This window comes from Papilio machaon, chromosome 22 (assembly GCF_912999745.1).
Source record: "Papilio machaon chromosome 22, ilPapMach1.1, whole genome shotgun sequence".
Lineage (NCBI taxonomy): Eukaryota > Metazoa > Arthropoda > Insecta > Lepidoptera > Papilionidae > Papilio > Papilio machaon.
Genome location: NC_060007.1, coordinates 935135 through 1511850, shown reverse-complemented (window position 1 = coordinate 1511850; position 576716 = coordinate 935135). Strand labels below are relative to the sequence as shown.

Genomic DNA, 576716 nt, shown 5'->3' with positions numbered 1-576716 from the left:
GTAAAATACAAGATTGGAAAATGGCCTCTAAGTGTAAATCGACAGACAAATATTTAAAAAAAATCAGCATATATTGCAGCGGCCAAACATGGACAAGCTGCAAACTGACATATCGACGCTGTAACCCCGAAAGTATGAACTTTATAGGAGAGCCAAAATACTTTCGGAATTTTAGAAAAAAAATCATAACTCGTGAGCTGATACGCCTACAAGCATGCGGTATTTAGCAATGTTGTGTAGTTTGTGCTAACCTATAATAAAATCATTATCGTTCGTTCGTAAAACATATTTTCGAGTTTTCAAGGGTTACAGCGTTTATGCTTTCCAGCGTCGATATGTATGACAATCCAATTTTGTATGGACATTACAAATCGCCCAACGACGTCCGCTTGAAGCAGTCGATCTTGATTGCGACTCTAGTGCATTCTGTGTATGCCAGGCTAATAATAATAAGCACTTATAAACATAATTTATTTGGGTCTTCGATATAAACAACTTTAAAATACTAGAATATTCCGTTATATTTTCCAATCCGTACCAAATATGCCGTAGCTGGTATAAACTGAATTATATTTAGTACCGTAATAAAAACTCAAGTTCTAAATAGTTTTTTTTATTGCCGAAGCATATTCATAAAACATGTCGTCACTACGGTGGTCTGGTTTATTAGGGACTGTAATATTTATATACTATATTACCGATAAAATACTATTTCTATTTGGGAAACAATATCGTTTAACACAAAATCAAAAGTTAAACATTTGTTAATCGTATCCCTTAGTTTCGTTTTTGTACACGAAAACCTAACAAAGGAATAGTGGTAAACGCCAGCAACAACAACATTCGTTGCACGAATTGGCCGGCTCGCATAGTGAAATACCACGACCACACAGAAGACAGGCGTGAAGTGGAAGTAATTCCGCGTACAGTCTGATGAGTGTGGTGCCGGAGGCCTAATTTTAGTCCTCTTTCCCTTCCCACCCTTTTCTTATAAGGAAAGGATGGGAAGTGGAGGTGGATTTGATGGAGAAGGTGATGCATAGGAAGGTCAAATATTCTCTTTTTGTGCGTCACCTCCTTCGTCGATTGAAGGTAGGCAACGCATCTGCAATTGCGAATGTCTGTGGGCAGCGGTCGCTTCGATATTTCGGCGAATTCATGTGGCCGCTTGCTCGTTTGCCACAATATATATTATATAAATTGTTAGTAACACAGCTAATTTATACGACAGTTTGGCGATGCTCAAATAAATACGCAAAACGTAGTATAAAAGGTACGTTTCGCGGACATGTTTCCGATACGAAACAAATGATATCGACACAGTGGCCGTCGACGGACTTACATTAATGGCATTAGCGATAGCTTGCTAACTAGTGATGGGAACCTCAACCGAAAATATATCGATAGTATTATAATTAGACTTGTTCTATGATTTATTTAAACTGGCTGTCACCCGCAACTTCGTCCGCGCGGAATTAAAAAAACTTAACAAGTAGGGTATGTATTCTTCCAGGCTATGTTCTACATCTGAGCCAAATTTCATCAAGATCTGTTCAGCTGTTCTGGAGATACCTTAAAAGAAACATCCATCTATCCATCTAAACATTCGCATTTATAATATTAGTAAGATAATAAATGTGTCTATAAAAATATCAATAAATTAATAAGAGTACTATTAAAAATTCTAAATCCAATTTTATACATTTCTTACTTACAAAAAACTTACTTATAGTGCTTTACGACAACTCGAAATTAAAAAAAAAAAACAACGTGTGTCATGAATGAAAAACGTTATACCGTCAGTGCTTACTTAAAGCATGAAAGTAAAAAGTTCACAGAAACCCTCAAAATAAAATATGAATTAGTCGTAAAATTCCCTTGTTTATTATCAAGAAATTTAATAAACTATTATTTAATCAAATTACTATTTACTTAAAATGTTGTGAAAACTATCGACAACTGTTTCCCATTGTCACAACCCTACGTGAACTTGCGACGAGCCCTCTTTGAAAATTCGATTAATGTGGTATTCACTTAGCATATCGTCTGACCAGTGTCCCGTAGGACACGACAAAACGCACCGGTGTAATTCTACACGGAATTCGGTACTACTGGAACACGAAGTAATATACGTAAACATGAATTAGTGGCTGATCGTATTATTTAAGGTAAGTTACTGATAATTTCAGATATCATCATCAGATTTCAGTTTTCCCAGTATGTTACCAGCCGAAATCTAATAATCCATCCTTCTGATTCATTACTAGAAGTATTGATCTATCATCCTCAAAATGATTGATCAAATTTTACTGTTGTTTTACGATCCTTAGATACAAATAGATTAAAAATCATCATCATAAACCTGCCCTTATTCCTATGGAGGGTCGGCACAGTATGTACTGTTCCATACATCTCTATCAGCCGTCATATCTGAATTTACCCCCTTCTTACGCATATCCTCTTTCACACACATGGATTAAAAATATTAATTAAAGATACTTTACATAATCAAAAATTAAACAATATAAATGTCAGATTTTTATTATTTTTAATCAATTAAAGATAACATTTCGCAATAAAAATTAGAATAAATAATATGTTTGGTTTAAAAAACTTTAATCGAATTAAATAGAGTATTTTTTTAATTTATTGAAGCAGCATACATGACTTATGGCTGTATAAAATAAAAGCCTTTGCCCATTTTTAAATAAAACTGTCAAAGTTACGTCAAAAGTAGTGGAAATCTAACCTAAAATACGATTTTATTTATTCAACAACTAAAAAACTACCAGTCTCCGCAACTTTTAATTTTGGCTAGTAAGTCCTTAGATATAATTGTGTTCGCCATAAAAGCTACAATCGCCAACTCGACCGTCATTAATGTATATTTCAACCAATATCGCTCTAAACATTAAAGAGTAAGAGATGTTTCTAGCATTTTTGTTGACAAAAGAGGGTATAAGCAAAGAGGAGAAAGGAGGAAGAGGTTAGAATGTGTATAGTGACTGGCACATTACACATCAGACGAAGCTCAGAATTAACACAATCTCATATGATATTATCATAAAATCTCGATAATTAATCCATGATATCTTCATTACATTCACTTTATAAAGATTTCTCCATCAAATTATCAATTGAAGAAACTACCAACGGTTTCCAAGGTCAAAGAACCTGTTTGAAAACATATTCTCTGTTCATATGTGATTTTGTAATGTATACACGTGGATCTGATGGAGATTTCGCTTCTCATCGGGATGTACTGAAATAGTATCAAAGTCGTTACATCATTCACTCGTATAATTTTATGATTTGTGAAATATATTGCAACGCAATGGCATATGGATGGTCGGAGTATTGATATAAACATTTCAACTGACCGCTTTTAAGATCATTGGGCTTTAATTAGATCATTCTAGAGATATTTTAACAGCGGTAAAGAAGCCAGCAACATCTGTTGCACGAATCCAGCTCGCCTGGTGAAATACCATGACCATACAGAATACAGGCGTGAAGTGGAAGTAATTCCGCGTGTCATCTGATGTGTGTGGTGACTGAAGCCTACTTTTAGTCCCCTTTCCCTTCCCATCTTTTTTTTATAACGAAAGAATGGGAAGGGAAAATGGACATGAAGAATATATATCCTTTTACAATGCGTCACCTCATCCGTTGATTAAAGGTAGACATCACAAGTGCTTTTTCGTCGTATTCAAGTGAACCCTAGCTCTTTTGCCACCTTATGATAAAGTTAATGTTTTTTGCAGGTATCATAGAACATAACTTGCTCAAAGAATAGCAAACTAACCGTTGGTTTCTGAGACCAAAATCTCGGTATGAAACACATCGTCAACCTTGTCAAACTTGCTTAAAACGGAGATTTATATCTCAGAAACCTACAGTAAGACACTGTTATTAAAGACTTTTGTAACTAATTGTTTTCTTAGTCCTTCGAGTCGGATATTTTAAAAATTATACATCGATAGGCCAATTACCCGTCTAAGTAAAGAGACTAATATTCTTGCGTGTATGTTTTGTTGTTTGTGGGTTCTATTGTGACGTCATAGAGACTAAATGACTGAAGCTGAATTATGACGTTTTCTACGTCTGAATATCGTAGGATCATTCAAGTCTCTAGCATTTTGGCTTTAATTAACAAATAGTATAATTTTTAATCCAAATATATAGTTCTAAACGTTCGACCATTATGCCTATAATGTAAATTCGTTCCTGACTCGTAGTCGTTTACTGTCATTTGGGGCTTGACGTTTTTACTGCGTAAACAAACTCGAGCAACGTACACGATCAAAGACAAAACGGCCATGTGTCGGAGATAAGAAAGCATTGAGCTCTATACAAAAATGTCTGTTGCAACAATAAAATTGTCTACACAACCTGCCTCAATAACAACAGAAAACAATCGAAAAAATCTTATTGAATAAATTGAGAACATCTACAGACACGTAAAGATAATCTACGAGTAGTTTCAGTATTTTTATAAAAGGTTTTATTAATAATAATTAATTAAAATTGGCAACATTTGTCTTCTATATAAGTTTGTATTCAAGTAAATTCTTTGTTCTTTAATGTGCAAATTTACATAGCAATTATGAGCTTATAAAAGCTGTTATATATTGGAAACTAGCTTTTACCCGCGACTCCGTCCGCGCGGAATTAAAAATAGAAAACGGGGTAAAAATTATCATATGTCCTTTTCCTGGTTCTAAGCTACCTGCCCACCAATTTTCAGTCAAATCGATTCAGCCGTTCTTGAGTTATAAATAGTGTAACTAACACGACTTTCTTTTATATATATAGATTATGTACATTGAACTACAAACGAACTGCAATAATAAAGAATTAAAATTTAATTCCATAATTCAATGTTCCTGTTTCAATTCCCTTATGTACAATACAGTTGTTTTATGACATGAGTCACACAAAATACTCATTCGTAAAACTAATATATATCACTTTAAAAATAGCACGTCAAACTTCAGTTCTAACACGGTTTGTTCGAGAGCAGTACTAAAATTCGTACAGCTTTTACAATACGTCGCAGATTAAACAAAATCAGCACAAACATGTTTGTGTACTTTGTGAAAAGAGCATCTTTTTTAGGAGTTTCAACTGATCTGTGATCTATTAGTGACGTGCATTGTGAAATGAGTCGATAATAGTTAGTTGAAACGTAATTTTTAAATTCACGATTCAAAATGTTTTAAGTTTTGAAACGGAAATATGAATTTGATATCAAAAATGTGTTCTGTAATAATTTTAAGAAGAAATTGTTAGTGATTGGTTGTTTTTTTAACATAAAAAGATAAAAGATAAAAATGAAGAAACGTAAAAAAGATAAGAAAGTTCGCGTTCGCTTTGATATGAACACAACAGTAAGTTTTTAAATACAATATACTAGTAGATAGGTGATTAAAAATAAATTAAACGATAATTATAGTAACACAGAATCAAAAGATAAAAAAATTGTATTTATCTTTCTTCTTTCGACAATTCTTTTCGATTTCTCTAAGAGTTAATTATTGTGATCATTAACAAGCTTTTTGTTAAACAGTTCTTGAGTTATAAATAACCATTAGAGAAAAATTTACAATCAAATATTTTTATGATAAAAAGTTTTTTTTATTTGCGTCAAAGTTACAATCAGTTCAATAAATTAAAATGCGTATTCGAATATAAAATAAAATATAATCAATTATTTATAGAAATAATTTTCATAGCTGAATTACTTTTTGGAAATATAATTCAAAATCGCTAGAACATTAAATGTCTTAATCTGAAACAATCAAATTTTTTTTTTTAAATATTAAAATACCTACTAGCTTTAGCACTCGAATTCGTCTGTGCTGAATTTAAAAATCTCAGTCAGCAGCCTATGCTATTCCAAACAGTAATTTGTATACATTTTACATTATATTTTTATTTATTTTTTTACCTATGTACATTTTTTGTTATAGTACATATTGTGATAAAACTGTTTGCCTATTTTTTAACGTAGCAGAAATCCCCCCCCCCTCATAAAACTGCGACGTTTCTAGCCGGTACTGCCCACTGAGACGGGTTCAGATTCATCTACTCTAAGTATACAGTTTTATCATCTAGATCTGTTTCATCGTTTTGGAGTTATCTATTTAAAAAAATCTAACTATTAGATAGAATTTATAGTTTGATGTCTGAAACTCGTCTGATACAATCCGTTCAAAAATAACTACATATATCAGTTATGGAAGCCGTCCGTGGCTCATAAATCAGCTGGGTTTACACCGCGTCATGATATGCTTAAGATTTCTTTCCCGTCAGCCTTCCCTATTGTCAAGAATGCTTTGTCCCGTTACGAGTGATGTGTAACACGTACTCAGATTTCTTACAATTTTTCAGCGTCACACAATACAAAGATGTTAGAATTGTGTTGCAATAAATATGTAAAGGTCTTTATTTATTTTTTTTGTTTCTGTTTATTTACAGCCTGTTTCACAATGTCCAAATAAGTTCTGAATCACCTCCTTGGAACTTATTTGTCCAAATATTTTGATTAACTTATTTGTTAGTTAACCAGTACTTAACTTGAACATTGTGAAGTAAGATCCTAGATTACTAATATGTTACGATTACTATGTATTGAGAGAAATAAGCATAGATCGAGACATCTGAAAAACATATCGCTATTAAAAATAATGGACATAGGTATGTTTTCATACAATTTTTTTATCATTGAAAATGTTATAGCTCATTTTTTGTAAGATTAGTCGTAGATTTCTAAGACCAAAATACCAATTTAAAACATATCTATTTTCTGTGCAAAAAAAAGGGATGACGATATGTTTTATACGAATACTAGCTGTCGCCCGCGACTCCGTCCGCGCGAAGTTAAAAAAAAATGGGGGGGGTTATGAAAAATAGACGTTGGCCGATTCTCAGACCTACTGAATATGCTCACAAAATTTCATGAGAATCGGTCAAGCCGTTTCGGAGGAGTACGGTGACGAAAACTGTGACACGAGAATTTTATATATTAGATTGTGATCTCAGAAATTAACGGTTATTGAGTTTCCGGTCAACAGTACGTGACAATATAAGGGTGTAGTATAACAGTTTTATCAACAATAATGAAAAGGTTGTATATATATTTTGGTACTGATTTTTCCGCAGTGGAAACTCACGGTAATATTTTGTAACTGTCAAACTCACGATAAGTAATGATATTCAAACGTAGAACCTTTTGTTTATCTACCACTACCTTCTATTTATTTGATAAGACGTTCCCTCAGTTATATCCAACCCTTTGATCTGTTCGTACATTCTTTTATTGTTAGAATTATACAGTAAAGAAAACAACAAAAGTAAGAAAGAAAATTTATTTAAATTATCCTTTATTAATTTATTGTGGTACTAGTACTCGTAGTTAAAAATTGTACATTAAAGTCAGATTTTAAAGAAAGGTATGTATAAATATTTACCCAAAAAAATTAAGTATCGTTTTGTTTTATATAAATAATACTTAATTTGGATGTAAAAATTTACAAAACACGTTGTTTAAGTTACTCATTAGTCGAGTTTTTTTTAATCAATGCAGTATTTTTTAAATTCATTCGGAACAAAGAAATACAAATCGATTTTCTTAATTATATTTTAAAATTAGTGTAATCTAACAAAACTATACAATAAAATTGGAGTATTTGTATGTAATACTAGTCGTCGCCCCCGACTCCGTCCGTGCGGAATTGAAAAAAAACACAATAAGTAGCCTATATGTTCTTCCAGACTATGATCTACATCTGTGCTAAATTTCAGCGAGATTCTTTGAGCCGTTCTGGAGATACCTTCAAACAAACATCCATCCATCCAAACATTCGCATTTATAACATTAGTAAGATTAATAAAATTTCATATATTTAATGAACATTATGTATTTACTAAGCTTATAAGGAATATTAAATTTTTAAAATGTTTGTCTGTCTGTCGGTAAATTCGTGTTTCTTCTGGGCAATCAGTATCGGCAATCCAAACACCTGAACATTTTAATAGAGCCTTAACTGGAAGGTAACTGATAATTGCAGGAGTGACTTAGGCTATTTTCTTTTTCATTCTCAAGTCGCGGGCAACCGCTAGTATAGTTACAACAGGAATCTACATTTTCGTGTTTTTTTTATAAATTTACGATAATCTAATAATCACCATACTCTAGAGTTTTAATTAATTATCTAGAAGTCTAACTGGTAATTAGTACGTAATCAGTATAATTTGTATAATTTATTATTAATTTTATGGGGACTACATAGGCTGGTTTTGAAAATGTTACGCTGTTTCTTGATGTCTCACAATAAAATTAAACAATAACACTTTTCTTTCTGTCTGTACCGACCTTGTCTAAAGATTATAAACTCAAGGTACATTAAAGTGGAAGCCGTACATCTGCATAACTATAAGTGCAACAAGATCTTTTATTGATTAATTTAAAGCCATTCCTTTGTTTACTTCCTAGGCCTTGTTTTCATTACCTTATAAATATTACGATAGGTATAACACTATCTATGCCCTTGAAAATGTGTGTGCAGATTGTTAAGAACTATTATAGGTTGCTTTAAGACATTAATACTTACGCGAACTATATAAAACCTGTAATACTGACTCTGTATCCCTACAATCTGGAGAAGGATACGAATCCAAATTCATCCATTTTATTAAAATTATTCCAGCTGTTTCATTATTCAATAGGTCATAATAGAACAGACTTACGTAAAATCTTCATTGTCGTAGTCGTCATCATCTCTCTGGCCTTTTCCCACTCACGTGAGGTCGATACACAAGGTTTTATAAACCTAAAAGTATTGGCTTAATTTATTACGGTTGGCCGTCAGCCTGTCGTCAACCATACTTCATTATCATCGTCATCATCATGAATATCATCATAATCACCATCATCTAAAGTATTATTACCTTAACTTGTTATAATAAATACCTCCACCTCGATCTACAATCATACATACACAAAATATTATCCTCCCGTCAGTCATAATGAACAAAAACACCATAAATATGCCTTCATGTTTTAGATGTCCAACGCACTAAAGATTCCTCCGAAATCTTTTAGTTCCAGGCAAGAATGAATCGGGGGTCCAGGGAGGAGCTCCTGGGGAGTTCCCAGGAAGCCCTCAGGAACAGCCAGACCGATTTACGACAAGTCTACGAGAAGCCGCTCACAAGAGAGGAGAAATCGTTTCTACTGAATGCAGATCGGGGAGACTACGCTACTGTTAAAAAGTATGTAAACCGTCATACACGGACTGTTTTAAATAGACTGTAGCGACAGTTTCAGTGGTTGCTGAGCTATGAGCAGTTAATATTTGCCATACACAGACCATAAATTATTATTATGGATGTTTCTTAAAGAAGGTATCTACACAACAGCTACATATATCTGTATGAAATTTGGCTAATATGTAAATCATAGACTAATAAGTTTGTTTTTCTTACTTCACGGCGACGGAGTCGCTTGCTACAACTAGTATACAATAAACAGTTGACACACGTGACATTACGACTGGCATTAAATCGGCACGCTGTTCCGCTACTGAAGCCCCGCGTAATCCTCTCAGATACCAGGTCAAAGTCACTGAGTTAACAATAATACTTAAGTACCGATAAAGTGTACTTAAATGAGATGGAATTATGCTTCATTCAAAAATAACAGATTAAGTTTCAGTTCGAGCTTTTCATGTCCAAGGACAACAGTATAAATGTTGTACTTTCCTTCTGTTTAAAAAAAAACAATGGTAATTATTTCATACATGTGTTTTGACACTAAAATCTCATAGTCAATAAATAATACCGCAACATACATTATCATCATCAACCTACCATTAATCCTATGGAGGGTCGGCACAGTGTGTACCCTTCATACATCTCTATCAGCCGTCATATCTGAATTTACCCCCTTCTTACGCATATCCTCTTTCACACAATCCATCCATACTTTCTTTGGTCTTCTTCTACCTTTATAGCCATCCACATTCAATCTTATCTTATAAAAACATACCTTATATTTTCCTTAAAAAAAAAAAAAAATTCAACCTTTTATGTACAATACAATTTCTTCGTATACGTTAGAAGACGGGTCAAAACATATAGAGATTTAAAAACTTTCACATTTGTCACTGGTCTCAAAAGCCGGATTAGAATCGTATTGTAGTAGCTATTTCGGCGTATAGGTATAAGTCACTTTAAGTCACCGGGAATCACTACAAGGTCCGCTTTAATCTTGTTTATTTCTACACATCACTGCGTTATCACTGACCGTGCCCTATATACTGTACTTTATATATTGTACAACATTTTACGTTGCCTTTGTAGTCAAAGGATTGACAATTTCAATAGTTTACGAAACTAAAGATTAAAATAGACTATGTCGTCATTGGATTATTTAAAAATACTTCACCCTTGTACTTTTTTTTCTTTAGATTGATAGACCAGTACGCTTCGAGTCCGGAGATACTCGACATAAATTGCGTGGACCCGCTCAACAGATCTGCTCTTATCGCCGCCATCGAAAATGAAAATATTGAACTGATAAAACTTCTTCTGGCATCCGGTATCAAAGTTAAGGTAATGCTTATGTCATATAACATTTAGTTAAGTGTGTAACATCGAAAAAAAAATTAAAAAAATCATGTCCGATTTCAACAGGACTTTTACTGAAAGTTAGGTTATGTTTCCAGGAGTAACTTAGTCTATTTTTTATTTCACACGTATGAAGTCGCGGGCTGCCACTAGTTACATATACATAAACATAAATTCCTAATTGTATTGGGTGCCCACTGAAAAACCTTTAAATTGATAACCCTTTCTTTCTCTTCAGAGATATAGAGATAAGTATGTGGCAGGAAGATATAGATTGGTCAATTATAGGAAATACAGCAGAAGTACAGCCCCCAAGACAAAAATAACATTAAAACGTTAAAAATATATGGAATCTACAATAATATTATTTTCATTGCACTGTGTACTCTTAAAAAAAGTTACTCAATAACAAGCAATTGCTTAAAATAAGTAATTATTAATTTATTCTTTATTTTGTTGCAACACAATACCAAAGCCTTCTAGAACAAAAAGATATATCAAATAGATCAGGATATCCTAAAAAAGATATAATTCTACATTTACCTTTGTATTCCTACGGGAAATCTTTCTATCAATACTTTGCATATTTGGTCGTATATTTTCATAAGTTTTGTGTTTTCTATCCACAAATCTCTATCTTAAATATGATTTATTGAGACTTGTATAAAATAAAGTTACTTTTTCAGATACAACTTTGACTTAAATGTTGCAATGAATTTTCAAAAATAGTATTCTACTACTATTTCTCATTTTATTTATATTACTTATAGTATCAAGTTAACGTTTTATCAAATACTAGCTTTTACCCGCGACTTCGTCCGCGCGGAATTAAAAAAATGCACACAAGATAAAAAAGTTCCTATGTCCGTCTCCTAGTTCTAAACTACCTCCCCATCGATTTTCAGCTAAATCAGTTCGACCGATCTTGAGTTATAAATAGTGTAACTAAGACGACATTCTTTTACAAATACAGATTTATTTTTATTATATCCACACAAAAACTCACGCCTGTAACTCAAAGGGGTAGGCAGAGATCACGGACATCCATTTGACGTGGCCAAACGAACCTCCGCAATTCACTTTTCGCCATTTCGGGAGCAGGAACGTGACAGATTGCAAGCCGCGTCGCCTTCATTTTCTGCCGGGAATTCACACATACCTTTGAAATTTCTTTTTTTTGTTATGTACAGGTTGCATCACGATGTTTTCTTGTACCGTAAGAATGACGGATAAATTTACATATGTAAATCGAAAATCGAAAAACACTGGTACATGGCAAGATTCGAACCCATGACTTGCAGATTACAAGTCAAGTGGTTAACCCCCTGAGCCACCGACGCTCTATTATATCCATTTCCTAATTATAAATTTAGATGCTTCAACATATTATGACGTTATCTAGACATATTAATATTGTTAATTAATATTAATAATAATTAATATTGGAGTGTCTGTATGTCTGTCCGCAAGGCCGCGTTTGTTCAAGATAATCTCCGGAATGACTGGTCCGGTTTTGATGGGTCTTGTCGGGAAAGTAGCTGAAGCACGCGAGCATTAATATGCCCGCTTCAGCTAGGCAATTTATTTTCTGCACAGACGAAGTCGCGGTTGACCGCTAGTTTGTGATATAATATAAATAGCTATATGATAGAGCTATTAGTTTGGCAATCAAATTTTAATTTTCCATTAAATCGTTCATTTTAAAACCGATTACGCTCAACAATGGCGCAAGTCATTTCCAAATTAAGTAGATTGGTTCGGCCCACAACAATTTTATGTGCACGCCGCCAGGTATGTTATTTAAGCGAATTGGATCTAATTTTAATTCAGGTCAAGGTTCTTAGAAAGTCTGTTAAAAGAATAGGCTCTTACGTTTTATAGCTAGACTGAGGTAATCTTTTTTTTTGTTTATAATCTCTATTTTTTAAACGGGCAACACATTTGCAAGTTATTAACTGTCAATTGATATCAGTAGTACTTATAATATTGTATTAAAAATAGAAACGACTGAAAATTCCCTCAGAGAACATTTCAAATAGTCTTGAAAGGTACAGTCTTGATTCCGGCTTAGTGCATTTGAAGCTTTGTGTTCTATAAAAATCCCTACCGCTTTCTACAAATGAGGGCAATCCGCCTAATCCTGACTGAGATAAGTTCGCATATAACCTGTTTCTTTAAAATAAGTCAAAACACATACATATTACATAGACGTATAGACATAAATGTAAAAAGCCTTATTCATTTGCGCAAAAGATTATGTTAAGATAATTAAATAGAGTACATATTAATGAGAATCAAATTCTAATAAATGTAGTAGTTGTTTAAAAATTATATTGTAAACAAAATGGAAGTTTATTACAAACATAACGAGGGTATTAAAGTTTGTGTTTTTAAAATTATAATTTTATAATAATCGTTAATATTTATGACCACTTTGATCCATATCCTTAAAATATATGAAAAAAATATGATTAAAGAATCACGCTTTTAGCGTAGAATTTATTTACTTTATACAACTGTGCATCAGCTACCTTCCCGTCAAAGTCACGTCAAAATCGATCCAACCGTTCCTGAGATTGCCTAGCCTAGATTGTTCACGGCCTTTCGAACAGACATAAAAGAAAAAATCTTATGTTTATCGTTATCATAAACATATGATATGATTTTTCGATATTACATAGAGACATTCCAATTTTATTAATATATATAACACGGAATATATTACGTTTCAACTAAAAGTTTTTTGCGGACTCATAATCCACTTTAGAGAGATATTTATTGATTTTTATACATTGTAGTCTGTGTTTTGTCAAAGATAATGTAAGATATGACAACTTGTTTATAATACAAATGTATCCGCAGTATAATTCTGAGGTAACACGGAAATATAAATGTTGAGTATTATTTTACTTATACACGTGGTTGTGTGTACATTTTAATTAACATAAGCCGCTTGTTTTCAAATCCAAAGACATTATTATGAGAGATTCATCCTTCAGTAGGCCGTGCAAAGGTTGAATCTAATTGCATTAAACTGATGCCTTTGAACAAAGTCCTTATGCAACTAAATAAGTATTACCTCATATTAATCAATGCGGTTCAGTTTTTATTTATTCTTTTATATACTACTAGATGTCGCCCGCGACTCCGTCCGCGCGCAGTTAAAAAAAAAATGAAAAATAGATGTTGGCCGATTCTTAGACCTACTGAATATGCTCACAAAATTTCATGAGAATCGGTCAAGCCGTTTCGGAGGAGTACGGTGACGAAAACTGTGACACGAGAATTTTATATATTAGATTTATGTAATTAATTTAAAAGCACGGACTCAGGTCAATTCTAAAATTTATGCATTTACCAGATGATCATCGTTCATTTCAGGCAAACGCCCGAAACTCGTTCACTTGTTTAGTTTCAATATTTAGGTAATTCTAATACATAGTGAATGTCGACAAAAAGCGAATAAATATTATTTTATATTTTTAAGATTTATTTATGTTACCATCTTTGTTGAACGTTTGTCGCGTTGTTGCCGCAATAGGCGCCATTTTTCTTTTTTACATAGAGTTATGTTTATAGGACGCACTATTGCATGCGATCAAAGAGGAATACGTGGAAGCGGTGGAACTGCTGCTGCAGTGGGAGGAGGAACACCACGTCCCTGGTGAACCATATGTGAGTCAACACTAAACCAAATGAATCATAATGAATTTAAAATAAAGTAGCAAATCGGTTAACAGGAATACTGTTGTCTTAATTAAAAAGTTGAAGTACGGCGTCTAAATAACTTGTAATATTACAGAGTTATAAATCAATAGACATGGCGAATAATTAAATAGTCTGTATTGTTATAGAGTTGGGAATCAGTAGACAGTTCAGCGGCAACGTTCACGGTTGACATCACGCCGCTGATCCTGGCCGCGCACCGCAACCACTACGAGATCCTCAAAATTCTGCTCGATAGGGGCGCCACCTTGCCCGTGCCACACGACGTCAAGTAGGTACAGACCTTTCCTCAAAAAGACCCTCACATAAGTACCCTACCACTTTATTGACAAACTATTTTTAAAAGGAACTAGGGATTTTTAGAAGTTCGGTCACTTCATAGTTGGTGAATAGCTCGTTTGCCATACTTTCATGAAATAAATTCACTTTGACATTGAGCATTAATTGGAATATTGTCCAACATATTGTAAGTAGAAATTTACAATACGACAAGACATTTACAAACAGTTGAACGTGATAGATATCATCACTTTCAACATTGTGTAAGCTGTTGTTATGCAGGTGCGGCTGCGACGAATGCGTAAAGTCGCAAGAGGAGGACTCGTTGCGGCACTCACAGGCGCGCATCAACGCGTACCGCGCGCTCACAGCGCCCTCACTAATCGCGCTCTCCTCCGCGGACCCCCTGCTCACCGCCTTCCAGCTGTCCTGGGAGCTCGGTCACCTCAGCAGGATGGAAACTGAATTCAGAGTCGAATATAAGGTTAATTTAAAGACCTTCTAATACATTTTGACATACTAGGAAAACCTTTTTTATATGATGTTCAAGAAAATGGAAACTAAAAATTTTTGATTAGGTTTTTGTTGATTAGGTTATAACTGTTTGAGACGAAACATAATCATTTAAAAAAATGCTATCTTAAACACTATAAGTGGGTTTAAGTTTTGTTTTTTTACAACGTGGAAACTCGATTACGAAGAAATAAACGCAGAAAGTCAAACTTCAAAGCGTTATTTCTCAAAAATTAGAATTGTATCTCCACAGTACCAATATTAGTAGTAACTTGACCATCATTTTGGCACCAGGCATTAAGACAGCAGTGTCAGGAATTCGCGACGTCCCTCCTGGATCACACGCGCACGTCCCAGGAGCTGGAGATCATGCTCAACTACAACCCCTGGGACCTGGACTGCTGGGAACCTGGCGAGCGGCAGACGCTCGGACGTCTCAAACTAGCTATTAAATATAAACAAAAAATGGTGAGAGAAACAATTTAATTTTTTTATCACTTAAATCGTGCATATAAATCGAAAACTTATCCACTCTTTCAATGTCAAAAAAGTAACTCAAAATCCTGGTGGAACTATAACGGTTTTTCCATACAAAATGGGTTTTAGATACTTTAAAATAGAACTGACTACGACACTAGCGCCGCTCACAGCGGACCAAATAAGTTTGTTGTACTATACGGTCTTTGGACAATATAAAAATTAATTGAAAAAAACTGAAGCATACAGCAGTGTGAAAACTATATTTGAATGGAGCTTGAGCCCCGTTCGCACGGGCGCTTTCCTGACCCGCTCTAAAAAAAACAAACGCATTTCCATATATCTGTTCATACGGCATTGCTTTTAAAAGGTGACGCTTTTTACTTCCTAATCACTGGAAGCTTTCGCCCGAGTAATTAAGATTGAAAAAAGAGTGATTTTTAAGCGTTCATCGCTCGAGAACCGCTATCGCCCATAGATATCGGTGTTAAAAAAGCGCCCGTGCGAATGCGCTCTTAGGATATCTTAAAAAAACACAGTCGTTTGTTTTAATTTAGTAAAGAGAATAGAATGGATAGTAAGACTCTTTATAAAAAGTGTTTGCGTGAAATGAAGTTAGAACGTTGAGTTTACAAACTTAGTAGGAATAGAGTGTAAACTAACGTTATATATGTTTTACTGCTTTAAACACTACTAATAAAGTTTTATTATTTTCAGTTTGTTGCTCATCCAAACGTACAACAATTATTAGGAGCCATATGGTACGAAGGTTTACCTGGATTTAAACGGAAAAATATTGTCGGACAATGTGTACAGGTAATATCATATATTTATGCGTCAGAAAACTTAAGAAAATAGACATAGAGAAAATAAGGATAGACACACAGATGGAACAAACATACAATGAGACAGTCTGTCGAGTCAGAGTGATAATGTTACCAATCTAACTGTTGAAACAAGTTCACATCACTCTCATTTACACTTTAAAAAACTAGACAACACTACACATGCTTCGGCAATGAAAACGCGCAGTAAATATACAATTGTAGAAAAAATCTAGATGTATGACATTAAAACAATTAACAATTCCTATGAACATGAAATGTCTGGTCCAAACATCTGTGAATGTTTATATCAAATGTAGACGCTTATGTTTATGCACGCCAATCTTTAGCTCGTTTAATCAACACAAAAAGCAATGTATACTATTTTCATCGTTTTACCGTCTCGTACAATAGTTTGTTTATCAACTTGACAGATTTAATTACATCTACCAAACATAGTAATGGCACAAAGACAGAAAAAGACACTGCCGTAGATGGACTGTCGTGATATTTTTATTGGAACATTTTGTCATTGCTCACTTTTTCAAATATTCAACCGAAACCCAGAGAGAGTACCGAATATTGGGCCTAGCAAAAATATTTATGGCATATTCCTGCTAGGCCCACAATAAGGTCCAAATTTTGTTGTTAACAATTGAAAAACCTTGTACTAAATTTTACATAATTCACGATGATGATACAAAGGCGATTGTCACATATCGTGCTAGACACACTGGTACTGGTTTAACAGGCGTGCATTCAAATAGCTGTACTGCATTATCTACTGCTCTGCCTCTATACTGTAAAAGTAACATACCCTGACCTTAAACTACTGATATTATCTTTAACTACAATTTCCAAAGGCGGAAAGTATGATAATAAATAAATCTAGTTTATTTCTATTTTATGGTACTTTTACTATCTTATTTGCGCGTACATTTAAAGCTACTGTGTCGTAAACTGCTTCTAATTTTCTGGGTATGTATAGTATGGACTGTTTACTATGGAGGATGGAGAATAAAATTGTTAATATGTCAATATCTTTTATGTTACAAGATAGTAAATGAGACAGCGGCCACCTAATAATGCTAAAATTATGACACAAGAGTTAGAAGGTTGTATATATTTCTTGCCTGCTTTTAATAAACCGAAGAAAAGTTTAAGTCGCAGAAAAACATTTGAGGCGTATTTTAGAGCCGTAAGAATTAGTTTTATATGTTCAAATCGTATCATATCTATTTAAATATAGGTTCATTATCATCAGCTCACTATACGTCCCCACTGAGGGGCTCGGAACCTACCACAAGTTAGGGGTGATTAGGTCATAGTCAAACACTGACCCAGTACGGATTGACTTCACACATATCTTTGATTTTCTTCTCACGATGTTTTCATTCACCGTAAGAACGTCAGATAAATATAAATTATATAAATCGAAAATCTAAAAACACATCAGTGAATGGCGGGATTCGAACTCAGGACCTGCAGACCTAATTCAAATGCTTAACCCCTGAGCTACCGACGATCCTTATTTAGGTTGGAAACTTTTAAATAAGTATTTATTCTAACTATGTTATTACAGGTTGCAAAACTCGGTTTCATGTTCCCTGTGTATTGCACCATATATATGTTGAACCCAGACTCGGAATACGGCAAATTCATGAAGAAACCATTTGTCAAGTTCATCTGTCACAGCTCTTCATATATGTTATTTCTTTGTAAGTATATATTGACTAACATGTGTAGGTATTCTATGGAAGGAAATGTGGAAGGTCTAGTCAAACGGTGAATTGACACAGGCTGGTTATAACGATGATGATGAACTTGATCTTCATGGTTAGGTTAATAACTGTCTTGCTGATTGACATTCGATAGTATTAAGTTTTATATCTTCAATCGTGTCTGCCCTTTAATAGTCTGTGTGTCCGCCAATGGTTATTTAAAAAAAAATTATGGTCTTTCAAGGTCTTTACTTCACAAAGGGCTCTATTACTACGCGTTCATATACAATCACAGTATCCTTTCTATGTTGTGCTTTCTTCGCAGCTCTTCTTTCCCTGGCCTCTCAAAGGGCAGAGTTTCTGGTACTGGAATGGTCTGGAATCCGCTGGCTTCAGGAATTGGTGGCTCATTGGAAGGCGCACGAGAGAGGCGCACTGCCAGGCCTCATCGAGTTCACTGTCATCATCTTCATAGCAAGTAAATTTACAATTGTCAACATGCTCTTTGAGATGTACAAAATGAAGAGTCTGAAGACAAAAACTAAAGATTAAATAAGTATTCCCCGTCTTTTAGAAATTATTGGGTTATTTTCGAGATTTTTGATGCATAGTGATATGTCTTCATAAATCAATGTATATTCCCAATATCCCATTGCTGTATAATGTTTTCCATCAAAAAACTAACAGGACTGATTCAAATTTCTTTAAAAACTCAATCAATTTTTAAAACCATGCTGGCTACGCATGTGTCTGAATTTAATATTTTTTAAACACACTTATTTGTATAAAATCTCATAATTTTACCTTCGTCGTATATTTTAGGTTTAATATGGGCTGAGATAAGATCACTTTGGGAAGGCGGTCTCATGGAATACGTTAGCGATCTGTGGAACATCGTTGACTTTATCACGAACATGTTTTACATCGCTTGGATCAGTTTACGTTTCTCGTCTTGGTATATAGTACAGGTAAATCAAATAATCATATGCTATTTTAATATACAAGTGTTTCGTCAGTACGAATTATTAACGTATTTTTTAAAGCGAGACTATCGCGCCGGCCTCGATCCTTGGTACCCGCGCGAGCGTTGGGACTCATTCGATCCGATGCTGCTATCAGAGGGCGCCTTTGCTGCTGGGATGATCTTCTCCTTTCTCAAGCTCGTCCATATCTTCTCCATCAATCCATATTTGGGACCGCTTCAAGTATCTCTCGGGCGTATGATCATTGATATTATAAAGTTCTTCTTCGTTTATATGTTGGTGTTATTCGCTTTTGGATGCGGTAAGTATTAACTTCAAAAGTTATTTTTGAATTTACCATGGTAACTGAATCTGGAACATTTATATGTGTGGAATTATTATCAAATTGTTTTTTTTATATAATTATAGGTTTGAATCAACTTCTGTGGTACTACGCTGAACTGGAAAAGAACAAATGTTACCATACTCCTAGTGGAATACCTGACTTTGACAATCAAGAGCGTGCTTGTACTATTTGGAGGCGATACGCAAAGTATGTCATTTCCTATTTCACTGATCTAATAACCCTTTCTGTCACTTTTTTTTTAAACTTAAAACTACTACGATGTTCATTGTGTACTGTTAAAGTAAGTAAGTTTTTTTAATTGTGTAATTTACTTTCTTTCTTCTTATCTCATTCCTTTGTTTTGATAGATCCTGTATTTGGAAAAGTTTCTATAGGATAAATAACTGCGCTCTCTCGATTTAAATTATTATCACATATTTGTCATGTTCCTTTTTGTAATTCCAGCTTATTCGAAACATCTCAATCTCTGTTCTGGGCGTCTTTCGGTCTGGTGGACCTGACAACCTTCGAGCTGACAGGCATCAAGAGTTTCACCAGGTTCTGGGCGCTGCTCACCTTCGGCTCGTACTCCGTTATCAACATCATTGTGCTGCTGAATATGCTTATTGCTATGATGTCAAACTCTTACCAAATTATCTCGGTACGTCGCAGAAAATATCTAATTAATGCATGAATCTCGCTATTTCTTTATCGTTTCTATTATATTTTATGTTGCAATAATTTTTCTCTCTTCCAAACTTTTGTGGTGATGTGTTTACTAATAGTCAATTCATGGTTCTGATTAAAAACTTTTGTTGTAAAATGTAACTCATTAACACTGACGCCGATGACACAAGCCTTTCTACTTTTGTTGTACTATCGTTGTCATTCTATTTCAACTGCTTTTTCATACTATTTGATCAGGAACGAGCTGATATGGAATGGAAGTTTGCGCGAAGCAACCTCTGGATGTCTTACTTCGAGGATGGCGATACTGTACCTCCACCGTTTAATATTGTTCCAACTCCGAAACACGTCAAAGGCTGGATTGAACGCATCTGCTCCAATCGGGATCGGGGTTCTATTATTGTAAGTGCTCAACATAAACCTCATAAATTATGCCTTCCACATTTTGATGTCCTCCTTATCAAAACTTACCTTTTGAATCTGAAAAACGAAAATGATTTGAAAATTAAAATTAAAAAAAATGAAAAAATAAAAAAAATCTGTTGTCAAGAGACAGTTATAACCGGCCTGTTGCATTGCAGTTTATACATCAAGAATTATGAGTATGACATAGACTCTAAAAGACACGAAAATTATTTTTAAAACGCTGATTCTCATAATAAAAAAATAAAAAAAATTCCAGAACAAATCTCGTGAGAAAGCCCGCGAAAGTCACGAGGCGGTGATGCGCGTGTTAGTGCGCCGCTACGTGACGGCTGAGCAGCGGGCGCGTGACGATGTTGGCGTGACGGAGGACGACGTGATGGAAATACGGCAGGACATATCTACGCTACGCTTCGAGCTCATCGACATACTGCACAACAACGGCATGAAGACGCCGAGGGTCAATTTACAAGATACCACAAGTAACATAATTAATACATTTTTTGTAACAGGAGACAAATAATTGATTGGCGGTAGTTTTCGGTTTGGTATTTGACTAGAAAAAGAGATGACAGGACAAGGGATTAGATGAATCCAAAAGCACTTCGTATCTTTTGTTGCATTAATAAATATTTATTGTAGTAAGATTCAGAGACACAATTTACTTTTGTGAATCCAAAATAGTAATAAGTTTAAAATTTTGTAGTTATAAAAAACCTACTTTATTTTACTGTTAGCCCATTTTTTTGTTTGTCGTATTTAAATGGCATGTATCCTTGCAGTATCTGGTAAGAAAGGCAAGGTGATGGAGAGGAGGATTCTCAAGGACTTCCAGATCGGTATAGTCGAAGGCATTATAAAGGACGTCATCTCCAAAGAGAGCAAGCCCAAAGATGTGTTCAGTCAAATCGCTAAAGCCATCGTACGGAAGGGTAGCACTGAAAGGTAAAAACTTTTAAATGTTTTAATTTATAGAAACCAACGAATCCCTGGAACGTAAGACAAAATTGGCATATTTGTAATTTTTTTTGGTTTATACTTAATAATCCAGTTGTCATGCACATTTGATCTTAAATTATTTTCCACATCATAAATGTAAAGTTCAGTAAGCATGGTAATCTCGACAAAATTACCAAACCTAATAAATTGTAATTTTTTCCTAACTGATTGTATCAAATTTCCATCTTAGTAACACGTACAAGCATATTTTACTCAAATTCTTTACGAAAACCCAAACTTACACATTTTAATAAAATCAATATAAAAAAATCTCTAACAGTAAGAAACGCGATTGGAACGCTCTGGTTCGCACGAACACGACCCGACGAGATCCAATTGGAAGGACTTCAGAGGCGGACACTAAACGCAGCCGACAATCCCTCAGGCTGCATATTTTGGACAACGTGCAGGCCAGGACTATCGATCCACAGAAACTACTGGGTAAAAAAAAATCGCATAAAGACAAAAAATATTCTAGGCTCAGTTTGAAGTCAAGTAAAACTCGAAAATTACTAAGCAGATCACATAGTATCAATAGATATTTGACTTAACGAGTATTAAATTAAATATTGCAAAAAATAAATAATGTCCGAATCCACTATTTGTCAACCTATAACATAATTAAAGTAATTTACTCATTACAGAGTATAATCCGAATCTATCATCGGTGAATCCAACTGCAAGAGTTGCGTACGCCAAGTTCATGAGAAGCAAGATTAAATCGGACTTCACAGAGAAACAGAAGAGAGGCTCGCAAAGTGACGTCAGTCTAGAAGATGAAGTGTTTGAAGCGGCTAACACGACTGCCTCTAATAGAAAAAGTGGTAAATAACGTACATATTTAACCCTTACCTAGAAACCCAACCATAGCAGTTCAACAGGCAGATATTACGTCTTTCCATTCTGAACAGCCCTATCCAATCGCTAAATAACATTAAAAAGACCGACCTATAAATATCATATAATAACCATTATTAGTAAAGTAGTCATTGGTAACTTGTTTTGCCATAGCAAGAGAAATGAATCACCGTTAGTTTCCGAGACCAACATCTCTGTATACAACATACCGTCATCTCTGTCACTATTTTTGACAAACCAGAGATAACATGTTATAAATAGAGATTTTGATCTTATAAACCCACGGTAAGTAAGATAACCTCAATTTGAAGAGTAGTTATTCTGTTTACTAAAATTTTAGGAAACATATCCTTGGATAAACAACCATTCAAAACATTCATGAATATATTTATAGTTTCAATATACATTCGAAATAGTTTTACGTTTAAAAGCATTATTTACATAATCGATAGGAGAAACTCAGTTTGCATTCTACAAAGATATTCGTCTTAAAAGATACAAAGTATTTCGAAATATGAAAACCGGATAAACTTTAAAATAAATAAGGGTTTTACGAAAAGAGTGCATTCAAATTCCCTTGCAAATTTTAGGTACACTAAAATGTAAGTCACAACAGAAATATTCTGAAATTCATGGGATTCAATTGGATTACCACTAGACATTTCAATAGCGTTTCTTAAAGTGTGATGTGTGTTGGCTCAACTTGAGACTTTCAGGGGTGTCCACGAAAATAAATAATGATCTTAATTAAAAAATTCTAAAGGTTCCAGTGGAAAAATCCGTTTAAAGATTAATTATAACGTATCTAAAATAAAGTTAGGATACTAACTGAACGAGGGACGCAAGAAAAGAATTGCAAATTCTAGGTGCCAGAATAGAATAGAATAATTAAATCTAGAGTGTAGGGTTCCGTCAAATACTTCGCTTCCCTAACGGCTTCCGTAGTCAAAAAAACTTTCTTTTAATATTCTACTACTTCCATGTTATCTGAAAGTCACAATAAGTTAGTTACAATACCAAAATTATCACCAGGTAAAACATTCCGAGCGAGAACACCAATTCCAGAAACTTCAGATGATGAAAATATAAAGCATACTGAAATTAAAGTAGAGGCTGACATCGAAAGGAAAGGTAATGTCGTAGTTGAAATTATTTAATTTTAATATTACGAAAGATCCGTTCCTATGTAAACGACGTAACCTAAATTAAACTACGTTTGATTTATGTCGCTTATTTTCAAAAGCTAATAAAGTAAACACTGAAATTTCATTCGATCTTAGTAATACATACCTTTAGAAAGCATTATCCTGACGACATACCCAAATTGCTCACCAGCCCCTTAGCTATCAAATTTAGATAACTTCAACATTTACAACAAATGAAACAAATATGTTTTGTAAACGAAAATACCGTTTCAGACACAGAAACTGCAACAGAGCAGCCGAAAGAAACAAAACAAGAGAAACCAACAACCAGTACAACAAAAGAGGATACTACTGATAAAGCTTCAAAATCATCGAAGGACCATATCATTCAAATAGAAGAACCTGAAGGTGAAAGTCCTACAAAGAGCTTATACATTACGAAAGAAGAAGATTCTAATCTTCAAAAACCAATACAACCAACGCCAAGTAAAAGTGAACCAGCAGAACAAATTCTATCAGCAACCGCTTTAGCGTCGCAAGCTAAGGATACGAAACCCGAACCGAAGCCATCTACTACAGAAACTAAACCAGAAACATCAACGGCATCTAAACCAGCAGAATCAACTGAACCAAAACCGAAGGCAAAACCAGATCCTAAACCTTCAGGTTCTACAGAGGAACCAAAGAGTAGTCCTAAACCATCGACGAGTGCTCCAAAACCAGCCAGTAAGCCACCACCAATGGGGGACAAAGGAAGATCTAAAGTAACAGGGAAAATCGTATCTGGATGGCTCTAGATCAAAATATGAGGATTACCATTGACGTATTAGTGAGACAAAATATAGCAATAACTAGAATATTATTACTAAATACTAGATAATTCTATGAATCGAAATACCACTAAAAATAGATTTGAATTATATTAATAGATTGGTAATTCGCAAAAAATTAAAGTGATTGTGATAGAATAATGCAAAATATTTGAAATAAAATGGCTTTGAATATTTCACCATTTGAAAGCATGGGTCGTATTTATTAACCTTCAGGTGGGTATAGACTAGAGCATTTACTTGTAACAAAACAACAAGCCGCTCTATGATATGTTCTAGTGTATCACACGAACCAGACGTGCTTTGGAAACTATGCTTTTATACATAGAAATGCTTGAGTAAATGTATATCTCTAGTGTATATTCACCTTTCGCGCACATATGTGTGGTTGAAACACATTTGTGTGTTATTTTGGTCTCGTAATTTAATAACCGATCTATTAATATATTCACGCTCGGTTTCTGAAAGGCCAATAGATTACAGTTTCAACTAAACCCCAGCTAATCGTCGTTTAACATAATTTGGGTTGATAGAACACCTTTTTACGGTTAACGAAAAACGTTGATTTACCTTTCTATATGTCTTTCAGAAACCGTATTTTAACTTTTGCCACTGACTATCTCATCACTAACGTAGAGCTTTCCACTTTATCAATTATTTATTAAATTTCCATAGTTTATAAAATAGTTATTTATATGAAGCAATGAAGAATGTAGGAAATTTTCAGTATTAACTTTCAGCTTGTTTTCACGTCTTTGTTCTGCATCTTGCCGTATTTTTTTCTTTTCAACTTGTGTACTACTATTCTCTTTTCATACTTCTAAGGTAAATTTATTTTTTGCTTTGGTATTTTGTGCTTTTGTCGCCAAAAACTCACATTCTAGTCTTTTCATTAACATGTGCTTATGTAAACAATTGCATTAGGTTTATTATTACTAAATACAATTTACTTGTCACTTATATTCATCCATTCCTCAGTCACTATTAAATCAACTTCCACTATATTCCAGTCTTGTTATTTTATTACCAAATCGGCTTTTTTAGTCTTCTGGGTTACAACTAAATTTCATATGCAAACCATTCTTCATACGTATGGCTTAAAAATTTAAGATATGCATAAATTAAATGAGTACTTTAGAAAAAACTTAGTGTTAAGTAGAAATTAAGTTGAAAAAGTTGGTATTTGCATTGCAATTTACTCGCTGCTTCAAAAATTAAGTTGCTAGATTTAAATATATAATTCTTAACTGCCATTAATTTGCAATTATAATAATTTATTGTATTATTACTAGATTTTATGGATATTGACAGTTTAACATCATTTACTTGATATTTGTAACTCTGAAGTTATCTTGGAAAATACATGTTATGCGGAGTGAGTGAAATAAAAGGATACATGCAAACGGGTGTGAAAGAATTATGTTTGCATGTTATTATGTATTGCCAACTTCAGGGTCACAAATAAAGGAGAATATTAGATGAAAAGCTATATTTGAAATCGCACGATCAAATTTGTCAATTTACGTTCACCTTACTAAAACATGATATTGAAAATTAGCTGCTAAAAGTATAATTAATTTTTTATATAATGTATGTTTTAATTTAATTAATAATCTGCTGTCATAGTTTGTAAATGTTTGATTGTAATAAAACGAGTTCCTTTTACGTTTAATGTTTTTTTTATTTTATACTAGCTTTTACCCGCGACTTGGTCCGCGCGGAATAAAAAAATGGACACAAGATAAAAAAGTTCCTATGTCCGTCTCCTAGTTCTAAGCTACCTCCCCATCAATTTTCAGCTAAATCAGTTCTACCGATCTTGAGTTATAAATAGTGTAACTAACACGACTTTCTTTTATATATATACTAGCTTTTACCCGCGACTCCGTCCGCGCGGAATAAAAAATAGAAAACGGGGTAAAAATTATCCTATGTCCGTTTCCTGGTTCTAAGCTACCTGCCCACCAATTTTCAGTCAAATCGATTCAACCGTTCTTGAGTTATAAATAGTGTAACTAACACGACTTTCTTTTATATATATAAGACCAGCTGTCGCCCGCGACTCCGTCCGCGCGCATTTAAAAATGGGGGGGGGGTATGAAAAATAGATGTTGGCCGATTCTCAGACCTACTCAATATGCTCACAAAATTTCATGAGAATCGGTCAAGCTGTTTCGGAGGAGTATGGCAACGAAAACTGTGACACGAGAATTTTATATATTAGATAGATAGATGTGCTAATTTTGAATGTTGAAAAATAAAGATATGAACGGAGTATTTGCTATTGTCATCTTTTGCTTTATAAAAAAAAATATTTATATGGATTCAATCTAAATTTATTTAACTGGAAATATCTCAACATTTAAATGACGACCCGCTTTGTTCATACAAAAATGGTAAAAATACGAAAATATTAAATGTGACAAAAACCTCTTTAGATACTCGACAAGAGATGAATGTGAAGCTACAAAAGTGTAATAGCAATTTACCAAATAATACAAAAATCCAAACAAATAGACATTTTATTGCAAAGTTCTGACTTCAAGTAAGGTCGGCACAACAAGCTTTTCAACAATTTTTTTCCATAATGTTTTTTTTAATATCATAAGGTGGCAAACGAGCAGACGGCCACCTGGATTCGCCGCAATAGCGAAGCGACCGTTGCGTATAGGCATCCGCAAATGCAGATGCGCTGCCTACCTTTAATTAACGGAGAAGAGGACGCACAGAAAGAGGATATTTCTCTTTCCTATGCGTCCCCTAATCCGCCAAATCCACTTACCCTTCCCATCCTTTCCTAATAAGAAAAGGGTAGGAAGGGAAAGAGGACTAAAATTAGGCCTCCGGTACCACACTCATGAGACGAAACGCGGAATTGCTTCCACTTCACGCCTGTCTTCTGTATGGTCGTGGTATTGCACTGGGCGACCCGACCAATTCGTGCACCCAACAAATATTGTTGTTGCGGGATGTAACACTGTTAAAAAGTTACTAATCAAAGCTGATTTTTTTATGTGTTACTAAACAATTGAATTCCACCTGTCCCTATCTCTTCCCTGTTTGATCCAATCTCTTCCCACCTCTTGTACTATATCATCTTGGTGGACAGGTGGAAAAGGTTGGAGGAGGCCTATACTCAGAAAGGGGTCCAAATATTGGAATAAAAAGGCTAAATAAATAAAAAATAAATAAATAAACAATTGAATTAGAATTCTAATCAAACTGTGGTATCTTTTTTATTTAATTATTTGAACTTTTTGTTAACGTTATGACATTTTTAAATTTATTTAGACCTTTGGCTAACATTACAAAGCATATCGGGTTCATCTAGTTTAAAAATAAATACAAAATAAATCACGTATTCCATTTATTAATAACTGTTTTTAGAAAATTAAAATAATTCAAATTTATATACTTAAAAAATAGGAATATGTAATATTTTAATTGTACAGAAATTAACTCAATTAATGTATATTTATTTATTTATTTTATTTTTTATGTAAAAGTTTTATTTCGAAGTCTATTTTTTCTGACGGTACTAAACAAAGAAAACGAAGCTTTACTTTTTTCATGAAAGTCGTAACTTTAATATGAATAATAATTAATCATCTTAATTAAGGCATTTTATTAAAAAATATTTATTAACTTTTATAAATTACATATTAAATAGTAATAACTCAATTTGGTTTATCAATTTATTTGAACACAAAAAATTAAACACATCTATCTATTTAATTGTAACATATTTTTAAATTATTATTATTTGCAAATAAAGGTTGTTTAACATAAATTATAAATATATAGAAAAACAAAGCAAACAAAACTAAAACATTTTTATAACGGACAATTATATAAGATATTGTAAAACTCCACACTAACTTTAGCATATATAGTAAAGTTACCAGGATATGATAAAGTGGAAGATATTCGCAGTCTATCAGACATTCAAATTAGATATGAATTTAACGCTCTGAAACTACCACTAAATATCTTTCATTTCCTGATTTCCTAGTAACAATGTTTATAACAAATATATATGTATATCTGTAGATGCAAACTGTATCACTGGGGGCCTAGCACGAAAATATTCGAAAAAATGTTCGTATCGTCAAAGATAAAAATTTTATTAGACCTGTACAGAGCTTATCGTGCAATAAAGGTATACAAATTTTGAAAATTTCTTTCGATAACGTTTCAAATACTTATAATATTCGTGCTAGACCCCAATACTGTACCAAACAAGAACGTCTAAACTTCGTCAATCTTTAATACAATTTTATATGAACTTTTACCGTCGGATTCTACTGCTGTAAGTTAAGCTTAGATAAAAACAGAGATAGCAATTTTTTACACGTCTTTCAGTAGTTAAAACTCACGTTAAACATCGTCTACTGATTAATTATTATATTTATAGCCATCCAGTTTTTGTTTGACGCTTGATTGTCTTGACTTCGTCAATTTTGTTAATGGGTCGCAGAGTCTTGTATCCCGGTGACGGTATCAGTTGCTCCGTGCTCGATGTTGAGGAGTGACGCTTTGGTGATGGTGGTGAAGCAGGGCACTGGAACAAAATGAATATTAGCTACTGCACTTGCCCGACGCAATACCACGACTACACAGATAACAGTCGTCAAGTGGAGCATCGGAGCGTTCCAACGGAGAACCTAGAGCCCTGCTAATGGCACTAGACAATGGTCACCTAGAGGATTTTCGCGGGTAAAACCCTACATAACCATCCCCCCCCCCCTTGGGTAAGGGCATCAGTGTGAAGATTCCGATACCAAAAAAAGGCGTCATATGGAAGTATCCCCGTTTCGTCTGACGAGTCTGAGGCCAAATTTTAAACCCCGTACTAATTTTTTCTTGTAAGTTATGAATGAGATGAGCGCACTATCCACAAATTCACTGACTTGACAGAGAAGGAGACGTATAAGAAATGGAAATATGCTGTTTAGGTAGTAATTTAGTTTGCCGCTTGCTCGTTTGCTATTTTATGGTAGAAAAACTTTAGTTAAACCTTTATTACTCACAGTTTTATTACAATCAGGTGTAGGTGACGAAGTTCTTGGAGATATCGGACGAGGTGGTGCAGTTTTTTCCGTACACGGTTTCTTCTTGGGCGTTGGAAGCGCCACTGATCTCAATGATGGTGAACTTGGTATTATTTCCAAAGATGGTGGTATTGGTGCCTTAAATAAAATAAAATAAAAATTGACATGACTTACTTTAAGTTTGTTTTTACTTCATTTTTTTTAATTAGGAAATTATTAGGTTCTTTTCTTCCTTAAAAGAGTTACGACAAAAAAAACAGTCAACATGTTTCTTTATCTATCGGACGAACACAACATTAGATACTTTACTATGGCTTTCATGAATGAAAATTAAAAGTAAAGAATTGCTTCGTACAAATAAACTTACAGTTAACTATTTGTTTAATTTGAATTTAAATCAATGCTTACTTTAGGTTTTGCCGGTGGCGGTGGCAAAGCACCTTCTGCCGGTTTAATCTCAGGTGCTACTGGTCTTGCAATCGCCAAGGTAGACATGACTTCCAAATCAGCCTGTCAAGAAGCAAAATTAACTATTTCTATATGTAATGTTCCAAATGCATGTTCTATTCGTTACTTGCTAAGATCGGCATTAAGAAAGAATCATCATCATCAGCTCACTGTAAGTCCCCACCGAGGAGTTCGGAGCCTACCCTAAGCTAGGGGTAACTAGACCATAGTCAACTACACTGACCAAGTGCGGGTTGGTTGACTTCACACATATCATTGAATTTCTTCTCATATATGTTGCAGATAGCATCACGATGTTTTCCTTCACCGTAAGAACGTCGGATAAATGTATATATGTAAATCGAAACTCGAAAAATACATTAGTACATGGCGGGATTCGAACCCAGGACCTGCAGATTACCATTCAAGTGCTTAACCCCTGAGCCACCGACGCTAAAGAAAGAATCGTTATCTTTTAACTTACAAAAAGGTAATAAAATTAGTACAATCATGTTTTTTAACACTGTCTAATTTAACTAACAAGATAAAACAAACGAACCTGGTGATAAGGTGATTTAGGTGCGTCTGCAGCTTTTTTCTTAGCAGCCTTCAGAATATCTTCTGTAGTTTGAGACGTCGCGGTTATTGAACTCAATTCTACAATTAACAATTACTACACATCATTATACTGCAAAATCTATATATATAAAAGAAAGTCGTGTTAGTTGCACTATTTATAACTCAAGAACGATTGAATCTGTTGACTGACTGAACTGAATCGATTTGACTGAAAATTGGCGGGCAGGTAGCTTAGAACCAGGAATAGGACATAGGATAATTTTTACCCCGTTTTCTATTTTTTATTCCGCACGGAGTCGCGGGTAAAAGCTAGTTAATAATAAAAAAACACAAGAATGTAAGAATATTAACACAAAGACTTATATGTACATCTGAACTTAATAATCTGTCACACTCTGAGTCTACTTAAATATCGAATAATGGTAGATTTATACTAAATCTAATGACTGACTGTTACAGTATCAATAATATAACAGTAACCGATGACATCATCCGCATAAAATTTAAAAAATCTAGTAATAAATATAGCCCAGGTCAAAACAAGGATATTGTAAGAGTTTTTCAAGTCAGTTCAGAAGTTTCGGAGCCTAAGCAATCAAAAATTGTTATAGATAACGCATTAACACCTTACCCTGTGTAGGTTTTATGAATTCTGGATCGCACTGAAGAGATGCAGGTTGCGGCAACTTGTTTAAAGTTAGAGGATTAGGTGATGTGGCTCTGGATACCTGTTAATTAAATCATTAATTCGTGAAGCAACAACTTTGATGCATTTTTAAGGAAATTTCTCGAACGGATGATTATGAAAAAAAAAAAATACTCTTTGGTTGTAAATTATGATCAAATTTTAAACCAATAGTAGACCACCAGTTTTAGTAAAAATTATAAAATAATTTAACAAAATTATCACGTTTCGATTTCCTTTCATCATCAACTCACTATACTTCCCCACTGAGGGGTTCGGAGCTTACCCCAAGTTAGTGGTGACTAGGACATAGTACCGGTAACTGATAACCACGCTGGCTTCACACATATCATTGAATTTCTTCTCAGATATGTGCAGGTTGCATTACGATGTTTTTCTTCATCGTAAGAAGGTCGAATACATGTACATATGTGAATCGAAAATCGAAAAACATTTTGGTACATGGCGGGATTCGAACCCAGGACCTGCAGATTACAAGTCAAGTGCTTTACACCTGAGCTTCCGATGCTCTTTACATTTTCTTTACAACTATTAAAAACTACGTTTATAATATGACGAATCTTCTGTGAATAATAATAGTATAATTACCCTAATGTTAGGGCTTAAATTTCGCATAGTAGGGGATACAGCTCGACTCGGTGCAATGCTTGGGCTCAAAAATTCTGCAGCTGTACCATCACCTGGATAATCAAATTTAAATATTAACACTGTCATGTCTAAATATATTGAATGTTAGCTCCAACAGGTCTATAATTTTATGACTGGTAAAAGAAATAATCGAAAAAAATGGATTAAAAACAATTTGTAAAATTTTACAAAGAAGTAAAGTATAGAGCAAAAGATAGCGTAGTTACTTCGTTGATGGACTGACTATTTCTCTAGTTCGTAGTTACGGTGGGTTTAGGATAATGTCAGGGATGACATGTTTTTTTACAGAGATTTTCGTCTCAGAAACCAACAGTTACCAAGACTTATTCCGTAAGTTCATAAATATCTCAACGTTAATTCTTGGTGATTTTTACATTCGACTTTAATAATAATAAACACTCTATCTTTTATTTCCTAAATTGAAACTTGTAGCTTTACTATAATATTTTTATTGTTGCCTTTCAATAAGTTTAACAAAACACTCACCATTGCTTTTCCAGGGTGATTTAGTACTATCTGGTTGTCCTATTTCTGTTGATATATCTTTAATCAGCTCTAATAATGTATGCCCTGGTGGTAAAGGCATCTCTATAGGAGATGGTACACGGGAACCTTCCATAGAATAATAAAGAAAACTTGTATCAGTACGTAACAAACTTTATAAACTAACTAGCTGTCGCCCGCGACTCCGTCCGCGCGCAGTTAATAAGCTTATATGACACGTTCGTAGATTTACCATAGCAGCGCCATCTATTGATTACTTACTCAACCCAGTCGAAAGGTATCGACATCTGTTAGAATCATTTAGAGTTAACAGATAATTGTGACTGTCAAATAATAACAGACAAATAATTAGCAATAAATTAAAATTGCGACTATAATTTGAGATTTAAACGATCCTATCTCTCAAGTTGGATTGAACTGCACATGGTGTGCGAATTTTATTATAATCGGTTAAGTGGTTTAGGAGTCCATTGAGGACAAACATTGTGACACGAGATTTATATATATTAAGATTAGTTAATTTGTATAAATTGCCATGTAAATTGTACTACTGGTAAATCGTTTTAATCATTAACTTACTAGTTTATATTTGAACATGAAATCATTTTCACATACCTGGTAAAGGTGATCTCATAACAAGCTTTCTTGCTTCGTCCATGGCTTTCTGAAGGTTCTGTTGATTCTTGAACGACTGTCTAGTTCGACAGCGACCGATTTGTGTCCTGGTGAGAATTATAACAACAATTTAGTATAAAGTCAATCAGTTTTTTTATTTAATTAACGTAAGCTTTTACTTGAATTGAAAAATACGATATTACGATATAAAAATTATCATCATGGCCGCTTTATATAATAGGTGAAGTTGGTTTGAATTTTATTAATTAATTAAGTCTACATTTGAAATAAGCGATATATTTCTCATGGATTTTAAAGTATTCTCAACGTAGAATAACTCACGAAATCCCAGCCCCAGCTAATGTTCTATCCCACATGGCGGTACTAGTCGATGCTACCGCCATCTTGGCAATTCTTCTGAATCTGGACAGCGCTGTCTCATGCTCCGGCTTCTCTTCATCATCAACAGGAGGCACTGGTGCCACTTTGAAGTCCTTCATTAACCGGCGTTCCCAGATCTTCATACGTTTTGCAAGGACCGCTAAAAGTTGCCATTATATAAGTATAGAGTCAAACCTCTTTCCTACTAAGCGACTACTAAATTGTTTAATGTAGGACCGTTTTTTCACTTGTACAACTACTAGTAAACAATCCCTCCCCATAACACCTCTGAATTTAAAAAAAAAAACTAGACAATTCACTACAAATATTTCTAGCTATAGAAGTAGACTTACTCTTCTCTTTCCTATCAGTAAATGAGACATCCATTCCATTTTTCTCGAAAACTTCTAGCAGTTCATATCTCAATGACGAGACGTCTCCTTTCAGTTCATTAATATCATCTTCTGTAACTGGATCATCGTCCATTTTACGATGCATTGCGGATACGTAACGCCAGACCAGAGCTCGCATTACTGCTGCGTATCTGACATCTAGTTCTTTCTCTTTCTGTTCCTATTAAGATGTTTAGAATCGAGGGTAAAAAAAATTAAAGAATTTTAAATATTTGTAAACGTCTCATTATTTCTATCCCATTTTGCTCCTATTAAAAGGAACAAAATAGATGATACTAAGAATTCATTTATGGGATAGAATAGGTGCTATTTTTGAATTAAAATTACAGAACCAAACTTATTAGTAACAGAAGATATTAGTTACCAATTAGACATTGATATAACTTACCTTCATCTTCATGCTTCTCATCTTATCCTTCTTCCTGAGTCCTAACAACTTACAGATGAGCTTTGGGGTGGGGAATATGTTGAATGGGGGAGGCAGAGTTGCTCCTTCATCGAAGTAACTCATCCACAAACGAGTTCGTGCAAACTTCCATTCAACGTCAGAATGTTCCTGACAGAAAATAAAAAAGAAATTTCACTCAAAGTTTATCAATAAAAGTAAAAACACAAGTTAGATCTTCAACACATAGTAATAAAATGACTTGTAAAAATAACGTTCTGTACTATGGATTGATATATATGGCTTCCACAACGGTGATCCAATTAACTTGATGGTAACCACGAAAACTAAAATTCCTTTATGTTATAGAACGAATTTACAACCTTCTCTAAAAACAATACCAAAGTACATCTCGCTCACTCATAGCCATTTCTTGTACGATTCTTAATTTTATTCAATAGGCGGGAAAATTCACACATTTAGTTATACAGTAAGTACAGTCAAGTACAACTCACGTCAATCATAGCATAAGAGTTGGACATCATAGCAATGAGGAGGTTCAACAGTACGATGACATTTATGACAGAGTATGATCCAAACATCAGCAGGCCCCAGAATCTGGTGTAACTCTTGATGCCCGCCAGCTCAAAGTTCTCTAAACCAACCATACCGAAAGACGCCCAGAAAAGGGACTGAGATGCTTCGAATACACTGCAAAGAAACGATATTCTTAAATTATAATTACAATAAATAAAAAGATGCAAACGTGTAAAAAGATGGTCACCTTAGGACGATAATTTATTTTATGACAAATCAAAGACTAAGAACTTAGGTTTTAATAAAGACAAACAATAGTATATTTTAATAATGAATTTATTTTGTTTACCCACAGTATTAAAGTTCACAAATTTCTGGTAAATAGTGCCAACTACAAAAATTATGTCGTGTCAGGTTCTTTCTACGTAATATAAGCTAATGAATATCTACGAATTCAACAGTAACTTAATATGCATGATAATCCATAGTGGCTCGTAAGGTCATACAGTCGACTTCATCGATCTTCAGCGTATTCATTTTTACATTTATGTCCTCTTCTAATTGAATTTGCGTCTGCAAAAGGTAACGAAGTGAAGCGGTCGCTTCTTGCAGCATTTGTTGGAGTTGTTCAACACTGTACCTCAACATTTCGCATTCGTAGTACAACGATTGTCCCGGAGGATCTCTGACTAATTCAGCGCTGATTCTTTGCGCACGTCTGCCGAGTCTCGTATGAGCCAATCCAACATTCCCCTCTTTATCAGATAAAGCTTTTTGCAATTGCAATATGTTATTTTGCATCTTCGATATCTTTTCAGTTGTCTCTCTATGCATATCTTCTAGTTTTTCTTTAGCGATTTTTGTTTGCTTTATACGCTCATTGAATTCGTGGTTACATTTATTGAAAGCCGTCCAGAGATCGTCGATTACTTGATTTAATAAAGTGTCAATGAAAACTCTTATCGGTCGCGCACTGGTTACTTCTCGTGCTGCCTGTTGAATATTTTTATTTGACACCGCATTGTATTCTTCTGCCGATATACTAGCAGGATCTAAATTTGCATATCCTTCATAAACAGAAAGACATAGGTCAGTAGGCTTCAAAGACAGCGAACCTCTATCCGAATCTATTGCTCCTTGTTTGTATTGAAGGTCACGGTCTAGAAGATATCGAGTGGATCTTAGTCGTCGCATTTGTTCGTTGAGTTGTTCTAGAGTTCGTTTTAATAAACTCTGCCCTCCGAGAATAGCTGTTATTTCCTGTTGCAAGGCATGTTCTACGTCATCTACAACCAAATCAATGCCGATCCTTCCATCTCTTAATATAAGACATTTTCGGCATATCGTTAAGGCATTCGTTTGCAAGGAAGCTAAACAGTCTTGTAGCCTTGTCTTGTACATACTTAGAGCTTCCAGTTCAAGGCATATCTCTTTTCTTTGTATTTCAAGTTCCTTCTTTATGAATTCGACGTCACCGATTCGTTCTTCGATTCGTCTGTCGGTGGTCGCTTTCATGATGGCAGCACGTTCGGCGGTTTCTTCTCGGATCCTCTCCGATTCGCCCAAAATCCTATCTGCGAGCTGTTGTTGATCTTCTGTGTTCCTGCACCGTTGCTCGTTGCTCATCTTCCATTCTTCCAGAGTGAATTTAGCACCGCGCGGTGGAACACACACTATATTTTGTTCAGCCAGCCTCGTGGTTGCGACCGGGGCGCCAATAACATGGCGAACTCCGAATTGAGTATCAGTCATTGTGTTAAATCAACACGCTAAAATTTCTACAAAATTATGCAAGTGTTCCTATGAAATGAGACTTTGTTGTCAAAAATCGACAAAATTACATTTGTTACCATAGAAACAAACTGTACTTGCGCAATGACGTGACTGTTCGATGAATAAATTTTTTTAGCCTTTTTACTGTAAATAGTTTTATTATTACTGATAAAAAACTATTACAGCTGTTTTATTTCTTCGATTATGAATTATAGTCAAATTTTGACGATTGGACGACGCGACGCAAAGTTACAAACATTAGGTTACTTAGACTTTAAAAACCTGGAACATATGAACTACTTAACATCATTACTTGTGATCTGTCATCTGTGGTAATCCACATTATATTCCATGTTTTTTTTTGTCTAATCTAACAATCGCTCTAGCATAATAATTACTAATTAAGCTATTTCGAAGTTTCCCATTTAATACCCTAAACCATTTACTATACTAGAAAAAAAAATGAAACAAACCTTTTAGCTAAAACAACTAGCATCTACAGCACCACGACTCACTTCCCGAAACTCCTCCATTTCATGCAGGAGTCCCCCGCGTTGTCCCAGTCCGGGAGACCCCCGGGCAGTACGTAACATTTCTGTTTTTCCAGCTCAGCGAAGTACCATAGCAATTGATTCAGACCTGATTCATGTTATGTCAAACTTATCATCCATATGAACATTTAGTTTAAGCAACTAAAGTGAGATTTATTATAAATACAGACTCATAAAAATGTAGTTGGTATTGAGTAGTCCAAATATCAAAAATTGATTTATACGATATTATTCCTTATTCGCACTTATGGAAAAGGCTATGAATAGAGGTAAGGGCTAATATGAACGGACTGTTTCAATCACTATCGACAATTCAAGCGGTTGGCGTTGACTTATTTATACTCGTAAATGCTGCATAGAGAATAAAGTTTGCAGACGCTGATAGAATGTAATGGCAGTATGTCGATCGCTTGAAACAGTTAATAGCGACTGTTTGAAGCAGCCCGTGTATCTGCTCTAAGAAACCAAACTTACCGCAAGCAAAGGCAAAGAGTACAAGAGTGTAGATGAAGAAGAACTTAACAATATCGATGACCATGCGCCCGAGCGAGATCTGCAGCGGGCCCAAGTGCGGGTTGATGGAGAACAGGTGGATCAGTTTTAACGCACTAGGAAAGAATTAACAGTTTCAATCGTGAATAGGTCACAAAAGGAATGTAGATTTTGAAATCAAGCTGCCGTTTACTCGTTTGCCACCTTATGATATAAAAAACAGCACATCACTTAACTACATAACGAAACTTAACTGTAATACCAACACAACTAAATATTGAACTAATAATTGGTTACAGTTCCTAAGAACTTCGTTTTTAGTATTCCTGTTTGAAATATTTAGGTCAAGGTCACCCTTAAATAAAACTAAGATGAACTTAAATGCAAATGCTTTCACACTAACCTAAAGATATTCGCTGCAGCAAACAATCCTTCAGCTATTAGTTGTGGATCATACGCATCCCAATGCTCTCTTGGTATAAACTTAGTCTGTGGATCTCTTTCTATTTCTGCGGTCTGCTGGAAATAAGCAACTATTCGGAGCAGCGCTACAGCGACGTAGAGTGAGTTTCTAGTGAAATCAATGAAATTCCACATATTTCTAAGATATGAGCGGATACCTTCCACATAGATCTCCTGTGTTTCTTCCCAGATGAAACCTGTGGACACAATTGTGATTTTGTAAATCAAAAAAATAAAGAAACAACTTTAAAACATACATATTAATTATCGATATTATTGTACCGAAGGCTTGCAATTTTTTTTCTCAGACCAATTAGATCGTCAATTTTGCACAGTCATTCTTAGTTTAATGATATTAAAGTTTTATAATCTTACCTAATACGTATATAAACACAAAGATCTCTAGAAATGATGGCGCATTTCCTCTTTGCTTTAACATTTCTTTCTCTAGATCCTTTACCATCTCTTCTGATCCAAAGACTTGTACCAACTGCACTTCTGCTCGTTGCGACACCAGTATTAAGATCACTATAAGAAAGTCAAAACAATTCATATATGAGGTAATATAACTTACAGAAGTCATAAACTGTAAATTCATTGAGTTTCAAGTTTATAATTCAAACTAATCAGTCAATTCAACTTGCAAGATTAGCCCGGTTGAAAATAATATTCAGTAAGGAAAATAACTATAATTGTACGGTTCGCTACTTCTGGAAAATTATACTTTGTAACAATCTAACAATACTCATTTGTTTTATAATACTCACAGAGAAAGAATAAATAACTAGAAGCGTGTATCAAGAACTTCATAAAAGGTTTCCTCATGAGCTTGCCAGTCTCGCAGTTGGGAGCTATCATGTAGAGACAGCAGTAGAAGGGGAAGAGTAAAGCGACGCGGAATATTATCATGATTTTTTCCAGCGCCGACTTACGACGGAAACCTGGTACACCGTCGTACCAGATGGAAGCCAGCAATTGTTGGATATTTGGATGTGCTACGAACTGTAAAAGGTTATTTTTACTAAATGTTCAATAACATAAATGAAAAGAAAATTGTAGACTCTACATAGAAGATTGATTATTTTTGACGAATATAATTGTCATTATCAGAATTCTGTTGTTACTGTGATAAAAAGCTTTCTTAATGTACAATTAGGTTATATTCATTCGTAGAAACCATCTTTCATCCAATTTCCATACAAAGTATCTTTAGAGATAAGCAAACATAATTACTCTAGAATTACCGAAAAGACGGTTTTTATGTAGATCTTCTGTTTCTTAAATTAAAAAGAATAAATCTATATACTATACCTTTTTTTGCTTGAAAACAATCGCCAGTTCCAGTCTAGCTAGCTTCATATGCTCTCCTTCATTGAAGGGCGTTTCGTCCGAATCGTGGTTGAGGATGATGGCCAGCTCCTGAGAGCTGCGCGACTGGTCCAGCAGGTCCACTGCGAACTTCTGTACCTGACGACGCAGCTCTAGGTACTCCGCTTTACTTTCCTAATATAATATACGTACTCCTTGTACAACTATGTAACTTGTTACCATCATCTCATAAAAATATAAGTTCATTTAATCAACTTAAATCCCAGCTAGCTCAATAAATTTTAGATTTTTGTAAAAAAGTCAAATCAATTACTGAAACAGCGACTACATTCAGTATATCTTTCTTTAATATATATAAATCTCGTGTCACAATGTTTGTCCTCAATGGACTCCTAAACCACTTAACCGATTATAATAAAATTCGCACACCATGTGCAGTTCGATCCAACTTGAGAGATAGGATAGTTTAAATCTCAAATTATAGTCGCAATTTTAATTTATTGCTAATTATTTGTCCGTTATTATTTGACAGTCACAATTATCTGTTAACTCCAAATGATTCTAACAGATGTCGATACCTTTCGACTGGGTTGAGTAAGTAATCAATAGATGGCGCTGCTATGGTAAATCTACGAACGTGTCATATAAGCTTATTAACTGCGCGCGGACGGAGTCGCGGGCGACAGCTAGTTGTACTATATAGTTCTCATATAAGTAACTTTTTCTTTGTCTTTATGAAACTAATTTCGTATTAAATAACAAAGAGATATACAAACGTAATGTTTCCAGAGTCTTGGTTGTATTTAATATAGGTCACCTTACATAATTTCAAATGGCAGCTATGTTGTAGAATATGGGATAGTAGGAAAAAACAAAAAAGGGGATAAATTCTGGGGATAGGGCCGATTAGTTAGGCTGCTAGAAGGATGTAGAAGAGAAGTCGACTCTACGCTCATACTACGAATTGCAAATCTACATCATACCTGTTCAGCAAAAGCCAAATTCCTCAGTTCCCAGGACAGCTCAAAAGCGGTGAGAATTGGATCAGTTGAAGACAGCGCGATTAGAGAGGGCGATGCAAGTGCTCGGTACTCGTTAAGTCGTGCCAACGAGTGTCGTAGGGAGTCCTCAGTTGAATCACGAATGCAGTCATCACAACCGCACCTTGTGAGAAAATAATTACAATAACAAGTGATACACAGCTCCTATAATAAATTTAAGAGAGGCATTAGTAGATATCTGCAGTTGACTGATCCTATAACCTCACAGATGTATTTTGTTTGCTTACCAAAAATCTTAACTTTTGTTTTGGTTTGTTTTTTGATATATTTCTCTTCGTTTTCTATCATAAAAACTACGAAATTAATAATAACAATTATGATTTTAAGTAGTAGTCCACTAACTGCAGCCACTTCTTGGCTGGTTTTAGTATTTGCTAGCTTACCTGATGTCATGAGGGTCAGGCAACGTGGCGCCACGATCGAGCAGCAGTTTGATGATCTCGTAGTTGTTTTTGTGAGCGGCCAGTACTAATGGGGTTATGTCGCGTGTGAACACCGCCGTATTAGGATCTACTTTCTGCCAACTCTGAACATAAAGACGAAAAAGCATAATAAATAAATACCTGAGTAGTTTCCTTTAATCGAATTATCTTTCAATTAACAGTGGTAGAAGGTTACTCACATAAGGCTCTCCAACTTTATGTATCAGCTCCTCATGTTCCAAGAGCAATTCAACAGCTTCAACGAATTCCCCATTGATAGCTTGAAGCAGTGCATCCTTGGTATCTACTCCCATCACTATCAAGAGTTCCACCATCTCCAGATTTTCACCATCTATAGCCAGAGTAAGTGCTCCACGACCTAATGCGTCCACGCAGTTTATATCTACGTTGTTACTACGATGTGCTTTTTGTAGTATCCTAGAAACAGAGAAATTCCGTTTTCCAACAAATACTTTAAGTAAATTTGCAACATCGCTATTTTTATCACAAAATAAACATCAATTGTAATGTGGGTGAATCAAGCTAGACTTGCAACCTATAGATAGTCGGGGATTACAGTTTAATTCGTGCTATCCTTGGTTTCTGAGACCAAAATGCCTTGTATAAAACATATCGTTGTCAATACATTTTATACAGGTAGCGTTGCTAGGCGTCCGGATTAAGCCGGACATAGGAAGGCTTTTTAATCAAAAACCTAAAATTATTTAAATATAACCTACCTACCTAAATTATTTTGGCAAAATAAACGGTTTTCCGGCTTTTGTTAGGCTTTATTTCCCAAACGAGAGTGTACCTATTAATACTGAAACAAAATCCTAAATAATATAGGGTGTCCGACCTTTCTACTCAAATGTCCGGTCAAACTGGCTGGTCGGTCCGGCTAGTAGGTTTGGCGACCTGGCAACCCTATATACAGGGATTTTGACCTCAGAAAACAATTATTAGTCGTTAATTTCAATAACTAACCTTCTAACATTAGCCATATCTCCACGTTGAACCGCTAAGAGATATTTCTTCTCTTCGAATGTAAGTGATTTTGGTAGCACAGGAAGGTCCATTGGTTGCTTCGTACATTCTGAATCCGGGTCACCCTGGAATAGTAACTTTTTACTCATTGGTTTGCAATTTTAATATTACATTTGTAAAAACGGTCGAACTTAAAGTTTGTAGGGAGATGGAGAGCAGTTTTACCGAACTAGAATATACTTTTAACGACGGTGACTGTTCGTATTCTCGTGTAGTAGATGTCTTATGAAATATTGGTACTCGTCGATATTGAAACAGAAGCGTATAAACTTAATCATGCGTACTTTTTTTTATTCATTTGAAATAAATGAAATGAAAAACGGAATAAACCATACTTACGCTTTCCAAGTCCCCTTTCTCCGTCATGGTTGTGGTAAAACTAGTCTAAGTATAGATAAGATTGTCGACTAGTAGAATTATGCACTGTCGTTTGTAGTGTGATTGTGATGTTCGCTGACTGCAAAGAAAAAAAATACTCTTACAACAAGTTTCTTTACGTATTTTTATTCAAAATTTTTCTGAAAAACTATGCTCTTTGTACGAATCTCTTTATTCTACTAAACATGGTTGTAAAATAGAACATTATTGTTAAGTTATTTTTAATTATTAATTAATATCAAAACGTTCACCATAACATGTGCCTCGAATCTGATGACGTCACAGCATTATTGGCACACAAAAAAATACTTAAGAAAATACAAAGACAGAACAAAAATTAGTAGTAACGAAAGGTACATCAGAAAGGATCTTACACTGGATTTCTAGAGCATTATGTATTGTATGGAATATCCATATTTAGAAATCAATACCAAGTTATAGAGATTTCTAAAATGTATACAATATCAAAACAGATTATATAACTTTGTAGCGTAGCTATAAGTTTTCTATCTAACTGCATTGTTAGCGTCAATTGATAACTCCTAAATGTGTAGGTAATAAAATCCTTGACTGTATCAACACAAGTGATAATAATCACACGTGAGTTCGGAAGCCATAGTTAATCACGATAATCTGTAAACGTCGACCCTAACCCAGATATAGTGAAATGAGTTCAATAACCAAGTGAGTAATTCAATTGAAATTAAATTGGCTCAATCATAAGTATTCTTGGAACGAAGACTTTGATCCAAAAAGTTATCAATCGAAGTTTAAATTAACAAAATAGTTTATTGGTGCGGTATAAAATAATAACTGACTCTCTAACTGTCCGCACGGAATTAAAAAAATGTAATAAGTAGCCTATGTGTTCTTCCAGACTATGTTTTAAATCTGTGCCAAATGTCATCAAGATCCAAAAAAGACAAGGCTGTATGGCTCAGTTCCTTTGCCTGCTCTCGTGAGCGAATAGTAAAAACAACAACAACAATCATCAAGATCCATTGAATCGTTCCGGAGATACAGTCAAATTATTTTTTAGTTTCTTTGAACGTAGTTGTATTTCCAAGGTTAACACTGTATTATAAATAAATAATACCCTCAAACAAATATCCATCTATCCATCTAAACATTCGCATTTATAATATTAGCATGATTCATGAGGGTTCAGACTACGTTTTGAATTACGTACAATTTCAAACTTAGATGCACGTTAGAATTGATGTTGAAAAGAAGTGCATAAAGCTGTTTTTATTTAAAAACTAGTGATTGCCCGCGACTTCATCAGCGCAGAATTTCAAATAGTAGTCTATAATATGCCCGTGTGCATCGGCTACTTTCCTGAGATTACGACGATCCGTAACAAACACGGCCTTGCGTACAGACAACAAAATTTTTTTAAATTGTTATTTCGTTACCAGCAAAAATATATATATATTTTATATTACAATCAGACACTCGAATTTTAATAATCTGTATAATGAACTATGGTCGAATTTCGAACATTGAATGACCACAAACAAATAACGTCGTATCAGTTTAGTAGTAAAATTGACCTTAAATATTATGTCCTTCCGCCGTTATTCGAGGCCTTGTAAACAATATTGAGATGACATAGTCTGTCTTCCGGCCGCCATTTTAGTCGTTGTAGTCCTCTTTACCGCTGAAATATGTTTTACCGCCTTCCGCCAAGTTCACCAGGTGCCGAACGTTGGAGTTCGTTTCATTGGCGTCTTGACTTTCGTGCCGCGAAGACTACTAACGCTGCTAGCGTTCGTGTATATTTTCTAATTAAAGTTTTAAATAAGTCTTAGAAGTTGTAGTCCCGTTTTGATAGTCGTTCTTTTCAAGAAAGGAATTATGTCTGAAAGTGAAGAAAATGTGGGCCAGGCGTCTTCGTCCTCAACTACAAGCACCGACGAAGATCTGCGAAGGAGCCGTAAGAGGAAAGCGCCGCGCAGAGAGGGAAGAAAACACAAAAAGAGTAAGGTATTAGAACACCTTGCCGAACAAGTAAGTCAAATACAAAATTATTTATCATGCGGGGCGTTCCCTCCACGTAACTGGTACTCGTACGACCTACAGCAACAACCGCCAGTAGTTACGAACATCGATGACCCGTCTCTCGGTCAAGACATGTTTCAAAGTCAATCCATTACCGAGGCTCCTGCCGAGTCGCCCCTCGAATTCGAATTTAATTTAACGACTAACGTAAAAGAGTCTTCGATTCCTAAAACATCTATAGACCATTTAGAACTTTTAAATTCATTACAACATTTTAAATCGGAAAATTGGAATAATGTGCGGTACTCCGAAATACAGAAATCTTACATCTCTCGTCCAGGGTTCATTGAACTGGAAGTAAATGACGAGATTAAACAATTTGACAAAGTAAACTCATTAGCGGGAACAGATAGGTCATTCGGTGCGATTACTCATGCGATAATTATGCAAAGTGATGCTCTAAAAACAGGTGTTTCTCAATTGTTACAATGGGTAAACAATAGCGAGAGTATCGATAAAGAGACTTTACTTATGAAAATTAAAGACATTTTTTCGGGTGATTTCCAAAAGATTTCTCTCGACTGTTTACAATTACTTTGTGGTCGAAGAGCTGACGTAATCGAACAAAGGCGTGAATCAATTTTAAATTTAGTAAGAGATAAATTTTTAAAATCGTGTCTTAAAAAGATACCTCCGTCTAGCGACTTTTTGTTTAGTAAAGATGAATTCACAGAGTTTTTAAAGAACAATGGAGGTATTAATAAAATATTTTCACGTCCCTCTTTCTCTGCGCAAGAGAAGAGAGTTATATCTGGTCCCCGGGCTGCGCAACCTGGACCCAGCAACTATAAACAGACCGGTCGCCCCACGGCACCGTTTGCTCCACGCTCTCAACCTCCTCAGGGAGTTGAGCCATATATTCAAATGCACTCGTACGCTCCATCACAACCTTTTCCTTATAATTATCAGTTCCCAGGCTATGCTGGAACCCAAAGATTTTTTCGACCCCAATTTAAACAACAGCGTTTTACCTCAGTTCAAGCCACCCCTAATACGAGAAAGCCAGCTACTCAAACCAGTGCTCCCCGAAGCGGGGCAAAATTCAATAGGAGATTTTGACATAACCCAACCGTTTCAAGGGGGCAGATTGCAGACGTTTGTGGAAACTTGGGCGAAATTAGGCGCTCCAAGCCCCCTACTCAAAATAATAAAGGGATACAAAATTCCTTTCCAAGCACGTCCGCCTCTTGTGTTGCCGTGCCTCAACAAAGTTTCCTATCAAACTACCCCCTCTCGGGAAATGGATCGAACTATAAGAAACTTATTGATGGAAGGAATTTTAGAGTTTTGCCCCGAAACGCCCAGTTTTCTGTCTACCCTATTTTTAACCCCGAAAAACGACGGCACTATGCGCCCTATTTTCAACCTGAAAAGACTGAATCAGTTTCTAAAACTATCCAAATTCAGACTGATTTCAGTTCATCGAATCCCAGAGTTTTTACAACCGAACGACTGGTTAATAAAAATAGACTTGACACAAGCTTATTATCATGTACCTGTAGCACTCTCACATCGCCGTTTCCTAAGACTAGCTTACAGAGGACAATTGTTACAAATGACCTCTTTACCTTTCGGTCTGTCGACAGCACCCAAAGCGTTTGCGACTCTAACAAACTGGACTGCGGAAGTCTTACGACATCACGGAATCCGGATAGTTGTATTCCTAGACGATTTCTTAGTCGCGAGTCAGGACAAGTTGAAACTCGAGAAACAAACTCTAGTTGTACTCGAGACCCTACGGGAGCTGGGCTGGGTAGTGAATACCGAAAAATCAATCCTAAGTCCTCAGAAGTCCATAGAATATTTAGGTCTAGAATGGGATACGTGGAAAAACACAAAACGCTTGCCACCAAAGAAAGTAGAAGGCATAAGAACTATGATTACAAAGTTGTTGAGGAAACAACACGCATCAATAAAGGACCTCCAGAAATTATTGGGGACCCTGAACTTTGCCAGACTAGCGGTACCCCTCGGAAGACTAAACTATCGTTGTCTTCTCACACATTGCAACGGCATGCTGCGAAGAATGTTAGAGGGAAGTGCTCCTCTCCCCAATCACGCAATAGAGGAGTTAAAGTGGTGGAATCAAAACTGCGACAAGTCTGCCCGCCTTCATCCACCGCTGTTGACCCATTTCCTGACAACCGACGCAGCGGACGTAGGCTGGGGAGCCGAACTGGATGGTGTACAAGTGCGAGGCGATTGGACAAACGAAGAAGAACCAGTTCATTCGAATTTGAAAGAGATGCTAACCATTCTAAGGTGTCTAGAGCGATTTGCCCTTTATCTGAGTCATTCATCAGTACTGCTGCAATGCGACAACAAATCCGTCGTAGCATATCTGAGGAACGAAGGGGGGTGTCGTTCAATAAAGCTGATGAGCTTAACCTACAAAATTTTCAAAATAGTTGCCAGATTCGACATTTACCTGATTCCGCATCACATCCCTGGAATGTACAACAATGTCGCCGATCGCCTCTCTCGAAAAGCTGTTCTACCCGAGTGGCATCTCCTTCCTCAACTAACGGAGATTGTGTTTCGGAAATGGGGCACTCCAGAAGTCGACCTGTTTGCATCACATCGAGCCCACGTCGTACCAAAATATGTGAGTTTGGACCAGAGGGATCACGAAGCTTGGGGGCACAACGCCTTTGCCTGGGAATGGAAATTCAAGCTGGCATGGGTCTTTCCCCCGCCGAATCTTATCCCGAAAGTGCTAATGCATCTCAATCGTGCGATAGGAACTTACATAATAGTAGCACCGAGATGGCCGCAAACGTTTTGGAGAGCCGACCTGAAGTCGCGTGCAATAGCTCCCCCATTCACAGTGGACCGGCTAGAAACCAAGCTGATAGACATGTCAACAGGCCATCCCCCTCCAAAAGTGCAGAAGATGACGCTAGAGATATGGAAATGTGGGGGTGGTCTAAGGCAGTAGAGCTTTGGTCAGCGCAACAAAAGTCGTTATTGCGAGCAGGTTGGCGAAAATCAACGATAAATACTTACAAACCTGCGTGGACTCAGTGGCTCAGTTGGTGTCAAAACTCTAGTATTAATCCTACGAGTCCGACGGGTTCAGATTTAGCTCAATATCTGGCAGATCTCTACATTAAGAAGAAGTTAGCATATAGAACTATTTTGGTGCATAAGTCTGTTGTTTCGACGCTATGTAACACAGAAGACAGTAACCGTCTCAGTTCGAATGTTTTGGTTAGGCAGATATTGAAATCCATAGCCATAAATGATGCAAAGAATCGTTCCAGGCCAAACATTTGGGATGCAAATATCTTAACCACTTGGCTGTCGAATAATAATCCTAGCATCCAAAGTTTGTGGGAAGTATCACGAAGATGTGCTATGTTATTGTTATTATGCTCAGGACGCAGAGTACACGACCTAACTCTCCTTAGTGTAGCAGATGGTAACTTTATAGATGACAAGGAGGCAGATTGTATAACATTCTGGCCTTTATACGGGTCTAAGACTGATTCTGTATCATTTTCCCAATCAGGTTGGAAACTGCACTCCAACAGAGATAACACAAATATAGATCCAGTGTTTTGGGTTAGAAAGTTAGTCCAAATTAGTACAGAACGACGTAAGGAGGCAAAAGTAAATAATTTATTTATAACAATTAGAGGTCCGCCCAGAGCGGCTTCCAGAACTATGATTTCAGGATGGGCAAAATCTATTTTATCCGAAGCCGGTATTGATGCAACCCCGGGGAGTGTAAGATCGGCTGTGGCTTCCAGAGGTTGGACAGATAGGGAACCAATAGACACAATATTAGCCAGAGCAAATTGGCGATCAGCAAACACCTTCTTAAAGTTTTACAATAAAGAGATAAATTCAATTACTTCTAATTGTAATGTTACATTAGGATCGCTATTTGAGCCTATTGTATAACACTTTTATCTGAAAAAAAAAAAAAAAAAAAAAAAAAAAATGTTTATATATATAGATTAAAAAAAAAAAAAAAAGGATAATAATAAAAAAATAAAAATAAAAATAAAAAATAAAAATAAAAAAAAAAGAGAAAAAAAAAAAAAAAAAAATTAAAAAAAAAAAAAAAAAAAAAGGAGATAAAAAAAAAATAAATAAATAAATAAATAAATCACATTGGCGTCTTGTTCACCAGGCGAAAACAAACAATGTCTCAATATTGTTTACAAGGCCTCGAATAACGGCGGAAGGACATAATAGCAGAGTTTTACCTACCATTAAAACTCATATTATGTCCGGAGCCTTATTCGAGGCCTTGAGTAAATTCTGCCTGGTAGTTACTCTTTTACAGATTATTGAGACACCAATGAAACGAACTCCAACGTTCGGCACCTGGTGAACTTGGCGGAAGGCGGTAAAACATATTTCAGCGGTAAAGAGGACTACAACGACTAAAATGGCGGCCGGAAGACAGACTATGTCATCTCAATATTGTTTACAAGGCCTCGAATAAGGCTCCGGACATAATATGAGTTTTAATGGTAGGTAAAACTCTGCTATTTAAACACGTTTTTTCGAGAAAAATATTAAAGCAATCCGAATAAAAATAATTTAACTTAAAATTAGTCTAAAAAAAGTAACACGTTTACTTACAGGTAATGAACACTCAGGCTGGCTGGACGCCACTCCTGCGCCAAATCCACCCTACGCTGCTTTTTATACTCACCCCCCGCACTCCTTACAAATCCAATTACCAAGGGTGGTTAGCCTCGGACCGAACAAAACTGAACAAAGTTGTAATTCGACGATTTTTTTTCGTCTGTTTGCTTATACACAAATCAACTTAAGTCTGTTCAGACATTCAAAGGGCAAACAGAAAACATACATGTTAAAAAAAAACAAACACGGTTATTTTTGCACCCCTAATTGAGTTATTGTGTTATTTTTAAAACTACCCACAATGTGCAAATCACGACCGATGTTTGTTGAAAATAAATTCGAGGTTACATAACTGCCGTGTTTAGGTTTGTTTAATGTTTACTTAAACAACACTTTATGTATATTTCTTATACAAAATCTACACTAAGGGAGTCCCTTAGTGAGATGATTGAGTTTGACAGTCATAAAACCACTAATTACTATTATGACATTCAATAAATACTGTTTCGAATACTTAAAAAGCGATTTCGTGGACAATATAAAATTCAGTCGGAACTAATAAAACAAACGGAACTTTTAACTTATTTTATTGCACATTTTATAACTTGTGAACTGAAAACTTTTTCAATGTTTAACGACCAGTTTAATTATTACTCGTACTGTATAGTTTTCGATTTGTGCATGTTATTTGGTATTTACGAAATTGTTTCGGGAAAAATCTCGTATTTTCCTTATCCCGTATTTACCTGTACATTCGTATTTTTAGTTTTTTTTTTCTATTAAAAGGCAAACGAGCAAGAACCTGATTCGCCGAAATAGCAAAGCGACCGCTGCCCATAGACATCCACAATAGCAGATGTGTTTCCTACCTTTATCCGACTAGGATGGCACGCATAGAAAGATAATAATTCCCTTTCCTATGTATCCCGTCCTCCGTCAAATCGATTGCCCACAATTTCTTATTAGAAAAGTATGGAAAGGGAAACAGGACTAAAATTAGGCCTCCAGCACCACACTCATCAGACTGTACTTGGAATTACTTCCACTTGACGTCTGTCTTCTGTGTGGTCGTGGTATTTCACTGAGCGAGCCCCATTCGTGTAACAGATGTTATTATTGTTAGCGTCTACCATTGTTAGAAGTTATTTAGAGAGTTTATTGGTGGCTTTATTTATTTTCTTTTTAACCTTTCAACGATGAACTTTTACTGTTATCCTTACGTACTGCAGAGTTGATAGAAACAAAGTAAAAAACTATATATGTTTTTTTATTCCAACACAATATATTATAACTGTACACATACAATTAACACGACTCATGGTAGGTTTCTGAGACTAAAATACCCGTTTAAAACATATTGTTATCTCTGTTTTTTAGCCGACTTCAAAAAGAAGGAGGTTATCAATTCTACTGTATTTTTTTATGTGTGTTACCGCGATGCTCCGCCCCTGGTGGTCCGATTTTGATAAAAAAATATTTTAATTGAAAGACATTGCTTGTAGATGGGTCCCATTTTTTCAAATTGATTTTTTTTAAATAACTAGAAGATTACTAGATTATGAATTTAGCTTCAAATTTTTTTTTATATAATGATAGGGATGACAATATGTTTTATACAGATTTCGGTCACAGAAACCAACGGTAACTTGACTAGTGAATTTACAGATATGTCACAACATAGTATTTATATGCTAAATGAAGAACCACATACTAACATATACATACAAGTATGATTTCTGTACGGTCTGTAAATTTTAATCTAACAAATTTTCCTATATTTTTGGAACGAAGTTCCTTATCGCGCGTTGTGAAAGGGGGCTAGACGGAAAAAATTCTTACGAAAAGTTGTCACGACACTTTTTGCTATAGTAAGTATGTTAGCGACGAATGAGCGCTACTTCACCATGGCAACGACGTGACAATATATAACGAAAATTCATAGAAATAAAATGTACTTCTTGTGAAGACTTAAGTTTTTTAATCATAGAATAAACATTGGTTGGTTCCTTCACTAATTAATCGAAAGGAACTTCGTTCCATCCGGGTGTCCCTTGACACTTCTCAAGTTTTTTTTTTATACAAAACATATTTTCCAGATATTTACACAGTTGTACTTAGACCTCCCTTAAATATCATCTAATATGACTCATTTTTCGACAAATCTTAACACTTTCAGTAGCATTTAATGTGTTAAAGGAAGTCTTACGTTGATTGTTTAGTATTTTATAGGTAATAGACACAATAGCATTTTTACTTTTTTCCTTGCTTATTTCTACCGCTACTATAGCACACATAAAAGCTTCAAACGGCAGTTTAAGTTATGGAATTTAAAAAAAAAACTTAAGTATGAAAAACCTTGATTAAAAAACGCCTTCACATTTCAAGTTTAAAAAATGTCACTTGTAACTTATTATTTTATTTAGTTTCTTATTTAATTAGAAACATTAATATACAAAAGAAAGAATAATTTCTGAATATTCTCATTCTAATACATTTTAAAGGCACGAAATTGACTATTTTGTCTCTTTTTTTTCTACTAAAATTTACAAAGCAGCATAAAAGATAAATATCTCATATAAGATAAATATAATAAGATAAATATCAAATAGCATAAAAGATAATATCAACACACATTTATTCACGATCTATTAAATTAATTCGTTGTAATTCTTCTAACTTTAACGTCAATTATTTTAATAAATCTATATTTAGCTCTATGCTATCTTTTGTTCCATTAAAATAATTCTATCAGACAGAAGAATTACTTCAAATAGAAGAATAAAATCTAGAAGTTCAAGAAACAGAATAACAGAATTGAAACCAATTTAGTTCCAGATTAGTTAAATCTCTTTAAATTCATTATACGTTTGAATTTCTTCTGTTACCTTTTTACTTGGTTTTCTTTTCTCTGCTCGAACTGTCTCTAAAATCTCCTGTATTATCTTTTTCTCTTTCACATTCTTTTCTGTTCTCTCCTCGATTATTATCTCTTCTTCTCTCTACTTTATTTTTATTGGAATGCAATTCCAAATAATTATCGTACATATACGGAGGTGTGCAAAAATTATTTTAAAACTTGATAAATGTAAAGTACAGACTGAAATAAATAATAATTTACATTGAATGGGTAAAAAATAACATAGACTACTTTGTGCTTTTAAGGAATTCAGGGGTATAAAATCATTTTTTTTTATTTAGTTCTTTAATTTTATTTATCAATTAAATAAATTTATACATAACATATTCCTTGTTTTAACTTTACATGTTAAAAAACGCCTTTAAATACCAAAAAAAAATTTTTTTCGAAAAAAAACCAGGCACAAATAATTATGATTCTGTACCCCAGAAATGATTAGTTGCACAGATCCATTGATTACTCTCTCTCTATTTGCTTTGTAATAGAAATATCTAATATCTTCATTAATTTTTTGTAGCTACAAAAATGTTAAAACTTCAACATACATTCAAATACAGAAATCAATGACATGGCAAAAAAAACAATTGTATAAATGCGATTATTGAAAAAAAAACAAGACTTAATGAAAAACAATAACAATGCATAAAAATATATCTATAAAATATACAAAATAAATGTTCCACAAAAAAAAAGAATAATAATAAAGTAGATAAAAATATTTTTGATTGTACATTAATAATAAGAAAAATAAAAAAATATTAATATTTAATAATTTTATGAAATGTATATTTTTTGTTTATATATTTTTTTTATTAAAATCATTTAATTTTTATATTTTAGCTTTCTCAATTGATATAAAATTTTATTGCCTTATTATAACTAGAAACACTCGTGAATTGCCACTGCTGTTATGTTTATGAAAAAATATCGTTATCTCTTATTTTTTACAGAGATAGAGAAAGATAACAATATCTTTTTATACGAGTATTACAGCAAGAAAACTTATAGTAAAAAAATCACACAATTTGAATGAACGAATATCTTTAATAGTCTATTTTCACTCAGAAGTTAATCACATGTAATCAAAAAAGGATATCCGGTGCTACTACCGCATTTAGTTCTGTGAGAAAATATGTAAAACCTACAAGAGTATAAAAAAACGCATAAAAGAAAAAAACATGACAACAGCTACAGTAAAAAACGATCTTATCACACCTTTTTCACATTTCTAGGAGGGAACTAGTGAGCTGTTATAATTTAGTTTGACTTATACCAGATAACTTTGTCGGTTTATAACTGCGGTCGAGTGAAGATGTCATTTTATTTAGCAAACGAAGTCGCACCAGTGGAAATAAAGCTTTCGACTTTATACAAAAAAACACCGACTTTCATGTCGCCCTTACTGGAAGTTGAGACTAAAAAAAATCACATAATATACACAATTTTTTTTTCACTGTCTTCAGGAACTTTTTTCATCTACCCCTCCTTTGACTTTCAAAGTCATAATCCTAAGATGATATTAATTAATTATATTTACATACATTTACAATTAAAACAACTGATTTTTCATTTAAGGTCTTCTTCATCTTCCATATAAAGTAAATCCTCGTTTGTTACAAACTTATTATTAAGCAGTTGTTCAGCGGCCGCAGTGTCCTGTAAAAAATTCAAATCCGAAAACTACCAATCAAAATTATATTACCATTTTAGTAGAATTTATATTACTATTAGCAAAAAATCCTATTATTAAAAAATCTTTGGGAAAAATTACAATATACTTCAATCTAATTAATCTGAATAAAATAATATGTAATAATAAAATGAAGGGGGAAAAACACATTTTTCTTTTCAAAGGTTTATCTTAAAAGCAATTCTTAAAAAATCAGATTTATATTAGTTTAACATTAGATTATAATAATTATTTTTATAACTTTATAAATTAGACTAAAATCTTAACAAGTTATTTTTGCAAATAACTTAGTTATTACTAATTTGAAAAATAATTCCATAATTTTATTATAAATCTTACTAATATTATAAATGCCAAAGTTTAGATGGATCTTTGATTTTAATGTATCTCCGGAACGGCTCAACGGATCTTGATGAAATTTGGCACAGATGTAAAACACTTAGTCTACTTATTACGTTTTTTTTTTTAATTCCACGCGGACAGAGTCACGGGTGACAGCTAGTGGCAAATTAAATAAAAAGCAATTTAAGTCTGGAAATAATTTATTTGCATGCGAACACATAGTGAGTACAAAAACAAACCAAAGCCATGTTATAATGCAACAAACAAAACATTACAAAAACATGCAAAAACATGCGATTGGACATTCAGAATACACATATAGAAAAATATATATAAATTATGTTATATGGCATATATAATATATAATTCAAAGCTATAGAGATATATAAGGCAACAATATTTTGTTTCCGCAGCAAGTTTAACTAATTTTTTGAAAAAAATAAATTTTGTCAAATTACACTTTAACAATTTTTACTCTTTTTTAACAATAAAATGGTTTCATTTTAATAATTTAATAATTAGAAGAGTAATTGTAAAATAAAAATCAATTTTAAAATAAACCTAGTTAGTATATTTTTTTAATATGAAGTCTTATTCCTTTAAAAAACTACAATCTCAATATGGCACTTTCAATATTACCAAAGTAATTTATTCAATTTATATATATTATTATATATTTAAAATATTTATATAATATTTTTTAAATTAATGTTCAGAATATCGCTAAAAAAATATTAATTTCTTCAATAAATACTCAAAAATGTACTAAAAAAATAATTTAACATTTCAAACGATAATAAAGCCGATTGCACTAAAGATTTAAATGTATTTTGTAATTTAACTTTTTAATTCTATACGTCATTTAAATTATAGAAAAAGATATCAGACCAGGTGAGTATAAGTTAAACTTAATGATAGCACACTAGCCCCCTCCTGTTAAGTAAAAGTCATGGTTTTTTTCCGTACTGTAGCTGTCAAGTCGTATTTTTTTCTTTTATTTTCTTTGTCCATGTAGGTTTTATATATTTTCTGACCTCTTTCATTGGGCCAGATATTATTTTTTGAGTATAGCTAACATTTAGATATTCAACTTTCAGTTATGACTACATTAACATATATTGTCGGCCCTCTCACTCTACTTGACTAAACAAAGGACAACAAAATTGTCACGGAAACTCACAGCAATATTTAAAAGATATATTAAAAAAATATAGTATAAGAGGTCATAGAAATCCATTTTAAATTATATGGTCCGACAAACTTATCTGGGCAAAAGCGCACAAGGAGCGCTTGTTAATGTCAAAAAAGTGTCAAAAAGTCTTTGTCTGAGGGTGTCTTGTCATGTCTTGACTTATGTGTTATTTTTTATGACTAAGTATATTTTATATATTTTTCTGGCAGAACTAACAGCGATTAAAACGCCATTCTCGAGTCAAATAAGTTTGTGTGACTATAGATAAGGATCAAATGTCAAAGTCGTAAGAAAACAATAAATTGTAATTTAAAAGCCACTCATTAAAATAATCTGAAAATTTATAGCACATGCAAACTTTCTCACATTGCAATTTGCAATCGGCTTCAATAAGTCTTTGGACACACTATCACAGTTCACAAGGGGATTGTATGAGTCAATTAGGCCATAATCACACTATCTATGATAATAAAAAACCACAACGTAAAATTTACTGGGTTACAATAATTAAAAGAGCGCACAGCGCCTGTCATTTTTATGCCGCAATCTTTCTTAAAAGAACTTTTGCTAAATATTTTTTCTCATCTTTATTTTTCATATTTAGTAAAAAAACTTATATAACCTAAATATTGTACACAATTTTTCAGATAATCGTTTAAAATTTTCTATTGAAGGTATTAGGTATTTTTCTAACTACCCTCAAAAATAGTCATAAAATAGTGTGACTACAGCTTAATAATATAAATATATATTATTTAATTAACAGAACCGTCGCGGCGACATCATCCAGACTTGACTAGGCCGAGACGACTCGAAACAGTTATAAGGGGACTGCAAAATTATAATTATATTTTTACACATTCCGCAAAGAGGGTAGAAGTTTTAATGCATTTGTCTTATGCAAATATTTTTTTTCACTATCTGTTACAACTACCTACATATTATTTACTTTTTTATAATTCTATAATTTATAATTCTATAATTTTATAATTTATATAATTATATAATTTATCATTTTATTTATTATAAAGTAAGAATATACAGTACCATGCACACAAAAGCAACATGCAACAAAATCCATAGCATATGCATTCATTGAACACATGCTTTAGTACGAAAAACATTAAGCTTTATAAAATACCTGACTCCTTTGAATAATTGTACTAAAACTGACCGAGACGAAGCTATTTATTTAAATTTTATCACATAAGTTCTTGTGTCCCAAATATATTTAAAAAATTTAACAGGTGGGGTATAATTTCCCATTTTCATTGAGGTCCTTTCCGTTTTTTTCCCCTTTTTTACACTCAATTCATAAGCAAAGCAAAGTAAAAAAACAACAAATCTTTAATTACTTATAAAATTTTGTTTTCTACTCATTTCAGCATTTCAACAAAGACCAATAAATAAAAAGAAGCCAGGCACTTATATTCAAGCAGTGGACAAAATAAGATATCAACTTACAATAGCATCTATCCTGGGGAAGGGTAGGAGACAGATGATGAGCACAGTCATGTTGTCACAGCCGAGGCCACCTGTGGCGCAGTTGGGGGCGAGGCAGCGCTGCATCAGAGCCTCGCACACCGCCGCCGGCTGCCAACCGCTCAGCAGGCGAGCTCGGCAGAATGATATCACCTCCTGATAATTACGACAAATTCATTTAAAAAAAATATGTAATTGAAAATAAAAATACATTTGTAAAAAATAAAGAAATTAAAATTGAAAAATAATTAAATTATAATGGAAAAAATAATATTATTGGATATTAAAAAAACATAATTAAAAATTATAATTGAAAAAATAAGAAAATTATTATTGAAAAAATAAGAAAATTATTATTGAAAAGTAAAGAAATAATGAAAAAAAAATAATATAATTGATTATTTAAATAAATGTAATTCAAAAATTAGAATGGAAAAAATAAGAAAAACAATTATTGAAAAATAAAGAAATATTATAATTGAAAAAAAAACAATAAAATAAAAATAGAGAAACTCACATCATTTGACAGGACCTCCCAAATACCGTCGCACGCGATGACAATAAACTCCCAGTCTTCATTCAAAGGTCGCACAATTACATCTGGATATGCTGAAATATTAAATAAAAATAGCAAACTTAACGGAGGGAGCCTCAATCGCCTTTTATATTGCAATTTTGACAACTTGAGGACAATAATAAATCTAATTTATTCCACACTAGCTGTCGCCCTCGACTCCGTCCGCGTAGAATAAAAAAAAAACTGAATTAGTAGCTAGTGATGCAACGGAAGTGTCTTACCGGAACCAGAAACGGAAACAGATGTCAAAAATAAATTTTAGCAGAAACGGAAACAGAAATGGAAGCGGAAACAGAAGTGTAAATATAAAAAAAAAAACATATTTACAAAAAAATTTTTTTTGGTAAGAACAGTTTGTATTCGTTTTTAATTTATTAAGGCATTGGATATCGGTGTCCTTTAGCCCTCAATATATGTATTTTTACTGTGCTGCAATAAGTTAAAATACGTTTTTTTTTTTATTTTCAGGAAACAAAATTACACTATTTACAAATTAATGTTCGCCAAACCACTCGTGTTGATAAACGACAAATATATTTCTTTATTATTACATTCACTGCTGACCACTCGGATCCGAGTGGGCAGAGCTATTAGTAGCGGCGCCTCCCCCTCGGATTCGAGCGAGGGGCCCGTTCACTTTGTAGTAGCCAGTAAGCCGCCGGCGTTTGAAACAAGTCCATATTGCTTTGTGTGGCCACTCTGGCAATATAGTCAACTAACGAAAAAGAGTATTAGTTTCATTCTTACAATGTTGTAGTGATTAGTACCACGTTCGTACGGATGCAAACATACAAATATCACTCCCAGATATACTAAATAAAAATTCACCATAAAAAGTTTTGGCTCCCAGCTGTTACCTTTGTTTATTTTGTAAACAGTGAATGTGTTAAGTATCAAAAACACCAAATCTAGATTAAAAAAATATATAATTATTAGGCACTTGACTTGCAATCTGCAGGGCCTGGGTTCGAATCCCGCTATGTACCAATGTGTTTTTCGATTTAGATATGTACATTTATCCGACGTTCCTACGGTGAAGGAAAACATAGTGATGCTGCCTGCACATATCTGAGAAAAAATGTAATGATATGTGTGAAGTCAACCCGCTCTGGGCCAGCGTGGTTGACTATGGCCTAGTCACCTATAATTTGGGGTAGGCTCCGAGCCCCTCAGTGGGGATGTATAGTGAGCTGATGATAATAACGATGATGATATATTACATGGTTATCACTTATTTAAAAGTACATTTAATAACTCGTAAGTATGAAATAGTCACATTTTGCCAGTTGTCAAATTTTATATGGACAACAACTAGTCAGTTTACTCCAGCAAGAGAAACTGATTGTTTCAAACAGCAGCAGAAAATATTACGGGCTTAAATTCACGAAAAAGTACGTAAACAAACAAATGCGACAAGTGCCGAAAGGCCGCGCACGGACTGCGCGTCTCGCGCCGCGCATTTGGATCTCTCAGCCGTCGTCAAGTTCCGTTTTATCTCCGTTATAAAAGTTGCGGAAACAGAAGCAGAAACGGATGTTGAAAAGCACGCGGAACTTCCGCACTTGCGGAAACGGAAACAGACATCCGTTGCATCACTATTAGCAGCCTATAGTTCTTCAAGACTATGATCTACATCTGTACCAAATTTCATCAAGATACATTAAGCCGTTCTGGAATACCTTCAAACAAACATCCATCCATCCATCCGCATCTATATATATAAAAGAAAGTCGTGTTAGTTACACTATTTATAACTCAAGAACGGCTGAATCGATTTGACTGAAAATTGGTGGGCAGGTAGCTTAGAACCAGGAAACGGACATAGGATAATTTTTACCCCATTTTCTATTTTTTTTTCCGCGCGGACGGAGTCGCGGGTAAAAGCTAGTTTATAATATTAGTAAGACACATTGGCTAAAAAATGCTAGAATCTTCATAAATCACTTACCAGTGACAACCTGTTCTTGAGCAGTCAGCCTGTAGTTCCTCTTGAAGACATAGTCACCAAGTGCTCTGGACAGTGCGAGGTTACCATTGACCCTGTTCAGTTGCACCCAGCCACCACCAGCTGTGATCCTGCGGAGCTCCTCTTCATTGTTGGGCTTGTGATCGTATGATAATACTTCCACCTGGAAACATTACAAGGGTGTGTTAAGATAACTATTGTTGTAGTAGTTTTGTAGTTTTTGAGTCATAATTTAAATTTTTATAATTTAAACCATCATCATCAGCTAGGCTCCGAGCTAAATTAGGAGTGACTAGGACATAGTCAACGACAGCCCAGTGCGGGTTAACTTCACACATATCATTGAATTTCTTCTCAGATATGTGCAGCATCATGATGTTTTCCTTCATCGTAAGAACGTCGGATAAATGTACCTTTGTACATGGTGGGATTTGAACCCAGGATCTGCAGATTACAAGTCAAAGAACCAAATTATAACAACCCTCAAATTTAAAACGACTTAAGCTTTTAAGTCTACAAGGCTTACAGATATAAATCCTGTTATTAAAGGTACTTACCGTTCCTTTAACACTGGCTATAGCACGTGAATCACCGACATTGGCACAGTAGACAACATTGTCTTTGATGAGCACCACCACAGCCGTGCTACCAGCTACCTTCTCCTGCAACAGGTCTTCTTCCAGCATCGCCTGGTCCAGGTCTAGAAAACCCTGGAAAATCGTTTTTATATCACTTAAATAATAAGATGATCAATATACAGAAAAGTATTAAGTTAGAAGATCGCAGATGAGTTGACTTTCTTTACAAAGGACGACCAGAAGAAAGATATTTCCCCTTCCTATGTATGTTTCCCTTTTTCTATGTATCCCCCGTCATAACATCACTTCAACTGTTTGTAACTAACATAAAATCCTTTGACATTGTGAATATTTAAAAAAATTAGTGTTAAATATAAAGTTAATAGGAAACATTGTGCCTTTATTTAGATCAAAAAAGTAAATTTTTCAAGTACAAAAATATAATCAATACATAAAAACGATCAACTCTATAATAAACAATGAATTGTCGGAAGCCTGCAAAGTTTATGCATCTCCGTAGATATTTACAAACCAAACTAACTATGTTAGATACTAAATAATAATAAAAAATGTCACATCTACTTTTTTTTAATATTACAAGATTGCAAATGAGCAAGCAAGGTCACATGAATTCGCCGAAATGGCGAAGCGGCCGCTGCCCATAGACATTCGCAATTGCAGATGTGTTGCCTACCTTCAATCGACAAAGGAGGAGACGCACAAAGAGATTATTTAACCTTCCTACGCATCTCCTCTATCAAATCCACCTCCCCTTCCCATATTTTCCTTATAAGAAAAGGTTGGGAAGGGAAAGAGGACTAAGATTAGGCATGTATGATTACACAAGTTAAAGGATGTAAATTTTTTTATGAAACACTATGTTTAATATAATACAGTAAAACCTATATAAGCAGAAGTGCAAGGGACCGCAATATTTTTTCTCTTAATGTTTTTCTCTCTCAGGAGTTTGTTGTCTATAGTTGTTGTCTGTGAGACCGGACAACTTTAGCTAATAAAGATTTTTTGCTTATCCAGGTTTGACTGTACATTATTACCTGTTTCAATGCCTCTTCAACATTACCAAGGTGATATTCAGGACGATTTGTTATATATTTGTGTAGATGCTTGCCTGCATACTCGGCTATATTTGCTCCTATAAAGAAAAATTACACAAAATCAAAAATTACAATCCCACAAATGCTAATTGCGTCATGTTATTCAATACTTTTATTTGCAAATTAGCCTTTTAACTAGTTTAATCTATTTTTTCCTTAATTTATATAAAGGACTAGCTTTTACCCGCGACTCCGTCCGTGCGGAATAAAAAATAGAAAACGGGGTAAAAATTATCCTATGTCCGTTTCCTGGTTCTAAGCTACCTGCCCACCAATTTTCAGTCAAATCGATTCAGCCGTTCTCGAATTATAAATAGTGTAACTAACACGACTTTCTTTTATATATATAGATTATGAATTCTTATTAATTTACCTATTGTGATAGGATTAGCACTAAAGTGTTTTGATAAAGTACAGAAGTCAAATGGTTAAAACCACATACCACCATGTCCATCATAAACACCAAAGAAAGCAGTCCCAGGGTCATCAGGCAGCGACAGTATGTGAGTGTGAGAGTCATCCATTGAGACCCGCCACCCCTGCATACATGAGGAGCCAACAAGGTACCTCGAGTCCTGGCATGTTGATGACTGCTTCTCTGTGATTGGCTCTGATAAAGTCTGCCCCATTACTCTGTTGAATAAACCTGATACATATTATTACAAAATATTTGTATAAGTCATTTCAAATGCCTTGGCGGCATTTGAAATTGTTATTAACATTATGTTCTATATTGTGATTAATTTTCCGAGCCATCGAGACATTTGAAAAATATTATATAGACAAAGGACAAAAATATGCATACTAGCGAAATGATTTGTATATTAAAACTTAGATAAAGAAAGGATTGTGCCTAAATTCTTACTAGATATCTCAAAATGTATAAAAACATTTGGTTTTTTATAAATACAATACACTTCTTCTCTTGGGTTAATGGCGTTTCCTTATAGATTTCGCCAATGTCAAGTGTATTTTATACTCTGCTTTATAAAACGGGTTTCGTGAACGAACAAGGTCACAGATTGTAACTAAAAATTAAGTGACTAGCTACAATACACTTAAATTTATTCAAAGGAAGATTGACAGAGTTCAAATTATATGATACTTGTTTAAGTTCATTTTATGTCCATTTTATATACTTTTTCAATCAACCTCTAAATGACTCTAAATATATAATTAGCAATTGCTCAATTTTCACATTGAATTACACAATCATTTAACATTATGATAATGCAACTTTCTCAACAGATGATTACTTCACAAAAATACTTAAAAACTATTTTTTCTAATTCAGACAAATGAATTGCCAAGTAAGATAACAAACATAGGATAAAGGCAGCAAAGATAAGATATGCTCATTAATAGTGTACAAAAAATTATGTACGTATTTTATATGAAATGCTCTTTTATTATTTACATAGATTATTTGTAGTAAAGACTGGCAAATACTGTACAAATTTATAACAGAATAATGTTGAATTTCCTTGTCTACTTATCCGTTATTTATATTCGTAAATTCGTCTGTTTTTCATGACTAAGAACTGATGTCACTAATTCTTTTGAAGCATCATATAGTTTATTAAAAATCAAAATAATTACGTACCGCACCTTAACGATAAACACATTGTACTATTGGATTAATTATTAGTTTTATATCTTATTTGTTTAGGTATACTCGAAGATATTCTTAGTGAACAACAACAAAAACAAAAAACTCGATAACACCCACTTACTACATTTAAAAATCAAAGATGCAGAAATTTCACAATAAGCTGTACTCACTTTTTTATTTCCGGTATTTGAGTTAATATGATAATAATATTTAGATATTCGCTAAATGTTTCGCGTAAATATTTTCGAATGACTTCTCAAAGTGCGTTCCAAAATATCCCAGTAAGTATCATAACAAATGTCAAAAAGACAAGAGCTATAACTTACCATAGACAACTTAATGTTCAATTTTATATTAGTTTAAAACTTAAAAATTGTATTTTAATTAAAATAACTACATTTTAATTACATAGTTATCATAGAAGGACAACAAAACATACATAGATAGAAATATATAGTGCTAAATCCATGCTCAGTTTAATATTGCATTAATTTATACCAACCTTAAAATTTTTGATGAAGAAAACATACTTTTACAGTTATTAAATCTTGCAATTTTATTGTTTAGTTTATTTTAAATCTATTGCAATTTATTATGGTGTATTTAACAAGAAAACAAAAATGTTTGACATTAAAAAATGACAATAAGGCTATCATGACATTTAACATCAAAATGACACTTGAAGTATTTTACGAAATGGTCTATGGCGGGACTTTCAATAAGGCCAGTTACATCTATTCAAACATTTTTCATTTAAAGTTAATTCAACTATAAAAAAATTAGGGCGATTGTTGTAGATTAACCTAGCCACCCGCCACTTCGTCAGCGCGAAATCAAAAGAAAGTCAAACTTTTTCTAAAGAATCAGGAACCATCATGTTCCTTTCCTCACCCCATTCATGTGGGATCCAGATCAATCTATCTTTCGTTTTTTTGGATTCATTTAGTTTTTACATGCTCCTTCGTAGTCACTCCCTTCAGTATGTTATACAGTTACCTTGTGATTCACAAGTCACGTTTTTTCTAAAGAATTAGGGAAACGCTTTAATTTCGATGTTAATATATGATTGTCCCAAATAGTATATAGAAATAAATTTTAATGAAATTATGTCCCGTAAAATATAAATATTTATAATATCTCAAACTATATGAAGTTTACTGGCATCTATCTTAATTAATCTCTTATTAATAACAGGATAAATATATTCCATCATCACCGGCTAGTTGGAAGAATATAATTATTTTCATTCACATTTTCCGTCATATCATAGCCTACATAAATATTTATGTGAGTGATTTCGTACACTGTTTTTATGGCGTCAGAACTCGATAGCTTAGGCAATCTGTAATATATGTTGCATATGATTGTTTCAACAAAATATGCTGATTAATTGACGGAGGAGGGGACGCACAGAAAAAGGATATTTACCCTTCCTATCCTCCGTTAAATCCACTTCCCCTTCGCATCCTTTTCATATAAGAAAAGGGTAAAAAGGGATTCAGACATAACGAGGAATTTCCTCCACACAACGCCTGTCTTCTGGTTGAGTGGGCGTATTCGTGAAAAAGACTGTTTTTGCTGGTTTCTACCACTGTTACTGTCAGATAGGAAGACGTTTTGACGCAAAAGTTTTTTCCATCCATGTCTCAAAAAGGTCGTTACTTTTATAGACGTTTGCAAAGATAAATTACATAAAATGGCTACATAACAAGGATCTTGGCTCGATTGGAGCTAGTAAACGAAGATCTGTGGTCTCCGTTTAAGTTATGGGTCTTATTTATTCTTTTAATACCGAATGTTTTTAAATACTTTGAAATTTTAATTCAGCAAAAACTAATAGATAAATGGCAGGCAGAAATTAAATGTTTTGCTTATCTTGCTCATATAATGTAATGCCAGTAATGTTACGGTAGATCGATTTAAGTTACAAGCAATTCGAACAAGGAGGGAATGATGAAATCGGAACCGCGTCGCGCGTCGTTCTCGCCAGTATCAATTAACCGCGCTCCGAGAGAGCGCGAACGCAAATTCCGTGCCGCGTGTTTATTTCAAATTTGGAATTCGTTTTTTTTTCTAATTTGACACATTTCCATTTTGGAAAATGGCTTGCCCTATGAGGTATGTTTTTAACCTATTTTAAATTTGTTATAAGTAATAATTATTTTTTAATAGTTGTCTTTATCTAAGGTTACTATGGAATTACAAATTAAAACATCGATGAAAAGTTATAGGCTCTTAAACACGAAAAATACTAAAGTAATTTTTTTATTTTATTCCTAAACATGGTATAATTCTTTCTAAACCTTTAAACTGGTAATTTAATCATATTTTGTATGTATATATTTGCACGCATGCTATTGCGCGGTAAAAAAAAATAATCTTACGTCAACCTCGGATAATGTATGTGTAATTGAGTTTTCATTGCCAAAACATTAATTAAAAAAAGAGACTTGATAGAAAGACAGACAGACGGACAACAAAGTGATCCTATAAAGATTCTGTTTTTTCCTTTCGATGCACGAAACCCTAAAAAATAGAAATAACCAAATATGTACATGTCAAAACCCACGATCCTGAAATACTACCAATCGGATCTATTTAGTATAGATATAGAACAGTGTCTGAAAGAACTACTATGGCAACTTAACAAGTTTTTTTTTAATGACGCGAAGACGAAGTCGCGGGAAAAAGCTTGGGAAGCGTTAAATTAAAAAAGTCATAAAGGTGACATGTCAAAAATATTATCATATTTACATAACTATGAGCTGCTTAGTTAAATACATTAGCGTTGAAATGATAAAAAAAAGCTTCAACACCATTAAAATTATAAATTCAACATAATAATTTGGCACGCGGTTAAAAAGCTGTCGTGTGACAAAACCAGTTCGTCTGATATATAATTATCTAATAATTGAAACTTTTGAGTATGTGACCAGAGTTATAACTACCCAAATCAACGTCAAAAATTGTTTTGTTATTGATAATTTCAACACCAAAATCAAAAGCCAAATCGTTGTTGTAAAAATTTACATTAATAACCAAAAATACTTTTAAAAATAAGACTGGTAGCCTTTGCATCTAAAAACAACGAATTTATGGACATCTTACTGCAACTCTATCGTTTAATTTTAAGCAATTCGTTTAGGAATATTTATTAGACAGAAACTATAAGTAACGTGTTGTGATCCGGCGTCAGATAATTTGAGGTTATATTTTTGAAACATGAATTGATAAAAAGTGAAAGTATTCAACATTGTTTAGAATGTACATATTAATTTCAATGTAGACATTTGCAAACCTGTTTTACGAATATGTTATACAACACTATTGGAATTATATTTCTCTGCTCGCGCGGACGATAACAATCATAGTTATGCATTTGAAATGCAAACAAACGAACAATGCAAGCAAAACCTTTTCGGTGAAAAGTGTAAATTAGACAATGTAAAAATAGAAAGATACTGAATTTAGTATAATTTATTAAGTCCATCCTCTGTACCTTTCCTCCTTTTATCTCTGGTAGTGGTAACTCTAATTACAAGGAGGTTAGTATTAGTAATGTCAGCGTAGTTGTCTATGGACTAGTCACGCATAACTTGGGTAGACTTTTGAGTTCATTGGGGACGTATAAAATGATGACTGAGATATGATTAATTTATGTGAAAAAAAATGATATAAAACTGTAGAAAAACTATAGGTGTGTAACAAATTTGTGATTAAGTAAAAATACCAAAGAGTTCAATATTAGACGTCCAATTAAAAAAAAATAAGATCAATTTGCAAAGATTTTTTTGATGCATGCTTTAAAAAAAAAGTACCGTTTTATGTTGAAAATTTTTAATTAAAACAATAACTGTCAAATGCACCAGTAATTGTCACAAACATGTTCCAAAATAAAAATAAATAACCTTGGTTTTAAATTAAATACAAAATCAACAACTATATTAATAACACTAATTATGTACAAAAATAGTATTTGTACTTGATTCTTATAATGAAATTAATTAAACTTTCGTGAGACGTTATAATAAACTAAATACAAAAACAGTAAACTTTCGTATTAATCCATTGTCGGCACCGATTAGTCCCAGTCACATTGAAGAGGGGCACCGATGGGCTCAGCGTCAATTTTGTATTGAGTTTTGAATCGTATAAGTTTAACCAAAGCTCGTATTACCGTACTGAACCAAATTACAAGTTTCAAGCAGGTTTCACTGTCATTGAATAAAAATATTTATTGATGTTAGCGTATCTTGTTTTAAAAACCTGCTATCTGATAAGTTTTTACAAATGAAATTCACTTCAAATACCTTTTCCCTTCACGTGTTATACGCATTATAGAGTACTAGTTGTAGCCCGCGATTCCGTCCGCGCGGAATTAAATAAACTTAATGAGTAGCCTATGTGATCTTTCACACTATGTTTTACATCTATGCCAAATTTAAGCGAGATCCGGAGATACCAACAAACATCCATCCATCCATCCAAACATTCGTATACCATGAGTAAGATTAACTAATCCAATATTGTTGTAACGAAAGGGTAAGATCATATTTGTCGTCTTTATAACCATTATAAAAAGTACATTATTTTGAAGAGGTTATTAGGTTCGTATTCTTTACACTGGTTATTGGTTTTTAAAATAAAAACACATTGAATGCCCCTATTATTTTCACGTATTAAATGAACTCGCTGGTACTGAATGTGTCTATTAGAAAGACAACAAAAAACTGTACGTAATAGTTATATTGATGTTGATTAACTTTAAGAATAGTTTTTAGTTTATGTTGACATTTTGTTAATGATGCTTTGAAAACATTAACCTTTTGACTGCGAGACAACATGTAAATGTCCAACTAACTATCAAAGCAGTAATTGAAAATGAAGAACTTGACTTTATATTTTGCGAGACTTGACAATCTTAAGAGTAAGGAACAATTAACAAACTTTGGTAAAGTTATTGAGAGATTTAGGACTTAAAATCCTTACTTCCACAAGGCTTTTAAATAACGATCTCTCGCTCAGGTCAGTAATGGACGACTCAGGTGCTCAGGACGGAAGCCACCTCGGCAACGAAGCGGGCATGCTGTACGGGGAATACCTGATGCTGGACAAACTGCTAACTTCACAACGAATGCTCAGCGCTGAGTCCTCGAAGCCAGTGCACGATGAACATCTTTTCATTGTTACTCATCAAGGTATGTTTTACACAGACCAACAAATGATCGAACGTTATGTAAGAACCTCTTATAAAATAGTCAGGTCATTTGATATTGTGTATTCTATACATAACGGCAAACTTGTCTTGGCTCAATGAGAGTGACGCTTCCGTGTTTAGGTTATAGGTTAGAAAATATGATACCTACTTAGCACAGGTGGGCACAGTTAATCGAAAAGTTAACTTCGTTAATTCGTTAATTAAAAAATTAACTTCGTTAATCGTTAAAGCGTTAAATTCTCGAAAATTTAACGCAAGTTAAAGTTAATCGTTAACAGTTAACCATACCAAAATTTTACATACTAATTTCACACTTTTGTGGCGACACTTGTTTAAAATAGTAATTTGACTATATATTCTATAACACATTAGTATTAGAGACAAGAGACATAGTATTTTTTTTTTTTCATGGGCGGCGCTATGCCGCCCTCTCGTTCCCCTAACATGTTTTTGGGTCAGGGACCTTATCTACAGTGTCTTTATTACTTTATTAAAATATTAAGAAACCTAGAGACATAGTATTAGAGCATTATAGTATATTTCATTACGAGTGCGGAAAGCCTGTCATTGCAAAGAGTTCCGACAAATGTCTACCCGAGTCGAGGCGCAGCCGAAGGTGAGGGTTGACAGTTGGAACAAGTTGTAATGACAGTGTCGCACGTGTACTAAACAACTATTTTTGATACAGTTGCGAAAAAATGAAGCAATTTAATAGAATAATAAAAACACAATAAACTCAACTAACTAAAATGTTTGAAAAATGGCGCCAACCGTGAAAGAATACAAACAGAGATTTTTTTGTTTCATTCACCCATTCTGGGTAGGCAAAGGGAACTATGCCCAAACGGCCAAGTTTTCAGTAGATTATTTTTATTGATATGAAATGAAAATGAAATTTAATGAGATGAAATAAAATGAAACCTAACCTAATTCATTGAATAAAATCATTAAATCTGACATTGTAACAAATTAGGAGCTTCATTTTAGAAATATTTGCATGAATCATAAAAACTTCAACGATTTATTTTTGTTAAATACTTCGTGGTTGGTTTTTTCTTTTTAATGGACATTATTTTGACAGTTGGGAAAGAGAACGCACGAGTTTGAAAAAGCTAAAGAAAAAGCACGAGTAAAAAAATGTTTTAATACAGTTGCTCAAAAAGGGATTGGAGGGTATTGTAGGGACAAAGAGCGTTCGGAATGTGAGCTATTACATACTCTTGCTTTTATATACTCGTAATGAAATATACTATTTCGAACCTTCTTTTGATTTGTCCTGTTGGTCACATCTTTCCCGGATGCTCTGATGCATCACACTTGTACGCGAACTTCACATATATCAATTATCAACTCGTTCGTTCACCATTCGAGTCGCCGACAGTCGCTCAACATATTTGAACTTACGAGCGAGGCGTGGCACGTAATTTAAACAAAATGCCAGCACGTCTCCAAGTTTCTAATTTAACGATTAACGGACTTTTATTAACGGAAGTTGAGTTTAACGGAAGTTAACAAAAGCGTTAACACTTTTTGAAGTTAACTTAAAAGTTAATCCGTTAAGCAAAATGTTAACTTCGTTAATTAACGATTAACGGATTAACGAGTTAATGCCCAGCTCTGCTACTTAGGGAATACCAAAAGAAACTAGATATGAATTCCAGAACAGAACTACAGTCCGAGAAGTATGTTGTGGTCATTCTGATTACAAATTCAATTTTATTGATAATATATAAATTACAGGATATTAAAGCAATTTTTGTTATCAAAATTGTAAGGAAAAAAATTAAAAGAAAGATTAATGTACGGAAAGGATAAAGAGGAAAAACAAAAATGGGCACTTAAATAACAAAACACAAGTTACAAGTTTTTTATATTTCTGGTAATTTTCGTTTTTTTTTGCACGTTATGTTTTCAGCTTACGAACTATGGTTCAAGCAAATTATCTTCGAAGTGGATTCTGTTCGTGCTTTATTAGACGTGGAGGGATTGGATGAAGGGCACACCATGGAAATTCTGAAAAGGCTTAACAGGGTTGTGCTTATATTAAAGGTAAACTAATTTTTTGTAACTTATATTTTTATGGTGAAAAACAAACATCCATCCATCTAAACATTCTCATTTATAATATTAGTATGATTAGGTAGATTATTTCTATGGAAGTCTAGTGGCAAAAAATATATCTAGATTTGCACAAATAGGTATTCGCGGGCGATGCCCTCAAATAACGCTAATAGTTGCACTATTACATTGTTGCCTTCTGTCAATGTTAACCAGGTCATTGATGACGGTTAAAACTCGTATAATTACGCTGAGCACGATACAATATTGTTTTGTTTTAATATCACTGCGTCAAAAACCATTAACTAATTTGAAGATCTATGATTGGTGACGACAATTTGTTGCGTCATCCGCAGCCAATCAGAGACCGCGACGGCTAAATCGCGCCATTAAAGTTTTTGTTATTACGAAATTTGTTTATAAACTTGAGGACAAATACGAGTATAAAGGTACAATGCTTACACTGAAATTTTCATCTCTAAGGCGATAATTAATTTAATTGTACGCCTTAAATCGACTAAAAATTATGCATTCCACAGTAATCAATAAACCAGGTATACCGCAAACGAAGTCGACTGTGTTTTTGATAATTCAGTTTTGTATAAAATTCATACTATTTTAAACTAAACCCTCACCAAATTCAGTGTTGTTTATTACTGAAAAACTAATACACTAAAATAGTGTTATATATTTTTGCACAGTTCGCGAAGTCCGAATGAATCAAACTGTGTTGTTATTCTTTAACTCTTCAGTTCCCTTGACTCATATCCAGTTGTTTCTCGTTTGATAAAATAAGACCCGAGTGTTGTTTAGATATTAATTATCTAGTAGGCTGATAATTACGCGTTGACATGTGACCTCTAACACGATGATCTCTGAAGCCCGTCACCGGTTACATGTTGTCGTAAAATTATAAACAAAATTGGCGAATTTATAAACTTAACCAAAAGAAAGTGTAGAAAGATGTTTTCATCTCTTTTATCCTCTTTGAAAAAATAGAGATTACAACATTTTTTCAGTACATTTGTTTCAGCAATTGGAAGGTCTCGGAAACAGTCATCGTTTCCTTTAATATTCCTAAAATCTTACTACAGTACTAATATTATAAATGCGAATGTTTGGATGGATGTATGTTTGTCCCAATGTATCTCCAGAGCTACTTACAAGAACACATAGGCTATTATTTTTTTTTTTTTCATTTCTGAGCAAACGAAGTCTTGGGCAAAAGCTAATTAGATGATAAACCAACAATGCTTACAATCTTACAGTAACATATGGATCATATCAATATATCAAATGTATTCCGTAGCACGACCTAAATTAAAGCTTATTTTTTTATTAATGTCAAGTATTTGGAGGATTTTAAGGTTAAAAGATAGTTAACTGTTGTATTAGGATAGTATAAATTTCAATAAATAAGTACCTATAACGACATAATGTCAACAACCAATTTATTATGTAATATATATTCAAGAGGATCCCTAAATAATACTATTTATTTTTCATGCCTTAGAACGCATTCGCACGGGCTCTTTTCTAACGCATCGCAACTCGGAGTTGGCGGCTTTCGAGCGAGGAACACTTTAAAATCACTCTTGTTTCCTTCACCCAGTGCTGACGAGATAAAAAAGCGTCGTGCTTTAAATGCATTTGTTCTACTTGAACGCTTTTTTAACGCGCGTTAGAAAAGCGCCCGTACGGATGGAGGCTTAAAATATCTATCCTTATGTCGCGTATTGTTCCTGTACTAAAGATACGTTTTTTTATGTTTAGAATTTTAATAAATAAAATTTATTTTATTTCTCAAGAACGACGGAAGTCGTAAATGTGTTAAAAAATGAACCCTCTGGAATTTATTATTTTTTACGATGCGTTTATCCTTTAAAAGCGTCGGTGGCTCAGGGGTAAGCACTTGACTTGCAATCTGCAGGTCCTGGGTTCGTATCCTGCCATGTACCAATATGATTTTCGATTAACATATGTATATTTATCCGAAGTTCTTACGGTGAAGGAAAACATCGTGATGCTTCACATATCTGAGAAGAAATTCAATGATATGTGTGAAGTCAACCCGCACTGGGTCAGTGTGGTTAACTGTGGCCTAGTCACCCCTAACTTGGGGTAGGCTCCGAGCCCCTCAGTGGGGACGTATAGTGAGCTGATGATGCGTTCAATTAATAGTAGTACTATCTCTATTATACAATATTCTAGGACACTTGAACATGTTTGCCTGACTGACGTAAAGTTGTACTGTAAGGATGTTCCATTGTGTCCAGAAGACTAAATAATTCATATTCTTCCAGTAAGACAAAGCACAGTCACAATGGCATCGAGTAAGCAAAGCAAATGGGGGAATGCCCTCTCTGGAAAATCAAAAAATGTGAAATCGATAGCATCCCCCAAAAGTCCTAAAATTCCCTAGTACATATCTCTGTTTTTCTCAAAGAAAATGTGGAGGACAACATTATGTCGATACAATGGAAACCCACACTAATAATCTAAGTAACATTTTCAGTTGCTAGTCGATCAAGTGATGATATTGGAGACGATGACGCCACTGGACTTTATGGATTTCAGACATTACCTTCGCCCAGCTTCTGGCTTCCAGAGTTTACAGTTCCGACTCTTGGAGAACAAGGTAATTCGCCAACTTTCGACAGCGAAGTGAAACTTTGCTATTCATTGCGAAAATATTGTTTTGGTTTAGCTGAAAAGAGTTCCACTATAATCTGTAGACGAAATTTAAAGATTTATATTGTTTATAATAATAACTAACCTAACCTAATGAATAAAGCGTGATGTTTTTTTTTAATTCCAGCTGGGTCTAAAGCAAGCTCTTCGTGTTAAATACAATCAGAATTATCAAACGGTGTTCGGTGACGACCCTGAAGCTATGGAATCTCTACGCAAGTGAGTATAATTGCAACTGACTATCAATAAGCGTGCTCACTGTCATATAAACGAACTCGGTCAGCCGTTACCATGGCATTGGCCGATTAATAAATGTAACTAGCACTTACCGTGGGTTTCTGAGACCAAAATCTTCGTTTAAAAAATATATTTATGTCAAATATAATAACAGGGATGACGATATGTTTTTTTACACAGATTTCAGAAACCCACAGTAAATGTGTTAATTAAAGTGCCACCGACTTGTCTGGTAAATTTAATTTCATACGAAACGTACATGAACGTGTTCACCCATTTATTACTATTTTCTAGGGACTTACAATGTCTTTACTATGTTTTGTGTTAGAATCATATAATACGCGAACAAGATTTCTAAATTTTCACGTTTAATAATAAGTGTTAAAGGAAATTATAAATGCGAAAGATTGGATGTATAGATGAAGTTATCGTCAAAACGGCTGCATGGATCTTGGTGTAATTAATCGATGTAGAACATAACCTGGAAAAACACATTGGCTATAAATTTTAGTTTTTTTTTAAATCCCGTGCGGACGGAGCAAGGGAAAGTTAGGAAGGTGACCGAAACGGTGAAATACTTTGTCAATAAGCAGACCGAAATAAGTAATAGTGACTCATCTCTCTACAAAGAGCTCTTTTCACAATACCAGATCAGAGGACGAACCAGCTCTACTTGCATTGATAGAGCGCTGGCTTGAACGTACTCCGGGACTCAACACGCACGGCTTTAACTTCTGGGGCAAGTTCCAGAACGCTGTTGACACTATGATCAAAAATGACATCAACGAGGCCATGGTAACTTTTACTAAAATGAATTATTATTACCAAAAACGCTTGTATCTAAAGAACAAATCGTGATATTTGACCACATTCTTTTCTTTTGACATATTACTTATGTTCTCTTTATTCCATCATATTCTTTCAGCTTGAATCAAACGAGGTGGTTCGCAAACATCGTCTCCAGGATGCGGAAAACCGTCGCGAGATATACCGCTCTATCTTCGACCCGTCAGTACATGATGCACTACGTTCTCGCGGTGAAAGGAGGTGAGAGAATAATTGTTTTATCATAAGGTGACAAACGAGCAAGCGGCCATCTGAGTTCGCTGAAATAGCGAAACGACCAATAGACATCCGCAATTGCAGATACTGTACCCACCTACAATTAAAGGAGAAGGGGACGTATAGAAAGAGGACATTTCTCCCTCTTCTGCGTCTCCTCCACCGCCAAATTCACTTCCACTGCCCATCATTTCCTGGGTGGGAAGGGAATGTGGTTGTTACGTAGAATTCCATTTGACGCCTGTCTTCTGTGTGGTCATGGTATCCACCAGCGAAACGGCCCATTCGTGCACCCAACAAATATTATTGTTGCGGGATCTACCACTGTTAAAAATATGTAGTAAGAAATGTTCTGTATAACTCAGTGTGTCAGTCAGTGACAATGTTCTTGTGTGCAGATTGTCACACAGGGCGCTGCAGGGCGCTATCATGATCACATTCTACCGCGACGAGCCGCGCTTCTCTCAGCCGCACCAACTGCTCACACTGCTCATGGACATCGACAGCCTCATCACCAAGTGGCGTTGTACGTACTCCCATCATCTAATATCATCACCTCGACAGCTGTAATATTTGATATTGACGGAATACTTTGTCATGTATCAAAATTGTCGATTTATGGGAAAATGTATAGTGACATTAGCTTTTACCCGCGACTCCGTCCGCGCGGAATTAAAAATAGAAAACGGGGTAAAAAATATCCTATGTCCGTTTCCTGATTCTAAGCTACCTGCCCACCAATTTTCAGTCAAATCGATTCAGCCGTTCTTGAGTTATAAATAGTGTAACTAACACAACTTTCTTTTATATATATATAGATAGATATCAAAGTGCCTATTTCCACTTCTCGGATATCGTCGCAATTCTGACAGTGCATTATTTTGGCTAACAGTCGTAGCTGCACCAGTGGAATTATATAACACAGCTAACTGTTTACGACTGTTAATTGTAAAGGAGTTTATTGATATGCTTGTTTACAGATAACCACGTGATAATGGTGCAGAGGATGATAGGTTCTCAGCAACTGGGAACTGGCGGTTCATCTGGATATCAATACCTCAGGTCTACGCTTAGGTGAGCATACTTCTTTATCAACACCACATCTCTCTTTTCATTACCCTTACTCTTTCTTAAATTAAACTTAGCAAGAATCTTCTAATGGTTGTTAAGGAACTATGTAGTAATTTGATATGATTTTGTGTTAAAGCTTTTATAGTACTTCGTTTTCCTCTTTACCTTTCTAGAATTATCCGTAAAGTTAGTTATCAACACGTTTGTTATCTTGCCATTCCCCTACTGAGGATGGGCACAGTATGCACTACTCTTTCATACATCTTTATCAGCTGTCACAACTGATCACTTCCTTACGCATATCCTCTTTCACACAATCCATCCATATTTTACGTTCTTTTATATCATCAACACTATACAACCCCATTGAGGGTTTTGGAACCATCTCTAAGGCAAGGATAACTAGGCCATAGTCAACCACTCTGACCTAAAGCGTCTTAGACTTTCTTCTCAGATATGTGCAGGTTGCAACAGGATGTTTTCCTTCATCGTAAGAACGCCTGATCACATTGATACATTGCAGGATTTGAAGCCAGGTCCTAAATATTAAAGTGCTTAACCCTTGAGCCATCGACGCTCTTCTTTTATGTATAATTTTATTAATAATTTAATTTCAAATCTAATAATTTAATTTCTATAATTTCAGTGACCGTTACAAAGTATTTCTGGATCTATTCAACTTGTCTACATTCCTGTTACCTCGTTCCTTGATTCCGCCGCTAGATGATGGAATGAAACGTAGCCTGAATCTCACGTGGGGTGATAACATCAAAGAGAATGGTCAAAATGGTCAGAATGGCTTGGAAGCATCTCTATAAGTTATAAGTTTAGTTAATTGAAATTAAATTTTATAACTAAATGTATTACTATAATTAATTTTTTAAACAGGGAAACCTGACAAAAACACAACGCGATATTAATTCTATATTGATAAGGTGTTTTTTTCACTGGCAATAAATCGCGATCACTATTTCTGAAACCGTTATTACTGTTTTCAAATATCGTAACGGCTCAAGGTCAAAGGTGCACTGCGCAGTTCCCCTCCCCCTCATACTACTACATTGTGTTCTCTCTCAACTACTCTAGAGATAGAGCGGCTCAGATATTTGGAATCTACTATACTTATTGTATAGTGTCAAATCGCGTTACGTTTTTCGCTCGTCTAAAACACGGGTAAAATTAAAAATAATAAAAATAAAATCCAGTTTATTAACCAAAAACAAAACAAATTACACTTATAAAGATATCGATTAAAGAGAAAAAAAATAGTTCTTGGCTAATGGGAAGAGGCTCAGCTGATGCTGCCTCCAGCTTGTCGCTGAAGGCCGCGCTGGTTTTCAGCCAGCAATTAAAATGTCGAATTGGATATTGAATTTAAACGAGGATTATTCAGAATTGAAAAATATATTAAAAAGTATATCAAATTAAATGATATTTGGGTTTTATGTTCAGTATTTTTTATGTGTATTTGTTGGTGCTTTCATGTTTGTATTAAATTATAAATAAATCCTTGGAACGTTAATTTATTTCGTTTTTCTTTTTAAATTTTATTATAATAAGTGTAGTATATGTCACAATAAGAATTATATAACTCAAAAACATATAGATAATATCTTTTTTTTAATATAATTCATAATACATTATACATAATTTAATAATGAAAGAATTAGTTGACAAAACCAATTTTTTGGATTCTAAGCACTAACCACTTGAGGGTAATTATATTTTTCCGTACCGAATCTATACGTAACTTTATGTTTATAAATATCTCCTGGCTTCAGTATAGGAGATGGGAAATTAGGGTGATGTACAGCATCAGGATAGTTCTGAGTCTCCAAGCAGAAAGCTCCGTGACGTCTATACCCAACTCCTGACTTCCCCACCAGAGCCTCCTGGTCAGGGAAGGGCAGGAAGTTGGCTGTGTACAGCTGAACTCCTGGCTGGTCACTATACACTTCTAAGTAACGACCTGACCTCGGATGACTTACCCGAGATACGAAGTTCAAATCCTTTGGATGAAAAAATAATGTTACCGGAAAATTTAGAACACTACCAAAAATTACACATCAATTTAAGAAGAATTACGCCTAGAAAAATTATAAAATGTCGGATTATTAGATTTGCCGATAACGGTATTTACTACTTATAAATACCGTAACACAGAAACAAACAGAAAAAAACAAAAAAAAAACAGAAAGAAACTTTGGTACAGAAGTTTCGGCTGTAATTTAAAAACCAAATAAGTTAAATCAATACGTGAATCATCTACTCACCTTATTTCCATATGTATTAATACAGAAATTGTCATCAAACAAGTTCTGTCCTTGCTTCATAACGTCACCCAAACGTATTGGGATGCGAAGATCAAAGGGAGTACCTCCCACATTCACGAAACCACCCGTTGGTATCGACTGTGGAGTGGTTTCTGTAATCCTAAAGAAATAAAAAAAATGTGAGCCGTCATGGGACGCCTGGCAGATATGAAACATCGTGTGTGTACAAGTAATATGCATAAAATATTAAATATTATAATTAAATAAATAAATAATGATAATGATATTATAATTATAATAATAATGTATACCTCAGCGTACACTCTACTACACATAAAATATATATATGTACACCTCTTAGTATAGCGTGGCGACGCGTCGCCACGGCACGCGTCGCCACGCCAACAATTCGGTTTACAAGTGATCCTATAGATGTTTCACATCAAAACTTACCTATCAGCATTAATAGATATCACATGGTTATATAGTTCTTCAGCTCCAGTATCATGTCCTGCTAAATTGAAGTACGAATGGTTTGTTAAATTGATGACGGTTTTCTTTGTAGATGTCGCTATGAACTGGACATTAATGACGTCATCGTCCGTTACGTCATAAGTGACGTTAGTTAACAAATCTCCAGGGTAACCCTCCTCGCCGTCTTTTGATAAATAACTAAATGTAACTTTATATCCGTCTACGACTGAATTCCAGTTAACCTAAAATTGTCTATGCTTTATTACTCCACGTCAAAAGTTAGTATTTTAAATTCTAACTTCGCTTAATCGAAGCTTTAGTTACCAAATAAAAAGGTTTTATAATTAATTTTATCAGTCTTTTTTAATAACATATAGTATGTTTAATTTTTTAATTAAAAAAATCGTACTGCTTTTATTTGATGTCGAGTATATTTAAACACTCAATAACTTCTGAACTTTTAGAAAATTAAAATACCTGGAAATTAAACTTAACACTTTTTCAAACAAATTTGTAACAAAACTAAAAAAAAAAGTAAAGAGTCACAAACCTTATCAAAACCAACCAATCCGCCGTGCAAATGATCGTGTTCCGAAACGTTCTTTGCTAATTGAAAATCAGCGCCATCTATCTGAAAATTAGCGCCCCTAATTCTATTTGCACATCTACCCACAGTCGCTCCAAGATACGGTTCGTTTCTCTCCACGTAACCATTAATATCATCAAATCCAAGTACCACATCATTTAATTCACCTACTTTATCAGGTACCTGTAATATGCCAGAAAAATCTAGACTCTACCAAATTAGGAGATATTTGTTGCCTGGACCTCCAATTTTATTAAGTAGTAATAAACTTTTTACTAATAAAACTGAAATGAAATGTGGGAAAAAAGAAGTACAGGTCCTTCGACATTACAATATGACGCGCCCGTATTTAATTTATGTGAAATTACGAAATTCTTATCTATATGTATTAATTAAATTGGAATGTCTGTACGTAATATTGAAAAAAAAAACATATTTCGTACACGTGATGTATTTGCGTAGCTGAAAAAAAAATATTGTCCGTCCGTATGTCTGTAAGCAAGCAAGCGTTTTGTTCCGGGTAAATTTTGACGGGATTTAATCGGGAAGGTAGTTGATGCACGAGGATATTGTAAGCTTTTTTTTTATTCTGAGCCGTAAAAGTCACCGAACTTTAGTTATTAATATTAAATTGTTGTCAAAAAAATTAAAAAGTTGATTTGCACTCACCAAAATAGATTGAATAGTTGCGCCATATGAAATGATGGACACTTTGAATCCGCTCTTAGTTTGCCAAGTGTACTTCTTCACTATCTCGTTCTTAAACGTACCAAAATCTTGCTCCAATAAGTGAACCATAATTATATTCTTCAAAGACTAAAAATAAACGTTAATAAGTGTGTTTACATACATCTTAACGATATGTTTTTGAAAATCTTTTCTAAATACTGTACACTCGAATTTTGAATAACGTAGTCTAAATTACGTAACCTATAAAAAAACTAGTATATTTAAAACAGCAAACAAGTTATTAAAACCAACAATATGTAGAAAATCGAAACTTTGTAAACTCTGAACACAACACTGACCTGTAAAGTTATAAAAGCATTTGTACGTACTTTATCTTCAATTAAATTCACAACAATTGAAATGTTATCGTATATTTGAATTGAATATATCAACATTTACAACTATAATGGCCTCTTTATATTATCTTTACATAATAAAGAGCACATGAGATAAATATCATTTTAAAGTATTAAAGCAATAAACGATGTAAAACTTACGATTGCGCGCGCAGCCCCGTACACTACAAATTTACAACTGACGTTTTATAATCTGTCAAAACAATTTATAGGTTGTTAAGATAGTCACATATCATTGGCGTTCGTTAGTGACTATACTCTATATAGTTATGGTTAAATGAAAACCACATATCGCCAATTTGATATAGTTACTATATTATTGAACTCATTTTGAGGTTATGTTTATGTGGACCTGACATACTATGAAATTCAAATGACTACACGTTTATATATTGACACTTTTGTTAACTCTGTTAGACAATAAGAAATGACAATATCGTAATACAGGTTATAACTAACATTTATTTATATCCGGACAAAGATGGGGCGAATTGCTAGTATGCAAATATCTCTTATCAAATGTTATATATATTGATTTGATATCTGTTATAAATAATGATGGGAAACTATTAAACCACAAATTATCAATTGATATTTTTATAAATGTAACCAAGGATTGATAAACTTTTGACATTTAAAAGCGCGCGCAAATCTATGAATGTGTCTATGATGAATTGATGAACTTTTAGGATAAAAAAAACACAAAATAATATTAAAAATTTATTTAAAAGCACTAAAAACACGACTAACCATATTATGTAACTACAAAAAATGGCACTTAAATATTATGAAAAACAACATGATATTTGAGGATTTTACAGATTATGTATTAAAGGTAAATTAAAGTATAACAGAGTATAAATTTAAAATAATTCTGACACGTTAACTTAAAACGAGGGTGGTTTTCATTAGTTTTTTTTTTTTTTTTTTCAATAATGATTGTACTAATTTAACAAAGATATATGGAATGTTTTCTCAGTTAAGATTTTAAATTTAAAGATACGTAAATGGAGTAGACAATTTTAGAAAGCTGCACTCCAAAAAAAAAATCGAAAAATTCAACATTTGAAATATCAAAAAAATTTTCTTCCAAATAAAATGATAATCACATAAAACTATTTTTTTATCATCTTAATAATTTATATTTATATTATATATTTTTTATTATTATTTGTAATAAAATACCTGCCATTTTTCAGCCTTAAATTTTTTTTTCGTTTTAATAGTGTTTAAATATTTTCCAATTATTATTTTTTTAACAAAGTAAATAAAAGGTTGGCCACATGGACATCATTGTCTATGAAGAAAAATTTATTCTACAAAAAAAAATGGCAAGAATAATTAATTCGACTTTGAGAGGATTCACTATCACTAAAAAAAATTTACAAGACATAAATAAGTTCAACCATTTAACATATTTTTTCTTAACAACAAATTCATTTTATAAAGCACAATAAATTTTGTAACATTTCTAAAAAAAATGGACGGTTTATTTTTTGATATTTTTTAATGTTTTTTTTTCAAAAACTATTTTAAACAGAGAGCTATTAATAAATCGATCTAATCAATCATTAAAATTAGTACTAATTATTCTTAATTAATAAATTGTCTGAGCATTTATTATTTAAGGCACATTGAACACGTTATTATTATTTTAATTATAATAAAAAGAGAGAATAGAGTATTTGAAAAACATCAGATATTATCTATATTTTACTTCACAACTCTGGAATTCGAAGAAATTAATTTAAAAACACAAAAATACTTTAAAATATCACATTTAAAAAAAACTCTTGCAAATAAACATCTAGAACCAGTGTAAAATAATTTTTTTACTAACAAATGTAACATTATAGTCCATCCAAGATTTTTGCAATGGAATACAACAAACTACCAACAACCACTTTACAAACAAACATTATTTGTTAATATGATTTTTAGAGGTCATATTTAGTTAATTTTTTGACCCCAACAACCCACAGGTGACAGTGAGGTTTTAGACTACCCATCCTCCATCCATTTCTGATGACTTAAATTTAAGTAACACGTAATGAATGTTTCATGATTTTTCTACAAACCTATCCACACCGTTCGAGTGTTCGTATCGATACGACAAGGAAGCAACGCATAACAAAGTAAATATTTGAAATATTTATTACGACATAATTGTCAATATAGTTTACCAGACGACTTAAGCCGCATTCACATTTATCTGACGTGTTGTGTCGTGATGCTTTCTGTCGTGATGGCTACTGTTCACATCTATGTGACGCGTTATGACGCATTTTTAATCAGTTCCGTTATAGCTCTCAGAGAGTTTACACATTCGCAATGTTTTTTCATGAATCATACGATTCAGATTCAGATTATGAAGAAGATATGCAGTTATTGGCACTGGCAACACTTCTAATAAAACAAAGAAAGAGAAGAAGATATTGGATACATCCAGTAAATACAAAAAGAGAGACTAAAGGCGAGTTTCATTGTCTCGTTAAAGAGCTTGAGAGTGATGCTGAAAAATTTCATCAGTATTTTAGAATTTCTAACTTCTGACGCGTCACAACACAACACGTGCGCGTGTACACTAGTCCGACCCGCTGTGTTGTGTCGCTGCGCCGTCCCCCGCACCTCACCCAACTGACGCGGACCGGGATCGCTAACGACGCGACACGACACAAGCCATCACAACACACTGCGTCAGAGAAGTGTGCACGCAACCATATTAATTGTATGAGACCGATACCTTTCTGACGCATCACGACACAACACGTCAGACAAATGTGAATGCGGCTTTAGACATGCTTTTAAATGAGGATTCCATATTTCAACTTTATACTTATTATAACCTATACAGAATTATCGTGGATGGATCACAAAACCTCTTATCCTATACATAATTAGAATATGTTTTATTTTATGTCAATTGATGCCACTTCATTAGCCAATCCGCAAACATTGGTGCCAATAGCTAAATTCAAATAGCCAGCATTGCCAAACTCTTTGCCCCAAGAGTTCTTCACAATATAATGAGGGACGTCAGCGGACAGATCGTAACCAATCAGTTGGACAGCGTGATTTAAATCACGTGGTTCTCCGCTGGAAAGACGTCAAATGTTCATTCAAAGAAAACACATTGCACACTAAAAGTTATCATTAAATGGGGTAAATAGATACAAAACTAGAAATAGTTAATAAGTTTTTTCCTAAGTCGCGAGGCTACAGTATTTCCCCCTCCCCATACACGCCCATTATTACGTTATTTAATTAATTCATTTTATTTTATTTAGATACGCCAAAAACTAAAAATAATTTATTCAAATTTATATTTTATATAAACAAGATTAGTAAATATTTATTTAATAAAATTATGCAACCAAAAAAGATAGATTAAAATAAATTATAAAGGCTTTTACTTTTTTACCGAAGCAAATATTTTTCAAAACTTTTTTTAGCGATTATTAACATGTCTAGATCAATGATACTTTCTTATCTGAAAAGTTATAGGTAGATATTTACCTGCAGTGATATTGTATGACACCGCCTAAATAATTCTGCCATGTGAGAGCGTTGACAGCGACTGTCACAGGGCCATGAGTTGCGATCATTTCTAGTATCTTATCCTCAGTATCCACAAAGCTGAGAAATAAACAAGTATCCTTTAACCCTTCATATTTTGACTAACGAAGCACTTTTATAATATAGCTATAGCACGCGAATTCGTCCGTGCGGAGTTAAAAAAAAAACCTTAATTAGTAGCCTGTTTCTAAGCCTAATTTCATCGTGACCAGTTCGAGAAATAAGTGGTAACACTATATTAAAAATACCAACTTACTCATTACAAGTAAAGCTGTCAACTCGTACACCAGTCGCTGTGGTATTAGCTCTACATACGCCATCGCGGAGCTTCAGCGGGTACTCCTTGTCGGCCAGCACTGGAGTATCCGTCATCATCAGCCAATCCAGCAGCAGACAGATATCGCCACCTTCGCATCCGCTGTTGCCAAGACCCGCACAGTCTATTGCTTCCTGAAAATATTGTCAGGTTTTATCTTGTCTTTATAGGAAACTAGCTGTCGTCCGTGACTCCGGCCGCGCGGGATTAAAAAAAATAATCGATGTGTTCCTCCAGTTATATTATCAAAATCCGTTGAGCTGTTCCGGAGATACCTTCAAACAAACATCCATCCATCTAAACTTTGACATCTATATATCTATATATATAAAAGAAAGTCGTGTTAGTTACACCATTTATAACTCAAGAACGACTGAATCGATTTGACTGAAAATTGGTGGGCAGGTAGCTTAGAACCAGGAAACGGACATAGGATAATTTTTACCCCGTTTTCTATTTTTATTTTCCGCGCGGACGGAGTCGCGGGTAAAAGCTAGTTTATAATATTAAGTAAATGTAAAATGTAAATGATAAACGAGCAGCGGATCGCCTTTTAGTTAACGCCCATAGATATCCACAACACCAGAGTAAATGCGGCGTTGCTGGTTTTTTAGGCAAATGCGTCATGTGAACTATGATTTTTCAATATTACATACAAACTCTCCAATTTTACCTATAGATCAAAATTATGTACCTATAGATCAAAAAATTGACAAATCTACTTTATACATTTGAATAATCAACACACAAAAAAGATAATTTTGCGTATTGCACATGACTTTATTCAAAATCAACAACTGACCTACATTAAGTAGACTTCTTTTTTGAGCGAGAAATCAGATTCCACTTTCAAAATTCAAACTTCAACAATTAGTGAAGCAATATATTCAGTACTAGCTTTTGCCCGCGACTCCGTCCGCGCGGAATCAAAAAAACGTAGCCGATGTGTTCTTTCAGACTCTGTTCTACATCTGTTCCAAATTTCATCAAGTTTCGTTCAGCCGTTCTGGAGATAATTTCAAGCAAACATCCATCAATAAACTTTCGCATTTATAATATTAGTAAGAATTAAGATTTAAAGACGACAAAACACAGTTAGTCTTATGCAAAATTAATTTATGTCAACTTCGGTTCAATGGCCCCCAAAAAGAGTCCTTAAAAAGGTAAACAACCACAGAAAAACATATATCTCGAAAGTCCCAGTTTCGAAAAAAAAAACAAGCAAAAATCTTATAACCGGTCGACGAATGCACTTGCCACTCAAAACTTGTTACTGTTAGTGCATATTTCCACTAAGCAGATAATAACGCGACTCTGTGATAAAAGAGAGGACGCGCGCGGTAAAGTCGGGCGACTACCACCTAAGTCGAAATAGACACTTTTACAAAAGAGACAGACAAAGTAGTGGAATTATACAGTTACAGTAAAATTGTGCTAACAGTGGTGGACGCCAGCAACAACATTCGTTACACGAATGGAGCTTGCCCGGTGTAATACCACGACCACACAGAAGACGGGAATGAAGTGGAATTAATTCCGCGTACAATTTGATGAGTGTGCGTGCTGAAGACTTACTTTTAGTCCCCTTTCTCTTCACATCCTTTTCATTAAAGGAAGGGAAGTGGGGAGTTGGAAGTGGTTGAGAAGGGAGGAGGGTTCTCAATGCGTCATTTGTTATTGTAGAAATAGATTTCTGTCCCCGAGAAAGCAAAGGTTGCGGTTGCGTTGCTAATCTGTCATCTCTCACCTGTACACTGAGGGGCTGCAGCTTCCCCGTGGACATGGCCGCCATTGACTCCATGACACCCACCGTGCTGAACGCCCAGCACGCTCCGCACAGACCTTGATCTCTGACAGGGCCTACAACGCCTTTGTCCCTCCTGAAACAAAATATTTAACAAACAGAGCTCACGAAATAAGGACGACGAGACGGGCGCAGACATTTGACGAACGCGATATCGCGACTGTTTAGATGGATGGATGGATGTTTGTTGGAAGGTATTTCCATAACGACTTAAGGGATCTCGATGAAATTTTGCATAGATGTAGATAGATTGCGGAGTCGCGGGCGACAGCTAGTTTTCTGATATATTTGTTCAAATGACACGTTTGGTAGCCTAAACAGATTCACTGATTTTAAATTATCAAAGGTCTATCACGAATATTTGTGACAAATGCGAAAACGTATTCGTCATCGACGACAAAACTTTATGAGATTTGTTGGTACACTTTACGCTCGTTTAGGGCGCTTCAAAAATTCAAATACGAATTTTGTCGATGAAGTTACAAAAACGTTCTCGCGTATTTTCGCGATAAGCCCTCAGTCGTCATCTGATTCGATTAGTGTTCTTGAATAATGTTAAAAGGGTACAGTCACGTTTGTTAGTAGTATTTTTGAAAGTAATTATTATTAGCTTATTCTTTTTTATATAACATAGTTGTCGCCCGCGACTCCATCCGCTCGGAACACACACACTATGTTCTACGTCTACGCCAAATTTCGTCAAGATCCGTTGAGCCCCTCTAGAGAAACCGTCAAACAAACATCCATCCATCCATCTAAACATTCACGTTTATAATACTAGTAAGGTTAATTATTCATAAAGTTAAAGAATATTACAAGTTATTCAGGTCACACGGTCAATTGGACACTATAACTTCAAGTTATTGGATTGCAACTTAGCTGCGTATAATTCGTGGTATGCAAGCTTGGCCTAGGTGTAAGTTATAAGTTATTAGAGCAAAGAAATTCCATTCTTAAAGTCAATCCTTGCTTAAACTTAATTTGCCTTTGGTATGTCTTTGCCCAGTAACACGTTTTTAATTATGGAAAATTTTGAACTATTAATTAGCATAAAATATGTTAGTTACTATGCCTTTTTCGTTTTGGTTTTATATTTTTTTATATTTTATAGAATATTTAGATCTACAAACATGTTACAAGTAACATAATTTGCCAGTAACAAAAGGTCAATCCACGAACACCTCGACGGAGGCACCCCAGAAATAAAATAGGTTACGTTAAGTTTACATCTCATTTTTGGAATTAACGTCTTGTATTTCGTTTAATTCTTACAACGTTACTTATATTTGGAATATGCAAAAACGAGTAATGTTTAAAAATTTCAATCGTAAAAAAGATTTGGATTAAATATTTTGTGTTTTTCTACTAACTATTATAAATATTTACGAAATTAAGAAAACTCTAGTAAAAAAAATAGCTTATGTCAAACGGGGATAGTGTAGTGTAGCTTCGCAAAAGTGAAAGAATTGTTCAAATTGCTTTCTTAACTTACTCAATACAAACAATCAAATATTTCCTCTTTATAATATGTATGTATGTGTATGAGAGCGTCGGTGGCTCAGGGGTTAAACACTTGACTTGCATTTTGCAGGTCCTGGGTTCGGATCCCGCCTCGTACCAATGTGTTTTTCGATTTACATATGAACATTTATCCGACGTTCTTATGGTGAAGGAAAACATCGTGATGCAACCTGCACATATCTGAGGAAAAATTCAATGATATGTGTGTAGTCAACCCGCACTTGGCCAGCGTGGTTTTGACTATGTCCTAGTCACACCTAACTTAGGGGAGGCTCCGAGGCCCTCGGTGGGTACGTACAGTGAGCTGATGATGATGAAAATTAAGTATAGATAAGATGCATCTTCTTAATATCAGGGACATGGGACGTTAAATTAATAACGAATTTAATTATTTAAAAAATGTGTAAGGTTTGTTTTGTATACTAAATGCATAACCATGAATGCAAAAATTTTATTTAAGAACCTACATCCAAAACTGGTTTATATACCTTAATTGCTTTTTATAATATGTTAAACTAGTCATTTACTTGAAACCCTCAAGTACATTATTGCATAAAATTGCATTATTGTAAACAACTGGGCAATATTACTAATGTACTTATCTATACAATTGATAAAAATGGACAGCCTGTATATAACATAAAATAATCAAGTTTCGCGAACATTATGTACCTACTTGAGTTGCTTTTAGTTAATTTTAACGAAAAAATCAATTTTCTAAATTTTTGTCCGTGTGTCGCAAGTCCGTATTTACGCTCCGAAACGAAAAGTCTTATTTTTACGAGATATTTAATGGAAGGCATCTTATGAAAAATGGAGTAACTTAAGTTTTTTTTTTATTTCACTCACGAAAACACAAGCAAGAGCTAGTGTATTTCAATTGGGATACTGTAACACAGTACAATTGCCCTGCGTTTACACAGCCGAAATATTGAAACAATGGCAGTTGCTAGCGACTTCGTCCATGCGTAATTTAAAAGAAAAACTAGTATATCCCACTAGATGTCGCCCGCGACTCCGTCCGCGCAGAATTAAACAAATCGTACTATGTAGCCAAAGTGTTCTTTTAGATTATGTTCTACATCTGTGCCAAATTTCATCAAGATCCATTGAGCTGTTTCGAAGATAACTTCAAACAAACATCCACTCATCCATCCATCTAAACATTAGCATCTTATCTATATATCGCACCTTTAAAGTAAAACCGTTACTAAACGAAATTATAAAATTTTACAGGAGAGCCAATATTAGAAAAAAGTCACCATTTTTTGTCAATAAAATCTGAGTGTAGGGTTCTTTAAGACATTTAATGAGGTCTTATTATAGATCTCTGTTTACATTATGACACGTGATTTACGAAAGTAATTTTTTTTTCATTTACAGTATTATTTATTTTGATTTATATTATTATAGTAACACTTTACCATTAATAATTTGTTCATTATGGTATATTACTATGAAATTACAGTGCAACTGATGTTACTAAATAGAAAACTATTAAAATTTCATAAATACAATAATATTATTTAACATTTAAATTAAAAATCATAAAGTTGGCATTTGCTGTGGTGTTATAATATTACCAAATAAAAAAACATTCCAAAATTAATAGTGTTTTATTATAATTTAAAGAGAGATCCATACAATCATTTGGCATAGTTATTTATCAATCAGTCTTGAGAAATTTGTACCTTTAAATCACAGCATGTACGTATCTTACTATATTAACTACTTGTTATGTATCTTATTACATTTTTACAATCAGTTTGACGAGGAACAAACCAATTGGAAATAGCATTTTACTTAATTTAACAAAGTTACAATCACAGCATTATTTCCCTATCCACAAAAGCTACTCAGGGCTAATCAAAGTTATGTTGACTTGTAGGTATCACTTAATTAGAATAATGAGGCAAACCTATTGCCATATAAAATGTTATATAAAAAATTAATCTCGTAAAAAACTTAAAAATAATGTTATACTTATTGTTTTTCTAAATCAATAATCATCAATAATAAGTTGTCTTATTACAATAACATCTCGTTTTAGTATTGCTAAAACAAGATGCTGTTGTAATATGACAATGCGTAACTCTGTGGTATTATATTACTGTTAATTAAACTCTTTAGGTCGCTGTTTTTTCTATCACTTAATTTTAATCTAGACTGATATAAAGGCTTCAACTGGAAATCTTGAAGATCAGTGCTAGTACGTGTTCGAGACGAACGATTGTTACGGAATTGTATTTCTTTGAAATCTGTATCCGAGTAGGAAGTTTTATAATAAATGCCAACGTGGTTGAAATCTTGATGTTTTTCAAATTTCATTATTTTAATGTCACTCATTTTAACTGTTCCGCCTTCAGTATTTTTTGAAAATTGAGCACCGCATATCTCTGTAAGATTTTTTATATCAACAAAGTCTGAATAGCACATTTCGGTAACATTGTAAGGATTGCCTTTCTTTCGTGCAGTTCTGATAATGGCCACGTATTGATCTGGTGTGTACACAGGACCAGAACGTAAGCACTTTTTAACGGCTTTTTCTATCACAGAGTGAACAGAATCGTTTTCGTTTTGTGTGTGCCCACTAATTAAATATTTGTGCGTAATAGACTTAATTTTAAGAACAGATAAGGCATATAAATACATAGAAAACATAAACTTATTCTTTTGCTGACCACAGCAATTATCAGAATAAAATGTGATTCGTAAATTATTGTCATTTATTTCTGATGCCCTCTTTGTCAAATACTTCCAAACACACGTTGCTATTTCGTTAGCTCCTCTTAATGCCTCGACCTCGCTCCAGACAAAACAATCACAATAGTCTTTCGCTAATTCACTTATAGTAAAATTACAAACATTGAGCTTACACTTGTAATATAAAGTAGAAACATCTCCTTTCGGAAGAGGCAACACTGCCTGGAGGTCATAACAGGCAACAATGTAGTTTTCCTTAACCATTGTTTTGTCATTTGACTTTTCCTGGCGACATAATTCTTTTTCAAGCTGGTGTTGGTCGTATCTGTTTTGTAATTCTATTGTTTTATCAACAGCGTTTTTAAAGCTAATGCATAGTTCGCACTGGTCTTTTTTAGGTGTGTGAAAGCCAATGTTGTAATCTTCATTAAACACTTTTCTATATGTATGAATTTTAGCAGCTTCAACACCATCACTCAAGCATTGTGTTTGGTAGTCGGTATAAAGATCTGTAAGGTTTTTACCCCCATCAATAAATTCACGAGTCGTTTGTTGTCTTACATAATGAGATTCAATTCTTGGGATTGAGTCTATGTGGTTTTTTATTCCTTTAATTATATCTGAGCTTATTTTGTACTGTTTTCCATGTTTACCCCTTTTTTCTTCTTCAATCGTTCCCGCTTGGTTCTTTTTTGCTATTACAGTTGCAATAGGTCGATTATTAATGGCCAATGTGTTCTTGAAGAATGTTTTACAGATACGATGCTTAATATTGTTAATCTCGAATGAAAATGAATGTTTGGGTCCTCTATTGCTATTATGTACTTTATATTGATACTTAGGTGTAATAACATTAATACACTTTGCAATATAATCTCTTTGTCTAGATAAATCTCCCATTTTCCAATAATTGTCAAAAATAATTTCTCTGTCTTCCTGTTTGATCAATTCGCTGCACTTTAGTCTACATTTTTCCCCACATGGGGGTCCTATCTGCTTCTTTGGCATGACTTTTTTTAACTGGGACACAGAAGTATATTGTTGCCCACTATTACGAAGTCTTTTAGCATCTTGCCTCACGGATGCTTTTGGAAATCCTTTACGCCTTCGTTTGTTCGGAGTTCTGTTTTGTTCTGGAGGACCCAAATTATTTTCTTCAACTAGTTGTACAGAGATACTATTTTGAGGAGTGGGGCTAAATAATACACGCCTAGGTGGGGTTGCTGGTACATAATCAGGATCACAATCTGCCTCATCAGGGGAAAAGTCCTTACCCGATTCAGACGCACTAGATGAAGATGATGAAGATGAACTTGTTGATGATGAACTTGAAGATGATGAACTTGAAGATGATTTCGAGCTAGTTGAATTGGATCTTGGTCTACTGCTAGGACCTGGTCTGGTAAGGTCTTCTTCTGGAGTTAATTCTTGAAAACCAGTACCGCTCAAATATGGATTTGGTATTCCGTCATCAACTGGTTGAACATCAGCTTCCATAGTATGACTAACGGACTGAGGTAGTGCTTGTTCTTGTAATAAAGAAGGAGATCTACAAGTATCGACAGTAATCGGATTTGCATCGCGTGAAAAATTATAATCCAGGTCGTCCATGGATATTAGTTTGGGGTTTTCAGTACTTACGGAATCTTTCTTAGATTCCATAGCCTCCAAAATGCGTGACAAACGTGGGTTCCGTAAATACGCCATGACCTGAAGCAAGTGGTTTTATTATTATTATCGTATAATTATTATGATTGACATTTTAACTTAAATAAATTTAGTTACTTTAAGTACAACTTTTATTTATATTAGTAGTAAAGTGATACTAAAAGAAATGTGTAACGTTATTATTAACTGTTTCATAAACTATGAAGTAAATTTTAATACTAGATGGAATTTAAACAAAATGTAATATTTTACTTCTAAAATTTTTATGCAAACTTACGTTACGTAGAGAAATAAACTGTGACTAACATAAATGTCCCACTATTGTAATTAAGGATATGATTTAATTTACTCTTTACTTATTGTAAAACTGTAACTAAACAAATGGTTACTCTTTATAGATAAACGTTATTGGAATAATACCTAAAAAAATAAAAAGCAAACTGTGAATATACAAACAGTAACATTTTATCAATGAAATTTTATTATGAATTGCGTAATTTCATAACACAAAAACTGTGTTTAAACAAATTGAAACACTTTTCCTATTAAAACAAATTAACAACTTACCTTTTCTGTGACTTACAGCCGTGTTTATCCAAATAATAACACTGTTACTTTAAACTTCCGTTATCACTCTTCTACGAACATGTTCTTACTGATATAGACACAATATTGTATTTCGCGAGCCGATCATAACTCGGTTTAGTAACGCTTTAATTTACCGCTAGGTGGCGTAAAATACAATATTTTACAAAAATGACAAGTTTATGTTGTAGTTTACGTATATTTTACATAGATGGCATTGATAACTCAATTCATGAAAATTTTCGTTTAGTAACGGTTTTACTTTAAAGGTGCGATATATAAAAGAAAGTCGTGTTAGTTACACCATTTATAACTCAAGACGGTCGAACTGATTTAGCTGAAAATTGATGGGGAGGTAGCTTAGAACTAGGAGACGGACATAGGAACTTTATCTTGTGTGCATTTTTTTTATTCCGCGCGGACGGAGTCTCGGGTAAAAGCTAGTTTATAATATTAATAAGATGTCACTATTATTTATTTGTAAGAAGTAAGATTAAAACCGACAGTTCAAAAAAATAATTATTTCAACATATAAAATGCCTTTCTGTATTACTAGTGATAATCACCGTAAATGGATATATTGATGAAGTCAAAACAAAGTGATATTGAAGAAGCTTACAGTGGCTTATTATTACAAAAGCATTATCCTTGTTTAATATCTACACTTATAAGAAGTAAAAGAAGTTGTTGTTGCCACTAACATTGGTAAATAACAATTTAACTTGAAATAATTTTTTTGCGGGTGTTTCCCGTTGGGCCTATAAGCCTACTGATGACACGGCCCAATATCAAAACCTATTTATGCTATTAATAGCTTTATTATCAAGTAAGGTAAGAATTTTTAATATATTATGTCATAGGGGTCACCTTAAAGCGGACAAAGATGTATTGAACATGAAATCTAGTGTAACTTAAATTAGAAAAAGCGGTAAGTACAGTTAAATAATGGAATCGCAAATTTCGATGGCTCCTATGAATAAGGGCCAATCAATAACTTTACAGGAGAGGCTCTCAAAGTTTCAAGCATATAAGAAATTAGGCCGCTTAGGCCCTTATATTATAACAAAAAATAACATTAACACTTGTAAATGTGTATTTGTGTTTAGTGTATGTTGTTAACTAAACTAAGAGGTAGCTTTTGACACAAAAAAGTAAAAATCATTAATTTTTACTTTAGGCCTTTTATATAGGACCAATTGATTTAGTAAATTAAAAAATAAAACAGTAAAAATCATAGACAAAAGCTGCATAATAATATGATAAGTGTGGTTCAATGTCATATTATCTGTTTATGTAATTAGACAAATAAGACATTAATAATGTAACTTTTATCTAACTTACAAAAAAAAAATTTTTTTATGTCTAAATACCTATATAAATAAACAGATAACTTTAATTTGTTAAATATAACCAAGCCCAATTAAATTATTTAAACTTACATTTTATGAGAAATAATTATTATAAATCTCATAGTTTTAGACCAATTATGAATTCTTGAAGGTGGGCAAAAAATAGACACTATTAAGATGTGAATTCATTCACATTCTATGTAAGTTAAGCCATTTTTAATTATTCAGATTCTTTAGACTAAAAAATAAATCATTTGTGTTTTATACAACATCCATTGGTTTATACTTTATATTCTAGCCATCGCCCATGACTCTGTCTATGTACAATAAAATGGTCTACTTGATGTCAATAAATAATGGTCTATTTACTATTATTAATATGTGTCATCTGTTCTGAAGTTACAAGATAACAAACAAACCGTTCAAACTTTCAAATTTGTAATATTAAGAAGTATGGTGTTATAAAAACTTACCAATCAACTTTTAAAGGCAAAGTAGCTCTTTTCTTTCTGATAATAATATAAATATTGTTATGAGGTGAATTGCCCGAGGAGTTATCACTCTCTGCGTCGTCGATATCAAACACGTTGCTCGTATTATTTTTTTTCTTATTGTAGTTCTTATTTTGTCGATGTTTCCTTTTATGTGGTTTTTCATCAGACAAATGGACATCTCTGTACTCGGCTTTCGACATATCTGATAGCTTAGTCAGACCATATCGAGCTCTATGCTGTTCGGGACCTCTAGATTCTGAATTGAAAAGTTCTATTTCTCGTACGGACGCCTTAAAAAAAGTTTTCAAAACTTTAGTAACTTTATATTGTGCAATAACGAACATTAAAAAGTTAATGTATAATTAATAACATTTTAATATCTTACCACGAAATATTTAAACCTCGCTTCATATTCCTCTGGATTGTCTTTATAAGTTTTATTAAACTTTTGAATGTAATTATCGAACATGGGTTTTAATTTTTCTTTTTCATCACCACTAAATGTTAAAGGTATTGCAATAAACAGTAAACAAAATAATGCTATTCCCAAGATCCAGTTCCACCATTTTTTCATTATGGTAATAAGTTAAATAATTATATAAAATACTAAAATGAAAACACGTCCGCTCAAGGCACACGAAACAAACAACAAGTTTTGACTGCCGACAAATAAAAATGACAATGAACGTCAATCAAAAAACAAACGTCAAAGTTACATCTTGATCAAAGACTAAACGAAGGGTTGGGTTATAGAGTATGCATAGACCATAGAGTAAACCTTGGGATACATAGGTAATTATAAATGTGACCTCGTAAATTGGCCCACCTACAATTTTCTCTTTCCAAAAATATGTAGGTAATTTTACATTTAAGATTAATAAGAACTTATAATTTTTTCATGCAAGTTTGTAAGGATATGCAGGACTTTAAAACATTTTAATTATATATTTTATTTTACATGGTCAATACATAACACAATATAAAAACATCATATGAAACATTCACTCAGGTTATTTAACGGTCCTTTTTCATAATATCAAATGTAATAAAACTCCATCTGTGCTCTATGGTTGCACCGATTCCGGACCTCTTGCATTCGAATACATCAGTATATTTTTGTAGAATTTGTAGTACAGTCCCTTGAGTAACATTAGGTGCCATAGACCTAACGTATGAGACGAGATAATCTATGGTAGCGCCGAGTGGATGCACCATAAGGAACGCTGTAAGAATGCTGATGAGCTTCGCGTCTGTTGGTGGTACCGAAGGTGGTGAGGTGATCACTTTATTGTCATCTGTTGTGGGTGGAGGTGATAAAGTCTTGGATACTTCCTGCATAGTATCAGGTCTATAATTCGGTAGTGGAGGGTACAACTGCAATAAGGAAAAAGTTAATTATAAGTTCGTTTTTTTTATGACCAGGTAACATAGACCCGGACCACAGATTATACCTTATGTTTATTTTTATAAATAGAATAGGATATCGAATTCCCTGATTTCTATGTCAGGTTAATTTTTATTATTTGATTTACAAATATAATAATAAAAAGTTTATCGTTTATTATGAAAATCATACCTTTTGATTCTGCATCGCTTGTTGGGCTATAAAGTGCGCTTTAAACTTTTCAAATTTCCTTTCTGCTTCGTCTTTGGCCAAGAATGCTTCATTTTTGTAACCCTCCAATTCGTATGACAGATTTTCATTCTCAACCTAGGGAAATAATGATGTTAATCTAATTTAAAGCAAAATAAAATTTTTGATAATTTAAAAATTAAACTTTTTCTCACCTTCAATTCATCGTATTTTTCTTGGGTAACCATAGGTTTGCCTGAGTTAGCTCTTTCCCCTTCATCATCCTCAAAAACAGTTTTAAACTCTTCTTTTATATTTTCTACTTCCTAAAGAATAACAACTTATTTTTTTTAAAACATAACCGACAACACATTTTACAGATTTTTTTCACATTTGGTATAAGTTTTTACAGATCTATTCTTACTTTGGTCTATACGACCCATAGCTAATCGCTTAACCTTTTTCTAAATTATAGAAAAGAGAAAACAGTTTTTAATACTAGTACTTAATTATCTGCACCTTGTTAGAGTAACTACTTTGAGGCTGAAAACCAGCTCGGCCTTCAGTGACAAGATGGAAGCATCAGCTGATCCTCTTCCCATTAACCAAGAACTATTTTTTTTCTCTTTAATTGATATCTTTTGTAAGTTTTTTTTTTTGTTTTCGGTAAATAAACTGTATTTTATTTTATTAATTTATTTTATAATATACATTTAATATATTATACATTTATCAGATTAAAAAGCATGGCTATATCAAAAGAAATTCAAAATTTACTTACCTTAAAATTGAAAATTGTCATATTTAACTGCCAACCCTATTTTTATAAGTTACTTACCTCAGTCATTTTCAGCCACATTTCGACATTGCGTCGCTGCTGCTTAGTGAAGTGGTCGGAGACTCGCTGATGTTTCGCCGCTGTTAGAATTTTTGCAACCAGCTCGACTATGAGTAAAAGGACATTTTAAATGACATTTGGCCTTACCAACGCACTCATCATCAGCTCACTATATGTCCCCACTGAGGGGCTCGGAGCCTAATTCAAGTTAGGGATGACTAGGCCATAGTTAACCACCCTGGCCAAGTTGGTTGACCAACGCACTACCGACTATTATTCTTTTTCTAAGTCTTAAGTTACAATTAGGCATTTAACATATTTTTATAACGTTACTATTCTGTTATTTAAATTATACCACTAAGAAGAAAGAGTCCTGGCTCCTATAATACGGGTCTAGAACCTAGTTTAGAAACTAGACGTACTATTACTATGTAATTTAACCGTACTTTTATTGCCTAAATTAACGATTTTATTATTATCTTCCAAGTTATTTCCGAAGGACTTATCTTAAGACAGATTGAATAGATACAAAACCTGAATAGTTTCAAGTCATGATAATGCACCTTATTCATTAGTAAATCAACTATTTACATATATTTATTTATTACATACTAGCTTTTACCCGCGACTCCGTCCCCGCGGAATAAAAAATAGAAAACGGAGTAAAAATTATCCTATGTCCGTTTCCTGGTTGTAAGCTACCTGCCCACCAATTTTCAGTCAAATCGATTCAGCCGTTCTTGAGTTATAAATAGTGTAACTAACACGACTTTCTTTTATATATATATAGATGAAAATAGTATGAATACAGAAATATTACTGTGTAAAATTAAAAATGGTTTCATTTCTATTTACCCCGTTTGAACATTAGTTGAATGGAAATTGAAGACACGACGAGTACTTGTACGTTTTATGCCTTTAATTTATAGCATTTTCTTCATACCAAAAGGTGAAAAACAAACAAACGGCAGTTGAAATTGGTCAAAATAGGATAGTGGTTGTTACCCACAAACATCTGTATTAGCTGATCTGCCTATCTTTAGACTGAAGAAGGGACGGACAAATTAACTTATAAACGCGTTCCTTCTTCTGCCAAACAACCTCTTTCTTCCATCCCTTCCTCATAAAAAAGAGAGGAAAATGGAAGAGGACTAACATATGGCCACGAGATCACTGTTAAATCATGCCTTCTTTTAATCCCGTTTTAAGGAATATACTGTACTGAAGGCACAATGTTCCTTGTAACAAACAAAATAAATCAAAAAGCTTTAACATTCAAAAAGAGTTACTTACATTGCATAACAATACGTGCGAACCTTTCTTTGAAGGAAGACTTTAAATTCTGAAATTCCTCATCAAGTTGCATTTTTTCATTGAACAATCTTCTAAGTTGATTATTGCTCACTTGTATCAGAGAATAGAATATATGTGCATTCCTTTTATTGCATTCTCCACGTTGTAACCACGCAGCCAGAGTCTAAAAAGAAATAAATAGTAATGCCAACTTAACAGGGTACAAAAAGTTGGGGGAATACAGTTATCAGCCATATTTGAAAAAAAAAACAGACCACTTTTTAATGGAGTATTCGCCTATAATTTAAAAATTACATTAACAATGGTAGACGCCAGCAACAACATTGATTGCACAAATGTGTTGGCTCGGCCAGTGCAATACCACAACCATAGAAGACGAGTGTGTCAAGTGCTGGCAAGCACTTCCGCGTTTCGTCTGATGAATGCGGTGCTGGAGGTCTAATTTTAGTCCACTTCCCTTTCCCATCCCTTTTCTTATAAAAGAGAGGATGAGAATGGGATGGGAATTTGTCGAAAGAGAGACATAGGAAAGGGAAATATTTCAGTGCGTCCGTTCCTCGGTTAATGAAAGGTAGGCACAAGGCATCTAAAATTGCGGATGTCTATGGGCAGCGGGTGCTTCGCTATTTCAGCGAATCAGGTTGTCGCTTGCTCATATAAAAAATATATATGCTTAAGAATTAATGTAACACTTGACTGCCAAACAAACAAGCGGGACAATCAACGATGGCGCTCCCTTTTCTTGTTCACTAGCTTTTACCCGCGACTCCGTCCGCGCGGAATAAAAAATAGAAAACGGGGTAAAAATTATCCTATGTTCGTTTCCTGGTTCTAAGCTACCTGCCCACCAATTTTCAGTCAAATCCATTCAGCCATTCTTGAGTTATAAATAGTGTAACTAACATGACTTTCTTTTATATATATATAGATGACTTACTTTGGTTCACTGTGTTTATGGAATAAGTTTTAAAGTTATACATACCGGGGCAGAAGTGGCAAATTCCTCTTCACTTTTAATCTTGTCTGTGATAGCTGTCAGTGCTGTTGATGTGAATTGCTCCACACGGAGAGGTGTTTGTTCACAATCTTTCTCATATTCAGCTTCATCTTCTCTATTCTAATTTTAAAAAAATAACAATTGATAAATGCATTTATTTGATAATAATAAATACTACCTTCCACTTCAGTAAAAATGAGTCTATTCCATTATTCCAGAGTGTAATCTATTCCAAATTAAATCCAGATCTGCTCACCCATTTGAAGATAAATGAAATCCATACATCCATCCAAACTTTCACACTCAAAATATGTATCAATAAGTAGTAAGCTTGTAAAAACTTACCATGGCATAATCAATAAAAATTGCAGTAGCCTCATTGTCTGATTGATCGTGAAATTTGAAACGATATCCAGTTAAATAGAACGCTTGTTCCATTACATCAGATGACACGAAACGAACATGAAAGATACCATGCCGTGGCGAATTGACGTATATCTCTCCGAATCGTTTGAAAATCTCCATCACTACATCTGTAGTGACACCAATTGGTAGACCGCCAACAACTACAGTACGACAACCTTTCGGACGTTCACGCCTAGATGGCACTGATGTACCGGGAATAGGTGGGAGTAATATTCCAGATGAAAATATTATCTGGTTAGGCATTGCCATTGATTGGTTCATCATCATATTTTGGTCTATCATATTTGGCATTACATTCATGCCAGGCATCATATGCATTTGAACATCCATTTGCTGTTGTGGCATAATGTTAGGGAGCATATTATTATATGACATCATTGCACCTACAGGATTGAAAGAGATAGTAATATAAGATATTTGATGCAAAAGTATTTTAAAAGAATTAACTAACAGAGAAATAATGAATACTACTTCATAATAATCCTCGCTGTAGAATAAACTCAAACCGAATGTAAATAAACAAAAATGTCAGACGTTCCGCAATGACGGATGGAAAGAGACTGCCTCGAGCAGCAGCGCATACTTCCTTATAAAACCTTTTGTGAGACTACCCTCAACAGTCCTAATAGTAAAACAACCTTATCATTTATTTGTCTCTCTCTTACTGTAAAATCCAATAAAACTTATAAAAGATTGTTGTCTCTGCTTTTTTTTAACAACAATCTGTATAACAAGTGTGATAACAGTGGAATTCTAAAGTAACTGACTCACCTGGCATCATCATGTTTCCCATTGGCATGCAAGGCATGACCGGTATTTCTGGCCTCAAAGTGGATCTTTCTCTGTCACTATCCCAATTAGTATGTCTTCTCTTATCATATCTATCGCCCCTACCATGTCTCTCATTACGATCATGAGATCTTGATCTATGTCTGCGGTCTGTATTTATCATAGCATAAATATAAATAAAATTTTTATAGGAATATACCTAAACATTTCATTTGAACATGTCTTTTTTAAAATATTACAAGGTGGCAAACGAGTAAGCAGACACATGAATTCGCCGAAATGGCGAAGCGACCACTGCCCATTGACATTCGCAATTTCAGATGCGTTGCCTACCATCAACTGACGAAATAGGAGACGCACAAAAAGAAAATATTTAGTCCTCCTATGCATCTCCTCCTCCATCAAATCCATCTCCCCTTCCCATCCTTTCCTTATAAGAAAAGGGTAGGAAGAGGAACAGGACCAAAATTAAGCACCACACTCATCAGATGAAACATGGAATTACTTCCACTTGACGCCTGTCTTCTGTGTGGTCGTGGTATTTCACCGGGCAAGCTGACCAATTTGTGCAACTGATGTTGTTGTTGCTGGCCTCAACCACTGTTAAAATTCTTTCATTATTTTATTTTTTTAATGTTATCTATCAATTATTTATACTGTTGTAATAGAGTTTGTGAAAATTTTACGAGACATAGAGTAGGAATAAAATTTATCATGAGATTTAAAAAGAAAAAACCACAATTTTTAAAACTGAATCTTAGCATAGGGGATCAATTTAAAATAAATGTATGTGTTATACCTCTGTTACGATCTCTCCTGTCCCTTTTGTCTCTACTTCCTTGATCATGTTCTTTGGACTTTAGATTTGTATTTTGTGTGCTGCTTTCAGCTTCCACACACTGAACTTCTGCTTGTGTAATGGGTACACTAGCTGTTTCTACTTGGTTAACAGGAAGTACTGGACCAATCATTGGTAAAGGTGGCTTCATATTAGAATTCATTGTATTGTTTTCTTGTACCATAAAATTGTGTGGAACCAAAACAGATGGCATTACAGAATTCATTGTCATTGCGTTATGCATCGCATATTGCCCATCCCAAATACTCATTGTGCACTTCTGAAACTGTTTAGTTCAATCAGTCTCTTAAGAAAATTTACTTATTGTAAACTACTTGGATGTAAACTGTTCGTGTACGAATTAATGGCCTTGGCAAATAATAAATTTATACTGCTTTAGTCACCTAAGTCGCATAGTTCCTAAATGTTATAATTATAAATTGGTATTGAGTAATTGTGTATTTATAGATAAAGTTATTTGTGTTATTTATAAAAAAAAAAATTTAGTTTTATACAACTACAACAAAAGTGACAAAACCGTCAACTTTTGATTGACTTTGACAATTGAATTGAAAAGACAACAGACCGCAAATAGTTACAAAGAGTATAAAACATTATCGAAAACATTCGTATTGTCACACGAAACCAGAGTATAAAAACTATCGTTTGCAGCTTGGCATATTTGACAACGATTGTTTTGATTTTTATAAGGCAAATTATTAATAATTTAAGCGACTTCGGATTAAAAGATTGGATAATATTAATGCTTCTACAATTGTTAAAAAACTCAAGGGGAAAATGTGTTGTGCGTCATGAACAACACTATTTATCTCATTATCTGATAATAAAATCAAGGTTGAAGTTGGTGTAAAAGCTTTTTATTATAAGCATATAAGCTTTGAGAATGAGGAAATAAACGAAAAGCAACGGAATAAAATGATATTATTTATTTAATATCATATCATTAAGTATATGTATGTGATTTATTGTGATCCGAGTGTTTAAAATGTGGTGCGTATTCTAATATATTCAAGATTCTAGTTGGAATTGTAAATGTCATACCAATCAATCTCATTACTGTTTTACATGTTTTAGTTCTGAATTACCAAAGGAATTTGAGAAAAACACTGAAGTTTTGCCATTCACGAAGTATGGATTGTCGACGTTAAAAGATTTTTCAAAAGCAGAAAAAGATATTCAACATTTAGAGTGGCTAAAAAAAGTTGGATTGTCGAATGAAGAAGTGAAACTATATCAAGAAAACGAAGCGGGTCTTTTAGATCAGCGTAAAAAAATTGAATCCACTGTTTTAAAGTCTAAATTGGATGAGATTTATAATAAGATAAATAATTATCAAAACTTTGGCAGGTGAGTTTCATAAAAAGTTTATTTTCTTGCTAATTAACGTCAATTATCTAACAAAATAAATCTTTATATATAAATTCAACCGAAAAATTAGGCATTGCTACTAAAACAACAAACAAAACAATAAAATAAAAGACAGACTAACAGATTTCCAAAAAAATTTCAGTTCAAAACAAAATAGTGAAGCACCAAGTACTTCTACAAGTAAAAATGAACAAATACAGGAAACAAAGACAAAGAGGCCACTTCAATTCTATCCCGAGGGTCATCCTATGCATGAACTTAAAGAAATTGAAGAGGATCTCTTTGGTCATTTAAGGAATGACAACATAATGCCAATTACAAAGAGAAGGAAGTTATTAAGACGCCTTGAAAGAAAGAAAGAAAAGGTAATGGCACAACAGAAGCAATTGCAACTTGTTCCAACACAAAATGAATCACAGCCTTCAACAAGTAAGCCAGGCAGTCTTTGGGATATAAAAGATATGCCAGAAAGACTTCCTGAATGTAGTACATCTACGGAAGTTTCTAAAAATGCAATAAAAGATAAAATCATTGGCCCGAAAAAACAGACAATGTACACAGTAAAAGATAATAAAATATTAAGATTGGAACCATTGCAGAAAGATAAAGATGATGAAACAAGGAATGAATTTCGAGCGGTAGATATTGTGATGCCTGTGAACCCAGCGGAAGAACAATTGCTGGAAGGTACCAAAATGAACCTGGATGATATCAAGGCGATAGAAAGATTCAAAGACTACGAACCTGGGATACCATCAAAAGTAAGTTTTGCACTAATCAATGTCCAAACGTTTAAAATAATCATTATTCACAGCCTACTAACAATGTACCATTCCTATTTAGTTTTGTATGAATGGACTGGCTCAACCAGTGTAATACCACCTCCACACAGAAGACAGGCTTAAAGTACATAATTCCACATACAGTGTGATGAGTGTACATGTCGCTTGCTAAATATAAGTCCTCTTAGCCTTTCCACTTTGTAAGGAAAGACAAGGGAAGCTGGATTTGGTATGGGAAGAGGAAAGATACTCTTTCTGTATGTCTTCTCTTTTTTCAAAGCTTGTCAACACATCAGCAAACGCAACTATGGACAACTTTGGTATTTTGGGGAATTCAAGTGGTAGCTTATTTATTTGCCACCTGTTCCTATTAAAAAAAAAACCTATGACAATATTACCATCTCTCTCAGTCTCATATATAAAAAAATAGAGATAGCAAAATTTTTCTAAACTAAACTAAACACTAACAGTTGCCACTCAACAATTTGCATTCTTCTTTGAATCCATCTTAACCATGTATTTTTAGTTTTGAAATGCTTGTAGAAAAACATTTTTTCATCCCCCTCATTGTCATAAGCAATATGTTGTAAAACATGTGTTGCGACTAGCGTTGCCAGGCGTCCAGATAAATCCGGACATAGGTAGGCTTTTTGATTGCGTGTCCGGCTATACTAAACGGTGTCCGAGTTGTCCGGCTTTTGTTAGGCTTTTTACATTTCCCAAACGAGAGTATACCTATTAATACTGAGACAAAATCCTATAGAATATAGGGTGTCTGATCTACCCAAATGTCTAGCAAAACTGGCTGGTCTGTCCAGCTAATAGGTTTGGCGACCTGGCAACCCTAGTTGCAACAGTGAAATTAGATGTATAACAAAATCATTAATAATACACTTCCAGGTATTATATTTGAAGAACATCTCCCCCGCGGTGTCACAAGAGCGTCTCTCATTACTCTTCAATCAGTTCTTATTGGACAATGGAGGGCCCATTGATCTACGATTACTTACTGGTCGTATGCGAGGACAGGCCTTTGTTACCTTTCAGAGTGAGTTAACATACATTTAGTTTATTACACATACAAGTTTAAATTAATAAACTTGTAAATAAACATAAAACATATAAAAAAAAATTAACTAACCTTACTATGACACTCGGAAGGAGTACTAATTGACAATTTACTCTTCAAAATTGTTTCCCTTGTTTTAAGCTCTTGGTGGTCACAATGAACCTCATATACAAACCAACAAAACACATTGTCATCCCCTAACCTTACTAATATTATAAATAGGAATGTATAGATGGATGGATGAATGTTTGTTAGAAGTTATCTTTGAAATAGCTCAACAGATCATGATCAAATTTGGCACAGATGTAGAACATAGTCTGTAAGAACACATAAGCTTAAGATTTTTTTATTACCACACAGACGGAGTCGCGGACGACAGCTAGATTAAAAATAAATTCAGGACAATAATCTATACAATATTGTTTTAATACAAATATCGTAGCAATAGAATTTCAAGGTTATAAAACCAATACAATCCATACAAATAAAATCATTTATTATCTAATTCCAGATGAAAATCTAGCCATAAAAGCGTTGGACGAAGTCAACGGTACAATATTGAGCGGTCAACCAATCATCGCACAGTTTGGTAGAAACAGTAACCGCATTCAAGATAACAGATAAACATATTCTAGTTCACATTACTTTAGTATTATTTATATTATCAATATAATATAATGAAATCAATGTATTATCTATATTTAATGTAATTTCTATGTAAATATGCTTACACTTTAAATGATTTTTATTTCTAACTTAACCCAACTTAGTTACTTTAATAAAGTTAATTAAGATATTAACCTTGTTCCAATCTTAACTCTATTTTTATTATAAACAAAATGCATACATTATTCTAAAAGAAGTAAATACTTCAAAATATTTTAAGTCAAATGTTATCGGTTCAATTTATCTCAAAATTTTCACAAATTAAGTGGAAAAATTAAATAGCTTATTACTCCATTATATATGGAAATAGAATGTTACAAGAATTCTCTAGAAATAACAAGGAAATAAACTAAATGGTTTGCTTTATTATCTAAGTTCTTATAATTTAATTAAGAACGGCTTAACTCACGTGTGATCGTCCGGTGACGGCACCGACCAGTTTCGTTACTTCAAGATATACCCTAACGGATCCGAAACTAGTCGGTGCCGACACAGACGATCGCACGTGAGTTAAGCAGTACTTAATTAATTAATTATTATGTGTAACGAAAATTTAAACAATTTAAGTTCTTATAAAGTGATTGTGTTGGACTTATTCAAACAAATACCACTTTTATTTTATGTCTCATACAATTTGATCAGATATATAAAAATACTTACACATATAAAATCTTATAGTAAAGTTTAATGTTTACACTTCACTGAGTTTACACTACCGAAACATCTGTACAAAAACATATTTTCTGTTTATTTTTTTAAAGAGTGTTTGGCAGTATGTTTTTATACATGTTTCAGTTGACACAAAGTAATGGGTTCACTGAACTAGTGTCTCAAATCACTGTTGCTCCTTCGGCGAGGATTTGCGCCGTCGTTTGACGACACGTTTCGGTGACAATCATTCGCCCTCTTTCTTTGTTTGTGACTCCTCCGCTGTAACAAAAATTATTTTTAAGCCAATTTACATGCAAGTTTTTAATCTAAATTTTTTAATTTCAATTTTACATTTTGCTTTATTCTGTGGGTATAGCAAAAATGCGTTATCAACCATTTTGTGAAGACTGCCATCTTAGATTTATTTAGTTTGGTGTATTCTACTATAAAACTCTTTCATATAGGCTATTGCCGCTTCATAGTGTTACGGGGACTTATCAAATGGGGCGTTAAGATTTCCTATTGTTATTTTTAAGAAGATGTACGGCATCCGGTTTAGTATTTAAAAAAATATTAATTCATTTAAAATCTACTAACTAATCAGTAATTTTAGTGAGTTTGTCAAATGATAAGATAGGACAACGGCGACCATGTTGTTTTGAAATAATACCGTATTAGGAACGGAAGTAGTGTTGGGGGTAGTTTCACAAAAGGTTTTATAAGGAAGCATGCGCTGCTGCTCATGGCAGTTTTTTAATTTATTTACGAGCTGTCTGAGTTTATATTATTGCAAGGACTACTTAGAAGTAGAGTTGAAGTTATTCTATACTCACGTTTGACGAGATGATGAGGCGCAGGGTGCGGTGCTGGATGCTGAGGATGTGCGGGATGCTGTGGGTGCGGGGCATGGTGCGGCATGTGAGGATGAGTATGGTGAGCGTAGTGCTCCCCCGTGTAGTAGTATCCAGGCGGGAAACCGCTTCCGTAGCCGCCGTAGTACCGCCCACCGTAGCCAGGACCGTAGCCACCACCTACGAATGTATACATATATATTACTAGCTGTCGCCCGCGACTCCGTCCGCGCGCAGTTAAAAAAAAAAAAATTAAAAATAGATGTTGTCCGATTCTCAGACCTACTGAATATGCTCACAAAATTTCATGAGAATCGGTCAAGCCGTTTCGGAGGAGTACGGTGACGAAAACTGTGACACGAGAATTTTATATATTAGATAAATGCGAACGTATGGATGGATATTTGTTAGAAGATATCTCCAAAATAGCTGTATGGATCTGGATGAAATCTATATATATAAAAGAAAGTAGTGTTAGTTACACTATTTATAACTCAAGATCGGTCGAACTGATTTAGCTGAAAATTGATGGGGAGGTAGCTTAGAACTAGGAGACGGACATAGGAACTTTTTTATCTTGTGTGCATTTTTTTTATTCTGCGCGGACGGAGTCGCGGGTAAAAGCTAGTTTATTGTATAGAACAGTGTCTGGAACAACACACAGGCTACTAATTAGGTTATTATTAAATTCCATGCGGACGGAATCGCGATTTAAAGCTAGTTAATATATTCCAACATACCAGGAGGCGGCGGTGGACCAGCGTGCGGAGGGCCCTGATGAGGCGGAGCATTCGCGTTCGGTGGTATCATCATTGCTGTCATAAAGTTATCAAAAATGTATAAATAATCAAGTTATATAAGTTTTTAATGGGTAAAAATGTACAAGTTATGCCTAGTTTTTTTCCCTCATAATATATCTTATTGGCAATTAAAAAAATAATAAACAGTAAATAATGGTACATTGGACCCTGATTTTACCCCAAGTGTTACATATTCAAAAGATGGTACGAGATTTATAAAGCACTAGTTAAGTTATTAAGTGAATAATTTACAATGATGCGGCGGCGAGGTGATGTGTTGCTGTGGCGGGGCGGGGGCGGGGGCGGGGGCGGGGGCAGGAGCTGGGGCGGGGACTGCCGGGGGCGTGGCTGCTGGCTCCTTAGCTTCTACTTTCAGCTCCACTGGCTTCTCTTCTTTATCTATAAGAGAAAAATAGTTCATCATATTATACCATTACAAAACTACTTTGAATAAGACCATATTAATAGTAGCTAGCCTGAAGAACTAGCCTAGATCATTGGCTGGCGACGCGCATGTATATCAAACTAGCTTTTACCCGCGACTCCGTCCGCGCGGAATAAAAAATAGAAAACGGGATAAAAATTATCCTATGTCCGTTTCCTGGTCCTAAGCTATCTGCCCACCAATTTTCAGTCAAATCGATTCAGCCGTTCTTGAATTATAAATAGTGTAACTAACACGACTTTCTTTTATATATATAATTTTTTTTCAGTTTGTTATCTAAAGACATGTGGACACTAGTTTTTTATACTCTTTACATAAATTATTTATTAAACATATAAAATGATTATCAGATTTTAGTAAGGATGTACAAAGTTATTCAAAGGTATAGTCCATTTCAATCATTTTGGCAGCTCAAGGTCAATTGCATGCTGCGCAGTGCTACACAACCTTCGCACTAAAATGTTTGACTGATGACTTACTTTCAACTTCAGGTGTAGAAGCAGTAGCTTCAGGTGGTGGTGACTCCTTAGGTGCTTCAGCTTCAGGCTTATTCAGTTCCGTGGTGCTGCTGCTATCCGGCTTGACCTCTGTAGTGGATACTTTGTCCACTTGAGTGGGTGGATTTGGTCCGTTTGTTTCTGGTTTTATCTGATTTGTGTCTTGTTCCATTGGCTGTGGAGACAATAATTTTTTTTAGTACAAGTTGGCTAAAATTGACCGCTGTCTGCTGGTAAGCAGTCAGAAATACCTCGTCTTTCCTCTCGGCGGTGCTGAGCGGCAGTGGTGCTAGAGGCTGTGGATTGCCACCGCGCCTCATCTGCTCCACCGCACGCTCCACCATACGTCCAAATGTCTCCTCATCCACCGCAGGCTTGCAGTGCTGCAAAGGTACAAGTGTATAAATCAGCTGTGAACCGATTCATAATTCAAATCACATAGACTTGAAGAGCCACAGCTCAACAACTAAATTTGCAGCTTGTAGTTCATCGCGATGTGCTGTAATACTACCTAGTGACTCGCAGCTCGAAAAACAAATCATAACTCTATACAGGTACAAATTAATCTGATCTGTGGTCTGTCAATTATTTAATTAGTCTTAACAGTGGTAGACGCCAGCAACAACAACGTCAGTTGCACGAATTGTCCTCGCTCAGTGAAATACCACGACCTCACAGAAGACTCGCGTCAAGTGGAAGTAATTCCAAGTACAGTCTGATGAGTGTGGTGACGGAGGACTCATTTTAGTCCTGTTTCCCTTCCCACCCTTTTCTTATAAGGAATGGATGGGAAGGGGAGGTGGATTTAATGGAGGAGGAGATGAAAAGGAAGGTAAAATATTCTCTTTTTGTGCGTCTCCTCCTTCATCGATTGAGAGTAGGCAAAACATCTGCAATTGCAAATGTCTATAGGTAGCAGTCGCTTCGCCATTTCGGCGAATTCATGTGGCCGCTTGCTCGTTGCCACCTTGTAATATAAAAAAAAATAAGCAATCACTTGTCATTTATGTTTGGTTTACATTATACTAGTACAGTAGAACAATAACACTGGACTAATATGTTTTGGATTACTGGCGCCAGTTAGTGTTTATTATTCCAGCGCTGATTTTCACTACTACTGTCCTATTGTATTTACTACTTCCTACCTTCTTTAATTCCTCTTGGAATGTTTCACTGCTCTCAATGAATTTCCTCTTCTTTGCTTCAAACTTCTCCTCAATCTGTTGCAATTCGTCTTCCAATTTTTTCTGATGCATTGTCAATGATTGGACTTGTTTCTTTAAGATCTACAAACAAAAAGATTTCTTAAAAAAAAATTACATGGAAAAGACGGTAATTCCGTCTTCTTCTTACTGTATTAGATCACAAAACATAGTTTTAGTATAAAAAGATTAAGTTTTCAAAATGGTCCTTCGAGTCGGACTACTTTGAATGAATAATCTTCTTAAAATATGTAATTTCAGTAACACTTAAAATACATTTATATTTCACTATCTTTAAGACAGAATAACAGCCCGAATATAATTTTTAAAATCTGGTCCTTCGAGTCGGATTTTTTATAAAAACGAGAATATAAAGTTTAATGTATTTAAATGATATACATATATATCCATATAATGATATATATTAATTCGTACCTGCATCCTAGTGGTAGTGACCACAGATCTAACATCAGGGACAACCGTGTCAGAGAATATTTCGTTTATAAGTCTATGGTTGCGGAGATACCGCGCGTACGCCACGTGCTTCACTGATAGACCCTCGTCTTGATCTGAAAGTTAGAAGACATTTAATAGTTTTTTTTTAAACTAATTTTGTCAATTCCTAACCTATTATGTATGAAATTAAAAAAATTCTAAAATAGATGTTAATTTCTTCGAAAAAAAACCATCAGCAGAAGACAGCACATTATTTTGTTTACAGCAGGGATCCCCAAACTATTTTGGACAAGTGACCCCCCTTTTCTAAAATGAACCGTTACCACAGACCCCCCATGGCCAAATTACCTACTTTTAAGACCAATAATTATTACTATTATTCATTCTGACTTAGGTCAATAGAAGAAGACAGAGTGACAATTAGCAATGCTTTAAGTTCGTAATCGACCGCAAGGGGTCGATGTCGGCCCCTTTGGGAATCCTTGGTTTACAGGTTTATTTGTTTTATTATTAATTCAGCTACAAAATAGCATAATTTAAACTTTATAAAGTCATGATAATCAAGAAAAATATTAAATTATAACAAATATCAAGTAAGAAGTAACAGAAAAGAGTGTACCTTCTTCATCTTCCGCTGGTTGTATATCAATTCTTCTGTCTTGCTGTTGTTGTTCCTTCTGTGAGCTTCCCTTCTTGCTTGAGCTCTCTTCTTCAAGATTACCTACTGCTGATACAATATGTGTTAATAACATATATTTTACAAAACATTAGAAGCACTTCAAGTTTTAGAATTAAGCAAGTTATTAACATACTATGGTGGCTTTGACAATACTGGACTATATAAAAAAGATATATTGCTGTTTTGTGTTGATATTAAATAAATTAAAGTGATACCAACATAAGTTCTTCCAGTTCCAGGTTTGTCCGGTTTACATTATTCCAGTCCAGTGATCTAAATCAACGCTTTACATTTTACCAGTTGTAATCCAGAACTGATTTAAATCTATTGACTGGAATAATGTAAACCAGACAATAAAAGAAATAATTTCAATTTTATGAATCATTAAAAACACATCTATAAGTTTACACATTCAAAACATACACATGACAGACAACAGTTTTTGTTTACAAACATGTTTTTAATGTAAATGTTTCGTCTGTGTAAACACAATCTTGCTTACCTACTGCTTTGTTTTTGGCAGCGATATACGCTAGATATGCCGGAGAGTTGTGGTACGCCTTCAAACTCTTTTCATACTCAGACTAGCGTTCACAAAGCGATCCAACGTGCAATTTATGAGGTGACCGTGCATGTGGGACAAAAATGATCATTATTATGTGCGATGGTTAGTCACAATTGTAACACAAAATCAAATAAACAACAGATTATATTATTAATATTTGACAGATACTCATAAATCGCTGGTAATAAGTCGTAATTAACTTTTTTTTAATGTACATAAATCCTTTTTTGTGTATTATAAAAGAAAATCTCTGTATAACTATGGTTATCATAACTTTCCTTTACAAGTCTTTCTCAAAGCTTATTTTTTTTATTTTAATAATATACAGATGTAGAAATATCTCTTTTTACTTATAACTTTAGAAAAGAGAAAATATAAATTAAGTTTTAACAGTTATATTGATAAAGATGTATTTATTTTAGGACTTAAGGTCATTATTTTTATTTGATTTTGCATATTGTAAAACAAACTAAATGAAAATGAATGGATACCAACAAACATAAATTGAACAATCTTATTTCATAACACCATTAATTATACTTTATAAGACCGCTGTAGGCTGACACTCCGTCTGCGCGAAATTAAAAAAAAAACTAATAAATAGCCTATGTCTTCCATACTATGTTCTACATTTGTGCCAAATTTAATCAAGATCCTTTGAGCCGTTTTGGAGATACCTTCAAACAAACATCCATCCATCTAAACATTCGCATTTATAATATTAGTAAGAAATAAGATTGAATGTACTTATTTTTTCAATTATTTCAAAAGAATCATTAAAATAAAATCAACTAGCACAATTTTTTATCCTTAACAACTCCCACATATTTAGCATTGGTTGTACATATATACCTAAATTATGTTATATATTTACGTAATCGTACATAAGCCCGTATTAAAATGAAGCTAGTGATGTGAATGCGGTGTACACAAACTGATCCCAATGGTTATTGTAATGTGGTACTGTACTGGACGGGTTCAAACCTCGTGTTTTGTGCGCCAACCATTGAATGTACGCGGGCGAACTTTGGTAGGCTTTCATCATTTCTGTATACTGCGCCTACGCCCAAAATTATATTTGCTTTAAATTTTATAATTTTATTTTGTTTTTTTTTTGTGTAATATAAAAAAAAATGTAAGAGAAAAAATTAAACTACTTTTGTAGTTGTAACAAAGTAAAATGATAAAGTAACGGTTAATCAATTTAAGTTTGACTTAAGTAATAAATATGAATAAACTAAATATTTGGAAATTTCTATTCACTCATACTTAGATAATAAAAAATGTTTTCTTAATAAATTTTATACAAAAAAGTAAAAAAAAACAACTCCAATCGTTGAAATTTTTTTGTACCTATATTTTGTGAATTATTAAAAGAGTATACTTTACCTTCTCAGCTTCATATTCATCAACAAATCCAGCTTTTTCAGATTCAGGTAAATCCCTCCACATACCACCAATGATTCTGCCTATTTCCCATAGCTTTAGATCAGGGTGTGCCGCTTTAACACTGTCCCAAACACGACGAGAGTAACGCATGTACGGCATTAATGGCTTCTCTGGAGCCTTTGGTGGCTTTGGTAAGGAAGAACCCTAAAAAGAGTAACATTTCTTAAAACAAATTCTCGAAAATATTATGTGCGCAAGATTTTAGATATAATTTTAATAATGTAATAGTAATGTTTACTCTATTATTATAAGAAAATAAATATACACAGATGGATTAAGAAACATACCGATCCCGATCCTTTTCCAATCTTTTGTGGCTGAAATCCAGGATGTGAATGGACGGTGGATATAAACGGACTAGTTTTATCATCTTTTGAGGCCTGCGTCGTAGCGCCCCCGCCCCCCGAGGTGGCTCTCCTCGCATTCTCTGCAGCGAAACGCGGTTGTTGTGGAGGCGGCCACGCTCCGAAGCCCCCGTGGGACACTGGCCCACCTTGGTATTGCGGGTGGTACTGGTATTGGTTATGGTGTGGCGGTGCATTCATACCGCCTTCAAGCCAAGCAGCGGGCGGCAATACAATGAAAGAAAAAACAAAAAGCATAAGGGGATAGGACAGGAGGGGGGCGAGGACAAATAAAAAAAAGATAAAAAAATAAATGCACTAAATCTAAAACAATTGCTTAATCGTAGTTTAGTATTAGTTTGAGCGAGCGGTCAGTAACAGCTAGTAAATAGGCACTAATTCAGCAGATAATAGATAAGTAAAGAAGTGTAAGATGGTATGCATGTGATTTTGGAAACGGAAAATTTCGTGTGTAAATTAAATTTTTTATAACCCCATAAAGTACCTAAATCCGAAAATGATGAAAACATGAGAATAAAAATTTTGAATAGACAACTAAATAAATTCGTTTCATTACCTTTCATCATACCGAAACTCATTGGGGGCCCCGCAATCATGTAGTCTGTTTCAACATAATATAACATGAAACAAAACCAACAAAATAGAACGATATAAGTCTATAATGTGTAAAGGATGATAAAATTATAAGAAAAACATAATAGAACAAGTTGCAGATGCAAACAATCGAACGAGATAAAGCAAATAGAGGGCAGCATGCTGGTTTTGAGTCAACACTGCAGTTAGATATTACCAGCAATACCAAGAATGTACTGAATTTGCTAAGCTTGCATTGCAAGGACTCTAGCAATTTCATGTTAAATTAAGTTAGTAACTAACAACATTCTATTATTACATAACATACATATGGAATCATTAATTCATTAAAATATTTAATTTCATTAAAATTAAAAACTTTTGAACTTTATTTAGGGACTACATATTTTATATAAGGAAATATACAAACGCGGATTGTTCTGCGGACTTGGCATAGACATTGATGTGTTCTGTTTGTAATTCGGTGTTGCCATACGGAAAATTCAACCTGAAAAATAAAATTAATATAGTGCTCAAAGATATAGGACATGGGTTACTCATCATCATCAGGTCTCCTCTCCACTGCGAAGCGCAGAGCCTACTCTAAGTCAGAGATGACTAGGCCACTCAACCACGCTGGCCCATTGCGGATTCACACATATCTTTGAATTTCTTCGCAGATATGTGCAAGTTGCATCACATTATTTTCCTTCTCCATAAGAACGTCGGATAAATGTTCATATGTACATTAAAAATTACATTGGACCATGGCGGGATTCAAGCCCAGGAGGTGCAGATTATAAGTCAAGTGCTTAACCCCTGAGCCACCGAACCCCTATGGGTCATTGGTTACTACACCACAATAAATGATTAAGCTGATTAGTTGATTGGTAAACGAAAATGGCAGGGTGTTACATCTATTCACATTATCCTAGTATAACATACCAGTTTTAATAATATAAATATGTTTATGCAGTTTACGAGTTTATATCTATTATAACATATAGAAAGAAAACACTCTCATGTTAAGATTTCATTTAACTTCCATATGGACTATAATCCTCGTAAAAATAACAGTGAATGCTTAGATGTGGCAAACAGTGTAGTGTAGATGGTCAATGTTTATTATAAGACTATCTCAGATTTAAACTTATTGACAAAAGTGTTTTGAAAGTTGCAACAGTATCGTTACTTAACGAATTATTATTATTGTAATGTAATGATCACTGTGCCGTAACAAAGCTTAATAAACATTTCTTGATTATTAAGCTTTGCCACGATAACCCGGCGTGGCTTAAAACAATCGGTTACTTAAAACTTGTCTTACCTGTAAGGTATAAAACTAATTGGATTTTGGAATCAATGTTCTTTGTATGTTTTTATTAGTATTTCTTTAACAAAAAGTAGAAAACGATAGCGTCACTTGGCCATCGCATTTGATTTGACAGCATGTTTTTCCGACATTTTGGTTTCGCTGTCATTAGCGGGACCACAGATTACAGATTACTGATACCAAAGTTTATTTTACCGGTCTTTTTATGTTTCCTGTATCTTGGCCATGGCTTAAACGCCAAACAATTACATGTAAAGTAATTTTTTTTAATAAGAGAAGGGGGCAAACGAGCAGCGGGAACACTAAGGTGTTCATCGACGCCCATGGACATCTGTAATACCAGAGGAATCGCAGATGTGTTGCCGGCCTTTGAGATGATGTTACGCTCGCTTCTTCAAGGACCCTATGTCGTAGCGGTTTGGAAATACCGCCGAGGACAGACCATTCCACAACGCGGCGGTACGCGGTAGAAAGCTACGCGAAAACCGCACGGTTGTGGACAGTCATCTGTTCTATGTTCTATTCTCTCTTCGGTTCTGTATCGTTCTCTGTTCTCTGTTCTGTTCTTTGTTCTGTAATGTTCTCTGTTCTGTTCTATGTTCTGTTCTGTTCTTTGTTCTGTTCTTTGTTCTGTTCTTTGTTCTGTTCTGTTCTTTGTTGTGTTCTGTTCTCTGTTCTGTTCTTTGTTCTGTTCTGTTCTTTGTTCTGTTCTGTTCTTTGTTCTGTTCTGTTCTTTGTTCTGTTCTGTTCTTTGTTCTGTTCTGTTCTTTGTTCTGTTCTGTTCTTTGTTCTGTTCTGTTCTTTGTTCTGTTCTGTTCTTTGTTCTGTTCTGTTCTTTGTTCTGTTCTGTTCTTTGTTCTGTTCTGTTCTTTTATTATTATTATTATTTATTTATTTATTTATTTACAATACAATAAAAAAACCTAAAATAGAACTATGTCCCACAAAATTATATAAAATAATTTGACTGTGGGATCAAGGAATTTAATTTAAATTTAAATTGATATAATATAAAATTAGATTAGTATGATAATTAAAAATTAAATTAAATTTAAATTTATATAAAATAAAATTAGATAAGTATGATTATTAAAATTAAAATAAATTTAATGAAAGTATAATGAAATCAGTTATGGGAAAAGAAGTTATGGCAATGCATGTAATAAAAATTTTTTGAGCTTTGTTTTAAATTTACCTTTGATACTTTCATCCGTAATGAATGCAGGTAAACTATTAAATATATACGGTACACGTTTTTTAAGAGTTCGGTCTCCGTATATATTATGTACCCTGGGCACCATATATTTACCTGCAATCATTGCTCGGGTATTGTAGGTATTACATATATTTTTAAAAAAAGAAGTATGCTCACGATTGTTAACTGCAATTAAATATTTATGTTTGACACTAACAGGAAGAATTTTACATATTTTAAAAAGTTTGAATGAGTCCTGATTATATTTTGATTTTGTTTTTTTATCCACAAGTAATTTAACATATCTTAGTTGAATATTTTCCAGTTTACAAATATGGGTTTTATGTGTGAGTCCGTAACAATCGAGAGCATAATCGAGTATTGGTTCCACTAATGAATTATAAAGTAATTTTAATGTCCCTTTTGGAACTCGATAACTAAGATGATAAAATTTGCTAAGAATATTCCTAAGTTTCTTACATAAAAAATTTACATGTTCAGTAAAAGAGAAATTTTCATCTATTTTTACACCTAAATATGTTGTACATTTAACTCGTTCTATTGGTTTGCAAACACAGTTAACCAGGTTATTATGAAAGCAATCAAAAGAATGTGCAACTAATGATGGAGGTGACTCTGTTAAAGGTAAGTGTGGGGAATGTATAATTAACAATTGTGTTTTATCAGAATTGAGGACTATGCCATTGTCATGTGACCACTTGACAACGGCATTTACATCTTGCTGCACAAGGCGACAGGTCTCTACTAAGTCAATACCGGCTCGCAGCACGCACAGGTCGTCCGCGTACATGTGCGCGGAGCAGTGTTTGAGTACAGCACATAAACTGTTTACGTGCATCAGGTAGCAGACGGGACCACATCCCGAACCTTGAGGCACCCCGCAATTGACCATTTTCTTATCACTTAACGTGTCACCTATTTTCACCCTATAGGAGCGAGAAGTGAGGTAGTCTCTAAACCATTCGTTCAGAGGCTTCCCCACTCCACATTCTAGTATTGCATTCAATAATGTGTCCGTCTCAAGGGTATCAAATGCCTTTTTAAAGTCAAAAAATATGGCTACGACATGTTTCTTGTCGTTTAAATGATTGTTTATTTCATCTGTGAAATTAGACAATAATCTGTTTGTACTTTTCCCCTTTTGAAAACCATGTTGTGATCGGGATATTATACTATTGCTCTGTAAGTAATTGCCAAGCTGATTTACAATACATTTTTCTATAATCTTTTCTATACTAGATAAAATTGCAATTGGTCTATAGTTAGAATATATTTTCCGGTCACCTCTTTTAAAAACGGGACGAATTATTGCTTCTTTAATTTGATTAGGAAATGAGTGATGTTCAACAGACAAGTTAATGAGTTTAGATATGACTGGACTTATTTTGCGGCTAATTAATTTCAAATCTGACATCCGTATTTGATCGCTACCAGGAGATTTCTTATGGTTCATTTTATTAATAGTCTTTTCTACATCAGAATCACTGACAGGCTGCCATCTCATATTTCTATCTGCTTGCTGTACATAGTTATCCCTATTTAACCATTTTTCATTGCAGATATGTTTAATTTGTTGAATTTCTTCATTAAATGTGTTTGCAAACCTATCTGCTATACATTTAGTGTTATCCTGCATATTCATATTATTAATTATTACACTATCTAAAGATTGCTTATTTTTCCCCAGCAATGAATTTATTCTATCCCAAACCATTCTTATATTTTTATTGCAATCGATAATACGTTGCCTATCGTATTCATTACTGCTTTTAGATATCACTTTATTGCATTTATTTCTATATCTAGTATATTCAAGTCTCATAATCATATTCTTCGGATCATTGCACCAAGCCCTAAACATCCTGTCTCTTTCCTTTATCATGTTTTTGAGCTTATTAGTTACCCAACATTTATTATCTCTATGACTAGCACGTACTGTAATAGTTTTGTAACAATCATTATAAATATTTGAGAATATTTCATGTAGGGCATCATATAATTTAATAGGGCATTCAATAGACATAACCATATTAAAATCAGTGTTTAGTAGTCTCTCCCTAACCAAACGATTATCGAGCACACGTCGTACTGTAGTCGCAATACTGGAAACGCGAGAACCGCGGCCGGCCGCCGTGTGCGACGTGATGTCAGCGGATCGTTTCAATGGTGAGCGCGATGATCCTGCAACGACACAATTAACGCTAGATGGAGCGCGGTTCCACTGCACAGCGGCCGAAACGATATAATGATCAGATATTTTTTGTTGTATTACTGCTGAGTTGATTTGTGATAAGGGAGCTCTGATATATATGTGATCCAGACATGATTCTACAACATTATCCTTAAATATTTCTTTTCGGGTTACTTTATTTATACATTGCACTAAGCCGTATTCTGCTAGTAAATTTTCGTAGTCAACAACATTATTGTCTTGACTTTTCAATATATTTATATTAATATCTCCACACACGAAGAGTTTGGTATTTTTGGGCAAGTTTTCTAATATTGCACGTAACTCGGTCAGAAACTGTCTAATTCTATTATTATTTTTTATTCTTGGAGGTCTATACATGGATAATAAATATATCGGATCATTGCTGGTCTCGTCTAGTACAATGCAAACACACTCCGCTGAGCGCATTTTGCTAGTATGTTCTGTCTCAATCACTCGAGCCGGCCACGACACTCGCGTATAAACCAAAACACCCCCTCCCGTTCGATCTGTACGTGTAAAACTATGTATATTGAATCCCTTAATCGTATACAAGTTAATCATAGAGAAATTAATATTTGGCTCAGTTATTACAATAACATCGATGTTGCTTAAGTTACAATATAAGGTGACAATTAATTCATGAAAGTTCTTTTTTAGAGATCTAATATTTATGTGCAAAATACAAAAATCATATTTATATTTGAGCTTTTTCACCCATGCATTTAGATTTCCTACTTCAACAGTGTTTATTCTTTCATTGTCAGTAATAGTAATGATATTATCTAAGATCGTGAATTTTCATTATCATAGTAAACAAAGTAGAAACTTAAGGAAAACATTAAGAAAATAGATTTCTAATCTTTCTTTTTGAGAAGATCAAATATATCTTTTTCAGACCTCACCCAGGATGTTTTATTGCCATCCATCTTCTTAACCAAAATCTTCCCATTAGACACCCAAATATATTTGTAGTGGTGCCGTAGCTCCTTCTTAGTAAACCATAATAAAGTCCGGGTTGATTTAGTGAGGTCCTCATTGATGTAGACTTTACTCTTGTTTATGCCGCCAGTTATCTTGTCGCTTGTTATATCACTTAGCTTGTGTCTTTCTGCTAGCCACGCGTCGCGTGATTTGGTTCCCGATGCTTTAAACCCGACTATTATGGATGCAGAACTAATACCTTGTTTTCGTGGTTGATTCCGTCTCACCCATTCAATATTATCATCACTGACATTGATCATCTTCCCTAGCTTACTAACAATTTCTGTAACATTTTCGTCTGGCATTGCTTCAAGACCTACAATTTCGATATTCTGCTTGCGAGTTAATTGCTCATAGTCATGTAGCTTTTGTTCTAATGCAGTATTGCACTTTTCCACATAAACGCACTTATTGTTTATGTTTTCCACTGTCTTTTCAAGTTTGCGTATTTTGTCCTTTGATTTTTCGTGCTCAGCTAACAACGTGTCATATTTTTCAGAAAGTAAACACATGCTATTTTTTATACATTCCAACTGTTTTATTAGGCAAGGAATAATATTTACGTTTTTCTGGATATCTTTTAGTATCTTGTCATGATATCGGGCGTCATCTTCTTGATCATCGTTTACTGAGTCATCCTCATCAGTACAGTTGTTGCAGTAGATACGGCTTATCCCAGCTTTTAAATCAGCTGCTAGACCCTTTACACAACTTCTATGAAACGTACCCTTACACTGTCCCTGACATTGGAAATGTGACCCTTTTTTTGACAAAACTTTCTTACACTTTTGGCAATCCATTATTCGTTATTCGATAAAAATATACACATATACAAATACTATGTTATTTAATAATTTTCTAATATATTTACTTTTAAGAAAATTAACAAAACAAGTTATCATAGCAACCGCTGACATATGTCGAATTCTTTGTTCTGTTCTGTTCTTTGTTCTGTTCTGTTCTTTGTTCTGTTCTGTTCTTTGTTCTGTTCTGTTCTTTGTTCTGTTCTGTTCTGTTCTCTGTTCTGTTCTCTGTTCTGTTCTATGTTCTGTTCTTTGTTCTGTTCTGTGTTCTGTTCTCTGTTCTGTTCTCTGTTCTGTTCTCTATTCTGTTCTTTGTTCTGTTCTTTGTTCTGTTCTGTTCTTTGTTCTGTTCTCTGTTCTGTTCTCTGTTCTGTTCTCTGTTCTGTTCTCTGTTCTGTTCTTTGTTCTGTTCTGTTCTTTGTTCTGTTCTGTTCTCTATTCTGTTCTATGTTCTGTTCTTTGTTCTGTTCTTTGTTCTGTTCTGTTCTTTGTTCAGTTCTGTTCTTTGTTCTGTTTTCTGTTCTGTTCTTTGTTCTGTTCTGTTCTCTGTTCTGTTCTCTGTTCTGTTCTTTGTTCTGTTCTGTTCTCTGCTCTGTTCTTTGTTCTGTTCTGTTCTCTGTTCTCTGTTCTGTTCTTTGTTCTGTTCTTTGTTCTGTTCTGTTCTCTTCTCTGTTCTGTTCTTTGTCCTGTCTTTGTTCTGTTCTTTGTTCTGTTCTCTGTTCTGTTCTCTATTCTGTTCTCTATTCTGTTCTATGTTCTGTTCTTTGTTCTGTTCTTTGTTCTGTTCTGTTCTCTATTCTGTTCTATGTTCTGTTCTTTGTTCTGTTCTTTGTTCTGTTCTGTTCTTTGTTCTGTTCTGTTCTTTGTTCTGTTTTCTGTTCTGTTCTTTGTTCTGTTCTCTGTTCTGTTCTCTGTTCTGTTCTTTGTTCCGTTCTGTTCTCTGCTCTGTTCTTTGTTCTGTTCTGTTCTCTGTTCTGTTCTTTGTTCTGTTCTTTGTTCTGTTCTGTTCTCTTCTCTGTTCTGTTCTTTGTCCTGTCTTTGTTCTGTTCTCTGTTCTGTTCTCTGTTTGAAGATTTCTCCGGAACGGCTCAACAGATGATGATATTTTGCACAGATGTAGAACATACTCGTAGTATGAAAGAACGTAATTAACCTACTAATAGTATTTTTTATTCCGCGTAGAGGGAGTCGCGGTATTCCGATTCAGTTGACGTTGTGAACGAGTGAGGTTATTCAAAATTAGTAACGCTTCATAACTACCTGGTCTTTTTAGCCGACTTCAAAAAGAAGGAGGTTATCAATTCGACTGTATTTTTTTAATATTAAGGTTCAGCTAGTGTTTATTGAACACTGCATGATTGTCTATGTTTATCTTTGTAAGAAATAGGCGTTGTCGTTCTTATAGGTTTTGGGTTTAGTTTCTAAATAATCTAAGCATCAAAGTGCTTCTTTGTGTCAAACTTAATTTGACTGTGACCCATTGTGACCTGATTGATTAGGGTCAATATCGTTCTATTTTTCGTCGTCTAAACCATTATTGGACATGACTACTACATATTAACTGTTTGCAATTCCTATCTTCTCTGTTACAGTCATGCATGTGAGCAACATTAAAAGAATATTATTTAGAATCTTTATTTAGATTAATGTAGTACTAATATATTATAGTTGATTGCTGGCACAGTGCTCTGAGTAATTCGGAAGCATGCGTTGCAACGTGCTTTACTTGGCAGCTTGACACTTTATCATCTTTTAACGCCTAGATTATAATTAGCTTTATGATTTTTGTTATTGCTTAGAGGTACTTGTTTAAATATGTACTAACTTCTCTTTTGTGATAATAACTATACAAAAGCATCGTTCTCATTGATATGATAGACTGGCCGTGGGTTTTCACTGCCGACTTTATCTCATTTTCGTTTAAAAAACAAAAAAAAAACTTAAAAAAAAATTAGTTTATTCATTGTTGTTATAAGGCAGCAAGTTTGACGATAAATATTAATATTACCACTGTTCTAATACTTAATTTTAAATTTTTCAGTAAAAGATAAATGCAGCATATGAAGAACAAATGCAATAAAACATTTTTTAAATCTTTCTGTCTGAAATCAGACTATGCAGCAATATATTTAAGGTGACGTATGCATCGCCCTAACCTTGGATAAAGCAAATAAGTTGTGCTATTTCAGTTTATGTCTATAGATGTACAATGTAATCTTATTGTTTTGTTTTATCAAAATTATGGATGGTAACTTTCATAAAGACTTCATATAGTAGGCGAACTCAGCGTATTATATAACATAATACGCGTATATAACAAACTAATTTTACGGATATTATCGTTTATTTTATTTGCAACTTTTGACAACGGGACGACAAACACCTTTATCCTTTCATGACCATGATAGTTGCAAGAAGTTGTGCAGGTAGTAGGTAGTTAGGTATTTTCTTTTGTGTAATCTTGCGTGCATTTGCTTGATGTAGTACCGCAACACCGTTCGTTTACAGTAAACATTGAATTTTATAGATACGTTTATTTATTTACATTACATAATACCGTTAGCATATTCTCACATTGTTTGATTTCTTTAAAAATATTAGCGAATTTAACCTTCATTAGATGAGGACGGATAACACATTTGGCGCTATTCCCTGTTCAATATATTGCATACAATCGGTAAACTCACTAATCTTTGTTTAATGCAAGTGTTTTGTCTAAAAATAATGTTGACCTATCGCCGCCTCGCACGCGCGTTCTCTGTCCCCGGCCCGCGCCGATACCTCCGCGCGACAGTTGGTTCATCGACATCGTAGTGATTACACGTGTCTGCATGCGGTCTATTTTGTCAGCAACAATGTTAGTGAAAATCTCTTTCCCCCTTCAACGTGCATTTTTCGACGTTGATATGTTGAGATGTAAAGAGCTCAACAATTTTGAAACTGAATGTGTTCTACCGAGACGTTTGAAACGCAATTTGCCGCCATTACCGGAGGACAAGGAATGCAGCAATATGGAGCTCAAAAAGTCCATTAAAACCGTCCACCGAAAAAGGCGCCAAAGACGACTGCGTTTACCCGCTTTGCCCGAATATGATGAGAATTAGAATATTTGGTTGAAAGCAATTCAAAATGCCTTTGAACGGCAAGTGAATTTGTTGCAACAGTTAAAATAACACGTCAGGTGATGTGTTGTAAATATTGAGAGTTGTAAATATATCTGAATACCCTTGACTTGATGTGGTAGACTTCTGCTGTTTATTGTTCACCCAAATCATAATAAGAAGTAACAAATGGGGAACAAAGATTAATAATTAAGATAATAATTAAGTGATTTTAAAATAAAATTTATTGTGATTTAAGCTAGTCACGTAAATAACAAGTAACACTGACCTATAGTTGAATTTGTGTTATTAATTAAATCTGAAATACTTTCGATTTTAAGATTAATTTTAAGATTTTAGTATAAAAGTGTTACTTTTTGTGTTTACCAAAAATATTTTAATTGTTTGTATGTCTGTTGGAATACAGTTGGTTTTAAGTTAAACGAAGAAATATTGTAAACAAGTGTAAATGTTGTGGCGATTGAGTTTTAAAATTGTTTTTGTGTTCGAGTTTTAAAATATCTTTACAAGTACATTTACCAAAGTATTTTAAGTTTCGTATTCTTTTTATTACAATAAAATTAATAGTTTCAAGGCAGGTACTTTTAAAATTAAGTTTAATTATAATGTTGATATTTTTATGTAATTTTTTTTAAATAGATTAAGACTTTAGACTGTGTTTTGTTCAGTCTGAACTTTCATTATAATTTTGAGCTATAAGAATTTCTTGCAATGTACATAGTTAAATAGTTAATTTTGATCTGTGATCTAAGATGTGAAATAATTTTTTTTAACGTTTAATTTTAATAGATTATATATTAGTATTGAAAGATTGTTTCATTTTTTTCTTCCCTAACTCAAACTGAAATCAGTGACGTCATTTTGCACATGAGTTTGATAAATAATTTAAAATTTCACTCTTCGAATATTGATACGTATTATCAGTAAAATACTAAAATATTCCATGACATTATCGTGTTTTATTGTTATTTACCGATTGTTTACGACGAAGCGAGTCGTCATACATATTGACGCCGATAATAACTAAATAACTCAAAGAATTCATTAATTATTGGTTTCCGAGACCAAAATCTCCGTATAAACAAATCGTAATTCCATTCATCTTTGAAAAAATACAGATGAAAATATGATATAATTTTCATTCATGATTGATCTGGATGACGAACCCCGTGTGTTTACTCCACATAGAGTGGGATAAAGATAGGGTGAAGATGGTTGATATTATTAAATTCTTATCGTCTAACAGATCGTAATTATGTACCTAACTTTAGACCAGATTAGATATTACATAAAGTACTATTAAAAAGTTTGATATTTATTCAACTAATTTATTTTAAATCACAACAAAAGTTTCATATTTCATTCAGTTGTATATATTAATGTATCAATCATCATTTTATCTTTTAAATGGATTTTTTAATCTGTGGTCACGTTAACAGATTGTATTTTTATCGACACATTAATAATACGTTCTGTCAAGATAATGATAATAAAATGGTCAATGAATGTTACTGGTCTGTAAATATGTTATTTTTTTATTAAAAAAAATAAAAAGATGGACGCGAAGGATCGCATTTACACTATTTATGGTCTACTACGGTCAGTCTATGGTACTCTATCAACTATAAGTAGGCCACCCAAAATATAGAACTAGTCCAAGTTGTGGGAGTGTGTTGAATGAGGGCAGTAGTGGACCGAGCGTATCTGCGCGGCGAATGATAGGGGAGGCCTACATCCACCTGAGGATGCATGACTCAAATCACTCCATTGTCGTAACTATAAATTAAATCATTCAAATTACAATTTCTAGCTAAAGAAATAAAGATAAAGCGCTATTATCAACAGTTCGATTAACCGTAACTTATCGGTAATGATTACTAGGAAGCTTTTTTTATACAATGTTTAATAACTTGAAGTTGGCAATCAGTTATTGCGCAAATCACGTAAGAGATCGCAAACGTGCTTTTTCTCTTTTCTAGCTTTCGTTGGAAATATGTACTAACTTCAGATAAACGAAGATTAGTCAAAATTATTATATTTGATAAATGGAGCGTTTATAAATAGTGATGTAATGATGTGAATCATTTATGATATCTGTGATAAATAATATATTATCTATATACGTTACACACTGTTAGACATAGACAAAACAAATAGTTCTTATCATGGTTGTCGTTGATTCTTATAATATATGTACTACAATTGCATAGTTTTATTTCATTCATTTAAGTTTTTTTTAAGTGTTACACACATACAACTCACGCTTGTAACCCAAAGGAATAGACAGAGATCACGGACCTCCATTTGACGTGGCCAAACGAACCTCCCCAATCCACTTTTCGCCATTTCGGGAGACGGAACGTGACGGGTGGCGAGCCGCGTCGCCGTCAATTTCTCCCGGGAATTCACACATATCTTTGAAATTACTTTGTTTATATGTATATATATAATATGTGCTGGTTGCATCAAGATGTTTTCCTTCACCGTAAGAGCGTCGGATAAATGGTGTGTTGTTGATAAAATTACAAAGAAACGGAAAATATTACTTATCTTAGAAATAATTTTATTATTATCCAGTATCAAGCAAGAGATTAATGGATAACTATAAATGTTATTTTATAAAAAAATTGATTGGAATCCGAAATTGATCCGTTAAAAACTTATTAACCAGAAGATACAGGTACGTTTAAGTTGACATTACATTTTGCTGTCGTCATGAAGTAGTGTTCAATATCTACTACATTCCGGTTTAAGGACGCAGTAGGTCAGTGAAAATACTACACCAACCAGACATAAGTACAATATTGTGATACTGTTGCTCCCGTAAATACTATTCATCTATGGCGAATTGAAGGTAGATTAAAAAAAAAACTCAAAATTTTTAAGAGTCGATCGAAGAGAACTCAATAAGTTTCATTTTAATTTAATAAAAACAGAGTTAAGATTTTTATGACGATGTATAGTGTATAAATTGAATGTTTTGTTCTTTTCTTCTAATCCTACACCTAAAGGGGCCAAGCCCCCCAAATTACGATCTTGGAATCGCAACTACTTATGACAAAAAAATATTTTATACCCTCTTACCATATTTTTTTTGTGAATTTTTATTTTTCTCTTTGTGCAATGCAATAAAAAAATCCAAAACCGTCTGACGAGTTCGTTGATCTTTCGAAGATCCCAGACACTTCAACAAAAATGTTTGCATATCGCTCCGAGCTACAAAGCTTTCATTCTCTAGTTTTCCTTTTGTAATTTTTGCTTTCCCACTTTTTGCGGCGTTGATTTTTACCCGCTTGAAAACAAGTTCGAACGAACTCTTTGGATAACGTTCGAAAATAGATTTTATTGCTTGGTAATAGTGGTAATATTACAATAACGGCTAAAAGTGTAAAAAAAGTAGTTCATGCCAAACGTTGATCTATGGTAAACTTACTACATTCCACGTACCTAAGGAACAAAGAACATAGAAATGTTTTTCTTTGAATTTTTCATAATATAGAGCTTTTTCATACCAGTAAAAGAATACTTTACAGATTTTTTTTTCAGATTTTTTTCTGTAACATAACAGTGTAAAATTTGAGTAATTTCTGTATATTCAAGAATAATTAATTCTTTGTTCCTTTTAATTTAAAATTGAAAGTATGTTCCGAAAGCTGTATTTTTTAACTTTGAAATGATACTAAAACACAGAAATTTCTCAATATATTTTTTCATCATACAAATAGTACGTATGATACGTGTGTGCTTAATAATTTTATAACCTAAATACAAAGTTAAGTAATGTACTAAATGTTACTAATGTTAAGTATGTACTTTTTAAATGGTTAAAAATATTATAAAACAAAATTGTATTATTTAGTCCACGTATTGAAATGTCATTCGCGTCATCTACTTTAAGCAGAATCCCTGAATCATAAATTAAGTGGATAATAAAATGTGGAAATAGACCTAGTAAAAATGTAGGATTTGCTAAAATCGGCAAAAAAATTGTCACATTCGCTATTTAACAAAAAAATTATTGCGTTAAAATTTCAGTTGGCTACATTGAATTATATTTATTGATTTCTGACTTGAACAACTTTAAAGTACCTATATATGTAACTCTATAACTGTAACAACAGATAAAATCGTTTCGTTCGTTAAAACTTTTAATTTTATGCTCAACGAAAGAAAGACCTTGGCTGAAAACCATAAAAAAACTAAATACGTCAATTTTGACGTTCATAAAAAAGTGAACAAGGCCGAGTTGTCGATAAGAAAAACAACGTCAGTCGTCACGGTTATGACGTACTTGATTCTAATTTACCGGGTTACAGATCGTACGTAAGATAATTACGTAAATTGAACTACGTAGTGTTCGCGATAGTCGTAATGATAGATTAAATTAGTTAATTATACACGCACATGTTACGGCGGTTCCGCACGATTAGAGATTGCATAGGTGTGCTGCTTTTGCTTCTATCTATACTTTTATTACCATTTTTCATCTTTATACATGACTAGCTTTTACCCGCGACTCCGTCCGCGCGGAATAAAAAATAGAAAACGGGGTAAAAATTATCCTATGTCCGTTTCCTGGTCCTAAGCTATCTGCCCACCAATTTTCAGTCAAATCGATTCAGCCGTTCTTGGGTTATAAATAGTGTAACTAACACGACTTTCTTTTATATATTTAGATATACTTTTTTATATAGAGTTTTTATTGCGCGCGGACGGAGTCGCGGGTAAAAGCTAGTTTTAAATAAAACTTTTTTCCCCCTAATTGGGGTTGGCTCAAAGCAGGTGGTGACATTATAAGTCGACGATGACGTTAAAAAAATGAATTACAGAATTCAAGCCGTAACAGTTAAATTTTTGAGCCTCAAGGTGACTATATTTTTTACAAGTTACCCACTTATTTTGTTTTTGTTTGAAAAAGTACGTCATTCTCTTAAATCTATATATATAAAAGAAAGTCGTGTTAGTTACACTATTTATAACTCAAGAACGGCTGAATCGATTTGACTTAAAATTGGTGGGCAGGTAGCTTAGAACCAGGAAACGGACATAGGATAATTTTTACACCGCTTTCTATTTTTTATTCCGCGCGGACGGAGTCGCGGGTAAAAGCTAGTATGGAAATACGAATGTGTGGTTTTAACATACATTTTCGAAACAAAAGAACACGTTAACTATTGTTTTCAATGACACAAAATATGTGTTTTTGTTGCGTGTTGAAAAACAAAACTGTACTCATTTTAATTACTGGAGTAAATGTGTGGGTGTTTCGTGTAGATGCTTTAGCCAGTGTTTCCCAAACTAACCTGAATATTTATAAATTTGTTCAGGTTTGCATTGTTTTGAATGAACTTAAAACTGTGTTACCGTTTAAGTTACGAAAAATGTTAATATTCTAGTCTTTAATTACACTGTTTTGAAATAATTTTTGTTACTACATTTGGGCAAAACCATACGTCAAACTCAGAAAAAATACATTGTTGTTATTAAAATTATTTGACCCTAAACTTACTAAAATTATAAATGCGAAAGTTTAGATGGATGGATGTTTGTTTGAAGGTATCTCCGGACAGCTGATTGGATTTTGATGAAATTTGACAAAAATGTAGAACATAGTCTGGAAGAACACATAGGCTTATTAAGTTTTTTTTTAATTCCGCGCGAACGATAGCTTGTAATATATCTTAAAGTGTAACGGACTTTATAGGTTAGTTTAGGCGACTTACTAACACGTAAGCTTCAAAGTTTGAGAAGCATTGTCGCGTTGTTTCAATCCGTTATATAATGATTGTGTGGGGAAACACTTCACGGTCAGCTTCATTTTATAGAACGATGCTTCTATTATGAGATCTTTGTCGCATTTTTTTGCATCCTGCATAATCTTACTAATTTTATAAATGCGAAAGTCTAGATGGATGAATGGACGGATTCTATCAACGAAATACCTCAACGGATCTTGATTAAAATTTGGCATAAATGTGGAACATGGCCAGGAAGAACATATAGGCTATTTATTACGTTTTTAATTCTGCGCGGACGGAGTCACGGGCGAAAGCTAGTTAATTTAATAAAATGTTGAAAGTATAAAGCGTTTTAAAACGACTAAATTCTAATAATAAATTACTGCTTTAACTCGATTCACATAAGCATATTGCAATACGAAGATTTCTTTTATAATACATGATTATTCTAAATAGAATTTAAGGTAACTGGTTATCTTGCAATAATTATTGAATACAGGTGTTCTTAATATATTAGAAAATAAACTATCTGATTACAATAATCAGAACTTTGCCTTTGGGAACATAGGTCATCACTCATCAAACAACGGAGTTACAAAGGATGATGGTTATATATAATTCAGGTCATTAGTCCAGTTGGTAACAATCACAAACAAACAGGCAAATTATAGACAAATGTTTATTTCAAATGAATTGGAACAAGGAATCAGCGATACTGTCAAACAATGTATATTAAAACAGTACGTTATCGAGGGCGTGTCGAAACCCGCATTATTTGTTTGTACAGACTAACCTAAGCTTGTTTATCTAATCAACCAAGTATGTAAATAAAAACATAGTTAGGTACATCTTACTTATATAAAAGCGAATGTTTGGATGGATGGATAGATGTTTGTTTGAAGGTATCTCCGGAACGACTTAACGGATCTTAATGGAATTTGGTACAGATGTAGAACATAGTCTGCAAGAACACATAGGCTATTTATTAAGTTTATTTTTAACTAGCTTTTACCCGCGACTCCGTCCGCGTGGAATAAAAAAAAAGAAAGAAAGAAAACGGGGTAAAAATTATCCTATGTCCTATTCCTGGTTCTAAGCTACCTGCCCACCAATTTTCAGTCAAATCGATTCAGCCGTTCTTGAGTTATAAATGGTGTAACTAACACAACTTTCTTTTATATATATAGATATATAGATATATAGATTCTGCGCGGACGGAGTCGCGGGTGACTGCTAGTTTAAAATAAACATAAGACTACATAAAAAAAGACAAGTAGATGATTAATTTCTTAGAACCATTTAATTCATAAGTAAGTACATTGGCACCATGAATCCAGTAATATCTGGTCAAAAATAATTGGGATGACAAGCAATTTTCGATGTTGCACAGTCACGTTTTGTGACCAATGTTTGATAGGTCAATTGGGTCCATGGCTGTTTTATATTCTTTTATAAATTTGTATCATCGATACTTAGTGTTGTGGTTAACCTTCACAATGTCTTTCATGTTTCAAATTACTTTCAATTTACTGCTATAATATAGTTTATTTGACAGTACATCCTTATTATAATAATAGTTTTCTCACGAGACTCCGTCCATGCGGAATTAAAAAAAACTTTCTTAGTAGCCTGTTCTCCCAGACTATGTTCTATATCCATGTCAAATTTCATCCAGATTTGTTGAGCTGTTCTGGAAATACCTTCTAATAAACATCCATCCATCCAAACATTCGCATTTATGATATTAGTAAGATATCTTCTTCTCTGTCCTTCAAAGGTAACTTTCTACTTTCTTAGAGATGTCTATGGGCTGTCATTTTACTTAGCAGCGACATTAGGTGGCCGCTCGTTCGTTTATCAGTATAAAAAAAATAACAAAAATGTTTACCACCCCTAATTTATTCATGATGATGATAATACGGTGTAAAAATAAAAACCATAATGAAAACATCACGATTAGTGTTTTCATTGTCGTCACCATTTCAATCCGGTTGCTGTTAATATAATTATCACATTACTTTTCGAATTCCAAATAATTTTGAACTTGAATAAACTTATTTATGTATATTATATTTATTAGTAAAATACACATTATCAGTGCGTCAACGGTAAACCATATTTGAGAATTAATAATAATAGAAATAAAAAATAAAAATCAGTTTTGCTCAAATGCCACAGCTCCGGTTTGTTACTCTCGAATGACCACCGAAGAGGTTTTAATTATTGCGAGTAAAATCTCACATAACCTCAAAACAGAATCTTTTGATGATGTTCACCGAAATCTGAAAAAGCAAAGACCTCAAAGTCATTGTTATCTAATTTCTAGACTCCACTGTTTTTCTTCTCCATTATCAATTAACTTTTTTTCTCGTCCATTGGCAATAAAATTTCTAAGATGTTCCGGAATTCGTTGTTAAAAAAATATTTTTTAATAAAAATAATATTTTGATTATTACCCCCCTTAATAACTCTTTTAATTTCAAGAATAATTGTAGAAAATGGAGCTGGAACTGGTTGAACTGTTTATCCCCCTCTCTCTTCTACTATTGCTCATGGAAGAAGATCAGTAGATTTAGTTATTTTTTACATATTTTTATGCATAGGTGTTATTAGTTATTACCTTGTCTTCTTGAATAATCTTTTGACTGTCAAGGTTAAATGAAGGTTGAATAAAATACTTGAACGTAATAATTATCTATCTACGCAGATGAACGAGTCATTATTTGGCGTGTCCTATGATAACATGAATAATTTCAGGAAACTCGTTAGTCTAGTCGTATCCAATGCAATTTGATGACTAACTTGTCTATGGCAGTCGACTCCGGATTCATCCAGTTAATTGAGAGTCTGGAGGAGCTATGAGTTGTCTATTGGATGAGTAATTTCATAATATTTCGATTCTCTGCGACTATATTTCTCATTTGTAAAATACAGAAGGATTCTGAGGCTTAGGAGGTCCACGACATTTTGTCTTAGCCCTACACCTGCATACCATAAATGAACATTTACAACAATGTTTTATTTCTTTGATTGCTATCTGAAATGTTTTAAAAACTAACTTTCATTCATTTACTAGCTTTCGCCCGTGATTCCGCGAACGACGTCTGTCAAATTTCATCGAGATCCGTTGAGACGTTCTGGAGATACCTTCAAACAAACATCCATCTATCCATACTATTATATGTTTGGAAGTTTTTTAACTTCATGACGTCTGTTGAATGGAGTTATTTTCCTAAATAAAAGTATATTTTAAAGATCTGGAACTTTCTTGAATCAACAGACGTATGAACGATTTACTTTGTTGATTAAATATTGGATTGCGATAAAATTATAATTAAACTTGGTGTTGTTTACTATAAACGTTTTGCTGTGCTTTAGGTATTCGTTTGATAACAAAGAAAAAATACGGATACGGCACAATAGGGCATAGGAAGGGGAAATATCTTCTTTCTGTGTGTCCTTTCCCCTGTTGATTAAAGGTAGGTAACATCTACATCGAGGAGCGTCGGTGGCTCAGGGGTTAAGCACTTGACTTGCAATCTGCAGGTCCTGGGTTCGAATCCCGCCATGTACCAATGTGTTTTTCGATTTTCGATTTACATATGTACATTTATCCGACGTTCTTACGGTGAAGGAAAACATCGTGATGTAACCTGCAGATATCTGAGAAGAAATTCAATTATATGTGTGAAGTCAACCAACCCGCACTTGGCCAGCGTGGTTGACTATGGCCTAGTCACCCCTAACTTGGGGTAGGCTCCGAGCCCCTCGGTGGGGACGTACAGTGAGCTGATGATGATGGTGATGAACATCTACATATACCCGTAGGTAGTGGTCACTTCGCTATTCGGCGAATTCAAGTGGCCGCTTGCTAGTTTCCCACCTTATAATATATAAAAAAAAGGACTGGAAGAGTACATAGACTAAGTTTTTTATTAATTCCACGCGGACGGAGTCGCGACGTCAGCTTGTAATGTCATACAGTTATGAATACATAATAACGGTGTAATTAATTACGATTCAAATAAATTATGTGCCTTTAATAACTACCTGACAAGGCTCAAACCTTGGCCTGTTTAGATGATTGCTGTTGACACGTTGTGGAATAATGTCATAGCGTTGCTATAGTTACCATGCATAATGACAACAATTTGAAGTGTTGGTTAAGTGGAAAAATATAAATTCTATTTAAAATACCATTCTTATTATGCAGTGAGTTAAATAAAATGTCAGGTAAGTAAATAGAAACTATTGTTGTCTTGACGTATCCCGTGCAATTAGCAGTGAGCCGAAAACGTCCGTGTTTTAATCACAACAATATCTGGCCAGTTACATTTAAAGTTAACCTTACTGTAATAATTCTGGTATTTACTGATTAGATTTAAGTCCAATGAACCTAATTTACGTAATCATTTAAATAATAAGTAGAAGAATAGAATTACAAATAAAAAATTCAATGAAATCCAAATAAAAAAAGGTAATTGTCACAGTAATTGGCCAGTTAACCAGTCAGGGGCTTTCAGTATTGTGAATGGAAGATAATTGAAATTGCGCAATATCTTGTTGATACAATTCGTTATTACTCAATTACGAGCAAAATTATTTCTATTATAAAATAAACATTTTATTCTTCTTAAACAGATTTGTACAACCTTTTATATAGGTCAATAGTTACATCGTAAAATGATGTTAATAAGTTTTAACTTTGTTAAAAACAGCTCACGAATAACCATTATAGTTTAGTCGTAGATGTAATTTGATTAAATTTTTATTTTTTAATTCGAGTTTAAATTGTATTATAATTAATTTGTAAAAAAAATACTGCAAACATCACCAAATATTTACTTTAGACTCCTTTTTGATTAAATGTAGCAATAATGTTCGGATAGAAAAATTGATCATAAAAAATTCAATTTATATTCCAACATTCATAATACTAATAACCGATAAGTACCAGAAAATTTATTTCGTATGAATTATAAGATTCAAACTTAATGCACATGGACGTAACTATGTATGTACGTGCACATATCTTTGTCTTTCCGGGGTGTGTCGTGTCCGATACCTTTACAACTCTCTGATTCCTAATACTATGGTCTGTGTAGTCTCTTGCGATATTCCGAGCCGTTGTAAAGTTTGAATACCACTGTCATAAAGATCTCCGTTATAAACCATTTTTTTGTACATATTTTTAGATCGTTGATTTGTAAACTTTACGACGAATGTTTGTTATTTCTGTTAGTTACTTTAGGATAGTCGATGTTGGTTGCGGACGAAAGCGAAAGCGTGCCCGCAGCCGCTCCATCATGCGTTGGAGGAACAGAGGAGTTTAGTGGGCATGCTTCCCATCTGGAAGAGAATCCCACATAACTACCGCGCCTCCCCCGGGGCGCGGAGTATGCATAAAGCATTCCCCTCTGAAAAAAAAAAAAAAAAAGGATAGTCGATGTCGTCTTCGTTTCATTGGTCAATGGCCTTGGCAATATCAAAATATGCAGACACGATTTTTGCGTTAAGTACAAATCACGTGCATAAACACGTTTTTAGCTTTTAGTGAATTGTTTTAACTGGACTTTTTTGGGCTTTAAATACTTGTTATTGGTAAGTCATTGCTTCTTATAAGTTAAAGTATCCATATCATTCTGTTCAAATTTATAGTACAATAAATAAATAAACAGTAGACAAATAAAACATTTTTATGCTGCATATCTGCTAGGAAATTCAAAGATAAGTGAAGTCAACCAACTTGCACTGGGCCAGCGAGGTTGACTATGGCCTTGTCACTAACTTAGAGTAGGCTCCGGGGACTATAGTGAGCTGACGACGTTACCTTGTGCTTGTGTACGAAGGGCCTAATGTAACCGCCAATTGACGAAACTATTATAATTTGTTTTAGACCGCAATTCTAATTTAGATAAAAAGAATTGTATTGTTATTTAGTACATTAATTTAATGACTCGAATAATTAAATATTTGATAAAAAAAAACTTGTGAATCCATGCAATTAATAATTCGGCACGCAAAAGTGTAAAAATTGGCATAATGCTGTTTAATTTTTTTTTCTATTTATATTGAAGTAATTTCTTTTAAACTTATTTTATAGGCCATTGAATGCAATGTTAGATAATATTACGAACGCAATATTTCATAAACATCGCAAATTAGCCACGAAATATTGCGTTCATAAAACTATAAGTAGTGATGGCCTGTATCGATACGATAAAAACGGATGAAAGGCGTACGTCTATTAGATTTTATGGTGAAGAGAGGAGATTCTTATGTTCATATTGCGATACGTTTATGGTAGGAAGGGATTCTTCAAAAAGGAAGGCAATATAATAGTAATTTCTCCAGCCCGATTTCAAAACGTCGACACAAAATCTAAGTCGTAAGTCGCATTATCAAAAACATTTTCGTTCTTTTATGCTGATAACCCAAAAAATGCAATATAAATTTCGAAGTCAAATAATATACGAAACAAGCATTAAACATCTTACTAATATTATAAATCGGAATGTTTGGATGGATGGATGTTTGTTTAAAATACTCCCGGCATGGATCTCGCTGAAATTTGTCATAGTCTGAAAGAACACATAGGCTACTAATTATGTTTATTTTTAATTCCACGCGGACAGAGTCGCGTGCGACAGCTAGTAAGATGTAAAAATAATAATATTAGAAGTATAAACATCACTACTTTCTAGAGTTTATTGTACTCAAAAATCTGTCAACGTAATGACGACCGTTGCGAAATAGGCGTGAAGAATGCTTATAGCAATTGCTTTATTGATAAATAATTGCTAATTGCAAATAATCCGCGTTTCCATTCTTTGATAAAATTATCAATATACGAAATAAATTTACAGACGTCTATAAAATATATATTTAACAATTATAACAATAGCTACCAAAGAATAGTATTTAAACGATGAAAGAATTTAAATTTTATTCTCTCCTAATAAATCTTAATGGATAAAGATCTTCGGGAGCTACAGGTCCAGGACTGGGTTGGGACGGCGCGTGATCGGAGAAAATGGAGACTTGTTATCGGAGGCTAAAGCCCATTTCGGGTCACTGCGTCACCCTAGTTAGTTAAGAAGTCCAAAAGTCCAGCAGATTGGGGTATTATTGGAATATAGAAGGAATAGCATAATATAATGATATTCCAATCCAGTAAATAATAAGCAAGTAGGTGTTAGTTTTCAGTATAAACTGAATAAACAGTTGGCTTATAAGAATTACATTAGGAATATCGAAGAAACTTCAGACCAAGGGGAACGAACCCTGAGTTGTCCAAGGATAAGCTTCAGAGGAACGGATCACGTTATATGGCTTCATGGTCCCTACTATTTTAAATTAAGAATATTTCTTTTTTTTTAAATGGAATGTGCTTCGAAGACATACAAAACTGGTTTTTTAAATTGAAAAATATAAAATAAGCTTTGGTTACACTTTGAATATATTTTTTTTAAATAACTCTTGAATATAATCAAAGCATGATTCATAGTAAATACATTTTATTTTCGTAAACGGAAATGATACATCTTCTTTGCAAAGTCTATTTTATTTTTAGCACCGAATACAACATGATTTGAATGTTAAATATTTATACATCCTATGACGTGACAAGTAGACGTAATGTAAAAGGAAGTTAAGTAACAAGGGATGGCCTTGCATTAAATTGGTTCCGGATTGATTTGAAATTCAAAAGTGTCGTTTGTGACTAAAATTAGGAAAGGTACGAGTATGTTTTGTTTTGGACTTCGATTGGAACTTAACGAATAAATTAGTTTCATCCATAGAAACATAGAACGTCGGTGGCTCAGGGGTTAAGCACTTGACTTGTAATCTGCAGGACCTGGGTTCGAATCCCGCCATGTACCAATGTGTTTTTCGATTTTCGATTTACATATGTACATTTATCCGACGTTCTTACGGTGAAGGAAAACATCGTGATGCAACCTGCACATATCTGAGAAGAAATTCAATGATATGTGTGAAGTCAACCAACCCGCACTTGGCCAGCGTGGTTGACTATGGCCTAGTCACCCCTAAATTGGGGTAGGTTAGGTTAGTGTGAGCTGATGATGATGATCCATAGAAAGCCGATATTAGCCGATTAAGTTCTCCCAATTCTTTACTGTTTTATTGATTTTTTTTATTCGAGTATTGATCGATAACCATTGGTAGTGGTAACTTGTAATGTGTACGCGGGCCCGCTTCCCGCTTGCGTCAATCTCTTATTTCTGATCATGTAACATCTGTAACCGGGTTGAGTCGACCGCAATTGGGTTATGTTTCGTTTTTCACCTATTTCCGAACTGATGGGGTTGAGTTGTGCGTAATGAACTGATTGCGTAGCTAAATATAAGATAATTGTTTTTAAAATGTTTTATAAAGTTTATCTTTGAGTTGTGGGCTGTAAACTTTCAAGGTTTATGTTTGCTAACGTGAGTTTTCACTGGCAAACTACAATTTCCTTCGGTTGCATACTAAGTGGAGTGACATAATGTTTTACTTACATTTTGCCTTTCCTACTGCTATAAAAATAATCTGTAAAAAAAGTTTTTTTTCTAGTCCAAGGCCATCGAATAGGAAGCAGACAGGTTACACTCTATCTTTTTTTATTTCAGTTACTTGTCTATGATGTTATCTCGACTTCTAAATATTTACGTAAAACTAAACGTGCAAGTTTGTTTTGGTACTAAAAGCAAGTCAGAATGACCTAGAAATGTGTACCAAAAATAGTGGCACAGTCATAAAAGATTGCTCTAAAACGTATTGTAATAGATGTTTATATTTAAATTCCATATTATTGTCTTTTAGTATACAGTGTTAAAATTATTTACCGTGACTGTCTGAGAGCAAAACCTTTGTAAAACCATGAAAAAAACAGAGGTAACAATATATCTTAAGTGGAGTTTGGTGTCAGAACCCCACGGTTATTGTCGCGGAGGGTACTGAGAGTGGTGCACCGCAATATCAACGTGTTTACCTTCGCCATTCTACCTACTTCTCATATGCAGAGATGAAGGTTAGCTCTAAAGTTCCAGCAGACCACAGCACGCCTCTAAGACAGTCTCAACGGAGTCCACCTCGATCACCTATCTTTGCACAATGAGCTGGGGTACTTAGCTTTGGGAAGCTGAACCACGCTTACTGTGTCACACGCCTTGACATAGCGAAAACTCGGTCTCGAGTTCTTTCTAGTAACCCATACTATGTTATATATTACTTAAATAAATAATAATTGTAGATTTAAATTGATTAAGCTTTTAGAAACTGGGCTTAAAGGCTGATTAAACTACTCGTAAGTTTTCATTATTTATGCATTTCTTAGGTACTATCGAACGTCTCAATCGATTTGACTGAAAATTGGTGGGCAGGTAGCTTAGAACCAGGAAACGGACATAGGATAATTTTTACTCCGTTTTCTATTTTTTATTCCGCGCGGACGTAGTCGCGGGTAAAAGCTAGTATTGAATAAAGCTTATATAAAACAGTAATTGAAAAATAAAACACTGAAAGTAACTTTATCTCTATAATTGGGCAGCAAATCGCCTTAATTAATTTTACAGAAAAATAAGCTCTCAAAGGAGCTGCGCATTGGCTTACGTAGGCTGGCTACGCTTCTCCCTCCAGGTATGGCAGCTGTCATTGGCGGTGGGAGGGTGGCGTAGCGGTTTGGCAGGATGACGTAGGCTTGCAACTGGCGACATCTATTGGCGTGTTGTTACACTTATATGACTGCGATTTTACGAGTAAAGAAGTAAAATCGTTAGTAGTGAATTAATGAAAATAGTTCTATTTTTTTAACGTGCCAAGATGGCAGCATAATGCAACTTTTAATTTAAATTATAATATCTTCATTAGAAGCGTAATTATCTTAAATTATATCGAAGAAGTATATATTTATTATTAAGTTTAATCTTTCATTTTATAAAGAAGAAAAACAAATTTGGAAAAAGTGAGATTTTGAGTTCAGTTAACTGTGACGTAATTTTGTTTTCAGGACGTTAGAGTATTAATGTTTTTTCTAGCTCATAATTGTAGATATAATCTTTGAAATCGAGTCACAGTGAGGTCATCTAGCGGAATATTTGTAACCTAGATACAGGTCAGTTGCAAATGGAACGCATTATCTAGGTCTGTCGCATCAAGTTATTATCAGATACGATGTAATCTGTTACGCCTGATTTCCAATGGAAAAATTGCAAGGTACAGTTTAGTATACTTATTAGCATATATATATATATATAGTTATAGTTTAACAGCAAAAAGGTTAGTCGACATCACAGGAGACCGAAGAGCTGGCAGCTACCTCGGACAAAGAATTAGTCTGGCCATTCAAAGGGGGAACGCTGCCAGTATCTTCGGAACCTTGCCTAAAGGCAACTTTAATGATATATTTAAACACCTTTTAATGATATATTTTAGTTTTTATGTGTTATTTTTAATCTGATATTTTAATTTTCTCTTTAAATAAATCTAATTACTTGAAGTAGGTTGTTAGACAACTTGTATTAGGAACAGTTCTTTATTACCTATAGGTCTGAGAAATCTATATATATATATATATATATATATATATATATATATATATATATATGTATATATATATATATATATATATATATATATATATATATATATATATATATATATATATAAAACCTGGAACCTTTAAAACCTGGAAAAAGAGCAATTGCACGTATTGATTTATTTATATATATTATATACTGACATAATTTAAGCGTTTCAAATTTTGAGCGTCGGTGGCTCAGGGGTTAAGCACTTGACTTGCAATCTGCAGGTCCTGGGTTCGAATTCCGCCATGTAACAATGTGTTTTTCGATTTTCGATTTACATATGTACATTTATCCGACGTTCTTACGGTGAAGGAAAACATCGTGATGCAACCTGCACATATCTGAGAAGAAATTCAATGATATGTGTGAAGTCAACCAACCCGCACTTGGCCAACGTGGTTGTCTATGGCCTAGTCACTCCTAAATTGGAGTAGGCTCCGAGCCCCTCGGTGGGGACGTATAGTGAGCTGATGATGATGATGATGATATACTGACAAAATTTGCTTACTACTACGTTAAATAATACATAACTGACTTCATACATTTAAGACGTTCACATTAGTTTTCAATGTGGAAGCACTAGTGTAAAAAATAATAACATAGATAATTTTATATAAAGGTATTTCTTAAGAATCTCCCACCAACCACCATTATATATGCGTCCTTAGAAAGTTCTTGTAAGAGTCTCCCACCAACCACCATTACATATGTGACTCTTTGTTGTCCTAAGGACATTCTTGTAAAAGTCTCCCACCAACCACCATTATATATGTGGTTCTTTGACGTCCTTAGAAAGTTCTTGTAAAAGTCTCCCACCAACCACCATTATATTATTTGTGACTCTATGTCCATCTTAGGACGTTCCTGTAAGAGTCTCCCACCAACAAACCCATTTAAATAATTTTACCTTCATATGACTGTAATCATAGACTTATTAAAAACAGACATGTTTGTATTAAAAAACTCAAAATTTTGTAAATCTATAAACCATAAATGACATTGTCAGCCAGTCACATGTAAAAAATAATCTCTTAATTCAATTGAATACGACTATTCATATTTTTGTATGTATTACAACTGTGATATTTATGTTTCGATGGTTACAGAAGTATATAAATATTAATAACCAAATAACTTCGTGATATTTATATGAAAATAAAACCAAGATTTAATTGAAATATAATACATAAAAACTAAAATATGTCATTAAAAGGTGTCCCTTTAGGCAAGATTACGAAGATACTGGCAACGTTCCCCCTTTGAATGGCTAGACTAATTCTTTGTCCGAGGTAGCTGTCAGCTATAAAACCAATATATTCCAATCAATAATGAAAGTTCCCTGTATATGGTACATGTTTATTTCTATTCGAATTGAAATCGATGTTCTCGCGACCTTGTTATGACACCAACATAATTAGTTTACCTTGACACACATTGTTAACTTCATGGAAATAAAAAATGATAATGATATTATATGACAAATTATGTCATATAATTTTGTGGGACATAGTTCTATTTTAGGTTTTTATTGTGTTGTAAATAAATAAATAAATAAATAAATAAATAATAAAGCGTGATATCAAAATATCGGGCTTGCATATCCGATATTTATATCGTATTTTTCAATTAATGCATAATGTACTAACATAAAATATTGTTCTTAAAAAAGTAAAAAAGAAAAAAAAACTTGAGAGGTGTCAAGGGACACCCGGATGGAACGAAGTTCCTTTCGATTAATTAGTGAAGGAACAAAGTCTTCACAAGAAGTACATTTTATTTCTATGAATTTTCGTTATATATTGTCACGTCGTTGCCATGGTGAAGTAGCGCTCATTCGTCGTTATTAAATATACATAAAGAAATTAAAAGCATTGTTGTCTATATTTACATTATATTTTTATTAATGACATAATTGACATAGTTGACATATTCTTGATTATAATCTCACTGGCTTATCGGCCAGTAACATTATGAAAGAGGTGATACACCACAGTTTCTCCCCCCTAGCTTTGGACCAAGGGAGCAGCTAGGAGCTGGTCAATGTGCCTGCGCCAGACAGAGCCGTCATCAGTTATTATTTTATAATGTAGTCTCCCTAAACGTTCCTGAATGGACCCGAAACGCCAGCGCTGCGTGGAGCCGACGGTATAATCACGAGCCTGGATGCGGTCGCCTGGATTGAACTCTTTGATAGGATGTGGCTGGTGTTTAACTGATGGTCGTCGGAGTTCCCCTCTCAAGAACATGGCATGTAGCGACGTGCGTACCTAAATATACATAAAGAAATAAAATGCATTGTTGTCTATATTTACATTATTTTTATTAATCCTTGTAGACTCTATTGGAAATCTTGATAGGTAGTCGGCATTGGAGTTATTCGCTGAAGTTCTATATTCAATATTGTAGTCAAATCCGGACAAGAAGTGGGCGTAATGAAATAACCTCATAGTGCTCATTGCTGGTAAGGTTTTATTTGGATGAAATATGCTTGTAAGTGGTTTGTGGTCTGTTATGAGGGTAAATTTTCGGCCGTAGATATAGTAGAAAAATTTTTTTAGTCCCCAGTAAATCGCCGTAGCTTCTTTGTCAATTTGACTATATCTTTTCTGTCTGTTATGAGGGTAAATTTTCGGCCGTAGATATAGTAGAAAAATTTTTTTTAATCCCCAGTAAATCGCCGTAGCTTCTTTGTCAATTTGACTATATCTTTTCTCGCTGTCAGATAATGTTCTCGAGGCAAACGCAACAGGCCTCTCTGATCCGTCAGTAAGTCTGTGAGATAGGACTGCACCAAGCCCTAGTGGTGAAGCATCAGTGGCCAATACTAGTGGTTTTGTTGGATCAAAGTGTGTCAATACTCTTTCGCTTAATATTTCTTTTTTGATTTTGGTGAAGGCTTCTTCACATTGTGTAGTCCATTGGAAGCTTGATTCTTTCTTTAATAAGTTGTTCAAGGGATTCGTGATGGATGCGAGATTGGGTATGAATTTATTATAAAAATTTGCCATACCGAGAAACGTTCTCAATCCTGCAGTGTTTACTGGGCGTTCTGTTTTTATTATAGCATTTATCTTGTCCTTGTTTTTGTGCAGGCCATCTTTATCAATAGTGTGCCCTAGGTAATTTATACTTGTTTTAAAAAATTGGCACTTATCCTTGTTTACTCTGAGGTTGCTTTCTTTCAGTTTATCAAGCACAAGCTTAAGTCTTTGTAACAATTTTTCCTTTGAATCTCCTTGTATAATTATATCATCGAAAAAGCATTTGACTCCTTCCAGCCCTTGCAAAAGTCTGTCCATAAATCCTTGCCACAAGCTCGGTGCGACTTTCACACCGAACATAAGTCTGTTTACTTTGTATGTACCTTTGTGTGTACTGAGTGTTTGTAGCATTGCGCTTTCGTCGTCCATGACCATATTAAGGTATGCTTGAGTTATGTCAAGTGTACAAAATAGCTTGCCGCCGTTCATTTCTGCAAAGATATCCTCTATCATCGGTATTGGGTATTGTTCATCCAATATGACTTTATTTAGTGTAACTTTGTAGTCTGCGCAAAGTCGGATTGACCCGTTCGGTTTGACAACTGGTACCACTGGGGTTCCCCACTCAGAGTGGTCAACTTTCGTAATGACCCCTAGCTTGCAAAGTCGCTCTATTTCTTCATCCACTTTAGTTTTTAAAGCGTAGGGTATTCTTCGAGGTTTGATAAAAATTGGTTGTGTGTTTTCTTTAAGGTTTAAGTGTCCCTTGTAATTAGGTATTTTACCCAGGTCGGACTTAAAAACTGAAGTTTTATAAAGTTGTAAGAGTTGGTCTAGTTCTAAGTTCTTTGTGTCTTGTATAGTTTTTATATCTGCTAAGTTCAAGTTTTCCAGTTCCTTCATCCAACTGCGTCCAAAAATAGGATCTACATTGCCATTGATTAAATATAGTTTACCGTGAAATTCCTTCTCTTGGTATTTGCATTTAACGTAAGTGACTCCAACTGGTTTTATTACTTCTCCTGTGTAAGTACGAAGTTTAATATCTGTGTGGAACAGTCTTTTTCCAATATTCAGTTTTCTATAGTCTCGCATTGACATTGACGTTAATGTTGCTCCAGTATCAAATTCCATTTTCAGCTTTGCGTTCTCGATCTGTACTGATATCATGAATTTCTCAGTTCTTTCGCCAGATATCATATTGATATCGTTCAAGTCATCGTTATCGCTATTGTTCGGCTCTTCTAGTTGGTGCGAATTGGGTCTTGGTGCCTTGTAGTGCAGATTAGGTTTGCGTTGTAGGCAAACCTGGTTATCCTGGTTATAAATAATGGACAATTTTTTGTAATATTTATTGTTTTATCTTTGAGAAATTCCTTCTTTGACATTACTCAAATTCTATCAACCAATAATTTCGATGCCCTTTTTACTTAGCGTTTCATATAGTAAATATTTAATTCTTCAAAGCGTGTGGCTCAAACCTATGGTGAATTACCCAATTACAGTCTATCTTTTATAAATATATAGAAGTATCCATCCGATACGTGATCAAAGACGTGGTTATGTTTACTTTATTACGGATTAAACGCAAAATGTTTTTTTTATAAACATAATAAACATGCATTTATGTTGGTTTATAAAAGTATAAAATGAAAATGTAGGTTACAATAATTTATATGATTAATCTTAACAATGTACTGTTAAATTAAAGTGCATTTTCTCTAGGCTTTAAGGTTATTTTATGGTTATTAGTTGGGTTTTCTATCTATCAGTTTTATTTTTATATTATAAGGTGGCAAACGAGCAAGAGGCCACCTAGATTCGCCGAAATGGCGAAGCGAATTTAGTGAATTTTTAATTACTCATTTTCGAAACCAAAATCTAGCTTGCATCTAAGTTCCTCTATCTTGAATGTAAAAAAAATCTATTACTTTAATTCAGTGAAAAAGCACTTTTGCTAGTTTACTGGCGTTACGCGGGAGTTATTTACGCCGCAATAGACTACATTAGAACTTTGACAGATTTATGGATCATACTGATATTTGTGGAGTTTTCTTTTGTACTAAAATAGTTGTGACGAAAATAAACCGTCATTTTCGCGTGGGTTTTACTGCAATATGTTATAGAGTACAATGGAGCATAACTCCATTGTGTACAGAATTATAACAAGGGTTATTTATACTTACATTTCTACTTGATTTATTGTGTTGCCAACATAAGCATTAGTGTTGTCTTTTGTAAAGGTATTGTGCTCGAAGTTGTAGGGATTTTGAACTTCTACATATTAATATTAAGATAATATTGAAAATAACTATATAATGTAGAAGATTATATACATAATTAAATAGTGTTCGCAAGATTAAAGATGAGATAGAATGTCTAAATCTAAAGCATAATAATGAAAACGTCACAGCAGTGGAATTCTACGTTAAACGATGCACGCAAACTTTAAAATGAAATACCGAAATATAACTAGTTACATACACGTGTAGACTTTAGTTCAACTTTCATGGAAATATACTGAAATATCAAATATGAATAATAGATTCTAGTCTAGACATCTTTCAGACATTTCTATATGTTTAAAGTCGTGGAAATTTTCCAGATGCATTCGTACGTGATCCATGTAACGTCTGCAATCGTCGACTCCAGTATGCATTTGTTTTGCCTAAAGACATTTGGCTTTACGTTTGTTTTGTCTGGCCTTTACCTTTGGTGTGAACGGAAATCATTTGTGTAAACAATTACGTAAAGTTTACTTTGAGTAAGGTGGCATGATCAAGAAGGGAGTGACGACTGAAATGAGGGACGGTAAATGAATCTGAAGAATAAAAATCTGGCGCGCTGACCCCTTATGAGTGGGATAAGGAAGTCAATGAATTACGTAAAAAGTTTTTAACCAAGAAAGTAACAGAAAAATAGCTATTACAGTAAGGATTATGAAATTATTTGTAAGAGGTAATGTGTAAAAACAGTTAAAAGAAAAAACCTTTTTAAAAAACAAACTTTTATTATGTTTTTGACGATTAAATTCAAGACGATTGAAACGAGCCTAAACTCGATGAGGTTGTGTTAATTCATTGCGAAGTTCCTATGACCACTTTCCAGCTTCATTATCAGATCTGTACGACGTCATCATAATTTGCATTTTCACGTGATTTACACTTGTTTGCAAAATTTCAGCTCAGTCAGTAACCTGGATATGGATTAAATTTAATTTGCAAGATTTGATAATAAACATCGATACATGTGAAACTAAATAAAAGATTGTATTGAAGTGAATTTTAGATATGACGGCTGATAGAGATGGAATAGTACATACTATAACGACTCTACGTAGGGACAAATATTGAGTACCTAGTGTTTTTATTGATAACACAACCACAATTAGTTACTCACTTTTCCAGTACTTTGTAATTTTATATTTTTAGAAAACGTTACAATATTACTGGCAGTTATCCAGCGACCTAATAAGTTTTCGCGTTAACTTTTAAATTTATTTCACTGTAGATACGATCACGTATATAGTTAACCTAGAAATGTGTGCAGAAGCTTTGTAAATAATTGTAATCTAAAAATATTGCTTGTGAAGTTAATCAGTCAGAATGACTACACGGTACAAAAGCTCTGTTCAGTGGTCCCAGAACGAATAATTGTGACAATCGCCATCGTATCGTTATCGACGATATTTGTATTAAAATTTAAGCAGCGTATCGGGCGTAAAGTATGCCATAAATCTCATACTAATTTTGGCATAATTGACAATGGCGAAGGCACTTGTGTTGTGGCAACACCGGCCCCGGGGTTGAGTGGCCAGTGCGCACCGCGCAACCTTTTTTGTTTATTTATTTTTCTTTCTTTTTTTCCTTCTACTTGACATTTATTCATTGTTCTTGATTCAATAAAAAAAACAGTCTTGTCAATAAAAAGCAGTTCTTTATTTATATTTATAATCTTATATGTATATAAAATTTCCATGTTACAATGTTAGTTACCGTACTCCTCCGAAATGGCTTTACCGATTTTTACCAAATTTTATATGCGTATTCAGTAGGTTTGAGAATCGACTACTATCTATTTTTCATACCCCTATTAAGTTTATTAAGTTTTTTTTAACGAGTAAGAGTCGCGGGCGACAGCTAGTTACAATATATATTCTGCTATCGAAGCTCAGAAACAGCTCGTGTCAAACATTCGTGCTAGGCCAAAGTTTTAGTTTCAAGATAGATTCAATGAACAATTATTACTTTTTAAATTCTTTAAAGCATAAAAAATACAGCTTATTTATGCATGAGAATCGAGTAAAATGAAGCGTAAGGAAAGAGTGGAGCTTGCAGTCCCTGACGCATCGCTAACATCAAAGAGAACTTGACAGCTGGGGGGTTCGCGCTTTACACTGAATCAGTTATTCAATGATTCACAGTTCATTAACCCAAATACTCGTACATAAATAATATTCACATGTGTAAACTCTCCACAATGTGAGTAAACAAAGGGTACACTTCACCCTATGTAAAGAACGAATAGCAATTATAAATCATCAGCTCACTATATGTCTCGACTGATTGATTGGCTCGAAGCCTACCCTAAGTTAGGGGTGACTAGGCCATAGTCAACCACGCTGATCCAGTGCAGGTTGTGTGACTTCTCACATATATTTTTGAATTTCTTCTCAGATATGTGTAGGTTGCATCAAGATGTTTTCCTTCACCGTAAAAACGTCGGATAAATGTACATGTATAAATCGAAAAACTCATTGGTACATGGCGGGATTCGAACCCTAGATCTGCAGATTGCAAGTCAAGTGCTTAACTCCTGAGCCACTGACGCTCATAATAGCAATTATAGTGTGTTTTGAATAAGTATGTTTTAACATCTGATATCACAATTTGAAAGTTCACGCATATATTTTGGTGAAATGCATTTTACTTTCATTAGATTATTTTCTTTATTGTTATAATTTAAAACAATAAAGAATTAAGTCTTATTTTTAAATGCAGTTCTAATCTAAAACAAGGCAATTAAACAAACATATTTATTCGATTCAGCCTCATTTGATTCAAAAAGGTCCAATGCATTGAGACAGCGCGGCGACAGACCGGCCTCAAATCCGGTATTGACCCGCGACGGTGCCATGTTTGTTCTTTAAATAACACTACACAACTGTGGGCTAAAATTGCCCATTCTAATATTGTCGCGACCGTGTCTGAGAATACTTTAACATCTTTGACGTAAGCATTACGTTTACACGTAACCGGGATTTAAAAAATGCAATGTCTTGTTATCATTTCTATATTTAAAGCTTTCTTTATTAAACAGAATCCACAAGAATATTCTCTACAGTGACAAGGCAAAATTAAATAGATAACGTCATCATAGATACAGGTAAGGTATGTCCTAGACTAGGAACTAATGTCACCACGGACCTGCTCGGTTGTCCGAGTGGGCGGAGAGGTGAACTCCGACGTGGCGCGTCCCCGGGTGGTGGATAGGGGTAGGGCTTCGGCCCCGCGAACCAAACACTGGTAGGTTAGTTAGGGTAAGGTAAGTTAGTTAGGTTAGGCTGCGGGCCCCTTGTGAGCCCGCAGATTGAGAGGACGGCGTCTCGCCGCAAGGCGAGCGCCTATTAGGTTAGTTAGGTTAGGCTGCGGGCCCCATGCGAGCCTACATATATGACCTCATTAAACATTTTTTAGAAGTACGCCACCCATGTCGTAGATCCGTGACACAATCTTGTTATTTAGTAGCTAAGTAGTAGGGATGAAGCACACTGGTTAGTTGGTGACCCTCTGAAAAAAGAAAAAGAAGTCAGGCACTTGTTTATAATTAGAATGAAGACCGTGCCAAAACAAAATAAATATCCTTAATCTCTGAAGGCTTTGAACATCAATCACTCAATAATTGATTATATTACGGAGTTATTGACGCGCTATTGAATGGAACTTTCTGGAATCTAATCGTTCATTCCATCATAGTTATGGCTAATCAATCAGTGGATGGCTTCCAAGTCCTCTCTATATTTGTGCGGAAATGAGTAAGTTCGTTCACTGTCTGGATTAAACGATTGTTTGCATATTATGGTTACGTCAAACATGGTCTAGACGGCGGGTCTCTCTTATGAGTGAAATATTTTCAATGTAGTTTGATCCCTCTTTATCGGTATTTTTGTTCTTAGATTATTAATATCACAAAGTTCGCTACTTTTTATGTCTAACTTTTCATAATAAAAAAGTCTTAATGTTTATTAAGATGTTTTTTTAATCTTTTTGAGCTGTTATAGTTTGAACGTGTTACCATCAGAGATATTTTAGATTTTATTTATTTATTATATTGAATGTCATCATAAAAATATTGTGTTCTAACGAATTCAACCATACATTTACAAATACAAATCAAACATTAGATTTTTAAGAATTCCATTTCCTTGTATCGATTATTAAAAAAAATTGTCATTTGGCAGAATGATCAGCAAACATTTGCCCAATATATCATAAATAAAAAGGCAGTTATCCTCCAACTAATGATGTAGATTTGGCGCGCAATTCTTTATATTTTTTTAAGTAAGCCAACATTGTTGTTGGCGTTTGGCTTACAGCCAGAAAATCGTCGTCTTCTCGGAAGCACACTCTATCCACAATTCTCGTTATATCAGTAAATAATCTGAACGAGTGTTTATATTAAAAATAAATTGATTTAACTTCTGTTCAGCTATTTGTCAGTGAAAATAATACATTTGTATGTATTCTAATTAGAAATAACATGATTTGTACCAACAAGGAAGTTAATACTGTCCATAGAATACGTAAAAAATTATATTAATAATGTGTAATTAGTTGCAAAAAGTAGAAAATTACACAGAATGCTAAAAAATCACCCACATTTCTCTTATTTAGATCCTAAAAATAAAGATAGTCTCCCTTCTTTCTTCAAATAAGCTTATACAGATAATGGTAACGATTGCAACACCAAACGGGGTCACTTTTTATTGCTTGTAATAATAATAAAATTGTTTACATTAAGATGGTACATTTTTTTTTATGAAAGAACAGTTATACGTCGACTTTAACTTCTATAAAGATGACATAAAATTATTTCGCCGCAAAACTGAAGCTTTTTTTTTAACTCTTAAGGAGGGTCGTGGTGTTTTCCGTTGACTCTCTCTACAGAATTGAATGTGTCCATTGAAATCTGACCTGTAGTGTGCATAACTATCGATGATATGTTTTTTTTGTTGTTATAATTTCATTTGGATATAAATTTTTATAGTTGCTTATATTTACATCTTACTGATTATGTGAATGTTGGGATGGATGTTTGTTTGAAGGTATCTCTAGAACTGTTCAACGGATCTTGATGAAATTTGGCACAGATGTAGATCATAATCTGGAAGAACATATAGGCTACTTATTATATTTTTTAATGCCGCGCGGATGGAGTCGTGGGCGATAGCTAGTAATCATATAACTTTTTAAAATAGGAGCTGTTACTGTACTCACTAGCCTTGATTAATTTAGCATTTCGGGAAATGTAACATTTTAGTATTGGTAACGTCAAGTTGTTAAAGTGATGTATTTTAATCATGAATTTAATAAAATTTTATTATTATTTTATTATCTGTTTTATTCCATTTAAATGTTAAAATGTTTTGTTGCTTTTTTTACTGCTTCCTGGGTTATTGATTTGTAATGCCAGTTCCTGTTTATAGATAACCAGCTTCCTAAATCATTATGATTTTCAACTGAGGACACATAAAAAAAGATATATACATAGTTATAGAGACGTAGAGATACAGAAAAGATGTCTATTGGCAGCGGGCAACTTAATCTTTGACACCTTGTACTATGAAGAAAAAAAGAAAAAAATAAATAGTTTTTGTATTAATGTTTCGGCCAGAATTTCACCACATTTAAACCCAAAAACATGTAATTTTCAATATTCTCAGTTCACATTTCTTTCAAGGTTGTGATTTGTCATTGTCTCATTATTTCGCAGTTTGTTATAAATGTTTTCTGAGTAAATTCGTTTTCCTCATTTCCTCGTTAATTTGCTTGTTTCGTTAGAAAACATTACGATACAATTTCACGTGAAACTTTATTGGATTTACGTTGTTACGTGTTTACGCTGAATTTGAATTTACGAGATTGCAGTTAATCGATTTGTATCGTAAATATTAATATGTTTATTGACACTGATACATGCAAGTTATAGATATAGAGATTGCACCTATTTATTTTTTTCCATAGTTGTTTTTACAAAGTAATAATTGATTTTATGAAGATTCACATAAACAAACATAATAATTAAAACAATTGGTGGAGATAATTATGGTGTTTAAACTATTATAAATGTAATATATAAGTCAAAATTTTTGTTTTATCACATCTTACTAATATTATAAATTCGAAAGTTTATATGAAAGGATGGATAGATGTTATATTATGTTAATAGTTAAGAATAAAGTAGCCTTTCGTGCAAAGCCGGGTGGGTCCCTAGTTAATTATAAATATTTTGTTTATATTTGGAGTCCATTAAAGATAAATGAATCACCTTGTTAAACAACTTTTGGTCGTTGAAGCGGCGGCCTTTGATCTGTCCTTTGAAGCGACACTGATTAATTTACAGAGAGATTGTCCGTCGGTTTGTATGTAAATAAAACTATGTCACACTTAAGATTGCTGCGACACTGTCTTTAAATATATATAAAGAAATGCGTTAAACTTTTTCAAATCCATTTTTATTATTTTAAGACCAAGGAACTAGAAAATAAAATATTCGAAATTTTTCCGGAACTGTTTTAAGGACCACTCACTATTCTAAATTTTAAATATATCTTTCATCAAAATATCTAAGAGATTATATTAGACTAGCTTTTGCCCGCGATTCCGTTCGCGTGTAATTAAAAAAAAACTTAGTAAGTAGTCTACGTTTTCTTCCAGACTATGTTCTACAACTGTGGCAAATTTCATCAAGATCCGTAGAGCCGTTCCGAAGATATCTTCAAACAAACATCCATCCATCTAAACTATCACATTTATAATATTAGTTAGATAGACAGTAAGATAGAAAGATTAAATAGGAAATCTCTTGACGTAATGAAATTAAATATATACATGATCAGACAGTATGGCGGCAAAGCGGCCTCGTGTTTTATAAAATGAGGTGACGTAAATCTATCTTGTATGTACTATTTGTATATAAATACATATTTTATATACATATCTATGTAATATTTTATGTTAATATTAATATTCACGGAATATTCTAGGCCGAAATCGTCTTCTAAGAAATTGTACGGACTCATTTTTGTTGGAAAGCATTTTTTTACAAGTTTTGCGAGTTATAGGTGTGAAATTACATTAAGTAAATAATTATCAGGTAAATCTGTTATATTTATTTCATTACTTCATTTTTTTTAAATATTTCAACCTAAAAACATCACATTTTGAGTGTTTACCGAGAAATTTGCAACGCAAAGTGTGTTCATGCGCATTTTGGGGACAGGGAATATAAAAACTTGAATAAAAACATTGATTCTGGGAAATAATTTAATCCACGTGACCCGAGGTGTCGACATGTCTTGTGTTTTAAATTTAAAATGAAACAGCCACAAAAACGTCGACGGCCATGACGTAATATTTAACTTCAACGCATGCGAGTTAAAGCATCAATTGGTATAAAATATATCGTATTCAACAGTTACTGTTTGTATATTGTATTCTTATTGATGCAAATATTGAATTTCAAACGTTAAAATCTTCTAACTATAGTTGACTTTAGAACGCAACAGTAACAGATTAAAAATTAAAAAGCGCGCGAATTGAATAAAACATGGCGTCCGTCTTTCAGTATTAACAAAACGAACTGTAAACTATTACCGTTATGAAACAGTTTATATAATAACGGCTTCCGTCCCCATTGGACAGTTTTAACACAATAATCGATAACGGGTTCTTGTTCATCACGGCTAGGATGTGGGTCACAGATTTCGCACAATTTAAACGAGTGAGTCACTTTGTTTCACAGCATGAGGCGCAATATGTTCTCATTTAATGCACTCGTTATTTACGTACAATGAAGTATTTAAAATCAAAATGCAAATAAAAATTGTAATATTGCAATACTCAGAGTAAATAAATTTTAAATCAATAAGATGTTTGACAACATTTAGGTTTTTATTAACCTAACCTACCACTACCAAACACATATTTAGTAAACTTTATATATAGGTATAGTGACTTCTAGTTTATGGGTAAATAGTAATTTAAATCTAGAAGAACAGGATAAAGCTTCATATACATAGGAGACGCTCATACGTCAAAGTTTAACCAACATTACGTTAATAACAACGCACGTCCACGTGTTAGTGTAACATACTCCCACTAGTTCCTCTCTTTTAAATCCAACTGTATGAACCTAGAAATCTAGACGATCTAAAGTTAGATATAATATAATTATTTTACAATTTTTGATGAAAATTCAAAAAGAGTTGTGAATGCGTAATCAGACCTACAGACCCCTCATTTGTTTTTCAACAATGATTGGAAGATTCCCCGATTATTATTTTTTCCCCTTTCCAAATTATACTTTATTTTACTCTCAACCTAACCTAAATTCGTAATTATACACCTTTTTTTTTAGAATCACTTTTTACCTATACATGTATGAAAATTAACAATTATTTACTGCTGTAACTGACGCACTGATGCTAAGGCTTTTGCAGAATATCAGCGCTTATTTCTGAAAAGTAATAAGCACAATGCTGAGTAAAGGCCTTGTCCATTCAGCATTGCAAACCTAGTAGGAACTTTAATTTTTTATACTTGTTAATATGTACATGCCTGTTGCTTTTTCTTTATATATATAGTTTTGTGTTTTTCCCTCCCTTCAGCATGTTTGTTATTTTTTTATTTTTTATATTACATTATTATTGTTTACTTTCCAATTATTGTTTGCTTTGTGAATGGATTAAATGAGTTTATTATTATTATTATTATAAAGTAGACTAGAAACGATCTTTTGTCAGGTCAATGGAAAACAACCCACTATCATACAAAGTTTACTTTGGGTTTTTGAAAAAAAAATTAATTTATTTCTAAACGTGATATCCATAAAAAAAATCGCACCTCTTTTTTGCTAGTATGTTTTCTGTCGTGTAATGCACAGAGTGTGTTGTAAAGATTCGGAAGGTCACAAATTCTACAGTCTTTCTTTAATCCAAAGCACATTAGCAGAGCTCAATTTTATTATAACTTCGTCAATAAAGTCGTCAATTAGTCTAGCCATTCAAAGGGGGAACGCTGCCAGTATCTTCGGAACCTTGCCTAAAGGGATACCTTTTATTGATATATTTTAGTTTTTATGTATTATATTTAATCTAATATTTTAATTTTCTATATGTAAGGAACTGAATAGTGTAAATATACAATAATCTCTAACAGTTGTTAAATGTCAATGTCAACACTTCGTCAAATATTACGTCATTGAATGTTATAGTAAATGGTTTATTAATTGTGGAGTTAGTATTGAAGCTATAGTAATGTTTTAAATCAATCAGTAAACAAGTTGTGATTCAATTTCTCTAGAGAAAGTTCACTTGATTGGGAACGGGGTTGAGCAATATCTTGCGTATTTGAATTTCCAATTAAGGAGAAATTTATTCCAGGGATTGCGAACAATCAACGTATTATAAAACAAATTAAACGACCAACTGCTTAGTACTTTTAAAGCAGTCTGAATCCAGGTTTATATTAGGTCCTTACATATGAAATTGGCGTTTTGTATGGGAGGAACAAAAAGTCGAATATTTTTTAATATAATATATTTAATTAATCAAAGTATGAACCATTATTTTCTATGCACTTTTGCCATCTCATAGGTAGTTTATTGATCCCTTTACTAAAAAAACCAGTCGGACGGGAATCAATAAAATCTTTGAAGGCGATTTGGACTGCCCCATCGGAGTTGAATTTTTTCCCTTGCAAGAAGTTATCCAAATTTCGAAAAAAATGGTAATCTGTTGGAGCAAGGTCCGGGGAGTACGGAGGATGTCTTAGACTTTCCAATTGAAGCTCTTCTAATTTAGTAGCCGTCTGTTGCGCAGTGTGTGGTCTAGCGTTGTCGTGAAGCAGCAGTGGCGTGGAGCGATTGACCAGCCAAGGTTGTTTAGCCGCTAGCTTTTCCATCATGGTTTGCAATTGCTGACAATAGACATCTGTCGTAATAGTCTGGCCAGATTTGAGAAAACTGTAATGAACAATACCGGCACTAGTCCACCAAACGCTTACAAGTAACTTTTTTGGGGTTAATTTTCGCTCGGGGCAGGATTTGGCTGGCTGGCCAGGATCCAACCATTGCGTTGAGCGCTTCCGATTATCGTAAAGAACCCATTTTTCATCACAGGTAATGATTCGGTTTAAAATACCTTCATTATTGTGCCGGTTTAGTAATGTAACGCAACAGTCGACGCGCGTTTGCCGGTTTGCTTCAGTCAATTCGTGAGGTACCCACCTTTCAAGCTTTTTAATCTTCCCAATTTGCTTCAAGTGAATTAAAACAGTTTTATCACTAACATCGCAGCCTGCAGCTAACTCGGACGTGGTTTGCGATGGATCCGCTTCCACAATAGCCTTCAACTCTTCATTATCAACTTGAGTCTCAGGCCGTCCACGGGGCTTGTTCTGCAGATCGAAATTTCCAGAACGAAAACGTTGGAACCAAAAACGAACTGTGTTTTCTTATGCAACACGACCGCCATACACATTATTCACCCTTCGAGTCGTTTCCGCAGCACTAGTGCCACGGCGGAACTCGTACTCGTAAATAATGCGATATTTTAAGTTTTCCATTTTGTAAAATGAGTGACGCAAACAGAAAAAAACAGAAGAAAAAAAACAAATGAATGACGGTCATCGAACCACAAATACATGAGTCTATAGCTGTACAAATTTGAATTTGGAATTCCTTACCAAAGAGGAGAAATTCGTGGTTAAAGTGGCCCGTACGAAAAACGCCAATTTCATATGTAAGGACCTAATATATATTTTTAAATATTTTATTCCTTCAATCTCCTTTCCCATTCGTTCTTATCTAATGTAGACAGAGTAATTTAATTTCCGATTTTTATAAAAAAGATAATATATTCTACTCTTGCAAAAAATATGACAAAAAATAGCTCTTATTTTTTCTCCTTTTAGACTGTTGCCGCCAAATACCATAACCTCAAAAATATAAAACAAAAGATGTCGATTACAAATGTCAAGATAATAGTTCCAGTTGAATGCCACGTGAGCGTCACGCCCGGCTGCGGACATTTTGTTATTGAATGCGATCTACGTGCATATTATACAGCTGAAGCATTTGTTTCAATAACGTTGATAGTTTAGTAATATTTTTACATATTATAATTGTCATCGGAAGAATTATTCTTGTTATGAATTTCGTTCCTTTGTTTTGAAGAATTTTTGGCGGCAACCTAACGAGTTTGCGATTCAGTACTATTTTAAAATACGAATACAGATACCAACAAGAAATTGTATTGTATATTCACGTAAACCTATATGAATAGAGTAGACTACGTCAACTGCAACACAGGTATGCTCTTTTGTTTTTTTATTCAGACCATAAAGTTCGCGTCCTAAAAAGTTTGATTAACACTATTTTACAAGGACAATTGTTTGGTTACGTGGTTTTACACGTGTATGCAATATATTTGTTACGTATATAATCGCATAATAAAGTCTTATCGGTTCATAAAAGCGTTTTATTTTCTTTACGTAAAAGGAAATTGGCCGAGGAAATAAGAATGTGACGTGTTAATACATCGGTTGTAGAAATTTCTAGTTTATATCCGACTTATAACAGCGAAACGATTGTAAACAATAAGTCTTGTGTGAACCCAAAATGTACAAATCACACTAGTAAAGTTTTTATAAAAAAAATGCTAGTACGAAATGAAATAATTGTTATCGTTTATCAAAAGCTATTTAGAAGTTTAATTTTCTCTACACCAAGTGAATTAAAAGACATGAGAGATGTTTCATTTTATTATTAGTTGGTAGGTATTAGATGTTCCGTGTGAACGTGCTTAATGATTTGAAGTTTCCCCGACAAACACGATGATAAAGAAGTGGGTCGTATAATTAACGCGGCGTTGCCGTGCGACTGGCCATTGTTCACTTTCCTAATGAATAACAGTCACAAACCAAATACTGTACATACGATAATTTCACGATACCTATTCTATAGTTAAACAAGGATATCTGGCGAAGAGAGAGGCGCTGCTATCGCGGTAACTCATGTCAGAAAATATATGGACAAGAAAATGTCATAAAAAGTAAAAATCCATAGTTCGAAGTGTAAAAATGGCACATAAATTAATAAAGTTTAAGAGTATTTGAAATTTTTCGGACATATAGCATTTCTTTAGTACGTTTTTTGATTGCAACATGGCGACGGCGCCAACAATATGACACTTCAGTTTACAAAACACTTATCGTAACCACAAAAATGGGCTATTGTCTTCGTGCCTAAAGTTTATAAATAAACAACGCAATAAAACCGTGAAGGCTCACGTGTCACCAATGAATGGCGGGAAACAAATAAAACGTCAACTTTTCAATATACAGCCGACGTTGTTACCGCCGTTAATAATAAAAATGTCATAGTTCTAGTTTCATTAAAAAAGTAAAACAGTCTATTTTACTTTGGGTTTTTATAGTCCAAACCTTCTTTGGCGTTCTCAGAACATCATAATATAATATAATCATAATCTGTCCAGTTATTTAGGTACTTATTCAGACATCATCATCATCATCAACCTGCCCTTATCCCTATGGAGGGTCGGCACAGTATGTACTACTCCTCCATACATCTCTATCAGCCGTCATATCTGAATTTACCCCCTTCTTACGCATATCCTCTTTCACACACTCCATCCATACTTTCTTTGGTCGTATACTTATTCAGACAGACAAAAATTTAGTAAATTGGTATTTTAAGTGTACAGTTAAAACTGAAGGTAGCCAGCTTTACCTTTTATTCTCACGGTAATAATGAAACAAGATACTCGAATTAATCATTATTCTAGTTATAAACATACGGCTGGGCTTCCACGACCAAAACATCTTTAAACATGTCATCTCAATTTTCGCAAAGAAAATGAGCAAGACGGCTACATGTTTTTATATTAAAGGCAATGGAAATCCACAGTTATATATTCCGTTATATACTTTCTCCGCAAATGCGATGTGAAAGTCAAATTGTCAGTCGCGCCATTTTGACAGGTGCCTTTATTTGTCATTGCATTGTTTTTTGCGATAAGCTTATCTGGGCCAGCCCTAGAAAAAGTGCATTCGCTTATAATATTGATACTGCTAGAACTGATTGTCACGTGTCAGTTTTATTCATTTTTTTAATTCGTTATGGAATCCCTTTGGAGCTTATACGTCTAGGAGGTCGTAACTAATGGCAACCGGGTCAAATAACTTTGTCAGACTATATGATAAAATTAGATACTAACGATACTGCTGTATTTTGTCGTTAATTGTCGCTTAGGTATTCTAAGAGCTTTCTCATACTAGATTTACCCTTAACAAATCTAAATGCCACAGTAAGGATAATAAAGTTTGAGAGATTCAAATACAATGAATTATAGAGCGGACATTTTAAACTAGTGCATCTTTCAAAAAGAAACTCTACCCAAAGTAATTGCTTTAAAGTGCAAGAAACTATTTGTTAAAGTAAAAACAATAAAATAATTTCATATCTTACATTTAATACATTTCACTGGCAACATTAATTGTCAAGTTTTAAACAGTTAACCTCAGACTAGACTTATTATCATTACCAAGTATAGTGTTTAACATATAACATTAAGTATAGAGGTCACAAGTTATAGAGTTTGTCTCGTCTGTTGATTACACATAATACTCGTATGATTTACTTATGGTCCTATCGATACATGTTGAATATCTCTGTTGATAAATAACTCGAGAAAGGATATTTAAAAAAGTAAGGGTTAAAAGTAAGGTAAAGAGGGGTAAATGGACCTTTTTACCTTTTTAGTATGCATACTACGCTCACCAAAAATAAGTAGAAATATAAACGCAAACACTATTGGTTTTTTTACAAGGCCAGCTGTTACCCAATCGGTTTCTCCTCTTTTGGTGTTCGGTCACTCGTGTACTCGATAAAGCACCTTTTATAGTAGCATTTATTAACCTCATTACTTGTTTGTCTAAAAAACATATCATCGGTCCGTCTAACATAGTTCGTTATGTGCAGTCCGTAAATCGCTATATTTTAACGCCCAAATGACATAACTAATACACTAAATTTCTTTTAACTTTGAAACAAATTAGTCAGGATAAAAAAAATTAAGAAATCGAGTAAAATAAAATCCATAATAAACCTTTTCAAGTGAAATCAGTTAATAAAGATACGAGAAATCTCATTGCTTATGACGTATTAGCACGTGTCTACAATCTGCATTTACACGTTATCTCGACACAATCGGCCGTTTATTTTCCATTGTACAACGTCATGACGTAGCGTAGGCGTCGTCGTCCAGTGAAAATTACACTGTTGCCACGTGCCGTTATCGTAAACTTATTTGCGTACCTTGTTTTCATTAGAAGAAACACGCGTTACTTTTTCAATGTACAAATAACAAATGAGATAATTATACTCACGCTAGAGTAAAAAGAAAAAATGTAATTGATAATATTAATGTAATTCAATGCTTTTAAATCGAATAATTCGAGTGATGTAGGAAGTGTAGTGGCTAGGCAGAAAAATAATGGTCGGTCTTAACACCATCAACGTCTGTTGTACTAGTTCAGCGTTTCTCAAAGTGTACGACGCGGAGCCCTGGAGCTGGGAAAACCTTTCTGGGGGTCCATGAAAAAATACAGATCGTAATTAAAATACACTGAAGACGTACTATATGTTTTCAGAAGAAAAATCCGTAATAAGTTATGACTCGAACTGAACGCGAGAAAATAATTACAAATTTCCAAATTCATACTCCGCCTACCAAAAGAGTTCCGCAGTCAAAAAAGTTTGAGAACCGCTTTACTATTTAATCCTAAGATTAACTTGCTATTATGTCGTAGTAATTAGTAATTTCTTTTAAATGTCCAGCTAAACGCTTCATTGAATATATTACTTTTTTATAAGACAAGGGGTAAACTAACTATACTGCTTCTCGCAGAATTCTCATACAAACAACAAAGTAATTTAAGAGAATTCAACATTTATCGTCACTTAAACCCTCAAGTATAAGTCATTTCAAGGCAATATTGCCTTTCTATAATTTAAATTTAAATCCTAATAAAATCGAATCGCTTTGGAATTAACAAGACTGTTATGTATTTACTTTACTTTTATTAAAAATTGTATTTGTTTTCAAGTCTCCATATTCACAGGAAATTTAGAACTAAGCCATTTTGCTCCTTATAATTTCCTAATATAGTAATTTTCAAATGGAAAGTTCTAGACAAATAATAAATATAATCACAGTTAGGAAGACAAAGTTGTATAAACTCTGAGCATAACAAACTTAAGGTCAACAATGTAGACAAGTGCGTAGTACCAAACAAGGCCGGACGCCTTGACGCAGCTTGTCCGCATTTTGTTTGTAAATACGCACTTTGTTCGCTGGTACTTCTTTCTTATAACGACAAGGTGACAGAAATATAGGGTATGTGCACCAGTTATTGATAGGCAGGGGAAATATATTAAGTGAATATCTTCCTTTGATAGTATCTATGCAACAAAGAGTTTTGCAAATGCATTCCAAAAGCAAAAATCTTTGCTTTTTAATTTCATTTATTCTTCATTGCTATTTTGTTTTCATGCAGTAGTTTTTTTTATCAATTGTCAATTTTATCGTGTTTTTTTGCTGTTGAACCACAGACTACATATTGTGTTTATTGGCATGTGTTTCGGCTGTGAAATCCCACGATGTTATCGCTGTTTTTGCGGTTTGCTGATGATTTAGCAAACCGCATTGTTATTGTCCACCAAAGCAACGTGTAGATAATGTTTATTTTCGATTATTACCAACATTATTTTACATATATCTATTCTTTGTAACTCTTTAGGTATGAAAAGTACAGCGATTTTAATTACAAATGGTCTATCAGGAATATTTGTGATATGCGTTTTCGTAAAAAAATTATGATATTTGTTGTTGTACTTTATGCTCGATAGGGGTCGCTGTACAAATCTTATACAAGTTTTATCTACAACATCTTTACTAAAATTATAAATGCGAACGTTTAGATGGATGGATTTTGTTAGAAAGTACTCGGTGAAATTTCGCATATACATATGTATATGAACATAGTCTGGAAGAATACGTAGGCTACTAAGTTTTTTTAATCCGCGCAAACAGTGTCGCGGGCAAAGACGAGTTTTGAATAGTTTTTCGTTTCGTGTTTGGCCCTCAGATGGAAATCTTATGACGACGAAGTACTTTATACGACGCAATGTATTGCAATATATGTTCAAAAGTGTCCTTAAATTTCGTTACATTTTAATAATAAGTTTGTAGTTAATGAAATATGCGAAAGATATTTTACTTCATCACGTGATGTCACGAGGTTTTTTTTGGCGGACACTAAATAATACATTCAAAAATTTACTTTATTACTTATTCATTGATCTAGGATAATAGATTCCAGGCTCATTAAAATAAAGTTAAAATTAGTTTAAAGATTTCTGTTGGCATCGTAATTACTACGACTGTAGTACTACTATTATTGTTAGTTGGTCACGAGGCACCATGTAAACATTACAAAAATAACATTGTGTACTCGCAAAACAAAATTAAACATGATTTGAATGTGGAACACATTGATATAGTTATCAAAGTTTCAACATGTTTGTTCATTAAAGACAGCAATTATGACCCATCAAAAAGGGTTTTATTTACACATATCACCATATTCATGACCAACAAAGATACCTGCACGAATGAAAAGAGCAGTTTGTCCAGACCGAGCCAAAACAGACATAATTGTGTCAACAGCCAAAATCAAATTATCTATATTCAACTGACCATGGCTACGTAATTAGTATTTCTATCGTCAACGGTCACTCAGCGTAAAATTAGACAGCTCACGTGATATGAAATTTAAGAAGTTGACTCGGTCGATGTGCCGCCAAGGCACAGTCACACTAATGCAGAAAAAACTGTAAACAAGAGCGTAGCTGACAAGTATTATAATATTCAAACTTTATGGTCGCTAGTGATTAGCAACGAGGAGACAGAGTAGGTCTGCTTATGCCCAATGTGGGTAGAAAAGCGCGCAGGTACGTGCTCCAAAATCGAAGTAGTACGCCCTAAATAGTTGTAGAAATCTGTAGAAATCCGAAGCCATTTTCATTCTTCAATCTGTCATTGCATTTCTGTTATTTTCATCGTATATTAATTACGTTCCGTTTCACACATCATTTTGCATTCCAACAGCTCCATATTTAGAATTGTTCTGTAATGTACAAAAAGGCCAAGCAGCTGTAAAGTTTGTATGGCAGTGAACACGCTACCGAAATAACTGACAACTCTTCCTCGTGTTGTGTGACAAAGGCCATCGGCAGTTCCTAAAGCAATTGCGAGCTAAATATATCGATAGGAACAGGACGTGTTGCATGTTGTTACAGATACATTTAGGGCTGTCCAAATTTAATACGAACGTTAATGCTTTTTTAATTCATAAAAATCTTTGCAGTTCTTCCGACGAGGCGATATGGGACAAGTTATAGTTACTCTATAAAATGTAGTTCTTAAAATAATATAAAAATCTAGGTAGATCTCAGTCAAGGTGATCGATAATTCTGACAAAGATATTAATGTTTGGTAAAATATTTCTAAAGAGTTTTTCAGAAAGAAGAGGTTTCTCTAGGTTCTAGTTCACATGCTCTGTCACTAGTTCTGAAAAATTAAGTATGATAAAAACAATGAGATTAAATCATATCTTTGTAAAGTCTGCGTTACAAGTATTTTTATCCAAAATTATCTTCAATTTCACGTGGTTTAATTTCAAGATTAACTCTACTGGAACTGTATCACAATTAATAAAGGTAGCCATTAACATATTGAGATCTTTCAGAAAAATCAATAAAAGAAGACTGAAATGGACTTTAAAATTGAATCGTCCTTGGGGCATCATCTTCCTCCTCATCAGCACCCTAGGACATAGTTAACCACCAGGCGGGGCCACGGAAGAAAGCTAAAGCGTTCCCGTGGCGCCCGCCATAATGCGTTAGAGGGCAGTCAGGTTTTAGTGGGTATTCCGGTCACCTTCTGTGGCCGGCGAGTCCCACACTCCCTACGCCATTGCACAGCCCGGCGTAGGCGTGCGTGCATTTCCTGACTATAAAAAAAAAAAAAATAGTTAACCACGCAGTATCCATATCATTGAATTTCTTCTCAGATATGTGCAGGTTGCATCACGATGTTTTCCTTCACTGTGAACACGTCGGATAAATGTAAATATGTAAATCGAAAAACACATTGTACATGGCAGGATTCGAACCCAGGACCTTATTTACTTACTTACCTTACACCGGCAACATCTTACTTCTTACTAATATTATAAATGCGAAAGTTTAGATGGATGAATGTTTGTTTAAAGTTATCTCCGGAACGGTTCAAAGAATTTTGATGAAATTTGGCTTACGTACGCTAATTATTAATTTTTCTTTTAATTCCGCGCGGACGGAGTCGCAAGCGGCAGCTAGTATAAAATAAAACCTGATTTAAAAGCAAAATACACTTATATGAACCATGTAAACAAAGTAATGTAATCAGGAATAAATTTCCGAGACAGATTTACTATGGACATAATCAACATGTTTTGAATGTTGTTTTTTACATGATGTCAATATTTCAGGTCGAATTACATTGTTCTAGAGTCCAGTTAGGTGAACACGACCTTTTTGAATGTCGCATTTATATAACTTTGTGTAAACCGCTGTTATTTTCCTTTATTAATATTAAACCATACCAATTCAGAATTAATGTATTGTAAATGTTCACAGTTAAACGAAAATCTTAAACTACGATGCGACCCATACATATAGGTATTTGTAAAGAAATTCAAAGATGTGTGATGTCAACCAACCCCCCCTCACCCCCCTTTAACTAGGGCCTAGTCACCTCTAAAACCTCAGTATTGACTTCTATGAGCTGATTGTCAGCTCTTCAGTACCTTTAGTGACAAATTTTTAACTATAACATACTTAGATAAAAAAATTGACTTTATTACTTTACTATATCTATCTATATATATATAAAAGAAAGTCGTGTTAGTTACACTATTTATAACTCAAGAACGGCTGAATCGATTTGACTGGAAATTGGTGGGCAGGTAGCTTAGAACCAGGAAACGGACATAGGATAATATTTACCCCGTTTTCTTTTTTTTTTATTCCGCGCGGACGGAGTCGCGGGAAAAAGCTAGTATATATATAAAAAAAAGTCGTGTTAGTTACACCATTTATAACTCAAGAACGGCTGAATCGATTTGACTGGAAATTGGTGGGCAGGTAGCTTAGAACCAGGAAACGGACATAGGATAATTTTTACCCCGTTTTCTATTTTTTATTCCACGCGGACGGAGTCGCGGGTAAAAGCTAGTACTTTATAATTAAAATAAATAAGAAAACTTAATTTATGTAACTATTCTACTGCAGAATGTAGAAGACTCGTAGAAGCCTTGTAAACTCAAAGTGTATCCAATTAATGCATCTTAGAGAGCACGGAAGGATCTTTCACGCAAGAAAATGCGGTTACATCTAATACGTTAGTACTCTAAGTATTGTTAGAGACAAAAATCAACACTGTGCCGGTGTATCGGCGCAGCACTAGACATGTCAAATATCAACGCTTACGTCGCCTCACTACAGCTATCTGTCACTTGGTTTTGGGAACTTTAGCGCGCAATACGCTCGAAATGATCTTGACTAACAATTCTCTAAAAGTTCAGAAGAGGGATATTACCCAAACTCACAAAGTGATTTTGTTGCATAAAAGACTCGTATTGTTTACCGGAGAGTAAGATTTTTAAATTTGTAAGGATATTGAGAACTTCGAGTAAATGGTAAACTTAAAACGCACACCAGCGTGAAAATCTTCATATTTGGTGAGATTGTTCCATGTTTCTAATTATCTGTACAAAATTATTTACTGATTTCTTAATTTGGTGATTTCTAAAAGACTTGAAAACATTTTTCTAAAGTCCGTAATCGTACAATCATAAAGTCATATTACGAAAATTGTTTTATTAACAGACCATGAAAAGACCATTGGCTTGAAAACACAAAATCAAGATTTGTTGTGTTTATTTCTATTTTAATGTTTGATTTAAAGGTTTGGTTTTATGGTTTGAAAAGACACAAAAGTTTGTGTAAAATATTAAAAGTGCCTTTCATTTTAAAACAAGGTATGAATTATGTTGAGACACAAAAGTGGTGTGTAAAATAATATGAATCATACATTTAATATTAAGATTATAATTTGGTTAATAGATAAAAGTTTTGTGTAGAATATTTAAATATACTGTTGGCTTTAAGACAGTATTTTTAAAGACTACAGGTTATGTTATAATTTAACAGGATAATTAAAAATACTTTTCTGTATTTTAAGACACACAAAGAGGAATAAAGAGAAAAGACAGTCAAATTGAGGTATTAAAGGAGTTGGTACAAAAACTAAAATACAAGTCAGTGGTGTATTATGTGGAATATAATTTTGAAGTTGTGACAAATATGCATGAAAAGATGTTACAATGCAATTGCATGGCAAAGATAACTTTGCCAAAATATGAATGGAGGACCCCATGTATTCATCATGTCAGTTGATGACAAATTTAATTCAAGTGTTTCCATTTGTTAAGAACAGTAGTAGTAGTTCAGACTAAGGAACATGCCAATTGAGTTAAACCAAAGGGTGAGGATTCAGTAAAATTTTATTATGACAAACTTGGGATTGGCATGTCACATGTCATGTAATATGACAGATAGCATGATTGTTCAAGCCATTATTGGTATAAGCTGCCGGATGTCCTGGCATGGATACTTATTCAATTTGTACTGCGGTAAGATCAAACCAACATTTATTATATTTTTAGTGTTGATGTTTAATAAGACAAGATCAGGTTTTTCAATTAATTTAAAGAATTTTCCTAACAACTGAAATTGAGAATATAGATCAGTTTATTAGTGAGGGTCTGGTAAAGCAGAGTTGTGATAAAACTAAAGCCATTACCTGAGTCAGATGGATATCATTATGTCTTAAGTCATTGATGTCCTTTCTAAGTTCAGTTTATTTTAATTTGTGTGTCACCAGGATACTTCTGAATTAAAACTTGATTTTATTGTTTGGTATGTCATGACATGCTTGCCCTACATGGTCATGTGATGAATGTTATAGATCCATAAAGATACTTGGTGTTTGAGATGACAAGAGAAATCGTGTAAATCGAGTTACCGCCTAAGGGTCCGAACCTGCGCATATCGCGAGCAGCGCGCGATTGAAGCGCGTATCGCGAGCAGCGCGCGATTGAAGCGCGTGTGCAGAGCAGCGCGCGATTGAAGCGCGTGTGAAAAGCAGCGTGCGATTGAAGCGCGTGTCGCGAGCAGTGCGCGATTGAAGCGCGTGTGGAGAGCAGCGCGCCATTGGAGCGCGTGTCGCGAGCAGCGCGCCATTGAAGCGCGTGTCGCGAGCAGCGCGCGATTGAAGCGCGTGTGGAGAGCAGCGCGCCATTGGAGCGCGTGTCGCGAGCAGCGCGCCATTGAAGCGCGTGTCGCGAGCAGCGCGCGATTGAAGCGCGTGTGGAAAGCAGCGCGCCATTGGAGCGCGTGTCGCGAGCAGCGCGCCATTGAAGCGCGTGTCGCGAGCAGCGCGCCATTGAAGCGCGTGTCGCGAGCAGCGCGCCATTGAAGCGCGTGTCGAGATCAGCGCGCTTGTGAAAGCGCCTGTCGGGAGCAGCGCGCTTGTGAAAGCGCCTGTCGACAGCAGCGCGCCATTGAAGCGCGTGTCGAGATCAGCGCGCTTGTGAAAGTGCCTGTCTACAATCAGCGCGCCTGAGCGGTGCCTGTTTACGATCAGCGCGCCTGAGCGGTGCCTGTCTACAATCAGGGCGCCTGAGCGGTGCCTGTCTACAATCAGCGCGCCTGAGCGGTGCCTGTTTACGATCAGCGCGCCTGAGCGGTGCCTGTCTACAATCAGCGCGCCTGAGCGGTGCCTGTCTACAATCAGCGCGCCTCAGCGGTGCCTGTTTACGATCAGCGCGCCTGAGCGGTGCCTGTCTACGATCAGGGCGCCTGAGCGGTGCCTGTCTACAATCAGCGCGCCTGAGCGGTGCCTGTTTATGATCAGCGCGCCTGAGCGGTGCCTGTTTACAATTAGCGCACCAGTGAAACGCGTGTGGTGAGCAGTGCGCTTGTAAAGTGCCTGTCGTTAGCAGTGGCGCTTGTGGAGCGCCTGTCGCGAGCAACGGCGCTTGTGGAGCACCCGTCGCGAGCAGTACGCTTGTGATGTACCTGTCGCGAGCAGGCCGAGGCCGCGAACCTTTAGAGTTTTGATGGGTATAGATGTCATGGAGTACAGGGTGCACGGAATGCCAGGTATTTGACATGGTAGTAAATAATAATAATGATAACTTTTATTTCAGATTCATGATCGATAAAAAAAAAAGAAATCAAAGATTGCCTATGGGGCGTATGTTTAGCCTCAGGGCGTATATGTTGCCTCCGGGCGTATGTTTTGCCTATGGGGCGTATGGTTAATAAAACTTTTATTTCAGACACATGATTGATAAAAGAAAATCAAAGATTGCCTATGGGGCGTATGTTTAGCCTCAGGGCGTATATGTTGCCTCCGGGCGTATGTTTTGCCTATGGGGCGTATGATTAATAAAACTTTTATTTCAGACACATGATTGATAAAAGAAAATCAAAGATTGCCTATGGGGCGTATGTTTAGCCTCAGGGCGTATATGTTGCCTCCGGGCGTATGTTTTGCCTATGGGGCGTATGATTAATAAAACTTTTATTTCAGACACATGATTGATAAAAGAAAATCAAAGATTGCCTATGGGGCGTATGTTTAGCCTCAGGGCGTATATGTTGCCTCCGGGCGTATGTTTTGCCTATGGGGCGTATGATTAATAAAACTTTTATTTCAGACACATGATTGATAAAAGAAAATCAAAGATTGCCTATGGGGCGTATGTTTAGCCTCAGGGCGTATATGTTGCCTCCGGGCGTATGTTTTGCCTATGGGGCGTATGATTAATAAAACTTTTATTTCAGACACATGATTGATAAAAGAAAATCAAAGATTGCCTATGGGGCGTATGTTTAGCCTCAGGGCGTATATGTTGCCTCCGGGCGTATGTTTTGCCTATGGGGCGTATGATTAATAAAACTTTTATTTCAGACACATGATTAATAAAAGAAAATCAAAGATTGCCTATGGGGCGTATGTTTAGCCTCCGGGCGTATGTTTAATAACAATTATTATTAGTTTTATTTCAGATACATGGTTGATACAAAATGTGCTATATGTTTTGCCTACGGGGCTAAGTTGTGCCTACGGGGCTATATGTTTGCCTACGGGGCTATATGTTTGCCTCCGGGCTGTGTTTTGCCTACGGGGCTATATGTTTTGCCTACGGGGCTAAGTTGTGCCTACGGGGCTATATGTTTTGCCTACGGGGCTATATGTTTTGCCTACGGGGCTAAGTTGTGCCTACGGGGCTATATGTTTTGCCTACGGGGCTATATGTTTTGCCTACGGGGCTAAGTTGTGCCTACGGGGCTATATGTTTGCCTACGGGGCTATATGTTTTGCCTACGGGGCTGTATGTTTGCCTACGGGGCTATATGTTTGCCTACGGGGCTATATTTTCTGCCTACGGGGCTGATTTGCTTTTAGGTCCTTTTTCTTGGAGGTGTTCTGGCTCTTCATATCGCTTGGGACAGCGTGTAAAACGATGCAGCAAGGATCAATACTCCTTCGAGGACGAAGGAAATGCAGGATGGCCGAACTGTTAGAGACAAAAATCAACACTGTGCCGGTGTATCGGCGCAGCACTAGACATGTCAAATATCAACGCTTACGTCGCCTCACTACAGCTATCTGTCACTTGGTTTTGGGAACTTTAGCGCGCAATACGCTCGAAATGATCTTGACTAACAATTCTCTAAAAGTATGCATAATTAATGTTATGAATTCAGATACAGAAATCTTCATAATTATGTTATTAAGATCTCTGTATGTGAATTCTTTAAAAACATTCAACATAGTCAAACAAGGATATTTGAGATCTTGAGGGGCGCTGCTGTCGCGGTTAGTTAGTCTACTTTAACGCGCCTATTATTTACAATACTACGGATAATGATTAAAGTGTTTGTAAGGGAAATAAAGACGATTTGTTTAATTCCCTACATTTAAATGCAATACTTTAATCAAAATGTTAATCAGTTCCTTTGTCAATTATCACCGGTAACACATTGAGGCACCAAAATTATTACTACAACAAATTATCAAATTCACAGACAAATCCTGGAGTAAAAGTAATTAATGAATAATAAAGTGACTTACTGCCCCACATTCAGAGTCTTTAGAGACTATATAAAAGAAAATATAATCTTAAAAGACTTGATTTTCATTGAAGCAGGTAACTTGTGTAATTTTCTGAGGATTTTGTTTTAAAACCATGTACTTTTACTGCATTACATTAAAAAAAAGGCGATTAATTAAAAGCCACTTCGTTGTAACGTGTGTGCCATAGGAATATATGAACAGCTGCAAGTAATTCCTGACCGTTAACGGAATTTCTTAGTAACGACTAGTTTATGCAACGCGCCGTATTTGATTATAAAGAAGGCAGACAAGCTGACTGGTAAAGACCTTGTCATGACCAACACCAGAACTAATATATCTATTTGATGAGTCTCTGTTGTTTGTTGTTTTTTGTTGATCACTCGTTAATGGAATAAAAAAAAATGATTATGGTGAGTGAGTAACGTAACGTATCACCTGTGGAAAGGCAAACCGACATTTTTACAACGTCCATTTTACAACGTCCTCAAAAATGTCCATTTGACTGGCAGGTCAAAGGCTGGTCAAATTAAGCGAAATTAAAAATAATTAATTTATTAATTTTCGCATCGGAATATATTTTTCAAAACGCTCATTTCCTAATTCTGAATTTGATTTACAAAATGCTGAACATAATTTGTTAAAGTCACAATTTTAAGTAAGAGCTGTATCAAAAGTTATTTTTAAATTTTTGTGACAACCTTATTGGCACACACCTCTCCGATAATGTTGTTAAATCCCTCGCTTGCCAATTGGATGATGGCTGATTCTGTGACGTCAGAACCCGTCCCCCTTCACGACGCAATACACGGTTATAACCTTAAGTCATAGACTACAAATATAACTTTATAGTTAATTAATATCTCTATAAATTCACTAATAAGACAAAAATACAATTAAATTAACATTCTGCCATAATCAGTCATTGCCGTGGGACCTTTACAATATGAACTTACGAGTCTAGTTGAGAACAATTTCTTTTCATTATTCGAGTTTATAAACTCAGTTTATTGATAGCATAATTAGATATATCTAAGGCATATAAACTTAACAAACAAATCTCAGTATTTAATTATAATGTTAGGATTTATTTATCTTATTCTATCGAGCATAGCAACGCGAGTCACTAGTGATGACGTCACAGGTCAATGCTTCGCTTGCGCGGAGCGTATTCCTCGAGATATCGACCGCCCTCCGGAAACACAAGTACAGGGTTTTGCACCTCACCATGAAATTCAAATGCCATCCAGACATGTATTGACACATTTTGCTATTTCTTTTTTAACAAGGAGCATATGAGGGATAACGAGTTATTATTTTTAATGTCACGTAAAGGATTTAAAAAAACTTGAGAGGTGTCAAGGAACACCCGGATGGAACGAAGTTCCTATGAATTTTCGTTATATATTGTCACGTCGTTGCCATGGTTACTATAGCAAAAAGTGTCGTGATAACTTTTCGTAAGAATTTTTTCCGTCCAGCCCCCTTTCACAACGCGCAATAAGGAACTTCGTTCCAATAATCCAAAATTATTTCTAAGACTGTGTTATAAATTGAATCAAGAACGTAAACCTAATTTTTAAACGTCCATCAATCATACCAAAGTTTCGTTGCATTTAAATAAGTTAATACGAGTAAAAGGACAAACAAATTTATAATACTTTTACTATTTATAAAAGAATTTGATTATAAACAACTTAGAAAACTTTAAGCTAAGTAATAAAAATGTTAGCATATATGAGATATATGAGTGGGACTGGTATTATTTCGCGAACGCGGCCCTACCTGGAAATAATACCAATCCCACTCACCCTGATGAAGGGCCCCCGAAGGGCTCGAAACTAGTCGGTGACGACACCGGATATATATACGTGAGTGTTTTAGCCGTTCCTATATAAGTTAATGATAATGTTTCACGAAAGTTTGAATAATTTACGAGTATTACTTCAAAAAAAGAATAATTAATAAAGTCCGGATCAATTTAACCTTCAGAATATCCTACATCCGAGACAACGAATGACAAAAATTATCATATCAAATTCTCAGAATTAATTATTCAATAAATAAATTATTAGATAAAACGGCACGTGTATTGTCGAAGGAAAATATTACGGGAATACCAGTGTCCGCCTTTATTTTTTTCAAATTGAGTTCTTCGCTTCCTTGTCTTACGCACTTTGAAAGGATAAAAAAACCCCAGACATGATATTTAAATAATTATTTTCGATCGATATCTAAAGTACTTAACGATATAAATTCGTGATCTACCTTGAATTTGCACAAGAAAATTTAAAGATGACATTATGTTTTTAATTACTTCTTACCAATATCATAAAATAGCTGTCGTTAGTTAAAATAGAATTTAAAATAAACTTAGTAAGTAGCATATGTGTTCTTCCAGACTATGTTCTACATCTCTGCCAAATTTCATCAAGATCCATTGAGTCGTTCTGGAGATACCTTTTAACAAAGATCCATCCATCCATCTAAACGTTCGCATTTATATTATTAGTAAGATAGTAACAAACAAGATAATTAGATGAGTCTTTATTTAATATACTATCTAATTAAATAACATATTTTAATTTTCCTAACTTACATATTTAATATCCCCGACAAAACAACATAGGTAGGGAATCGGATTGATTATTTTGCTAAACACAACATGACCTCTATTAAATTACAACTTACGTCCAAGCTCGTTTATCGTAACAATAAATTCATTAATTCACACCAGTTCTACGTAACAGTAATACAATATAACGAATTATATTTGCTCACTCCAGGCCTGTGTAAATATCATTTGTTTGACTGAACTCGTTTGACGTCATTGAACGTACTTGTGCGTAAAGTGAAATTATGGTGCAACGGGAAAGCTGAAATAAAACTATCCAAACATACACTTAAAGTATGTTTAACCTTTGTAAATTCATCTTTTAAATTATGTAATTGTTAACTCGTCAAAGAGCGTCGGTGGCTCAAGAGCGTCGGTGGCTCAGGGGTTAAGCACTTGACTTGCAATCTGCAGGTCTTGGGTTCGAATCCCGCCATGTACCAATGTGTTTTTCGATTTACATATGTCCGACGTTCTTACAATGAAGGAAAACATCGTGATGCAACCTGCACATATCTGAGAAGAAATTCAATGATATGTGTGAAGTCAACCAACCCGCACTTGGCCATCGTGGTTGAATATGGCCTAGTCACCCCTAAATTGGGGTAGGCTCCGAGCCCCTCGGTGGGGACGTATAGTGAGCTGATGATGAATTGTTAACTCCTGAAGCACTTGTACCATGCTACAGCTACCTTATTGCCACGAAGCTAGAACCCTGGGTAGACCTAATAGACAAATATAGCTTTAAAAATTACCTTTGATTTTTAACACTTCTAGTTTTTCCTATTATTATCTAGCTTTTTCCCGCGACTCCGTCCGCGCGGATAAAAAAAAAAAAAAAGAAAACGGGGTAAAAATTATCCTATGTCCTATTCCTGGTTCTAAGCTACCTGCCCACCAATTTTCAGTCAAATCGATTCAGCCGTTCTTGAGTTATAAATGGTGTAACTAACACGACTTTCTTTTATATATATAGATAGATGATATTAAGGTACACTTAACATCATAATATTTTAAATTAAATAAATAAATAATTACTGCAATAGTTTATCATTATTCAAGGAAACAGTTGATGTCGTGCGCCCACTGACAGACCGCGTGAGGTCGCGGTCTGCAGACTTGCATAAATTAATTTTACGGATCACCTATTTCTACTCATTATGAACGTTACACCTGTTTACAATTCAACAGACAAATGGAAATATTTTCTTTGTTTTGTTGTTATTTAACGAATAAATTATGAGTGTAATTTTTTATTTATACTGCTTGTTTTGAGTTTGTCGAGTGAAATTGTTGTTTACCTTCAAATGTATAGATCAAGGATCGATGGTAGCTTGAAATTGTAAATAACTTTTTGCAATGTAAATAAATTTTCATCACCTTTGCAACTTAATGTCTAAGAAGGGTAATGGTTAACGCATACATATATAAGTTTTTACATAAGTAATATGAAGGTTTTTGAAGGCTTCTTTGCGACGGATTGTAGTCTAAAATACTGAACAGATTTTGACAAATGTAGTGTCATTAGTATCGTATATTTACTAAGTGAATATCATGCGTACAGTCAGTCGGTATTTTTAGGTTTCTATTTCTCAAATAGTGTTTTTTTAAATCCTTTAAGTTATAAACAGGATGTTCTTTATTATTATATGTTAATAATCTTATCAATGTAGATCAATTTCAAAGATTTCCCTGATTTGTAGCGATAACTAAGAATACCATGTTATCGTTCACGAAATTGGGTAATTAGGACAAACTTGGGCCGTGAGGTAACAGAAACCAATATGTTATCTATATTTTTATTTATTTATTTTATTTATTTATTTAAGCAGTACATCAAATTTGATTACAATACAATAATTTCGCCAAACTGCAAGAGCATTTAAATACGGATAAACTTTAAATTGTAACGTTAAAGAGTATGTATATTTAAAATCCAGTTATTTTCAAACTAGCTGTCGCCCGTGATTTCGTCCGCGCGATATAAAAAAAGAACTAATAAGTAGCCTATGTGTTCTTCCAGACTATGTTCTACGTCTGTGTCAGATTTCATCAAGATCCGTTGAGCTGTTACGGAAATATCTTTAAACTAGCTTTTACCCGCGACTCCGTCCGCGCGGAATAAAAAAATGCACACAAGATAAAAAAAGTTCCTATGTCCGTCTCCTAGTTCTAAGCTACCTTCCCATCAATTTTCAGCTAAATCAGTTCGACCGATCTTGAGTTCTTGATAAATGGTGTAACTAACATTGCTTTCTTTTATATATATAGAAAGATGCGAATGTTTGGATTAATTGTTTGAAGGTATCTTTGGAACGGCTCAACAGATCTTGATGAAATTTGGCATAGATGTAGAGGATAGCCTGGAAGAACACATATGCTACTAATAAAGGTTTTTTATGTATTTAATGTTATAAATGGCAAACTAAGTATGTACTATTTATGGATTCAAACATGTGATTCATTGAAACGTAACCTCGTAAATGCTAGCTAAATATATCTTATCAATTATCATCAAATTATAGTAAATATTAAGATAACAGATGGCGCCACGGTTCTTGTCTCCATTTTCCGACATTTTGTAGATACAGTGATATCGTAATGATAAAGTTTTAAAGTCAGTCTGATTTTCGATAAAATATTTGACAAGGTTTTTCCCATATTCAAACATAAATATTGACACTGAGTAACATAGGTCATAAATATTACATGATTTTTTTTTTAATTCAGCGCGGACGAAGTCGCGGACAATTGCTACTATGCATAGGGTTGCCAGGTCGCCAAATACTAGTCGGACAGACCAACCAGTTTGACCGGACATTTGGGTAGAAAGGTCGGACATCCTGTATTATTTAGAACTAGCTTTTACCCGCGACTCCGTCCGCGCGGAACTAAAAATAGAAAACGGGGTAAAAATTATCCTATGTCCTATTCCTGGTTCTAAGCTATCTGCCCACCAATTTTCAGTCAAATCGATTCAGCCGTTCTTGTGTTATAAGTGGTGTAACTAACACGACTTTCTTTTATATATATAGATTATGTCTCAGTATTAATAGGTACACTCTCGTTTGGAAAATGTAAAAATCCTAACAAAAGCCGGAAAAACGTTTATTCTGGCCGGACACGCAATCAAAAAGCCTACTTATGTCCGGCTTTATCCGGACGCCTAGCAACGCTAACTATGCATATAGTTACAATTTTTGCCAATTACATGTTAAATTCAATGAACACTACATTCTGACCTCTCGGTTATCAACTGACTTTATAACCTTTTAAAAATAGTGATAATTAAATGGAAAATTTATAAAACGTAAACATGTTGTTATTCTGTACTGTAATTAACAAGTATCGTTGTGTTAAAATAACAATATAAGAACGAGAATTTGCCACATGTGAAATAATATTGTTTGAAATTTATATCTAATATATAAAATTCTCGTGTCACAGTTTTCGTCACCGTACTCCTCCGAAACGGCTTGACCGATTTTTATGAAATTTTGTGAACATATTCAGTAGGTCTGAGAATCGGCCAACATCTATTTTGCATTTTTTTTTAACTGTGCGCGGACGGAGTCGCGGGCGACAGCTAGTGTGTTATAAAAATTAAGATTTGTATGAGATTTTGGATGTAATTTACATCCGCAGCACAAATTTTAATACAAAATTTGTCGATTGTCTATGGTCATTGCCACAAATATTTGTTCTAGGCCAACTGTATTAGAAATTCTCCTTCTTCTTCTTTATTTTTCACTTCGGCACGGTTTGTGCATTAGCCAGCGTCAGGTAGAATGATTTTTATGATTCGCCATTTTACATATTTACAGAACATGAGTAGCAAAAAACGAAGGAAACTTATCGCGACATAAAATAAATAATTAAATTTACACACACAAAGTTTATTTACAAATTCTTGGTTGTATTATATTATTATGCACCACAGATAATAAAATATTATATAAGAGACGATATCAAATCACTCTATTATAGTAAAATTACTACTAATATTATAAATACGAATGTTTAGATGGATGTTTGTTTGAATGTATCTCCAGAACAGCTCAACAGGAACTTGATAAAATTATTCACAGATGTGGAACATAGTCTGGAAAAACAAATCAACTACGTACTATTTTTTTTTAATTCCGCGTGGACGGAGTCGCAAGCGACACCTAGTGTAATCATAAAAATAACATTAAATCAATGTTTTGACAGTTTGACGCACGACGCTTTGTACCCGGAACTCTTTAGTGAAAGGTATTGAATATAGCATTGTACCAGCGTAAAGTTCATTTTAGATCCGCTGTGACCTACTCACCTGTAGACAAAGATGCGAGAACTAAATCGTATTATGTATTTATTTTGTATATAAATATAAACATTTGCTACACTATTTACCAAACAATCAAGAGTACATTGTGATAATTTTAACCTTCGTTCATTTTGCGTACACCAAATTATCACAAGTTGCCGGCATCAGTTCCGTTTAGTTATAACGTGGTTTACTTCATGAACCTTGTACATAAATACCATGTATTGAATGTAATCAAGCGCTGATTGATTTTATATACAAATCTAAGACATTTATGAATTAAAACTGGTTCTTATCTTCACAATGATCCTTAACGATGCTTTCTACAATATGCATTCATCCACGAATTGCATCCAGCGAGTTTCTGACATCCTCACGAGGTTATCGTTCTATCAAACTGTTCAGTGAAGCTTGGATTAAATTTCTATTTATAATAATTTAACAAACTATCCTTGGAAATTGAAACTGCAATGCTGTTTGTTACTCGGACCGGTTAATGTTCAATGCCCTTTATAAATATTGATTAATGAAAAAATATTATAGAGAGTGAGCGATACGGATTGTGATACATGGTTATACACTGAAGTGTTGAACTCGGTGCAAAAGTGAAATGAACATAGGTAAAAGGGTACGAACAGTCTCATTATAACACTTGTCAAGCAAACGTCTTCCGATAAAAAGGACCTTTGAATGTTTATTCTCAGTTGAAACAAATTTTCTTTAAAAAAAAAACAATTGCTAAAAGACTTTAGTATATTTTTGCTTTCGGTTGATATGTTGACATTAATATTCTACCAAAATTTCAAAGTGAAACTTTAAATAGATCTTTGTGTCACTTCCTTGATTATTTTAGAGGAGAACTATCCTTGTTGCGACATTTTCCTATTATAACGTGGCTTAAAACAAAACAACGAGAACACAAAATGGCGACCTGTTACTGATAACTCTTTTCGCGCCTTTATCATTAATCCTTATAATTACTGCGTAATTTAAAACGTAAATATCGATTGATTGTAACAACATAAAGTAATAAAGATAATTTTTTATTTAAAATTTCAGTGATAAAACTAAAAAGTTTCCACTGGTGATAACTATAAAAACGTACGACACTTGACGCGTGTGACGACGCCATTTTGTAATGTCATTGTGGACGAATGACGTACTGTCTACGTATTCTTTATTTGAAAAAAAAATTTTTTTAAACATGAAAATATAGTGGAATGAAAAAATATCAATTTGTTCCAATTTTAAAATTAATGACTTACCTACTCGTAAATCAAAAACACCACCTTATATCCATCACTCATTCTCTAGTTCATCCATACAAATACATTGTAAGAAATCAACAAACACATGTTGATTTCCTACAGACAATTAAGTATTTTCAATATTTTTATTAGGTACTAGTAGTTAGCCGCGACTTCATCTGTACAGAAAAAAAATTTAGTAATATAGCCATGTCTCCGGGGATAGAGTAGCCTCACAACAGTGAAAGAAATTTCCAAATCGGTTCAGTTTCGGAACTTATTCTCTTTAAAATATTAGTAAAGAAGAATCTTTAAGATTTCAATTTAAAATATTAGAAAAACAACGTTATAAGTAAACATTAAAATTATCGTCATACATATGTAATTTCATACTTTGAACAACTGGTGAATCAATGTAATTGTGTAACTTTGAATTATTTCGCAATTAACTTATGAAATTTATAATAACTTGTTTCAACTCAAAGCTATTAAATAATAACATACATGTTGATATAAAGTCTATTTCTGTGACACGCAAATTGCTACGAATAACGTTGATTTTTTTTACATTTACGTTCGTTAAATAGTGAGGTAAATATTGTTAAAAACGACACTCACGAGCTCAAGTACTATCTGTTTTTTTTTATTTTATTGTTATTGTTTGCAATTTTAAGTTAAGTTACTAGGGTCAGTAAGTACACACCACACAAAAGACAAGTGTGAAATTCCGCGTTTATTCCCTTGATTGTGGTACCAGAGGATTAATTTTAGTCCTCTTTCCTTTCCCACACTTTTTTATGAGGTGATGCGAAGGGTTGTTGGATTTGTCGTAGGAGGGAATTTTAAGGGAAAATATCTCTTTATGTGTCTTCCTCTGTCCAACGCATCTACAAATGCAGCTGACTATAAGCAAGGGTCACTTCGCAAATTTGGCAAATTCAAGTGGCCAGTTGCATGTTTGATACCTTTTATTATTTAAAAAAAAAAAAACTTTACTCTCTTGGCATATTGAACCAAGAATAAACAAATGAAGAAAGTCATATGTCTATACTGTCATTAGCACATAATATAACTAGAAATTTCAAGTATTTTTAATTTAAAAGACAAACAAAATTGACACGTAATAGACTCATGCATCTTACGTACTTAATATAAATTGTTATTGTACATTTACGAAGTGAATTAACAGAACACGCAAACATGTGCTTATCTGTTATCAATTTACCTCTGTTAACTGATAAGACGTGAGTGTTGTGTTAGCAACGCAACCTATTTTGGGACTATAGTGGTGTGACGTCACACGATGAGTTCCAAAGATTGATGAACGATTTATATTTCGTGAATTAGTTCACGACCGTTCATTGACCACTCACATAAATATAAAGTTAAAATATAGAAAACATCATGATGCAATCTGCACTATCTGCAAAGAAATTCAATGATATGTGTGAAGTCAACCCGCACTTGGCCAGCGTGGTTGACTATGGCCTAGTCATCCCTAACTTAGGGTAGGCTCCGAGCCCCTCAGTGGGTACGTATTGTGAGGTGATGATGATGAAAAAATAGAAACGCAATTAAACTTAACAGTACTTCGTTGAGGGTAAGGGTTTTTCTCAATTTATTTAGTTTAAATATTTTTTCTCTTGAGTTACTTTTTACTGCTCAATCTAGCTGTCCCTGCGACTCCATCTGCGCGGGATTAATAAAAATTAATAAGTAGCCTATGTGTTCTTACAGACTATTTACTATCTGTACCGAATTTCATCAAAATCTGTTGAGCCGTTTCGGTAGATTTTTATAATAGTAATATGAAATAAATACACAGATATAATCCTAGAAATATTAAAAATATCCTAGAACTTTGTAAAGTTGCGTAAGTTAATCCATTTACTTGGAAAAAGTAAATAACGCGTCAGTACTCCAACTTAATTCCAGACCCGAGTGGAAGTTATTCGTCTCTGCAATTGATTACGTCGTCTTACTGAGGATTTTTTTTTAAATTTTATATCAGAATTGCGGAAAATGGATTTATTCTGAAATAATATAGAAATAAAATAAGTAATAAACAAATAAAATATATAGTAGACGGGGAAATAATAAAACAGGATACAAATAAAAAAAACAAAAAAGCGATTTAAGTTAAAAACATTTGCAAGGTGAAGTATCTATAAGATAAAATAACCAATCTTTCGCAAAAATCCCTCACAGATTAATATTCACATACTTACGAGTACAAATATTAAATCTCTCGTACTTGTACTCTAAGATTAAACAATACTTAGCATTTAATATAAATGTAACAAAACGCAGTAAAATCGATATCTATAATGAGCTCGTTGACCTAGAAACCAAGTGTGCAGGGCACGAGCCGGTCACGAGCCTTATCATAGTTACTATCTCTCAATACTATATCTGTATATAAACAAATAATATGTACATTATAAAAGTAAAATATATAAACATAGTATGAAACAATTGATATTTTCACTACATTAATTGCCACTGTAATGGTAAGGAACGGTTTAATTTGTACATTTATTTATTTTGGAAAACAGTGTTAAGAAAAGTCAGCAGCCGTTGCGTTTACCGGAGTTTAGGGGAAAATGTTTTCGATAAAATTGAAGACAGATGAATTCTTATAGTTTCTTAAAGTATTTTAACAATAATATAGTTATTACTATATTGTCCGTTAAGGAGTTAACAAGCAAATTAATTTAACCAACCAAGACAAGCTTTTACCATTAAATATGTTTATAACATGTTTCTGATAAGAAACGAGAAGCACACTTCGAGAGAGTTCTGAGCAGTGGTTTTATTTTTAGTAACAACATGAATTGTGTTGATAAAAGGCATTGAATATCAACTAGTTGCTTGATCTATACCTTATTTGGTTGTACCTTGTTGCTTTCTGATTCTTCTGTATAAAACGATGGAAGTTTTTGTTGTCTGTGCTCATGTATTTACATCCATATTGGAATGGTTTTGACATACATTTTGTTAAAATACGTGAAACTTAACAGAGATGTTTTAATAGACCCAAATTTTAATAAATTCTTTTTATTAGTTTGCCAGATTTTATATATATTGAAACGTTAAAAACTATTGTTGGATATAGATTAGATCTGTCTGTTTGTGCTTTAATAACAACGAAATACAAATATAATAATACATTTTTAATGTCGTAATTTCAAAATAAATATCCAGACAGAAAATCGACCTTGTTATTTTTATAATCTTTGTACACTAGATCTTTAATTTTCTAGAATTATACTAAAAAATGTCACAAATAACATAACAAAATGTAATTTTAATGAACAATATGTTATTGTACGTGACTGGATAAGTAAATGTATTGAGATATGGAAACACATTTGATAATTACAGTGAGAGTGGTGTCCGATAATTGCTTAGACCACATACATTGAGGCACGTATTAAATATACTACTAAAATACCTTCAATATCAATACATAAAGAAAATTATAAGCAAAGATATTTTGCAAAATCAAAACGTACATTTTTACATTGGGTTTTAAAAACCAGGGTCTTGTTTTCTTTGTCAAATTACCTAAAGTTCTCAACCTAAATCTCTTATTTTGTTTAATAAGTAAATTAAAAATTGTCTCCTTTAAAAGTTAATCCCATTGATGTCGGTCTAATTTTTACTATCTTGTCAGACCCGACTTCAATTGCGGCGATACGATTATGCCAGCTCGTCTATTAAAAGATAAAGAAAGGTACTATAGGATTGACATGTCCTAAAAGGACGAAAATCCTAAAAAAAAACAGATAAAAAAACTGTCTCCTTCTGTGTCATCCATTTGCGAAAACATAATTATATAAACATTAGTTTATACGTTTTGTAAACTTTGGTTATCACCTCCCATATAAGGATAAGTTTACTTAAGAGATTAAACTTTCGTGTCTGGTTTAACATGGACTTAAACTTAAGTCTGCCTTAACTTCAACCGATTAAACTTTTTTCTCGTGTAGATTGTGCCATAATATGAAAGTTAAACGTTCAATACTTTCGTTTTTACACGCGCAGTGTGTCATCACATGAAGTTACATCACACCTTTGACTTTTAAGAGACAAGACCTGTCAAGCACGTGCATTCTGTAAAGGCTTGTATGCGTAAATTTTTAAGTCGATATGCTTTTATAAAGTGTCCTCTTTACCTTCATCTCAAATCAAATGTGACACAATTTATTTGGTACAATACAGTCTAAGGCCAAGACAATGTATACAAATGCCTAATCCATTTCTTTATATTCAAGGTATCAGACGATGATTGCATTGACAGTTAATACAACTCTATGAAGTCACGAACAACAATAACAATAAACATTTTATAGCTTAGAGTGTAATGAACTACTTTTTTAAAGTAGTAATATTTATTACAACTTTAACTATAGATAGAGTCATCATCAGCTCACTATAAGTCCTCACTGAGGGGCTCGATACCCACCCTAAGTTATGGTTGACTATGGATAGAGTAAAAGAGAAATAAAAACTTTAGAGGTGTCAAGGGACACCCGGATGGAACGAAGTTCCTTTCGATTAATTAGTGAAGGAACCAATGTTTATTCTATAAATAAAAAACTTAAGTCTTCACAAGAAGTACATTTTATTTCTATGAATTTTCGTTATATATTGTCACGTCGTTGCCATGGTGAAGTAGCGCTCATTCGTCTATAGCAAAAAGTGTCGTGACAACTTTTCGTAAGAATTTTTTCCGTCTAGCCCCCTTTCACAACGCGCGATAAGGAACTTCGTTCCAAAAAATAAATTGCCTTATCAAACTTTAAGGCGTAAAAACCCCTATTTACCAGTTACAGTACAGGCGATATTATCATTTTATTTAACGTAAATAACCTTTACCTTTTTGTATTTCTCCTGTAATAGGAGAAGTTACTCAAAATTCACTAAGTTTGATCCATCCATGCTCGTAACTATCTTAAAAGAGTCAAGGAAGTTTTCCCTTAATGCATTAAACTTGCATCGAACAATTGACAATTCATTAGTGTGTTAGTGAACACTATTAGAAAATATCGTAACTGGTGAGCTAGATTTTTATATTTAAAACGAGCATTTATTAACATCAGAATGTAGGACGCATCCCCTATTGTACACTATGGGGTTGTATTCAATAGACTGTAAATGTCATGTTTTTCCGTCCTAATAAACACTGCCTATGCTTACGTTTTAAACTGAAATGCTTTCAAAGCATTGCAGTGTATAAAATCCTTAACAGAAATAGTTTATTTAAATGATTAACAATATAGCAATAGTAAGTTTTGTCTGCAATTTGGTCTGCGTAAAATAAATATCAAAAAGATGTGTTGAAATGTGAGGAAGTTAATACAAATTATAAGTATCCGGAACCCAACACAATTCCGCGAGCAAACATAACCTCTTTTAGACTATGTTTCAAATCTGTGCCAAATTTCATCCAGATCCTGTGAGCCGTACTGAAGATACCTTCTTAACAAACATCTACCCATCCCATCTCAGCATTCAGATTTGTGACATTACAGTGTGATTTTTTAAATTCAAAATTATGTTTATTCATAAGCCGAGTGACCTCTAATCATCAACCACAATACTTTTTCAATAGTCGTTGACTAAGCTTAAAAACAAAACACTGACTCATAGCGTATTTCCAAGATTTTAACCCTGAAAGGATGTCGCAAGGATCTATTGTTTAATAAAGCCTCTAGGAAAACCCCTCGGCAAATCTAATCAGTTATTCAATACTTCTATAAATAGACACTGATATAATTTACATATTTATACATATTGAATTTAAATTGAATTTATAATTATTCTATTTCATTCATAACTATTTATATAGCTACAGTATGAAAATTTGTTTGAATAAGTTTGCTAATATCGGACTCGATTCTAGAACCTAGAGATTTTTTCTTTATACCATTAACCATCGGGTCCTAATTCATTTCATAAGATAACCCCAAATCCGAAAACCCGAAAAGTTTCTCATCATCATCTCCCTGGCCTTATTCCACTTACGTGAAGTCGGCACACAAGGTTTTATGAACCTTAAAGATTTGGCTTAAGTTTTTACAGCCAGCCGCCTGTCTGTCGCCAACCCTAATAAGTAAAAAAATTCTATAAAGTCATAAGTTTGCGACATATGTGTTCTTAACTTTATCCTTTCATGGTCAAAAAATTCCATCACTTCTTCGTTTGATAGTATTTAAGTAGTATTGCATTATTATGCAAATATCACGTATAAAAACGTGAGAGAATTCAAACACACTTTGCTTGTTTTAGTTAATCTTCAAGGGTAGAACAAGTTGGCACCGTATTTGCGGAGACAAGTTGTTTACTAACTGTGAGTAACTTAAAGTACTGAAGTTAGTACATGTGATGGTATAAGCTTCTTTATTACTTTAACTTAATTTGTTATCAAGTTTTTTGTTGTTGTTTACGGAATCTTAAAAGAAAATCCCCTTAATTGTAACAACGGGGTTTTCCGTACATGGTGGCGCAACTGAAAAAAAAAAACTGAGAAAATTGGTTGTTTTTTCCGTGATTCTTTTGTCTTTAAATTTTTAATCGTTTATCAATATACACTTTAATCAACGCAGAAAGTGATTTTTTAATTACATTAAATGTGTATTTTATCTAATAATCAATCTAATATTTATTTTTGTTTTAAAACAACGACAATTGTGCATTTGTTAACGAGATTTCATGATAAAATTACTGACTGATAGAGAAATATATTCTTTGAAGACCAGTATTGTTTTAAATTAACAATATAAGCGAGGCTTTAGACAAAAAATTTCAACGGCCGCTTGCATTGACATACTTAAAATTGGGTCAATTGGACGCTGGCTATTTTGAAATTTACGCTTCAGTAAACATTATTTTACCTTAAAATTGTGTAGATAGCCATGAGTTCAGATGGTACTATAACTTTGAAAAGTTATATGATCTTTTATAAGATTTAAATCAAGTGCAATTTTTAATCTGTAAATAAAAATTGTACATACCAGGTAGAGTTGTAATAAATGAAATCATTTTTTATAATTAAACACATTTATTATCTTTTACATTAGTGACACATTTCCTTACATCTTATTTGCTAACTTATTTTTTTCAATCACTTCACTTAGTCACTGCCAATGTCAAACCAACTGTCCACCACTGCCATCTGTTGACTGTGAGGTTCACTTCCATTGGCTCCGTGCGGAGCTGCTTGCCGTAAAGGCGTTAAACTTGATCCAAGTTTCATTGACTCTAGTTCAAGGTTCCTCATCTTCTGACAGCGAAGGTAGCACTAACGTTCGCTGCAGCCTCTCACGCCGCTGCGTCGAGATCAGCTTCTGGCGCCGAAGACCTTCAGCTCGTAGCACGTGGCAATGTTCCTGCTCCATTTCTACTTCAGAATCATCCTCCACTAGCGCTGGCAAAGCGTTGCAAATCTTCTGCCTTTTAGTTTCAGCACAATCCATTTGACGGCCGTGCGATTTAGGCAATGTTGGGTACACGTCGTACAGAGCGACTGAAGATAGTTTCATTACCATTTTGTATTGATTTTAAAAGCGTCTGTTCACTACGAGAATTGAGTGCAGAGTGCGGGGAGGCGGGCGATGGCGCTGTATTTATAGCCTGCGCGGTTATACTCCGTATAATATTGTATGTATCTATGTCTCGCGTCACGATTTGCGCGCTGTAGCATCGGGGCCGGCCCGGTGTGAGGCGGGGAGGGAGGGTGAGCGATTGTTCTCGTCATGGTAAACAGGCGCAACGTTATCAGGGGTGTTTGATGTCATATACATCTGAGAACCTCTACCTCTATTATATTCGACTGTGCTCTAACATCTCTGTACAAATTTACGGTCTGCCACGCGTTCAACTTTACACTTGCTAACTGTATTTTAAATTCAATACCTGTCATCAAATTACATACAGGCGTAACAATGACTGAAATTTAAATGACAATTTCTAAAAAAAAAAGTAACAGTAGAAAAATTGGGAATTTTACCACACCCCTATTCATATAGATCAATACTTGCCAATTTCCTTTCGTCAGGATTCTTAGGATGTTAGAAATAAACACTTAATCTTGTCTTGGGTGTAATCCCATTTAATATGCGCACTCCGATGTTGAATCCATACATCGTTTTATATTGTTGTTGTTCTTAAGAAATGAATTTCAAATATTATGTTACATCAATGTATAAAAGCCGGCATTTAGCACATCAAGAATAGAAGCACTTTTTTATACAATAAGCCAACTCAAGATCTTTCGTACTATCCCCTAAGAGTAAATCGCAACCTCATGTTAACTTCTAGCTTGATATTTAACAGATTCATTCATATCTCATGACTTCTCATAAATCTGCAACTGTTCGATATAACGTTGGCTTTTCAATTGTTAATCAAAAGTCTGCTTTTGACTTCTTGATTCCAGATATAATTAATTTGTCACCGTTAACATGCAAAAAATGAACCCTGTGGTACATCACGATTTGGTACATCACAGCTTTCACTATTTAATAATGTTCATTTAAAAACGGAGAATTGGTACTAATTACCAATAAAATTAAGAGTTCTGTACAATTCTGAAGACAAAATATTTTAAGACATTCATTTGTTTAATTACATGTTATTAAAAACAAATAAATTTAATATTCTTTTGTCACTTACTAAATAAATAATTTAAAATTTTCATTGTCAGAAATTAGGTAAACAGATTACCAATATTGTTAGGTCGTCGATCTGAAGAATAAAAATAGACCATTTGTTAATTAAGACCACGTTAATAACAAGAATCTATGTCTTGCTACATTCTAAGTAACCTAAATTACTTACTTAGAAATACAGCTTGACCTACTTGACTAGCTTGAATTACTTTTTATTCTACAAGAATACACACTGAACTGATATTAAGGTAATTTTTAATTTCAGAGAATGTTTGGGAAGAATTTCTGAAAAGTCTAAAAAATTATCGATGTCTAAAAAATTCTTTTTATTCAAATTTTTCTTGTAAAATGACAGTGACATTTTTAAATTAACTTTTAACTTTATTTTCAACAATTCATGACGCCTTTAGCTACTTTTCAATGAAGTCTCAACAGTTTCGTATAACCGTCATATAATAAGTGGTACGAATTAAAGAGTTAACGCTGAACATATCGTTTCGAATGGCCTATTTACAGTCACCTGTATTTCTTTAATTGAGATCAAAAGGATGTCTCTCTATAAATTATCACCTGAACTAAGAGATCCATTAAACTAAAAACGTTACCGGCATGGCGGACGTGCAGTGGACAATTCTTGCTTCTTGGCGCCAATCCAAGTCCGATACGACTTGCAATCACAATTAAATATTTAATTTACGATCTTCTAGTTATAGGTTAATGAACTTTGATATATATTTACAATAAGAAATATATATATAAAAAAAAAATAATCGTGAGGCAAACGACGACACAACAGCGTAGAAATAAACGGTTTATTATTCTACATTTATTTATAAAACCAAAATCATTTTACCTAAGAGACCTTAACTTACAGAATTTTCGCATCGTAAGGTGGATTTCATGAACTATGACGTCATTTAATTTCCCAGACGCCGTCTTTATTCTCGGAGAGTGCTGGCAATGTTCCAAAAAATAGGAATTATTGTCTATGTTTATTTATGGGTGTACTTTAATAAGTGGCAAATAGACGACAATTATTTATTATCTTGTCTTACGCCATCAATAAACTTTTACACGTTTTTTTATTGTAATTAAATTAATTAAAACCTTTTCATATACTATAACCTATAGATACCGGAAGCCTTTCATTAGGATAAATATCCTTACTTTGTGTTGTCGTTTACAATATAACATGACATTTCGAAAATCAACTCACGATTTGACGTCAATCTTATATAAATCACTCCAATCTATAGGTTTTAAATCTACGCTTCAGAATTTTTTCTACAAATTATAACCTATAAATATTTTGGTTTATTTCGAAAGGGCCGACAAAAATGGCGGATAATTTCCCGCCAAACGCTTGCAGAACGATTAACTCGCGTCAACACATTAAATTTCCTTATTATATCATTTATTTGGTAAAATTAAACGATATTTCGTTCTCGAGATCAAGGATAACAATCACTTCAAAGAATAACTTTAGTACTTTGACACAATTTCATTTGGGTCAAGTCTTAATATCTGGTAGCGACATCTGTTGACGACATTGTCGTAATAAAACATACAAATACATTTACGATTTTAAACTGCAATAAATTGTTATGAAATTGTTTTCACATATTAAAATATCGCTTTGAACACGTACATAAAACATAACGTCGTCATTTTTATTTACACCAAATTTTAATAGCTGTTTCACATAAACCAACATTGAAATGATTACTATTCACAGCGATCGAGATTTTGTGAAATAAAATGAACACAATAATGCCTTTAGAGCGTCGGTGGCTCAGGGGTTAAGCACTTGACTTGCAATCTGCAGGTCCTGGGTTCGAATCCCGCCATGTACCAATGTGTTTTTCGATTTACATATGTACATTTATCCGACGTTCTTACGGTGAAGGAAAACATCGTGATGCAACCTGCACATATCTGAGAAGAAATTCAATGATATGTGTGAAGTCAACCAACCCGCACTTGGCCAGCGTGGTTGACTATGGCCTAGTCACCCCTAACTTGGGGTAGGCTCCGAGCCCCTCGGTGGGGACATATAGTGAGCTTATGATGATGATGATGAATAATGCCTTTTATCAAGGAAAGGATTATAATTATTTAGCTAAATTCTATTTTCACCCCTATTTAAAATTTCCCTTTTTAGCAGATGCAGTGGCAGATTCTAATTAACTTCGATAAAAGTTGCGAAAACGCACTTGCTTAAGAACATAACTAAACTACGACCCAAATTGTGACTGCGTCGCTGGGAATGAGAGTCGGAGTCTACCTTAAGTAAGGGGTGACTAGGTCATAGTCAACGACACTGGCTAAGTGCGGGTTGATTGTCTTCACACATATCATTGAATTTCTTCTCAGATATGTGCAGGTTGCATCACGATGTTTGCCTTCACCGTAAGAACGTTGGATAAATGTACATATGTAAAGCGAAAAACACATTGATACATGGCGGAATTCGAACCCAGGACCTGCAGATTGCAAGTCAAGTGCTTAACCCCTGAGCCACCGACGCTCTCTATTTTTCACTATTTTAATTTATATTGAAACATTAATTAACTTTGTATTATTTAATGTAAATATATTCTCGTGACTCATTATCAAGGTCTAGGAAAGATTTATCATAAAAATTTATGAAACACTCACTATAAAGAATAATTTTATCTCGCAAAGGCTATGTCCTTCATGTTTAAAACATTACAGAAATCATGGCGCCTGTTGCGTTTGCATTATTGTGACACTTTGAGTCCATCAAGGTATTTTCACATCATTAAGAAATAGAGGTACTAGGACTACATAAATAAGTAGCTGATATTAACTTGGATGACGGAAATGAAAGAATTATATAGTCTCGAGTTTCCACGTCAGGTAACAGGGTAAAAGAACACTCTAATTTACTACGTGTCAAATTAAATGTCTAAAACAGTTGCACCTGGATAAGCTAGAATCCAAGCGACCACTATAGCGCCGCTTAACCGAGTGTAGCGCTTATGGAGGTCGTCGGACTATGACTCTCGCTTATGGAGGTTCCTGGCTAATCCAAGTTCGACTGTATTATGTGATACCAGCTAAGAAGGGAGATAAGAGTAAGGAAAAGCTTGTAGCAAGAACAGAACACCTGTCCAAAAACATTTAAAAAAAAAAACAGAGTAAATAACTAAGTATTGATGTGGAGATTTTTATGTGAAAATTAATATGTTAAGAAACCAAGAATTATCTTAACATACATATGTAATGCCTTACGACCTAGATATAGTACTCTAAAACATTCGAGATCTATACGCAATGCATCTTCACAGTCCGCGCTTGACCTTCTTAGACCTGACGATACTGGAATAAATTGACATCCAACCTTGGCTACAATACAATAGAAATTTATTTTAAAGAGCAATTTATTAATTCCTTTTTAATATTATATAAAAAAATCAATGGGCCTAGCACGAATATTTGTGGCAATCACCTTCGTATCGTCATCGTGAATTACGTCAAAACTATCTGTCTCCGGTGACGTTGTCCGCGCGGCATTAAAAATAGGCATTACAAATATCCATCTTACTAAAATTTCGTATTTATAATATTAGTAAGATTAGTAAGATATTTTTGATGTACTTTAAGCCCGATAGGGGTATTGCCTGTTGCACAAATTACGTCGTTGTCGATACGATGACCATTGTCACAATGTTCGTACTAGGCTCACTGAAGATACTTTTATATTCCGTTGAAAAAATACATTGTTCATTTATAAAAAAACAAAACAAGCTCCCGAAAAATTTGTACAAAAACATATTATCAACTTTCTCTTTATTTTATAAAAAAAATATAAAAGTAATATATTCTTATTCGGAAGTTTTGGCTGTGAAAATTCACTGTAAAAGTTAAACATCCCTAGTACAAGCATTATATTTATGAAATCATAAAATGAACAGGTTCATATCAAGAGTGGTATTCACCATACAGAAAGCTTTAAAACATTTCCTTGACGTATTTTATAACCCTCGCTTTTTTACTATTTCTCAGATATGGATTTATTTGAGAGTTTTCCTTGATCGAACACGTGTTATGGAATTTTGCTTTTATAGAATTCGATAAGGAATTTTTTAAGTTAAATCGTGTGATAATATTTATTTATTCTTCACAAAACTGCCCCGCGTATTCTGGGGGGGGCACCATCCCGCTCTGTGCTACTGGTCGGGGCAAACGTAGCAAGCGCCATGTCACATCCCCTGCCACACTATCTGTGGACTTCTGTAACGTCAGGGGACTCCGGTCTAACCTTGAAGCCGTCCACCATCACCTTGAGACGACTAAGCCGGCCTTGCTCTTTCTCACCGAGACACAGATATCTTCTCCGGCGGACACTTCATTTCTTCACTACCCCGGATATAAGCTCGAACACCGCTTTTTACCACGGGCTGGGGTGTGCGTGTACGTCCGTGAGGATATCTGTTCTCGTCGCCTCGACCACCTTGAAGGCCGGGACCTATCTGTTTTGTGGCTGCGTGTAGATAGCGATGACCATCCGCGAGTCTACGCGTGCCTCTATAGGTCCCATGGCGGAAATACCGATACAGACCAACTCATGGAGCAAGTCCAAATGGGCACAGATTCCGTGTTAGAGCAGATCCCTTCTGCTGAAGTCGTGGTTCTTGGCGATTTTAATGCCCACCATGCCGAATGGCTCGGCTCACGTACCACGGATTACGCGGGGAGATCTGTTCATGACTTTGCCTTAGCATATGATATGACACAGCTGGTTACCTCGCCTACGCGAATCCCAGATGTTGTCGATCATTTACCTTCCCTGTTGGACCTTCTGCTGACCACTCATCCGGACAGCTATCTGGTTTCCGTCGACGCCCCTTTAGGGTCGTCAGACCACTGTCTGATCCGGACAACAGTGCCAGTCACAAGACGCTTACGGTCACAACCGACTGGTCTTCGTCGAGTCTGGCACTACAGGTCAGCGGATTGGGATGGGATGCGGACCTTCTTTGCATCCTACCCATGGGGGCAGGTTTGCTTCAAGCTGGACGATCCCGACGCCGTTGCTGACTCTGTTACAGACGTGGTGCTTCAGGGGATGGAACTTTTTGTCCCATCAACTGTAGTGCCCATCGGTGGTAAATCTCGGCCCTGGTTCGGTCGTTCTTGCAAGTTAGCTTTACGCTACAAGCGGGAATGTTACCGTGCCTGGGCCAAAGCGTCGGCAACGGGGGACCATAGATCCAGCGAGCTTAGAATGAAGTACAACTCTGCCTCCAGGTCCTACAAAAGTGTAATTGCAAAGGCAAAGTCTGAACACGTGGCCAGCATTGGTGAGAGGCTAGTGCGTCTTCCATCCGGAACTCGCGCATTTTGGTCTCTCGCCAAGGCTGTCCAAGGAAATTTCTGTCGCCCATCACTACCATCTTTGCGCAGGGAGGACGACTCATTGGCCCATACTGCAAAAGAGAAAGCGGATCTTCTGGTATCCCTCTTTGCATCAAACTCGACACTGGATGATAAAGGTAACTCGCCGCCGAAAATCCCGCGCGTTGAGACCTCTATGTCGGATATCCAGTTCATCCAGAGATCAGTGCGTAAAGCGCTGCTATCTCTGGATGTCAACAAGTCGAGTGGGCCTGACGGTATTCCTCCTGTTGTGCTAAGGACATGTGCTCCTGAGTTGGCACCGGTCTTAACGCGTCTTTTCCGGTACTCCTACTCCTTAGGCGTTGTCCCGAAATGCTGGAAGACTGCCCTAATTCACCCGATCCCTAAAAAAGGCGACAGCTCGGATCCAGCGAACTACCGGCCCATTGCCTTAACCCCTTTGTTCTCCAAGATAATGGAGTCTAGCATTAATTGCCAGCTTATGAGGTACCTGGAGGAGCACCAGCTCATAAGCGATCGCCAGTACGGTTTCCGTCAACGTCGCTCTGCTGGTGATCTTTTAGCGTACCTCACTCACAGATGGGCTGAAGCCATTGAGAACAAAGGGGAGGCCCTAGCGGTCAGCTTGGACGTAGCGAAGGCCTTCGATCGGGTGTGGCATAAAGGGCTTCTTTCGAAGCTTTCTTCCTATGGGCTTCCCGAGAGACTATTGGCCTGGATTGCCAGTTTTTTGGAGGGTCGGAGCATCAGAGTCGTTGTAGACGGTGCATGCTCAGACCCTAAACCAATTAATGCTGGCGTCCCACAGGGCTGTGTACTGTCGCCCACTCTCTTTCTTCTGCATATCAATGACTTGTTACATCATAGTAACGTCCATTGTTATGCAGACGATAGTACGGGCGACGCTTTGTACACGGCCCGTGCTAATGTTTCTCGGGATAGCGTCATCGAGTACCGGAATAAACTTGTGTCCGAACTGGAGACCCTTCTGGGTAATATCTCTGATTGGGGGCGACAAAACCTTGTCGAATTCAACCCCAAAAAGACACAAGTTTGCGCGTTTTCCGCCAAAAAAGAACCCTTTGTCGTCAACGTTAACTTTGAGAACACTCCCCTGGTTGCCTCAGCCAGCATTGGTATCCTCGGCGTTGACATATCGAGTGACGTCCAATTCCGTGGTCATCTGGAAGGGAAGGCCAAGCTGGCCTCTAAGAAGCTCGGTGTCCTAGGGAGAGCGAAGCAGTATTTCACGCCAGCCCATCGCTTACAGTTATACAAAGCGCAGGTTCGGCCACATATGGAATACTGCTCGCATCTCTGGGCTGGAGCTCCTAAATACCAGCTTCTTCCTTTTGACCGCGTGCAACGACGTGCCACTCGAATCGTCAATGACCGGGGTCTTACCGACTGGCTTGACTCACTGGCTTTGCGAAGGGATGTCAGTTCCCTTTGTATCTTCTACCGCCTTTACCACGGGGAGTGTTCCGAAGAATTGTTTGGAACCATACCTGCCGCCGAGTTCCGTCATCGCACGAGTCGACAGAGCGCCAAATTTCATCGCTACCATCTCGATGGGTGGCATTCCACAACGACGAGGTTTTCACGAAACTTTCTACCTCGCACAGCGGCGTTGTGGAATACTCTGTCCTCGGCGGTATTTCCAAACAGTTACGACTTAGGGACCTTCAAGAAAAGAGCGTATACCTTCCTTAAAGGCCGGCAACGCATCTGCGATTCTTCTGGCGTTGCGGATGTCCATGGGCGTCGGATCAAATAATTCTCGGTCCGTTGCTCGTTTGCCCCCTTCTCCTATAAAAAAAAAAAAAAAAAAAAAACTTTTTGCATAATTAATCACTATACAGTAATACTATTATTTATAATATTAATAAATTGTTTATCACGATATATACACCTTGAACTTTAAAATATAAATAAATACCTCAAATAATAAGCTCCAACAACAAAGTATGTGCAAAGAATTCGACCTTGTGCCCTTTTATAAATATGTGTGTTTCAAAATAAACTTTAACAACTTTTGAAGTAAACTTTACAAAACCAAGTTAAAAAATAATTGTAGTGAAATTGTGTAAAAATACTCTAATAAAACTTATTTCTTTACAATAGAAAATATCGTCTTTCTCAGAACTAGAATTGTGAGACTTAATTTTTTTTTTATTTGTAGAAATCCGATTCAATGTTTAATACCAGCTAGCTCTTATAATTTCTTTCACAATTCCTAGTTTTTTCTCTGGGCAATAAAGAAAAATCGATTAACAAATTTTAACACAGTTGATAAGAGAAGCATGTCTAGTTAGCAGCACAGCTAGTTGATTATATTTTAATTACTTTCATCAAGAGTTATAAATATTATACGATCTCATTTATAAGTTCAGTTCATTTTTAGTTTGTTACCTAGCGCAGATAAACAGCGTAATTGTATACAAAACGTTATCGCAACTAAATTTGCCCGTCGCTATCAAAATGGCTTGTTATATTAACTATTTTATTATTATTGTTCATTGGAAAATTACCAGAGAAATCGAACAAAATAAACTCATTAATGCTTTGCTAAGTTTAATAACTTCTAGGTATTTACACTAATGAGGGAGAAATTGAAAAACGAATAGTTAACATATCGAATAACAAAGTTATGTGATTGAATGTGGATGGCTACAAATGTATAAAAAGATCGAAGTAAGTACGGGTGGTTTGTGTGAAAGATATGCGTAAGAAGGGAGTGAATTAAAGTGTAACGGCTGGTGGAGATGTTTGAAAAAGTAGTACTGTGCCGAATCTCCTTAGAGCAGGGAGATGATAAAGATGCATTTCCTGACAGTTCAATATAGGTTAGTTGTTATAAGAACTAGATAACACCAGTTTCTAGCAGTAGGTTTAATATAGTCTTCATTTGTTGATTAGTCTGTGAACGATGAGTATACGTAATGCATGCGCAAACTGTAACGTAAACTACGAGTACATTAGATGTTAGAACATTGTTTATTTCTAGTAGAGTTTTATATAGTTTATTTGGTTTACTTAAGCCAGATATAAATTGCGCTAAATGAAGATACGTCATTAAATAATCAATAAAAAAATAGAATAAATAATAAGCAAATGCGTTTGTTGGAGATGGTATTATAAATAACTTATTTTTCATGAAACATAACTTTAAATATAAAGATGTAAATTATGCAACTTTCCTCTTATGTCATACTCGTCATGTGTAGACAAAGGGAGGAAAAGTCCGACCACCAGAGGCGGAGCTTCGCGGTGACACACAAAAAATACAGTCGAATTGATCCTTCTTTTTTAAATCGGCTAAAGTACTTCTAATGTTTGCACAAAAGAAATGAAAATCAAATCATAAAAGCATTTTCCTTAAAAACAAATTTGTAGTAAATGTTGTGTACTCCTGGGAATTTGTCTAAAAAAAAAATATAAACAATTTTACCGTGAAATCGTCTACGTAACAAATTTACCAAGAAAAAGAGGTCTTCGAAGAAAATACTATTTCTTGGCTAACGACTTGGAACACTTCCAACCATGACGTAGTCAGGGGCGGTGTTAACGTGTATTTACCATTAATTAATTAAGAAACGGCTTAACTCACGTTTGATCGTCCGGTGACGGCACCGACTAGTTTCGAACCCATCGGGGGTTCATCTTCAGGGCGAGTGTTTAATCCTCTGACACGCGAAGTCTTCGGATTATTTTATATTAGTCGGTGCCGTCACCGGACGATCAAACGTGAGTTAAGCCGTTTCTTAATTAATTAATTATGATGTCTCACGAAAGTTTAAACAATTTAAGTGTATTTACCAGTTCATTACCAGATGTACCTTGTATCTTACCAATCGGAAATGTTGAACATACGTGATATTTAAATCTGCCATACACGGATGGATTCAAGCAGTGGACAGTGGCATTGACGAGCATTCGGCGATATGCTGCGACAACAGTCTGTGTATGCCAGACCTTAGATGTTTTTCGAAGGCGTCTTCGACCTCGAAGCTATTGTTGCAAGTTGTCAATGAATTTTTGTTTATTAGGATTAAACTTTTAAATCTACTATTTCAGTCAAGAAATGTATTAATTATTTAATTAAATTCTCTTTTCCTCAAAGAGTCTATCTGCAATAATTTGCAAAAACTAACTAAAGCAACGCATGATTTGTTGTGATACGAAATAATTAGGAAGAGCGATTTTATACAAAAGATCCATCGAGGGGATCGGAGCCCTAAGTTAGGGATGACTAGGCCTCACTTGGCCAGCGTGGTTGACTTCACATATATCATTGAATTTTTTCTCAGATATGTGCAGATTGCAGTAAGAATGTCGGATAGTACATATATACATATGTAAATCGAAAATCGAAAAAATACATTTGTACATGGTGGGATTCGAACCCAGGACCTGCAGATTGCAAGTCAAGTAATTTTTTGACTTTTCACATCGAGCGAATCAACCCTCGTAAGATATTAATAGTCAAAGAGACTAGTAACATATTACTAGAGCTTTGTAAAAAGTACTATTGCGAAATTAAAATACAATTTAATCAATGAATGAAACAATTGTACTTTTGTTTTTATAAACATACCAATTTCCAAGTATCCAAAGGCTTATCGATTTAATCGAATGATAAATGGCTATGAATAAATCGCCAGATGGTATTTGTAGTGATATGAAGCGATTTAAGTGCCGCAAATGTTCTGATTCATATGATTCGGAGACGAAATGAACTTAATTATATCCACTTCTAAATGTTCTTAATTCTTGATGGAATAAGAAGAGTTTCCACTGTTATAGAGATGTCAGATTAAAAAAAACTGTTCTTTTTGTTGATTTAATAGGAAAAAAACAAATAGACAATTCAACTTCATCCTTGCGCAAGTTGATTAATAGTTTATGTCTACAATTTTCTAGATATCTGTCTAAAGAATCGATTTTTTTTTCATCCCGTGCAATAACAAAAATAATCCCCCAATATGTTATACCAGGGGTGAAGTTGTAATCTGCAGGGGATAAAATTTTAAAGGGTTCATAGAGCATAGGGTTGATGCAGACACCCCATTGCAATTTCCCTATACAAGATGCATTTTCATTAAAACCGATAAGGGGAGAGCAAAAATTTTTTTGTTATTTTATAATTTATACAAAAAAAAACATATTTTATCCAAGTTATAAGTTTAGTCCTGATAAAATTTCTCTCTTATCATGTTAAACATTCTCTATGACCTTTTTTTCATAGTCGATAGTAAATATTTAGAAATCCTTTTTTTAAACGTATGAAAATTATGTACGTAGCTGTCACCCACGGCTCCATCTTCGCATTATTAAATAAAAACTTAATAAGTTCTACATCTATGCCAAATTTCTTGAAGATCTGTAGAACTGTTCTGGAGATAAATTGTAATATACATCCATCCATACATATATCCAAACTTTCGCATTTATAACATTAGTAAAAAGTATGTTATAGCAGTGTAACCCACAGTGACACTTACCCTAACAAAAAGACATTTTTATTATTTGATTTTGGATTATTTTATTTTAAATAATGTTGTTTTAATATCAATTGAGTTTAATTGTTTATCAGATTATAAATTATATTACTTCTCGTAATTTCTAATGTTCTGAGAAATAATGCATTACTTTGATAAATGCTAAGCCGTATATCGTGGATTATAACATCTAAAGATTATAGAAATCAAACCTCACTCAGAAACATTAAGTTATTCCTAAAGAACACCAATTAGCGACTCAAACAAATTATTAACTATATTAAAAAGTGTTGCTTACATTGAAGAAATAAAATTTTCTCTGTATATTTTTTAACCGACTTTAAAAAGAAGGAGGTTATCAATTCGACTAAATTTTTTTTTTTTCATTTTTTGATGTGTGTTACCGAGGAACTCCGCCCCTGGAGGTCCGATTTTTATAAAAAATATTTTAATCGAAAGGAAGTGCTTGCAGATGGGTCCCATTTTTTTTTTTTTTTAATAACTAGAAGACTAGTAGATTTTGTATTTTTACATTGGTCATCATCAAATCATTAAAATCTATAGTAAAGCTGCGGAAAAAAATATACATATTTCTTCGTCTTGTTAACAATCTCGGCGAGAGCGTCGGTGGCCCAGGGGTTTAACACTTGACTTGCAATCTGCAGGTCTTGACTTCGAATCCCGCCATTTTAATTTACATATTTATATATACATATCCGACGTTCTTACGATGAAAGAAAACATCGTGATGCAACCTGCACATATCTGAGAAGAAATTTAAAGATATGTGTGAAGTCAATCAACTGAGCCAGCGTGGTTGAATCTGGTCTAGTCACCCCTAACTTTAGGGTAGGCTCCTACCTCGGTGGGGACGTATAGTGAGCTGATGATGATGCAAATAATCTTACAAAGTGATATAGTCTATTTATAAAATGTATTAACTGTAAACTGTTTATAATCGACGCCAAAAGTAACGTTTAACTACGGAATTACAATAATTATCATTCATGCAAATTGTACAGAACAATGCTTACAACGTCAACGAAACGTTCAACATAATTTACGCTATTATTGCAATTTTGTTTTTTTTTCTTTGACGTATTTGCTTGTTAACTATTTAATTCAAAAAACATTTATTCTGTAAGTAGTCATTATTCGACATTTGCCACAATAGTTAAACGGATGTTTGTTTAAAAGTATCTCCGGAACAGTTCAACGGATCTTGATGATATTTGGCACAGATGTAGAACATAGTCTGAAAGTACACATAGCTTACTTTAAGTTTTTTTTAATTTCGCGCAGACGTAGTCGCGGTCGACAGCTAGTATTACAATAATCGTACAAACTTATAATAAACTTCACTTCAGAATTTTAAGGAATAAATTTCATGAATTCCCTTCATATTGCTAGCCTTCGTAAGGACTAATCTCTGTGCATTTTAAGTCTATATGCCCATTATTTTGCGCTGTGAGTTAATACCACTCAGAAGACAGGCGTGAAATGGAAGCAATTCCGCGTATCGTCTGATGAGTGTGTGTGCCGGTGGCCTATTTTTAGTCCTCTTTACCTTCTATCCCTTTCTTATTAGGAAAGGGAAGGGGAAGTGGATTTGGCAGAAGATGGGACGGATAGAAAGGGGAAATATTCTCTTTCTGTGCGTCCCCTTCTCCGTTGAAGGTAGGCAAGGAATCTGTAATTACGGATGTCTATTAGCAACGGTCGCTTCGTTATTTCGGCAAATTCAGGTGGCCGTTTGCTCGTTTGTCAGTTTTTCTTTTTATACATGAAAATCAATACATAATTACTTGGTTATTATCTCAAACTTGCGGAAAACACTGACATTATATAACTATATTTTCTTTTACAGACTATTAAGTAATCTTCAATAGAATGCACGACATAAATAGATATACCATTACGTTGAAACAATATCATTATATTGCCAACTAATGGAAATGTACTGACCAACTACAATACAATACTCTGTCACTTAAGGTGAGTATACACTAGAGCATTGTCTCAAGCAATTCTATGTCTAAACCAAACCAGACAGGTTCGCAAATGGGTGATACACTAGAACATATGTTCGTTGTTCGACTGTTCGTTGTTTTGTTACATGTTAATGCTCTAGTCTATATCCACCTTAGAAACATGACGCAATGTATTGTATTCAAATAGTAAAACATCGATATCCGATAAAAGATTTAGTAATGTTGTTTAAAGTGACTACAAACTAATCTTTAATCGTAGACTTGTAGCTGTCGCGATTATTTGATGCAGTCTGTGTATGGGTGTTTTTATAGCGGTTTCTACATTTTTATACCATTGATACCCAAAGCGTTTCACGTTAGAACCCCAAATAATTTTATGATAGGTTGAAAAAAGTTAAGATTTTCTTGTAGCTTTTAAGTAAATTATTATCACCGTCATAATTGGTTCATCTTTCTAATATTATAAATGCGAAAATTTAGATTGATGGATGTTTGTTTGAAGATATCTCCGGAACAGCTTACCGTATCTTGATGAAATTTGGCACAGATGTAGAACATAGTCTGGAAGAACACATAAACTACTCATTAAGTTTTTTTTAAATTCCACGCGGACGGAATCACGGGCGACAGCTAGTAAAATATAAATTTTCAATTATATGTTAACCGGATACAAATTAAATCATAAAATCAAACGATTACGTTACGATTATCAAAATAAATCCCAACTTAATAATATTGTTACACATATCACGTTATAAATATGTTATCTATGCTTTCCAAGAATTTATTTAACATGCAACCAATGTGTGATTACAATAATATTAGTCACTAGAAGTAAATAAGTTTGTTAGTTAAAGAAAAATCCTGTTTTATTTATTCTTGTCTCATTCATTTATAACATAGAGTGCCCCTGGTGGTCCGATTTTGATAAAAATTATTTTAATCGAAATGAAGTGCTTGCAGATGGATCCCATTTTTTATATAACTAGAATACTATTGAATACTATTGATTTGAATTTAGCTTCAAAGTGTGTTGTTGAAAATTATTAGATACTAGCTGTCGCCCGCGACTCCGTCCGCGCGCAGTTAAAAAAACTAAAAGGGGGGTTATGAAAAATAGATGTTCGCCGATTCTCAGACCTACAGAATATGCTCACAAAATTTCATGAGAATCGGTCAAGCTGTTTCGGAGGAGTTTAACCACAAACACCGCGACACGAGAATTTTATAGATTACGTACAGACATACTAATTTTATATATTAATTGATATAAAGATTAAAAATTAAATTATTTTATTTTGTGATCGTATATCATACCTATTTATCATATGATAAATAATTAAAGATCAAAAGTTCCAGATTAAAGTGGATTATGTTTGTTGTTATTTTTGGACGTTTATTGCGTATAAATTGAAACTACGTAGACCAAATCTATGATAAACTATCTTTAGTTATCTACGAAGTTTACATTATAGAAATGTTATAAGTGCGAAAGTTTAGACCAAGGATTATCAAAGGGGTCGATATCGAACTTAAAGCATTGCTAATTCTCACTCTGTCTTCTATTTACCTAAGTCGGAATGAAAAATAATAATAATAACAATAATTGATCTTAAAAGTAGATAATTTGACCCTAGGGGTCTGAGATAACGGTTCATTTTGGAAAAGAGGGTCACTTGTCCAAAATAGTTTGGCGATTTAGATGGTTGAATGGATGGATGTTTCTTAAATGGTATCTCCAGAACGACTCAACGGATCTTGATGAAGTTTGGTATAGATATAGCACATAGTTTGGAAGAACTCATAGGCTACTAATTAAGTTTTTTTTAATTCCTTGCGGTTAGAGTCGAGGGCGAAAGCTAGTTTTTAATTAATAAGGAATGATCTAAAAGACAAAAACTTACTTTTGAAGTGAACAATTTTATAGAATATTATATATATTTTTATACCAAGAAATGTTAAATAAATTACCTGAGTACTGGGCTTCAAAATGTGTGGATTATTCTCTGATTTTATATGTAGAGTTTTCATTTCTTTTCAGTAGGAACTTATTTAATATTTTGAAGCTCTACAACATATATTTTTGTAGATATAAATGGAAATATTTGATCGCACTGTGTCTGAGATACTCTGCCTTATTTTGATATACAGTATTATAAGATATTTGATGCAAACGTATTTTAAAAGAATTAAACTAACAGCGAAATAATGAATTTAACTCTACTTCATAATAATCCTCGCTGTAGTATAAACTCAAACCGAACGTAAATAAACAAAAATGTCAGACGTTACGCAATGACGGATGGAAAGAGACTGCCTCGAGCAGCAGCGCACGCTTCCTTATAAAACCTTTTGTGTGGCTACCCTCAACAGTCCTAACAGTATAATACAATTGAAGCTGGGGTAGCGAGAACTGGATAAGCGAGAAACGTCTATATGCGAGAGTTACTGTCCGGTCCCGACGGACGACCTGCATAGGCGAAAATTTGACATAGAAAGAAATCTATATAAAGTGAGAAAAATAGCGCGGTCCCATAGATTCTCGATTATCCAGGTTCGACTGTATTTAAAAACGTTGAACTTTATAAATGTGTCAAGACGTTTAACATATTATTTTTTATCATACATGATATAATTTCTCCATTCATTTTACTGAAGTTTATGACACTTAACAATATTTACGATCGTAACAATATCGTTTGCATGGTTTCCTGTGAGTCATTGTCTTGAGATGATTCAGATTTCTTTATGTAACACATTGTTATGAGAACCGTATATGGTGACAAATAACATCGTTTTCACGTTTCCTGTTGACTATTTCAACCAACATTAATAGGTTAGGGTTAGGAGGCACTCAGTAACCACTCTACTATTAGTCTCTTAACTACAAAAGTGTTTTGAAATTGTTGAATTATATGTTTATTAATTTTTAAAAAGTAACAGCCATAGAATTTATCTAAGAAGCGAGTTTTCAATCTTCAAATAAACTACTAGCGCCATCTAGCGTCAGGTAGAAAAACTAATATCTTTTTCTTTTTAGTTAAACATTAGTATTTTTTTAAGTTCAGTTAATCGTATTTTTTACCGTTACTTATGTAAATAGATAGACTTATAGATTATGATTACTTATGTAATATATAGAAGATATGTTTTTACATAAAACTACCGTAATTATAATCTTTGTAATTTATTGTCATTGATTAATGTTGCGTTGTTTACAATGTTGCTTTATTTACATTTAAATGTCTGCTGAGTAACTGCGGTGTCATTGCAAGTTGTTTATGAATTACAAATGACCTATGACTGTAATGATGCGTCTCTCCAGCGAACATGTTTTTATTACATGTCCTTCACACCTCTGATATTTTGCAATTGCTATCTGCAGTGCATTCGTAATAGAACATCTTATATTTTAATGACTTATTTTCAGAAAGCTATAATTATCAATATAAATTAAAGTTTTGTAAAATCACAACATAACTTAGAATTAGTCCCTTAGGAGCCAACTGAAAACCAGCACAGGGACTGTTTAGGCCGTCTCTGCATACACTGAGCTGACTCCTTTTTAAATTATTGTCGAAAATCTTTGCTGTGTCTTTTTTTTTCTTTTATAACTATGTGGTAATAAATGTATTTCTTTCTTTCTTTCTTAGTGCAGATTAACATGAATAATAAAAAATGAATAATAATAGCTTGGGGTAGGCTCCGAGCCCCTCGATGGGGACGTATAGTGAGCTGATGATGATGAAACGAACAGTGTGACAGTTATTTTATAATTTTATAACTATTTTCCGCGATCTAGATTTTTTTATATTAAAAGGTAACAGACGAACCTGTATTTGCCGAAATGACGAACGCTGCCTATAGACATTCGCAATTGCCAATGCTACCTTTCATCAACAGAGGAGAGGACACAGAAGAGAATATTTCTTCTTACGCGTCCCTTACTCCGTCAAATCCACTTCATTTTCTTGAAATAGGGTGATTACACTTATTATTATTATTCTTTAAGTGTTGATACATTAAATAAAAATGAAACGCATCTTGAAAACGATAATATAAAATATATTTAGGATAACATTTATATTGGCATGCGACAAGTGAGTAGACAGAGAGCAGCGTCGACGTGCGCCCGCGCGACCGACGCGACTTCTGTATCAACGTCGCAAGCTGTAGGCCGAAGATTTGGCGCGTTGGATTTTCTTAAGGAGGATCTAGAAATTAATAATCAATAATACATGAAATATACTGTATTCAATTATATCTATATATAAATGAAAGTCGTGTTAGTTACACTATTTATAACTCAAGATAGGTCGAACTGATTTAGCTGAAAATTGATGGGGAGGTAGCTTAGACTAGGAGACGGTCATAAGAACTTTTTTATCTTGTGTGCATTTTTTTTATTCCATGCGGACGGAGTCGCGGGTAAGAGCTAGTTTTAAAAATATATATATGTCACGCAACCACAAACCGCAAGTACCGGCAAGTACAAGCACCTTCAAAATGCACTTACTGCGGACAGCTGGTAATCCCTGGATTCGGAAAACTGAGCACCGTATACAGTGCATTGTGGTATTGTGGAAGCCCTATATCCAGCTGTGGACTGTGTTAGTCCACAGCTGGATATAGTAATCATAGAGTAGCTACAGGCATGATGACAGATGACAGATAGAGCGCGCTAGTGTGGCCATTATGAAAGCCTTTTTACATCTTTGGAATAAGAGCACTGACCTCTTAAAATAGACTGGCTATAAGACGTAATGTTTTGTGCCAATTTGATTTTTGCCATTTTGGCGCTGATGGTAGCGGTATGTAACGATGGTGTGGATTCGAAGTAATAATATACATACTATCACATGACAACAGGCACGTTTAAATCGAAACGAAGAAAAGCTGTAATGACATTAATTACATTTATAGAAATCAATGGATAAAGCAAGAGTATTTTGTTTATTACATCTTACCATATTGTCGTGATCTATTTTCTTCTGCTGCATCTTGCGCTGCACTGCAGCTGGCGGCACAGGTTTCCTCGCTGGCTGTTCTCGTGGCGGTATTGAAGATTTGCGAGAGTTTCGCGCGCTCAAGATCTTGTTCAATAAGATGTGGTTGTGCCTCTCAATCTCACGTAGTCGCTCGTTTGTAAAGGACATGTTGACGCGACGTGTTGCAGGGATTGATATCGAGCTATGATAAAGCACGACCAATATCAAATATATTATTCAAATTTATTGCAAGTTGCACCATTTACTTGTAATAACTACAATTTAGACTCTAGCCAAAAAAATACTTACCCATAATTCGTAGATTGTCCGGATAAAGACTGAGGTTTATTGGTAGAACTATTTGACAAACTTTTTGTTAATTTGACAAGCGGTTGGGTTGAAGGAGTCTCTTTATTAATATTATGTTCAGATTTACTTTGTTCTTTTGTCTTTTTCACCACCTCTTCTATTTCACTCCTGTCTTCTTCGAATTCGTCAGAATAAACGTCATCTTCATTATCTTTGGTCTCAACTTCTGATTTATCATTGCCCGAATCAGAGTCCTCATATACACAAGTCTCTACACAGATATTAGGTGGTCGTTTCACAGCATCAACGATACATCCCATTTCTGTGAGATCTTTTGATAGTTCATCGACCTCGTTATTATTCTCCTCCCGATAAAACTGTTTAGGTTTCATTTTATTTGAGTCCCCAGAAGAAAAATCCATGTCAATGTAACCACTACTTTCCGTTCTAGCGCCTACTTTGATTTCGCTACGTGACATTGTGCTTTGCAAGCGTGCAAATTCTTGCTAAAAATTAAACAAATAACATTAAATGTGCACAATATTCTCTACTTACGTCTTTATTTATAACAATAAAACCTTAAAGTACATTATCAAGCACTTACAATAAAGGTTTTGTATACGTGATTATGAAAGCAATGAAGTAATTATGAAAGAAATCTCTAAAATCGAAGGAATTATTAAAAAAAAATAACCACAAGCAATATATTTTACGATAACAAAGCAAAACAAACGTAAAAGAATTACTGGCACTATGCAAAATATAAATCTGACAACAAATGATATTACATGTCAAAATGTATGTTTTTTTTAAACTTCACAAGTCTAACTTTAACCAAGGGTCGTCAACAGCCAGGTACTTTATCCCCAAGAGGATATATTTTTCCTATTGAACATCTTGTTGGAAAAAGGAACCTTTGTAATTTGTTGTTATATAAAATCAATAATATGAACTCAACAACATGTAAACAAAACTCGCGCCATTCTATCTGTTGCCTGGTTACGGTCGGATACATGTTTCAGTATTGAAGATTGTTTTAAAGATTAATTTTTAAATCAGTTTTTAAAACTTAACTATTTCCTCTGATTTTTACATTAAATGCACTTTTTATTTTGTTTATATTCTCTATTAAAGTTAATTTTTTGTCTTTAATAATTGGCACAAAAACCGAATAGCTTATAAGCTTATCGATTTTCTATTCGAAACATCGCTTCTGTTCTAAGGGCATCACTATCTTTAACTTTGACACCTGACATTCCCATTCATTCAATTCACTTCACCTGTCATTTTTAGTTCATTTCATTCACTTTGTCTTCACCACATCGCAAAAGAAAAGAAAGAAAATATCTTCAAAGTATTGGAAAAATCGTTTCAGTGGAAAATATGTCTTTTAAATAACATTGATTATAGTTAGATAGACTTTATTAAATTACCACCGAAAATGGTTACTATCATAAAGAATCAGCTGTTGAAACACTTATCAAGGTAAGAATTCTCATAATTACGATAATATCCATAAATTAGGACATTTTGATAAAACTATAGAAGTGTAGATAAATAAACAAAATAACTTTCCTTCATCAAGATCTATAAAAGTCTAGTTATATTACATTGTATGATTAATATTCTATAACATAAAGGTAAATGGGTTATAAATTTGTAAACAAAAATGTTAAGTACTAAACAAAAACAGATTAAAAATAATTTTTTTTACCCAAAAATTCTAAGGTTTAATATGAGACAGATTATTTATCCATACTGTACATGATCATTCCATAATACATTTTATTAAATTAGGCAAAATAGTTGGTTTTGATTTTAAAGGAACAAGTAATATGTCCATATTTATTGTGGGTATATAGGTAGACAAGAATAGTCCATGTAACTCATCAACAGAGCTCTTCATTGCTTAAATTATTGCTATAATTGGTCTTGTAGTTTTTGAATTAATCTACAATCATAAATAAAATCTTAATACTTAGCAGAACTGTTCACATTTACACACTGGCTTATAGTCTGTTTTTTTCTAAATGATGGTGTTGTCTCAATCCAAAGCATTAAAATAGATACTATCTAAAATAACTAGTTAAGTTTAAATAATCTTTAAATGTCATGAACGAAAAGAATTGTGATAAAATAGTGACATTAAATGTGACAATTCTTTGGTTTTTATTTTATCACCGTCTCATTTAAAAAAAAAAACCTAGAAATCACCATATCTCTCGGGTTATCCCACTCACTCGGGGTTGATGTACAACGTTTTATAAACCTTAATCTTGATGTTTATAGCTTATAAAATTGAATAAAATAAATAATTTAAGAAAGAATAATTTTGTTGATTTTATGAGATCTTCTGTTTCATAATGTCCATATAACTTAATTTCAATATGTTTCTTTTATCAGATACACGAAGAATTTATCGCCAGAACAGATTTCATTATCTGCACTTCGAGGTTCTGGAGAACTCCAAGACTTGACTTTAGACGAGGATCTGCTGACAGATCTGTTAGAATTACCTGCCTGGGTGAGGTTGAGTTCTGCAAAATGCAATCGTGTATCATTCAGAATACAATGGACCAAACTGAAAACAGTTCCTATACTTTTGGTAAGTTTTTTTTATTATAAACTAGCTTTTACCCGCGACTCCGTCCGCGCGGAATAAAAAAAATGCACACAAGATAAAAAAGTTCCTATGTCCGTCTCCTAGTTCTAAGCTACCTCCCCATCAATTTTCAGCTAAATCAATTTGACTGAATGTTTGGATGGATGGATGGATGTTTGTTAGTAGGTATCTCCGGAAAGGGTCAACCGATCTCAATGAAATTTGGCACAGATGTAGAGCATAGTCTGGAAGAACACATCGGACATATTTATTTTAATTTTGTAATTCCGCGTGGACGCTTAGTTAGTTAACAGTTAGTTTATAATATGTGTTATAAAATATATAAATCAGATTAAAGATTTATTTTAGAAGTTGAAGGATTAAAAAGTATTTTAACATTTAATGTATAAATTGGAAAATTATCCATTCTGAGGTAATGTGAGGTTCAACACTATTTTATTTTATAACTAGAAATTTGTGTTTTGAATACTTGACTAATAACCTCCTACTTTTTGAAGTCGGCTAAAAATTTATTAAAAAGAAATGTATATGTACTTATATGTAATATTCAAAATAATATATTATCAAAGTGGTCAATGTTTTAATTTAAGAAAATTTATTCTATTTCTTACAATAATATTGTTACAACATATAGGGTAAAAGTGAGTCTGCATTTGTGTTGTCTAAGGAAGCCATATTCAGTATTCACTGAGTCACCAGTCAGTAGACAGTCTGGTCAGTGACCCCTACTATTGATAAATACAATGCAGTTTTATTTTTATTTGACATTGACAAGATAATATGAATTTAAAATTATAACACACTGAAACAGGAGGCGTAATTTTAGTCTTTGCCCTTCCCTTTTCTTATAAGGATGGGAAAGTGGATTTGATGGAGAAGATGCATAGGAAGATGAAATATTCTTTTTCTGTGCGTCTTCTCCTCCGTCGATTAAAGGTAGGCAACGCATTTGCAATTGCGAATGTCGATCGCAGTCGCTTCGACATTTCACCGAATTCATTTTTTGTTGATTTGCCACCTTATAATATAAAAAAGAAAAATAAACATCTTCTATACTATTGACGACTTCACACTCTATTGCACAGTACTCAGTTTTAGAGTAGACACCTTGGGTAGAGCAGTATGCTTCTTCTCTATGTGCCAAATCAAATGCCCTACGATTTGCAATTTTTTATTTATTTCTGACAGTCATGATCGTAGCATTTCTTTTATTGTTTACTCTGTTATTTAACGTCGTTAACGACTATATCAATGAAGTTTTTGAGATGAAGTAAAGTTTCAATAAAAGCCCCATTACGTTTATTGTACCTAATGTAAGTGAATTTTGGTACTTTATACATATCTTACTAATATTAAATGCGAATGTTTGGATGGATGGATGGATGTGTGTTTGAAGATATCTCCGGAACATCTCAACACATAGGCTACTTATTAAGTTTTTTTTTTTTATTCTGCGCGAGCGACAGCTAGTAATAAGTAACTAATATTATAAATAACGAAAGATAGAAGAAACGATATTGCTTATTTTCTATACATGACGTTTAGATGTAATCCACAACGCAATACAATTTACGAACAAGAAATCTCTATTTTAGTACTACTTCAATCACTGCCAAAATTACTGTAAAGAAACATTGTAACGAACTGTCGTATAATAATAATTATTAAACGTTAATTTGCATACATATTTTTTTGTTACTTATTGCTTAAATGCAATGTTTTCACAACACGAAAAAAAAAATATGTTTTGAACATAGTCTTACAGCTATTACTTTATTGTTTTGATTTAATGTATTTCAAAGAATTAATAAAAACGAATAAAAGAATTAATAAATATTTCGGTCAAAATGGCTCGTTTCTCTTGTGTTTTTGAACGTAAGATAAACAAGATAACAAAGTTAAATGAAGCCCTAAATCATGAATTATTCAATGAATTAAATCCACGCCACTGAACTTAGCCTTGGCACTGTTTGTTTTTGTTAGCTTTATTGTGCTTGTGTTAACCTTAGTTTGTTTTGTTATATCTTACTAATATTATAACTGAGAAAGTTTAGATGGATGGATGGATGTTTGTTTGAAGGTATCTCCGGAACGGCTCAACAGATCTTGATGAAATTTGGCACAAATGTAGAACATAGTCTGGAAGAACACATAGGCCACTTCTTACGTTTTTATTTTGATTCCGTGCGGACAGAGTCGCGGGCGACAGCTAGTATATAATATTTTTAAAGTAATTAAGACACATTTGTAAGACATCACAAACACGAACCACATGTGGAGACCAGTCTTTGTTAAACATACAAACGAATTAATGAAAATAGAGAAACATAAAAGACATAGTCTACTTAAGTAGTACTTAAGTAGAACTTTATGATTTTGTTAAAATAAAAATAATAGCATTATTTTAAACTAACGATCGCCCGAACCTTCGTTATCCCAGGATAAAAAAGTAGCCTTAACATGCCCGAGTGCATCAGCTACCTTACCGTCAAAGTCCCTTTAAAATCAGTCCAGCAGTTCCAGCGATTACCCGGAACAAAACCTAGCGGACAAACAAAATAAAAAAAAAAGGTTCATTACCAGCAACCCAAATGTATCACGTACAAGGTATCTCTAGAACCTGCATGGATTTCGATGAAATTTGGCATAGATGTAGAACACAGTCTGGAAGAACACATAGGCTACTAGTTAAGTTTTTTTTTTTATTCCGGATGGAGTTGCGTGCGACAGCTAGTTTTATTAACATGTGTAGATTACTAATTTTATCTTGTCTAAGGCATCTAAGTTTTCATGACAGTATTATATGACAGGAATCGAACTCATAACCGCGTGATCGTACGTCTACAATATGGAATGTGGCATAATTTTCTCTTTGCAGAATCTGGATGAAGTACACATAGCGTTGGAAGTGTGTACTGAACCTCGAGTTATGAACCCGGGTGCGGCGGGGGCTATGCCTGTACCGGGAAAATACAGCTATATACATAAGGTAATACGCTATTTACTTTTAGGTATATAATGTAGAAGAAAAAGGAGCAGTATAAATGGTTTGATAAAGTTTAGTTAATCCACAAAATACGGGCAAAACATCACTTACTGTTTTGTTAAAGTTTTTTGATGATAGAAACGCAACGAACTCGAACAAAATAATATATTGCACAAGACATCCAATCATAAATCCATAAAAACCTCAATCAAGGTCTAATTTGCAAATTTAAGTAGCATTAAATAAATGTCAATAGAATCATTAGTTTGTTTATACAATTTAGAACCTTATTGTCTTTAGGTTATAGATGGTATTTCAGTGGCTGTGAACCAAGTACAAGTTGACTTCAATTGTGATGCCTTTACCAGCAGTGTTCAGGTAAGAATTATAACAATACATAATTATTACAACGACATTAATTTTTCAATAATTACTAAATAAATTTTATATGTTTAATTTAGTTTAATCAGTTACATTACAAGAACTTATTGATATTATTTGCTACTCCTATTTGTATTGTTTAGGTTCATTTCTTTTAAATTAACCTTATTTATTTTTAAGAAACAATCACGAACTACTAGGTAACGAACTACAATTGGTAAACAAGCCATAGTTACGTGATCTGAAGCCACAACAGTGCGAAAACAAGTTACTTCTCCACATATACAGTTTAAGAAATAAATTTCCTTCCCAGTTAGGATTATATCTTACTGTAAACTGTCACCATAATTACCAGCGATAGTTTAGCATAAATATATAAGGATATCTGATCTGGTAGGCCTAAGATAAACTTAATTAATGATCACTAGCGCCCTCCTGTTAATGCCAAAAAAGTGAAAAAAATATCCTTTTCTTACTTTAACTGTTAGGTTCTACAATATTTCTGACAGAACTAACCGCAATCAAGCGCATCTCTTACTGGCTCAGTTAACCTTGTTTGATTATAAATTAAATAAATGCATTGACGAATGAGCGCCAAAAACAATTACTTAAGTGGGTAGGTAAATAAACATCCTCGACTGTATATATTAATTCTAGTTTCCCCGTGTCTTAGATCTCAAGAGTAACAGTGGAATCCCGCACACCAGAAGGTCGGAAGGGAGATCTTAGACTGACGAGAATCAAGTCCCCCGACACTGGACAACTTTTGATATTCAAGGTGAGATGCCAGCCCTCAGACATACATTTTCTTCAATAAATGTATTATGTATTTTTAAAGGCATTGGAGTTATGTAATAAGATATTTTGAACAGTTAAGGAAAACACGATTGACTTGCCTCGAAATTTGTATCTGGTTGTATTTGGTTTGGACGGGATCTTATACTTCATGATAGTAAATTTTAAGAGCTTAAGTTGGAATTTTTACTATTTTTTTCTTATTACAAGCATTGTTTCGTAGGAATTGGAATGGCAGAGTGCTAGAATAGAGGCGAAGGCGCACGGCGCCGCGGCAGCTAATCTGCCTCCTCTCCGCCTGTTGTTAGGCAACACGCATTGCAGGATTGTTATCAAGAAACGACTCTCCGGTACGTACTACACGTACACAATAACGTGATACTCTCGTAAACGCGTGTACACTTCATATCTTACTAATATGTTACTTCTTAGTAATATTATAAAGGCGAATGGATGGATGTTTGTATGATTTTTATGAAATTTGACACAGATAGTCTGATATAGTCTGGAAGAACACATAGGCTACTTTTTAAGTTTTTTTTTTTAATGCCACGCGGACAGAGCTGCCGGCGATAGCTAGTCATTTTATATTTGATACGAAAAAGTACACAAAAGCTTACTTTGTCTTGGGGGGTAATACTTGCGGATCCCGGATCTCCGCTTGTGTCACTAGAAGATGGTCACCGAGAGGCTTTTAGCTGGTAAAACCCCCAACTAACCATGTTTCTTCCCAGGGTATATAGAGTTGTAGTGATGTATTAATGTCTGTGATCAGACTGCGCGGTGACGGGGTCTCGGCTGGTGGTGAGACCGGAGCCGTTGGCGTGGGCGCTGACTGATGGTCAGCTGCGTGCTGCACTCGCGTGCGCAGCCGCACTGGCCGGCCCCGTGCGACGTGCAACACGTGCAGCAACGCGCGCTGCCGCCGCACGCAAGGTATACAACGAAATGGTCGTGTTTTCAATACAAGTCTTAGATAGTGAAAACCTACTGTTATGTGAGGCTGGTCTAAACGACAGCCGATTTACAAGAAAATTTTACTATTGTTTATTGATTCATTAAGTAATTGTCTTTGTCTAATGTGAATAGCCTTTTGACCCTTATTTGTTTTTTAGTTTTTCATGAAAATACATAGTTATTTGAAAAATAATATACATCTTTTTTCAAAGCATATTCATATTACGTTAGATCGAAGAACCTCGCGAGCAAATCCAAAGCCGGGCGAGTACAGGCGAGCGGGACTTGCTCGCGCGCATGTTCGCCAAGCACGACGTGCGCGAGACCTCGTACCACCTGCTCGCGCCCAGGATTGACCTGCATCTCTGTGATGACCCTGGACGTGAGTTAGACCATCAAAAACTACATGTTTCTTTGTGGGAGGAGAATATTATTCCAGTGTGTTCTTCAAATGATAAAGGGATAGCAAGGGGACATGAGGCAATAAGAAAAGGGTGGGAAGGGGATTCGGGGTAAAATTAGGCATCAGACATAAATTATGCAGAAATTCTTCCACTTCAATCCTGTCTTCTGTGTGGTCGTGGTATTTCACCAGTCGACCTGCCAAATTCTAGCCACATATGTTGCTTACGTCTGTTACATATATGTTGTTATACAAGTATTTTAACAGTGGAAACTTTATTAAATTGTATTCCAGTGGGTCGTTCAGAGATGCCGTCACTGGGTAAGGGCGGTGCTCTGCAGGTGACCCTGGTGAGCATGCAGGCTGACCTCTTCCCCTACCACAAGGCATCAGATGACAGGCGACATTGGAGGGGATATAGGTAAGTGTCATGTCATATATCTGTGAAGATTTAGACATTTCGTACATAAAGAAATCTAAATCTTTTAAAGTGATATTGTACGCAACGTTGAATCGTCGACGCAAGTCGTCTATTACGTCAATACAGGTATAACTACTACATGTCGACTAGATTTTGATTGCAGCGATCTTTCTCACGATGATCTTGGTTTTAGTGAAAATAGAATGTTGACGACGTGTACTTTTATACAAAACTCTATGACATAGTATTACGTATGTTTTAGCAACTAAAGTCGTAAGGTTTCGAAGATTTTTGTTGCTTTGTGTTAACGGCCTTTTATTTCAGTAGTAGATCGCTCGCTTAATCTACAAAACAATATGACAATTCATAAAAGCTTTGATTTTTATCGCTTATCATCTATACCATAGACTACTTGGCTTGAAACTTAAAATAGAAACTTTATTAGTAGCTGTTGCGTTCTTCTAGACTATGTTCTACATCTATGTCAAATTTCAGCTAGATCTATACAGTTTTGGAGATACCTTCTAATAAATATCCATCCATTCATACAAAAATTCGCATTTATAATAATAATAATAACTGCTTTTTTTATAATAATATTAGTAACATGTAATTTCTATTGAATTTATGTATATAATTATGATATTAGACCACACTGACGCATGTGAATGTTGCCATAATACACATTTGACATTGACATTGCAGGGAAGCGGCAACACCACACAGCCAGTGGCTGTCACAAGCTTTGTCGACCTTCTGCACGGCACTGCTGGACACATTAGATCCTAGACCTTTAACACCCAGTAATAAGGTACATTTTCATTTGCACTAACACGTTTCAAAATATTTCATACTGATTTTTTCTTTTTTTATTCATTTTTTCTGCAATTGTTATTTTCTGCTTATTCTAGATGTTTAAAAAACCTAAATTTATTTTTTTTCATGTAAATATAGCGACACTGAATATTTTTTATATATGGCAACAATATAAATGTTTAATTTTAGCAACAAAGTAATCAAGAGAAGACAGAAGCTCCAGTCTCCAATGGACTTAATCACAAGACGACTACGACTTCCCCGCAGACTGCACACAATCCGTCCACTAATGTTACTTCACAACGTATGTTATAAATATAAAGCCTTAAATTGTCTAAAAAGATTCTTTTAAAGTATGTTTTACTGCAAAATTAAAAAAAAAATAGTCCAAATTACAATCTCTGTGACTATTGTTGAAGATTGAGTACTAGTTACTTCACGATCATAGGTTATATTTTGTATTAATATCAACTAGGAATTCCCAACGACTTTTTTGCATGGAATTAAAAAAAAACTGGAAATTAGTATAGTCTATATCATCTAGGGATAGTATAGCTATCCAGCAGTGAAAGAATTTTTAAAATCTGTTCAGTAGACGGAGATTCAATGCAAATAAACCATTAATTTTCCTTTCTGTAATATTAGTATAGATTAGGTTTCATTTGTACGAATTGTCCTCGCTCAATGAAATACCACGACCTCACAGAAGACAGACTTCAAGTGGAAGTAATTTCAAGTACAGTCTGATGAGTGTGGTGCTGGAGGACTTATTTTAGTCCTCTTTCTCTTCCCACCCCTTTTCTTATAAGGAAAGGATGGGAAGGGAAGGTGGATTTGATGGAGATGTATAGGAAGGTTAAATATTCTCTTTTTGTGCGTCTCCTTTGTCGATTGCGCTAACGTAGCTGCAATTGCGAATGTCTATGGGCAGCGATCGCTTCGCTATTTCGGCGAATTCATGTGGCCGCTTGCTCGTTTGCTATCTTGTAATATAAAAAAAATAAGTGAAAAATTTACAGCATCTCCGACTCGCACTAGAATACTGCAGCAACTCAGCAAACTGATGACAACTTGTCTCGTACTCAGGATAGATGACTTCACTGTTAATAAGGTAATTGTTGATTTAAATATTAATAAATTGTTACCAGATAAGAAAAGTTTAGATAATTCATGAAATGCTGTTGGATTTAAAAAAAAAATCTGAACCATCGTGAGGGGCGCTGCTATCGCGGTTGGTTTTGACATATAAAACCTACTTAGACACAGAAAATAACATAAAAGAAGGAAATGAAATGACAGCTACAGCATGATCTTGACATTTTTTGACGTTGACAGAGGGGCGTTATTGAGCTGTTATAATTTAGTTAGACTTAAGCTCAACCGTTCATATAACTTTATCGGTCTATATATTTATTTTGGTGACTCTAACCTAAAAATAGATCAATGAACTAAAAAAAATTTAGACATTTAATTAATTTCGATTCTTTAAACACATCGACATTTTTATATTTACTTTTTTTTTCAAGGTGTCAACAGGATCAAAGTCCCGAGAGACGCCGCGCCCCCTTGTGAGTGCGGAGAAAGCGACACTCCCCGGGGACGCGGGGCTGCTGCACGCTGAACTTACCTTCTTCTATTACCCTGGCGATGTATGCTTCCCTGGTTAGATATCCTCATATACTTAATGACTCCTGGTCTATTACATATCATGACTAATTTTCTCCTGTTTAGTCCAAATTTTTTAATAATTTGTGTTTAATTTTCGTAGACATTTTCAATAGATATGATACAAAAGTAACAATATATAATTATTCTAATCCTTTTTTTCAATAATAATTTACACAAAAATAAATATACACACATACAATGTAACTCTCATATTCAGAGTCGCTAAATGGTCATTAAAAGCGACCCTTACTAGATTTAGCATAGGATCAGCTGCATTAAGCGAGTGTTTAAGTAACCAATAAAGGAATTAAATGCAACACTTTGTCTTTAAAATAAATTATTTATTGAATTACAAAAAAAAAATCATTTAAAACTCGATCCTTCGAGTCGGACAATTTTTTTATAATTGGAATGCATAAGTATGTCTTTTAAATAAATTACTCATTAAATTACAAAAAAAAAACATTTAAAAGTCGGTCCTTCGAGTCGGATATTTTTTAAACGTAATTAGAATGCATCAGTATGCCTTTGATATAAACTATTTATCAAATAAAAAAAAACATTTAAAACTAGATCCTTCGAGTCGGATAAACATTTTTTAGTGTACTCTACAGTACCTTCTCCGAAGTTGTACGTTCAGCTGAGTCCAGTGCGCGTGTCAGTGGATGTACCGAGCGTGGTGTGGCTGTCCGCGTTCTTGCCGCACGTTGGCCGAGCGCTGGCCACAGCCACTGCAGCAGAAGACCAGACCAGTTACATTGATGTACGCACAGAGGCTATTATGCCTAAGGTTAGTAACTTGCACAGCCGCGTTGTGGTACGGTCTCTCCTCGGCGGTTTTCTAAACCAGTAAAACTTGGCAGCAATACTTGGATTTGAAAGTCCTTTGGTGGCGCAGATGTCGATGAGCGTCGTTGATCCTATCGCTCATTTGCCCTCTTATATAAAATAGTAAGAAAACAAAGGCTACAGTTCAAAGGTAATCTGGGAGGGGGGGGGGGGTTTCGCTAAAAATAACTAATGTAACCATAGTTTTTGTGACATATTACTATGAGTTTCGTCAGCCGGGACACTTTTTATTGACATCTCTTACGTTCTCTTTGAATAACCAGAGACAATATGTGACAATAGTATCACAAGTTGAACAAATGTAATATTAAGTAATTGTTCCAGTTAGTGCTGGAGGCTGGTCCGGAGCACGTGTCGCAGCAGAGGGACCGCCCCAAGGAGCTGCACATCTGCACCGCCCGAGCCACATTCACTAATGTCAGGGAATCACCTAGATCTAGTAAGTAAACTAGTGTTAATTTCAGACCTAAAAGACCCCGATTAAGGTAGGGGGTCATAGTTCACGCTTTAATTTAATAATTCTTTCATGTATTTATGAACTTACTTTCAGATACAGCAGGTACTCGTGCAGACCTCGCGTCTATAATATCTTGCTTACGTCGTGCGGCGCCGCAAGGGGGGCAGTTCCCCTGCATGCCTGATGACCTCGACCCCATACACGAACAGTTCTTGCTCCACGCTGATAGTAAGACGTATTCATTACTTTATTACATACCCCCCCATCTTTTCATTTATTGTCACTGTTCAGGATGCACACCGAATTTGCTGGTGAAATGAAAAGGCAGATCTTCTGATATTTTAGTAGACTGTAGAATTCCCCTGCTTTGTGGCCATCGGGCGCCTTCTTATATGCGCCGCAAGAGGGGCTTAGCACGTAGGGGGGTTTAAGCCGTACTTTTCCTTTATTTGTAGATAAAAAATATGTTTTACAAAACTTATTATGTATCTTATTATCTACTAAATTACTTATTTATTTGTTTATTTATTAATTTACAATATACAATATGTCGGACGACTCATCCCGTACAGTCACCTTGAAACACAAAAAAACTATTGGAGTATTTCAAGGTTCAAAGTTCGTACCTTTCGTTCTTTCCTTTTCCTTAATGTTTATGATTTATTGTGCATTCAGCAATTTTGTCAATGTTATTTTAGATTTAGATGACATAGACCGGGGTAGTGCGATCTCCCCGGAGCTACTGTGGCGTGAGAACCGGTCAGTGTGGTGCGCGCGCGTCGAGCCATTGTGGGCGGACTTTTGTGGCGCACGCGCAACCAATTACAAGCCCGCACCGTTACTCGACGCCACGCCCCTCACCGCTTGGGTACCGCCCACTTTTCATTATACTACCGCCTCCTTACTTCCAAACAAGACGTTATCATTTCTACGTCTAACTTTAAGATATGACTCACTATTTGGATTACCAAACACTGACAACTACCGCCCTCTATTTCAAATTTAAAGAAAATTATTAATTTTCTTTAAATATTAAATTTTCTTCCATCAGCTTTATTTCGATGAGGGTTTCTCCCGTATCTGGGTGATCGGTCGAACCTGTGGACTGGCGGGGCTGCAGCTCAACCACTACCAGCTGCTGTTCCTGCTGCGTACGCTGGAGCGTGTAGCTGAGATGATGGCCTGGCTCGCACATGACGCCGCGCGACAACCTGATGGAGATGATGGGTGAGGATGAGATGACAAGTAGATTCCACTTTTCCTGAGGTGGATTTGAAATTAATGGCATATTGATTTTTTTAGTTACAGCTACCCTTTGAAAATGATTTATACAGTGTTTCTTTCTTAGGTCAATAGTGGTAGGAATTGTTGTGCCAGCAGTAGAGTTGACTCTGGTGCTGCCGTCAAACTGTCCCGGACAGGAGTCCTCCAGGGACCTCGACAGCGTACCCCTCGATTCTTCCAGTCTACAAGACCTTAAAATGGGTAAATTGTTAATCCCTTACCATTGTTTAAATGCGTACGTTATTGTCTTTCGATCTTTATCTTTCACATACTTTACATCAATGAAAATCATAGATTTAATATATATTTAGGTTCGGAGGCGACAATGGCGCCCTCTATGCAGGACCGTGACAGTGCCGTGCTCTCGCTACCCGCTCCGATAGAGGTCTGTAGTGTGCAGCCTCTGCCTGCTGAAGAGGTACCGCCCAGTCCGGGGATCAGTTTTGGAGGTGAGAACCAGATATATCACTGTGAGGTTTCCGAACCTAACTTTGAATACCACTTAGGTAGTATATACAAAAATAAATCATCGTCTCTCTCATTTTCATTGAAAAACAGAGAAAACAACGTGTATTAATAAGAGAGTGGAATTTTATAGTAGGATTATAGCATTTAAAAAACCAAACTCTTTTATTTCATGGAAATTTCAAAATTTGTGAAATAACTTCAATCAAACTTTACTATATGTTAAAAAAACTATTGTTTACGTCAGGTTTCTCGTCGATGCGTCGCGGTCTGACGTCACTGGTGACGTCACTGGACGCGCTGGGACGCGACGACTCACGGAGTGACGCGGCGTCAACCGCCAGCTCGGACAGTGAGCGGTACGTCCTCGTCGGCCTCGCCGCGGAATCGCCGGACGATGCTGACGTCGCATTCAGGTATACACATCTCCTTTTTCACACACATTCTATTACACACTCCCTGTACATTACACACTTCCTGTACATTAAACACTTCCCGTACATTACACACTTCCTGTACATTAAACACTTCCTGTACATTGCACACTTCCCGTACATTAAACACTTCCTGTACATTGCACACTTCCCGTACATTACACACTTCCTGTACATTACACACTTCCTGTACATTACACACTTCCTGTACATTATACACTCCCTGTACATTACACATCACCTGTAATTTACACGCCCGCTGTATATTACACACCTCCGGTACATTACACACCCCCTACCTCTGTATAATTGGTTCATTACCCTAATATAAAAAACTCTTCGCCTCTTTGTTATCAAAAGAAATGCAACGTATTTTGGTGTTTGTTTATGATATATTTCATTTTTAATTATTTCAGTATTGATTGACAATTCATTTTATCATATTTTCTTGGTTAAGAAGAATGTATTAGTGATATAAAAGTTATGAAACCGTTTAGAGTAGATTAACTTATTGCAAATAAGAAGATTAACTGCTGTATCCGAAGTTTTATGGAATAACTTGGTCTGGCATCAGGGAGTTCGAGCAGGGGCGCATGTCTACGGGCGTGGAGGTGGCGGCTGAAGTGGTGGAGCGCTCCTCCTCACCCAGCGACCACTCCCTCGCCAGCTCCTGCAGGAGACGAGACCTGGTAAGTTACAATCACTAATAATCTTTGTGTCCAAGTGAAACATGTACAATAAAAGTTAGAAGCTTTACATTGAGTTTTGTCAATGTTAAAACATGCATTTTAATCTTACTAATATTATAAATTTGTTTAGATGGATGGATGGATGTTTATTGTTAGATATCTCCATAACGTCTTATCGTATCTCTATAAAAAGTGGCATAGATGTAAAATATACTCTGGTTAGAGTATATAGGATACTAATTAAGGATTTTTTTTAATTCTGCGCGAATGTAGTCAGACAACTATTTTAATCTTTCTGTAATTAATATATAATATGAATGCGAATGTTTAGATGGATGGATGTTTGTTTGAGTAGGTATCTCTGAAACGACTCAACGGATCTTGATGAAATTTGGCATAGATGTAGAATATAGTCTGGACGAACACATGGGTTACTGTACGGATCTGAATGTTGGGCCACCAAGGTTTCGGATGAAAGAAGATTGTATGTAGCTGAGATGCGTACTAAGATGGATGTGTGGTGTGACAAGAAAAGATAAAGTTAAGAATGTGCATATCAGAGGAAGTTTGAAAGTAGCGCCAGTTATCGAGAAATTCAGGAGCAGAAGGTTAGCGTGGTTTGGACATGTTATGCGGAAGGATGATAATCATATAAACAAAAAAGTAATGAGATTGAATGTGGATGACTATAAAGGTAGAGGAAGACCAAAGAAAGTATGGATGGATTGTGTGAAAGAGGATATGCGTAAGAAAGGGATAAATTCAGATATGACGGCTGATAGAGATGTATGGAGGAGTAGTACATACTGTGCCGACCCTCCATAGGGATAAGGGCAGGTTGATGATGATGAACACATGGGTTACTTATTACGTTTTTTTTTTTTAATTCCGCGAGAACAGAACGGAATCGCGGGCGACACCTAGTATTCCATAAACGCATATAGAGGAAGAGAGAATGAGTTCTTACTCTCTTTCTATCTCCTATCTTGCTTTAAGCGAATGTTGCGTCTTCATTTAAATTGAGGATTTCCTGCTAAAAATTTGATGAAGCTTTATTTCATCATCATCATCATCGACCTGCCCTTATACCTATGAAGGGTCGGCATAGTATGTACTACTCCTCCATACATCTCTATCTGCCGTCTATCCTCTTTCACACAATCCATCAATACTTTCTTTGGTCTTCCTCTACCTTTCTAGTGATCCACATTCAATCTCATTACTCCAAACACGCTAACCTTCTGCTCCTCAATTTCTCGATAACTGGCGCTACTTTCAAACTTCTTGATAAAGCTTTATATCAATAAAAAAATGATCTCTATACAGATATCGACGTGCACGTGGCGTTTGAACAACATTCACTTGGTGCAGCAGAGCTCAGGCGGCAAGTCCTGTCTGCGTCTTGCAGCTGATGATCTCAGCACTGATGAGTGCGCAGCCATACCCTGGGATGAGTTCCAGGTTAATACATTGATATTATAAATTACACTCTAATTTCTTTTACATAAGACTCAATTTTACTTCGATTCGTTTACGTCTTGTCTAAAACTATTAGATGAATTTCAGGTGTATATACTTGTAGTGTAAAATGTACTCTATTACTTCACACATAAAACTCATTTTACCTCAACTCTAACGTCTTATGTACTTTCAATTTACATTACTCATGCTCACATTTAATTGAACTTCTTATATTTTTGGATTTCAAAACATAATAATTATATTTTCACATACATTTTTCATCTACAATTTTATATTATATTTATATTAAAAAATACGCTACATTTTATTCAAAATATTTTTAAGTTATTTGAGTTTTAAATTGATTTTCCAAGCATGTTCATAATTTATCAAATCGTATCCTTTTTTATTCTTTCTAATTATACAATATCGTCATATATATTTGTCATATCTTATATATATATAAAAGAAAGTCGTGTTAGTTACACTATTTATAACTCAAGAACGGCTGAATCGATTTGACTGAAAATTGGTGGGCAGGTAGCTTCGAACGAGGAAACGGACATAGGAACTTTTTATCTTGTGTGCATTTTTTTTTATTCCGCGCGGACGGAGTCGCGGGTAAAAGCTAGTATTTAAATAAAATAAAAATAATTTGAACGTTTAATTTAACGTCTAGAATATATATGATGATATAGTAGTTATTTTTGCATGTGTGTTTCCATATTCTCATTTTAACTGTTAAAATTTCACAGTTGTGACATTTTTAATACATATTGTTATCTTTTTCATATTTATGAAATAAACAGAGACAACAATATATTAAGAAATGTCACTTCAGTTAAATTTTTTGTGATTCTAAATTTAAATTTTAAAATGGTATGTATTTTTTTTCTGAACTATGTTGTCTATGTGTGTGTTTTTTTTTCTCTATGGCAACTCCCGGCCGCTCGGCTCGCGACCATAGATACGACTCAAGGTACAATTTGCGATTATTTGATCGCATAATGACGTAGTTGTTGACTGCGTTAGTTTGTAGCGGTTTGTGTCCTAGCAAAGGGGGTTTGTCTGTGTGGATGACTGGCTGAAAATGTTTCCTTCTAATAAAACATAGAACATAGACTATATTTAAGGAAATCCAGTCCAAATCTTTCGGTTTTATTTACAAAATTATAAGTAAGAAATAAACAGACTTTTGAAAATTTGAACCACACTTATCGTTTGTTTTTGAAACCAAAATCTGTGTATAAAATAAACAATCTCTGTTTTGTTAAAGATATTGAGAGGGATGTTATATTTTATACAGGAATTTAAGTCTCGGAAACCAACTATTAATAATATCGGGAAATATTTTTAATATTTGCAAATTCAAAGATGGGCATTAACTCGTTAATCCGTTAAAAATTTTGGTATGGTTAACTGTTAACGATTAACTGTAACACGTTAAATTTTCGAGAATTTAACGCTTTAACGATTAACGAAGTTAATTTCTTAATTAACGAATTAACGATTAACGAAGTTAATTTTTTAATTAACGAAGTTAACTTTTCGATTAACTGTGCCCATCTGTGGTCAAATTTATGTAACTTGACAAAGATGGAAACATTTTCGTGACTGCTTATTTTATTTAATGCACACAAACACTGGGTGGCATCAAAATTAACACGACGCAATTTTTAGTTAGTTGCTATTTAATATTTTTAAAACCTTTTGGCAAACGGTGTCTTATTGCAAAGTACAGTCGTGCACAAACTGAATTCATTCTACAATTATACAAGAAAATTTCTGTTGTCTATTATAAATTTATTTAAAAAAAAACTAACCCGCATGCATGAGTTACCTTCTCATCAGTCTATACATTACACAGAACTAGCGTTACCAGGCGTCCGGTTAACGCTGGACCATAGGTAAGCTTTTTGATTGCGTTTCCGAAAATAAACGGTTGTCCGGCTTTTGTTAGGCTTTTTACATTTCCCAAACGAGAGTTTACCTATTAATACTGAGACAAAATCCTAAATGGTTTCCGACCTTTCTACCCAAATGTCCGGGCAAACTGTCTGGTCTATTCGGCTAGTTTGCTCGGACTGTTTTGGCGACCTGGCAACCCTACCCGGAACAAACGCGGTTTTACGAGCAGACAGACGAAAATTTAAAGAAAAATCTATTTCATTTTCAGCAATGTAAATATATGGCATAATATGATTTTTTTATATATTCAGACATACAGACACTTCAATTTTATTAATTGTATATATAATTAGTTTTTTTATAGCTGTAAATTACAAGCTTATATTAACTTGATTTACTTGAAAACTCGCTTGCAGTCATTTTGTAACTTTAGACTACTTTAAAAGGTTCATATATGTACTTGTAGATTGTTTATTGCTTTATAGATTTAATTCATAACCATTTCTTTATTTAGTTTTTTTTTATTTCTTACAGAAAACAAAATTAAATCATTTTACTTTACACTTTAAAAATAAGACATTTTGTTTTAAAAAAAAACTATTTTTTTTTATTATTTATTGATTTTTAATATAATTTCACTTATTTAATACATACCAATTAGAAATGCATGTTATAAAAAATAGAAGGAACAAAATGTAGATTGTATAAAAATACAATTTAAAAATAGTTATTTAATTGTTAACTTAAATACGTTAACTTATCACTTAAACATGTTATAGAATAAGTTCTCGATGCGAGCCCGCGCTTGGACGGAGCCTGGAGTAGATGATACTGAATTGAAGACTAGAGATACTCCGCATGTCGCACTCAGACTGATTAGAAATGAACTTCCAAAACAAGTTGATGAAAAGGTAAGAAACTAACAAAAAAGTCTAACAATTTTAATATCAATTATATTTTGTTTTTGGCAATGTACGTGTTCATTTTTCTAGAAAGTTTTTTATCGTCTTAATAAATTGACTTAATTTGACATTAGAATAATCAAGCTGACAAACTTTTGTATCCTGCGTTTAGACTTCCGAAATACCTGTACAAAACATATGCACGTGTTTCGGAGGAGGGGAAGCATAGGAAGAGGGAATATCCGTGAAGTGGAAGTAATTTCGCGTACTTGTCAGATGCCCAATTTTAAGTCTTTTTCCCCTTCGCATCCTTTTCGTATAAGGAAAGGATGAGAAGTTTTTCGTTTAGTAAACAGTGGTAGACGCTAGCAACAACATCAGTTGCACGAATTGTCCTCGCTCAGTGAAATACCACGACCACACAGAAGACAGACGTCAAGTGGAAGTAATTCCAAGTATAGTCTGATGAGTGTGGTGCCGGAGGACTTGTTTTAGTCCTCTTTTCCTTCCCACACTTTTCTTATAAGGAAGCGGAGGTGGATTTGATGGAGGAGGAGATGCATAGGAAGGTTAAATATTCTCTTTTTGTGCGTCTCCGCCTTCGTCGATTGAGGGTAGGCAACGAATCTGCAATTGCGAATGTCTATGAACAGCGGTCGCTTCGCCATTTCGACGAATTCATGTGATCGCTCATTCGTTAGCCACTTTAAGATATAAAAAAAATTGTGAGATCAGATTTACTTGACTATTTTTTTAAATTTCAGGGAGAGTCGACTGGTTTGGCTGCGTATGAGGAGCTGCTGGAAGCAAGAGTGCGTGATTTGAGTATAGCTCTCAACATGAGCACCGCATTAGCGCTGGCAGAGTTCATTGAAGACGAAATCATCGCACCACCCATGCCTTTAGAGGTAACAAGTAAACAAAACAACATTTTAACTATATAAAATATAGCCTATGTTACTCAGTGATAATGTAGCATTCTATTGGTAAAATATTTTTTTAATCAGTTAAGTAGTTTTTGGGTTTATTAGTGACAAACATAGAAAAATATAGTTTTTCTATGTTTTTTCCTCTTTATCATATTATTTTGTTGAAATCTCTAATAATCACTACTTAAGACATGAAAATCTTATCTACAATACTTGATTATTTGTTTTCCTTCCACAGGTACTAATAGAAAACGTAAAACTCCATTTAATAGAAGACCGTCCAACTCGTTCGATATCTTCTCCACCTCCTCAACCTTTGGACCTGGACCTGAGTTCATTGCGAGTGACGCGCGACAACACGGGCGTGGTCTACCTCGGCCCGCCCCTCGCCACGCCCTCCACTGTGACGTCACCGGCCACGCCCACATCACAACACGACGAGGCTGCGGAGCGGATAGAACAGCTCAGCAAAGAGAACGAGGAATTGAGGAAACGTCTCGTCACATTAGCTAGGATAGCTGAAGATAATAGGGAGTTGAGAGCGTGAGTTTGTTTTATTTACCTTTGCTATATTATTTACTAGCTGCCGCCCGCGACTCCGACCGCGAAATTAAAAGAAAATATAATAAGTAGTGTTCTTCTAGATTATGTTCTACATCTGTGCTTAATTTCATCAAGATCCGTTGAGCCGTTCTGGAGATGCCTTCAAACAAACATTCATCCATCCATCCAAACATTCGCATTTATAATATTAATAAGATGTATTGTTTATAATTCACTAGCTATCGCCCGCGACTCCGTCCACGCGGAATTCAAAAAAACTTAAAAAGTAGCTTATGTGTTATTCCAGACTATGTTCTATATCTGTGCCAAATTTCATCAAGATTTGTTCAGCTGTTCCGGAGATACCTTCGAATAAACATCCATCCATCCATCTAAACATTCGCATTTATAATATTAGTAAGATTATTAGCTCAGAATAGAGTAATACTTATTATAGGTATGAAACTTTTTTTAAATCATTGAAGGGCGCCGCCATCAGTCCCCTCCCCCGACCCCAGTTGGCAACATCCATGTTATCATAGAGAAAAAGTATTGATGAAAATAAATTTGAAGAATTTAAAGGTTTTTTTTTCGTTAAGATGTTTTTCTTTATACCACAGCAAAGTAGAAGAGGCGTCAGTACTGAAGCAGTGTGTGCACGCAGCGCAGCAGGAGGCGGCCAACTTGCTGGCAGACAAGCAGCAGCTGTTGGACGCCGTCCGAGTCTTGCAGGTATAACTCTTTTCAAATATCTTGGTGGCTCAAGGTCACCGGCGTTTTGCACAGGCTACACCTCAACACACCTAACATTATGTTCTGCGATTCGCGCGAACCTAAGAGCCGTCAAGATGTCTGAAAACATTTATATTAGGATTTGACGACAACGGTTCAGACTGTAGATTTAGTAGATTTACTAAATATTAAATTTTCATGATGCCTATACACACACACCACAAACTTAGAGATTTATGACTTACTATTGGACGGTCACAGTTTTTTATATGAACTTCTGGAACTTCTGTAATTTACCTTTGCTTCATTTATATAATGTAATGTTAATTTTTTCAGGAACAACTAAGCGGTTGTCGCAGCAAGAGGTAGCGGTCCCGCAGCGGCGCGCAGCACTGCCTAGACTGCACGGCGTGCTGCGGCGACCGACGTTGAGAGACCCCGCTGCATACACGCTGCACCGCGCCACGGTTCAGCATATGCTGGCTACTGATATTCCACATCGAGGTCTAAATTTTGTAAACAAATTAATATCTAGAAAATGTGACACTTTTTTAGTGACTTAAAGTGTAATGAAACTGTAAAAAATGTTGTGAATTTTAGTGTAAAATTTTAAATTTACAAAGTTTAGATCTTTAATGGAATAGATTATAACTGTCTAAAGATTTTCCATGCGATTTGAGTACATTTATAGTGTTATTCAAATATCTTCACTGCTCGAAACATTGTACGAATCAATCGCAATGTTTGATGCTTTCTCAAGGTCATCAGCCAAGATATTTGCAAAGAACTATACTTGTGGTAACCCAGTGATTTGACTAAAATCTAGATAAGTTAGACTTTTATATAACAGACATATTTTGGCGCGAATAATTTTATTTATAAATATCAAATAGATTCAAAATTTTATGACCAAGCTCGTGGTTAAATACGTCATTGATGGCTTCGTTACTTTGTGTTTTATTTTTAATTAAGAATAATTTAAATTTCTAATTATGTAAAGTATTGTATTTAATCATAGAAAATATATTAGAGGCTACGAAAAACGCTATGAAACTGTAATTCTGAGACCATTTTTAATTCAAGTTGTTTTTTTTTTTGACAAACAAAATTACTTAATTTCTTTTAACTGTTTCTGAGACCAAAATCTCTATATAAAACAATATCGTCATCCTTGTCATTATCTTTGACAAAACAGAGATAGCAATATGTTTTAAACGAAGATTTTGGTCTTAGAAACCCACTATTGAATTTTTACAATTGTTCTTTTTCTCAGCAGTGCTTAAAATAATTAGTTAAAAGATTTGCATTTATTAATTATTTTTAATTTTTAAAAAGATCTTAATATCTTGGTAAATACACATGTCTTAAACGGGTTGTAAATTAATATTTTTTTTAAACTTAATTCCGCACTCAGAGTCAGTGGTTCCCTTTAGTGAATTTTTAGTATGATAGAATTCATTAAGGTTATTTTATGCGGATTTTTATTGGATAATGATAACTGCGTAAATTATATAAATGTAATGAATTAAAAAGAATGTATTTTTATAAATGAAATGAGGTGCATGTTTTTACACATCGTTGAATACTTTTTTTTAATGTAATTTGTTTTACAATACACCTTCAATATTTTTTTATAAAATATTTTGATAGTTTAGTAATATTGTTTCTTAATTATTTAATAGACTTAATATAGTAAATAAAAAATAAAGGAAAAGTTGATAATGAAAGATTAGCAATAATTATAATATTTTAACATAAAAATAATTGTATTCATTTGAAGAAAAAAAAATAAGGCTTGTAAACTCAACTCATGTACTCCTCGTATTTATCTTCCAAACGCTTTCTATATAATTATTATATAAATAATCGTATAATCAAAATGTAAATATATAAAAAAAACAATTTAGCTTTTTTATAACATATTTAGGTTGTAACAAAAATGTCTACATAAAATTACAGTTGTTGAAAAATTATAATAATATGGCAACTTTGCCAAATAAAGTTATCTGGTTCATTTTTTTCATCAACAGCCATTTTTAAATCGGAACTAAAGCAAATACTGTGAATTCCAAGAATATCACGACAATGGACTTCTACCCCAAAAGGGATAACTTCGATATTAAATTTTACCTTTTATCTTATTATATGTTATTGGTTAATCGTAAATTTAGAATGACGTTACATTTGTAGAACATTATTGCTATCACTGCTCTATTCAAACAGAATAAAAGGGATGACAATATTTTAATACAGGTGTCGTGGACATTCGCCGTAATTAACTTATATAGGAATGGCTAAACAGTGACGTACATATGTCCGGTGTCGGCACTACCTAGTGAAGCAACTCAACCTGATGAAGGGACCATGATGGGCTCGACTAGTCGGTGCCGACACCGGACATATGTAAGTGAGTGTTTTAGCCGTTCCTATATTAGTTAAAGATAATGTCTCATGAAAGTTTGAATAATTTAAGTCGCCGTTATATGGAATTGTGCCTGTAAAGGTAACTAACTATATAATTGACTATGTATTTATATACCATAAATATATAACTAATCTGGAGCACAATGAAGCGAATAAAAAGCCATCGGAGCGTTTTTGCTGAGGTAAATTTCTTCAGTGTTGTCATTTACATTATTAAATGACATTTTGAAAACTAACTTGATTAGATTTCAAACTTGTATGAAAATCTAGATTATAGGTTATATATATCTATGTTAAATACATTTGCTTCTTGTATATCGATGTCTTCGTATTTTTACTAATTATATTAAATATCTTTATAACTTTACTAAATCTTAGAGTTCATTAGTTTAACATATTTTGTACTATTATGGCTTGTGATACATTTTTGTCATATTTTGTTAAATAAAGTTTCATACGAGTTGTGTTTATCGACATTTTTTTAATCACTTTGTATAGGATTTTATAAAAGTTGCGTAGTTTTGAAGGAAATGGTTGTTAGAAGTTCAGTTACAAAGGAATTGTTAATAAATATGACATTGCCAGGTGCGTTTTTTAATAACCCTACTTATTTTTAATTATAATAAATAAATTATTCACTTGAACAAATGCAAACAAGATGCCACCAGGTTTGAACAATGAAGTACGAAAGTTTTTTTCTTAGCATATAACGTCAGATATACAACCGTCGATAAATATTAGTCTGTAGTGAATATTTGGAAAATGCATAGTTTTTTATCAAATAAAATGAACTATCTGAAAAGACCCTCCAAAAAATCAGTATTGCATATTTGGTTACGATTTTATCTCAAAGTGATATCTGTGAAAATATTTCTTATTCGATAGCAATAATTTCATGATGTTCTAAAAAAATCACGCGTACAAAATTAAGTACTCAAAGATTTTTTAAATATCAGAACTTTTAATGATTTCAATTTGACATATGTATTTAATTCAAATAAGAGTGTGGCAATACTTACACGTGAGCATAGAAATAACGTGACTTTCTAAAACTGGCAACATTTTTAGTGATGGCCGTCAGTCGCTTAGAATGGATGTGAGTGACCGTTACTGAATATTAGTGTTAAAAATTATCAAGTTTCATTCGACACGGTGGTTACTTGTGAATTAAATTAAATTCATAAACATTTTATGTGAATTAGTGTATCCTGTTATGACTAAATTTAATGTGCCGTTGAATAAATGAATGTTTGTTGTGTACTTTGAAATAATAGGATAAAAGTGATTATTATATTGGATTACGGATTTCTGTGTATACAATTAAGGAACAACGGGTAAGTTAGACCTTAGTTTACTTTTAGGTACTATTTCAAAGTGTGCGCTAAAGCTTTTGCCACGAATGCCTCCGTCTTGAATAGTTGCTAACGTGCGTACAAGATAACGGATTACAGTAGATTGCGTTGATTTTGATAAGATAGGAACATCACGAAAGATTCTAAAGCGCGAACATTTTTCAAAAATAACCTTCTAAATTATCTTCATGTAATATTTTTTAAGTGTTATAAAACGCACTTGAAGACTGAATCAAATTTTTCATGCTCTATTTCTCCCTGAATGTTAAATTTCGAAATATTTTGAAGTGAATGTACAGAATACTGGCATTACTCATTCGTTGGTTCTGATTCACAGCTCATGTTAACCAAATTAATATGTTGTATGATTTTTTCACTTTCTAGAGACTAATTTTCAGTCACTTTATTTTTACTTTTTGTTGTAGAAATATTTATTTTTTATTTTTTGAGTATACAATGTTTTTGAACTCTCCAGTTTGCAAAAATACTATATAAATTGAACTGAATTTTAAAATTACTTCATATTTTATACATGAGATTGCAAAAATTTTTTGATCTTAATTTTAATATTTACATTCTACTTGAGTATGCTTTAAAACCTTTTTAAATGCTTTGATATCTGTAAAGAAATTACCATGTAATTATATAAATGTCACATTATAATGTTTCACTACTTGCCACAGATACTCCGGCTAAAGCATAATATTTTTGTAGTTTTAAAAACACATATAGGTTTGGTTTTAGCCATTTTTTCATGTGCAAGGAACTTTTAAATTAATAAACATTGGTTTATTAAAAAAAGTACATAAAATTCCATTATATTTCTGAATTTATAGTAGATACATGTATATTATATGTAAAATTTATAAGATGAATTGTAATTATATAAAATTGCAACATTACATAATGAGTAATGTAAATGCATTTTGTTGAATCAATTGTACAACCTTCAAATATTTGCATACAATAGCTTAGTTTTAAGAGAAAAACGGGGAAACCTAGGGTCACCAGTTATTTGGCAAAATTACCAATCTAAGTTAGATTATTTTATTTTTGGATCAAGAATGTGAATGGGCACAGTTGGTTAAGGTCCTAGATGATTCTCTAGAGGGTCAGCTGCTTCTCCTTACTCGTCCTTCATGCCCCAGGGGCAGTGTCAAGAGCACTTGAAAAAACTTCCATATATGTGGCAATGTGTTAAGGTGGTGAAAAAGGTTTGTCAGGACTGTCACTTTTAATTACTTTTTCTAATATTTATTAACTAAAAATGCATCTTACTTAATATTATAAATGCAAATGTTCAGATGGATGGATGAATGTTTGTTGATGAAAGGTATCTTTGAATGTATCAACAGATCTTGATGAAATTTGACACAGATGTAGAACATAGTCTGGAATAACACATAGTCTACTTATTACGTTTTTTTTTAATTGCGCGCGGACGGAGTCGCGGGCGACTGCTAATACACGTATTTTAAAATAGGCAATACCAATATTTCTGAACATATTTTATTGTTTTTCATTTCATTGTCTAAATGAAGTAATCCTTGTACTTTACAATGAAGTCATCGCAATACTCATTATACAAATTCTTGCCAGTTATTATTAAACATTACTGTTAGAATTCTGTTGAAATGCAAGTGTTGCTAATTATGGTGAGGATTGCATCATTTATATATCGTTATGAACTTGTTTATAATTATATTATGAACTTGATTATAATTACACTAGAATCATACGGCAAAGAATTCTCATAGTTAATTAAATGCTATCTTACTAATATTATAAACTAGCTTTTACCCGCGACTCCGTCCGCGCGGAATAAAAAATAGAATACGGGGTAAAAATTATCCTATGTTCGTTTCCTGGTTCTAAGCTACCTGCCCACCAATTATCAGTCAAATCGATTCAGCCGTTCTTGAGTTATAAATAGTGTAACAAACACGACTTTCTTTTATATATATAGATAAGACGCAAAGGTTTAGATGGATGTTTGTTAGAATGTGTCTGTGGAATGTCTCAACACATCTTCTTAAAATTTGGCATGGACGTCAGAACATAGTCTGGAAGAACACATTGGCTACTTATTGTGTTTATTTTTATTCTGTGCGGACAGAGTGGCAGTTGACAGCTATACTTACATCATACAGAGAATAAATTTTTTAAGTTCAAATTACAATTATAGAGATAGATTTTTAGTTGGGTGGTAGTAGTATTGGAGCTATAGTGTCCTCAAGTCCATGACTAGTGTGTGTTTTGCTTGAAAGAATATTGAACAATTTAAAAATTCATTGAATTTATACAGTATGACATCAATACAAAATATAATAATGTTATATAAGTCTTGTTCTTTGGGCACTGAGGGTCGCAAATTGAAGAAATACTTAGGGAAATTAAGCACTTTGGCTCGCACATTGAGCAAACCATCGACCCAAATGTTTAAATCCTTACTCATAGTGTATACAGTTAGGACATCATTATAAATCAATTGGGCAACACTTAAATTTAAAAATAATATTAATTTTTTATCAAAATCTTGATACACATTTTCTTTTGACACTTAAGGAACCAGTTTGTTGTGTTGACATCAATAACCTCTTGTTATTCTACTGTGAATCAGTTCACTTCATGCAGAATTAAATTAGTATTTATATTTATGTTAAGATTATTTAGTACTAGCTTTTACCCGCGACTCCGTCCGCGCGGAATAAAAAAAAAAAAAAAGAAAACGGGGTAAAAATTATCCTATGTCCTATTCCTGGTTCTAAGCTACCTGCCCACCAATTTTCAGTCAAATCGATTCAGCAGTTCTTGACTTATAAATGGTGTAACTAACACAACTTTCTTTTATATATATAGATTTAAGATTTATCATTCTTGTAGCTTATGCATGCATAGACAATAAGATGTTTGGGCTAATTGATCAATATGATAAAAAAAAAACAGTCGAATTGAAAACCTCTTTCTTTTTGAAGTCGGCTAATAAGTGTTATTTGGCATGTCATCATTCATTTAATGTAATACTAGCTTTTACCCGCGACTCCGTCCGCGCGGAATAAAAAAAAATTGAAAACGGGGTAAAAATTATCCTATGTCCTTTTCCTGGTTCTAAGCTACTTGCCCAGCAATTTTCAGTCAAATCGATTCAGCCGTTCTTGAGTTATAAATGGTGTAACTAACACAACTTTCTTTTATATATATAGATATATTTATTGGACTGAAATTAAATATAAGTAAATGTTTCTTTATTAAAACTACCTACTTTTGATTAAATAAAAATGTAAATGTTGAAACTACTTTATTACCATTTATTTTTTAATTTATTTAAAAATATAAATTTAATTTTCATTTATTACTTCGAAGTCGGGTTAACAATAACATTATGGTTTAAAAAATCTTGGCCGATCCCACATTAGTGGTATAAGGCCAGGGAGATGATGAAGATTATAAAATTTACTTTCGTAACTACTCTCTATCAGCTAAGATTGAGTTTAAAATCGTTCTGTAACTGTACAATTGAGTATAAACAAAATATCCTAGAAAATTATAGTCACCCTAACATTCCAGTTAATGTCCAGTGCAAATGTTTATTAAATCAATTCTTTCACCGTGAGTCGATAATAATGGCCGGCGGTGCAGAGCCGAGGAATTACGGTATTCGGGGATTGCTTGCACCGGTTAACCGTGGCAAGGTCGCGAGCCCTGTCACTCGTGTTTACACACACTAATAATGATACAATAATGTACTCTATTCTATAAGCTTTAAGATATGTTATTGTGTAATCAATGTTTGTACCGTGACAAGTTATATACACAAGTGTCTATGTTACTGTAAAAGTGTGGAACTAATGCTATTACTTTGGCTTTGGCCTACTTTACGGGTTATTTGAAAAATTTATACGGCACGTAAATTATTTCCGATTTTTCGTAAAATGTCTTAATGTTTGCTCTAATTAACATGCATTTTAATTCGTATTTATTTATCATTGAGTATTTGAAATTTTTTACGGATACTAAACTTTTACATTTAACTATTTTTTAATTTATCTAATGTTGAAATAAAAACCTGAAGAACTTTTAGATATCGTAAACTTTGTGTAGGAGGTTTCTATCATTCATAAAAGGAAGTTATATGAATTTTATGTACTATAGCTGTCGCCCGCGACTCCGTCTTCGCGGAATTAAAAAAAACGTAGTAAGTGGCCTATATGTTCTTCCAGACTAAGTTTTATATCTATGCCAAATTTCATCAAGATCCGTTGTGCCGTTTCGGAGATACCTTCTCAAACAATCCATCCATCCATCTAGACATTCGCATTTATAATATTAGTAAGATATGCAAGTTCTTGCATATAATGTAAAACTCAATTTTTATTGGCTTAAAATGTAGAGTTACAAACTATATTAAATTATGTATTTCCGTTTTATAAACACCTACACGACCGGATCTTTGCAATTTCGTTATATTACCTGGAAAATTTGTTTTTAGTACGATATGCAACTTGATTTCACTCAGTTCATGCATATATGACAAAAATGACTGGAACATAGGATGCATGATGTCAGTTTGAACAGGCAAAAATCAAGTATATATGTACTGTTTTTGGTATTTTCAGTTAACAGTCCCTCCTATAGAAGTATTACTTCATAAAACATAACGGTTACGTCCATCGGATGTCCTTACATTCATATCACTGGTCTCGTCCGACACGAGGAATGGAAACGTTTCGCAACCCGCCTGTATACAGTTCACGGAAACGTGTGGAAATTGGAAACGTACCGGATTTAGTTGAGGAATGTAAATCCGATGACCCTCGTATCACGGTATCCGATTTTACGTTCCGTTTTAACGTTTTTACTTGTTATTTTTTTTCAATTAAAGGAAATTAAAAACTAATTGTTCATTAGTTACATTGTAAGATTAGTTATTGAATTGCTAGTTTTCGAAGAAGTCGTGTTATATTGTAAGTATAAGGTCGTTCGGAAAGTCATTTCGTTTTTTCTTGACTTAGGATTCATGTATTTTCGACGAAGTTGAACCATGTCCTGGTCGGAGTTGATAAAGGCATTATTAAACATAGAAAATAGAAATAAAAATGAAATGACTTTCCGAACAACCCAATTTTTATTGACGTTTTACAAAAGCAACATTTTGATTGTATTTTTTCACCTATTTTTTACACTTTAGGAAGTTAGAAATTTTTCTTATATTTCTAAAATACATGCACGCAATTTCTATCTTATTTTTAATATCTTACTAATATTATAAATGAAATATTGTGGATGGATGGATGTTTGTTGTCACGTAACTCCAAAACGGCAAAATGTGAAATTTTGGAACAGAGAAGGGAACACGAACAGAGTCGCAGATGTTTTAGTGAATTTATATTTGAATACCCTTGTGCTCAAATAAGATGTTAACTTAGTTCTGGCGTCTAAGCGCTAATTGTACTGAAAAAGGAAGTATGATTTAGTGCACATTGTCTTGTCCGTCCCGAGCTAAAACAATTGCTAACGGCCTCGATTTAACGGATGACTAATGGACACTTTTCTTTAATTCAGACTCGTATGCTTTTTAGCCGACTTCAAAAAGAAGGGGGTTATCAATTCGACTGTATTTATTTTATCTATATATATAAAAGAAAGTCGTGTTGGTTACACTATTTATAACTCAAGAACGGCTGGATCGGTTTGACTGAAAATTGGTGGGCAGGTAGCTTAGAACCGGGAAACGGACATAGGATAATTTTTACCCCGTTATCTATTTTTTATTCCGCGCGGACGGAGTCGCAGGTAAAAGCTAGTATGTAATATGTAAGGCAGTCAGTTACACAAATCGTTTTACGCTTTATGTATTTTAATTATAATATACGAAGCTGCTTGCTATCAAATAATTTAATATTGTTCGAATGATTACAGTTATGTATTTCAGCGTACAATAATCAATTAGTTACCGCAACCGTAATTATATAATTTACATTGAATTTGAATAATTGCATTAATTTATACCGTTATGTACTTACATTTTTTATATATAAGGCAATATTGGAATAATTCAATGTGGTTGAGTTTAAAATAACAAATGGAGTGGTAAGGATTGTAAGTTTTTTTATTTTGAAAATGTCAAGCTCGTTTCGGTAGCGTTGACAGTAATGTTATTGCGCTGTGGAATTCGTTTTATAGAACTTAATGTTCGTTACTTAAGGTCACGGTTCACCTTTTGACAAAAAAACACAGACAGAAATACCGCTTTGTTTTTAAAATTTTACTCGTAGGACTATACGTGATGGTTTGCCAGCCAAGTTCTGATTTCTAATTTAAAAGATTAGTATGTATGTATTGCAAAGTCCATGTGTTTCTAAGTATCACAGTATAACTGTATAATAATCGATTACTAATTATTATTAGTTTATTATTATTAGTTAATTATCCGCCTGTCTTTCTTTTATGTATCGTACTTATATAATACTAGCTTTTACCCGCGACTCCATCCGCGCGGAATAAAAAAATAGAAAACGGGGTAAAAATTATCCTATGTCCGTTTCCTGGTTCTAAGCTATCTGCCCACCAATTTTCAGTCAAATCGATTCAGCCGTTCTTGAGTTATAAATAGTGTAACTAACACAACTTTCTTTTATATATATAGATTTTTATGTCCAAAGCTTTATATTAATAAGTATTTAATATCAGTTCTTTTGCTGGTTTATTCCTGTTTCCTGTCATATCCAAACAGTAACACACAAACAAGATGTTTACGATAGTCGTAAACTCTTAAAGCAAGAAATATTTTTCTTACAACTGGTTTGTTATTTAACCACACAAGGATCTCTTCTATAAAAGTATTAATTGCGGTAGTACGACTCATGTATTGGTTATAAGGAATGCTACTCATCCCCTTTTTACTTGTTCCTTTTGTGGAATTACGTCACCCAGCAGTTGACAGCTAAATCACAACATGACCAGCGATTTACTTTATATAAGCAGTTGCTTGTGACTGTTCGCATGGAATAAAAAAAAATTAGTAGTCTATGCTCTATTTCAGACGGCAATCTATCTCTATGCCAAATACTATTTAGATACATTTAGCGGTTCTGGACTTATGTAGTAACAAACTTTCGTGCATCCATCCAACAAGAGTCTCGAGACGCACAAACAGTCTTGGCAACTATATTTATATTTGTAAAGAACAAGTCACAATATACAGTAGGTCATATTTTGACTGTCCCTTGTTTTTCATTAAAACCAGTTTTATAATAAAATGCGTGTCCACCGGTTTGCGGAATTTCATCGTAAGTTTTTTTTTTGGATCTGTTTTGAGGCGTGCTGGAATTTTAAGGTTGTGTTTTTTATAAAATAACTCACACTTTTAACCAAGAAAGGTAAGACACAAAATGGACCTTGGCTGTGGAGGACATCGAACATTTTTTTATTAACATCCTAGAAATTAGTACCAGACAAACAAATGCCTAAATTCATAGTATGTTGGTGACATAGATATAGTAAAGAACAAGTCACTTTAATGTATACCTCAGTTCTACTATTGTCAGTAAATGCTGATAAAGCCACAAATAAATGTCTAAACACTGTGGCACTGAACAATAATTTATGAACATGTCAGCGCTTAAACATGTGCTACTTTTTTACTAATCGGACTCTGAATCGGAATCGGAAGGACTGGAAATGAGAATTCAATAATCGATTAGTCCGAATAATAATTTGTATACTCTAAAAATTATTCGATCTCCCATCGTATCGGTAGTTTTTTTTTATGGTTTCCAAACCTTTAACTTAAACAGATCGAGTAGAGTAAATGAATTAAAATATACATTAAAATCTTTTTAATATAGAAATGGCTCTAAATCACGACATGGCTTTCCTATAAATAATAGGCAACTTGATAGTATTAGTCATAGTCTCAACACATTATCGCCTATTACTCACTATGTATAGTTGTAACTTATCGGATGATTAACTTATATATAAAATTCTCGTGTCACAATGTTAGTTACCATAGTCCTCCGAAACTTGACCGATTTTTATTAAATTTTATATGCATATTCAGTAGGTTTGAGAATCAGCTACTATCAATTTTTTATTCCCCTATTAAGTTTTTTTTAACTGCGCGCGAATGGAGTCGTGTGCGACAGCTAGTTATAATATAATTTTCAATTTATGTACTAAAGTTGTCCGGTAATTTGTCTTTTGTTTTAAGGTTTTGTGTCCTCATTTCTACATGACGTCTCTATAAGTCAGATCAAGGCCAATTCTTATAGTTTACAGTTGAAATTAAAAAATATATAGACGTAAAGGTAAACAAGATTGTTTATCATGTGATTAATAAATAACCGTAGTTTTTCTCATTTAATAAGAAGTCCTGATATGATGAAAATACGTTGTTGTAGAATGAAAAGACATGGAAATAAGTAAGTGATACATACATAAGATAAATAAATAAAAATACCACATCTATTTCTATATTTTTTTCTGTTCAATATATCACATTAATCGACATTGATCCGGTGATGTTATTCAAGTTCTTTTACAGGGTCAAATTTACACTTTCGTGGTATTGTTAAGGAAAGTACTACTGTTTATAAACAGTACAGTATTATCTAGTGTTAATGAGCAGAATTATAAACATATAGGTACATATTAAATCTAATATAAAGGTTTCTATGATCGCGTCACGTCACGCGTCGGATTGAGTTTTCTAATTCGACTTTATATTCTTTGATTATTAATTTTTACAAAAGAAACTAAATACCTATTAGTATAAAACAAATGTGTTTTAAATTCAAACATGTTTTCCAAGTGACGTTTTTATAAATTTTAATACGACAAAAACAAGTTCTCCAACATTACAAATTACGAGTTGAAGACCGTGTTATTTTAGACGGCTTGGCATATTGTAAGCCACTCTCTCCAGAATTGCCTTATCTAATATATAACATAAAATTCTCGTGTCACAGTTTTCGTTGCCATACTCCTCCGAAACGGCTTGACCGATTCTCATGAAATTTTGTGAGCACATTCAGTAGGTCTGAGAATCGGCCAACATCTATTTTTCATAACCCCCCCCCCCATTTTTTTTTTATTTTTTTAACTGCGCGCGGACGGAGTCGCGGGCGACAGCTATTATCAAATATAAATGTAATGTTATGATCTTACCAACTTTACTGTGGCCATTGACACCATCAGTGGTAACACTATTCATCCTCAAGCACTCTTAATACTTTGAAATAGATTAGACAAAATACGGAATTACTTCCATTTCGCGCCTGTCTTTTGCGTGATCGTGGTATCTATTTGCCTCTATCCCAGTTAACAAACGCGATATATCTGGCACAGAATTTTCTTAGATTTATCTACGTTCATATATCACGCTAGCTTAAAGGTTTTCGGACTGGATTGGTTAATATCAAGTCTGTTTTGCAATGCAATACTTGATGACAAGCCTTCATTAAAGATGTTGCAAATGTTTCGCGTTATTTGCAATCCAAGGATGCATAAGGTCATTTAAAAATATATGCATATTATTTCTACATTTTCTATCTCTAGGATTTATGGTTATGGTTGAATAGGTGAATGAATTATGGTAAAATATGTCTTATAGTTATGTAGTTATGAATTATAATTGCTTGAGTTACAGTTAAGGTGTAGTCTTAAGGTATGTTAATAGATGGAGCCGGTATAATAAGCATGTTATTTTGTACATCTAACAATCTGACACGAATTATGTTGAGAAAGCGTGTAACAAAAAGATTAATGATTTGTTAGGAAGGGTATGGTTGAGATGTTTTATTGATTGCTTTTGTGTTTTTTTTTTACTCGTTTGTTTTATAACTTGTGTATTTATTATTTTTCTAACCAGCTTTTTATTTGCGAATTTATTTAGAAATGTGAGTCAAATGAAGTCATTAAAAATCTTCAAGGTTTTATATAAACTGCTTTTCATCTTCTCTTAGTAAAATCCCTGTTAATTATAATTAATTATAAATGGATTAAAGAAAACGACCTTTTATCAAATCTAATTAGCACGTCAGAGGTCGCTGTGCACGATCGACTGCTCAGCGACCTCATCCACCTCAGCATTGGTAGGGCATCGTTATAATAAACATTGCTGGATGATGACTGTCATCATGTCACGCCTCAAATCGCAACAGAAATTAAGAATATTTATCTGTAATCTCTAGTTTCTAATATACAGTGGAAGAATTTAGTTTGCTTCCCAGTTAGGATTAATTATATGCAAATCACCAGAAGAGTCAAATGGTATTTTTCCCTGAATGGGTAGGAAATAAATGTCCTCGAATGTATAAAAAACAAATTCGTCCTTCTTGTTCTCTTAAAAAACAGACATTTTCTATCTGTTTTAAAGATGATTGCGCGCTAAGTTTTCTTCACTTGAATATGAACTGTTTTGTTTTATGAAGTTACGGCCGCGCCTTTAAGATACTGTTAAAGTTTTAAAGGTCTGATGTAACAAAAGAAAACTTAAAAAGGCTTTAAATTGGATAGACAGATTATTTAGAATACGGGTTTTTTCATGTATTTTCTATAAACTCGTCTCGTATGTCAATAGACGAAAAAATATTTAATTAACAAGATAGTCCGTCGTTACGATGTCGAGTGCAGTTAAGTGCCTCAGAACTGCTGACACGTCGAGGGTGCTCCAGTTTCAAGCGGGAACAAGGTTCGGTTCTTATTATATTCGGTTTCAAATTTTATTATAATAAAGAAAAAAATATATAACACCAGATAAAGATGAGAGAGAAACCTCTTTTGACGGATGAAGTTACTCTCTCTTGAATTTGGAATCGCGAGACTTTCGGTATAACAATTTCATTATGCCGATAGTAATAAGGAACAAAAAGCATTAGGTAAATGGAACAGGCCACTATATTTACTGGTGATTGCGCGAGGAGCCGGAATATGACCGGCAAATAGGTTAGTTATAAATATAAAACGCATTAATATGGCGCGGACAGAACTACTGAGAGCATTGTTAACATAATATTTTCATCAGCAGACTTCCTTAAAAATGTAGTTAACGTGTGAAAAATATCTGGGTATTATCTGGTCTATTTTAAACATACATGCTTAATTTTGATCTTTAAGATTCTGTATTGTTCATTCAAGGATAGCAAATTGTCTGGGCTATTCTTTGACGAACAGTGGTTACCAAATAAATTTCACGAGTAACTGTGGGTTTCTGAAAGCATAATCTCTGTTTACAACAATTTGTCATCTATATTTTGTAAAAGAAAATGACAGGGATGACGATATGTTTTATGCAGACATTTTGGTCTCGGAAACCTACGATAAGTAAATCGAGAACGTGAAATACTTATTCGCAAATGCGACAAAAATGTATTAATGTCGCTACAAACGCATATTTCTACTTGTAACACTTTCATAGCTTGACGTAATCGATGTCAATCAGTGCGTATTCTCTCGTAACTCGTAATGGAAAGTGTTTTAGTTGATAGTTTCAATTAATCGTTACTTATAATTACTTTACCGTCGAATATTATGAAAATAAAGTGTTCAGATAGTTTATTAAACCATAGAAAATATCAAATTAAACTTTATATATATATTTTTTTTTATTTTATTAACAGACTTGATGGAAATAAAATATGGTTAATGGAAAGCAAATATGACTAACCGTTGGTTTCTGAGACCAAAGTCCATCTACAAAAATCATCTTTGACAAAAGATAGATAAGTGTGTTTTAAACGGGGATTTTGGTAAGACTTGCCTAAGTTTGTTGCATTGAATGTGAACATAATTTATATTTAATATCTGCGGATACATATAAATTTCAGAAGCGTATATTATCATATCATTTGTAGATTAATTCTAAGATGTTATTGATAACGGCAGTAATTAATGCAATTTAGTTTAATTATTATTGCAAAAGCAGTTTGCAACATTCTAGACGGCCCATTTGCATGTGATTTACATAACCAAAAAATCTTTTAGATACTGTACAAGAAAGTAGTTTTAATTCATAATGCTATTTTCTTATATTAAGTAACTAGCTTTTACCGGCGACTCCGTCCGCGCGGAGTTAAAAAAAACTCAATAATAGCCTATGTGTTCGTCCAGTATATGTTCCTACAGTTTACATCTATACCAAATTTCATTAGGATCTGTTAAACCTTTCCGGAGATACCTTCAAATAAAGATCCATTCAACTTTCGCATCTTCTTATACCTATATAAAGAAAGTCGTGTTAGTTACACTATTTATAACTCAAGAACGGCTGAATCGATTTGACTGAAAATTGGTGGGCAGGTAGCTTAGAACCAGGAAACGGACATAGGATAATTTTTACCCCGTTTTCTATTTTTTATTCCGCGCGGACGGAGTCGCGGGTAAAAGCTAGTTTATAATATTAGTAAGAGTTGAATTGTTATAGGTGGGTTCTAGCATTTAAACACTTTAAATAGGTGATTTGTTTTACAAAAGCGGCCATTTGTCATCGAAATAAATATGCATAAATTTGTATGCCCTGAAGTGTGCGACTTAACGATTATGTTATGCGCGTGATGGTGCAATGATTGCGTGTAATTAGTTGCGCAACGTTAACGGGTAGTCGCGCCCAATCCACGGTTATTGCTTTACGCGAATTACAAACAAGTACCTACAATCAATATGTTCATGTCCGATTTATGATTTAAAGGAAGCGCGATCAGTACCAACAGTTTTGTATCTATGTGATTTTAGTTTTTTTTTTCTTAATTTTCAAGAGAATCAGTCTCAAATACGAATGAATTCATGATTTTTCTTTTACCTTGATGAACTGTAAAACTGTATAATCTGTAAAACTCAGCATATTCTCTTATAGCTTTCAATTCTGGCAATCCGTTAAAAGGCTAGGATTCATTGGAATAGAAAATCTCCGCTTTAGTCACGCTCTGTCGACGGTCGGATGTGGGGAGCGGCCGCTACAGATTCGAATGGACGTTTTCATGCAGTTAATCAATGGAGTCAAATATGTCCGCACCAGTTCATTGATAAATATTTTTAATGAAATGAAATATTTTTAGGTTTTGTTGCATTTTTGTTTACTCTTATATTTAGCTGCTTTTGATCGTGATTTAAATTTTAAAATGATTTCTTATTTATTAGTCTTTAATTCACTGTTTATTAACAGGTTATTTTTTACCATTAAGTTTTTGGTTTTTATTATATTTGAGCAAATTTAGTAGTATACTGTTTATATAAAAACCTAGTAACACTTTTTTCCACTGAACCGTATCGGACTCCAGCTGAGAAAGTAAATTAATCAGTGGAAATTATTCATGCACGTGTCTTCGTACCGCTTCAGTGGAAACGTCCCTTTTTATTTTTTTTATTTTACGACAGCTGACCGTTATTGGTAAGAGCACACGGTAATCCAGACACAAGTTGTCTATTTTATTTTTGGCAGCTTAAGTTGTCATGGAGAGACATAATATGTATTCCCGTCCAGCAATTTATTCTTTTGGATCCATCGTTCACAATATGTGTCTAAGACGATTATCAAAATACTTCCTTTAAATAAAATATTGCCCTTAAGAAAAGCATAGATTTAACAATGACTCCTCTATCTTACTAATATTATAAATGTGAATATTTAGATGGATGGATGGATGTTTGAAAATTTGTGATGTTTTTCATTCATCGCGGACAGGATCGCGGGTGACAGCTAGTATTATTATATTAATGTTTGTAAATATAAACCACGTATGCGACATATTGTCCTTAAGATGTCACCTTGTTATACGAGTATTGTATAACAATGCTAGGGCCTTGGTAGGCGCACGCGACGTGGGCCTAGACCTAGGTAATGCAATTACTGGATTGCGGTCGGCGCAACGGACCGTGAGGTCTTATGGCCCTCGTAGCCACCGCTGTGGTCGCTACGAGGTCAATGATCTCTCGTAATTCTTATTCTTTAACTTGTTTTGAAGTTAAGAAAGACGAAGAGTTACATCTGATACAGTTACATAAGACCTGTAACTCTTTTCCTGGCCGTGTCCTTTGTAAATGATGCATTTCTCGTCTGTAGCAAAAATCGAATTATAATAGCGAGTTTTTTTTTATAAGAGAAGGTGGCAAACGAGCAGCGGGAACACCAAGGTGTTCATCGACGCCCATGGACATCTGCAATACCAGAGGAATCGCAAATGCGTTGCCGGCCTTTGAGATGGTGATACGCTCGCTTCTTGAAGGACAGACCATTCCACAACGCGACCGTGTGCGGCAAGAAATTTCGAGTTATAATTTGTTGCATTTACAGCAAGATTTGTCGCTTGGAATTAGAGCAATCTGAGTCAGCATTTAATTGCCAAGTCATTGTCGTCAACGAGCTTGCGCGTTAACACCTTATCTTGATGTATTCGAATACGTTTGAAATCGTATTTTTTTAAATTCCATTTAAGATGTTAACGGATGATAATAAGTTTTAATCTACATCTAGTGACGTCACGAACTGAATATTTAAGTAAGAATACATAGTGTGCAGGTTAAAAAGAAAACAAATAGTGGATGTTTAAATAAAATTCTTAGATTACCAGGTTCTCTAAAATCTCCCTCTGTAAAACAAAAGCAAAGCTCGTACGGGAATGAATTCAAAATATAATACACTCTGTAGCTCTTTTCTACTAATCACTAAAACTTACCTTGAAATCTTGCTAATGTTTTGTTAGCCAGATTTACATAATGCACCTTACTGTTCTACTTTTAAAGTCTTTATTTGATCGTATACGCTTACGAGCTCTGATGAGGGTCGCCCAAGGCCGTCCATTGTGGAGATCCGGCCTGTCGGTAGTTCTCATAATCCCTGGCCACTTGGATTGTGCATGCGAAATAGTTATGTAAACTTGTACCCGTTAGTTTCGTGCCATTGTAAACTTTATTATGTAGGTGTTTAAGGTTATAATTGTTTCAGCTCAAGTTTTAGTAGCAGGGAGTGCAGTGTTGAATGCTTTCGGTAGGGAATTTCTGTTAGTTTGGATTTTAATTTCTAGATTACTAACGATAAGATAACAACTTATTTATGTTAAATGCAACCTTTTAGTATAGTTAAACATGCACTAAACACTAATACACATTTACAGGTGTTGACGTGTTTGGTTTTGCGTTATCATCAAATATATAATTATATGATTTTTTACTTAATATTACATACAGACAATCCAATTTTATTAATATTATATTTCTGATGTCGCGCAGGGTGCAGTGCCGCAGCCGCAAGGAGTATCGATGAGCCGGCGCTAGCTCTCGCGCGAGAGGAGCGTCTCGACACGCTGCGTGCACATATAAAATGTAAGTATGCAGTAAAACAATATAACTGTTAGACCACCATATGTGCCATTTCCACTGGCGTTATTCGCTTAGTAGAAATGGAGTTTTACTGCACATGCAGGTATATCATCAGGTCACTGTACGTCCTCACTGAGGGGCTCGGAGCCAACCCTAAGTTAGGGGTGACTAGGCCACTCCCAACCACGCTGACCCAGTGCGGATTGGTTGACTTTACGCATATCTTTGAATTTCTTCTTAGATATGTGCAGCATCACGATGTCTTCCTTCATCTTAAGAACGTCGGATACATACATATGTAAAACGAAACTCGAAAAACACATTGGTATATGGCGGGATTCGAACTCAGGACCTGCAGATTGCAAGTCAAGTGCTTAACCCCTGAGCCACCGACGATCATGCAGATACATTTGTCTCAAATAATAGTTAGTGACAATGATATGTTAGAACTAGCATATATCTGCATATCCTACAAATATATATGCAGTTTAAAAAAACTTCTAACACATTAACATTATCCAGCTCCAATATTAAGTTCTAAGAAGTAAAATTTAATTATTTAATTATTGTTTTTTTTTTATACATTATCAAGGATCATCCTACTAATGTTCTAAATGCGAAATTTTATATGGATGGATGGACGGATGTTTGTTAGAAGGTATCTCCAGAACGGCTCAACGGTTCTGCATGAAATTCGGCACATATATAACACGCAGGCTACTTAAAGTTTTTTTTTTAATTCAGCGCGGACGAAGTCGCGGGCGACAGCTAGTAAATATGTATAACTTGTAGCTTATCATATACACTTTATAATTCAATATGTATTGTAATTGAATATAATCAAAATACCATTATAAAGTAACCTTATTCTCAACGCCTTAATCAAATGTTATATCAAATCGTCTTAAAAATTAATCGACAAATAATAGTTTCGATATGAGGTTTTAATGATAAAACTGTATATATTCTAGCTACGTAATGTTTATTTCGTATGTTTAAGAATGAAACAAAAACTAACGAAACATACACAATTTAACACGTCTATTACAATATGCAAAAAGCTTTGGTTTTGTTTTTGCCTTGTTAAGATCATCGGCCGGCTAACTCAATTATAGTCTGTCCACGCAATTACGTTCCGGATTCGATGAGGGCGAGGAACGAGTAATTATTGTACCACTTGGTACTTATCTCGGTGTTAGTATGTAATAATGACACTACCTAGTACAGAAAGAAATTACACACGTCATGCGCCTTTTGTGACGTAAAAGTATTTTGTTGGTGTTGTTTATTAACTTCTAAGATCTACACCAAAAATACTGTTAGACACTGTTTAGTTAAACACGTGTTTTAACTCTTTGACCGCTGCTGATTGATATTATTGACGTCAACGTGGTTATATTTATCATCATAAATATGTATCACCACAATGCTTTGGGTATAATTACTTCATTATTTATTGGTAAAGATCGTATTTCGCAAACCTATGTATAATGTTTCAATAAACATGATTTGTCAAATATCTACGCCGGGCACTAAAGTCACGGTATAAAAGTGTTGACGTATGTGGTAAGTCCCTTACATTTAACTGCACACTAAGAGTTATTCTTTAGTCATTAAAGGCTTATTCTTTTAATATAGGTTTATTGTCAGAAATATCTAATAAGTCAGTCTAAATGTGGCATTAAGAATTACTTCCTCCACTTTAGCACTTCGTAACTTAAAGGAAGTACGGTCTACGTGTTATCTAATGATGGCGAATAACAACGCGGCGGCAATTGGCACAGTGCCGCTAATAGACGGTATGTGCGATATAAAGGCAAAACGCTTGTCTCCAATTGCTGTCACACAATCATCCAATAAGCCGGGTCGTTGCTCTCAGGCAAGTGCCTTATGAATAAGTGTCGCTATTAAGGGCTGCCACAACTTGTCTAATTTTTATACACATGTATAGATTATAGTTAATAGATTGCTTAATTTATAACTATAAATATAATTTTAAAGACGCCTTTATAAATTAAAGATTTTTCGATTGAGAACGTTATTCACAAATCTAAAAACATATGTCTTCTAAACCCAATGAAAGTGGAAGGGGCGAGAGAGATGCTTTTACCAAATCGATATCCTCGTGATCTCTGCCTACCACTATGCGTTATGAGTTGTGTTGTTATTTGTAAACCTACCGCAACGGTTTATGACAGCCCTGCTAGTAAGTGGGACAAATCAGGCTATCTCGCGTCGCCTTGCCGTCGCGGTCGTTGGAGACAAGCGCCGGAAACTGATGCAGCGCGCGACTAAACTGACTGTGATGGATGTGCCATTCTAACCTTACGACTAATTGAAATACTTTACCGTGTGATTGACCAGTGGAAATTGACCTTAAGTAAATTACAATCATCTATAGAATGGTAAACTGTTAATATAGTAATATTAGTATTTCTGTTATTTGCAATAATCTAGGAAAAGATCGCATGTCATGATTAAGAAGAGAGTGACGACTTAAATGATGATGGATAGATCAATATGGAGGACGAATACCTAGTTCGCCGATCTTACGTAGAGTGGGATAAGAACAGCGAGACATTGAATTGCAATGACATATAGATAACATCAAACTTTATATTGACTGGTATATCTATCCGAGCGAATTCTGGTCGAAATACTAGTCATTAACAGTGTTTCAGACACAATTCAGAACTAAGTGTTGCTACTTAATATGCGAGACAGTAGTAAAACATGACCAGAAATTGACGTAGCGATATCACGACTGTGTCTTTCGTGACCGGGCATCCATTGTGTCAATAACTTGGTCTTGCTTTTGATTTTTGTATTTCACAAGCATAGCCAAAACGAAGAGACTAACTGGTTTACTCTATGAGGGACAACAGCCTCATAGAGTAAACCACTCTAAAGGTAGCTTAAGTTTATTATTAAGGTAGATCACATAGTTAATATACACTAAGGGATATTGGGATACCTTTGCATTTATCTTGATTTACGTTGTCTAGTCCATTTCTTTGTTTAGATACTTGCATAGTTGACTGAAAACTTATATTCCCATAACATAGTGTTACATGCTCTGAGTATATTATGTGCAGAGTATAATCTGCAACTCGCAGCACATACCGAGTGCGCACAACGTAGCAGTTAATCCGGAATGCGCAGATTATGCTAGTCTACCGCATCAAGTGTGCAAAGAATTTTAAAACTCCCTTTTATTTTTAACTCTAACTTTACTACGAACTGATATGACATCTAAATAATGTAGGCTTGTAAAGTGAACTTGTTATAAATTGAAATTTTATTCCCGCGTAAGCGATCCGGACTTTGAACTTTAATGAACTTGTTCATCTGTGATATAAACTTTACATCACAGGTACTTTACGGATTTGAAAATGGAAATGAAAAGATTTTTACTATCATTCCCCCGATTTGTCTCTGCCAACACAGATGTATGTATTCGTTATTTCTCCTTCCATGAAAAAAAAAAACATTTTACGGGAAATCTCTTTACATGCAAAATACTACTGGATATTACTAGTTATATACCAGAGGTAGTACTTGATAATAGTAAGGGATAGGTAGAGATAGTCGCGTATCGTTTGTGTTTGCGTGACTCCAACCATTAGACACACGATACAGAAATATTATGTGATTGTTACGCGCATTCGTTCAGTGAGAAATATCTTGTACCATCACTGACATTTAGTCTACATTCTGGTATTTCTCAGTATGTACACTGAATCTTACAAGTGTAGGTACTCTCAGAGTATTCTCACACTCTCACTCTAAAAGTATTCTCAGTAGCACAGAGTAGTTTAATGTTCAAGGAATACTGATTATTAATTACATTGTTATATTTTACATTAAATAATTCTTACTGCCTACTTCAGGGTCGTAAAGTAAGTTTCTGAGATCAAAATCGTCGTTTAAAACATATTACTGTTTTGTCAAAGATAACGACAGGGATGACGATATGTTTCATACAAAGATTTTGTACTCAGAAACCGGTTAGTGTGACAAATCTACGTAAAATTGCTTGTATTTCAGTTTATTATTAACTAGCTGGTGCCCGCGGCTCTGTCCGCTCGGTATTAAAACCTTTATTAGTTGCCTATATGTTCTTTTAGACTGTGCTCTACATCTATGCCAAATTTCATCAAGATCTGTTGAGCCGTTCCGGTGATACCTTCAAACAAACATCCATCCATCCAACCAAACATTCGCATTTATAATATTAGTAACATTTACTTTTGTTACAATCAACAAAAACAAGTTAAAAATCATTTTTTGATACTTATTGAGATTGTAAAGCGTACAAATTTCTTGATCATTTTAATTTAAAAAAAATAATCGTGTAGCATATTGTTCGGTAGTTAATATAAAAATACAAGACAATTAAAATCGGTATATGAATGTACGAAGTAACATTTGTGCAATGATCAAGAACAATAGGTCGCGTAACACCTGTGTTACGACTCATATTAATCGAATACGCGATCATATTGTGTAAGGACGATTGTATCGTACTCATATAATTAACATTCTACCTTATTGCATTGGAATAAGATCGACATTCGTATACGAAAAACTTGGCTCGTGTGAATTTCGAATCGGACCAGTTTCATTGATACTTGCAAATGACCTAATCTCTTACTTAAATATTTATATCAAATACTAAACGTTTCTGTGGCTTTTGTGCTGCAGTGAATTTCAATGTCACATAATGTCATCCCTATCATTTTCTAAGACTAAAGAGAGACAACAATATGTGTTAATAGAAGTTTCAAAGTAATAATTATTTGAGACGTCCTGGCTGCCATCCAAATGTTTTCCAACTCTCGTATTATTTGCAATATTGTTTGTTTATTACAAAACGTGTATTAACCACCAATATTAATGTAATGGGCTGTTATATCAACACTCGCACAACACAAATCTTACTGACATTAGAAATGCGAAAATTTAGATGGATGGATGTTTGTTAGAAGGTATCTCCGGAACGGTTCAATGAATCTTGATGAAATTTGATACAGATGTAAAACATAGTTTGGAAGAATACATAGGCTACTTATTATGTTTTTTTTTAATTCGCAGGCTAGGCATAGTCTACTTATTGGATTTTTAGTCAACAGCGACACTTAGTACAAATATTAAACTTCATTTCGTTTTATTTTTAGTTTTTTAGAACATCGTAAACAGTCGCGCAAACTTTATTTGCGATTCTTCAATGACACAGACAGATAGATTTTATATTTAGCGCATCTTCTGCGATGTTTTCCTATTATAAATACTGATGACATCATCGAAGCATACGTTTATTTACGTTGGTATGTTATTAGTGGAACCACATAAAAACAATAGCGACCCTTGCAAAGTCAGGGTCAATGTGATACACGATAAAAAATATAACCTGTTCTCGAGATTATCTTTTTATATTATTAGTATAAATGCATTAAGATGATGCTACAGATGAGTAGGCAGGAGTAAGTAATTTCCCTTGAGAACAAATTGCACATCTCACTCCATACTTTATGTTTATATAACTGTCGCCCGCGACTCCGTCGGCGCGGAATTAAAAAAAAAAACGTAAGTAGCCTATGTGTTCTTCCAGACTATATTCTTTGTCTGTGCCAAACATCAAGATCCGTTGAGCCGTTACAGAGATACCTTCAAACAAATATCCATCCATCCAGCCAAACATTCGCATCTTATCTATCTATATCTATATATATAAAAGAAAGTTGTGTTAGTTACACCATTTATAACTCAAGAACGGCTGAATCTATTTGACTGAAAATTGGTGGGCAGGTAGCTTAGAACCAGGAAACGGACATAGGAATTTTTACCCCGTTTTCTATTTTTTATTCCGCGCGGACGGAGTCGCGGGTAAAAACTAGTTTATAATATTAGTAAGATTACTTTTTCTTATCTGCTCGGTGTAAATAGACATGTATTTTGAAGTTTTTAATCTACATAATTGCTCTTAAACATTGAAAAAGTGAAAGGTTTTTTCCTCCGTAATAATTAATTATTCTATTTTAATTAATCTTAAGATTTTACAGTTTCATAAAGACGTAAAATATTATGATCTGTTATGTTTTATGCTTTAATTTACACCAGTTCTGAGAATTAATAGCGTAAGACTATAAATAATATTTGTAATGCTAAAATGCTAGTCTGGTAGTCGACAGTACCGTGATTAAATGGCCAAATTGATTCAGAGCGAGTTTTAATTTTCTGCTTTAACAGTCATATTATATTTATATCTTTTCTATGCGAGTTTTCAGTGTGCCAGTACTGTTAATTCATGTTTCATAAACTAGTTTTATTTTATAAAGAAGATAGAAATGTCCGTGATGCGCGCTTTGTATGAAACTCTATGACATTAGGTTACGTAAGTCGCTTAGCGTCTAAAATCACCGGGTTTCGAATATTTAGGTTGTCTTCTGTACCAAGGGCCTTTATTACAATATTGTCTAAGATTAAGAAATCTCTTTAGTAGAACAAACGGCCTTATAGTTTTAGTTTGAATCATGTACAAGTGGGCGAATAAATGAGTAGCGAAAGTTACCCGTCTAGTACCTACGAGTAACTGATTACCCCATTTGGATACTGGGATTGATAGAGAGTGCGGGCGTCGGGGATTCCTTCTGGTCAATGACTCACTGTTGCTAATGTACTTGGGAATGGTATGCCACCAGTTCATATCGTATCTTATTTGTATGTATATTATATACTAGCTTTTACCCGCGACTCCGTCTGCGCGGAATAAAAAATAGTAAACGGGGTAAAAATTATCCTATGTCCTTTTCCTGGTTCTAAGCTACCTGCCCACCAATTTTCAGTCAAATCGATTCAGCCGTTCTTGAGTTGTAAATAGTGTAACTAACACGACTTTCTTTTATATATATAGACTAGCTTTTACCCGCGACTCCGTCCGCGCGGAATAAAAAAAAAGAAAAGAAAACGGGGTAAAAATTATCCTATGTCCTATTCCTGGTTCTAAGCTACCTGCCCACCAATTTTCAGTCAAATCGATTCAGCCGTTCTTGAGTTATAAATGGTGTAACTAACACAACTTTCTTTTATATATATAGATATGTAGGTATAGGTTAAGACAGACATTTGCTTAAGTTGAGTAAAATATAAAACATGCAATTTGAAAGGTCGTAATCTAGCTTTTGGGTAAAAATTATAAGTATATAGTCTTTAACCATTTTAATATATTTTATACGTTAATGTTATGTACCTTCAAGTAAGGGTGCGTTCAGATCTAGCGACTACATCGTGATTGCTCCTCCCACTAGCCGTTCATCACATCTAGACGCACCTTTAAAAACTTTTGGACACTAGCCTTGGGACTGTATGAATTAAGTGATGTAATATCTGCACATACAACCTGTACAAAAATGTGGTAGAACTTAAATAGCCTAATAAATGATCTCAACATAAAGTGAGCTCATTTACAGCTATATAAAATACAAGTGAAGATAGCAAGTTACGACGTAATTAAACCTTCAACGTGTTATTAACGAGCTGGTTGTAATGGTTTGGTTATAAAAAATAACAGTCACGTAACACGACTCTTGCGAATTAAATCATAGCAAACAAACGATAACACTTCAGTTTTATTATCAGACTGGCTGTCGCCCGCGACTCTGTCCGCGCAGAATAAAAATAACTTCACAAGTAGCCTATGTATTATTCCTGACTATGTTCTACATCTGTGCCAAATTTCATTAAGATCCATTAAGCCGTTCGGGAGATACCTTCAAACAAACAACCATCTAAACATTCCCATTTATAATATAAGTAAGATGACATCAACTCCGGAAAGGACCTACAATATTAGTGAACCGTGAACTTGGCCATATTTTTACACGTTTCGACAAAAAACAACAATGTGATTTATCGGTTTTTGTTCCGACGCTCCTCAATTATAACAAAAAATTGTATTTTTTTTTTAATATAAGGAAATATTACATCTCCTTCGGATTTAAGGAACGTTTTCAGGTCATTCTCATCTCCACTAGAGGCTCGTACTGCTAGTCTAGTGCGCATCGGTAGATGCAGTAGTTTAATTTCTTCACTGATATGTTCAGGTTTACATCACGATGTTACCCTTTACCATATTCTAAGATTCAAATCACCGCAATAAGGTATTATTTGTTGAAAAATAAGATCTCAAAAACGTGACCTTCAAAGATAGATTGTGTAGACAAGACGTATACAACATTAATGTAACCGTGTAGTCACAGCTGTCGACCATATGCCTCTATAGTAAAACTGTTCCGTCTCGTGTCTATTATAATCTATCCTTAATATGCTTCAGTTAACTTTAATTGAGGTTTAGTAGATAATAATAAACAATCGCGTATTTAGTATTATAAAAACTTTTGAAAGAAAATTTTTAACAAAATAATTCAAGCAACAATTAATTAAAAAAAACTATTTAACCATTTGACTGCCGTTGATTGAAACGTATTTGGTTACTTATTTGTTAATATCGCACTTCGGAAATCTACGCTTAAACATCTTACTAATATTAATGCAAATGTTTAGATGGATGTATGGTTGAATGTTTGTTCGAAGGTATCTCCAGAACGGCTTTACGGATCACGATGAAATTTGGCATAGATGTAGATCATAGACTGGAAGAAAACATAGACTACTTATTATGTTTATTTATAATTCCGTGCGATGGAGTCGCGTGTTACAACTATATTTCAATAATCAAGATTCCTAGCAATGTCTAATATCAGCGTACGATAAAACGGTTGTATGTTTAAGGTAAACATTGTCTATGTTTCTCCTGAATTCAAAATTAAAATTAATGTAATATATCCTGCAAAACTCAGAGGCATTAAATGTACATTTCATTCAGAACTGAGCGACTGTACTAACTTTATCTTGCTAACATCTCGCGTGTTCTAAGATTGCGGTCAAAGTTATTGTTGTTTACAAATATATAAAACTTTTAGGTATGCTTAAGATTAGGTCAATGTTCAATGAGCGCACTTAAGTATATAGAAGTACAGGGAATAGACTGACGAGATATAGGATAGGTTAGATATAGGGAGTAATGACACGACCGCTAGCTTAGTGCAGACTGGTTTATTGACGTCATTGTCAAACTGACGGCAGACGCAGCAGCCGCGCACAGATTATACACTTACATATACAACATTAATAACCTTGATATGCTGCGAAATATTTCATTTAATACTTGTAAGTGAAGTTGATATGAGTAAATAACTTTAAGATTTGATTTACAACTATACAAAATTACAAATCTTTCCGGTTTTAAAGTTGATTTCTGGACATTCTATAATCGATTCATCAACAGATTAAAAAAAGGTAGTGAAGTAGATATTGTTTTAAACTGGAAAAACTTTTTGTGGTCAAGTTGAAGTTGTAGTTGTACATTTGTAAGTTTAAAGTAAAAGAAAATTTTGTTAAGTAACTTAATTACTTTCTGCAATAAATGTACATATTAAAATCAGCTTCTGTCTCCAAAATAATACGTCAGCTGTCTTCGATTGACAATAACGGAATGTCTGTTGTCTATTTGTGACCGTCAGCGTTATAAGTGTAGTGAGTAGAAATTCATTGGACTCACTTGACCCAGAAATGAGATGTGGCGTGACATCAATTATGCAGCAAGATGTTTGCAGTTACTTTGATTATACTTAATGAGTCATTTTTAAGACGCGATAACAGAATTCTTAAGTATAACCCGATCTTTGAAACTATGAATTTAAAGACGGATTTTTTTTACCGAAATGGCTTTCGACTATTTGGAGAGTTGTATTGATATATTTTATTTTATTTGACTATATCTCAGTTATGTCAAAAAGAATGAATAAGATGTCAATATGTATCGATACAATCGCGGCAGTAGAAAGCCACAGTTAAATGGGTAATTTTATTTTAGTCGAGTTTATTTAGTTAGAATTTTATTTCCTTATACAATATCTTTCTCTTATGTAAAATTGAAATAACAAGAATGTTTAAACACGAATGTTAGTGAAATTTCAAGATAAGAGAACCACTTTCATACATAAAACCGCTTTAAACTGGATTACAACATTTACCTAAACGATTTCCTAGTTAGTACTGTGACCCCGGGTGCGCTCGGCGCGACGAGACTCGGTGAAAATGATCGCTGAGCTCCATTCATCTGCGTTTGACTTTCACTGACGGTTTCCACTTGACGGACCGACAGACATCGTGTTGTAGTTAGTGCATACAAAATGAACGCGTTTTATTCATTCAGTAATTACTGTTATGTTAATGTGTTCAGTGAGAGTTACTGTTTAACCGTCTTATTGTTTCCTATGGTTAATATTAACAAGGGATTTTAGGTTAATTTGTTTTTTAACCTATTTGTAATGTTAAAATATTTACCATAGAATTATTGATTATAATGCAGAAAGTAAAGTAATATGAACTTAAAAAGAGTGAAGATTAAAAAAGAAAGCAATTCAATATTTATATAATTCATTTTCGTTTTATTTAAGTAAGTACTACTACGATATATTTGATATCGACACAATCGAAACATCTACAATAGTAGTTTGGACGTCCATGAGCGAGTAGAGCTTGCAGACTAACGACGAGGAAAGCCTTCGTCTTAACAATGGATCTAACAAGGCTGTAACAATGTTCGGCCAATTAGAGTTACTGTTTCCTACAATCTGTATCCTTATGCGTGCTTTCATGCTTTAAGAAGAAATTATTACAAACTATCTGTCGCCCTCGACTTTGTCCGTGCGGTATTAGAAAAAACTATAAGTAGCCTATGAGTTCTCCGTGTACCAAATTTCATCAAGATCCGTTGAGCTGTTCTGGAGATACCTTCAAACAAACATCCATCCATCCATCCATCCATCCCAACATTCGCATTTATAATATTAGTAAGATTAATGCAAGTATTATTGTGTGATTGTTTTCTTTAGTAAAAATTTTAAAGTTAATAAAGTATTTTTACTCTTCTTTTAATAACATTTGGTAATTAAACTTATTACACTTATTCTTCTCGCTTTAACTTGTTTAAAATTAATAAAAACAGACTTACAGAATTTCGTTTAAGTAAATGGGTGTTAAAAGCCTATTCATATAAAAACCGTGCTATTTTTCCTAAAGACTGTAAAATCAAAACGGCATAGTAAGGCGTAGACACGACGTGCAAACAGCGTGGCCGTGGTAATCTCGTTAGCATAAGTTAATTCTTTTAGTATGCGACTCCGTGTGGTCCAAGTTACAAGCTGCTGGAGCGGAACGATACAAAATGTTATCTTGAAACGTTTCTCATGTCAAGATGACTAACCACCAACGAAATTGGACAAAATATTGTTATCTCTATTCGAAAATAGTCTTAAAAATAAATAATTAATGAGTTGGAATTTTTTTATTCCTAGTAATGAAGTTCAGTTTTAATTTGCTTTTGCTATAATTTATAGTTTGATTTTATGTTTTCTACGACATTGAAGTCGATGATTGAATCTTGCGTGTTTAAAGGAATAGATTTTTAACGTTCTTGTTTTTAGGCAACTTTGAGATCTACGTGTTAATCGATTTACTTTTTATTTTATCTGTAATGACTATCCGCTTACCGTTATCACTTGGTACAAACAGCATACCGTAAATAATGCTCTCTAGCGCTGTGCCTGCGCACGCGTCGGAAACAATGCGTCTATATCATTAAATTTTACGTGAATATTTTACGTAATAGTGAATGAATTGGATATATAAATAATATTTTATTTACAATAGTCACAATATTATATAAATTATAATAATGTTATATAAGTGCTTAAAAACATGCATCTTTAGACAGTAAACAATGTAAATAAATAAAGTAAAACTGTATTAAACAGCTCGCACTTTGATGTCATTTGTTATTCCTCTGATTTGTTAAAGCTTTTGGTGTTATTTTGATTTGACATTACTACAGATGCTTGCTTCAGTTAGTTATTATTGTTTTTAGTTTCACATGTTTGTAAGCGTTAATTACTCTTTGTTTTTCATTAAAAAGGTTACCTTGTTAACATATAATAAAATATATATTTTAATTAGTCGTATGACTTTGACATTGAATATATGTTTATGTGAAAATAAATTGTCTTTAAGAGTCATAGTTGGGTATTGTTTACGTAAATTTCTTATTGTGTAGTAATAGACAATGCGTTAAACGTAATTCTTGTGTTAACATTTTCTCAAAGTTATATAAAACAAGCTGTCGCCCGCGACTCCGTCCGCGCGGAATTAAAAGAAAACTTAATATATGTCTATGTGTTTTCCAGACTACATCTGTGCCAAATTTTATCAAGATCCGTTGAGCTGTTCCGAAGATACCTTCATACAAACATCCATCCATTCATGCATCCAAACATTCGCATTTATTATATTATATATAGATTTCCTGCCAGCAATGCAAGATGGCAATAATTATAAATAATGATAATTCAATATACTTAATAAAGATCAGTAGATTTATATCTACATATTTACCTCTTAACTTAAAGGGTCACTATACTAATGTCGTAACTATACTATTGTAAACACAAAGGAGAATCAATTCCATTCCATAGTTCCGGACGTAGAGGTCATAAATTGCTTTTGAGGTCGAGTTACGTTGTGCACGTAATGCATACTCCTTGAGGCAGGTCGAGGCGACATTTCTACGGTCAAAGATTAGACGGCAATGTGAACAGAGTCGACAATGTCATCTTTTACCCACATTAATGTTATTGTTAACATTTTTTCTTTTAATTATTTGGTTTTTTCTTTAAAGTATTCTGATATCCAAATTAATGGTTTAAAAAAATCCAATTATACTTAATGCAGGTATACAATTTAGGATTTGTGAAGTGATTAGTGAATGGTAAAGTTTTATTCTGGAATTTGAAATAAAAGTTTCCTCCTTATAGGTATTATTTGTAACTCGATTCTCTGTTCATTTTATACTCTATGTAACAAACCTTTGCGTAATGGATTAACATTAGTTGAAAGGGCTGGGAGTTTTATGGCGAAGCGAGCGGAAAACTGGTGAAACGCGTAAGTGCGTCGTAAATAGAAATGTTTGTTCCGTTTTATATTGCGTTACAAATATATCAATCGTCTTTTATTGTCCAATAGAGTTGGAGCGAACTATGTTGTGAATATATAATTTACCTTACTAAAAAAAAAAAATAGTAGTTTTTTTTTCCTTTTTTTAATTTATATGCTCTTTATGTCTGTCGTGTTACTAATATAACTACAAATTTTTATATTAAATTGACATTGAATCCAATTACGCTATCTAAAAACACATGGTTAAGCCAATTTGATCGTGTTAAAAAGGATTTGCCAGAGTTTAATTGTTAATTACCAATTTTAACACAATTGCGGCGTTAAATTAAGCCGGAAGTTTAAAACTAGCGTCAATTATTTTATTAGAGCCGAAAGCTGATGAATAAAACCTTTACCGTGAACTAATGCTTAGTACATCCTTATTTAGTCAACTTGGTGTTGAGGAAAGAGTCATTCGATTTACAAGAAAAATTCACAACAAACAAAAAGGTGATTTTTTTCAGTGAATACCACACTTCTATATTTTATATGTATTTAGAAATATTTTTTTTCTTTCCTATTCTATGTGAATCTAATATTACTTCTTACTAATATTATAAATACGAATGTTTGCATGGATAGTTTGGCATACATTTAGAACATAGCCTGGAAGAACACATAGGCTACTACAATTAAGTTTTTTTTTTATTCGCACAGACTGAATCGCGGGCAACAGCTAGTATTTCATAATCATATAGTGGTTTCTTTTAAGCTTTAAACTTAGATTGCAAGTTAGTTAAAAATTTATGGAGAGTGCTAGGAGAGCTTAACTATTACAACTTTTAATTATTTGAAACTTAAGTTGTAATTTTTTGTAATCTCATGCTTTGAGTATAATAATTTTTATATAAATAAAGGTGTTGTTATAAAGGTAAAATAATCATAACAGAGATTTAACCACCAGAAGAAAATTAATTATTTAATCTATGTAACATACTTACGCAGTTCCTTGCACTGTAGCTCTTTTGCATCTGCACTACTCGTCTGATTTACTATGAAGCAAGTTTCCCCTATTTTAAAGGTAAAAAAATATACCTCCCGTACAAAATTTACCAACTGTCATTTTATAAAAAAGTTTAGGCCGCAGCTGCCTCTTGTATTGTAGAAATACAGGGGGACGACTTCATTTAGAAGCTTATTTGTATACGTTGTAAAATTTTAAACAGAAATATGCCAATAATTTCTATCTATTCGTTTGCACCAAAATAAATAATATATTCTCTTAATGTTTTCATAATTAAGGTAATTTTGTAAGCAAGTGATACGACTTACGTTCATACAAATTTTACCTGTGTGAATCAACCGCCTCTTCAAGGTCATCTTGTCTGCATGCAAACTACGTCAACATTAGCAAACATCGGCCATATTGCTTGCTGTATAAGGATTAATATCGAATGTACGTTAATTAAAATACCTTAGTTTGGCGGTAAATTTCTGTACGAAGATACAGCGCTTTGTCATTCAACGGTCGAATGCTAAAGGATCGAGTTTTGGTCGAAAATAAAATCGATTTCTCGGAAGTGTTGTATTCAGCCAGTGTCACCGAATGATAGTCTGTAAGGTTACCTCTTGTAAGAGTTACGTAACTTGTCGGAGTGTTTAATTTCTGTGCAGTGAATGTTCAGTGTAATCATATTGTAGTTTTTTCTTTTTTTTATGTTTGAATTTCGAAGTGTTTCACCGGAAATATATAGTTTCAATAACAACGTATTTTTCCAAATCTTTTTTATTTCAATTTCGAACGCTTATAAATCCGGTTATGTTTTTTTCTTATCCCGGCAAAACGGCTTTTTTCTACGTTAACTGTTATATTTAAACGAAGTGTTTTTGCATGTTCAAGTGTGTTTTGCGCTTCTATTTCTGTATATTTCTTATCTGTTTATTATTTGGTTATGACAAATGCACAGTGTACTTAATACTGGCTACGTTTTTAAACAAATAACTTTATTTACGTTAGTATTTTGTGTCATAGAGGTTGAGTGTGTCACCTTAACTAAATTGTGTAAAAACTTAATATTAACATTTCGATACGGCTTAATTGTTTAGTGACAAATTAAATATAAGTATTTTTCTTTGGTTGAGAGTATAATAATTTTTTCGTTCTTTCTACCATATTAGAGTTGTGTCGTACTTCGGTCCGACTTAACCATTACACGTCACAATTGGTCATAATTTACCGTTGTCCTTTTGTCATCTCTTCATCTGTGCCATGTCGTACTTTTCCCTTTATTGTGAGAAAGTTATCTCACAATAAAGGAAAAAAGTTAAATTTATTCAATTACTCCCACAAAAGTCATATTCTAAGAAAACATTTTTTTAGCTTAGTACATTTTTATTTAGTTGCTTTAAAAATATGATATTCGAAGTAATAATTGACATAATTATATATCAGTTGATGGCGGATGTTATTCTCGTTATTACAGAGCTTGTTAAGAGTAAAGACAGTGCTTAATGCAACAGCCGCCGAAGTTACTCCGACTCTACACTGTTATTGACTTAGTTTACTTTCGTGATTGTATACTATTGAAAAAAATAGATGGACCGGTTTTTTATCTGGCAGCAGCCAAGTCTTGGACAAAAATCAATGATGGCTTCATAATTAGAAATGTTGTTTAATGTCTGGCTGACAAAGTTGTTAAATTTTCTCTAAGGACTCTTAAGTTTCCTTGAGTAAATACGGTATGAGATTTTTTTTACGAAAGGTAGTCCCTTACAGTAGTAGGGTAAGGTAGTTAAATTAAAGCTTCATATCAATGTAATATTTTACCTTTAAAACTTATTACATATATCAAATTCTTTGTAAATTATCTCCGCGTAGGAAAATAATGTAGTAAAATTTGAAGACGTAAAGAACGGAAAATGTGAAGTGAGCTAAATTAATTAGATCTCCGTTGGCTATAAACGCAATATACTCAGTGACGTCATCAGATGATGAGATCGCGGGCCGCAAATAGACGCGCGTCGTACACCTCTGTTTACCACTTGTTATCGTGAGAGGAATGCGGCCCGTGAATCATCGAACCTGGTTGCTAGGTGACTTAAGTTTACTTAATTTTACTAAACATGAGTGTTTTATATCTGCACATCAGAAAATGTGTATATGTCAATCGTTTTTTTTTTACAAAAAAAATATGTTTGTCTGTATGTGTTCATTAAATTTGCAAACGAAAGATGTAGAATAAAATTATAGTATATTTCAAAAAGAATCTGATATAACCGGTTTTGTAAGCTGCATAAATTACAAAATAATAGAGATAATATTCAAAATACAGAATTTGGGTAGTTCCCAAAATCTGAACTACTATATGGTGGTTTTTACTGTGTTAATGTAGATAAATAGTCATTGTACTTGCGCTAAAAGTATCAGTGTATTAAGACTTTTAAAGGCATCGTATTTAGTCTGTGGTATAGCTGAATAGATTGTCATTTTGTTTGTGGTGAAAAGTGTCAGTGTATCAAGTGCCACGAAGGTATAATATTTAGTCTGTGGCACGTGCAAAATGAAGGAGAAACGCCGCGCCGGCCGCTGCAAGGGGAAAGTACAGCATGCGCTGCGTTACCTCGGGTAAATGTTACCTTATTACCTATTCTGGAAGGCATCTGGACTAATTATACTTTCCACTGATGAACAGATGTAACAGAGGATCACAAATTTTTATTAGTAGCTAATAATTATTGTTACCTTTAAGGTCTAACATATAATTAACAGAGTATAATATAATCATTATATTATTTAACAGAGTATTTATGACACACAATCTAGCTCAAATGTAAACAATTTGTATATCAGTTGGAATAAATAGTGTTGTTTGTACCTTAGCATATTTTAGTACGAATCTAATAAGTTTTTAGCGAGGTTAAATATAATTTAAGTAAACTTACGGTATGTTACTTTCCAAAAATGTATTTATACATACATGGATGGATGGATGTTTATGCATCCATTCATACCTTATACATTTCCTACCTTCATAGAGATTTAAATAAACTTTTTAAGGTATCTCTAGAACGGCTCAATGGATCTCGATAAAATTTGGCATAAATGTACAACATCGTCTGGAATAACACATAGGCGTATTACTTTTTTTTTTCAATTTCGCGCGGACGGAGTCGCAGGCGACAGCTAGTTGTATGATCATTACTAACATATATTATTATTCAAGCTATCACAAGGTTACTATCATTCAGAACATCCATACACACATAAATAAGATACGAGGTAACATGTTCAAGTATGACACATCTTGATCAGGCTTTACTATTGACGATGACGTAACTGTAATACGTGTCACGTGACATCAGTGTAAACCTGACGTTATGACTAACGTAGTAAATTATATCTATAAGTTGTTATACATTTTAATCCTAGTTTTAGTCCTAGAAAGGGAAAATATTATATTTTTGTGCCTCTCCGTCGATTAAAGGTAGGCAACGTATCGGCAATTGCGGAAGTCTATGGGCAGTGGTCACTTCGACCTTTCGGCGAATCCAGGTAGTCGTTTGTTCGTTTGCCACCTTTAAAATACCAGTAGTTACTCACAGTCAGTATAAAAAAATAACCTTCAAAATATCCATTTTGTTTTAAAAGCTTCATGTTTAAATGTTGTAAGTCAACGGAGGCAGCTATATAAAGTTTTCTAAACAGACACGAGCTAGAAAATCTTATGAATTTTTGATGCAAGGTAAATGCCTCCAACTGAGATGCGAAGTGCCCGTCTTAAAGTTTAATGTGATTTATTCTGTGAACAAACTCGCTGAAACTCCAACTCTATTTCACTCAATTTAATTACAAATTCACGAGATGTTTTGAGTATTTCTTAGAGTTTGTTGACAAATTGTTATTGTTAAACTTGTTAAAAAATAAAACAAAAAAAATGTAAGTGGAAAAAATTCGTTCGGAATATTGTAGGTTCATTTTAAACTTAACTAATTAATTAATTTAAAAATTTAACGAGACAAATTCTAAGTTTTATAAGTTAAGTTTTCGTACTAAATGACATCGACTTGGTGATACTTTTTTTTTTTTTTTTTTTTTTTTTTTTTTTTATACAAGGAGGAATGCTTAATGCATACTCCGTGCCTCGGGGAAGACACGCGAGTTATGTGAGATTCTCTCCCCGAATGGGAGCATACCCACTAAACCTCCTTGTTCCCTCATGGCCATACTGTGGGGCGCCACGGGATCGCGTGAGCTTGCCACCGCGACGCCCCACTGACCGCCCCGGGATGGGCCCTCTCTGCGCCCCCAAGGGGGCGCTGTACCCTTAGGCGCTCCTCCAGACAACACCGTGCAATGCAGGTTCGGAATCCCCGCCTCCCCCGCTGGTGCCGCCAGGGTTTATAGAGACCCACCTCTTGGCCCCCGTCTTGATCAAGACAGGGGGCCCGCGGTCCCGGTGATCACCGGGATTACGCGCTGGGACGCAGGATCACACGCCATCGAGTAACAGCTCTGTAAGCAGAGTGTCACCGAGGTCGTGCTCCCACGTCCCGATCGGCGGCCACGACCCAATGGGTCGCGCCCCCTCCACTAGGCTTACCTTCCCCTTTCGCTGCCCTGAAAAGGGCAGCTACTCGGTTTGGGTTCACCTTCCCTCGTTGCTGCGGACCCACAAGTGGGCCCGCACCCTAACCTAACTAACCTAGCTTAATCTAGCCTATTCTAACTAACCTACGGGCTCGCCCTCACCTTTCGCTGTCCACACTACAGCTACTTGGTTCAGGCTCACCTCCCTCTGTTCTGCGAGCTCATAAATGAGCCCGCACCCTAACCTACTTAGCCTAGCTTAACCTAGTCTATTCTACTTAACCTATAGGTTCGCCCTCCCCTTTCGCTGTGGTCATTCCAGCTACTCGGTTCGGGCTAGCCTAATAGGCGCTCGCCATATGGCGAGACGCCGCCCTCGTTAACCTAACTAAACCTAGCTTATTCTAACTAACCTCTAAAGGCGCTCGCCTAATGGCGAGACGCCGCCCTCGGTGGCGAGCCCACAAGTGGGCCCGCTGGGGGGCTGTGGCCGGTGTGGTGAGCCGGCAACCCCGGTTGCCTGTGTATATATATGTATACATATATATACACACGGTTGTCGGCAAGCGGGGTAACCGGCCCAGCCACCAACCCCAACCCCTCATCCTAACCTAACTAACCTAAGTTACCCTAGCTAACCTACCAGTGTTTGGTTCGCGGGGCCGAAGCCCTACCCCGGCATAAGGCCGGGGCGTTCCCCTATCCACCACCCGGGGACGCGCCACGTCGGAGTTCACCTCTCCGCCCACTCGGACAACCGAGCAGGTCCGTGGGACTTGGTGATACTTGCGTCATCATAATTTAAGTCTAAACAAAAAAGTTTAAAGAAAACTTAGTAGCCAATGTGTTCTTTCAGACTATGTTCTAATTCTATGCCAAATTGTAGAATGATCCGTTTATCGGTTTTGGAGATATCTTCTAACAAACATCCATCCATCTAAATATTCGCATTTATAATATTAATATTGTTATTATCGTGTATGTAGATTTTTTAATTTTAATTCAAAATAAATGCTGGCTATTTAGTTCTAAATTCCAGTGACTGAATAATATTTGAGACTCGAAAGCTCACATTAGCATGATTATCATTTTTATTGCGACTGTCTTATAAAGTTGTAATGTACTGCATGTAAATACCATGCATTTCAAGGTATATGCATCTCGAACGTTACGGTTGACACGTTCAATGTAGACTCGTCTGGTGAGTTCATAGAAATATAGCGGCATGGAAAGTGTTAAACTTATTAACAACTAAAATACAGTATTTGTTATATATTTCTTAAGAAATCAAATATTATTTAAATATATTATATACTAGCTTTTACCCGCGACTCCGTCCGCGCGGAATAAAAAATAGAAAACGGGGTAAAAATTATCCTATGTCCGTTTCCTGGTTCTAAGCTACCTGCCCACCAATTTTCAGTCAAATCGATTCAGGCGTTCTTGAGTTATAAATGGTGTAACTAACACGACTTTCTTTTATATATATAGATATACTAGCTTTTACCCGCGACTCCGTCCGAGCGGAATAACAAAAAATAGAAAACGGGGTAAAAATTATCCTATGTCCGTTTCCTGGTTCTAAGCTACCTGCCCACCAATTTTCAGTCAAATCGATTCAGCCGTTCTTGAGTTATAAATAGTGTAACTAACACGACTTTCTTTTATATATATAGATAAGATATATATCATTTTAACCTTCATTCTAACATTTTTAGGTCAATAACAAATACGTACTTGTACGCTTACATTAATATTTACAACTGAATTTTTTGTTATTGAAATTCAATGTCATGTAAAAATATAATAAAAAAATACACATTACTAACCTACGTTGGAATCCGACTGCTGAGCACTAACGTAGAATGCTTTACAACGCAATATACGTCAACGCATATTGTATGTTCTATGAGATTTTTTTTTATTTGGCGGACTTTTTGTCAACCGTCGTCACTGTTCGCTACAGACAAATTCTTTTTAATTTGAATTTGTCATATTACTACGACAAGATGATTGTTTCCCGTTGGGCTGATCGGGCACACAAACAATCGGCCCAACAAATTGACCTAACAGGAAACAAAACAACAAGATAGTTTTATTGCTGCACTTTTATTGGTTTAATTGTTAGTGTGTCTCATGTGAAATTATACTAAGGGAGCCCTTAGTGAACACTTACCGGCTATGAGTGCGACAGTGAGTTTTAGTACTGATAAATTACAAAAAATATGATATTACTAGCTGTCGCCCGCGACTTCGTCCGCGCGGATTTAAAAATACGTTTTTTTTTAGCCATTGTGTTCTTCCAGACTATGTTCTACATCTGTGCCAATTTCCATCAAGATCCGTTGTACCGTTCTGGAGATACCTTCAAACAAACATCACTCCATCCATCCAACTGTACTCGTATAAAAGTTTTGCGGCGATTTCATTTGGCTTATAAAAACAAAATGAATAAAGCACTGCTTTGTGGGACAAAGAGAACAAATGAATAGCACACGCGAGTCGCTTTTTAATTTGTTGGGAGATTGTAATAACTCTAGGGAATTGGGGCGGGCCACGACAAGCGCGGAATGGAGAACAAATAGCTTTATTGTTTTCCAACCAGATCTATACATTATCACATAGTTAATATAAAAGTTGCGACTTCCTCTTTTGTCACTATTATGAAAAAAATAGCTATTTACACATACAAATACGAAACTACATAATTTTAGAAATTAAAGTCTTAGATTTTAAGTTCACATTTATGAGCATGAAATTCATAAAGCTTAGATATGCAGAACTATCATCATCATCGTCAACCTGCCCTTATCCCTATGTAGGGTCGACACAGTATGTACTACTCCTCCATACATCTCTATCAGCCGTCATATCTGAATTTACCCCCTTCTTACGCATATCCTCTTTCACACAATCCATCAATACTTTCTTTGGTCTTCCACTACCTTTATATCCATCCACATTGAACCTAATGCAGAACTATATAATTCTTAATTATACATGTGTTTTGCGAATATCTTCTGTAACTAAAGTTTCCCTATTCAATTAAACATGTTCTTTGTTGCAGAGGGGCGGTGTGTGAGTGTCGCACCGTCATGTCACACCACAGCGATGAACAGGCGCTGTTGAGCGTCGCCTCCGACTCGTTCTGGGAGCCGGGGAACTATAAGCGCACAACACGACGAATTGACGATGGCCACCGGCTATGCAGCGAGCTGCAAGCACTTGTGCAGGAACGAGCTGATATAGAAAAGACGTATGCAAAGAGTTTGCGCGCCTGGGGCAAGAAATGGAATGATCTTATTGAGAAAGGTATGTTATCAATCGATTGTGACATAAGAAGCGTTATCAAGTTTAGATTTAAATATATTATTGCTGTACTGCTTGTCTATTTGTCGTTTATTTTGTAATAGTTTATAAAGTACCTAGTCAGATTATGAAGAAATGCAAGTACAATTGCAAACGACACCTTTTACTTAGGGCAAAACTCAGTAATACAAATAAATATCTATTCATTGTAAAGTCACCATCAATAACCTTCTAATTAATTCTTCACTAGCGAGTTTCACGAGAGACATTCAATACGCGACCACCCACGTCGGACCACTTACACCAGTTTGTATTTCATCTCGTATCTTTAATAGTTGTTAGAATGGGACGGAACGCTTTTTACTTTGCTTTATCATTACTATGTTTATTTATTAGTATTTACTCTTTTATTGACGTTAACAAGAGTAAAAGTAAAAACAGAGGCGTAGAAACGATTTTTTATAACTAAAGAATCTTTGTTAGATAATTTTCTCTATGTTACTTCGGTGGAGTTTTTTTATATAAAAATTGATCTATTTTTAAAGGTAGGCAACGCATCTGCAATTGCGAATATCGATGGAAAACGGTCGTTTCGCCATTTCGGCGACTTCAGGTGGCCGCTTGTTTGTAATTTAAAAAAAAAATTACATCCTCTTATAACCAGACTTATGTTAAGTTCTATTCTGATATCATTTAATTGTTTATTGCAGTGAAATTCGTATCTTATCCTAAGAGGTCTTTGATCGCATTCGGGGAAGGGCACAAAGACGGTCCTTATTCCGAGCTACAGGGGCTCTTTGATATGTCTCTGAGGTCCGGATGTCTATTGCGTCTTTGTTTTATTGTATACTAGCTGTCACACGCTGCTCCGTCCGCGCGTAATTAAAAAAAAAGTACTATGTGTTCTTCCAGATTGTGTTCTATATCTATACCAAATTTCATCAAGATGCATGCAGCAGTTCTGGAGATACCTCGTAATAAACATCCATCCATCTAATCATTCGCATTTATAAAATTAGTAAGATTGATCGTCGTAGATATAATTTAATTGAGGATTACGAGACAGAAGTAGTGAGCTACATATTTTAAATTGTTTATCGTGTTTTTTGTTGTGTAACTTTAGTTCTGAAACTTGCCTATGAACCAAATCAAAATTAGTTTTTTTTTATTTATAGTAGTAATTTAAGATTTAACTAAGTTACAAAAAAAACAATTAGATTACAATTAAATATGAATTAGTAAACATTTTAAGCACCTGTCTTCCTTGCATAGTTTAACTAAATGATCAATTAGAGATTTCGTATGAGAAATAAACGCTAAAGGGTTATTTAAAAATACACGATTCTGAGTGGGGGCAGCGAGTGATGAGGTTATTTTAAATAAATAACAAAACTATTGGTTTTACAAAGAAACGCACATAAATTTTGTCCACACGAACAAACTTACGAACACTTTTCTAATGCAATCAGTAAACATTTAACGTAAGTCCCTCGCAAACACTTGCATCATCGCCTACGTAACGACAGACAGACAGACCACACTTCCTAGTATTGATATATTGAACTGGTATCGAGTGTATAGGAATTTGTAAAGGTTACCCCATACGCATCGCTACGCACCTTTCTCTTTGTAAGAATTACAGAAGAAATAATTACATCAGATACATAAATAACAGAATATTCAAATTATTTTAAGGTTAATATTTCAAACAAAATATACTGAAAGATAAAGGAATAATTTGTGGATATAATTAATTTAATTGAATTGTTAATTATAATGTTAGGCAAAGGTAGTTTTGGTTTTCACACTAAAAACGGTTTAACACCCTTTCAGTATATTATTTTAGCACGTTACATTCATTTGTCATTTTGTGTTTACCGCGCAAAAAGTTAGTTACTACACGTAACACGTGTTTAGTACTAGCTATCGACCGCGACTCTGTCTGCGCGATATTAAAAAAAAAGATAATAAGCCTATGTGTTATTCCACACTATGTTCTACATCTATGCCAAATTTCATCAAGATCTGTTGAGCCGTTCCGGAGATACCTTCAAACAAACATCCATCCATCCAAACATTCCCATCTATGGTATTAGTAAGATTTTATTTATTTCGTATTACATAATAGTTACATAACGGTATGTAATGTGAACAGTATTGTTTGGAATTGAAAGTTGATGAGGGTGCAACAATCAGTTATTCAGATCACGGATTCGATCTTAAAGACTTGAATACCTTATCGGAAAACGAAAGTATCGTGGTCACTGATTAACGTGCAGTACAACATGCACACACTTTCTACATGTCTCTACACACCCATTAACAATAACAAATTAAAAGTTCTCTTCTGTCTAATACAATAACAATGCAAATATTAGGTTCATACTAACGAAACAGTTGTACAATGTTGAGTGAAGAATTATGTATCCTATCTCTTTGGTAGACAAGAAGTTTGCGTTCTGCCAGAGGTGGCATACTGGCCACCAATACCTTTGCCTTTTGTATTAGAAAAAGATAGATGAAAATAGAGAGAGAATAGCGCGCGGGAAGTTAACAACGAGATGTAGAAGTGAATAAAGTTTGATTGAATATGAATCGTTTTTAGGTGGTGTTCTGGTGTTTTCAATTTATACACAAAAAACATAAATATCTTCATCTATTTCATTCCACTTGATGAAGTAGAGATTACAATAGTTTTTGTACATATGTTTTGGTAGTGGGAACTCTTGGTGTTAGTTGATTTTGACAATATTGTGCGTATAATTTGTTATCCTGGCAATCTTCATACCAATTTTGTTACCAATATTATTAATAATGTTATTGTACTAACAAACAAATAGAAGTGACAAAACAAATTCATCAATTTCTCATTTTACCACAGTAAATTTTTCGCCTCTCGAAATTGCGTGTCTTTACATCATTAACTCTGTTGCAAACGTCCATTGTTGGAAATGTCATTAAATTATTGTCAAAATATCATCTTTATCTGAGTTGAGTAATGAAAGGTTGTGTAACCGCGTGCTTTCGAACCCGTATTTACTTATAGTTTAACACAGGTATTACGTGTACACCTTAAGTTGTTTTTTTACGTGTAATATATGGTATAGTCGAAAATTTAGGGATCCGTAGCAAGATTGTTGAAAATTGGTTGCAAACTTATCATGAGTCCACAGACAAAACATCTTTACAAAAAATATGGTAATTTTTAATCTAACCTAAACTTATTCAACATGTAATCTTTGATCAAATATAACAAATCTAAAATATTGTATTATTTTGTTCACAAAAAAAATTAAAAGAGAAGCAATTAATAATAATAATAACCGACCAACATCTTAAGAAGATCTCGCTAAACAGTTGGATTAAGGGCCTGATACAAAAGGCAGTTATTTTAGAATTCGCGCGCATAGTGAGGAGGCTCCTGTCTCTGTAGCCCTCACCACTGATTGTTTGAGTCATGGGATTCCGCAGCCGGTGGTATACTATTTTTTATATAATATATTTTGTTATTTTTTTTTTTATAAAATGTATTATATAGATAATAAGGTAATAAATGAATATCAGAAATAATAATAATAAAATGTTGATGATTTAATACACATAATTATATTAAATTTATGTTATCATTAAACTTTAACAAAAAACCTTCGTATCTCTTACAAAATTGTTCCACTTACTGATTACGCAGCTCCACTTACATATTTTAAGTCATTTTCACTCATGTACCAAATTACACACAATTTTCCTTGTTTGTCGTAAGCTGAAGTAATTCGTACGTCATTTTCTGAGAAATTATGACTTTATTCTTTCACTGTTTGTATTTTCACCGTACTTAGAGTTTAATCGTTACTTAAACACTCGCTGAGTGTAGATTTTTATACTAAATTTACTTAAAAAACCATTGAATGAAGTAATAATACTACCAAATTGTACTAAAATTAATCCGTCAGTTGTTTCAATTGAAGGTATTTTAATTCTTTGATACGTATCGAACCAAAACAAGATGTAAGCCACTAATTTAAACTTCTAATTGCAAACCAAAATCCTACAATCCTTTTCCCGAATACAGATCGAACGAAGCAAATTAATTTGAATCTTAATCCTCTGTATATAAGGTTCTACTTTGGAGATAAAATTAGGGTTAATTCTGTTGATAATTGAGTTTAAACTAGTACATTTATGTTCGTTTGTATCAACTCATTCCACTGCCGAAACAACTATACACAAACATATCTCCATCTCAATTGTTTAAATGTGAATAACAGAGATGCTTATATGTTTTATGTACAAGTGTTTTGATTGTGGAAACCCACAGTAACCTTCAAACTAACGACACCTACAGTAGGATTCAATGGAAATTAGAAATTATTTATACCTCGACCTGCAGTTAACAAGTACTTAACCAATGAGCCATCGACGCTTTGTGACCACAGTCTTATAAAGACAAAATTGTTTAGATAGGGCAGTTACAATTTCTCATATCCATTAAATTCGACTATACCACTCATCATCTTCCAGTCTTTATATATTCGACAACCACACTGTACCAAGTGTCTAGCTGTCTTATTCACCGGATAGAAAGCAAACATATAAATACCAGCACCGTGGTATTATGAGGGAAAGTGGTACATCCTCGGTCGAGCAATACTCATTCACGCCACTTGGTAAAATCAATATCTAAAAGGCGCCTAGACTATTTAGTATAATGCATTTGTATAAGAGATGTTTAAGTCTGAACTATTCTCAGAGACAGAGACATTAACTTTTCCCTAAGGAAGTAACGTAGTAAAAATTCTCGTGTCACAGTTTTCGTTGCCATACTCCTCCGAAACGGCTTGACCGATTCTCATGAAATTTTGTGAGCATATTCAGTAGGTCTGAGAATCGGCCAACATCTATTTTTCATTTTTTTTTTTTAACTGCGCGCGGACGGAGTCGCGGGCGACAGCTAGTTTATCTATACAATCGAAAATATTTACTTGATATTGTTAATTTTACGATTCATTAAAGTTATGTAAGGCTTATTTTCGTAAATTAACAACGCTAAAATCTCAGTGAAATACCGGCGTTCCTTCTGTAATATCTCACTTTAATTATCTTATTGCGCCAAAACATGGCGGCGATAGAACTGGGGTGTTACCAGTTTCCGCGAAGGTTACATTAATTCAAGTCACGTGTGAGGTTAATATTTAGTGTTGCCTTACGTGAGTTAAGTTAACTAATATATATACAAATTTTAAACATTATTAAAATTGGAATTTGTTGCCACTTTCAAATGAAACATCTTATCACTTCAGTAATTTTAAGTTTAAGTTTGTACCTGGTTTAACAAGTATATAATCAGTACGTCACGTTGACAATGAACTAATTTCACAAATTTTAACACACGGACTTAATTTCGTATTTTTGACGTTTCAACTAACTTCTCGGTCATACACACAACACACTCTACTGACTAAAGCTTCTTCAGAAATAGTTTTTTTAAATAAATGAATAGACCTTTGGTTATCAAATTAAGAGATTCTACTTTCAACCACCTCAAACAAGATTTATCTGTAAATGGCTCTCAGACAAATAGTGAGAAGAAAATAGTTCCCATAGTAGATTTAGTGCCAGAGTTTAGGCGTGTACTATTTGTTTTCTTAAATATGTATTAAGTACCTACTTTGTTTTGTCCAGGGCCGGAGTACGGCACGATGGAGGCTGCGTGGAAAGGCGGTATGGTGGAGGCAGAGAGGCTGTCGGACCTCCACCTGGGAGTGCGCGACCGCCTCGTCAATGACGTTATCGCACAGATCAAGAACTGGCAAAAGGACACCTATCACAAAGTAAGTCAGATGTATTAGAAAATTCAAGACTGAATTTTTACTATAAAACTTTATTCAGCACAGAACACAAAACTAAATATTTAGTTTGTATGTATCAACCTTCACCTCTTTAGGGTTAGCTTCTTGTCAACCAAATATAATATGAAATAAAATTATGCACTTACTTACCGTGAGTTTTTGAGACCAAAACATCTGTATAACACATATAGTCATCCCTGTCACTATCTTTGCAAAAATAAAGATAACAATATTATGTTTTAAACGGAGATTTGGTCTCAGAAACCCACGGCCACAGGTGGGCACAGTTAATCGAAAAGTTAACTTCGTTAATCGTTAATTCGTTAATTAAAAATTTAAATCGTTAAAGCGTTAAATTCTCGAAAATTTAACGCAAGTTAAAGTTAATCGTTAACAGTTAATCATACCAAAATTATACATGCTAATTTCACACTTACTGTGGCGACACTTGTTTAAAATATTAATTTGATTATTTTAATTATAAAAATTAATTTTTATAAATATCAAATTATTTTTTATTAATGTAACAATTAATAAAAAATAATCCTAATTCTATAAAACACTAGCTTTTACCCGCGACTCCGTCCGCGCGGAATAAAAAATAGAAAAGGGGGTAAAAATTATACTATGTCCATTTCCTGGTTCTAAGCTACCTGCTCACCAATTTTTAGTCAAATCGATTCAGCCGTTCTTGAGTTATAAATAGTGTAACTAACACGACTTTCTTTTATATATATAGATTAGTATTAGAGACAAGTGTGAATACATTATAGTATATTTCATTACGAGTGCGGAAAGCCTGTCATTGCAAAGAGATCCGACAAATGTCTACCCGACCCGAGGCGCAGCCGAAGGTGAGGGTTGACAGTTAGCACAAATTGTAATGACAGTTCCGCCCATGTACTAAACAACAATTTTTAATACAGTTGCGAAAAATGAAGCAATTTAATATAATAATAAAAACACAATAAACTCAACTAACTAAAATGTTTGGAAAATGGCGCCAACCGTAAAAGAATACAAACAGAGATTTTTTGTTTTTTTTTTACCCATCCTGGGTAGGCAAAGGGAACTTTACCCAAACAGCCAAGTCTTCAGTAGATTATTTTTATTGATATGAAATGAAAATGAAATTTAATGAGATGCTATAAAATGAAACCAACCTAATTCATTGAATCAAATCATGAAATCTGATATTGTAACAAATTAGGAGCTTCTTTTTAGAAATATTTGTATGAATCATAAAAACTTCAATGATTTTTTTTTGTAAAAACTTCTTGGTTGGTTTTTTCTTTTTAATAGACATTATTTTGACAGTTGGGAAAGAGAACGCACGAGTTTGGAAAAGCTAAAGAAAAAGCACGAGTAAAATAGTGTTTTTAATACAGTTGCTCAAAAAATGGCGTATTGCAGGGACGAAGAGCGTTCGGAATGTGGGCTATTACATACTCGTGCTTTTATATACTCGTTATGAAATATACTATTTCGAACCTTCTTTTGATTTTGTTCTGTTGGTCACGTCTTTCCCGGACGCTTTGATGCATCACAGTTGCACGCGAACTTCACATATATCAATTATCAACTCGTTCGTTCACCATTCGAGTCGCTCACAGTCGCCCAACATAGCTGAACTTACGAGCGTGGCGTGGCGCATAATTTAAACAAAATGACAGCACGTCTCCAAGTTTCTAATTTAACGATTAACGGACTTTTATTAACGGAAGTTGAGTTTAACGGAAGTTAAAAAAGCGTTAACACTTTTTGAAGTTAACTTAAAAGTTAATCCGTTAAGCAAAATGTTAACTTCGTTAATTAACGATTAACGGATTAACGAGTTAATGCCCAGCTCTGCCCACGGCTAATGTCGGTTAACCCGTTACATTTGGGTTTAGTATATCTAAAGTTAATCCATTGTCATTTATCAAGACACGTGTAAGTGGCGTTATGTTACTGCCATTTGATATTCAGTTTTAACACAGAGTAGTTAACTACAGAGAGCTAAACGATAAATAATTTGAATATATTAAAGATGATAAAAATTTTACTGGTTACTTTTGTATAAGAGTTGTTATCTAGTATAAAGAAAGGTATGCTATTAAAAGTTTAAATTGAAAATTACGTAGCATATGTCAATAGACAGTTCAAAATTCGAACTCAATTGACAAATTTACTATTGTATGTAAAATTAACTATCGCCCGTGACTCCGTCCGCGCTGAATTATTATATTAATTAATAAATAGCTTATGTGTTCTTCCAGTCTGAATATTCTACATATGTGGCAAATTTCATCAAGATCTGTTTAACTGTTCCGGAGATACCTTCAAATAAACATCCATCCATCATGATAGTAGTAAAATAGTAAGCTTATATTTAAAATGAAAAAACAAAATATTTTTAAGCTACGAAAATCTTATCTGATTAATATAAGTGCAATCTTATAAATGAAGGTGAAACGTTTTGGTGTCGTCCACGACCTCGGTCACCTCGTTATCTCTCTGCCTGGCAACATGCCAGTCCTGTGTTGTGACGTCACAGTAATATCTAGCATTTGACTGCAATAAATTATCACAACTGCTAAAGTGATGAGTCTATATTGTGTTGCAGTGAGTTTCGACTACCAAAATAACTGGAAAAAAAACTTTTTGTTAACTAAAATTATAAATTCACTAACTTTACTATGGCATTTCGGGTAAAATACGAATTAAATGAAATTTCAGTCACAAAGGATTTTTTTTTATATTGAAAAAGTTAGCGTTAAATTTCCAAACGCATAAATCGCGCGAAAATTTATGACTTCTAAAAACCTCTTGTCAATCGAATAATTAATAATAGTAAGTATTACATCAATTGATTCACAAGAAATTATGTAAAGTAAAAAAAAAAACCCTCGTATCATTAAGCAATAATTATTATAAGTATTCAAGTAAAACAGGTATTAAGTAATTGATCAAGTTTTTCGGCAGCCCTTGCATAAGTCACTGAAAGTGAAATCTGAAAACACTTTCCCTCTTATTTGCCAGTTATCTGTATTATTCTAGGAAATTAATTCTTACGGTGTTCAATCTATAAATACCTAAAGAATTACGTATTATTGTTACTAACATTTCTCTTACTCTCACTGTCAAACAGAAAGAAAACACGCCTATATATTCTATACGTAATCTATTTTAATGAGTCAAATTATACAAGCGTCGGTGGCTCAGCAGTTAAGCACGTGACTTGCAAGCAGCAGGTGTTGAGTTCGAATCCCGCCATGTACCAATGTGTTTTTCGATTTACATATGTACATTTATCCGACGTTCTTACGGTGAAGGAACGGTGGCGCAACCTGCACATATCTGAGAAGAAATTCAATGATATATGTGTGTAGTCACCCAACCGGCACTGGGTCAGCGTGGTTGACTATGGCCTAGTCACCCCTAACTTAGGGTAGGCTTCGAGCCCCTAAGTGGGAATGTATAGTGAACAGATGATGATGATGAAATTATACGAAAACTAGCTTTTACCCGCGACTCCGTCCGCGCGAAATAAAAAAAAAAATAGAAAACGGGGTAAAAATTATCCTATGTCCGTTTCCTGGTTTTAAGCTACCTGCCCACCAATTTTCAGTCAAATCGATTCAGCCGTTCTTGAGTTATAAATAGTGTAACTAACACGACTTTCTTTTATATATATAGATATATAAATTGAGTTGTCTGTATGTTGCGTAAAATGTCTCATTATCATGCAACTCTGTGTGTCACTAAGGTAATGTATTCTTTTGGAATTTTTATGTTGTTGAATACCAATTTAAGCAATACATATTACCAATCATTAAGTTGTGATAGTTTAAAACTGGTTTTTTGGTTTTAGTGATTTCAAAATGTTTACCTGGTATTTAAAATTCGTTAAAAGTTTTCCACGATATGTTCTTTTCTTTTCTGTTGATATTTGTCATTCTAAATGTGGACTTAACTTGAACAATTTAAGAAAAGTGTATGTTTATATACGACTACTAGCTTTCGCCCGCGACTCCGTCTGCGCGCAGTTAAAAAAAATGAAAAATAGATGTTGGCCGATTCTCAGACCTACTGAATATGCTCACAAAATTTCTTGAGAATCGGTCAAGCCGTTTCGGAGGAGTATGGCAACGAAAACTGTGACACGAGAATTTTATATATTAGATTTCATCAGTGTAACCCAACACTTACTATCTCTCTTCTCCTGTATACATATTACCAATATTATAAATGCAAATGTTTCGATAGATGAATGTTTGTTTGAAGTTATCTCAGGAATGACTCAACCGATCTTTATGAAATTTGGCAATAGGTTGGAAGAACACATAGCCTACTTTTTTATGTTTTTTTTAATTCCGTGCGGGCGGAGTCGAAGTTCTCTTTAGTTAAAAGTTATACTTTAATATGAGTCATATGCAATATTTAGAATAATTAAATAACATACAATAGTGTATGACATCCATTAAGGATGTCCAGTAGCGCATGCCATGCATTGAGCGGCACATCTCATGAATAATGCCACGCATGCGCCTTGCCCTCGCCACGGAAGCTTCCTGCCAACCTAAATAGACTTGCAGTTTCATTCATTTGCATATATTTTATTTTAATTATAATATCACACAAATACCGTATCTTTTTTATATATATCTATACATCGAGCATTTTGGTCCAAAGCATCTTTTGTTGAACATATTAAATTCTATGGTTAAAGGATACGCAAATGTCCTTACTTGGTTATAACTTACATATTTATTTTACTTTAGAGAGCTTGATATACTTGCAAATAAACAGCTAAATAAGTTACCAGGTTTATGCTGTGGCTAACTTAAGCATTCTTAGTACCTACAGTAGATTTGGGTTACCTATAAAAGTAATTCCTAATAATCATTGTTCCTAATATCAAGTTTCCTTTATACGTAAAATTAATATGTATTAACTAGCTGTCGTCCGCGACTCTGTCCGCGCGATATTAAAAGAAAACTTTATAAGTAGTCTATGTGTTTTTCCACACAATGTTCTACATCCGTGCCTAATTTCATCAAGATCCGTTAAGCCGTTCCGGAGATACCTTCAAACATCCATCCATCTAAACATTCGCATTTATAATATCAGTAAGATTAACTATGAAAATATGCAGAGTGAAGACCATCGTATACTGAGACGTCATAGTGCGCATTTATGCACATACTTCATACCAAAGCAAGAAAACAATGGCTAATACATAGAGCGTTCCGTTTATGTTATATAACAAATACATAAGAATTGTTCTATACATGTACAGGGACATAAATAGTGATGTTATTTTGAGTATGCACTTTGGAGCTATTTGACTGTCATTTTGTCTTTCTTCAATTTAACTATTACAATTCTTACAAGCATCCTGGTTTATTGGTTTTGACCCTTTATAAACATTGAATTTTTATCTTATCTTACTTCTTACTAATAATAGGTTCTTACCAATGAAATTGCCGTTCTGCAGTACTGGACATTTCAAATCAAAATCATTTTTGTTTGCCTAAGAATTCTAATTTCAGATTTATTTTATTTTGAAAACATGGAATTCTTTTTCCAAAAGTAGGTATTTGTTTATTGACTAGTGTTAAATTTTTATCGCATTTCAGTCTTTTCGTCATCATGGATGAGCTAAAAATTAGTGACAGCAACGCGGCACAAGCGGTACGTAACATCAACGACGTTGATCTTGATGAAATTTGGCACAGTTGTAGAACATAAACTGTAAGAATACATAGGCTACTTATTACGTTTTCTTTTAATTCCGCACGGACGGAGTTACGGGCAACACTAGTATCCTATAAAAATAATTCAGTTTAAATTATTTTGCATAAAAAAGAACCTTTCCCTATTGATAGTTGCACTATGTGGGAACTCCGCAGAATTGTTTATGACTCACTTAGTACTTATTGTTTCGAAACAATCACTTATTGAATTGACCACCAACGTTCAAGCGGCTACAATTGTATAACGAATGTCATTTGTATAGTCCGCACATCACTATTTAGTATTCATTTTCATTTTATTTCATTTCATTTCATATTCATTTTATTTCAACTTGTCAATAAGTGTTGTTACCTCTCTATCGTATATGTACCTCGTGTATACATTCGTCTCACTCCCTAGTTGTCAAATGTACACGGTGTTATGCAGCTAACTTAGGATAAATATTTGGGGTTATATACCGTTGGTAATCGTACCTTATGATAGGTACTAAACAAGTTAATAGGAACATTTTACAATAACTGTATTTTAAATAATACAAGAAAGAAAATATATATGTATAATAAAACATACGGTCTGTTTTGACCTTTAACCGTCGGAAAAATACGAGCTCAACTACTATTTTTAATGAAGATTTTTATGTGCTCTTTTTTCAGAGGTAATCTAAATCTTTGTTTGTAGAAAAGAATGTTGTTTTCTTGTGTTTTCTTTAAATGTGAAAAGATAAAGAGTGTTTTCAAGCTTAGAAGCATATAAAAATATATTCGCATCTTATTGGAATCACTTTGGCATCGTTTATGAAAAGTGCTCGTTTTTAAGACTCTTAGGTGGATTTTATTTTGTTTTAAATGTTATAAATGCGAATGTTTAGATGGATGGATTATTGTTTGAAGGTATCTCTGGAACGGCTCAACGGATCTTGATGAAATTTGGCATATATGTAGAACGTAGTCTGAAAGAACACATGGGCTACTTATTACGTTTTTTTTAAATTCCGCACGGACAGACTCGCTAGCGATTCTGTCCGTGCGATGTCGAGCTAGTATGTTCTAAATATAAAAATGAATCCCTGTTTCCATTGATCACGGACATCAGACGTGAACGGCTTCGTTCGGTCGGTCTTTGTTATTATCAGGAAAAGTTTCTTATGATAGAAAAAAAATAGGATTCGGATTATATTTGGCATAGATATAGAATGCATTCTGGAAGACTAGTTATTAAGTTTTTTTTAATTCTGCACGGACGAAGTCGCGAGCAAAAGATAGTTAAGTTCAAATATAACATAAAATATATTGAAGACATTAGTGTGTTTATACGTCGTGAGAGATATATATCGTTGTAAAGTCTGATGATGTTAACATGTTAAGTAATTTTTATGACGGAAGTATTCGAAGTTTTATTGAGATGAGTGATAAACAAGGACATTTTATACTACAGTGAATATTAATACATAGTTATGAACATTATTAACTTGTGAATAAATTGCAGTTATAAGTTTAAGCTAATGTAAATCACGTTTAAATTAATTTAAGATGAATACATTGATATGAAATTCTGTTAAAAATTGCATAACACATCTTGAACTGTCGAGACCTTGGCCGACAATATCATAATTTTATTATGTCTGAAAATAAAAATAAAAGTAAGTGGTAAGACCCTTTTTTGCCGTCTTAGTATAAAAAAATTGTATGATACATTTTGGAGTATTCATTACTAGCTTTTACCTGCGACTCCGTTCGCGAATATTAAAAAAAAATGAATATGTAGCCTATGTGTTCCAGACTATGATCTACATGTATGCCAAATTTAATTAAGATCCGTTAAGCCGTTCCGGAGATACCTTCAAAAAAACATCCATCCATCTAAACATTCGCATTTATAATAACTCTGAACCAAATCGTAAAGTGCGGTTGTTTCTGTTCGCTCGGATATTTTACGATGTCTTTACAACTTAATTTTGTTACCTTCGACAGTTTATTTTATAAGATGCAGTATTCGTACTTCTTGTGTTTGAATTCTTAGTCTGTCTCATGTAGAATTGTTTTTATATGCCTTAAATTATTAGGTATTCAAAGGATTTCTATATACGTATCTATTTTAACTGCTTCTATTTCTATGGAAACTAATTTATTATTTAACTCCCGATATACATAATTGTTATGTTACTTTATTTTAAAAAATTATATTAAAATATATCAGCAGTGGAAACCCACATAAAACCTCGATCAGAAATTATACATCTATATATTCATAAATAGAGCGTCGGTGGCTCAGGGGTTAAGCACTTGACTTGCAATCTGCAGGTCCTGGGTTCGAATCCCGCCACTTACCAATGAGTTTTTCGATTCTCGATTTACATATGTACATTTATCCGACGTTCTTAAGGTAACAGAAAACATCGTGATGCAACCTGCACATATCTGAAAAGAAATTCAATGATATGTGTGAAGTCAACCCGCACTGGGCCAGCGTGGTTGACTATGGTCTAGTCACTCCTAACTCGGGGTAGGCTCCGAGCCCCTCAGTGCGGACATATAGTGAGCTGTTGATGATAATATTTATAATTACTTTGCAATTTAAATGTATACTTATATATTTACATATAAGATAGGCGACAGCAATCCGTCACAGAATGAATGCGGTACGTTGTCTACATCATAATGCTTTGTGCAAATGTATTGTCCGCCTCGAGCGGTGTCGTGAGGTTGTATAAACTTTACTATAACAATTCATACAATACTTTGTATAAGTAACATACTCTACATATATTTTTATCAAGCTTTATATATAAAGACGTTCCCTATCTGCTCAGCAGCTTCATCTAATGGCTACCTGATCATACCTCTTCATGGTTATCTTGTGACCGTTCTGTCAAACACTTGTGGGTGATAATTATTTGTTGGACTCATAAATCTTATTAATGTTATAATTGCGAAAGATTGGATTGATGGATGGATGGATGGATGATGGAACGACTTAACGTATCTTGATAAAATTTGGCACAGATGTAGAATATAGTCTGGAAGAACACATAGACACATAATAAGTATTATTTAATTCCGCGCGGACAGAGTCGCGGGTGACAGCTAGTTCTTTTATACACGTGATCAATGTATTCCAAACAAGTTTATGAATGAAAATAATGAGATTCTTTTTTTTTCTATTCAATAATACACATGTTAGCTATTATTATACTATCCAGTAGATACGGCTCAAGTATACGGAAGCGCAGTCTCAGATTACCTGAGCACACACGCTAATAGATTGGCAAACAGTGACGCGGTCCAGTGTACGTACCTTGGACCATACAAATATGTTTTACCACTATATCTTTGCACATTAAACGCTTAAATATGATTATAAAGATACTGTTTTACGGGTAAATTATTTAAGAGTGATGACGTAAAAAACTAGTTGACATATTATATTAGGTAATGTAGGAATTAAATTCGACCTCTGAATGACTTCAGTATACATTTTATTCGAGATTGCAAGTCACTCATGTTTCTGCTGCTATATATATCTTAATAGCTCCTAATTCTCGTCATCCTATATTTTTTTAAGTTCTTGGCTTAAAAGGATAAAGCCTATTTCTTGTCGCCGTAAAAACTTTACTACTACGTTTGTGAGTTAAATTCAGTTATGTAAACATTCAACTCTTACTTATAACTGAAAGTTAATTTCTCGAGCCTTGGAATACTAATTAAGTTTCGGTTGCATTTCTTTCTGTTTCGTAATAAACGTCTATTGAATTTTAAAAAGGAATTTGTGATGCACTACATCGATCACCTAGAACGCACAGCGGAAAATACTAATTGCAATGGCTTTTGTAACTTGTTCCAAGTAGATTCTTCTAAGTTTCAATTTATGTTATCCCAACTTTATCCCCCATCATCGTATTCTACTGTGAACTTGAACTTGGACCAGTGAGTCCAATCCTTATTCCATTTTATGGAAGGCCTATAGAGTGTTCATAATTCTATAGTTTGTACTTCCGTTGTTTTATATTACACTAGCCTTTACCCGCGACTTCGTCCGCGCGGAATAAAAAATAGGAAAATGGGTAAAAATTATCCTATGTCCGTTTCCTGGTTCTAAGCTACCTGCCCGCCAATTTTCAGTCAAATCGATTCAGCCGTTCTTGAGTTATAAATAGTGTAACTAACACGACTTTCTTTTATATATGTATATAGATGACAAATTTAAATTTTGATCGAATTATTCTTGGTATGAATGTCATTGTTAATGAACTCTATGATGAGGGTAAATATATATCCTCTAGTATCTATTGCGAGGCCACACTTCTCAAATATCAAAACAAGTCAGTATCAATATTAGTACATTATATACACGAATGAGCGTCGGTGGTTCAGGGGTTATGGACTTGAATTACAATCTGCAGGTCGTAGATTCGAATCCCGCCATGTACCAATGTGTGTTTTCGATTCTCGATTTACATATGTACATTTATCCGACGTTCTTACGGTGAAGGAAACAAACATTCAAAGATATGTGTGAAGTCCAATCCGCACTTGACCATCGTGGTTGACTATGGCCTAGTCACCCCTAACTTGGAGTAGGTGCCGATCCCCTCAATGGGGATGTATAGTGAGCTGATGATGATAACACGTATAAAGTTTGCATTATTAAAAACATACAATGTTATCGTTTAAAATTACTAGGCGTATCTGTTTTGGATGGGTCGAGTTTTGTGATTTTTGTATGTGATAAGGAATCGTAGTTGCTTCTGAAACTGACACAACTAAACATCATTAGGAATTATTTCAATCAATATTTGAATTAGCCGAATTCCGATTAATACTACGACACCCCCATCGAATAATCTTGTAAAGCACTCTTCCGGGTTCTTGCTTTTCCGTCAAATTCGGCATCAAAAGGTCCTATTACACGTTGTGAATTTTTTTTTAATATTTTTCTTAATGTTAATTACGGAGATAAAAAGTCATTATTGAAACAGATTTTTTTTTATTTCCGATATTATAATTTTTCCTTCATAGCACAGAATATGCCCGGAATACACGAATAAAAATTAAATACAATGTAGCTATAAAAATTAGCTTTGTGTTGGTATCTAAAAGATTCTTGTACAATAATTATTGATGAAGTTATTAAAGAAATACGGTTTATTGCTCTCCTGAAAAATTTGATTTTTCCTATTACGGGGTCGGGGGCGTCGACTATTGACTAGTTTAAATTCTATAAAGGCCTAGTTATTTACCGGCCATGTTTCATAAATTATTCTTACTGTTTCTCTTTATTTTGATGCAATAAAATTCTCCTAAACTTATCTATTTAACGTCCGATCTGACCTGATATTACTCTTATAATATTATTGATATCTCTCGAGTTTTGACACTATCATTCCACTCGAGATAAGTTACAAGGTAGGGCGAATTCAATGACTCTTATAGAGCCTTATATAATTTTAGAACATATAGTTTACGTTCGATCATATATTGAAATTGTAAAAGACTAGCTGTCGCCCGCGACTTCGTCTGCGTGGTTTTAAAAATGAACTTAATGAGTAGCCTATGTGTTCTTCCAGACTATGTTCTACATCTGTGCCAAATTTTATCAAGATCCGTTCAGCCGTTCCGGAGATACCTTCAAACTAACATCTATCCATCCATCTAAACATTCGCATTTATACTAATTAGTAAGTTTTCGGTAATTTATTAAAGAACGGGAACAAAATATCAGTTTTGTATAAAGCAGATGTTAAACTTAAGTAACTTAAGTATGAAGCAAATTTTATTCTTTAACTATACATATTGCTGAAATTGGCTGTGTAGTAACAAATAAAAACATTGTATTATAAATTATAATGACCTGTGAATAATATAACACCCCTTATCTGTTATTGAAATCTTTGCATCACCCTCTTTATGCACAGATAAGGCACCGGCAGACTGAACCTATCATAGTTTAATTTTACGTCGTCCCCCATAACTGCTGTTACGCATAATACCGGACTGATTTCTATTGCGAGCTAAACTAAAATAAGTCTAAACTATAATAATAATCCAATAGGCATATTTTAATTTGATGTGTTTGAATCAAACCTAGACTACCTAGACTGGCTGACGTTAAGTAAACTGCTTGACGTTAAATTGAAAATTGACAATCTTAAATTTAAATATAACAAAATTGCGAGTTATAAAGGTCGATTAAATATGCAAGGATGGGTTTGAATTATTCCGAAGCACGTCACGATTGTATTGGGCAAGCTTTGAGGCCGGCATTCCTGGGACTTTGTTTATTGCCGGCGTTATCTGGATTCAAAGGTGAAAGGAAATCGTACTCGACTCCTAACAAATTACAAATTCAACTATTTAAATTACTAAATTCGGACTATTCTGTAAGAACACATTTTTATGTGCATGTTTATGGCATGGTTTAGTGTTCTTTGGAATATAAAGTTTTGTGAACAATTCCGGTCTTAAAATTATCGTACAACCATTTTTATATATCTGCTTAAGAATCTTATATAATAGAACTTTTGTCCACAGTCAATGATTCAACTGAAAGAGCGTAAAGAGATGGACGAAGCATTCAAGAAGGCACAGAAACCTTGGGCCAAACTGCTGCAGAAGGTAGAACGTACACGACTCGAGTACCACACGGCGTGCAAGCAGGAGCGCACCGCGCAGAACCAGGAGCGAAATGCTAGCGGTGACAGCTCGCTCAGTCCTGACCAGGTCAGTTCACAGGTATTTAAAATTTTTCAATAAATTACTGGATGTTGTACCCTGCATGCCAACTTCATTAGAACAACGCGTCTGCTTAAACCATACTGCATCGGACAGAACTTTATTTCAACTAACGTCTTTTGTTGAAGATGTAACAAAGCTTGTTTAGCTTAAAATAGAACTAAGATTGTGATGAACAGAAGAGCATTCATCACCATTATCAACCTGCCCTTATCCCTATGGAGGGTCGGCACAGTATGAACTCCTCCATACATCTCTATCAGCCGTCATATCTGAATTTACCCCTTTCTTATGCATATCCTCTTTCACACCATCAATCTCAAAACGACGAGCATTATAATAAACAAAGTTAGATTTTATCACCTTTAAAAACTAGTGTTTAAATAGTTATATATAGTCCACAAACTAGAATTTTTTATGTCTTAATGTTTTATATGTGTTGTAATCTAGACTGTGTACTTTGTGAACGAAGATTTAATTCTCCATTCCTTGTTGCGACCGCTTTGACACGGCCTTGTTAGGTCGTTACACTTCTATTTCTGTATTACACACTTTATTATTTGTCAAATTTGACAGGTTCATAGATTATAATAGTTTAATGGCCGCGATAGACTTGTTAACCAGTTTCTCTTTAAGACGATATTGTTGCAAAGGTTTGCTAATAAATCCATAATACTAAGTTCTAGTTATCTTCTTAGAAGGAAAAATTATCTTGTGATAATTGTACGTACGTTTTAAAGATTCAGATTTGTTTTTTGTTATAAGGGTGTTTCCTTATCTTTATATTACGTTCAGTTTCCCATCTTGTAGGTTATGATTCACTAATATTTCAGATTAAAGCGGATATTCTCTTTTTGGTGTTTTTATGATTGTTTCTGACCCGGATATCTTTATTAGGAATAATTTACACGCGATGTTATTTACATATGTGACTCAGTCTTAGTTACTTTCTGTTAACATGACTTAATATAGTTGAGCTCTATTACGCATTATGTGCTTAAGTAAGTGATTTCGTTATAAATACCACAAAATAAAGTAAATAAGTATTTAAGTAAATAAATCCAATTCTATATATCCTAGAGCGAGCGCTATATAACCCATTATTTAAAAAAATGTTTTATTTGATAAAACGGTATTAATTAACTCGATCCCTTGTCAAAGTGAACCATCAATTTACAACTTTGTTAACCCACAATCAAAAAGGGTACGCATTCAACCCCCGCACAATCGATTGACTTCGGATCGGGTTGCTTTTGAAGTGGCAATTTAATTTGTCGCCTGACCCGTCCCATTACTATCTCATTCACCTCTTCTTGTAGCCCGAATCGTATTATTTGGTTTAAATAAATTTAAAAAGTTGTTCAATATTTAATAGTACATGTAATAGTTTATTTAACTATCGGTTTCCATAGCAGAAATTCATTCAAAAAATTATTACTTTGAATTCTTAAGAAAGCACAAGGGAGAATCAGTGGTAACCGACGGTCAGAACATAATAATCCGATTGACTCCCCCCCCAAGACACTCTGCGATCAGTACAATTGAACGACACATTTTACGTTATATAGGTGACAATATACATACCAACAAACATATATATAAATATAACATAAAAATGTATCTATGTATATATCTTTTCGTGCAGAACTATATGTCAAAGATGGCTTAACACTTAAGTCACGCTATAGCGTCTTGCCCGGTATTGATCCGACGACCCGAGTTCTTTGACCACTCGACCCATTTCCAATCGAATTACTCTATCGACCGCATTGCTTGTCCGCATTACGTCTATATTAACTATTCATAGATATTATATATTTTATATATTAAAAAGATATATATAATGGTATGATATTCCTCTAACAGAGTGACTAAGTCACTCTCTTAGTTAACTTTAAGTGTAGCAATAAGTTATATTGTTACAGAAATACCAGATAGTTGCGTAAGACAAGTATAATTTTATAGGAATTCATAACTTGCGGTAGAGACGAGAAATATTTTTCTATTACACTTGTATGTGTTCACAGTATGTGTTTACATTACACACGCTGATTGATAAGCGGAAGCGTATTCTTACCAAGTATGTGAGCAATACTTTGTAACAATAATCAATTAATATTATTACCATTTTAATGTCATTAAAGGGGCGTCGGTGGCTCAGGGGTTAAGTACTTGACTTGCTATCTGCAGGTCCTGGGTTCGAATCCCGCCAAGTACCAATGTGTTTTTCGTTTTTCGATTTACATATGTACATTTATCCGAAGTTCTTATGGTGAAGGATAACATAGTGATGCAATCTGCACATATTTGAGAAGAAATTCAATGATATGTGTGAAGTCAACCAACCCGGCTAGTTTGGTTGACTATGGCCTAGTCGTCCCTAACTTAGGGTAAGCTCCGACTTATAAATGAACCATCTTAAAATTATTAACTTAATCCGCCTCCGCTTCATTTCTGTAAACAAGAATCTTTGTAACGTTAAATTCCTGAGTGTATCAGGTGCAAAAGGTCACAATAGTCCGGATATCACGTATACCACAAACTTACGTGGATGTTGTCTTGATATGATCGGATACATTTCTTTGTATTTTGAAACGTTCAAACGCCAATTTGTAACTTTTTTTTCTTGATAGAGAACAGAATGGTGAATTTTGTTTTGGTAGTGGAAATTTTAACTAATTTAAATATGTTATTCATCTGCTTCTATTGTTCTTTTTGAGATTTAAGTAACAGTTTCTAAGTTGACTGACTATAACTACGTTATATACGTATTTTCAACTTTGTGAACCTTATGAAATTTTATGAAAATCAAAGGTTTACACTTCAAAATTTTCTGCAAATTAAACGTAAACTTTTTAATAACAGCTTTCCATGATACATTATATTATTAAAGTTTCAATTTAGTTTTTTACTCGAATTTATATAATCTTATGTTCAGGAGTTCTATCACGAATATTCCTCAAAACGTTGTTGTTACGTCATCAACAAAATTTTTATTACAATTTGTGCAGTACCAGGCCATAAAGTACGCCAATTAATCTCATACAAATTGTCGATGACATTACGAATACATTCTCACAGTCACGCAAACATTCGTAATAGGCCCTCTGTTCATTGTTTAAAATGACAGTGAAGACAAAAGTAAAGTAGTACTGAATTGTTTCTCTCACCAATTGAAGGTAGAAGAAGACCGAAGAAGGTATGAATTGTGTGAAAATGAATATGCGTAGGAAGGGAGTGAATTAAGATATGACGGCTGATAGAAATGTATAGAAGATTAATACATACAGTGCCTTCGTAGACCACCTGCGGCTATCAGCTATAATTACGTGAAGGGTGTGCTCTCATGTTCGCAATGTGCGAGGATTTTTGCAAACAAAATTGGCTACATAAGCCACATGCGAGCACATCAACGTCAAAACCGGAGCTGAAGACAGTCGCCGTGGTCGATATCGGCCGGGATTACATTTTACATTAGGACAAAGGATAGTTTATACATGACTAATTAAACCCATGAGTGAAAAAGTTAAGAATCAATAATATTGTAGTCAACAACTAATCATTAAATAATTTCAGAATGACGTGTTCAATGATAAAAAAAAAATTAAGCATCAATGATTATTTTGCGGATGTAGATTACTATCAAGAGTCAAATTTATCATTATTTATATATAGAGCGATATCGTGTTATATCTTGGCATTAAATGCATTCAATAGATAATATGTACGACCTTATTTTGACGGTTCAATATATAATATTTAACATTTATAAAGGTACAAGACATAAATATTATGTTAGAGACATATAATTACATACGTTGTAGATGTTATTTAAACCTTGTTACGAATAAACAATTCATATACAATATAATTTTGCTATTCATAATGTTTTTGTATCATGAACAGACAATAAGAAAGATCATTTTATCTTTTAGTATATATGTTACATATACTGTTATGTAATTTATATAATACTAGCTGTCGCCCGCGACTCCGTCTGCGCGCAGTTAAAAAAAACTTAATGGGGTATGAAAAATAGATAGTAGCCGTTTCTCAGACCTTTTGAATATGAATATAAAATTTCATAGAAATCGATCAAGCCGTTTCGGAGGAGTATGGTAATAAACATTGTGACACGAGAATTTTATATATAAGATTGTATATTCTAAGATTTGTTTAATGTCAAAGAAAAACAATTTTCCTGTTACCACGAGTTTCCATGGCGGAATCAATCAAACTTTGTCGATGTCTCAGTTTTTTTTTTTCAAAAATAATATACATCATAGAATGTCTTTATATTTTTGTTCAGACAGTACAATTTTTGATGTGATGATTTAAATTTATTTTTAGTACACACTCCATACGACTATGATGTAATTATCCAATCCAACGTCTTCATTCCAAAAGTTTTTGTAGCATAAAGTTTTTGAATAGTATCATTAAAATATCTACACTCACCTGCGAGGAATAGTTCCTCGAAAACTCTCAGTTAATGTAATCTGCCCGTCTGGTGCTCCCGAAATAAAACACTTGGAAACTATGACGTCATTCGCCCACGCACCCCGCCTTTTGGCCCATCGAGGTTCCCTAACAATGTACTGGTATCAAATGAATAAAAGTACACCAGCTCTCATCCGCGAGTCCGTCCGCGTGGAATTAAAAAAATATAATAAGTAGTCTAGGTGTTCTTCCAGACTGTAATCTACATGTTTGCCAAATTTTATCAAGATCCGTTCTGCCGTTCTTGAGATACCTTCAAACAAACATCTATCCATCCATACATTCGCATATAATATTAGTAAGATTTAAACGTAATCGCTATCAATTTAATTAGAAATATAAAAAAAAAATTAAGAGAGTAACCCCTCTATATCTTGTATCGCAAAGACTATATATAATTCCGTGACAAACAACAATACATCATCATCATCATCAGCCTGGATTTGTCCACTGCTGGACGTAGGCCTCCCCCATCGATTGCCACAATGCCCGGTCCTGTGCCGCCCGCATCCAGTGCACTCCCGCAACCTTGACCAGGTCATTGGTCCACCTTGCAGGAGGCCTACCCACGCTGCGTCGACCTGTCCGTGGCCGCCACTCTAGGACTTTTCTGCCTCATGAACAACAATACAACATGACATTTATTAAAATTACCATATTTTATTAATGATAAATTATTGTCAAATAATTATACTGACTATTGTAGGAAACGTGTCATCGATAATGATTGCAACAAAATATTTGAATAATAGGATAGTTGCACACAAGGGTAGTAGTAGGGCAGAACAGTACTGCTATTGTTTTGAAAAATGCTCCGAAATAGTACCTGACAATTTAGAGTGACAGTACTGCACTAGCCTGCATTGCTCTAATGTTCTACCTTCGTGTGAAATTAGCAATAATCTTCAATGAGTTTTCAATGAGTTATTCACGAGCGGTTTTAATGTGGTCGACACGCGTCACAGAGCGTGACAATACTTTGCATAAAATGAACTGACAATGTACTCCTAAAAACTTTATTACTCGGCACTTCAGTCGGCACGTTGATCTGAGGAGTACTCTGGTTCTAGATGTGCCAAATTAAATATCTCTACATGTATTATACTACTAAAATGGAAGTGTTTCTTGAAACTTGAGAAATTATTAGTGAAAACAAAAACCTTCTAAATATGTTGCGTAGTAATTGTTGATTTTATATAACAGAATATAAAAGTTAATTTTATTCTATAAATAATCTGTTTTATTTTTGTTTTTATCAAACACTCTGTATAATATTAGAACAGCTACTTAATTAATTTTCATTCGACCACAAAATATGTTTTGTCAAAACATATTCGGTATGTATTCACGTTAGAGTATGTTCGAATATCCCTTTCTAAATTCTCGACTACCCACTACCTACTGGTTATCCTATAATAGCTGTCAAATTGAATTTGTGCCTCGGAACCAGTGAGTCCGTATGTTGCAACATTACTTCCAATTTGTGGATATTTACGACTTAATTTCGAAATACGCTATTTTGAAATGTGCACCGCTAATATAGTAACTAGAACTAGCAAAAGCTATTTAATATTCATTTTGTTATAGTACTTTGAAATAATTTAATGCTTTATAACAACTAAAGTTAACATTAATAAATTTAATTTCAAAATGGTAGTGGATGAGTTAAGAGTATTTTATTTACGTCAGTCATGTGAATGACAGTAATAAAAATTGTAGGTGTAGATAAAATTAATCAATTTTTACATTTTATCCTTGTTAAAGGTCTTTTTAAGAAATAAAAATAACTTATCAATCATTACTCAAGCTACAAATATTTATGGCCAGTTACTAATAAAGATATCTTTAAAGAGTTGCATTTTTATCATTCCACTGATTTTTTTTATTAATATTTTCTGCCCTGGATACTAGTCCTTTTGGCCATTCCACTGATATTGACATAATATTGCCATCCTTCAAATTCTCTGTAATGAAACAGAGACCACAAACAGCCAATACAAGTCTTACGTTAGTGAAAACGCCCAGTAATACAAACGAAAATAAAGTCGACTACGATAAGCTTCATAAAATGCAACGACCCTCAAAACGACGAATTCATGTTACGAGATAAAATGTTTTATGTTGTACGCTGGACAGCATTTTAAAAGCAAATATAGGAATAAAGAAATAAAAACTGACGGCTACAAATTTGAATGAATTTTTTTTATGTGTGTTACCGCGAAACTGCGCCCCTGGTGGTCCGATTTTGATAAAAATTATTTTAATCGAAAGGAAGTCCTTGCAGATGGGTCACATTTTTTTTTTAAATAACTAGAAAACTAGTAGATTTTGTTTATTGACCTATTTGCTTAAATTTAACCTATATAAAACAATCGAAATGTTATCTATTGTTTAGAAGGCGATTAATTCATTTTGATACTTATACACTAAGCAAATAAAATAACCTTCGTATCGATAGGATTTTTATTGATTCGTGGACTCGGTCGTTAACTTCCTCACTAATTGCTGTTCATTGAGTAGGTATGAACTTTTTACACGGGTGTCCATTCATTAGGGGTCGTTCAAAAAGTTTTCACGCTTCAAAAACCCTCAAAGTGATGAGCAAATTCCACTAATAGTACAGTTCAGTTAACTGAAAACGCTCTCATAGTCCTAAATAAATAACATATTCTTTTACTACTACAAGCTTTTATATAGTTTCACCTCACCATGGTTGTCTGTCATAAAATCTTGCAAATTAAATTTAAAGTACTTCCCGGTTAGAGATTGAGTTGAAATTTTGCATACAAGTGTACATCGCGTGACAATGCAATTTTATGATGCTGATCTGATTATGGAGCTGGAAGGAGGATAAAGGAACGTCAATGAAACGACATATCGAGTTTGGGCTCGTTTGAATCGTCTTGTATGTCTTTTTTACAAATTTTTTGTTCTTTTGATTACCAAGAACATTTTTTTAATTCTTAATCACGTCAAGTTGTTCTTTTTAGACTAAAATATTAGGCTGATGTCGCTATTTCAAATTGAGCACCAATGTAATATACCTATAAAATTCTCGTGTCACAGTTTTCGTTGCCATACTCCTCCGAAACGGCTTGACCGATTCTCATGAAATTTTGTGAGCATATTCAGTAGGTCTGAGAATCGGTCAACATCTATTTTTCATAACCCCCCCCCCCCATTTAGTTTTTTTTTTTAACTGCGCGCGGACGGAGTCGCGGGCGACAGCTAGTAATTGTATAATTTAACAATACTTGAGCGCTGTAAACTAAGTTTTTTGTGAAGGTAAACTCTCTGTAATAATTTCTCTAAGTCATAGCGTAATGTGCCGTGGGATTGTCTCCGGTGAAACTTGCAACTATCAAGCAGCGGGGGTCAGGGTCGCCATGGTCACTGTATAAGTACCGTTTGATTATTGTTATTATTCAATTTTGAACCATCGCGTAATTTAATTTAGGTCGATATTTCAATGATAATCGTGGTTATGTTGATTTCCATTTGTGTTATTTTTGTACTTGTTTAACTTTGTTGAAATATTCTTCAATATCTACTATTGCTATTATCATTATTAATAATTGTTGTTGATACTTTATCATATCGAATTCCTTTGACGCATTTCACTGCAACAAAATGTGTTAAAAATTTCTAAGAAACAAAATATGCTTATTGAAGTCGCAGTTTATATGGCAATATGTTTTAATACAAGTGTTTAGACAGTGGAAACTCACTGTAAATATTTCACAAGTCACAATAAATGTCGATCTAGTTTAACTTGAGACGATAAGCGTGTGAGGTGTGACAGCGCTATCTGCTGCAATCCGATCTTATCTACAAGTCGTGCAACAATAAAAAATGTATGTTATGTAAATCTATTTTCATTCATTAAAATAGTCAAGTTTTTAAGACAATCTCTAAAATTCTTTTTAGCCGATAGGACGTTGGATCGAAGCGAAACTTCTCAAGGAGTCAGCAAACAATGACTCGAGACTATGAACTTTAGGAATGCTATATTTTTGAATTAAAAAAAAAACTAGTAAAAAAAATATTGTACCAATTGTGATTCTTAACCTCTTATTAAATATAAAATAATCCTTGCTTTATAAATAATTAGTGCAGTATTAAAAATTTGCACTCAAATTAACCGTTAGAAAAGCGCTAAACGCTAAATGTAAGAAACAAATATACCGTGAATAAGAGTAACATCTCGGTCGTAGCGGTACCCGTCAGTCTTTGATAGCTGCCGACTTATTAATGATAAAATATTTGCACGCAAATGTTAACACATTGATTTTGCACGTAAATGTTATCACTTCATTGAACACATCCTGTATGTTAACATAACGTCTAATCACCTCTGATATATTAGCTTATATTATATCTTTGATATTTTATTTCTTGGAGTAAACGATTAGAATAGTCAATTTCAATATGGATATGACGGTCATGATGAACTAAACTCAAGGTATGAAGGCATCTATTGCAAGTATTTAACATAATGATAATGAATGAAAAATAAAATTTATCAATATATCAACAGCTCCTATGTATAAGGGCCAATGTGAAAATTCATAATTTTTCAGCAGTGGCTCTTAAAGTTTCAACTATACAGGAAAAGATGCATAAGACCTTTTACTTTAGCAAAAGAAACACGTTTACACCTGTAAATGTGAGACTAAGAAGTAGCATTTAACATAAAAAAGTTAAAAAATCATCAATTTATTACTTTGGACCAAATACATACCCATTGGTATTTTGAATCATAGTCTTTGGGTCAAATAAAAGCACAAACATTACTAGTTTATGTTGTTTTCAATAAGAAAAATGTTTTATTATTAAGTCATTTAAAGTCCTTTACAAGTAATAAAGATTTTATTTATACAAAAAATATTAAGTCCATTTGTATATAATTTTTATTTAACGTCATTTGTCTCTCAGTGTTCTGTCATAAAATTTTCAGTTAACTGTGACCCAGTTTTTACTTGTTATTTATAAAGACAAAACTCCGTCCGAAGCGAACCAAAAGTTTTATCTTTTTAATGTTTAACTCGTTACTTGTATTTTATTTGTTTTCGGTCTATAAAAAACTGAAACTATTGTGTTAACAGCGCAATGTTTTTAAATAGCGTAGAAAATATTTTAAACCAAATTTTATTACATCGCTTCGCATATTTTAGGTATTTGTTTTTTAAATGTCTGCACAAGAATGATTGGTATTTAAGAGTTTTATAATCCATCTTACTAATATTATAAACTAGTAGTCGCCCGCGACTCCATCCGCGCGAAATTAAAATTAAAACTTTATTAGTGGCTTATGTGTTCTTCCAGACTCTACATCATTGCCAAATTTCATCAAGATGCGTTGAGCCGTTCCGGAGATAAATTCAAACAAATATCCATCCAACCATCCAGCCAAACATTCGCATTTATAATATTAGTAACATATGATGTGAATGTTTGGCTGGATGATTATTTGAAGGTATCTCCAGAACGACTCAACGGATCTCAATGAATTTTGGCATATATGTAGATCAGTAACTAATATAGGAACGGCTAAAACACTCACGTACATATCTTCGGTGTCGGCACCGACTAGTTTGAATAATTTAATGTAGATCATAGTCTGGAAGACCACACAGACTACTGATTGTGTATTTTGTTTAATTCCGCGCGGACGGAGTCGCGGGTGACAGCTAGTATATTAATAAACATCGTCTCTAGACAATTCAACAAGAAGTGTGATCTATATGTTACCTTTTCATATTGTCTTGGAAAACAAAAGAAATCTTGTATGGTATATTGACCTTCATAGTATATTCTGCAAAAGGTGAGCGTTTAGCTGGCACTCTGCCATGTTCGATCCCTTCGTAAAATTAACTTCGTACATACTAATAATGATTTAAAAAAATAATACAATGAAAACTTGAGAGGTGTCAAGGGACACCCGGATGGAACGAAGTTTACATATACAGTACATTTTATTTCTATGAATTTTCGTTATATATTGTCACGTCGTTGCCATGGTGAAGTAGCGCTCATTCGTCGTTAACATACTTACTATAGCAAAAAGTGTCGTGACAAATTTTCGTAAGAATTTTTTCCGTCTAGCCCCCTTTCATAACGCGCGATAAGGAACTTCGTTCCAATTGTTATCTCATGAATAATAAGTAACAAAAAAGAGTTAAAGTCATAATATGTCTTATTATTTTTCTAGTTATCTAATATCAAAAATGTATATCTGGTTCAGTTATTAATCATTGGTTAACTTGCCTTATATTGCATAACACTGACTCAATAATAATCGGCCTTAATACGAACACGTTATGTCGTAAAATAATGTTTATGTGAAAACTAACACACGATTACAGACTAATATGAATACGTTGATATAAACGATTTAATTTCCTTTAAACACGTAATTGAATCGTAATAGGTAGTACTGTTTATATATTTAATAGCAAAAAATGTTTAACTTTTTTTAGTAGAATATGGCAACAATTTGAAAGGATGCAGAAGAAGTTGCCTTCATTTATAGACTGAGAAGGGAGCATACAGATAAAGGAAAATATCCTCTATATATCGCATCCCAAATTGTAATTACTTGTTTGAAGGTATCTTCAATACGGCTCAACGAATCTTCATGAAATTTGGCATACATGTAGAACATAGTCTCTTTTTTAAATACGCGCGGACGGAGTCGCGGGCGATAGCTATTCCATGCATAAATTACAAACGTTTCGATTTGAATTTTATAACAGGAGTAGGTCTTTGTGGAAGCTTTTTAGTAACACGTTATTTATCTGGTTGGAAAATCTCTTTGCCGCTTTAACCTCGCTCACCGCAGAACATTAATGGCTTATACGAGTCTTACCTACTTTACCTATGCTGAAAATTTAAAGGCTTACATAGGTATAGCAAATATTGATTCAGTTTTATGTCCAAAATATAAAATACGTATAAAATTCAAATTTGTATTGGATATCTATGTTTGTATGCAAGAAATTTGCATACTGTTAGACTCAAAGCAAGTCGCAAACAGATCAGAGACTATAATTAATGCGTAGAATAAACCAACTAACCATTTACTAGTGTCAATCAGTTCTCATGTCTGGTTTAACTCTATTTCTCTTCCCAAAGTGCCGTGAATAGTGAATTTCCCAGAGTCGATTTGCCTCTGAGTGTTATGAAAACAAACACTACCTTAAAATTTATTTATTATTTACATCTTTACAGGCTTAATTGATACGGTTTGAGCTACGATCTCACTGCGTACATTATTACTCTTGCGACATAAGTTAATCCCCTGTTCCACTAAATAGATGACTTCATCGTAGTTAAATAATTTTCACGCATTTTTCGTAACAAACCTTGAGCCGAATCCTACCACGGCTGTAATCCAACGACCGCAAAAGAAGACATATTTGAGTTGCACAGATAAGATAAAATATTTTTCAAATCTCGAAAAATAACACGCTATCTATTGCGTACTATTTTTAAGTTTTAGTGTCATCTTTGAAATAGGTAAAGTCGAACCTAGGTAAGCGAGAAACCTCTTTAAGCGAGAGTCATTCTCCGATCCCGAAGCACGACCTTCAAAAGCGAGACTCTACTTCTATGAGAAAAATTAAACCCTTTCTTTCTCTTGAACTCTTGTATCCAGGTTTGAATTTATACGCTAGTCTTACTATATGGTTTTCATTAGCGAAATAACAAAATAATAGATCCCTTATTCGTTTTTGGACATTGGAAATCAACAATTACGTATTACTGGTGAACGTAGTTTTTTTTTCAGTTATGTTAATAAATGAATTTTAAAAAATACGAACAAACGAACCTTTTCTATATTTCTCTTTATGACATTACAATGACGTGTAGGTACTTGATGATATTAAATAATAAATCGTGCGAGAAACAATAAAGTCAGCGGGTGTCATGGGGGATGGGAACCCCCTTACTGAATACGCACGGTCAATCAAACTAAGTGACTCCAATGTGTACTCACAACTCCACATACATTACTGTAGGGTTGATAAATCATATACTCAAGAAATGGGATACTGTAACAACATTATTATTTGATAGTCCGTTTTGTAATTGTACTTGATTTCGCAGCTGCGTCAAGTAAAAATCTAATTATCTTATCCCTCATTATACTTGAGCAATTTTCCACAATTTTTAATTGAATTTAACCTTTATTTACTTACAGTTGAAACATAAAGCAGCAACTAATTTTACTTTAAATACATCTTAAACCACAACTACGCACTCGATTTTATATACTATGCCCTAACTAGTTTTAAAGATTCTAGATGCTAACCTCTAGTAGTAAGGGTGCATTCAGCATTAGGTTTTTAATTAAAAAATAAAAATAACATAACGGTATTGAATACTTGCTACTGTCTGACGAATTTTATCCAAACAACGTAATAAAAAAAAAGTTTCTAGTCTATGCGGTTTCATATTGTAATATAGTCTTCAAAAACATCCAGATCAGTTAAGCCTTATGTATTATTGAACAACCCTGGCTATATGTCTAGTCAGTTCTGTAGAGCGCCACTCGACTTCGTCTGGGGTTACGCCGGAAGGACGGCGTATTCACAATGGTCACGTAACCTTTTGTCTGAACTGTGTTTTTCATAATACGCCGCCCAGACTAAACGAGTTCTCTGTGATGTACACTTTTTTACATACATATTTTGATAACATTATAGTACAATTGATACGTTTATACGCTTGTGTCTACTTTTTATATATACATAATTGTTTTATGTACTTAATATATTTCTTTTTATATAGTAAATATCTTAAAAGTATAAGACACAATAGTTGTAAAACTTATATCTTCGCATTCTGCAGTGTTGAATAACGACATATTAAAAAAACACACCTTTATAAGTGTATTAACTGTCGCCAGCGACCACGACTGTGCAGAGTTTAAAAAAGTTAAAAAAAATTAGTAGCTTATGTGTTTTTCCAGACTATGTTCGTTCTTCATTTGTGCCAAATTTCATCAAGATCCATTGAGCAGTTCTGAAGATATCTGCAAACAAACCATCCATCTATCCATACATTCGCATTTATAATATTACCAAGATTTACCTTTGTGTTGAATGATATTTTCTTTGTTGCCAACAGCAAATGATTTTGGTAAGAAAATTTTATTTTTCTTTTTATCAGCTAGATGTTGCTAAACATGTTATTATTATTAACTTGAGATTCGTTTGCCGAAATACCTACGCAAAGTTACCTGTTTTCAAAGAGTTTTTGCACAAGTGTTTCTGCAATGGAAACACGGAAAGAGGCTAATATGAGAGGCTTCTTTGAGTATTAATTAAATATAAGATAATGGACAAATTCCTTAATCTCATTATCATTATGTTGTAGCTAGTTTTATTATGTAGATAGTACGTTATTAGTATTACATTTTTACAGCCAATTTAATTTGATATAAATTTTGACAACCCTATCGTTCTCCATATTGAAATGTATGCCTTCTCCTGAATGTATATTCGCAGATATTCGTCAGGGTTGTCAACATTCGTAATTGGGGGTGGCATTTCAATTGAGGTAGGAAAGGACGTGAACACCCACGTCCTCTCACACCTATTTACGAATTGTAACTGAATTTCACCTCAATTTAAAATACTTATGTAACGTTTAAATACGATAAGAAAGACTTATTTTTAGTTTATTAGGTATATTATGTAGTGTATTAATTTTTTTTAAATGTGGTATAATAATTCTACGACATAATTCGTTGTTTTGATTATTTATGAAGATTTAAAATTTATAGATTTAATATTAGAATTATATAAATATATAAGTCAAAAATGTTTTTAGCCGACTTCAAAAAGAAGGAGGTTATCAATTCGACTGTTTTTTTATATATGTGTTACCGCAAAATTCCGCCCCTGGTGGTCCGATTTTGATAAAAGTGATTTTAATCGCAAGGAAGTGCTCGCAGATGGGCCCCATTTTTTTTTTTGTTTTTTTTTTTTTAAATAACTAGAAGACTAGTAGATTTTGAATTTAGCTTCAAACTGGTTGCGAAAATTAGGTACATTTTTGCTTTTAGCGCTTACGTAGGCTGAACTATAGGATCTACATAAAAATGATGTATGGCAGAATTGTAGCTCTTTAAATGTGCTAAATAAAAGTCCGACATAGCATATATCTATCTATTATAGTTTTTTCGCAATAACCATTTTTTTCTTTTGAAACATTAAATATATTGTCAGTTTTTATTTGATTGACAGTGTAATAAGTCAGGATTTGCATATTTGCTAATTACGAATGTGTGAAAGATAAATTAAGATACCAAGTGTGTGCTCAATAACGTTTTAGGAAGCAAATTATTGCAAAATGAAATATAGCATGTTAGATTAATTCATTTTTAATGTTGCAATATTTTCACAACCCAAATAATTGAATACATGTTGTGATAAAGAAGGCAACGTTTAAACTCAACCATTAGTATTTGGAAGACTATATTTTATTATGAACTGCTAGTTTTTCTTTTTTAAAATAAAAAAAAAACTATGTATACTTTAATTATCCGCAAGCTAACATATGTAGAAACATCAGTTTGCTAGTGTGTACAAATACTGATGTCGATCCACAACATAATCGACGTATATTTAAATTTTCAGGTTAAAAAGATGGCGGAGCGTGTATCGAAGTGTCGAGAAGAAGTGTCAAAGTCCCGCGAGAAATACCAGTCAGCCCTCGCCGAGATCACAGGCTACAACCCACGGTACATCGAGGATATGACTGCGGTCTTTGAACGCTGCCAACAGATGGAGGCACAGAGATTAACCTTCTTCAAAGATGTGCTGTTTAGCTTCCATAAGTGTTTAAATATCAGTCAGGAGCCCACGTGAGTATACTTTTATTGAAAGGGCATAAGGACGAAAATTGCTTGATGTGATCGTTCTGTTCCTTCGTTCTTGTCTTCGAAATTAAACTTGTATTTCATAACTTAATTGAAAACTCTATATATTTCCAGTTTACCACAAATATACGAAGAATTCCATCATACAATAAACAATGCTGACCACCAAAAGGACTTGAAATGGTGGGCGAACAACCACGGCGTCAACATGGCGATGGCATGGCCGCAGTTCGAGGTAACACCCCCTCCCAGTGCTCCCCCCATGTGCCTAACTGACGAGGTTACCTAACATAGGACCCTCTAGAAGATTAGATTTGTACCTCGTCGTAGTTACGCACGTGTGAACCCGCCTTTATAAAGTAACAGCGATGTTGTTTGTATTGTATTAACTTGATTGCTTCTATTTCTGTTACCTCTTATCTTCTAGAAGCTACTAGATGCGGATATTATGAGCATGTTAGTCTTCTTTTTATAGTTTTATATATAGGTAGAGATGTATTGGATATTTGGAGATAATGAGCCGGTTGATGTGATTTGATTAAAAGCAAATTTTCAATATTCCCGGTACACAAGTTGACATAAATACCTGCGAACTGTGTTAAAGCTACGAACAAGTCAATATTGACTGACAATGTTTGATCCAGATAACGTTTGTCAAACATTTGGACAAATATTGGATCATGTTTTACAAATTTAGTAGATAGTTTCTTACATATAAAGTACAAAGATTTGCAATATTTGGTGAGATCATCTCTATATATGACTATTGGGAATTTGACCACTTTCAAGTGTGTGTGTGCCAACTGTAGAGTTTGATTGAATATACGTTGCAAGGAGGCTTCGACGGAGGGTCCGGAGGCTCGATTCGCATTCCTCACGGCAGCCTCTACTGCGTTAGGGCGCATCGCCGCCTTCCGCCCCCGGCTCCCCTCTCTGTGGGACGCCCTCCCCCTCCGGCTGTGTTTCGGAGGGGAAGACAGCAAGTCGCGAGTGGCGCCCTCCATCTGTAGCTACAGCCTACACGACGGTTGCTATGTCAACCATATGTTCATACCGGTACGAGAACACGGTGTGGGCAGACATGCACCCACGGCGGGAGTGGACCAGGCACGTCTTACAAATGAATAGTAGCGTTTTTAAATATCTTGACATGATGCAGAAAACTGATTGTATCTGGAAGAAATAATTAGAACATCTCTAGAAGAGAGAACGTTTTGAAACTTTGATTTATCGAGATGTTAATTTGAAAAAAAAAAAACAGTCTAAAAAATTAATTCCGTCAAATTGTTCACGTGCACTTTATAAAAAAAGAAGAATGAGTATAGTCTAGCACGCCGCACGTCACGCCGTGATGATCAGATGATGGATATAACAAAGCACCAGATCATCCAGGGTGCACTCGCACGACACCCCCTCATGCTCTCACCCCCACCACAGGTTAAAGTTGATGAAAGACAAATGACAATCACTATAAAGTCACCTTCATTAGCTAAAAAAAAAAAGAAATCTTCCAAATTGTATCACAGTTATTTGTAATGACGTTAGCCCAGACTAAGTTGTTTATGACGTAAACAGAGTTAAGTTGCCGTAAACAATAGATGTGCTGTAAAGTTATAGGAAATCTAAATAGTCATTTAGTAGAGTCATATTTTTTTTTAATTTAACTGAATGAATTGAAACACGTTTAAAGATCATGAAATCTCACACACTCACAACACCGCATGGTTTGCCGGAACCAGCTCAGAACAACCGCAATCCGCTTCTAATAAACACTAGCTTTGTATGGTTTTTTTTACATTTTGTTTCCTCCTAATTTTTGTTACTTTTCATTTTGTTTTTTTAATTTTTCGCCTCGACTCGACACGGTGGGACATTGGATAGAAATTAATTAATGTTTCTAAAGAAAAAAATGGTTATTGTGAGAAAACTATAAAAGATAGATATATGCTATCGCGGACTTTTATTTAGCACATTTAAAGAGCTACAATTCGCCATACATCATTTTTATGTAGGTCCTATAGTTTAGCCTACGTAAGCGCTGAAAGCAAAAATGTCCCTAATTTCCGCAACAAATTTTGAAGCTATATTCAAAATCTACTAGTCTTCTAGTTATTTAAAAAAAAAAAAAACAAAAAAATGGGACCCACCTGCAAGCACTTCCTTTCGATTAAAATAATTTTTATCAAAATCGGACCACCAGGGGCCGAGTTTCGCGGTAACACACATAAAAAAAAAAAAAAAAAAATACAGTCGAATTGATAACCTCCTTCTTTTTGAAGTCGGCTAAAAAATAAACTCTCATATATGTTATCCTTTAATTTTATTCCAATTAATAAAAGATAATGCTTCAATAAGTCAATGGAAAGTAACTTCCTGGTAAAATTACCAAAGTTTACAAGTTTAAATGTAAAGTTTACAAAAGTAATGTAAATCTCAAAGTTTACATGTGTAAATGTAAACTGGAAGTCAATGTCCCGCCGTGTGCGTGTTGTGTGTTGGCCGACGGCCGCTGATCGCGTGCTGTGGATCAGGAGTACACGGAGGAGTTCCGGGACATCGCGAAGGGCAAGTCCAAGGAGAGCCTGCCCACTGGACCCATCACGCTGCTCAACCAGCGCCCCGTCAGCGAGGACGTACGTCATACATACACATACACAACTCGTACACATTACACTCGATATTTTACACATTCAATGCCATTTACGATTGACTTAATCAATTAGTCATGTCAGTCAATCGCGGTCAGTCAGCATCTTTGATTTTTTAATTAAAAATTATTTTCTAGCAAAATAAATTTGCCAGTCGAGTTGGTGGCATTGAACGTGTTAATTTAATTATAGTGTGTAATGGTACGAGTTGTACCATTACACTGTTGCACGTACGCGAAATGAACTATATCAGTTACATTAATTAATGTCTTTTTAATTGATAATAGTTGTTTGAGCGGAGTGTTTACAGATGGGACTTAACATAAATCATTTCAAAAAACATTTGTATACAATTTAATTGTTTAATATGCGAATAAAATTATAGATTTATGTGGAATTTGGTTACAGCGTATTAAATATATATTAGTCTTAACAGTGGTAGACGCCAGCAACAACATCTGTTGCACGAATTAGCCTTGCCCTTGCCTTGAAATACCACGACCACACAGAAGACAGACGTCAAGTGGAAGTAATTCCAAGTACAGTCTGATGAGTGTGGTGCCGGAGGACTTATTTTAGTCCGCTTTCCCTTCCCACAATTTTCTTATAAGGAAGGGGAGGCGGATTTGATGGAGGATAAGATGCATAGAAAGGTTAAATATTCTCTTTTTGTGCGTCTCCTCATTTGATTGAGGGTAGGCAACGCAATTGCAATTGCGAATGTCTATGGGCAGCGGTCGCTTCGCCATTACAGCGAATTCATGTGGCCACTTGCTTGGCCGCTCGTTTGTCATCTTATAATATAAAAAAATGTCTTTTCTCTCTCCACATCCCGCTATATCTCAACACAACTTTGTGTTCTGCGCAGTGACTTCCGCGAACTTAAGAGCCGCAAAGATGTTTGAAAACATGCTTGACGTTTCACACAACTGTGACGTCTTCGTACTCAATTCTCATGTTACTGTAAACGAGTTGTAAACATGATTTCCACTTTATCTATAATAAATAGTGTTTTAAATTATTTTTTGATTTACTGAAATTGATTTGATTTACTGTTTAGTCCCAAAGAAGATTCAAATGAGAATGAAACTAAAAAGAAAACGCTGTTCGTTAATGTTAAGTAATAAAAAAATAGGTGTTTTTTGTTTTTTTGGTAACTAAGATTAATTTCTAGCTATATGCCTGCATGGAACGCAGTTAGTCTGGTAATGGGTCATTCTCATTTTTATCTGTAATTTTATTATTGCGCTTTTTATGTTTATTTTTTATATAAATGTTGCATGATGAATGTAGCTTTAGACATTTTGCATTTTGGCACGTCAAGTAACATATATCAATATTAACCATAAATTTATTAAGATAAAATTAATAAAACTAAATATTCGATTATATTTAAGGCATTGAAATTTTACAGTGACATGTTTAAATTACGATCCAGTAAATACAGTCCAGTGAAATTTTTTAGTTATTTATATCCAGTGATAATTTTCAAATAAAAGACTATGTTTAATAAGAATTTGTATTAAAACAGGAGTTGCCGCCGATAAATTCAACGAAGACGAGTAAAAATACGAACCATTCGGAGACGATCAACAGTACACAGAACATCGCGCTGCACAACAACACCAGCGCTAATAATACCATCGACAAGAAGACCATCAGTGCCCCCATTGCAGTCACGTTAGTAATACATACATACATACAACACTTCTCACTCTCCCTCTTTACTTCTCCCATCTCCTCCGCAAACTGAAACACATTTCCCACTAAATTAGTCAGTTTCAAAATATTCCAAATTAAACAATACACTGTTTCTGATATAATAAAACACTAGCTGTTTCCTGCGACTCTGTCTGCGCGCAATTAAAAAAAACGTAATAGGAAGCCTATGTGTTCTTCTAGTTCTAGACTATGATATATGCCATCTCGAGATCCGTTGAACCGTTCTGAAGATACTTTCAAACAAACATCCATCCATCCATCCAAACATTCGTATTTATAATATTAGTAAGATTAGTTTCCCTTATTTTTCACAAAATAATTAAAAAGTTTAATATCAGGCCGTCATTAAAAAATCTTCCTTAATCAATACCTTTTATTATCCTTTCCGCTGTCCTAATCCTGTACCCTGTCATGTCTCTCCTCCAGCATAGAACGTCTCGATATATTTATGTGCACGTCGAAGTGTTGCCGCGCCGCTCACGCGGCGAGCACGCGTACAGCACGCGACCACAACGCGCTCGCTCTCAACGCGGACGTTCTGCCGCTGTACACCATCACTGAGATAAACCCAGCTGTTGAGTTAGTCCAGTACTACTAGTACTACTAGTTAACTGATTAGTAGAATTTATTATATGTTGTAATTTTTATGTAGTTATCTATTTCAGAAACTCCTATTTAAGTATACTTTTTATTTTGCAGTAGAAGTTAGTCGGATTTTATATTTAATACAGTTCTTTGAAATATTATATCCAGGAATGGAACAGCGAGCGCACCAAAGACGGACAAAACGTCCCCGAGCAAGGAGGGCGGTGTGCGGGGTGAGGGGCGAGGCGAGGTGGTTAGGCGGGGGGAGGGGCGCGGGGAGGGGAGGCAGGAAAACCCCTTCGAGGAGGAGGAGTGGGAGGAGGAGGGAGGCGCGCTGGAGGACTCTGGCGAGCCCGGTGTGCCAGTGCGCGCGCTCTACGACTACACCGGCGCGGAGAGCGACGAGCTCAGCTTCCGGCAAGGTGAGTGACAGACAGCTATATAGTACTGAGCTCCCACCAAACTGTATCTGCTCTGAGTTGTAATGTGTTCCAAACATTGATAGAAACAACAGCAGCCTTCGCTTGAGATTAATGTAAGAGAGGTGTCAAATGGAGGAACTCTTTTGTCATTGAGGTAATTGACAATGTTAATTTACAGGTGATCTATTCGAAAAGCTAGAAGATGAAGACGAACAGGGCTGGTGCAAAGGACGCAAGGATGGCCGCGTCGGTCTCTACCCCGCAAACTATGTCGAGCCCGTGGGGCACTAGCGCAATGGGGGCACTGGCGCAGTGGGGGCACAGCTTTGTACCTGTCTATTAAACTATCGCGATGTCACATTGAAAGTAATGTGATTGAATGCTTTATATAATTTGAAAACACGATAGTTTTGTGAGTGAATGTCGCCGCATTGTTCATACAAATGTGCTCGATGTATATTTATTTTAACAAGTTGACCCTCATGTTATGTATGAAACGAAGCAATAATTGTAACTGAATTTAAATTTGTTTGATTGTTTTTTTTTAATGAAAACGATTATTCCCAAGTTATAAAATCGATTTTTTAACGATTATTTCGTCTCGATATCTTCGACACAAAATGTTTTATTTAAACAATAGGAGACATATCTGGATTCGATTATTTGCGAGTCGTGAGTTGTTTTACGATTCGATTCAATCGACACATCGAATATCGATTTTCGTGAATATTTTTGACGCATTTAATGTGGGGGGGAGTTTGCGCGTTTGTTGCGAACAATTTTGTACATTTTATAAACATGTTCGCTACGAACATATTTTTGGATAAAATTATTTGTTAACGTGGAAACCAAAAAAATGCTTTGTAATTTTTAGTGACGTTTGTATGCAGATTGTTGTAAATTTTGTTATAACAATGAAATCAGGAAGTAATGAACGAGGTCTTCGATAATGTCGCAATAGCAATATTATTAGAGATTTATGTCCCCCAAAAGTTGATGAGGTTGAGCCTCGGAGCATTAGCGAAGCCAAAAAGATTACGTCAATATCAGAGAACGGCTGTAGGATATTACGGACTAAGTTAGCTGAGTTTTTTTAACTGGAAACTAAATTATTTACTTTTGACTTTATTTTATCATTATTTGTAGTCTTTTGAGGTGATTTTCTTAGATGTTTCGGCAATAGAAAGTCGTATGACAGAGATTCAGCTGAGAGGAGAGTGTACAGTTGTGATAGCGATGTACATACGCGATAACTTCATGCATATAAAATATTTATTTCCTATTGTATATAAATGTATGATATATAAAACGGGGCGACGCTCGGCCCTCTGGCGGCGAGATGAGGCCTAATTTGTTTTGAACTATACAAATTGCCGCTTTTTGACTCGGAGGTGCTAATTTCTGTTTTCCGCTACACTAGCGCCACCCCGTTGTTTAGGTTAAATATCCATAGTTAATATATTATAACGATTGTTTATCTTTTCTTTTTCTGTTTTTTTTTTATTTGGTTTCGAGTTTGTTGACCGAATGGTGTTCGTCGCTCGTAGAGTTTCAAACTAGAAGTAGAGATATTGTATTTGTTTCAATTTTGTTATGGGTTCAGAGACCACTTGTGAGAAATTCATTGTATTATATCAGAGAGATGGTGGTTTTGGACCACATATTATGTTAATATATTATTAATATTGGTAAAATAAAAATTGTTACACGTGATTCATGTCTTTTATTTATAATTACCTAAAGGTAACAACGAATCATCTACTCCAGAACTAACCTTGATGCTGACCATGATCCTCAGACATGAGGGACCGACTCTAGAGAGAGACCTTTCTCTAGAGTCTTAACAAAAGAAAATAAATAAGTAACAAAGGGCTAAGTATTTTTGTCACATAAATCGACATCTTGTAGTTTTTAATTTAATTGTAACTTATTCCACTTGTTTTATAGTAATTGTATAAAAATTAAAAAACTTGGTCAATTTAAAAATCTCATTTATTTTCCCCATTGTACGCAGTGCAGTTACAGGTACATTCCTCATTACGAACAGACAGACACCAAACACGACACGTTGACATACATAGCGGTCAAGACGACTTTAAGCGAAGCTATCTCAAGGCATAAAGTACAAGATGTGTTAAACTAACGCACGCACAGTCGTAACTGTTCTCCCTTAGGGCAAAATTTACAAAGATAAATCAACACTAAGGTTTGTACCCCACCAACTGAATAATTATCTGATTGGAATTAAATTAAGCTTTTCGTATAATTTTGTAAGAAATTATTCTGAGCAAATTCATTGCACATCGTGCTATTTGGCACAAATAATTTGTAGCTAGTTTTCAGGTTTAAAAAGGGGGAGTAAATAAAAACTAGGCTAAATAAACAAGTAACGGACGGTTAATTTAGATTTTCTGAAAATTTTTTCATAAGTTTACAACATATATTTTTACTAAGAAAACGGCAAATTAAAAATATTATTAAAAAAACCCGTACCGTTTTCTTTATAAACATTAAAAAATCCAACTTTAAACGTGTAAATTGGATATTAATTTGAACATCTTTCAATTTTTAATGCCTCGAGAATTACATACATCTGCGTCAAAAATTAATTCCTGCATACGCTCTTTCCTATTAAATATATTCGCTGTTCTAACAGTAAGTTTCCACTGCAGAACATACAGAAACATATTGTAATCTGTTCTCCAACAGTATGTGACAACAAAGTATTTCTAATATTTCGTCAATGTAAACCCACGATATACGAATCTATGAACAGTAATCATCCCCAGCCTCCGCAAAAACATGAGATATGTCAACAGAAACATTCCTATTTACATAACTTTCAACATAACAAAACACGTCGCGAGATTCTCTATGTATCTAAAATAACTGTACAACTCCACTGTTGTCACTTGTCAATATTTTATCTCTGTTTTATAAAAGAGAACGTAAGAGATGGCAATAAATGGAGTTCTGTAACTACAACATAACTACAACAATTAAATATACATTGTGATGATATAAAGCTTGTAATACTTCTGTAAATCGCACTCAAATACACAGATGGACACAGTTAATCGAAAAGTTAACTTCGTTAATCATTCATTCGTTAATTAAAAAGTTAACTTCGTTAATCGTTCATTCGTTAATTTAAAAGTTAACTTCGTTAATCGTTCATTCGTTAATTTAAAAGTTAACTTCGTTAATCGTTAAAGCGATTCCCGAAAATTTAACGCAAGTTAAAGTTACATCATTAAAATTGAAACAAAACAAAATGACAGCATGTCTCCAAATTTCTAATGTAACAACGGATTAAATTAACTAAAGTTGATTTTAACAGAAGTTAACAATAGCGTTAACATTTTTTGAAGTTAAATGTTAATCCGTTAAGCAAAATGTTAACTTCGTTAATTAACGGATTAACGAGTTAATGCCCACCTTTGCTCAAATATTTAATGATCACTTAGCACATTCAAGTACCGTATAATATGAGAAATCTTCACAAAGAGACTGTTTCAAAAATTCAGCAATAAATGTACAATAAAGATGTTCCTTAGTGATCAATTAATAACTATGAGTGGAACAATTATTCTTTTATTAATTTCTGTTAATATATTCATATTTAGCTGGTAATTTTTTGAAAAATACATATTTTCTTTGTGGTGACGCGATTAAATGCGATTAACATGTTTTTTATTTAAAAAACTCAAATTAAACAAAATACTTTACACAACAATTAAAAGATAAAGTATTTACATAACGTAACAATAATATATCTAAGTTATGTCTAGCGTACACTATGACAACTAACATTCACAAAATATCCCAAAGTTAATTCGTAAACTAACGTAATTTCTGAATTTCCATTGTTAAAAAACATGTACAAAAACATTTTTTACTTTTCCATTCTATTTGAAAAGATATAGAAAGAGTTTTTGTACAAATTTGCAGTGGAAACAGACTATAAAGTTCAGAAAAACCTTTAAGATCATATATGAAGTTAGTTTTGACATTTAAAAAAAAATTAATTATCTATTAATTTAATAATATATTGTATATAATGTACAGACAGATAAATAATACAACTTATATTTTAAGTAAATAAAATAATAAATGACCAAAATAATCTCAATGTACGGTCAGCAACAAAACAATTTATATGGAAATGTTTTGTCGTTTTCCAAATTTAGATCTTTATTTCCATAAAACATGTTTCCTTTTTCCTCTTAATTTCAACTCTTATATCCAAAATAATAAAGTTTAAAATCCAATGCAGAAATTTAAAAACTAACAAAAATAAATTGTGACGGTCACGTTATTAATTATAATTAATTTTCAAAATGCTTTTTTAACTTGGAATAAAATTTTAGGCCCTCAAAGAACCTTGAGGTATTTTTTTTACAATTAACTAAATACAGTCGAACCTGGATTACTGAGAAACCTCTGTAAGTGAGATATAAAGACTCTCGCTTATTCAAGTTCGACTAAAGCTTTTTTTTAATATCTCATAAAATGAACATATGAGAAACAAAATCTATAGTTTTTCCACTGAAGTGACATTTATATTGACTTATGTCTGTCATGATGTCGTTTTTTTAATAAGAACATGAACAATGACTGTCAATAAATATGTAGCTGCAGTGGAAATCCACTTTAATTCGATATAACACAAATTTAAATGTATTTATAACATAAAATACACTGCAAATGCAATATGTATAAAGTTTTACACAAATATATTTACAATCTTGTATAATCTCACTGCAAACAAGCTTGCAGCTTCTCTATCCACTCCTGAGCAGCATTAGCATCGCTCGCACAGAAATTGTACGTCCGTCGACTTGTCCGTAACTGAAATTAATTTATGAATTACTTGTGAAATTATTTTGTATACGTCATTTATAAATAAAGTATCCAACAGCTTTAATATTGAGGAAAATTTAAAAAACAAGTAGATGGCGCTAGTGTCAAGAGTGGACAATAATCTGTCAAATTTCTTGATTCTAACCATTTAAAAAAAATTTAAAGTAATATTTTATAACTAAAAAAAAGTAAGTTTTTTTTTTTTGAGTGACTTTTGATAGATGATAAGTAAGTATCTATGACTACTGTCCACAGAGTACTTTGCATTTTAGATATAAAATAAAGTATTTTTTATATATCTGTATGTTTAGTGCTGTCACTCTTGATCGTGCTGCCATCTGGTGAGCAAATGGTAGTGTTTCTACCCATCAATTTTGAGGCATGTTTTATTACATACTAGCTTTTTCCCGCGACTCCGTCCGCGCGGAATAAAAAAAAAGAAAAGAAAACGGGGTAAAAATTATCCTATGTCCTATTCCTGGTTCTAAGCTACCTGCCCACCAATTTTCAGTCAAATCGATTCAGCCGTTCTTGAGTTATAAATGGTGTAACTAACACAACTTTCTTTTATATATATAGATATATATATATATATAGATAGATAAGAAAGTGTTAACTAGAGATTACAAATTCTGAAAATTCGCCTGTAATCTGTGACGTCATTCAATGTTCACTCAACACCAAAATTACTTATAAAAACGCATATAAAAGACAATATTAAACTCACATCAAAGAAGGATCTATCATCACATTTCTTGGGCGGTCCTGGAGCCGGCGCCGCCTGCGTTACTGTTATCACCTCCGCCAAATCTGAAACACAATAATAATATATACTGTATTGTATGTATTGAGTGTGTCGACGGCTCAGGAGGAATCCTGATGCTGCACATATCTGAGAAGAAATTCAATGATATGTGTGAAGTCAACCTGCACTTGGCTGTGGTTGACTATGTCCTAGTCACCCCTAACTTGGGGTAGTTTCCGAGCCCCTAAGTGAGGACGTATAAAGACAATTGTAATAAATCTATGATTTACCAATAAATCCTTTGCAATGAGAGTCTTCCATCGCGTCGTAGTATCTCAACTGATGCTTAATGGAGTCTAACACGAACCAACTGTAAAAAAACATCGAAAAAAATAGTTAAATTTAACAAATAAAACAGTTATATTTGAACAAGACAACGGTAATTGTAGTTAACGGTAGTTAATTAGTTAAATTTATACCGTTGTTTCCATCCCTTGAGTAGTGCACCTCGCTTGTAGAGATGACCCTCGTGTGTGCGATCTTCTGCCACGTTGGAGGAGAACTGCTCGTAGTACTGCTGTGATGACGACTGCAGCGTCGCCACACCTGCACCATGGACAAATATGTACATAGACAATATTCTAGATATAAGTTATAACAGAAACATAGCTCAACTAACGTTTACATCTTAGTTATGTTATAAATGCAAAAGTTTAGATATATGTGTCTACGCCATATTTAAAAAGTGGCAACATTGCCACAGAGCAGCAACAGTGCACTGTCATCGCTGCTCTCGCGCCGACGGCCGACCGGCCGGCGGCCGTCGGCGCCATCTTTTACTTCACTTCAATTTCAACATCCAACCTTACAACAAGCACGCGATCAAGTAAGATCTTTCAATGATTCTTAACGAACCTGCATCGACAATATGTATGGATGGATGGATGTTTGTTAGAAGGTATCTCCAGAACGATTGCATGTATGAAATTTGGCATAGAATCAAAACAGTTTGGAAGAAGACATAGGCTACTAAATAAGTTTTTTTATTGGAATCGCGGGCGACAGCTAGTAGTCTTATAAACTAAACGAAGTTGAAGTGAGAGGTGTGTCAGGACCACGTCAAGTTGAAGTCCACGGTTTCTGTCTACCCATTTGGATTAATAATAAATAAGCAGAAGATTATTGCAGTACGCTGCTATGTTAGATACATCTAACATGTCATGGTTGTGTCGTGTATGCGTGTGCGCACGTAACAACGTGCACGTGTACGTACTGTTGGCGACGTTGGTGCGCAGATCGCGATCGCGGTCTGGAGGCGGCGCCTTGTACTTGGTGCACGGTAACGCGAACGTCTCCGCACATCGCTCGTGACACGCCGCGCCGCAGTCCACACAACGCACACCAGTCTGATAAACAACCATTTATATTTATGTAGGACACAGAAAGAGATATTTAGAGATTTCTAAAATAGTCGATATCGAACTTAAAGCATTCCTAATTCTCACTCTGTCTTCTTCTATTTACCTAAGTCAGAATGAAAAAAAAATAATAACAATAATTGTTCTTAAAAGTGATAATTTGGCCATGGGAGGTCTGAGATAACAGTTCATTTTGGAAAAGGGGGGTCACTTGTTCAAAATAGTTTGGGGATCCCTGGACTAGACCATAGTGTACCTCTAGTGGTCCCCATAGTAGATCACCGCAGTGGTCGCAGCGGGCGGGTGCTGCGTGTGCGGCGGGGGCCCAGCGGTGTGCGGGCGCTGCGTGCGGGGCGTGCTGGGCGTGCGGGGGCGCCGCCGCCAGCCCGCGCACCAGCACCTCCAGCGTACCACGCCGGTGAGCTGCCGCCGTCGCACGACGCACCACACTGCTGCACATCGACGCATTCCGCTATAAACAGACAATAGATAATTTAAAATAGAGATCTTATTTGAACATTATTTACAATGGTGGCGTGGACGGTACCTGTAATTCTAGAGTATTAGGTAGCTCGAGCTGGTCCCAGCGCACTCTCCACTTCTGCGGCAGATGTCCGAGCTCGAGCTCCAGCTGTCGCACGCGCTCCAGCAGTCCGCTGAAGGCGTCCGGCATGCAGCGCGACACGCTGTCGTAGCCCGCGGTGACGACGCGGCGCGGCGCCCGGGGCTCCGCCTCGCCGCCCGGCACCAGGTCCAGGTCGTAGGGCGCGCCGTGAGACAGCTCCTCACTCACGTAGTACTCCCATACCTCTAGGCAGTTGATGGCAGACACAGGACGGAGCACCTACACGACACAAATCATTATAATATCTGAAAAATCCTATCTAAAGAAAGATTACATTTTATTATAGTACATACCGGATTATCAAAGTCCGGCGTGTAGAGGAAGTTGTAGAAGAGTGGTGTACGCTGATGGACGCGCTCCACAAAGTCGAACAGTGACACGCCATGTGTCGCCGCGCGTCCTCCACACTCCTCCTCACCCGCACCAGCCCCCGTCTCCACACCCTGCATGAAAAAAAAAATCCATTAAAGTAGATATAATTTTGATTTATGAAAAAATCTACCAATTAATCTTTTAAAAATTTAAATGTTTTCTTCTTATAATGTATACTTAATCTGATGGTCCATTTGAAATAAAACTTATATTATATATTAAAAAGTTTGTACACACCAGTCGTGTGGCATCAGCTCTGCGGTCATCAGCGTGCGCGAGGCCGAGCTCCGCGCGCTGCGCCTCGCTGTCAAACAGGAAGGTGCGGAAGCGACATGACACACTGTGGTATGCCACGAACCGCAAATAGTAGTCGTTGAACTCGAACGCCAAAGGGAACTGCTTCAATAACTGTTAACATAATAGAAAAAACACTAATTTTTACATCTTTAAAGAGTTTTTAATGTTTTTTCATACCTAAATAAAAAAAAAATCAGTCACTTAAACGTACGTACTTGAATCCGTACATATATAACAATCAAGTTCACTAATATCAGCGTTACCTGATGCACAGCGTCCAGGAACATGAGAAATGTGGGCGTGAAGCCCTGTTGGGGGGCGGCGGCGAGGTTGGAGCGCTGCTGGAACTTGTGCCCCATGGCCAACCACTCCTTCTCCACTAGAATCCTGAAGCCCTCCAACGTGCGGTAGTAAGGCTCTAGACAGATCTGCGCCAACGACGATATCTGCAACACATTTTATATAAACACAGCTGCCAAAAATACACGGAGATATGTCGCCAGATGGCGTTAATATAAAAAATACACCTTTTAACAAAAGTTTATTTTAAACACTATATACCTGTGAGGTGACGTCCCAGCCATCTTCGAGCGATAGCAGCACGGAGGAGCCCTGCAGATCCAGCAGGTCCACCACGGCGCCCGACAGCTGGAACAGCTGCCGCAGCTGCCACAACCACCCTGACTCCTCCACCAATCTTCACATATAAACACAATATTAGATGATAAGTCTCTTATTTTGAAACTAGATAGCGTAGTTCTCACAAAATAATCGAATTTAGAGTCGTTTCCTATTTACATTTTTACTTTTATGTAACACTAACTGTCGCCCGCGACTCCATCTGCCCGGAATTAAAAACACGTAATAAGTAACCTATGTGTCTTCCAAACTATGCTCTACATATATGCCAAATTTCATCAAGATCTTATGAGTCGTTCCGAAGATACCTTCAAACAATCATCCATTCATCCATCCAAACATTCGCATTTATAATATTAGTAAAATTTAGTTTTCACTAACCGTAGAAAGCCGGGGTGGTCATGTTGTGGGGGTGCTGAGGGCGCGGCAGCACGCAGCAGTTTCTTGAAGGCGTGTTTGGTGGCGCGTGCGTCAGGGTACTCTACTGGCACAGCCTGCACCGCGGGCGCCTCCGCCCCACCCCCGGACACGCCCCCCGCCCCACCCTTGTCTGTCAGTACGTACAGCGCCGCACGTCGAGCTCCGCCCCCACCCCCACTACTCTCTCCACAAACTACGACAAAATAAATTAAATAATATTACATTTTGGATCATCAGAAAGTCTTACTTTTTAACTTACTTGCTTTTAGAAAAAAATATGTGAGCCGTCATGGGACACCTGGCAGATGTGAAACATCGTGTGTGTACAAGTAATATGCATAAAAGATAATATTAAAATTTATATATATATATATATATATATATATATATATATATATATATATATATATATATATATATATATATATATATATAGATGTATACCTCAGTATAGTGTGGCGACCCGTCGCCACGGCAAGCGTCGCCACGCCAACAATTCGGTTTACAAGTAAGCCTATAGATGTTTTACATCAAAAATATTACATGATCAGAAGTTAAAATTTTAAAAATGTCAAATATCATTAAAAAAAAACTGAAACTGTAAATTAAATCTAATCTATCTATCAAGTTGTAATGACACAGACCGGAATCGAGATCAGCAGTGGAGAGACGCTGCTTGGGTACGTAGAGCTCGAGGTGTGAAGGCTGACGGCGGTCCTTCAGCGAGCCCCAGCGACCGAAGTGCCGGCCTCCAGCAGCACCTCCCTTACCGCCACTGTTACGCCCCAACACCCTGACATTGTTAATATATAAAAAATACAAGCTCCTTATGTATTTGGAGCTTGTTAGGAACATAAATCTAGTTTAGAGATAAATCTTTACTCAACTATACCCGCCTTATTACAAAAAATCTCAACAACTCTGGTTTAAACCCGAACTACGTAGTCTAGCTTAATCTCTAAAACCATGGTCTAAATGAATCCGTATTACAAAACGTAGACCAAACCAGAACTTCATAAACTATGAATTTGAACCACGGTCAATCGCTTATGACAGATAATCATTCGCTCACTAAATGTCATTCGATAATAAACGTTCCGTTTCTGCGAAAGTTGTAACATCTGGCTATCTTTCATCGGGTATGTATATAAAATGGAATAGAATAAAGCACGTCAAACGGAATTCTTTTGAAAGTGCCCGCCCCGCGCGATCTTTGCTTTTACGTGTGTAATTGTCAATAAACTAATTGAAAATGGATCAACGATATGCAAAATGATCTGCAAATTGGACTTCTGAGAAGAAAATAAATAATTAATAACCTACTACTTAATTTACTACTACGTTTAAAAACTTTCTTTGATCCGGAAGAATTATTTTATTTTTAATATTTTAGGAAATATTGCGTCAATTAGTCGCACAATCGTGCGTTACTTTTTCCATCAACTATTTTTTCCGCAAAACGTTTGGTAAATCGGTACTTTTGTCTTAAATCTTCATTCGACAATTCGACAAAAGGATCCAAACGAACTTGACGTTTATTAGGTTGACGTGACATTTCTAATATCTCCATTGTTTCAATATCTTCAATGTCTTCCATGTCCATTAAATTAACCAAATCAGATTTTTAACAAAAACCCGAAAAGGCACAAAAATCGTAACTCGACACTTCTGACATAAGTCTAAATCTGTGGTCTAAATAGTTAAACCTGGGAACGCAATGGTTTAAAGTTGTTACCATAGATAGACCAGGTTTAACGTTAAACTACGTTTTGTAATATGAATTTTAAGTAAACCACTTCGAATGTAGGTTTAAACCAGGTTTTATAGTTAGACCACGTTTTGTAATAAGGCGGTACAAGTTTAAATCAATAATGAATACGTAAAGTAAAAAAAAAAAAAAATTACTAAAAAAAAATTTAGTTCGGGATCGATTATTGAGTCTGGATTCATATTAAACTAGCTTTTACCCGCGACTTCGTCCGCGCAGAATAAAAAAAATGCACACAAGATAAAAAGTTCCTATGTCCGTCTCCTAGTTCTAAGCTACCTCCCCATCAATTTTCAGTCAAATCAGTTCGACCGTTCTTGAGTTATAAATAGTGTAACTAACATGACTTTCTTTTATATATATAGATAACGGGGGGGGGGGGGGTTATTATTAGACGGTGGTATTAACCCGAGCGTGCCGGTGGCTTTGGCGAGGAGTGGTGTGTGGTGATCCTCCGGCAGCAGCAGGGACTCCAGGCTGAGTGAGGCAGCCTCCAGCTCGCCGCGCCCCGCCGGTGTGCACGCGATCAGCGCCGACAGGTACCGCTCCTGGGGACAAATAAAACATTCCATCATCAGCTTTCTATTGGTGTCATTTTTTTTTCTTAATCAGAGTCTCTTCAAATGCAATTGCAGATGCAGATGTACATTGTACCACGTATCTGTGACGTCATCAGACTTAGTTATGATGTTATCATGCACGTGGTATACCTGCTCCAAGCTTGAGGTGGGTTCTGTACCACTCTGCGTGGTGCCAGGAGTCTGATGACTGGACCCTTTCAGCATACCCATCACACCTTTATGATGGGAAGCACTCGACCTGAAATATTATAACAAGACTGAATTAACAGGCAAAGTATATATTCTGAAATTTTAATTCTGGCTACATTTGAATTTATCATCATCAGCTCACTCTACGTCCCCACTGAGGGGCTCGGAGCCTACCCCAAGTTAGGGGTGACTAGGATATAGTCAACCACAGTCAAGTGCGGGATGACTTCACACATATCATTGAATTTCTTCTTAGATATGTGCAGCATCACGATGTTTGCCTTCACCGTAAGAACGTCGGATAAATGTACATATGTAAATCGAAAATCGAAAAACACATTGGTACATGGCGGGATTCGAACCCAAGACTTGCAGATTACAAGTCAAGTGGTTAACCCCTGAGCCATCGACGCTCTTTTTGAATATATATAATAATTTGAATGTATGATGGCTCCTAATTAACTGCCATTTGAAAGTCTAAGGGCTCATTATTCAATGGACTTGTTTAGATGGCATAGCAGTAGTTTAACGATTTTGTTCCTTATTCTTATATACATTAGGGTTATTATCGTGTGTACCTGGCTAGTAGCGCGTGTGTACGCGGGTGACGCCATGTGAGCGCAGGCAGACGACCCTGACGGTAACAGCGCGCTGCACGACGCAGAGACTCGTCACTCACCGCCGCCGGCACTGCCACCACACACGGGTAACTGCACCACAAGATGACACCTTATTATGTCTATTCTCATTAACTTTGAAAGAAAGACAAAGACAACAGTTTCAGCAGTGGAAATTTACAGTATTGCAGTATTTATCCTGCTTGAAGGACCAAAGTAAAACATATTTTCAATTATCTCTGGTCTATTTAAAATTTCATATCATTGGTTTGACATATGACATCACAGAAACTATCAAATCAAATAATAATAATGAAATATATAGTTTTAGATATTACTAGCTGTCGCCCGCGACTCCGTCCGCGCGCAGTTAAAAAAACTAAATGGGGGGGGGGGGTTATGAAAAATAGATGTTGGCCGATTCTCAGACCTACTGAATATGCTCACAAAATTTCATGAGAATCGGTCGAGCCGTTTCGGAGGAGTACGGGAACGAAAACTGTGACACGAGAATTTTATATATTAGATTAGTTAAAATAATTTGAAGCGAATTGCGCGCTAAAAGTTACCAAAACCAAGTGTCAGATAGATGTAGTGAGGGTATGTAATCGTTAATATTTTTGTAGGTCTAGTGTTGCGCCGATACACCGACACAGTGTTGATTTTTTATCAAATAGTTGGCATCTTTGTTTGAAAGACTGACCTTCTACATAGTGTATAGATGGCGTTAGCATGTGTTAGCCGGAAGGGTGCGCTGGCGAGGCCGAGACGCGCCCAGTCGCGTGCGTATATGCGCTCGCGCACGCGCTCCAACGTGCGCGCTGCTGGCGGCTCCGCGCTGTCCGTACCACCCAACTCAAGCTCCTCCACTGCAATACAATAAATTGTTGCCTATCCAAAACAAGACTTTTTTTTTGCAAAACGCTACTTAAACAGCCTAAAAAAAGCTTTTCCTTAACCTGTTATATAAAGCAACAAAGCGACGTACACTCACACGACAGCGTGTCCGCGGACAGCGAGGACATGAGGGGCGGTGACGTCAGCGAGCGCGCGTCTGCTGACGGCAGTACGTACTTCTGGCGCTTTGACGGCTTCGGTTTTAATCCTGCACGACGAGCTGTCTTTAATAGTGTCTTCTTCGCGAAACCTCTGCAATTGAGACTATAGTTAAGTAGGAAATTGAAACTGGCTCTTTTTGCTGATATTAGACTTTTACGTAAAATGTTTAATTGTATTTTCTTTCTAGTTTTTATCGTATTTAATTATTAAAATGTGTGTATGTATGTATGTTTGTGTATATGAGCGTACTTTAGGGTGTGGTGCTTGGCGGCGTGTAGTGGTGGTGGTGGCGCAGGTCGCGGCGCGAGTGCAAAGTGCAGCACGGCGGATGCGGGGTGTCGCAGCCGCGCCACCTGTTTACGGAACGCCTCCGCCTGCTCCCCGCTCACCTCCTCATCCAGTACCACCTGCGGAACAGACGTTGGAAAAACGATCCTTCGAGCCGGATACCTTAATATCCATCAAGACTAACGGAGATCTAATTAGTCTGTCTTAGATTAAAAACATATCAGAAACTGTCTATTGTTGACCTGTATAAGTTCAATTGCAGTAAGAGACATGAGTCAATCAAATTTATTACCTTAATAAGCTGGAATGTGGCTGCCCTGAGCTGCAGACCGTCAGACAGTGGCTCCAGCTGGGGCCCGTGAGCGCGCACCGCCTTCTCCCTCGTCAGCGCACACAGCGGGAACGAACGCACTACTGTCTGCTCGCACGCTGTCATTGACACATAAGAAATTGTAAATAAGTTATATCTAGTCGACACTGTGATAATTTTGTTTATTTATACTAATTATATAAAGAGGAAAGATTTGATTGTTTGTTCGTTTGAATTAAAAGTCGACTTCATAAAAGAACAATCTCAAACAAAATTACAAATAATGTCATGAAAACCTTCGAAAATAAAAAAGTTCTCTTCTTTCTTGTAACATGTCTATATTGTATAATAAAAATGAATCCGATTTCACTTTTTTTTTGTTGTGCTTGTTACTGTCAGGAGAAGGTTCTTATGATAGAAAAAAAATAAAAAATTTAGATGGATGGATGGATGGATAATAATGTTTGTTTTAAGGTCAGAAAGGCTTATTGGATCTTAATTAAATTTGGTATAGATATAAAACATAGTCTGGAAGAACACATAGGCTACATATTAAGTTTTTTTTAGTTCGGCGCAGACGAAGTCGCGGGCGACACCTATTTTTGTATAAATATTGTTATTTCGCCTGTCGGCGTCTATTGGGAACCTACACTATTCCCGGGTTACACAGAATATGTATATTACTAGATTTTTTTTCATTTCACGCAGACGAAGTTATGAACTGTTAGTGTGAAATCTAACTCCAAGTATAACTTACCGAAAGGATCAATGGGCGTGCCTTTGAAGACGAGCCTGTAGTTTGTGAGGAAGAGTGCGCCCTCTGCCGGCAGCAGTGGTGACTCACGTCCATCAGCAACCAGCACAGCTCGCAGTGCTGGTGCCGCACCCGCCTCACCCGGCACCATGCTAGGTGCCACGATACGCGCCTGCGCAATGTACACACATACAACATACACTAAACTATGTTCTACCACTTGTTCATCATCATCATCCCCACCAAGGGGCTCGGAGCCTACCCTAAGTTAGGGGTGACTAGACCATAGACAACCATAGCCAAGTGCGGGTTCAACTGCACACTTCACACATATCATTGAATTTCTTCTCAGATATGTGCAGCATCACGATGTTTTCTTTCATTGTAAGAACATCGGATAAATGTACATATGTAAATTGAAACTCGAAAAACACATTGGTACATGTCCGAATTCGAACCCAGGACCTGCTGATTGCAAATCAAGTGCTAAACTACTGAACCACCGACACACGACTTGTTACCACTAGATAATAAGTCTACTTTGACATCTCGTTGTACGTTGAATATGCGATATAGTATCCGTTAAACCACAATTCTTTTGGCTCCAAAAAATAAAGTGGCACTTTTACAAGACGATTTGTTAATTTCATTCGTTATTCAATTTGACAAATCTACAATTTATCGCGTTAAATTACAAACTGAAGGGCATTTACAATATTAAGACATTTAACTTGGATAGAGGGCTACTAATTTTGCAAGAAGTGTACACCGTACCTTTTGGACAGGCGGCAGTCGTCTGCTCTCTCTGGCGACTGCGTCCAGCGTCTCAAGATGCATGTGTACCACACCGGGGATCATCTGGTGCAGGCACCGCACATGATCCGCTGTCACCCCACCCTCAGTACACACCTTCATTATACAATAAATAAACATTAATTGAACTCAGAGTCGTTAAGTCAACAAAGGAAACCCATAGCGTGTATTTAGTATATGTATACAATAAGGGACTCACAAACATGATTAAAAACACTTTAGTATAATAGTTTTCAGATATCTTAGCGGCTCTTAAGTTGACGCGATTCACTGCGCAGAAAATAGTTAAAGCTGTATCTGGATGAGCACTGCGCAGTGCGCCAGTGACCTTGAGCTACCAAGATATTTGAAAACAGACATAATCATGTTTAAAAATGTCCAACATTTCTTTAATATTAAATAACAGGTCCATAAAAAGTAATATGACCAACAGAAATGACAAATGAAAGATCTTCATCTTACTAATATTATAAATGCAAATGTTTGGATGGATGGATGTTTATTTGAAGATATCTCCAGAACGGCTGCATGGATCTTAATTAAATTTTACATAGACGTAGAACATAGTCTGGAAGAACACATAGGCTACTTATTACGTTTTTAATTAAGCGCGGATGGATTCGCGGGCGACAGCTAGTTATTTATAAATCATTAATTAAAAAAAAACTGTATTACCCTCATGTAAATGTAAAATTAACTATTACCTTATCTACAAATCGTGAGACCATTTTGATAACATTATTGCCCGCCTCCCCGGGGTCCGCTTCCTCAAAGCCCGACTCCGCGTCCGCGCTGTCCGACTCCGCGACACTGCAGTACATAACACATGGTATACTACATATCAAATATCTTGTCGGCTCGGAACATGGTACACAGATGACATATTTAAACTGACAAGTTATAAAAATAAAATACAAAAACAAATTACACTTCCAAAAGATATAAATTAAAGAAAAAAAAATTGTTAGCTAATGGGAAGAGACTCAACTGATCATCTTGTCACTGAAGGCAGAGCTGGTTTTCAGCCTCAAAGTAGTTACTCTAACAAAGTGCAGATAATTTAGTACAATGTCACTTGAGAGTTCAGCCATTCATGTAATTATGTGTGTCTGTTTGTTTGTGCGAGAGAGATAAATGTATAGAAATACATATATATACATGTATATAAAAAATCCAGTATTACCTATTAGTAATACTATTACTGGCTCTGTCTGCGTCATCTCCTCGTGTGTCAGCTCGTCTGCCGGCGCCCTCTAGCGGCAGCAACAAGTACACCATTCTGTTCGCGTAATGTATCGCCTGACTGTACAATGTCGACTCTTCACTCGCTATTAATTCACGTTGTTTCTCTGAAATTAATTATTAAATATTAAATATAATAAAGTTAATCGCTAGCTGTCGCCCGTGACTTTGTTCGCTAGAATTTATAAAACTGGAGACCTATCATACAAGGATTCCCCTTCGTTTTTCTCAAATAAAAAAATAATCTATGCATTCATCCAGACAACCTAATATTTCTATGACAAATTTCATTAAAATCTATTTAGTAATTTCCTAGTTCTTCGGTAACAAACATACATACATACTTTCTCATTTAAAATATTAATATTACCTGGTGATAATGTTGGCCATAATCTCATCTGTTCCGCTGCTATCTCTAAAGCACTTGGTTCTTGTGCTTTTAACAATGATATGTATTCTTCGTCATCTCTGAAAAAATACAATTTTAAATATATTAAAAACGAAACTTTATAATGTGGGTTTCCACTGCTGAAACATTGCTTTCGTTTTCATTTCCTATTTGAAAACAAAGATATTTTTCGATATATGTTTCAGTGAAAACGCACAAACTCACATATAATTTTGTGTCAATAATTTCTTTGTAACATTACCTTGGACTCGGCACCCTTTGATGATGTGTAGGACTAGGTAGGTAGAGGGCTTTTATGTCTCTTTGAACATCTTGATAGAAAGCCGCCTCCCAAAATTGTTGACTTGTCCATACTTGATGCTCCTAATTATATAAACAAACATAATTATATATATAAAAGATAGGCAACGCATATGCATTTGCGGATATCTATGGACAACAGTCGCGTCGTCATTTCAGCGAATTCAGATCGCCAACGTATGCCACCTTTTGATATATATATGGTGTCATGGGCAGAATAATTACATATTACTTTGTCTTGTCTTGCCGTCTTTCTACTCAACTCATCCCTCCCTTTCCCTCTCATACATACAACTCCTTCTATCATCAGAAATCAGTTGTTCATGCATCTCAACCTTATTCATCTCACATTATTTTTAATTCAGAAACCACAGACAAGGGTATATAAAATATACTAGCTGTCGCCCGCGACTCCGTCCGCGCGCAGTTAATAAGCTTATATGACACGTTCGTAGATTTACCATAGCAGCGCCATCTATTGATTACTTACTCAACCCAGTCGAAAGATATCGACATCTGTTAGAATCATTTGGAATTAACAGATAATTGTGACTGTCAAATACTAACAGACAAATAATTAGCAATAAATTAAAATTGCGACTATAATTTGAGATTTAAACTATCCTATCTCTCAAGTTGGATCGAACTGCACATGGTGTGCGAATTTTATTATTATCGGTTAAGTGGTTTAGGAGTCCATTGAGGACAAACATTGTGACACGAGATTTATATATATTAAGATATATACATATATATAAACACGGCCACACATTTTAACGTTACTGCAACAATCTTCTACAGTATAAAAAAATAACATTAAATAACTAACTTATTAATAGTGATAATAGATTCACTTGTATCTTGTAATAAAATATTTATAAGTGAACGGATGTAATACATTTGTGTGTGTGTCAAGTTATTGTGGTCGTGTTGCGTGTCATGTTATCGTGGTCGCATTGCTCACCTGTATACACATGTAGGCGTACTGTATGACACCGGTACACAGCTTGCGGCAGTAGGCTGTGGCGAGTGGCAACATCGCTGCAGCTATAGAGTGCTCGTCCAGTGCAGTCGCCGACTGCAGCGCGCAGTTCATAAGTCTATACCATACAAAAGACAACTTTAATCTATAGCAATAAGGTTCATTTTTGAAACTTATATGTATAAAAGAAAGTCGTGTTAGTTACACTATTTATAACTCAAGATCGGTCGAACTGATACAGCTGATCAGATACAGATCAGATACAGCTACTGATAGCAGAAAATTGATGGGGAGGTAGCTTAGAACTAGGAGACGGACATAGGAACTTTTTTATCTTGTGTGCATTTTTTTTATTCCGCGCGGACGGAGTCGCGGGTACAAGCTAGTAAGAAATAAATATCGATGGAGATAATACGGTAATCTGAAGAGTTCACTTTCATATGATAAAATTTGTGCCATTTTTAAAGACAGCGGCTCAGAAAGACTCAGAACGTAAGTACACAATGTCAGTAGTAAATTCTTTATAGGTTTATATGGCTAAGATAACCGAATATAGAAAAAAAATTAAATGCTATAAACGCTTATAAAATGAAAGCCAAAGCTGAGTTGAGTTACTAGTGTTACAAAATATAACTCAGTGAAACACAAGGTCTAACATCGCGTGCAATAAGTTATAGAATAAAAAACATAAATAAAACGCAAAAAACCATACATTCACGATGGTTGAGTATTAAAAAAAAAACTTTCAGAACAGCATTTATCTGATTGCATTAAAACATGCAACGTAAGATAAAATCAAAATGTCACATGACATGAAATACAAAAGTTTATATATTTTAAACTGAATTCTGTACTCATATTGCAAAATTTATTTGTAAATACATAATGTTGTCGTTTAACATGTTTTGTAGCCTTTTGGTTATGTTTTTTATTTTATGTCGAGGTGATGATATGCTTGTAAGTTTTTTTTTCATAGTTACATGTTTTCTAATTTAGTCTTTAATTGGTCACTAATTATTGTAAATTTCTTTATACTAAATCTATACTGAGAGTTAACGTTTAACAACTCTGAGTACGGTATTTAGACATTATACTCGGCCTTCTAATTTGGATTATACTCGATAGAGAGACGTTAACAATATTTTTTTAGTTGCTTATTATATTAACATTTTTATCCACAATTTTCTCTTATTTATTTTGATTTACTTTATAAATTAACATACTCGAAGGTCTTAAGTTACACATAAAAAACTGTTGTACCCAGGGTCCCGGCAAATGGGTAATTGTGAGTATCGATAGATGCGAAGATGACGACAAATACCAGAGCAAAATCGACGTGGACATGCACCGGGCCAATCGCACACACGTCGCGTTCTCCTTCAAAGTGTACCTCGCTGAGGAATTCGACTATACCGTATCGGTGAGGCACATCCCTAAGTGAATATAGAAATACTAGCTGCCACCCGCGACTTCATCCGCGTGGAATTAAAAAAACGTAATAAGTAGCCTATGTGTCTTATAGACTATATTCTACATCTGTGCCAAATTTCATCAAGATCCGTTGAGCCGTTCGGGAGATACCTTCAAACAAACATCCATCCATCTAAACATTCGCATATATATATATATATATAAGAAAGTCGTGTTAGTTACACTATTTATAACTCAAGAACGGCTTAGAACCAGGAAACGGACATAGGATAATTTTTACCCCGTTTTCTATTTTTTATTCCGCGCGGACGGAGTTGCGGGTATAAGCTAGTTTATAATATTAATAAGATTGCAGATGCTTTGCTACCTTTTATAAACTCTTCAACTCCTAAAAATCCCTTTCCCCTAACTTTTAATTTATTGAAAAAGACCGAGTAGAAGAGAGAACTAGATGCTTTGTCTAATCGCTTCGACCAATGTTTGTTTGCCGAAGTCAAAATTAAAAGGGAAGGAAGTGGAATGACTTCCACTTGACGCCTGTCTTCTGTGTGAAGCTTTTATTACTACCACTATAAAATATTGTACTCAATTATGCAATAATATTTGTTATCTATATACGATCTTTAGTTACGCATAGACATCTGCAAGTACGTAGACGGCGGATGCAAGGCGTACCAGACGCTAGCAGACGAGAGCGCCATCAATTTCTGCGAGAAGTACGCCAAGCAGAACGTGGACACTGCATTAGGAATGCTTGATATGAATGGATGGCCTTTACCAGTGGTAAGATTCAATGTATAATAATAAAACGTACACAAATATTTCTTTATAACGCAGGATCGTAAAAATCAAGGCTTATTTTAGAATATTTTTTTGTGTAATAAAAAGCTCTATACTTAGGATACGTTTTAGACTATATATTTTTACGCCATTAAACTAATGGGTGAGTTAATTGAAAAAAATTGTTTTGCGAGAAAGGGATAAAAATTGTAAGCCAATAGCAGCAGAGATAGATGGTTGCCATGGTAACGGTAATGCTCAGCCAATGGCGAAGGCCTTCATTGTCATTTGAGTATTTGAATGTTGACGTTTGCATTTGAAAGTTTTACGCAATGTTAACAATAAAACTAAGTTTTTCTGTTGACAACAAAAATGAATGGATTTTGATGTCCATCCGTCAAAACATAAATAGTCTATGGTACAATACTGTAATATAGACAAAATATAATAAAAGATTAATTTTGCATTTGAACTTAAAGCATTGGTAATTCTCATTCTGTCTGTCTGTCTGGGATCTGTGGTAACAGTTCATTTTGGAAAAGGGGGTCACTTGTCCAAAATAGTTTTGGGATCCCTGGAATAGAGCATGCATCTACATACTATAAATACTGTAAATTGACTAAGGGTCGCATTTAGTGGTAATTTAATGACTCTGAGACCGACAATATCACTTTGGCAAGGCAGTTGAATGATTATTGTGTAAACAGGGCGACCATGCAGTAGAGGACTACATATTCAACGTGGCCGAGTTGCCAGAAAACGCGGTTTACGGAGACTTCGTGGCGAAAGGTTATCTCATAAAACAAGGTGTTGAGTTCGCATGCGTCAAAGTAGCAGCTAACTTCGTCAAGAACGATGACGAAGATGAAGATGATTGAATTCAATTAATATATTAATTGAAACCATTTATAATTTGTTTTTAATTATAACTAGCTTTTACCCGCGACTCCGTCCGCGCGGAATAAAAAATAGGATCCTATGTCCTTTTCCTGGTTCTAAGCTACCTGCTCACCAATTTTAAATTAAACTTTTTTAATTTTTAATTAAAATTAAATTAAAAAAAAACATTTAAATTAAAAAAAACATATAAAATTTTCACATATAAAAGTTGTACATAACGTAATGTGTTAAAAATAAAAAATTGTAAAAATCAAACAATTCATCATCATCTCCTTGACCTTGTCTACGTAGGATTGGTGAACCAGGTTTCAGTCCTCCAAATGAATCTGTCTGCCTTCATCTACATTTTCACCCCCTTCTTGATCATGTCCTTTCACGCTATCCATCCATCTCTTCCTAGGTCTACCTCTACTGCTGTACTTCCACACTCATACTTAAATAACTTGGTAGATATTTTTGTTTCGAATCACGACCTTATGATACTTATTCCGAGCACTAAAACCATTAAGCCACTAGTGCAAACAATTATCATAGAATAATGCAAAATAATGTATGGAAACTGTCACTTGTATCGAAGCGCCCTCTAACGGAAAGTCACAAGCATCAAAATAAACATTAACCTGACGAGTAGTTCGAACTGATGATGCTGCAGCAGATGTTTGTTGGTGGGCAGACGTGCAGCGAGGTCTCGTACCAGTGCTGAGCGTGCTGCAGACGCGCGCAATGCACGCAGTACTGCGGGGAAAGACTTGCGCGCGTCCGCGTACCGCCCCTCAAAGATGGCCGCCACACACGCACGTAACACCTAAGTACAAATACACGATAAAGTTATGTTTATATTAAACTAGCTTTTACCCGCGACTTCGTCCGCGCGGAATAAAAAAAAATGCACACAAGATAAAAAACGTTCCTATGTCTCCTAGTTCTAAGCTACCTGCCCACCAATTTTCAGTCAAATCGATTCAGCCGTTCTTGAGTTATAAATAGTGTAACTAACACGACTTTCTTTTATATATAGATAGACTATCATATTCAGTGTTGACTTGGTGATTATTGAAATAGAAGATAGTACACATACTTCAAGTCTTCTCGCTGAGTTGGTCAGCAGTAGTTGTCCAGGCTCCTCACCACCAGTGGGGGGCGCTGCGGGCGGCACTATCCGAGCTTGTGGCGGCCTTAATGCTGTCAATCTGGAAAAAAATTAGATATTTCTAATATTAAAAATGAGAATGTTTAGATGGATGGATGTTTGTTTTAAGGTATCTCCGGAATGACTCAACGGTTCTTGATGAAATTTGGCACAAATGTAGAATATAGTCTGGAAAAACACATAGACTTTTTAAACGGAGTCGTGGGCGACAGCTAGTAAATAATAAACTAGTAAATTATAAACATACTTGTACAATATTACGTATTTAAAAATGACATATCGTGTATATTATAGAAGTAGTGTATGGGGGGTGGGGGGTGGGGGGTGGTACTGACTTGGCATTGTTGGCGTTACGCTGTGAGACATCGCGGATGACGTCATGCACGCGGTGCGGGTCCAGTGCGGGCAGCGGCGGCTGGTGGATGCGAGCCTCAGCTCCAGCAGGCGGCCGCAGCACGCGCTGCTGGTACGTCTGTGATACCACCTGACACTCGTCTCATGACACGCTCATATATAACACACGCATTGCAATACCACTTTTATCAAATATTTCAATTATCCGACTCGAAGGACCGAATTTAATTTTTATTAGGAGGGGATTCATACTGATTTTTTTTTTCATTTTAATCCTATTTTAATGTCATTTTGAATATAATTATTATAGTAATACACAATTATTGACATTAAATTGATTTTCTTCTAATTATTAAGGCATTTTTTTTCATAGAAAATATAAATTAATATATATTATTAATTAAAATTTTGTGAGAACAGTTAATATTTAATGAATACCTGTGGATTGGGATTCTCGTTGAGATGTAACTGCATGGCTAAGTCCTGTATGTGTTGCAGCTCGGTGTCAGGATTCAGAGATTCTAGTCGCAGTTGCTCCGGTAAGTTCCTGACAATTTTTTTTAATTATTAATTCAGTACAAAAACCTTACTCTACATTTACAATTCTATATTTTACCTATAATTTGACGTTATATATAGTCAAACCAGGATAAGTGAGAAACCTCTTTAAATGAGAAATGGTGGTCGATTAAACTCTCGCTTATTCATTTTAACATAAAGTTTTTCATAAAAGAAAAACTTTATTAAATCTATTAGAGTTAATTTTATAAGAAAAATCGTCACAATTTGTATTGTAATTCAGTAATTAAATAAGTATACTAACTGTACGAGCTCATCAAATATGTCGGTGGGTCTCCAGGGGGGTCCGCGCTCCGCCACCAGGCCGTTGAAGAACATGGAGTCGAGCAGACGTACTGCGAAGGGGCAGGAGGCCAGCCCGCGACTGCCCAGGAACCCTGCCTTGTGGAATGTCAGCACCGGGGATGGATGGATGCGGATTATAGTCAAGCAGTGCCTGCAATACAGAAACACTTTCTAACTATGCTAGTTACAAATATAGTTTTTTAGTTGCATAGTATGTTGTGCCATTTATTTCCTTTCTCATTTCTCTCTCTCTTTTAGCAAATTCTTCTGAATTGCAACATAATTCTTTACGAGCTTATTTTATAAGCACAATTCAATTGGAAATTTAAAAAAAATAATAAAAAAATACAATTTGAACTTTTGCTTCTTCTTCTAATATCCATAAAATATGTACAGTGAGAAAAGAAGATCTACACCAGATTTTAAAATGTAGAATACTAGCTCTCACCTTACAGTCCGCTTGTGCAAAATAACTAGATTACCTGCAAACAAACGTCTATCCATCCATCCATACTTTCGCATTTAAAATATTAGTATGATCTTACCTATATCCTTGCAGTAGTTTAGCCAAAGTCCTCATAAACACGGCTCGTATCTCCTTATCCAGCATGTGCGGGGGCGATGCCGCGGGCGGTGGTGGGGCGAAGGCCGAGTCCGCGGAGCGCAGCTCGGGCTGCAACACCAGCGCCAGGGCCTCCTGCAGCGAGCCCAGCAACTTGCCCTCGGGCCGCGGAATGTTCACACCCGCGGGTATGTGCAACGAACCCACGTCTAAGTCTGCTACTATCACGTCCAACTGGACATCACAATGAAAATAAAAATAAAAAATATTAGAAAAAGAAGCTTTCTACACATAGAAAATTTTAAATTACTAAAATTATTAATGTGAAACAATAATAGATTGAGTGATAAACTTACGGTCTAATAATTCGGACATAATTCTTTGACAGAAAATCTTACTAAATAGTATTGTTCAATTGCTTTAGTGAAACTTACCAATTCTGACACCTCCTCCTTGAGACTGGAATGCACACCTATAAGGAAGGGTGTCGGCGTCGCCAACACCTCCGCTAGACCCGCAGGCAGCAGTGGTATGTACACGTGGGCGTAGCGGAACGGGAACATCAACGCTGCGAGAGCTCGACACGCGGCAGATAGCCGAGCGGCAGCTAGCGACACCAGCAGGACCTTGTGCTCGCTCATCACCGCACACCATAGCGTTACCGAGTTGTGGATACCTGGAATATCATATGTCATGGTGGATAAGTCTTGTATAAGTCGAATTCTATATTATCGTCTGCAGACCTCTGAAAATCCTACACAAGATGAATATAGAGAGATTTTTAATCTTTATAATCTGACATGACCTTAACTTTTTAAACACCTTTAAAAATAAATATACCCTAGCAACCAAAATGCGAGATGTCTCGATGTCAAATCTATGGGATAGACGGAAAAATATAAAAAATAAATAATTTAAACAAGTAAATATTTTGCAACTTTGAAAACATATAACCAGATACATTCATCAAGATAAACAACACAACGGAAAGTGATATATTTCGACCGTAAAGTCAACTTTGTAGTATAAAGGTGCGCGCGCACATACCTAGCAGGCGCAGCAGCATGTGTACAGCAGTGTGAGTAACGGGCATAGGCGGCGCGGCGGGCGGCTGCAGCGCCTGCCTGTCGCCGGCGCCGATACTGAAGCGAACCTGCGGCCCGCCCGCGCCTGGCACCAGCACGCAACCTACCAGGTTGCCCACCAGCGTCTCCAGCGGCACGCCCAGGTTCTCCACCCACACAGTGTAGATTATACCCAGGCAGTTCTGAAAACATTACATACTCTACACAACTTGAAATTAAAGAAAAAAAACAGTCGCATTACCTGATAACCGAATGAACTCATTCTACGAGTATTAGAAAGACAGAAAAAAAAACATACTGTGGAGTGGATTAAATTATATGTTTCAGTATGTCATATAATTAGGTGCTGCTAGAATCATATTTCTTTTGCTATTAATATTGTTTGAAATACGAAAATAAGACAAAATAAAATTTCCATACCCGAAAAGTATCGATGTAATCCTGTCTGGATACAATAACGAGACACTTAGGCGCGTACATGATGCTATGGTGGGTGATATTGGCGACTGGTCGGCTCGACTCTAAGGATTCTTCGTCCTAAAACAAACAAATTACATATCACTAACACAAATTTGTGAGCGACTAGCAGCTACATAAGTGGGCATAGTTCAACTACTTGAATGACAAAAAATAAGACATCATCTTTTATTAAAAGCATGACCTTTGAAATTATACTAATGTTATAAAATCGGATGTTTAGATGGATGAATGGATATTTGTTTGAAGGTAACTCCGGAACGGCCCAACGGATCTTTATGAAATTTGGCACAATAGTAGAACATAGTCTGGAAGAATACATGGGCTACTTATTGAGTTTTTTTTCAATTCTGCGCAGACAGAGTCGCGGGAAATAGGTAGCAAAGTATTAAACAAAAGGACCTGTTCCGAGGACATTAAACTTATTTCGCAATATATAAAGAGTGTTAAAAGTTTACGACTACACCCCCAGAAACCCCCATGTCTCCTCGAATTCGGGGGCGATGACGGAATTTCATTATACGAGCCTGCGCCCACCCCGGGCCTACGTAAAGCCTCTATCATGATAAACAACCTTGTCGGACGTTGCTAATTTATTGCAGGACCAAACTAGTTGCCTAATGTTGTGAATAATTTTCATTTTGCAACGTTGCAAAAAAATATAGGGTAAGGATTAGAAAGTATCTTTTCTTAGTAGAATTCCCCAGTCAAAATATTTTAAGCATATCTAATACTAAGAAAATTCATGCCTAACGAACGTACATATAGGGTTAAATTAAAAACACTTATCACACATGTTTCAAGGTATAATTTTGAACAATTTGCAACGACCACACGTAAGTATTGACACAGCTAACCCAACAATAACAGGATCTTAAACAGGTCAAATCTTTTACAAACAAACTTTTACAAAAAGCAAATATAAATATTATACCAGAAGATCGGTTTAGAAACTATATATAGAACAATAGAATATAAAATGAATTGGCTCCAACATTGGAGCAAACATTTGCCCGGTCTCGCCCTATTAATCAATTTAGCTAGGTTGTTGCCCTCATAATATTTCATATCGGGATATAAATAGATATTATAAATATACCACTTGTATGAGATGTACGGGCACAGGGATGTAGTGGTAGGAATAAAGACAGAACAAAACTCATTGATAATTTTATATATTTAAAGATTATGTCTATACAATATATATAAATGCGATCTTTTAGTTGTATAGATGTATGAATTTTTATTAGAAGGTATTTGCAGAACGGCCCTACGGATCTCTATTAAATTTGATATAGATGTAGAAAGAACATAGTCTGGAAGAACACATAGACTACTGAATACGTTTTTTTTATACCGCGCTGGTGATGAGTAGAGTTAGTATGCAACAATATTTTAGTAATACTGTGTTAATCTAAACAATAATCTCAAAGCACCTAATCTAGACTCTCACATGTGGGAAGTGTGCCAAACGAAATGGAAGCGAGATCAACGATCTTAGCACGCCCGCGCTGCGCACACTGACCCCCATAAAACGTTTACAGCCGAAATAAAGCCGTAGGTAAATAGTAAATTCATTCATAAACTATGTGCGTACTGATAATTATAAACCTAATATAGATTACAAATTAAAGCGACAGTTTAAGGCACTGATACACACGAGGCAGTGGCATAAACAAAACATTGTAACTACTAACTTTTACCCGCGACTCCGTCCGCGCGGAATAAAAAATAGAAAACGGGGTAAAAATTATCCTATGTCCTTTTCCTGGTTCTAAGCTACCTGCCCACCAATTTTCAGTCAAATCGATTCAGACGTTCTTGAGTTATAAATAGTGTAACTAACACGACTTTCTTTTATATATATAGATTATCACACTAATCTTACCTCCTTATATTATAAAATGTGAATGTTTATATGGATAGATGTTTGAAAACATCTCCTGAACGATCCAATTTGATAGAGATGTAGAATATAGTGTGGAAGAACAAATAGGCTACTAATTTTTTATTATTCCGCGCGGACGAAGTTGCGGGCGACAGCTAGTTATTTATAAGAAAAGATTTAATTGTTTACATTGATTAGGTTCCGAAACTACTGAAACGATTTAAAAAAAATCTTTCACTATTGGGTTGCACACGATGCCTGAGTTTACTATCTAGTTTTTTTTAAATTCCCTGCGGAAGAAGTCGCGTGCAACTACTAGTATTTCATAAGATAAAAAGTATATAATCCTGTTCTATCATCGTATTCATCAAGACAAGGCATCTTATACGTCTCCGGCATAATTTGTCTCGCTTCCAGACCGGAACCGAGTCGTGTTTACACACTAGTTCATAACGGCTGAACTAGTCGCTGCAACCATTCTCTATGGCTGTGCCGTACACGACGGGTTCGGGTCCCGCGGCACAACCTGCCTTAGACTACGTATCGCAATGGTTGGCGTAATATTGTAAATATATGAACTGGCACTCACCTACTCGATGCCCCGTTCACCGCCTGCAGGTGCCTGGTCACTCTGTCGGTGTCAGTCGAGTCAAGTAAGTCACTGTCATACAGTCTAAAGGCGCCAGCAATGCTGCACTCCTGATGCACCCGATGCACCGCTTCCCGTAAGCGCCCTATAGACGCGTCCTTTACCGAACCGAACGCGGAACCGTAAACTTAGCGACCCTGTACGCTAATTAATAGACACGTCCGATGTGCTATCCAACTGCCGACCACTTTTTATGCTGACTCGATGCGCTCTGTCGACTCACTCTTTCCCCGCACAAGCCCCCCGCAGGCCCTGCGCCCGTCCGTAGCGGAGAGGGATTTCTAACTACCCGCTTGTGCGGGAGAATAAAAATGAGTCGACCTACCAACATAAAACCCGTAAAGGTCAACCGCGAAATTCAAACAATGACGAACTATAGTAAATCTGTACCGAACAGTCCCCCGCCCCAGCCAGACGATATCTGGCTGCGTCTAAAACCGTAATTCGAAACCCAAATTAAACGAGGTGGGGGAGAGTTGCCACTGCTCGCTTTACCACCAAGTGGCCTAATAAAATCTATGTAACCATCCAATTCGCTTTACCTGTTCCGCGAATAAATCCGTAATCCGTACCCGGTCGATCCGCGACCGTAAATGTTCCACCGACCGTATTTAAACAATGCATCCCCATGAACCCGAGTCCAAAACCGCGCGCGTGGTTACCTATTTACTCCGAAGAGAACCGACGCGAACCTTTTTTTTTTTTTTTTTTTTTTACGTCAGGAAATGCATTTACGCACCCCTACGCCGGGCTGTGCAATGGCGTAGGGAGTGTGGGACTCGCCGGCCGCAGAAGGCGACCGGAATACCCACTAAAACCTGACTGCCCTCCGACGCATTATGGCGGGGCCACGGGAACGCGTGAGCTTACTTCCGTGACCCCGCCTGCGTTGTCGCCCACGGGGGGGGGCTCCTCTCACATATTTGTGGGGCGAAGGGCAGCGGCGAATTGCCGCCTCCTTCGCCCCACTCTACGGCGTCGGAGCGGGGGCGCCAGAGGGTCTCTCCGTGTTAACCTAACCACGCTCTGCTACCATCGAATTGTGCCGTACACGACGGGTTCGGGTCCCGCGGCACAACCTGCCTTAAACTACGTCTCACAAGGCCTGGCGTAAATAATGTAAATATATGAACTGGCACTTACCTACTCGATGCCCCGTTCACCGCCTGCAGGTGCCTGGTCACTCTGTCGGTGTCAGTCGAGTCAAGTAAGTCACTGTCATACAGTCTAAAGGCGCCAGCAATGCTGCACTCCTGATGCACCCGATGCACCGCTTCCCGTAAGCGCCCTATAGACGCGTCCTTTACCGAACCGAACGCGGAACCGTAAACTTAGCGACCCTGTACGCTAATTAATAGACACGTCCGATGTGCTATCCAACTGCCGACCACTTTTTATGCTGACTCGATGCGCTCTGTCGACTCACTCTTTCCCCGCACAAGCCCCCCGCAGGCCCTGCGCCCGTCCGTAGCGGAGAGGGATTTCTAACTACCCGCTTGTGCGGGAGAATAAAAATGAGTCGACCTACCAACATAAAACCCGTAAAGGTCAACCGCGAAATTCAAACAATGACGAACTATAGTACATCTGTACCGAACAATGGCAATTTATAATAACTTTCTATTTAAAGTTCTTATCAGACGATTGTCTTTGGGTTTCTTAGAACAAAATGTCTGAATAAAAAAAATCGTCACCCCTTTGAACAAATAAAGTAACAATCTTACTAATATTATAAATGCGAATGTTTAGGTAAATGGATGGATGTTTGTGTGACGGTATCTCCGGAACGGCTTAACGGATCTTGATGAAATTTGGCGTAGATGTAAAACGTAGTCTGAAATAATACATAGAATACTTATTAAGTATTTTTAATGCCGCGCGGACGACGTCGCGGGCGAAAGCTAGTATATTTTAAACGGGTATTTCGTCTCAAGCAGTCCTGGTCAATCATCTAGTAAAGCTATGTAGAGTTGAAAACATAAGATGATTGGTCAAATAAAATTATAACTTATGGAGTAGGTACATATACTAATTTTCTTCAATAAAAAAAAAACACGAAGACATAAAATCAATAAAAATTACAGTGAAAATAGTTACCCCAAATATGTAAGTTTTTTACATGAAAATGAAAAGGAGATGAAATCAAATTATAAAGGGTTTCCTCCCTTTGTATGAGGGATTATTTGGGATTTCTGCGCCATAACTTCCGGTGCGGAAGTACGTTTCCGGAATGCTAAGGTGAATTGTTTTCAGTTGAACAATAAAAACAAAAATATGTATACATTGAGCAGTCAAAGGACAAAAAATAGTTTTATATAGCTTAGTAGGGAAATAAAATTTATTTATTACTAGCTTTTACCGGCGACTCCGTCCGCGCAGAATAAAAAATAGAAAACGGGGTAAAAATTATCCTGTCCGTTTCCTGGTTCTAAGCTACCTGCCCACCAATTTTCAGTCAAATCGATTCAGCCGTTCTTGAGTTATAAAAAGTGTAACTAACACAACTTTCTTTTATATATATAGATTCTCAAGGCGATCTATTTATTAAACTAATTCAAGGTGAAACTAGATAAATAAATTCGTAAACTAGAATTCATTTTAGTATTTTAAATAAAAATTCTTGTCATGTGAGAGTGGCGCTTTAAAAAATAAACGTATAGAAAATGACACAAAACAATACAAGACAGCTACAGGACAAGGATCTTGTGACACTGTCACGGGGAACCGGGTCAAATAAGTTTGCCGCATTGTAGCCGCACAAGATGCCAACCCCGACTGTACTTTTCAATATCTATTGCAAAGTATAGTCGATGTCATTGTGCATTCGTCACCGGTACTCATACAATAGTGGTCGCGGACGAAGCGCCCTACATATCCATACAGCTACGGAACAATACCTCAACGTTTTCTAACTAATTACAATTACTAACTAACGTTAACTGATATTGGGTAAATCATTTGATTTTAATTATAAATACGATCGCTACGGTCGCTTAATTATTGGATAGACATTAATTGAACTATGTATATAAAAGAAAGTCGTGTTAGTTACACTATTTATAACTCAAGAACGGCTGAATCGATTTGACTGAAAATTGGTGGGCAGGTAGCTTAGAACCAGGAAACGGACATAGGATAATTTTTACCCCGTTTTCTAATTTTTATTCCACGCGGACGGAGTCGCGGGTAAAAGCTAGTAATTATAATTTTTTTTAATTTATCAGGTTTTCGTCGAAGACTCGACTTTTCTATCAAATTTGTGCAATTTACCACAAGGATTGCAATACATTCTATATTTAGAAAAGGTTAAAAGTTGTGATTCTTTAAGAAGGAAGAATTTTCTTTTTTTATCTCCTGCTTTTAAAAGATTTGAACCAGTGAATAATTCCTAAATTTATCTTAAAAGATATAACCGAACATCTATATACATATTAATAAAATTGTAATGTCGGTATGTAACATCAAAAAATCAATCGATATTTACCGAATATCATGTTTTTGTCTGATAACAAAAGATTTTTTTTTAACATTTTATCTACCTGTCTGTCTGTCCGCAAGTCTATAATCGCGATAATCTGTGGAATGGCTGAACCGATTTTGACGGTTTAATGGAAAGGTAGCTGATGCGTACGGAAAAATATAGGCAACTTTTTTCAGTCCTTCGTATACGAAGTCACTGGCGACCGCTATCAAATGAAACTAATTAAATCGCGCAAATTACGAAATACATCGAGCAATAAAACGTTCAAATTGGTCAATATAAACAAGTCGCAAGCGCAAATGTAACGAATATGCATAAAGATCGATTGAAGAGCCGCTGTCTCTCGAATACATAACGATTACGATGGAATGCCTTTATATTTACTTTTTTATATTGCAATCTGATATAACAAACGCACGAAATCTTTTCTCTTAGGAACTTCTTATCGATTCAGATTACGCTATTCGATTCTTATACATTTTTATTTTATTTATTTATATTAAACAGGGTACATTTAAACGTATAAAACTTTATTGGTACGAGGGGAGGTCCAAAAGTTCGCGGAATGGAGGGGATGGAGTGGGGATAGGGTAGCTCGCTTAGTGTCATACTAATTGGGCACTCATAATTAGTATATATATAACATTTCAACCCTATAGTGCCATTCGTTTACGAGTACTCGCCTGCTGAACAAGTCAATCCGGAAGCAAACTGCAACTATGGAGAAAATTGAACATCGCGCTGTGATAAAATTCCTTACCAAGCAAGGAAAAAACGTTCAAACCATTTTAAATGAAATGGAAGCCGTTTATGGAGATCAGTGCCCTGGTAAAACAATGGTTTATAAGTGGCATGGTCTTTTTAAACATGGTCGAGATTCAATTGAAGACGACTCTCGCTCTGGGCGGCCAGCTGACGCCACCACATCAGACATCGTCGAAAAAGTCGAAAAACTTGTACTCGAAGACACACGTTTGAAGAAGAAACAATTATCTGCATTTGTTGGAGTATCAGATACAACTATTTTGCGTATCCTGCACGACCACCTGGGCATGACAAAAGTCAGTGCAAGATGGGTGCCGAGAATGCTCACGCCGCTTCAAAAACAGCAGCGCGTCGACGCGTCTAAGCACTTTTTGGAGTTGTGTGGAGACGAGCCCGTGCAGATTTTGGAGCGGATTGTTACTGGAGATGAAACATGGGTTCATCACTTTGAACCTGAGTCCAAACAGGAGTCCATGCAATGGCACAAAAAGGGTACACCACCTCCCAAAAAATTCAAGGTGTCAGAATCGGCGGGAAAGTTGATGGCCACTGTTTTTTGGGATTGTAAGGGAATATTACTCATTGATTATAAAGAAAAAGGTACCACTATAACCGGAGAATACTACGCACTCATATTAGAAAAGTTAAAGGAGTCAATTAAAGAAAAACGTCGAGGAAAATTGGCCAAGGGTGTGTTGCTTTTGCAAGACAACGCGCCGGTTCACAAGAGCCGAGTTGCCATGGCTGCTCTGCACACACATGGGTTCGAACCACTTGTTCACCCACCCTACAGTCCAGACCTGGCTCCTAGCGATTTTTATTTATTTCCAAATTTAAAAAAAGAGCTAAGGGGAAGGAAATTTTCCGACGATAATGAAGTGAAGGAGGCAATTTCGGCCCATTTTGAGGCCAAAGACAAAAAATATTTTTTCGATGGTTTAGAAAAATTAATTCATAGATCGAATAAATGTATTGGACTTAAGGGTGATTATATTGAAAAGGAAAAATAAATTTATTGTTATATTTCATTGACAACCCTTTCATTCCGCGAACTTTTGGACCTCCCCTCGTATGGTTTCGCTTGGCCTAAAGAATTAGACTGGAAACTGTGACACGTTATTTAAACTTAGTATCGTTGTAAAAAGATTTAATACTAGAATCAATACTTACTGTAGATTAAAGATATGCATTGGTTTAGGAATAACTTATTCATATTTCTGTTGTAGTAGAACAATATCTTACGGTACATGATTCGTAATTTCGCTTTAGTACAGGTTCGTTAACCCTTTCCACGCTGTGACGTCAACAACCATGGCATGTTTGTCGTTGCCCGTGCAACCGACAGGTTATCGATTCAACACCACTGATCTACTATACCTTATCCTACACTATAATATGCTTACGTGATTTTTTTTTTTGTTATTCGGGTAGTGTTCACTGTATTATACATGTAATACTAACTGTCGCCCGGGACTCCGTCCGCGCGCAATTAAAAAAACCTAATAAGTAGCCTATGTTCTATATTGATGCCAAATTCCATCAAGATCCGTTAAACCGTTTTGTAGATGCCTTCAAACAAACATCCATTTAAAAATACGCATTTATAATATTAGTAAGATTTCTTAACGAGTTATTACAGAAACTAATGTGCAAAATGGTGAACAATCAATAACACTGTAGTCATATTTATTTTATATACCGTTGTATGGATATGAAAGGCTATATGTTTTTTTTTTTGTCAAGTGTAATTTGTATTCCAAAACAAAACCTTTTTGTTAGTTTTGTTTCATTATACGTACGCAAATGTATTACGCATATAATTGTGTGTGACCTCGTTGTAAATCATTACATATTATAGCTATTGAACACAAAGCTTTGTTCGTGCAAGTCACAAAGATCATTTTTTGCTGTTTTTACTCATCATTAACAATTACGCACAGTTTTGAACGAACACAATCGTAATTCGCATAAAAACGATTACATAGACATTTGTACACAGTATTGGCAAATTAACGGGATGCGCAGAAAAATATCAAATTTCGATATCTTTTGCAACATTTCTATTGTTATATAGCACATTTTAATTTTGAGATGTCTATATCATCAGGAGCTTGAAGCCGACAAGCTGCTCGTGTGTAAGTGACAGAACTTGAGTAATCTTGGGGGAATAGGTCATTACTTTAGTCTGATAACTATATAGTGGACGTTATTATCTTGAGTAACAACAAACACGGGTAGCGGCGCGTGTCGCCTCGCTTTTTGCACTGCAAAACTTGACATCGTGTACCAAGGGTTTTGTTAAAGCATTTTTTCTGAAGTTTCAAGGTAATAGTGCAAAAATATTGGTCTACAATTTTAAAGCATCGCACTAAATTATTGGACAAAGTTAAACTGACACATTTATTGAAAGTATAAAAGGTACAAACGGAACAGACATAAAACAAAAAAGGTTCACCTAACGACCAACAATAAAAAACCTAATCCACTCATATCCGGCCTTTCTGATGTTGTGAGGAGGGTGTAAGTAATTCTGATCCCGGGGCCCGACACAAACGACATGTGATTCCGCGAATTCCCACAGGAAACGATAAAACGGGACCCGTCGCTACAATTGCTTTCAGGTTATTGTTTTTCGCGCAACAAAAGAGGAAAATACGAAAAACCAAACTCGTATATGTATATGACATTATATTTTAAAACTTATATACATAATATAAGGAGTATCCTACAACATAATAAAAATACTGCCTAGTTAAAGAACAAAACCCAAAAACAGCAACCAAAACTCCTTTTTTTCGCTAAATACATAGCTGTGTCCAATTGACATTTCCATGACATAAATTTAGCTTGATAAAACATAAAGAACAGTGTAACATTACCACAAAGAAGTCTGTACATACAATCAGTGTTTAAATGTATCAAAGCTCGACAAAATTAGTTTTAATTCCCCGCCACCAGAGCTGGGCATTAACTCGTTAATCCGTTAATCGTTAATTAACGAAGTTAACATTTTCCTTAACGGATTAACTTTTAAGTTAAATTCAAAAAGTGTTAACGCTCTTGTTAACTTCCGTTAAATTTCACTTCCGTTAATTTAGTCCGTTAATTGTAACAATAGACACTTATTGACGTGTTGTCATTTTATTTAAATTATGCATCAGGCTATATTCGTAAGTTCGGCTATGTTCGGGGACCGTCGGCGAGTCGAATGGTGACCGAGAACGAGAGAGAACGAGAACGAGCGAGTGCGAGTGTATGTAGGTTATACAATACACCGAGCGGCCGGGATAGACGTGATCAAAAGAGTACCGCAGAATCCTTGTTAGAAAATAGTGACGATTTAACCAAACTTACCCCTGTCAAATATTGCGATGTTTAGGCGCTAGACACCTTCAAAGTTTATTAATTATTTCACATTTACACAAATATCTCGAAAAGTCTATATTACATTTTATTCACATTAAAACTGGTTTTCATTTATTTAACATCACTTTTTTTTTAGAACATGATTTTGTTATAAAACCAACATAAGGTACGAAAGTACTTTATTCTAAATACAATAATTATACACTTTGTCTTATACGTGAAACGCAAAAATCTAGTAAAAAAGATAAACACTGCGTTGAATTGCAATCAAAATAATCAAGTGTGCATAACTCTTCAACGTCGTAACTAAATTACAACTAAATTTTGTTGGCGACGAAAATGTTTATTTTAATATTGAAGTTTAAAGACAGCAAAAAATATAAAAAAAAATCGTTTATGGTTCATTTGAAAAAGCGTACAAATAGGATTTTTTTGTCATTGCGTAGATAAGAAACAAACAATGAAAAATAAATTTAAAAATACGAAAGACGAAATGTGCACGCAATAAACGTTCCTCAAAAACAAAAGGGATTTAGGTGTTTATTACCGTCCTTTGCTTTTTTGGGGCTTCTTCATAGTCAACGAAAAATAATTTTGCATTTTAAAAATATGAACAAAGGATCAAATGGACAGCCGCACAGAGAATACGATAACGAACTCGATGGATTTATGGCCCCAACCCTTCTAATGGTCGGGGATGCACGTGCGCTGCACAAAGACAATAGCGAAGATAATTTGTTTGTTTACAAAAAAAAAGTATACGATAAAACGAGAAAGAATGAGGAAAAAGATAAAATAATTGTGAAATAATGTTAAATTGTGTTATACTAAAATTAATATATGAAATGTCGTCGGCACAAGTGACCTTTACAATAACATAAAAAACAATCTCAAACAAAATGCACGGAAAAGTAACAAAATAATGTCATGAAAACCCTCTAAACTCTAAAGAAAGTTCTCTTCTTTCTTGTAACATATCTATATTGTATAATTATTGTTATTTCGCAGTCGGTGTCGGCCGAAGTAAATAGGTGACATTTTATATTTGAGATGTATTAAACATACTTACGTTTATGTCCCTTCTTACTGCATTTTGTTTGAGATTTGAGATTGATATTCTTTTGAATATTACCATAATACGAGTATGTCTCACTGTTTAATAGAAAACTTGTGTTGTCTAAATTTAGTTAGTTCTCTAATTCCGTGAAGATGGATGGTCGATAAAAAAATGACTGAAAAGGTCAATTGTCCATCATTGTCAGTGAAGTATATAAGTAACTGCTTTAACTGCTTTATTGTAACACTCATATACACAATTATGTGGAAGCCTTGGTTCCTGAACTAAGGCAAAGCCCTGTGTTTCAGGAGCCAATCCCTTCCCCCATTATCATCATCATTAAATTAATTTTGCATTTAGTGATAATAGAAAAGAAAACAATCATTTATGAAATTTTCAAAAAAAAACAAACATTAAAAGAAAAAAAAAAGATATAACTAACTTATTTTCGTTTTTTTTTTTGCATACGTGTGTTTTAGATTGGTGCGTGTGTATGTGTGTGTGTGTGTGCGTGTGTATGTGTGTGTGTGCGTGTGTGATGTGTACCTATGTTTGAGTGTGCGTGTGTGTGGGAATGTTGGTGTGTGAATGTATCCCTATGAATATGTCAGATGTGCGTATAACTATAGATAGATAACAATAGATAAATTAGCAACTAGTTTTTTCTTTTTATGAGACATTTGTAATATGTTTTTTTTTCTATTTCATTTTAAGTTCTCACTCTTCAATACTTATAAGATTTTCACAATCTCTGTAATCTAGGTTGTTTAGCCAATTTTTTGCATGTTGTTTCATTTTATAGTAGTTTAAATTATACACATTGTGTTTTTGGTTAAGTAGGTTGTATAATCTAGGTGCTTGAAAATTGTATTGTTTTCTTGCCATTGAAGTTCTAACTACGGGCATCGGAGATATGTGTCTTCTTTTATTTCCTGTTAACGTTCTGTTTCCATTACGATGATAGTTCTTAATACACTCAAATATGTAACATTTTCTAACACTCATAATTTTAGACTTTTTATAAAGCTCAGAGGTGGGATATCGGAATGAAAGTTTAAGTATTACTTTGAGTAAGGCCCGTTGCGCTCTTTCAGCTTCAAGTAAATAAGTTTTAGAGGCTCCACCCCAAGAGCAAATGCAATAGTTAATAATACAATGGCAAAGAGCTTTATATGTTGTAATCAAGAGCTCAGGGCTGGCGACCTCTCTCAATTTTTTAAAAACATATATTAGCCTCCTGATTCGTCTCGCTAATTTGTTTATGTGGAGACCCCAGTTTAATTTATCATCTAGAATGACTCCCAGGTATTTAATACTATTTGTTCTTTCTATGGCTGGGCAGGTGCAATATATTGTTTTGTTTGAATTTCTATTACATGGAGCTTGATGCATAGTAATGGTAAAATCTTGGGGAGGTTTTGTGTGAACCATTTTATGGAAAGCTAGATATTTTGTCTTTGTCGTGTTTATCGTAAGTAAGCTATTTTCTAACCATTGCGAGATGCGTGTAAGGCCACTATTAGCAAAACTTTCGACTGTATCCCAGGATTTTCCATGAAATAGTATCACAGTGTCGTCGGCAAACATGAGAATTTCAGCGTTAGGGAGCTCCATATTACATAGCTCGTTGATATAAGCTAGAAATAGCGTCGGTCCGATCGTACTTCCCTGTGGAATTCCGTAGGAGCAGGAAGCTGCCTCACTTATGAAAGATCCAACACGAACTCGTTGTATTCTGTTGCTCATGAAGTCTTTAAACCAAGAGAGAGGTGTGCCTCTTATTCCCACATTCTGAAGCCGCGTTACGAGGACTGGCACTGACACAGTATCAAATGCTTTTTGAAGGTCTAAGAATACACCTATGCATTTTTCTCCTTTATCTAAATAATCAGCTATATTATAAGTGTGTGTAACTAGTGCATGCTATGTCATTAATATCGTACAGGCAGTAGTACATCACCCCAATCGTCAAAATTTTATTTGAGTATATTATATAACTAAACTATAGATAGGATTAGCGCTCGCCCGAGATTTCGTAAGCGCAGTAAAAAAATAGCCTAAGTTCTATAGAAAGTCTCGACTAAATCAGTCCATATGATTCGGAGATTATTCGTATGGCCATTTCCCGCTTGCGCCCTATATTCGTAATATAAACCAAAATTAACTTTAACTGTTAACTTTAACTTGCGTTAAATTTTCTTAAATTAAACGCTTTAACGATTAACGAAGTTAAATTTTTATTTAACGAATTAACGATTAACGAAGTTAACTTTTTGATTAACTGTGCCCACCTATGCCCGCCACCGTGTCATCTCGCAACTCATAAAAATACAGCACAATTAACACCGAATTTATTATCCTCCCCGCTCGACCTAATTACATTGTATTTTATACGAAACTGTTCTTTAAATGGATCAATTCTATTAAAATTAGTTTTTAAAGTTAGTTAGTAAATTTAATAAAAAGGAAATTAGAAGTCGACAACATTGGTATCAGGTATAATTTAAGTTTTAAGATATTTACATTGCATACATATATACGACCCACTTATACAAATTTCGTAACGTTCATGATGTAATATAAAATTTAGTACACAATTTATATGCACACGAAATCTGGTTTGTAGTAGCACCCTCACAGTCAAAAACAAAACTGGTTTGCGCCCGTTCTAATAAAGATTATCCCATTTTAATATTCATACCGTATTTCACGTTTATATGATGTACTAGCTTTTAGCCGCGACTCCGTCAGCGCGGAATAAAAAATAGAAAACGGGGTAAAAATTATCCTATGTCCGTTTCCTGGTTCTAAGCTACCTGCCCACCAATTTTCAGTCAAATCGATTCAGCCGTTCTTGAGTTATAAATAGTGTAACTAACACGACTTTCTTTTGTATATATAGATTAGCTTTTACCCGCGACTCCGTCCGCGCGGAATAAAAAATAGAAAACGGGGTAAAAATTATCCTATGTCCGTTTCCTGGTTCTAAGCTACCTGCCCACCAATTTTCAGTCAAATCGATTCAGCCGTTCTTGAGTTATAAATAGTGTAACTAACACGACTTTCTTTTATATACAGAGATTTATTACTTTGCTACTATTTCCAACAATGCAACTAATTTAGTTGGTTTAATATAAAATTGAGAGGAGAAATTGCAGAGGAGACGAAAGTCTAGAAAAACTTATTGTCGTTGGCAACACTCAAGGAAAAAGACCACGCGGCCGCTCACCAACAAGATGGACTGACCAAATGAAGGAGTTGTCGTCCACAAAATTTTATACCGTCGTGAGAGACGCGCTGGACAGGAGCCGGTGGAGGCATATCATCCGCTCCAGATGCGACCCTGCACATGCTGACCACGATCCTCAGAAATGAGGGACCGACACAGAGAGAGAATATAAAATTGTTTTCCTGGACCAATTTATCCTTAATAATTCGTGTCTATAGATTGCCAATACTCTTCTATAACAAGCGATATTATTCCCGGGAGATCGTATAAATTGCGTACCAAGGGCGGAATCGTTTTTGTTCCCGACGGGCTATTCACGTGAAAGACGAATTTTATAAAAAAATGCTTGGAAGAATATTTTTTTACGTGATATAAAGAAACAATATTGAAATTGCATATAATATAGTTTGCTAAAAGCTAACGATTGTGTCAACACAGCCTTTGTTTTCGTGTAAATGGTACCTAATTTATTAACATTTAGAGGAAAATAAAACTGTGGATTTCTAAGACCAAAATCTCCGTTTAAAACATATAAAAATAATGACAAGGATGACAATATATTTTAGACAGAGATTTTAGTCACAGTAGCGCACGGCAACATAATTGTCTTCCAAATAATCCAACATATTCCAATATAATCGCTACGTCATGTTATGTTGATACAATCTGTGTTTTATCATTAACACAACTAGACTTCGCGTCCGCCAAATTACATCGCATTAGTCATTCCTAACCAAAATAATGACAAAGGTTCATGTCAGGATAACATATCATTGTTGTAACTGTCGCATAATTTCATTAATCAAATTATCTAAGCTTCCATAAAAGTACTATAATAAGTGACTAACACTAACTTTAATTTCATGTTTACATTTCATAACTTCGCAATAAACTCGTCGAATAATAATCGAATCAATACTACTTTAAAAGGATTTGTGGTTCATTAGCTGGTAAAGTGGAGGTCCGAGGTGGATCCGCAAATGTTTACACTATAATAAATAAGATACGGACTTCATTCCATTATTGTAGAAATAAGTTATGAGTGAAATACATTATCAAATAATATCAAGTGCTTATAGATAAACAAGCGTACGATAAAAATACTTGAATGATTGACATCTCTGATAAGAAATTGTAAGGCAATAAAGAAAATATCTTATGAAATCTTTTAAGAGATGTAACTCTTTAAAGCATGAGTTAGAGCAAAGCTATTCTATAACGAACATCGGTGGCTTAGGGGAACGAGGACTTGACTTGTTATCTGCAGGTCCTGAGTTCGAATCCCACCATGTAACAATGTGTTTTAAAATTACCCGACGTTCTTTCGCCGAAGGAAAACATCGTGATGCTACCTGCACATATTTGCAAAGAAATTAAACTTGGTTGACTTGTCACGCCTGACTTTGGGTATGCTCCGAGCCCCTCAGTGGGGACGTATAATGAGCTGATGATGATGATGATTCTATACCGGTATGGCACTTGTATACGGAAGAAGTCTTTAGCAAGTTCATTGCCAAGTGGGGCACGACGTAACTGCGTCGGAATTTATACATTGCAAGCTATTTTTAGTCAACAGTCAAACGTATATCTGTGTCTATAATTAATTATTTATTATTCTAGTTTCCTCTATCGAATTACATTTACCGTCTCTTTCATTCCAATTGAAAACTCTGAGATAGCACATTACCGTTAAGGTACTACGACGGTGGAAATCGTTTAGATTAAGATAAACAGCTAATAACCCAAATTAATAGTAGTAGAGCCAGCAATAACATCTTTTGCACGAATGTGCCAGGTTGACCGGTGAAATACCACGACCACACAGAAGACAGATGTCACGTGGAAGTAATTCAGCGTTCTTAGCCGATTTAAAAACGATAAAATCCTGGAAATTTCTCTTCAAAAGACGCTTCCTATAGACTTGATAAGATTGATGGATAGATAGGCCTAATATACAAGCAGGCTTGTTACTACAGCTGGTACAGTCGAGTGGGCACCTGCATTTGATTGCGCCCTTCCGCCAGACGCACAGCACGGACCTCCGCACGCCACACCGGCTAGCATGCGTGACCGACCATTACAAATGTTACGGCACAGTGTATTCAAAACAGTTGATCAATTTCGAAGGTTGTTAATTGTGCTAATGAAAAATAATTAAGATGACGGGTTACAATTCAGATTAAGCATTATAATTATTATATCAATTGCTACATTTTCTATAACGTAAACATTGTCAATATAAATAAATATGACGCTTGAAAGAGAAACGATATCAAAATTGTCATGTTATAAATAGTACCTAGGGAAATATAAAATTTACAACATCGTTTTATTAATGTAAACCAAATTTAAATTTTTTATAATAGTTTTATTGCGTATAAGAAACCAAAAAAATAATATATGATTTATAGTTTTATCTTCTGAGTTATGCTGTACTGTGTCTTCCTTGCAATCTTATACATATCTTCGTGATAAGCTAATTTCAATCTTAGTGCATTATGATACGTCTTAAAACATATAGAATAAGCTCCCCCTTACAAAACGTGTCACAGTTTACCTGACAGAAGGTTGCGGAAGTTATTATTTATGTTTTTTTTTTAAGAAACAAAAACACGATAAAACTATCTCAAGATGTTTGATTATTGAATCATAGACCAGGTGAAAACATTTTATCTTAATTTATGTAACCGCAAAACCTCACTGATGATGAGATTTTGAAAGTGACAGTGAATTCAGGATACCTCTACAATACTATCAGATTGTATAACTAAAGCAATCGAAGCTTATTTGACAACAGGGATGAAATCACAAACCAAAAATAGTAAACATAAAAATTCCAAGCTGATTCTCTCACTGAATAGAAAAGAAAATAGTTAAAAATGTTAGGGTTCCGCATTCTTCAACAATACTAAAACCTACTAAGGTAAATTTTTTTAAACTTTTATCTTACTAATCATAAATTATAAATGCGAATGTTTAGATGGATGGATGTTTGTTTGAAGGTATCTCCGGAACCTCTCAACGAATCTAGATTAAATTTGACACAGATGTAGAACATAGTTTGGAAGAACACACAGGCTACTATTACGTGTTTTTCTAATTCCGTGCATACATAGTCGAGGGCGACAGCTAGTACCAAATATACAATGCGTTAATAAATAAAACAAAAAATAGATAAAACAAGAGTCAGACTACAGTTTCTTGTTTAAAATATGTTATTTAAATTTTACATTTAAAACACAACCAAGGCATTGAGCAAAATATACCAAAGCTGTGAAATCAAAGGCATATTCTTTCATAATCTCATAATATATTTATTTCCAGAGGCGGGCGCAGTCCGACGGCCTGCTATAAACAAGCGCCGGAAGCTATCCTTATAAATAAACACAGGGCCGGCGCATTCACGGAAAATAGCTCGCTATCTGCTCGTAATAAATACACTATTCAAAGTAACGCGGCTGTATTCGTTTATAAACAAGCATTTAGCGAAACTAGACACATTTTACTGTTTTACGAATACCCGAACCAAATGGAAATAAATCGCGCATTAAACCAAAAAAGTTTCCAGTAGCTTTCATTTTTTCATTTAAAAAAAAGTCGACGTTTGATATGGCGTTTGATATGTCGATGATACGGCTTATCTAAGCTATCTAAGATGAAATGCAAAGATCACAAAGATTGATAATATGAAAACAAGTACTCCCATGTAGTTACTTTATATGTCCATCTCTTAACTTGAAGTCATGCTACGTGGTCAGCCCACTTGATAAAATTTCTCCATTTAAAAGGATTTTTAGATTCCAAAAAATATAATAATTTTAATAGCCTCGTAAACGACCTTAATAACATTAAACAATACACGTAATCAAAATCCATCTGTTCCATTTTCCCGCGTATCTCTCGTCCTTGGGCACAAACTCTGACACAAAAGCAGTCACTTTACGCCGAGACTTATCTAACGGAAACGGAAGGACAATTCGTTGACACAATCGACGCCATGTTGAATCACAATGACATTCCAGTGCCACTGATAAGTAGATTGGTATTACGGTATATTTGACCGTTGTACTTTGTATCGCAACAAATTGAACGAACATTTTAAGAATATATAACAAAGATACTAATATTATAAATGCGAATGTTTGGATGGATGGATGGATGGATGTTTGTTTGAAGGTATCTCCAGAACGGCTCAATGGATCTCGATGAATTTTGGCGTAGATCATAGTCTGGATGAACATATAGGCTACTTATTATGTTTTTTTTTTAATTCCGGGCGGACGGAGTCGCGGGCAAAAGCTAATATAAATCAAATATATAAACAAACTTGCTTAGCGCTAATCATCCTCAAGAAAAATTGCACAGTTTATTTCAAACGAAGATCCAAAGTTTGTAAACAAACAATAATGTCACTATGGAAATCGGACATTAAACTATTTTACGTTTTCATTAGTAACTACGACGAGGTCCATTTGTTTATTGTTGTTTTCAGATATCTTGACAGCTCTAAAGTTTGCGAGACGCAAAACACAACATTAGGTGTAGCGGAGCGTAGCGGGATGCGGGGAGAGAGCACTTTGCAGCGCGCCGATGACTTCGGACCGCCAAGATATTTGAAAAGTGTATTATGAATCGTGCTTGGTGTTACCTCGTCTGCGGGCTTGGTGGGCGTGATAGCAACGGTCTCGTTGAAGCAAAGGCAGGCGCAGTAGTGCCTGTTGGCGTCCACGTCCGTCAACACCGACACGTAGAAGCGCGGCTCCGACCGCTCCGTTGACAGCGACCATCCTTGCGGCTGACAGAACTACACGAACAATTGAGATTACATATAGAACATGTATTTTTTTTTTACAAATCAACAATTAGATCTCCAGTTATCGATTAAATAGGAAACTAGATGAATGCGTGTTTGACCTTGAAATTTTAAGCAAAAAAATTTTCAACTCCGTAATTATTTAATGAAACTTACCCATTCGATGCCTTCGTGAAAGGGTGTGTCGTCCCAATTTGTTTCAGGAAATCGCTGGAGGATGACGCCGTTACTATGTCCGCCTCCTACAAACAACACACTGTTTTACAACGCTTATTTTTAATACCATCCAGATGAACTGCCACACTCATAATTTATCACTAAGGGATTCTAAAATAAGGCATTAAATTGCAATCATATTGGCTTATTAGAAGGGATTTACAATCTTATTTCAAGGTCAAAAGTTACATAGTTTAAGACGCAAAAGAAACTTCAAATCGTGACTCTTTAAGGATGAGTTTTAACTGTCGAAACATTTGTAAGAAAACATTTGTTCGTCTCTTTCATTCTCTTTGAAAAAGCTGAGACAACAATATAATACGGTTTGACATCATTAAAATTACTAAACTTATTTTTACATGAAAGAAACTTGCAAAATAAGTAAAATATTTTAAAAATGATATTCCCAAAAAATCAAGCTCATACCGGATAAGTTTAATTTGTCACGACTCTAGGCCGTGAACGGGTCAAGGCCACAACACTCAGACTATCGTAACATTGCCAAGCGAAATTAAACTTGCAATATATCGAAAATACAGTATTTATGTTATAGTTTTGAATGACAAATAGTTTTAGTTGTAATACAATTCAGAGCAACTTAAAACAGGCAGCATACAATTTTTCCTGTTTATAATTTTACTATTGTAATAATAGAATTAGTTTACAGTACGTTAGACGTATACTGGTAGTCATTATAATATTATAAATGCATATATTTAGATGGATGGATAGATAGATGTTTGTTTGAAGGTATATCCCGAACGGCTCAACTGATCTCGATGCAATTTGGCAATAGATGTAGAACATAGTCTGGAAGAACACGTATGCTACTTATAATGTTTTAATACGTATACGGTATAAAAGGATTGACGTGTGTTTAAGCTAACTTAAGTTTTATATGATAAGTCCACAGATTTCATAAACGTATGCATCTACAGTCAAAACCGTTTATGGCGACATCGTTTAGAACAACATACCGGTTAAATTGACCAAAATCAAAGGTCCTGGCTGAATGTTATATACATATCTTTCCTATTAATACCTGTCACCGGTTGTTACAACTATCGGTTTTTACGACTCAATATGAGTAGTCCCTTCGATGTCGTTATAACAGATTTTGACTGTATATTAAACCGTGAAATTTCACTGCTGAAACACAAATGCTGAAACAACTCATTTTTACAGAAATGTTTCGACAGTGGAACGCCACGGTTATATCTACGTTTCCGTATCTCATCTCGACGTACTAAAGGCTCTTATGTTGAAAGGATAATTACAACTTTTCTTAGGCCACAAGCTGAAGGAAGGCTTCATGCTTCATTTTACCGGACACTATTAGCGCGGCTCGTTTTATATAGAGGGTTAAACAACGTTCTTGAAACATCTCACAATGAAACAAGAAATACGTAGAAAAAAGTAAAGATCTTAGGAATTTACTATACTACTACACGCAAGCTTCACTTGCACATACATATGTTTTTTAATAAAAAAAAAAATATTTCTTTAACACAACACTAATTGTTTTTTTTTTAATCAAGTGATACACAATAGGAGGAAGGACATGAATCAATTAACATGTCACTCGTTAAAATCGGTTCAGTAATTTAATGTACATAAGATCACAAAGGAATACATACATGAAAATTACTGTAGGTACTGAGTCAGTGGAGTAATTAATATTCTAAATCTTTTATATATAACTAGCTTTTACCCGCGACTCCGTCCGCGCGGAATAAAAAATAGAAAACGGGGTAAAAATTATCCTATGTCCGTTTCCTGGTTCTAAGCTACTTGCCCATCAATTTTCAGTCAAATCGATTCAGCCGTTCTTGAGTTATAAATAGTGTAACTAACACGACTTTCTTTTATATATATAGATAAGATTCTATTGTCACAATGTTAGTTACCATCATCATCATCATCTGAGGCGCTACAGTCGCCAGTGGGCCTGGGCCTGGTCAAGTAAATTTCTCCACACTGGTCTAGTGCTTTTTGCGTCTAGCTCTAAATGCCGATATTTTTAAGATCACGTTAGTTACCATACTCCACCGAAACAACTTGACCGATATTTATGAAATTTTATATTCATATTCAGTAGGTTTAAAAATCAGCTACTATCTATTTTCCATACCTCTATTAAGCTTTTTACTGCGCGGACGGAATCGCGGGCATTACCTAGTAAAAAAAATATTTTCACAAGTAATTTGAACTTAAAATGTAAAGTTGTATCAATAAAAGTATCTTATATACAACTTAAAGACATTACAGATAGCGTTGCCAGGCGTCCGGATAAAGCCGGACAAAGGTAGGCTTTTTGATTGCGTGTTCGGCCAAAATAAACAGTTTTCCGGCTTTTGTTAGGCTTTTTACATTTCCCAAACGAAAGTATACCTACTAATGCTGATACAAAATCCTAAATAATATAGGGTGTCGTCCGATCTTTCTACCCAAATGTCCGGCCAAACTGGCTGGTCTGTCCGGCTAGTTGGTTTGGCGTCCTGGCAACCCTAATTACAGATATAGCAATCAAAGCGACATTGTTTTCTATCCAAACCAAGATAAAAAGATTACATGATAAAACATATCTATAATAAAAGGTGTTAAATATTAATCCCTTGTAATTATTATCACTACATTGATATAACGACAATGTAAACAAATATTTTTTCATTGTACACTGTAATGACTCATAACCAAAACATTTTTTTTCTTTGTTTACTATCATTTAACGATTACATATTTAGATAATATACGCCTAATCTACAGGATGATTATGTATATACATTTATATAATATACATGAATGTATATCTATATATATAAAAGAAAGTTGTGTTAGTTACACCATTTATAACTCAAGAACGGCTGAATCGATTTGACTGAAAATTGGTGGGCAGGTAGCTTAGAACCAGGAAACGGACATAGGATAATTTTTACCCCGTTTTCTTTTTTTTATTCCGCGCGGACGGAGTCGCGGGTAAAAGCTAGTATATTATATAATCCGTCCACAACATTCGTTAGGTTATAAAATTACACTAACTGTATTACTCCAAAAAAATACTGTTATACACTGTTTAGTTAAACACGTGCTTTAACCCTTTGACCACCGCTGAATGATATTTATGACGTCAACTTGGTGATATATTTCACCATAAATATGTATCACCACAATGCTTTCGGTACAAGTACTTGGCATTTATTGGTAAAGATCGTATTTCGCAAGCCTACGTATAATGTTTCAATAACTATGATTTGTCAAAAATCCGCGCTGGGCACTAGTCACGGTATAAAAGTGTTGTCGTATGTTTAAGTTAAAATGTATTTGAAACATTATCTGAGTTTTTTTTTATGGTATGCCCTAAATATTGACACTATTTTAGTCAGTAAACTGGCTCAAAATATTTCAAGGTCGTTCACCAAAATACAGCATATTTCTTCCTACATCTAGAAAACAGCAAAAATGTCGTCATTAATAAAATCTTTATTCTAAAAATAAAATTATTATTTTTTATACGAATATAAATGTCAACTTAAAAAAGGCGAGTTCAACGTGTATAAAAATTGAATATTAAAAAAAACTACGCTCATAGTCAGCGGCTGACAATCCGTTTATCTGAGTATCTCTAATCTGTAGCTAGGAATCACTCGTCCATGAGCCCTTGTCTCTCGGAGACCTCATTATGTATGCCACAATAAAGCACCAAGCAGCGAGCCCGCATAAAACTTTCGCATCACGTATTATACGAAATTCCAGCAAACGACCGACAAGCTACTCTATGACCTTATTGCCACAGAGTAGTTAATTAAAACAATAGTTTAACTTCCTATATATTAGGTCCTTACATATGAAATTGGCGTTTTGTATGGGAGGAACAAAAAGTCGAATATTTTTTAATATAATATATTTAATTAATCAAAGTATGAACCATTATTTTCTATGCACTTTTGCCATATCATAGGTAGTTCATTGATCCCTTTACTAAAAAAACCAGTCGGACGGCAATCAATAAAATCTTTGAAGGCGATTTGGACTGCCCCATCGGAGTTGAATTTTTTCCCTTGCAAGAAGTTATCCAAATTTCGAAAAAAATGGTAATCTGTTGGAGCAAGGTCCGGGGAGTACGGAGGATGTCTTAGACTTTCCAATTGAAGCTCTTCTAATTTAGTAGCCGTCTGTTGCGCAGTGTGTGGTCTAGCGTTGTCGTGAAGCAGCAGTGGCGTGGAGCGATTGACCAGCCTAGGTTGTTTAGCCGCTAGCTTTTCCATCATGGTTTGCAATTGCTGACAATAGACATCAGCCGTAATAGTCTGGCCAGATTTGAGAAAACTGTAATGAACAATACCGGCACTAGTCCACCAAACGCTTACAAGTAACTTTTTTGGGGTTAATTTTTCGCTTGGGGCAGGATTTGGCTGGCTGGCCAGGATCCAACCATTGCGCTGAGCGCTTCCGATTATCGTAAAGAACCCATTTTTCATCACAGGTAATGATTCGGTTTAAAATACCTTCATTATTGTGCCGGTTTAGTAATGTAACGCAACAGTCGACGCGCGTTTGCCGGTTTGCTTCAGTCAATTCGTGAGGTACCCACCTTTCAAGCTTTTTAACCTTCCCAATTTGCTTCAAGTGAATTAAAACAGTTTTATCACTAACATCGCAGCCTGCAGCTAACTCGGACGTGGTTTGCGATGGATCCGCTTCCACAATAGCCTTCAACTCTTCATTATCAACTTGAGTCTCAGGCCGTCCACGGGGCTTGTTCTGCAGATCGAAATTTCCAGAACGAAAACGTTGGAACCAAAAACGAACTGTGTTTTCTTTTGCAACACGACCGCCATACACATCATTCACCCTTCGAGTCGTTTCCGCAGCACTAGTGCCACGGCGGAACTCGTACTCGTAAATAATGCGATATTTTAAGTTTTCCATTTTGTAAAATGAGTGACGCAAACAGAAAAAAACAGAAGAAAAAAAACAAATGAATGACGGTCATCGAACCACAAATACATGAGTCTATAGCTGTACAAATTTGAATTTGGAATTCCTTACCAAAGAGGAGAAATTCGTGATTAAAGTGGCCAGTACGAAAAACGCCAATTTCATATGTAAGGACCTAATATTTACTCGATTGAAAATATGTATATTTTAACTCATAAATTGATTTCTGTCCTGTAGCCTAAACGACTGAGAAGATTTTGTGAGGTGTAGTGTCATTCATATCATAATCCTTCTTGAGTGTCATTGGCTATCGGTTTTCTTGTTTTTTATTCAACAAATTGTATTTTTATGATCTACAATGTTGTAACTAATCTTAGAACTTAACAATCCGCCATTACACAAGTCGCATTAACCTTACTTTAGTTCACGATGAATACTCCCATCTTTACAGCTTTTGTTACAATCTCGTAGTTTCCAACGTCCATAAAGTTTTGACAACAGGCCTTCGCTCATACATCTCGTACAATGTCTCTTTTGATGTAAAGTTACAAGAGTTCGCATATAGGCCTGCCTTACAATGAAAGCTCAGTCATCTCGCTGGCAACATATTATGTTCTTCCATAAAAAAAATAAAAAAATTGCATCAGTCATTTATCAACACTGAACAGACCTCGTAATTGTTTCCACTGCTGTTTACTCTTTAGTCAAAAAGAAAAAATGACATGACCATAGACTTGTATTGCAGCAGTGAAAATTAATGGTTAGTAAAAATACACCAAAGATCATCACCGCGTTTCCATCGTACATTTAAAATTACTACAACATTTACTGTTTCAATTAAAAAAAAAAAAACTATAAACCGTAATATAGAACTCGTTAATCTATGTTGAACCAAGTTATTCAAACGTATAAATATTAGTGTACCAAATGTCTCGGAACATTATAGGTGCGTGATAGAAGGTCGTCCAGTAAACTATGCAAGTTTCAGAGCAACAGGTCGCCAGTTCGGTGATTGTTAACTAACGGCGCCTCGCAAACCGGATCTGATCTGTTATTATTTATCAATTGTGTTCATTGGTTACAACTAGTTTCATAGTACGCGAGGTAGCAGGTTTTAATTCAATGTCGGGGAGAGTGAAACTGTGAGTTCCCACTGCGGAAGCACCTGTACAAAAATATATATTTTCATCGGAACTTTTGAACAAAACTGCGGTACCAATTGTTTAGTACGACAGTAAAAGCCCTGTTTCACTTCTGTTGATCGTCATTTCTTTCTGTAATATCATGAATAGAATATATGAGACTAGCTATCGCCCGCGAATCCGTCCGCGAGGAATAAAAAAAAGCCGTAATAAGTAGCCTATGTATTCTTCCGGACTATGTTCTACATCTGTGCTGTTCAACAAGATCCGTTGAGCAGTTCCAAAGATAACTTCTAACAAACATCCATCCATTTAAATATTCGCATTTATAATATTAGTAATTTAAAAATATTATAGTACTAAATGAGTTCTTAGGTATTCTAAACTTGCACAATATCTCAATACAACAAAATTATTCACTGACATCATACGACTAGGTTTACGTCATATGCTCAAACATAGCGGAACTCCGAACAGAATGTAGGATTGAATTCGGGCATTAGTGATTAATGCATGTTTTTATTTTAAAAAGAAAACGTAGAAGAATACTCGTACAAATGATTCCAAACTCTGGCTAAGTTCAGATAAAATTGTCAAGGGAGATTAGACAAAATCTCTCCACATTTAATCACGACAAAATTTTAAAATTCTATTCTATGACCAGCTGACAATAGGTTATAATAATTCACAGATAAATGCATATTTACGTATGGATGTCAATTTTAATGTGACTTTCTAAAATTTAAATGGTTTCCAATTACAACCTGTGAGGTGTCAATTCAACTTCCTGTCATATGGATAGTCAGACAGTATTACATAGCCATAGGTTTTTTAAATTGTAAACTGCATTATAACAACAGAAAAACAACGCTATTCCGGTAGACATTTTAATACATTTTAAGGATCTGAGACAATTATTTGGAGCGTGCTCGGTCGACCTAGTTACGCTACGCCTCGGGCGCCACCACCAGTAATGACGGTGAGGCAGTAGGGGTGTGCTTTAAACGCATTAAAACTGAGACTCACGACTCACAATTTAGCGTTAATAGCTTTTTTTTAACTCATAAAACAACAATGCAAAGAATATAAGCATAACAGTAGTTATGTTGTAACATTAAAATCGGCCGTTTCCATATAAAAAAACGTTTTTTTTTTTATTCACAAATTACAATGAAAACAAAAGACAAGTATGTTAACCGACATCTATAATTTCTAGTTGGCATCATAAAAATCCATCTCTTATTATAATCTAGGAAAATTTCGTATTTACACAACCAGATATAAGAAGCAGACTTCGATAACTAGTTTATTATCCAATCAGGTTTCGGTCTGAACAGTTTATCTATGCGAGAGCGTCTGTACCGGAATCGCAGGTTTTCTAGAAAATTTCTAGTCAAGCTAAATTACACTTTTAAAATAGTGTAAAGTGGTCTATTAATTATAATAGTGAAAAGTGCCTTCGCTGTCATTGGTTGCGTAGCGAGTTCTTTTAACAGATAGCAGTCTTCGGCTCTAGAGTTTTTGTCACCTTCTTGATACTTGGAGGGCAAAAGACAGTACCATGTGACCCCCTAATAATAGCACCTTATCCCACCGTCTACTATCTCGTTCTATACTAAATCGTTCAACCAACAAAAATACTCTATTTATTTAAATTGTTTAAACTTTCGTAAGACATAATAATAAATTGATTAAGAACGGAATCATACGTGAGTTAAGCCGTTCTTAATTAATTTGCTCTATTTAAATTTAGTCGAAAAAAGATTTGATTTTCTTTGTTACTATTAATAAACTTTTAATTACATTGTAACACGTTGGTAATCACGTGCCCTAAGTACTAAAACAAGACGCGCGTGCAAGTGAAAATAATCGGGCCACGAAGTCTGCGAGCGCCGCGTGCCGGATTTATTTGAGACTCACCTCTTAAATTGTAAAAATAATTAACAATTTTTTTAAAGATCAGAAGGTAGTAAATTATAAATGACCAACTATATATTTCAATTAATTAATTGATTCTACGGATTCCATCAGCCTAACCAAAAACACCAGAAATATTGCAGATATGTTTAACAGTGGTAGATCCCGCAACAACAATATTTGTTGGGTGCACGAATTGGCCGGGTCGACCGGTGTAATACCACGACCACACAGAAGACAGGCATGAAGTGGAAGAAATCCCGCGTTTCGTCTGATGAGTGTGGTACTGGAGGCCTAATTTTAGTCCCCTTTCCCTTCCCACCTTTTTCTTATTAGGAAAGGATGGGAAGGGGAAGTGGATTTGGCGGAAGAGGGGATGCATAGGAAGCAGAAATATGCTCTTTCTGTTCGTCCCCTTCTCCGTTGATTAAAGGTAGGCAATGCATCTGCATTTGTGGATGTCTATGGGCAACGGTCGCCTCGCCATTGCGGCGAATCCAGGTGGCCACTTGCTCATTTGCCATCTTATGATATAAAAAATATATACAGTATGACTAGCTGTCGCCCGCGACACGGTCCGCGAGCAGTTAAAAAAAAAATGATGTTGGCTGATTCTCAGACCTACTGAATATGCTCACAAAATTACATGAGAATCGGTCAAGCCGTTTCGTAGGAGTACGGTGACGAAAACTGTGACACGAGAATTTTATATATTAAGATGTACAGAATTTTTCTTTCTTTTCTACACATCTTTTCCTGTGCTAAATCCACTTTTCTAACTCATCCTTTCCTATTAGAAAACATTTACTTACAATGATTGTTTAAGATTCAATTTCTACTTGTTACAACAAGAGCCTTTCATTTGATTAGATATGCACTAATAAGTGATACAACAAAAATATTAACAAATTCCATCACATCTATTTTATATTGATAAAAAGCTCAAAAATTACAAGACCAATTTCAAAAACTCTTTCACCAATAGAATACTACATAGACTATATTTAATTTTATCTTACTAATATTATAAATGCCAATGTTTAGATGAATGGATGGATGTTTGTTAGAAGGCATCTCCAGAATGGCTTAACAGATTTCGGTGAAGTTTAGCATAGTTGTAGAACATACCCATGAAGTACACATAAGCTACTAAGTTTTTCTTAATTCTGCATGGATGGAGTCGTGATTAACAGCTAGTATTATTACAAATTTTTTAGAAACTTGTGAAGAAGACATAGTCAGTAATAAATTCACATAGTGACTAGTATTTCGAGACCTCTCAAGATATGTAGCTCTTTCAATCACAGGTTGTTATATTGCCACATTAAGATAACATAGCACGAGATAGAAAATGCTAGCAACTGAAATAGGCACTCTGTTTTAAATCAATTCAATGATATCAACAACAGAGATCTATTAACAAGTGATGTATTTCAAGGCCGGATGAATTATTTAGCCATTTAGAGAGGTGCAGAATTGATATGCATAACACACTTTTTAATGTCATGCCACTTTGGGTGTGCAATAAAAAAAATGAAAACTTCCAGAAAATTTAATAGATATTATGGCAAAATTTTGTTTGCACATGTTATTTGCTTTTCCGTACATGCTAGATTCGTCTAATAAATATATGAAATTGCTTAATAGTTGTCCTCTATAGTAAATAATATTTTTTGGTTGACAATGTTTAGGATTTGACTTGAAATGTTTCACACCTATATTGTGTTAGTAGGTAGGTCAGTATAACATTAATTTGATTGCAATTTTTAATGATAATGATTATTTTTTATTGAAAAAAAGACAGTGCTACTGTATTTGTGGTTTTATCCTCTTCATATTAGTAAAAATTAATAGGAATAATAATTATAATTAAAGATATTATAAACATCGTTAATATCTTACTTTCTTTTTCGTGGTCAAAGCCCACAATTACGAAGTAGTCGACGAGTCTGGACATTGCAATCCTACGGCAGCATCCAACAACGGTCACCACAAAAACTCTTTGTAATTTTACACCAAATCACACACATTTTATTTCCTCACATATTAGCGGGCCGTTTCGCCAACGATCCGAACTCACATCACTAACACACGATACACTCTAAGGAATGTAAACACTTTCTTTTATCGCCAACGAACGAATTCAATCGACAATTACAAGAATTAAAATGATAGCCCAGATCAAGAGGTTATAACTCAAACATTTATAGCTATTAAGGGTCCAACTACATCATGTAACTTCTAGATTTTTACTACTTTTAATTTATACCATGCAATTAGAATAAAATCTAGCATAAATGTTGAATTAATCTTTATAAAACTTAACAAATAGACAGAGGTCGTTCCTCGTCATCACAGACTTTAGTAAAAAGAGTAAAAACTACAATCCTACTAAAGTTACCAAAGTAAGCTGTATTTAAACAGATGCTGCCATATTCACAAACAATTACTACTGACAAAAGAGAAACCCAAAAAAATGGATACAAATATGCAAAGCTGGGCATTAACTCGTTAATCCGTTAATCGTTAATTAACGAAGTTAACATTTTCCTTAACGGATTAACTTTTAAGTTAAATTCAAAAAGTGTTAACGCTCTTGTTAACTTCCGTTAAATTCTACTTCCGTTAATTTAGTCCGTTAATTGTTACAATAGACACTTATTGACGTGTTGTCATTTTATTTAAATTATGCAACAGGCTACATTCGTAAGTTCGGCTATGTTCGGCGACCGTCGGCGAGTCGAATGGTGAACGAGAACGAGAGAGAACGAGACCGAGCGAGTGTGATGCATGTTATACAAATACAATACATCGAGCGGCCGGGATAGACGTGATCAAAAGAGTACCACAGAATCCTTGTTAGAAAATAGTGACGATTTAAACAAACTTACCTCTATCAAATATTGCGAAGTTTAGGCGCTAGACAACTTCAAAGTTTATTAATTATTTCACATTTACACAAATATCTCGAAAAGTCTTTATTACATTTTATTCACATTAAAACTGGTTTTCATTTATTTAACATCACTTTTTTTAGAACAAGACTTTGTTATAAAATCAACATAAGGTTCGAAAACACTTTACTCTTAATACAATAATTGTTATACGTGAGACGCAAAATCTATTAAAAAAGATAAACTCTGCGTTGAATAGCAATCAAAATAATCGAGTGTGCATTACTCTTTAACGTCGTACCTAAAATACAACTAAACTTTGTTGCAGGCAAAAATGTTTATTTTAATGTTGGAGTTTAAAGACAACAAAAAATATAAAAAAAAATAGTTTACGGTTCATTTGAAAAAGCGTACAAATAGGATTTTTTTGTCATTATGTAGATAAGAAACAAACAATGAAAAATAAATTTAAAAATTCGAAAGACGAAATGTGCACGCAATAAACGTTCCTCAAAAACAAAAGGGATTTAGGTGTTTATTACCGTCGTTTGTTTTTTTGGGGCTTCTTCATAGTCAACGAAAAATAATTTTAACAACAACAAAAATATGAACAAAGGATCAAATGGACAGCCGCACAGAGAATGCGATAACGAACTCAATGGATTTATGGCCCCAACCCTTCTAATGGTCGGGGATGCACGTGCGCTGCGCAAAGACAATAGCGAAGATAATTTGTTTGTTTACAAAAAAAAGTATACGACAAAACGAGAAAGAATGAGGAAAAAGATAAAATAATTATGTTAGTGAAATAATGTTAAACTGTGTTATATTAAATTTAATATATGAAATGTCGCCACAAGTGACCTTTACAAAAAGACATCGATTTTTTTACGTATATCGAAAGTTTATTTTAAAATTAATCGAATATCGTTGAAAATAATTCAAAAAATATTCTTACTAATAAACTATAACGATTTTATAGGTGATAAGAAAGAGAGAAGACATAACCCGCGATCGGTTGTTTTCGTTATGTCGTGTAACTTCTGCTCTAAACACTGAGAGTAATTTAACTTGTTTTAACATATACCAATAGATCGGACGATAAATCATTAGATTATAGAAGTTATCGAAGGCATCTCAGTTGTATAGTTTGATGCGTTGAGATGTATCACTGGATTGGTTATATAGTTTATTTATCAATGTTATAATAAGTTTCCTCTGATGTTAGAAGTTTTATTAATAAATCTATATAAATAAATAAAAAGTACGTAAAAAATGATGTCTGTTCGTGGGCACTTAGCTAAAATAAAATAAAAAAACTTGAGAGGTGTGTTGGGACACCCGGATGGAACGAAGTTCCTTTCTATTAATTAGTGAAGGAACCAATGTTTATTCTATGAATAAAAAACTTAAGTGTTCACAAGAAGTACATTTTATTTCTATGAATTTTCGTTATATATTGTCACGTCGTTGCCATGGTGAAGTAGCGCTCATTCGTCGTTAACATACTTACTATAGCAAAAAGTGTCGTGACAACTTTTCGTAAGAATTTTTCCCGTCTAGCTCCCTTTCACAACGCGCGATAAGGAACTTCGTTCCAAAAATATTACCAAATTATACATAAAATTAAATGTTCAGTTGTTGGAGTATGAGCAAATGAACATCCTGGTGCAAATAGTCACAGATAAATGTAAATACTGCACAAAAGTTTTGATTGTTTTCTTTTGAATATTATCACATGTCTTACTGTTTAATAGAAAATTTATGTTGTCTAAATTTAGTTAGCTCTCTAATTCCGTGACGTCGGATTGTCGATAAAAAAAATTACTGAAAAAGTCAATTGTCCATCATTGTCAGTGTAGTATATAAGTGTGTGTAACTAGTGCATGCTATGTCATTATTATGGTACAGGCATTAGTACATCGCTCCTATTGTCTAAATTATATTTTAGTATATTATATAACTAAAGTATAGATAGGATTAGCGATCGCCCGAGATTTCGTAAGCGCAGTAAAAAAATAGCCTAAGTTCTATTGAAAGTCTCGACAAAATCGGTCCATACGATTCGGAGATTATTCATATGGCCATTTCCCGCTTGCGCCTTATAGTCGTAATATAAACAAAAATTAACTTTAACTGTTAACTTTAACTTGCGTTAAATTTTCGTAAATTAAACGCTTTAACGATTAACGAAGTTAAATTTTTATTTAACGAATTAACGATTAACGAAGTTAACTTTTTGATTAACTGTGCCCACCTATGCAAATATGTCGTGATAAATATTAACAAAGCGAATGCTTTACACCTCCAGATACTTTAATCTGGGGTCCAAAGTTAAAGCCACACAAATGTGACTTATTCGTTATTTCGTAAATTCCTCTATGATCAGGATTTAGTCAATTAATACAACACAAAAAAATTAAAGATGGTAGTCGTTGTATATTATTTATTTTGGAGTGCGATAAAGCTTGAATTTGATTGATGAGAAGATTCCTAAATGTGCGATAGGAAATTTTATTTACGTAGAGGATTCTACTAAAAAACAAGCAATTTTTAACTCGACAACATTTGAGAATAATAATAACCTCGTAGAGTTTGGAAGACCCCAAGAAAATTCTTTGCCAATTAGTTGTCTCTTTCTTTCAAGGAAAGAATCACATAAAAAATTGAATGATCCCGTTATTGGGCGTGTTTTTCGTGAGGATCGCATGATAAACATACTTTAGTCGGGTAACATGGGAGTACAAACAAAATGTCAAAATAAATATTGATGTTTTATTTTTGAAGAAAGTTAAACCAATTTTATATTTCTTTTTTGTAATCTAGTGCCAAAGCATGACGGGTTCAAGCAATGATCATAATATAGCTGGTCTGAAGCAAAAGAAAGTTTTCAAAATAATTGTTTTAGGTGATTCTGGCGTGGGAAAGACGTGCCTTACGTACCGCTTCTGCGAAGGTCAATTCCTCGATAAATCTGAAGCCACGATCGGGGTAGATTTCAGAGAAAGGACTGTACGGATATGTAACGAAGAGATAAAGGTAAAAAAATGTATATGACACAATTTATAATCAATAGATATTATTATTTATCAAGTATTCAATGCATGCATTTGATTTTAGAAACAGCTGATGCATGTAAATATCTATTGGTTTGTTCGAATATTTAGTAATTACTTGAAAGGAGTAGTTGCAGGGCAGGTTGTTTGTCCTGAATATGTTAATTAATGTGATTTGTATATAAATTTACTTGTTTTAGCTTCAGCTGTGGGACACAGCGGGACAGGAGAGGTTTCGCAAGTCAATGGTCCAGCACTACTACAGAAATGTGCACGCTGTGGTCATTGTCTATGACGTCACCAAGCCGGAGACATTTCATGTTAGTGTCACTATGTTTTATTAGTTTGTTATCCTTGTCTTTATCTCATGTAGGGTCGGTGCATCAGGTATACTTTCTCCAGAAGTCACTCCTTTAAGGGAGACTACATTGCATAAATGTTTGTGTGAATGCAATCCATCCCATCTTATACTACAAAACTTCTGTTCCCTAAAACTTAAATAATGAGTTTGTGCTCTCAATTTTAAGGTGTCTATATCAACGCTGGAAAGCATAAACGCTGTAACCCTTGAAATCGCGAATATGTTTTTCACACGTTAATAATTTCAACCATTATCAAACGATAATGATTATATTATAGGTTAGCACAAACTACACAACATTGCTAAATACCGCATGCTTGTAGGCGTATCAGCTCACGAGTTATGATTTTTTGGCTCTCCTGTAAAGTTCATACTTTCGGGGTTACAGCGTTTACGCTTTCCAGCGTCGATATACTCTCACAATTAGTTTGACTCTAACTGACTACAGTATTAACTACCACAGTCAATAGCAAGCTGGATGCAGGAGGTGGAGTCTCACGGACTGACAGGAGCGCCGAGGGTGCTCGTTGGCAACAAGTGTGACTGCGGCACGCCGGAGTCCCGTCTTGCTACTGCATATGCACAGCGACTGGCTGATAAGCATGGCATGCCTGTGAGTAGTATGCTTTTCTGTCAGACAGATGTAGGTTGACATGGGGCTCGGCAGTAAACACTATAAGGACCAGGCGAGATGCTTACTGCAACCTGTTTTTTACCATGCTGTCAGGTGGAGGTAACTGGGTTATGAGTGTTGTAATTTTCAGACCTGTACCGCCCCTATCTTTCCAAGGCTGTAGGTGATCATCTAACCGCACTTTACCCTAACGCCTGCCCTGTGGCTAGAAATAGGCAAGATTCTAGTGAGATATTTGCAATATATTAACACTTACTACATACATATTTTAGTACAATTTAGCCTGAAAATTCTCAACTTTATGTAATTGAATAACATTGATCCTCAGTTGTTTGAGACGTCAGCTCTACTGGACAGCGAGTGTGACAATGTGGAGTCAATTTTTATGACTTTGGCACACAAGTTATACTCCAAGCAGCCCCTTAGGGTTGTCAGAGTTGAGGTAAGGGTTACAGCATTCGGATATTTTATTATCAGCTGTCATTTAACGTAAGGTGGACTTGTGAAAAACTTTGTCTTATCTTTCCAGGGTGAACCAGGGTACGGTGTGGTGACACTGCCGCGTCAGAGGAAACCTCATGTTACCACGGGTACTGACAACTGTCTTTGCAGCTAGGATCGGATTAAAACCATATGAAGACCTCAACTAGACCACACTAAAACCATAAGGTCTAAAATGTGTTCTGCTAACCAAGCTCTCTTTTACCGTCTGAGACATTGCCAATTTCTTAATATTAATTAGTAAATAAGGAAAATTATATTATCTATGTCTTAGTTAAAATAAATATTGAAAACAACAACTTTAAATATGATAGTAAATAAGTTATACAACTTGAGACTTTAGAATCACTTAAAACCAGTAATTTTACTTATATATAGAGATTATTAATTTTATTATTTCATACCTGAACAGTAGTGGAAAAAAAAATAGTAAAAAATCTTATACTTTTAAGTTGATGTTTAACTTAAGGTAATTTTATTAGAGGATTTCATTTCAAAAGTGATTGTAGCGGAGTTTGAAATGATAAACTGGCAGCTTGAAAATTCAGTCATGTCCAAGTTAAAGAGCTTAACATCTAACTTGAAATTATTACTTTAAGTTATGATAAGTAAATAATAATTAGTAATGAAAAATAAGGTATTTAAATATTATTTTGTAAGATAAAAATGTGTTGTTTTAACTTTAAATTATAGCATTTAATTAATTTTTTTTTTTCAAAAAACATTCCCAAAGTTGTTGTATTATACTAATAAAATAATCTAGAACATTTCAAAATGACATCTTTATAGACTGATTAAGTTAATTTAATAATGAAAAATACAATAACATCAATTTATTTATCTTTTACTTTCAAAATAAATAATATTTTCAATCAAAACAGTACACTTGTTCGTACACTTATTACACGTAAATTATTTGTGTACAATTCGTACACAAATAATTTATACCAGTTTTAATAAATTAAACAATTTAAAAAACATGTTTGTATTCATTTAACTCTTCAAGTTATAATATTTAATTTGTCAGATTTAGATTTACTAGAAAGATGAAAAAAAAAAATTGAGCTCAATCATTAAATGAGAAATGGATCAAATTTAATTTGCATGATTTGAAAACAGACACTGAAACATGTGAAAATAAGAAAGCTTGTTAAATTAAAAAAAAAAATCGTATTTAAATATTTATATTTTTAGTCGAAAAGGAAAAAAAAATCCAAAATAAAATTATGTGTATTTCGATTGAAAATAAAAATAATCAATGTTTATTTATTTTTATGTAATTATAATATTGAAAACAAAATTCAATATGTTTTATATTTAAATACATAATAAAATCAATGAGATGAAATATAAAATATTGTTACCCAAAACTGTGTTTTATTTTGATAACGAGAAATCTAAAATTCTCTACTGACTGAATTTGAAAACAAAATATAAAGATAACAAATATTCTTTTGTACAGATGTTTTGGCAAAATTACATTGGTGGTATAATTTTTTATTAAGTAAAAGCCTTGGCCGCTAAAAAACTCAAAATAACGTAACGTCTAGAGAGATGGCACAAACATTGACAGGAACAGAAGTCAGAGATGGGTTCCTTTTCCCGCGCATCTTAAATAAGTCAATGAGGCAACTTTATTCATTGTGTATTAATAAACCGGAAATGGGGGCAGTAACAATTTAGTATTTTTTTTACAGGTATTTCAATTTAAGATTATTACAGTAATTTCCAGACTGTTAGCAACGACTCCGTGGCGCAACGGTAGCGCGTCTGACTCCAGATCAGAAGGTTGCGTGTTCAAATCACGTCGGGGTCAAAATAGCCTTTTTTAATTTGCTAATTTTTTTATATTTTATTTGTTTATTTAACTTTAGTTGTGTTAAAAAATAAATAAAAAATAATTTGTTATAACAATTACATAATATTTTCTATCATATTTATAAATATCAAGCTGGAAAGGAAGTTAAAAGAAAACAACCACATTATTTTTCAATTTCGGTAACATTTATTTTAATAATATTAATAGTAAGTTAAGATAAAATCACTTGAAGCATTGGAAACACAAAATACACAACAATTTTGTAAGCACATTTAATATAGTGTTATCTGGAAAACATCGCAAATATTATGTTAAGCACTGCAGCAAACATAATTCTAACTTATATAGTATTACATAAATTGTGTTACAGAAATTAATTTTAATACGTCAAAATAGTTTGGGTAATCTGAGGGAATCAGTTACAAGAGCCATCTCTTTTAAGAATTTAAAACTAGCATTTAAAGCAAATTAAAACAATCCAAACGTATTTTGTACTCAATAAAAGAAAATGTATAGTTTTTAACTTTTAAAAAATCCAAGAATAATCGCTTGGTATAAAAATAACACGGGAAAATATCGTCAGATGGCGTTTACATCACATTTAAGGGATTTCTGGAGACAAAAATTTATACATAAATATTGGATTTTATACTTTTAATTTATATCTAACAGTACTATTAAATAACTAAAATTAAGACAAAAAAAACAAACAATATCCAAAGTCAAAAATAAACATTATTTATTAATTAAACGCTGCCTCCGCTCTATTTGCAAACAGTTTTCTAATACTGCAACAGTATCGCGAATTGAAATGGGACCTTAACACTAAGAAAATAAGGATCGTATTCTAACATCACATCTAGAGATGTTATAATCCAGCTATCAATTGTAAAGTTTTTCAGTTAATAAACTTAAACACAATTAGACATGACTTTTTACACGACAAATTGTTAGTTGTATAGTTTACAATTTGCTGGCTTTACATATACAGTGAGATTGTAAACTGAAGGATTTACCTTAAAACATTATAATTAGTAATCATGTCTGTTATAATTAAATACATTATAGCTGTTTCTATCCCACTAGAGATGGACAGGGATAGAAAACCAACTTTTATGTCTCTAAGATGACAAGTGACATGTCACTTAATCTCAATTTATAATCTATGACCGTAGAACTCCACTACACTGACACTTGTCCTTTTCATTCTTTTTGGAAAAAAAAACAGAGACAATATATGTCTATACAAGAGTAGTGTCAGTCGAAACGCACAGTAAGTAAATTTTTGTCAATTTAAGTCAGGATAGTTATTACTGGACTCAAAAACTATCGCGACATCTAACCTTAAAAGTTAACATTGTACGTAAATACATTGAACATGTTGTGCATTTCTAACAATGAGAACGTATTGCCGAAACATTCACATAAAACATGTGTACAGTTGAGAATGTTTATATAATTTACATTTCAGTGAAATCTCAATTGAAAATGCAATTAGATTGAAAACTTGAAATAGCTAAATTTAATTTTTTCGCTGTACATATTGGAACGAAGTTCCTTATCGCGCGTTGTGAAAGGGGGCTAGACGGAAAAAATTCTTACGAAAAGTTGTCACGACACTTTTTGCTATAGTAAGTATGTTAACGACGAATGAGCGCTACTTCACCATGGCAACGACGTCACAATATATAACGAAAATTCATAGAAATAAAATGTACTTCTTGTGAAGACTTAAGTTTTTTATTCATAGAATAAACATTGGTTCCTTCACTAATTAATAGAAAGGAACTTCGTTCCATCCGGGTGTCCCAACACACCTCTCAAGTTTTTTTTGTCAATGTGAATGTTTGGCAAAACAAACTTACATTAAGTAGGTCCTCTACCTGCCGTATAGGGACCCTAAATCCTACTTTTAGTATTACCCTAGAAAAATTAGTTAATGGATATAACCAATTAATTCTATGGGTCATTAAAGGGCATTATAGGGTTAAGTGACATTTTTGTGATTAACACACTCAGTGCCACGGACCATACTGGCTCGCCAGTCTCACATGTCACTCATAGTGGTATTGAAAGTGTTAATTGGTTGTAATTTTTTACTTCAATACAATTTATAATCTACACAGAATTTGGGAATATTAAATAGATAATAATAATACTATATATATGTAATTACTAGTGTAATTTATGCAGTAAAATCTATTAAGATTATTTTCTGAGAAAAAGGCAAGACTTGTCCGTTAAGTTAATAAATGTTTTTGACATTATTTAAACCATAAAATTATTTAAATTTCCGTCAGAAATATTAAAATTAATTTAAAAAAAAACGGCCGTTTTTTGATTAAGTTTATTTTTACACCAATATTTGGCAAATATGGTGCCGCACCAATCATCTACTCTCCCAAATTAAGGTATCTTATTTGGACATAAATTATGACAAATGGTTAAATAACTTGATTGTATTGTGCTACAAATACATCAGGTAAGCACATTACACAATATGTTTGTCCGTATTGTTGTGCACCAATCACATATTCACTGCACTACACATCATGAACACTAAAGCACACACACATCTCGGCTTGATACATCTCGTGGTGTGCTTTGTGTCGCGACGTGTCTCTTTGACGTACACTTTGGCACGTGTCTCTTTGACGTGACGTACACTACACGCGCGTGTCTCTTTGATACACTCACGGACGTGACTTATAGTTCCGGCACTACACTCGCTACACAGCACACAAGTGTCTTATGTCGTCGCAGCATCGCACGTGTCACACGTGTCGCCGCTCTGCACAGGACACGTGTCCGTCCCGGGCACTTAGTACTCGGGCTCGATGTCTGGCTCGTGGTGCGGGTTGTGCGGGTGTCGGCGCGGCGGCGGCAGGGCGGCGCCTCACATGTTCTGCCATGTGTTGCCCACCATTACATTGGCATCGAGGCCGCGCGCGATGCGCTCATGCACGCCATGCGACAGCCACACCATGCGCAGACGCTCGTACCGCTCGGGGCACAAGTGCAGCGGGTTGCCGCGACGCAGACCCTGAAACACACAGATAGTAAACATCGTAAATTTATATATATAAAAGAAAGTCGTGTTAGTTACACTATTTATAACTTAAGATCGGTCGAACTGATTTAGCTGAAAATTGATGGGGAGGTAGCTTAGAACTAGGAGACGGACATAGGAACTTTTTTATCTTGTGTGCATTTTTTTTATTCCGCGCGGACGAAGTCGCGGGTAAAAGCTAGTGTCAAATAAATCAAATAAGTATCAAATAAATAAATAACCAAATAAGAGCTATAATTTAGCACGTATATATGTTGTCATGGCAAGTTTTTTAATCTAATTGCATTGTGGCCGTGAATTGATCTTTACCAAAATGGGTAGGAAATTAAAGTCCTAGACTGTTGTTTGTGTGTGACTCACCTGGTCGGTCTCTCCGTAGGTATCTAGATAAGGCGCAGGCAGCATGGCGCCGCGCGAAGGCGCTGCGGCGGCGAGCAACAGCAGCTCGCAGTCGCGCACGCGCAGGAACACGCCCGAGCCCGCACCGCACTGCGCCGCGTGCGCCACCACCGCGCCCACGTGCTCAGTCACTCCGCCTCTACCAGACACCTGCGCGTGAACATACCACCACTTTATATTAACGCCTTTCATGCAAAATAATTCATTATCAACAAGAATCAGTTTCTATAAAAGAATCTTTAAACATCAATTAATGTAATATTGTGACTTTTACCACTACCTCGATCTGGCAGCAGTAGCTCTGCGAGCAGAGAATCTGTCCGCACACGAGGCACATGGTGGGGAACTTGCTGTCCTCGCGCTCCGAGTTGGGGCACGAGAACTCGGACATGACGTTCATCAGCTCGGAGAAGTCGTCGGGCAGAGGCACGAGACGCGGCGGCTCGCCCGGGTCCAACACGATCTCCGGCTTGAGATCGCCGCGGAACCACTTGTTCGAGTACGAGGACCACTCCAACGCTTTCTTCCTAGCGAGCGGCGTGTCCATCAGCTCGCGGAAGGTGGCTGGCAGGTTGAGGTACCCGCACATCACCTCCCAGGTGTCTCCGTCGCGCACCGTCAGCTCCGTGGGCGGGATGATGTCGCTCAGGAAATGGAAGAACAGGCAGCAGCACCTCAGGAACGTGTGGCACTGCCGTTTGAGCTTCTCCCACACTTCGGGCGCGCTCAGCTCCTCGATCTGCAGGTTGCCACGCCGTAGCTCCTTCATGAGCGGTAGCAGGTTTTCGAGGTCGGCGGGAATTTTGTACTCCTCCTGGTCCTCCATGGGCTGGCTGGTGCAGGCGCTGACGTCGAGCGCGATGAGGGCCTTGGTCATTTCTGCGCGGAAGGCGTCGAGGGCGATCTGTCTCGCGAGGTGCGTGGGGCGCGCGGGACCTGCGGGCTTGCAGAAGAGAGAGGGCACGGTGAGGACGAGGGCGACGAGGGCACCGAACACCTCGTGGGTGAGGGGCGAGGTCTTTGCGAGGGCATGCAGCGTGCAGAGCGCGTGGTGAGACACGTGCTTGGGCGTCTCCCAGATGGAGGGCATGGCGGCGGCGAGGCGGATGAGCGCCTGCAGCGCGTCGCGGTGGCGCGAGGGCAGCTCTCCCAGCAGCGGCCGCTCCTCCGCCTGTAGCACCGAGTTCGTAGACATGACCGTGTACGCGGTGGAGCGGTACAGGGCTGCGATCGCCACCAGACCACCGGTTTCCATCGAGTTGCACACTAGCGGCATCGTCTGACAAAAATAAAACAACGATATAATTTTTTTCCCTTACTGTATCACCACCATTAAACAGTAATCTGATTAATTTATTTATAAACTAATGTTTTAACAATTTTGTCAGCGCTACCTACCCTCACAAAGTCCTCGACGAGCGTGAAAGCCTGGTTCTGGCTCGAAGGCGAGGCAGAAAAGTGGGCCATCAGCTCGGGCGAGAGCACGGTCTCCGCGTGCGTGGAGGAATACACCTCGGGCTCCGGCTCGGGCTCCTCCTCCGTCTCGGAGGAGGTGGCGCCGACGCTGCGGGCGCGCGCCACGCAGTGGATGTCCTCGCAGTACTCCGTGCACACGTGCACTGCCTCAGATGACACCTGAAATTTAAAACAACAAATTTAATAAAATATCCACTATATATAACTAAACCACAGAAAAACTGAAGAATATTAAAATAAATAAGCAAGTAAAGTCCTATCATTGCGCTAGAGAGCTGTTGCTTTAAAAAAAAAATGTAACATCCGACTCGAAGGATCATATTCACCTGATGCCTCATCCGCAGTATAAGTTCAACAGAATCGTTGTAGGTGTCCTCGCTGAGTGGGGGCGGGGAGCCGGGCGGCAGGGTGGGGGCGGGTACAAGGGGGAGGGCCGTGTTGCAGAGCCGCTCGCACAGCGGGCACAGGTACTCGCGCTTCTCAACATCGAATGCCGCCGGTTGACGCAGCCGGTACGGTCTGAAGTTAACACAAAATGAAGTTAAATAACGCATTAATATATCTATCTTACTAATATTATAAATGCGAATTTTTAGATGGATGGAGGGATGTTTGAAGGTATCTCCAGTACGACTCAACGGATCTCGATGAAATTTGGCATACATGTAGAAAATAGCTTAGAAGAACACAGGCTACTTAATATTTTTTTTAATTCTGACAGAATCGCGGTCGACAGCTAGTTTAAGTAATATAGTACAGTCAAATACGAAGAAATTCATTATGACATGTGTGATGAACGATTAAATAGATTTTAACAAGTAAGATGTCATATTTAATAACATACCTGATCTTCTCCTTATCTCGCACACCATCAACATACTTCCTCCAGCAGCGTGCATGCAGAGCATGTCCGCATGTGGAGACATGAGGCTGAGATCCAACACCTGCAGCTAGGTAGGCATCTCGAGGACAGCTGACCACACCCCTCAGCCGGCTCAGCACTGTCGACTGCTGCACGAACGCAACCAGCACCAAGGGTTCCACGTTCAGTTCCACACGAGCCTGTATGATTACAAGTTTAGTGCCTGGATGTGAATGGATGGATGTTTGTTTGAAGGTATCTCCGGAACGATTCAACGGATCTTGATGAAATTTTGCACATAGTCTAGGAGAACACATACTATGTTTTTTTTTTAATTCCGCGCAGACGCAGTCGCGGGCAAAAGCTCGTACAAAATAAAGCAACAAAATCAACTTTAAAGAATTCAATCAATCAAGTCAAATAATAAAAGTTACATAACGTTTTCAGCAGTACATAAGTACTTTAGTGTAGATTTTGTATGATGAATGACAAAGATGTATGATTGCTTAAATTATGAACGATCCTCTAAATGTGCATTTAAAATGAGTGAATTATTTGTCGTAGTTTTATAGTTTTTGACATCAGAAAGTATTTCTCTTATATGGTAAAATGTTACTGGTGGTACATCACCTCCTCCTGGCACATGATGCAGACACGCGGCGGGTCTGGTACTCCGCCCCCCCACACACCCAGCGCAGCACCCGCGTACAGCGGACGCAGCTCCTGCTCCTCCGCCGTCACCTGATAAAAACAATTAAAACAATGTTCGCAGCAACTCATACAAGATAAAGTTAAACTTCTATAAGCAACAAATATATAGTTAACTAATTTAATGTAATTATTTTAGTCCCCTTCCCCTTCTTTTCTTATAAAGGATTGGAAGTAGTAAATGTATTGGCAGAGAAGGGGACACAAAGAATTATCACTTTTTCTGTGCATCCTCTGTCGATTACAGACAAGGTGGGTCGTTTCGATATTTCGGCGAATTCAAGTGACCACTTGCTCATTAGCCACCTTTTACTATAAAAAACAACAAGGTCTCTGTCTACCTCTTGTACATTATGTTGTTGGTAATGTCAATATATTAACGATTTTAGATTTATTATTAGTAGTATTTTGCTTCGGATTCGGTTGTATTTGAAGCAAAATACTAAAAACCTACCGAACTATCGTCTCAAAAACTCAGGAACTAACCTCAGTGTTGGTCTCCTCGAAGAGCACCGCGTTGTTGGATATGAACTTATTCATCTGCGCCTTCATCTGATCCATCAGCTTGGCGCGACGTTCCGCAGCCAGCTTGGCGCGGCGGCTCTTCTCTACATCTGGAAATTATTTACATAATTAATGTATACTTACATACTTTATACGAAATACTAGCTATCGCCCGCGACTCTGTCCACGCGGAATTAATAAAAAACTTAATTAGTTGCCTCTTCTAGACTGTTACGCCAAATTACAGTGAGATCCATGCAGCCGTTCTGTAGATACCTTAAATAAACATCCATCCATCCAAACATTTACATTTATAATATAAGTAAGATGAGGGTAGTTCATATTTCCCCTTCTAAACATCTCTCTGTCTTTATCCCACACATGTAGAGTTAACGCAACCGGGTCTATTCCTCCAGATTGACCTATCAAATAAAAGTTGACTAAAATTAAAAAGTTCTCTAATAGATTTTAGACCACAAATACACAAAAAAAAATTACAGTCTCTTGTCAACGGTACTTATGGATAAAGTAAAAAATTGTTTAGCGAAACAAAGACAACATAGCCAAATAATTTGTTTTTAATAAAATAAACAGTCATACTAACCTGCAGAGTCCTCGGAGGCCTTTTGTCCCTGGTCGGTGTCCATATTGTCACCATCACCCGCATGCTCATCCGGCTGACCCAGCAAAGCTCTGCACATAAACAAAAAACCATAACACCTGAATCTAAAAAAGATAAGATAGTTATTCCTACTATTCCATTTCTTCCAAAAACTAGACTTTCCTGACTTGCTTACTTATTGTTAGGTTATATTTAATACTAACTTGAGCCTGGCCAGCAACCACTTGGCGAGTGGCAGATGAGGCTCCACTCGTGCGCAGGAGCACAGCTTCTGCAGCAGGTCGAGAAGACCGCTGCGCTGTGCGCTCTCCGCGAACGCAAGAAACTCGTAGTGTCCGCTCTCTTCATCTCGCACCGCGTATCCAATCAGATGTAGTGCCTGTATACATTGACTTAATTAGTATGTCTGTATGTATTAAATTCTATTCATTTCACTTAAGAACAAAAAAAACTTGAGAGGTGTGTTGGGACACCCGGATGGAACGAAGTTCCTTTCTATTAATTAGTGAAGGAACCAATGTTTATTCTATGAATAAACAACTTAAGTCTTCACAAGAAGTACATTTTATTTCTATGAATTTTCGTTATATATTGTCACGTCGTTGCCATGGTGAAGTAGCGCTCATTCGTCGTTAACATACTTACTATAGCAAAAAGTGTCGTGACAACTTTTCGTAAGAATTTTTTCCGTCTAGACCCCTTTCACAACGCGCGATAAGGAACTTCGTTCCAAAAAATTATAACCTGTGTATAACACCCTTTGGAATACTTTCTCAAAGGATATTTTTTTTTTATATCATAAGGTGGCAAACAAGCAAACCGCCACCTGAATTCGCCGCAATAGCGAGGCGACCATTGCCCACAGACATCCGCAAATGCTGATGCGTTGCCTACCTTTAATCAATGGAGAAGGGAACGCAAAGAAAGAGGATTTTTCTCCTTCCTATGCTTCCCCTCTTTCACCAAATTCACTTCCCCTTCCCATCCTTTCCTAATAAGAGTGGGAAGGGAAGTTGTCTAAAATGAGTCCTCCAGCACCACACTCATCAGACTGTACTTGGAATTGCTTTCACTTCACGCCTGTCGTCTGTGAGGTCGTGGTATTACACCGGGCGAGCTGACCAATTCGTGCACCCAACAAATATTATTGTTATTAATACAATTTGTAAATCATACACCTTTCCACTATGATCATTGATTCAACTTCTTTACATCAACATTAAAATGGGTTTATTAACATATTAATCTATACTAAATAAATTGATTATATCTAAAAATATTTCTCTCTTTTGACAAAATTTTTCATCAATTTAATTTTTTAACTATTATTATTTCTTCTTTTTTCACGCACAGCTTCTTACCAGCCAGTATGACCTCCTTGGCATAAAACCTCTGCCGTGCTACCAAAGAGGTTTGATAAGCATCAATATGCGTTAAACAACTGGTTTTATTACTGTAAACATATATTTTCATGTATTTGACAACGTGAAATCCATCCTCGTTACATACCTTATGCACTTGTGTTTCGGAGAAGGCGCGCGCGCGCAGATCTAGGGCGCGCTCGAGCACGCAGCGCAGCACGTGCAGCGCCGCGTCACTCTGCAGCAGACTGGCCAGCAGGCGGAATGCAGGAGACAACTTCGGCAGCGGCGGTGGAGGACAGCACTCCGGTAACCCTGTATACAAAATTGAAACGTAGTACTTCAGTAAACACCATAAAAATAACGTAAGTAAAACAGGCCTTGACACCCGACTTTGTCTGCTGTTATAATTGACCATTTACCAATCTGAGACTTAGAATTTTCAAATACCTTACTTTCAACCTTCTTAAAGTTGAGATAAACTAAATTAAACTTAATCAAACCTGATCATTGCTGACTAAGCAGTTTTATTGCAAATACAACAGTTTAAAACCATATTGTTAAGTCTCAAATATTGAGGTGGAAACTCCGTAGTAGTACTCACCAGCAGCCTTCCGTCTATTCCTCTGCTCCTCCTCACTCTTGGACAGTTCCTCTCGTGTATAATGATAGAAGAATGTATCATATTCATCATACAAATGCGGCTTCAGTTTGTACATGCCACGATTGTTGCCACCCTTCGGTTTCACAAAGTCTGCCACTTCATGGATCACAGCTTCCAAACCGGTTTCGTGCAACTGGTCTTCTGGGAGAGATCTGGAAAGATTTTTTTTTTTGTAATATTAGATATAGCATATATAATTAATTCATTTAGGAATAATTACTTCTAATGGGGAAAAATAAATTTGAAAAAAATCTAATAATTTGTACCACTAAATATATAAAAACCCCACTTTATTCTATACATACATACATACAAAGTCCTCTGCGGACTGTAGTCATAGTAAAATCTGTCATATTTCACTCCGAAAAATCCAAAATTAAGTTTTTTTTTTAAATGACTACAACGAAAATTGACAGACGTCATATTAGACGTACAATATTGTTACTAGCGCCACCTACATAGTACATTAAGTATTTCTCTCCATACATATTTGTAAACATTACTAAAGTTAAAAAAATATATATATTTATGACTTATTTCATAATTTAATATTATAATGTTTTAATACAAGTATTCCAACAGTGGAAACAGTGTTATGTTAATCACCTGTTGAGTTCAGAGTGTGGCATGGGTTTGACACACAGCATCTGTATGATCTCCTTCTTGGTGCGATCCTCGTTGCTAACCTCACCAACACCAGGCACATACCGAGATCCAACCACTGGTAAAGAAAAAACATACATTACTATAGTACAACTAGCTGTCGCCCGCGACTCCGTCCGCGCGCAGTTAAAAAAAACTTAATAGGAGTATGAAAAATAGATGTTGTCCGATTCTCAGACCTACTGAATATGCTCACAAAATTTCATGAGAATCGGTCAAGCCGTTTCGGAGGAGTTCAAGTTCGAGGCCCGTGACACGAGAATTTTACATAATAGATATTTAAATTATTTATCTTGGGTTTCTGAGAACAAAATAACCGTTTAAAACATATTGCTATCTCAGTTTTATCAGTCTGTAAAAATTTTATACAGAGATTTTGGTCTCAAAAACCCACGTTAGTATGACAGATCTTTATTAAATATACTCTTAGTGACCACTTAACAACTATGTATGAGGCAGTCAGTAATCAGTATAGATATATGTTGTAAATTTACTCTAGGGATTTAACTTATTTTAACATCTCAGTCACAAATCTTTTAAAGATTTCTTAAAGCGACCCTTAGTGTAGTTTTAATTTAATCTACAATAAAGTACAGTTTAAGCTTAAACTACTATGACATATACGAATATTTGAGATATACATTTTTGTAACTTAATCGACAAAATGTATAATATTACTAGCTGTCGCCCGCGACTCCGTCCGCGCGCAGTTAAAAAAAAAATGAAAAATAGATGTTGGCCGATTCTCAGACCTACTGAATATGCTCACAAAATTTCATGAGAATCGGTCAAGCCGTTTCGGAGGAGTACGATGACGAAAACTGTGACACGAGAATTTTATATATTAGATTTGTATCCAAGCGTAAACCGCAAAACTCAAATTTAGTAGATAACGTTACGAAAGTATTCGTAAGTACCAGTGATGAGCAGACCGAGGAACTCCTCAACCATGCTGCTGGTCTGACGCAAGGTGTCATACTCCACGTTCTGCTGCTCGAAGTCAGGTGCAGCCCACTCCAGCAGGTTGAACTTGTTCAGTACGTGGATTATGAACTCGTTGCTCTCAATAAGGGATGCACCGATCTACATACATTTATATTTTTTTTATTTTGTATAATATTTTACTGTTTAAAATAAATAAAGACTTAAAAAAATATTAGAAATACAGATAAAAATGGATAAATAAGAGTACAAGGGACAACGATATTTTTCTCATTATAAGACACTAGCTTTTACCCGCGACTTCGTCCGCGTGGAATAAAAAAAATGCACACAAGTTTAAGCTACCTCCCCATTAATTTTCAGCTAAATCAGTTCGACCGATCTTGAGTTATAAATAGTGTAACTAACACGACTTTCTTTTATATATATAGATTTATCTCTAACCCAAGTTTCTCGTTTAACTAGGTTCGACTGTACTCTACTATTGATTTGATATTACTTGATATGTATATTTGAGGCATATCGAGGACAAGAATCCTCGTCTATCCGTGACACAAGATGTATATGACATGTCACCTGCAGCATGACAACATCGCGGTCCAGCATCTCTGTGCGGCATTTCACGTTGTGGTAGAAGTAGAGCTGGTTGAGAAGAGCGTAACCATTGCGCCGCCACATTCCTGCGTGTACTTGCGCTATCATCGCCATTGTACATAACACCGGCTCTGCATCAAAAATACATATATAATATTATTAACAGAAACAATAATGTTATATATATATTCTTTAAGTAAATAATCCGGATATTCTTGCCACGTGGGCATTGCCGTGCCCACTAAAAATCACACATAAATTAGCAAATAACAAAAAGCTATATGTTGCTGTACAACTTTCTACTGGACTTATATTTTTAATTTTTATTTTAATACGATTTCGTAATTAGGTTTTACTCATTTGACTTGTCAAATCGACCTAGAAAGATAATATATTTTGTTTTTATTAATAACAAGATGTCGCACGCGACTTCGTCTGCACAGAATTTAAAAAAAAAATATTTTTCTTCTAAACTATGTTCTACATCCATGCCAAATTTCTGAGAGACCCATGCAGGCGTTTTGAAGATACCTTGTAACATCCATCCATCCATACAAACATTCGCATTTATAATATTAGTAATATCACTGGTGGATTGCATGAAGGTGTACCAATGAGTTCCTCTGGTGTAGGTTTGGGTCTATCATGTCGGTCGAACTCCCTGCTGTGGTAGGCGAGGCCATGTCGCTGCAGATGGAGATGCAGACCGGCGATGAAACGCGACAATGGCCGATGGATTGACACCGGCTCTGATGACACATCGTAGGGTATCACCAGCGCACTCTGGTTGCCCAATTCTGTAATAACACGAATAAAACCTTAAGCGTTTTATAAACCTATAGTGTGCATACTTCAATTGATTTATCTGACGTTGTGTAGAGGGCGCTGTTATCGTGATTAGCTCTGTCGGAAAATATGAAAAATGTACTGAATACAGTTAAAAAAACCGACTGACTGATACAGTCATGTCAAAGATCGCAATGTGTCACAGAAAGAAGAATCAGCTTTTAGACTTCATTCGATTCTAATTTTAATAAATAAAATGTTATAATAATTCAGTTTTTTTTTTTTTCAATCTGGCAAACTTACGAATTCCTATGTTATTCAAAAAAATGTTTAATTTTTTTTCTAGAACTATAAAGAATATTATTGTTCATGTAGTTTTATTTAATGTTATTTTCTATTACGGTTTTTACATTTTTAATTTCAAAATAGGCTAAAGTACACTGATATCCAATGCCTTAATAAATAATAAAAAAAAAATCTCAACTATTACGGCTCTACAAAATTGAGTTTGACACCTGTTTTAATAGATGAAATAACGCCATCTATTGGCTGAGGTGATTTAAACTGGTTATTTTTAAGTGTACCTCTGAGCTGATGAGGTTCGTGTGTGCACGTGTCTGCGTGTCTGCGCAGCGCCATGCGGTAGGCGGAGGCGAGCAGACCGCGCTCAGCACCGCACCACTCCAGCGCCAGGGTGATGCTGTTGGCCAGCTTCACGTGCAAATTGAACGCGGACTCCCACTCCGGCTCGTATTCCATATGCTGACCGCGCTATACAATAGAATGTAAGAAATTAGAAGAACGATAGAAAAAAAGGCCAAGTATCCTTGATTTAAAATCGTTTCCCAATAAAATATGTAACACACAGAAGACACAGAAGACAGGCGTGAAGTGGAAATAATTCCGCGTTTCGTCTGACGAGTGTGGTGCCTGAAACCTAACCTTAATCCACTTTCTCTTCCCACCCTTTTCTTATAAGGAAAGGATGGGAAGGGGAGGTGGATTTGATGGAGGAGATGCATAAGAAGGTTAAATATTCTCTTTTTGTGCGTCTCCTCCTTCGTAAATTGGGGGTAGGCAACGCATCTGCAATTGCGGATGTCTATGAGCAGCGGTCGCTTCGCCATTTCGGCGAATTCATGTGGCCGCTTGCTTGTTTGCCACCTTGTAATATAAAAAAAAACAATTTGTATCCTACCTGTCTGACAACAGAGTCCATGCCCTGCATCATAACCAGCAGGGAGATGATGAGGGAGAGTCCATGCAGGAATCCTTTGCGCAGATCATCATCAAAGGTGGTCGGCACAGAGCCAAGGAGGTACTTCACGTCGTATAAAATGAACTGAGCTCGCTTGAACGCCATAGATACATGGTTGCGATCGAATTCCAGACGACCCTGATGTAAAAATTATAATTATTACTACAAAAATATAGTTGAAACACGTGTTTTAACCCTTTGACCGCCGCTGAATTATATTATTAACGTCAACTTGGTGATATATTTCACTATAAATATATATCACCACAATGCTTTGGGTACAAGTACTTCATTATTTATTGGTAAAGATCTCATTTCGCAAGCAAAATATACATTGGTATATTTCAAAAATGTATGTGGTAAGGTCCATAGTCTAACAAATTTAAAACTCACTTCAGTTATCTATTCCCCATGTACCCCTTTTACAATTTCATTAGATTTTTTAACGTCACAGTATGACGTGGATGTACATATTTGAAAAATTATATAAAAAAGTTTTCAACAAACCTTGCTATTACACCGCCTGAGGCATTCACTAACGAAGGTATTCATTACGACGAATAACGCATCGTGCTTCGCAATAAGATGGTGGGCGAGAGTGGGTGTGGTGAACAGCTGCACCGACATCGAGGAGATGGAGAAAGAGTGGTCATGATCATCCCGGATAAAGTCCTTTAACATCGACCCTGAAGATACACAATTATCAATATAAACAAAAAAAAAACAATATTTTTTTTGTTCTAATTAGAAAGACAAACTTCCGAGAACATTGATATAATCAAGATTTTTCCTTACCGTAGTATTTGGTGAACAATATCGCCATATTCCGCTTTGTGTCATAATCCATGAGCGTGGTGGCAATGAGGAGGCGGTGCCATGCGGTGCGCGCCGCCTTCCACATGCGGCAGTCATTCTGCATGACACCGGCGGCCACGCCCCCCGCTCCCGCCACGCCCCCCGCGCCCACAGCCCCGCCCACCTCGGACCCCAGCGCTACCTGACTCACAGCCAGACGGAGAGACGGCTCCTTGCATACGAAGTTCTGAAGCCTAAAAGAATATTACAATGAATGTGTTTTCAACAATCTGTAAATATAAATGAAATTGGGAGTGTCTGTATGATAGAAGAAAAAAAAAACAAATTTCGCGAACATATGTACTTGCATGGCTTCTAATATCTAATATGATATAAAATTTAATTTTTTAAATTTATGTCTGTCCGTAAGGCCTTGTTTGTTTCTGGAAATCTCATTAATCCTGTCAAAATCGGTCCGGGCTGAATCTTGTCGGGAAGTTAGCTGATGATTGCGGGCATACTATTTTTTTCCAACGCCCATGAAGTTGCAGATGACCTCTAATAATTTAATTATTGTCGATACATTCGACCTGTTTGATAACTGAATATATAACTGGCCACCAAAACAAATTGCTATAATTTCCACAAAATAATAAAAATGATATGAAGTAATGATCGTTAGATAGAATATTAAACTCTTCTATCTTATCTATATATATAAAAGAAAGTTGTTTTAGTTACACTATTTATAACTCAAGAACGGCTGAATCGATTTGACTGAAAATTGGTGGGCAGGTAGCTTAGAACCAGGAAAAGGACATAGGATAATTTTTACCCAGTTTTCTATTTTTTATTCCGCGCGGACGGAGTCGCGGGTAAAAGCTAGTCTATATATGTAAAAGAAAGTCGTGTTAGTTACACTATTTATAACTCAAGATCCGTCGAACTGATTTAGCTGAAAATTAATGGGGAGGTAGCTTAGAACTAGGAGACGGACATAGGAACTTTTTTATCATGTGTTTTTTTATTCCGCGCAGACGAAGTCGCGGGAAAAAGCTAGTTTAAAATAATTTAAACATGTATTGAAATGTATGAGTGTGTATGAGAGTACTGACCAGTGCAGCAGCTTCATGGCGTAGTGCTGGTGGGCGACGACGTGCGCGTGCATCACGAGCACCTTCAGCACTGGCCCGTGTCGAGATGTGAACCTTTCGAACATCGCGGTGCGGCTGAGTGCCAATACATTGTATCATCTCCCCCCCCCCCAATACACACACATGCAATATGGGGGGAGGAGGTAACTGACATGTGTCAGTCTGACACTACTGATTTAATTTAAATTAATAATAAATAAATTGCTTTTATTTAAAATAAAATAAAAAATTTTACGAAAAAAAACTATGTATACTGCAATTTTATATATTATGTTACCGCGTTACGTCTGATGAGTGTTATGCCGAAGGCCTAATTTTACTCCACGATCCCTTTCCACCCTTTTTTATAAGGAATGTGAAGGGTAAGTGAATTTGACAGAGGAAGGGACGCATACAAAGGGGATATATCCTCCTGTGCGTCTCCTCCTATATAGATTAAAGGTAGGCAGTGCATCTGCAATCTACTCATAGGCAACGGTCGCTTCGCTATATCGGCGAATTCATGTAGCCGCTTACTCGTAAAAAAAATAGAAAGAACTAAATATTTTTATAGACATGTTTCGGCAGTGGAAACACAACATTTTATGATAACTAAGCTACAACTAAGTGAATACTTACGCCTCGATATCAGTCTTGAGCTTGTCACATATCTGGAAGGAGTTGCACTTGACGAGGGCGCGACCCTCGCGGTCAATGAGGCTGACCAGCTCCACGGCGTCGCGGTGGTTCGCCTTCAGCACGCGAGTCAGAGTCGCTATCACCTAATACAATTAAAAATAAAATCTTATAACAGTTTTTTTTTTACTTTTTTAAATATCCGACGACCGTATCCAGATCCTCTGCTCTGGACATCCACTAGACCTGTTAAAGTACCTGTTCGAAGGTATGTGTCTCGTCGTTGTACATGACGGTGCAGTAGCAGTCCGGTTGGTCCAGGATCTGCAGCAGATCTCTCTCTCCATCCTTCAGCCTGCAAACAACAATATAAACAATCATTTTTTACCGGAATTACAAGATGGTAATGTTTTACATAAATATAAAACTATGTTTTCATGTATGTAGATTTGTATGTATGTCTAATCTCTATCGAATTTGACCAAAAAGATGGCATTACATGCATATATTTCTCCAGAGTGTCATTAGTGAGTGTTATTGTTTTTTTTTTTAATTTGTATGTTAATCTACCTAAGTTCGTTAGGCAGACCGGGAGCGTGGTCGAGGGTCAGCAGCCGGAAGCAATAGGAGAAGCAGACGGAGGCGAGGATCTTCATGCGCTCCACCACATCAGCGCTGATGCTGGTCTGCGACTCTTGTTCGTCGTTCTCTGGTGCCTGGATAACGATAACTTAAATTGTAATTTTATTAACTTATCTTTACACCGTAATTTAAATAGAAAAAAAAAATAGTAAAATAAACTTAATAAGAAAAATTACAAGAACTAAAAATTTTACAAAAGATCATCAAGACGATTCAAACGAGCCCAAACACGATGAGGTTGTGTCGTTTAATTGCGAAGTTCCTATATCCACCTTCCAACTCCATCATCAGATCAGCACCATATGATTATAATATTGCATTGTCAGGCTATTTACACTTGTATGCAAAATTTCAACTCAATCAATAACCGGGAAGTGGTTTAAATTAAATTTACAAGATTTGATGACAAACATCGGGACAGACATCCGGATAGGATGCTTGTAGCATCTCCTATATAATTTTCTACGTAGGTATCAACTAACGGTGTGAAGTTCGCAGAATGGATCTCGTTTCCAGGCCTCGGTGTCTCCGCAGTCGCAGCAGCCGCCACCACCAGACTGACCCATCTTGTACTTGTGGTGCCGGTGCGCTGACACCTTGAAGCACTCCACGCAAAGCACGCAAGTGTTGTCCATACCTGAACATAAACATGCACGATTAACGTACCAAGTACAGTCGAACCTGGATGAATGAGAAACCTTTATAAGCTAAAGTCATTTGCTCGGTCTGGATTTACCTCCAAAAGCGAGAAATTCGGGTAAGAGAGAAACCTCTATAAAAGATAAAAATGTCGAGGTCCTTTGGAATCTCGTTTATCCAGGTTCGACTGTAATTGACAATAATTATCAATGCGTTTTCGACTAATATCAAGATGTATACTAACCGCACTCTCTGCAGCTGTAGGCGGGCTCGCCCTGCTTGAAGACGCGTCCGCAAAGAGTGGAGCGGCGCGGCATCGGCGCCTGCGAGGCGTCACTGCCGCCCCATACGAACTGCTCCAGCGGCTGGATCAACAGCTTCTGAGCCAGCTCCTCGTCGAACGACCAATCTGCGAATAGATAACACGTTGATGTTAGTTAGCTAAATTTAATTAAAAAGAAAGTGTCAGCTTATTAATAGAGCTATTTGCATCCATCTCAATGAATCCAAGAAATGTTACAAATCTAGTATCAAGTGTCTAGTAGTGCTTTCTTCAAGCATCGCTTCAATACTCATATCTAGTCTCTTTACTATTCCAAACCTTATTAAAACTTGATTTCTATAAAGGTAAATAGAACTTTCTAGTTCTTTAGCTTTATCCAGTCACTCGATTCAGTGTAATACACTTCTCTAAACGTTGACACTCCATTAAACACATACATACGTCATTACCCATTATAAAGCAACTGACCGAGACATGTCCTGTTTGGTTGCGGCGAGTATATCCTGGGCACGGTGACCCTCCAGTGATCCTGGAAGTGCGCGGGGGAGAGCACGCCTTCCGCCAACTTGGCGCGCCACAGCTCCACCACAGCGTCAGCACGCGCCGGCAATGTGAACCTGGCAAAGTAATTAAAACTTTAACACTCTACATGTCATATTTAGTTTTGTGTGAAGTCAACCAACCCGCACTGGGGCGCGTGGTTGACTATGGCCTAGTCACCCCTAATTTAGGGTAGTCTACGAGCTCAGTGAGGACGTATAGTGAGCTGATGATGATGTCATAGTAATTTTCAGATATCTTCGCGACTATAGCGGGAGGGTAGCGGGATTCGAGGGAAGGGCGCTGCGCAGCGCACGATGACCTTGGACCCGACAAGATATTTGAAAAAAAACTATACTTTGGTTGAGTTTTTCACTGATTATGTTAATTTCTCTATATAAACTAATATAGTAAAGCTTTTTAATAATATTTCACTGATATTTGAACGCACTGATCTCTAGAGCTGCAGATCATCGTCATCACCCACAGTGGAAATCCACGGTTATGATGAATAACTGATATTATAAACTGACTTATTATCTTCGTTGTTTTCTTCCATCTTGATAATCAATTAGTTTACAATAACACCATTACATCATCACCATCTTTAGACCCATCTTTCCAAGTTTTTTTTTAAACTAATTTATTAGATTAAAAACAAAGAGATGTATAATCACGCATTTTTTTCGTATTCACTAACAAATAGACAGAGACATTTATCGACTGCGATGTTTAAAAAATCACTGAACGAACAGCCGGACAAAATCTCCATCTATTTATATATAAGAAACTAGCCGCCGCTCGTGGCTTCGTTCCGAATTAATCTACTGAAAAATATTTATAAATATTTTAAGGGAGGCCGTACCATCTATTTGTGGAGAACCGTTAAAACGATAACTCGCTACTTTGATTATAAAAACTTAAAATAGAATACATACAACAATACCGAGGTATTTTATACAACACTAGCTTTTACCCGCGACTTTGTCCTCACGGAATAAAAAATAGAAAACGGGGTAAAAATTATCCTATGTCCGTTTCCTGATTCTAAGCTACCTGTCCACCAATTTTCAGTCAAATCGATTCAGCCGTTCTTGAGTTATAAATAGTGTAACTAACACGACTTTCTTTTATATATATAGATATAGATAATATATAATAGATTTAAAAAAAAAACTAGTGAAAACAAGTGCAAGTATACACAGAGACAGAAGTTAAAGGATGTCAGCTGTGAACCTTTAAACAAAAAAATACTTTTCATTTAAATAACGTAAGAGGGGTTAATGGGTCTAATATAACTTTCAAAAATAAGCTTTGAGGTAATAAGGTAACGACTGTTATTTCAACACAGTAACCTCAATTACTTTAGTAACAAGCTTTTTTCTTCACAATAAAAAGGTTGCATTATCAGAGAATAAATTTACGGTATCTCTGGAACGCCTGAACGGATCTTGATGAATTTTGGCACTCCCGGGACTTCGTCTATACTCGTCTAACGAGAAGCCTACGTATTCTTCTAGACTATGTTCTACATTTATGCTAAACTTCATCAAGATCCGTTCAGGCGTTCCAGAGACACCGTAAAATAAACATCTATCCATCCATCCATCTTAACATTCGCATTTATAATATTAGTAAGATTACAGATCGTATTATCGATATTTAAACATAGTTTTAATATATTTTATTAAAAGGGCAATAAACATTAACACTGGTTATACTAAAAAAAAAAAAAAAAAAAAATTGAAATAAGAAGTAAAAAACAAAAGAAAAACGATATTTTGGACAACGAATATGAAAGACTAATCATCGAATGAATATAATCTGTTATTTATTTTTTAAACATGTCATCTTCAACATTTTGTGACCGAAATATCCAGACAGCGTAGTTATAGGAATAGAGCCTGAGATAGTAACAAAGCAAAATAGACTTTATTCTAAAGGAATAAATCTTAGGTTATAATAGCACAGTTAACGATATAATAAACCTAGTGCCCGAAGCAAAATGCGGTAAAAATAAAATGGTACGGCTCGATGACGAGGTCAATGACATTGGTGTTTTTGTTTATAATGCAAGGTGAATTCGGATTAAATATGGTTTATTTAATTAATAGACCATTGACTTTTACAAAGGACAAGGACATAAAAAAGTTATTCTTTTCAAATATAATTCCCAACATAAGTTATATTTTCCCAATTTCTGTGTGTTCTTGGATTTGTTTGGTAATAAAATTAATAGGTAATTTAAAGGCAAAAAAAGACGTCTTGAAATAAGATTCTGAAAGCTCATTTTGTTAAAGTTGAGTCGTTAAAAATATTTGTAGCTTTATTTCCACCCACAAGGCTTATAGGTAGCGTTCCCGGGCGTCCGGATAAAGCTGGACATAGGTAGGCTTTTTTGGTTGCGTGTCCGGCTTTTCTTACCCTTTTTACATTTCCCAAACGAGAGTGTACTTATTAATACTGAGACAAAATTCTAAATAATACAGGATGTCCGACCTTTCTACCCAAATGTCCGGCCAAACTGGCTGGTCTGTACGGCTAGTAGGTTTGGCGACCTGGCAACCCTACTTATAGGTAGTTTTCACAGAACTAATAATTGTTATTACTCTAGTTATGTTAGTCAGCAGATTGTTATCATTAATCATCAATGGAGAACTGTATAATAAAACTATAAAGTGATTGTTCTTACATGTTTAACCAATATTGACAAATATGTTATGCAATAAAAAAATGTCGGAAGCTGGCAGAACACCAGGTAAGGGCGAGTCAGCGCAGCTCCCTCGGACCTTGGCACGGCAATGAACGACATTCAGACTTAATCACACCGTAACGTAATTCTAATGACATGAGCGTTCACTTCTGGCGGATCAGCTACGCTCCGTAGTCGCACCCTAAAATTGTGTTCTTCGCAACGACTAGCAAACATTTATACCTACTGTCTCTTTAAATGTTTTTCACTGTGAGATCATATAAAACGAATGATAAAACAATATAGGACATACATGTGTACCAATTTGATAGAGCTACGGTGTGATAGAAGGCCGTTGTTCGACTTTGCCAATATGAAGTTGATATATTTTGAGACAAGGCACGTGCTGTGAGACGTTTGAGTAATCTTGTTTGCATTAAAATTAAGACTGATTGTCATTAAATGATATATATACAATAAAAGATGATGATTGAATTGTTTTTAATTGAGGCGGAACTATTTTGCATTATAATGATTACATCACCTAATGCAAATAAGTAAGCAGATCGAGATAATTTCGTCAAAGTTTTAATAGTTTAAAATTTAATGAACATATCAAAATAGTACGTTTCTTTTATTACAGAATTTACGAGTTATAAATTAAAAATCAATTTACGTCTACATGATTGAAAAGTGTATGCAAATCGTGTTATTTGAAAAACATGTTTGAATTGCGGAAATAATTTCAACTAAAGCACAACTAGGGATGTCCAAAATTTATTTTGGTATTGCAATGAATTTTGAAGTTAATTATACAAGTAGCATATAAATCACCAGACTAGAAATATAAAACAAACCATTATTTTGCGTAAAAATATTCAATAATTTCTTCGCGTACTTATCGAAGTTGACTTAACGAAAGATGACACGCTCCATGACAGTTTTTCTATGTTCTTGGTCAAGCTATAAATTAACTTAACTAACGTGTAACTTCAGCACTGTATGATAGGTTTTGATATTTAATTTTCATGAAATTCATTTTTTTTTATTCAGTAATTTAAGAGGCTTTGTCGCAATGCGACCATATCGCCCCATAAGCCTTCCAATAAATACACCTTACATCTAATTATCTACATTGATTCTTAAACACATGTCGGTCAAATTAAACATCATCCTGGCCTCGTCAGAAGACGGGTAAGCCAGGATAGTGTTTATCTGACCGACATTATACCCGAACATCTTAAAATAATTACGTCTAAGCCGTTCGTTCCGAGTACACTCCAAAACAACATGGTGGATGTCTTCCACTACCCCACAGTCTCTGCAATTAGGTGATTGAACTTTTTCATGAGAAATCCGAACTTGTTGCTGGGAATGTGTCCGGAACGTAATCTCATCGCCATCTTTATGAACAATGTTGACATTTGGATACTGTCTACCCACGGGCGTAAGGAGATTTGTGGTTGGATCGTCTTGTACCAAATCCCGCATGTTCTCGATCTGACGTCGAAATACTCCTGCCAAGCGCACTTACACATTTCTTTTAAATTTTTTACTGTTTCTGTATAAAATGGTAATATGTGAAAAGGGAGTCCATCGGTAATGGCTTGTCTAGCTAGCAGATCCACATCATCACTTCTCATTATTTGGCTGTGCGATGAAACCCATTGTAATTTTATCTTTTTATTAAATATACATTTTGTGTTTTTAATTATCCTCCGAAATATTTTTTCAAAACTCCAAATCGACAACCCTATTTGAAATTTTTACTAATAGTTATGACTGAATTTAAAGGTTAAAAATATACAAAATTACAAATATACCAGAAATAGTCAACTGCTATCTATTCTTACTTAACAGATTAAAATATTTCCTCAGACACATTATCAATATCCCATTTATATTAAAAGGTGACCTTATATTTAGCCTTGCACTAAATTATTCCTGCATATAGAACCTTTTTTACAAGTCAAGTATAATCTTCTGGCATAAAGCAAAAAACAAACAATAATTTTCATACATATCAACACTGACTTGACATGGATAGGTAATAAGACGTGATATTTTGTGCCTATTTGATTTTCACCATTTTCGCGCAGACGGCGAGGATTCGAATTAACAATAGACAATGAATAAACAGTCTGTAACATCAGGCGGGTTAAAGTTGGAACGAAACAAGAGCTGTCATTTCCAAGTAACCTACCATATTACACATATGTATTATGCTATTATACAGTAGCTGTCGCCCGCGACCCCGTCCGTTAAAAAAAAAACCTATGTGTTCTTCCAGACTATGTTCTACATTTATGTCAAATTTAATTAAGACCCGTTGATTCGTTTCGGAGATACCTTCAAACAAACATCCATCCATCCTTCCATCTTAACATTCGCATTTATAATACTAGTAAGATAGTAAGAAGTAATATATATAGGGAATCAGAAATTAAGAAAAATTTCAATTTAAAATATTAGATCCATTAGAAGTTAAGACATTTATCCCCAATGCCGAAACACTAACGAAATACACAACATGTTTCGACAGTGAAAATTCACGGTTTTATGAACTATGTATCATAACGTTAATTAACCGACAACACTTACAGCTACACGACTCCGACAACTAGTAAATAATAAAAAAATATGGTTACACTCACCATTTTTTCTGTAGAAATGAAACATAAAACAACTTACATCTTGAATTCCTCTAGCACATCACTATGGTAGAGGAATTTTGACATGTCATCTGGTCTACAGCATAGTACTTTTAACAATTCCTTTAGTATCATATTTTATTTGGAAACACTTCACTTCATTAAAAAAACTAGCAACCTTTCTAAATTTTAAATGATAACTATTAAAAATTTAATATTCTGTACCAAAAACTACATTGTACGTCAGTGTACATTTTTAAAAAAGTACAGTCGCAAACACAAATCAATCGAAATATTGTTTTCCTTTCACACGTCAAGCTTTGAAATAAAAATACTCTGTTGTAACTTTATGTTTTTGTTGTTACTGTGAGTAAAAACTGCGTAGATTGAGTGGTTTGTGTTATTGCTTTTTCTTTAAGGCTATTGATAACAGCTATCAGGATAAAGTGTAATGATCCTTTGTCCGACAGTGTCACGTACTGCGCATCTATTTTCTTATAAGAGTACAAATACGGGGGCAAATGAGCGGCGGACATAGAAGAGAACATCAACGCTCATGGACATCCACAAGTCTAAAGGAATTACATATGTGTTGCCGGTCTTTCCATTTAAAACTAGCTTTTACCCGCGACTCTGTCCGCGCGGAATAAAAAATAGAAAACGGGGTAAAAATTATCCTATGTCCGTTTCCTGGTTCTAAGCTACCTGCCTACCAATTTTCAGTCAAATCGATTCGGCCGTTCTTGAGTTATAAATAGTGTAACTAACACGACTTTCTTTTATATATATAGACTAGCTTTTACCCGCGACTCCGTCCGCGCGGAATAAAAAATAGGAAAAGGGGTAAAAATTATCCTATGTCCGTTTCCTGGTTCTAAGCTACCTGCCCACCAATTTTCAGTCAAATCGATTCAGCCGTTCTTGAGTTATAAATAGTGTAACTAACACGACTTTCTTTTATATATATTACTGATCCATATTAGATCATCCGATTAGCATAAGTTGAGATTTCTGAAAGGTATAGTCTAAGTTGAGACTACTGAAACTGTACTACTGTACTACACAAGTATTTTCCTTTAGATTACTACATCTCGTTAATATTATAAACGCGAATGTTTGTATGTATGGATGATTGTTCATAGCTATCTCCAGAACAGTATAGATCTCGCTGAAATTTGGCATAGATGTAGAACATCAGGCGGGGCCACGGAAGAAAGCTAAAGCGTTCCCGTGGCGCCCGCCATAATGCGTTAGAGGGCAGTCAGGTTTTAGTGGGTATTCCGGCCACCTTCTGTGACCGGCGAGTCCCACACTCCCTACGCCATTGCACAGCCCGGCGTAGGCGTGCGTAAACGCATTTCCTGACTTTAAAAAAAAAAAAAAAAAAAAAAAAGATGTAGAACATAGCCTAAAAGAACACAGGCGACTAATTTTTTTTTTTTTTTTTTATAAGAGAAGGGGGCAAACGAGCAGCGAGAACACCAAGGTGTTCAGCGACGCCCATGGACATCTGCAATACCAGAGGAATCGCAGATGCGTTGCCGGCCTTTGAGAAGATGATACGCTCGCTTCTTGAAGGACCCTAAGTCGTAGCGGTTTGGAAATACCGCCGAGGACAGACCATTCCACAACGCGGCGGTACGCGGTAGAAAGCTACGCGAAAACCGCACGGTTGTGGATTGCCAGCCATCGAGGTGGTGTGGATGGAACTTGGCGGTCTGTCGGGTCGTCCGATGACGAAACTCGGCGGCAGGAATTGTTCCAAACAACTCTTCTGAGCACTCCCCGTGGTAAATACGGTAGAAAATGCAGAGGGAACTAACGTCCCTCCGCAACGCCAGAGTGTCGAGCCGATCAGTAAGAACTCGGTCGTTGACGATTCGAACCGCTCTCCGTTGTATGCGGTCAAATGGAAGAAGCTGGTACAGGTAATTAAGTTTTTTTATTCCGTGAGGAAGGAGTCGCAAGCGAAAGCTAGCCCTCAATAATTCCTTTTATCGACACAAAAGTCGATAATCTACTGGGTTCTAAACAGTCGTATAAAAACATCATGTTACTGTATTCAAGTTTAGCGCAAGGAAACTTCTAGTAGCTGATCCTCGCAAGGCAACATCTAGCTAAATAATTAGAACGTAATAAAAATTATCAATTCGCCAGTAGTTAAGAGCGGTGTAGCAACAGGTGCAATCAATAAGTATCAAATATGCCCAGGTCACCGGGATACACGCATGCGCGTACTTAATTCTGTACGCCCCTATTAAGGTCAGTTTCTACTGCGTAATACCTGAATTGGAAACATACTATCAATTCTTAAAATCGAGAGATAATAACGATGATCTTAAATGCACGATATTTGGAATGATTATAAAAAGCTCTTATGACTTTATCGGCATAAAAATCTACGTTAAACATATATAATGAATAAATTATTCAAGCAGCGCCTTATGTATATTTATCCGACGTCGTCATATATTAACGCTAGGATTAGTTATAATAAACTATTGCAAAATATAAATTCATATAAAACATATGCAAATATATAAATTTCGATTATATATTTTAATACATTATATACAGAAACGGCTATTTAACTACATATAGTATTAGAATAAAGCTTTTAAGAAGCACTAGATCACCTTGCTAATAAAATAGGTTGAGATTTAATTTTGTACTACATCCGTTTAGACGAATAACGAGATTCAACAGGATATTTTCATATTGATGTGCATAGAAAAAGATGTTCACAGCACTCTTAAGAAATAGTTAATTGCGAATTGATCATAAATTTACCAAAATTATATTCAAACAGAAAAAAAAAGTCACTCATTATTTGCCTGCAATTAAAGTGCCTAGTTAAAATACTATTGAATTGGTTAACGGTATGAAAATCAATCACACAAAGCATTCTATTAATTTAATAAAGAATAACCAATGTTTAATATCAAATCGTATTTCAGTTTCTTCACTACTACGATATGGTACCTAAATAACGTAATTAACAGATGAATTCAGATGAAGGTTATCGCAAATCGAGCAAAAACCTTTAAAAGATTTGCCTAATAAAATTCAATTCACTTGCTCTTATTAATGTAAGCTTAAGATTAATATTCCAGATGTTTAGCCAGCTAGATAATAAATAGAGAAAAGGAGAGGATGTATAGGAAGGGGAAAAATCTCTTTCTGTGCACCCTGCCTCTGTCAATTAAAGGTATTTAATGCTTCTGCAATTGCAGATGTTTATGGACAGCGGTCGTTTCACTATTTCGGCGATTTGATGTGACCGCTTGCTCTTTTGTCACCTTATAATATAAAAAAAAATCATTGGGATTTGGTTTATACCATGTGAATGCTTTGACAAAGTACCTGTCAGCGGGGATCATGTCGGTGGTATCATCCTCCATGGAGTCATCCACCACCTCCACCTCCAGCTCCACCGGCGGTAGAGAACTCATTGTGAACTACACGCACTTATCGAAAACTGTAACAAATAAAAAAAAATCTATGTTATCATATTGAGACTTCTGATTGTCTGGTACATTTTGTTTTAATTTTCGCTAAATAAAATTTGTGTTTAGAAATATAAATTATGAGTAAAGTCAGTTAATACAGCATTAGTCTCAAGTTCAACTTATTAAACTTAGTGTTTATAGAATTAAAACTATTAAACTAAAAAAAAAAAATTGTAGAAAAAAAGAAGGTAGATGTGAAAAAAGTAAGAACAGGTGTTATTTTTTTTTCTATCTACATACTTGTTTTTTAGTAGAAGTGAGTGTGAAAATAATAAACTATGAAATAGAACAAATTATAAATATCTCAATAGATAATAGGTAGTGAATTTCAGAAATAACCGATTGGCAGTAGGTCAGACAATGTCCGTAGACAAACTTATATTCATTGAACTTTAACACAGTGATCATTTCTTATCTTTATAATCATCTGTTTGGTATTATTGTAGACGTGAGGTCAATTCACATTATATGTCTTTGTTGCTTTGTTTTATTTGACATTTGCACAATAATTACAACAGCGTTTTTCGGAAGTCCTTGAAATTTGTTAATTAGGATATGAAACACGTGATATGCGTAACTAGTATCAGGTTTATATTTTGATAAAATGATGGTCTACTCATGAATATATAAAAACTAGCTTTTAACCGCGACTCCGTCCGCGCGGTATAAAAAAAAAATGCACACAAGATAAAAAAGTTCCTATGTCCGTCTCCTAGTTCTAAGCTTCCTCCCCATCAATTTCAGCTAAATCAGTTTGACCAATCGTGAGTTATAAATAGTGTAACTAACACAACTTTCTTTTATATATGATGAAACAGTATTTATTTTAAAGTTTGTTGTATATGATATCCATTAAAATAAGACTTTGGTTAAAGAGTACAGTTACAATAGATTGGAGAAAATTTTACTATAGCAGTTTTACCATCATAATAATTATTTTTTTTATATTTCATATTTTACATTCGCATATAACAATTAACATATTATTGTAATAGTTTTCTGTTCAAAGCACTTGAATAAATATACAGTATGAAATATTTTATTGACAAAATTATGCAATATGAGTGATTAAATGTTGCATTTTTAGTTAATAACAACCTCTAGATCAGTGTTTCCCAAGCTTGGGCGTACACCCCACCTGGGGGACATTTGAATTTAGAGGGGGGCAATTCGGAGATTTAAAAACTTAAGGCTACATCCTTACAATGATAGCCAGAGCTAAAAAGTACATAAAAACGTTTTAGAGACAAAAATCCGTTGCATTTGAACTATTTATATGTGTTTTCGTGTTTATAATTTTGAAATGAAATTGATCTAGGCAGCCAAAAGTAGTATTTAATTATTTCTCTAACATTGTTTTAGGCCTCAAGAGAAATTTATTTCTAAACAAAATTTATAAGGGGGCAATAGTCATGTTCATCCTGAAAAATGGGACATGGATCCAAAAAGGTTGGGATACACTGCTCTAGATACAACCTATCTTTATTTTTATCCAAAATACTGATTATCTTAAAAAATAAATAAAACGCACCAACATCTGTTGACTCACTTAGCTGTATGTTATATACTGATATTTAGATACAATATTTTCTCATTAATTGTAACAAAGAGTAATAATTAGGCATATATTTTGGGACGACATGAAAAGTAAAAATTAAAAATAGCAATATCTAACTTTACGAATAACACCTAAACAAAAATAGAAAATGAGATTAGTTTTTAATCAAAGGACAAAATATTTTTCTTTATCTTAACATTTTGCGTAATAATTAGACATATCGTTATAAACGAATGAAACAATATGGTACGCTGCGCAGTAGTTAATTTACATTTTAAAATAAATATTGTAATTAAAAACGATTTTTGAAGTCACATTTCATGTTAAAGTCATTGCACGAGTGACGGAATAACACTATAACGTAACAAAAGAAAATATCTTTACCTTCGCTCTTTCAAAATTGTTAAATCATCCAATCCAATTGGATTGATAAACCACGCCGAAAATTCCTTCCGAAGAAAATCTAAATAATCTAACACTGCATTTAATGTTTCAGATACCATCAGTTTTTCAATAAACGCACAAATAACTAATTTTCACATCAGCTACAATTTCTTGACCATTGGCACGAATCCACTGAATTTTTTGACATTTAGCTCCATCACAACGTGATAATATTATTACCGTTTTAGAAAATGTTCCACATATTTCAGTGACTATTAGGAAGTCTGATAATTACGAACGAAAATTTAAATACTATTTTTAAATGATTTAACACCTCGAAAATAAAAATATGCAAATTAATCGACGGTGAGACGAGACGGACAATCGACTTCACTGTACAAAGTGTTGCCACAATTCTGCTATGCATACAATAAATCAATAACAGACCTTTAAGACCCAACTTTTTTTTTTGTTTAAAATATTAATGCTTTTGAGGTTTTTAATTTTATAATATGATATTAAAAGAAACATAATTTAAGTTTTCCGAAAAGATAGAGTTTATAAAAGCTAAAAAGATATAAAAAGTTATCGTCTGTGGAAGGTTAGAGGTCGAGAATTTTTTTTCCTCCTAGTTGAAATTAAAAACATTTCAATGTATAGAGTATTACAAATCTAGTTTTCTAGTTTTTATCATTTTCATAAATAGCGGGGTATTGTACATTATAAACATTTCATGAAAACTTTTAGAATATCGGCTATTTAATAGACAATAAAAGACAAAAATTCAACAACAGATATATTTATAACCTATAAACTAAAAAAAAAAATACTTTAATAAAACTATTACTGAAGTAAAACTATTTTTCGGTAGCATTTTCTTTTTCATTAACAAATCCTAGAGGCGGAAACTTTTCTAATATAGGTCCCATTGTCGAAGGGTAAAAAGCCAAGAATTTGAACCTTTCGCCCATTTTCTTTGGATCCACGAGCATTTCATATGCGCTTTTAATCTTTTCCTTTACTTCCTCAGTCTTGGCGTTGTCCATTAACACCTAACAGCAAAATAAAAATCATTAGCTTACTATTCCAATCATTTGTATATTTAAATTTTTGCCTATTCTCAACTACTGAACGTAAAAAATATGGCAACACCTCTGAAACACACCACAGTGTTGGTGGAAGTTTTTTACGAAACTAATTCCTTATTTACCTTCTTTTACAAAAATAAAATCTTTCACAATTAAAATGTGCGAACTCTTAGTTTACAAGCTAGTTATAATGATTCACCTGCAACCTAGCTTTGGCCTGTAATCTTTCTAGAAAGTCTTTCTGTTTCACAGGTCCAGCAACAATAGCATAGTTTTCATCGCCCGGAGTCTTGGATGCTGCTATCCTGAGTTGACTGAAGTCCACATCAGCTGTGAGGTCACATTCGCCAGGATTTTCTAAAGGATTCACAACTTTGTGCTTGTGAAATGCCTAGAAATGTTTAAGAAAATTTTCTATATTACAAAAAATTTATTATTAACCCATAACTGTATTACCTTACAGGTTTACAAATAAAATCAATCATATGTTACGGACATTAAAAAATACCCACAATATAAAAAAGATTACACCAAGAATATTTTAATTCATACAACAACTACCAAATTAACCTTTTACTAATATTATAAATGCGAAGGTTTGATGGATGGATGGATAAATGTTTGTTTGAAACTATATTCACAACAGCTCAACAGATCTGGATGAAATTTGGCATAGATCTAGAACATAGTCTGGAAGAACACATAGGCTACTAATTAAGTTTTTTTTTAAGTTCCGTACAGACGAAGTCGTGGCGACAACTATAATATATACTGGAAATCTTACTAATATTAGGTCCTTACGTATGAAATTGGCGTTTTTCGTACTGGCCACTTTAATCACGAATTTCTCCTCTTTGGTAAGGAATTCCAAATTCAAATTTGTACAGCTATAGACTCATGTATTTGTGGTTCGATGACCGTCATTCATTTGTTTTTTTTCTTCTGTTTTTTTCTGTTTGCGTCACTCATTTTACAAAATGGAAAACTTAAAATATCGCATTATTTACGAGTACGAGTTCCGCCGTGGCACTAGTGCTGCGGAAACGACTCGAAGGGTGAATGATGTGTATGGCGGTCGTGTTGAAAAAGAAAACACAGTTCGTTTTTGGTTCCAACGTTTTCGTTCTGGAAATTTCGATCTGCAGAACAAGCCCCGTGGACGGCCTGAGACTCAAGTTGATAATGAAGAGTTGAAGGCTATTGTGGAAGCGGATCCATCGCAAACCACGTCCGAGTTAGCTGCAGGCTGCGATGTTAGTGATAAAACTGTTTTAATTCACTAGAAGCAAATTGGGAAGATTAAAAAGCTTGAAAGGTGGGTACCTCACGAATTGACTGAAGCAAACCGGCAAACGCGCGTCGACTGTTGCGTTACATTACTAAACCGGCACAATAATGAAGGTATTTTAAACCGAATCATTACCTGTGATGAAAAATGGGTTCTTTACGATAATCGGAAGCCCTCAGCGCAATGGTTGGATCCTGGCCAGACAGCCAAATCCTGCCCCAAGCGAAAATTAACCCCAAAAAAGTTACTTGTAAGCGTTTGGTGGACTAGTGCCGGTATTGTTAATTACAGTTTTCTCAAATCTGGCCAGACTATTACGGCTGATGTCTATTGTCAGCAATTGCAAACCATGATGGAAAAGCTAGCGGCTAAACAACCTAGGCTGGTCAATCGCTCCACGCCACTGCTGCTTCACGACAACGCTAGACCACACACTGCGCAACAGACGGCTACTAAATTAGAAGAGCTTCAATAGGAAAGTCTAAGACATCCTCCGTACTCCCCGGACCTTGCTCCAACAGATTACCATTTTTTTCGAAATTTGGATAACTTCTTGCAAGGGAAAAAATTCAACTCCGATGGGGCAGTCCAAATCGCCTTCTAAGATTTTATTGATTCCCGTCCGACTGGTTTTTTTAGTAAAGGGATCAATGAACTACCTATGAGATGCCAAAAGTGCATAGAAAATAATGGTTCATACTTTGATTAATTAAATATATTATATTAAAAAATATTCGACTTTTTGTTCCTCCCATACAAAACGCCAATTTCATATGTAAGGACCTAATATTATAAATGAAAACGTTTGGAAACATTGGATGGATGTTTCTTTGAGGGTATCTCCAGAACGGTTCAACGGATCTCGATGATATTTGGCATAGATGTAGATCATAGTCTGGAAGAACACATAGGCTACTTATTAGTTTTTTACTTCCGTGTGGACGGAGTCGCAGGCGACAGCTAGTATTTTTAATATACACTACAATGAGTTGAAATACTTACTCTAAATGTATCACCTTTCTCCCCTTCATGTCCGTAATCAGCTATTAACACTAAGCCACCATGTTGGTCAACACGTTGTGCCAATTGTCTGGCAATTCCTAAACTCCTCGCACTTATTTCTAATTCTGTTCTATCCCCAGCGTCTAATGGTGGTCGGATCAGGACTTTTGATGACTGAGTTTCTTTTCCTGATATCCTATAATATAGTTTTCCATTCTCATCCATGTCTATTAGAACTTCTCTCCATCCATCTTCCGTTTTCTGTTGATATTTAATATGGATTGTCAATTTATGAATTCAAACATAAAAATATGGTCATCTCAGTTATTCAAGAAGAATAAGAGTGAGAAAAATATTTTGTACAAATCAATATCTTTTGTCTGTGGAGACCCATTTAAAAAAGTAGAAAAAAAATCATAATAAATTGACAGTTATTTTAGATTTATCTCGGTTTTTTACTCACCTCAAACTTATGTATAGGCAATACATCAAAGAACTCGTGTGCCATGTACCATGAAAAGTTATTTGGTACTTTCTTCAAGTCATTGTACCAATAAACTTTGATACCACTTATTGTTTGACCCTGAGGAAATTAAAAATATAATACTATATAAGCAATAAATCATGAGTAGTCCCTCAAATCTTCATTTGTTGAGTATATAATTTTACTAATATTATAAATCCGAATATTTAAATGGATGGATGGAAGAACACATTTGCTACTTATTAGGTTGTTTTCAATTCCGAAACTGTTGTTCCAACTTCCATAATTATTTTTTCATTATAATGCTACACCATCATAGGCTATATCCGATCATATTTCATACAAATATTTTGAATGTGAAGTTTGAATGGATGGACATTTGTTACTAAGTATCTCCAAAATGGCTTATTGGATCTTTATAAAACTTTTCATAGATGTAGAACATAGTCTAGAGAAATACATAACCATGAATGGTGAGTCAGAAAATCGCATAAGTCACTACGCTGAACACAATTTTAGGTGTGGCATAAAGAAAGGCAAACTATGCAGCCGACTATAAAATGCCAAAAATATTGAATCCTGCAAAAGTTGATAAAAAATTTTTACCTCATAATAGTATGGTGACTCTATGTTTGTAGCTTTATGTGTAATACATAGTCTTTGGGCTTGTAACATTTGCATTGTCTCGGATATTTCAACAAGATGTAAAGATAGGTCCTCTGGTTTATATCCAAGCCGATTCATAACCTTAAAACAAATTACACTGTAGATTTAAGTTAGACAAATGGATATAAAGTAAAATATGACATTAACTGGATATGTAGATAATTTGAATGCAATCATGTGTAAACAATATATCAAACTAAATGTTACTGTTAAATATTTCTAGTATGTTGTGTTTATTACCCTTAAGAAATCCACTAATAGTGTACCATTGCCGGGCCCAAGTTCAACCAGTTGAAGCGGTTTTCCTGAACCCATTTTTTGAGTTTCCGCGTAAAACCAAATTGCAAGAATCTCTCCAAAAAGTTGGCTAATTTCCGGCGAAGTTATGAAGTCACCGGTTTCGCTTATTACATCCTTCTTCATATAATATCCTTCAGTTGGATTTGTAGAAACAATGTGCATGTATTCCGCAACTGTTAAAGGTCCATTTAGTCGAAGTTTTTCTTTTATAATCTCCATTAAACTGGGCGCAGTACCAGGAGCAGGCATTTTCAAAGTACTCGGATCAGGCCGTTTCACTACTTTATATCCTTTATTTCGCCTCCCCAATGTAGCAAAATAAGTTTGCCTCGTGCATATTCGAAATAAATATCGGGCGTTCATTTTTAAAAACAATAATTAATACTTTAATAGGTTATTAATGTAAAACTTTTGTTTTTCTTAAACTTTAACATTGTCAATGTCAATGCCATTGCAATGACGTACGACTAGTCAAGTGACATTGGGTATGTTCCGATATACACTGCGAGCACTACACAGTGCTATCACTGTAGAAAAATTCGTTCCGTTATGGACTGCCAGTATACTGCCGCAGTACCCTAGGGAAATATATGACGTCATAAATCGCCGCCATATTCTACTGTGAGCACTGGCGTTTTCGAGGTAAGGTACTCGCAGTACTTTGATCACGTGATCAGTCAAAACCACCCGAGTGCCTGACATCTTATAAACAAAGCTACAGTTTAATCAGAAAATGTTAAAGTTCTGTAATTAGTTTGGATTAATAAATAAAACAATGGAAGAATTGAAAAAATTAACCTTATTAGACTGTGTTGATAATGAAAAACATATTCTTTTTTATGAAAAAGTACTTATTTTTATTACATTATAAATTCAATTTATAATTAATATTAATTAAAATATTTTTAATTTGACAGTACTCCAAAACAGTTTTTTTTTAATGTACTAGAAAACTTGAATACACTCATTGGAATGTCGCGTCAAAAAATGCTGCTGACAGTATACGAGATTGCGTTCCGTTTTAAATCGTAACCAGTATAACTGACTATAAAGGAACGGCTTCACAGTATACTGAATTGACGTCACACTCTACAGTGGTCGCAGTGCATATCGGAACACACCCATTATTGTATAACTGACCTATGCAGTTTTATAGTAGACAATTATTTATACACTACAATTGCCATTTACGGCTGTTATGTTATTAATTAAAAAAAAAAAATTAAATACAGCGATGCGTTTTATTTGCCTCTGCTAAAAATATTTAAAAAATACGCCTTGACATATGTCAAGTCACCATGTCAATGTTTTTCTAAACACATTTGACAAATAAATTTTGTGGTTATGTGTTTGTTCATTTTCAGATAGATATAAAGTGATATCTAATGTTAAGCAAATGACTATATAATTTGCTGGGTATAATTATAACTAGTTTTATTATAGCTCTTTGAAAAGATCTGTAACCCACGTTGTCGTTTTGTGTTGATAAATAATTAAACTTCCCACACGTGTACTACTATTTTCTTATAAATTGTTGTTAAAACTTTCAACAAAATGCCTGAAGATGAAACTATGGATACCGATAACACTAAATATAAAGATGGTGTTAATAAGAACGCACGATTGATTGTGCGAAACATATCTTTCAAAGCTACTGAAGATTCCTTAAGAGATCATTTTTCTTCGTACGGTACCGTAGAGGAGGTTAAATTGTTAAGAAAACCTGACGGAAAACTTGTTGGCTCTGGTTTTGTTCATTTTACACATGTCCCAATGGCAAATAAAGCTTTAACAGCTACAAATAAAAAACCTTTTATGGGTAAGTTTTGTTTTGTAGTGTAGTGTATAAATTGCTCAATGTAAAACTTATTAGTTTTATTATTTAATTGGCTTTTCCAGGTCGACCAATATTTGTCTCATGGGCAGTTCCAAAACATAAATATGTTCAAGAGGAAAATAAAGTGCAACAGGAACCCAAGTTAGACAGTACACCATCACAAGATTTTGAAGAAGGTAATTTGCAATAATTAATGTGTCATATGAAAATGTACCAGTTTAATTAACTGCAGGAAAGAGACAAAATCATGTTGAATTTTAAATATGTCTCATTTTATTCAATCTCATTTAATATTTGTACCATATTTATTTTCAATTCATACGAAAGTAAACTCTCCTGATAAATAAAGCCACATTATTTTATTTACAGTAAAAAGAGAAATTCTGATGCCTGAAGAAGAGGAGAAGCATAAAATACAAAGAATCAACAGAAATGCCCGTCTTATTGTACGAAATATTTCATTTAAAGCAACAGAGGAATCTCTTAAAGATCATTTTGAGCCATATGGAATAGTACAAGAAGTAAAATTGCTTAAAAAACCTGACGGCAAGTTGGTTGGATGTGCTTTTGTACATTTTAAAAATGTTCCCATGGCAAAAAAGGCATTATTGAATACTAATATGAAACCATTTTTGGGTAAGTTTTAATAATTTTAAAAATACATAATGTCTTACTATTTAATTATAATATTATAAATTCAAATGTTTAGATGGATGGATGTTTGAAGGTATCTCCTGAATGACTCAATGGGTTTTGGTGAAATTTGGCACAGATGTAGAACATAGTCTGAAAGAACACACAGGCTAATTATTTAGGTTTTTTTAAATCCGCGCGCACAGAGTCGCGGGCGACAGCTAGTATCTTATAAATAACGCTAAATTATAGCTACAAGTTTGTCTAGACCTCTAACACTGCTACATACTTTTGTAACATATTGAAACTTATCTGATCTGATAGAAATAGGTGAAGTTACATTAGTGTCTCAATGTTAAAGAATGTCACAAGATCCTTGTCAGATTGTAACTGTCTTAGTAATTCTTGAACTGTGTAGTTCTGAAAAATAAGGTCTTAAATATTTTCTAAAAGAATTAACCGCAATAAAGACAAGCCCCTCTTTTAGGTCAATTAAGTTTGTCACACTATAAATTTCTCTTGTTGAATTAATCATAATCTCTCAGGTAGACCAATCTCAGTGGACTGGGCGGTGGCTAAAGACAAGTATATGCAGCATGTTGTCAGCCAGCAGATTGAGATGGAGGAAAAGATAAAGAAGGAGGAGTCTGACAGTGAGGAAGATGACCCACCACTCAATATATCTAACGAAGAGTTGAAACAAGAGGTTAAGAGTGAGTATAAGAACACATGGTTATTTTGATATTATACTTAGTAGTTAGTAGTAGGGGCTCAGTTTTCCGCAACTCCACGACAAGCGCGTATTTTGCGTGAAGGCAGGCTGTAGGTTACTCCAGCCAGCCCAGCTCGCCAAAGAACCCCAGCAGTCCCTTAATGTTGCTGGTGATCTCTGGCGGCGACCTCGGCGGACCGAGGTATCTGACCCTGTAGTCGGACACTGCCGGGCAGTGTTGTATAACGTGCAATGCCGTTTCTTCTTCCTCAATGCAAGCTCTGCATAAAGGACTGTCGGTGATACCTAAGTTAAAAAGGTGTTTGTTAAAGTGGCCGTGACCTGTCAGGGCAGCCACAGCTATTGATATTATACTTTTTATTTTTTGTTTGTGTTGACCAAATATCTTAATTTATCTGTTGGTTTTTTGCCGACTTCAAAAAGAAGGAGGTTATCAATTCAACTGTTTTTTATGTGTGTTACCGCAATGCTTCGCCCCTGGTGCTTCGATTTTGATAAAAAATATTTTAATCGAAAGGTAGTGCTTTCAGATGGTCCCATTTTTTTTATTTTTTTTAAAGTTACTAGAAGACTAGTAGATTTTTTATCAATTTAGTTGTTATTAATAGAAATTTGTTTTAAAACATTAATGTATGTTTTTAATTAGGTGAGTCAGATGATGGTTCTGATGACAGTGATGATGAAGATGAGAAGTCTGATGAAGAATCGGAAGAGGATGACGAAGTTGATGATGACAATGAAAGCAATGATGAGGATATTGATGAAGATGAAGAAATGGATGATGATAAGAGTGTGACCAGTGCAGTAGCTGAGAAAAAACGGTACTATATTACAGTGGAACTTGAATTAGCACGAACCTCTATAAGCGAGAGTCAGATGGACAATTTAAATAAGGGAGAATGTAAGGGGAAATATGAATGTTAAAGTGATATTACGGTCCCTTGGACTCTCGCGTATTCCGGTTCGACTGTATTTTTATATATTACAAGCTATCGCCCGCGACTCCGTCCGCGCGGGATGTAAAAAAAACCTAAATGTCAAACTTCAATGAGGTCCAATAAGACGTTACTGAGATACATACCTTTTAACAAATCTGCCTCCATCTATCCATCCATACATCCAAACATTCGCATTTATATTATTAGTAAGATTACAATGTTATTTGTGCTATATTTCTTTTTAAATTTGGTTCATTACTAAATGTATATATAAATTAAATCAGAATTTATTTTCAGTATACAACTGAACGATGCGGAGGATGGTCTAACAGTGTTTCTCAGCAATGTACCGTTCAGTGTGGACGACGAGCAGCTGAGACAGTTTGCTGAACAGACGGGGCCTGTGAAGTACGCACTGATCTGTGTTGATAAATTGACTGAACATTCTAAAGGCTCTGGATTTGTCAAATTTGTTGTAAGTATCAGTTTTAATTTTTGTGACTAGAAATGTTTTAGAACAAATCAGAGCGTAATTTGCCTAAAACTTTAGTATTTGTATATTTTATTTTGCTTTTAATTGATTCTTGATAATTCCAAATTTCAGTTGTAACAATTTATACTAACTGTCGCTCGCTACTTCGTCTAAAAAAATCTAGTCTAATCTAAAAGTAGTCTATGTGTTCTTCCAGACTATGTTCTATGTCTTTGATAAATTTGATCAAGATCGATTGAGCTGTTCCGGAGATACATTCAAACAAACATCCATCCATCCATCCATCTATATTTTCGTATATATTAGTAAGATATTCAGCAATTTATTTGGCACGTCCGTAACTAGAATACTCCTTTCCCTGACGTGCCAACTCAACCACATACCTTTAATATTTTAACTTCCTCTAACACACTTCACCAGAATCAAGCTGACGCAGAGAAGTTCCTATCCCTGCCTGTGGAGCAGCTCCGCCTTGAGGGTCAAGTGGTCCAGGTCAAGCCGGCGCTCAAGAGAGAGAATCTTCAGAAGGGCAGCAAAAAGCAGCCCAAAGACAACAGGAATCTTTACCTTGTTAAAGAAGGAGGTATGTTGTTTTTTTTTATTGGTAAAAATGATTTGTTGATTAATTGGTATTAGTTTTCTTTTTAAGCTAAGCTTTTGACCACAATCCATAGACAAGTCTAAGATGATGATAGTCAAACATATTTAAACTTATGAATTTATATTTCTGTCACTTTTTAAATCTTCCCGATATAGACTATATGATATTTCTTGTGATGAAATTCAAAGATAATGTACGTCTGTGTTTTTTTTATCATAAAGTGGCAAATGAGTGGCTACCTGAATTCGCCGAAATAGCGAATCAGCCACTGTCCATGAACATCTGTTAATTACAGATCTATTATTACCTTTAATCGACGAAGGACGGAATGCACAAAATGAGAATATTTTCTCTTCCAATGAGTCTTTTTCTGTGTCAAATTCACTTCCATATCCCATCCTTTCATTATAAGTAATGGGTGGGAAGGGGAAGAGAACTAAAATTAGTTCTCCGGCACGCACACTCATCAGACTAAATGCAGAAGTGCTTTCAATTGACATTGATACCTATCTTCTGATTGGTCGTTGTATTTCAAGGGGTGAGGCCCATTCCTACAGCAGATGTTGAATGTCAACCAACCTGCACTGGGCTAGGGTTGTTGACTATGGTCTAGTAATTCCTAACATGGGTATGAGCTGATGTACGAGATTTAAGATAGTGTGTTTGTAGTTGTGGTGGCTGGTACTCGTGCAGCTGTCGGTGTGTCAGCCTCCGACATGGCCAAGAGGCTCACACTTGAGCGCAGCAAGACCCAGATGTTGAAGAACTTGAACAGGTAATGTGTTAAACAGATTACAATTTACTAGTTTATTAAAATTTTTTAGTTGATTAAAATAATATTTGATAAGAGCCGATTGTAATTTTTTTGGAATGTTTGGTTGAATTAAAAAAAAGACTTTATTCAATTGATAAATCTAGACAAGGGATCCCCAAACTATTTTGGACAAGTGACCCCGTTTTCCAAAATGAACCGTTATCTCAGACCCCTATGGCCAAATTATCTACTTTTAAGATCAATTATTGTTATTATTATTCATTTTGACTTAGGTCAATAGAAGAAGACAGATATAGGAAGGATAAGTGAGAATTAGGAATGCTTTAAATTCAATATCGACCTTTGGGAATCCCTGCTCTAGACTGTGTAGTATAAAAAATACATACTATCTCACTCTCTGATGGATATTTGTAAATTCTTAACTATGTATGTATTTTCAAGCAATGAACTATAACTATTTCGTTTATTATTAATTTTGTTTTTATTTATTTTTAAAAGATAAATATTTAATATAATTTAAGTTCTTAGTAGACTTGACGACAGTCTCAAAAAAAAAGGGCGACCGGCCGTAAAAATTAATCTAAAACTTGAAGGTTTATAAAACCTTGTACATCGACATCACTTGAGTTAGATAAAGTTGGAGAGATGATGATCCTTTATATAACAATGTACTCTTTTATTTTATCACCAGATTTGTATCTCGCTACCGTCTGGTAGTAGCCAACTTACCCCAGCAGTGGGACGACGCGCGCTTGCGGCGGGAATGCGCGCGCGCAGCCGGGAAACACGCGCTCATAGGAGAAGCTCGCATTATGAGAGACCTCAGGGCTCCTGTTGACCGCACTGGGAAACATCCGTCAGTATACAGTCTTTTATGTAATAAGGGGGGTGTGAATCTTCAAAAGATACCCTACCTTTTGGTGGGAAAGAGGGTTATAGATGCGACTGATAGGATCTCGGGACCTTAAAGTAATCTGAACGAGACGACCCTGGGAATATCATCATCATCAGCTCACTATATGTCCCCACTGAGGGGCTCGGAGCCTACCCTAAGTTAGAGGTGACTAGGACATAGTCAACCACAGTCAAGTGCGGGTTGACTTCACACATATCATTGAATTTCTTCTCAGATATGTGCAGCATCACGATGTTATCCTTCATCGTAAGAACATCGGATAAAAACACATTGGTACATGACGGGATTCAAACCCAGGACCTTGCAGATTGCAAGTTAAGTTAACCCCTGAGCCACCGTCACTCATGGGAATCTATATATATAAAAGAAAGTCGTGTTAGTTACACTATTTATAACTCAAGATGGGTTGAACTGATTTAGCTGAAAATCGATGGGGAGGTAGCTTAGAACTAGGAGACGGACATAGGATTTTTTTTATCTTGTGTGCCTTTTTTTTATTCCGCGCGGACGGAGTCGCGGGTAAAAGCTAGTAGTATATATATATGACCTACAAATTATACTTCAATGTAAATTTTAGTTTTTTTACTCTATTTCTTTCAGGTCCAAAGGCTACGGTTTCGTAATGTTCACTCGACACGAGGACGCTCTCACATGTCTGAGAAAACTCAACAATAATCCAGATGTCATAGACAGGAATAATGTGAGTATAGAAAATGGGAGCGTAGTAGTGCTCCCTGCCGTGAATTAATTTCTTATTTTATGTCTGAAATATTTACATGTTTTATGAAAATGGAATTAATTTAAATGCAAAATATTTCATAGTAAGTTAGATTTTTTATTGAGATGTTTTTTTTACAGCGACCAATAGTTTCATTTTCTATAGAAGATAGAACAGCTTTAAATGCAAGGAAGAAGAGATTAGAAAAGTCTATAGCAAATAATCCATTAGCTAAGAAAGAGCTAGGCTCTGTAGAAGGCGGTAAGAATAGAAAGAGAAAAATGAAAACCGCACCAGATGAGAGTTACATGAAGAAAGGGAAATTCGGAAAGAAATTCAAAGATCAAAATGGCGTAGGAAAATTCGTAAGGATGCCAAAAACAGGGGATGTTGGTGAATATACAGGATTAACTGCTAAAGAAGGAAGTCAGCATAAAATGAGAAATAATCATAAACTAAGAGCGCAACAAGAGATCCATAGACAAACTGTCAAAGATGAAAAGAAAAAGAATAAACGAACATCGCGTCTTAAAATGGCGGCCCGCGAAAGAATAAAGTTGCCAAAACAAATAGTCAATAAAAATAAAACTGCTAGTAGAAGGAAGAAATTTAAGAATGTGTAGCTCTTTTTATGTACGAGATTGTAAAATAAATAATGTGAATTGTTGATATTTGTGTTTTATTACTGACTAGCTCTCGCCCGCGGCTCCGGCCGCGCGGAATTAAAAAAACCTAATAAGTAGCCTATGTGTTCTTCCAGATTATGTTCTACATATGTATTCATCAAGATCCGTTGAACCGTTCCGGAGTAACCTAATTCCGCGCGGACGAAGTCGCGGGCGACAGGTAGTTTGTTTATGTAAGGGCAAAAAAGAGCAAAAAAATATGGAAATTCCGCTGTCTTGTTGAAGTTTTCTGCAATATTGGTTTTTATTTAACACGTATTTATTTAAGTTGAATTTGTTGAAATGCAAAAATATTATGCAAAATAAATGTTACGCTCGAGGAAATTAAATAAAAATCATCTTAACATATCCAAATAATTTTATTATTATTATTTTTTTTACAAAAAACAATCGGTAAAAATTAAACAGAACCGAAACCTATTTATAATAAATATAATTTTAAAAGTCTTATAAAAACCACAAACCTTAACCTAACATAAAGTTATATAAGGATTATTATGAATTTCTTAAAAATCAGATTTAATCTGAATTTAAGTCTAAGTTAAACAATAAAACCTAAAACGACGTAAATTATCACAGACTATTTAGGCGGTAGCACGTTTCTTTTCATGGATACTGTCATGGTGTCTCTCAGAGGCACTCTCGCGAAGTACAGTCGTATGTTCGCGCAGGTGAGCCAGCAGTAGGTCGCGGTACTCTTCCGGATGATGCATGTAGTGTAACACATGGGGAGAGTTCTCCCAGCACTTCCAAGTGCACTGCACAGATATAGGTAAATAAGCTTACTAATATTATAAATGCGAATGTTTAGATGGGTGGATGTTTGTTTGAAGATATCTCCGGAACGGCTCAACGGATCTTAATGAAATTTGGCACACGTCTGGAAGAAGACATAGGTTGTTTATTAAGTTTATTTTTAATTTCATGTGGACGGAGTCGCAGGCGAAAACTATTACAATAAAAAAAAAAAAAATATTGCAAAGGTGTAAGGCAATATTTGTCTAGCGTTGAAGACATCTACGATAAGTTTTCATTACAATTCTTCCTATCGCCATTGCTTGATCTTTGTCAGATATAATCAGACTTTTGTCAAGTATTAGCAAAACTCATATACTGTCAAAATTTTGTCAGAATCTTCGTCAGGTATTGTCAGAATTACGTCATGTAATGTCAATATTGGAGTTAACCTTGATCCCCATCTGCATCCATGTGTCATGAGCGTTTTGAATGTTGGTTTCTGCGCCGACAGGGTCGCTACTGGACAGCAGGAAGAGTCCGGGAGCACGACAAGGTGTGGAATAGTACGTGTCAGATGCGAGCTTGTACTGCGCCGTCACTGAACTGAACACTTTCAGGTATAATCTGTGAACGTAAAATGTTATCTGTCTAGATATACAATATAGCTTATTCAAATCTTACTAATTATATAAATGCTTTTAGATGGATGTTTGGTAGAAGGTATCTCTGGAACGGCTCAACGGATCTTGATAAAATTAAGCACAGATGTATAACATAGTCTGTAAGGGCAACTTATTAATTTTTTTTATATTTCGTGCAGATGTAGCCGAGGGCGTCAGTTAGTCTCACATTATATTATAAATGCGAAAGTTTAGATGGATAGATGGGTATTTGTCAAAATTTATCTCCAGAATGTCTTCATAGATCTGAATGATTTGGTATAGATGTAAAACACTGCCTAGAAAAACAGATAGGATACAAACAGGTTTTTTTATTTCCGCGAGGGCGAAATAGAAAGTAACAAGGCAAAGTTATATTGCAACAGTTAGTACCATTGATCCCTACAATGAAGTAAAAAAGTGTATTTACTCTAAAGTGGAATGCAAAGTACTACGCAGGAGTTTGCTGTTGGGGAAGAGCGCGTGCGGTACTCCCACTGTGACCGCGGTCAGGTCAGCCACGGAGTCCCACACCTGCGCCTCCACACGGTCCAGCACCGGCTGGTATCTAATCGTCAAATACCACTAAACAATTAGGTAAAAAAACGAACAAAAGGGTGGCAAACAAGCAATGTGGCACTTAAATTCGCCAAAATAGCGAGTGACCGTTGCCATACGATACGTACGAAGATCAGTAGAAATACGCATCTGCAGATGCGTTGTATACTTTTAATTGACTGAAGAGCTGACGGACAAAGAAAATGCTTTATCTTCTAATATGTCCCTTACCCTTTAAATCCACTTTTTGTAACTTCTGTCTACCTTATAAGAAAATAGTGGGAAGGGAAAGAGGGGTAAAATCAGTCCTCCGGCTAGCACACTTATAAGACTGTATGCGGAATTGCTTCCACTTGAGGCATGTCTTCTATATGGTCGTAGTATTCGTGCAAAGGGTGTTATTGAGGGATCTACCACTGTTATCCGTGAATCCTATATTATATAATTTATCAAATAAATATAATCAACGTTTTTATTTTTATATATGCACCCGTCTTTCGGTCAGATTTATACAAAGTTTTACAGAATAAATACGTACATTTGGCAAGGTTTTTTTTTTATTTCCTATTCATTTATACAGTAGTTTAAAATGTCTTTTGTTTAAATTCATGATTACGAGACGTTATTGACACAAGTTAGTTGATTATGCAATTGAAATATTCAAACAATGGGAACAAAAAGTGAGTGGTTAATTATGTTCCTTTAAAGGAAATGGCAAAGTCTACTTCATTGTTTATTAGCGTTTTATTCTTTGCCCTCGCAGACAATCTTACTAATATTATAAAAGCGAATGTTTAAATGGATGGATTTTTGAAGGTATCTCCAGAACGGCTCAACGAATCTTGATGAAATTTGGCACAGATGTAGAACATAGTCTGGAAGAACGCATAGGCTACTTATTAGGTTTTTTTTAATTCCGCGCGGACGGAATCGAGGGCGACAACTAGTTTTATATAAGAAAAACAGCAAGAGTCTTTAAAACTTGACGGCATAGCACTTGATCTCTTTGAGGTAACTAATGTTTTTGACAGTAGTAGATTCCGCAACAACAATATTTGTTGGGTGCACGATTGGGCCTCGCCCGGTGAAATACCACGACCACACAGAAGACATGCGTCAAATGTCTGATGAGTATGGTGCGTCTTTTTCTTCCCACCCTTTTCTTATTAGGAAGTGTATTTGGCGAAAGAGGGGACGCATAGAAAGGGGAAGTATCCTCTTTCTGTGCGTCCCCTTCTCCGTTGATTAAAGGTAGGCAACGCATCTGTATTTGCTGATGTCTATGGGCAACGGTCGTCTCATTATTTCGGCAAATCCAGATGGCCGTTTGCTCGTTTGCTACCTTTCGATAAAAAAAAAGTTTTTGCAAATTCCAGTAAATAGTGGAAACCTTCGGAAAACCCTAATGATGTAAAATAATTACTGGTCTCAATCATTTCTAAGTTTAACACGAATTTACATTTTGTGGCAAGCTTCTCTTAAACCATATTAGTAAAATTGGAAAAACTAATTTTTAAAATTCTTGTTTGTCTGTCTGTCCGCAAGGCCGCGTTTGTTCCGGGTAATCTCCGGAACGGCTGGACTGATTTTCATGAAACTTTGACGGGAAGATAGCTGATGCGTGCAGCCGTATTATTGGCTACTTTTTTTTACATGAACGCTTGTAAGTCGGATAAAAATGTACTTACAATTTCTTATTATTAACAGCATAGACGAGACCCTCTGACCATACGTAGCCGCCCACAGAGAAGCCGTGTACTACAAACCTGTCACCATTATGGTACATAAACTTGATCAGGTCTCGAGCCACCATCTATGGAAGATAAACGGCGTCAATTCCCTAACCTACTCGAGTGAATAAAACTGAAAATTTATCTCAAATAGTATATGGTAAAGTTGTTAAGGAAAATTAAAATACAAGAATTATCAAGTGACCTTGTGAAAAATTCATACTAAAAATACATAACCCTGTATGTAAAAAAAAACAATTTTTTAATTACCAGAAACAAAAAAAGGTAATGCAGTACACTTATACGATCTTAAATATATGGTCATTATTTTTTTTTTCTCAACAATGATAAAGATATTAACAAATGAAATTAAAAAATAAATCTGGACACAATCCATGAAAAGCTATATATATAAAAGAAAGTTGTGTTAATTACACTGTTTATAACTCAAGAACGGCTGAATCAATTTGACTGAAAATTGGTGGGCAGGTAGCTTAGAACCAGGAAAAGGACATAGGATAATTTTTACCCCGTTTTCTATTTTTTATTCCGCGGGGACGGAGTCGCGGATAAAAGCTAGTCTATATATATAAAAAAGTCGTGTTAGTTACACTATTTATAACTCAAGAACGGCTGAATTGATTTGACTGAAAATTGGTGGGCAGGTAGCTTAGAACCAGGAAAAGGACATAGGATAATTTTTACCCCGTTTTCTATTTTTTATTCCGCGCGGACGGAGTCGCGGGTAAAAGCTAGTCTATCTATATATTAGGTCCTTACATATGTAATTGGCGTTTTTCGTACTGGCGACTTTAATCACGAATTTCTCCTCTTTGGTAAGGAATTCCAAATTCAAATTTGTACAGCTATAGACTCATGTATTTGTGGTTCGATGACCGTCATTCATTTGTTTTTTTTCTTCTGTTTTTTTCTGTTTGCGTCACTCATTTTACAAAATGGAAAACTTAAAATATCGCATTATTTACGAGTACGAGTTCCGCCGTGGCACTAGTGCTGCGGAAACGACTCGAAGGGTGAATGATGTGTATGGCAGTCGTGTTGCAAAAGAAAACACAGTTCGTTTTTGGTTCCAACGTTTTCGTTCTGGAAATTTCGATCTGCAGAACAAGCCCCGTGGACGGCCTGAGACTCAAGTTGATAATGAAGAGTTGAAGGCTATTGTGGAAGCGGATCCATCGCAAACCACGTCCGAGTTAGCTGCAGGCTGCGATGTTAGTGATAAAACTGTTTTAATTCACTTGAAGCAAATTGGGAAGATTAAAAAGCTTGAAAGGTGGGTACCTCACGAATTGACTGAAGCAAACCGGCAAACGCGCGTCGACTGTTGCGTTACATTACTAAACCGGCACAATAATGAAGGTATTTTAAACCGAATCATTACCTGTGATGAAAAATGGGTTCTTTACGATAATCGGAAGCGCTCAGCGCAATGGTTGGATCCTGGCCAGCCAGCCAAATCCTGCCCCAAGCGAAAATTAACCCCAAAAAAGTTACTTGTAAGCGTTTGGTGGACTAGTGCCGATATTGTTCATTACAGTTTTCTCAAATCTGGCCAGACTATTACGGCTGATGTCTATTGTCAGCAATTGCAAACCATGATGGAAAAGCTAGCGGCTAAACAATCTAGGCTGGTCAATCGCTCCACGCCACTGCTGCTTCACGACAACGCTAGACCACACACTGCGCAACAGACGGCTACTAAATTAGAAGAGCTTCAATTGGAATGTCTAAGACATCCTCCGTACTCCCCGGACCTTGCTCCAACAGATTACCATTTTTTTCGAAATTTGGATACCTTCTTGCAAGGGAAAAAATTCAACTCCGATGGGGCAGTCCAAATCGCCTTCAAAGATTTTATTGATTCCCGTCCGACTGGTTTTTTTAGTAAAGGGATCAATGAACTACCTATGAGATGGCAAAAGTGCATAGAAAATAATGGTTCATACTTTGATTAATTAAATATATTATATTAAAAAATATTAGACTTTTTGTTCCTCCCATACAAAACGCCAATTTCATATGTAAGGACCTAATATATAAAAAAGTCGTGTTAGTTACACAATTTATAATTCAAGAACGGCTGAATCGATTTGACTGAAAATTGGTGGGCAAGTAGTTTAGAACCAGGAAACGGACATAGGATAATTTTTACCCCGTTTTCTATTTTTTTTTCCGCGCGGACGGAGTCGCGGGTAAAAGCTAGTTTAATATAAATTTTTACGTAGTAAAGTGAAATGCGCAAGGAGTTGTTATGTCATTGCAGCTTTTTATGAATAGAAGGGAGCGGTAAGTTCGTTTTCTTTAATTTTTTGCATTTTTTCTTACTTTTTTTATGATAATTTTCAATGTTGATTTTTATTTCATAAGTAACTATTAATTAATTTTGGTAACTGGTAATATATATTTTTTTCTGGTAATAAAAGTACAAGTAATAAATTATATTTTTCGCCTTTTAATAATGAATTACGCATATTTGACTAAATAGCTAATCTAAATTTTAAATTAATTACGAAAAATTCAACAAACTTAAGGACAATTAATTTTAAGTTCAAGTTTAAATTTTTCGTAATTAATTTAAAATTTAGATAAGCTATTGTAGTCGCTAGAATTGTTTGAATTATGTAGGCAGCAAAAAAATCGTTCCTACGCTTGACAAGGACTTCGAGCTATCAGTTCCAGACACTGCAAATTATCATATTTATTGAAATAATAACTAATATCTTAATTTCAAATAATTGTTGATGAAATAATTGACGTAAATATGATCAAATACACTGTTTTACAACAGCTGAAAAAAAAAATCTTCTGAACAGTTATCGTATAGTCGTCAACGCGTTGCGTCTAAGCGGCGTAGTCGACGACAAGACCTTAAAAAAATAGGTCCCTATTGTTATTTTTCCTAACCTTTACTCCGTTCATAGGTCGCATGAGCTGCCATGGTGTGCAGGATACGGAGATGACGTCATAGCCCTGTTCCAAGTAAAGTTGCGCGTACTTCAGCACGTGCTTTGGCTTCGACAGCAACCAGCTCAGCATGATACACATGGGTTTGTTTATTGGTTCAGCACATCTACGGAGAACAGGGAATCAAAGTTTTAGTGTTAAGGATCAGAAAGATAGATCAGATAGATCAAATTAAGCTCCCAGCTATGTGTAGAGATTAGAAAGTGATAATGGTAATCCTTCAGCACAAAGTACATAAATCTTGTACCAACATTTAGAACTGAACCATGATAGAGCCCGCAACAATATTTGTTGCACGAATGGGGCCGGCTTGCACAGTGCAATACCACACAGAAAACATGCGTAAAGTAGAAAATGATGGGAAGCGGAAGTGAAGTTGACGAAGGAAGAGACGCATAGGAAGGGGAATTCTCTTTCTGTGCATCCTCCGTCGATTTCAGGTAAGCAACGCATAATTGTAGATGTTTGTGGTCTGCGGTTGCTTCGCCGTTTGCTCTTTACAAGACAAATCCAAGGAACATTTTCAAAAAATTGCTGAAAATGTAAAATATCGTAGGATAAGAGATTTTTTTTTATATTGCAGAATTTTTTGCTGGCAGAATGGTTATCCGCTTATCACGTATTATACTTTCTCTATGAATGACGAAGTATACGGAAGTAACTTAATTCCGTGTATAAAAATTACTCACTTCATAGTTTGAGGGTCTACGGAGAGTTTGATCTTGTCGTTGCTGATGTGTTTAATGTTTCTGGTGATGTCTTGCGTGTGCGCACTTCTGTCGCAGCACACAGCCGGCGACGAAGCACACACTAGAGGTCGTTTCAAACAAGTTGATAGCTAGATATCAAAAATATGCATTTTCAAAGTTATACACTTCGTGACTTTATGATTTGTGGGGTAGAGCTGTACCGATTAAAAACTTCTAAATGTTACTAGCGCGTATACTACCGGGGTTATGGGTACGCTAAATGAAAATTTTATTTTCATTTTTTCTAATTTTTTTAATATTTTGTTTGTTATGATTAATATTTTAACTTACCTGATTTTTAAAAATGTTTGTTGATCTACCGTGGCACACGGCAAATGTGAAAATCCTCGCTATTTCTCCCATTTTTTGAAGTCCTGTGCAAAGAAAATGTTTTTCATTAATGTTTAATCCTTATTAATATTAATATTTACTTTCATATAGATACGAAAGTAACTCTGTCTGTCTCGCTTTCACGCCGTAAGTACTGCGCCGATTTAAATGAAATTTGGTACAAAGATAGCCTAGAGCCTGATAAAGGACACAGGCTTTTTAACGCGAAAAAATGGTCGTAAGGGGTTCGAAGTGGGGATGGACATTTTTTTGAAGTATTGTCATTTTTACATAATATTTTATAATTTTAAGTAAAATAATTAGCCTGTCATTAAACTACACACGGACGAAGTCGCGGGCATAGCTAGTTTTGAATAAATTAACAAAAGACGTCACATTAATTTTTAACAATTTCGTTTAAAAACTGAATAGAATTACGTAGTGATGGTGTTTATCTGTTTATATCCGCGTGAAAAACTTATTTAAATTTTATATTTAACATGCAATTTTCCTTAAAGTTATTTAAATTAATATAAGTAATTTATTATACAGAATCATTGAATAAATTCCTAAATATCATTTATAGTCTGTATTTATAATCTGTAGTCTTTGTTTCCATTGCAAATTATGTATATCTTGTCAATTAAAAATGATATCTCTTAAGAACACGTTAGTAATGGCTGCCACACACGAACTGCTTCAAACAGTCGGTAGCTACAGTTTCAAGTAGTAGGGGAATTCAAAGCGCCATGCTCGAGTAAAATCCAAAATCCCCTATTCGTTAAGCTAAAGCGTTGGGTGATCAGCAGTTATCGCTCGCCATACACGGACAACAGCAGTTGCCGCTAAAATGCTGAAGTCGTATGCCAACATGCTTTTTTTATTTAGTTATTAAAGGGGCTTTGTCGCAATGCGACCATACCGCCCCATAAGCCTTCCAATTAATAACACATCTAATCATCTACCTTAATTCTTAAAAACATCATCTTGGCCTTGTTCGTATGTAGAGTATGCCAACATGCTTGAAGTAGACGAGACCACTTCGATTACCCGTTACTCAAAACCTTTATTGTTGGTTACATTCTTTTGCGTAAACATATCGTATTATTAATGATAGACCTTAAACTTTGACATTTGGTAAGAACCGCTCTATTTGTCCCAAATTGCATTTTAATGCCTAGAAGCAATGAGATGTCACTTGCAGAGGCTTATTTGATTAACGAGATACATTGGCTTATCTATTACTAGCTGTCGCCCGCGACTACGTCTGCGCGCAGTTAAAAAAACTTAATAGGGGTATGAAAAATAGATGTTGGCCGATTCTCAGACCTAATCAATATGCTCACAAAATTTCATGAGAATCGGTCAAGCCGTTTCGGAGGAGTACGGGAACGAACATTGTGACACGAGAATTTTATATATAAGACATATGCCATCAAGTACTAAAGCATTTTACTGCCTTCCATACTGATCATCTTCGTGCCCATTGGTATATTAAGTACAGTCCCAGAATTAAAGCGACTTAGGATCAGCAATACAGCAAACTGTCATTATAACATTTATAAATTAGCACGTAATGTATGTTGCTATGACATATTTTCGTCCTGATCGCATTGTAAGGGTACGTTCACACACACGAGAGCGGAGAGTAGAGCAGATTTTATCGTATATAAAATTGGACTTCATACGATTGAAGTATGATTTAATTTTATTTATCACTACTTTTTTACGCTTGCTCTTGATAAGAAAAGACGTGTAAAATTAATCCTTTGAGATAATATCAGTAGAGGAGCCGAAGCAGGGATTTATGGATTTTCTCGAGCGTGGCAGATAAACATAAGTGAGGTATCTTGCACTTAATCCAGTACTCCTATCACAGATGAAACATTCCATAGAGACCCGCACTTTGAGGGTCATAATATTAAGTAAAAGAAATCGGTTGCTATAAATATTGAAGCGCATCAGATTGACACAGGGTGAGTTCAGTACATTCACTTTAGTCGGAATTTCGATTTTTAGCTACCTAGATAATGTCGAGGTGACGTTTTTTCCCTTGCAACTTTGTGATTGCTCTTTCCTTATGTACCATACAGTGACAGATATTTGAAAAGTAGACATTTCTGCATGCAATTAACTCATCCTGTCTCAAACTGACGCGCGGGATTTTTCCTCGCTTCGGCTAATTATATATCGGCTAATATTTGTGACAATAAGCTTCGTATCGTCATCGTCAAAAATTAAGACAAAATTAGTATGATTTTTGGAGTACCTTACGCCCGATAGGGGGCGCTGCACAAATTTTGTCGATGACGACACAATGGCTAATCACAAATATTAGTGCTCGGCCAACGGATGAGAATTATTGTTTGGTTTGTTGATGATGATATTGGTAACCAAATTTTTCGTAAACAGTTAAGTAAGTTTTACATGAAAGATTAAAAATCACCCTTAATTTCTAGGCATTTTTTTATTACGGAAAGGAATTTTAATTTACTATTTCTATACATATAGATCTATTTAAATCAGTTTCTATGGAATTTTTTAAACAAAGTATGACCGGTTAGTGCAGTTCTTAAAGGTAATTAATTTTAATAATAAGTAAGCCTTCTTTCTTTGTTAGTTTTATGTTAAAGTCGATCTTAACTTTTCAATAGATATAAAATTTGTATTGTAGTTGCAAAAACCTGTTAGGAATGTTACGTGATTTTATTTTGCCTAATTTAATATTACTTGTGAATACAAATTATCAGCCAAAAATATAACTTATTTTGAAATGCATTATTTTTAAACATGAACAGTTAGTAGTCAGTACATAAAAATAATTAAATGCATATTAAAACCTACGCAATACGAATTCATCATAAGTTGTGGAATGAAACTCACCGCTATTTAATATCACGCTTTCATAAAATTCTTTAATCAAAATTTAAAAACACTCGTAACGTCTTCAATAACTTTTAATCTTCGAATAAAATAAATCAATCGACATACAAAATGTAAACAGATGTCTCACTGGTTGTGATTACAGATTATAATAAAACAACACGACTAAGTATGCCTCCATCGAAGGCGTCGCGAAACGTACTGAATTTTTTTGCCATTTTTAGCGCGAACACGAACAGCGCGCGTGTTCCCGCCATATTCCCGTTATCTGTCAAATGTGTTTTTTTGCATTTGCAAAAGCATTGTATCTATATATATCGTGCAATTTATTATTTTTTATCATATATGCTTTAGATAGTGAGTCATAGAGCTCAATGTCTAGACGATTGTGTTATAACAGTACATAAATAACCATTTTAGCATTTCCTTACGTAAATTGAAGTGCAGATATTCTCATTTTCCACCTTAATTATCTAACCAAGATCTTTTTCTATTTGACTTATTGACTAGTTTAGCCAAACTAGTATATACCTATAACCCGGTTAAAATAAATATTGAAGCTACAAAGATTCAAATAGAGCTGATATTTAAATGGAATTTCGCATTTTTCGCCGAAATGGTAAGATTTATCAAAAATAACCTTATACCAAGTTGTAGATTATAAAATTACCTACAAAAACCTGTACGCACGTTTTTTAACGAGCCACCGTTTCTAAGATATTACCTACTAGCTCTGCCCGCGGCTTCGTAAGCGTGAAATACTGTTTTCGGGTAGCATTTTAATTATTACTTATATTTTTTAACGAAACATTCACATAAACCTTACATACGCCCATACAAACTTTAATTCCCTATTGTTGTTTTGCACCCTTGACGGTAAAACTGTTATAAACTTTGAATGTCATATATATTTTTATCGAGTTTACAGCCTAATAAAAAGTAACATAAAAAACAATTTCAAACAAAATGCACTAAAAAGTAACAAAATAATGTCATGAAAACCCTCTAAAGCAAGTTCTCTTCGTTCTTGTAACATGTCTATATTGTATAATTATTGTTATTTCGCAGTCGATGTCGGCCGAAGTAAATAGGTGACATTTTATATTTGAGATGTATTAGATATACTTACGTTTATGTCCCTAATTAGGCCGAAACCGACTCCAAAATAACAATAATTATACAATATAGACATGTTAAAAGAAAGAAAAGAACTTTCTTTAGAGTTTAGAGGGTTTTCATGACATTATTTTGTTACTTTTTAGTGCATTTTGTTTTAAATTGTTTTTTTATGTAGTCGGCTATTTTTTTCTTAAATTTTTTATTTTATTTCTCAATTTTTAGTGAATTTGAAGTTCGATTACAAATTTCCTTAATACGTATGAGGACGGAAATAAGACAAATAAAGGAAAGGACTTTTCTATTTAATGTGTTTAATATGCTTCAATTCAAAAACTAATTTAGAATGCAGCAGATAACCTCTCATCCTTTAAACAAAGAAATAATTATCAAAATCGGTATACAAATTGAAAATTAACGAACTAATACATCGTAGCGTGCCTTTAATTTTGTCCAGCCGCGCGCCGCAGTAGTATTTTTCGGATGGGCGTAGTTTTTATTTGATATCTTCCAAATTATTGATCAGAATTACATAGTTTGAAAGGCTAATGTAATCTGCATTTAATACTCTAGCCTTCAAACATATTTATTGGGATAAGGATTCATATCGAATATAATATAATAGCGCCGTAAGCTTACGACGCTGTTTTTCGTGTGCATTTTAATCGAAGTTTGTTCACAATAACATGGTTTTTGTGAGACATCCATAGATGATAGATATATGCCACCGAAGACTTTTATTTAGCAAATTTAAGGATCTATAATTACTCCATACATCATTTTTATGTAAGTCATATAGTTTGACCTACGTAAGCCCAGAAAGCAAAAGTGCTTTTTATTGTAACGCGATGTAGCATTTTTCGTTTCCGCGTAATTTTATTCTTACGATATCTCCTAAACTACGAGAGAGACAGAATGATATAGTTTCAAGGGCAAATATCCAAACGTTCGCATTTATAATATTAGTAAGACTTCACCCCTTAATTTAGCTTTAATTGACTGCGCTTTTGCACAATTAAATTTTAATTTAAAATTATTCAGGTTAATATTTTGTTATGTTTCCGCTTGGGTTAAGTAAAAGTCCGTTGTTAAAATATTTTTTTTTATTTAAATATATAATACAATATGCATGCGGTGTAAAAAAGTCTTAAAAACTACAAAAATCACACGTGGTTATAAAATATTGCTTTTCATTTTAACTAGGCGTGTAAATATGAACTTAATTTATATAAAGATTTTCGTGTATTTTTCATTAAAGTATTTAATTTGTTAGAAACATGTTTAATATAATATTTAAAACATATTTTATTGTATTTATGAAGTAAAATTAGTGCAAAATAAACGGTCGAATTGTTTATTAAAAACTTGTTTTTATTTAACAAATTGCACATAAACGAATTATTCTAAATGTAACTTTAACATGAGACTTACTAACTTAACTTTTACCTTATCGAGAGCCTTTAGATATAAAAGCTAAGAAAGGATACAAAGATAACATATTAACTATTAAATTCTTCAGTATTTAAATTTAGTCAATATTAGAGATGGCAAAAAATACAACACAGTCAAAAAAAGATATCTGACCCGGTGAGTGCCATAAATCATAGATAATGGCTAAAAAAAGACAACAACAGTCAATCAACCCTCACTTGGCCAGCGTGGTTGTCTATGGCCTAGCCACACCCCCTTTTTTTTAACTTAGGGTAGAATTCTAGCCCCTAAGTGGGGGTATAGTGAGTTAATAACAGCTACAGGTCAAAAGGGATTTGGTGACACCTTTATGACATTATCATGAGGGCGCTAAAGAGCTGTCATAATTTAGTTTGACATATCCACTGGGTCAGATAATCTTGTCCGTCTATAGTTACACATTTCTTACTACAAAAAAAAAACTCACACTTAACCCAGAAGGGTAGACAGAGTATATATTTCTTATTAATAAAAATTAACAAATAAAGTAAGTTTTTAGACGGAACAAAAATAGTTCACTATATTTTCTTATAATTTTTGTTAAATTGACATATTCTGTACTTTAATATTTCAACATTTTATAAAAACTGTTCTGCCATCTTTGTTTCAAAATTATTTGTCTATCATCCATCACTTCATAGTAGTGAGGGGGGGTGTTTATCCGCATAGGCGCTAGGCGCTAGGCGTGGGCGCGCGACTTGTGTGCGAGGTGAGTATGTTGCCTGAGGTGAGCCATCAGCAGCTGTAGGTACTCATCCCGGTGCTTCATAAAGTGCTGCACATGCGGAGACTTGTCCCAGCACTGCCACGTGCACTGTACCAATAAAAAAATACTATTACAACTAGAAAAATAATTTTTAAAAAAAACTAAATAAATAGAAATACAAAGCGAATGAAATTTCACTCCTCAAAATTTCATTATTTCTTTGAAATAGTGAAATTATAATAGAATTCTTTGAATTAGTCAAAATAGCGAAGCGAACTTCACAGACATTTGTAAATGCCTACTTAATCCACGGAGGAGGTGACGCACAATATCCTCTATATTTCCCCTTCCTATTCAATTCGCCTTTCTTTCTTATAAGAAAAGGATGGGAAGGGAACAATGTTCATACCTTGATGCCCATCTTGCACCAGGAGTCGTAGACAGCGCGGTTGCTGGTCTCTGCCCCGACTGGGTCGCTGCGGGACAGAAGGAAGAGTGCAGGCGCACGACACAAGTTGGTGTGGAACAGCTGCGATGATCTGATGTAGTGAGTTGTTGCCACATCATGGAACGTCTTCATGTGGTATCTATAAATAAAAGATGAAATAATATTAACTTCAGTATCTCAGGGGTTAAGCACTTGATGGTTCCAGAGATACCTTTAAGCCAGTGTTTCCCAAAGTGGGCGATAACGCTCCCTTGGAGGCGTTTGAAACCTAGGAGGGAGCGATAAGAGGCCCAAAAATGGGGGGCATTGAAATTAATTAAAGTAATGAAATTGTGGTTTTTAAATTTTAGGGCTGAATAAAACTTAGGGGGCTCTGAAATATAATTGATTTTCAAAGGAGGCGGTGAAAGAAATAAGTTTGACAATCACTGCTTTAAACAAACAATCCATCCATTCATCTTTTTTTTTTAGCAAACGATCACCTGAATTCGCCGAAATAGCGAGACGACCGTTGCCCATAGACATCCGCAAATGCAGATGCGTTGTCTATCTTTAATCTGCGGAGAAGGGGACACACAGAAAGAAGATATTTTCCTTTCCTAGACGTCTCCTTTTCCGCCAAATCTACTTCCCATCCTTTTCTAATAAGAAAAGAGCGGGAAGGCCAAGATGACTAAAATTAGGCTTCCGGCACAAACCTAAACTTTGGTATCTATATACATAAAAGAAAGTCGTGTTAGTTACACTATTTATAACTCAAGATCGGTCGAACTGATTTAGCTGAAAATTGATGGGGAGGTAGCTTAGAACTAGGAGACTGACATAGGAACTTTTTTATTTTGTGTGCATTTTTTTTATTCCGCGCGGACGAAGTCGCGAGTAAAAGCTAGTTTATAATATTAGCAAAAAGTAAGATTTTAAACAATTTGTGATTACAAATATCATTGGTTTCGACTGCAATTATACATGTATTGAAACATGTTGTATTTGTTTTTTTTTTTAAAGATAATTAGAGCGATGATAAGATATGTCAACATGACCTATTGACTTTCATAACATAAAATGAAAGTCGTGTAATTTTCCACAACAATTTATCACCAAACATTATCAACCGGATAAGAAATTGCAGAAACGCTATATTCGATTGTGCACTAACATATTACGTAAACTTGATAAAAATATATAATTAATATTTTTACAGACGATGTTATCATTACAAGATATATTTTGTTGATATGTCTAGACTGAAAATAATATTATTGATTAATGTTATATTATTTACTTTTACTGCGGAAAATGCTGTTTCAAAACAAGATGCTGTTAAATTAGACATAATAAAATGACTACGTTCAATAGAAATCCATATCCTTAATTTAGGTGTGACTAGGTCATAGTCAACTAGAGCCAAGTGCGGGTTGACTTCACACATATCTTTGAATTTCTTCACAGATATGTGCAGGCAGCATCATGATGTTTTCCTTCATCGTAAGAACGTAGGATAAATGTACATATGTAACTCTAAGAATACATCGGTACATGACGGGATTCGAACTTGGACGTTTTTAGATTAAGGTCCATTCAAAGGCATAACTGCTCCAACGACACATTTTTGAGTTCTAAACCGATGGAGCATTTACATAGCTTATTTTACTTATATTATAAATTAGCTTTTACCCGCGACTCCGACCGCGCGGAATAAAAAATAGAAAACGGGGTAAAAATGATCCTATGTCCGTCTCCTAGTTCTAAGCTACCTGCCCATCAATTTTCAACTAAATCAGTTTGACCGATCTTGAGTTATAAATAGTGTAACTAACATGACTTTCTTTTATATATATAGATGTAAAAGATTAGATGGATGGATGGATGGATGTTTGAAGGTATTTTCGGAACAGCTCAACAGATCTTGATGAAATTTGGCACAGATGTAGAATATAGTCTGGAAGAATACATAGGCTACTGATTAAGGTTTTTTTTAATTCAGCCTGAAAGGAGACGAATTCGACAGGTAATAAATTTAATAAATTACAACTCACTCCATATAAGCTCTGAGTGTTTTCTGCATGATCTTGTTCTTTGGGAAGACAGCGATGGGCACACCGATTGTGATCTCAGTTATATCAGCTGCAGAATCCCAAACCTGTGCAGTTACACGATCCAATACTGGCTGGTACCTGCAAATATATAATAAAAATATATTATTTATTATGCAAAAAGACACAATTAGTGATTAGTACCAGACTCACGTCAATTAAAAATACATTAAAATTATGGCTTATGGAGAAAGTTCTGTATAGCTACGAAGAATTTTTTGACTTATATATATTTATACTTGCTGTCGCCCGCGACTCCGTCCGCGCGCAGTTAAAAAAAACCAAATGGGGGGGGGGTTATGAAAAATAGATGTTGTCCGATTCTCAGACCTACTGAATATGCTCACAAAATTTCATGAGAATCGGTCAAGCCATTTCGGAGGAGTACGGTGACGAAAACTGTGACACGAGAATATATATTAGATATATATTTGAAGGTATCTCTGGAACAGCTGCATAGATCTCGATGAAATTTAACATAGAAGTTGAACATAGCCTGGAAGAAAACATAGGTTACTAAAAGTTTTTGTAATTCCACGAGATCGGAGTCGCGGGCGACAGCTAGTAAGGAATAAATACTAACAGTTCCCTATTTGACATGACGTGGGCGCAGACTTCGCCCCACAGGTAGCCGCCTACAGAGAAGCCGTGCACCACCAACGGCTGCTCGCTCTCGTTGGCAGACAGCAGTCGCATCAGGTCACCGGCTACCAGCTGAATTAGTTACATCTATTTTATACGAAGATTAACAGTACAGACACACTGGGCATTTTTTTATATAAAGAATAAACTGACGTGTGACCAAGATTATTTTTTGGTGACTGAGTAATCACTGTTTGCCTTGAGGAGGCATTAACAGTTTCACCGGGCTTGAGGTGGCCGGGCGCAGATGGCGCTTAGCCTAAACCTCGTTTAAGAGTAACTAGTCTCGAGGGCTCCCTCAGGAGCCTCGGCTCGGGCTGTTACTTCGTTATTATTACCGGATTGGGAGGTCACCGAACTCTTAGATCGCTTAGGTGGAAGCTCCATGGAGTATCTGGGTTCAAGGGCCCCCGAGAGGAGACCTCGGCTTGGGCTGTCACTCATTACGCGTTTAGCATTCCGATTCAAGGGTGCCCGCGAGGGCCGAACCTCGGCTTGATCAGTTGCTATTATCTGATTGCTTGTGACCACGATCCAACCAGATGTTCTATGGCATCACATTACTCTTTAATGACAAATGTGGACAGAAACACTCACGGCTACTTGTTCCAATTTGTACAGACACAAAATGCTTAAAAATTCGCTACCTGTGATCCCTTCATTGGCCACATGAGCTGCCAGGGTGTGCAGGACACCGAGACGACATCGAAGCCCTGCTCGAGGTAGAGCGAGGCGTACTTCAGCACATGCTTCTGCCGCGCCAGTAGCCAGTTTATCATAACACAGATCGGACGGTTCAGCGGCTTGTCCAACCTGAGAATAAGACCGATATTGTAAACTCTTTCAATCTTTTTAAAATTACAGAGATAACAATGTTTTGTACAGGACATTGAAAAATAACGTTAAAAATATTATGAAGATAACGGAAAATGAATTGTCTAAATTACTGATGTCTATTGATATGGATAGGTTACTGCTTGAAAATGACAACTTTTTTTTCGTTCGAACTTAAATGCGCCTGTTAATTTCCATGTTATCACTATTATTAGTACGAATCTTCACCACCGCTAACAACAGATACCGTCGGCGGTGAAATGGCGAAATTCAAATAGGCACAAAAAACACGGCTTATAGCCTATCCACTTATAAAGGTCAATGTCTAAATTTGGTACTAACGAAGGTCTATTTTAATGAATGGATGTAATAAATGGCATAAGTTTTATGCAAGATCTTTTTTTAAATAATACACACGATATTAATAACAAAAAAAACATTATTTATTGGTTTTTCGGTCAATTACTACGGTCTTCTTTAATTATCGCAAAGAATTGACTACTTTAATTAAATTTTAATTATATAAATTAGCCAATATTATTATCATACTTTAATTAGTCTTGAAAAATAAGCAACGTCTTTATATAGCTATCATGAGGTAGTGTAGTGGTCACATTATCTGATACGTCTGCACCGAGCTGTACGGACTTTGTCCTAATCAACGAGTAGTTCAAAGTCTGTCTGTCTACATATTATAATGTACTTTAAAATAACGCAGAAAATGTGACTAATGTTTTGTATTAATTATTGAATTCTATGTTTGTTCAGACATTACGAACTAACAAAGTTAGATTTATCGTTGGTTTCTGAGATCATAATCCCTATATAAAATATATTATTATCTCTGTTGAAAGGGTATATTTTATACAAGGTTTTTGGTCTCAGAAACCAAAGATTAATAGTTTAGTTATAACCTCCTTCTTTTTGAAGTCGGCTAAAAATATTTATCAAAAAAACTTTTGTCCACATAACTTTTTTTTTTAATTCTGGTCCTTTTTTATAATTTCCTTTAGATAATATGCAGTAAATCTCACGATTTTCAATAGGTTAGTCAATCAAATTGTATTAATACAGGCTTACAAAACAGCCAGACATAAACAAGTTAAATATAATTGTTAAATATTTAATCTCACCTATTTTCAAACATTCAAATAGACTGGACTATCTTATCTTTGTTTCCTTTCCTATGTCATCTATAACCGTGAGATTCCACGACCAAAATATATATAATCTCGTTTTTTTTAAAGATAACGATAGAGATGTAATAATGTTATTGATTAAATGTTTCCGATAATGGAAACGTATGGCAATACAACCGCTTTGTATACAAGTAGGTAATTAAAGAGTTCAGAATGCAATTAGCAATAGAGAACACAAGAATTAGGACAGGGCAGGCCGCACAACAATGGATTAACCCAATAGCTAAATGGCTTACTGACTTACGACCTTATGTAAATTGTGTAATGTAACTTGTATGAATCAAAGGTATGTAATAACTATGCACTTTATATATATTACATATATAGTTTTAGTTTTTAAATTAATGATACATACATGTCTGTTTTTAATAAGTCTGTGATTACAGTCTTATGAAGGTAAAATCTATATACATAAAAGAAAGTCGTGTTAGTTACACTATTTATAACTCAAGATCGGTCGAACTGATTTAGCTGAAAATTGATGGGGACGTAGCTTAGAACTAGGAGACGGACATAGGAACTTTTTATTTTGTGTGCATTTTTCTTTATTCCGCGCGGACGAAGTCGCGGGTAAAAGCTAGTTGTTTATATACTCTTGTGCCACATCAAATACGGTCGGACCTGAACGAGCGAGAGTCCAAGAGACATTATCGCGTATAAAGGTTTCTCTCTAACTCGAATTTCTTACTTATGTAGGTGGCCCGTCGAGACTGGACTCTCGCTTAATCAGGTTCAACTGTAGCCGGTACTGTACCAGTCTACTTACTTCATGGTCTTTGGATCCGGCGTAAGTTTGATCTTATCATTTGTGATGTACTGGATATTCTTGGTGATGTCCTGACTGTGAGCACCGCGGTCGAAGCCCACCATAGCTACCGGCGCGCATGACAGTAACGGTCGGAGAGATGACTGAAACAAGAAATAGCTCATAGTAAATTTAATGATTTGAAATTATTTATTTTTGTACCCACATCTTGAAATAGACAGTCAGCGTTATTTAACGGTCACTAATCTAATATATAAAATTCTCGTGTCACAGTTTTCGTTCCCGTACTCCTCCGAAACGGCTTGACCGATTCTCATGAAATTTTGTGAGTATATTCAGTAGGTCTGAGAATCAGCCAACATCTATTTTTCATTTTTTTTAACTGCGTGCGGACAGAGTCGCGAGCGACAGCTAGTATTTTATAAAAAAATGAATACTTTCAACTAGGGTCGTGCCAGGTCGCCAAACCTAGTAGCCGGACAGACCAGCCAGTTTAGCCTGACATTTGGGTAGAAAGGTCGGACACCTGTATTATTTAGGATTTTGTCTCAGTATTAATAGATACACTCTCGTTTGGGAAATGTAAAAAGCCTAACAAAAGCCGGAAAACCGTTTATTTTGGCCGGACACGCAATCAAAAAGCCTACCTATGTCCGGCTTTATCCGGACGCCTGGGAACGCTACTTTCAACACATCAAAAAGTGACAATTATGTTAACTAGTTTCAATTTACACTATATAATACTTGTCTACTGCAGTCATTGAACTTTACAATTCATGGCCGCTAAGTTTTTTCTGTTGTTTTTTTTTGTTTCTTTTTATCTATCAACAAGCGGTGCAATTTATATTAAGTGTTCAAGGATACTATTAATGTTTTTCTACCGGATTCATACAAAAAAATCATATGATTATAATTAGCTTTATCCAAATGCAGGATAATTTTAAGATATTTATATCTTAATCTTATGCCTCATTTACATTATGCCAGTACAGTAAGACAGTAGCGCCTCCCTGACATAGACTGTATGAGCTCCAGGCGGGGCCACGGAAGAAAGCTAAAGCGTTCCCGTGGCGCCCGCCATAATGCGTTAGAGGGCAGTCAGGTTTTAGTGGGTATTCCGGTCACCTTCTGTGACCGGCGAGTCCCACACTCCTTACGCCATTGCACAGCCTGGCGTAGGCGTGCGTAAATGCATTTCCTGACTATAAAAAAAAAAAAAAAAAGACTGTATGAGCTCACTGGTGCCAGTTAGTGTTTACATAACCTCAGTTGTATTCTAGCACTGCTTTTGAGCCCTAGTGCTGTGTCATAATATAAACTAGGCATAAAATCCGTAGATATATTTGTAGACCGTTGACACTAACCGTGGATTTCTGAGACCAAAATCTCTATATAAAACACTAGCTTTTACCCGCGACTCCGTCCGCTCGGAATAAAAAATAGAAAACAGGGTAAAAATGATCCTATGTCCGTTTCCTGGTTCTAAGCTACCTGCCCACCAATTTTCAGTCAAATCGATTCAGCCGTTCTTGAGTTATAAATGGTGTAACTAACACGACTTTCTTTTATATAAATAGATATCGCCATCCCTGTCATTATCTTTGACAAAACAGTTATGTTTTAAACAGAGATTTTGGTCTTAGAAACCCACGTTAAGAATAATGCAACTGTATTTTCTCATATCAGAAGCGTATCAGTTTCATACAGTTAGAAACACATTACTATGTCTCGCATTGTAACACATATAGCATGCTATGTTTTGGTGTCGATGTATTACGATCACGCCGCCGGAGAGTTTATACACATATGTACCTATATATTTCGAGCATTGGTAAACATTTACTGTTTCATTGAGCATAAATTGTGTTAAACTTTGTATTTTTTTAATCTTACTAATATTATAAATGCGAAATTTTGGATGTATGGATGTTTGTTTGAAGGTATCGCCGGAACGGCTGCATAGATCGCAATAAAATTTGGTATAGATGTAGATCGTAGTCTGTAAGAACACATAGGCTACTTATTATGTTTTTTTTAACTCCGCACTGACGGAGTCGCGGGCGATAGCTAGTGATAAAACAGTTTAATTAATTATATATAGATAAATTTGTCAATTACATTGAATACTTTAAACGTTTACTATTAGCTAATAGAAATGGTATTTGTTAGAATTGGTGTTACAAATATTAATGCATATTTGTATCGTGTGGTCGCAGTCACGAGACGTCAGTCAAATGTCAACGACGAATTGGTTTTTTACTCATACGTCCATCAATAACTTCATTATTATAATATCACAAGAGAAATTATTAATTAAAAAAATCTATATAGAACATTTTATAAACGAGCTTATCGTTCCATCAGAAATTTCTAAGTCGTAATTTATATAACAAACATTTTTAATAGTATGAGTTAATAAAACATCAAATGTTTGACAAAGTAAGCAAACATTTGATCCAACATTTCTACCAATTAAACATTAGAAGGATGTTTGGTCCAATATTTAGTGTACAACTGCAATTATCGCAATTGGCAACAAGCGCACGTGCGTTGCTAGTGACGCAGTGGAAATATACAGCGTATGCAACTGATATATCGATAGAGACGGCCTTGAACTTGATTATAGCAACACTAAATTATTCACTTATTTATCGATTTACTAGCTGTCGCCCGCGACTCCGTCCGCGCGCAGTTAAAAAATGGGGGAGGGGGTTTATGAAAAATAGATGTTGGCCGGTTCTCAGACCTACTGAATAGGCTCACAAAATTTCATGAGAATCGGTCAAGCCGTTTCGGAGGAGTACGGGAACGAAAACTGTGACACGAGAATTTTATATATTAGATAGAGATGTGAATATATCGATAATTTCTTCGGATATTTTTTTTCTTTACTTAGTAGGGCTAGATAAAAAAACGTATATTAATACTTCTAGTTCACGTCACTATCGTACCAATCCGGTAATAATAACGAAGTAACAGCCCGAGCCGAGGCTCCTCAGGGAGCCCTCGAGCCTAGTTACTCTTAAACGAGGTTTAGGCTAAGCGCCACCTGCGCCCGGCCACCTCAAACCCGTTGAAACTGTAAATGCTTCTTCAAGGCAAACAGTGACTACTCAGTCACCAAAAAAAAAAATCACTATCGTTCCATTCATAGATCAGCCAATCTCAACGTTGCTTGACCACTTAAAAAAAATTGACATAAAGTATAGGACCATATAACATGAGATGAGCTTATTTCAAGTTATTTTGACCTTGAGACCGTATTCTAGTAAGACAGAATTGACGTAGGTTCATAAATATTAGATACAAAGTTGCTTGGCACGAGTAATAATCACGCCTACAGCATACTGCAAAATCGATCGGGAATAGAAACATAGTTAGATATGAAACTTGCATGCATTTACAGCAGGTTCACTTTACGATTTCAAAGGAAAATCTGTGTTTTCTTTTCATTTAATTTTCGTATATCTTATGTATTATACAAATCAAGTCTATATATATAAAAGAAAGTCGTGTTAGTTACACTATTTATAATTCAAGAACAGCTGAATCGATTTGACTGAAAATTGGTGGGCAGGTAGCTTAGAACCAGGAAACGGACATAGGATAATCTTTATCCCGTTTTCTATTTTTTATTCCGCGCGGACGTAGTCGCGGGTAAAAGCTAGTGTCTTATATGCGATTTTGTATGTATTATCCAGAATTAAATCAGGATAAAGATGTGAAGCAAATATTGTTGTATAGGCGTTACGCTTCCGCAAGTTAGCACAATGTATAAATTACTGCAGTTTTAATGCTATTGGCCAATTATAAAAACGTTGGACGTTATCGGGCATTAAAATAGTGTATATCCCATTTTTAATGTTATGTTACTAATATTATAAATGCGAAATTTTAAATAGATTGCTGGATGGATGTTTTTTTTTGAAGGTATCACCGAAATTTAGTATAGATGGAGAATATAGTCTGGGAGAACACAGAGGCTACTTTGTTTTCACAGACAGAGTTGCGCGCAACAGCTAGTATCTATATATAGGTATAGACAGATAATAATTACGATAGTAATAATCAAAATATTTATCATCAATTATATTTGGATTATAAATTTGATATATGTATTAATAATAATAAGCAGTAGATTAGATAATAAAATAGTTAATTATATTTGCTGATATAATAATAGTTTACGAAATAAAGAACCTTTAGGTAGATCAGGGGTTCACAACCTTTTCTTGGGATTATTTTTGAATTATGAATATTATTCTTATTGACTACTATTATGTAAAAATTAAAGTAATAAAAAATCATTTTAAGTCAAGTTACCCGATAAAGACGCTGCACAAATATTATACAAATTTTATCGATGTCTAAATAAATATGTTCTCACAGATATTTTCGTGCTAGGCCTCCACAGATCAAAGGGGTTATTTTATTGTCCCCGCGATTTTATTTACTGCAAAGCTGCAGCTATTAGACCTCACTTTTCGTTACATTTAAAATTAGGCATGATTAACTTAAATTAATTAATTTAATTATTGTAATTAATTTTACATTTTAACTGAAACATATGTCAACCCTTTTATAGCTTGCTGATATTAGACATTAACAGAAGTCATGATCATGCTTAAGACTTCCAAAATGAGTCTTGACAAATAAATAACAAAGTACTTATATAGGAAGCAGTTTCGATAATATATATTTAAGGGTAACACATAAAGGGTTAAAACAGTATCCAGGTGAATTTTTTAGAGTAATAAAGTTTGTTTAAAAGTCTAAAATCAAACAATGCTTTCAATAAACACACTGCTAACTTCTAAAATTATTTTAAAAGTGTCAAGAAAAACCGTGACCCAAAATGAAATAGATAAACTATGGTTGTATAAAGATATGATGTAAACATATCATAAGATTATTAATTCCAGTCAATAAAATGACATTTCAAGTAATGCAGGTTTTTAGTCCCAAATAGTGATGTTGTAGGATCGAGTTTTTACAATTAAAAGTTAATCGAGATTAAATTTTTTTATTCAATATCAAATTGCCTCTATCACAATTGTAGCAGGTCACCCTTTTTTTGTATCAGTGACAGTTGCACTTTTTATTGACTGGAATTAATAATCGCACTTTAGTAAGCTTGTATAAAGAAATATTTGTTACATTATGCAATTCTGAAAGTTACTCAAACTTTATGTTATTGATTATATTAATGCATCTAAGATTTAGTAATCACTGTACTCTTATGTTGAACATTTATTATGATCTGTGTAATAAATTTGTGTAGCAAATATTTTTTTTTCCAGATAAAAGATTATACTCATACATTATATACATACATAGTTTCTTTTATTATTTATAACTTATCCATTGGCATAGAAATAAAGTAATAATGGTGTAAAATGTGAAAGGTTTGATAGATGTTTGAAAGTATCTCCGGAACGGCTCAATGGATGTTAATGAAATTTGGCACAGATGTATGTTATTAAGTTTTTTTAATTCCCCTCGGACAGAGTTGCTGGGGACAGCTAGTATTTTAATAATACTTTTATTCCTAACATTAATAGTAATTTGTAATATCGACACTGGAAAGCATAAACGCTGTAACCCTTTAAATCGCGAATATGTTTTTCACACGTTTCCACCATTATCAAACGATAATGATTTAATTATAGGTTAGCACAAACTACACAACATTGCTAAATACCGCATGTTTGTAGACGTATCAGCTCACGAGTTATCATTTTTTGGCTCTCCTGTAAAGTTCATACTTTCGGGGTTACAGCGTTTACGCTTTCCAGCGTCGATACAGAGATGTCAGAAATTAATATCATAGTTTTTTTTTCATAAGTCATATGATACTTACACTGCCATTATTTTTCACTGCAACCTTTGTGTTATTCACGGCCAGTGACATTAATGTTTTGAAGAGGCTCATTGTTATAATTTTTCTGAAACAATAAGTTACATTTAAGTTTAACGGAAACTCACACTTAATATTTATTTTTGGTTTCAAACAATAAATATTTATAAATAAATATAATAAATATTTAAATATAAAATAAATATAAATGTAATAAATATTTTTCATATTTTTGTAATGACTACAGTCAAACAAAACAGTTAAACCATAAGTGAAAAGTGTGATATAAATCACCGAATCTACTCAATATAATTTTACATGCAAATAAAAAATTATACATACTATGCTTAGTTTAAATATTTCAAATTGTAGAGCAAAACAAGACCCGATTTTTTAAACTTTTCAAAAAGACGCAATTCTAACAGCTAGACTAAAAATATGCGACAAATAAACTATTGAAACTTAAATAGGAACCTTTACTTAATTAACGGTAAGTGTAAATGCCTTACTTTGTATATTTATTACATGTAATTTTATATCAAAATGCATTGATGGCCCCTAAATTGATTAAAAGAAAAACAGTATAGGAATAGGATGTACCAATTGTGGTTGAGCAATGGCGCCAAGTAGCTAGTAGCGACAGAAATAGTGGGATAAACAACGCCATGTCCTACGTAACACATAATGACATACTATCACCTACATAGATGCAATTAGAAATTGGACACCGTTAAAGTTTTAACAAATAAATAACACTAAATAAGAAGGATAGACTTACCGATGAAATAATAATTTAAATGCAAACAAAGTCCAGCTTTTCTTCTAATATATAGCACGATTAATATTTTAAATATAATTTAACATTTTCACTTGATAGTTGGAAGATGAGAATTCCGTTATTTTGTAAAATAACAATTACACGTTTAAGTTTCTTACTGGAGATGAAAAGTATTTCTATTGTTATGATTAATGTGAAAGAAAATTATAGTAACATGCGCCAATTAAATATTCATAACAAAATCAAACATCCCACCACGCGAATCGTGAGTGTTTAACTGAATAACCAAAGACATCAAACATTTACTTTTTTTCCTTTTTTTACAGCACCAAAGACAATTTAGACTCAAAAAATGCCGTGTGTGGTAAATCTACAAAACTACCGTTATAACATTTACGTTTTAACAATTTACCAATGCGCATTAATTAATTATTTCATTCCTATGCTATATTTATTCCTTGCAAATCAATAGAAAATTGGTTAAATAAAATATTTCTGCAAACGCTGCAAACCAACCTGTCTGACTATTGTTATAGTCAATTGTCAATGTCAAAATGTAATGATTTTGACAGAAATAGGAATATTTTGGTAAATAAATGGCAACGTGCTTTTCTATTTTCATTTGCCTTGTTTAAATGCATGATCAAAATGAACGAAAATGATATAAAGGAATTTGCTGAGTTAGGAGTTAAAACATGGCTGATCAAGCAGCTTCATACTCTTGGTAAATAGTTTAAAAATTAACCTTTTTGTATTAAAAGCTGTAACATGTACGTCCTACAGTACTAGAATACGATATGATTTACTTTTTCAGGTATAAAGGCTCCAACACCCATTCAAAAAGCATGCATTCCAGATATTCTCTCTGGAAATGATTGTATTGGTGCAGCTAAGACTGGTTCAGGGAAAACATTTGCGTTTGCATTGCCAATACTACAAAACCTAGCAGAGGATCCCTATGGAATCTATGCACTTGTACTTACACCAACTCATGAACTTGCTTACCAGGTACTAAAACTAATTAGTGATTTAATTTGAATATTCATGTACACTTGCTAATTTTTAAAACTAACGCTTAGGGTTTAAAACTCTATTTGGTTTCCACTGAACCGAAAGATTAAATAATATATTACTTCATCATCTCTTTGTACTTAACCACTCATATGCGATTTATATTAAAGACATCCACTAATTTATTTGTTATGTACTCTAAACTACTAGCAGTTGCTTGCATAATTAAAAAATCTAGTATATAGCCTATGTCACCTTGGTATACACTATACATCTAGCATCCCAACAGTGAAAGAATTTTTCAAATTGGTATTTTCGGAGCCTATTCAATGCACACAAACAAATCTTTCCTTTTTACAATGTTGGTGTAGATAAACATTAACAGCAAATATAAAATATTAATCTTTCAGATAGCAGACCAATTCAGTATATTAGGCAAACCATTGAACCTCAGAGTATGCATAGTAACTGGAGGCTCAGACCAAATGGAGGAGTCACTAAAGTTAGCCAAGAAGCCACATATAGTGGTAGCGATGCCGGGACGCTTGGCTGATCATATAACTGGCTGTGATACTTTCAGTTTGAAGAAGATTAAGTATTTAGTTTTGGATGAAGCTGATAGGTAGGCATGTTATTTTTTTTATTGAATCATAACTTGTGTAATTAATGGATTCTGAAGAATTGTAGATGTTGTTTATCCAACAAAAGGTTAATTTATATTTTATGCTTTTATCCTTTTTAATAAGATTGGTTGTAGTTGTTTTTTTTTAACATTGAATAAGCTAGCGCTTGACCATGATCCCACCTCATGAAGTAATGATGTGGTCTAAAGATGGTATGTGCTAGCTTTGTCTATCAGCAATGCCTATTCACTCTACTCTTAAACGCCCCGACGTCTTGGACGGAAAAACTGATGTTTGTTAATGTTATATATTTTGTCATATATTCAGATTGTTCAGTGAATCTTTTAAAGAAGATTTAGAAACAATATTTGGTGTTTTGCCGCAAAACCGTCAGAATTTACTATTTTCCGCAACTATAACAGAAGATGTTAAAGAATCTAAACAACTGCCATTAAATAAAGATGTAAGTATGCACATATTGTTTACTTTTTAAAAATACAATCAAACATTGAACAGTGATAATTCAAGGGACTACAATATTTTTCTCTCTTATAGCAGTTTCTGTCTTAACCAAGTTCCTTGATTATGGTGGTTGCCTTCTAATTAGACAATGACAATGAATGACAGATGTTTCTCGCTTATCCTGGTTTGACTGTATATTCAATAACTCAAACTAATGCAATTATAAGATTAAATTCCTATATACATAAGATGAATAAGAGCTATGATTGAACATTATATATATTGGGTATGAAAAATTTTCGACTCAATTGCACTGTGAATTTAAATTTATAAAAATGGGTTGGAAATAAATGTCCTTGACTGTATATTCAGCATTTAGGTTTTTTGTACCCCTGAGTATGTTTATATAAAGATATTACAGTTAACTCGAATTGCATCCAAAAAATTCATATTAAATGTATCTTTGCAGCATCTCACAGTATGGTCAGAGACAGACACTCAGCTGACAGTGAATACATTAGACCAGCGCTACGTTGTGTGTCCAGCGTACGCACGCGATGTTTACCTCGTGCAGGCGTTACGCAAGTATCGTGAGACCAAACCCAGCGCACATATTATTGTATTCACTGACACTAAGAAGTTAGTACATATCATTTTTCACCCTTTTTGCAAATTATCCTTTTACTTATTATTTGTTATATATAGATTTCCATTGATATCAGGTAGTTACGGCTCCACTTTAAAGCTTTAAACCTATAATATATATAGTTTAGTACTTTTTTTTATAACTGTATAGTATACAACTGTGGTAATTTATCTCTTATATAATTATTTAAAATAAAAAAAAAGTATTTAAATTGTTTAAACTTTCCGATGATATTACTATAAAATTAAATCTATATATATAAAAGAAAGTTGTGTTAGTTACACTATTTATAACTCAAGAACGGCTGAATCGATTTGACTGAAAATTGGTGGGCACGTAGTTTAGAACCAGGAAACGGACATAGGATAATTTTTACCCCGTTTTCTATTTTTTATTCCGCGCGGACGGAGTCGCGGGTAAAAGCTAGTAATAAATAATTTAGACGTGAGTTAAATGCTATCTTTACAATTTTCAAACACAATTTCTTGTAGTTTTCCAGTATATTTTCAGGAAGGAGTATTATCTAGTTTTTCTGTTGGTTATCCAGGGAGTGCCAAGTACTATCCATGATGTTGAACTCAATCGGCATGGACAATGTGTGTTTGCACGGGTTCATGCGACAGCGGGAGCGCGCGGCGGCGCTGGCGCAGTTCCGTAGCAACTTGAAATGCACGCTCATTGCCACAAATGTCGCTGCGAGAGGCCTCGATATACCCTCCGTGCATCTTGTTGTCAACCACAAACTGCCGTTAGAACCAAAGGAGTATATACACAGGTGAGATTACTGTGACATGTGTAATGTGTAACTATACTGTGAAATGTGTAACTATACTGTGAGATGTGTAACTATACTGTGAAATGTGTAACTACACTGTGAAATGTGTAACTATACTGTGAAATGTGTAACTATACTGTGAGATGTGTAACTATACTGTGAAATGTGTAACTACACTGTGAAATGTGTAACTATACCGTGAGATGTGTAATGTGTTCTGTACAGTGTGTGTATTGTGTACACAAGTGTTGCTTTTAATGTCTTAGTTCCGACTCTGGTAACTGGAAGCTGTTAATCTTCTATTTTTAATAATTATTATGTAAATTTGTAATATTGCAGAGTAGGTCGTACCGCGCGCGCTGGAAGAACGGGCATGGCTATATCTCTCATCACTCCGTACGATATCCTGCGTCTCGGTGAGATCGAAGACCAGATTAAAACCAAACTCAGCGAGTACAAGATTGATGGTGAATATATATTTTTTTATCGAGTGCTCACATGAATTCGCCGAAATAGTGAGACTATCGTTGCCCATAGATATTCGTAACAACAAAGGCGTTGCCTACTTTTAATCGACGGAGGATGCAGTGAAATAGTATATTTTCCCTTGCATATCATCACCTCCGCGTCAAATCCCCATCACCCAGTTTCTTATAAGGAAAGGATAAGAAGGGAAAGAAGAGTAAAATTAGGCCCCCAGAAAACACACTCGTCTTCTGGAGTCTACCACTGTTTAATAGTCGGTTCTATTGATATTAAATGTTCAGTGGTATTTGCTATTGTTATTCAACCCCCAATTGTCGTACTTAGAATCGTTAATTTGTCATTGAGGGTCACCCTGAGTTTGAGAAATGTACACTAAGTGAATGCTTATTTAACCATCGAGGAATCCAGTGGGAGTTAATACAGTTAGGTAGGTAGGAGTTTCCTTCCAAATTTCCCTTTCCACCCTTTTGTTATATGAAAAGCATGGGAAGGGGAAGTGGATTTGTCGGAGAAGGCAATGCATGGGAATGGGAAATTATCTAATTTTGTGTGGCCCTTCCTCCGTTGATGAAAGGTAGGCAACGCATCTGCAATTGTGGATGTCTATGGGCAGCAGTCGCTTCGCTATTTCGGCGAATGCAGGTGACCGCTTGTTTGTCAACTTATGATATAAAAAACTAACTTTTGTACTTCTTGTTACAATAAAGTTATTATTTAAATAATAGATGACGAAGCAGTAAAGGTGTTTACAACTGTGAGTGTGGCGCGAAGGGAACAGGAGGCGCAGCTCGACAACGAGGAGTTTGAGCAGCGCAGGCGCAACTACAGGCACAAGAGATGGATCATGGCCGGTGTTGACCCTGAACTTATGGAGCAAGGGTGAGTATACCAGATTACAAAACATACCCTTGATGTGACAATTATATTAGATATCCTTATTTCACAATATTACTTCAACTTATTTTATTATTTTCTCAAAATAACAAAAAAAAAGTTAAATATGGCGAATATTTTAGTATGAAATTTCATGTTTATCTGCAGATATTATTTTGACTTTGGATAAAAATTAAATATAATAAATATGATAAAAATTTAATACTAGCTGTCACCCGCGACTCCGTCCGCGCTGAATTAAAATAAAAAAGACTGTGTTATATATCTATACCAAATTTTGTTGAAATCTTCCGGATATACCTTTTTACATCCATCCATCCATCTAAACATTCGCATTTATAATATTAGTAAGAAGTAAGATAGACTAAATATCGTGTGTAACATACAAATATAGAAAGAAAGAAAATTAGCTTAAAAAATTGTTAAAATATAAACAAAGTCTCTGATTTCAATACGTCAGGGGTTCAGATGATTATAAAAAAAAATATTGTGTGTAGACAATACAATAGTCAAAATTCTAAACACTTTTTAATAATTAAATTTTCTCTTACAGTCTGGAAGAAATGCGTCGTAAACGTGTAAAAGCAGCTAAGAAAGCGAAACTCGAGAAGATAAAACAAATCCAAGCACAAATCAAGAACAAGAAAGAAGACAACGATCGTCTTCAGCCGGAAAACGAGAATATTGATGTGTCAATAAAAGATGAATTAAAGAAAGTTAACAAAACTCTTATGAAGAAAGATGACAGATTTAAAAATGTTATCGGAAAGATAAGTAAAATAAAGCGTAAAGCTGAAAGCATAGAAAAGAAGAGCGTAGAAGAGAAGGAAATGAAAAGAAAAAAGAAGAAAGTGTTAAGTAAAAAAGTTTTAAGTGGTAAATAATAAATTATTTTCTTTTAAAATATAGTTTTAATTTAATTTGAGCATCAGTGGCTCAGGGGTTAAGCATTTTACCTGTAATCTGCTAGTCCTGGGTTCCAATTCCGTCATGTACCAATGTGTTTTTTCGATTTACATATGTACATTTATCCGATGTTCTTACAATGAAGGAAAACATCGTGATGCTGCACATATCTGAGAAGAAATTCAATGATATGTGTGAAGTCAACCCGCACTTGGCTGTGGTTGACTATGTCCTAGTTACCTCTCACTTATGGTAGGCTCTGAGCCCCTTAGTTTTTAATTTTAAATTTTCTGTATCTGTAACAGCGTAAAAAAAAGGCCGGTTTCCACTTAGACTTGCTTTTTGTACGTAATAACGTGTATTTCCACTGGTGCAATGAAATGGTGTAAAAAATAAAACACTCCTCGAATAATAATAATTTATTTTATACAATGTAAAATTACAAATAAATACAACAATAATACAAATGTTCGATAAAAGCAAACTTTCGATTCGATGGCAAATGATTTTGGCACAAATCTAGCAAAAAATAAGCTTGATTTTTTAAAACTATGATATTTTTTCAAAACAGAACATTAAAATGTTTTTTTTTTTTTTTTACTAAAGACATTTTGTTTTGTTTAAATGCACCAAATTATTGAACAAAATATGATCACTTACAAAGCAACAAAATTCTTAGCAGAATTAGACTTTTTTGATGTTTTTTTTTTTTAATTATTTAAGGAGTTTATTATATATAATTGATTCTTAACTATTTAAAGTTTTAATATTAATATATATAATTTATAAATATGTGATTTTTTTATATATAATGTATGCATATATATGTATTCGCCGAAATAGCGAAGCGAACGCTGCCTACCTTTCATCGAAGGAGGAGGGGACGCATAAAATTAGAACTTTTCATCTACTTATGCGTCCCCTCCTCTGTCAATTTCCCTTCACATCCTTTCCTTTTAAGAAAACTATGGGAAGGGACATAAGACTAAAAATATAATGTCATAACGTACATTTTGTATGTGATTATTATTTTGTGAAGAGAACTTTTGTGAATTTATTTGAAAAATACAATTTGAGTAATAAACTTCATAGTGAAGTGAGTTGCTTAAAAAAAATCGATTAAAGTGAATGAATCGATACAAACTTGAAACATGTGAATAGAATTCAATTTTTATGAAATATTCATGTTTTTCGTTAGTTTTGTAACATCCTTAGTGTTTAAAAAGAGTTCACTGACGCAACATTGTAAAGACGTTCAATTGACATTTTTACAATAAATATGTTATTGTTTTTTTTTAAGGACAAGCAATTAAGCATTTGTAACTTGAAAAAAAAAAATTTGTCTGCCGTTACAAGTTTATGTTGTCTAATTTTGATAACTCAAATGACCCTACTATAGACACAAATATGTATCATCAAAACACTGAAGTTTGACAGAATAAATACATAGACAATGACATTGTCAGTCAGTGACATGTTTAAATATAATTTTTCAATTGAATTTAACTATTAACTTTATTATTTTCAAGAAAAAAAAGCAAATTTAGAATATATCAACATTTTCTTACTCTTGGAAATAATTCGATGTATGAACGAAAAATATTATAAAATTATAAATATATTAAGGTAATATTAAAATTGTTTATTTTCTAAACATAACTTGATTTATCACAAAATATTAATGCACCGAAACAAAAAACTTACAAAATTCTAAATAAAAAAAAAGGTACAGATAATAAAAATAAAAAATTATTATTTAAATTATATATATAAGATTGCATTGCGTAGCTTTTTTTTTTTTTGATTAAGCAATATAATGAATTTATACCAACAAATATTATTTGGTTATTACGAGTGTTTTTTTTTTATTTTCTCGAACGGCTTTATATTTTTATAGCCTTATTTAGCTTTATTTTAAATTTACCTTATTTAAAGGCAAGAATTAGTATATTAAAGGTATAATTTATACCATTCCATAATTTAGATTTTTTTTTAAACTGATCGCTTTTTGATGAAGTAAAAGTGCACTTAAATAATAAATATACAATATTTTCAGATAATAAAGTTGAAATATTTAATTAAACTTATTTATCAGTTTATTTAAAAGCGTTCAAAACGAATATTTTATTCTAAATGCAATTTAGGCTCCGATAAAATGTATGTACAATATTTAAAAATGTCATAATACATACTTAAAAATTATGGATACATTTTTCATCTATACCAAGACCACTATATACCGCATAAGGTATTTTTTTTGACAATACAGTCAAAACCGTTTATAGCGACATCGTTTAGAACAACATACCGGTTAAATTGACCAAAATCAAAGGTCCTGGCTGAATGTTATTACATATCTTTCCTATTAATACCTGTCACCGGTTGTTACAACTATCGGTTTTTACGACTCAATATGAGTAGTCCCTTCGATGTCGTTATAACAGATTTTGACTGTAGTTGATATAAGTATGAAAGACAAGGAGACGTTAATCTGACATGTGTAAACTATGATACAGGGAGTTAACATGTTTAAAACACGAGAACATACAGGGAGTTTACTTTGACATGTGTAAAGTTTAAGAACATACAGGGAGTTTACTTTGACATGTGTAAAGTTCGAGAAAATGCAGGGAGTTTACTTTGACATGTGTAAAGTGTAAGAATATGCAGGGAGTTTACTCTGACATGTGTAAAGTTCGAGAATATTCAGGGAGTTTACTTTAACATGTGTAAAGTTTAAGAATATGCAGGGAGTTTACTTTGACATGTGTAAAGTGTAAGAATATGCAGGGAGTTTACTCTGACATGTGTAAAGTTCGAGAATATTCAGGGAGTTTACTTTAACATGTGTAAAGTTTAAGAATATGCAGGGAGTTTACTTTGACATGTGTAAAATACGAGAACATACAGAAACTTATTCTGACATCTGCAGCAGAGAGTTGATGGTGGCGTCCTTGTCGCCGCGGTTGGCCTCCAGCACAGACTTTATCACATCCTTCTCGATGCTCGGGAACATCTCCTCGATCTAAATAAAATTAATAGTTAAAAGAAAAAAAACAATATAGTGCCGTATAGAGAATCGTTAATTTGAGCACTAAAGGAGTACCTTAGTGCGAGCTTTCTTTAACATTTTTCAAAAATGACCCTTATTTCTATAACGGTAAGAAATATAATCGCATGTACCTGTTGCAACTGTTCTGGTGAGAGCTGCTGCGGCGGAGGCTGTTGCTGTGGCTGTGGTGCGGGGTAGGGTGCAGGGTGGGGGGCGGGGTAGACCGGCATGGCCGCATACCCCATACCCGTGCTGGGTACTACTAACACCGGTGGGAAGGTAGCCACCGCTGCTGGGCCAACCTTGATAAAATATAATATTTTTCCGTATTATGATAACTGAATGAATTTAAAAAAAAGAATTAATAAGTAGCCTATGTGTTCTTCAAGACTATGATCTACATCTATGCCAAATTTCATTAAGATCCGTTGTGTCGTTCCCGAGATATCTTCAAACAAATATCTATCTAAACATTCGCATCTATCTATATATATATAGTCAGAAAGTCTTGTTAGTTACACTATTTTTAACTCAAGATCGGTCAAACTGATTTAGCTGAAAATTGATGGGGAGGTAGCTTAGAACTAGGAGACGGACATAGGATAATTTTTATCCCGTTTTCTATTTTTTATTCCGCGCGGACGGAGTCGCGGGTAAAAGCTAGTTTATAATATTAGTAAGATTCAGAGGAAGTCTGAAAGTAGCACCAGTAGTAGAAAAATTGAGAAGTATAAGGTTAACATGGTAAGGGTATGTTATGAGGAGGGAAGAATCATGTGTGACGAAGAGAACTTTAAGTATGATTGTGGAGGGGTACACCCGTAAAGATAGGTATAAGAAGAGATGGATGGATTGCGTGAAAGGTGAGATGAAGAAGGGAGTGAAGATGATGGACGATATAGAGATAAGTGGTACAAGAACAGGGAGATGATAATGACTGTATTAACTATGATTATTAAACAAATAACAATAATGATTGCTAAAGTACATAAAAAAACGATAAATAATGCAAAACGACCAAATGTGACTAACGAAAAGGGATAGGATAAAAAGAAACTTACTAAATACAGAAGATGTAAAATTTCACTTGCGAATTTATGATTCTTTCAATACCGATGTTGGCTACATTGGCTTTATCTGTATTTACTTTTAGCTGTATCTACATTGTCTAACTTGATTATACTTATTTTATTTCAATTAATTATGTTTTAATATAAATACTTACCGAGTAACTTAGTACGAGGTTGATCATACCCTCTTTACCGTCTCCTTGTTTACCATTCAATGGATACCAGTTCTCGTGAGTTTCACCCTGAAATCAATATGGATGGAAAATATTTGTATGCTTGTAATGCTTCAGGACGTCGGTGGCTCAGGGGTTAAGCATTTGACTTGTAATCTGCAGGTCCTGGATTGGAATCCCGCTATGTACCAATGTGTTTTTCGATTTACATATGAACATTTATCCGACGTTCTTACGGTGAAGGAAAACATCGTGATGCAAATATCTGAGAAGAAATTCAATGATATGTGTGAAGTCAACCCGCACTTAGCCAGTGTAGTTGACTATGACCTAGTCACCAACTTAGGGTAGGCTCCGAACCCCTCAGTGGGGAACATATAGTAAGCTGATGATGATGATGAATCTTCAATCAGTATGTTTTAGTCAAATTCTTTTATCCTATGTCATTATAAATAATAATAATATGTTTACATTTAAAACAAACATATGAGAAAGTAAATGATTACAACTGACATTGAGCACGGCTTGCGGGATGTTGATGTGAGTCCAAGCAATCAGCTCGTCCATTGTGAAAGAGCATTCATCGTAGATCTCTAAATAAATAGAGTTAACACCGGGCGGGAGCAGGCTGTAAGAAAATGATCCCAGATAATTTACTGGAATAAAAGTTAACACTAGCAATAAAATAAACATAACTACTACAGTAAGCTGCATAAATATGTAAACACTAGCTTTCGGCCGTTACTCCGTCGGCACTGAATTAAAAAAAAAACTTAATAAGTGTTCTTCCAGACTATGTTCTACATCTGTGCCAAATTTCATCATCCATCCATCCATCTAAACATTCGCATTTATAATATTAGTAAAATAAATTACAAAACTTTAGAAACTTGTACGTAATGCGGTTTCAAAAATACTCATACACGTATTCGTCAAGAACATGTACTTGCGGACGGAAGCAAGAGACTAATTAGTGCATACATATTTTTAAAACCAAAAGCGTACACTAGTTTATAAAGCACCAGCTGTCGACTCCGTTCCGAAATTGAAAAAAAAAATAATTAGTGGCCTATGTGTTCTTCCAAACTGTGTTCCAAATTTCAGCGAGATCCATCGAACCGTTATAGAGATACCTTCTAACAAACAAACAACCATCCATCCATATAAACATGCACATGAAACGGAATTCAAAAATAATACGCTTGCCCTCTAAAAAAATTTTTTTTTTGATTACTACTGCCATCTTTAGATAGATTATATTTCAACCAAATAGATTAACAATATTAATTAAAAATTTCACGCATAAGCAAGAAACGTTTGGAGATTAAACATTGATTTCGGCCGTAAACTATAGCTTGTTACATACCAATGTATAACTTTATTCCAGCGCGGCGTCCTTCCACCGCTGGGGTCAGTCTGGGTCTCGTATATACAATGACCCACGCGAAGACGAACATACGGGTCCATTCGAGTTAGACCTGAATTAATAAAGGAATATTAGGAATTAAAAACAAATAAGGTGTCAATATAGGTTGGTTTATAACATCAGTTATATTTAAAATCACTGATAACTGTGGAACTCCGAGATCAATGATTATTTAAAGCGTTACTTAGTAAAGATTTTTATTATATCTACACTAAGGGTCCTCATAAATCTCCTGTCGTTGGTTTCTGAAACTGAAATCTCTGTAAAAAACATATCGTCATCGGTGTCATCTTTGACAAAACAGAGATGATAACATGTTTTAAACAGGGACTTTGATCTCAAAAACCCACAGTTAATTGACCCATTTTTTATATTGTAAATTATATTTAAAGATTTATAATTGAAATATTATTCTTATCATAAAAGTAGATAATATAAAATAGTATTTGGTATTTGTAAAGTGTTAAAAGTATCACGAGAATTTTTTACAAGTGGCTTCTAAGAATTACTTAGGCTTCTATATCAAACATTTCCGCGTACACCCACGTAAATATATGAGGTTTCTATTAAATTTAGAATATATTAGCTGTCGCCCGCGACTCCGTTGGCGCGGAATTAAAAACAACTAATTATTAACCTATGGTTCTTCTAGACTATGTTCTACAAACATCCCTCCATCCATCCAAACATTCGCATTTATAATCTTATATATAAAATTCTCGTGTCACAATGTTAGTTACCATACTCATCCGAAACGGCTTGACCGATTTTTATGAAATGTTATATGCATATTCAGTAGGTCTGAGAATCGGCTACTATCTCTTTTTTATACCCCTATTTTTTTTTAATGCGCACGGACGGAGACGATGGCGACAGCTAGTATGCTATAAAATAGAAACAAAAAAACATTTACTTAAAACGTTTTTTAGTTGTTACAATAATAACAGTAGTAGACGCCAGCAACAACAACATCCGTTGCACGAACTAGACTCGCCCGGAGAAATACCACGACCACACAGAAGACAGGCGTGAAGTGGAAGTAATTCCGAGTACAGTCTGATGAGCGTGGTGCCGGAGGCCTAATTTTAGTCCTCTTTCTCTTCCCACCCTTTTCTTATAAGGAAAGGATGGGAAGGGGATGTGGACTTGATGGAGGAGATGCATAGGAAGGTTAAATATTCTCTTTTTGTGCGTCTCCTCCTTCGTAAATTGAGGGTAGGCAACGCATCTGCAATTGCGAATGTCTATGGGCAGCGGTCGCTTCGCCATTTCGGTGAATTCATATAGCCGCTTGGTCGTTTGCCATCTTGTAATATAAAAATTACAATAGTAAAATAGCATTCCCAGATACAACATATTGTAACAAGATCTTAGTTATTACGTGGTTACATATTTAAATGTCATTTAAATAATGTAAAATCCAATTATCCATATCAATAACTCCACTAATAGGGATTTTATTGTCATTGGTGATGGATATATATTGTACTACTAGCTGTCACCCGCGACTCTGTCCGCACGGATTTAAAAAAAAGTATTAAGTAGCATATGTGTTCTTCCAGACTATGTTCTAAATCTGTGTCAAATTTCATCAAGATTTCATGTGACAAGATTTGTTGTTCTGTTCCGTAAATACCTTCAAACATACCTCCGTCCATCTAAACTTTCACATTTATAATATTTAGAAATATAAAATAAAACTAAAGTTAGATTAGCTACTGCCCGATACATCGAATTAAAAAATAAACTATTTCATACAGTAATCTATTTACGCCAAATTTCACCCTGACCCATATAAACTTTCGCATTGATAACATTAATAAGAGTATACTGTAAATAAGAAGATATTTCTAACAACAACAACATAGTTATAAAACAACATTTTTTTTATGAGTCACTAGCTTTTACCCGCGACTCCGTCCGCGCGGAATAAAAAAATAGAAAACGGCGTAAAAATTATCCTATGTCCGTTTCCTGGTTCTATGCTACCTGCCCACCAATTTTCAGTCAAATCGATTCAGCCGTTCTTGAGTTATAAATAGTGTAACTAACACGACTTTCTTTTATATATATTATATATAGATATAGATTTTATTACTATAACCAAATCGTTTACTTGCATTTTTGAACATTAAGAAAAAACCTAACACATATTTTCTAGAAATGTTTTCATCAAATAAAACATTCAGTATAAGCTAGTTAAAATTCTAGTTGAAAATTATATTCTCATTACCATAAATATGTTTCGGTTCTTGTTAAATGGAAATACAAATGAATGTGAAAATAAAAAAGAACGTTCTTCTAATTAGTGATGAAATTAAAACTTCTTTGTACACAGTACTATAATAAAAATAAAGTGAAATGAAATATTTTGTTTCATACCAACATATACCCTTCACAAATGTGTATATGAAGATGTGTGGAACAAGGCGCTCTTCGTAAGTTCCCAATGCCGAAGCATTTGTACAAAACATATCGCTATCTCTGTTTTTTAAAAGAAGACAAGTGGGATGGTAATGTTTTTTAAAAGAGGACAAGTGGGATGGTAATGTTTTTTAAAAGAGGACAAGTGGGATGGTAATGTTTTTTAAAAGAGGACAAGTGAGATGTACAGTAACGGAAATCCGCATTGTTCGACTTGCAGAAAAATCGCCTTATTTGACTTATTACTTATTAGACGAGACACATTTAAAACCGCCTCTTATTGGTTACTGTTATCGTCATTTCAATGTGTACAAAAAAGTTCAAACAACTGTAGCTTTTAAAGTGGAACACCGACAGATTCCCTGATTGTACATCTGTGGAAATCTAGTTAAGTAAAAGCACACCCACTTTTATTGCTGGAAAGTATGATTTCTCTAAATAAGTATTCACTAGCAGTAGATCTAGTTGTATTTATGATCGTGTGAAGAAATTAATACTTTATGAATACTTAGATCTGTTTATAATCCAATTTCGAAACGTAAATGTTTATTATGATGCAAGAGTAACCTCCGTCAATATACACTGTGACATTCTACAGCCATTACACTAGAATATATAAAGTATGGAAGTAGACAATATGCATAAGAAGGGGGTGAATTAGATGATAGAGATGTATGGAGGACTAGTACATACTGTGCCGACCCTCCATAGGGATAAGGGCAGGTTGATGTTAATATTGAAAGTAAAGGTGTCTCATGTAATTTGTACATGCCTCTGACTGGATAACAAATTGATTGCATGAATTTTGTAACTGTTTTAGTTTATATACAGTCAAAATCTGTTATAACGACATCGAAGGGACTACTCATATTGAGTCGTAAAAACCGATAGTTGTAACAACCGGTGACAGGTATTAATAGGAAAGATATGTAATAACATTCAGCCAGGACCTTTGATTTTGGTCAATTTAACCGGTATGTTGTTCTAAACGATGTCGCTATAAACGGTTTTGACTGTATTATATTCTATTGGCTTGTATAAATGAATAAAATATAATAATGTTGTCACATTTTTAAGAGAATAAAAGGAATAGTAATAATTTATTAACTTACCATAATTTTTAGACAGTTTAGCTTGAGCTATTGTAATACTGAGTCTCGCAGTTAGAGGTGGTCCAGTAGCGGGTACCTAAAAACATAATGAAATTATGATAAAAATTGTGAGAGGTGGACAACTGTACTAAATGGAAAACAATATCTCTGTCTACTCATCTGAGTTAGAGAAGTGAGTTTTGTAGTTTTCTATGCAGAGGAAAATTTTATTTTTTCGCATTAAATAGGCTCCAATATTACTGAATCTTTTTTTTTATAACAGAAGGGGCAAACGAGCAGCGGGGACACCAAGGTGATCATAGACGCCCATGGACATCTGCAATACCAGAGGTATCGCAAATGCGTTGCCGGCCTTTAAGAAGGTGAAGGACCATAATTTGAAACATGCTTTCATTATTGGAAAACTACACTATTTCCTGGTGAAATAGACTATATTTATTACTAAAGTAGAGTTTTTGATTCTGCGCGGACAAAGTTGCGGGCAACTGCTAGTTGTGTTTAAATGTTTCTAATAAAAATATGTTATCTCTGCCTACCTCTCTATGTTAAAGGTATGAATTATTTGATATAAATGACCACAGATTTTTCTGTAATAATAAAGTCTATGAACAATTAAAGGTCTTTATTGAAATCATTGCATTTTAAAAAATAATAGTACCTATTTTAAGGTCACTATAAGTGTAAAAAGGTTTTTTACTGACCTTAAAATACCATTAAGATGTATACTTAAGAAAAAGTAACTTCAGCAGTTTACATTTTAAAAATGAAGCGAGTCATAAGGGTTTAATGATTTGCATTTAAAGTGCCATTGAATTTTAATTAGTTTAAAAACAGCAGACTGCATAAGTACATATAATATGGTAGAACATTAAAATATGTGTATAATTTTAAATTTATCAACTACTGGCTGTCACCCGCGACTCAGTCCACGCGGAATTAAAAAAAAAAATAAGTAGCCTATGGATTCTTCCAGACTATGTTCTATATCTGTGCCAAATTTAATCAAGATCTGTTGAGCCATTCCAGAGATACCTTGAAACAAACATCTATCCATCCAAATTTTCGCATTTCTAATTTTAGTAAAATGTTTTTTTAAACAGTGTGAACTGCTCAATATTAGTTGAAAAATACAAAGACTCATGCAATGAAAACAGTTACATTAAGACGTAACTGTTTTCATTGCTAAGGCTCTTTATATAGGACTAGCTTTTACCCGCGACTCCGTCCGCGCGGAATAAAAAAAAAAGAAAACGGGGTAAAAATTACCCTATGTCCGTTTCCTGGTTCGAAGCTACCTGCCCACCAATTTTCAGTCAAATCGATTCAGCCATTCTCGAGTTATAAATAGTGTAACTAACACGACTTTCTTTTATATATATAGGATATGTCTACATAGGTTATTGATCAAAAACTCATTGATGAAATGTTTGAGTAATATTATGAAATGTGTGTGAATATATAATATAATGTTTACCGTAGCACCACTGAGCTGTTGCTGCAGAGCAAGTGCAGCCTGGTAATCTGCATCAACATTGTCCACAGTACCATCAGCCCTCAGGAAACCAGCAGGCAATGGACCCAACAGCAACTACGAGGATAATATTTTCATTAAATATTTTATAATTTTTTTTACTTTTATCACAGTACAATTAAGGAGTTTTTATTTATAAGGATTATGTATGTAAAGTTTTAATCCTTATTTGAGATATGTTTTTTATAAGTTTGGTTGTACTCTGACCAATGTTTGGAAACTAAATAAATACCAATTTTACAGTGTTTTTTTGCACAATTTACTATTTTTTCTTTATATAATTTTTTATCCATCAATACAATAAAAGATCATACTGTAACATTATACTCAATTTGCTAAATACATAATTTTAACACATTTTAAAACTCCATTGCAAAAGCTAAAAGAACTTAAGTCTATAATTTTTGTACACAAAAAAGCAGAATATCATCAAAATAAGATGAATATTAAACAGCTATATTGTCAGCAATCTTATTTTCATCCGAAACCGGTCTTCGGACATTAATTTCGATCTAGTTTAATTGGAAGAAACAAAGACGTAATTTGCTTCTATTGTTTTTTCTTTATAGTGTAATTTGTTGTTGAACAGTATATACACGAAAACATTAACGTAGAATTGATAAGATTATTACAAATATAAAAACAACGCAAAAACATGAATCATTCGTATAAATTACATAGAAAACTATTGCAATATATTATTAAATCATTTAACTCACCCTACGTCGTCGTTCCTCGTTCCTATCAGCTTCATTAGGTAAAGTAGAAGTCATATTTACTTCTTCAACCGCTTTTCGTTGCAATAAAGCGTATAACAAGGATGTTTTTCAGGACAGTATTCTCGCGAACGTCTTTTCCCTTTTATCAATTTATCAATAAATGAAAATGACAGATATGGAATGACTGTCACAGAATGACAGGTGTGAAAAGTAAAAGTATAACAGATAAAGTTAAATATCGAAACATCGAACGCCATTCGATTGAGAGAAAGTGCAGACAGTGATTTTACTGGAGAGTATAGTCTTTCATTATAATAAAAATAACACTGTAAGGTCGTATCATATATTTTATAGGATAGTAGAAAAGATTATAGTACGGAATACAGAAGGATAACTGAAATTTCTTAACAAAAGTTGAGCCTGGCTATTCAACGGGGAAATGCCGCCAGCGAGTGCGGCGATTTGGGGTCGATTTTTTCCATTATCTTGTTTTATTTTTAGTTTGGTATAAGGACATAGTTTATTTAGTAGTTTTAACATATTATTTATAGTTTTTGAACAAAATTAAATGTTTTTAGACAAAATAAATGAAATTTTTGTGCATCTCAGAACGCAACTTAAACTCAACAGCTGTCTTGGAATTGAATGTCAATTTTTCTGTCACGAACGTCAAAGTTTTTGATTTCGTTTTCGTATCTCTTTAAAATCTTTTATTTAAATGAGTGTTTATTTCAAAGGATTTGTGTTTATTTGTGCATATAAATTTAATAGCGGGTTTAAAGTGTAAACATGTGCTTGTGTTATTAATTCAAATATACATTGAACTTTAGATATTCCCTTGTTTATTGATCGTGAATTTTGTATTTGTTATTGATTTACGCTTTAATCAGCAATGGATATTATTAAAACTCCTAAGGTAAGAATAAAAACACTAAAAATGTTTAGTAATAGCAAAAATTTATCAAACTTTCATTAGAATCTAGAATATTATATAGGGCGTTTAATGTTTGTTTCCTCTATTTTGCTGATAACAGTGCTAAGTTATTTTAGATTACGGCATTGTTCTAATTCCATAACGTATTACTTTTAAAACTATTTTACGTCAATTAATGTTGAACAATACTTGATATTGTACTTGTCTGTTAACACAAGTGAATTGGTAAATAATGATAAGGTTGTCTAACAGTTTATTGTTTACTTTATAAATATGGTCACAGTTACAGCTGTTACTTATTATATGTAAACAACTTACTATCCTCTAATTAGAATATGATTAAGAACTTTTTATCTATTTACCACAATTGGTACTTTTTTTTTTAAATTCAACCTCTTTTCAAACACTTTGACTTTTCAACAAATTGTACTCTCTATAAGATATGTACTTAAGGTATAAACCAATAGGAATGTGTTTTAATTCAACAAACTAGATGAATAACTCAGTCAAACTTTGACTGTTTTTTATTCAACTAGTTGAATTTAATGGAATTTTGCATGAGAGTTACAGTCTTTATGATTTACTAGTTTGTTTTAAACATCCTAAAAACCAGAGACATTATCTTTATTATTTACTATGAATATACTTTGATAGTTATTAATGTAAATCAAATTTACACAAATTTGTACCTCTACACATGGATCGGCTATAAACTATGGTATTTTGTGCCTTTTTGATGATTATTCCATCAGCGCCAAAATGGGGCAGTTGTGTGGATTCAAACTAATAATAATAGAGATTCAGTTAACTGGCAGAAACTTCAACACGACTGTTTAAGTCGGAATGAATTAAAAACTGTCATTTCTCAACAATGACCATTTATTGAGACCCATTACATGTACTTATGCTCTACAGAAACACACATACAAAAACATATTGCTATCCCACTCCTCTTGGAAATAATAGAGATAATAATATACAACCAGTCAACAAAAAACTTGGCATATAGATAATGGCTTAGGTTTGTAAAGGCACATCTATAGATGCTTATACAGGGTGTCCGCCGGCAGATTTTATACTTAAAGAATGAAAATAAAATAAACCATGAGAACTATCAAAGTTATTTATTGATCATATTACAGAAGAATAACGCGGATTTTATTTTTTAAAGATAACTCCACTTAAATGACGTCCTTCTCGCTGCGCACACTCTTGCAATCTTTCCTTCATGTTGGTGAAAACTCGCTTGCAAAGTTCTGGACTGATAGCCGCAATCTCGCGTTCGATATTGGCTTGTAGGGCCTGTATTGTTGATGGCGAATCACTGTATACGCGAGATTTTAAATATCCCCACAAAAAAAAGTCGCAAGGACTGAGATCGGGAGATCTAGGGGGCCAGGGTATGTCACCAAATCGACTAATTAATTTTCCGGGAAAAAGCTCTTTCACCTTAGTCATTGTGACCCTAGCGGTGTGTGCGGTAGCCCCATCCTGCTGAAAATGAGTCCTATTATTGTAACTGACATGTTGATGCAGCTCCGGTATAAAAAAGTTGTCCAACATCGCGCAGTAACGTTCAGCGTTGACAGTTTCACCTCTACCGAAAAAATAAGGCCCAATAATCCCATTACCAGAAATGGCGCACCAAACTGTAGTCTTTGGGCAGTGAAGGGGCCTTTCATGGATCTCTTTAGGATTGTATGCGCTCCAATATCGCATATTCTGCTTATTTACGTACCCACCAATATGAAAGTGCGCCTCATCGCTAAAAAAGATGTTACATAATCGAGTAGGAGTGGAAAATCGTTCCAGAATGACTTCAGCATAATTCTTCCTTTTAATGAAATCATCTTCTTTCAACTGCTGGGTAACTTGAAGCTTGTATGGATGGAATTTTAATTGTTTACGAATAATTTTATGAACTGAAGTCTTTTTCACACCCGTTGATGCTGCAATCTTCCGAATAGACTTACACGGGTTCTGCAAAATTTCCCTTCTTACAAGTTCTGCGTTTTCAGGACTAGTAACAGACGTTGAAGGTCCAGCTCGAGGCTTATTTTGCACTGATCCAGTTTTTCGAAACTTCTTTACCCACGCCCAAATCAATTGGTTCGATGGGCCATCGTTTAATCGTCGGATATCGAAGTGAGAACAAAACTTACGTCTAGCCACATTGACGGAATTATTGTTTGCGAAATACGCCTCGACCGCAAAGGCGCGATGCGCTACTGTCCACTGACTCATGGCTACTAAACAACCCGCAACAATGCCGCGTCGAACGATACCCCTCTCCCCGCTCCACCGCCTTCCCACTCGGCGAAACCGAAATCCAAAGTATAAACTCTTCCGGCGGACACCCTGTATATTCAACATCAGTAAAACTCATGATGGAATTGTTGTTGGGCTGGTATCATATACATTACTAGATTGGTATTATATAGGATTAGGAGATTTCCTACTCTGCAACTGCAGAGAATGGGAGGGTGATTGGGAAAGAAAGAGAAAGGGAAATTGATGGTGCAAGTGACACATTTTTGCAAAATTTCTTGTCTGTAGCTTTATGTCCTTAAAATCTTGGTAAAATATTTATATAGATTTCAACCCTCAGTCTTTATAAGTCTGTGTGTAATTTTCTACCTTATTATTTTATAAATAAATTATGAAAGCACATTTTACGCAATTTATTTTGTTTACGCGCAAACCATCCGCGCGCATGCTCCAACTGGCGATATTTAATAGTGACTGCAATGCCTTTCTATTAAAGTTCAAAATTCGCTCGCGTCGTAACCTGGCATTTCACTAGGGAGAGAGATTTCAGCGGTTCCGATTTTTGTTAGTATCTTTCGTGTCACGGTAGGAGAAGGTCTAAATTTGTCTAAAAGGCGGGAAAATCATATTACATCAGAGATAAAAAAAAAAAAAAAAAAATTTTTAATTTCATTTGTAATTGAATGACTGGCTGAATATGATGAATTTTTAATCGATTATTGGTATAATTAAAATCGATTTTCGCCGTCCGCCGCGGCTTTTTTTTTCGTTATTGTAATCGGTTCGTAATTTGAAATTCTTTTGGGTAAAATAAAATGGCATTAAGTTCCTTGTCTCCGTCGAATATGCTTGGTGAGCTAGGTCGTCTTGCGAACTGGCTGAAAGGAGATTGCGTTGCACCAGAAGAGTTTGCCGGTCTTGCCGTCACTGAAAAGGTGAGAGAAAAACACACAAAATTTTATAACTCTTTAATTATTATAATGAATTTTGTTTTTAATTTATGATTTTTTATATGAATCCACATAGAAATAAATGACTACATAGCTTATTAGAGAATTATTAAATAATATTAAAATTTTTGATGGTTGTACTTTAGAAATTCGAAATTACACGCTTTATTTTTTAATTTTTATTTAAATCATTGCTGTTAATTTTTTGAGTATTATTTGCGGAATTTTCCTACCACAATATTTTTGGCAGGTTTAAAATTATATTTTAAATTCTCGAGAACTTCCTTTTATAGGCGACTAGCTGTCGCCAGCAACTTCGTCCGCGCGGAATTATAAAAAAAAACTAATAAGTAGAGTAGTTACTATGTTCTTCCAGATTATGCATTTTATTGAATTGACAAAAAATTTATTGAGACCCATGCAGCCCTTCTGGAGAAACCTTGTAACAAACATCCATTCATCCATCTAAACATTCGCATTAATAATATTAATATATTATATTAGTAAGATTTTTAACAACTAACTCATATGTTACCTTAACTCATTAAACAATAATAACGAATTTAATTCCTCTTATCTCGTATATACATTTGTTTTAAACTAAATCAATAGTCAATTATTGTTATAATACTGTATTAATGTTGACCTGTGGCAGGGGTGGCAAACCAATGGTAAAATTTTGACGTACTTTGGGTATTTCACTGATCACAAAATTCAGTGTGTACTATGAAAAAGGTACGAAAAATTAAAGTTGGCATTGTTATAAACACGAGTGATTCGTACAAAATTGGTACGTTTATGACTCATTAAACATTTCTTTAAAAAAATGACACGTTGATACGTTAACTACCCCTGACCTATGAAATGGCATTTTGACTATACGTTGACTGTGTAATAAGGGATTATTGCCTTTATACGAATTGTTATAAAGGTCAAAGTTGAACGCTCAATTTCGTTGTATGAAGTGCATTCGGTATCTATTTAGCATACTAAGAGTTTTGATAAGGGAACATCGAACTTCAATTAATTTAATGTGTTTACTTAACATGTTAATAACATATGTTCACAGTACATTTTGTCTGTACGGCGTAGACAGGGACATGTCTCAAATATTACATACAGGTTACATAAAACGACATCACTAATAAAAAAAAAATCATTCGAATTGATAACCTCCTTCTTTTTGAAGTCGGCTAAAAACGATGATACGTTATGGTGATCTAATCATTGAACGCCGGCTTTATAAAGAACTAGCAGTTGCCTGTGACATCATCTCCGCGGAATTAAAAAAAAAAACATCTAGTGAAATATATAGCCTATGTCGCCTCAGTATAGTGTAGCTTCCCAGCAGTGAAGTAATTTTTCAAATCGGTTGAGTAGTTTCCGAACCTATTTAATGCAAACAAACAAATCTTCCTTCCCTCTTTATAAAATTAGTATCGTATATATAAAATTCTCGTGTCACAATGTTCGTTCCCGTACTCCTCCGAAATGGCTTGACCGATTTCTATGAAATTTTATATGCATATTCAGTAGGTCTGAGAATCGGCCAACATCTATTTTTCATACCCCTATTAAGTTTTTTTTAACTGCGCGCGGACGGAGTCGCGGGCGACAGCTAGTAGATATATAATATCCGTTTTTACAACTTTTTATGGATATTATTATTTCTCCACATAATTATTCGTTTCGTTCGATCGATTCTGAAACATTGAGATAAGACGTCTTTCTACTTAAGTTGAAAGTACTAGTTGGACGTATAACTAAAGAATTTTTTTTATGTAATTCAATTTCCTTTTCATATCTATTTTTATTTCATCTCTAAAAACTGTTAATTCAGCTATTTTTTATTGAATAGTCTCGACTATCAACTTGTTAGCGGTACATTTTTTGGTTGATTGACCGGCTTCTTGCGACAACTGCGACAGTCAGACTTAGATTTTACTAAGGCATAATATTCAATTGATATCGTCTAGATTGTACGCGTTTATTGCGAAACATTTACTGACTTCTAGCTTAAAAATTACATTATATGTTGTAAATTAGATTTAGTAAATTTAGAACAACGTAAAACTTATTTGTAAAACATTGTGAATATAAATTGCAAGTTGTCTCGATATACGATAGCAATAGGAAGAGATTCTTTTCCACTCGTTTTATTCGCCGACGCACGTAGATCAATTCATGCAGACGTCGTACTGAGATTCAACTTTATTATTCTTTACCCAATAGTACGTTTTCATTAAAATGCATTCAACAGAATGTTAAAATAATTACTGTTTTAAATTGAATTATCTTCGGTCTCACTCTAGCGTTATTTACGCTGCATCTTGCTTCTCTCTCTTGTAACGAAATGTGCATAAACGCGTCGTTGAAACTTAATTTTTTTATTTAATTATTTAGTCGCTTTATTTAATTTAATTATATTGTGATATATATCATTTGTTTGTCATATCTCTGTAAATCTAATCCCTTAACTATTTTAATAAATACTTCGGTTAATTAATTCTCCAGTCTATTGTAAGGCAAAGTCTAATATTCAGTGACTTGGATAACTTAATTAAGTTGATCGTTCAACCGACATTCTCTACGACGTAACTTAAGATAGCTTTGACTTAATCTTGTAACGGAGCTACTTCATAACTTAAAGGACTAGCTTTAGACATATTTGTTTGACTTAACCCCATACTTAATACTTATAGTTCATAATACTGGCTAAACTATCAAGGTAAATTGCCATGTATTTAACAGAGGTAGACGCCAGGAACAACATCTGTTGCAAGAATGAGTCGACTCGCGCGGTGCAATACCACGACCACACAGAAGATAGGTGTCAATTGAAAACAATTCTACGTTTCGTCTGATAAGTGAGGTCCTAATTATAGTCCTCGAAAGTGGATATGACGGAGGAGGGAATGCATAGGAAGGGGAAATATTCTCTTTCTGTGCGTACCATCCTCCATCTATTAAAAGTAGGCAACCCATCTGATATTGCGGATGTCTATGAGCAGCGATCGTTTCGCTATTTCGGCGAGTTCAGGTGGTCGCTCGTTCGTTTGCCACTTTATTATTAAAAAAAAACTAGCTGTCGCCCGCGACTCCGTCCGCGCGCAGTTAAAAAAAAAATTAAAAATAGATGTTGGCCGATTCTCAGACCTACTGAATATGCTCACAAAATTTCATGAGAATCGGAGGTTTCGGAGGAGTACGGTGACGAAAACTGTGACACGAGAATTTTATATATTAGATATATTTATGTAAGGACTTTCATCTGTAAAACATTTTGTGGTATAATTTTGTCAACGTAGAAAATATTCGAACATAAAAATTGCATCTACCCGACATGCATTTTAAATAAGCGATTTCCAATATTAGCGACGGAAGGAACTTCGCGTGCCTTCAGATGCCGACAGACGAAGATATGCGGCCCTAAAAACTATTTCTCCAGTCTTGTGTGGGTGTAAAAATTTATTTATTCTGTTACCCTCAGTTTAGCTTGCATTTGACTTTTGTTTTTTGCCAGTAAATTAATTTAGAAAGTAATTTAAAGAGGGTGAAAAACTTTTTTACTGATTAGAGTAAAATATTTCAACTTTTCGCTTAAGTTCAATTGTTTGATACATTTTTTATCTTTTTCTCAACATGTTTTACAAAGGCTTTGTTAAAATATTTTCACAAAAAACATTTCTTTTCAATTAATTTTGTTAAAGAAAACCATTTTTCGTACAAAGAACTAAGTTATTTTATAATTTTACGAATTTTGTAATAACAATTTTTAACAAAACTCGCTGTCTTGCATAAAATTATGAATGGAATTATTTAAACATTTTATATCATTACTAGCTGTCGCTCGCGACTGTTGTCAGCGCCATCTATTGATTACTTACTCAACCCAGTCGAAAGGTATCGACATCTTTTAGAATCATTTGGAGTTAACAGATAATTGTGACTGTCAAATAATAACAGACAAATAATTAGCAAGAAATTAAAATTGCGACTATAATTTGAGATTTAAACTATCCTATCTCTCAAGTTGGATCGAACTGCACATGGTGTGCGAATTTTATTATAATCGGTTAAGTGATTTAGGAGTCCATTGAGGACAAACATTTTGACACGAGATTTAAGATTAAATATAGCCTATGCCCTAATTCTAATAGTGAAATAATCTCTGAAGTCGGCCCTGTAGTTTTCCAGTTTAATTACAAAAAACATACGATACTACAATTTTTTTCCCTACATTATATCATACTTAATATTCTTTGGATGGATGGATATTTGTTTGAAGATATCTCCGAAACGGCACAACGGATCTTGACGAAATTTAACACATAGCCCATTTATTACGTTTTTTTTTAATTTCGCGCGGACGGAGTCGCGGGCGACATCTAGTATTATTACTAGTTTATATTATGTTCCTTCTATACTAATCTATCTATATATATAAAAGAAAGTCGTGTTAGTTACACTATTTATAACTCAAGAACGGCTGAATCGATTTGACTGAAAATTGGTGGGCAGGTAGCTTAGAACCAGGAAACGGACATAGGATAATTTTTACCCCGTTTTCTATTTTTTTATTCCGCGCGGACGGAGTCGCGGGTAAAAGCTAGTATTATATAGTGAAAAGATTTGTTTGTTTGCATTGTTAGGCTCCGAAACTACTGAATGTTTATCTAAATAATTCTTTCACTGTTATGAACTATTTTTGAATTAGTAACAAAGGCTATATTTATTATTAGATATTTTTATTACACTCGGAAGAAGTCACGGGTAACTACTAGTATTCAATAATTTGGAAATGTTTAATATTTCATCTTCGGCTTGTGTTTGGATAGTCGATTACTTCCACAATGTTGGAGACGTCAGATGTTCAATGAAGCGGATAATAATTGCAACACCGCCGTCGATTATCGGCGATTATGTCAAAAGAAATACACTTTAAGAGATCCAAGGGGATCCCAGGGCTGGCGCGCATTTCGGACAAAGGTTGAGCCTGGCCATTCAACGGGGAAATGCCGCCAGTCTCTTGGGCACCTTACCCTGCGAGCGCAGCGATTTGGGGTCGATTTTTTACATAATCTAGTTTTTATTCTTAGTTTGGTATAAGTATATAGTTTAGTTTAGTAGTTTTAACATATTATTCATAGTTTTTACATAATAATAAAATTAATAAACTTTAAGAGATAAGCAAATAAAGTGAAAAGTTACTAAAGAGTAAAAAAATGTTTCCAAGGAATTCTATCAATTATTACTTCATCTTACTTCTTACTCTTACTAATATTATAAATGCGAATGTTTAGATGGATTGATGGATGTTTGTTTGAAGGTTTCTCCAGAACGGTTCAACGGAACTTGATGGAATTTGGCATATATGTAGAACAGTCTGGAAGAATACATAGGCTACTAATTAAGATTTTTTTGTCTAATTCTGCACAGACGGAGTCGCGGGCGATAGCTAGTTTTATGTACTTTTAAATAGGTCAACAATTAATATTAATAAAGAACTAGAAATGAAAGAAATGGACTTATTGAGGCTGATAATTCATAGAGGTAGGTCGGGAATTGAGATTAATTTTAAATTATGTACTTTTAAAAAGGTTTTTCATTAACTACGGATTTTTTTTTTGTATGGTGTTAACAAATTTTGACGAGTAAATAGAGATCATAAATAACCTTATTTACTATCTTTATATATTCTAGATCTATATATACTTTCAAAAAAACTTGGGAACTTATTTAACAAAGGCAATATCTGTAAGGTTTGAATTTATGTATTCGTATCAAGTACATACTAGAAAACAGTATTGTCTTCAAACAAAAGCATTCGATATTATGTAAATGTATTATAACTGTACTTTTATTTCTTACCTCTTTGATGTTTGATACAAACAAAAATATTTGTCAATGTTTCCGATTTTCAAAAAGAAATTTTTAGTTTATTTGTAACTTTTCTACAAATTTTATGCAATAATTGTATAATATTTAGAAAGTAATTTTATACTATGGCATAATTTTAATTTAGAGTCCAAGACTATTTCTATAGATACTTGAATTTCAATATTTACTGTAACCATGGTAACCAAGCTATACATATAGGTAGCAGTGTTGTTTAATTTTTCAAGGACACAGGTGTGGAATGTAATCAATAGAGAAGCCACCGACCGGATAGTTGTGGTCTGAGAAATATGTCGATCCAGGTTAATAGGACGTACCTGAAGTCTATTCACCCGTTAATGGAAATGACCAATGGATATAGTTATGGACTTCGCTGTATTGAAACGTGGAAAATTGATTAACCTAATAGTTTAGAGATTTATTCTGATTATTTGGGTAAAATCATCTTGAAATATACTTATTAAAGTAGTTAAATAATAGAAAAAACTACAAATCTGTTTATAGAAAAATTATTTGTACAAGGTTCGTTTCATTGAACAAATACTATAAAAACTCGATAACAAACAATAACTCGTATTCTCGGCTTATCTTTATTGTGTGAAAATATCTTGATACGCCATATATTTTAACATGTACATGATTATGTGTTTGTTATGTAAGTACCATTTGAATATAAAGTACTCGGAACATTAGTATGGATATCAGGAAATATCAATTTTCCTCGCAAGTCAGCAGCGGGGTATCGTATATTTTACACCCGTGGGAGGAATAAATCGTCTCGAATAGAGGAGTAAACCTAAAAACTGGAAATAAAATTTATTTCTGTTTCCATCTCTGTTTGTTCATTCAGTTCTTAACTAATTTGTATAAAAAATAGTTTATTCATTACCAAAATTCTCTAAAATGAAAATTTTCTAAAATAAACCTAAACCTCTAGCTATAAAATTTTTATAGGCGCTACCAATTTAAATTTTGCTCCCTTGCAAATATGCTATTTTAAAGTAAGAGGCGCTTTTGCGGGTATATTAAATTGGTAATCGTATCATATTTTCTAGTTAATATTCCTCCACCGTTGACTCAGGTAGGGTTGGTTCATTGTTTGATTTGCAAACACATTATATAATAGCAACGTTTAAAACACTTGCCATAGTAAATGTTCATATATCTACATGGATGATTTCTTTGGAAAGATATTTGTTACTCAGCATAAAATGAAGCCGAACTTTGTCATATATGTTAAACGACCCATTTTATACTTTAAACAATTTGTCAGTTGCTCTTTACATAAGCTCATCGAGTACGCTACGTCAAAGCTAAACATTTTCAATTAAATTCACACGGTTCGTTGGAAGTTTGATGAAATATGGAATATTTTATGTTGTTCAGTTACCAGGAATTCTTCAATGGATTGAATATGAATTCCTGTTGTTAAATTAATTGTTAACTTGTACTTGTATGAATAAATAGAAGTGTTATCTAATATATAAAATTCTCGTGTTACAGTTTTCGTTCCCGTACTCCTCCGAAACGGCTTGACTGATTCTCATTAAATTTTGTGAGCATATTCAGTAGGTCTGAGAATCGGACAACATCTATTTTTAATTTTTTTTTAACTGCGCGCGGACGGAGTCGCGGGCGACAGCTAGTGTTAGTATAGATATTCAAAATCTGGTTATTCATTTGTTCGTATATCAGTCTTTTGTTAATTGTGGTAATTCCTTCAAAATTTTCGCCTCTGGAGTATAATAAACTTCACCGTAATCTTGTCTTTTCCCTGCAATGCTTGTTGGCATACTAAGTCTGATTTTTCTGTTACCTAGTGCGTCTTATCTTGGTTCTTCCAATCTACTTCTGTCCTTTCCCCTTTTTTCTTTATCCCGTATTTAAGGCCTCTGTCAATACCTTTTATATTTATACAGACCTTTCTAAAATATTTATAATATATTCGTTCATTCCTTTACAAAAGTGACCTCGATTTCAACAGCCTGAAACACCGAGTACTTTTTAATTACAGCAAAGAGTTCTTCATTCCGACAAAACCTCTGCGTACGAGAACAAAGGGGCTCGAAACAAACGGAACAAAGTCCAATTGAAGTTGTTGTGAAATTTTATTTGTCATCCTTAAGTAAGGATATGTTCTGTATTCTACAAAATGTATTGGATTTTTTTTTGATCGTAGGTTCAATTTAACTGAAAATTACGAGGATATTTTGCATACAGTCATGTAGTAGAGAGTCTAGAATCTAGAATAGAGATACTCTTGAATTCATAAAGCGGCTTATTGAAAACTGAAATTATGTGGATGTTCAATATCACTTTTTTAAACCATCGCTAAACATTGCATTTTTATCATTTTAGGTAATACGTTTAGATTTGTAGCTTTGATTTTGCTTAATTTAATTTTCTTTTACCTTTTGTGAATTTCTCAATATTCCTTTTCACATTTACTTTGCAAAAACGTAATCATGTTCTAAGCCATCTCATTAAAAGTTCTCTGAAAGGGATAGTCGAGCTTTCAGAGTTTGGTAACTTTGGTACAAGAGTGAGTTTGAACGTCTCTAGTTTAATTGTAGTGACGTAGCTGGACCTGGTTGAAAGAATTATATTGTAATGCAATTTAATTCATATATCATCTGTTTCATACAAATATATATATGTTTTTGTATACACAGTACTATAAATGAAATGATAGAAGGTTTCTGTTATTTCTACTGAAATTTTTGCGTTGAGGGTAAAAGCAAAGTAATCACATTATTGAAATGAAAACATTCATTTTGCTTGTTTTTATCTACTGAAACGCATAGAGTGAATAGAGATGGAAATTTTATGTAAGAGAATTTGGTACCTAGAAGTGGATTTATAGGTTATATAATAGAATAATAACCTAACTGTACTTAGATTTAATATTTTACAATCAAGAGGTCAATTTCCAGTTGTCATCCAGTTTATTCGCCATAATTCTTGTAGAAACACTATTACAAGTCGTATTTTAACTTCTGGAAGTGGGCCAACCTTCTCACCATCGATTCTACAAACGACCTTGTGGATCGCATTAAGCTTACATCCACGACCGTGTAATTGTGTTTTTCGATTTTCTTTAACTGAGCCGTAACCATAGCTTTAAAGATTTGGCTTCCTTTCTTTTGAATAAATGTATGTAAGATTACGTTTGCAATAACAGCAAAAAAAAAATTGTAAGCTTTACTCAAATTCGGATGAAGTAGTTGAAAGTTACTGGAATAATGTTTTTCGAAAAGATTTTCGTTTTAAAATCCAATAGGTTCTTGGATATAATTTAAAGAATGTTTTTCTGTAGAGTTACTCCTTACTGTTCTAATTTAGGGTTCATTAAAAACCGGCGTTTCGTTATCCGCCGCAGCTCATGACAAATGAACACCTTTTCTTTTGAATAAATGATTTTTCATTTTTAGAAATTATTACTTTATGTTTAATATCAGATAAAATATCTGTTCTTTACAGCAAAGAAAAACCTTGAAAATAATATACGTTCATATTTTCACGTTCGTTCGTTTATATTTTCAAGTTCAACGAATGGATCGGAAATTAAATAGCAAACATCGAACTCGATTCATTAAAAGTTACGTGATAAAAGGGGATTACAAAAGTTTCAATGTGTGAAATCCTCTCTGAGTTATATTGTGTTGTAATTCAGACTAATGAAGCAAAAATAATAAATCCAGATTATATCTACAACTACAAATAGACAGTGGTAGATGCCAGCAAAAACATCTGTTGCATGATTTGACCACGACCACACAGAAGACAGCCGTAAAATGGAAGCAATTCCGCATTTCGTCTGATGAGTGTGGTGGCGGAGACCAAATTTTAGTCCTCTTTCCTTTGGCACCCTTTACCCTTAGGTGATATTATTGTATGACGAAATACAACAAAGTTGAAATGTTAATAAAAATAGCCTTTAATAATATTTGAGAACGATAAGGTTAGATCTATTGAATCTGTAACTGTTTGAACTATCCATAAATCAATCGAAGTACCCAAACAAAGGAAAACTATTCAAGGACCATTGATGTGTTGAAAATAGAAATAAAACTCTTATCCCTTTTGGACGTGTTGAAGGTATTACGTGATTCCAGACAATATTGATCTTAAACTAAACCAAAAAGGAAAATTGTTTTACGGGCACAAAATTGTCTTATTTATCTGGTAAAATGTTCATTATTTTGTAGCCGTTGGCTACATTTTGCTTAACATCGTCTAATTTAATTTAGATGGCAGAAAATTCTTGTATAACAACCAATGATCAAATATCTATTTAATTTTAAATGGTAGTGTCACATTGTACCTAATTCAATTTTGTGTCTCGGTCAACCTCAAAATATTGAATTTTGGGACACACAAGCTTAAGCAAATTGCAATTATCTTTAGATCATCTAAATTGCGGTCGTAATTTTTTTAATCAAATCCAAGGTAAATTCATAATAAAAAACTAGCCTTCATTATTAGATTAGGCGCCTGAATGCTATCCGAGTTAAAATAATGAGAAGGGTAGAGTAAGAAAGGAAATCCCGGAAGCGTGTACGAATGAAAAAGAAAATTGGGAATACGAAGATTCCCATAATTACGTAGAATTTTAAGGGCTTCTTTTGAAAATAAACAAAATGAATACTGTCTGAATGGAGCTAGGTTTATTTTTTATCATTTGTTGTATGATGTAGTTCTTTATTAATGTTAATAGCATTATTAGTTTTATGAAATCCTAGTACTTTTACTTCGGTAACGTCAATTTTTATAGCATAGTTATTCGACCATGATTTAATTCCATAATGTGAACTTTATACGTTTGATTTGAACGTCGAGGGGGAAGATTGTACGCAATTTCTATCTTCCTTCGGCCAGTAATATCTGTATTGCTTCTGAATTATTTATTTATATGTGTACCTAAACGTATAAAAATACTTTCTTCCCCAGCATTGACATTGCGAAGGGTAATTTGGCTAATGCTGCCGTTTCTTATTTCAGGTAAGGTTACGTTATTTGCTGGGATAAGTTTATCATCATTAGGGCGGTAAAACTCAGAGCGGATTACCCTCATTATTTTAATGATTCTTCATTTACTGTATTTCAACTCATTGTAAAAAGCGGGTGGTTTATAATTGGTTGATTGCTCCTATTTAATTAATAATCTGTAGATATTGTGGTCTGTTCTGTGTCCTTCTACATCAATCTAGAAATTATTAGCATGAATTTTTCTAGTTTATGAAGTAACTTAAGTATTACTTTCTTTGTGACTTTAGAGTTTAGGGATAAAGCAAAAATGACTACTGTTTACTATCCACTTGATTTGATCTCAGCTGCATATGTCAGGGTCAAGGGATTTACAATTTACCAGCACGATTCGTTAGCTCGGTTTAAAAATAGAACACGTCTCAGTAATGCTTTCATTGATGTTGCTTTGATGTTTGAATTTTGTTCTTATTTCCTTATAATATTGCTTTGGAGAATTGAATTGTATGGACAATATAAAAATGAAAGTACAAAGGACAATTGGAATTTTATTGATATACAAGAGAGAAACAATTTGGGATTGTGCCCTTCAAAATTATGGTAGCCTTCATTATTAGTTTAGGTGCCTGAATGCTTTTTTTTTAAAACAATAGAAAAATTCTGTTACTAGCAAGTTGCAAGATGAAATGCGATTTTACTGTGTAACGACAGCTGCACGTTTTCCGCGAGGAAGAGCTTTTCTTTATGACAATGTCCGGTATAAAAGGATTTACATTTTCTACTTCTTTATTAATGATGCTTTTATGTTTTTTTTTTGAAGCGTTGATTTGAAAATGTCCTGACTGTTGTGTGGTGTTAGGTTTATTGGGTCTCACATTTAAGACAAAGAAAAAGATTAGAGTGTTTTTTTTTTAATTTAAGGATGTTACGGTTTTTTACTTTATGATATGAGAGAGATTACAGAATGTTAAAAATAGGGGTTTTGGTAGTGAAAATTCAGGTTTACGATGAATGATGTAATGAAATTATTTCACCCTTTACTCTTAGAGTGCCGTTTAATCACACTTTATCGAGGTAAGGTGTGACAGGGTCGTGACCTTTGTAATATAATTTTGTCACTCTATCCTTCAGTATGTGACGTAAGAGCGAGCGTAATAAAATGATTAATTTTTCATTTTTACTTTGGTTTCAGGCTTAAGAGACCTTAGATGCTACTTAATTACTAAATACAGATTTGTGCCCATATTAATGAGCATTTATGTTACGTTTTGAATTCTGTTTTAGAGAACTATAGAATATAATTGACGAATAATGTTAGGTTTTTTCATTAAAGGCAGCTGAGTTGTGTTTAAGAGCTTATCTGAAAAAAAAAAAATCTTAAAAGATTATTTCTATTATACTGCTGTTAGTTTTTTAATAAGGTGTTCATGTATTTAAAAAACAAATGACTTACTACTCTACTTTATATGTGAAAATATTTAGTTTGTAGTAGTCCCTTGTTTTGGTTAGAGGAAAATACAATTAACAGTTTAACCGCAAGTCGTAAGTTATTCAAACTGAGGCTATCTCCGGGGGAATTCAGGTAAATAGATGTTTTAATAAGTTGACTTGTTTTCCAAGTTGTGATGTTGGATATTTTATATATTGTTTATTTAAATATATTTAATGTTCCATTAGGAGTTTGATTTGCGTTTGAAATTTAAAAATAAAGTAAATTTTCTTTCCACAATGGATAAAACAATGTTAATCTATACATTTTAGTAAAATTTTAATGTCTTTATGTTGTATATTTTGTGTTGCTGGTAACGAGATTATTAATTACTGTTTTTCTGTCTGTCTGTTTGTCTGTATCTCGGATGGAGGGATTTTGACGGGAGCTGATGCATATCGGTATATTTTAGGCTACTTTTTTTTAAAATTCTACACTGACGTAGTCGCAGGCGACCGCTAGTATATTAATACGTTTTAAACATTGCTTATTTGCTATCAAATAAGTAGCTAAAGAAATTAAGCGCGTAACTTTAACAAGGTTATGTTTATTCGGGTGTTGTCAATTACACGAATGGTGATTAGTTGATGTGACATATATACTCCCATTTATCAAAGTAAATAAATAATATCGTACTTCAACTATTTTCTGACTTCAATGAAAAGCGGTCAGTACTGACTGACACATAAATATACCACACGTCAAGTATTTTCCAAATAAATTGAGAGCGTCAAAAGGGGACTGTGAACTTGGAATAGGTCAAGAGGGCCGAACATATTAACAATTCATCACATTAGGTACGAATCATGTATTTATTATTAAATATTGATAAATGGATAGCTTTTCCCAATATTAACTTAATTTAAGCTCGAAGTAAAAGTAAAAAATGAGTCCACCGGTGTAATATGAATTCTGTAATACACAGTAAAATTTCACAAAATAATTTTGTAATGTTTTAACAGTGGTAGACGCCAGCAACAATATCTGTTGCACGAATGAATCGACTCGCCCGGTGAAATACCACGACCATACAGAAGATAGGCGTCAAGTAGAAGCAATTCCTTGTTTCGTCTGATGAGTGTGCGTGACGGAGGTCTAATTATAGTCCCCTTTTTCACCTTTTCCTCATAAGGATGTCAAGGGGAAGTTAATTTGATGGAGGAGGGGGCGCATAGGAAGTGGAAATATCCACGTACGGAAGTGGGGCCTCCGTCGATTAAAGAAAGGCAATGCACCTGCAATTGCAGATGTCTATGAGCAGCGGTTGCTTCGCTATTTCGGTGAATTCAGGTTGCCAGTTGCACGTTTGCCGCCTTATAATATAAACAAAAAAAGAATAAAATAATGTTTATACCACATGTGATAATAATGCTTTGTTCCTGGTTACTTGTACATCGGAAATAATTTGTAACTACTTTGCCTATCTTTGTATTCCATAAGACTGAATGCTCTAGTGATTTTCCTTATTTATCAAAAGGGTTCATGTTCACAGGTTACTGAAAGTCAAATGTCAGATTAATTATTCATTAGCGCGGCGCACTCTCGGCAGTGCGGAGTCAACAGGCGTTAGGTTAGTTACACACGACGGCACAACAGTGATGTAGTGTAATAGGACAAAACAGTACTGTTATTGTCTGAATGTAGAGTCCAGGACAGAACCGAACCTAGTACGAAAATTTGTGAAAAAGTATTTGTAACGTCATCGACAAAATATGTATACTTTACAATCTGCGTTCAAGCAATAGCAGTACTATATTGTTCATTGCTCTGTCTCAGTTCCACCCTCGTGTGTTGTTAGCATTAGTAATCGAGTCTGGTTTATATCATTCAAAGCTCCCGTTCAATGTAGCCAGATTAAAATAGAAATGCGGCTTGACATTTACGTTGACTTTATACTCTTTTTTTTTTATAAATTAGTGGATGGCTTCTAATTGGAGATATAATGAATAGAAAATGTTGCTTGATGATTTTTTTTTTAAATATTCCGTTCAGAATATATTCTCTTAGGACAAAAATACTGCATAGTTTTAATTAGTAGTATCTATTGAATGTCTATGTAAAAGACAAACTAAAAGAAATTGCAGTTTTCATAAAAGTTTGCAATTGTATTTATTTTCACATTGCACGTAGAGTAATCTCGTTAACGTAGATATTGAAGAATGCGATAGTGCTACCCAACGGCTGATTCTATATACCACTGTATCATTTCGTCATAAGGCTGGACCGATTTTGACGGGACTAAGACGGAAAGGTATTTACTCAAGTAGTGTGGGTGACAGGCAGACGACCGGCCGTAAAAAATGAAGCCAAATCCTTAAGGTTTATAAAACTGTGTACCGACCCCACGTGGGTTAAGGCCAGGGAGATGATATGACGGGAAAGTTGCTGATGCACGCGAAAATACTATAGGCTACTTTTTTCTGCGCTGACGAAGTCACGGGCAACCGCTAGTAAATAATAAAATAGGACACCCTCTTGTCTTTCTGAAATAGAATTGATCAATAATGTAATAACTTTTCCATGAACAAATATATAACTAAGTTACAAAGTCCACTTCAAAGTTTCTTAGCCAACTTACGTTAAGACATTGTTCATATAATAAACAGATTTATACAAGTTAAGCTTGTGTTATTGAACTTATATATGTTTATATTAATTTGTTGTTATTCGAAAGTTAAGTTTGCTTATCACAACTTAGATATGCTTTTGTTTGATTGTACACAAACATACTATTTTTATTATTTATATTAAGGTAAACTTCAAGAAATATTCGTTTAAATTATATTATTACAAGCCGTCACCCGCGACTCCGTACGCGCGGATTTTAAAAATAAAAACTTAATTAGTAGCCTAAGTGTTCTTCTAGACTATGTTCTACATCTATGCAAGATCAGCGAGATCCATACAGCCGTTCTGGAGGTACCTTCAAACAAACATTCGAATTTATGATATTAGTAAGATTATCACGTTTGAAATGAAATATAGTTTTATCCACTATATAGCTAATGCTCGTACAACAGAAATTTGGCCGATATTTTCTTTTACGGTGTCAATCATGGGTTTATGTTTGGCAATGTACCATCAGTTTCCAGACGTTATACACAACAGATAATTTGATATCATGCCAGTGGTTCTTGTGACCTACAAACAAGGAAATATAAGTTATCTAGTATTTCGTAATGTTCAAGTTAAAGTAGTTTTGAAATAGGTAAATAGGATTCACATCGTAGAATTAAGTTCTATATTATAATAGCCCTATTTTCTAGCCTGCTTACACGCCTTAGATCGATATTCGATCCTCGAGTTGAATCCGAAAATTATATCAATTACCTTGTATGATGCAGAGTATACGAGTCCATTACCCTCTAAATCAAAATTACATCATCTTTAATTTGAAAATTTAGATTAAAAATGTTATCTTATATATATATAAAAGAAAGTCGTGTTAGTTACACTATTTATAACTCAAGAACGACTGAATCGATTTGACTGAAAATTGGTGGGCAGGTAGCTTAGAACCAGGAAAAGGACATAGGATAATTTTTACCCAGTTTTCTATTATTTTTTTTTATTCCGCGCGGACGGAGTCGCGGGAAAAAGCTAGTTTAAAATAACGAAGAGAAGCTAAAAAGGTCCGAGTAAACTATTTATTTCGCCTGTTACTAAAGTAAACAATAAAAAAATATACGAAAATGAAGTAAAAAATGTGTCACGTATTTTATGGCTTACCTCTATTGAATGCTTGTTTTTTACTAGAGTAAGTGTGATGCTCCACATACCGTAAGGTTTACCTCTTCACCCGATCTCGAGTACTCTTGACTTATCTTTCGAAGTTGCTTTAAGCTTTAAAAATTACATTCAAGCCTTTTAAAAAACTGTCGTATAATACAAATGTTCTTAAGTAATCATTAAAAAAAATAATGATATTTAACTTCCTCTTTTAAACAGTGATAATCTGAAAAGGTAAGACAAGAAGTATATTATCAAAATAACATTTGAAACTTATTAAATTTTTCCACTATTAATTGTCATCAATGATAAAATTTTGACAATGACACAGTGTCAATTATACATTTGTAATGTAATTTTACACTTGTCATGATGTTGAGTAAAAAACAAATTTTTAAAAACGAAAATACATATAAATGTTTATGTGTGCAAAGGCCAAAGGTTAAGCCTTATGTAGCTGGTTGTGAAAATGACGCCGCGGCAGTAGCTGTGCTGCCTTACCACTGGACGCCAAGAAGGAGTGGTTCTATCCTATCTGATTATCTAAAGAAACGGGAAGACGAACATCATAAACTAGTCAAAGAGCTAGAAGATAGTATGGTGGTTATTAACGAGGACATTGAAGCGAAAATTCGAGTCCTAGCAGAGACACTACTCTGCCATATAAATCATAGTCAACATGACATAGATTGTGTTATTAAAAAGAACTCTTTGATAGAAGGTACACTATCAATCGAAGCTCGAGATGAGGCATTAAAAATTATCCAAAAATTAATTTCTGAGAGAATGCAAGAAGTCAATGACTTTAAAACAAGCGCCTTGCAATTGGAAAAGGAACGTGCAAATAGGTTGAAGAAAGCTCTCCATGACAGTTTTAACAGCCTCGTTGCTAATGGTCACACATCACCGAAGGAGGTGCTAAATGAATTTGATGAAAAAATTTATGAAATCAATCAACAGTTATTAAGTAATTGTTCCGCCTATCATGAATTAGAAATACAATTACGAGCGCAAGCGAATGAAAATCAAAGAAAAGCTCGTGCACAAATTAATCAGTTATGTCTTGGGGTAGCAATAACACGCCGAGAACATAGTGCACTTTCCTGTTCGAGTAATAATCGGATTGTTCAGAAACGAATAACAAGTGCTTATATAAAAGAAAACACTGACAAATTACAACTCAGTCAACCTCTAATTAATGCTAAGAAAGATAATATTTCTGTAACTCGACTAACAGAAGAATATAAAAAAGCAGTTGCAGACTTGTACTATGATTTTTTAGTAAATGTAAACGTTCTATATCATCGAATTGGTGACGGTAAATTCATAGAAAGTAAAATTTGCTGCAACAATCAAGTCTTTGATGAGAAACTTGAAAATATAAATCGAAATAGATTTTCTGTTACAAATGTCAATTCAAAAATTGGTGACGATGAGAATGTATCTGAAATAAGCAATTGTATCAAAATGATTCAAAATAGTTTAACGTCTTTGGGAAAGGAGTTAAAGGACACGTATATGCTTTTACATGAATCATGTCACCTCTGGGACGCGCATATGATCAGAGTGGCCCTCGCTCAGAAACTCACTCTTGCCGCAGTCGAAGACCTCATAAGTAAACACGACTCACTGGAACTTGCAAGTGAACTGGCCTTCAATATATCCTTCGAACAATTGCTTACAGCTAATGATGTAGATAAATTGCAATCTTTTTATGACGTTCTTCTAGCATTATTAAAGCAGAAATCAAACGAGTACACATATCACAGCGAAGCTGAAATCGGTCGACTGAACGAGCTTGCTAACCTCCATGTCCCACTCTCGAATACTGTGCAAGCGGAATTCGATTTATTCATTAGTAAACATCCAATTGCATCTTATCTAATTACTGGAAGCGAGGATAGTATACAAGACACACGAGCTCGTCTTTCCGCTTGTGATATGAAGGTGGCTCTCTCGCGGGAAATATTCCAAACGGAAGTACAAGAGATAGCACTCAGCAACTGGAGAAATGGATTTCTGGAGTCGTTTCAGAATAGTCTACCTTTACTTTCAGAAAAACTGGAACGTCAAGTTAATTCGTGGCTCAGTGAACGATCTTTGCCATTAAAAAAACGGCTCTCGTTAAAACTTATGTCACTCGAAGTCCGCAAGGAACGCATAGCGGCGGCACGCGATTTACGTTTGGCGGAGCTTCGTAGACACGATGTTTGTTTAGAATCTCATATAGGTGCCATCAATAGTTTGGTTACTAATTTGCCACAAGAAGTAGCACAATATATAACGTTTGACAATCCTAGCTTGTACCAGATTTCTCAGTGGCTAAACAGCATCAAAGCGGGAATGGAAGAGCTCGAATCTCCCGAGGTTGATGTCGAAGTGAAGAGGTTAAAAATGTTGAGTTACTCGACTCGTCTGTCGAATCATAGGCGACAGTTTTATGAAAGTTTGTCTTCAATAGCAGAATTGTGCGAGAAGTCCATTGCGAATCGAGTACAGCAGGCAAGAATCGCGAATGTTCAATATTTATCCCATTTGAAATTGTTTAATGAAGGTGGTAATTACTCTGCATTGGAAGCTATGAAGATAACTTCTGCATTGGTAAAAGGTAGCGATGCATTAGAGTCTTGTGTGACAAAGTCTATGGATTCCTTGCATCAGCGATGCCATGAAATTCTTACTGAAGTGGACCGCACTGTACATTCTTTGCAGGCAATTGCAGAGGAGACTCTTAAAGAAACAGGAAAGGGAGTCGATAAAAAGAAGCCACACGCTGCACAGCACGGCAAAAAGAAGTAGAATTGTGTGTTTTTAGAAGTCTTATTCCTAAAATATTTTTGTTGTGATAATAAATGTGTTTGGTTGAATTATGTTCTTTTGATTTCCTTGAATCCCACGATCATTAATATTTTTGGGAAGAAATATTTAATCACTCTTATTAATATTCGATTTCAGTTGGAGAATGTTCAACTACTGGACAAATACAACGTAAGAAATCCATCAAAAGGCACATTGTACTTCGCGACAACGCATCTCATATTCGTCGATCATGATATGAGAAAAGAGACATGGGTGAGTCTTTTATCTTTCTTCTAGGGATTGTTAGACATAAAGAAATATAATTTAAAACGCATCTTTCCATCTTCAGAAGCGCATACCTAATTTCACTTTTATGAATGTCTTGGCTGTTTTTATGTGGTTGCGGATGTAGACTGATGATGCTTTGTTTCAGATACTTCTAATGCATATATCGTCAGTAGAGCGGTTGCCCATCACCACGACGGGTTCGCCGTTGCTAGTACGCACAAAGACATTCCAATCGGTATTCTTCGTAATCCCGAGGGAACGGGATTGTCATGAAATGCATCAGACTTTGCTACGACTCAGTCAACCAGGTAAGGTGATAAAGGTATTTTTTCATATAGTGGAAAAGACTGTTGCTTAGGTAGGGAGAACCTGTGTTGTTTCCACAAGACAATTCTATACTGTATGAGCATTATACGTCTGAATGCGGTAGCTACTATTTTTATTACTAATATTAGTGATTTATGTTTTCAGTTCATATAGAGGAGCTGTACTGTTTTCACTACAAATCAACTCCCGACGACCTGCCCAAGTCAGCCGGCTGGAACTTCTTCGACATCCAGACTGAGTACCAGCGGATGAATGTTCCTAACGAGCACTGGGTGCTATGCAATGCTAACAGGGATTACGAGGTACAGAAACTAGAACTGTGTTAGTCAAAAGAAATAGGATACGAGAACTTATAAAATCTGATTGCTCTGTTTGTTATGTTGGCAAGTATGTGACACGTATGACATTTGAAATCAGATATTGTATTCTTTATTTTGTCAGGTATGCGAAATGTTCCAATTAACATTTGATCTATATTTATGGTGGCAATTCTGAGACACGTGCCTCGGTTCTGTTAAGTTAGCAGTTACGCGACACGTGTCCCAGTTGAAATGAGATAATGTTGTCAGTTGTGTGACACGTACCCGAGCGAGGTGTACGTGCCGGCGCGCGCGAGTACGGCGGTGCTGTTGGGCAGCGCCAGCTTCAGGTCTCGAGGTCGACTGCCAGCTCTCGCCTACCTGCATCACAACAAGGCGGCGATTGCGCGATGCAGTCAGCCGCTCAGTGGATTCTCTGCAAGGTATTACCTTGTATCTTTGTATCCTAATATGATCGATCTAGCATTTTTAATCTAGGTAATATTAATTAGAAATATTTTTCTATAATTTGACAATCAAGTAGTTTTGTCAATAAAATTAAGCTTCTAGAAGTTGACTTGTTTTATGTAATTTTTCATTGGATTCAATACTTCCAGATGTATGGAAGATGAACAGATGCTGGATCTAATTAGACGAGCAAACCCAAACTGTGGTTATATGTATGTGGTAGACACGAGGCCTAGGGTAAGCTATTTGAATTGTGTTTTAAGACATTTAAAAGTCTTTTGAAATTTCATTTTACATAGTTTTTTTTTAAGTATCTACAGCGTGTTCTCTTTTATTTTTGCGAATTAACTAAAGACTAAAGTTTTGCTAATTACTAATGTCAAATTGACAAGATTTAAATGAAACTCTTCATTAGGATTAGAAATGAAAAGAAAACTACTATGTTATAGATCAACGCTATGGTAAATCGCGCGGCGGGCAAAGGATATGAGAACGAGGCGTTTTACGAAAATATCAAGTTCCAGTTTATGGGCATCGGCAACATACATGTCATGAGAAAGAGTTTGCAGAAACTCGTCGAAAGTAAGCATTTTTTTTCAATTTGTCTCTGTTGGTAGTTTTGTAAAGTCATGGTAAATTAACCAACTAATTAAAAAGTTAAACTTACGTTTTGTACTCCGAAAACTGATAATTTGATAAATCAAGTCTTTATATTATGTTTTAGCTTGCGAACAGAACACACCCTCTATGTCATCGTTCCTGAGCGGCTTAGAGTCCTCAGGCTGGTTGAAGCATATAAAGTGAGTCACTTGTTCAGTCATTCACACTCTTACTGAAATTTTATATTTTGGACTTAAATATCAGGTCAATACTGGCTTATATAACAGGCTAGTATTGGCTTATAGGCGTGGCTTATCTTTCAGGTCAATAATGGCTTACACTGTCTTATATCAGATTAATACTGGCTTATATGCTTGGCTTGTGCATCAGGTCAAAACTGGCTTATAGGGTTATGTACCGTCAGGTCGATACTGGAGACATCTTGGTGGATAGCTAACGCGGTGTCTAGCGGGGTGAGCGTGTGCGTGCACTGCAGTGACGGCTGGGACCGCACCGCGCAGGCGTGCTCGCTCGCCGCGCTGTGTCTGGACCCGCACTATCGTACTATTAATGGATACCAGGTACACACATACAATACACAAATAAACTATACATGTCATGTTAAACTAATATTTCTCAATTTTAAATATGTTTCTTTCTATCTTATGGTTTTGAAGGTAATTACCATAAAAATATATTTGGTTTGATAATTTGAAGCGGCAAATAATAATTAGTTTTTTATAAAATACTAGCTTTTACCCGCGACTCCGTCCGTGCGGAATAAAATATATAAAACGGGGTAAAAATTATCCTATGTCCGTTTTTTCCTGGTTCTAAGCTACCTGCCCACCAATTTTCAGTCAAATCGATTCAGCCGTTCTTGAGTTATAAATAATATAACTAACACGACTTTCTTTTATATATATAGATAAGAAAAAATGTTGACTCGAAAAGATAATTGATGGTTGTAATTTTTTCTTTAAATTATAAACTGTGGCAAACTAAATTCGCGGAAGTAAAGAAGTAATCGCTGCTTACTTTTAATCGACGAAGGAGAGAACGCATTGAAAGAAAATATTTCTCCTAGCTATGCGTTTCTTCTTTAGTCAAAATCCACCTCCCGTTCCCATTTTTTATAAGAAAAGGGTGGGAAGTGAAAAAGTACTAAAATTAGTTCTCTGACACGCATACTCGTCAGACTGTACGCGAAATTACTTCCACTTAACACCTGTCTTCTGTGTGGTCGTGGTATTGCAAGCGAAGCCCATTCGTGCAAAATGATGGCGTCTATCACTATTAAAATATGTATGTGTGTATGTCTGCAGGCACTAATAGAGAAGGACTGGTTATCGTTTGGTCACAAGTTCGCGGCGCGCTGCGGCCACGTGGCGGGCGACAGTCGGGAGCGCGCGCCTGTCTTCACACAGCTGCTCGACTGCACCTGGCAGATGTTCCGCCAAACACCACAGGTGACACACTGACTGATGAACTGACTAATTCATGACTTCACAGACTGACTGACATGAACACTGATGATAAATTAACGAAGTTTAATTATTATTTAATAGTTTATTTTTTAATTTGCAGGCATTCCAATTTAATGAAAGGTTTTTGCTGACGTTACATGACCACGCACACGCCTGTCAATATGGTACATTTATTGGCAACTGTCAGAAAGATAGACGGGATCTAAGGTCAGTTATCTGAAAGTTTATTGCATCTTTAAGTTAATTTTGTACTTTGTGAGGTAATTTAGTTGCCAGTATTATGTGATGGCGCTAGTGTGCATTGTTATTAGCACACTAGCGCCAACGGTTTAATGGAATGTACTGTTTTAACTTTATCAGGTTGTCAGAGCGTACGTTCTCACTGTGGGGCTACATGGCGAGTCACCTGAGCGAGTACAAGAACCCCCTCTACAACCCTAAGGCGCACCCCGACCTGCTCAAACCTGACCTCAGCGCACAGAGTATACGGTACTTATTATAAACTAACTAATGTAACGTAATGTTGAGTTTCCAAAGCGTAAAGGGATGTGGGGGGAGAGCAGATGACCTTAAACCGCAAAAAACATTGAAATTATATATGTAAAAGAAAGTCGTGTTAGTTACACTATTAATAACTCAAGATCAGTTGAACTGATTTAGCTGAAAATTGATGGGGAGGTAGCTTAGAACTAGGAGACGGACATAGGAACTTTTTTATATTGTGTGCATTTTTTTTATTCCGCGCGGACGGAGTCGCGGGTAAAAGCTAGTTATTAATAAAGCATGTTGATTGTGTAAACCGCTCGGACTATGTTCTACATCTCTGTCAAATTTCATATAGATCTATGTAGCCTTTCTGGAAATACATTTTTACAAACATACATCCATCCATCCATACATTCGTATTTATAATATTAGTAAGATTGATATATTTAGTTTCTGGCGCGGCATGTACTGCCGGCACGAGGGCGGGGTACATCCTCGTGAGCCACTCGCAGACCTGCTGCCCGCCGCCGTGCAACATGCCTCTGCACTCGACTATCATATCAACTACCTCGCTAAGGTAGGGCAATTAATACAAGGTAGGGTAAACAAGACCAGATGACTAAATGTGAGTCTAACTGTGCATTTTTCTAGTGAAACAAAATTCCCGATGAAAGTTTTAGTAATCTATAGCAGGGCCATTTTAATACGTCACATTTGACACTTCATCAAAATCAAACAACGTAACCTTGTAATGGCGGCATTTAAATAAAATATTATTTATTTTTACAACTACACAGTTGCTTTAGTTATTAAATTATTTAAGCTTTCGTGAGACATTATCATGAACTAATATAGGAACGGCTAAAACACTCATTTATAGGTATATCCGGTGTCGGCACTGACTAGTTTCGAGCCTATCGGAGGCCCTTCAGGGCCTGGGGGTGAGTGGGACTGGTATTATTTCGCGGACGCGGCCCGTCGCTCACCCTGATGAAGGGCCTCCGATGGGCTCGAAACTAGTCGGTGCCGACACCGGACATATGTACGTGAGTGTTTTAGACGTTCCTATATTAGTTAATTGCTTGACTTTTTATCAAATTTTAATTACACATTTATTGTTATGTCAATCGAACGTCTTTACAATGTTTTGTCAGTGAACACTTTTTTTTTAAACACTAAGGATGTTACATAAAATTAAAAAAAAAAATTTGAAGTTCGAATCGATTCATTCACTTTAATCGATTTTTTAAGCAAGTCACCTCATTATGAAGTTTAAACTAATGTCAAAAGTGACCTATTAAAGTGATGTAAATTTATACCGTTGTTAAATATTCATATAAATATTTTTTTTACAGAGAATTTCGACGTTCAAGAACCTTTTGTCCGGTAGAAAAACAGAAAAGAACAGAGAGAAAGACTCTACAGTTGTCAATTATCAAAATGGTGGCATTGACACTGTTGACATTGAAACTAAAACTGAAACCCTGCAGATTGACAACAAGTATGTATCTTTCATCATCATCATCATCATCAGCTCACTATACGTCCCCACTGAGGGGCTCGGAGCCTACCCCAAGTTAGGGGTGACTAGGCCATAGTCAACCACACTGACCAAGTGCGGGTTGACTTCACACATATCATTGAATTTCTTCTCAGATATGTGCAGCATCACGATGTTATCCCTCATCGTAAGAATGTAGATAAATGTACATACGTAAATCGAGAGTCGAAAAACACATTGGTACATGGCGGGATTCGAACCCAGGAACTTCAGATTGCAAATCAAGTACTTAACTCCTGAGCCACCGACGCTCTCGGCTATGTATCTTTGTTTATCATATATGTCTCTGTTTTGTCAAATAGAATGTAAGAGATGAAGATATGTTTCAAGACAAAACTTAAGTCAAAACATGTTTTAAAGTTATTTGCTTCAATATGTTTTCTAGGTTACTATACGAGTCCAGTGGCGGCCTCTCGGAGTTAGAGTGCGCTAACCATGATCATCCTCTCAAGGAAGCTGCGCCTGCTCAGAAACCCACCAACATACCACTTATCACTGAGGTATGTTAAATATTGTTAGCCTACGAAATAATTACGAATGTACATTTAATTTCAAAAGTGTCGCCACTATCGCTATTTCTTTAGCACACTAGCGCCACTAATATTTTTTGTACCAGAGGGTGGAGGAGTCAGTACCGGCGAGTTTAGCGGCACTGGAAAGCGAGGTGCACTCGGTGGCGCTGGACTGGAAGAGCCTCAAGAATGTCACCGAGTGCAGCTGCTCCACGCCGCTGGATCACTACAGCAGGAAGGTAACAAATTGCTTGTCTTTTAAGTTAACTTTTTAGGGCTTTAAATGTTACCTTTAGCTATGTCTCTTTCAGTTAAATTGGCACCAGTCGATTGAGAGTGTAAGAAAGATATTTTTTTACCCTAAGTGTTCAATTAGTGTGTGCCGGAGACCTAATTTTAGTCCTATTTCCCTTCCCACTTTACTTAATAGGAAAGGATGGGAAGGGAAGTGGATTTGGCGGAAGAGGGGACGCATAGGGGGAATATCCTTTTTCTGTGCTTCCCTTCTTGGTTGATTAAAGGTAGGCAACGCATCATAATTTGCAGATGTCTATGGACAACGGTTGCCTCGTTATTTCGGCGAATTCAGGTGGCTGTTTGCTTTTTTGCCACCTTTTAATATAAAAAAACAGTCACGACAAATTGTTTTGAGGATATTTCAAATTTGGTCAAAAATAACTATGAATATTAAAAATTATTTTTTTTTATTGTGTCTTAGCATACATTTTTAAGTTATCAAAGTGTTACTAGTTTAGTTGTATTGTGTTAGCACCACTGTTGGGGTTGTGGGCATTGTGTGTGTACTCGCTGCGTGTGTCGTCGTGCCCCCCTCCCCGGACTGGCCGCACCACGCCAGGCCCCGCTCTGTGCCGCCTGCGCCCCCACCACGCCAGGTAACACCCACCCCCCCTCACCTCCACACACACTGCCATACACTATCATACAATACATAGATATACACTGACAAGGTATATGAAACAATGGGCATAAGTCAAACTAAATTATGACAGCTCGTCAACGTAAATGTCACAACATCTTTTTTGTACTATATCTGTCGTGTCATCTTTTATTTTATGTCATTTTCTGTGTCTATAGGTTTTATATTCCGACAGTACCATTTGCGATAGCAGCGCCTCTCACACCATTCAGATATTCTTGTTTGATTATGGCAATAAACCTTATTGACTCGAAAAGTCAATAAAGTGAACAATCGCAACTATTAGTTCATTTGATCGTAACAAGGCAAAATATACATATAAATAATTGAAATATAAGGTAGCGAAAGATGCTCATACGCAATGCTCAGATTAATCTTTATATGAATTTAATAAGAATTGAATTGCCAGTTTTATAATTTCTTTTTTTATATAATAAAAATTAATAAATACGTTTTTTTCATTTAAAATTTTGTTAAGTTTGTATTTGGTTTCGTTCTTAAACAGTACATCTCTAGTCTAATCATATTGGCCATTTCTGCTTTTAGAAATTAATCGTTTTACATCTCAGTTATGTAATTACACAGTTATGTAATTTTACACAGTGACCATACAATTTTTTATCTTACACATTTTTTTTTCAAATGTTATTAACGCATTTGTAATTTATTAATTAATTGTAGCTTGTTAGTAATTATTTGTAGCTTTTATTAATTAAAGGTTATCTTTTCAGATGTGGTAACACCAGCCAATTAGAAAATAATATATAAAAAAAAAAATAAGAAAAAATATAAATGCTACAAAGTATTTTTAATTTTTAAACAAAATAAATAAAATGTGTAAATATTATTAATTAAGATTAAATGCATTTAATATTTAGTAAAAAAAAATACATGACTGGAAAAATATAAATAAAAAACATATTTCGCGCGTATTTTACTTTAATAATATTTGAAATATGTTTGAATAAGTTTGTTTTCGATGCTGATTGCTTGTTGTCTATCAATTTGTAATAAAAATCTAAAATTATATGAGAAAACAATAAAAGTACAAAAATAAGAAAGCTATTACCGTTCGGTCAAATTTTGATTTACCCTTTGTACATAAGACAACGTAAATCTTCGAAACTCCGTATTTAGTCACTAATAAACTTACGCAATACAATATTTGTCATATCTGTCATCGAAAAAGACGCGCGCAATCTTATTGTCAAGGTCGTATTGTCGAAGTCGGTGCAATTTTCAAGATGGCGGAATAAATTAATACAGCTGACATGTAGTCGCTATACCTTTATACACGACTCACGTCGACGATTCAACATTGTATGTATGAAGTTCTCGCTACACAAATCTCGCGACGCAACCATACAGTATACGTTTGGACGTTTAACGTTGCCTTGTGTATTAAGTCTTAATATTTGATTCATGTCGTCTTTTACATTCTGGTTTGAAAGAACAAAGACAACAATATGTGTCAGTTAAATGGACGAGCGAAATTGTTATTGTGGGCTAAGATATTTGTGTCAATTGCCATCGTATCCTTGTCATAACTAGTTGTCTATCGTGACTTAATTCGCGCAGAATTAAAAAAAAATCTTAATTAGTTTAGACTATGTTCTGCATCTGTGACAAATTTCATCAAGATCCGTTGAGCCGTTCCGGAGATACTTTCAAACAAACATCCAAATATGCACATCTATATATATAAAAGAAAGTCGTTTTATTTACACTATTTATAACTCAAGATCGGTCGAACTGATTTGACTGAAAATTGTTGGGCAGGTAGCTTAGAACCAGGAAACGGACATAGGATAATTTTTACCCCGTTTTCTATTTTTTATTCCGCGCGGACGGAGTCGCGGGTAAAAGCTAGTTTATAATATTAGTATGATATGAGATTTTTGGTGTACTTTATGCTCGGTTAGTGTGCTGCATAAACTTCTAATATATAAAATTCTCGTATGGCGGTGTTTGTGGTTAAACTCCTCCGAAACGGCTTGACCGATTCTCATGAAATTTTGTGAGCATTTTCAATAGGTCTGAGAATCGGACAACATCTATTTTTACTACCCCCCGTTTAGTTTTTTTTAAATGCGCGCGGACGGAGTCGCGGGCGACAGCTAGTGTTAATATAAATTTTGACTATGAAGATAGCGATTGCCACAAATGTGCTAGGCTCAATGATCTTAGTTGTTTTGGATAAGATTTATGACGTCACAATATGGCGCGGATTTTAGTATTTGAAATGTATGATATTGAACTGTTAATAAAATTTGTTTTAAATAACCATCTTCATACTTTGACTGCTTTCGTCTTTTATATTTATATAAGTTGTATAGTTCAAATTATTTTTATTTCTAAATGTTTTGTATATAGTTGAATTTTTAAATAAGTATTTGTAAAATAAAGTATTATTTTAAGTTAATCTTGTTTTATTTTTATTTGGAACAACCTGGAAATATGTGATGCTTTAAAGGGGATTGTTAACGACTACAAAAAGCCTGTTTACATCAATTTTAGTTGTTAAATTTGCACGCAAAAAAAACTATAAAACGTTATCAAATTAATTCGTTAACAAGCAATTAATTTATCGTTAAACAATTTGTTAAAGTTTTCTTTATCAAAGTTTTATAACATTTCGTAAAATGAAGTACACAGGAGTGTTTGTACTTGCTTTATTTGCGATAGTTTTTTGTAATGAACAAAAAAGTAAAACTCAAGAAAAAGAGCATATTGGTTTGGATGCGGTACATGAAGTTAAAATAGACAAGAATACAGTTATATCGAGAAATTTGAAACTGGAAAGGAAGGATAGACGAAATGGTATTTTGTTAATAATATTTTAAGGCATTATTCTCAACTTAATTTTATATCAACAAAAGATCATCATTTTAGTTTGATTAAAGATAAAACGCTGATAAAAAAAACACTGATTAACGCTACGTGTGCATAGGGTTGCCAGGTCGCCAAATTATTACTAGCCGGACAGACTAGCCAGTTTGACCGGACATTTGGGTAGAAAGGTCGGACACCCTATATTGTTTAGGATTTTGTCTCAGTATTAAAAGGTACACTCTCGTTTGGGAAATGTAAAAAGACTAACAAAAGCCCGAAAGCCGTTTATTTTGGCCGGACACGGAATCAAAAAGCCTACCTATGTTCGGCTTTATCCGGACGCCTGGCAACGCTAAGTGTGCAATACTCCTTCGAGAAGGCTGCTTACATGTGACGGTCACGATCGCCTCCTTTTTAGTGACTAAGTAGTCACTGTTTGCCTTGAAGAGGCATTTACGGTTTCACCGGGCTTGAGGTGGCCGGACGCAAATGGCGCTTAGCCTAAACCTCGAATCGCCTCCTCTCTTATCCGCCGACAATAATCTTATTTTTAACCTTACATAATGTGGCAGTTTCATAAAATAAGGTTAAGTTTATCACAAGTTATCTAGGTACAAAAAGAAAGTTCATAAGTGATCCTTTTAAATAAAAAAAAACAGCTTCTAATTTCATTTGCAAACCATAAATTAAAAAAAAATACATGGGACTAATCCACGTTCCCTTCCCACCCTTTTCTTATAAGGAAAGAATGGGAAGGGGAAGTGGATTTGACGGGATGAGATGAACGCATAGAAAGAGCATATATCCTCTTCCTATGCGTCCCCTCTTCTGTCGCTTAAAGGTCGGCAATTGCGGATTCGCTATTTTGGCGTATCCAGGTGACCGTTTGCCACCTTATGATATAAAAAGAAATCATGAGCAAATAGTTATTCTTAAGTCTAAAGTCAGTACTAAACAACTTGGCTAAATGTGAATACTTATTTTCATTTTTTAATTTATTATACTAAGGTAAAACAAAGCAAGAAGAAAAAGAATTACATTGGTCGTACAGCGGTTTTCCAAACGAAGTATCTCCCCATGTTGAGCAGTTCAGAAGGAACATGACGGAATGTTTGAAAGAAGTTGAAGCTAAAGAGAGGAAAACAGTAAGAAGATTGTCACCAAAGAAGGACTCTCCCATACACGGCGAATGTCTTATAGCTTGCGTTTTAAAACGTAATGGAGTTATAAACAATGGCAAAATTGTTAAAGGTAACATTATCAAATTACGTTGCGTTTACAATGTCGTAAAACTTGTTTAAAAACATATTATATTTTCATCACTGGTTAGAACACAAGTGTCACAAACAGTGGTAGATGCATGAATGTGCAGGCTTGACTGGTGCAATACCACGACCACACAAAAGACATACTTCAAATGGAAGTCATTCCTCGAGTATCTCCGGAACAGCTCAAAGGACCTTGTTGAAATTTGGCACAGATGTAGAGCATAGTTTGGAAGAACATATAGGCTACTTATTAAGTTTTTAAAAAAATACCGAGTGTACGAAGTCGCGGGCGACTACTAGTATACAATAAAAGAATGGCAAAGATGAATGAAAGATTTGATGGCAGGGGTTTGAAAAAAAAATGTCAAAATTAGTAATAAATAATTTATTCCTTAGCAATCATTATTTACAAAAAGGTTTAATACTTAGTTAAAAGTAAATTTTAGAATTCAGTTCGGTCAGTAACATCACTAACACCAGTCCAAGTATGGATTTTTGCGGAGAACACAAATTAAGAAAAATTTTCATTAAACTTTTTTTTTATGACAAACTTTTAGGTAATCTCATATTACTGGTGAGCAAATTTTTCGCACGGGATACAAAATTATTGAAAAAACTCGATAAGAATGTGGATAAATGTATTGAGGCAAGTTCCAAGAATAAAGACGAATGCGCTATGGCATCTCAACTGAACGATTGTACCAATGACTTAATGGCCAGCAACAAACATAAAATACTTCTCAATTATTAATTAAAGAACTACATAAATCTGTTTTTGATTTTACATTTCCACAAAACAAACTGGAAGTCATAATTTTCCATAGACATCCAGAACGTGGGCTTAGGGCCTGCCACCTACTAGGGGTGACTAGACCTCAGTCAATCACGTAGACGAGATAAGATAAAACCCAAAGATTGGTTCACACACATAGAGTTTCTTCATTTATTCATGCAGGTTGCATCATAATATTTTCGTTAATAGGACCGAGAACACTCCCAGAGATCACCGACAACATCAAAGGGTTGTTGGGATTCTTAGGAGAGTTGGGTTGGCTAGAGTGAATCCAGATCATGCTCACACGCAAAATACGCGCCAGTCGTGGAGTTGCGGAAATTGAGCCCTTACAACTAACTAGGAAAGTTCGATTGAACCCACACCTTCAGAATACAAACCCAGCATTTAACCATTAGCATTGTCCCAGTGAACGTTGGTGGCATAAGGGTTAAGCACTTGACTTGCAATCTGCAGGTCCTGGGTTCTAATCCCACCATGTATCAATGTGTTTTTCGATTTACATATGTACATTTATCCAATATTCTTACGATGACGGAAAACATTGTGATGCTGCACATATCTGAGAAGAAATTCAAAGATACGTGTGAAGTCAACCCGCACTTGGCCAGCGTGGTTGACTATGGCCTAGTCACCTAACTTGGGGAGGCTCCGAGCCCGTCAGTGGGTAGGTATAGTGAGCTGATGAAAAAGCCAGTGTCCCAGATCACAGTATATTAACTTATTGTTTTTTTAATCCAAAGTATCTTCACTTTTGATATCACTATCATTTATAGATCTACATTGATTAAGATATGACATTATGTCTCGAATAGCACAAGATGCATCTTCATCTCTCATAGCATTCAGTCTTTCAGTCACATGTCTACCAAAGAACCAATACTGCATGTTTTCTGTAGATGGTTCGGAAATAGGTTTCATGGCTATAAGAAGATTGTCAATAAAGCTAACACATTTGTTTGTTTTTTTAATTATTTTTGTTGGTGATTTAAATTGTCTTCTAGGTCTATCTGTCCGTTTGCCACGCTGTCTAATGCCAAGGTTTATCTCTTCCATGTCTGATTGCAACTCCTCTTTCATCTCTGGTTGTATTGATGAGTAATTCTGAAAATGAAATGTTAATAATATTTTATCTTGATAGATTAATGAATGCAACATTTTTCTCTGCTTATGTACCATCATTATCTCAAGATTATCTGCTTTTATTAGAGAAAAAAATGAAATTAATTGTTTTTAGTAGCTATATCAAATACAAACAAAAATACTTGACCAGACTACTATATAAAGGTCAATTAAATTATAATTTAATTAGTAAGCCCAATTGCAAAATTCTCACCTCAAAATTTGCATCTTCTCTTTTTGAAATGTCTCGTAAAAACTGCAATGGTTTCCATAGTGGCCAACATGGTACATACACTTCAGCAGATGACCTGGCGGTTTCTTTGGACTTGTCTACACGTCGAAGATTATGATTAAAAGTACTCCTAATATTAACCCAGCGATCCCTGACTGAACGAGCTGTAAACAAGTAATATAAGTCTTAAATTAGAAACTAAGGTTTTTAGCTATGTTGATATTAAAATAAATTACTTACCAGAGTAACCCCGACCTAACTTCGCAGCAAACTCGGCGTATGCTTTATACTTTTGTTGAATTTGATGATTCGTGTTATTAAAAGGTTTCCATATAAATTCTCTTTGGCGAACAAATTCAACCAACTCTAACTCCAATTTGCGCGTCCAATAACATGGTTTTCGAGGCATGTTTTTGTTTATAACATTTTGTTTTATGTGCGAAAACTTTTGATACAATACGTGTTTATTTTAAAACAAAAGTTTTTTTAAATTTAAAGAATAAATTCTTTCTACTTTTGTGTAATCTGAAGTTTGTTTATTTACAATACAAAACATGACAACTTGTGACAAATAACAACAAAACCAAAAGACGCTACAAAGATTAAGGTTTGTGTGTTGTTCCAAAGAGCAGGTATAGAGTAGACGAAGACGATATTTAGTCGATGTATTTCCAGGAAAAATCTCAACCGAAATTTTTAAAGAATGCCAAGCCTGAATAAGGTCGAAAATATTTTTTGTATAAACAAAAAATGATGCGACACGGATATCGATATTACATACGACATTGACTTTAAATCGACTTCTTATATTTTGTCACTGTCATAATATTTACTTCAATTCAAGTAACGTTTTGTAAATAAAATTTAAATTTTGGATAAAAATTAGCAAATGTATGACAATTTTTGTCCATTCATTTTATGAAAATTTACTAAAAATATCAAATAAAACAAAACATAAATATACCATTGAAATGGGACAACCTCCAGGGAAAGACATGACCATAACAAGAGTAAAAGAGGTTAGACAGAGCCACGAAACCTGGAAAGCGATAAGACGTTTTTGCTTTGTTCTTTTTGTTGCGGTGTTCATACTAGTATATGTTTATTTTTCTGTTGTCAATGATTTTTTTAAGGTGTTCTTATTGTAAATCTCAACATCAGTTTGTAAAAATTAAATGACTTATTACAACATCTTATCTTACTAATATTATAAATGCGAATGTTTAGATGGATGGAGGGATGTTTGTTTGAAGGTATCTCCAGAACGGCTTCATGAAATTTGGCACAGATGTAGAACATAGTCTGGAAGAACACAGGCTACTTATTTTTTTTAATTCCGCGCGAACGGAGTCAAGGGCGACAGCTAGTATTTTATAGTTTAAAAATACCTTTGATGTAATTTACACTCTTCAGGTTGAGTTCTAAATTATATCAATTCTTTTAAGTTAAAATTCAAGAAAGAATATAAAACTTCAATTTGAAAAGGGTAAAACCTTTGAATCGTTGAATGAACACTTGCCCTCTTATCCTATAAAAATAAACAATGAACCAAGGTTTAAAATGTGAATTTGTCTTTGTTTTCTTAAAGCAGGTATATTTATTTTAAGAGTTTTGTCGTACTTGAGATTAGATTTCTGCGGCTATCCACTCTACCTGTATAATATTTTATTCAACTGGAAAGGAGATATGTTTTGCGGCAAAATACGTAACGAATGGAATTGTGTTGCCTTATTTTATTACATTTACAGTATCGAATGTTTCCTTTGTTGTTTATCTGTATTTATGTTTGAAGTCGTTATACACAAATATAAGAAGTAATGGAAAGATTCGTACTTTAGATATGAGAAAGGTTTGAGACACGCTTGGTTGAAAATTGCAGTAATTTTATTTTAGAGCGTGTGCAAGACATCTTTCGTAAACCTAAAGATTTAAATATAACACCATTGAATGTGTTAAAATTCTTTCGCTGGGTCAGTTATAAATTAATATGATAACACTTTTCTTCACCTATTCAATGCTAGTTCACACGAGGCGAGAAAAGTTAGGCAGAGCATTAGACAGTGCAGTGTTGCTGTTGTTTGAACTCACTTTATCTGCATTCAGAGACGTTACTTGGAATTCTTTTATTGTATATTAATGTTTTAAAATTTCTTTAAGGATCGCCACTTTAACCAATGAACGACTTTACAACACTTATTTTCAAAACAGTACAGACTTGGTGTTAGTGTTCGGGTAATAGCAGTATTGCGCCATTTTACTGTATTGCCACAATGAACTACCCACGTGTGAAACTATAATAGTGGACTGCATACGAGTGTCAAATGCATAAAATTTGCATTACCATCCCGATAAGAATGTAACAGCTCAACGCCACATTAGGGCTTATCGAACGCCCCCTGATGGTTTATAGTTTCCCTTTTCCCGCATAATGGCGGCGCATTTGCCGCGGCCGGGGCTCCTGTCACATTAGTCTCCCATGTAAAACATTTTATTACGAATAACTGGCCGGTTGGACATTTGTATTTTATTTAGCTATCAATTCTAATATTAAAATTTGAGGAAAAGATGATGTTCATTATCCATCCGATTAAAAATACCTCTATGCTGATAGGATCTTACCATCTTTTGCGTTCTTTTTAAAATCGTGTTTTATTTTTTGTTCCTAAAATAAAAGTTTACCCACTATCAAAAATAATAACAAACTAATGTAGAATAAAAAAAACATAAATTAGATGCTGTTTTTTTTTCAGTAATATTCTCTACCAACACGATAAAGATATCAATCGCTTGTAATGATAGGTGAGGGACCTAACGCTATAGCGAGATTCAACAGACAAACACAAGCATTGTAATTATCGATAATTCTAATTATACCCTTAGGAATCGATTTGATGACCTGCGAAATAACTGGTAAATGCTCGGATGAAATTTCTATTGAGGTCTAAGATGGCAGTAATATTATTCTTAGTATCATATTAAATTTAGATTGTAAAATTATCTACTAAATATTTTGCAAGAAGTCGTACTAAATTATAAATTAACACAAATCGAAATATATGAAATATCACACCTTTCCTTTTCCGTTGATTTATAAACATTTAATTGTTCTAAAATTCGACATACAGCCTTATCGAAGTCATGTATCTAAAAAAAACAAATTAGTAAAAAATGTGTCATAGCTCTTTAATGATTTATGGTTTCCATAGACTATAAAAAATACGCGCCAAATTAAATGGCGGCGTGTGTTGGCAAGATGTCAACACCACCTCGGAGTTGGGCGCGGTGATTAATGGCGGGCGGTAAACTTGTCAGACCTTGTATCGCTACATCATCGAAGAAATCTGCCTAGTCACTACACACTGCAAATGGGGTAATTGCGAATTAAACCCGCTTTTTAATGTAATTGGCTAGTTTTACGATAGAGTTTCTTAAGTTGTGTTGTTTTATTAAACTGTGGTCTGTTACTGGCCGTTTTATTATATTCATATTTCATTCCAATACAAACCCGAAATGTTTTACCCCAGAAAAAGTAAAAAAATAAATCATTAAAATGTGAAATTTCAACATGTATATTGCCGGTAAAAAAAAATCTCACTTAACCAAATATGAAAATAAAATCAGCTACTCTATTTTACAATAGCACTCCACCCTATCTGAAATTTACACAAAAAAAATACTTCAACGAAAAAGTGAATAAGTGCAATGGCCGCCATTTATAAATTTAACATTTCTTCGTTTACTTAATTTCAATGTTGGATTAAAATGGGTATATGGTTTTATTATCGTTAGTAATTCACTTTGTACTTATTAATGTACTTTTAATATTACTAAATTATCACAAAAGTACATTCTCCAAATATATGTAGGCATTATGTTATATAATTTACACCACGACCCTCAGCACATAAATAACTCCGGCGTTAGCTGCTATCTCTTTGTAACATAACTTTGCTATCGCGAACTCAGTTTTTATGTCTTCCTCTTCCGTTCGATGCAGCCTCATTTGTTTATTCAAACGTGATTATGTGAGCTTCTAAAGTTTTTTTCTTTTTAAAAATATTCCTATGAGACTTTACTAGCCAATATTAATTTTTATTTTAATAGTAAGGGGTACTCGTATTATTTTCAACAAACACTATATTTTTAGACCATTTAACGTTTTCTGGGTTTGATCAAAATTATTGTATTTACTTTCCTTGATTCGAAATCAAAATGTCATATTCTGTTACGATGAAAAAAGGTACCAAAGGCTATTTCTTTTTGATTGAACTGTGACTGAGTGGTGGTCACTTAAAAGTTAGTGAGAAGACACCTTAATCGTAAGCAACGGTTAGTGGAAATGCACTTCTTTCTATTCTAAAACTTTGTCATTAGTTTCGATTATTTATACAACTATCTTTATATATGTATTTCTCAATGATAAAGCTATTTTCACCTTGAGAATCTCATTTTGATAAAGCTTGGAATACGTCATTGCATTTCGAAGCATCGAACATTCCAGAACTCTATAACCATAAACATGGTGTTAAGGAAGAATAACGAAGCAGGAAAGTATCGTATTTGCATCTGCGCTGTATTTTACGTAAATCATTACACTTAACATCGATCGTATGGTTACTTTCATCTTAGCATCGATGCTGTTTACGATTTGAGGGGTTGTTATTTGTTATCTTAATGTTTATTCAAGGTGTTAAGTGTTTAAGAGAAACTGTTTATTTGTCATGTGATTCTTAGAACGTGAACGGTGTGCTCTCATGTCCGATATGTGCGACGATTTGAGCAAACAAAATTGGCAATATAAGCCACAAGCGAGCACACCAACGTCAAAACCGGAGTTGATGATAGTGGCCGTGACCGATATTGGCCGGGATTACATGATTATCATCATCTTAGACGCAAGAGTTGTAGATGTTAACACAGTTAATGTAAGATGAAAGATGAAGTGATCTTATTCACTAGATTAGATGATTTTATAGATTTAGAAAGAACTGATTATCTTTAAATTGTGATAAATGTTTGACAACCATCTGTACTGTGAATATACCTCTTTAGCTATATAAAATGGTAACATAATCCTTGACTGTTTTCTTCATGAAGGGGTTAGTAGTTTCAGCAAGAATATTATGAAAAAAAAAAGTTGAAACTAAAACATATTTCGCATGGTATCACAAAGGATTTTTAATTGAAATATATTCAGAGTACTTGACACCCACTATCAATAATTAGTTGGGTTCAAGTAACGCCGCCGCCGTTGCGATAATTAGTCGAATACAGGCTCAACAGCGCCGTGTCGCCCATTATTATTTGGGCTCGTTGCCCACGCTAATGAGCGCACAGTATAATATCTAATGCAGCAGTACAATCACAAGAGAAGTATATTTTTCACGTAATATTATTTAAAATTTAGATTTTCATTCTAAATGGCTGTGCTAACTTTTTAGGCGTGAATGGAATAAATTATTTATTGCCGTTCAGTGAATATTTTGGTGTTAAAAATTCAACATAAAATAACTTGTAGTTTTTATATTAATTGGCCAGTGAATTAATAAAAAAAACAATATTGTGTACAAGAGCTTTGTTTACAAGGAATATTGCAATTTGTGAACTTATTTTTGGTGTTATGTTTGCAATGGTTAATCTGATGTTTGTACTCTGTGGCAGTTAACACAAGTGCAGGGTATGGGAGGAGAACTTGTTACTCTCCAGCGCACGGAGGTACCGAAGTTGTGTGAATAATAAATTGTTTCTATAACAGGTTCATAAACAACATGGTGACGTAGGTGTAGGAGGGGGGTGGTATTGTGCTCGAGTGCTTTGTCGCAAAGGATTACTACGGCTTTGCCTAATAATCGGACTATTTCGTACCTAGAGTTGAAATTGTTGCTTAACATTGGTAATAACATTAATTAAAAAAAGTTATGTTGTTTAAGATTCGATAATAACCTGTATGTATGACAATCATGAATGAATGAAACATCACTTATCAAATCCATCTGTTAGGCTGGCTACTGCAAGTATAGACGGATAAGATTATCTGAATCGGTGGGCATGTCAAACTAAATTTTGACAGCTCACTGGCGCCCCTGTGTCAACGTCAAAAATGTCTCAAGACCCTCTTTGAACTGTAGCTGTCATGTCATTTTTTTGGAATGAAGTTCCTTATCGCGCGTTGTGATAGGGGGCTAGACGGAAAAAATTCTTACGAAAAGTTGTCACGACACTTTTTGCTATAGTAAGTATGTTAACGACGAATGAGCGCTACTTCACCATGGCAACGACGTGACAATATATAAAGAAAATTCATAGAAATAAAATGTACTTCTTGTGAAGACTTAAGTTTTTTATTCATAGAATAAACATTGGTTCCTTCACTAATTAATAGAAAGGAACTTCGTTCCATCCGGGTGTCCCTTGATACCTCTCAAGATTTTCTTTTATATAATTTTCTATGTCCAAGTAGGTTTTATATATTTATGACAGAACAAAGCGCAATAGCAGCGCTTCCCACCGGTTCAGATATCCTCGTTTGATTATAGCAATAAAATTGACAGAATTTCAAACCCACAAGCAAAAGATCATTTCAGCGAAAAAAATTACCTTCTTGTCAGTCAAGTAACAATAGGGTAAAAAAAATATTACTTAATCTTGTACACTAACTTCAGTATACTATGAGTACTACACTATATTAAATCAAATAATACTAGTCTTTCGATTATTCAATACAGAACATATATGTACTTTCGTATTTAGTTACAAACGAGGCCGTATCAGCGGTAAAGGAAGACATAAAATATGAACTTACGCGAGATATCAAAATGATGCGATCCAATAATAGCTTCATATTTGCGAATATTAGAGCGCGGTTATATAACCACAGTAAATGTAATTATGAATTGCAAGTAAATACAGTTTTACAATATATTTTTAAGGATTACTTGAAGAATATGTGATACTAGCTGTCGCCCGTAACTCCGTCTGCACTGAATTAAAAAGCGTAATAAGTAGCATATGTATTCTTCCAGATCATGTTTTACGTCTGTGCCAAATTTCATCAAGATCCGTTGAGTCGTTTCGGAGATAACTTCAAACAAACATCCATCTATCTAAACTTTCGCATTTATAATATTAGTACGATATAGCTACTTAGATACATCGAGGAATTTTTTTTACAACTTTTCAATTAAGTATTACCGTTATTCAAATATTTGTCAAGGGTCAATGGGGTAAAAACCTCGTTGTGTGTAAGACAACGCCTTTTTTAATATAACCTTAAAATTACAATTTATCGTCGCTGTTTGCTTTGTGAGACCGCCTTTAATAAACAACACTGCATATTAATTACTAGAGTGAGGGATAATTTTACTTGATAGTATTTGTAACGTATCTATTTAGTATGTATACGAGTATTACTGATACAATTTTTTTTTGAAATGTTCCTTTCTTTTAATCCAAATATATATTTTCGAATTGCGTAATATTTAAACATTTAAATTGAATTATTACTGATTTTCTAATGAATTTCAAACTGCGTAAAACAGAATTACACAATTGACGCGTGATGAAAATTGAATAAATAATTTTATATTGTGAGAAGGAATAATTAATGGAAATTGCGTTAGGCATTCGCTTCCAATCAGCACACGTAATGAGGGCCCGCCGTAAGGTCGTATTTGTACTGTCGTATAAATTGACCACAGCTATTGCAAGCGATTGACGACTTCGTATTGATTGAATTATTCAATAGTTTTCCTACATTTAACAACGTAACAGGTGAAATGTAACAAGTAGCTTGCCATTTTTTAAAGAATCACTGGCGAATTTTTTAAATAAAATAAATATTAAAATTTATTGAAAGCCTATGTCCAGCGATAGACAGACAAAGGTTGATGATAGTGACGACTGTTAGAAGAATATTTGAAATTAACTAATATTTCTTGTAATAATTTCAACTAAGCTTGTGCTATAAAATGATTCACGGCAATAATTGAATGGTGGGGTTCGAAGCCACGACCACGTTGTCATATGTCCCTTACTTTTACCACAATGCTATTGGCGCTTTTTAAAATGTATGTTTGTTAGCAACAATCCTAACACGTTCAATACTACCGCCTGGGAAGTTCCTTATTGGATAGAATCGTTGTGGCATGCAACGTGTTAAGTGATTATCAGACAGAAATATCATGTAAGAAAGAAAAAGGGAGAAAAAGACGACAACTAGGCTCGCTACCCGTCACGTTCCATCTCACAAGATGGCGAAAAGTGGATTGCTGAGGTTCATTTGGCCACGCCAAATGGAGGTCAACGATCTCTGTCTACCCTTCTGGGTTAAAGGCGTGAGATGTGTATCATGTAATCAGTATTTATAATTCTGTTATTAATTTTCCATTCCAGTGAATTGATATTTGAGTTTATTTATTATCTGTTAATTATGTGGATTGACTGACGTACGTAAAGCAACAAGCACTTCCATAGCGAGGTTGATAAGCGGCTTGATTGGAGGCGCGTCCTCAATTGGCATAATCTGTATTTTCGGCGGGAAATGATTCAATCAATACACGAACGGGCTATATTTGAACAATATATTTGTGAATCATATTAAACTCGTGTTCGGGTGAGCTAATATTGAAGACTTTTCGCGATTTATTAAAGCAACTTTGTTCTTTCTTTTAAATTAATGTACTGTACCATCGACTTAAGTTCCCTTAGGTTGCTACTGACGAAGCACTTTAACAAAACATATTGTCATTACTCTCACACTATTTAAAACACAGAGGTAGTGATATGTTTTCAAACAGACATTTCTGCAGTGAAAACTCACAGAACATTGATTAAAGACAGATGCTGCTCTCTGAAAAACTCATGCATTATTAACAGCTATTTTCCAACATCACAGTTGGAAAACATTTTATTGTAAGATTCACAATTTTACTAGTCGTTAAAAAATTTTGAAGAATAATTATTACCATGAATATATTAATAAATAATTATTTAAAATAACTTTATGTAGTTAAAGTATTAACAGAGTTGTTAAAGATGTGCAAATCGTAGATTTCATATCTAAATAGGTATTAACGTAATCAGCATCACGATGTAAATCATTCGAGCGGCTCAACAAATTGAATCTCGCAACGTCGCGTCGTTTATAGACGATTCCGACGCCGATAAGTCAAACGACTTTATTACGTGTATTAAATGCTTTAAGCCAAATATTTTAATAATATATAAAACTAGCTTTCGCCCGCGATTATGTCCGCGTGACATTTTTAATAAGTAGCCTAATTTTTCTTCCAGAGTGTTTCTATATCTGTGCCAAACTTCATCAAGATCCGTTAAGGCGTTATGAAGATACCTTTTTAAACAAACATCCATCTATCCATCTATCCAACTAAACATTCGCATTTATAATATTAGCAAGATATACTATATTTATTGATCTTCTATAGTAGTAGTAAATCATCGTTCTTTATCATGATCCCACCTGATATGTGCTAATGTGGCCGAGCGATGTTACGCGCTTAGTTCACTCTATTCTTGAAAACACCCACGTCATACTTGAAAGGAAATCCACGTACTGTCAATTTGTACCAATCCTTTGTTTTTATTCATTTCTTACATGTGTACAGGAATAAAATCCCAGCGATGTTTTTCTTTAACTCTGTTTAACAATCTTTGTTAAAAATTCATATATATATAATATGTATGGTATGTTCTTACTTCTTTTCTCGTTATCTTACTAATATTATAAATGCGAATGTTTAGATGGATGAATGGACGGATGGATGGATGTTTGTTTGAAGGTATCTCCAGAACGGTTCATCGGATTTCGATGAAATTTGTCATTAGTATAGAACATAGTCTGGAAGAACAGATAGGATACTTATAAAGTTTTTTTTTAATTCTAAGGGAACGGAGTCGCGGGCGTCAGTTCTGCTATAAAGGTGAACGTAGCGCAAATATTCGAAGCTTTTACTTTAATTCTATTAAGTGCAGTGATCCTAAACGTACGACTCGGCAACGACTTAACTGATTGCAAAGAGGAGTTAAGTTGTAAAGTATTGATGGCTCTTAAATTTTTATTTCCTAGCTTTTGTAGAAGAATTACTAAAGACCTTTCGTTTGTAAATTTCTCTAGTGAACTTCTGACAGATAGACCTTAATAGCGTTCTTGAATTATTGCGGATTATTGTTTATTTCTGCTATTAGGATTCATTTTTGGTTAATCTATATACATATAAAAGAAAGTCGTGTTAGTTACACTATTTATAACTAAAGAACGGCCGAATCGATTTGACTGAAAATTGGTGGGCAGGTAGCTTAGAACCAGGAAATGGACATAGGATAATTTTTACCCCGTTTTCTATTTTTTATTCCGCGCGGACGGAGTCGCGGGTAAAAGCTAGTATAAAATAAAGTAGTTGCTTTGTATTAAAATTATGATAGCAATAGACATTAATTAACCCAGTTGCTATAACACGGAATAGCGAATAGAAGCAGTTGGCCTGAATCGCCCTGTGAGCAAGATTGCTGGGAAGTTTGTTCATTAGTCGCCCGCGCTGACCTGTACTCAAATGTGAAAAGTTTAATTGTCCGAGTGCCGGTAGGGGGCGTTACTATTGCTCATTGCCGATTCAACATAACTTTCAGCATTAATTACACGTTGAAAAGAGTGAATGCTATTAAATAATTAACTAGTACTTCGTTGTAAAAGTTTCAGGTGAATAGTAACGCTAGAAACTAAGTTAATTAAGTACTGTTTCTTTTTAATAAACATTAACGTGGGTTTTCATTACTGCAAATACTGTTTTTTTCATAAATGCCTAATACTTTATGAGTATTTCTATGATAAGTACGTACGTTTTGATATTTCTTGACCAATGAACGTACAATCTATTTATTTTTGTCCTCAGAACCATTTCTTAACAGTGGTAGACGCCAGCAACAACATCAGTTGCACGAATTGGCCTCGCTCAGTGAAATACCACGACCTTACAGAAGACAGACGTCAAGTGGAAATCATTCCGTGTTACGTCTGATGAGTGTGATGCCGGAGGTCTAATATTAGGAAGGTTAAATATTCTCTTTTTGTGCGTCTCTTCTTTCATCGATTAAGGGTAGGCAACTTATAAGCTATTGCGAATGTCTATGGGCAGCGGTCGCTTCGCCATTTCGCCGCTTGCTCGTTTGCCACCTTGTAATATAAAAAAAAATTAGAAGGAAAATTAATTATGATTCCGTGCTAGATTTGGTAATTTATGTAATAGTTGTTATTTTTAATTGTTTAAAAAACACTTATTTGTTAAACGTTATTAATGAAATGAGTAAGTACTATGTATATAAAACTAGCTTTTAACCGCGACTCCGTCCGCGCGGAATAAAAAATTGAAAACGGGGTAAAAATTATTCTATGTCCATTTCCTGGTTCTAAGCTACCTGCCCAACAATTTTCAGTCAAATCGATTCAGCCGTTCTTGAGTTATAAATAGTGTAACTAACACGACTTTCTTTTATATATATAGATAAGATAGACAGAGACAAAAGTTCAATTAATAAAACTAGAAAAATAAAGAATGCTTATAAGCATTTTTAATTATTTAAATGGCGTCTTAGAATAGAGAAAGATTATTTCTTGGAAATACGGACAATAAACATTTACCTTCCCAACGCTTACTTTAAAGGGGCTTTTCATTTGATTAACATTGCTTCTTCGTACAAAAAATGAAAAGCCAATACTGTAATGGTTACAACGCTCTGAGGAACTTTATCACTTAGCAATCATTACGAAAATCGGAAATTCTATGTTTGATATCAAGTACGTTATTATGATGAATGTAAGAAAAAAGTTATTACTTCACATTTTAAATTATTCAATTATTCGAAATAAAATAATTTCAAAACATATTATTTTTTGCATTAAAACCTTATTTAAGATAAAAAAATTAAGGTATAACACTCGTAATATCGAATCCAATAAGTGAAATCTATTAAAGTTTCTAATATTATTTGAAAAACATATTAAAAAATATTGCGTAATATTCAAACTTAAATAACCTTGTAAATGGCTAAATTTTGATACGTATAAACACTCTTGTTCAATAATATTAAATCTATCTATATATATATATATATCTATATATATCTATATATATAATAAAAGAAAGTCGTGTTAGTTACACTATTTATAACTCAAGAACGGCTGAATCGATTTGACTGAAAATTGGTGGGCAGGTAGCTTAGAACCAGGAAATGGACATAGAATAATTTTTACCCCGTTTTCTATTTTTTTTATTCCGCGCGGACGGAGTCGCGGGTAAAAGCTAGTAATAAATAAATAAAGAAATAAATAAAAGAGAAAAAATCGGTATTCTTAAAAATCGAATGACTTAAAAAGTAATAGTGGAGTTATTTATTTAAAATCCATAACTTTGTTTAAGGAAGTACCAATAACACGCACTTATAAATTCGTAAATACCCTTTTTTCAGTCGGGCAAAACCGCTCCAACTTAGCGTAGGCATTTGCTACGTAATTTTCGTAGCAAAATAAAATTTCTACGAAGTATAACACGACTTAATTGTGATTGTGGAATAATTGGTATGAATAAATACATAGTATACAAAAAGATACAAACAACTATAATTATCATACTTTAACATTCATTAAAACAATATATTTTTGAAAAAAAAAAAAACTACTAATTTGAAACATGTTTCGAATGATCTGATTTAAAAGAAATAAAGACTGCGTTATTTCTTGTACAAGTTGTTGTAATTGTTGTATGTAATTTAAAGGGGGGGGGGGATCTTATCACCATTTTCTATGTAATATATGTACGAATTTATTAACCTTGTTCTACAATATACGGAACGTAAAACATTCTTCATTAAGGCTAATGTATTCGATAGTGTATGTAATGCCTTAATTTCCCTTTAGACAGCGATTCCGAAGGCTATGATATCGTTTTTAATAATTAATTAATTAACAAGACTATATTTTGTTTCATAAACAAGTTATGTGGCGTAGTGGCGCATAGTATGGCAGTCGTTTGTTAGTCGCGCTGGAGTGAGGACGTGCACTCTGCTGCTTTAGAATGGCTTCGTGAAATAATTAAATTACCGAAAATTAATCTATAACAAACTTGTACGTGACTGAATGCGTTTCTGGCGTTGAGTGATTGGATGTTAATTTCCTGGCAAAGTTTATCGAGTTTGTGTTTAATTTTTTTAGGTGTATTTTTAAAATTAGAACGTGTAAAGTTTTAGTGTTTTTATAAAAAAATATGAGTGTTTTGTGAGTAATTTAATTTCATCAGTTTTTGGTGAGGCTTCGATTAACGCTACAAAAATAAGGTATGTATTGCGTGCTGTTTTGTGTTGCTACGGCGTGTTCTAAAACGTAGTTATAACGACTTTCATAATTATGTACGTGGTTCCAATCTTGAATTAAAAAAAATGTCGAAGAATTTTTCACTTTTAACACTAATTAATTTAATTGAAAACGATAATTTGATTAAGAATTTTAATATTGATAACTGAATCCTAGTAATGAGTAAGAAAAACGGATTTATAAGAATAAGAGAGAAAGTTAATAGTTTTTTTTTAAATAATTTGTTTAAACAGACATATATCTCAGTTAACTGTAATAAATTATTATGGACTAGCTGTCTCCGTGCGCGCGGAAATAAAAAAAAACGTGAAAAGTAGCCTATGTGTTCTTCCAGACTATGTTCTACATGTATGATAAATTTCAACGAGATCCGTTGAGTCTTTCCGGAGATACTTTCACACAAACATCCATCCATCCATCCATTTAAACATTCGCATTTATATATATTTTTAATACTGATTCATTGGTTTTAAAAGTTTGTTTTATATAATATGTTATTAGTCGGTGGGTATACAGATTCTATTTACTTTAATTACATAGAAAAGAATTCCCTGAATAAATTTCCTTTGTGCGTAAATTAAAAGGAAAGATTTGCGCTTAGATTTGGAATTACAAGATCTTTTTATCTCCAAAAATGTCAAGGATTCAACATTGATATTATCGTTTCTTCTGTCATCATTTTCCTGGCGTTTTTCCTATGGAAGGTCGGCATAGTATGTACTATTTCCATACTTCTCTATCTGATGTCGTATTTGAATTGACTCTCCTACGCATATTCTCTTTCACACAATCTATACTATCTTAGGTCTCCCTCTACCTCCTCTTCTATAGGAGAAAGATCCTCTTTCTGTGCGTCCCCTTCTGCGTTGATTAAAGGTTGGCAACACATCTGCATTTGCGGATGTCTATGGGCAACGGTCGCCTCGCTATTGCGGCGAATCCAGGTGGCCGTTTGCTCGTTTGCCACCTTTTGATATCAAAAAAAACTTTGTCATTCACATTTAATCTCATTACTTCTTTGTTAATATTCCCGTATCATCTATCCCATAGTCTTTTATTCTACAACTAGCTATCGCCCGTGCGAAAGAAAAAAAAAACTTAACTAGATAGCCTATGTGGTCTTCCAGACTATGTTCTACATCTATGCCAAATTTTATCGAGATGCATGCAGTCTTTCTGAGATACTTTCTTATAAAGATACATCCAAACATTCGCAGTTATAATTTATAATAATATATAAATGTTGATCATTACTGATATGCGGCGGTGGAAAGTTTTTATTTATTTTGGTTGAGTTCAACCATTGTTTGCGTGAGAACACGAAAACCCCATGGTGATTAACATGCAACGTCTGCGCTGTATGCAGGCATAAATATTAGTTCGTTGAACGTAATTTAAAGAAAAAAGAAAAACCTTTATTAGTTCACAAACACCTGTTTCGTTCAATTATATTACAAGTCTTGCTATCTCATTTAGAATCTTAAACAGTTCCGCTTTATATGAGAAATTTACACTGAAAGTCTTCTTTAGTGTAGAACTCTGAGTGTGACAGTTTAGTAAGATTTAATATTTTTGAATCATATTTGAGTATTCTTGAATGATCGGCTTACCGACTTACTGCGAGAAAGGTCTTAGAAAAATCCGATTAGGGTGCCATCTGGTGTCACCTGACCACAGCATTACGTATGGGATCTACTCTACAATAGAAAAATTTTCCGAAACGTTTTCCATATTATTTAAATTTATCTAGAAGTCTATAAGTTAGTTTTATTTATTTTAATTTTCGAACGATAGTTACTACAGGGTGTTAAATCATAAATTAAAAATGTTACAATTTTATACTTTACCTATTAACAAAGCGACATTTGTTATTCTTTGTGAGTAATTAATAATTATATATATTATCTAGTTTCTGATCGTATTTAATATTTTTACTAATATTTACGCTGTAAAACTGTACATTCTGTATAAAAGAACGATCGAATCAATAATTGTTGTATCTTCGAAATTTTGATGTAATAAAATCAGAATTTTACATTTTCTGAAATATATATTTTTTCAAAGATATGTAACTTTCTAATAGCTGGCTTAGTACACTCTCAAATCTGAATTGTTTTGGTAAAGATGGTTTAAAAAAATTATCAAAATAAATGTATACTATTAAAGGTATTTCATACAAAAAGGGTTGTAAGAAATTTGAGCGGATATCATCTTATTTCTTTATAAATATTAAATGACAAATTTTTCTTTGTTACAACAATTTTTTCTTTCATATTTACATTCGTAAATACATAAATTATGTTAAATTTTATTTTTATCTATAATTTGCTTTAATATGATTCTTATATGCAATGGAAATAAACAGGCAATATTTTATTTTGTATGTACACAAAAATATACAATATAAAAAAATATACTTTGAAAAAAAATTGTAGAATATTGTAGAAATTGTAGAGTAGTGTTATGCTAAAATAATTGAACATTGATTAAAGTAATTTATTCATAGAGTATTTTACTTTTATATAGAAAAGTAACCATTACTATGAAAATATGAATAAAAATATTTGCATAATAGTTCTTTGAGCTTAATTTCAAGCTTTTGAGCTTTGAACACGATATGTGTTAAAGCTGTATGAGGTACGTTAAAGTAGAAATTCTTCTTAAAGTATGGAAACATAAACGTTTAAGTTTTTTAATAATACTCAGAAAGTATTTAATATATCGTTCATTCTTTCTTTACTTGAAATAATTTTTGAATTTTGTTATTAGTACTTAATTATCTTGAAGAGATAAAAAATTATGTTTACTTTTGTTGGATACACTTTTTATTTTGTCTTTTGATACAAGTACCTACTGTATACCACTTTATAAGTAAGTATGTAACTTCAATCATGTCATCATCGTTATGTATTTACATTAATACATAGTATAAAATAACTTAACGAAACTTACTAAGTCTACTTTAGACATCTTTTTCGGCAACACATCTGTGATACCTTTGGCGTTGCCGATGTCCATGGGCGTCGGATCAAATAATTTTAAGCGGTTTTAGTCCAGTCATTTTAGCTTAAATTAGGTAAGAATCTCGGAATTCGAGATACCCAGCTGTAAGTCTGTAAATACTTGTATATTGACACCCTAAAAGTTGTCTCAAAACCTACATATGGTAGGGTGTAAGCAACTATTAAATTTCAAGGTCAAAGGTCACAAAAATCGGTTTTTCGCGCTTTTTTGGAAATATCTCATTTCCTATGGGTTTTTTGCTATTTGTATCTCTTATCAATATTGTAGAATACAAAATTCTCTACAAATTTTGTTTAAAATTTTTTTTTATACGGTGAACCGTTTTCGAGGTAGAGGACGGAGAGCGCGCGGTCACAGCATCACTTCAGCCTCCGGTCGAAAACGCGCCATATAGTTGATGAACTATCAATAAATCAATTATTATAAATATTTGTCAAATTAATTAATTACTGACAAATTTGGATGAACTAGCTGCAGCATTTGAGGAAAAAAATTGTTCGGCCCAGAAATTATTAGAGAGTGAAACTCAAACCTTATTGGCAGTCTATAATGCTCCGAAATCTGTGAAAAGTCTCGATCATCTTCGTTACATGCATTACGTCAAGTCTACAAAACTTAATAAACCTGTGCAGCTTTCAAATATTCCAACAAGTGCAGCTGCTCATCAACATTACAACCGTGTATATTATCAAGTTCAAACTTGGTTAGGACATGATTTGGAACCCCAGGTATGGGGTTGGGCAATACGAAACGATTTTCTGGAGCCTATCATGACAATTTTACTACCTGCTCCAGAAGATTTGCTAAATACAATTTTCTGCAACTGCAAGAGTGGCTGTGGTTCGCGATGCGGATGCAGGAAAGCAGGCTTGCAATGCTCTTTAACTTGTGGCCAATGTAATGGGCAAGCTTGTCTCAACATTCAGAGCGACATTAACGAAGATGGAACCTTTGACCCAGAAATCATGGAAGAACTTGAGACAAATGTCGTTGAAGACGATAATGAAGACCAGTTTGAAATTTACCAGCAGCCAGAAGACGACGAAGAGAAAGAAGATGATTAAAATTATAAATTGTAGTTTTTGTACCCATTATTCCATTTTTTTACTTTCAATAAAAATTAATGTATTCAATGATATTTTTTAATAAAAAGATTAATTCATAATTTATTTGTTTTTTTTTCATCATGTAAGAAGTTATTAACACCTTAGCTGCGGCAAGTAAAATCTTAAACCTTCGTCTGGTGCGGCGGCGGGCCAAAGTGTGCCCCCAATGATTTTTCCGCCAGTGCGTGGCAGGCGTTTCTCGACCCACCAGCATAAGGTTAGATTAAATCGCTATAACTTTGCGAAAACATAATATAGGTGTGTACTTTTTGGACTGTTAGAATAACCTTGAACCCACCTTCTTTAGAGTTGATTCGCCCCGGGATCTGCCAAACAGGAAATGAGAAATGAACCAGGGAAAGTGGCGGGTCGATATCGACCAGCACCGCACTAGAAAGTATTTTTAGTAGTGATGGAAAGACAAAAATAAGGAGATATCGAAAATAAAATAGAATTGTAGAAAAGAAATGAAAAATAGTTTATTTAATTATTTATTTATGCTTGTCTTTAAAACATTTCGCACAAAGATTTTGTGTGCACATCCTATTTTTTTTTTCTTGAAGGAAAATATCTATTTTTTTCTTGAAGGAAAATATCTATTTTTTTTTCTTGAAGGAAAATATTTCCTCACTATCACTTTTATCTGCCTCGCGAATTAGTTTATTTTCCAAAATTTGTATTTTTCTTTTGTTTCCTGCCATCGTGCGTCGTTAATTTTACGAAAAGAAAAAACGCGACGTACAGTTCAGTGAGATGGCTCAACACTAACTAGCGAAGCGGGGCGCTCCGTGCGGTATCGGGTCGCCAACCGCCTGTTGGGACGGCGGGCCGCGATAGACCCCTGCCGCACCGAGTTGATATTTTTCACCGTCAGTGCGTGGTAGGCCGATAAAGGCCTGCCGTGATTTTTTATGAGAAAATCGTTCCGCACCAGTGAGAGGGACATAGTTTTCTTCGTCCGCACCAGCTGAAATTCCGCGGCAGGTCGATCTAGGCCTGATCCGCAGTGAACGTGTTAATATTAATTAGGTTAAAATTCAAATATAATTCCAATATTTTCATTAACAATTCTGCAATTACATGGGCAGGTAAGTTTCGTTAAATAAATTAATACTGAATAAAAAGTGGATAAGTTAGGAAAAAAGTAGAATATAATAGTTAATAAAAAATTGACAAATATTTATAATAATTGATTTATTGATAGTTCATCAACTATATGGCGCGTTTTCGACCGGAGGCTGAAGTGATGCTGTGACCGCGCGCTCTCCGCCCTCTATCTCGAAAACGGTTCACCGTATAAAAAAAAATTTAAACAAAATTTGTAGAGTATTTTGTATTATACAATATTGAAAAGAACTACGAATAGCAAAAAACCCATAGGAAATGAGATATTTCCAAAAAACGCTCGAAAAACCGATTTTTGTGACCTTTGACCTTGAAATTTAATAGTTGCTTACACCCTATCATATGTAGGTTTTGAGACAACATTTAGGGTGTCAATATACAAGTATTTACAGACTTACAGCTGGGTATCTCGAATTCCGAGGTGAACTTACTAAAATGACTGGACTATTTGTCCGTTGCTCTTTTACCGCTTCTTTTTTTAAAGAAGACGAAAAATAATATGTGTGTAATAAGTAGTGTCATATAGAGTGCACTAAAGAGTATGTTTATAAATATTTTAAGAAGGAATTATCTGGTATTAAGCGGTGTTTTTATAAAAAATATCAAAATTCAAGGCGGCATTCCTTATTGGAACACCATAATTTGTCTTACTCAACGTCAGGCAGCTTTTCTTTTGTAACAGAAGCTGAATTATTTTAGGTTAATGTATATTTATGAAATAATTAAAGGAAGTAATGTAAAATTTTGATAAATTTACGTAACGAGTTTACAGTAAAATAAATATTTAGATAATTTAGAAACAATGTCTTTTCGCATTGTCTATTTTGTGTGTATGATAATGTTACATACGCAATGGATTTTCATATTAAGACGGTTTGAGTTTATAAGGTTTTGTATAATTTGATTCGATTCCTGCTAAGATGCTACGACTAATCGTTGGTTTCTGAGATCACAATCTCTATAAAATATATCGTCCTACCTCTCATTATCTCTGACAAAACAAAGATGACAATATTTCATACTGGCATTTTGGTCTCAGACACCAACGATTAGACTAGACGAGTTCGAATTTTAGGCAGAAAATAGGGTATACATTCGACAAAGTTGAGCTGCTACTCGTAATTATATAAAATAAAAACAATTAATGCTGTTATAAAAAAACTATTTTACGCCTAGCAATAAAAAATAATATTGGACTTACTTACAAACATAATAAACTAGGTTATACATATGTACGTAGTTAGAGTGACCTTTATGAACGTTTATGTCCGAAAACAGCTTTTACATATGCGTATGTGAAAAATATATTCAAAGTAGATACTAAAATTAGATACAGTTTAAGTGTCTTCAAAGTTCACGATTGTTTTTCTTGATATCATGATAATTTGATTGTAGGATAAGTATATTACTTTACTTAGAAAACCTATTTCGAGTTACACACAATCAGTAAACATAAATGGAAACAATCGAGACGTAAGTTTACACTGTCAAAACATTTATACAAAACATACTGTCGTCACTTTGATTATTAAAAAAAAATACAGATGAGAATATGTTATTGTACTGGTTTTACGCGCATTCGATATCAACAGTAATTGAAATTACGAAGAAGTCCTTCTCTTTTTACAGTAATATAGAAAAATTAACTTCTAATGTAATTTGAAATAGTGATTCTCTAATCTTATCCGGGGTAGGAAAGCCAATAGGAGCAAAGCTAGCTGAAAATCAGCACAGGAACTGTTTAGCTTGCTTTTTTTTGCCACACTATTGTACCAAGTTTGTGTGTGTTTTACGTCTTATATTAATTGTGTTGCAATAGATGTTTTTTTCTTTCTTTCCTTCAAATAATATCATACCTTGTTCGGTATTTTGACAGGTTAATCTATCATTGTGGTCTTGTGAACGAGCCTTGTATTACGTTTATAAAGGAAACCAGTTGATAAATGATGTTCTTGAGGCTATTTAAACTAAACATGTACTATTTAAATAAGTTGAAATGATCTGGAAATAAAAGACCTTCATTTTAACAAGATTTTTCTACCTATTGTAACATGAAATTCTTTTATAATAATGTTTATGACAATTACAAAATGTTTTATGTTGAAATTTTCTTGCGAAAGTGACATTTAACATTTTAAAATCAACGTTTTATTATAATTATTACTTGACATTTTTACTAATATTATAAATGTTTAGATGAATGGATGTTTTTTATAAGGTATCTCCAGAACGGCTATATAGATCTCGATGAAATTTGGTATGTATGTAGAACACAGTCTGGTGGAACACATAGGTTACTAATTAAGATTTTTTTTTTCGCGCGGTTGGAGTTGCGGGCGACAGCTAGTTTTGTAATAAGGCTTGATTATATTACACTTAATATTTTAGTAAATCTATGCATCACCAGATAATGTTCATAAAAGATCTATTAAAACGATATTTGAACTCATTGACGTAATGTAGGGTAAAAATATTTTTATTAGAAGTAGAATATAGAGACGAGAGTTATTGTTATAGAGTTTTGTGCGCGTTGTTGAATATTTTATGATCACGCAATGTCTTTATAATGTCAGGTTAGTGTTAGACACAGTAACTAAGTTTATACAAAAACATTGTAGTCAATTTGTCTTGTAGCAATACACTACGGCGTAGACAATAACGTAGCATTTTTCGTAGACCTAATTCATAATTAAATACAAATTGTACTATGAATTTTTTAAGTTAATAGTTCAAGAACATAGACTTTATTATTGTTTCTAGAAGTTTCTAGTTTTAAATACAACGTAATAATTACATGTTGTCTTTCGTATGGTTTTCTTTACTTTTTAATAGACATTTGATTTCTTACCTAAAATACGTTTTTATTTGAAATTTTAAAACATGTTGACATGAAAATTAGAAGTGGTTCCTTCGTTATTACGGTTTAAAAATATTGTCTATTCTTCTTTAGCCGATCTTTAAACAACAGAGAAAGGGAGGTACAGGAAGGGAAAATATTTTTTTTCTCTACGTCCCCTTCGCCTCTTTCGCCAAATCTACTCGAAATTTCGAAAATTGACGTCGATTATTATTAACACTTTAAAAATCATATAAACTTCCAGGCACTTAAGAGACCTGAATTAATAAATTATACATTAAATTTACTAGGATTATTTTATTTGTGTTAATCCCTTTTAGACAGGCCTTCAGTAAAATACAATAAGTTACTTTGACCCTCTCTTCCGGCTTATTTCGACGATTTGGAACGAGGACAAAGCAAACAAGGGCCGAGAACCCACTTGTATGTGTGAAGGGCGCTTTTCACGGCGTTTTAGATGTGCCGTCTATTGTCCAATATTTACTATATACATAAATACAGAAAGTTTAGGTTTACTATTCAATGTATAGCGATTAATGTATTTTTGAAATTAGGTTGCCCTCTGTGACGAGTGGTCTTTGATAATTGTTGTTCTTTGACATTTTATTTTTTATATTGTGTAAAAGGTTTTATAATTTTACTAGCTGTCACCCGCAACTCCATTTGCGCAAAATTAAAAAAAAAAACTTGAGAGGTGTCAAGGGACACCCGGATGGAACGAAGTTCCTTTCGATTAATTAGTGAAGGAACCAATGTTTATTCTATGAATAAAAAACTTAAGTCTTCACAAGAAGTACATTTTATTTCTATAATTTTTCGTTATATATTGTCACGTCGTTGCCATGGTTACTATAGCAAAAAGTGTCGTGACAACTTTTCGTAAGAATTTTTTCCGTCTAGCCCCCTTTCACAACGCGCGATAAGGAACTTCGTTCCAAAACTTAATTAGTAGCTTATGTGTTTCTTCCACGGTATGTTCTATTCTATGTCAAATTTCATTGAGATCCGTTGAGCTGTTTTGGAGATACGTAGTAACAAACATTCTTCGATTCAAACTTTTAAATTTACATATAATATTAGTATGAAGACATACGTTGAAATTAATATCAAAAAATTATTAACAGTTTCAACCTATTGAATAAATATAAAACAAATCGAGCAATTTATAAAAATAAATGAACGTGCATTTAATTTAGTTTAACTATGTTTGAACGAATTCATTCGAAATTCAAATTGGCTGACATTTTATATTGTAAATCTATTTCATTTTAAAATGTAAATGTCGTTAGCGCTGTCAGTTGTCGAATGTTATTGATGCGATCCCATTTTGTCAATTGCACATTTCGTATATGAGTAGGAATCTAATCTATCTATTTACTAATATGATAAAATGTAAACACACACTTTTTTATAACGCAGGTTAATAGCAATGACGACATATTTTTGAATATTTTACTTGTTTTAAAAAGCCCTATACTTACGACACGACTTAGGCTATTTATTTTCACGTCATTAAACTTAGAGGGTGAAAAAATTGAAAGAAATTGTTATACAAGAAAGGGACAAAAATTGCCAGCCAATAGAATCAAAGATTGGTTGCCATGGTAACGGTAATTCGCAGCCTATGCCGAAGGACCTCGTTATCATTTGAACATTTAAAATTTGACATTTGTAATTTAAAGTTTAACGCAATGTTAACAATAAAACAAAGTTTTTTTAAAGGCTTTTGTTTTTTTAATCGCATGTTTAGTTTAGTTGGTTTATTATGCATAAAAATAATGTGAGTATATCCCTTTTTCAATCTTATTATTAAGTGAATTTATTTTACGATATAGTATCGAATAGTCGTAAAAATTACGCTTAGCTTCACCTACGGCGTTTAATTCACAGAATAGCTGTAACAGATACAATATCGTTTTGCGAGTTGGCAATAAAATCTGTGATAATGGTGGGATCGCGTGATCATTTCATTTCACCAATATCAGAACTTATCCTGTAATTTCCAGAGTTAGCCCATAATGTGGTTTCTATCAAACTAATACATCGCGTATCTATATTTTTATATGAGCCTAGTACGACCACATCAATGAACATGGGTTTAATTGTAATAGATTTCTTTTGGTGGCCACTAGAGAGCGTCGAGAGATCGGAGCTTCGGTGGTTGAGGTGTTAAGCACTTGACTTTCAATCTGCAGGTCATGGCTTTGAATACCGCCATGCACCAATGTGTTTTTCGAGTTTCGATTTACATATGTACATTTATCCGACGTTCTTACGGTGCAGGAAAAAATAGTGATGCAACCTGCACATATCTGTGAAGAAATATAGTTAGTTTGATTAATTGATGATGAGGGCCACTAGAATTCCCAAAAACAGTGAAGTGGCCGTCACCCATAGATATGTTGGAAGTTAGCAGTGTCTACTTTTAAAGTAAAGAAGAGAAGATGTACAGGAAAAGGATTTTTTCCTTTCCTAACACACTAAACGGTAGATTCCTTATTAGAAAAGGATGGGATTAGGAAATGGCTTAGATTTTGCCTCCAAAAGATTATAATAGAAAGGAATAGATTCCTTTTTGTTGTTGAAGATACGATTAAGTAAGGCAATTCTGTTGACATTTGAGTGGTATAACGACATAATTTTTATGACAAAGTTAAAATAGCAAAGGTTCAGAGATTTTTTATTGGAATTAATGAATAAATTACTGTAGTCGAATCTGGATAAGCGAGGATCATGATAGGATTTTCTAGCTAATAGAGGTTTCTCTCTTACCCGAGTTCCCCACTTATGGAGGTCATGCGTCAGGACTTTTTTTTGATAAAAAGGTGCCAAACGAGCAAACGGTCACCTGAATACACCGAAATAGTGAGGCAACCGTTGCCCATGGACATCCGCAAAAGCAGATGCGTTGCCTACCTTTAATCAACAGAGAAGGGGACGCACAGAAAGAGGACATTTCCTCTTCTTTTGCGTCCCCTCTTCCGCCAAATCCATTTCATATAGAGGTTTCCTCGCTTATTCAAGTTCGACTGTAATTAAAACAGTATCATAATTTTGATTACGTCTATGAAGCGGTTTAATTGGAATACTGTTAAATGTTTCCTAACGAGAAAAGTTCGCACAGAGTGTCATCAGGTAAAAATCTTAGAATAAACTTGTTATTTATATACAAGACAATTTAAATTAATTACTTATAGAGTTCGTGACTCACCTCTTTATCTTAAATCTTAATGATGTTAGGGAAATGTTTACTGAGATATTCTTCCAACAAAATATTTATGAAACAATTTTTAAGTGTTGTTCTCTCTTACTCACAGTCGAGTAATGTCCACCAAGTGTAAATTTACTATGATAATCCACATTAAGGTTGACACATTGATTGAGTGACAGACTTTTCGGAATGTGGAAGTTATTTTAGTGGAAAATAACATCATTTATGTATTTTTTGACGCTGTTAATATTTTAGTTAAATTTGTTCAGATGTGATAATACTAAAAGTGAACATCAATGAATATGTTAAAGTTTGTTCATGTACTTTGTATCAAGCGCGACTGCGTACTTAACAGTTTTTAGCGGTTACTAGCGATTTTAACCAAGCAAAATTAAAATATAAAAAAACTTGAGAGGTGTCAAGGGACACCCGGATGGAACGAGGTTCCTTTCAATTAATTTGTGAAGGAACCAATGTTTATTCTATGAATAAAAAACTTAAGTCTTCACAAGAAGTACATTTTATTTCTATGAATTTTCTTTATATATTGTCACGTCGTTACCATGGTGATATAGCAAAAAAGTGTCGTGACAACTTTTCGTAAGAATTTTTTCCGTCTAGCCCCCTTTCACAACGCGCGATAAGGAACTTCGTTCCAAAAAAAAGTATCCGACAATATGCACCTTCCATATTGATACTATTACAGTGGTAGATCCCGCAACAACAATATTTGTTGGGTGCACGAATTGGCCGGATCGACCGGTGAAAAACCACGACCACACAAAAAACAGACGTGAAGTGGAAGCAATTCCGCTTTTCGTCTGATGAGTGTGGTCCCGGAGGCCTAATTTTAGTCCTCTTTCTCTTCCCACCCTTTTCCGATTAGGAAAAGATGGGAAGGGGAAGTGAATTTGGCGCAAAGGAAGGGGAGATATTCTCTTTCTGTGCGTCCCCTTCTCCGCTGATTAAAGGTAGGAAACGCGTCTGCTTGCGGATATCTATGGGCAACGGTCGCTTCGCTATTTCGGCGAATTCAGGTGGCCGTTTGCTCGTTTGCCACCTTATGATATAAGAAAATACCCTGTTCCTATATGATTTTCATAGCATATCAACTCTTATTTTAAAAACAATTGACTAACAATAGTTGGTTACAAAATGGACATCGAAAAATACTAATAATATGTTATTTACTAAAACTTTTACGAACTAACAAGTGCTTTGTGTTTATTACAGTTACAAATTATTGTAAGTGCTTGTAATGACTGGTTTCGTTTTGTTGTGACTACTTTAACTGAACTTTTATACTAAGAACTCGAAAATTGTGGAACGTATACATATATGTTATGTAGATAATAAACTAGCAATTGTCTATTCAAGTTTGAATTAAGTAGAAACTTTAGTTATGACCCACTTTATTGTTGTGCTAAAGTACGTCAATTAGATAGAATTTTTAATTATTTCTATTTATTCAGTAGGTGGTTATTCTTGTACTTTTATATACTTATGTATTTGTCTTTTTATATACTCGAAGGTGGTAAACGATTATTTCATCTTGGTATCCAAAATAGCCAATATTTATATTTATATTCATAAATAGGGTTATACGCAAAATTCTAGTTCCATACATACATACATTGACTACCTTTAATGGAGAGAAAATTGTATTCTATTACATCACAGAGTTACACAATTTCAGAGGTATTTCAGTGTAGTGCTTATTTATACAGGCTGTTCGGGAATGATGTACATCGGAGTATCACAGATTCCTTCATCGAAAATATGACATCCTGTATACTATTACTTCTTAAGAGAATTACGAATATTAAATATAACATGTTAATTTCTTATTAAATCAAATATTAATAGTTCAATAAGGAAAATAACGTAAATGAAACAAAATAGAAACATTCAAAATGAAAGTCCTTCTATAAAATACAAAGTTGAAAACGTAAGGCGAGAAGTTTTGCCGCCGGGACTCTTTCAAAGTGATCATTGAGATGTACCTGTAAATAACTCTGCGAAGTTAACAGCACAGAATTTTATACATTCAATAGAAATCTTTTGAGTAGTGAAAATATTGATATACAATGTAGTTGGCACAAGTCTTTTGCAGTTTGTAGGCATTCGAAAAGCTATTAAATCACAAAAAGAAAAAAATGTATTGTCTGTTTAATTTTGAACACCCTGTATCGTTTTTTTGATTTTTTTGTACCATTAGTAAGTAATTTGTTACTAAGTTATCTTCTAAGGATATATGATAATTGCGGATATTCTTTTTTTTAAATGGTGTAAACCAGCAAGGAATAGTTATTTTAAAATAAATATTTTGTATTTTGTAAATGAAATAACAAATTTAAACTGGGGTCATAATATTTGGATAGTCCGAAGGCTGAAGGTACACGGATTTGTTGATAAAACGTGATTGATGTTTCCAAAAGTGTGTTAGTGATTTTTGTGAACCTGGGAACAAGTTTACACGTCGACTGGTGACAAGAGAACTATGAGTTTACACTGCTGAAACATGTTTACGAAAACATATAGTCATTTTCCTTTCTTATGTTTGTTGGAGGAGGTAATGATTATTTTCTTTATTTAGCACGTTTAATGGATTTAGGCTTTATTACTACCATTAAGGTAAATGTCACATTATCTTCAAATACGAAATGCTACTTTAAATAAGTATAGACAATTTTGCATTATAACATACAATTTAAGAATAAAAAGCTTTAGGTAAATAACTGTTCCTTTCGCAGATTTTAAGTAAATAAAGTAAAAGGAAGCTTAAATATCAACGGGCAGGGATTTTCCTTAATCCCGTTCGTGAAGGAATTTCATTCAGTAGCGTTTTTGTTTTCTTTTTTTAGTCGCGTTCATTTGTTTATAGCGAACATTGCTGTTAATCACTTCGTTTTGCATATTTGTTGTTGTTTTGCTCTTGTTTAATTAAATGAATTACGAGTATATTAAAGACTTTCGATATGGCATAGGATTCACTAACTTATTATTGTCAAGATGTGAAGTGAATTTTGTTCTTCTTTCTCTAATCGAATCGAATAATTTTTTAAAGTTGTCTTGCTCTGTCTTAGCTGACAGTAACTGAAAAAGCGTCGGTGGGTCAGGGTTTAAGCACTTGACATGTAATCTACAGGTCCTGGGTTAAAATCCCACCATGTACCAATGTGTTTTTCGATTTACATATGTTCATATATCCGACGTTCTTTCGATGAAGGAAAACATAGTGATGCTACTAGTACATACTTGCGAAGAAATTCAAAGATATGTGTGAAGTCAACCCACACTGGTTACAACTTGGTCGACTATGGCTTAAACACTCTAACCTTAGGGTAGGCTCCGAGCCCCTCAGTGGGGACATATAGTAAGCTGATGATGGACAAACAGTTGAAAAAAATTATATATTAAAGAATGTAAACTTTAAGCATTTTATTATAGCCTTAATCAAAGCTGATAACAAAGTATAGATTTTTTAAAAACTTCATAAAAAAAACTAAATATTCGCAAAATGCCTAACAGTTGTAGCAATAAATAACTTAAAAAAGCAAGCATGTGTAAAACTTTGGACTGCAAATCGTTTATTGTAATCGAATGGATAAACATTTTTTTTGTTATTCAAACGAAGTTACGTCGCGTAAAAAGCGTTAACCCGTTTACGTTCTCTAGTGATGTATAACGCTATGACAATTTTAATTCGATTCAACTTTGTCGATGTTTTTAGACAACTACAGCAAACTGTTGAGAATTTTTTTAACGTGTTAGTTTTAACGATCTGAATATGTTGGTTTATCTTCAAAGAGTCATTTTGTTAATATGGAGAATTAACTTATATAGGTACGGCTAAAACAGTCACGTGTATATATCCGGTGTCGGCACTGACTAGTTTTGAGCCCATCGCGGGCCCTTCATCACGGTGAGTGGGACTGGTATTATTTCGCGTACGCCGCCCGTCGCTCACTGTACGCCTGCGCTCTTAGGGCGCGTTTTGAGGGGGCGGGGGGCGCGGAGTGCGCCGGCGTCGTTGACGAGTTTGATACCAAAGCGTCATTGGTGTTGTTGTTAAAGTTGATGAAGGGCCCCCGATGGGCTCGAAACTAGTCGGTGCCGACACATGATATATATACATGAGTGTTTTAGCCGTTCCTATATAAGTTAATGATAATGTCTCACGAAAATTTGAATAATTTAATATGGATAATTGATTTTTTTTTGTTCAATTGTTTTTGTTTACTTTATTGTGGCTCTCAGGTTCGTTGAATTTAGTTTCCTCTAGAATAGAAATCGACTGTTCCTCTAAAATATTTCACCGTTCCAACGTCTTCAAAACCAATACACACGAATGCAATCACTAAATTAGTGGCAATATTACTTATGAGGTTTCCTGTTCTGTGAAGCAAATGGAAATCTATTTATTTCTGAATAGTCTTTGATACTTAAATACTGCTGTAGTATTAAAACAAGTAAGTTTAAAAACCTTAAATATATCTACGAAATAGTTAATAGTTTTTCTCGTTTTACTTTGAATAAAAAGCTAGTGACATAAATGTAAATTTCTTTTTCTATTAAATTAGTTATAATTTAAATTGAGGCAATACCCTATTAACCTTGGGTTTCTGAGACCGATATCTCAGTTTAAAATATTTTGTTATCACTATTTTGTCAAAGATAATGACGGGGATGACGATATGTTTCATACAGAGATTATAGTGTCAGAAATCTACTGTAAATCGATTAACTTTATCAATAGACTTTTTTTTCAGGTATATTTGCGTATAATATAAAAAGAGAATAGACAGAAAACGCTTTCATGGTTAAAATAAATAAAGTTAACAGTGTAATTGTAGAAGAAGATAGAACTTTTGTCGGCAACAACAAAGGTTGATGAACTTACTAAATACATTATGACTGAACTCTAGAAATACCTGAACGAGTTTGGAAATATTTTGTAATACAACGATCACGCAAATAGACCATTATATTATATTTTATCCCTGAATCAAAGAAGGTATTCAATGTATTAGATTTATTGTTTTACACTAAATAGATAACAAACATTAATTTGAAGAAGAATATACTGTACGTATGAAACGGGATTCTTACCACGATTAGGCTGTTTGAGCTCCCGATATTTCGGCACAGTTGTATGCGCCATATTCACGGGTTGACTGGTGTTGTGCGGTAGTGTAAAAAAAAGAAGAATGTTTAAATATCAGATAAGATCAGATTGGTTCGATTGGCCTCTTTTATCTACTTCTCATACGACCTAAATCAATATTAGATCTCGAACCATCTTTCCTTATCCGTACCTTTAACCATTAGGCTATTGACACTTATGTTTAGAAATTGAACATACTAAGTGGTTAAAAAATATCGATCACAAGGGTCGAATATTGAGTTAATGCCAGTTAATCTATAACTGTAATACAAAGTATCCTATTAATTATTTTTAATAAGATTAATTATATAAATTATGGAATAATTGTTTAGTTTTTATTAGTCTTTAAAGTGAATTAGAACATTCGATTTATGAACAGGCAATGTCGACATGCATTGACATAGCACGTAATGTTCTAATTGTACAGCACGCGATGGCACATCAGATACCTAGAAAACATCGCACTAATGAGAAGAGTGAGCTGATGATGATGATGATAATACAAATAAAAAAAACTAAGGACTGGGTAACCTTTAAATGATAATAAAATTATGTTGTTTAAGTTACATTTCTATATTCACGCAATATAAATTCTGAATTGAATTTGTGCTCTTATTTAACAACGGTTCTAACAAAATATTGTAAAGTATTATTTTAATATATTTAAACATTAAGTTATTACGGTCTGATGAGAATTATTATTATACATTATAATATGTTAGTATAATAAGCAAATTTCACATATTTAAAATTATTTTACATGTTTTCTTTTTATAATTTCAAAGATACATATGTGTGAATCGCGGGAGAAAATATGGCGACGCGTCTCACCATCCGTCTCCCGAAATAGCAAAAAATGGCGTGCGGAGATACGTTGTCACGCCAAATGGAGGCCCGTAATCTCTGCCTACCCCTATGGGTTACAGGCGTGAGTTGTGTGTGTGTTTTCTTTATAGTAAAAGGTTACAAACGTGTAGGTTAAAAGATTACAGATTTTTTGTACAAAGGAGAAGACGTCCAAAAAGAGTATTTCCCCTTCCTATACTTTCCTTATAAGAAAATGGTGGAAGGGAACGCATAAATATAATAGAACGAATGTTTTATTGCACTAGTTTTTATTCGTTCATGTTAAAACATCATTAAAATCTAGGAAGTCTGTTCACAGTCTGAACAATTCACAAATTAATTTAAATATCTTTTGTTTAAGGTAAAACTTTGTTTCAACAATTTGAACAGATAGCACGTTAAATGGGGCCGAGTTTTCTCATTAAAACATTTTCAGGTGAGTTCAAAACATTTTTGTGGTGAACGGCTTGCGGTTCTCAACATTTTACAATAATAACAGACCTTTTGACCCGTTGTATTTTCTTGAAGTTTCTATGGTCACGTGTCAACTCCATCATCAGATCAGCGCCATATCGTCATAATATTTTATTGTTACGCGATTTATACTTGAATGCAAAATTTCAGCTCAATTAGTTACCGGGATGTGGATCAAATTTAATAAACAACGAGAGAGGTGAAACTAAATAAAAGCGTGACATAAACGTTCATTATTTTTACACATCACAAATTTGGTGTGTTGTAAAATCAACAGTTTTACTAAAAGATAAAAATAGATATACGAGGTCCATGAAAAAACGTTCACAAAGGTCGAAAGTTCCCCTTCAGGGTACAGTAGGTTTGATCGAAAAGTTTCACCTGTAAATAACTTTGGACGGAAAGTTAAGCGATCCGAGTTTTATTCTCTCGCAAAAAGAAAACCTTTTGAATTCTTAAATACTAGAGTACACGTTAACTTTAACTTTTAGAAACTTTTGTTAACCTAAATTACGCCATTTGCATATTTTTCGAATGAGGAATAAAGTTGCATGTGTTAATTTAAATGTACTAATAAAATATACATATCCAATCACTTATAATAATTTAATAGTCACTTAATTAGACCCTTAGTATAGATGTGTCATAACAAAGCTACATTGAGAGTCTCCATTTCCCAGCATAACTATCTAACAAGCTATCGAACCTTTTTTTCAGTTTGAATTCAATAAAAAAGTAAACTAGGTCGAAGACTGAAATTGTAACATATATTGCTCGTAGAACATTGTTCTGTGCAAAATGTACGTCGTATAAAACTGGCACGAGTTTACGATTGAACCAAACGTGGCCATTCGAAACTCTTTGATAAATATGTCGCATTTTATCTATTGTCCTCGATTATGCTTGAATAGTCAGATTAGGTCTCATGTTAGTATTTGAGCTGGAATAAAATCAAATTCCCTATCGATGGACATTTTGTTATAGTAATGGTTTGTTTCAGTAACCAGTAAGATCCAAATTTATCTTAGTAGTAGACGTAGAAAAACAGTTGGCGTAAGTATCTACGTATGCATCTGATTCTTGGTTTGCGTCTACGACTAAGGTCTACGACTAAGGTCTACGACTAATGTCTACGTCTTTCTTTCGTCTACGACTTCGTCAATTAGATATTTTATAAATGGAATAAGGTTTTCGTCATTACCTTCGTATGAAGTAGATAATAACTATCTACCGATAAAAATCTATTTTACGTTGCATATATTTAAAAAGTTAAATCTGGCAAGTTCAGAAATATGAAAAACAAAGTTTTAATGTCTGCGGTCACGAAGTTTCATAGTAGTTTATTTTGTAAGACAATTTAAATTTAGTGATGTTAGTATTTTACTAAATTTATTATTTACTAGTTGTCGCCCGCGACTCCGTCCGCACGCAGTTAAAAAATGGGTTATGAAAAATAGATGTTGGCCGATTCTCAGACCTGCTGAATATGCTCACAAAATTTCATGAGAATCGGTCAAGCCGTTTCGGAGGAGTACGGGAACGAAAAATGTGACACGAGAATTTTATATATTAGAGATATGGAATACAATATTACTCAGAGTAACAGATTATTAAGTAACCTTTGTAAAAATGTCTTATGATAATTATTTTTAACTTAAAAATTTATCATTAACAAAATCTTAGTTATAGATTCTGACGTTCGTAAATAATCGATGGCAAATTTCGGGGTTATTTATGGGCGCTAGTCAGCTAATATAATTTAGTTTGATTTATACCCACCGGCTAAGATATTCTTGTTGGTCTATGCACACAAGTCACAGCCAGTCTTACAGTGAGTTTCAATTGTTGCGTCACTTATATTATAACATCTCTATTTGGCTGTTTTTTCAAAGAAAAGAAAAATTGGTAACACAAAAATGGTTTGTTACCACTTGTTATGACAATTCCATTGCCTGGAGCCTAAACGAATGAACCGATTCATTCGATTCATATTCTTCCCTTGATTGTCAGTTTAATTCAATCGGTTTTTAATTTTAAAAATCCTGTTATTATTAACATTTTACGATTAATACTTTCCAACCTTTTTTTTCCTCATATTTATATTTTGCCAGAAACTGATTTTTAATTAACTGTTCCATTGTAGTCGAGTCGGATGATCCAATTAAGGTCGTATCGCAGTCGTGTTATTTGAATTTGTATATTCAATTTAAAATAAGTTTATCGAAACTGTTTAAAAGGCAACCCATGACTGTAATCGTATAAAAGGGTAGGTAGAGAATGGAGCGTGTATATTTTCCAACTCATTCCTTTTTCACATACATACATCTATGCATCTAACAGTAACAAGTATCGTAGAAATGTTTTTAAAATATAACTCAGTGGCTCAGTGGTTAAGCTATTGAATAGTAATAAATCGAAAAAAACACATTTACTAATGTGTTATTCGTGAAATTCAAAGATATGTGTAAAGTCATCCAACCCACACTGCGCCAGCGTGGTTGACCATGACTTAATCAGACAGAGAAGACAACCGTGAAGTGGAAGTAATTCTGCATTGCATATGCCTAGTTTTAGTCGACGTTCCCTTCTCAATCATTTTTTATAAGGAAATGACGAGAAGTGGAAAAAATTAATTAAACAACAAAATAAAGCCTTTTTTCAGAAACACATTTTTAATAAAAACAAGATCGTAACGTAAATTCGTCCTCGTAAAAACTGTGTAAGGAAATGTAAATTGTCGATCAGGGAATATATCTTATTGCTTCACCCACACGTCAGAAAGTTGATTAAATTATTCATGAACTGAAACTCTTATGCTTCTACCAAATCTCAAGGCAAAAGACATAGATTTTAAGATTATAAAAACTTTGTGTATACAAAAAAAGGTAGGATTTTTTCAATTGATGTCAAGGTGAAAAACGAGTAAACGGCGACCTGGATTCGCCTCAATAGCGAGGCGACCGTCGCCCATAGACATCCGCAAATGCAGATGCGTTGCCTACATTTAATCAACGGAGAAGGGGACGCACAGAAAGAGGATATTTCTCTTTCCTATGCGTCTCCTCCACCGGCAAATCCACTTCTCCTTTCCATCCTTTCCTAATAAAAAAAGGGTGGGAAGGGAAAGAGGACTAAAATTAGGCCTCCGTTAACACGCTCATCAGACGAAACGCGGAATTTCTTCCACTTCACGCCCTATTCTGTGTGGTCGTGGTATTGCACCGGTCGACCCGGCCAATTCGTGCACCCAACAAATATTGTTGTTGCGGGATCTACCACTGTTAAAAATTAAACATTTATTGTATTTGGGTAAAATTAAATATTAATGAGGCTTATACATTGTAATTATAGTCTATATATTTACATGTATGTATATTAGTATATTTGGCAGATGAGAGAATCAAATAATGAGGCGCTGCTGTCGTGGTTAGTTCTGTTAAACAATATATAAATATTTCATGGCCACAGAAAATGGCATAAAAGAACACGACGTGACAGCTACATTACGAAAAAGACCTTGTGATATTTTTGACATTGATAGGGGGGCGGTAGTGAACTGTCTAATTTAGTTTGTCTTATGCCCACCGGCTTAGATATCCTTGTTGGTCTATGCATACAAGTCAGTCAGTCTTACAGTGGGTTTCAATTGTTGCGTCACTTGTATTATAACATCTTTCTCTCTCGCTGTTTTTTTTCAAACAGAAGAAAAGAGATGACAGTAACTACCAATACAATTGTTACGATTATACTGTTTTTAATTCCAATTTTGTAATTGTAAAACAATTTAATTTCGTTTATTTTGAGACAGTCTCGATAAGGAAGCAAATTGAATGAGATTTTATTGTCTGTTCATACGTGTTTGTATCAAAAGAAATATCTAGTCTATATATAAAAGGAAGTCGTGTTAGTTACACTATTTATAACTCAAGAACGGCTGAATCGATTTGACTGAAAATTGGTGGGCAGGTAGCTTAGAACCAGGAAAAGGACATAGGATAATTTTTACCCCGTTTTCTATTTTTTATTCCGCGCGGACGGAGTCGTGGGTAAAAGCTAGTATTGGATAGTTTTATTGCAAATAGCGTATACTGAATACAGCAGTATTGACTATACTTAAATTGAAGTCAAGAATAACTTATATATAAAATTCTCGTGTGTATTCACAATGTTAGTTACCATACTCCTCTGAAACGCCTTGACCGATTTTTATGATATTTTGTATGCATGTTCAGTGTGTCTAAGAATCGGCTACTATGTCTTTTTCATACCCCTATTAAGTTTTTTAACGGTGCGGACAGAGTTGCGGGTCACAGCTAGTTGTAAATAAAATTATGTTTCTTTGACGTTGAATTGCTGAAGCATAATAAATTAAATACTTACTTTATTAATTAGAAGTTATATTTTTGTGGAGAAGGCATTAAATAAATGTTAAAATCTATCCAAATTATTATAAACAAGAAATCAAGCGGAGAAAAAAAATCGAGTATACGTTTATGATGTCGGTAGAACTTTAAAAGAGTTAATAATTTTGCGACAGTCTTGTGTTAAGCTTATATTATACTAAATAGCTAAATGTCGTGAGTTAATTTTAAATCAAAAGCATTCCCAGCGCGCCTGTCGTATCCTAACAGGATTTCATACTAGTGAAGGAATTTCTACGAGACCGTGCTAATGCCGACGCTCACGGATTTTTATTTCTCAACAAAAAAGGAATTTTTTAATCTTTTATTCTCTAACTTTTAACGCCCCGCTATAATCTGTTTTAACGATAATGGAACGAAATCGATTTCATTTCTTTTTATTGCGATTCTTTTTAAATGTTTATTTTTCGACTGCAGTGATACTTTGACACATATTGTTGTCTCTGTTCTTTCAAAGAGAATGTAAGAGATGGTAATATGTACCAATATAAGTTTCACTGCAGACAAAACCTACAGCCAAATGACATGTTTAATATATTGCAATCTTTTTCAATAAGAACTTTCGTTCAGAAGGCGTTGTAAAACTTCGTGACAAGGCGACATTAGTCGCTAAGCGACTTACGTTATACAATATCAAAGAGTTTCGTACAAAAGCACGCGTCTCTGAAATTTTGTACTTAAGTCGGGATAAGCAGTCGCTCGCAATCTGTTTGTTAAGATCGTCGTGAGAAAATTCACTGCGATTGTCTCGATGGTGAAGTAAATCTATTCAGTTGATATGTAGTCGCTATACCTCTACTGATACTCGCGTCGACGAATCAACGTTGAGACTACGGATACTCGAACGATACGAAGTGCCTAACTGAGACATATATAAGTTTCAAGTGTTGTGGCTAAAAAATAAAGACTGGCTGTTTTGAAGTTTGTTTCTCAACGAAATCCGCGATAAAACTAGTCTTATATCGTTCATGATCGTCATATTTTAATGCAATTTTCAGTAACAATGTAATAGACAATGTTTCTTTTTGAACCAACTTTACAGTTGAAAGTCCGACAGAGAGCAGAATTGTATTTTCGTAGCCTCGAGGGATGCGCTACGAAATACAAAATGCTGAATCGCTTCCGTCTTCCTATAGCAGTCTATTCCTAGCATAGTCTTCTATTAGTATCTCTTTGGATACCATTATTTGTTTTTATGTTTGTTTGTTCAGTATTGTGATATGTTGTTGTATGAAAAATTGTTACTTATTCATCTTGGAATAGTTTTTATGGTCGGTAATAATGGATTCAAAACTATTACTACCGAAGGATCTCAGTGGTATAGTCTTTTGCACTTACAACATAATAAATTAAATTTTATGTCATTTTAAGTCATATTTCGAGAAATATACATTATATTAAAGAAATTGATGTATTTTCCAACATAATAACTTTGAAATTCAACGTTAGGATATGCTAGGATATATAGGATGCTCAAAGACAATTTTAAACTCGTATCGTAACACTAATTGCTTAAAAATGACTATTGTTATAATTTTATTATTTATATTTACAAAACTATAATATGAAATTCTGATATACAAGGTCTCTGGGGTCTTGTAATAACGAAAGAGTATACGAATACATGACGTCACAAGTCTCGTTCAAAGCCGCAGTTTATCCGGCAATTTCGCAGCAAAGGCGTCCAGTGGCGACACAAAGGCTCAAGACGTATTGTTAGGTCTGCAAACACTGTGACGTGACGACACCTGGCTTGCGGAGTAATCAACACTGTTAAGTGTATAAGTTCAGGGGTACGAAACATTTTTTATTTTATTTAAATAAATGTTTAATTAACATTTACTCACGGTTTTGTTATGTTCATAAATAATGGAATGGAATTCGTTGTATCGATAGTCATTATTGTTGTAAATGACTCGATATATGAAAATAGCGCGTAAATCACATTATCTCTCATTTAAAATTAACATAGCCGTTTTAAATGGAAGCTTTTTAATGAATTTCGGTATATTAAATGAACAAATAGGGCATTATGTTTCAAGCGTCGATCAATTTTGTAGTTAGATTGTATTTATAAAATATTAAAGAGTTTGAATTCATTAACCTTTTTTCTGAGACTAAATTCTTTTTATAAAATATTACATCGTCCCTTTAATTTACTTTGATAAGACAGAGATAGCAATACTTTTTAAATGGGGATTTTGGTTTCATAAACCTATGGTAAGTGTATTCATTTGTAAGCTAAATGTAAAAATACGTAAAAAGAAACAAAGAAATATTAGTACCAAAGTTGCCAAGCTACAAATTTTGTTAGTTCAGTTTATCTTAAACACTAGCTTTTGTTTCTGCGGAATTAAAAAAAATCTAGTAATAACTATAGCCTAAGATTTTTTGAAATCAGTCAAGTAGTTTTTGAGTTCATTCGTTACGTATAAAAATAGAAATCTGTCCTATTTATTAAATGTTTTTATTATTTTTATTTATCTATATTTATTTATTTCATTATTTTTTTATATAATAATGCACCACCGGTAGCGGCATTCCATGACTCAAGCAACCAGTGGGTCAGGGTTGCAGTGACAGGGACCTCCTCACTATGCATGTTACCTATACTCGTAATTATTAGGAGCAAACATTATATTTTGGAAAGAGAAAAGGTTTGTATTAACATGGATTTGCAATACAATATTGATTCGTTTTATCATTGTGAAGCCAACATCTAGGAACGTTCTCGAATTTCGTTAAGACTTAATATATTCAGTTAACCAGTTTGCAAATGTTTGCGAGCGAGCCGTACGTGTGTTCCATACTGATTCTGTGTAACTACGAGAATTAAGTACAAATTATCCGTTGCAAGAACGCGTGTGCTCGAGGGTATTCTCTATCGGAATTTACAATTAGTTTACGTGAGCATAATAATGCCTCAAGTTTGTAATCTAGCGAACGGGTCATGTTGATAGCTTTTATATTAGATGCTAATTTAAATGAAAGTTAGAGGTTATGGAGATAATGATAATAAAACTGAGCTGAGCTGACGTTTTTAAATATAAAATATTGGAATTTAATGACAGAGCCATCTACCGTCTTTAATTGTTAATTAAAGTCATCTTCGGATTAGCTTCAATAAACATTTTCATCAAATTAATCCAGTCGTTTCTGAGGAGTTTTATTATCACATGCATGCAAATGAGAAAAGATTGATGTCATTTTTTTCTTTTTTTAAGCTCTCAGCATATGTCCTCACACTGTATATTTAGTGTGATATTTCTGTTGTATTAGAAAAATTAAAAAAAATAACAAATGTTGCCATATTTTTTTTACTGGCTCATTTGAATCGTAGCCATATAATCTGCCAAGATTTATAAAAATAATTTTCCTGTATAATGTTAGCTAATAATATAATAAGTGGCCTCACTGAACATTCATCAAGTAAAATGAACATTCCTTTGGTCGGAGAATAATTATCCCTTGTCTGGAAATTACCCCTTTCTGTCAAATTATCTCTCGGGACTCGCCAGAGAATGGTTTTCTTAGTAATGACAATTATACGAAGATTTGGACTCAAATAACACTAAGTCACCGTATTTGTCTTTATTTCTAAAAGGACAAGTAATTAGAAAACTATTGTATCTAAGATGGATTTAGAGGAAAACGTTTTGAGTAAAACAATTGAGGTTTTTGTTGAAACTTATTACTAATGTTATAAATGCAAATGTTTGTTAGAAGATATCTCCAGAATGGCACAACGGATCTCGACGTTGGTATAGTTGTAGTTTTTCTTAAATTACGCTAGAACGAAATCGCGGGCGGCAGCTACTATGTTAAAAAGAGGAAAGATTTGTTTGTTTGTTTGCATTGAATAGGTACGGCTACTGAAACGATTTTAAAAATTCTTTTACTGTTGGAAAGATACAATTTCCCCGGGTGACACAGGAAATGCGGTGCTTTAGGAAGGTTCGCAAAAATTTCTACCTTGAAATAATTTATATAAATATAATTGAAAAAAAAAGTTATGCGTTTTACGCATAGATTATTAACATGAGATACGTATCTAATTGTTTTCATAATATCCTAACAGATGGCGTTAGAAAAACAATAATCCTGCAATGAAATAAAATTATCATTTTTTTTTGTATAAAATAGAATATTTATGAAAGAAAACAGATCTAGTAATAAATTTGAATGACTATGCCAAAACTCAAAGTTGAAAATGAAATAGTTTCTTAGTAAATATTTCTACAAAACTGTAAACATTGTGGGAGAGGGCTTACCTTTCGATTGCTAACGTGATTCGAATACACATAAATCTATATATATAAAAGAAAGTTGTGTTAGTTACACCATTTATAACTCAAGAACGGCTGAATCGATTTGACTGAAAATTGGTGGGCAGGTAGCTTAGATCCAGGAATAGGACATAGGATAATTTTTACCCCGTTTTTTTGTTTTTTTTTTATTCCGCGCGGACGGAGTCGCGGGTAAAAGCTAGTTATATATAAAAGAAAGTCGTGTTAGTTACACTATTTATAACTCAAGAACGGCTGAATCGATTTGACTGAAAATTGGTGGGCAGGTAGCTTAGATCCAGGAATAGGACATAGGATAATTTTTACCCCGTTTTTTTGTTTTTTTTTTATTCCGCGCGGACGGAGTCGCGGGTAAAAGCTAGTTATATATAAAAGAAAGTCGTGTTAGTTACACTATTTATAACTCAAGAACGGCTAAATCGATTTGACTGAAAATTGGTGGGCATGTAGCTTAGAACCAGGAAAAGGACATAGGATAATTTTTACCCCGTTTTCTATTTTTTATTCCGCGCGGACGGAGTCGCGGGTAAAAGCTAGTAATATACTATAGATATAAAGAATTAAAATAGACGATTGTTCTAGGCAAATAGTAATCCAAATTCCATTTTTCCTTTTCAAATATTTCCCTCGTTCGAGTCAAGCGGTGCATTGCGTCGAATAGATGTTGCGTAAATACAACAGGAAATACGAGTATCTGGGAATAACTCGTGCATGGTATACGGCGCATTCGTAGCGGATTTACAAAGCGGAAGGGAAGGGTACACTGAGCGTAATAGTAACAATCCTGACGACTACACTTCTGTGTGAAACGACTGTACAACTTATTTCTCTAGTGTACATTATGAAGATAAGCATATTTCTTTATTTTATTACTAGCTGTTGCCCGCGACTCCATCTAAGCGGAATTAAAAAAAATCTTAATAAGTAGCCTATGTGTTCTTCCAGACTATGTCCTACAACTGTGCCAAATTTCATTAAGATCTGTTGGGCCGTTCTGTAGATACCTTCAAACAAACATCCATCCATCCATCCATCTAAACATTCGTATTTATAATATTAGTATGATTCTTCCTCATTAATCTGAACAAAATTAAAATTTATTACATTAAAAGATTGAAAGCTTAAGGATGTGTTTTTTTTCGTTACATGAGGGAGAAGATAGATTCAGTGCAAACTGAAATTCATAATGATTACTTAGATTTAAGTTAAGAAATATATTTTTTAGAAAAAACTTAAAACATTTCAATAAACAAAGAATGTTAAAATATTTTATCCTAACTAGTTATTTTTATTTACTTCATTCTGTAGGCGGTCTACATAATTTAATATCTGGCAATGTTGCGTAGGTTGTTCCATTATCCATTAGTGAGACATTTTCCTCTCTCCGCTGATACGAATTGGTTGTGAATTTTCATTCCCAATGATATTTACATGTCTTTGATACGCAAATCATTCAGTTCCAACTTGAGTTGTGTTTGAATCGAAATTTTACAGAGATACAAATCGAAAGGCGTCATATCGCTATAAAATAGTCGGTACAAATAAAATGAGGCATTATTTTTTTTAAATAAAAGAACAAATAACAATGGTGTTATTTTAAATGATAGCCTACGGTTCTTAATTTTACTAATATTATAAATGCGATTTTTTTTGGAACGAAGTTCCTTATCGCGCGTTGTGAAAGGGGGCTAGACGGAAAAAAATCTTACGAAAAGTTGTCACGACACTTTTTGCTATATCACCATTGCAACGACGTGACAATATATAACGAAAATTCATAGAAATAAAATGTACTTCTTGTGAAGACTTAAGTTTTTTATGCATAGAATAAACATTGGTTCCTTCACTAATTAATTGAAAGGAACTTCGTTCCATCCGGGTCTCCCTTGACACCTTTCAAGTTTTTTTAAAACAGAATTGGCAGATGAAGTTCACGATTCAGCCAAATTTTCAATGGCCAAATTACGCAGAAATACGTTAACAAACTCTAAAATACTAGAAAAGGAGTAGAAATAAAGAAACATTAGCGCTGTTTTCGTACCATTTAGGTTCCATTAGTGAGCTATCTCCCGTTTCGGACAGTTGCACTCGGCTCCGGTACCGATGGTTCGCGTTAAGTGCCGACTGAATGGTATTTATTAACAACCGCACGGTACAATTATTGAAGACCATTAACTGGAAGCTTTGTGGTCAACAAAGTTGAATTTTCTTGTGTACAACCGTGAAATTCCACGGAAGTAATATTTGTACGACACATATGTGTCAATAGAAATGTTTCCACCGTTGAAACGACATTAATAGTCTTTCCTAATCAACGCTACCTTCCCGTCATAATTGGTCCAGACATTCCGGATATTATCCAAAACAAACGCGGTCTTATGAACAGACAGACGGACAAAATTATGGTTTTTCGTTATTAACAACGTAAATATATAATGTTATTTTTATTTTCAATATTACATATGTACAGACACTACAATTTTATTAATTGTACTAGCTGTCGCCCGCGACTCCGTCCGCGCGCAGTTAAAAAAAAAAAAAACTAAATGGGGGTGTTATGAAAAATAGATGTTGGCCGATTCTCAGACCTACTGAATATGCTCGCAAAATTTCATGAGAATTGGTCAAGCCGTTTCGGAGGAGTACGGTGACGAAAACTGTGACACGAGAATTTTATATATTAGATAAAATAAGAAAACTCTCCTTACATTTAGATCATGTGAAAACACTGTCTTACCTTGGGTTTCTGAGCCTAAAATTCCAGTTTAAAACGTAATGTTATTTTTGTTATGTCAAAAATAATCACAGGGATGATATGTTTTTGGTCTCAGAAACCAATAGTTAGTGTGGTTTTCTTAAGTAGCATTAAGTTACGTAAAAGTGTCAGGAAATTAGTTTTACTATTGTATCAGCATTACCTCTATGCCGAGAGGGAAATGGGTACGACAGGGGATGGACTGACATCTTTTGTTCGTTTAAGTAACTATTTCTGGACCCTTGAATAATTTAACGCAATGTATATTTGTAGGTTATATTAAACATATTGGAACGGAGATTATTATTGTTTAAAAAGCATAAACTTTTAGAAAATATGCATAGTACAGTCAGCTGCATAAATATAGTAACAGACATAGCGTAGACGAAATTGAACTCTATCTCTATTTTTCAATTTCGTCTAATGTTACGATATTTTTGCAAACTTTGAATGCTTCGTTACTATTGACGCTATGTCTGTCACTATAATTATGGGCACTTTGAATGTACTCATATATTTGACGATGTGTACGCTCCGATGTTTTTGCGCAGAGTGGATGCTTCAATTAATTTGACGACTTTGGTTGTACTTATATAATTGATCACTTTAGATGTTCCTATATTTTTTTATATCTTGACTGCCCCTATATTTATGCAGCTGACTGTACCAGACACCTGTGACATTAGTTAGTTCTTACGTTCGACTTCGTGCGCGCGGAATTAAAAAATATAATAATAAATATAGCTTATGTCACCCGTTGATAGAGTAACTTTCAAACAATGAAAGATTTTTTAAATAAAAAAGCCTATTCAATCCAAATAAACAAAAATCAAATGCCTTAACTGATCCATTAATTACTACTGCAACATTTTTAATCAGTTGGTAATTTATTGATTGAATCTGTAATTTATTACCAAAGTAGCATAACGTGTTAATTTAATCCAGTATTTAAGCTCAACCCTTTCCATCAAATAATGTCAAGGATTTTATAGATCGGTATTAATCAGGATTCTGTCCGATGTAAAATATTCAAAGAATCTGAACTCAGGGGACCTTTATTTTGTAGATGGAAAATTCTATAAAAATAAGTAAATAATTAATGTAAAAATCGTCTTTAGATTTTGTCTATTAAATAGTCTATTTAATAGATAAAAAAAAATATAAAACGGATAATAGAACTATAAGTTAAAGGTGAAAAATTGGAGTTAAAAATTTCAAGTAGTATATTATTTTAAATAGTACAATAGATGGCAATTAACATTGTACATAGAAGTTATATAAACAATTTTTGTTATAGCTTCGTTATGTACCTATCTGCCAAGAAATTCAGGAAGGTTTAATATTTTACAATAGCGGCACTTCAAAGAGATCGGCCGCGGCGACATCACAAGCGAAGGCTTTGTGACACCGCCCTCTTGTGTGGTAATAGTTAAGGATCATTATCTTACAACGGGAGATATCGTGTAGTTTTATTACACAATAATACTTTTTATTTTATTAGATTATTGAAAGGTTTGTAAGTTCCTATTATTTCTTCTAATCAACCCAATTAAGCTCTAGACTTGTGCTAGGATATGTTTCAAGATAATAGTCTGATTTGAAACCATGACCATTTAGTTGATCAATAGCTAGTTGATACTTTTAACCATTGGGATATTGACGTTTACAATCTTGTTTTGATAAAATATAACCCTCCTTATCAAAGCAACATAAAGTTATTTGTTTTCTTTACTGAATTAGTTCGAGCATATTTTCATTATATAATAAAAAAAAAACTTGAGAGGTGTCAAGGGACACCCGGATGGAACGAAGTTCCTTTCAATTAATTAGTGAAGGAACCAATGTTTATTCTATGAATAAATAACTTAAGTCTTCACAAGAAGTACATTTTATTTCTATAAATTTTCGTTATATATTGTCACGTCGTTGCCATGGTGAAGTAGCGCTCATTCGTCTATAGCAAAAAGTGTCGTGACAACTTTTCGTAAGAATTTTTTCCGTCTAGCCCCCTTTCACAACGCGCGATAAGGAACTTCGTTCCAATTACTTAATGAAACTTTCAGGTTACCAATTGTTCCGATTGGGTAGCTTTGAAAGCTGTTTATACAGTCTCTCAAAGCTCTGGGAGTGGCGAGCGTTACAAGAGCGATAAATATATTCCGTCCGCGTCTGATAAAAATATTTTCAACACACGGAAATGCTTTATCGCACATTACAGCAAATGTTTTTTTATGTCATTGTTAACTTCAATTGTTTTTAGGAAAAGTGAATATTTTATTTGATTAATTCTAAATAACATGTGCAAAATGGATATTATCAATATTTTGTAAGAGACAGTAAATGTCTAACCATGAAAAACATATCGACGCCCCCACCGAATAACCCCGTAATGGGAAAAATCAAATATTTCAGGAGAAGCAAAAAACCGTATTTCTTTAAATAATTAATAATTATTGTACAAGAATCTTTTAGATACCAAAACAAAGCTAATTTTTATAGCTTCATTGTGTTTAATTTTCATTCATGTATTCTGGGCGTACTCTGTGCTATGAAGGAAAAATGGTAATACCGGAAATAAAAAAAATCTGTTTCAACACTGACTTTTTATCTCCGTAATTAACATTAAGAATAATATAAAAAAAAACTTGAGAGGTGTGTTGGGACACCCGGATGGAACGAAGTTCCTTTCGATTAATTAGTGAAGGAACCAATGTTTATTCTATGAATAAAAAACTTAAGTCTTCACAAGAAGTACATTTTATTTCTATGAATTTTCGTTATATATTGTCACGTCGTTGCCATGGTGAAGTAGCGCTCATTCGTCGTTAACATACTTACTATAGCAAAAAGTGTCGTGACAACTTTTCGTAATTTTTTTTTCCGTCTAGCCCCCTTTCACAACGCGCGATAAGGAACTTCGTTCCAAAATCTAAATGTGTAATAGGACTTTGAGATGCCGAATTCGACGGAAAAGCAAGAACCCGGTAAGAGTGCATTACAGGATTATTCGATGGGGGCGTCGATGTTATCAACATTCCTAAAAATCTGACTTATATTTACTACATTCCTAAATTTCTGACATTTACTGTGTCTTACAAAATATTGTTAATAACCCAATTTACACAAATGTGTATAAGTATTGTACTCAGCATCGGTTTATGGTAACAACTTATTTTTGATTATTTAACTGTCTCACGATTACCACTCTTTTATGGATACTTAATTGTGTGGAAGAAATTAATCTTAGCAATAAAACAATGTCACCAAACAGTATTGGTTCTTGTCACGTAAATTGAACATTCTCAAAGTTTGGAAAACGATTGTCACTTAGCTTAATATCCCCCCACTTTGTGTCAAATTAAGTCTACGACTCGACCGGTCATTAATTTAAGTCGTCTTAGAAATTAATTATTCTAAGAAGGACTTTTTGTGTGATTTAATTTATATTTTAGAATATAAATGAGCCACGAATTTTTATAAAATGTATACAAAGCAAAGCTGTTTAAGATACTTAGAGCAAATTGCTTTTTTTTTTGTAATGGACCAATAGTTCAAAAATTATCAAAACTTAATGTCAGTGCTATTATGGATTGAATTCATTGCATGCATTCTGTTTGTTATTGCAACTAAATACGAGTAGTTGTAGATTTAACATTGTAGACAGTGGTAGATCCCGCTACAATAATATTTCTTGAGTGCACAATTAGGCCGACCGGTGCCACCACGACCACACAGAAGTCAGGCGTCAAATGTCTGATGAGTGTGGTGCCGGAGGCCAAATTTTAGTCCTCTTTAGCTTCCCTCCCTTTTTTTATTAGGAAAGGATGGGAAGGAGAATTAGATTTTGCGAAAAAGGGGACGCATAGGAAGCGGAAATATCCTGTTTCTGTGCGTCCCTTTTCTGTTCATTAAAGGTAGGTAACGCATCTGCGATTGGGGATGTGTAAGGGTGGCTCTTTGCTGTTTCGGCCGTTTGCTCGTTTGCAACCTCTTGAAATATAAAAAAAACTTTGTAAAGGTCAAAAATATGGACAATTGCTTATTTGTTTTTTTTAATTCCTAATTTTGGAAACAAATGAAACGTACATTGTTGATTGACCGTTACAGAATTATTTGAAAATTTAATAGCTAATTAATTTTATGTTTACACAGATTATAAATTTATATTGTTTTCGGCTAACGAACGTTGAATAATAGAATACAGATTTGCGGTCTCTACAACTGTATTCTCATTAATGTCAGCCGTCAAACTCGCTGCTGACAAAAAGCCGTTTTACAAACCGCATATGGCTTCATACTTTCAACGCCATTTTATATTTTTAATACATTTTATAGCTATATACTAGACAGGAGTGTCGTTGGCTTAGGTGTTAAACACTTGACTTGTAATCTGTAGGTCCCGGATTGGAATCCCGCCAGTTACCTATGTGTTTTTCGATTTTCGATTTACATATGTACATTTATTCGACGTTCTTATGGTGAAAGAAAACATCGTGATGCAACCTGCACATATCTGAGAAGAAATTCAAAGATATGTGTGAAGTCAACCCGCACTAGGCCAGTGTGGTTGGTTGACTATGGCCTAGTCACCCCAACTTAGGGGGGTATAGTGAGCTGATGATGAAGATACTAAACAGCTACTGACTTATCTTAATGAAAAACAACAGATTTTAATTAAAAACCATAAAACCATAGCCTTATGGTACTCCTGGAAAAGTACAAATCAAATGAGCCCTTAGTCGTCAAAATCAGTTCAGTTGCGTTTAGGCTACACGAGGTCACAAGAGAATTTACCTACATAAAAATATACACAAACATGCATATCCGCGAAAAACATTACTCTCTTGTCCGTCGGATATAGATTGCTAAGAACACTTGTGTGAATACTCAAATAACGAAGTCGTTTGTAGGTGGTATGGGTCCTGACAATCGTGTGAAAAGTCTAGCTGACACTCTTAAAAACAGTGGTATACGAGGGATGCCTTTTAAGTTTTGACGTTTGAAGAAAAAAACACAACTAGAATCTTACAGTACTTTTTATTGTTTTTCAAAGTATTCACCACGTAGCTTAATACACTTTTTCATTCGCTCAAATCAGTTATTATAACATTTATTCCACTCTAAAGTGGGGGTGTTGAAAATGGCTGACTTGAAAGCGTCGACTGCTTCTTCACCGGACTGGAACCTTTGACCACGAAGGTGGCCACCATCTTCTTTGAAGTGCTTCGCGAACGAACAACTTTAGTCGGCTTTGGCTCGTCTTGAAAGACCCAGATTGTAGATTGTTGTTTGGAATCAGGATCGTAGGCATAGATCCAAGATTCGTCACCATTGATGATGTCGTAGACGTGGTTTGACTCTCCTCGGTTGAACCTTTGCAGAGTTTTCTTACACCATCTGACGCGGGCCGCCTTGTGATCGTCTGAAAGCCGATGCGGTATCCAACGGCAAACTAGCTTTCTCACACCAAGCGCTTGATGCAAGACCTTCTGAATGGTTGTCCCTGAGATGCCTAATAGAACCTCTATCTCTCGATACGTCACATGACGATCTTCGAGAATTAGTTGTCTCACAGCAATGATGTTATCTTCGGTGAAGGCGGATTTTGGACGTCCTTCGCGAGATTTGTCACTAACACTAGTATGTCCACGCTGGAATTCTAAGTACCAGCGTTCGACAGTCCGCAGACATGGGACTTCATCATTGAACACAGATGTTAGCTCTTCAAAACACTGAAGCCGTATCAGGCCTCTTTTAAAGTTGTAGAAAATTATTGCACGAACAGTTTCCTTAGAAAGATTCATTTTCGTACGTAACCTGGCAGATTCAAATCGACACTGTGACTAAACAATAGCATTAATCTTAATACTTTCAACTGTTTTAAGATTCAAAATTCAAACACATTCGAATATAGAACAGTTCCAAATTCAAAATTGCCGGGAAATATTGAAACGACAGAACTTAAAAGGCATGCCTTGTACATATAAAAAAGTATGTTATTTTACTCAAAAACATAGATTTTCATTAGAATTGTTCACGTGGTAAATAACAATAAACCACTTCAAAGGTATTTCTCGACCGCCTGTAACATAGTTTTATTAGAGTTGGATTCCAGGAAGTAACTATGGAGAGATATTAGATAAGTTTGCTTTATATTCTTGGGTTGTCACTACTGACGTATGTGTACAAAAATATATTGTTATTTCAGTTTTTTCACAGAGATTGAGAGATACTGTTTTAATCATATTCAATGTAGGTTTTGTGTTTCAAATCATCAAAATCATCATTTAATGATAAAATCTTTCAATCAAACAAATGTAACAATTAATGATATCAAAACAAAATATTTAATCAAAACACAAACTTGTAACAGATAACTATAAGTTTATAACTATTTGCATATTCAAAGATTTAAGGGAGACGAGCGCGCTCGAGCACCGCGGGCAGGGGGAAGGGGAAAGTCTCAAGCACAACCTTATTGTCATAACTTTGAAGTAACTAATTCCAATTAACAGAATTTTGAAAAGGAAAGTTTCTTACCAGCTAAGTTTAGTTATTCTTAAGATATTCTTAGAATTCCTACATGTTATTGGAAAACGTTTATTTTGATGTAGTCATACAGTTGATATGGTATTTTTGACGGTTATGTAATTACGTACTAATGTCACAAACATTATATCTATTGTTTTTGTAATACGTTGCCTGTGCGACTTGATCGATATTAAAGAACGAAGTAAAATTACAGTGGTAGAGTCTGCAATAATACCTTTTGCACGACTGGACCGGCTCGACTCGACCACACAAAAGTAATTCCGCGTTTCGCCTGAGAAGTGTGCGTGCCGGAGGCCTACTTTTAGTCCTCTTACCCTTCCCATCCTTTTTATATAAGAAATGGTGGGGAGAGGAATTGAATGTCGATGGAAAGGGGACGAATTGGGAGGGAAGATACTCACTTTCTGTGAGTCCTTTGTTGATTAAAGGTAGGGAACGCGTCTACAAATGTGGATGTCTATGGGCAGCGGTAGGTTCGCTAATTTGGTGAATTCCGAATGAATGTCATCACGTTAATAATCTTTCCTGGAATGACATTGGTTATAGTCAATTATATAATTTAGTTGGTTTTTAAAAATTATTTTATAGCATTTAAATTTTAAGTCTATGTTTCAAGGCATTGAAAAACGTATTCAGATTTCTTAAACGTTTTCATCTCGAGACGAAGTAAAGACTTCATAGTGCAAATTGTAGACTCACTTCAGTACCGCTTCTCCGCCTACGTACGCGTTCTAACGCAAAGGATTTAAAAAAATTCGCAAGTCATGTTGAGTAGAGCCCCTTACACTTATACAGAAACGCCTCAAGATTGACAGGCGTATTTTTAAGTTTGTAGTTTACTGTTTCTCCTTTGTTCAATTTTTAAAATCTTTAATTAATTAAAATTAAATAAACGAGTCTGACTGCCACACTTAGAGTTGTTTAGTAAGTAACAAATTTTCCCTCTTACCCTATAGGTCGTTTCAAATATCTTGGCAGCCCAAGGTCTTCGTCTTAATGCGCCCCGCTAGATCTAAAAATGTATTCTGCGTAGCGACTCGCTGGAAGTTGGGAGCACCCTAAATATATGAAAACTATAATGGAAATTTATTTAAATTATATATTTCATAATAGATAAAATCCATCAACCAATTGCGTTATTTAGAATTTAATGAAAGACGATTCAAAATCATTGGTCATTAAATAATGATTGTGTGAAAAATCTCAGTGCTTTTTACTTCTTTTAAATTTAACTTTAAGTTCTCAATTAATCTTTTTTTAGACCCTAAGATGTACTCTGTAATGTTGTGGTACATTAGCACTAAGTGCTGGTGTTCCTTTGTTAACCGCGAAGCAATCTCGCGGCGCACCGCTCACCTTGGAATTTGTATTACCGAAAGGGAGTTTGTTGTTAAAATTAAGTATAGATTTTGTAAAGGAAATATTATTTGTATTAGGTTACTTTTGTCGTCATTTGTTGTAGCAAAAAATATTAGTAAAAATACTTCGAATTAAAAAGTCAATTAATCTTATCATTATTTTAGTAATATCATTTTAATGATAAATATTATGCGAAATATGTTTCAGCCTTTAATATTGTAAAAGGATGTATGGTTAACTCTTTGTTAGTATGAGTTTGAATAAACAGTGGCGTGTTCATTGTAATCATTAATCAGTGATTGGCTGTCGTTCCCAGAAGATAAACATTTTACAAGTCATAAAGTCGGTCGTCTCGAGTTTGTACGGAACCTTATCCCGATAATTGCTTGTATACAATTTACTGAAATAGCTTTTCACGTTACAAAGAGATTGTTACGTGTAATGAAATGAGTGAACACAACATTATGTTAGAGGGTTGTGTTTAGTATTGTAAAAGAACCAAATAAGTTCGCTGCTGAACAACATTCAGGGACTTTCTATCGCTCTAATGAAGTTATCGATTCATTCACAAGGGAGGCATTTCGCCGTTCAATATCGAAACAGTCAAACTAATTTAAGTTGTGAAAAGAATAAATTGTGAGTTACGTAAGACAAAAATCTCCGTTTAAAGCATATTCTTATCTCTGTCTTGTCAATGGATGACGATTTGTTTTATACAAAGATTTTGGTCTCAGAAAATAACGGTTAGTGGTAGTTATGTTAATGAATTTAATAATCTTCAATTTGGTGTATTATTTATTAAAACTAGGCGTTTGATTCAATATTATATAATGAAATATATATATTTAATTTAAAACTTCTATGAAATTTCATCTTCAAATGTCTATCGTAATGATGATTTTCATTTAAATTCAAAAAGTTCTAGTCTAAAATTATTTTACATTTCATTCGTTAATTTCCTATCATTGAAACCTTTCACGACACATTAGTTTTATCTTTGTTTCAAATTATGGTCGCACGGGCAGTTAAAGTGAATGACCGGATGGATTTCTGATCTGTAGAATTAAACGCAGCAGATTTAAGCCTAACATATTTCTGCTACTTTGTTCGCATAAAGATTTATCCTTCTATTTTTATTATATCATAAGGTGGCAAACAAGAGGGGATGCACAGAAAGAGAATATTTCTCTTTACTATGCGTCTCCTCCTCCGACATATCCCCTTCCCATTCTCATCCTTTCCTTTATAAGAAAAATGTGGGATGGGAAAGAGGAATAAAATTAGGACTAAAATTATTTTCTTTAATAATATTCTATATATTATGTATCAAAGAAATCCGATCTTTCTTATGACATTGACATAGGTATAATAGAGATGTAATTCAATAACGATTGGTTCCCGCTTACAATACGCTATACCAAGATCTAATTACAACATTGGAATATTATCCATATATGCAGTATAACAGTTACGATAAACAATAGATGAATTTCTATTTTATTTTAAACGAATTTATTTATAATAGCGCCATCTATCGAAATCGAAAATACTTTACACTCATCGTGCTGTTTTACCGACTTAACGTTCAAGGTCATAGATTGTAAAAATTCTAGAATCCCCAACAATCTGCTTAAGGTTGTGGAATATGATAAGGTATGGCATGCTGGTTACTCTTTATGCAGATAAAGATGAGAAACGAAGAAATTCTGGTGTTCGGAGATTCCGTACAAACTTTTACACTCGTTCAATTTTTTTTTATGCTCACTGTTAAACTTTTAACTAATACGTTAGTAGTATTTGTTACAATATAATGAATGTAATGCTTGGCGTATAGAATTCACGATCAGACGTGAGACGAGAGGGGAATGTATTTTAAGTGCTTCCCAAGGGCCTGGGGTCAGTCATAAATTGTTACGAGCCTTCAAATATCGTTGGAGTACCTTTGCGATACGCTATAGCTCTGACTGGTAGATGGGAAAAATATTATGTGAACACTCAAACCTTTATATAATTTAAAAACATACTTCATTATTTTTATCTCAGAACATACTAGCCTTAAAAACTTAGTTTATCTACGTGTTTTTCCAGACTATATTCTACATCCATGCCAAATTTCAGAGGGATCCAAGCAGTCCTATTGGAGATATCTTCTAAAAAACAGCCATCCATCCAAACATTCGTATTTATAATATTAGTAAGATGTATTAATAAAATGTTTAAATGGAGTTTTAAAATTGTAGTTTTGAAACTGATTTATATCTAGTTTTAAAATATTAAAATATTGGGTTGTTATTTCTTTTTTTTTTAGTTTTAATTTTTTTTTTAGCTGATAACTTTGAAATTAACTTTATCTATTATCAATCTATTGTTTGAGATAACAAATCCATAGAATAGTTTTGAAATAGAAGTTACCGCAGCACGCTGAATGTAAGTAATCCATCAACTAAACGTCTCAAGAGAAGCTATTTTACTCAAAGTTAGCATCTTCAGACGCTGTTCACTTAACTGTCATATAAAAATCTTTGTAGTTGTAACAAAATATTCGAGAATGTTCCTTTAGTTTTCTGTGTATAACTATATTGTTATATCAAGTCTTTTTAAGAAAACCCACGAATATTTTTATCTTTATATCAGATAGAGAGATGTAACAGTGGTATATGCCAGTACAGCAACATCTGTTGCAAAAATGGGTCGCATGTTTCATGGCCTAATTTTGGTCCTCTTTTTCTTCCCAGCCTTTTCTTATGGGCAGGGGAATCCAATTGACGGAGGAAGGGGCGCATAGATAGGGAATATATCTCCTTTCTGTGCGTCCCTACTCCGTCGATCAAACGCATCTGCAACTGCGAATTTCTATGGGTAACGGTCGCTCACTGTTTTGGAAAATTGAGGTGGCCACATACACGCTTGCCACCTTATGATATGAAAAAAGTAGGATAAAAATCAAGTAAGAATTCACAGTACGTGTACATCAAAGCCATAGCCACTACTTACTTCTGCGTGCGTGGGCATCTATTGACGTAATAGTTTTTTCCTATACAGAAATTAAATACTGCAGTTTCAACGTGCAACCTACAAATAGAATTTAAAGCTGCTCGTTTGCCCCCTTCTCTTATAAAAAAAAGTTTATGTTGGTTGAAGCTCTGCATTTTTGCATGTGCATTCAATTGAGGCTTAACAGCTTTAATAATTTAAAAGCATGTCATAGAATTAATTTTAATTTCCGGAAAGTCATGGAAGTTTAAATGAATTGTTTTAAATCAAATTTCATCAAGATTCATTCAGCCGTTCCGGAGATACCTTCAAACAAACAAACATACATCCTGGATGGATTTATAATATTAATGTTCGTATTTATAATAGTAAGATTATTATTACCGTACTTATATTATTTCTTTCGAAACATGAGTTCTTTTGTTAATTATTTAGCGTTTTAAAAATAAGTTATTTGGTAAAATGGTATTTAATATGGCTTACATTTTAATAAAAACGCCCTCTATTGGCAGGTTTAGGTCAATATAATTACTTTTCCGTATTGAATGTGAAAAAAGCAAAAACACAATGTAGACAACTAATAAAAACACAGAGGCTACCTTCATAGTTTCTTGTAAAGCAATTTCGAGCTTTCGTTTCATTCCATTTCTTTGTATTGTAGCTTTCTATGAAGCTTTCATGCGTATGTACGAAGTCGTAACAATGCAAAATAATTAAAGATATTTTCTGTGTCGGATTCCAACAAAGAACATCGTCGGTACGAAGATTACAATTTAACGAGCTTGTAATCGGTGTCAAGGGGTTGAATTAAATGTCCTGATTTTTTGTGGTATTTCAACAATGAGTCGGTTGAAAAACCAGTATCCTGCATTGGTATATGTTAGTGTTATCTATTTTACGAGTAGAGTGGTAAAAATAAAATAGTCCTTTTCGTTAATTTCTAGATATAGGTAGGATTATGTAAGCTTTAAGTCACTAAAATTTCCTTGGCAGATGTTCAAGAGCTTCAGATCCATCTACGTAATAACAAATCAATAGGTCTCAGTGTTTTTTTTTTATATTTAACTCGCAGGCGTAGGCGTTTGAGCGGTCGAGAAATGTCAACAATCATTTTTATTTAATAACTTTTTACTGACTTAATTTTTTTATATTGATTTAAATATGAAGTTACACTAAATTACTGGACCTCGATTTTAAGTAAGTTTAACCAGTTTGAACCAGTCGTATCCATCCGCGCCCTAGAGTAAACCGAGAGAAATTGCGACATTAATATATTTACTATTTCCAATTGTATGGATGAATCAAGAGACACACGTGTATACATACATACAATATATATATATATATACAATAAGTGTAACGTATGTAGTGTCTTAGTATAATTGTAGTATTAGATATAAACAAGCACTTAGCTGGAGTTTTAGACATCCCAAAACGTGTATGCGGATGCGTGATGCGGCAAAACAAATGAAACTTATTAATATTTAAAAAAGCTACAAATTATAGAAGAAAAAACACGTCCATGTTAATTAAGTTTCTTCAAACAACTTGATCCTTGCTTGTTTCATACCTAGTTTATTTCCAGGTTTATTTTTTTTTACATCTCTCGAAGGAAAGTTGAAGAACAAATAATAAGATCAGCGGCCGTCAGGTTAATGTCGAGGGAGGGGGTTGGGGGTGGAGAAGTTAAATAAAATCCGACCTCCGCCGTTAAAGTGAAACGCCGTTAAAGTAAACAGGTGCCGCAAATGGTTTGCTCTGAGAAAAAAAGAGAGATATCAGATTATAATTAGTATAAATGAAATTCAAATATGTGATGTTAAGATTTTTTTTTAGGTAAAGGAATAATATGGATAAACAATCTTGCTAATATTATAAATGCGAATGTTTAAATGGATAGATGTTTGTTTGAAGATATCTCCGGAACGGCTGAACGGATCCTAATGAAATTTGGCACAGATGTTGAACATAGTCTGGAAAGACACATAGGCTACTTCTTACTTTTTTTTTTAATTCCACAGGAACGGAGTCGTATTAATATAAAACACTATAATTACAACAAACGTTATACGTCAATATTGTATACAATATGTTAAAATATTTAACCAAATTATGAAACAAAAATGAGGAATTTAACCTCAAATATTTGATTAGGTAATAAGAAATTGGATAACATAATTCAAAGCGATAATAAGGCGACATTATGTTTTCATTGCTATAAGTAATATAAGGAAGGTTCCGTTTGTCACGCGAGTTTTGTACGCAGGCGTTTACTCGGTAAAAAAATAAAGCTGTGATCGAAAAGGTTACTTGAACACACGTTTTTTTGGGCCAAGGGCACACCTGCATCGTTATACAAAAACTTTCTTATTGTCAACAAAGAATTCTCATTTATTTATATCAGAATAGAATGTACGAAAAACTGTTGTTTGTTTGTATAAAATTTAAAGGATTTAGGTTTGACTCTAAAGTAAAGTTTTATAAACTAACAAATGCTACTATCAAAGTAGGTTCTAATGCGTAAAAAGAAATGATGGTAAGAGCTGAGCATTAAGAGTACGTGTTAAATGGCGGTAACAGTCGCTAATTTAGAGAACCAAAGCAATCCTCTTACTCTATATAGTATTCGTAGATTGGCCCTAAATGTAAAACGTTTTGGCACAGCGCCAGTGTATCAAGATTCCTCTGAGATGTAAGAATATATTGATTTTTTTGCACACTTGCTGGTATATGAATACAGTCTTTGAATGATTGCTTTGTCAACAAATAAAATGAATCAATTTCGTGGTACGAATTTTCGTTGTACGTCTTACATTTGTGTCTGATTGTCAGTCCCATTGTGACTGAGCTTATATTATATGACAAATTTATATAAAAGATAGGCGGCGCGGTGTAGGCATTCGATTCGTGTTTTGTATGGACTCTATGGAATGTCACGCTATATACAGTCGCGTTTAGCGTTCAACAAGACGAAAATATTCGCAAATAAAGTGCTGTCATTGTCTCCTCTATAACAACTACTTGAATCTCTTTGGTTCATTGCATAATTACAATTTCTTATAGTGGGTTTCTGAGATTTAAACCAAAGTTTAAAACATATTATCTCTGTTTTATCGAAGATCATGAGTATCTTGAATGCGCCCTTGGGCCAATGCCCAGCAGTGGGCGTTATATGGCTGAAAAGAAGAAGAATAACAGGGATGACTAGTTTCTATTTGGATGGTTAGTTGTTATTTTTATTATACTTTTGTACGTATGTAAGTATCTAATAGATCTTATTAACGTAGGCTACGTAAATACGTATCATCTTTTATTATCAACTAGCTTTTACCCGCGACTCTGTCCGCGCGGAATAAAAAAAATGCACACAAGATAAAAAAGTTCCTATGTCCGTCTCCTAGTTCTAAGCTACCTCCCCATCAATTTTCAGCTAAATCAGTTCGACCGATCTTGAGTTATAAATAGTGTAACTAACACGACTTTCTTTTATATATATATAGATTCTAATTATTGCTGTGAATTATGTTATAAGAGAAACTTTTAATGGCCTCACACTAACAATCTAAACTTTGACTGAGGCCACGTAATGCATTTATAATTAAAGACATTTCCACGGCATTTCTTACCAAAGTAGGGCTTTGTTGAAATATTCAACAACAATATTAACGAGCCACGGTACTGACCAAAGTTATTTCTCTTATTTATTTTACATGGTTTTATATGGATGAAAAATATTTGTGTTGTGTTTTTTCTGTATAAAAAAATGAAAACAAAACAAATTGTTATCTCTCGCATTTTCTGTGTAAAACAGTGATATTAACGACAACATTGTTGTAAAAAGGTCAATTGAATAAGAAAGAAAGAAAGAAAGAAAGAAAAACTTTTATTACCATACATAAAACATATACAATGCACTAACATATTGCTATCTTGATTCCAGTTCAATGTAATTTTATTCAAATCCAAATTAACCTATTTTTTAAAGTCAATATCCATTCATTTCGTTAACGGCAGAAGACTATTTGGTTTTTGGCATTTCTCAAAGAGCATCTAGTTTACATTTCATACGTGATGCGAAACCGTGACTGGGCGACTGTAAAATATGTAGACGGCATGCTGGCGACTTGCCAGATATTGTAGTAACTTAAAACCTTTGAATTTTGATAGACAGGACATGTCAAGCGTACATTCACATCAAATAAAACAAACAATAAATTATAAGGCTGCTTTTATATAAGAGTCATTTTATATAAGAGTGTAAATTTTTAATTTAATCCATTCATAAATTCAGTTTTCATTTTATATCAAACAAGGATATCTGGTCCGATGAGAGGTTCTACTGTCGTGTTTAGTTCTGTCAAAAAATATGTACAACCTATATTTATTACAGCATAGAAAATCCCATAAACAAAAAAAATATGACATGATAGTTACAATACGAAAAGAATTTTGTTAAAGTTGGCGCTTTTGAACCATCGTTATTTAATTTAACTAATGCCCATCGGGTCAGATAACTTTGTCGGTCTATTCGTTAGTTTAGGCTTAGCGCCATCTGCGCCCGGCCACCTCAAGCCCGGTGAAACTGTAAATGGCTCCTCAAGGCAAACAGTGACTACTCAGTCACCAAAAAAAAAACATATTCGTTAGTTTTTATATGAAATTCACATACACACATAGTATGTGAATTTCATCTTTACCCCGCGAAGTGGTTCTTTACCTAGTCCATTTCTTTATAGTCAACGCTTAAAACCGAATGCATTGTGACTTTTTCAGTTCTTTTCTTCCGGTAAAATTGATGTTAAGAGTGTTTGGAAAGTTTGTGACGTAGACAAATGCGCGAAGTTTCGCGGTCGGGTTTGATGCTTAAATATGATGGATGTAACTAATCATAAAACGATTAACAAAAAATTAAGAAAATATAAAGAGGTGTTCATAGTTCTTCTTTGAACATAACTAACGTAAGTAAGAAAACATAATTTAATTTTATACATTTTCCACCTAGCTATTGACTACAATACGATCGAATCAATAATAAAGCTTTGGGAGCTATACAAAGGATGTTTTATTTAATTTTAAATTCAATTCAATTTATTCTTAAGAAAAAAAGCAATATTACTAACTTATTTAAAAATAAACGAATACCTTGTCTCCACAAGATCTGAGGAGCCAATGAAAGCAATGTAAGTAACCTAAATTACCGTTTGTTCAAGTTCAGAGAGGCGAAAAAAAAGACCACAATCAACTGAGCGCAACATTACAAAGGTATCTCTCCGTATCTGGATTCCTTGTTGGATATTATTCGTGATTGGGTCGTTTGGAATGAGTTTTATTTGCCGGGTTATACAACCCGCATTACATTCTTATTATGAACAACATTTTAATTATATAATATGTTTTTATTAAGGAAATTTAGATAAAATAGAAACATATGGAGTATGGTTTGCAGTAAAATGATGGAAATCTTTACTCTTAGTTTACCTCCTCAGGGTAATCTGAGTTTTAATTGCCTAATTCCTTAAAAAATTAAATATCTACTATACATATTAAAAATTAATATCTCCTAATATAAAAAATGGTTGTGTTCCTCGTTTTGTGTATTTTTCGAATTTTAAGTATACTTCGTTCCATTGCATGTTGACTAAACTAAATTGACTGATGCACTTAATTATAGTTTGAAGCAGAAGTGGAACTGGGCTGGACACTTATCCCGATATAAAGATGAGAGATGGACTTACCGAACTAATAAATGGGTGGGCCCAAAAGGAAAACGAAGTGTGGGGAGACAAAAGAAAAGTTGGGTCGATGATATCATAATGACTGCTGGAACAAGTTGGATGCATTTGGCCAAGGACAGAGAAAGATGGAAGAGGATGGAGGAGGCTTTTGCCCAATAAGGAGCCACATAACAAAACACAAAAATTAGTTTACATAATCTATTTTATATTTATTTCATTGTTAAGTGGAAAATAAAGCTTAAATAAAGAAATAAATATAAAAAATAGAAAAGATTTTCTTATTTGACAGCTAGAATAATAGATATTAAAAAGTACTAATCTAACTTCCATATTTTATAAGTGCATGGCAACAATGCGTTCAAACAACGAAGCTTTGAGGTTGTAATGAACTCTTAAAGTAATTTCCCCGTAGACCCTTGTTAGCAGGATGTCATATGAGGTGTATAATTCTCACTGGACGCTGGAGGATAATATTATCAGGATAATGTTGCTAACATCAATTTAATTTTGCTTCTCTTCTTCATCAGAATTTAAACGAGAGAAATAAAACGGATATTTACATTTAATATTAAAATTCGGAAGCTAAAGAATCTTATTTTAATAGTTGTTTTTTTAATTAATTAATTAGTAAAATAAAATTAAATAACTGTTTAATTTCTTTGAAAATTAAACAACTATTTAGTAAATATTCAAAAAGTTATTTTTAAGTTATTGGAAATTCACGATAACTTTAAATGTCGTTACAATTAATTAGGCATTTCCAAAGCATAAATTGTAATGTATTATTACAATATAAAACTGCACATAAATGCACCGAGTCCATGATTAAAAGAAGCATACTCTGTGTGCATACATTTGAAAGCGTACATGAGGTTTAGAGCGTTTATTCATGCCGGCTCATTAGCACCGCTTTGTGCTGGGTAAAATTCATTTCTCGTAATTCATTTGTGAGGTACCTGAAAGAAAATTGTTTACAATCTGTTCTAAATGAACAAAACGTTCACAACTGCTTATATTATATTTACACTTTTTTTTCCTTTCTTCTTGTTCATTTTGAAATGAATTTTACAGTTAAATTTTAAACTGGTGAATTTTTCATTTGCTTTTGAAAAGCTCAAGTATGAGCTTTTTCATTTAAAATAAAAATGAATTAATAAAACTTTTTACGGATTTTCATAACTTATTTGCCACTTTATTTATTCACTATTTGTCACCAGCGACTCTGTCCATGCGGCATAAAACTTAGTAAGTAGCCTATTTGTTCTAGTTGTGTGGGAAATTTCATCTAGATCCGTTGAGCCGTTCCGGAGATACCTTCCAACAAACATCCATCCATCTAAACATTCGCATTTATAATATTAGTAACATTTATAAGAATTATATTAAAGTTTATGACTAAGACAAACATTATGATTTTGTAATACGTTAAAGATAATCAGGATCTTTTAAAAATGCCCAAAGAATGGCCTTAATGTTACTGAAATTGTTATTAACTTATTTGAAACTTTTTAAAATTATTGATCTAAGAATTGTTTGAAAGATATGCAAAAAATAGAACTTTTTTACATTTTTGTGAAAGAAAACAATGATTATAGTCATGTAGAAAATTGAAACAGAATAGAAAAGTTGGTTACGTAAATTTCAAAGAGCACTTTTCTTTGTGCATGTACTTGTAAATATGAATAGAAGTTTGTTTAGAGTTGAGAATTGTTAGCAAATATAACGCTTGTATTAGTTTCTAGTATGTTCTGTTTACATAATGTAGTTTCGTATGTGAAGCTTTTCTTTACATGTTATCTATTGTTTATTTATGAAGTTGTAATTACATTAAAAACCAATAAAAAACGACATTCCAATTTAACAAAATAACGCAGAAAATATGAACAAAATATCAAGTGTTCAAACTGAAAAATATACGTACAAATATTATTGTATTTTTATTCTTTCAGATATGACATTATTTGAAGATGATATGACTTATTTTTTTTACCATATTTTTGGCCAAGTAAACGTCATGCTATTTAACAGTGGTAGATCCCGCGACAACGATTTATGTTGGGTGTACAAATGTGCCGGGTCGACCAATACCACGACCACACAGAAGACACGCGTTAAGTGGAAGCAATTCCGCGTATAGTCTGATGAGTGTGCGTTTCGTAGGTCTAATATTAGTCCACGTTTTCTTCCCACCCTTTTCTAATAAGGAAATGATGCGAAGGGGAGGCGAATTTGGGATACAAAGGAAGGGGAAATATCCTCTTTCTGTGCGTTCCCTCCTCCGCTGAATAAAGGTAGGCAATGCACCTGCAATTGCGGATGGCTATGAGCAGCGGTCGCTTCTTCAGCGAATTCAGTTTGTCATTTGCTGAATTGCTTGTTTGTCACCTCACAATGTAAAAGAAAGAAAAAGACGCCTGATTAAATCTCTTCTAACATTGACCTTGAAAAACCGACCGCATTGCGGTTTTTTCATTAATATTTCAGCAATTCTACTGACATGTGCTACAATAGAACTTTTTCATTCATAGAAATTTTTTTCAACACCTTTTTGACTTACATTTTACGGTAACTTACGAAATGAGATTTGTTCTTGAAAAAACCGAAAAAAAAGAAACTTTAGCTATTCTTTAACTGGACCCCTATTACAAAAGAAAACTTCAAAAAGTAATCTTACACTAACTAGTCTCGTGAGATTGTTAAAACTCGGTTACTTTTATCTATTAAACATCCAATTTAAATATGTCCGAGTACAAACATAAAAAATTTGATCATATGTCGGACTGCTTATTTATATTATGTATTTCCACGATCATAACAATTATATTGCAATATATTGCTGTCTCTTTTTGTTTAAGAGAACATGAAAGATGGCAATATACGATATCAAATGGAAACCGAGTGTAAAATTTATCTATTTTACACCATTGCCAACATTGCAAAAATATACTCATTTGTAATCATCTAGTTTTACATTTTATACATATTAATATTTTTACATCGTCTATTTGCGTCAGTTAAATACCTACATACGTTACACAGAGTATTGTTTAACTAGCTTTTATCCTATTATTTAATTTCCTTCCAAAGCAATTAGACTTCCATTCACATGTGAATGTAAATTAACTCCACTTAATACACAATAGAAAACTTTCCTTATTCAATTCTCGATTGTAGTCTGAATAGAAATATGAGAGAAATTATAGAGAGGGCTTTAACTGGTGGTTAATGTTCGCGTGACTTTTAGTAGTTGGTTGTTATATAATGAGTTATTTACTCTATGCAGGCTACGCGTTTCGTAGCGCTACGCGTGTCGTAGTGCTACGCGGTTAGAAACTTTTGTATGTTTTATTACTGTATAACGTGTAGGATGTTTTGCTGTCATGAAAACTGTTAATGTGAGATTCCACTATACATTTCACAAACGAGAGCGATATTTCAGTGGTTAAGCACTTGTAATCTGCAGGTCCTGTGTTCGTATCTCGTCATGTACCAATGTATTTTCGATTTACATATGCACATCGTAATGCAAACTGCACAGATCTGGGAAGAAATTCAAAGATATGTGTGAAGTTAACCAATTCGCACTTGACCAGTGTGATTGACTATGGCCTAGTCATCCCTAACTACGGTAGGCTCCGAGTCCTTAAGTTGGTCGATTAGTGAGTTGACGATGATGATGTGACCAACTTGTAAAATTTGTAAAAAATCGTTAACCGTGAACATAAGTTTTACTGCTTCGTCCCTCTACGATCAATCTGTTTTACAACTTTATACATATTAAATTTGTGTTGTTCGAAATTAATACAGACAACTAACTATCTTACTAATATTGTAAATGCGAATGTTTAGATGGATGGATGGATGTATGTTTGTTTGAAGGTATCTCCGAAACGGCTCAACGGATCTTGGTGAAATTTGGCACAAATGTAGAACATAGTCTGGAAGAACACAAAGGCTTAACTTAAGCTTATTTTAATCCTGCCCGGACGGAGTCGCGATTGACAGTTAGTGATTTAATATTTCTGAAATGTACAAACAAGTTATATAATTAAGTTAATGATAGAGAAACATGTGGTAACGTAATAAACGTATTTCCGGTCCTGCGAGGTCACGGCTGAAGGGCATCGTAAAAAGAATTATATATATGTCGTGCACGTGTTGCCCGACAATATAATATATTACCTAAATTTGCATTTAAAACTTCGAAAGTTATTATTTACACTTGAGGTATCATTTTGAATAAAATTTATTTCTAAGTTTAATTTACTTCATCATCAGCTCACTATACGTCCCTACTTAGTGGCTCGGAGCCTACCCTAAGTTAAAGGTGACTAGGGCATAGTCAACCACACTAGCCCAGTGCGGGTTGGTTGACTTTACACTTATCATTAAAATTTTCTCAAATAGGAGCGGGTTGTATCACGATATTTTCCTTTATACACATAATAAGATCGTCGAAGACATATATATGTACAGGTTGCATCACGATGTTTTCCTTCATCTTAAGAACGTCGGATAAATGTACTTATGTTAAACGAAAATCGAAAAATACATTGGTACATGGCGGGATTCGAACCGAAGAACCTGCAAAAGTCAAGTGCTTAACCCCTGAGCCACCGACGCTTAATTTACGTAGTGTAATTCGATTTTTAAAAATTGAAGTTTTTTTCAAAAAGCATATGTGTATATGTAACTAAAAATATTTTGAGAAATAATTACGTACTTTGACTATGGCTTTACACAACATAAAGACATGTAACAAAATAAATGATCGAACATCTCATTCTTTTTTAAAGAAACATAATACAGTCGAACCTAGATAAGTGAGAAACCTCTATAAGGGAAAGTCATTGTTCGGTTCCAACGGACGAACCAAGTGAGAAAAGCATCGCGGTCCTTTAGACTCTCGCATATATAGGTTTGACTGTTTGAAAAAACATATTATAAGAGTGTTTTAATAATACACACATATGTGCACATACACATTATCACACACAACACGCTACACACAAGTAGACAGAAACATAACATACCGCACTACGCACAAAACACAAAGAACTAATCTGCTAACCATGTATATTGCAAATGAAAGGCGCTGGTGCCTGTCACATAGTTCATACTACGAGTATGACAGGCTCCAACGCTCAACCTTTCTGTGTAACTCCATATGTTTGTAAAAATATTAAAAAATAAATAAATAAATAAATAAAAAATAAAATAAAAGCGATTTGGCAGTGTAAACTCACTCTAACGCATTATCTGACATTAAAATATTGTTATTATCTCCTAAAATAACAGATATCATTGTAAGACAATAATGTAACTAAAAGACAAATTATTTCTATTCTTATCTAGACATGAGAGTCGATCACTGTAAATAATTAATTCTGCAAACTGTAAGTAGCTACGCTCTGAAGTTAAAATAGATGAATGGTGCTTACAACTTAAGATGCATATAAATTAGCTTTAAAAGTAAAGAACTGTTTAATATTGATAGCAAGCGATGACGTAAGAAAGCGTTAAATTAACTTGTTAATTAATATTTTTTCTGCAAACTCACTTATAAGAGTGTTAGTGGCTAAATAGTTAATTACTGGACGAATAACTTAACTTACAGTAGTAATAGTCAAATTATGATTCCGTTTTGTTTTAAGGTTTTCGTATAACCGAAAAATAGCGAAACTACTGCTGCTCATATACATTCGCAATTGCAGATGCTTTGCCTACCTCTAATTAACGAAGGGGGACGCACAGAAAGAGAATATTTTCTCTACCTATTTATCTACTCCTTCGTCAAATCAACTTTCTCTTCCCATCCTTTGCAAAGAGAAAGGTGGGAAGGAAAAGGGGAGTAAAATTCCTCCGGCATGCACACTCATCAGCCCATTCGCGCAACAGATGTTGTTAGCGTCTACCACTGTTAGACCGTTACTAATATGTGGTGGTAATTCAATCGTGAAGTAGTATGAAGTATTTTTACTCAAACAAATAATAATCATTAATCAATAACAATTGTTTTTATCATGTTCGAGTAGCATTAAAGTATTTGGACAATCATATATAGGAAATTAAACGTTAAGAAGCGCTCGACCACACTCGAGTAAAAACATTAAATTTGGAGTAAACGGGGCGGCATCTGCATAAGTACTCGAGTAACAGCGGGAACATACGGTTCGGAACGCTTCATATAAAGGATACTTTGGGTGTGGTCCAAGTTCTATTATGTAGGCGTTTAGATTCTTTTTTTTACGTTTAACGATGTCTTGTGAGCAGCGTATGTATATTTAATATTAGTTTCATATTGTTTGTCTTCCATTTTATATTTCTATTATTTCAGGTTATTTTTTTCAATTGCTTTGGGTTGTTTACGTCATTATTTTTTTCGTTGTCTGGTTAAACTACTAATTAATATTTCGCAGAAAATATAAATGAAAATTAGCTTTACCAACATCACAAAAAGTGGTAAAACTTTATAGAGGTTATGATTAATTTTTGGAATTCTGTTGATAAATAAATAAATAACAATGTAGAGATGTAGTTCTTTGTAGGACTTTTTTCTTTCTTTAATTTTAAACGAAATCTTTAACAGAAATTTTATTTCAACAAAAATGATAGAAGAACGAACATCCTCTAAGTAGAATAAAATGTATCGTATATCATAACTTGGGCGCAACATCGCAGCTGTGGTCGCGGCCTACAGTTCGACCAAGTTTTTATTTTTCCTGTACAATAAAATTGTTTTATTTTTGATAACATATTTTTATACAAGCGTGGAACAAGTGGTTCTGATGTTAAGTAACTAATTGCTACACAGAAACAACTGTAACCACCAGTCAATTAATCCTTATTTTGGGTAATAAAAAACATACCAATTTCCTTCACCATTCAATCCCCTCCGTCCATTATCAGAGAAAAAATAAATATATAAAATACTCTGAGAGAAATTTGGAATAAAGATAAAGTTTGGAAAAACTCATGATCTTTGTTTTTTTTTTAATTCTGAAAACAAAGTCCCGGGCGCTAGCTTTTAATTTGATGATAGTTAAATCTGTCTAGTAAATTGTATTTTATCTTTGTTGTGGAGTTTAGCGATGTTAATCTGTTGGACAGGCCAATCATATTCAATCCAAAGCTGGTCTTTAGTTTATCAAATGGTCCCTTAAAGTTTCTTATCAATGGCATCAAGTATTAGGTACTTTAAGCTTGTTACACTTAACACGGCTAAAATTGTTATCTCTATTGTATTGAGGCGGTTACGTAAATCCTATTAAACAATATGGTGTCTAGGGCTTATGCTGAGCAGAAATGTGGAAGGTATTATAAGATACTAGATCCCTTGAGTGTTATAACCCGACTGCACTGCAGAGATTCTGGTTAAATGAAAATTGTTATTTTTATTTAACTTAGAACGTATTTACTTTTATATAGAAGTATTTCAATATGAAAATATAGTCCCTAACGTGTTCGAAGAAATGTCATCTCCTTGCCAAATAAAGATATAAATTTAATCTATCTATATATATAAAAGAAAGTCGTGTTAGTTACGCTATTTATAACTCAAGAACGGCTGAATCGATTTGACTGAAAATTTATGGGCAGGTAGCTTAGAACCAGGAAACGGACATAGGATAATTTTTACCCCGTTTTATTCCGCGCGGGCGGAGTCGCGGGTAAAAGCTAGTTTATAATAACTGACTAATCATTTTACAGTACAGTATTTCCTTTCTCAAAAGATATCAAGTCAAACATGAAGGTCTGTTACAATGCACATTTTATTTCAAGATGTAAAAAAAAACATTAAAACGTGAATGTATTGCTACAGCAGCAGACCTTTATAGCGTAATAAACCAATGTGATGTTCACCTTTGTCTTGATATGTAAAGAGTGATTCAGACATTAAACGTAAAGTTTAACTTCCATTGTAAGTGCATGTCATGGCATATTGTAAAGGTGACATGATTAAGAAGAGAGTGAGGACTAAAATTAAGATCAATTTGGAGCACGAAATCGTAGAGCGCCGACTCTACTCGGTAGATGATGATGATGATGGAGCGAGATCAATTGCATGTCTATGCAATAATTATGTATCATACGCTAGTAAAAACAACACTCTACACTCTATGGACGTAGCACAGACCACGCGTCGTCACCTCGGTGTTTACGTACGTACGTATCATTTTTGCTAATATTACCTCTTACTATCGTTTAATCGTTGACCGTGGGTGTATTTCTGTTCAATTTTTGTTACGAATAGTAAATGAGATTCGAATGGTTTTATTTGTATACTAGTAGTATATTTATAGACTGTAATGTATACATTAAAACATTTAATAATTAATTAATACTAGCTGTCGTTCGCGTCTCCGTCCGCGCGGATTAGAAACAACTTAATAACTAGCCTATGTGTTCTTTCAGACTATGTTCTACATCTGTGTCAAATTTCATAGTGATTTGGTGTGCCTTTCCGGTGATACCTTCAAACAAATATCCATCCATCCATGCATCGAAACATTTATAATATTAGTAAGATTATATTTCCCTAGGTACTCATAGTGTTATATTAAATATTTTATCAACAAAAAAATAGCTATGAAGTAATAATTCGTAACAGTCTACTGTTGTGATTTCAACTATTTAAAATTGTCGTTTTTTACTCTTTGAAATTCATTGGTATAAGTTTAACAAGTAAACAAGTTAATTCATATAATATTTAAAAATAACATTGACAGAACCTTATCGTATTGCTAGCCAGAACATTGTCATGAATTTCACCTCTTTTGAACTATGATTACAAGTGAAAATAGAAGTACGATATCTGTCTTGTCTTTACTTTTTAATTTTGCTAGTTAATAGCCACAATCTAGAGCGTAGTCCCAATCTAAAATCCTCACAAAGTGCTCTTTAATATTGCCTACAGTCTGAATAAAAAGCCTTCAGCGCACCGCGTCTGTGTTTTCTCAGAATTACCAAGTCTTAGGTCGACCATAATGCTCCTATCTCAAATATTCTGTTGGTTTTTTCTTAATTTTATTACAAAGATAGAAGGATACATATTATGGTCGAAGTTGAAAAAAAATGTTTTTCTTTTCTACTTTAAAAGTGAACAATTATCACATACTATAGTATGTTTTTTTTTAGGTGACATAATTGTTACTATATTATATTGCTGTTCATTTTTATAAAGATTGAGAATATAAAAAACAATGTTTGGAATATGCGTATATTGTCGTTAAATATGTAGACATTTTTTATTTTAAAACACTATGTAGAAATATTTTTTTTATTATCGTTTATTTCATATGTGCCAAATAAATAAAAAATGTAGAAACAAAAAACAAAAGCACGGTACGTTAATCCATAAAAATTCCCTATTCAGACGTGAGCAAATATATTTTATGTCAGATTTGAAGCAAATCCTGGCTTAACAATGCGACAATGTAAACCTCGCATAACACACAGAGTAATACCAAATAAGAACATTGTGAAAATGCTCGAAACAAATCGTAAATCTGTACTGACATATACTAAATTCTTGTAACCTGCTTTAATATATTACCATGAGTTCTCACCCTCAAAATATTTGTATTAAAACATAGCAGTTCCCACAACTTCTATAGCAAAAAAATAGCATAAGTTACTCCCGCACAGCTAAGCTACCTTCCAGTCAAAGTCCCGACAAAGTCGGTCCAGCCGTTTTGAAGATTACCCGGAACAAAAGCCGACAAAAAAAATTAAAATGTTTATCAACAAAAATACATTTATTTCGCGAAATATTTTTACAGACATTCTAATTTTATTAATTGTATAGATATTGTTGTTTTGTTTAAAATAATACTATTTTATTTTGAACTGGATTTTTCAAAAAAAAAAAAAAATTGAAAAATTATCCTATGTCCTTTTCCTGGTTCTAAGCTACCTGCCCATCAATTTTCAGTCAAATCGATTCAGCCGTTCTTGAGTTATAAATAGTGTAACTAACACGACTTTCTTTTATATATATAGACTAGCTTTTACCCGCGACTCCGTCCGCGCGGAATAAAAAATAGAAAACGGGGTAAAAATTATCCTATGTCCGTTTCCTAGTTCTAAGCTACCTGCCCATCAATTTTCAGTCAAATCGATTCAGCCGTTCTTGAGTTATAAATGGTGTAACTAACACAACTTTCTTTTATATATATAGATATTTACCCTTGAAGGGTCTGAAATTAGTTAGTGCTAACACCCGATTGCTATATGAGTCCAACTTAATCGTCAGTTAGGAGCCCCAAGTTAGAGATGACTAGGCCATAGTCAACCACGCTGTCCCAGTGCAGGTTGGTTGATCACACATAACTTTTTAATTTCGTTGCTGATACGAGTATATCCCGGTTGCACCACGTTGTTTTCTTTCACCGTAAGAACGTCGAATAAATGTATATAAGAAATTTGTAAAACATCGGTACTTGGCAGGGATTGAACCTGGACATATAGATTGCGGTCTAGTCCGATCAAGTTTTTTACAACTGCGGCACCGACGCTCACTTAATACTTTACTTAAACTTAAAAATAAGTATCTAAATTATTACATTTCATTAGGTAAGATTATTAGATAACACACTTGTTTTTCCTACAACTACCTGTACACATGTAATTTTATGTAGGTCAACCTGGGTCCCCTCGCTACCTGTCGTAAAATAGTGGTCAAAGGGTTAACCCATACTCGTATATCTTAACCTTGGATTTAATTCCTGTATACATGTGTTTTAAAATTACGATGTTTCTTATGTTGAAAAAGGGTTAGCAGTATTGAAAGGAAAATTAAATAGTGTCTTAAAAAAAAATTGATTCTAGTTTCAGGTACATACAAAATTAGGCCAAATTTAAAAGAGGTTGTTATCATCATTTTTCTTTTTAAAAATATTTAAGAAATCGGGTAACGGACGGTATTTATTTTATTGTACGTTTCTTTATTTTATTTAGGCCTAAGTTTAGTCCTCTTTCCCTTCCCATCCTTTTCTTATTAGGAAAGGATGGGAAGGGGAAGTGAATTTTACGAAAGAGGGAACGAAAAGGAAGGAGAAATGTCCTCTTTCTGTGCGTCGCCTTTTCCGTTGATTAAAGGTAGCGTATGTGCATTTGCGGATGTCTTTGGGCAACGGTCGCCTCGCTATTTCGGCGAATCCAGGTGGCCGTTTGCTTATTTGCTACCTTTTAATGTAAAAAAAAATAGGCGTTTAACTAAAATTAACTAAATAACACACATAAAAAAAACAGTCGAATTGATAACTTCCTTCTTTTTGAAGTCGGCTAAAAATCAGATGACTACTCTGTAAAATGAGTCTCAAATTAGTTGCAACGTACTTTATTTAGTTGTAGTCGAATTTGTCGGGGTTTCGTTTTAGCTGCAATGCGGGCCACTCTAACTTGTTAACAATTATGTAAACTAGATGAACTGGTTTTATCGTATTTCGCACATAGTAAAATTCACACAGTTTTATGCGGTTACAAGTTTGACTTTTAAATGTGGTATTCCATTACCGAAATACTTTTATATTGGTTTTTTTATTAAACCTAAATAGCGAAGCAACCATTGATCATAGACATCTGAAATTGGTTTGGTTATCCACCGCTGCAACTGGCGTTCGGATAGTCGTAAGGGTTTTCGCGGAAGATCAGCGCTGTGGGGTCCAAAGAGGAGCACCCAGCATACAAAGCTGAGGGAGGACCCTATCCGGTCAGCATTGCAATGTTAATTATAAATATTTCTTTGTTCTAATGTAATTTTAATTTAATTCTGTTTTATGTATTTATAATTATTTTGTGATATGTTAGTTTTTAATTGCGTTGTAAAGGTGCAAAGGATTAAATGTTATTTTATTTATTTATTTATTTAAATTACAGATTGAAAATTATGATTCATGTAAAGCCAAAACATTATTACAGTATGTGCTACAGGACTTAAGGGACAGATCTACAAGTCAATCGTAAGACCTGTCTTATTGTACGGATCTGAATGTTGGGCCACCAAGGTTTCGGATGAAAGAAGATTGCATGTAGCTGAGATGCGTATGCTAAGATGGATGTGTGGTGTGACAAGAAAAGATAAAGTTAAGAATGTGCATATCAGATGAAGTTTGAAAGTAGCGCCAGTTATTGAGAAATTGAGGAGCAGAAGGTTAGCGTGGTTTGGACATGTTATGCGGAGGGATGATAATCATATAAACAAAAAAGTAATGAGATTGAATGTGGATGGCTATAAAGGTAGAGGAAGACCAAAGAAAGTATGGATGGATTGTGTGAAAGACGATATGCGTAAGAAGGGGGTAAATTCAGATATGACGGCTGATAGAGATGTATGGAGGAGTAGTACATACTGTGCCGACCCTCCATAGGGATAAGGGCAGGTTGATGATGATTGAAAATTATGATTCAGTAAAAAATGTCTTATTGTTTATAATCAAAATGTTACAAACTTGATATTAGATATTCATATCTTATATAAAGAAACAATGTAAAGTAAATTGCGAGCAGTGTTCTCATACGATGTAAACTTTATAGTCGTAAGGTAATAACAAAAGCTATGAGCTATAAATTTATATAAATTCTTTATTTACTTAGCAATTTTGTTTTAGTTTTTTTATCTGTCGTTAATCAATCTTTACACTGACTTAACAATAACGTTTTGCTATTCTTTGTCTTTGTCTTTCTTCAAAGGGAACAAAAGGGATAGCAATGTTGGAGATAACAGATATTACGATAGTGAAGATTGACCTTTATAATGTATCATGTTGTAAAATCACCAGTTTGTTTTCGCTGTCGAAACATATTGCTATCCTCTTCATTAAATTTGAAAAAGACAGAGATAATATTATGTTTTTGTACAAGTATTTCGGCAGTGCGAACGCACGTTTTCTTGTAGTAACGAGAATGAATTTCCAACAATGTTTAGTGGTCGTTCGTTTTCATTCAAACTTTTAAGTAAAATATGGCTGTTTGCAATTGTATAGAGATGTAGGAATAAGTTACACTAATCATGTTATAAGTTATATCTATTTCAGACAATATTAAATATTTATGAAGTAATTATAATATTCATTTCTAAGTTATTTAATCTTACTAATATTATTAATGCGAAAGTTTAAATGGATGGTTGTTTAAAGGTACCTCCGGAATATCTGAACAGATCTTGTAGTATGTAGAACATAGTCTGGAAGAACACATAGGGTACTTATTTTTTTTTTTTTCAATTCTGCACGGACGGAGCGCGGGCGATAGTTAGTTATTTATAAACTAAAGATTAACCTTTGTAGAGTAGTATTAAAGGAACTAGGTTTTAGTGTTGAGAATCCGTGTTCGATTTTCAAATAGCGTCATTTTAATCTGTAAAAAATGGGTCATTTATTTGTTAGATATCTTGCATTTCATTAATTTGTTTACTTCCTTTTATGACTTAAAAATTTCCGATTAATAAATCAAGATCAAACGTCAACAAAACAATATTGATAATCAAAATCATGTTAAAATAATTTTACACACAGATTGTATTTTACACATGTGTAGGCATTTATTTAAAGTAAAATGTGAGTAGCGGGAACCACAATGAGGTTAATGGCTACCGTATTGTTTCCCTTCACAAATGTGCGAATGGGAACAAGGGAATGGAATGTACGCTTGTGAGCTTGAAATTACTTATTAGGAAACTTTTTTCTATTTGTTAAAAACTAAAACTATACGAAAGAAACGTGGAACAAAGTTTTTGTTTTTCAAGACACATTTTGATGCAGGTTTCTTTTTTAGCCGACTTCAAAAAGAAGGAGGTTATCAATTCGACTGTTTTTTTTTTCTGTGTGTGTTACCGCGATGCTCCGCCCCTGGTGGTCCGATTTTGATAAAAATTATTTTAATCGAAAGGAAGTGCTTGCAGATGGGTCTCATTTTTTTTAAATAACAAGAAGACTAGTAGATTTTGAATTTAGGTTCAAAATTTGTTGCGAAAATTAGGGACAATTTTGCTTTCAGCGCTTACTCAGGCTAAACTATAGGACCTACATAAAAATGATGTATGGACGAATTGTAGCTCCGCTGTAGATATATGCTATCGCGGAAAAGTCCGCGATAGCATATTATATCTATCTTTTATAGTTTTCTCACAATAATCATTTTTTTCTTTAGAAACATCAATTATTAAAATTATAGTTAAAATATGTTAGTGTGCAAATTATGTACCAATACTTGGTGATAAGCTTCAGCTATTTCTTTCAAATTTCGGCGACATGTCACATCCATTTGGAAGACGAAAATTTGATGTGCTCTACACATAGAGTATTACAATTTAAAAAAAAAGAATTTTTAGGATACGTTGGTTGCCTATGCCTATGTGATGCGAATATGAGTCACGTAATCTCTACCACTAGTATAGGAGAAGTTCAATAAAGTAATTCGAAAGTCACGTATCCAACTAGTACTGATGGAAACAATAGAGACCGATTGCGGCTTGCAGCTGCCCGGGTATTTATCTGGCATCAGTCGAAAGGTTAATTGACCAACACAATGTGCATAGTTTTGCAATAGTTTTGTTACTGTGAAATTATTACATAGTAGGTTTCTAATTCATGACTTCACGTTACGATTGTCTTTTGCTACTAATAATCTTACTAATATTATAAATGCGAATGTTTAGATGGATGGATGTTTGTTTGAAGGTATCTCCTAAAAGGCTAAACAGATCTTAGTCTGGAAGAACACATATGCTACTTACTACGTTTTTTTTTAAGTCCGCGCGGACGGAATCGCGGGTAACAACTAGTTACTAATAACATAGGAATTTGTTAGATTTTTATGTCCGCTCTATAATTGATTTATTTGAATCTCTTATAACAAAAAGTGAATCATATTGTAGGTATAGTTGTCGTTTCTCATTAAATACAAAATACATATATAAGTTTACTGATCAACAATTACTAATAATTAATTTAATAATGTTTTTATTCTCTAAGTATTTTAAGACATTCATTTAGTTAGATTACTTACTTAGAATTTACTATAATTTACCTGTTACAGTGATTGTTTAAGAGTTATGTACAAATAAGCCCCTGGAGATATTTTGTAACAGCTGAGTTATCTCTGGAATCCACCGGCTCCGAATCAAAGACTGTTAATTGCATACTCAACGTCTGCTAACTTAATTCGTTAAATATAAATTTGTAGCAAAATTGATAAGACGATATTATGCAAATGTAAAGAGGCGAAATGATAACGTTGTAATTGACTTTTATTATTTTAAAGGTATGTTTTCATTTTATTATGCGACTGTTCCTTTTATTAGTCGGTCTGAAGAAGGGGCTACCAACATATGTTAGTTAGTTAGTGAGGAACGTTTTGAACCAGTAGAACTGCTTGTTTTTTTATATTAAAAAGTAAAAAGGGCCAACGAGCAAAAGGCCACGTGGAAATGCCGAAACAGTAAAGCGACCGTTGCCCATAGATATCCGCAAATTAGTTGCCTACCTTTAATCAACGGAGAAGGGGACGCATAGAAAGAGGATATTACCCCTTTCTAGGCGTCCCCTCTTCCGCCAAATCCACTTCCCCTTTCCATCTTTAGGAAAAAGGAGTAAAATTAGGCATCAGGAACCACACTCATCAGACGAAACGCAAAATTGCTTCGTCTTACTAGTAAAAAGAAAAATTGTTTAGCGATGTACGAAAACAGCTGTTCACAAAAGTCAACATATTCTCATCTGCGGCCTCAAACATTAATATTTATAGGAGTTTGACGGCAACTTGAAACACAATACACTTTGTTATCTCGATTTGTTTTGGAAAGCAACACGCTGCGATAATTTCGTGTAGTACAAGTTTGAGTTTATCGTTCTCTTGTATAGGGTGTCTCAATAAGAGTGCACTTTTTAAAATTGGAATAATTTTATTTTTCGTGCAAGTGGCGAGTCTGAAACTTTACAGTTGTCACCTCTGTTTATTCCGATTATTAAAAAAGGTGCGCTTTTCGAAAGAACAACGCGTTATAATTGTGAAAACTTATTACAAAAATGGGAAAAATTACAGCCGAGAAAGTGCACCTAATGCGTCAACCATTCGAAGAGTGATCAAAAAATTGATATGATAATAAGAATCCTTTGCGCAACGTACCGGTCGGTCTCTGAAAACATTGCTGCTGTAAACGAGAGTGTCGCCGAAAATCCGAAAACATCAATACAACATCGTTCTCAACAACTTAAAATTTCACAATTTTTCGAAAAAAGTCATTATCTCCGATGATCCATATGGATCCATGAATGGCTTAGTGAATACACAAAATTGTCGAATTTGGGACTCATAAAATTCTCATGCAATCCATGAGAAACAAATGCACCCCACAACGAGTAACTGTCTGGTGCAGATTTTGGTCAGGCGGCGTGATTGGACCTTACTTTTTTGAAAATGAGGCCGAAATTGCAGTGACTGTGAACGGCATTCGTTACAGGAATATGATTACGGACTCCTTGTGGCCTCAACTAAACGGTATGAATCTGGACAACATGTGGTTTCAGCAGGACGGCGCAACCAAATCCAACGCATCATCGGTGATATACAGCCACATATCTGTGCAAAAGTCATGGAAAAATTCATGAAAAGAGTAATGGCCTGTCATCGGAGCCGTGGGGGTCATTTGCCAGATTTTTAATTCCATACTTAATCGGAACATGTCTTCTTTACAATACAATAAAAATATCACAACTCTGTCATAAAATACTTGTTTTTATTTTAAAATGAAAAAGTGCACTCTTACTGAGACACCCTTTACTTTGGGATGATTTATAAATGTTTTAAAAAAGTATCGCGTCTTTTGTTTGTCGAGATTTTCTTTATTTATATTATAACAGCTGTCACCCGCGACTCCGTCCGTACGAAATAAAAAAAACACTTAATAAGTAGCCTATGTATTCTTCCAGACTATGTTCTACATCTGTCTAAATTTCATCAAGATCTGTTGAGCCGCTCTGGAGATACCTTCAAACAAACACCCATTCATTATTCGCATTTATAATATTAGTAAGATAATCTGTCTAGTATTTGTTATTTTAATTTAGCTATTTGAAAGATAACGATATTTTCATAACGTAAATTTGATTTAGTTTTTTAATAGCATTTACTAATGACTGCATTTAAGTTGTTTTTATCAAATTTTCTTTTAAAACTGATATATGATAACTTAATCTTAATAATCTTACGCGTAATCCTTACCATAAATTTCGTACTAAATAGATGTAAAGTTTATCTTATAATAAATAGTAACAGAGAACTTTGTTGCGCAAATCTATGATGCAAAGTTTATCAAACTTGAAGTTTGCAAACTTCAGGTATAACATTACAGTTTAGGTATTAACTTGTAATATTTAAGATGAATATACAAGACAAATACATGTTATTTGTGACTTTCACTGCTGGAAAGCTACAATATTACAGGGTTACATCTTACTAATATTATACTTATAAATGTGAATGTTTAGATGGATAGATGGATGTTTTTTTTTTGCCGACTGAGTCGCAGGCGACAGCTAGTAGGCTATATATAATATATTTTAATTCCGCGAAGACGAATTCGCGGGGAAGTCCTAGTATAATATAAAAATAATACTTTTATTTTTCCTCGTTTTCCTTTTAGTTTAACTTTAAATTCTGTTTCGATTTATTCACTGTTGTGCTAAAGTGTATATATCCGACATTGAGTCACAAAACGACGGGTTCTATTGAAATTCTCGAATTCTCTCCGCCGTTGTTTCACAAGCTCCAACTTATCCCGCTTAAGTTGGTGTCAACTCACAAAGCAAATCCCTTCGTACGCTAGCTAAAGAAAATTGATACTTTATTATTTGTTATTTTGTACTATAATGTTTATTTTCGTGTTGTACTTTACTGAATACATAATAGAAATCGGTTACAAAATAATAATAAAAATTAATGGAAAGAAAAACAAATCTTTTTCAATTTCTTATTATGTTCTTGTAAATTAATAAAAAAACCTATTCGCCAAGTTGATTCAAACGAGGTTGTGACATTTTATTGCGAAGTTCCTATATCCAACTTCCAGCTCCATCATTAGATCAGTACTGACATCATAAAGCGACATACTATTGACACGCGATTTACATATGTTTGCAAAATTTCAGCAAAATCGGTAACCGGGAAGTGGTTCAAATTTAATTAACAAAATTGAGGACAAATAGTCACAAACTAAATAAAAGCTTTAAGTTATGATAATTAATCTCTTGTTTTTTGTATTTTAGAGCAAATTATTAGACAATTTTTAAATATTTTTTGTGACCGAATCTGAAATTCACCACTATTTTTGCTTACTTTATAATTTTAATTAAACAATTTTTTTAACCAAAATATTAAAATGAATTCTAAGTGCTAAAATATATTCTTATATTGAATGAAGGTCAACAATTTGTTTTCGTGTTTGCAGATCACGTTTCTGCCGCTGTAATTTTCTTGAATAACCAAGTGACAGTCCAGCGGCGGCGTAGTGCGGAAATCACAATTCCATTGATGTAGTTAATATTCCAAACGGCTGCAACATTCGCGACTGTTGGTGATAATTATACAAGGTCTTACGGTCACTAAACTGCCACAATATCTTATTATTATTAATACTAGCTGTCGCCCGCGACTCCGTCCGCGCGCAGTTAAAAAAAAGAAAAATAGATGTTGGCCGATTCTCAGACCTACTGAATATGCTCACAAAATTTCATGAGAATCGGTCAAGCCGTTTCGGAGGAGTACGGGAACGAAAACTGTGACACGAGAATTTTATATGTTAGATTAAAAAATTGAATGTTTGGATGTATGGATATATGTAAGAAGGCATTTCCAGAATGGTTCAAACAGATCTCAATGAAATCTGGCACCGATCTAGAATGCAGTCTGGAGGAACATATAGGTTACCTATGATCCAGGAAATGTGTACGATTCTCGTGGGATAGGTTTGATATAAATATTTACTCGATAACCTCACAACGGGTTCACCACATCTTATTGCAATTTAGCACAGATATAGAACTCGAGACGCGTTACACACAGACACTTTTCACCCTTTTTGAAATACTGCACAGACGAAGTCGCGGGCAAAAGCTAGTAAGATTATACAAAGCTACAGTGTCGGCAGAAAAAAGTATGACGATAAAATAAGTAACATTCAAAAGAAAGTTCCAATTAAAGATCCGTTGCCAGTCTCGTTCAGTTTGTTATGTACCGTCAATTTGTAATATGTCTAGTAAGATTAAAGTTAATAATGTAATAAAGTAGTAATAGTTTTTGTATGTCCAAAAAGAAGCATAATGAAATAAATTTAATCAAACGTTAGCTTTAAACATTCAAGATTTCCAAAAAATAAATTTACTTTATTCAATCCTTTGAAGCAATATTGGCCGTACCTTTCCGTATCCAAAATCAATAGAGCACTCGGCAGCTGACAGAGTTTAGAATTTTAATAAAACACAACAATACGACAGAAGGCGGACTCTAAGTCTGAAACGTGTCTGACGCGACATACGGCACGGCACGGCACGGCAAACTATATTGGATTTCTGAACTGACTTGAATGCATTGTAAACCAACGTTGAGAAATTGAAATAAAACTTTCCTATTATTCCAATAAGTTCGTTTAAAGTAACCTTTAAATATGTAAATTAATTCGTACTCGTGTTTTTAACATGACTCAAAATAATAATATAAATGATTTGTAAATCTAATCAAGCTGGGTATTAATTTCAAAGTGTCAGAACATCTCTAACTGTCGTACTGAAAAAATACTTGATAGTCCTTCTTATCTGTATAGCGGGGCCTTTTTACAGGTTACATTTGACATTTCATCAAAATTCAACAAGGTGACCTTGTAAAGGCGGCCATAAAATATTTATTTATTTTTTCCAAGATACAATTGCACAATTGCTTACCTAATTAAAAATTTCAATTAACACATTTATTGTAATCATGTCAATCAAACGTCGTTAAAATGTTGCGTCACTCAACTTTTTTCTTTTAAAACACTAAGGATGTTACAAAAAATCGAACGTTAAACATGGTTATTTCATAACATGTGAATTTCACATATCGATTCACGTTTCACGTATCGATGCATTCACTTTAATCGATGTTTTTAAGCAGCTCATTTCACTATAAAAACCGACAGATGTCAAATGTGACCTTTTAAAGTGGCAATAACAAGGCGAATACGTTCGAACAAGTGGTTCAAATCCCCAACAACTATAACTAGAACAATGTATTACTATACAATGTTCAATGTTTATACATTTATAAACAACGTCAATCGTTACTAAAACAGAACCGAATTGTTCATTCGCATCACGCGATTTCCCCAGAGGACGGGATTGTAGAATAAATCGGAATTCCACTCTATACTGACCTGTAATCTATGGTCAATTTTCCAATGTGGCGAACAAAAAGAAAGTAGTTTGTGGTTTTGTGATGGCCACACACTTACGAGAAGAGACTATGATATTTGTAGTTAAAAATAAAGTTGTTGCTAAACTCTAGAAACAAATGATCATCAAAAGCGGTAATACGTGACCATTATGTGAATAGATATCTTTTAGTTTTAGTCGAAATTTAAATATGTAAGATACAAAAAGGTAAAAAACCATGTTTTAAAAGGTAATAGAAATTAAAATAGTTATACTAAAGTAGAAATAACTTATAAGAGTTTAAATCAATTACCTTTAGGTTCTTGTGCCAACATCTTGGTCCAATTCATCCTATGCCAAGTAATAAATCCTGTTTCAAAAGGTATTGCTTAAAAATGTCGTGATTCGTATCATAAAATAAATTTGAATTAAATAAATGTGATTCAGTTAATATTATTATCTAGTTGTTCTTTTAAATAAACATATTATTTCTATTATAATCTATATATATAAAAGAAAGTCATGTTAGTTACACTATTTATAACTCAAGAACGGCTGAATCGATTTGACTGAAAATTGGTGGGCAGGTAGCTTAGAACCAGGAAACGGACATAGGATAATTTTTGCCCCGTTTTCTTTTTTTTTATTCCGCGCGGACGAAGTCGCGGGTAAAAGCTAGTTTAATATATTAATGGTTCTAGAAATGTACATCTATTTTCATGAAAGCTTTTTGATAATGATAGAATGGAAAATTTAAGAGAAATACTATATCCTCGGACAATATTTATGATCGGACGGCATGAAATTGCAACTGAAAATATCTATATATTATATGACATAAAATATATTGAACATTGAAATATAAATGATAGTAGCAATAAAATATAGACGTTTATTGCAAGTTTAATATACGACAGGTTATATCTTGATAGTTCTTGGTACTTGTTTAGCCTCATTGTTGGTTGCAATAAAGTATATATTGGAAGTTATTGCTATAGGTTATAACTTAAGTTTTTATTCATAAAACATTATTGTATGAATAGTAAGAAGAGGATAACAAGAGCGTCAGTGGCTCAGGGGTTAAGCACTTGACTTTCAATCTGCAGGTCCTGGGTTCGAATGCTGCCATGTACCAATATGTTTTTTGAGTCTCGATTTACATATGTACATTTATCCGACGTTCTTATGATAAAAGAAAACATCGTGATGCAACCTGCACATATCTGAGAAGAAATTCAAAGATAAGTATGGGTCAGCATGGTTGACTATGGCCTAGTCACGCCTAACTTGGGGTAGGCTCCGAGCCCCTCATTGGGGGCATATAGTGAGCTGATAATGATGATGAATAGTAAAAAAAAGTCACCATGAGATTAACCATGTTTGTCTATCTTTATAACCAGAGTATTGACCAGAAGAAAGCAATGTTTTAATAGAAAAGTGACTTCTATTGTTATAAGAGTTTCTTCTGTTGCGTAATGAGAAGATATAAGAAGTAAAGGAGTTAGAAATAGAAATATTATATCAAAGTGTCACTTAACTCACTGTTGTAAAGAAGAAGTGTAAATTTCTTAATCCCCTCGAACTCCTTCTAATGTTGATGAAACTAAAATTTCTTGCAATTTCGAACAAATTTCCTTTACCGGTGTATGTATCCAGCTCGGTGTACAATTCGGCGATTCAACAAAGACCGAAGCAATATCCGCAGTCAATACGCTGCTCCAAATAAATCCGAGCTCCAATTTCGAATGTCTGTATCCGGTTTTAACTGGAAACGATGACCGCGAACGTTTCATTAATACAAATATTTACACGCGAATTATTAAATACACTCGGGATTTAATTAAATTTCATGATATTTTGATGCATTTTTATAATTCTGATGGTAATTTAATAGTGGTAGATGCCAAGGCACGCCCGGTGAAATACTACAACCACATAGAAAACATGCGTGAAGTGGAAGTAATCCCGCTTTGCATCTGATGGGTGTGCATGCCGGAGGACTAGTTTTAGTCCCCTTTCCCTTCCCACATTTTTTTATAAGGAAAGGATGGGAAGTTGAAGTGAATTTAAAAGAAGATATGTCCCCTTCCTACGCGTCGTCCTCCTATGTCAATTAAAGATAGGCAACGCATCTGCTATTGCGGATGTCCATTGGAAGAACTTCGCTATTTAGGCGTATTCAGGTGGTCGCTTGCTCGTTTGCCACCTTAAATATTCATTTCAATTCCATCCATTCCGCCTCGTAACGCCCACTGCTGGGCATAGGCCTCCCCTAAAGATTACCACAGTGATCGGTCCTGTGCAACCCGCATCTAGGATACTCCCGCAACCTTGATCAGATTATCGGTCCATCTTGCGGGAGGCCTGCCCACGCTGCGTCGACCTGTACGTGGCCGCCATTCTAGTATTTTCATTTCATTTCAATTCAATTTCATAGAAAGTGTTTTGTTTAGTTGTTAAGTTAATTCGTTGAATAAAACCAAAATAAATCCCCGAGAGTTTTTTTAAAATTTATGTCATGTTTTAAATTACATATACATACAAAGTTATTTGAATGTAATGATAATTCCTATGACAATTACGTGCTTTGTGCTTGGCTATATACAATAGCAATAGACTGGTGTAATTTACCGTGCGTGCTTACCAGACCGAGGCCTAATCCCGTGCGGGTCGGTGACGCAGGTGCGACGCGGGATCTCCTCGTATAGCACTGGATTACATACGTATAGATATTTGAACATGAAAACAACGTGAATACGAGATTCAACTAGTATGAAACAACAAAATGAACTAACTGTTAAGAACAAAAAAGGGTGTTTATTAAATTTTTTAGGGAAATATAATTTTTGTCACGTTTATTTCATTGTTATTTGAAGATAGATGGATGTTTCTTTGAAGATATCTCTGGAATGGCTCAACGGATCTTGATGTAATTTGACATAGATGTAGAACATAGTCTGGAGGAACACATAGGCTACTTTTCAAGTTTTTTTTATTTCCGCACGAACTGAGTCGCGCGCGACAACTACTTTAGTTAACTTACTTAACTAGTTTTAACTTGCTATTGCAGTAAAATTTCACTACTTAAATCTTACAAAGTATTTGTTATTTCGTTGATTTACATATTAAAACATATTACAGTCTATAATATAGTTAATTATATTTGCTTGTTCGATTTAAACGTATTTCCTCTAGCTTGGTTCTATTACCGCATCAAGTATTACGCCTAAACAGCATTGCAGGCATCAATCGTACCAACCGTCTGACTCCAACAGCCTCATTTCGCACGCCAATGACTTCATTCCCGTCAATCTCTCGCATTCTGTTTGCTCAGCTGACGTACATGTCACTGATCAATTTTGAACTCAGTTAGTTTTGAATCATACCGAGTATGTTATAAAATGTCTGGAAATTGGTTGAATCATTATCAGTGAATTTCCCTAATCGAAACATCTGTATAAGATTGTATCCTTTTCCCACATTTTTCAAAAAGAGTTTGAATTTTACTCGCCATAAGTTTTTTTTACATTTTTTAAAGTCATGTTTTCGAGTATGTTCTAAAAGAGTTTTTAAATTGCAATCAATAGATGGCGCTATTTTATCCATTGGTGCCTGTCAGATGGATTTTTTGGCTTTTTTTAAAAAAAGGTTATTGAACGAGTATTTTTTTTAATAAACATCTTTGTAGATATAGCTTATTTATTATGCCAGTGTTCCTAATCCAGAAAACAATATTTGAGGCATTCCAACATATATTGAAACTCTTTGAATACCAATGCTAACTAACTCGTAAGTAAATTTTAATTAAAAAATCTATAAATAATTAAGTATGTAATGTAAAGACGAATTTACATCAAGTGAATTACTAATAGGGCTCTCTTATAAATAAATAAATAGATTCGCTAGAGAAACGAGCCGGCAAACTGAACAAGAAGAGGTGCGAATGCGGAGCAATATTAAACATTCAGGTAACAGGAAGATCTCTTACGTCTGGTTTTATGTGCACGCAACTTGTTCTTCAAGGTGCTAGATACTAAAAAAATATAAATTGCAAACAACATAATCGTTTGACTTCAAACCTTCATCTGTTAGTTAATGTGAAATTACATGTGCCATTCGAAGAGTCTACTTAACTACGAAAACTCGAACTCAAAACTTGAAAATAATTCGAAACTCGAACAGATATATCAACAAAGATAGACTACAATTGTGCAAAGTGATGAGAATAGGAAAGGAAGGAAGGAAATATGTTATACGTCTATGTAAGAAAAATGTCGCTCGACTCCTCAGTTACTAAATGTAGGAGACATACTCGTATATTCTATTAAGATTACAAACTGTATTAACAATTTGTCTTGTATTTAACGCAAATTATATAAAACCTAAAGCTCGAGTTTATGAGACTCAGCTATTGCTGCTCAAATCTTAATACTGGTAAAAGCGCTATTTCTCTGTAAGAAACAATCAAACAGCTTAAAAATTATATTATCACATTATCACACTATCACATTATCACATTATCACATTATCACATTATCACATTATCACATTATCATATTATCACATTATCATATCATCATATCATCACATCATCATATTGTCAGTATGTCATCAACTATCATATTCAGAATTCACTCCCTTCTTATACATATCCTCTTTTACACAATTCATACTTTCTTCGGTCTTACGCTACCTTTGTAGTCATTCCCATTCGATCTCATCTATATATATAAAAGAAAGTCGTGTTAGTTACACTATTTATAACTCAAGAGAGGCTGAATCGATTTGACTGAAAATTGGTGGGCAGGTAGCTGAGAACCAGGAAAAGGACATAGGATAATTTTTACCCCGTTTTCTATTTTTTATTCCGCGCGGACGGAGTCGCGGGTAAAAGCTAGTTAATAATAAATATATATAGAGTACTATATGTTTGGTATAAGTTTTTTTGTTGGTGGAAACTGGCGGTTAGGGTAGTTTTAATAAATCCTTGTAACTATTACTTTCAAGGTTGAAATTAAAACTTGTTTAGGCAACAACAAGCCATGCTTATTTTAATGGTTGACATAATTATACCCAGCGAGTTACATCATGTTAGACAACTTTTAATTTGTACATAAGTGAAAATCGAAACAAGGTAACTGTGTCACCGAATAATTGTTTGAAATTTTGTGGTAATAAAAAAAAGGATACACATGGAGGTCAAGCAAAATTGTTTTTAAACAACTATTTTGTAATATAACATCTTACTAATATTATAAATGCGAATGTTTAGATGGATGGATGGCTGGATGTTTGTTTAAAGGTATCTCCGAAACGGCTAAACGGATCTTGACGAAATTTGACATAGAAGTAGAACATAGTCTGGAAGAAAACAGGCTACTTATTACGTTTTTTTCTTAATTCCGCGAGGACGGAGTCGCGGGCGATAGCTAGTATTTCATATAAATGAAAAGAAATTTCTTTATGTTCTGTATAGAGTTAAAGAAGACAAAAATTAATTTTCCTTTTTTTTGTTACAGGAAAACTGCTTCTTCTTTTATCTACACAATTCTACGTAAGTCTTACTCATTCTATAAAAATGTACACCTTAATTAGAAACGAGATCGCTACTTTAAAGGTCACCACTCATATTCCCCAACGACGACGACTGGTGGTCGCCTAACTTAACGAGTCTTAAGGGTTAATAATTAAGTTACATTACGATAAGGTATAACTAACGTATGACTAACGTCTTTTTTTTATCTTGAAGCAATGAGTAAATGTACATGTCATGTCCTAATTACATTTTTGATATTGAAATTGTGCCAGAAGGAATATTTCTTATTAGAGTTGATTTTAAACCTCATCAAAAGGCAAACCAAGATGTATATTAATTCTCCGAGAACATTTTCTTTGAGGTCGAGCTTTGAAAGAGCTCTCAGAACTTTCATTAGGTTTGAAGTAAAAACACATTTAATGGCACCAAATATTTCAACAGTGGTTTACACTTTACGCCTTTACGTTACGTAATTGTATCTTTATTTAAACAGTAAAAAGTCAAGAAAGAAAATTATAAGAGTCAAAATAAACTAAAATAATTTATATATGAAACGTAGGCATAAACAAACAAATACGTACTTAGTATGTGTTAGCATCGTTACGGAAAAATGGGGAATAGATAGGTTCACTCCAATTAAGTTAATACGCGTGAATGCTCGTTTAAAAATACTCACAGACAAATAATGAAGCAAGGTAGGGCCATACACTACCTCAGAACAAGCATGAATAGCGTGACAAATGTGTGTAACCTTGTTAAAGTGACCTTGGCAAACTAAAGGTCAAATAGTAACTTGTTTAAACTAACATTTCAACATACAACATATAAAAGTAACATAGTGGCTTGTAAATGTAAAAAATATACTATCAATCACGCACTTTCTGTCTAGCAACTCAGACTTTTTTGAATTACTACCTTTATAAATAATACTTACTTATCGTTGGTTTCTGAGACCAAAATCCCCATTTAAAACATAATATCTCTACCTTATCAAAGATAATGACAGGGATGACGATATGTTTTATGAAGATATTTTGGTCTCAGA

The 576716-nt window shown here is 34.5% G+C and overlaps 29 protein-coding genes and 1 non-coding gene across 40 annotated transcripts; 11 read left to right on the top strand and 19 right to left on the bottom strand.

The window, feature by feature from the left end:
• Positions 1-5315: 5315 nt before the first annotated feature.
• On the top strand, positions 5316-24537 carry LOC106712436 (transient receptor potential protein). The gene is made up of 21 exons (XM_045683614.1): positions 5316-5390; positions 9107-9276; positions 10473-10617; positions 14212-14307; positions 14487-14629; positions 14920-15121; positions 15445-15618; positions 16345-16443; positions 18034-18169; positions 18498-18650; positions 18995-19140; positions 19216-19456; positions 19564-19687; positions 19946-20141; positions 20405-20569; positions 20850-21072; positions 21373-21535; positions 21870-22030; positions 22234-22413; positions 23480-23578; positions 23866-24537. Exons 1-21 carry the CDS (start codon positions 5334-5336, stop codon positions 24387-24389), a joined length of 3597 nt encoding a protein of 1198 aa, XP_045539570.1. The 5' UTR covers positions 5316-5333; the 3' UTR covers positions 24390-24537.
• A 4086-nt stretch (positions 24538-28623) lies between these two features.
• On the bottom strand, positions 28624-42276 carry LOC106712429 (transient-receptor-potential-like protein). Its single transcript, XM_045683428.1, has 23 exons — positions 42165-42276; positions 41766-41890; positions 40979-41216; positions 40740-40882; positions 40279-40459; positions 39278-39469; positions 38734-38968; positions 38342-38494; positions 37908-38163; positions 37487-37620; positions 36977-37100; positions 34667-34862; positions 34155-34322; positions 33707-33926; positions 33315-33513; positions 32973-33079; positions 32340-32468; positions 31794-31885; positions 31131-31227; positions 30480-30577; positions 29882-29983; positions 29453-29611; positions 28624-28983 (listed from the first exon to the last, which is right to left on the bottom strand). Exons 1-23 carry the CDS (start codon positions 42189-42191, stop codon positions 28831-28833), a joined length of 3528 nt encoding a protein of 1175 aa, XP_045539384.1. The 5' UTR covers positions 42192-42276; the 3' UTR covers positions 28624-28830.
• Positions 35069-36510, bottom strand: LOC106712445 (tektin-1). The gene has a single exon (XM_014505021.2). The coding sequence runs from the start codon at positions 36438-36440 to the stop codon at positions 35154-35156; it is 1287 nt and encodes a 428-aa protein (XP_014360507.1). The 5' UTR covers positions 36441-36510; the 3' UTR covers positions 35069-35153.
• Positions 42277-52886: 10610 nt separating the features above from the next.
• LOC106707256 (probable protein phosphatase 2C T23F11.1) lies at positions 52887-62858 on the bottom strand. 2 transcript variants are annotated; one of them, XM_045683534.1, is made up of 8 exons: positions 62840-62858; positions 61168-61358; positions 60666-60763; positions 59590-59742; positions 59015-59195; positions 57007-57098; positions 56472-56645; positions 52887-53439 (listed from the first exon to the last, which is right to left on the bottom strand). In XM_045683534.1, exons 2-8 carry the CDS (start codon positions 61352-61354, stop codon positions 53350-53352), a joined length of 975 nt encoding a protein of 324 aa, XP_045539490.1. In that variant the 5' UTR covers positions 61355-61358; positions 62840-62858; the 3' UTR covers positions 52887-53349. The 2 variants fall into 2 exon arrangements, with proteins under 2 accessions (XP_045539490.1, XP_045539491.1); XM_045683535.1 differs by lacking the exon at positions 62840-62858 and adding an exon at positions 62508-62646.
• A 1459-nt stretch (positions 62859-64317) lies between these two features.
• On the top strand, positions 64318-75573 carry LOC106719367 (tryptophan 2,3-dioxygenase). Its single transcript, XM_045683457.1, has 10 exons — positions 64318-64455; positions 67363-67535; positions 69471-69604; positions 72129-72251; positions 72432-72523; positions 73192-73336; positions 73467-73588; positions 74002-74129; positions 74584-74677; positions 75321-75573. The coding sequence occupies exons 1-10, from the start codon at positions 64439-64441 to the stop codon at positions 75490-75492; spliced, it is 1200 nt and encodes a 399-aa protein (XP_045539413.1). The 5' UTR covers positions 64318-64438; the 3' UTR covers positions 75493-75573.
• A 777-nt stretch (positions 75574-76350) lies between these two features.
• Positions 76351-78817, bottom strand: LOC106719341 (galactose mutarotase). The gene is made up of 5 exons (XM_045683533.1): positions 78677-78817; positions 77972-78190; positions 77401-77663; positions 76948-77107; positions 76351-76683 (listed from the first exon to the last, which is right to left on the bottom strand). The coding sequence occupies exons 1-5, from the start codon at positions 78803-78805 to the stop codon at positions 76369-76371; spliced, it is 1086 nt and encodes a 361-aa protein (XP_045539489.1). The 5' UTR covers positions 78806-78817; the 3' UTR covers positions 76351-76368.
• Positions 78818-81871: 3054 nt separating this feature from the next.
• LOC106719342 (cathepsin O) lies at positions 81872-93793 on the bottom strand. Its single transcript, XM_045683621.1, has 6 exons — positions 93494-93793; positions 93088-93398; positions 84732-84864; positions 82925-83118; positions 82609-82728; positions 81872-82188 (listed from the first exon to the last, which is right to left on the bottom strand). The coding sequence occupies exons 1-6, from the start codon at positions 93680-93682 to the stop codon at positions 82002-82004; spliced, it is 1134 nt and encodes a 377-aa protein (XP_045539577.1). The 5' UTR covers positions 93683-93793; the 3' UTR covers positions 81872-82001.
• Positions 87880-91536, bottom strand: LOC123720910 (putative uncharacterized protein DDB_G0281733). Of its 2 annotated transcripts, none has more exons than XM_045683618.1 (2): positions 91248-91536; positions 87880-90722 (listed from the first exon to the last, which is right to left on the bottom strand). In XM_045683618.1, the coding sequence occupies exon 2, from the start codon at positions 90717-90719 to the stop codon at positions 88365-88367; it is 2355 nt and encodes a 784-aa protein (XP_045539574.1). In that variant the 5' UTR covers positions 90720-90722; positions 91248-91536; the 3' UTR covers positions 87880-88364. The 2 variants fall into 2 exon arrangements, with proteins under 2 accessions (XP_045539574.1, XP_045539575.1); XM_045683619.1 differs by lacking the exon at positions 91248-91536 and having other exon boundaries at positions 88836-88909; positions 89937-90877.
• A 325-nt stretch (positions 93794-94118) lies between the features above and the next one.
• LOC106719356 (ecto-NOX disulfide-thiol exchanger 2-like) lies at positions 94119-100373 on the bottom strand. Of its 2 annotated transcripts, none has more exons than XM_045683540.1 (10): positions 100288-100373; positions 99845-100169; positions 99028-99195; positions 98176-98639; positions 97816-97950; positions 96813-96996; positions 95520-95626; positions 94897-95007; positions 94685-94819; positions 94119-94482 (listed from the first exon to the last, which is right to left on the bottom strand). In XM_045683540.1, the coding sequence occupies exons 2-10, from the start codon at positions 100152-100154 to the stop codon at positions 94123-94125; spliced, it is 1974 nt and encodes a 657-aa protein (XP_045539496.1). In that variant the 5' UTR covers positions 100155-100169; positions 100288-100373; the 3' UTR covers positions 94119-94122. The 2 variants fall into 2 exon arrangements, with proteins under 2 accessions (XP_045539496.1, XP_045539497.1); XM_045683541.1 differs by having other exon boundaries at positions 99845-100163; positions 100288-100352.
• Positions 100374-100708: 335 nt separating this feature from the next.
• Positions 100709-103822, top strand: LOC106719357 (RNA-binding protein 41). Its single transcript, XM_014513688.2, has 5 exons — positions 100709-100894; positions 100979-101251; positions 101415-102033; positions 102955-103102; positions 103635-103822. The coding sequence occupies exons 1-5, from the start codon at positions 100890-100892 to the stop codon at positions 103745-103747; spliced, it is 1158 nt and encodes a 385-aa protein (XP_014369174.2). The 5' UTR covers positions 100709-100889; the 3' UTR covers positions 103748-103822.
• Positions 103823-104431: 609 nt separating this feature from the next.
• Positions 104432-113803, bottom strand: LOC106719343 (SWI/SNF-related matrix-associated actin-dependent regulator of chromatin subfamily E member 1). Of its 3 annotated transcripts, none has more exons than XM_045683466.1 (15): positions 113650-113803; positions 112753-112830; positions 112306-112350; positions 111672-111934; positions 111325-111528; positions 110920-110995; positions 109311-109415; positions 108671-108804; positions 108179-108319; positions 107285-107416; positions 107016-107208; positions 106344-106490; positions 106032-106106; positions 105274-105471; positions 104433-104719 (listed from the first exon to the last, which is right to left on the bottom strand). In XM_045683466.1, exons 2-15 carry the CDS (start codon positions 112814-112816, stop codon positions 104685-104687), a joined length of 1812 nt encoding a protein of 603 aa, XP_045539422.1. In that variant the 5' UTR covers positions 112817-112830; positions 113650-113803; the 3' UTR covers positions 104433-104684. The 3 variants fall into 3 exon arrangements, with proteins under 3 accessions (XP_045539423.1, XP_045539422.1, XP_045539421.1); XM_045683465.1 differs by lacking the exon at positions 110920-110995 and adding an exon at positions 109873-109954; XM_045683467.1 differs by lacking the exons at positions 110920-110995; positions 112306-112350 and adding an exon at positions 109873-109954 and having other exon boundaries at positions 104432-104719; positions 111672-111811.
• A 3635-nt stretch (positions 113804-117438) lies between these two features.
• On the bottom strand, positions 117439-118882 carry LOC123722271. Its single transcript, XM_045683590.1, has one exon. It carries the CDS (start codon positions 118865-118867, stop codon positions 117941-117943), a length of 927 nt encoding a protein of 308 aa, XP_045539546.1. The 5' UTR covers positions 118868-118882; the 3' UTR covers positions 117439-117940.
• Positions 118883-140322: 21440 nt separating this feature from the next.
• Positions 140323-142500, bottom strand: LOC123722250 (uncharacterized protein K02A2.6-like). The gene is made up of 2 exons (XM_045683427.1): positions 141361-142500; positions 140323-140586 (listed from the first exon to the last, which is right to left on the bottom strand). Exons 1-2 carry the CDS (start codon positions 142498-142500, stop codon positions 140323-140325), a joined length of 1404 nt encoding a protein of 467 aa, XP_045539383.1.
• A 40627-nt stretch (positions 142501-183127) lies between these two features.
• On the bottom strand, positions 183128-183709 carry LOC123722269. The gene has a single exon (XM_045683586.1). The coding sequence runs from the start codon at positions 183632-183634 to the stop codon at positions 183353-183355; it is 282 nt and encodes a 93-aa protein (XP_045539542.1). The 5' UTR covers positions 183635-183709; the 3' UTR covers positions 183128-183352.
• An 18002-nt stretch (positions 183710-201711) lies between these two features.
• Positions 201712-203430, bottom strand: LOC106719361 (cilia- and flagella-associated protein 97). Its single transcript, XM_014513692.2, has 3 exons — positions 202931-203430; positions 202601-202823; positions 201712-201847 (listed from the first exon to the last, which is right to left on the bottom strand). Exons 1-3 carry the CDS (start codon positions 203407-203409, stop codon positions 201791-201793), a joined length of 759 nt encoding a protein of 252 aa, XP_014369178.2. The 5' UTR covers positions 203410-203430; the 3' UTR covers positions 201712-201790.
• Positions 203431-204242: 812 nt separating this feature from the next.
• LOC106719345 (UHRF1-binding protein 1-like) lies at positions 204243-225578 on the top strand. The gene is made up of 28 exons (XM_045683623.1): positions 204243-204415; positions 205334-205535; positions 208432-208542; positions 208840-208917; positions 209594-209698; positions 209939-210065; positions 210491-210651; positions 210904-211054; positions 211370-211496; positions 212202-212307; positions 212502-212616; positions 213332-213423; positions 213839-213974; positions 214595-214770; positions 215154-215268; positions 215380-215514; positions 215985-216154; positions 216338-216513; positions 216635-216771; positions 216882-217019; positions 217283-217451; positions 218044-218158; positions 219485-219619; positions 222307-222438; positions 223194-223337; positions 223597-223901; positions 224522-224633; positions 224970-225578. The coding sequence occupies exons 1-28, from the start codon at positions 204372-204374 to the stop codon at positions 225000-225002; spliced, it is 3747 nt and encodes a 1248-aa protein (XP_045539579.1). The 5' UTR covers positions 204243-204371; the 3' UTR covers positions 225003-225578.
• A 2574-nt stretch (positions 225579-228152) lies between these two features.
• Positions 228153-305382, top strand: LOC106719363 (protein kinase C and casein kinase substrate in neurons protein 1). 4 transcript variants are annotated; one of them, XM_014513697.2, is made up of 11 exons: positions 228153-228391; positions 243635-243727; positions 265432-265676; positions 271353-271501; positions 283786-283986; positions 299133-299359; positions 299489-299609; positions 301906-302007; positions 303554-303702; positions 304498-304751; positions 304930-305382. In XM_014513697.2, the coding sequence occupies exons 3-11, from the start codon at positions 265460-265462 to the stop codon at positions 305040-305042; spliced, it is 1533 nt and encodes a 510-aa protein (XP_014369183.2). In that variant the 5' UTR covers positions 228153-228391; positions 243635-243727; positions 265432-265459; the 3' UTR covers positions 305043-305382. The 4 variants fall into 4 exon arrangements, with proteins under 4 accessions (XP_014369183.2, XP_014369184.2, XP_014369181.2 ...); XM_014513695.2 differs by lacking the exons at positions 228153-228391; positions 243635-243727 and adding an exon at positions 260180-260402; XM_014513696.2 differs by lacking the exons at positions 228153-228391; positions 243635-243727 and adding an exon at positions 260181-260402 and having other exon boundaries at positions 283786-283974.
• Positions 305383-309191: 3809 nt separating this feature from the next.
• LOC106719365 (myotubularin-related protein 5) lies at positions 309192-360871 on the bottom strand. The gene is made up of 39 exons (XM_045683622.1): positions 360409-360871; positions 350450-350535; positions 350129-350284; positions 330989-331105; positions 330531-330750; positions 329918-330159; positions 329467-329717; positions 328881-329072; positions 328496-328604; positions 328039-328187; positions 327632-327743; positions 327174-327358; positions 323425-323560; positions 322402-322523; positions 322122-322219; positions 321693-321858; positions 321214-321319; positions 320471-320605; positions 319700-319868; positions 318925-319061; positions 318594-318751; positions 318280-318434; positions 317989-318154; positions 317247-317378; positions 316609-316717; positions 316307-316446; positions 314775-314923; positions 314092-314323; positions 313633-313768; positions 313335-313517; positions 313012-313182; positions 312696-312845; positions 312325-312621; positions 312034-312249; positions 311633-311765; positions 310839-310965; positions 310650-310729; positions 310342-310424; positions 309192-309602 (listed from the first exon to the last, which is right to left on the bottom strand). The coding sequence occupies exons 1-39, from the start codon at positions 360461-360463 to the stop codon at positions 309510-309512; spliced, it is 5853 nt and encodes a 1950-aa protein (XP_045539578.1). The 5' UTR covers positions 360464-360871; the 3' UTR covers positions 309192-309509.
• A 3213-nt stretch (positions 360872-364084) lies between these two features.
• On the top strand, positions 364085-366304 carry LOC106719358 (putative Ras-related protein Rab-33). Its single transcript, XM_014513689.2, has 5 exons — positions 364085-364439; positions 364657-364776; positions 365281-365430; positions 365780-365893; positions 365981-366304. Exons 1-5 carry the CDS (start codon positions 364236-364238, stop codon positions 366065-366067), a joined length of 675 nt encoding a protein of 224 aa, XP_014369175.1. The 5' UTR covers positions 364085-364235; the 3' UTR covers positions 366068-366304.
• Positions 366305-367696: 1392 nt separating this feature from the next.
• Trnaw-cca lies at positions 367697-367768 on the top strand. The gene has a single exon. It is a non-coding gene; the product is annotated as a tRNA-Trp (tRNA).
• A 2662-nt stretch (positions 367769-370430) lies between these two features.
• On the bottom strand, positions 370431-397543 carry LOC106719346 (E3 ubiquitin-protein ligase UBR1). The gene is made up of 29 exons (XM_045683459.1): positions 397143-397543; positions 395055-395169; positions 386277-386425; positions 385770-385934; positions 385369-385523; positions 384815-384960; positions 384503-384599; positions 384248-384390; positions 383591-383683; positions 382476-382729; positions 382188-382366; positions 381621-381818; positions 381007-381193; positions 380248-380433; positions 379619-379767; positions 379018-379183; positions 378044-378158; positions 377378-377589; positions 376922-377088; positions 375616-375791; positions 375395-375483; positions 374773-374900; positions 374209-374319; positions 373561-373778; positions 373043-373235; positions 372639-372875; positions 371521-372519; positions 371202-371390; positions 370431-370814 (listed from the first exon to the last, which is right to left on the bottom strand). The coding sequence occupies exons 2-29, from the start codon at positions 395141-395143 to the stop codon at positions 370668-370670; spliced, it is 5337 nt and encodes a 1778-aa protein (XP_045539415.1). The 5' UTR covers positions 395144-395169; positions 397143-397543; the 3' UTR covers positions 370431-370667.
• Positions 397544-398011: 468 nt separating this feature from the next.
• On the bottom strand, positions 398012-402393 carry LOC106719347 (protein arginine methyltransferase NDUFAF7 homolog, mitochondrial; the record flags this gene model as incomplete). Its single annotated transcript, XM_014513678.2, has 6 exons — positions 401911-402393; positions 401611-401751; positions 400984-401103; positions 400521-400781; positions 398430-398621; positions 398012-398194 (listed from the first exon to the last, which is right to left on the bottom strand). Coding segments are annotated over exons 1-6 (1320 nt in total), but the record flags the coding sequence as incomplete, so codon positions are not given.
• Positions 402394-403510: 1117 nt separating this feature from the next.
• On the top strand, positions 403511-410249 carry LOC106719355 (RNA-binding protein 28). The gene is made up of 11 exons (XM_045683514.1): positions 403511-403789; positions 403870-403983; positions 404177-404443; positions 404986-405153; positions 405820-405994; positions 406409-406586; positions 407025-407187; positions 407875-407980; positions 408672-408836; positions 409497-409596; positions 409755-410249. Exons 1-11 carry the CDS (start codon positions 403525-403527, stop codon positions 410235-410237), a joined length of 2184 nt encoding a protein of 727 aa, XP_045539470.1. The 5' UTR covers positions 403511-403524; the 3' UTR covers positions 410238-410249.
• Positions 410250-410855: 606 nt separating this feature from the next.
• On the bottom strand, positions 410856-418082 carry LOC106719348. Its single transcript, XM_045683426.1, has 7 exons — positions 418011-418082; positions 417660-417808; positions 416911-417076; positions 413944-414068; positions 412128-412265; positions 411488-411662; positions 410856-411058 (listed from the first exon to the last, which is right to left on the bottom strand). Exons 1-7 carry the CDS (start codon positions 418080-418082, stop codon positions 410885-410887), a joined length of 999 nt encoding a protein of 332 aa, XP_045539382.1. The 3' UTR covers positions 410856-410884.
• A 5654-nt stretch (positions 418083-423736) lies between these two features.
• On the bottom strand, positions 423737-437365 carry LOC106719350. Of its 2 annotated transcripts, none has more exons than XM_045683625.1 (8): positions 437358-437365; positions 436067-436151; positions 430207-430349; positions 428055-428220; positions 427349-427479; positions 426709-426846; positions 424634-424811; positions 423737-424332 (listed from the first exon to the last, which is right to left on the bottom strand). In XM_045683625.1, the coding sequence occupies exons 2-8, from the start codon at positions 436136-436138 to the stop codon at positions 424198-424200; spliced, it is 963 nt and encodes a 320-aa protein (XP_045539581.1). In that variant the 5' UTR covers positions 436139-436151; positions 437358-437365; the 3' UTR covers positions 423737-424197. The 2 variants fall into 2 exon arrangements, with proteins under 2 accessions (XP_045539581.1, XP_045539580.1); XM_045683624.1 differs by lacking the exon at positions 437358-437365 and adding an exon at positions 436664-436732.
• A 31-nt stretch (positions 437366-437396) lies between these two features.
• LOC106719351 (probable ATP-dependent RNA helicase Dbp45A) lies at positions 437397-443033 on the top strand. Its single transcript, XM_045683425.1, has 10 exons — positions 437397-437565; positions 437656-437849; positions 438263-438474; positions 438803-438938; positions 439407-439576; positions 440131-440358; positions 440698-440825; positions 441570-441723; positions 442292-442589; positions 442950-443033. The coding sequence occupies exons 1-10, from the start codon at positions 437481-437483 to the stop codon at positions 443031-443033; spliced, it is 1689 nt and encodes a 562-aa protein (XP_045539381.1). The 5' UTR covers positions 437397-437480.
• Positions 443034-445160: 2127 nt separating this feature from the next.
• LOC106719352 (toll-interacting protein) lies at positions 445161-454315 on the bottom strand. Its single transcript, XM_045683562.1, has 8 exons — positions 454152-454315; positions 453376-453489; positions 451902-451977; positions 448306-448417; positions 447453-447567; positions 446922-447008; positions 445828-445998; positions 445161-445669 (listed from the first exon to the last, which is right to left on the bottom strand). The coding sequence occupies exons 1-8, from the start codon at positions 454203-454205 to the stop codon at positions 445559-445561; spliced, it is 840 nt and encodes a 279-aa protein (XP_045539518.1). The 5' UTR covers positions 454206-454315; the 3' UTR covers positions 445161-445558.
• A 603-nt stretch (positions 454316-454918) lies between these two features.
• On the top strand, positions 454919-484932 carry LOC106719353 (myotubularin-related protein 6). 2 transcript variants are annotated; one of them, XM_045683405.1, is made up of 18 exons: positions 454919-455067; positions 477361-477477; positions 477638-477800; positions 477964-478121; positions 478389-478561; positions 478736-478823; positions 479036-479168; positions 479311-479386; positions 479611-479767; positions 480512-480655; positions 480774-480880; positions 481034-481162; positions 481610-481736; positions 482515-482660; positions 483106-483220; positions 483337-483471; positions 484002-484125; positions 484901-484932. In XM_045683405.1, exons 1-18 carry the CDS (start codon positions 455044-455046, stop codon positions 484921-484923), a joined length of 2139 nt encoding a protein of 712 aa, XP_045539361.1. In that variant the 5' UTR covers positions 454919-455043; the 3' UTR covers positions 484924-484932. The 2 variants fall into 2 exon arrangements, with proteins under 2 accessions (XP_045539361.1, XP_045539360.1); XM_045683404.1 differs by lacking the exon at positions 454919-455067 and adding an exon at positions 458053-458288.
• A 1875-nt stretch (positions 484933-486807) lies between these two features.
• On the top strand, positions 486808-489052 carry LOC106719354. The gene is made up of 3 exons (XM_014513685.2): positions 486808-486989; positions 488010-488252; positions 488827-489052. Exons 1-3 carry the CDS (start codon positions 486812-486814, stop codon positions 489018-489020), a joined length of 615 nt encoding a protein of 204 aa, XP_014369171.2. The 5' UTR covers positions 486808-486811; the 3' UTR covers positions 489021-489052.
• Positions 489053-489644: 592 nt separating this feature from the next.
• Positions 489645-490893, bottom strand: LOC106719359. The gene is made up of 3 exons (XM_014513690.2): positions 490657-490893; positions 490399-490580; positions 489645-490166 (listed from the first exon to the last, which is right to left on the bottom strand). Exons 1-3 carry the CDS (start codon positions 490823-490825, stop codon positions 489795-489797), a joined length of 723 nt encoding a protein of 240 aa, XP_014369176.2. The 5' UTR covers positions 490826-490893; the 3' UTR covers positions 489645-489794.
• Between the last annotated feature and the right edge of the window lie 85823 nt (positions 490894-576716).

Bases quoted from the DNA above. Each gene is read 5' to 3' on its own strand.
- LOC106719346 (XM_045683459.1), bottom strand. From the start codon at position 395,143: ATGAGTTCTCTACCGCCGGTGGAGCTGGAGGTGGAGGTGGTGGATGAC. The intron at 384,391-384,502 runs GTACTTTAACAG...TAATTGTATTAG, and splicing joins AGACACATACCTTCGAACAG to GTGATAGCGACTCTGACTCG. The intron at 371,391-371,520 runs GTAGTGGTAAAA...GTTCACGCGCAG, and splicing joins GCTACTGCTGCCAGATCGAG to GTGTCTGGTAGAGGCGGAGT.
- LOC106719363 (XM_014513695.2), top strand. From the start codon at position 260,338: ATGAAGGAGAAACGCCGCGCCGGCCGCTGCAAGGGGAAAGTACAGCAT. The intron at 265,677-271,352 runs GTATGTTATCAA...TGTTTTGTCCAG, and splicing joins GAATGATCTTATTGAGAAAG to GGCCGGAGTACGGCACGATG. The intron at 304,752-304,929 runs GTGAGTGACAGA...GTTAATTTACAG, and splicing joins CGAGCTCAGCTTCCGGCAAG to GTGATCTATTCGAAAAGCTA.
- LOC106719353 (XM_045683404.1), top strand. From the start codon at position 458,169: ATGGCATTAAGTTCCTTGTCTCCGTCGAATATGCTTGGTGAGCTAGGT. The intron at 479,169-479,310 runs GTAAGCATTTTT...ATTATGTTTTAG, and splicing joins TTTGCAGAAACTCGTCGAAA to CTTGCGAACAGAACACACCC. The intron at 480,881-481,033 runs GTCAGTTATCTG...TAACTTTATCAG, and splicing joins AAAGATAGACGGGATCTAAG to GTTGTCAGAGCGTACGTTCT.
- LOC123722250 (XM_045683427.1), bottom strand. From the start codon at position 142,500: ATGATATCTGGCGAAAGAACTGAGAAATTCATGATATCAGTACAGATC. The intron at 140,587-141,360 runs GTAAACACTGCA...ATGTATATTTAG, and splicing joins TAATAAAAACAGAACGCCCA to GTACGCACGTCGCTACATGC.
- LOC123722269 (XM_045683586.1), bottom strand. From the start codon at position 183,634: ATGGTAATGAAACTATCTTCAGTCGCTCTGTACGACGTGTACCCAACA.
- LOC106719341 (XM_045683533.1), bottom strand. From the start codon at position 78,805: ATGGTTCACTTATTGGAGCAAGATTTTGGTACGTTTAAGAACGAGATA. The intron at 77,108-77,400 runs GTAAGTTTTGAT...TTATTTCTTTAG, and splicing joins ATATCTATTAATGCTGATAG to GATTACAGAAACCACTCCAC. The intron at 76,684-76,947 runs GTGAGTAGATGA...TTTCATCCAAAG, and splicing joins TTAATACATATGGAAATAAG to GATTTGAACTTCGTATCTCG.
- LOC106719361 (XM_014513692.2), bottom strand. From the start codon at position 203,409: ATGTCACGTAGCGAAATCAAAGTAGGCGCTAGAACGGAAAGTAGTGGT. The intron at 202,824-202,930 runs GTAAGTATTTTT...GCTTTATCATAG, and splicing joins GGACAATCTACGAATTATGG to CTCGATATCAATCCCTGCAA. The intron at 201,848-202,600 runs GTAAGATGTAAT...ATTAATTTCTAG, and splicing joins AAATAGATCACGACAATATG to ATCCTCCTTAAGAAAATCCA.
- LOC106712429 (XM_045683428.1), bottom strand. From the start codon at position 42,191: ATGACGGAGAAAGGGGACTTGGAAAGC. The intron at 38,164-38,341 runs GTAAGATTATAA...TTGTGTCCACAG, and splicing joins TGTGTTTATATACGTATTAG to GTTTCATCTGGGAAGAAACA. The intron at 30,578-31,130 runs GTAAGGTGTTAA...TGTTAATTGTAG, and splicing joins ATTCATAAAACCTACACAGG to AATTGAGTTCAATAACCGCG.
- LOC106719357 (XM_014513688.2), top strand. The intron at 102,034-102,954 runs GTAAGTTTTGCA...ATACACTTCCAG, and splicing joins AACCTGGGATACCATCAAAA to GTATTATATTTGAAGAACAT. The intron at 103,103-103,634 runs GTGAGTTAACAT...ATCTAATTCCAG, and splicing joins GGCCTTTGTTACCTTTCAGA to ATGAAAATCTAGCCATAAAA.
- LOC106719343 (XM_045683465.1), bottom strand. From the start codon at position 112,816: ATGGCAACACCGAATTACAAACAGAACACATCAATGTCTATGCCAAGT. The intron at 111,529-111,671 runs GTATGTTTCTTA...TACTCTTTTTAG, and splicing joins TTGGAAAAGGATCGGGATCG to GGTTCTTCCTTACCAAAGCC. The intron at 108,805-109,310 runs GTACACTCTTTT...TCTAACTTTCAG, and splicing joins ACCAGCGGAAGATGAAGAAG to ATCAAGACGAGGGTCTATCA.
- LOC106712436 (XM_045683614.1), top strand. From the start codon at position 5,334: ATGAAGAAACGTAAAAAAGATAAGAAAGTTCGCGTTCGCTTTGATATG. The intron at 14,308-14,486 runs GTGAGTCAACAC...GTATTGTTATAG, and splicing joins ACGTCCCTGGTGAACCATAT to AGTTGGGAATCAGTAGACAG. The intron at 15,122-15,444 runs GTTAATTTAAAG...TTTTGGCACCAG, and splicing joins AATTCAGAGTCGAATATAAG to GCATTAAGACAGCAGTGTCA.
- LOC106719355 (XM_045683514.1), top strand. From the start codon at position 403,525: ATGCCTGAAGATGAAACTATGGATACCGATAACACTAAATATAAAGAT. The intron at 407,188-407,874 runs GTATGTTGTTTT...GTGTGTTTGTAG, and splicing joins TTACCTTGTTAAAGAAGGAG to TTGTGGTGGCTGGTACTCGT. The intron at 408,837-409,496 runs GTCAGTATACAG...TATTTCTTTCAG, and splicing joins GACCGCACTGGGAAACATCC to GTCCAAAGGCTACGGTTTCG.
- LOC106719351 (XM_045683425.1), top strand. From the start codon at position 437,481: ATGATCAAAATGAACGAAAATGATATAAAGGAATTTGCTGAGTTAGGA. The intron at 437,850-438,262 runs GTACTAAAACTA...TTAATCTTTCAG, and splicing joins CTCATGAACTTGCTTACCAG to ATAGCAGACCAATTCAGTAT. The intron at 442,590-442,949 runs GTGTTAAGTAAA...TATCTGTAACAG, and splicing joins TGAAAAGAAAAAAGAAGAAA to CGTAAAAAAAAGGCCGGTTT.
- LOC106719345 (XM_045683623.1), top strand. From the start codon at position 204,372: ATGGTTACTATCATAAAGAATCAGCTGTTGAAACACTTATCAAG. The intron at 204,416-205,333 runs GTAAGAATTCTC...TTCTTTTATCAG, and splicing joins CTGTTGAAACACTTATCAAG to ATACACGAAGAATTTATCGC. The intron at 208,543-208,839 runs GTAATACGCTAT...TATTGTCTTTAG, and splicing joins AATACAGCTATATACATAAG to GTTATAGATGGTATTTCAGT.
- LOC106719356 (XM_045683540.1), bottom strand. From the start codon at position 100,154: ATGAGTATTTGGGATGGGCAATATGCGATGCATAACGCAATGACAATG. The intron at 96,997-97,815 runs GTATGTATAACT...ATTTCTTTTTAG, and splicing joins AATTTGCCACTTCTGCCCCG to ACTCTGGCTGCGTGGTTACA. The intron at 94,820-94,896 runs GTGAGAAAAAGT...TTATTTCCCTAG, and splicing joins AAAAATACGATGAATTGAAG to GTTGAGAATGAAAATCTGTC.
- LOC106719342 (XM_045683621.1), bottom strand. From the start codon at position 93,682: ATGAAAAAATGGTGGAACTGGATCTTGGGAATAGCATTATTTTGTTTA. The intron at 82,729-82,924 runs GTAAGTTGGTAT...TTTATTTCTCAG, and splicing joins GACAGCTTTACTTGTAATGA to CTTTGTGGATACTGAGGATA. The intron at 82,189-82,608 runs GTAAATATCTAC...ACGTCTTTCCAG, and splicing joins GTCATACAATATCACTGCAG to CGGAGAACCACGTGATTTAA.
- LOC123720910 (XM_045683618.1), bottom strand. From the start codon at position 90,719: ATGGCGTATTTACGGAACCCACGTTTGTCACGCATTTTGGAGGCTATG.
- LOC123722271 (XM_045683590.1), bottom strand. From the start codon at position 118,867: ATGGATTGCCAAAAGTGTAAGAAAGTTTTGTCAAAAAAAGGGTCACAT.
- LOC106719348 (XM_045683426.1), bottom strand. From the start codon at position 418,082: ATGGGAGAAATAGCGAGGATTTTCACATTTGCCGTGTGCCACGGTAGA. The intron at 412,266-413,943 runs GTAAGTACATTT...TTTGACGATTAG, and splicing joins GCTGTTAATAATAAGAAATT to ATACCAGCCGGTGCTGGACC. The intron at 411,059-411,487 runs GTTAACTCCAAT...ATATCTGTGCAG, and splicing joins GGATGCAGATGGGGATCAAG to TGCACTTGGAAGTGCTGGGA.
- LOC106719358 (XM_014513689.2), top strand. From the start codon at position 364,236: ATGACGGGTTCAAGCAATGATCATAATATAGCTGGTCTGAAGCAAAAG. The intron at 364,440-364,656 runs GTAAAAAAATGT...TACTTGTTTTAG, and splicing joins TATGTAACGAAGAGATAAAG to CTTCAGCTGTGGGACACAGC. The intron at 365,894-365,980 runs GTAAGGGTTACA...TTATCTTTCCAG, and splicing joins TTAGGGTTGTCAGAGTTGAG to GGTGAACCAGGGTACGGTGT.
- LOC106719354 (XM_014513685.2), top strand. From the start codon at position 486,812: ATGAAGTACACAGGAGTGTTTGTACTTGCTTTATTTGCGATAGTTTTT. The intron at 486,990-488,009 runs GTATTTTGTTAA...TATTATACTAAG, and splicing joins AAGGAAGGATAGACGAAATG to GTAAAACAAAGCAAGAAGAA. The intron at 488,253-488,826 runs GTAACATTATCA...ACAAACTTTTAG, and splicing joins CAATGGCAAAATTGTTAAAG to GTAATCTCATATTACTGGTG.
- LOC106719365 (XM_045683622.1), bottom strand. From the start codon at position 360,463: ATGTCCAGACTCGTCGACTACTTCGTAATTGTGGGCTTTGACCACGAA. The intron at 327,359-327,631 runs GTATGTGTACTA...ATTTGTACTTAG, and splicing joins ACTCAGCGAGAAGACTTGAA to GTGTTACGTGCGTGTGTGGC. The intron at 314,924-316,306 runs GTTAATACCACC...TAACAATGTCAG, and splicing joins AAAGCCACCGGCACGCTCGG to GGTGTTGGGGCGTAACAGTG.
- LOC106712445 (XM_014505021.2), bottom strand. From the start codon at position 36,440: ATGACTGATACTCAATTCGGAGTTCGCCATGTTATTGGCGCCCCGGTC.
- LOC106719367 (XM_045683457.1), top strand. The intron at 73,337-73,466 runs GTAACTTTTACT...ATATTCTTTCAG, and splicing joins ATGACATCAACGAGGCCATG to CTTGAATCAAACGAGGTGGT. The intron at 74,678-75,320 runs GTGAGCATACTT...CTATAATTTCAG, and splicing joins TACCTCAGGTCTACGCTTAG to TGACCGTTACAAAGTATTTC.
- LOC106707256 (XM_045683534.1), bottom strand. From the start codon at position 61,354: ATGGGGCAGACTTTATCAGAGCCAATCACAGAGAAGCAGTCATCAACA. The intron at 60,764-61,167 runs GTATGTGGTTTT...TTTTCTTTATAG, and splicing joins TGTTTATGATGGACATGGTG to GAGCAAATATAGCCGAGTAT. The intron at 57,099-59,014 runs GTAAGTGATTTA...TTAATATTTCAG, and splicing joins TCAAGAACAGGTTGTCACTG to CATATCCAGATGTAATTGTG.
- LOC106719359 (XM_014513690.2), bottom strand. From the start codon at position 490,825: ATGCCTCGAAAACCATGTTATTGGACGCGCAAATTGGAGTTAGAGTTG. The intron at 490,581-490,656 runs GTAAGTAATTTA...ACTTGTTTACAG, and splicing joins GTTAGGTCGGGGTTACTCTG to CTCGTTCAGTCAGGGATCGC. The intron at 490,167-490,398 runs GTGAGAATTTTG...TTTCATTTTCAG, and splicing joins GAGAAGATGCAAATTTTGAG to AATTACTCATCAATACAACC.
- LOC106719350 (XM_045683625.1), bottom strand. From the start codon at position 436,138: ATGAGCCTCTTCAAAACATTAATGTCACTGGCCGTGAATAACACAAAG. The intron at 426,847-427,348 runs GTTAGTATTTAT...ATATATTTGCAG, and splicing joins GTCATGTCAAATAGGGAACT to GTACCAGCCAGTATTGGATC. The intron at 424,333-424,633 runs GTATGAACATTG...TTATTGGTACAG, and splicing joins GGTGCAAGATGGGCATCAAG to TGCACGTGGCAGTGCTGGGA.
- LOC106719352 (XM_045683562.1), bottom strand. From the start codon at position 454,205: ATGACTTCTACTTTACCTAATGAAGCTGATAGGAACGAGGAACGACGA. The intron at 448,418-451,901 runs GTAAGTTAATAA...TTATTAATTCAG, and splicing joins TAAACTGTCTAAAAATTATG to GTCTAACTCGAATGGACCCG. The intron at 447,568-448,305 runs GTATGTAACAAG...ATTTTCTTACAG, and splicing joins TGGAATAAAGTTATACATTG to CCTGCTCCCGCCCGGTGTTA.